Genomic DNA, 576716 nt, shown 5'->3' with positions numbered 1-576716 from the left:
CTGCAGGCCCAACAGGCCCAACTGCAGGCCCAAGTGCAGGCCCAACAGGCCCAACTGCAGGCCCAACAGGCCCAGGTGCAGGCAAAGAAAGAACAGCTGGAGATAAAAACAGCTATCGCAGTCTCAGGCGCCAGGTTGAGTGCGTATGAAGATTATGAAGGCTCACGGGACGGCGGGAGCGAATACTGCCAGTCAATGTTGTCACATAGAGTTGGATCCAGGGCACCTTCAAGAGTTACAAGAGAGTCCGAAGGCAATCCCCTGGCATTACAGCGTGGAAGAGTGGCCTCTCCACTAACAGGAGCACGTGATGCTACCCCAGACATCAGATGGTCTGGACTAGACCCTGCTGATGACCACCAGAGGCCTGAAGACACAGGGAGAAGCCTATACCGAGTGATGCAACATCAGAACGAAATTACAGAGATGCTTGTAAAACAACAGAATCTGTTTCGACTCCCTCAAAGAGACATACCAGTGTTCCAAGGCGACCCACTCAAGTATAAGCCCTTCATCAGATCCTTTGAACAAGCCATTGACTCCAAAACAGAGAGCAGCAGTGATAAGTTGTACTACCTGGGACAGTACACCAGTGGTAAACCACAAGACCTGGTCAGAAGCTGTGAACACATGAGACCGGACCGGGGATACATAGAAGCCAGGAAGTTGCTGCAGGAGCACTATGGTAACGAGCTGAAGATAGCCACTGCATATATTGAAAAGGCTACCAAGTGGCCACAGATCAGATCGGAGGATGGAGAGGCATTGAACGCATATGTTCTTTTCCTCATAGGATGTCACAACGCCATGGAGGATGTTGAATTCATGGAAGAGATGGACAATCCTACGACTATGAGAATCATCATCTCTAAGCTTCCTTACAGGATGAGAGAACAATGGAGAAGAACAGCCTTTGAGATAATGGAGAGATGGAAAAGTAGAGCCAGGTTTGCAGACTTAGTGCATTTCATAGACAAACAGGCTAAAATTGCTAGGGACCCATTGTTTGGAAACATCCAGGACGCCAGCCCGACCACCGATGGAAAAGTGAAAGCCAAGCCTGTTGAATCAAAGACTCTCAGGAAAGGTGGTTCCAGGGGAAGCAGCTTTGCAACTATCGTCACTCAGGCCGAGGAAGAAAGGCCCCAGAACTCATCTCCCAAAAAGAGCAGCACAGTGACGCCTGCTAATGCCTTTCAGAAGCCATGCTTATTCTGCCAGAAGAATCATACATTGGGTTTCTTCAGCGACATCAAAGCACAGCCACATAAGGACAAAATCGAATTCCTGAAGTACAACGGCCTATGTTTTGGATGTCTCTCTCAGGGGCACCTGAGTAGAAACTGTAAGCAAAGAACAACATGCAGAGAGTGCACTCGGAAACATCCCAGTCTGCTGCATATCCATAAAGAGGAACAAGTCTCTAAGAAGAGTGAAGAAAACAATACCGACGAGAAGGTTGTTTCAAGTGCTCTGGTGTCGCTAGAACCAGAGACTTGTGGACTCACTGGGGCCGGTGACAGTGATTGTATTCTTGCCATCGTACCAGTAAAGATCAAGTCTAAGAGGAGCGAGAAGCTTGTGGAGACTTACGCCTTCATGGATCCAGGTAGTTCAGCAACGTTCTGCACAGAATCACTCATGCGACAGCTGAACGTTAGAGGCAGAAGAACAGAAATCCTATTACGCACCATGGGTCATGAGAAGTCAATGCAAAGTTATATCCTGTCAGACTTAGAAGTGTGTGGACTTGAAGAGAAGGACTTCATAGACCTGCCTAATGTTTTCACACAGAGGGAGATTCCTGTTAGAATAGGGAACTTAGCCCTGCAGAAGGATGTGGATAGATGGCCTTACCTAGAAAAGGTGCGTCTCCCATACATTGAAGCAGAAATTGGCCTATTAATTGGAACCAATGCCTACAAAACTATGGAGCCATGGCAGGTGATAAACAGCAAGGATGACGGACCCTACGCCGTCAGGACAGCCCTTGGATGGGTAGTCAATGGACCGGTAAGGAGAGATGATGGCAACAAGTCGAACAAGGAGGAACGACAAAATGTCACAGTTAATCGCATCTCTGTCGCAAGCATTGAAGAGCTGTTGATACAGCAGTTCAACGCAGACTTTTCAGAACGCAGCTGTGAGGAAAAGACAGAGATGTCACAAGAAGACCATCAGTTCATGGATTTGATGACAAGGTCTACACAGTTCATTGATGGCCACTATCACATTGGTTTGCCACTGAGAAGACAGACCGCGAAGATGCCGAACAATCGCTGCATAGCAGAGCAACGCGCCATCAGTCTAAAGAGAAAGCTGAACAAGAACCCCGACTTTCACGAAGACTACAAAGGCTTCATGAGAAACATCATAGCGAAAGGCTATGCTGTAAAAGTGCCCGAGGAACAGTTGAACAGAGACGATGGAAGGGTCTGGTACATTCCTCATCACGGTGTGTATCACCCAAAGAAGAAAAAGATCCGTGTAGTGTTTGACTGCGCCGCCTCATTCAGAGGAACTTCACTGAATGACCAGCTGCTTCAAGGTCCTGATCTTACTAATACCCTCATTGGCGTCTTGACTAGGTTTAGACAAGAGCTCGTTGCCATGATGGCAGATATAGAATCAATGTTCTACCAAGTCAGAATCCCTGATGAAGATGCTGATCTTCTGCGTTTCCTTTGGTGGCCAGATGGCGACGTTAGTCAAGCGATGGTGGAATGTAGAATGGCCGTACACTTGTTCGGAGCCACATCATCTCCCAGCTGTGCAAGCTACGCTCTCAGAAAAACTGCAGAAGATGGCAAAGGCAAAGCACCATCAGAGGCTGTGGAGACAATCTTCAGAAACTTTTATGTCGATGACTGTCTGAAGTCCGTGTCAACAGAAGACGATGCCATCGCACTGTCAAGAGACCTTAGAACTCTGTGTTCGAATGGAGGATTCCATCTGACTAAGTGGATAAGCAACAGCAGAGCAGTTCTAGCTTCTATCCCAGAAAAGGAAAGAGCCACTGAAGTCAAAGATCTGGACCTGAGCCACGATGTCCTTCCTATCGAGAGAGCTCTTGGTGTACAATGGTGCATTGAGTCAGACACGTTCAACTTCAGGATAATGGTGAACGAAAGACCATCCACAAGACGAGGGATTCTCACCGTGGTCAGTTCCATCTACGACCTTCTTGGATTCCTGGCACCACTCATTCTGCCGGTGAAGCTGATGCTATGAGAGCTGTGTAGAGACAAGAGAGGATGGGATGAAGATATCCCAGAAGGTCAAGCTCAGAGATGGCACAGATGGTTGACAGATTTGCAACAACTTTCTAGCTTCAATGTCAGTAGATGCATCAAGCCCGTGAGTTTTGGAGTTACAAAGACGGCTCAACTACATCATTTCTCGGACGCCAGTGAGGACGGCTATGGCACGGCTACTTACCTCTTGCTGACAAATCAACAGGGCCAGAAACATTGTGCCTTCCTCATGGGGAAATCCAGGGTGGCTCCGCTGAAGCAGGTCACCATCCCGAGACTGGAGTTGACGGCAGCGGTTGTTGCAGTTAAAGTTGACCAGGCGATGCGGAAAGAGTTACAGCTCCCACTAGAAGAATCTGTCTTCTGGACGGATAGCACGACGGTGCTGAAGTATATAGAGAATGAGAAGATACGCTTCAAGACCTTCGTAGCAAACAGAATCTCATCCATTAGAGAAGCTACACAACCATCTCAATGGAAGTATGTAAACACCTCATTAAACCCAGCAGATCAAGCCTCACGGGGATTGAAGGCTGAAAACTTCATGAGGAGTGAAACTTGGATACAAGGCCCAAGTTATCTGCTGGAAACAGAGAGATCATGGCCAGAAAGACCAGATATGCCAAGTCAGATTGCTGAAGACGACGTCGAAGTCAAGAGATCAGTCACAGTAAATCTCATAACTACGAAAGAGAACTTTGACACAGTGAACAAGCTTGTTAACCATTTCTCAGGATGGCACCAGTTGAGGAAAGCAGTTGCATGGTTTCTAAGGTTGAAAGAGTTGCTGCTACACCTGAGCGTAAGAGAAAAGAGTACCGAGCCACTATCAGTCAGTCTGAAAGTAACCCCGATAAGCAGAGAATGCTTCTACAGCAGTATATGCATCAGCACAAGACCACATTGGGTAAGAATTCATTGACCGTGGAGGATTTGGCCAAGGCTGAGATGGAGATAGTTTGCTTCAGTCAAAGACAAAGATACCCAGAAGAAATCGAAGCTTTACAGCGAAATAATCCAATCAAGAAAGGTAGTCATATCTACAAGCTGGACCCTACACTGCAAGATGGAGTACTGAGGGTGGGAGGGAGACTAAACAAATCTGCTATGCCAGAGGAGGCCAAGCATCCTGCTATCCTTTCTAAGGACCTCCGGGTTGCTACTCTCATTCTTCAGCATATACACCAGAGTATTGGACACAGTGGGAGGAATCACGTGCTTGCGAAGCTAAGACAAAGATACTGGATTCCAGGAGCTAATTCTGTAATAAGAAAAATACTCTCTGAATGCATTGTTTGCAGATGGTTACGCGCTAGAGCTGGGGAGCAGAAAATGGCAGACCTGCCTGAAGACCGTTTGTTACCAGACAAGCCCCCATTTACAAACGTAGGGGTGGACTATTTCGGGCCTTTCGAGGTAAAGCGAGGACGGAGCCTTGTCAAGAGATATGGTGTGCTTTTCACTTGTTTGACAATCAGAGCAGTTCATATTGAGGTGGCACACACGCTTGACACTGATTCCTGTATTAACGCCTTGCGGCGCTTTGTCTGTAGAAGAGGTCAGGTGTCCATTATGCGTTCTGATAATGGCACTAATTTCGTCGGAGCGGAGAGAGAACTACGGGAAGCTATTGAAGGTTGGAATCGGCTTAAAATACAGGAAGCCATGATGCAAACAGGAATTAAGTGCATCTTCAATCCTCCGGCTGTATCCCACCATGGAGGTGTCTGGGAAAGACAGATACGCACCGTAAGAAAACTACTCAGTTCTGTACTGAAGCAGCAAGCGCTCGACGACGAGGGACTCCAAACCGTTCTGTGCGAGGTCGAAGCCATCATTAATGACCGACCGATAACTAAGACATCAGATGATCCCAATGACCTCGAAGCCCTGACTCCGAACCACCTGTTGTTGTTGAAAACACAGCCAGCCATGCCCCCGGGAGTCTTCAAAAAGGAAGATCTGTATGCCCGTCGGAAGTGGAGGCAAGTTCAGTATATGTCAGACCTTTTCTGGACCAGATGGACAAGAGAATACTTACCTCTGCTACAGGAGCGTCAAAAATGGTCCAAAATAAAGAGGAACTTCATTGTCGGAGACATTGTCTTGATCGTGGATGATTCAGCCCCTAGAAATTCTTGGTTGATGGGAAAAATAATTAAGACCATGCCAGACTCCAGAGGCGTCGTTCGTCGCGTTTGTTTGCAAACCAAGACCAGTACCCTGGAAAGGCCGATCACAAAGTTCTGCCTGCGACAAGAAGCAGCGTGAAAAGTTCCTGAACGAAAAAAGTGGACACTTATATTGTAAATATGTTGAACTCATTAGTTTATGACTCTTAATGTTTGAGTAATTGATACGCTTCATGTGTCTAGTCAATTAGGGGCCGGAATGTAAGAGCCATAAAAGCTTAAGAAAATACTTTAAAATATTGGTTAAATAGCATAATAGTTAATTTACCTGATTGACTTATTGTATTAAGAAACCCCCTATTTTCTTGCTCCAGTAGTATAGTCCGAGACACCCCCTTCATTCTTGCCACAATGGTACAGTCCCTAAGCCACACATAGTATGCAGCCATTTTACAGTTTAAACTCCACGTGGCTAAAGGAGGCAGAAGTTGTGAGGTTTGGAGCAAATACAGTTTTTGACCGTGTTCATTTATACGTGTTTGCTTTGTAATTCCGTTTGTGAAGTGTGATAGTAAACAGTTTAAAAGACAAAGCTACGTTTGGGAATGTTTTATTTCGACACGCGTCTACTCGTTGTTAACAGCCCCACAGCTCAGTGGCTGCCTGTTTGGAAACTAAGAAGCGCCACTACAACAGCCTTTTCACTGACTGCAGCACAGCCCTTTCACTGACTCCAGCACAGCCCTCTCACTGACTCCAGCACGGCCCTCTCACTGACTCCAGCACAGGCCTCTCACTGACTCCAGCACAGGCCTATCACAGACTCCAGCACAGCCCTCTCACTGACTACAGCACCCAGCATAGCCCTATCACTGACTCCAGCACAGGCCTCTCACTGACCCAGCACAGGCCTCTCACTGACTCCAGCACGGCCCTCTCACTGACTCCAGCACAGGCCTCTCACTGACTCCAGCACAGCCCTCTCACTGACTCCAGCACAGGCCTCTCACTGACTTCAGCACGGCCCTTTCACTGACTCCAGCACAGCCCTCTCACTGACTCCAGCACAGCCATCTCACTGACTCCAGCGCAGCCCTCTCACTGACTCCAGCACAGCCCTCTCACTGACTCCAGCACAGCCCTCTCACTGACTCCAGCACAGCCGTCTCACTGACTCCAGCACAGCCCTTTCACTGACTCCAGCACAGGCCTCTCACTGACTCCAGCACGGCCCTCTCACTAACTCCAGCACAGCCCTCTCACTGACTCCAGCACGGCCCTCTCACTGACTCCAGCACGGCCCTTTCACTAACTCCAGCACGGCCCTCTCACTGACTCCAGCACAGCCCTTTCACTGACTCCAGCACAGCCCTGTCACTGACTCCAGCACGGCCCTCTCACTGACTCCAGCACAGCCCTTTCACTGACTCCAGCACAGCCCTTTCACTGACTCCAGCATAGGCCTCTCACTGACTCGAGCACCCAGCACGGCTCTATCACTGACTCCAGCACAGCCCTCTCACTGACTCCAGCACGGCCCTCTCACTGACTCCAGCACAGCCCTCTCACTTACTCCAGCACAGGCCTCTCACTGACTCCAGCACAGGCCTCTCACTGACTCCAGCATGGCCCTCTCACTGACTCCAGCACAGCCCTCTCACTGACTCCAGCACAGCCCTCTCACTGACTCAAGCACAGCCCTTTCACTGACTCCAGCACAGGCCTCTCACTGACTCCAGCACAGCCCTCTCACTGACTCCAGCACAGCCCTCTCACTGACTCCAGCACAGCCCTCTCACTGACTCCAGCACAGCCCTCTCATTGACTCCAGCACAGCCCTCTCATTGACTCTAGCACAGCCCTCTCACTGACTCCAGCACAGCCCTCTCACTGACTCCAGCACTGCCCTCTCACTGACACCAGCACAGCCCTTTCACTGACTCCAGCACAGGCCTCTCACTGACTCCAGCACAGGCATCTCACTGACTGCAGCACAGCCCTCTCTCTGACTCCAGCACAGGCCTCTCACTGACTCCAGCACTGGCCTCTCGCTGACACCAGCACAGGCCTCTCACTGACTCCAGCACAGCCCTCTCACTGACTCCAGCACGGCCCTCTCACTGACTCCAGCAGAGCCCTCTCACTGACTCCAGCACAGGCCTCTCACTGACTCCAGCACAGGCCTCTGACTGACTCCAGCACAGGCCTCTCACTGACTCCAGCACAGCCCTCTCACTGACTCCAGCACTGCCCTCTCACTGACTCCAGCACAGCCCTCTCACTGACCCCAGCAGAGCCCTCTCACTGACTCCAGCACAGCCCTATCACTGACTCCAGCACAGGCCTCTCACTGACTCCAGCACAGCCTCTCACTGACTCCAGCACAGGCCTCTCACTGACTCCAGCACAGCCCTCTGACTGACTCCAGCACAGCCCTCTCACTGACTCCAGCACAGGCCTCTCTCTGACTCCAGCACAGCCCTCTCACTGACTCCAGCACAGGCCTCTCACTGACTCCAGCTCCCAGCACAGCCCTCTCACTGACTCCAGCACAGGCCTCTCACTGACTCCAGCACAGGCCTCACTGACTCCAGCACAGGCCTCTCACTGACTCCAGCACCCAGCACAGTCCTCTCACTCACTCCAGCACAGCCCTCTCACTGAATCCAGCGCAGGCCTCTCACTGACTCCAGCACAGCCCTTTCACTGACTCCAGCACAGCCCTGTCACTGACTCCAGCACGGCCCTCTCACTGACTCCAGCACAGCCCTTTCACTGACTCCAGCACAGCCCTTTCACTGACTCCAGCATAGGCCTCTCACTGACTCGAGCACCCAGCACGGCTCTATCACTGACTCCAGCACAGCCCTCTCACTGACTCCAGCACGGCCCTCTCACTGACTCCAGCACAGCCCTCTCACTTACTCCAGCACAGGCCTCTCACTGACTCCAGCACAGGCCTCTCACTGACTCCAGCATGGCCCTCTCACTGACTCCAGCACAGCCCTCTCACTGACTCCAGCACAGCCCTCTCACTGACTCAAGCACAGCCCTTTCACTGACTCCAGCACAGGCCTCTCACTGACTCCAGCACAGCCCTCTCACTGACTCCAGCACAGCCCTCTCACTGACTCCAGCACAGCCCTCTCACTGACTCCAGCACAGGCCTCTCACTGACTCCAGCACAGCCCTCTCATTGACTCTAGCACAGCCCTCTCACTGACTCCAGCACAGCCCTCTCACTGACTCCAGCACTGCCCTCTCACTGACACCAGCACAGCCCTTTCACTGACTCCAGCACAGGCCTCTCACTGACTCCAGCACAGGCATCTCACTGACTGCAGCACAGCCCTCTCTCTGACTCCAGCACAGGCCTCTCACTGACTCCAGCACTGGCCTCTCGCTGACACCAGCACAGGCCTCTCACTGACTCCAGCACAGCCCTCTCACTGACTCCAGCACGGCCCTCTCACTGACTCCAGCAGAGCCCTCTCACTGACTCCAGCACAGGCCTCTCACTGACTCCAGCACAGGCCTCTGACTGACTCCAGCACAGGCCTCTCACTGACTCCAGCACAGCCCTCTCACTGACTCCAGCACTGCCCTCTCACTGACTCCAGCACAGCCCTCTCACTGACCCCAGCAGAGCCCTCTCACTGACTCCAGCACAGCCCTATCACTGACTCCAGCACAGGCCTCTCACTGACTCCAGCACAGCCCTCTCACTGACTCCAGCACAGGCCTCTCACTGACTCCAGCACAGCCCTCTGACTGACTCCAGCACAGCCCTCTCACTGACTCCAGCACAGGCCTCTCTCTGACTCCAGCACAGCCCTCTCACTGACTCCAGCACAGGCCTCTCACTGACTCCAGCTCCCAGCACAGCCCTCTCACTGACTCCAGCACAGGCCTCTCACTGACTCCAGCACAGGCCTCACTGACTCCAGCACAGGCCTCTCACTGACTCCAGCACCCAGCACAGTCCTCTCACTCACTCCAGCACAGCCCTCTCACTGAATCCAGCGCAGGCCTCTCACTGACTGCAGCACCCAGCACGGCCCTCTCACTGACTCCAGCACAGCCCTCTCACTTACTCCAGCATGGCCCTCTCACTGACTCCAGCACAGCCCTCTCACTGACTCCAGCACAGCCCTCTCACTGACTCAAGCACAGCCCTTTCACTGACTCCAGCACAGCCCTCTCACTGACTCCAGCACAGCCCTCTCACTGACTCCAGCACAGCCGTCTCACTGACTCCAGCACAGCCCTTTCACTGACTCCAGCACAGGCCTCTCACTGACTCCAGCACGGCCCTCTCACTAACTCCAGCACAGGCCTTTCACTGACTCCAGCACCCAACACAGCCCTCTCACTGACTCCAGCACGGCCCTCTCACTGACTCCAGCACGGCCCTTTCACTAACTCCAGCACGGCCCTCTCACTGACTCCAGCACAGCCCTTTCACTGACTCCAGCACAGCCCTGTCACTGACTCCAGCACGGCCCTCTCACTGACTCCAGCACAGCCCTTTCACTGACTCCAGCACAGCCCTCTCACTGACTCCAGCACGGCCCTCTCACTGACTCCAGCACAGCCCTCTCACTTACTCCAGCACAGGCCTCTCACTGACTCCAGCACAGGCCTCTCACTGACTCCAGCATGGCCCTCTCACTGACTCCAGCACAGCCCTCTCACTGACTCCAGCACAGCCCTCTCACTGACTCAAGCACAGCCCTTTCACTGACTCCAGCACAGGCCTCTCACTGACTCCAGCACAGCCCTCTCACTGACTCCAGCACAGCCCTCTCACTGACTCCAGCACAGCCCTCTCACTGACTCCAGCACAGGCCTCTCACTGACTCCAGCACAGCCCTCTCATTGACTCTAGCACAGCCCTCTCACTGACTCCAGCACAGCCCTCTCACTGACTCCAGCACTGCCCTCTCACTGACACCAGCACAGCCCTTTCACTGACTCCAGCACAGGCCTCTCACTGACTCCAGCACAGGCATCTCACTGACTGCAGCACAGCCCTCTCTCTGACTCCAGCACAGGCCTCTCACTGACTCCAGCTCCCAGCACAGCCCTCTCACTGACTCCAGCACAGGCCTCTCACTAACTCCAGCACAGGCCTCACTGACTCCAGCACAGGCCTCTCACTGACTCCAGCACAGCCCTCTCACTGACTCCAGCACAGCCCTCTCACTGACTCCAGCACAGGCCTCTCACTGACTCCAGCACAGCCCTCTCATTGACTCTAGCACAGCCCTCTCACTGACTCCAGCACAGCCCTCTCACTGACTCCAGCACTGCCCTCTCACTGACACCAGCACAGCCCTTTCACTGACTCCAGCACAGGCCTCTCACTGACTCCAGCACAGGCATCTCACTGACTGCAGCACAGCCCTCTCTCTGACTCCAGCACAGGCCTCTCACTGACTCCAGCACTGGCCTCTCGCTGACACCAGCACAGGCCTCTCACTGACTCCAGCACAGCCCTCTCACTGACTCCAGCACGGCCCTCTCACTGACTCCAGCAGAGCCCTCTCACTGACTCCAGCACAGGCCTCTCACTGACTCCAGCACAGGCCTCTGACTGACTCCAGCACAGGCCTCTCACTGACTCCAGCACAGCCCTCTCACTGACTCCAGCACTGCCCTCTCACTGACTCCAGCACAGCCCTCTCACTGACCCCAGCAGAGCCCTCTCACTGACTCCAGCACAGCCCTATCACTGACTCCAGCACAGGCCTCTCACTGACTCCAGCACAGCCCTCTCACTGACTCCAGCACAGGCCTCTCACTGACTCCAGCACAGCCCTCTGACTGACTCCAGCACAGCCCTCTCACTGACTCCAGCACAGGCCTCTCTCTGACTCCAGCACAGCCCTCTCACTGACTCCAGCACAGGCCTCTCACTGACTCCAGCTCCCAGCACAGCCCTCTCACTGACTCCAGCACAGGCCTCTCACTGACTCCAGCACAGGCCTCACTGACTCCAGCACAGGCCTCTCACTGACTCCAGCACCCAGCACAGTCCTCTCACTCACTCCAGCACAGCCCTCTCACTGAATCCAGCGCAGGCCTCTCACTGACTGCAGCACCCAGCACGGCCCTCTCACTGACTCCAGCACAGCCCTCTCACTTACTCCAGCATGGCCCTCTCACTGACTCCAGCACAGCCCTCTCACTGACTCCAGCACAGCCCTCTCACTGACTCAAGCACAGCCCTTTCACTGACTCCAGCACAGCCCTCTCACTGACTCCAGCACAGCCCTCTCACTGACTCCAGCACAGCCGTCTCACTGACTCCAGCACAGCCCTTTCACTGACTCCAGCACAGGCCTCTCACTGACTCCAGCACGGCCCTCTCACTAACTCCAGCACAGGCCTTTCACTGACTCCAGCACCCAACACAGCCCTCTCACTGACTCCAGCACGGCCCTCTCACTGACTCCAGCACGGCCCTTTCACTAACTCCAGCACGGCCCTCTCACTGACTCCAGCACAGCCCTTTCACTGACTCCAGCACAGCCCTGTCACTGACTCCAGCACGGCCCTCTCACTGACTCCAGCACAGCCCTTTCACTGACTCCAGCACAGCCCTCTCACTGACTCCAGCACGGCCCTCTCACTGACTCCAGCACAGCCCTCTCACTTACTCCAGCACAGGCCTCTCACTGACTCCAGCACAGGCCTCTCACTGACTCCAGCATGGCCCTCTCACTGACTCCAGCACAGCCCTCTCACTGACTCCAGCACAGCCCTCTCACTGACTCAAGCACAGCCCTTTCACTGACTCCAGCACAGGCCTCTCACTGACTCCAGCACAGCCCTCTCACTGACTCCAGCACAGCCCTCTCACTGACTCCAGCACAGCCCTCTCACTGACTCCAGCACAGGCCTCTCACTGACTCCAGCACAGCCCTCTCAATGACTCTAGCACAGCCCTCTCACTGACTCCAGCACAGCCCTCTCACTGACTCCAGCACTGCCCTCTCACTGACACCAGCACAGCCCTTTCACTGACTCCAGCACAGGCCTCTCACTGACTCCAGCACAGGCATCTCACTGACTGCAGCACAGCCCTCTCTCTGACTCCAGCACAGGCCTCTCACTGACTCCAGCACTGGCCTCTCGCTGACACCAGCACAGGCCTCTCACTGACTCCAGCACAGCCCTCTCACTGACTCCAGCACGGCCCTCTCACTGACTCCAGCAGAGCCCTCTCACTGACTCCAGCACAGGCCTCTCACTGACTCCAGCACAGGCCTCTGACTGACTCCAGCACAGGCCTCTCACTGACTCCAGCACAGCCCTCTCACTGACTCCAGCACTGCCCTCTCACTGACTCCAGCACAGCCCTCTCACTGACCCCAGCAGAGCCCTCTCACTGACTCCAGCACAGCCCTCTGACTGACTCCAGCACAGCCCTCTCACTGACTCCAGCACAGGCCTCTCTCTGACTCCAGCACAGCCCTCTCACTGACTCCAGCACAGGCCTCTCACTGACTCCAGCTCCCAGCACAGCCCTCTCACTGACTCCAGCACAGGCCTCTCACTGACTCCAGCACAGGCCTCACTGACTCCAGCACAGGCCTCTCACTGACTCCAGCACCCAGCATAGTCCTCTCACTCACTCCAGCACAGCCCTCTCACTGAATCCAGCGCAGGCCTCTCACTGACTGCAGCACCCAGCACGGCCCTCTCACTGACTCCAGCACAGCCCTCTCACTTACTCCAGCATGGCCCTCTCACTGACTCCAGCACAGCCCTCTCACTGACTCCAGCACAGCCCTCTCACTGACTCAAGCACAGCCCTTTCACTGACTCCAGCACAGGCCTCTCACTGACTCCAGCACAGCCCTCTCACTGACTCCAGCACAGCCCTCTCACTGACTCCAGCACGGCCCTCTCACTGACTCCAGCACAGCCCTCTCACTTACTCCAGCACAGGCCTCTCACTGACTCCAGCACAGGCCTCTCACTGACTCCAGCATGGCACTCTCACTGACTCCAGCACAGCCCTCTCACTGACTCCAGCACAGCCCTCTCACTGACTCAAGCACAGCCCTTTCACTGACTCCAGCACAGGCCTCTCACTGACTCCAGCACAGCCCTCTCACTGACTCCAGCACAGCCCTCTCACTGACTCCAGCACAGCCCTCTCACTGACTCCAGCACAGCCCTCTCACTGACTCCAGCACAGGCCTCTCATTGACTCCAGCACAGCCCTCTCATTGACTCTAGCACAGCCCTCTCACTGACTCCAGCACAGCCCTCTCACTGACTCCAGCACTGCCCTCTCACTGACACCAGCACAGCCCTTTCACTGACTCCAGCACAGCCCTTTCACTGACTCCAGCATAGGCCTCTCACTGACTCGAGCACCCAGCACGGCTCTATCACTGACTCCAGCACAGCCCTCTCACTGACTCCAGCACGGCCCTCTCACTGACTCCAGCACAGCCCTCTCACTTACTCCAGCACAGGCCTCTCACTGACTCCAGCACAGGCCTCTCACTGACTCCAGCATGGCCCTCTCACTGACTCCAGCACAGCCCTCTCACTGACTCCAGCACAGCCCTCTCACTGACTCAAGCACAGCCCTTTCACTGACTCCAGCACAGGCCTCTCACTGACTCCAGCACAGCCCTCTCACTGACTCCAGCACAGCCCTCTCACTGACTCCAGCACAGCCCTCTCACTGACTCCAGCACAGGCCTCTCACTGACTCCAGCACAGCCCTCTCATTGACTCTAGCACAGCCCTCTCACTGACTCCAGCACAGCCCTCTCACTGACTCCAGCACTGCCCTCTCACTGACACCAGCACAGCCCTTTCACTGACTCCAGCACAGGCCTCTCACTGACTCCAGCACAGGCATCTCACTGACTGCAGCACAGCCCTCTCTCTGACTCCAGCACAGGCCTCTCACTGACTCCAGCACTGGCCTCTCGCTGACACCAGCACAGGCCTCTCACTGACTCCAGCACAGCCCTCTCACTGACTCCAGCACGGCCCTCTCACTGACTCCAGCAGAGCCCTCTCACTGACTCCAGCACAGGCCTCTCACTGACTCCAGCACAGGCCTCTGACTGACTCCAGCACAGGCCTCTCACTGACTCCAGCACAGCCCTCTCACTGACTCCAGCACTGCCCTCTCACTGACTCCAGCACAGCCCTCTCACTGACCCCAGCAGAGCCCTCTCACTGACTCCAGCACAGCCCTATCACTGACTCCAGCACAGGCCTCTCACTGACTCCAGCACAGCCCTCTCACTGACTCCAGCACAGGCCTCTCACTGACTCCAGCACAGCCCTCTGACTGACTCCAGCACAGCCCTCTCACTGACTCCAGCACAGGCCTCTCTCTGACTCCAGCACAGCCCTCTCACTGACTCCAGCACAGGCCTCTCACTGACTCCAGCTCCCAGCACAGCCCTCTCACTGACTCCAGCACAGGCCTCTCACTGACTCCAGCACAGGCCTCACTGACTCCAGCACAGGCCTCTCACTGACTCCAGCACCCAGCACAGTCCTCTCACTCACTCCAGCACAGCCCTCTCACTGAATCCAGCGCAGGCCTCTCACTGACTGCAGCACCCAGCACGGCCCTCTCACTGACTCCAGCACAGCCCTCTCACTTACTCCAGCATGGCCCTCTCACTGACTCCAGCACAGCCCTCTCACTGACTCCAGCACAGCCCTCTCACTGACTCAAGCACAGCCCTTTCACTGACTCCAGCACAGCCCTCTCACTGACTCCAGCACAGCCCTCTCACTGACTCCAGCACAGCCGTCTCACTGACTCCAGCACAGCCCTTTCACTGACTCCAGCACAGGCCTCTCACTGACTCCAGCACGGCCCTCTCACTAACTCCAGCACAGGCCTTTCACTGACTCCAGCACCCAACACAGCCCTCTCACTGACTCCAGCACGGCCCTCTCACTGACTCCAGCACGGCCCTTTCACTAACTCCAGCACGGCCCTCTCACTGACTCCAGCACAGCCCTTTCACTGACTCCAGCACAGCCCTGTCACTGACTCCAGCACGGCCCTCTCACTGACTCCAGCACAGCCCTTTCACTGACTCCAGCACAGCCCTCTCACTGACTCCAGCACGGCCCTCTCACTGACTCCAGCACAGCCCTCTCACTTACTCCAGCACAGGCCTCTCACTGACTCCAGCACAGGCCTCTCACTGACTCCAGCATGGCCCTCTCACTGACTCCAGCACAGCCCTCTCACTGACTCCAGCACAGCCCTCTCACTGACTCAAGCACAGCCCTTTCACTGACTCCAGCACAGGCCTCTCACTGACTCCAGCACAGCCCTCTCACTGACTCCAGCACAGCCCTCTCACTGACTCCAGCACAGCCCTCTCACTGACTCCAGCACAGGCCTCTCACTGACTCCAGCACAGCCCTCTCATTGACTCTAGCACAGCCCTCTCACTGACTCCAGCACAGCCCTCTCACTGACTCCAGCACTGCCCTCTCACTGACACCAGCACAGCCCTTTCACTGACTCCAGCACAGGCCTCTCACTGACTCCAGCACAGGCATCTCACTGACTGCAGCACAGCCCTCTCTCTGACTCCAGCACAGGCCTCTCACTGACTCCAGCTCCCAGCACAGCCCTCTCACTGACTCCAGCACAGGCCTCTCACTAACTCCAACACAGGCCTCACTGACTCCAGCACAGGCCTCTCACTGACTCCAGCACAGCCCTCTCACTGACTCCAGCACAGCCCTCTCACTGACTCCAGCACAGGCCTCTCACTGACTCCAGCACAGCCCTCTCATTGACTCTAGCACAGCCCTCTCACTGACTCCAGCACAGCCCTCTCACTGACTCCAGCACTGCCCTCTCACTGACACCAGCACAGCCCTTTCACTGACTCCAGCACAGGCCTCTCACTGACTCCAGCACAGGCATCTCACTGACTGCAGCACAGCCCTCTCTCTGACTCCAGCACAGGCCTCTCACTGACTCCAGCACTGGCCTCTCGCTGACACCAGCACAGGCCTCTCACTGACTCCAGCACAGCCCTCTCACTGACTCCAGCACGGCCCTCTCACTGACTCCAGCAGAGCCCTCTCACTGACTCCAGCACAGGCCTCTCACTGACTCCAGCACAGGCCTCTGACTGACTCCAGCACAGGCCTCTCACTGACTCCAGCACAGCCCTCTCACTGACTCCAGCACTGCCCTCTCACTGACTCCAGCACAGCCCTCTCACTGACCCCAGCAGAGCCCTCTCACTGACTCCAGCACAGCCCTATCACTGACTCCAGCACAGGCCTCTCACTGACTCCAGCACAGCCCTCTCACTGACTCCAGCACAGGCCTCTCACTGACTCCAGCACAGCCCTCTGACTGACTCCAGCACAGCCCTCTCACTGACTCCAGCACAGGCCTCTCTCTGACTCCAGCACAGCCCTCTCACTGACTCCAGCACAGGCCTCTCACTGACTCCAGCTCCCAGCACAGCCCTCTCACTGACTCCAGCACAGGCCTCTCACTGACTCCAGCACAGGCCTCACTGACTCCAGCACAGGCCTCTCACTGACTCCAGCACCCAGCACAGTCCTCTCACTCACTCCAGCACAGCCCTCTCACTGAATCCAGCGCAGGCCTCTCACTGACTGCAGCACCCAGCACGGCCCTCTCACTGACTCCAGCACAGCCCTCTCACTTACTCCAGCATGGCCCTCTCACTGACTCCAGCACAGCCCTCTCACTGACTCCAGCACAGCCCTCTCACTGACTCAAGCACAGCCCTTTCACTGACTCCAGCACAGCCCTCTCACTGACTCCAGCACAGCCCTCTCACTGACTCCAGCACAGCCGTCTCACTGACTCCAGCACAGCCCTTTCACTGACTCCAGCACAGGCCTCTCACTGACTCCAGCACGGCCCTCTCACTAACTCCAGCACAGGCCTTTCACTGACTCCAGCACCCAACACAGCCCTCTCACTGACTCCAGCACGGCCCTCTCACTGACTCCAGCACGGCCCTTTCACTAACTCCAGCACGGCCCTCTCACTGACTCCAGCACAGCCCTTTCACTGACTCCAGCACAGCCCTGTCACTGACTCCAGCACGGCCCTCTCACTGACTCCAGCACAGCCCTTTCACTGACTCCAGCACAGCCCTCTCACTGACTCCAGCACGGCCCTCTCACTGACTCCAGCACAGCCCTCTCACTTACTCCAGCACAGGCCTCTCACTGACTCCAGCACAGGCCTCTCACTGACTCCAGCATGGCCCTCTCACTGACTCCAACACAGCCCTCTCACTGACTCCAGCACGGCCCTCTCACTGACTCCAGCACGGCCCTTTCACTAACTCCAGCACGGCCCTCTCACTGACTCCAGCACAGCCCTTTCACTGACTCCAGCACAGCCCTGTCACTGACTCCAGCACGGCCCTCTCACTGACTCCAGCACAGCCCTTTCACTGACTCCAGCACAGCCCTCTCACTGACTCCAGCACAGCCCTCTCACTGACTCCAGCACAGCCCTCTCACTGACTCCAGCACAGCCCTCTCACTGACTCCAGCACAGCCCTCTCACTGACTCCAGCACAGGCCTCTCATTGACTCCAGCACAGCCCTCTCATTGACTCTAGCACAGCCCTCTCACTGACTCCAGCACAGCCCTCTCACTGACTCCAGCACTGCCCTCTCACTGACACCAGCACAGCCCTTTCACTGACTCCAGCACAGCCCTTTCACTGACTCCAGCACAGGCCTCTGACTGACTCCAGCACAGGCCTCTCACTGACTCCAGCATAGCCCTCTCACTGACTCCAGCACTGCCCTCTCACTGACTCCAGCACAGCCCTCTCACTGACCCCAGCAGAGCCCTCTCACTGACTCCAGCACAGCCCTATCACTGACTCCAGCACAGGCCTCTCACTGACTCCAGCACAGCCCTCTCACTGACTCCAGCACAGGCCTCTCACTGACTCCAGCACAGCCCTCTCACTGACTCCAGCACAGCCCTCTCACTGACTCCAGCACAGGCCTCTCTCTGACTCCAGCACAGCCCTCTCACTGACTCCAGCACAGGCCTCTCACTGACTCCAGCTCCCAGCACAGCCCTCTCACTGACTCCAGCACAGGCCTCTCACTGACTCCAGCACAGGCCTCACTGACTCCAGCACAGGCCTCTCACTGACTCCAGCACCCAGCACAGTCCTCTCACTCACTCCAGCACAGCCCTCTCACTGAATCCAGCGCAGGCCTCTCACTGACTGCAGCACCCAGCACGGCCCTCTCACTGACTCCAGCACAGCCCTCTCACTGACTCCAGCACAGCCATCTCACTGAATCCAGCACAGCCCTCTCACTGACTCCAGCACAGCCCTCTCACTGACTCCAGCACAGCCGTCTCACTGACTCCAGCACAGCCCTTTCACTGACTCCAGCACAGGCCTCTCACTGACTCCAGCACGGCCCTCTCACTAACTCCAGCACAGGCCTTTCACTGACTCCAGCACCCAACACAGCCCTCTCACTGACTCCAGCACGGCCCTCTCACTGACTCCAGCACGGCCCTCTCACTAACTCCAGCACGGCCCTCTCACTGACTCCAGCACAGCCCTTTCACTGACTCCAGCACAGCCCTGTCACTGACTCCAGCACGGCCCTCTCACTGACTCCAGCACAGCCCTTTCACTGACTCCAGCACAGCCCTTTCACTGACTGCAGCACAGGCCTCTCACTGACTCCAGCAGCCAGCACGGCCCTATCACTGACTCCAGCACGGCCCTCTCACTGACTCCAGCACAGCCCTCTCACTGACTCCAGCACAGGCCTCTCACTGACTCCAGCACAGCCCTCTCACTGACTCCAGCACAGGCCTCTCACTGACTCCAGCACAGCTCTCTCACTGACTCCAGCACAGCCCTCTCACTGACTCCAGCACAGGACTCTCTCTGACTCCAGCACAGCCCTCTCAATACAATACAATACAAATCGCTTTATTGGCATGATAAGGTACATCTTATGTTGCCAAAGCATCAAAATACATTTATGGTTGAACACATAAACGCGGTTCCATTCATACAGTGTATAAACAGGTATATCCCTGAGTTTATAAATATATTTTCGCCTTGTTTATATATACTCTTGTCTTAGTTTACTGGTTGTCCCTCTGTTCATGGCAAGCTGTAACATAGTGTGCCGCCAGTGTTACACAGCTTCTCTCCTCCCCCAGTAGGAATGGGAGTTTTTGGTTGTCAGTCAGATTTCTGAATTCAGGGCATATTTGTGAGAATTTTTGATAGAAATTCTCTCTGATGCCCTGATATTTTCCACAGGCTGTGAGGAAGTGCATCTCTGTCTCAACTACTCCCTGACTGCAGTGAGAGCATATCCTGTCTTCTCTTGGCAGCCTGGTCTGCCTGTGTCTGCCTTTTTCGATCGCTAGGCTATGTTCGCTAAGTCTGTACCTTGTCAAGGTTCTTCTCAGTTTGTTATCCTTTACCTTGGTCAGGTAATCAGCTATGTTGTATTGTCTGTTTAGGGCCAAGTAGCAATTGAGTTTGCTTTGGGTTTTTGTTGTTTCTGCCCAATATGACAGATATTTTTCCTTTTGCTTAGCGACGATTGTGTTGGGTCGAATTCTTTGTGTTACCCTGTCACTGTCCTGGGGCTGGTTATTGTTAGTATTGTTATTAGTTACTTTATTGAGTCCCAGGACTAGTTGACTGAGGGTATTCTTCTTTATGGTCAGCTCTTGGCATTTCAGGGCGTCGTAGTGATAGCATTGGGGGTTGCTCATTTGTAGGTGATTCCAAAATTTGGTGGCTCTTTTTTGGATAGTGATTATTAATGGGTATTGGCCTAGTTCCGCCCTGCATGCGTTGTTTACTGTTTTCCTTTGAGTCCGGAGGATACTTTTACAGAATTGCGCATGTAGGATCTCAATTGGGTGTTTGTCCCATTTTGCAAAATCTTGTTGTGTTAGTGGTCCCCAGACCTCACTGCCATAGAGTGCAATTGGTTCAATTACTGATTTGAAAATTTTGAGCCAAATGCTAATTGGGATTTCTATTTGGATTGATTTTTTGATGGCATAGAAAGCCCTTCTTGCTTTCTCTTTCAGTTCATTCACAGCCAGTTTGAAGTTTCCCGTAGAACTGATTTTTAAGCCCAAGTATGTGTAGTGAGTGGTTTGTTCAATTTTGGTTGTTCCTACTGTGAAATTTATTGTGGGTCCATGTTGTTTGGATCTTTGCTGGAACACAAGGACTTTGGTTTTTTGGGGATTTATTGTCAGGGCCCAAGTCTGGCAGTACGACTCCAGCAGGTCCAGGTTCTGCTGTAGACCCTCCTTAGTTGGTGACAGCAGAACCAGGTCGTCGGCATAGAGGAGGAATTTAACCTTGGATTCATATAGGGTGAGGCCGGGTGCTGTAGATTGTTCAAGTAGTTTTGCCAATCCATTAATGTAAATATTAAAGAGTGTCGGTGAGATTGGCGAGCCCTGCGTCACCCCCCGCCCCTGTGGGAAGTATTTTGTTTGTTTGTCTCCAATTTTAACTGCACATTTATTGTTTGTATACATTGATTTAATTACATCATATGTTTTCCCTCCTACCCCGCTTTCGATAAGTTTCAGGAATAAACCGTCATGCCAGATGGAGTCGAAAGCCTTCTGGAAATCTACAAAGCATGCGTAGATTTTGCTTTTGTTATGGTGAACGTGTTTGTCAATTAGGGTCTGTAGGGTGAAGATATAATCGGATGTTCTATAGTTTGGCAGGAATCCAATTTGGCTTTTACTCAAGACATTGTGCTCTTCAAGGAAGTTTATAAGTCTTTTGTTTATGATGCTACAGAATACCTTCCCCAGGTTACTGTTTACACAGATGCCTCGATAGTTGTTTGGGTCGATTTTGTCCCCACTTTTGTATATGGGTGTTATGAGTCCTTTGTTCCAGATGTCAGGGAAATAACCGACACTCAGAACCAAGTTGAAGAGTTTTAGGATAGCCAGTTTCAGTTTGTCGTCTGCGTGTTTAATCATCTCGTTTAGTATGCCGTCTGTCCCGCAAGCTTTTCCTGGTCGCAGGTCCTTGTGTTTTTCAAGAAGTTCTTTTTCTGTTATTATGGCGTCCAGCGGGTTTTGGTTATCTTTTATGGCCATTTCAAGCTTTTCAAGTTTTTTGCGTATTTGGTGTTGCTCTGGTCCTAGTGTGTTTTTCTGGTATAATTTTTCAAAGTGGTTTACCCATGTGTCCCCATTTTGAATGGACAAATCGTCGTGTTGTTTTTTGTGTAGTGTTTTCAAGTTGTCCCAGAAACAATTCGACTCAATGGATTCCTCCATGGAGCTGAGTGTATTCTTAATAAATTGCTCTTTTTTGGTCCTGAGTGTGTTTCTGTATTGTGTTAGCGTCTGACAATAAGTAAGGCGTAATTCCTCGTTTTCTGGATGTCTGTGTTTTTGGTTTGATAGTTTTCTAAGTTTTTTCCTCATGTTATGGCAATCATGGTCAAACCATTTTTCATAGTTTTTTGTTTTGGGTTTGTTCTTGCGAGCTTTCAAGTTTGCATTTGTTGCCAAATTATCAAAAATATTGTTTAGTTTACTAACTGCCCGGTTTACGCCTTCTTTATTGTGAGTGTATATGTTATCCAGAAAGGTGTCTAAGAGAGCTTGAGTTGATGCATTGCTAATTGTTTTCTGGTATTTTTCCGTGTCGTTTTTGGCCCATCTGTACGATTTTTTGGTGTTGTACAGTTTACTGGGTTGTGTTTCTATGTTGTTTGTTTCTGTCTTTTTGAGAAACATAGTAATTTGACTGTGATCTGACAGTGTTGTTTGTGGTTTGACTGTGAATGCTCTGAAAGAGGATGGGTCCAAGTCTGTAATCATATAGTCTACTGTGCTGCAGCCAAGATGTGAGCAGTCAGTCGATCTTCCTAGGAGGTCTCCTATGAACCTACCATTGACAATGTACAGACCCAGGTTTCGACAGAGCTGTAGTAGCTGTTTACCGTTGGTATTTGACTGCTTGTCGCAGTTATGCCTGTATGGAAGGGAAGGGATGTCAAAGTGGTTATTCCCGAATACGTAATTGTTTCCCTGATTATTGGTGAAGTCTGGTTCTTCGCCCGTTCTTGAATTGAGGTCCCCACAGATCAACACATTCCCCTGGGCCTGGTATTGGATAATTTCCCCCTCCATGTTGGAGAAGGTGTCCTCTTTGTAGTACGGGGAATCGATTGGAGGGATATAAAGTGCGCAAATGTAAACATCTTGGGTGTTTGAGATAATCTCCCTCTCAAGTTTGAGCCACATATGGTTTTCGCCCTTTTTTATAAATTTGATGTAATTCTTAAGTTCTGTTTTAAACCAGATCAGTATGCCTCCGGAGTCTCTGCCTTGGGTTACACTTGGTAATTTATTGGAGGGGACCACTAGCTCAGTGTACCCTTGGGGACAGCCGGTGTGTCCTTTTCCTTTATACCAAGTTTCCTGTAAAATGATAATATCTAGATCTTTAGTTTCCTCTATGAACTCTGGGGTCCTACTCTTCACTTCTCGCAGTGAAGAGCGTAGACCTTGGATATTCCAGGTCGAAATATATAAGGATTTCATGTTAAGTTTTATCTTTTTCTATGATAGGTTAAAGAGTGGTACGTGTTTGTCGTGTCTAAGTGTGGGGGAAAAAAAAAAGATCACCCCAGTTGTCTACAAAAGTTAATACAATTTGGTTACAGTTCTTTCTATTAATTAGTCCTTGATCCATAAGGCGGAAGTAGATGCTGCTGCACATCTGCTTATTGTCTCTTAATGGATTGTTTCTGTCTGAGGTATTGCGTACGTCCTGTGCATCTCTCCCTCTGTCTGGCTGGTAGCGGTCCTATTCCCCTGTGGGACAGGAGTGGTGCAGGTCTGATAATGTTGTTTTGCATGGGGATCCTCTCCGGTCTCGGTTGGTGTGGTGGTGGTCTTTATAGTGTTCCTGATATGTACCCCGCTGATCTCTGGTGGTCGGGGGGGGGTCCTCTTGGAGTCTGGGTATGGACCCGGTTAAAAGCGACGTCCTTCAGGGCTTTAGCAAAGATCGATATTTTTTGCCTTTGGATGTGGACGTGGTCGTAAAGACATTCTTCATCGAGGGTGGGGTGTTGGGCCAGGTGTACGTTGTGGTTTGATTCGCATTCTGTTGCTATGCTGGCATTTATCTCATGAATTGTGTTGTTGTTGAAGTCTGTTCTCGGCAATATTGTGGAAACAGTGATTCTAGTGTTTGGAAATGTACTGCTTGCCTTCCTAATCATTGCTCTAAGCGATGTTGCTACCTCTTTCTGTTTGGCCTTTAGGTCATTTGTGCCCGTGTGTATTATTATGTGTTGCGGGGAGCCTAATCTGGCTTTGGTCAGCCATCCCATGGCTCTGTCTGTTGTTGGGCACCAAATCTTTTCTACTTTACTTCTAGGGAAGAGCTTTTTCTCCCATAGAAATTTCCCATTTGAGTCTATGAGTATTACGACGTCAGCCTTGTTTGTGTTTACTGTCTGGTGGCTTTCGCCTGGACTCATAGTGTGTGTGCTGGGCTGGGGTGTCTGGTGTGTGCGTACCTCTTGTGAGCGGCTCGCTTGTGGTTCCATGGTGGTGGGGGAAGATTGCGAGTCAGCATGCTGGTCGGTCTGTGTGGCACCCCTTGTATTGTGTGTCTGTTGCTTTTGTTCCGTGTGGGAGTGCAGCCGTTCCGTCCGGCTCTGTCTTGTCTTATCTCTAGTCTCTGGTTGCTGGTCTAATGGTGTTTTCTCTCCTCTATGGCTCTCTTCTTTTTCCTGCAGCTCTTTCACCTGATTCTTAAGTAGATTCACCTGGTTATCAAGTCTATTCAGCTCTCTCTTGTGTCTCTCCCTCTCCTGCTTTTGTTTGTCATTCAATTTGAGGACCTCCTCTCTAAGTTTAACCATCTCTATCTCTAATTGATAAAATTTATCTTTTGGTTGTATCTGGCTGTGTGATCCCGGGGTATGTGTCTGGTCGGCCCTGGAAGGCTCACTCACTTCCTGGCTAAGCTGGTCGGCCCTGGAAGGCTCACTCACTTCCTGGCTATGCTGCTCTTCTCTTGGTGGGCTGGGAATGGTAGGGGAACTATGTGTGGCTTCCTCCGTGGTAGTTATGCTGGGGTTTGTCAGTTGTATCGTGTGGCTGTGGTTCCCCGGGGTTAGTGTCTGGTTTGAACTGTGTGGCTCGTTCATCCCTTGACCATGCAGATTTTCTCCTGGTAAGTTGTCAATGTTGGGGGGAGTGCGGGCCACTCTGGGGCTGTTCATTCCCCTCGTAGTTGATCTTTTCAGTGTCCTGAAGGCCGTTGCAAATTTGTCGAGGTTGCCTTGCACTAATATTGTTCCGGTATTGTACGCGTTGACAGTCGTGATTGAACTGTCTCCTGGTGTGTTAATTTTCATTATGGACCCATTTGCGGTATTTTTTAGCTTAACACTGGTATAGTGTGATTTTATTGCTCTGATCCAAGCCGCTGGCTGATCTGAGTAGAATATGAGGTTACTTTTTGTCCCATTGTTGTAACAGTCAGTAAAGAGAGTTTCTGGTTTTTCTCTCATCTGAGCATGCTTGATCGTTTTTATAGCTTTTTTTGTGGTGTTGGGGGGAATCTGGAAACGGGGCTGTTGTGGATCTTCTGATTCGCTCATTTTTGGTAAAGTATTGTTGATCTTAGAATAAGCTTTTCTGGGGCCCCGGGTTTGGTGTTACCCTCTCCCTGTTCGCGAACTTTCCCGGTCCCCCTCTCCGACCCCGTGGTCCCTGGGCCTCGGCTCCTGGGTTCACCCTTCTCAGGTCTGAGTCTGTGAGCCACTGTTTCCCGGTGCCTTCGGGCTGTTCCCCTCCCCATCAGAGGTCTCTGGGCCTCTGTTTCGGCCTGGCTCCTCGGGCCTTTCCCTGGGCCTCCCTCCCTGGGCCCTGTACTCACGGTCTTGGTTGCGAGCCTTCTGGTTGCTCTCCTTCTCCTCAGAGGTCTCTGTGCCTGCTGGCCTGGCTCCTCGGGCCTTTCCCGTGCTGGATTGTTGGGCTGTGGCCTGAGTCCCCTCGGCTGTGCTGATTGCTGGATTTCCGGGCTGCGTTCCGAATCTCCTCGGCTGTGCCGATTTCTGCGATGCGGCCCGAGTCCTCTCCGCTGTGCCGATTGCCGGGCTGCGTTCCGGATCTCCTCGGCTGTGCCGATTTCTGGGATGCGGCCCGAGTCCTCTCCGCTGTGCCCGTTGCCGGGCTGCGTTCCGATTTCTGGGATGCGGCCCGAGTCCCCTCGGCTGTGCCGGTTGCTGGACCGCTGGGCTGCGGCCCGAGTCACCTCGCCTCCTCGAACTCGGTCCCGATGCCGCCGACTCAACCACCGCTGCTGAAGCCCCGTGTGGCTGCCGTTCACTGGTTTGTGTAGTTCTTCTCTTGTTTCTTTTTTTTTTTTTGCTTTGGCTTTTTTTTTCCTCTATTTTCCTCTGGGTTTTTTTTTCTTTGGTAGTCTTTCTGGCGGTCTTTTCCTTCTCTACTTTGTCTAGACTAATCTAAACTTAAACTAACCTAAACTAAACTAACTTAACTAGAACTAAATTTAATTTTAAAACCTTTTTAAAAATTGAAATGAAATGAAACTTTTTTTCCCCCACTTTAGACACTAAAAACACTAAAATCTCAGCAGCCCATCTTCAGCATGTGTATTCACTCCGTCTGCAATTCTCTCTCCCCACAGCAGCAGGAGCAGCTGGCAACACAACCTGCTCCTCTGACTGACTGACTGACTGACTCTCACTGACTCCAGCACAGGCCTCTCACTGACTCCAGCACCCAGCATGGCCCTCTCACTGACTCCAGCACAGCCCTCTCACTGACTCCAGCACAGGCCTCTCACTGACTCCAGCACAGGCCTCTCACTGACTCCAGCACAGGCCTCTCACTGACTCCAGCACAGGCCTCTCACTGACTCCAGCACCCAGCACAGCCCTCTCACTGACTCCAGCATGGCCCTCTCACTGACTCCAGCACGGCCCTCTCACTGACTCCAGCACAGCCCTTTCACTGACTCCAGCACAGCCCTCTCACTGACTCCAGCACAGCCCTCTCACTGACTCCAGCACAGCCCTCTCACTGACACCAGCACAGCCCTTTCACTGACTCCAGCACAGGCCTCTCACTGACTCCAGCACAGGCTTCTCACTGACTGCAGCACAGCCCTCTCTCTGACTCCAGCATAGGCCTCTCACTGACTCCAGCACTGGCCTCTCGCTGACACCAGCACAGGCCTCTCACTGACTCCAGCACAGCCCTCTCACTGACTCCAGCACAGCCCTCTCACTGACTCCAGTGTGATGAAATATTCCATTCATCACTCATCAGTATTTCTCTGCCTGTGACTGTGGTTGGTTTCAGTTTCATTTCCATTGTATTGTACTGTGTGTAGGGCTCCGCCCATACCTGGCTCCTATGTAAGCTGGCCCAGCCTGCAGCACATCCAGTACGGCAGACCTCTGGATGGAAGATACATTCTCCTCTGTGTGTTACCTTCTAAGTCAATAAAAGCCTTGTTTTGTTTCGCTAACATCGAGTCTCGGATTTATTGAGGCACATCATCCAGCACCCAGCACAGGTCTCTCACTGACTCCAGCACAGCCCTCTCACTGACTCCAGCACAGCCCTCTCACTGACTCCAGCAGAGGCCTCTCACTGACTCCAGCACGGCTCTATCACTGACTCCAGCACGGCCCTCTCACTGACTCCAGCACAGGCCCCTCACTGACTCCAGCACAGGCCTCTCACTGACTCCAGCACAGGCCTCTGACTGACTCCAGCACAGGCCTCTCACTGACTCCAGCACAGCCCTCTCACTGACTCCAGCACTGCCTTCTCACTGACTCCAGCACAGCCCTCTCACTGACCCCAGCAGAGCCCTCTCACTGACTCCAGCACAGCCCTATCACTGACTCCAGCACAGCCCTCTCACTGACTCCAGCACAGCCCTCTCACTGACTCCAGCACAGGCCTCTCACTGACTCCAGCACAGCCCTCTCACTGACTCCAGCACAGCCCTCTCACTGACTCCAGCACAGGCCTCTCTCTGACTCCAGCACAGCCCTCTCACTGACTCCAGCACAGGCCTCTCACTGACTCCAGCTCCCAGCACAGCCCTCTCACTGACTCCAGCACAGGCCTCTCACTGACTCCAGCACAGGCCTCACTGACTCCAGCACAGGCCTCTCACTGACACCAGCACCCAGCACAGTCCTCTCACTCACTCCAGCACAGCCCTCTCACTGACTCCAGCACAGGCCTCTCACTGACTCCAGCACCCAGCACGGCCCTCTCACTGACTCCAGCACAGCCCTTTCACTGACTCCAGCACAGCCCTCTCACTGATTCCAGCACAGCCCTCTCACTGACCCCAGCAGAGCCCTCTCACTGACTCCAGCACAGCCCTGTCACTGACTCCAGCACAGCCCTCTCACTGACTCCAGCACAGCCCGCTCACTGACTCCAGCACAGCCCTCTCACTGACTCCAGCAGCCAGCACGGCCCTATCACTGACTCCAGCACAGCCATCTGACTGACTCCAGCACAGCCCTCTCACTGACTCCAGCACAGCCCTCTCACTGACTCCAGCACAGCCGTCTCTCTGACTCCAGCACAGCCCTTTCACTGACTCCAGCACAGGCCTCTCACTGACTCCAGCACGGCCCTCTCACTGACTCCAGCACGGCCCTCTCACTAACTCCAGCACAGGCCTTTCACTGACTCCAGCACCCAACACAGCCCTCTCACTGACTCCAGCACGGCCCTCTCACTGACTCCAGGACGGCCCTCTCACTAACTCCAGCACGGCCCTCTCACTGACTCCAGCACAGCCCTTTCACTGACTGCAGCACAGGCCTCTCACTGACTCCAGCAGCCAGCACGGCCCTATCACTTACTCCAGCACAGCCCTCACACTGACTCCAGCACGGCCCTCTCACTGACTCCAGCACAGCCCTCTCACTGACTCCAGCACAGGCCTCTCATTGACTCCAGCACAGCCCTCTCACTGACTCCAGCACAGGCCTCTCACTGACTCCAGCACAGCCCTCTCACTGACTCCAGCACAGCCCTCTCACTGACTCCAGCACAGGACTCTCTCTGACTCCAGCACAGCCCTCTCACTGACTCCAGCACAGGCCTCTCACTGACTCCAGCACCCAGCATGGCCCTCTCACTGACTCCAGCACAGCCCTCTCACTGACTCCAGCACAGGCCTCTCACTGACTCCAGCACAGGCCTCTCACTGACTCCAGCACAGGCCTCTCACTGACTCCAGCACAGGCCTCTCACTGACTCCAGCACAGGCCTCTCACTGACTCCAGCACAGGCCTCTCACTGACTCCAGCACCCAGCACAGCCCTCTCACTGACTCCAGCATGGCCCTCTCACTGACTCCAGCACGGCTCTCTCACTGACTCCAGCACAGCCCTTTCACTGACTCCAGCACAGCCCTCTCACTGACTCCAGCACAGCCCTCTCACTGACTCCAGCACAGCCCTCTCACTGACACCAGCACAGCCCTTTCACTGACTCCAGCACAGGCCTCTCACTGACTTCAGCACAGGCTTCTCACTGACTGCAGCACAGCCCTCTCTCTGACTCCAGCATAGGCCTCTCACTGACTCCAGTACTGGCCTCTCGCTGACACCAGCACAGGCCTCTCACTGACTCCAGCACAGCCCTCTCACTGACTCCAGCACAGCCCTCTCACTGACTCCAGTGTGATGAAATATTCCATTCATCACTCATCAGTATTTCTCTGCCTGTGACTGTGGTTGGTTTCAGTTTCATTTCCATTGTATTGTACTGTGTGTAGGGCTCCGCCCATACCTGGCTCCTATGTAAGCTGGCCCAGCCTGCAGCACATCCAGTACGGCAGACCTCTGGATGGAAGATACATTCTCCTCTGTGTGTTACCTTCTAAGTCAATAAAAGCCTTGTTTTGTTTCGCTAACATCGAGTCTCGGATTTATTGAGGCACATCATCCAGCACCCAGCACAGGTCTCTCACTGACTCCAGCACAGCCCTCTCACTGACTCCAGCACCCAGCACAGGCCTCTCACTGACTCCAGCACAGCCCTCTCACTGACTCCAGCACAGCCCTCTCACTGACTCCAGCACAGGCCTCTCACTGACTCCAGCACGGCTCTATCACTGACTCCAGCACGGCCCTCTCACTGACTCCAGCAGAGCCCTCTCACTGACTACAGCACAGGCCCCTCACTGACTCCAGCACAGGCCTCTCACTGACTCCAGCACAGGCCTCTGACTGACTCCAGCACAGGCCTCTCACTGACTCCAGCACAGCCCTCTCACTGACTGCAGCACTGCCCTCTCACTGACTCCAGCACAGCCCTCTCACTGACCCCAGCAGAGCCCTCTCACTGACTCCAGCACAGCCCTATCACTGACTCCAGCACAGCCCTCTCACTGACTCCAGCACAGCCCTCTCACTGACTCCAGCACAGGCCTCTCACTGACTCCAGCACAGCCCTCTCACTGACTCCAGCACAGCCCTCTCATTGACTCCAGCACAGGCCTCTCTCTGACTCCAGCACAGCCCTCTCACTGACTCCAGCACAGGCCTCTCACTGACTCCAGCTCCCAGCACAGCCCTCTCACTGACTCCAGCACAGGCCTCTCACTGACTCCAGCACAGGCCTCACTGACTCCAGCACAGGCCTCTCACTGACACCAGCATCCAGCACAGTCCTCTCACTCACTCCAGCACAGCCCTCTCACTGACACCAGCACAGGCCTCTCACTGACTCCAGCACCCAGCACGGCCCTCTCACTGACTCCAGCACAGCCCTCTCACTGACTCCAGCACAGCCCTCTCACTGATTCCAGCACAGCCCTCTCACTGACTCCAGCACAGCCCTCTCACTGACTCCAGCACAGGCCTCTCTCTGACTCCAGCACAGCCCTCTCACTGACTCCAGCACAGGCCTCTCACTGACTCCAGCTCCCAGCACGGCCCTCTCACTGACTCCAGCACAGCCCTCTCACTGACTCCAGCACAGCCATCTGACTGACTCCAGCACAGCCCTCTCACTGACTCCAGCACAGCCCTCTCACTGACTCCAGCACAGCCGTCTCTCTGACTCCAGCATAGCCCTTTCACTGACTCCAGCACAGGCCTCTCACTGACTCCAGCACGGCCCTCTCACTAACTCCAGCACAGGCCTTTCACTGACTCCAGCACCCAACACAGCCCTCTCACTGACTCCAGCACGGCCCTCTCACTGACTCCAGCATGGCCCTCTCACTAACTCCAGCACGGCCCTCTCACTGACTCCAGCACAGCCCTTTCACTGACTCCAGCACAGCCCTGTCACTGACTCCAGCACGGCCCTCTCACTGACTCCAGCACAGCCCTTTCACTGACTCCAGCACAGCCCTTTCACTGACTGCAGCACAGGCCTCTCACTGACTCCAGCAGCCAGCACGGCCCTATCACTGACTCCAGCACAGCCCTCTCACTGACGCCAGCACGGCCCTCTCACTGACTCCAGCACAGCCCTCTCACTGACTCCAGCACAGGCCTCTCACTGACTCCAGCACAGCCCTCTCAATGACTCCAGCACAGGCCTCTCACTGACTCCAGCACAGCCCTCTCACTGACTCCAGCACAGCCCTCTCACTGACTCCAGCACAGGCCTCTCTCTGACTCCAGCACAGCCCTCTCACTGACTCCAGCACAGGCCTCTCACTGACTCCAGCACCCAGCATGGCCCTCTCACTGACTCCAGCACAGCCCTCTCACTGACTCCAGCACAGGCCTCTCACTGACTCCAGCACAGGCCTCTCACTGACTCCAGCACAGGCCTCTCACTGACTCCAGCACAGGCCTCTCACTGACTCCAGCACAGGCCTCTCACTGACTCCAGCACAGGCCTCTCACTGACTCTAGCACCCAGCACAGCCCTCTCACTGACTCCAGCATGGCCCTCTCACTGACTCCAGCACGGCCCTCTCACTGACTCCAGCACAGCCCTTTCACTGACTCCAGCACAGCCCTCTCACTGACTCCAGCACAGCCCTCTCACTGACTCCAGCACAGCCCTCTCACTGACACCAGCACAGCCCTTTCACTGACTCGAGCACAGGCCTCTCACTGACTCCAGCACAGGCTTCTCACTGACTGCAGCACAGCCCTCTCTCTGACTCCAGCATAGGCCTCTCACTGACTCCAGCACTGGCCTCTCGCTGACACCAGCACAGGCCTCTCACTGACTCCAGCACAGCCCTCTCACTGACTCCAGCACAGCCCTCTCACTGACTCCAGTGTGATGAAATATTCCATTCATCACTCATCAGTATTTCTCTGCCTGTGACTGTGGTTGGTTTCAGTTTCATTTCCATTGTACTGTACTGTGTGTAGGGCTCCGCCCATACCTGGCTCCTATGTAAGCTGGCCCAGCCTGCAGCACATCCAGTACGGCAGACCTCTGGATGGAAGATACATTCTCCTCTGTGTGTTACCTTCTAAGTCAATAAAAGCCTTGTTTTGTTTCGCTAACATCGAGTCTCGGATTTATTGAGGCACATCATCCATCACCCAGCACAGGTCTCTCACTGACTCCAGCACAGCCCTCTCACTGACTCCAGCACAGCCCTCTCACTGACTCCAGCACAGCCCTCTCACTGACTCCAGCACAGGCCTCTCACTGACTCCAGCACAGCCCTCTCACTGACTCCAGCACAGCCCTCTCACTGACTCCAGCACAGGCCTCTCACTGACTCCAGCTCCCAGCACAGCCCTCTCACTGACTCCAGCACAGGCCTCTCACTGACTCCAGCACAGGCCTCACTGACTCCAGCACAGGCCTCTCACTGACACCAGCACCCAGCACAGTCCTCTCACTCACTCCAACACAGCCCTCTCACTGACTCCAGCACAGGCCTCTCACTGACTCCAGCACCCAGCACGGCCCTCTCACTGGCTCCAGCACAGCCCTCTCACTGACTCCAGCACAGCCCTCTCACTGATTCCAGCACAGCCCTCTCACTGATGCCAGCAGAGCCCCCTCACTGACTCCAGCACAGCCCTCTCACTGACTCCAGCACAGCCCTCTCATTGACTCCAGCACAGGCCTCTCACTGACTCCAGCACAGCCCTCTCACTGACTCCAGCACAGCCCTCTCACTGACTCCAGCACAGGCCTCTCTCTGACTCCAGCACAGCCCTCTCACTGACTCCAGCACAGGCCTCTCACTGGCTACAGCGCCCAGCACAGCCCTCTCACTGACTCCAGCACAGGCCTCTCACTGACTCCAGCACGGGCCTCACTGACTCCAGCACAGGCCTCTCACTGACTCCAGCACCCAGCACAGTCCTCTCACTCACTCCAGCACAGCCCTCTCACTGACTCCAGCACAGGCCTCTCACTGACTCCAGCACCCAGCACGGCCCTCTCACTGACTCCAGCACAGCCCTCTCACTGACTCCAGCACAGCCCTCTCACTGATTCCAGCACGGCCCTCTCACTGACTCCAGCACGGCCCTCTCACTGACTCCAGTACAGCCCTTTCACTGACTCCAGCACAGGCCTCTCACTGACTCCAGCACAGGCCTCTCACTGACTCCAGCACAGCCCTCTCACTGACTCCAGTGCAGCCCTCTCACTGACTCCAGCACAGGCCTCTCACTGACACCAGCACCCAACACGGGCCTCTCACTGACTCCAGCACTGCCCTCTCACTGACACCAGCACAGCCCTTTCACTGACTCCAGCACAGCCCTTTCACTGACTCCAGCACAGGCCTCTCACTGACTCCAGCACAGCCCTCTCACTGACTCCAGCACAGCCCTCTCACTGACTCCAGCACCCAGCACAGGCCTCTCACTGACTCCAGCACAGCCCTCTCACTGACTCCCGCACTGGCCTCTCGCTGACTCCAGCACAGCCCTCTCACTGACTCCAGCACAGCCCTCTCACTGATTCCAGCACAGGCCTCTCACTGACTCCAGCACGGCTCTCTCACTGACTCCAGCACGGCCCTCTCACTGACTCCAGCACGGCCCTCTCACTGACTCCAACACAGGCCTCTGATTGACTCCAGCACAGGCCTCTGACTGACTCCAGCACTGGCCTCTCGCTGACACCAGAACCCAGCACAGGCCTCTCACTGACTCCAGCGCAGCCCTCTCACTGACTCCAGCACCCAGCACAGGCCTCTCACTGACTCCAGCACAGCCCTCTCACTGACTCCCGCACTGGCCTATCGCTGACTCCAGCACAGCCCTCTCACTGACTCCAGCACAGGCCTCTCACGGACTCCAGCACAGCCCTCTCACTGACTCCAGCACGGCTCTCTCACTGACTCCAGCACAGCCCTCTCACTGACTCCAGCACGGCCCTCTCACTGACTCCAACACAGGCCTCTCACTGACTCCAGCACAGGCCTCTCACTGACTCCAGCACAGCCCTCTCACTGACTCCAGCACAGGCCTCTCACTGACTCCAGCACAGGCCTCTCACTGACTCCAGCACAGCCCTCGCACTGACTCCAGCACAGACCTCTCACTGACTCCAGCACAGGCCTCTCACTGACTCCAGCACAGCCCTCTCACTGACTCCAGCACAGGCCTCTCACTGACTCCAGCACTGGCCTCTCACTGACTCCAGCACAGCCCTCGCACTGACTCCAGCACAGGCCTCTCAGTGATTCCAGCACAGCTCTCTCACTGACTCCAGCACAGCCCTCTCACTGACTCCAGCTCAGCCCTCTCACTGACTCCAGCACGGCCCTCTCACTGACTCCAGCACAGGCCTCTCACTGACTCCAGCACAGGCCTCTCACTGACTCCAGCACAGCCCTCTCACTGACTCCAGCGCAGCCCTCTCACTGACTCCAGCGCAGGCCTCTCACTGACTCCAGCACCCAACACGGCCCTCTCACTGACTCCAGCACAGCCCTCTCATTGACTCTAGCACAGGCCTCTCACTGACTCCAGCACAGGCCTCTCACTGACTCCAGCACTGCCCTCTCACTGACACCAGCACAGCCCTTTCACTGACTCCAGCACAGCCCTTTCACTCACTCCAGCACAGGCCTCTCACTGACTCCAGCACAGTCCTCTCACTGACTCAAGCACAGGCTTCTCACTGACTGCAGCACAGAACTCTCTCTGACTCCAGCACAGGCCTCTCACTGACTCCAGCACAAGCCTCTCACTGACTCCAGCACAGCCCTCTCACTGACTCCAGCACAGCCCTCTCACTGACTCCAGCACCCAGCACAGGCCCCTCACTGACTCCAGCGCAGCCCTCTCACTGACTCCAGCACCCAGCACAGGCCTCCCACTGACTCCAGCACAGCCCTCTCACTGACTCCCGCACTGGCCTCTCGCTGACTCCAGCACAGCCCTCTCACTGACTCCAGCACAGCCCTCTCACTGACTCCAGCACAGGCCTCTCACTGACTCCAGCACGGCTCTCTCACTGACTCCAGCACGGCCCTCTCACTGACTCCAGCACAGCCCTCTCACTGACTCCAGCACAGGCCTCTCACTGACTCCAGCACAGGCCTCTCACTGACTCCAGCACGGCTCCCTCACTGACTCCAGCACGGCCCTCTCACTGACTCCAGCACAGCCCTCTCACTGACTCCAGCACAGGCCTCTGACTGACTCCAGCACAGGCCTCTCACTGACTCCAGCACAGGCCCCTGACTGACTCCAGCACAGGCCTATCACTGACTCCAGCACAGCCCTCTCACTGACTCCAGCACTGCCCTCTCACTGACTCCAGAACAGCCCTCTCACTGACTCCAGCAGAGCCCTCTCACTGACTCCAGAACAGGCCTCTCACTGACTCCAGCACAGCCCTCTCACTGACTCCAGCACAGCCCTCTCACTGACCCAGCACAGGCCTCTCACTGACTCCAGCACGGCCCTCTCACTGACTCCAGCACAGGCCTCTCACTGACTCCAGCACAGCCCTCTCACTGACTCAAGCACAGGCCTCACACTGACTTCAGCACGGCCCTCTCACTGACTCCAGCACGGCCCTCTCACTGACTCCAGCACAGCCCTCTCACTGACTCCAGCACAGCCCTCTCACTGACTCCAGCACAGCCCTCTCACTGACTCCAGCACAGCCCTCTCACTGACTCCAGCACAGCCCATTCACTGACTCCAGCACAGGCCTCTCACTGACTCCAGCACGGCCCTCTCACTAACTCCAGCACAGGCCTTTCACTGACTCCAGCACCCAACACAGCCCTGTCACTGACTCCAGCACGGCTCTCTCACTGACTCCAGCACGGCCCTCTCACTGACTCCAGCACGGCCCTCTCACTGACTCCAGCACAGCCCTTTCACTGACTCCAGCACAGCCCTGTTGTGATGAAATATTCCATTCATCACTGCCTGTGACTGTGGTCGGTTTCAGTGTCATTTCCCTTCCCCCAGTCCTCATTGTATTGTTTATTGGAATGTGCTGGAATGTGCTGTGTGTGTAGGGCGCCGCCCATACCTGGCCCCTTTTGTAAGCTAGCTCAGTCTGGCCTCAGTCTCCAGAAGGAAGATACCTCTCTCTCTTACGTGTTACTTTCTAAGTTAATAAAAGCCTTGTTTTGTTTCGCTAACATCGAGTCTCGGAATTATTGAGGCACATCACCTGTCACTGACTCCAGCACGGCCCTCTCACTGACTCCAGCACAGCCCTTTCACTGACTCCAGCACAGCCCTTTCACTGACTCCAGCACAGGCCTCTCACTGACTCCAGCACCCAGCACCCAGCACGGCCCTCTCACTGACTCCAGCACAGCCCTTTCACTGACTCCAGCACAGGCCTCTCACTGACTCCAGCACAGGCCTCTCATTGACTACAGCACAGGCCTCTCACTGACTCCAGCACCCAGCACAGGCCTCTCACCGACTCCAGCACAGGCCTCTCACTGACTCCAGCACAGCCCTCTCACTGACTCCAGCACAGCCCACTCACTGACTCCAGCACAGCCCACTCACTGACATCAGCACAGCCCTCTCACTGACTCAAGCACAGCCCTTTCACTGACTCCAGCACAGGCCTCTCACTGACTCCAGCACAGGCCTCTAACTGACTCCAGCGCAGCCCTCTCACTGACTCCAGCACAGGCCTCTCACTGACTCCAGCACCCAACACGACCCTCTCACTGACTCCAGCACAGCCCTCTCATTGACTCTAGCACAGCCCTCTCACTTACTCTAGCACAGGCCTTTCACTGACTCCAGCACAGCCCTTTCACTGACTCCAGCACAGGCCTCTCACTGACTCCAACACAGTCCTCTCCCTGACTCCAGCACAGGCTTCTCACTGACTGCAGCACAGCCCTCTCTCTGACTCCAGCACAGGCCTCTCACTGACTCCAGCACTGGCCTCTCGCTGACACCAGCACAGGCCTCGAACTGACTCCAGCATAGCCCTCTCACTGACTCCAGCGCAGCCCTCTCACTGACTCCAGCACCCAGCACAGGCCTCTCACTGTCTCCAGCACAGCCCTCTCACTGACTCCCGCACTGGCCTTTCGCTGACTCCAGCACAGCCCTCTCACTGACTCCAGCACAGGCCTCTCACTGACTCCAGCACATCCCTCTCACTGACTCCAGCACGGCTCTCTCACTGACTCCAGCACGGCCCTCTCACTGACTCCAGCACAGGCCTCTCACTGACTCCAGCACAGGCCTCTCACTGACTCCAGCACAGGCCTCTCACTGACTCCAGCACAGCCCTCTCACTGACTCCAGCACAGCCCTCTCACTGACTCCAGCACAGGCCTCTCACTGACTCCAGCACAGGCCTCTCACTGACTCCAGCACGGCCCTCTCACTGACTCCAGCACAGGCCTCTCACTGACTCCAGCACAGGCCTCTCACTGACTCCAGCACAGCCCTCTCACTGACTCCAGCGCAGCCCTCTCACTGACTCCAGCGCAGGCCTCTCACTGACTCCAGCACCCAACACGGCCCTCTCAATGACTCCAGCACAGCCCTCTCATTGACTCTAGCACAGGCCTCTCACTGACTCCAGCACAGGCCTCTCACTGACCCCAGCACTGCCCTCTCACTGACACCAGCACAGCCCTTTCACTGACTCCAGCACAGCCCTTTCACTGACTCCAGCACAGGCCTCTCACTGACTCAAGCACAGGCTTCTCACTGACTGCAGCACAGAACTCTCTCTGACTCCAGCACAGGCCTCTCACTGACTCCAGCACAGGCCTCTCACTGACTCCAGCACAGCCCTCTCACTGACTCCAGCACAGCCCTCTCACTGACTCCAGCACCCAGCACAGGCCTCTCACTGACTCCAGCGCAGCCCTCTCACTGACTCCAGCACCCAGCACAGGCCTCCCACTGACTCCAGCACAGCCCTCTCACTGACTCCCGCACTGGCCTCTCGCTGACTCCAGCACAGCCCTCTCACTGACTCCAGCACAGCCCTCTCACTGACTCCAGCACAGGCCTCTCACTGACTCCAGCACGGCTCTCTCACTGACTCCAGCACGGCCCTCTCACTGACTCCAGCACAGCCCTCTCACTGACTCCAGCACAGGCCTCTCACTGACTCCAGCACAGGCCTCTCACTGACTCCAGCACGGCTCTCTCACTGACTCCAGCACGGCCCTCTCACTGACTCCAGCACAGCCCTCTCACTGACTCCAGCACAGGCCTCTGACTGACTCCAGCACAGGCCTCTCACTGACTCCAGCACAGGCCTCTGACTGACTCCAGCACAGGCCTATCACTGACTCCAGCACAGCCCTCTCACTGACTCCAGCACTGCCCTCTCACTGACTCCAGAACAGCCCTCTCACTGACTCCAGCAGAGCCCTCTCACTGACTCCAGAACAGGCCTCTCACTGACTCCAGCACAGCCCTCTCACTGACTCCAGCACAGCCCTCTCACTGACCCAGCACAGGCCTCTCACTGACTCCAGCACGGCCCTCTCACTGACTCCAGCACAGGCCTCTCACTGACTCCAGCACAGCCCTCTCACTGACTCAAGCACAGGCCTCACACTGACTTCAGCACGGCCCTCTCACTGACTCCAGCACGGCCCTCTCACTGACTCCAGCACAGCCCTCTCACTGACTCCAGCACAGCCCTCTCACTGACTCCAGCACAGCCCTCTCACTGACTCCAGCACAGCCCTCTCACTGACTCCAGCACAGCCCTCTCACTGACTCCAGCACAGCCCATTCACTGACTCCAGCACAGGCCTCTCACTGACTCCAGCACGGCCCTCTCACTAACTCCAGCACAGGCCTTTCACTGACTCCAGCACCCAACACAGCCCTGTCACTGACTCCAGCACGGCCCTCTCACTGACTCCAGCACGGCCCTCTCACTGACTCCAGCACGGCCCTCTCACTGACTCCAGCACAGCCCTTTCACTGACTCCAGCACAGCCCTGTTGTGATGAAATATTCCATTCATCACTGCCTGTGACTGTGGTCGGTTTCAGTGTCATTTCCCTTCCCCCAGTCCTCATTGTATTGTTTATTGGAATGTGCTGGAATGTGCTGTGTGTGTAGGGCTCCGCCCATACCTGGCCCCTTTTGTAAGCTAGCTCAGTCTGGCCTCAGTCTCCAGAAGGAAGATACCTCTCTCTCTTACGTGTTACTTTCTAAGTTAATAAAAGCCTTGTTTTGTTTCGCTAACATCGAGTCTCGGAATTATTGAGGCACATCACCTGTCACTGACTCCAGCACGGCCCTCTCACTGACTCCAGCACAGCCCTTTCACTGACTCCAGCACAGCCCTTTCACTGACTCCAGCACAGGCCTCTCACTGACTCCAGCACCCAGCACGGCCCTCTCACTGACTCCAGCACAGCCCTTTCACTGACTCCAGCACAGGCCTCTCACTGACTCCAGCACAGGCGTCTCACTGACTACAGCACAGGCCTCTCACTGACTCCAGCACCCAGCACAGGCCTCTCACCGACTCCAGCACAGGCCTCTCACTGACTCCAGCACAGCCCTCTCACTGACTCCAGCACAGCCCACTCACTGACTCCAGCACAGCCCACTCACTGACATCAGCACAGCCCTCTCACTGACTCAAGCACAGCCCTTTCACTGACTCCAGCACAGGCCTCTCACTGACTCCAGCACAGGCCTCTAACTGACTCCAGCGCAGCCCTCTCACTGACTCCAGCACAGGCCTCTCACTGACTCCAGCACCCAACACGACCCTCTCACTGACTCCAGCACAGCCCTCTCATTGACTCTAGCACAGCCCTCTCACTTACTCTAGCACAGGCCTTTCACTGACTCCAGCACAGCCCTTTCACTGACTCCAGCACAGGCCTCTCACTGACTCCAACACAGTCCTCTCACTGACTCCAGCACAGGCTTCTCACTGACTGCAGCACAGCCCTCTCTCTGACTCCAGCACAGGCCTCTCACTGACTCCAGCACTGGCCTCTCGCTGACACCAGCACAGGCCTCGAACTGACTCCAGCATAGCCCTCTCACTGACTCCAGCGCAGCCCTCTCACTGACTCCAGCACCCAGTACAGGCCTCTCACTGACTCCAGCACAGCCCTCTCACTGACTTCCGCACTGGCCTTTCGCTGACTCCAGCACAGCCCTCTCACTGACTCCAGCACAGGCCTCTCACTGACTCCAGCACAGCCCTTTCACTGACTCCAGCACAGCCCTGTTGTGATGAAATATTCCATTCATCACTGCCTGTGACTGTGGTCGGTTTCAGTGTCATTTCCCTTCCCCCAGTCCTCATTGTATTGTTTATTGGAATGTGCTGGAATGTGCTGTGTGTGTAGGGCTCCGCCCATACCTGGCCCCTTTTGTAAGCTAGCTCAGTCTGGCCTCAGTCTCCAGAAGGAAGATACCTCTCTCTCTTACGTGTTACTTTCTAAGTTAATAAAAGCCTTGTTTTGTTTCGCTAACATCGAGTCTCGGAATTATTGAGGCACATCACCTGTCACTGACTCCAGCACGGCCCTCTCACTGACTCCAGCACAGCCCTTTCACTGACTCCAGCACAGCCCTTTCACTGACTCCAGCACAGGCCTCTCACTGACTCCAGCACCCAGCACGGCCCTCTCACTGACTCCAGCACAGCCCTTTCACTGACTCCAGCACAGGCCTCTCACTGACTCCAGCACAGGCGTCTCACTGACTACAGCACAGGCCTCTCACTGACTCCAGCACCCAGCACAGGCCTCTCACCGACTCCAGCACAGGCCTCTCACTGACTCCAGCACAGCCCTCTCACTGACTCCAGCACAGCCCACTCACTGACTCCAGCACAGCCCACTCACTGACATCAGCACAGCCCTCTCACTGACTCAAGCACAGCCCTTTCACTGACTCCAGCACAGGCCTCTCACTGACTCCAGCACAGGCCTCTAACTGACTCCAGCGCAGCCCTCTCACTGACTCCAGCACAGGCCTCTCACTGACTCCAGCACCCAACACGACCCTCTCACTGACTCCAGCACAGCCCTCTCATTGACTCTAGCACAGCCCTCTCACTTACTCTAGCACAGGCCTTTCACTGACTCCAGCACAGCCCTTTCACTGACTCCAGCACAGGCCTCTCACTGACTCCAACACAGTCCTCTCACTGACTCCAGCACAGGCTTCTCACTGACTGCAGCACAGCCCTCTCTCTGACTCCAGCACAGGCCTCTCACTGACTCCAGCACTGGCCTCTCGCTGACACCAGCACAGGCCTCGAACTGACTCCAGCATAGCCCTCTCACTGACTCCAGCACGCAGTACAGGCCTCTCACTGACTCCAGCACAGCCCTCTCACTGACTCCCGCACTGGCCTTTCGCTGACTCCAGCACAGCCCTCTCACTGACTCCAGCACAGGCCTCTCACTGACTCCAGCACAGCCCTCTCACTGACTCCAGCACGGCTCTCTCACTGACTCCAGCACGGCCCTCTCACTGACTCCAGCACAGGCCTCTCACTGACTCCAGCACAGGCCTCTCACTGACTCCAGCACAGGCCTCTCACTGACTCCAGCACAGCCCTCTCACTGACTCCAGCACAGGCCTCTCACTGACTCCAGCACAGGCCTCTCACTGACTCCAGCACAGCCCTCGCACTGACTCCAGCACAGGCCTCTCAGTGATTCCAGAACAGCTCTCTCACTGACTCCAGCACAGCCCTCTCACTGACTCCAGCTCAGCCCTCTCACTGACTCCAGCACGGCCCTCTCACTGACTCCAGCACAGGCCTCTCACTGACTCCAGCACAGGCCTCTCACTGACTCCAGCACAGCCCTCTCACTGACTCCAGCGCAGCCCTCTCACTGACTCCAGCGCTGGCCTCTCACTGACTCCAGCACCCAACACGGCCCTCTCACTGACTCCAGCACAGGCCTCTCATTGACTCTAGCACAGCCCTCTCACTGACTCCAGCACAGGCCTCTCACTGACTCCAGCACTGCCCTCTCACTGACACCAGCACAGCCCTTTCACTGACTCCAGCACAGCCCTTTCACTGACTCCAGCACAGGCCTCTCACTGACTCCAGCACAGTCCTCTCACTGACTCAAGCACAGGCTTCTCACTGACTGCAGCACAGCCCTCTCTCTGACTCCAGCACAGGCCTCTCACTGACTCCAGCACAGGCCTCTCACTGACACCAGCACAGCCCTTTCACTGACTCCAGCACAGCCCTCTCACTGACTCCAGCACAGGCCTCTCACTGACTCCAGCACAGCCCTCTCACTGACTCCAGCACAGCCCTCTCACTGACTCCAGCACAGGCCTCTCACTGACTCCAGCGCAGCCCTCTCACTGACTCCAGCACCCAGCACAGGCCTCTCACTGACTCCAGCACAGCCCTCTCACTGACTCCCGCAATGGCCTCTCGCTGACTCCAGCACAGCCCTCTCACTGACGCCTGCACAGCCCTCTCACTGACTCCAGCACAGGCCTCTCACTGACTCCAGCACGGCTCTCTCACTGACTCCAGCACGGCCCTCTCACTGACTCCAGCACAGCCCTCTCACTGACTCCAGCACAGGCCTCTCACTGACTCCAGCACAGGCCTCTCACTGACTCCAGCACGGCTCTCTCACTGACTCCAGCACGGCCCTCTCACTGACTCCAGCACAGCCCTCTCACTGACTCCAGCACAGGCCTCTGACTGACTCCAGCACAGGCCTCTCACTGACTCCAGCACAGGCCTCTGACTTACTCCAGCACAGGCCTATCACTGACTCCAGCACAGCCCTCTTACTGACTCCAGCACTGCCCTCTCACTGACTCCAGCACAGCCCTCTCACTGACTCCAGCAGAGCCCTCTCACGGACTCCAGCACAGCCCTATCACTGACTCCAGCACAGCCCTCTCACTGACTCCAGCACAGCCCTCTCACTGACTCCAGCACAGGCCTCTCACTGACCCAGCACAGGCCTCTCACTGACTCCAGCACAGGCCTCTCACTGACTCCAGCACAGGCCTCTCACTGACTCCAGCACAGCCCTCTCAGTGACTCCAGCACAGCCCTCTCACTGACCCAGCACAGGCCTCTCACTGACTCCAGCACGGCCCTCTCACTGACTCCAGCACAGGCCTCTCACTGACTCCAGCACAGCCCTCTCACTAACTCCAGCACAGGCCTCACACTGACTTCAGCACGGCCCTCTCACTGACTCCAGCACAGCCCTCTCACTGACTCCAGCACAGCCCTCTCACTGACTCCAGCACAGCCCTCTCACTGACTCCAGCACAGCCCTTTCACTGACTCCAGCACAGGCCTCTCACTGACTCCAGCACAGGCATTTCACTGACTCCAGCACCCAACACAGCCCTCTCACTGACTCCAGCACGGCCCTCTCACTGACTCCAGCACAGCCCTTTCACTGACTCCAGCACAGCCCTGTTGTGATGAAATATTCCATTCATCACTGCCTGTGACTGTGGTCGGTTTCAGTGTCATTTCCCTTCCCCCAGTCCTCATTGTATTGTTTATTGGAATGTGCTGGAATGTGCTGTGTGTGTAGGGCTCCGCCCATACCTGGCCCCTTTTGTAAGCTAGCTCAGTCTGGCCTCAGTCTCCAGAAGGAAGATACCTCTCTCTCTTACGTGTTACTTTCTAAGTTAATAAAAGCCTTGATTTGTTTCGCTAACATCGAGTCTCGGAATTATTGATGCACATCACCTGTCACTGACGCCAGCACGGCCCTCTCGCTGACTCCAACACAGGCCTCTCACTGACTCCAGCACAGGCCTCCCACTGACTCCAGCACAGGCCTCTCACTGACTCCAGCACAGCCCTCTCACTGACTCCAGCACAGGCCTCTCACTGACTCCAGCACAGGCCTCTCACTGACTCCAGCACAGCCCTCGCACTGACTCCAGCACAGACCTCTCACTGACTCCAGCACAGGCCTCTCACTGACTCCAGCACAGCCCTCTCACTGACTCCAGCACAGGCCTCTCACTGACTCCAGCACAGGCCTCTCACTGACTCCAGCACAGCCCTCGCACTGACTCCAGCACAGGCCTCTCAGTGATTCCAGCACAGCTCTCTCACTGACTCCAGCACAGCCCTCTCACTGACTCCAGCTCAGCCCTCTCACTGACTCCAGCACGGCCCTCTCACTGACTCCAGCACAGGCCTCTCACTGACTCCAGCACAGGCCTCTCACTGACTCCAGCACAGCCCTCTCACTGACTCCAGCGCAGCCCTCTCACTGACTCCAGCGCAGGCCTCTCACTGACTCCAGCACCCAACACGGCCCTCTCACTGACTCCAGCACAGCCCTCTCATTGACTCTAGCACAGGCCTCTCACTGACTCCAGCACAGGCCTCTCACTGACTCCAGCACTGCCCTCTGACTGACACCAGCACAGCCCTTTCACTGACTCCAGCACAGCCCTTTCACTGACTCCAGCACAGGCCTCTCACTGACTCCAGCACAGTCCTCTCACTGACTCAAGCACAGGCTTCTCACTGACTGCAGCACAGCCCTCTCTCTGACTCCAGCACAGGCCTCTCACTGACCCAGCACAGGCCTCTCACTGACTCCAGCACAGGCCTCTCACTGACTCCAGCACAGGCCTCTCACTGACTCCAGCACAGCCCTCTCAGTGACTCCAGCACAGCCCTCTCACTGACCCAGCACAGGCCTCTCACTGACTCCAGCACGGCCCTCTCACTGACTCCAGCACAGGCCTCTCACTGACTCCAGCACAGCCCTCTCACTAACTCCAGCACAGGCCTCACCCTGACTTCAGCACGGCCCTCTCACTGACTCCAGCACAGCCCTCTCACTGACTCCAGCACAGACCTCTCACTGACTCCAGCACAGCCCTCTCACTGACTCCAGCACAGCCCTCTCACTGACTCCAGCACAGCCCTCTCACTGACTCCAGCACAGCCCTTTCACTGACTCCAGCACAGGCCTCTCACTGACTCCAGCACAGGCCTCTCACTGACTCCAGCACAGCCCTCTCACTGACTCCAGCACAGCCCTCTCACTGACTCCAGCACAGCCCTCTCACTGACTCCAGCACAGCCCTTTCACTGACTCCAGCACGGCCCTCTCACTAACTCCAGCACAGGCATTTCACTGACTCCAGCACCCAACACAGCCCTCTCACTGACTCCAGCACGGCCCTCTCACTGACTCCAGCACAGCCCTTTCACTGACTCCAGCACAGCCCTGTTGTGATGAAATATTCCATTCATCACTGCCTGTGACTGTGGTCGGTTTCAGTGTCATTTCCCTTCCCCCAGTCCTCATTGTATTGTTTATTGGAATGTGCTGGAATGTGCTGTGTGTGTAGGGCTCCGCCCATACCTGGCCCCTTTTGTAAGCTAGCTCAGTCTGGCCTCAGTCTCCAGAAGGAAGATACCTCTCTCTCTTACGTGTTACTTTCTAAGTTAATAAAAGCCTTGATTTGTTTCGCTAACATCGAGTCTCGGAATTATTGATGCACATCACCTGTCACTGACGCCAGCACGGCCCTCTCGCTGACTCCAACACAGGCCTCTCACTGACTCCAGCACAGGCCTCCCACTGACTCCAGCACAGGCCTCTCACTGACTCCAGCACAGCCCTCTCACTGACTCCAGCACAGGCCTCTCACTGACTCCAGCACAGGCCTCTCACTGACTCCAGCACAGCCCTCGCACTGACTCCAGCACAGACCTCTCACTGACTCCAGCACAGGCCTCTCACTGACTCCAGCACAGCCCTCTCACTGACTCCAGCACAGGCCTCTCACTGACTCCAGCACAGGCCTCTCACTGACTCCAGCACAGCCCTCGCACTGACTCCAGCACAGGCCTCTCAGTGATTCCAGCACAGCTCTCTCACTGACTCCAGCACAGCCCTCTCACTGACTCCAGCTCAGCCCTCTCACTGACTCCAGCACGGCCCTCTCACTGACTCCAGCACAGCCCTCTCACTGACTCCAGCACAGCCCTCTCACTGACTCCAGCACAGCCCTCTCACTGACTCCAGCACAGCCCTCTCACTGACTCCAGCACAGCCCATTCACTGACTCCAGCACAGGCCTCTCACTGACTCCAGCACGGCCCTCTCACTAACTCCAGCACAGGCCTTTCACTGACTCCAGCACCCAACACAGCCCTGTCACTGACTCCAGCACGGCCCTCTCACTGACTCCAGCACGGCCCTCTCACTGACTCCAGCACGGCCCTCTCACTGACTCCAGCACAGCCCTTTCACTGACTCCAGCACAGCCCTGTTGTGATGAAATATTCCATTCATCACTGCCTGTGACTGTGGTCGGTTTCAGTGTCATTTCCCTTCCCCCAGTCCTCATTGTATTGTTTATTGGAATGTGATGGAATGTGCTGTGTGTGTAGGGCTCCGCCCATACCTGGCCCCTTTTGTAAGCTAGCTCAGTCTGGCCTCAGTCTCCAGAAGGAAGATACCTCTCTCTCTTACGTGTTACTTTCTAAGTTAATAAAAGCCTTGTTTTGTTTCGCTAACATCGAGTCTCGGAATTATTGAGGCACATCACCTGTCACTGACTCCAGCACGGCCCTCTCACTGACTCCAGCACAGCCCTTTCACTGACTCCAGCACAGCCCTTTCACTGACTCCAGCACAGGCCTCTCACTGACTCCAGCACCCAGCACGGCCCTCTCACTGACTCCAGCACAGCCCTTTCACTGACTCCAGCACAGGCCTCTCACTGACTCCAGCACAGGCCTCTCACTGACTACAGCACAGGCCTCTCACTGACTCCAGCACCCAGCACAGGCCTCTCACCGACTCCAGCACAGGCCTCTCACTGACTCCAGCACAGCCCTCTCACTGACTCCAGCACAGCCCACTCACTGACTCCAGCACAGCCCACTCACTGACATCAGCACAGCCCTCTCACTGACTCAAGCACAGCCCTTTCACTGACTCCAGCACAGGCCTCTCACTGACTCCAGCACAGGCCTCTAACTGACTCCAGCGCAGCCCTCTCACTGACTCCAGCACAGGCCTCTCACTGACTCCAGCACCCAACACGACCCTCTCACTGACTCCAGCACAGCCCTCTCATTGACTCTAGCACAGCCCTCTCACTTACTCTAGCACAGGCCTTTCACTGACTCCAGCACAGCCCTTTCACTGACTCCAGCACAGGCCTCTCACTGACTCCAACACAGTCCTCTCACTGACTCCAGCACAGGCTTCTCACTGACTGCAGCACAGCCCTCTCTCTGACTCCAGCACAGGCCTCTCACTGACTCCAGCACTGGCCTCTCGCTGACACCAGCACAGGCCTCGAACTGACTCCAGCATAGCCCTCTCACTGACTCCAGCGCAGCCCTCTCACTGACTCCAGCACCCAGTACAGGCCTCTCACTGACTCCAGCACAGCCCTCTCACTGACTCCCGCACTGGCCTTTCGCTGACTCCAGCACAGCCCTCTCACTGACTCCAGCACAGGCCTCTCACTGACTCCAGCACAGCCCTCTCACTGACTCCAGCACGGCTCTCTCACTGACTCCAGCACGGCCCTCTCACTGACTCCAGCACAGGCCTCTCACTGACTCCAGCACAGGCCTCTCACTGACTCCAGCACAGGCCTCTCACTGACTCCAGCACAGCCCTCTCACTGACTCCAGCACAGGCCTCTCACTGACTCCAGCACAGGCCTCTCACTGACTCCAGCACAGCCCTCGCACTGACTCCAGCACAGGCCTCTCAGTGATTCCAGCACAGCTCTCTCACTGACTCCAGCACAGCCCTCTCACTGACTCCAGCTCAGCCCTCTCACTGACTCCAGCACGGCCCTCTCACTGACTCCAGCACAGGCCTCTCACTGACTCCAGCACAGGCCTCTCACTGACTCCAGCACAGCCCTCTCACTGACTCCAGCGCAGCCCTCTCACTGACTCCAGCGCAGGCCTCTCACTGACTCCAGCACCCAACACGGCCCTCTCACTGACTCCAGCACAGGCCTCTCATTGACTCTAGCACAGCCCTCTCACTGACTCCAGCACAGGCCTCTCACTGACTCCAGCACTGCCCTCTCACTGACACCAGCACAGCCCTTTCACTGACTCCAGCACAGCCCTTTCACTGACTCCAGCACAGGCCTCTCACTGACTCCAGCACAGTCCTCTCACTGACTCAAGCACAGGCTTCTCACTGACTGCAGCACAGCCCTCTCTCTGACTCCAGCACAGGCCTCTCACTGACTCCAGCACAGGCCTCTCACTGACACCAGCACAGCCCTTTCACTGACTCCAGCACAGCCCTCTCACTGACTCCAGCACAGGCCTCTCACTGACTCCAGCACAGCCCTCTCACTGACTCCAGCACAGCCCTCTCACTGACTCCAGCACAGGCCTCTCACTGACTCCAGCGCAGCCCTCTCACTGACTCCAGCACCCAGCACAGGCCTCTCACTGACTCCAGCACAGCCCTCTCACTGACTCCCGCAATGGCCTCTCGCTGACTCCAGCACAGCCCTCTCACTGACTCCTGCACAGCCCTCTCACTGACTCCAGCACAGGCCTCTCACTGACTCCAGCACGGCTCTCTCACTGACTCCAGCACGGCCCTCTCACTGACTCCAGCACAGCCCTCTCACTGACTCCAGCACAGGCCTCTCACTGACTCCAGCACAGCCCTCTCACTGACTCCAGCACAGGCCTCTGACTGACTCCAGCACAGGCCTCTCACTGACTCCAGCACAGGCCTCTGACTTACTCCAGCACAGGCCTATCACTGACTCCAGCACAGCCCTCTTACTGACTCCAGCACTGCCCTCTCACTGACTCCAGCACAGCCCTCTCACTGACTCCAGCAGAGCCCTCTCACGGACTCCAGCACAGCCCTATCACTGACTCCAGCACAGCCCTCTCACTGACTCCAGCACAGCCCTCTCACTGACTCCAGCACAGGCCTCTCACTGACCCAGCACAGGCCTCTCACTGACTCCAGCACAGGCCTCTCACTGACTCCAGCACAGGCCTCTCACTGACTCCAGCACAGCCCTCTCAGTGACTCCAGCACAGCCCTCTCACTGACCCAGCACAGGCCTCTCACTGACTCCAGCACGGCCCTCTCACTGACTCCAGCACAGGCCTCTCACTGACTCCAGCACAGCCCTCTCACTAACTCCAGCACAGGCCTCACACTGACTTCAGCACGGCCCTCTCACTGACTCCAGCACAGCCCTCTCACTGACTCCAGCACAGCCCTCTCACTGACTCCAGCACAGCCCTCTCACTGACTCCAGCACAGCCCTTTCACTGACTCCAGCACAGGCCTCTCACTGACTCCAGCACGGCCCTCTCACTAACTCCAGCACAGGCATTTCATTGACTCCAGCACCCAACACAGCCCTCTCACTGACTCCAGCACGGCCCTCTCACTGACTCCAGCACAGCCCTTTCACTGACTCCAGCACAGCCCTGTTGTGATGAAATATTCCATTCATCACTGCCTGTGACTGTGGTCGGTTTCAGTGTCATTTCCCTTCCCCCTGTCCTCATTGTATTGTTTATTGGAATGTGCTGGAATGTGCTGTGTGTGTAGGGCTCCGCCCATACCTGGCCCCTTTTGTAAGCTAGCTCAGTCTGGCCTCAGTCTCCAGAAGGAAGATACCTCTCTCTCTTACGTGTTACTTTCTAAGTTAATAAAAGCCTTGATTTGTTTCGCTAACATCGAGTCTCCGGAATTATTGATGCACATCACCTGTCACTGACGCCAGCACGGCCCTCTCGCTGACTCCAACACAGGCCTCTCACTGACTCCAGCACAGGCCTCCCACTGACTCCAGCACAGGCCTCTCACTGACTCCAGCACAGCCCTCTCACTGACTCCAGCACAGGCCTCTCACTGACTCCAGCACAGGCCTCTCACTGACTCCAGCACAGCCCTCGCACTGACTCCAGCACAGACCTCTCACTGACTCCAGCACCCAGCACCCAGCACGGCCCTCTCACTGACTCCAGCACAGCCCTTTCACTGACTCCAGCACAGGCCTCTCACTGACTCCAGCACAGGCCTCTCACTGACTACAGCACAGGCCTCTCACTGACTCCAGCACCCAGCACAGGCCTCTCACCGACTCCAGCACAGGCCTCTCACTGACTCCAGCACAGCCCTCTCACTGACTCCAGCACAGCCCACTCACTGACTCCAGCACAGCCCTCTCACTGACATCAGCACAGCCCTCTCACTAACTCAAGCACAGCCCTTTCACTGACTCCAGCACAGGCCTCTCACTGACTCCAGCACAGCCTCTAACTGACTCCAGCGCAGCCCTCTCACTGACTCCAGCACAGGCCTCTCACTGACTCCAGCACCCAACACGACCCTCTCACTGACTCCAGCACAGCCCTCTCATTGACTCTAGCACAGCCCTCTCACTGACTCTAGCACAGGCCTTTCAGTGACTCCAGCACAGCCCTTTCACTGACTCCAGCACAGGCCTCTCACTGGCTCCAACACAGTCCTCTCACTGACTCCAGCACAGGCTTCTCACTGACTGCAGCACAGCCCTCTCTCTGACTCCAGCACAGGCCTCTCACTGACTCCAGCACTGGCCTCTCGCTGACACCAGCACAGGCCTCGAACTGACTCCAGCATAGCCCTCTCACTGACTCCAGCGCAGCCCTCTCACTGACTCCAGCACCCAGCACAGGCCTCTCACTGACTCCAGCACAGCCCTCTCACTGACTCCCGCACTGGCCTTTCGCTGAATCCAGCACAGCCCTCTCACTGACTCCAGCACAGGCCTCTCACTGACTCCAGCACAGCCCTCTCACTGACTCCAGCACGGCTCTCTCACTGACTCCAGCACGGCCCTCTCACTGACTCCAGCACAGGCCTCTCACTGACTCCAGCACAGGCCTCTCACTGACTCCAGCACAGGCCTCTCACTGACTCCAGCACAGCCCTCTCACTGACTCCAGCACAGGCCTCTCACTGACTCCAGCACAGGCCTCTCACTGACTCCAGCACAGCCCTCGCACTGACTCCAGCACAGGCCTCTCAGTGATTCCAGCACAGCTCTCTCACTGACTCCAGCACAGCCCTCTCACTGACTCAGCTCAGCCCTCTCACTGACTCCAGCACGGCCCTCTCACTGACTCCAGCACAGGCCTCTCACTGACTCCAGCACAGGCCTCTCACTGACTCCAGCACAGCCCTCTCACTGACTCCAGCGCAGCCCTCTCACTGACTCCAGCGCAGGCCTCTCACTGACTCCAGCACCCAACACGGCCCTCTCACTGACTCCAGCACAGGCCTCTCATTGACTCTAGCACAGCCCTCTCACTGACTCCAGCACAGGCCTCTCACTGACTCCAGCACTGCCCTCTCAACTGACACCAGCACAGCCCTTTCACTGACTCCAGCACAGGCCTCTTATTGACTCTAGCACAGCCCTCTCACTGACTCCAGCACTGCCCTCTCACTGACTCCAGCACAGTCCTCTCACTGACTCAAGCACAGGCTTCTCACTGACTGCAGCACAGCCCTCTCTCTGACTCCAGCACAGGCCTCTCACTGACTCCAGCACAGGCCTCTCACTGACACCAGCACAGCCCCTCACTGACTCCAGCACAGCCCTCTCACTGACTCCAGCACAGGCCTCTCACTGACTCCAGCACAGCCCTCTCACTGACTCCAGCACAGCCCTCTCACTGACTCCAGCACAGGCCTCTCACTGACTCCAGCGCAAGCCCTCTCACTGACTCCAGCACCCAGCACAGGCCTCTCACTGACTCCAGCACAGCCCCTCTCACTGACTCCAGCACAGGCCTCTCACTGACTCCAGCACAGGCCTCTCACTGACTCCAGCATAGCCCTCGCACTGACTCCAGCACAGGCCTCTCAGTGATTCCAGCACAGCTCTCTCACTGACTCCAGCACAGCCTCTCACTGACTCCAGCTCAGCCCTCTCACTGACTCCAGCACGGCCCTCTCACTGACTCCAGCACAGGCCTCTCACTGACTCCAGCACAGGCCTCTCACTGACTCCAGCACAGCCCTCTCACTGACTCCAGCGCAGCCCTCTCACTGACTCAAGCGCAGGCCTCTCACTGACTCCAGCACCCAACACGGCCCTCTCACTGACTCCAGCACAGGCCTCTCATTGACTCTAGCACAGCCCTCTCACTGACTCCAGCACAGGCCTCTCACTGACTCCAGCACTGCCCTCTCACTGACACCAGCACAGCCCTTTCACTGACTCCAGCACAGGCCTCTCATTGACTCTAGCACAGCCCTCTCACTGACTCCAGCACTGCCCTCTCACTGACTCCAGCACAGTCCTCTCACTGACTCAAGCACAGGCTTCTCACTGACTGCAGCACAGCCCTCTCTCTGACTCCAGCACAGGCCTCTCACTGACTCCAGCACAGGCCTCTCACTGACACCAGCACAGCCCTCTCACTGACTCCAGCACAGCCCTCTCACTGACTCCAGCACAGCCTCTCACTGACTCCAGCACAGCCCTCTCACTGACTCCAGCACAGCCCTCTCACTGACTCCAGCACAGGCCTCTCACTGACTCCAGCGCAGCCCTCTCACTGACTCCAGCACCCAGCACAGGCCTCTCACTGACTCCAGCACAGCCCTGTCACTGACTCCCGCAATGGCCTCTCGCTGACTCCAGCACAGCCCTCTCACTGACTCCTGCACAGCCCTCTCACTGACTCCAGCACAGGCCTCTCACTGACTCCAGCACGGCTCTCTCACTGACTCCAGCACGGCCCTCTCACTGACTCCAGCACAGCCCTCTCACTGACTCCAGCACAGGCCTCTCACTGACTCCAGCACAGGCCTCTCACTGACTCCAGCACGGCTCTCTCCACTGACTCCAGCACGGCCCTCTCACTGACTCCAGGACTCCAGCACAGCCCTCTCACTGACTCCAGCACAGGCCTCTGACTGACTCCAGCACAGGCCTCTCACTGACTCCAGCACAGGCCTCTGACTGACTCCAGCACAGGCCTATCACTGACTCCAGCACAGCCCTCTCACTGACTCCAGCACTGCCCTCTCACTGACTCCAGCACAACCCTCTCACTGACTCCAGCAGAGCCCTCTCACGGACTCCAGCACAGCCCTATCACTGACTCCAGCACAGCCCTCTCACTGACTCCAGCACAGCCCTCTCACTGACTCCAGCACAGGCTCTCACTGACTCCAGCACAGGCCTCTCACTGACTCCAGCACAGGCCTCTCAGGACTCCAGCACAGCCCTCTCACTGACCTCCAGCACAGCCCTCTCACTGACCCAGCACAGGCCTCTCACTGACTCCAGCATGGCCCTCTCACTGACTCCAGCACAGGCCTCTCACTGACTCCAGCACAGCCCTCTCACTAACTCCAGCACAGGCCTCACACTGACTTCAGCACGGCCCTCTCACTGACTCCAGCACAGCCCTCTCACTGACTCCAGCACAGACCTCTCACTGACTCCAGCACAGCCCTCTCACTGACGTCCAGCACAGCCCTCTCACTGACTCCAGCACAGCCCTCTCACTGACTCCAGCACAGCCCTTTCACTGACTCCAGCACAGGCCTCGTCACTGACTCCAGCACGGCCCTCTCACTAACTCCAGCACAGGCATTTCACTGACTCCAGCACCCAACACAGCCCTCTCACTGACTCCAGCACGGCCCTCTCACTGACTCCAGCACAGCCCTTTCACTGACTCCAGCACAGCCCTGTTGTGATGAAATATTCCATTCATCACTGCCTGTGACTGTGGTCGGTTTCAGTGTCATTTCCCTCCCCCAGTCCTCATTGTATTGTTTATTGGAATGTGCTGGAATGTGCTGTGTGTGTAGGGCTCCGCCCATACCTGGCCCCTTTTGTAAGCTAGCTCAGTCTGGCCTCAGTCTCCAGAGGAAGATACCTCTCTCTCTTACGTGTTACTTTCTAAGTTAATAAAAGCCTTGTTTTGTTTCGCTAACATCGAGTCTCGGAATTATTGAGGCACATCACCTGTCACTGACTCCAGCACGGCCCTCTCACTGACTCCAGCACAGCCCTTTCACTGACTCCAGCACAGCCCTTTCACTGACTCCAGCACAGGCCTCTCACTGACTCCAGCACCCAGCACGGCCCTCTCACTGACTCCAGCACAGCCCTTTCACTGACTCCAGCACAGGCCTCTCACTGACTCCAGCACAGGCCTCTCACTGACTACAGCACAGGCCTCTCACTGACTCCAGCACCCAGCACAGGCCTCTCACCGACTCCAGCACAGGCCTCTCACTGACTCCAGCACAGGCCTCTCACCGACTCCAGCACAGGCCTCTCACTGACTCCAGCACAGCCCTCTCACTGACTCCAGCACAGCCCTCTCAGTGACTCCAGCACAGGCCTCTCACTGACTCCAGCGCAGCCCTCTCACTGGCTCCAGCACAGGCCTCTCACTGACTCCAGCACCCAACACGACCCTCTCACTGACTCCAGCACAGCCCTCTCATTGACTCTAGCACAGCCCTCTCACTGACTCTAGCACAGGCCTCTCACTGACTCCAGCACTCGCCTCTCACTGACACCAGCACAGCCCTTTCACTGACTCCAGCACAGGCCTCTCACTGACTCCAACACAGTCCTCTCACTGACGCCAGCACAGGCTTCTCACTGACTGCAGCACAGCCCTCTCTCTGACTCCAGCACAGGCCTCTCACTGAATCCAGCACAGCCCTCTCACTGACTTCCAGCACAGCCCTCTCACTGACTCCAGAACTCAGCACAGGCCTCTCACTGACTCCAGCGCAGCCCTCTCACTGATTCCAGCACCCAGCACAGGCCTCTCACTGACTCCAGCGCAGCCCTCTCACTGACTCCAGCACAGGCCTCTCACTGACTCCAGCACAGCCCTCTCACTGACTCCCGCACGAGGCCTCTCGCTGACTCCAGCACAGCCCTCTCACTGACTCCAGCACAGCCCTCTCACTGACATCCAGCACGGCTCTCTCACTGACCTCCAGCACGGCTCTCTCACTCACTCCACAGCACAGGCCTCTCACTGACTCCAGCACAGGCCTCTCACTGACTACAGCACAGGCCTTCTCACTGACTCCAGCAAAGGCCTCTCACTGACTCCAGCACAGCCCTCTCACTGACTCCAGCACGCCCTCTCACTGACATCCAGCAGAGCCCTCTCACTGACTCAAGCACAGCCCTTTCAGTGACTCCAGCACAGGCCTCTCACTGATTCTAGCACAGGCCTCTCACTGACTCCAGCACAGCCCTCTCACTGACTCCAGCGCAGCCCTCTCACTGACTCCAGCACAGGCCTCTCACTGACTCCAGCACCCAACACGGCCCTCTCACTGACTCCAGCACAGCCCTCTCATTGACTCTAGCACAGCCCTCTCACTGACTCTAGCACAGGCCTCTCACTGACTCCAGCACTGCCCTCTCACTGACAGCAGCACAGCCCTTTCACTGACTCCAGCACGGCCCTTTCACTGACTCCAGCACAGGCCTCTCACTGACTCCAGCACAGTCCTCTCACTGACTCAAGCACAGGCTTCTCACTGACTGCAGCACAGCCCTCTCTCTGACTCCAGCACAGGCCTCTCACTGACTCCAGCACAGGCCTTTCACTGACTCCAGCACAGCCCTCTCAATGACTCCAGCACAGCCCTCTCACTGACTCCAGCACCCAGCACAGGCCTCTCACTGACTCCAGCACAGCCCTCTCACTGACTCCCGCACTGGCCTCTCGCTGACTCCAGCACAGCCCTCTCACTGACTCCAGCACAGCCCTCTCACTGACTCCAGCACAGGCCTCTCACTGACTCCAGCACGGCTCTCTCACTGACTCCAGCACGGCCCTCTCACTGACTCCAGCACAGCCCTCTCACTGACTCCAGCACAGGCCTCTCACTGACTCCAGCACAGGCCTCTCACTGACTCCAGCACGGCTCTCTCACTGACTCCAGCACGGCCCTCTCACTGACTCCAGCACAGCCCTCTCACTGACTCCAGCACAGGCCTCTCACTGACTTCAGCACAGGCCTCTCAGTGACTCCAGCACAGGCCTCTGACTGACTCCAGCACAGGCCGATCACTGACTCCAGCACAGCCCTGTCACTGACTCCAGCACTGCCGTCTCACTGACTCCAGCACAGCCCTCTCACTGACTCCAGCAGAGCCCTCTCACTGACTCCAGCACAGCCCTATCACTGACTCCAGCACAGCCCTCTCACTGACTCCAGCACAGCCCTCTCACTGACTCCAGCACAGCCCTCTCACTGACCCAGCACAGGCCTCTCACTGACTCCAGCACGGCCCTCTCACTGACTCCAGCACAGGCCTCTCACTGACTCCAGCAGAGCCCTCTCACTGACTCCAGCACAGGCCTCACACTGACTTCAGCACGGCCCTCTCACTGACTCCAGCACAGCCCTCTCACTGACTCCGGCACAGCCCTCTCACTGTCTCCAGCACAGCCCTCTCACTGACTCCAGCACAGCCCTCTCACTGACTCCAGCACAGCCCTTTCACTGACTCCAGCACAGCCCTCTCACTGACTCCAGCACGGCCCTCTCACTAACTCCAGCACAGGCCTTTCACTGACTCCAGCACCCAACACAGCCCTGTCACTGACTCCAGCACGGCCCTCTCACTGACTCCAGCACGGCCCTCTCACTGACTCCAGCACGGCCCTCTCACTGACTCCAGCACAGCCCTTTCACTGACTCCAGCACAGCCCTGTTGTGATGAAATATTCCATTCATCACTGCCTGTGACTGTGGTCGGTTTCAATGTCATTTCCCTTCCCCCAGTCCTCATTGTATTGTTTATTGGAATGTGCTGGAATGTGCTGTGTGAGTAGGGCTCCGCCCATACCTGGCCCCTTTTGTAAGCTAGCTCAGTCTGGCCTCAGTCTCCAGAAGGAAGATACCTCTCTCTCTTACGTGTTACTTTCTAAGTTAATAAAAGCCTTGTTTTGTTTCGCTAACATCGAGTCTCGGAATTATTGAGGCACATCACCTGTCACTGACTCCAGCACGGCCCTCTCACTGACTCCAGCACAGCGCTTTCACTGACTCCAGCACAGCCCTTTCACTGACTCCAGCACAGGCCTCTCACTGACTCCAGCACCCAGCACCCAGCACGGCCCTCTCACTGACTCCAGCACAGCCCTCTCACTGACTCCAGCATGGCCCTCTCACTGACTCCAGCACAGCCCTCTCACTGACTCCAGCACAGCCCTCTCACTGACTCCAGCACAGCCCTCTCACTGACTCCAGCACAGGCCTCTCACTGACTCCAGCACAGGCCTCTCACTGACTCCAGCACAGCCCTCTCACTTACTCCAGCACAGCCTTCTCACTGACTCCAGCACAGCCCTCTCACTGACTCCAGCACAGCCCTCTCACTTACTCCAGCACAGCCCTCTCACTTACTCCAGCACAGGCCTCTCACTGACTCCAGCACAGGCCTCTCACTGACTAGAGCACAGGCCTCTCACTGACGACAGCACCCAGCACAGGCCTCTCACCGACTCCAGCACAGGCCTCTCACTGACTCCAGCACAGCCCTCTCACTGACCCCAGCACAGCCCTCTCACTGACTCAAGCACAGCCCTTTCACTGACTCCAGCACAGGCCTCTCACTGACTCCAGCACAGGCCTCTCACTGAATCCAGCGCAGCCTTCTCACTGACTCCAGCACAGGCCTCTCACTGACTCTAGCACCCAACACAACCCTCTCACTGACTCCAGCACAGCCCTCTCATTGACTCCAGCACAGGCCTCTCACTGACTCCAGCACAGGCCTCTCACTGACTCCAGCACAGCCCTCTCACTGACACCAGCACAGCCCTCTCACTGACTCCAGCACAGGCCTCTCACTGACTCCAGCGCAGCCCTCTCACTGACTCCAGCACCCAGCACAGGCCTCTCACTGACTCCAGCACAGCCCTCTCACTGACTCCCGCAATGGCCTCTCGCTGACTCCAGCACAGCCCTCTCACTGACTCCTGCACAGCCCTCTCACTGACTCCAGCACAGGCCTCTCACTGACTCCAGCACGGCTCTCTCACTGACTCCAGCACGGCCCTCTCACTGACTCCAGCACAGCCCTCTCACTGACTCCAGCACAGGCCTCTCACTGACTCCAGCACAGGCCTCTCACTGACTCCAGCACGGCTCTCTCACTGACTCCAGCACGGCCCTCTCACTGACTCCAGCACAGCCCTCTCACTGACTCCAGCACAGGCCTCTGACTGACTCCAGCACAGGCCTCTCACTGACTCCAGAACAGGCCTCTGACTGACTCCAGCACAGGCCTATCACTGACTCCAGCACAGCCCTCTCACTGACTCCAGCACTGCCCTCTCACTGACTCCAGCACAGCCCTCTCACTGACTCCAGCAGAGCCCTCTCACGGACTCCAGCACAGCCCTATCACTGACTCCAGCACAGCCCTCTCACTGACTCCAGCACAGCCCTCTCACTGACTCCAGCACAGGCCTCTCACTGACTCCAGCACAGGCCTCTCACTGACTCCAGCACAGGCCTCTCACTGACTCCAGCACAGCCCTCTCAGTGACTCCAGCACAGCCCTCTCACTGACCCAGCACAGGCCTCTCACTGACTCCAGCACGGCCCTCTCACTGACTCCAGCACAGGCCTCTCACTGACTCCAGCACAGCCCTCTCACTAACTCCAGCACAGGCCTCACACTGACTTCAGCACGGCCCTCTCACTGACTCCAGCACAGCCCTCTCACTGACTCCAGCACAGACCTCTCACTGACTCCAGCACAGCCCTCTCACTGACTCCAGCACAGCCCTCTCACTGACTCCAGCACAGCCCTCTCACTGACTCCAGCACAGCCCTTTCACTGACTCCAGCACAGGCCTCTCACTGACTCCAGCACGGCCCTCTCACTAACTCCAGCACAGGCATTTCACTGACTCCAGCACCCAACACAGCCCTCTCACTGACTCCAGCACGGCCCTCTCACTGACTCCAGCACAGCCCTTTCACTGACTCCAGCACAGCCCTGTTGTGATGAAATATTCCATTCATCACTGCCTGTGACTGTGGTCGGTTTCAGTGTCATTTCCCTTCTCCCAGTCCTCATTGTATTGTTTATTGGAATGTGCTGGAATGTGCTGTGTGTGTAGGGCTCCGCCCATACCTGGCCCCTTTTGTAAGCTAGCTCAGTCTGGCCTCAGTCTCCAGAAGGAAGATACCTCTCTCTCTTACGTGTTACTTTCTAAGTTAATAAAAGCCTTGTTTTGTTTCGCTAACATCGAGTCTCGGAATTATTGAGGCACATCACCTGTCACTGACTCCAGCACGGCCCTCTCACTGACTCCAGCACAGCCCTTTCACTGACTCCAGCACAGCCCTTTCACTGACTCCAGCACAGCCCTTTCACTGACTCCAGCACAGGCCTCTCACTGACTCCAGCACCCAGCACCCAGCACGGCCCTCTCACTGACTCCAGCACAGCCCTTTCACTGACTCCAGCACAGGCCTCTCACTGACTCCAGCACAGGCCTCTCACTGACTACAGCACAGGCCTCTCACTGACTCCAGCACCCAGCACAGGCCTCTCACCGACTCCAGCACAGGCCTCTCACCGACTCCAGCACAGGCCTCTCACCGACTCCAGCACAGGCCTCTCACTGACTCCAGCACAGCCCTCTCACTGACTCCAGCACAGCCCTCTCAGTGACTCCAGCACAGGCCTCTCACTGACTCCAGCGCAGCCCTCTCACTGGCTCCAGCACAGGCCTCTCACTGACTCCAGCATCCAACACGACCCTCTCACTGACTCCAGCACAGCCCTCTCATTGACTCTAGCACAGCCCTCTCACTGACTCTAGCACAGGCCTCTCACTGACTCCAGCACTGCCCTCTCACTGACACCAGCACAGCCCTTTCACTGACTCCAGCACAGCCCTTTCACTGACTCCAGCACAGGCCTCTCACTGACTCCAACACAGTCCTCTCACTGATGCCAGCACAGGCTTCTCACTGACTGCAGCACAGCCCTCTCTCTGACTCCAGCACAGGCCTCTCACTGACTCCAGCACAGCCCTCTCACTGACTCCAGCACAGCCCTCTCACTGACTTCAGAACTCAGCACAGGCCTCTCACTGACTCCAGCGCAGCCCTCTCACTGATTCCAGCACCCAGCACAGGCCTCTCTCTGACTCCAGCGCAGCCCTCTCACTGACTCCAGCACAGGCCTCTCACTGACTCCAGCACAGCCCTCTCACTGACTCCCGCACTGGCCTCTCGCTGACTCCAGCACAGCCCTCTCACTGACTCCAGCACAGCCCTCTCACTGACTCCAGCACGGCTCTCTCACTGACTCCAGCACGGCTCTCTCACTCACTCCAGCACAGGCCTCTCACTGACTCCAGCACAGGCCTCTCACTGACTACAGCACAGGCCTCTCACTGACTCCAGCAAAGGCCTCTCACTGACTCCAGCACAGCCCTCTCACTGACTCCAGCACGGCCCTCTCACTGACTCCAGCAGAGCCCTCTCACTGACTCAAGCACAGCCCTTTCAGTGACTCCAGCACAGGCCTCTCACTGATTCTAGCACAGGCCTCTCACTGACTCCAGCACAGCCCTCTCACTGACTCCAGCGCAGCCCTCTCACTGACTCCAGCACAGGCCTCTCACTGACTCCAGCACCCAACACGGCCCTCTCACTGACTCCAGCACAGCCCTCTCATTGACTCTAGCACAGCCCTCTCACTGACTCTAGCACAGGCCTCTCACTGACTCCAGCACTGCCCTCTCACTGACAGCAGCACAGCCCTTTCACTGACTCCAGCACGGCCCTTTCACTGACTCCAGCACAGGCCTCTCACTGACTCCAGCACAGTCCTCTCACTGACTCAAGCACAGGCTTCTCACTGACTGCAGCACAGCCCTCTCTCTGACTCCAGCACAGGCCTCTCACTGACTCCAGCACAGGCCTTTCACTGACTCCAGCACAGCCCTCTCAATGACTCCAGCACAGCCCTCTCACTGACTCCAGCACCCAGCACAGGCCTCTCACTGACTCCAGCACAGCCCTCTCACTGACTCCCGCACTGGCCTCTCGCTGACTCCAGCACAGCCCTCTCACTGACTCCAGCACAGCCCTCTCACTGACTCCAGCACAGGCCTCTCACTGACTCCAGCACGGCTCTCTCACTGACTCCAGCACGGCCCTCTCACTGACTCCAGCACAGCCCTCTCACTGACTCCAGCACAGGCCTCTCACTGACTCCAGCACAGGCCTCTCACTGACTCCAGCACGGCTCTCTCACTGACTCCAGCACGGCCCTCTCACTGACTCCAGCACAGCCCTCTCACTGACTCCAGCACAGGCCTCTCACTGACTTCAGCACATGCCTCTCAGTGACTCCAGCACAGGCCTCTGACTGACTCCAGCACAGGCCGATCACTGACTCCAGCACAGCCCTCTCACTGACTCCAGCACTGCCGTCTCACTGACTCCAGCACAGCCCTCTCACTGACTCCAGCAGAGCCCTCTCACTGACTCCAGCACAGCCCTATCACTGACTCCAGCACAGCCCTCTCACTGACTCCAGCACAGCCCTCTCACTGACTCCAGCACAGCCCTCTCATTGACCCAGCACAGGCCTCTCACTGACTCCAGCACGGCCCTCTCACTGACTCCAGCACAGGCCTCTCACTGACTCCAGCAGAGCCCTCTCACTGACTCCAGCACAGGCCTCACACTGGCTTCAGCACGGCCCTGTCACTGACTCCAGCACAGCCCTCTCACTGACTCCAGCACAGCCCTCTCACTGTCTCCAGCACAGCCCTCTCACTGACTCCAGCACGGCCCTCTCACTAACTCCAGCACAGGCCTTTCACTGACTCCAGCACCAAACACAGCCCTGTCACTGACTCCAGCACGGCCCTCTCACTGACTCCAGCACGGCCCTCTCACTGACTCCAGCACGGCCCTCTCACTGACTCCAGCACAGCCCTTTCACTGACTCCAGCACAGCCCTGTTGTGATGAAATATTCCATTCATCACTGCCTGTGACTGTGGTCGGTTTCAATGTCATTTCCCTTCCCCCAGTCCTCATTGTATTGTTTATTGGAATGTGCTGGAATGTGCTGTGTGAGTAGGGCTCCGCCCATACCCGGCCCCTTTTGTAAGCTAGCTCAGTCTGGCCTCAGTCTCCAGAAGGAAGATACCTCTCTCTCTTACGTGTTACTTTCTAAGTTAATAAAAGCCTTGTTTTGTTTCGCTAACATCGAGTCTCGGAATTATTGAGGCACATCACCTGTCACTGACTCCAGCACGGCCCTCTCACTGACTCCAGCACAGCCCTTTCACTGACTCCAGCACAGCCCTTTCACTGACTCCAGCACAGGCCTCTCACTGACTCCAGCACCCAGCACCCAGCACGGCCCTCTCACTGACTCCAGCACAGCCCTTTCACTGACTCCAGCACAGGCCTCTCACTGACTCCAGCACAGGCCTCTCACTGACTACAGCACAGGCCTCTCACTGACTCCAGCACCCAGCACAGGCCTCTCACCGACTCCAGCACAGGCCTCTCACTGACTCCAGCACAGGCCTCTCACCGACTCCAGCACAGGCCTCTCACTGACTCCAGCACAGCCCTCTCACTGACTCCAGCACAGCCCTCTCAGTGACTCCAGCACAGGCCTCTCACTGACTCCAGCGCAGCCCTCTCACTGGCTCCAGCACAGGCCTCTCACTGACTCCAGCACCCAACACGACCCTCTCACTGACTCCAGCACAGCCCTCTCATTGACTCTAGCACAGCCCTCTCACTGACTCTAGCACAGGCCTCTCACTGACTCCAGCACTGCCCTCTCACTGACACCAGCACAGCCCTTTCACTGACTCCAGCACAGGCCTCTCACTGACTCCAACACAGTCCTCTCACTGACGCCAGCACAGGCTTCTCACTGACTGCAGCACAGCCCTCTCTCTGACTCCAGCACAGGCCTCTCACTGAATCCAGCACAGCCCTCTCACTGACTCCAGCACAGCCCTCTCACTGACTCCAGAACTCAGCACAGGCCTCTCACTGACTCCAGCGCAGCCCTCTCACTGATTCCAGCACCCAGCACAGGCCTCTCACTGACTCCAGCGCAGCCCTCTCACTGACTCCAGCACAGGCCTCTCACTGACTCCAGCACAGCCCTCTCACTGACTCCCGCACAGGCCTCTCGCTGACTCCAGCACAGCCCTCTCACTGACTCCAGCACAGCCCTCTCACTGACTCCAGCACGGCTCTCTCACTGACTCCAGCACGGCTCTCTCACTCACTCCAGCACAGGCCTCTCACTGACTCCAGCACAGGCCTCTCACTGACTACAGCACAGGCCTCTCACTGACTCCAGCAAAGGCCTCTCACTGACTCCAGCACAGCCCTCTCACTGACTCCAGCACGGCCCTCTCACTGACTCCAGCAGAGCCCTCTCACTGACTCAAGCACAGCCCTTTCAGTGACTCCAGCACAGGCCTCTCACTGATTCTAGCACAGGCCTCTCACTGACTCCAGCACAGCCCTCTCACTGACTCCAGCGCAGCCCTCTCACTGACTCCAGCACAGGCCTCTCACTGACTCCAGCACCCAACACGGCCCTCTCACTGACTCCAGCACAGCCCTCTCATTGACTCTAGCACAGCCCTCTCACTGACTCTAGCACAGGCCTCTCACTGACTCCAGCACTGCCCTCTCACTGACAGCAGCACAGCCCTTTCACTGACTCCAGCACGGCCCTTTCACTGACTCCAGCACAGGCCTCTCACTGACTCCAGCACAGTCCTCTCACTGACTCAAGCACAGGCTTCTCACTGACTGCAGCACAGCCCTCTCTCTGACTCCAGCACAGGCCTCTCACTGACTCCAGCACAGGCCTTTCACTGACTCCAGCACAGCCCTCTCAATGACTCCAGCACAGCCCTCTCACTGACTCCAGCACCCAGCACAGGCCTCTCACTGACTCCAGCACAGCCCTCTCACTGACTCCCGCACTGGCCTCTCGCTGACTCCAGCACAGCCCTCTCACTGACTCCAGCACAGCCCTCTCACTGACTCCAGCACAGGCCTCTCACTGACTCCAGCACGGCTCTCTCACTGACTCCAGCACGGCCCTCTCACTGACTCCAGCACAGCCCTCTCACTGACTCCAGCACAGGCCTCTCACTGACTCCAGCACAGGCCTCTCACTGACTCCAGCACGGCTCTCTCACTGACTCCAGCACGGCCCTCTCACTGACTCCAGCACAGCCCTCTCACTGACTCCAGCACAGGCCTCTCACTGACTTCAGCACAGGTCTCTCAGTGACTCCAGCACAGGCCTCTGACTGACTCCAGCACAGGCCGATCACTGACTCCAGCACAGCCCTGTCACTGACTCCAGCACTGCCGTCTCACTGACTCCAGCACAGCCCTCTCACTGACTCCAGCAGAGCCCTCTCACTGACTCCAGCACAGCCCTATCACTGACTCCAGCACAGCCCTCTCACTGACTCCAGCACAGCCCTCTCACTGACTCCAGCACAGCCCTCTCACTGACCCAGCACAGGCCTCTCACTGACTCCAGCACGGCCCTCTCACTGACTCCAGCACAGGCCTCTCACTGACTCCAGCAGAGCCCTCTCACTGACTCCAGCACAGGCCTCACACTGACTTCAGCACGGCCCTCTCACTGACTCCAGCACAGCCCTCTCACTGACTCCGGCACAGCCCTCTCACTGTCTCCAGCACAGCCCTCTCACTGACTCCAGCACAGCCCTCTCACTGACTCCAGCACAGCCCTTTCACTGACTCCAGCACAGCCCTCTCACTGACTCCAGCACGGCCCTCTCACTAACTCCAGCACAGGCCTTTCACTGACTCCAGCACCCAACACAGCCCTGTCACTGACTCCAGCACGGCCCTCTCACTGACTCCAGCACGGCCCTCTCACTGACTCCAGCACGGCCCTCTCACTGACTCCAGCACAGCCCTTTCACTGACTCCAGCACAGCCCTGTTGTGATGAAATATTCCATTCATCACTGCCTGTGACTGTGGTCGGTTTCAATGTCATTTCCCTTCCCCCAGTCCTCATTGTATTGTTTATTGGAATGTGCTGGAATGTGCTGTGTGAGTAGGGCTCCGCCCATACCTGGCCCCTTTTGTAAGCTAGCTCAGTCTGGCCTCAGTCTCCAGAAGGAAGATACCTCTCTCTCTTACGTGTTACTTTCTAAGTTAATAAAAGCCTTGTTTTGTTTCGCTAACATCGAGTCTCGGAATTATTGAGGCACATCACCTGTCACTGACTCCAGCACGGCCCTCTCACTGACTCCAGCACAGCGCTTTCACTGACTCCAGCACAGCCCTTTCACTGACTCCAGCACAGGCCTCTCACTGACTCCAGCACCCAGCACCCAGCACGGCCCTCTCACTGACTCCAGCACAGCCCTCTCACTGACTCCAGCATGGCCCTCTCACTGACTCCAGCACAGCCCTCTCACTGACTCCAGCACAGCCCTCTCACTGACTCCAGCACAGCCCTCTCACTGACTCCAGCACAGGCCTCTCACTGACTCCAGCACAGGCCTCTCACTGACTCCAGCACAGCCCTCTCACTTACTCCAGCACAGCCTTCTCACTGACTCCAGCACAGCCCTCTCACTGACTCCAGCACAGCCCTCTCACTTACTCCAGCACAGCCCTCTCACGTACTCCAGCACAGGCCTCTCACTGACTCCAGCACAGGCCTCTCACTGACTAGAGCACAGGCCTCTCACTGACGACAGCACCCAGCACAGGCCTCTCACCGACTCCAGCACAGGCCTCTCACTGACTCCAGCACAGCCCTCTCACTGACCCCAGCACAGCCCTCTCACTGACTCAAGCACAGCCCTTTCACTGACTCCAGCACAGGCCTCTCACTGACTCCAGCACAGGCCTCTCACTGAATCCAGCGCAGCCTTCTCACTGACTCCAGCACAGGCCTCTCACTGACTCTAGCACCCAACACGACCCTCTCACTGACTCCAGCACAGCCCTCTCATTGACTCCAACACAGGCCTCTCACTGACTCCAGCACAGGCCTCTCACTGACTCCAGCACAGCCCTCTCACTGACACCAGCACAGCCCTCTCACTGACTCCAGCACAGGCCTCTCACTGACTCCAGCGCAGCCCTCTCACTGACTCCAGCACCCAGCACAGGCCTCTCACTGACTCCAGCACAGCCCTCTCACTGACTCCCGCAATGGCCTCTCGCTGACTCCAGCACAGCCCTCTCACTGACTCCTGCACAGCCCTCTCACTGACTCCAGCACAGGCCTCTCACTGACTCCAGCACGGCTCTCTCACTGACTCCAGCACGGCCCTCTCACTGACTCCAGCACAGCCCTCTCACTGACTCCAGCACAGGCCTCTCACTGACTCCAGCACAGGCCTCTCACTGACTCCAGCACGGCTCTCTCACTGACTCCAGCACGGCCCTCTCACTGACTCCAGCACAGCCCTCTCACTGACTCCAGCACAGGCCTCTGACTGACTCCAGCACAGGCCTCTCACTGACTCCAGAACAGGCCTCTGACTGACTCCAGCACAGGCCTATCACTGACTCCAGCACAGCCCTCTCACTGACTCCAGCACTGCCCTCTCACTGACTCCAGCACAGCCCTCTCACTGACTCCAGCAGAGCCCTCTCACGGACTCCAGCACAGCCCTATCACTGACTCCAGCACAGCCCTCTCACTGACTCCAGCACAGCCCTCTCACTGACTCCAGCACAGGCCTCTCACTGACTCCAGCACAGGCCTCTCACTGACTCCAGCACAGGCCTCTCACTGACTCCAGCACAGCCCTCTCAGTGACTCCAGCACAGCCCTCTCACTGACCCAGCACAGGCCTCTCACTGACTCCAGCACGGCCCTCTCACTGACTCCAGCACAGGCCTCTCACTGACTCCAGCACAGCCCTCTCACTAACTCCAGCACAGGCCTCACACTGACTTCAGCACGGCCCTCTCACTGACTCCAGCACAGCCCTCTCACTGACTCCAGCACAGACCTCTCACTGACTCCAGCACAGCCCTCTCACTGACTCCAGCACAGCCCTCTCACTGACTCCAGCACAGCCCTCTCACTGACTCCAGCACAGCCCTTTCACTGACTCCAGCACAGGCCTCTCACTGACTCCAGCACGGCCCTCTCACTAACTCCAGCACAGGCATTTCACTGACTCCAGCACCCAACACAGCCCTCTCACTGACTCCAGCACGGCCCTCTCACTGACTCCAGCACAGCCCTTTCACTGACTCCAGCACAGCCCTGTTGTGATGAAATATTCCATTCATCACTGCCTGTGACTGTGGTCGGTTTCAGTGTCATTTCCCTTCTCCCAGTCCTCATTGTATTGTTTATTGGAATGTGCTGGAATGTGCTGTGTGTGTAGGGCTCCGCCCATACCTGGCCCCTTTTGTAAGCTAGCTCAGTCTGGCCTCAGTCTCCAGAAGGAAGATACCTCTCTCTCTTACGTGTTACTTTCTAAGTTAATAAAAGCCTTGTTTTGTTTCGCTAACATCGAGTCTCGGAATTATTGAGGCACATCACCTGTCACTGACTCCAGCACGGCCCTCTCACTGACTCCAGCACAGCCCTTTCACTGACTCCAGCACAGCCCTTTCACTGACTCCAGCACAGGCCTCTCACTGACTCCAGCACCCAGCACCCAGCACGGCCCTCTCACTGACTCCAGCACAGCCCTTTCACTGACTCCAGCACAGGCCTCTCACTGACTCCAGCACAGGCCTCTCACTGACTACAGCACAGGCCTCTCACTGACTCCAGCACCCAGCACAGGCCTCTCACCGACTCCAGCACAGGCCTCTCACCGACTCCAGCACAGGCCTCTCACCGACTCCAGCACAGGCCTCTCACTGACTCCAGCACAGCCCTCTCACTGACTCCAGCACAGCCCTCTCAGTGACTCCAGCACAGGCCTCTCACTGACTCCAGCGCAGCCCTCTCACTGGCTCCAGCACAGGCCTCTCACTGACTCCAGCATCCAACACGACCCTCTCACTGACTCCAGCACAGCCCTCTCATTGACTCTAGCACAGCCCTCTCACTGACTCTAGCACAGGCCTCTCACTGACTCCAGCACTGCCCTCTCACTGACACCAGCACAGCCCTTTCACTGACTCCAGCACAGCCCTTTCACTGACTCCAGCACAGGCCTCTCACTGACTCCAACACAGTCCTCTCACTGATGCCAGCACAGGCTTCTCACTGACTGCAGCACAGCCCTCTCTCTGACTCCAGCACAGGCCTCTCACTGACTCCAGCACAGCCCTCTCACTGACTCCAGCACAGCCCTCTCACTGACTTCAGAACTCAGCACAGGCCTCTCACTGACTCCAGCGCAGCCCTCTCACTGATTCCAGCACCCAGCACAGGCCTCTCTCTGACTCCAGCGCAGCCCTCTCACTGACTCCAGCACAGGCCTCTCACTGACTCCAGCACAGCCCTCTCACTGACTCCCGCACTGGCCTCTCGCTGACTCCAGCACAGCCCTCTCACTGACTCCAGCACAGCCCTCTCACTGACTCCAGCACGGCTCTCTCACTGACTCCAGCACGGCTCTCTCACTCACTCCAGCACAGGCCTCTCACTGACTCCAGCACAGGCCTCTCACTGACTACAGCACAGGCCTCTCACTGACTCCAGCAAAGGCCTCTCACTGACTCCAGCACAGCCCTCTCACTGACTCCAGCACGGCCCTCTCACTGACTCCAGCAGAGCCCTCTCACTGACTCAAGCACAGCCCTTTCAGTGACTCCAGCACAGGCCTCTCACTGATTCTAGCACAGGCCTCTCACTGACTCCAGCACAGCCCTCTCACTGACTCCAGCGCAGCCCTCTCACTGACTCCAGCACAGGCCTCTCACTGACTCCAGCACCCAACACGGCCCTCTCACTGACTCCAGCACAGCCCTCTCATTGACTCTAGCACAGCCCTCTCACTGACTCTAGCACAGGCCTCTCACTGACTCCAGCACTGCCCTCTCACTGACAGCAGCACAGCCCTTTCACTGACTCCAGCACGGCCCTTTCACTGACTCCAGCACAGGCCTCTCACTGACTCCAGCACAGTCCTCTCACTGACTCAAGCACAGGCTTCTCACTGACTGCAGCACAGCCCTCTCTCTGACTCCAGCACAGGCCTCTCACTGACTCCAGCACAGGCCTTTCACTGACTCCAGCACAGCCCTCTCAATGACTCCAGCACAGCCCTCTCACTGACTCCAGCACCCAGCACAGGCCTCTCACTGACTCCAGCACAGCCCTCTCACTGACTCCCGCACTGGCCTCTCGCTGACTCCAGCACAGCCCTCTCACTGACTCCAGCACAGCCCTCTCACTGACTCCAGCACAGGCCTCTCACTGACTCCAGCACGGCTCTCTCACTGACTCCAGCACGGCCCTCTCACTGACTCCAGCACAGCCCTCTCACTGACTCCAGCACAGGCCTCTCACTGACTCCAGCACAGGCCTCTCACTGACTCCAGCACGGCTCTCTCACTGACTCCAGCACGGCCCTCTCACTGACTCCAGCACAGCCCTCTCACTGACTCCAGCACAGGCCTCTCACTGACTTCAGCACATGCCTCTCAGTGACTCCAGCACAGGCCTCTGACTGACTCCAGCACAGGCCGATCACTGACTCCAGCACAGCCCTCTCACTGACTCCAGCACTGCCGTCTCACTGACTCCAGCACAGCCCTCTCACTGACTCCAGCAGAGCCCTCTCACTGACTCCAGCACAGCCCTATCACTGACTCCAGCACAGCCCTCTCACTGACTCCAGCACAGCCCTCTCACTGACTCCAGCACAGCCCTCTCACTGACCCAGCACAGGCCTCTCACTGACTCCAGCACGGCCCTCTCACTGACTCCAGCACAGGCCTCTCACTGACTCCAGCAGAGCCCTCTCACTGACTCCAGCACAGGCCTCACACTGGCTTCAGCACGGCCCTGTCACTGACTCCAGCACAGCCCTCTCACTGACTCCAGCACAGCCCTCTCACTGTCTCCAGCACAGCCCTCTCACTGACTCCAGCACGGCCCTCTCACTAACTCCAGCACAGGCCTTTCACTGACTCCAGCACCAAACACAGCCCTGTCACTGACTCCAGCACGGCCCTCTCACTGACTCCAGCACGGCCCTCTCACTGACTCCAGCACGGCCCTCTCACTGACTCCAGCACAGCCCTTTCACTGACTCCAGCACAGCCCTGTTGTGATGAAATATTCCATTCATCACTGCCTGTGACTGTGGTCGGTTTCAATGTCATTTCCCTTCCCCCAGTCCTCATTGTATTGTTTATTGGAATGTGCTGGAATGTGCTGTGTGAGTAGGGCTCCGCCCATACCTGGCCCCTTTTGTAAGCTAGCTCAGTCTGGCCTCAGTCTCCAGAAGGAAGATACCTCTCTCTCTTACGTGTTACTTTCTAAGTTAATAAAAGCCTTGTTTTGTTTCGCTAACATCGAGTCTCGGAATTATTGAGGCACATCACCTGTCACTGACTCCAGCACGGCCCTCTCACTGACTCCAGCACAGCGCTTTCACTGACTCCAGCACAGCCCTTTCACTGACTCCAGCACAGGCCTCTCACTGACTCCAGCACCCAGCACCCAGCACGGCCCTCTCACTGACTCCAGCACAGCCCTCTCACTGACTCCAGCATGGCCCTCTCACTGACTCCAGCACAGCCCTCTCACTGACTCCAGCACAGCCCTCTCACTGACTCCAGCACAGCCCTCTCACTGACTCCAGCACAGCCCTCTCACTTACTCCAGCACAGCCCTCTCACTTACTCCAGCACAGGCCTCTCACTGACTCCAGCACAGGCCTCTCACTGACTCCAGCACAGCCCTCTCACTTACTCCAGCACAGCCTTCTCACTGACTCCAGCACAGCCCTCTCACTGACTCCAGCACAGCCCTCTCACTTAATCCAGCACAGCCCTCTCACTTACTCCAGCACAGGCCTCTCACTGACTCCAGCACAGGCCTCTCACTGACTAGAGCACAGGCCTCTCACTGACGACAGCACCCAGCACAGGCCTCTCACCGACTCCAGCACAGGCCTCTCACTGACTCCAGCACAGCCCTCTCACTGACCCCAGCACAGCCCTCTCACTGACTCAAGCACAGCCCTTTCACTGACTCCAGCACAGGCCTCTCACTGACTCCAGCACAGGCCTCTCACTGAATCCAGCGCAGCCCTCTCACTGACTCCAGCACAGGCCTCTCACTGACTCTAGCACCCAACACGACCCTCTCACTGACTCCAGCACAGCCCTCTCATTGACTCCAGCACAGGCCTCTCACTGACTCCAGCACAGGCCTCTCACTGATTCCAGCACTGCCCTCTCACTGACACCAGCACAGCCCTTTCACTGACTCCAGCACAGCCCTTTCACTGACTCCAGCACAGGCCTCTCACTGACTCCAGCACGGCCCTCTCACTAACTCCAGCACAGGCCTTTCACTGACTCCAGCACCCAACACAGCCCTCTCACTGACTCCAGCACGGCCCTCTCACTGACTCCAGCACGGCCCTCTCACTAACTCCAGCACGGCCCTCTCACTGACTCCAGCACAGCCCTTTCACTGACTCCAGCACAGCCCTGTCACTGACTCCAGCACGGCCCTCTCACTGACTCCAGCACAGCCCTTTCACTGACTCCAGCACAGCCCTTTCACTGACTGCAGCACAGGCCTCTCACTGACTCCAGCAGCCAGCGCGGCCCTATCACTGACTCCAGCACAGCCCTCTCACTGACGCCAGCACGGCCCTCTCACTGACTCCAGCACAGCCCTCTCACTGACTCCAGCACAGGCCTCTCACTGACTCCAGCACAGCCCTCTCAATGACTCCAGCACAGGCCTCTCATTGACTCCAGCACAGCCCTCTCACTGACTCCAGCACAGCCCTCTCACTGACTCCAGCACAGGCCTCTCTCTGACTCCAGCGCAGCCCTCTCACTGACTCCAGCACAGGCCTCTCACTGACTCCAGCACCCAGCATGGCCCTCTCACTGACTCCAGCACAGCCCTCTCACTGACTCCAGCACAGGCCTCTCACTGACTCCAGCACAGGCCTCTCACTGACTCCAGCACAGGCCTCTCACTGACTCCAGCACAGGCCTCTCACTGACTCCAGCACAGGCCTCTCACTGACTCCAGCACAGGCCTCTCACTGACTCCAGCACCCAGCACAGCCCTCTCACTGACTCCAGCATGGCCCTCTCACTGACTCCAGCACGGCCCTCTCACTGACTCCAGCACAGCCCTTTCACTGACTCCAGCACAGCCCTCTCACTGACTCCAGCACAGCCCTCTCACTGACTCCAGCACAGCCCTCTCACTGACACCAGCACAGCCCTCTCACTGACTCCAGCACTGGCCTCTCGCTGACACCAGCACAGGCCTCTCACTGACTCCAGCACAGCCCTCTCACTGACTCCAGCACAGCCCTCTCACTGACTCCAGCACAGGCCTCTCACTGACTCCAGCACGGCTCTATCACTGACTCCAGCACGGCCCTCTCACTGACTCCAGCAGAGCCCTCTCACTGACTCCAGCACAGGCCCCTCACTGACTCCAGCACAGGCCTCTCACTGACTCCAGCACAGGCCTCTGACTGACTCCAGCACAGGCCTCTCACTGACTCCAGCACTGCCCTCTCACTGACTCCAGCACAGCCCTCTCACTGACCCCAGCAGAGCCCTCTCACTGACTCCAGCACAGCCCTATCACTGACTCCAGCACAGCCCTCTCACTGACTCCAGCACAGCCCTCTCACTGACTCCAGCACAGGCCTCTCACTGACTCCAGCACAGCCCTCTCACTGACTCCAGCACAGCCCTCTCACTGACTCCAGCACAGACCTCTCTCTGACTCCAGCACAGCCCTCTCACTGACTCCAGCACAGGCCTCTCACTGACTCCAGCTCCCAGCACAGCCCTCTCACTGACTCCAGCACAGGCCTCTCACTGACTCCAGCACAGGCCTCACTGACTCCAGCACAGGCCTCTCACTGACACCAGCACCCAGCACAGTCCTCTCACTCACTCCAGCACAGCCCTCTCACTGACTCCAGCACAGGCCTCTCACTGACTCCAGCACCCAGCACGGCCCTCTCACTGACTCCAGCACAGCCCTCTCACTGACTCCAGCACAGCCCTCTCACTGATTCCAGCACAGCCCTCTCACTGACCCCAGCAGAGCCCCCTCACTGACTCCAGCACAGCCCTATCACTGACTCCAGCACAGCCCTCTCACTGACTCCAGCACAGCCCTCTCATTGACTCCAGCACAGGCCTCTCACTGACTCCAGCACAGCCCTCTCACTGACTCCAGCACAGCCCTCTCACTGACTCCAGCACAGGCCTCTCTCTGACTCCAGCACAGCCCTCTCACTGACTCCAGCACAGGCCTCTCACTGGCTCCAGCGCCCAGCACAGCCCTCTCACTGACTCCAGCACAGGCCTCTCACTGACTCCAGCACGGGCCTCACTGACTCCAGCACAGGCCTCTCACTGACTCCAGCACCCAGCACAGTCCTCTCACTCACTCCAGCACAGCCCTCTCACTGACTCCAGCACAGGCCTCTCACTGACTCCAGCACCCAGCACGGCCCTCTCACTGACTCCAGCACAGCCCTCTCACTGACTCCAGCACAGCCCTCTCACTGATTCCAGCACGGCCCTCTCACTGACTCCAGCACGGCCCTCTCACTGACTCCAGTACAGCCCTTTCACTGACTCCAGCACAGGCCTTTCACTGACTCCAGCACAGGCCTCTCACTGACTCCAGCACAGCCCTCTCACTGACTCCAGCGCAGCCCTCTCACTGACTCCAGCACAGGCCTCTCACTGACACCAGCACCCAACACAGGCCTCTCACTGACTCCAGCACTGCCCTCTCACTGACACCAGCACAGCCCTTTCACTGACTCCAGCACAGCCTTTTCACTGACTCCAGCACCCAGCACAGGCCTCTCACTGACTCCAGCGCAGCCCTCTCACTGACTCCAGCACCCAGCACAGGCCTCTCACTGACTCCAGCACAGCCCTCTCACTGACTCCCGCACTGGCCTCTCGCTGACTCCAGCACAGCCCTCTCACTGACTCCAGCACAGCCCTCTCACTGACTCCAGCACAGGCCTCTCACTGACTCCAGCACGGCTCTCTCACTGACTCCAGCACGGCCCTCTCACTGACTCCAGCACGGCCCTCTCACTGACTCCAACACAGGCCTCTGACTGACTCCAGCACAGGCCTCTGACTGACTCCAGCACTGGCCTCTCGCTGACACCAGAACCCAGCACAGGCCTCTCACTGTCTCCAGCGCAGCCCTCTCACTGACTCCAGCACCCAGCACAGGCCTCTCACTGACTCCAGCAGAGCCCTCTCACTGACTCCCGCACTGGCCTCTCGCTGACTCCAGCACAGCCCTCTCACTGACTCCAGCACAGGCCTCTCACGGACTCCAGCACAGCCCTCTCACTGACTCCAGCACGGCTCTCTCACTGACTCCAGCACAGCCCTCTCACTGACTCCAGCACGGCCCTCTCACTGACTCCAACACAGGCCTCTCACTGACTCCAGCACAGGCCTCTCACTGACTCCAGCACAGACCTCTCACTGACTCCAGCACAGGCCTCTCACTGACTCCAGCACAGCCCTCTCACTGACTCCAGCACAGGCCTCTCACTGACTCCAGCACAGGCCTCTCACTGACTCCAGCACAGCCCTCGCACTGACTCCAGCACAGGCCTCTCAGTGATTCCAGCACAGCTCTCTCACTGACTCCAGCACAGCCCTCTCACTGACTCCAGCTCAGCCCTCTCACTGACTCCAGCACGGCCCTCTCACTGAGTCCAGCACAGGCCTCTCACTGACTCCAGCACAGGCCTCTCACTGACTCCAGCACAGCCCTCTCACTGACTCCAGCGCAGCCCTCTCACTGACTCCAGCGCAGGCCTCTCACTGACTCCAGCACCCAACACGGCCCTCTCACTGACTCCAGCACAGCCCTCTCATTGACTCTAGCACAGGCCTCTCACTGACTCCAGCACAGGCCTCTCACTGACTCCAGCACTGCCCTCTCACTGACACCAGCACAGCCCTTTCACTGACTCCAGCACAGGCCTCTCACTGACTCCAGCACAGTCCTCTCACTGACTCAAGCACAGGCTTCTCACTGACTGCAGCACAGCCCTCTCTCTGACTCCAGCACAGGCCTCTCACTGACTCCAGCACAGGCCTCTCACTGACTCCAGCACAGCCCTCTCACTGACTCCAGCACAGCCCTCTCACTGACTCCAGCACCCAGCACAGGCCTCTCACTGACTCCAGCGCAGCCCTCTCACTGACTCCAGCACCCAGCACAGGCCTCCCACTGACTCCAGCACAGCCCTCTCACTGACTCCCGCACTGGCCTCTCGCTGACTCCAGCACAGCCCTCTCACTGACTCCAGCACAGCCCTCTCACTGACTCCAGCACAGGCCTCTCACTGACTCCAGCACGGCACTCTCACTGACTCCAGCACGGCCCTCTCACTGACTCCAGCACAGCCCTCTCACTGACTCCAGCACAGGCCTCTGACTGACTCCAGCACAGGCCTCTCACTGACTCCAGCACAGGCCTCTGACTGACTCCAGCACAGGCCTATCACTGACTCCAGCACAGCCCTCTCACTGACTCCAGCACTGCCCTCTCACTGACTCCAGCACAGCCCTCTCACTGACTCCAGCAGAGCCCTCTCACTGACTCCAGCACAGGCCTCTCACTGACTCCAGCGCAGCCCTCTCACTGACTCCAGCACCCAGCACAGGCCTCTCACTGACTCCAGTACAGCCCTCTCACTGACTCCCGCACTGGCCTCTCGCTGACTCCAGCACAGCCCTCTCACTGACTCCAGCACAGGCCTCTCACGGACTCCAGCACAGCCCTCTCACTGACTCCAGCACGGCTCTCTCACTGACTCCAGCACAGCCCTCTCACTGACTCCAGCACGGCCCTCTCACTGACTCCAACACAGGCCTCTCACTGACTCCAGCACAGGTCTCTCACTGACTCCAGCACAGACCTCTCACTGACTCCAGCACAGGCCTCTCACTGACTCCAGCACAGCCCTCTCACTGACTCCAGCACAGGCCTCTCACTGACTCCAGCACAGGCCTCTCACTGACTCCAGCACAGCCCTCGCACTGACTCCAGCACAGGCCTCTCAGTGATTCCAGCACAGCTCTCTCACTGACTCCAGCACAGCCCTCTCACTGACTCCAGCTCAGCCCTCTCACTGACTCCAGCACGGCCCTCTCACTGAGTCCAGCACAGGCCTCTCACTGACTCCAGCACAGGCCTCTCACTGACTCCAGCACAGCCCTCTCACTGACTCCAGCGCAGCCCTCTCACTGACTCCAGCGCAGGCCTCTCACTGACTCCAGCACCCAACACGGCCCTCTCACTGACTCCAGCACAGCCCTCTCATTGACTCTAGCACAGGCCTCTCACTGACTCCAGCACAGCCCTCTCACTGACTCCAGCACGGCCCTCTCACTGACTCCAACACAGGCCTCTCACTGACTCCAGCACAGGCCTCTCACTGACTCCAGCACAGACCTCTCACTGACTCCAGCACAGGCCTCTCACTGACTCCAGCACAGCCCTCTCACTGACTCCAGCACAGGCCTCTCACTGACTCCAGCACAGGCCTCTCACTGACTCCAGCACAGCCCTCGCACTGACTCCAGCACAGGCCTCTCAGTGATTCCAGCACAGCTCTCTCACTGACTCCAGCACAGCCCTCTCACTGACTCCAGCTCAGCCCTCTCACTGACTCCAGCACGGCCCTCTCACTGAGTCCAGCACAGGCCTCTCACTGACTCCAGCACAGGCCTCTCACTGACTCCAGCACAGCCCTCTCACTGACTCCAGCGCAGCCCTCTCACTGACTCCAGCGCAGGCCTCTCACTGACTCCAGCACCCAACACGGCCCTCTCACTGACTCCAGCACAGCCCTCTCATTGACTCTAGCACAGGCCTCTCACTGACTCCAGCACAGGCCTCTCACTGACTCCAGCACTGCCCTCTCACTGACACCAGCACAGCCCTTTCACTGACTCCAGCACAGGCCTCTCACTGACTCCAGCACAGTCCTCTCACTGACTCAAGCACAGGCTTCTCACTGACTGCAGCACAGCCCTCTCTCTGACTCCAGCACAGGCCTCTCACTGACTCCAGCACAGGCCTCTCACTGACTCCAGCACAGCCCTCTCACTGACTCCAGCACAGCCCTCTCACTGACTCCAGCACCCAGCACAGGCCTCTCACTGACTCCAGCGCAGCCCTCTCACTGACTCCAGCACCCAGCACAGGCCTCCCACTGACTCCAGCACAGCCCTCTCACTGACTCCCGCACTGGCCTCTCGCTGACTCCAGCACAGCCCTCTCACTGACTCCAGCACAGCCCTCTCACTGACTCCAGCACAGGCCTCTCACTGACTCCAGCACGGCACTCTCACTGACTCCAGCATGGCCCTCTCACTGACTCCAGCACAGCCCTCTCACTGACTCCAGCACAGGCCTCTCACTGACTCCAGCACAGGCCTCTCACTAACTCCAGCACGGCTCTCTCACTGACTCCAGCATGGCCCTCTCACTGACTCCAGCACAGCCCTCTCACTGACTCCAGCACAGGCCTCTGACTGACTCCAGCACAGGCCTCTCACTGACTCCAGCACAGGCCTCTGACTGACTCCAGCACAGGCCTATCACTGACTCCAGCACAGCCCTCTCACTGACTCCAGCACTGCCCTCTCACTGACTCCAGCACAGCCCTCTCACTGACTCCAGCAGAGCCCTCTCACTGACTCCAGCACAGGCCTCTCACTGACTCCAGCGCAGCCCTCTCACTGACTCCAGCACCCAGCACAGGCCTCTCACTGACTCCAGCACAGCCCTCTCACTGACTCCCGCACTGGCCTCTCGCTGACTCCAGCACAGCCCTCTCACTGACTCCAGCACAGGCCTCTCACGGACTCCAGCACAGCCCTCTCACTGACTCCAGCACGGCTCTCTCACTGACTCCAGCACAGCCCTCTCACTGACTCCAGCACGGCCCTCTCACTGACTCCAACACAGGCCTCTCACTGACTCCAGCACAGGTCTCTCACTGACTCCAGCACAGACCTCTCACTGACTCCAGCACAGGCCTCTCACTGACTCCAGCACAGCCCTCTCACTGACTCCAGCACAGGCCTCTCACTGACTCCAGCACAGGCCTCTCACTGACTCCAGCACAGCCCTCGCACTGACTCCAGCACAGGCCTCTCAGTGATTCCAGCACAGCTCTCTCACTGACTCCAGCACAGCCCTCTCACTGACTCCAGCTCAGCCCTCTCACTGACTCCAGCACGGCCCTCTCACTGAGTCCAGCACAGGCCTCTCACTGACTCCAGCACAGGCCTCTCACTGACTCCAGCACAGCCCTCTCACTGACTCCAGCGCAGCCCTCTCACTGACTCCAGCGCAGGCCTCTCACTGACTCCAGCACCCAACACGGCCCTCTCACTGACTCCAGCACAGCCCTCTCATTGACTCTAGCACAGGCCTCTCACTGACTCCAGCACAGGCCTCTCACTGACTCCAGCACTGCCCTCTCACTGACACCAGCACAGCCCTTTCACTGACTCCAGCACAGCCCTTTCACTGACTCCAGCACAGGCCTCTCACTGACTCCAGCACAGTCCTCTCACTGACTCAAGCACAGGCTTCTCACTGACTGCAGCACAGCCCTCTCTCTGACTCCAGCACAGGCCTCTCACTGACTCCAGCACAGGCCTCTCACTGACTCCAGCACAGCCCTCTCACTGACTCCAGCACAGCCCTCTCACTGACTCCAGCACCCAGCACAGGCCTCTCACTGACTCCAGCGCAGCCCTCTCACTGACTCCAGCACCCAGCACAGGCCTCCCACTGACTCCAGCACAGCCCTCTCACTGACTCCCGCACTGGCCTCTCGCTGACTCCAGCACAGCCCTCTCACTGACTCCAGCACAGCCCTCTCACTGACTCCAGCACAGGCCTCTCACTGACTCCAGCACGGCTCTCTCACTGACTCCAGCACGGCCCTCTCACTGACTCCAGCACAGCCCTCTCACTGACACCAGCACAGGCCTCTCACTGACTCCAGCACAGGCCTCTCACTGACTCCAGCACGGCTCTCTCACTGACTCCAGCACGGCCCTCTCACTGACTCCAGCACAGCCCTCTCACTGACTCCAGCACAGCCCTCTCACTGACTCCAGCACAGGCCTCTCACTGACTCCAGCACGGCTCTCTCACTGACTCCAGCACGGCCCTCTCACTGACTCCAGCACAGCCCTCTCACTGACACCAGCACAGGCCTCTCACTGACTCCAGCACAGCCCTCTCACTGACTCCAGCACAGGCCTCTCACTGACTCCAGCAGAGCCCTCTCACTGACTCCAGCACAGGCCTCACACTGGCTTCAGCACGGCCCTGTCACTGACTCCAGCACAGCCCTCTCACTGACTCCAGCACAGCCCTCTCACTGTCTCCAGCACAGCCCTCTCACTGACTCCAGCACGGCCCTCTCACTAACTCCAGCACAGGCCTTTCACTGACTCCAGCACCAAACACAGCCCTGTCACTGACTCCAGCACGGCCCTCTCACTGACTCCAGCACGGCCCTCTCACTGACTCCAGCACGGCCCTCTCACTGACTCCAGCACAGCCCTTTCACTGACTCCAGCACAGCCCTGTTGTGATGAAATATTCCATTCATCACTGCCTGTGACTGTGGTCGGTTTCAATGTCATTTCCCTTCCCCCAGTCCTCATTGTATTGTTTATTGGAATGTGCTGGAATGTGCTGTGTGAGTAGGGCTCCGCCCATACCTGGCCCCTTTTGTAAGCTAGCTCAGTCTGGCCTCAGTCTCCAGAAGGAAGATACCTCTCTCTCTTACGTGTTACTTTCTAAGTTAATAAAAGCCTTGTTTTGTTTCGCTAACATCGAGTCTCGGAATTATTGAGGCACATCACCTGTCACTGACTCCAGCACGGCCCTCTCACTGACTCCAGCACAGCGCTTTCACTGACTCCAGCACAGCCCTTTCACTGACTCCAGCACAGGCCTCTCACTGACTCCAGCACCCAGCACCCAGCACGGCCCTCTCACTGACTCCAGCACAGCCCTCTCACTGACTCCAGCATGGCCCTCTCACTGACTCCAGCACAGCCCTCTCACTGACTCCAGCACAGCCCTCTCACTGACTCCAGCACAGCCCTCTCACTGACTCCAGCACAGCTCTCTCACTTACTCCAGCACAGCCCTCTCACTTACTCCAGCACAGGCCTCTCACTGACTCCAGCACAGGCCTCTCACTGACTCCAGCACAGCCCTCTCACTTACTCCAGCACAGCCTTCTCACTGACTCCAGCACAGCCCTCTCACTGACTCCAGCACAGCCCTCTCACTTAATCCAGCACAGCCCTCTCACTTACTCCAGCACAGGCCTCTCACTGACTCCAGCACAGGCCTCTCACTGACTAGAGCACAGGCCTCTCACTGACGACAGCACCCAGCACAGGCCTCTCACCGACTCCAGCACAGGCCTCTCACTGACTCCAGCACAGCCCTCTCACTGACCCCAGCACAGCCCTCTCACTGACTCAAGCACAGCCCTTTCACTGACTCCAGCACAGGCCTCTCACTGACTCCAGCACAGGCCTCTCACTGAATCCAGCGCAGCCCTCTCACTGACTCCAGCACAGGCCTCTCACTGACTCTAGCACCCAACACGACCCTCTCACTGACTCCAGCACAGCCCTCTCATTGACTCCAGCACAGGCCTCTCACTGACTCCAGCACAGGCCTCTCACTGATTCCAGCACTGCCCTCTCACTGACACCAGCACAGCCCTTTCACTGACTCCAGCACAGCCCTTTCACTGACTCCAGCACAGGCCTCTCACTGACTCCAGCACGGCCCTCTCACTAACTCCAGCACAGGCCTTTCACTGACTCCAGCACCCAACACAGCCCTCTCACTGACTCCAGCACGGCCCTCTCACTGACTCCAGCACGGCCCTCTCACTAACTCCAGCACGGCCCTCTCACTGACTCCAGCACAGCCCTTTCACTGACTCCAGCACAGCCCTGTCACTGACTCCAGCACGGCCCTCTCACTGACTCCAGCACAGCCCTTTCACTGACTCCAGCACAGCCCTTTCACTGACTGCAGCACAGGCCTCTCACTGACTCCAGCAGCCAGCGCGGCCCTATCACTGACTCCAGCACAGCCCTCTCACTGACGCCAGCACGGCCCTCTCACTGACTCCAGCACAGCCCTCTCACTGACTCCAGCACAGGCCTCTCACTGACTCCAGCACAGCCCTCTCAATGACTCCAGCACAGGCCTCTCATTGACTCCAGCACAGCCCTCTCACTGACTCCAGCACAGCCCTCTCACTGACTCCAGCACAGGCCTCTCTCTGACTCCAGCGCAGCCCTCTCACTGACTCCAGCACAGGCCTCTCACTGACTCCAGCACCCAGCATGGCCCTCTCACTGACTCCAGCACAGCCCTCTCACTGACTCCAGCACAGGCCTCTCACTGACTCCAGCACAGGCCTCTCACTGACTCCAGCACAGGCCTCTCACTGACTCCAGCACAGGCCTCTCACTGACTCCAGCACAGGCCTCTCACTGACTCCAGCACCCAGCACAGCCCTCTCACTGACTCCAGCATGGCCCTCTCACTGACTCCAGCACGGCCCTCTCACTGACTCCAGCACAGCCCTTTCACTGACTCCAGCACAGCCCTCTCACTGACTCCAGCACAGCCCTCTCACTGACTCCAGCACAGCCCTCTCACTGACACCAGCACAGCCCTCTCACTGACTCCAGCACTGGCCTCTCGCTGACACCAGCACAGGCCTCTCACTGACTCCAGCACAGCCCTCTCACTGACTCCAGCACAGCCCTCTCACTGACTCCAGTGTGATGAAATATTCCATTCATCACTCATCAGTATTTCTCTGCCTGTGATTGTGGTTGGTTTCAGTTTCATTTCCATTGTATTGTACTGTGTGTAGGGCTCCGCCCATACCTGGCTCCTATGTAAGCTGGCCCAGCCTGCAGCACATCCAGTACGGCAGACCTCTGGATGGAAGATACATTCTCCTCTGTGTGTTACCTTCTAAGTCAATAAAAGCCTTGTTTTGTTTCGCTAACATCGAGTCTCGGATTTATTGAGGCACATCATCCAGCACCCAGCACAGGTCTCTCACTGACTCCAGCACAGCCCTCTCACTGACTCCAGCACCCAGCACAGGCCTCTCACTGACTCCAGCACAGCCCTCTCACTGACTCCAGCACAGCCCTCTCACTGACTCCAGCACAGGCCTCTCACTGACTCCAGCACGGCTCTATCACTGACTCCAGCACGGCCCTCTCACTGACTCCAGCAGAGCCCTCTCACTGACTCCAGCACAGGCCCCTCACTGACTCCAGCACAGGCCTCTCACTGACTCCAGCACAGGCCTCTGACTGACTCCAGCACAGGCCTCTCACTGACTCCAGCACTGCCCTCTCACTGACTCCAGCACAGCCCTCTCACTGACCCCAGCAGAGCCCTCTCACTGACTCCAGCACAGCCCTATCACTGACTCCAGCACAGCCCTCTCACTGACTCCAGCACAGCCCTCTCACTGACTCCAGCACAGGCCTCTCACTGACTCCAGCACAGCCCTCTCACTGACTCCAGCACAGCCCTCTCACTGACTCCAGCACAGACCTCTCTCTGACTCCAGCACAGCCCTCTCACTGACTCCAGCACAGGCCTCTCACTGACTCCAGCTCCCAGCACAGCCCTCTCACTGACTCCAGCACAGGCCTCTCACTGACTCCAGCACAGGCCTCACTGACTCCAGCACAGGCCTCTCACTGACACCAGCACCCAGCACAGTCCTCTCACTCACTCCAGCACAGCCCTCTCACTGACTCCAGCACAGGCCTCTCACTGACTCCAGCACCCAGCACGGCCCTCTCACTGACTCCAGCACAGCCCTCTCACTGACTCCAGCACAGCCCTCTCACTGATTCCAGCACAGCCCTCTCACTGACCCCAGCAGAGCCCCCTCACTGACTCCAGCACAGCCCTATCACTGACTCCAGCACAGCCCTCTCACTGACTCCAGCACAGCCCTCTCATTGACTCCAGCACAGGCCTCTCACTGACTCCAGCACAGCCCTCTCACTGACTCCAGCACAGCCCTCTCACTGACTCCAGCACAGGCCTCTCTCTGACTCCAGCACAGCCCTCTCACTGACTCCAGCACAGGCCTCTCACTGGCTCCAGCGCCCAGCACAGCCCTCTCACTGACTCCAGCACAGGCCTCTCACTGACTCCAGCACGGGCCTCACTGACTCCAGCACAGGCCTCTCACTGACTCCAGCACCCAGCACAGTCCTCTCACTCACTCCAGCACAGCCCTCTCACTGACTCCAGCACAGGCCTCTCACTGACTCCAGCACCCAGCACGGCCCTCTCACTGACTCCAGCACAGCCCTCTCACTGACTCCAGCACAGCCCTCTCACTGATTCCAGCACGGCCCTCTCACTGACTCCAGCACGGCCCTCTCACTGACTCCAGTACAGCCCTTTCACTGACTCCAGCACAGGCCTTTCACTGACTCCAGCACAGGCCTCTCACTGACTCCAGCACAGCCCTCTCACTGACTCCAGCGCAGCCCTCTCACTGACTCCAGCACAGGCCTCTCACTGACACCAGCACCCAACACGGGCCTCTCACTGACTCCAGCACTGCCCTCTCACTGACACCAGCACAGCCCTTTCACTGACTCCAGCACAGCCTTTTCACTGACTCCAGCACCCAGCACAGGCCTCTCACTGACTCCAGCGCAGCCCTCTCACTGACTCCAGCACCCAGCACAGGCCTCTCACTGACTCCAGCACAGCCCTCTCACTGACTCCCGCACTGGCCTCTCGCTGACTCCAGCACAGCCCTCTCACTGACTCCAGCACAGCCCTCTCACTGACTCCAGCACAGGCCTCTCACTGACTCCAGCACGGCTCTCTCACTGACTCCAGCACGGCCCTCTCACTGACTCCAGCACGGCCCTCTCACTGACTCCAACACAGGCCTCTGACTGACTCCAGCACAGGCCTCTGACTGACTCCAGCACTGGCCTCTCGCTGACACCAGAACCCAGCACAGGCCTCTCACTGTCTCCAGCGCAGCCCTCTCACTGACTCCAGCACCCAGCACAGGCCTCTCACTGACTCCAGCAGAGCCCTCTCACTGACTCCCGCACTGGCCTCTCGCTGACTCCAGCACAGCCCTCTCACTGACTCCAGCACAGGCCTCTCACGGACTCCAGCACAGCCCTCTCACTGACTCCAGCACGGCTCTCTCACTGACTCCAGCACAGCCCTCTCACTGACTCCAGCACGGCCCTCTCACTGACTCCAACACAGGCCTCTCACTGACTCCAGCACAGGCCTCTCACTGACTCCAGCACAGACCTCTCACTGACTCCAGCACAGGCCTCTCACTGACTCCAGCACAGCCCTCTCACTGACTCCAGCACAGGCCTCTCACTGACTCCAGCACAGGCCTCTCACTGACTCCAGCACAGCCCTCGCACTGACTCCAGCACAGGCCTCTCAGTGATTCCAGCACAGCTCTCTCACTGACTCCAGCACAGCCCTCTCACTGACTCCAGCTCAGCCCTCTCACTGACTCCAGCACGGCCCTCTCACTGAGTCCAGCACAGGCCTCTCACTGACTCCAGCACAGGCCTCTCACTGACTCCAGCACAGCCCTCTCACTGACTCCAGCGCAGCCCTCTCACTGACTCCAGCGCAGGCCTCTCACTGACTCCAGCACCCAACACGGCCCTCTCACTGACTCCAGCACAGCCCTCTCATTGACTCTAGCACAGGCCTCTCACTGACTCCAGCACAGGCCTCTCACTGACTCCAGCACTGCCCTCTCACTGACACCAGCACAGCCCTTTCACTGACTCCAGCACAGGCCTCTCACTGACTCCAGCACAGTCCTCTCACTGACTCAAGCACAGGCTTCTCACTGACTGCAGCACAGCCCTCTCTCTGACTCCAGCACAGGCCTCTCACTGACTCCAGCACAGGCCTCTCACTGACTCCAGCACAGCCCTCTCACTGACTCCAGCACAGCCCTCTCACTGACTCCAGCACCCAGCACAGGCCTCTCACTGACTCCAGCGCAGCCCTCTCACTGACTCCAGCACCCAGCACAGGCCTCCCACTGACTCCAGCACAGCCCTCTCACTGACTCCCGCACTGGCCTCTCGCTGACTCCAGCACAGCCCTCTCACTGACTCCAGCACAGCCCTCTCACTGACTCCAGCACAGGCCTCTCACTGACTCCAGCACGGCACTCTCACTGACTCCAGCACGGCCCTCTCACTGACTCCAGCACAGCCCTCTCACTGACTCCAGCACAGGCCTCTGACTGACTCCAGCACAGGCCTCTCACTGACTCCAGCACAGGCCTCTGACTGACTCCAGCACAGGCCTATCACTGACTCCAGCACAGCCCTCTCACTGACTCCAGCACTGCCCTCTCACTGACTCCAGCACAGCCCTCTCACTGACTCCAGCAGAGCCCTCTCACTGACTCCAGCACAGGCCTCTCACTGACTCCAGCGCAGCCCTCTCACTGACTCCAGCACCCAGCACAGGCCTCTCACTGACTCCAGTACAGCCCTCTCACTGACTCCCGCACTGGCCTCTCGCTGACTCCAGCACAGCCCTCTCACTGACTCCAGCACAGGCCTCTCACGGACTCCAGCACAGCCCTCTCACTGACTCCAGCACGGCTCTCTCACTGACTCCAGCACAGCCCTCTCACTGACTCCAGCACGGCCCTCTCACTGACTCCAACACAGGCCTCTCACTGACTCCAGCACAGGTCTCTCACTGACTCCAGCACAGACCTCTCACTGACTCCAGCACAGGCCTCTCACTGACTCCAGCACAGCCCTCTCACTGACTCCAGCACAGGCCTCTCACTGACTCCAGCACAGGCCTCTCACTGACTCCAGCACAGCCCTCGCACTGACTCCAGCACAGGCCTCTCAGTGATTCCAGCACAGCTCTCTCACTGACTCCAGCACAGCCCTCTCACTGACTCCAGCTCAGCCCTCTCACTGACTCCAGCACGGCCCTCTCACTGAGTCCAGCACAGGCCTCTCACTGACTCCAGCACAGGCCTCTCACTGACTCCAGCACAGCCCTCTCACTGACTCCAGCGCAGCCCTCTCACTGACTCCAGCGCAGGCCTCTCACTGACTCCAGCACCCAACACGGCCCTCTCACTGACTCCAGCACAGCCCTCTCATTGACTCTAGCACAGGCCTCTCACTGACTCCAGCACAGCCCTCTCACTGACTCCAGCACGGCCCTCTCACTGACTCCAACACAGGCCTCTCACTGACTCCAGCACAGGCCTCTCACTGACTCCAGCACAGACCTCTCACTGACTCCAGCACAGGCCTCTCACTGACTCCAGCACAGCCCTCTCACTGACTCCAGCACAGGCCTCTCACTGACTCCAGCACAGGCCTCTCACTGACTCCAGCACAGCCCTCGCACTGACTCCAGCACAGGCCTCTCAGTGATTCCAGCACAGCTCTCTCACTGACTCCAGCACAGCCCTCTCACTGACTCCAGCTCAGCCCTCTCACTGACTCCAGCACGGCCCTCTCACTGAGTCCAGCACAGGCCTCTCACTGACTCCAGCACAGGCCTCTCACTGACTCCAGCACAGCCCTCTCACTGACTCCAGCGCAGCCCTCTCACTGACTCCAGCGCAGGCCTCTCACTGACTCCAGCACCCAACACGGCCCTCTCACTGACTCCAGCACAGCCCTCTCATTGACTCTAGCACAGGCCTCTCACTGACTCCAGCACAGGCCTCTCACTGACTCCAGCACTGCCCTCTCACTGACACCAGCACAGCCCTTTCACTGACTCCAGCACAGGCCTCTCACTGACTCCAGCACAGTCCTCTCACTGACTCAAGCACAGGCTTCTCACTGACTGCAGCACAGCCCTCTCTCTGACTCCAGCACAGGCCTCTCACTGACTCCAGCACAGGCCTCTCACTGACTCCAGCACAGCCCTCTCACTGACTCCAGCACAGCCCTCTCACTGACTCCAGCACCCAGCACAGGCCTCTCACTGACTCCAGCGCAGCCCTCTCACTGACTCCAGCACCCAGCACAGGCCTCCCACTGACTCCAGCACAGCCCTCTCACTGACTCCCGCACTGGCCTCTCGCTGACTCCAGCACAGCCCTCTCACTGACTCCAGCACAGCCCTCTCACTGACTCCAGCACAGGCCTCTCACTGACTCCAGCACGGCACTCTCACTGACTCCAGCATGGCCCTCTCACTGACTCCAGCACAGCCCTCTCACTGACTCCAGCACAGGCCTCTCACTGACTCCAGCACAGGCCTCTCACTAACTCCAGCACGGCTCTCTCACTGACTCCAGCACGGCCCTCTCACTGACTCCAGCACAGCCCTCTCACTGACTCCAGCACAGGCCTCTGACTGACTCCAGCACAGGCCTCTCACTGACTCCAGCACAGGCCTCTGACTGACTCCAGCACAGGCCTATCACTGACTCCAGCACAGCCCTCTCACTGACTCCAGCACTGCCCTCTCACTGACTCCAGCACAGCCCTCTCACTGACTCCAGCAGAGCCCTCTCACTGACTCCAGCACAGGCCTCTCACTGACTCCAGCGCAGCCCTCTCACTGACTCCAGCACCCAGCACAGGCCTCTCACTGACTCCAGCACAGCCCTCTCACTGACTCCCGCACTGGCCTCTCGCTGACTCCAGCACAGCCCTCTCACTGACTCCAGCACAGGCCTCTCACGGACTCCAGCACAGCCCACTCACTGACTCCAGCACGGCTCTCTCACTGACTCCAGCACAGCCCTCTCACTGACTCCAGCACGGCCCTCTCACTGACTCCAACACAGGCCTCTCACTGACTCCAGCACAGGTCTCTCACTGACTCCAGCACAGACCTCTCACTGACTCCAGCACAGGCCTCTCACTGACTCCAGCACAGCCCTCTCACTGACTCCAGCACAGGCCTCTCACTGACTCCAGCACAGGCCTCTCACTGACTCCAGCACAGCCCTCGCACTGACTCCAGCACAGGCCTCTCAGTGATTCCAGCACAGCTCTCTCACTGACTCCAGCACAGCCCTCTCACTGACTCCAGCTCAGCCCTCTCACTGACTCCAGCACGGCCCTCTCACTGAGTCCAGCACAGGCCTCTCACTGACTCCAGCACAGGCCTCTCACTGACTCCAGCACAGCCCTCTCACTGACTCCAGCGCAGCCCTCTCACTGACTCCAGCGCAGGCCTCTCACTGACTCCAGCACCCAACACGGCCCTCTCACTGACTCCAGCACAGCCCTCTCATTGACTCTAGCACAGGCCTCTCACTGACTCCAGCACAGGCCTCTCACTGACTCCAGCACTGCCCTCTCACTGACACCAGCACAGCCCTTTCACTGACTCCAGCACAGCCCTTTCACTGACTCCAGCACAGGCCTCTCACTGACTCCAGCACAGTCCTCTCACTGACTCAAGCACAGGCTTCTCACTGACTGCAGCACAGCCCTCTCTCTGACTCCAGCACAGGCCTCTCACTGACTCCAGCACAGGCCTCTCACTGACTCCAGCACAGCCCTCTCACTGACTCCAGCACAGCCCTCTCACTGACTCCAGCACCCAGCACAGGCCTCTCACTGACTCCAGCGCAGCCCTCTCACTGACTCCAGCACCCAGCACAGGCCTCCCACTGACTCCAGCACAGCCCTCTCACTGACTCCCGCACTGGCCTCTCGCTGACTCCAGCACAGCCCTCTCACTGACTCCAGCACAGCCCTCTCACTGACTCCAGCACAGGCCTCTCACTGACTCCAGCACGGCTCTCTCACTGACTCCAGCACGGCCCTCTCACTGACTCCAGCACAGCCCTCTCACTGACACCAGCACAGGCCTCTCACTGACTCCAGCACAGGCCTCTCACTGACTCCAGCACGGCTCTCTCACTGACTCCAGCACGGCCCTCTCACTGACTCCAGCACAGCCCTCTCACTGACTCCAGCACAGCCCTCTCACTGACTCCAGCACAGGCCTCTCACTGACTCCAGCACGGCTCTCTCACTGACTCCAGCACGGCCCTCTCACTGACTCCAGCACAGCCCTCTCACTGACACCAGCACAGGCCTCTCACTGACTCCAGCACAGGCCTCTCACTGACTCCAGCACGGCTCTCTCACTGACTCCAGCACGGACCTCTCACTGACTCCAGCACAGCCCTCTCACTGACTCCAGCACAGGCCTCTGACTGACTCCAGCACAGGCCTCTCACTGACTCCAGCACAGGCCTCTGACTGACTCCAGCACAGGCCTATCACTGACTCCAGCACAGCCCTCTCACTGACTCCAGCACTGCCCTCTCACTGACTCCAGCACAGCCCTCTCACTGACTCCAGCAGAGCCCTCTCACTGACTCCAGCACAGGCCTCTCACTGACTCCAGCACAGGCCTCTCACTGACTCCAGCACAGCCCTCTCAGTGATTCCAGCACAGCTCTCTCACTGACTCCAGCACAGCCCTCTCACTGACTCCAGCACGGCCCTCTCACTGACTCCAGCACGGCCCTCTCACTGAGTCCAGCACAGGCCTCTCACTGACTCCAGCACAGGCCTCTCACTGACTCCAGCACAGCCCTCTCACTGACTCCAGCGCAGCCCTCTCACTGACTCCAGCGCAGGCCTCTCACTGACTCCAGCACCCAACACGGCCCTCTCACTGACTCCAGCACAGCCCTCTCATTGACTCTAGCACAGGCCTCTCACTGACTCCAGCACAGCCCTCTCACTGACTCCAGCACGGCCCTCTCACTGACTCCAACACAGGCCTCTCACTGACTCCAGCACAGGCCTCTCACTGACTCCAGCACAGACCTCTCACTGACTCCAGCACAGGCCTCTCACTGACTCCAGCACAGCCCTCTCACTGACTCCAGCACAGGCCTCTCACTGACTCCAGCACAGGCCTCTCACTGACTCCAGCACAGCCCTCGCACTGACTCCAGCACAGGCCTCTCAGTGATTCCAGCACAGCTCTCTCACTGACTCCAGCACAGCCCTCTCACTGACTCCAGCTCAGCCCTCTCACTGACTCCAGCACGGCCCTCTCACTGAGTCCAGCACAGGCCTCTCACTGACTCCAGCACAGGCCTCTCACTGACTCCAGCACAGCCCTCTCACTGACTCCAGCGCAGCCCTCTCACTGACTCCAGCGCAGGCCTCTCACTGACTCCAGCACCCAACACGGCCCTCTCACTGACTCCAGCACAGCCCTCTCATTGACTCTAGCACAGGCCTCTCACTGACTCCAGCACAGGCCTCTCACTGACTCCAGCACTGCCCTCTCACTGACACCAGCACAGCCCTTTCACTGACTCCAGCACAGGCCTCTCACTGACTCCAGCACAGTCCTCTCACTGACTCAAGCACAGGCTTCTCACTGACTGCAGCACAGCCCTCTCTCTGACTCCAGCACAGGCCTCTCACTGACTCCAGCACAGGCCTCTCACTGACTCCAGCACAGCCCTCTCACTGACTCCAGCACAGCCCTCTCACTGACTCCAGCACCCAGCACAGGCCTCTCACTGACTCCAGCGCAGCCCTCTCACTGACTCCAGCACCCAGCACAGGCCTCCCACTGACTCCAGCACAGCCCTCTCACTGACTCCCGCACTGGCCTCTCGCTGACTCCAGCACAGCCCTCTCACTGACTCCAGCACAGCCCTCTCACTGACTCCAGCACAGGCCTCTCACTGACTCCAGCACGGCACTCTCACTGACTCCAGCATGGCCCTCTCACTGACTCCAGCACAGCCCTCTCACTGACTCCAGCACAGGCCTCTCACTGACTCCAGCACAGGCCTCTCACTAACTCCAGCACGGCTCTCTCACTGACTCCAGCACGGCCCTCTCACTGACTCCAGCACAGCCCTCTCACTGACTCCAGCACAGGCCTCTGACTGACTCCAGCACAGGCCTCTCACTGACTCCAGCACAGGCCTCTGACTGACTCCAGCACAGGCCTATCACTGACTCCAGCACAGCCCTCTCACTGACTCCAGCACTGCCCTCTCACTGACTCCAGCACAGCCCTCTCACTGACTCCAGCAGAGCCCTCTCACTGACTCCAGCACAGGCCTCTCACTGACTCCAGCGCAGCCCTCTCACTGACTCCAGCACCCAGCACAGGCCTCTCACTGACTCCAGCACAGCCCTCTCACTGACTCCCGCACTGGCCTCTCGCTGACTCCAGCACAGCCCTCTCACTGACTCCAGCACAGGCCTCTCACGGACTCCAGCACAGCCCACTCACTGACTCCAGCACGGCTCTCTCACTGACTCCAGCACAGCCCTCTCACTGACTCCAGCACGGCCCTCTCACTGACTCCAACACAGGCCTCTCACTGACTCCAGCACAGGTCTCTCACTGACTCCAGCACAGACCTCTCACTGACTCCAGCACAGGCCTCTCACTGACTCCAGCACAGCCCTCTCACTGACTCCAGCACAGGCCTCTCACTGACTCCAGCACAGGCCTCTCACTGACTCCAGCACAGCCCTCGCACTGACTCCAGCACAGGCCTCTCAGTGATTCCAGCACAGCTCTCTCACTGACTCCAGCACAGCCCTCTCACTGACTCCAGCTCAGCCCTCTCACTGACTCCAGCACGGCCCTCTCACTGACTCAAGCACAGGCTTCTCACTGACTGCAGCACAGCCCTCTCTCTGACTCCAGCACAGGCCTCTCACTGACTCCAGCACAGGCCTCTCACTGACTCCAGCACAGCCCTCTCACTGACTCCAGCACAGCCCTCTCACTGACTCCAGCACCCAGCACAGGCCTCTCACTGACTCCAGCGCAGCCCTCTCACTGACTCCAGCACCCAGCACAGGCCTCCCACTGACTCCAGCACAGCCCTCTCACTGACTCCCGCACTGGCCTCTCGCTGACTCCAGCACAGCCCTCTCACTGACTCCAGCACAGCCCTCTCACTGACTCCAGCACAGGCCTCTCACTGACTCCAGCACGGCTCTCTCACTGACTCCAGCACGGCCCTCTCACTGACTCCAGCACAGCCCTCTCACTGACACCAGCACAGGCCTCTCACTGACTCCAGCACAGGCCTCTCACTGACTCCAGCACGGCTCTCTCACTGACTCCAGCACGGCCCTCTCACTGACTCCAGCACAGCCCTCTCACTGACTCCAGCACAGCCCTCTCACTGACTCCAGCACAGGCCTCTCACTGACTCCAGCACGGCTCTCTCACTGACTCCAGCACGGCCCTCTCACTGACTCCAGCACAGCCCTCTCACTGACACCAGCACAGGCCTCTCACTGACTCCAGCACAGGCCTCTCACTGACTCCAGCACGGCTCTCTCACTGACTCCAGCACGGACCTCTCACTGACTCCAGCACAGCCCTCTCACTGACTCCAGCACAGGCCTCTGACTGACTCCAGCACAGGCCTCTCACTGACTCCAGCACAGGCCTCTGACTGACTCCAGCACAGGCCTATCACTGACTCCAGCACAGCCCTCTCACTGACTCCAGCACTGCCCTCTCACTGACTCCAGCACAGCCCTCTCACTGACTCCAGCAGAGCCCTCTCACTGACTCCAGCACAGGCCTCTCACTGACTCCAGCACAGCCCTCTCACTGACTCCAGCACAGCCCTCTCACTGACCCAGCACAGGCCTCTCACTGACTCCAGCACGGCCCTCTCACTGACTCCAGCACAGGCCTCTCACTGACTCCAGCACAGCCCTCTCACTGACTCAAGCACAGGCCTCACACTGACTTCAGCACGGCCCTCTCACTGACTCCAGCACGGCCCTCTCACTGACTCCAGCACAGCCCTCTCACTGACTCCAGCACAGCCCTCTCACTGACTCCAGCACAGCCCTCTCACTGACACCAGCACAGCCCTCTCACTGACTCCAGCACAGCCCTCTCACTGACTCCAGCACAGCCCTCTCACTGACTCCAGCACAGCCCATTCACTGACTCCAGCACAGGCCTCTCACTGACTCCAGCACGGCCCTCTCACTAACTCCAGCACAGGCCTTTCACTGACTCCAGCACCCAACACAGCCCTGTCACTGACTCCAGCACGGCCCTCTCACTGACTCCAGCACGGCCCTCTCACTGACTCCAGCACGGCCCTCTCACTGACTCCAGCACAGCCCTTTCACTGACTCCAGCACAGCCCTGTTGTGATGAAATATTCCATTCATCACTGCCTGTGACTGTGGTCGGTTTCAGTGTCATTTCCCTTCCCCCAGTCCTCATTGTATTGTTTATTGGAATGTGCTGGAATGTGCTGTGTGTGTAGGGCTCCGCCCATACCTGGCCCCTTTTGTAAGCTAGCTCAGTCTGGCCTCAGTCTCCAGAAGGAAGATACCTCTCTCTCTTACGTGTTACTTTCTAAGTTAATAAAAGCCTTGTTTTGTTTCGCTAACATCGAGTCTCGGAATTATTGAGGCACATCACCTGTCACTGACTCCAGCACGGCCCTCTCACTGACTCCAGCACAGCCCTTTCACTGACTCCAGCACAGCCCTTTCACTGACTCCAGCACAGGCCTCTCACTGACTCCAGCACCCAGCACCCAGCACGGCCCTCTCACTGACTCCAGCACAGCCCTTTCACTGACTCCAGCACAGGCCTCTCACTGACTCCAGCACAGGCCTCTCACTGACTACAGCACAGGCCTCTCACTGACTCCAGCACCCAGCACAGGCCTCTCACCGACTCCAGCACAGGCCTCTCACTGACTCCAGCACAGCCCTCTCACTGACTCCAGCACAGCCCACTCACTGACTCCAGCACAGCCCTCTCACTGACATCAGCACAGCCCTCTCACTGACTCAAGCACAGCCCTTTCACTGACTCCAGCACAGGCCTCTCACTGACTCCAGCACAGGCCTCTAACTGACTCCAGCGCAGCCCTCTCACTGACTCCAGCACAGGCCTCTCACTGACTCCAGCACCCAACACGACCATCTCACTGACTCCAGCACAGCCCTCTCATTGACTCTAGCACAGCCCTCTCACTGACTCTAGCACAGGCCTTTCACTGACTCCAGCACAGGCCTTTCACTGACTCCAGCACAGGCCTCTCACTGACTCCAACACAGTCCTCTCACTGACTCCAGCACAGGCTTCTCACTGACTGCAGCACAGCCCTCTCTCTGACTCCAGCACAGGCCTCTCACTGACTCCAGCACTGGCCTCTCGCTGACACCAGCACAGGCCTCGAACTGACTCCAGCATAGCCCTCTCACTGACTCCAGCGCAGCCCTCTCACTGACTCCAGCACCCAGCACAGGCCTCTCACTGACTCCAGCACAGCCCTCTCACTGACTCCCGCACTGGCCTTTCGCTGACTCCAGCACAGCCCTCTCACTGACTCCAGCACAGGCCTCTCACTGACTCCAGCACAGCCCTCTCACTGACTCCAGCACGGCTCTCTCACTGACTCCAGCACGGCCCTCTCACTGACTCCAGCACAGGCCTCTCACTGACTCCAGCACAGGCCTCTCACTGACTCCAGCACAGGCCTCTCACTGACTCCAGCACAGCCCTCTCACTGACTCCAGCACAGGCCTCTCACTGACTCCAGCACAGGCCTCTCACTGACTGCAGCACAGCCCTCGCACTGACTCCAGCACAGGCCTCTCAGTGATTCCAGCACAGCTCTCTCACTGACTCCAGCACAGCCCTCTCACTGACTCCAGCTCAGCCCTCTCACTGACTCCAGCACGGCCCTCTCACTGACTCCAGCACAGGCCTCTCACTGACTCCAGCACAGGCCTCTCACTGACTCCAGCACAGCCCTCTCACTGACTCCAGCGCAGCCCTCTCACTGACTCCAGCGCAGGCCTCTCACTGACTCCAGCACCCAACACGGCCCTCTCACTGACTCCAGCACAGGCCTCTCATTGACTCTAGCACAGCCCTCTCACTGACTCCAGCACAGGCCTCTCACTGACTCCAGCACCGCCCTCTCACTGACACCAGCACAGCCCTTTCACTGACTCCAGCACAGCCCTTTCACTGACTCCAGCACAGGCCTCTCACTGACTCCAGCACAGTCCTCTCACTGACTCAAGCACAGGCTTCTCACTGACTGCAGCACAGCCCTCTCTCTGACTCCAGCACAGCCCTCTCACTGACTCCAGCACAGCCCTCTCACTGACTCCAGCACAGGCCTCTCACTGACTCCAGCACAGCCCTCTCACTGACTCCAGCACAGCCCTCTCACTGACTCCAGCACAGGCCTCTCACTGACTCCAGCGCAGCCCTCTCACTGACTCCAGCACCCAGCACAGGCCTCTCACTGACTCCAGCACAGCCCTCTCACTGACTCCCGCAATGGCCTCTCGCTGACTCCAGCACAGCCCTCTCACTGACTCCTGCACAGCCCTCTCACTGACTCCAGCACAGGCCTCTCACTGACTCCAGCACGGCTCTCTCACTGACTCCAGCACGGCCCTCTCACTGACTCCAGCACAGCCCTCTCACTGACTCCAGCACAGGCCTCTCACTGACTCCAGCACAGGCCTCTCACTGACTCCAGCACGGCTCTCTCACTGACTCCAGCACGGCCCTCTCACTGACTCCAGCACAGCCCTCTCACTGACTCCAGCACAGGCCTCTGACTGACTCCAGCACAGGCCTCTCACTGACTCCAGCACAGGCCTCTGACTGACTCCAGCACAGGCCTATCACTGACTCCAGCACAGCCCTCTCACTGACTCCAGCACTGCCCTCTCACTGACTCCAGCACAGCCCTCTCACTGACTCCAGCAGAGCCCTCTCACGGACTCCAGCACAGCCCTATCACTGACTCCAGCACAGCCCTCACACTGACTCCAGCACAGCCCTCTCACTGACTCCAGCACAGGCCACTCACTGACTCCAGCACAGGCCTCTCACTGACTCCAGCACAGGCCTCTCACTGCCTCCAGCACAGCCCTCTCAGTGACTCCAGCACAGCCCTCTCACTGACCCAGCACAGGCCTCTCACTGACTCCAGCACGGCCCTCTCACTGACTCCAGCACAGGCCTCTCACTGACTCCAGCACAGCCCTCTCACTAACTCCAGCACAGGCCTCACACTGACTTCAGCACGGCCCTCTCACTGACTCCAGCACAGCCCTCTCACTGACTCCAGCACAGCCCTCTCACTGACTCCAGCACAGCCCTCTCACTGACTCCAGCACAGCCCTCTCACTGACTCCAGCACAGCCCTTTCACTGACTCCAGCACAGGCCTCTCACTGACTCCAGCACGGCCCTCTCACTAACTCCAGCACAGGCATTTCACTGACTCCAGCACCCAACACAGCCCTCTCACTGACTCCAGCACGGCCCTCTCACTGACTCCAGCACAGCCCTTTCACTGACTCCAGCACAGCCCTGTTGTGATGAAATATTCCATTCATCACTGCCTGTGACTGTGGTCGGTTTCAGCGTCATTTCCCTTCCCCCAGTCCTCATTGTATTGTTTATTGGAATGTGCTGGAATGTGCTGTGTGTGTAGGGCTCCGCCCATACCTGGCCCCTTTTGTAAGCTAGCTCAGTCTGGCCTCAGTCTCCAGAAGGAAGATACCTCTCTCTCTTACATGTTACTTTCTAAGTTAATAAAAGCCTTGATTTGTTTCGCTAACATCGAGTCTCGGAATTATTGATGCACATCACCTGTCACTGACGCCAGCACGGCCCGCTCACTGACTCCACAACAGCCCTTTCACTGACTCCAGCACAGGCCTCTCACTGACTCCAGCACCCAGCACCCAGCACGGCCCTCTCACTGACTCCAGCACGGCCCTCTCACTGACTCCAGCACAGGCCTCTCACTGACTACAGCACAGGCCTCTCACTGACTCCAGCACGGCCCTCTCACTGACTCCAGCACAGCCTCTCACTTACTCCAGCACAGGCCTCTCACCGACTCCAGCACAGGCCTCTCACTGACTCCAGCACAGCCCTCTCACTGACTCCAGCACAGCCCTCTCAGTGACTCCAGCACAGGCCTCTCACTGACTCCAGCGCAGCCCTCTCACTGGCTCCAGCACAGGCCTCTCACTGACTCCAGCACCCAACACGACCCTCTCACTGACTCCAGCACAGCCCTCTCATTGACTCTAGCACAGCCCTCTCACTGACTCTAGCACAGGCCTCTCACTGACTCCAGCACTGCCCTCTCACTGACACCAGCACAGCCCTTTCACTGACTCCAGCACAGCCCTTTCACTGACTCCAGCACAGGCCTCTCACTGACTCCAACACAGTCCTCTCACTGACGCCAGCACAGGCTTCTCACTGACTGCAGCACAGCCCTCTCTCTGACTCCAGCACAGGCCTCTCACTGACTCCAGCACAGCCCTCTCACTGACTCCAGCACAGCCCTCTCACTGACTCCAGAACTCAGCACAGGCCTCTCACTGACTCCAGCGCAACCCTCTCACTGATTCCAGCACCCAGCACAGGCCTCTCACTGACTCCAGCGCAGCCCTCTCACTGACTCCAGCACAGGCCTCTCACTGACTCCAGCACAGCCCTCTCACTGACTCCCGCACTGGCCTCTCGCTGACTCCAGCACAGCCCTCTCACTGACTCCAGCACAGCCCTCTCACTGACTCCAGCACGGCCCTCTCACTGACTCCAGCACGGCCCTCTCACTGACTCCAGCACAGCCCTTTCACTGACTCCAGCACAGCCCTGTTGTGATGAAATATTCCATTCATCACTGCCTGTGACTGTGGTCGGTTTCAATGTCATTTCCCTTCCCCCTGTCCTCATTGTATTGTTTATTGGAATGTGCTGGAATGTGCTGTGTGAGTAGGGCTCCGCCCATACCTGGCCCCTTTTGTAAGCTAGCTCAGTCTGGCCTCAGTCTCCAGAAGGAAGATACCTCTCTCTCTTACGTGTTACTTTCTAAGTTAATAAAAGCCTTGTTTTGTTTCGCTAACATCGAGTCTCGGAATTATTGAGGCACATCACCTGTCACTGACTCCAGCACGGCCCTCTCACTGACTCCAGCACAGCGCTTTCACTGACTCCAGCACAGCCCTTTCACTGACTCCAGCACAGGCCTCTCACTGACTCCAGCACCCAGCACCCAGCACGGCCCTCTCACTGACTCCAGCACAGCCCTCTCACTGACTCCAGCATGGCCCTCTCACTGACTCCAGCACAGCCCTCTCACTGACTCCAGCACAGCCGTCTCACTGACTCCAGCACAGCCCTCTCACTGACTCCAGCACAGCCCTCTCACTGACTCCAGCACAGGCCTCTCACTGGCTCCAGCACCCAGCACGGCCCTCTCACTGACTGCAGCACAGCCCTCTCACTGACTCCAGCACAGCCCTCTCACTGACTCCAGCACAGGCCTCTCACTGACTCCAGCAGAGGCCTCTCACTGACTCCAGCACAGGCCTCTCACTGACTCCAGCACAGGCCTCTCACTGACTCAGGCACCCAGCACGGCCCTCTCACTGAGTCCAGCACGGCCCTCTCACTAACTCCAGCACGGCCCTCTCACTGACTCCAGCACAGCCCTTTCACTGACTCCAGCACAGGCCTCTCACTGACTCCAGCACAGGCCTCTCACTGACTCCAGCACAGTCCTCTTACTGACTCCAGCACAGCCCTCTCACTGACTCCAGCACAGCCCTCTCACTGACTCCAGCACAGCCCTCTCACTGACTCCAGCACAGGACTCTCACTGTCTCCAGCACCCAACACGGCCCTTGCCCTGACTCCAGCACAGGCCTCTCTCTGACTCCAGCACCCAACACAGCCCTCACACTGACTCCAGCACAGCCGTCTCATTGACTCTAGCACAGCCCTCTCACTGACTCCAGCACAGCCCTTTCACTGACTCCAGCACAGCCCTGTTGTGATGAAATATTCCATTCATCACTGCCTGTGACTGTGGTCGGTTTCAGTGTCATTTCCCTTCCCCCAGTCCTCATTGTATTGTTTATTGGAATGTGCTGGAATGTGCTGTGTGAGTAGGGCTCCGCCCATACCTGGCCCCTTTTGTAAGCTAGCTCAGTCTGGCCTCAGTCTCCAGAAGGAAGATACCTCTCTCTCTTACGTGTTACTTTCTAAGTTAATAAAAGCCTTGTTTTGTTTCGCTAACATCGAGTCTCGGAATTATTGAGGCACATCAATTTTATTAACTTACTTTTCAACACGATGGATCAACTCCTGAAACCCGAACGTTTGGATTTGGATAAACATGCTCCGGACGCATCAGCACGCTTCGGACACTGGTTTGAGTGTATGGAATTCTTCCTGGACAATTCCGCAGCCGTCAAAGACGCTACGGACGCTGCGAGGATGAGACTCGGAATTCTGCGGAATTGGGTAAGCCACCGGGTTTACCTCCTCATCCAAGACGCCGATACGTACCTGGCCGCCTGCGACATCTTAAAGGCGCATTACCAGCAGCCTACGAATGAGGTGTATGCTAGGCATCTGCTCGCTACTCGCGCACAGCGACCTGGGGAATTGGTGGAGGGGTTCCTAAGCACCCTGAAAATGCTTGGCAAAGACTGCAAGTGCCGAGATGTAAAAGCCGCAGTGTACACTGACGAGCTTGTTCGCGATGCCTTTATCACAGGCCTCAGCTCCACTTACATCCGGCAAAGACTGCTGGAAAAAACGGGGTTGGACCTGAAACAGGCTGCGGACACCGCGCGATCCCTGGATGTGGCCCAGAGAAACTCGGACGCCTACTCTTCAGCCGCCACGTGTGCACCGAGGGCGCCGCCATCTTGGAAGGCATCTTCCCCGCCCGGCAGCCCGACACCGGCGGGGCCCCGCTCTCCCCCCAGAAGCCCTACGACAGCCGCGACGCGTCAGGGACCCAACTGCTACTTCTGCGGGCAGCCAAAACACACCAGAAACCTGTGCCCGGCGAAAGGCACCACCTGCTTTAAGTGCGGTAAGAAGGGGCACTTCGGGAAGGTGTGCAGAGGGAACCCCGCAGGAAAACCAACCGCCGGAAAACCCGCCACCGCCGCGTGTGCGCCGTGGGAGCGGCCATCTTGGACGCCATCTTGCCCGACCTCGTGGGGTCCGCCATCTTATGAGCAGACAGCGTGGACGCCATCTCGTATCGATCAGGGCCCTACAGTGGCATCGGTCACAGTGGACCAGACCAGGCCGCACCCGCTATCCAAATCAATGGTGGACATCGAGGTAAACGGGTGCCGGGTTAAATGTCTAATTGACAGTGGAAGCACGGAGAGTTTTATCCACCCTGAACTGGCACAGCAACTCTCCCTAAAGGTGGTCCCTGCCCAGGGTACCATCTCTATGGCTGATAAAACCCAGACATCGACCATTCTGGGTTAATGCACGGTACAATTGGGCGTTAACGGAACTGTATGCGATAATTTTAAAGTATTAATCATGAAGAACCTATGTGCGAGCGTGATCTTGGGCCTGGATTTCCAGTGCAACCACCAAAGCATCACGCTCAAGTACGGTGGGTCCCAGCCGCCCCTCACAGTGTGCGGTCTGGCTACCCTGAAGGTAAAGCCGCCTTCGCTATTCGTGAACCTTACCCCTAACTGCCGGCCAATAGCGACCAAAAGCAGGAGGTACAGCTGGGGGGACAGGCGGTTTATCGCGACCGAGGTAGACAGGCTCCTGAAAGAGCACATTATTGAACGCAGCAACAGCCCGTGGCGCGCCCAAGTGGTAGTGGTAAGGGGTAGTGAGAAGAAACGGATGGTGATCGACTATAGTCAAACGATCAACAGGTACACCCAACTATACGCCTACCCGCTACCCCGCATGTCAGAAATGGTGAACCAAATCGCCCAATACCGGGTGTTCTCCACCATCGACCTCAAGTCAGCGTACCACCAGCTCCCTATCAGACCAGAGGACCGCCCGTACACCGCCTTCGAGGCGAACGGACGCCTCTACCAATTCCTCAGAGTCCCCTTTGGGGTGACGAATGGGGTCTCGGTTTTTCAGAGGGAGATGGACCGCATGGTCGATGACCACCACTTGCAGGCAACCTTCCCCTACCTCGACAACGTCACCATCTGCGGCCACAATCAGCAGGATCACGACTCGAACCTCGATAGGTTCCTGGAAACCGCACAAAAACTCAACCTCACCTACAACGAGGACAAGTGCGTTTTCAACACCACGCGCCTCTGCATACTAGGCAGCGTGGTGGAGAATGGGGAAATCGGACCAGACCCCGACCGATTGCACCCCCTACGGGAGCTGCCCCTGCCCAACACTCCCAAAGCCCTGAAAAGGTGCCTGGGGTTATTTTCTTATTATTCCCAATGGGTCCCCAACTGCTCCGACAAAGCCCGACCCCTCTTGAAAGCATCCTCTTTTCTGCTCTCTGCTGAGGCCCACGCCGCCTTCAAAAGCATTAAGCAGGATATTGAGCGGGCCACGCTACAGGCAGTGGACGAGAACACTCCATTTCAAGTGGAAAGTGATGCGTCTGACTTCGCCTTGGCGGCCACCCTCAACCAGGCGGGGCGGCCCGTAGCTTTCTTCTCGAGGACCCTCCAAGGGCCCGAGATCAGACACTCCTCCGTGGAAAAGGAGGCCCAAGCCATCGTGGAGGCGGTGCGCCACTGGCGCCACTACCTAGCCGGCAAACGCTTCACCCTACTTACCGACCAGCGGTCGGTAGCGTTTATGTTCAATAATAAACAGAGAGGGAAGATTAAAAATGATAAGATTCTTAGGTGGCGGATCGAGCTCTCCACCTTCGAGTACGACATCATTTACCGGCCAGGGGCCCTTAACGAATCCCCTGACGCCCTCTCACGAGGGATGTGTGCCAGCGCCACCGGGGATCGGCTACAGACCCTCCACAACGACCTCTGCCACCCAGGGGTGACGCAGCTGTTCCACTTCATAAAGTCCCGCAACTTACCCTACTCGATTGAGGAAGTTCGGTCTCTGACCAGGAACTGCCGCACTTGCGCTGAGTGCAAGCCTCGGTTCTACCGCCCAGATAGAGCCCACTTAATCAAAGCTACACGGCCCTTTGAGCGGCTCAGCTTAGATTTCAAGGGCCCCCTCCCGTCCGTCGACCGCAATGTTTACTTCCTGAACATTGTGGACGAATACTCCCGGTTCCCATTCGCCTTCCCCTGCCCAGACATGACCAGCGCCATGGTCATTAAATGCCTCAACTGCCTGTTCGGTATGCCGAGCTACATCCATACGGATAGGGGGGCGTCCTTCATGAGTGAAGAGCTACGCCAGTACATGCTGTCCAAGGGGATCGCCACGAGCCGTACCACCAGCTACAACCCCCGGGGTAACGGCCAAGTGGAGCGAGAGAACGGGACAGTATGGAAAGCAGTCACTCTAGCTCTAAGGACCAAGGGCCTCCCTATCTCCCGCTGGCAGGAAGTCCTCTCGGATGTGCTCCATTCGATACGGTCGCTATTGTGTACGGCCACTAATGCCACGCCTCATGAACGAATGTTTGTCTTTCCCCGGAAATCCACCTCAGGCGTATCCATGCCGTCATGGCTCTCCACCCCAGGTCCGGTACTCGTGCGAAGGCATGTGAGGGGCCACAAGACGGACCCTCTCGTGGAGCCAGTACACCTGCTCCACGCTAACCCCCAATACGCATATGTCCGGCACGCCGACGGAAGGGAGGACACCGTGTCCATAAAAGACGTCGCCCCAGCCGGCATCGACAACAACCACGGCAATAGCAGCAACAACGATCACAGCAAATCTTACCCACCCACTACTCTTTCATCACCCCCGGAAGAACATCGACCAACGGCACCCCCACCAACTACCCCTTCAACAACCCTGGAGGCACCCCCGGCAGAGACCCAGGAGACTACCGGGGACACCCAGCCGACACCCGTGGCACCACAACAGCCACGTCGGTCGCAGAGGACTATCAAACCCCCGAACAGACTAAATCTATAGAAGGGGTGAATGTGATGAAATATTCCATTCATCACTGCCTGTGACTGTGGTCGGTTTCAGTGTCATTTCCCTTCCCCCAGTCCTCATTGTATAGTTCATTGGAATGTGCTGGAATGTGCTGTGTGTGTAGGGCTCCGCCCATACCTGGCCCCTTTTGTAAGCTAGCTCAGTCTGGCCTCAGTCTCCAGAAGGAAGATACCTCTCTCTTACGTGTTACTTTCTAAGTTAATAAAAGCCTTGTTTTGTTTCGCTAACATCGAGTCTCGGAATTATTGAGGCACATCAACCAGCACAGCCCTCTCACTGACTCCAGCATAGCCCTTTCACTGACTCCAGCACAGGCCTCTCTCTAACTCCAGCACAGCCCTCTCACTGACTCAAGCACAGCCCTTTCACTGACTCCAGCACAGGCCTCTCACTGACTCCAGCACAGGCATCTCACTGACTCCAGCACAGCCCTCTCACTGACTCTAGCACAGGCCTCTCACTGACTGCAGCACAGCCCTCTCTCTGATTCCAGCACAGGCCTCTGACTGACTCCAGCACTGGCCTCTCGCTGACACCAGCACAGGCCTCTCACTGACTCCAGCACAGCGCTCTCACTGACTCCAGCACAGCCCTCTCACTGACTCCAGCACCCAGCACAGGCCTCTCACTGACTCCAGCGCAGCCCTCTCATTTACTCCAGCACCCAGCACAGGCCTCTCACTGACTCCAGCACTGCCCTCTCACTGACTCCAGCACAGCCCTCTCACTGACTCCAGCAGAGCCCTCTCGCTGACTCCAGCACAACCCTATCACTGACTCCAGCACAGCCCTCTCACTGACTCCAGCACAGCCCTCTCAGTGACTCCAGCACAGGCCTCTCACTGACTCCAGCACGGCCCTCTCACTGACTCCAGCACAGCCCCCTCACTGACTCCAACACAGGCCTCTCACTGACTCCAGCACAGCCCTCTCACTGACTCCACACAGGCCTCACACTGACTCCAGCACCCACCACAGCCCTCTCACTGACTCCAGCACAGGCCTCTCACTGACTCCAGCACAGGCCTCTCACTGACTCCAGCACAGCCCTCGCACTGACTCCAGCACAGGCCTCTCACTGATTCCAGCACAGCTCTGTCACTGACTCCAGCACGGCCCTCTCACTGACTCCAGCACAGCCCTCTCACTGACTCCAGCACAGCCCTCTCACTGACTCCAGCTCAGCCCTGTCACTGACTCCAGCACGGCCCTCTCACTGACTACAGCAGAGCCCTCTCACTGACTCCAGCACAGCCCACTCACTGACTCCAGCACAGCCCTCTCACTGACTCCAGGACAGCCCTCTCACTGACTCCAGCACCCAGCACAGCCTTTTCACTGACTGCAGCTCAGCCCTTTCACTGACTCCAGCACAGCCCTCTCACTGACTCCAGCACGGCCCTCTCACTGACTGCAGCACCCAGCACAGCCTTTTCACTGACTGCAGCTCAGCCCTTTCACTGACTCCAGCACAGCCCTCTCACTGACTCCAGCACGGCCCTCTCACTGACTCCAGCACGGCCCTCTCACTGACTCCAGCACAGCCCTCTCACTGACTCCAGCACCCAGCATAGCCCTCTCACTGACTCCAGCACAGGTCTCTCACTGACCCAGCACAGGCCTCTCACTGACTCCAGCACGGCCCTCTCACTGACTCCAGCACAGGCCTCTCACTGACTCCAGCACAGCCCTCTCACTGATTCCAGCACAGGCCTCTCACTGACTTCAGCACGGCCCTCTCACTGACTCCAGCACAGCCCTCTCACTGACTCCAGCACAGCCCTCTCACTGACTCCTGCACAGCCCTCTCACTGACTCCAGCACAGCCCATTCACTGACTCCAGCACAGGCCTCTGACTGACTCCAGCACGGCCCTCTCACTAACTCCAGCACAGGCCTTTCACTGACTCCAGCACCCAACACAGCCCTCTCACTGACTCCAGCACGGCCCTCTCACTGACTCCAGCACAGGCCTCTCACCGACTGCAGCACAGCCCACTCACTGACTCCAGCACAGCCCTCTCACTGACTCCAGCACAGGCCTCTCACTGACTCCAGCACAGCCCTCTCACTGACTCCAGCACAACCCTGTCAATGACTCCAGCACAGCCCTCTGACTGACTCCAGCACAGGCATCTCACTGTCTCCAGCAACCAAAACGGTCCTTTCACTGACTCCAGCACAGGCCTCTCACTGACTCCAGCACCCAACACAGCCCTCTCACTGACTCCAGCACAGCCCTCTCATTGACTCTAGCACAGCCCTCTCACTGACTCCAGCACAGCCCTCTCACTGACTCCAGGACTGCCCTCTCACTGACACCAGCACAGCCCTTTCACTGACACCAGCACAGCCCTTTCACTGACTCCAGCACAGGCCTCTCACTGACTCCAGCACAGCCCTCTCACTGACTCCAGCACAGCCCTTTCACTGACTCCAGCACAGGCCTCTCACTGACTGCAGCAGAGCCCTCTTACTAACTCCAGCACAGCCAACTCACTGACTCCAGCACAGCCCTCTCACTGACTCCAGCACAGGACTCTCACTGACTCCAGCACCCAACACAGCCCTCACACAGACTCCAGCACAGCCGTCTCATTGACTCTAGCACAGCCCACTCACTGACACCAGCACAGCCCTCTCACTGACTCCAGCACTGCCCTCTCACTGACTCCAGCACAGCCCTCTGACTCCAGCACTGCCCTCTCACTGACACCAGCACAGCCCTTTCACTGACTCCAGCACAGCCCTTTCACTGACTCCAGCACGGCCCTCTCACTGACTCCAGCACAGGCCTCTCACTGACTCCAGCACAGCCCTCTCACTGACTCCAGCACAGCCCTCTCACTGACTCCTGCACAGCCCTCTCACTGACTCCAGCACAGCCCTCTCACTGACACCAGCACAGCCCTCTCACTGACTCCAGCACAGCCCTTTCACTGACTCCAGCACAGGCCTCTCACTGACTCCAGCACGGCCCTCTCACTAACTCCAGCACAGGCCTTTCACTGACTCCAGCACGGCCCTCTCACTGACTCCACCACAGCCCTTTCACTGACTCCAGCACAGCCCTCTCACTGACTCCAGCACAGCCCTTTCACTGACTCCAGCACAGCCCTTTCACTGACTCCAGCACAGGCCTCTCACTGACTCCAGCACCCAGCACGGCCCTCTCACTGACTCCAGCACAGCCCTCTCACTGACTCCAGCACGGCCCTCTCACTGACTCCAGCACAGCCCTCTCACTTACTCCAGCACAGGCCTCTCACTGACTGCAGCACAGGCCTCTCACTGACTCCAGCACCCAGCACAGGCCTCTCACCGACTCCAGCACAGGCCTCTCACTGACTCCAGCACAGGCCTCTCACTGACTCCAGCACAGCCCTCTCACTGACTCCAGCACAGCCCTCTCACTGACTCCAGCACAGGCCTCTCACTGACTACAGCACAGGCCTCTCACTGACTCCAGCACCCAGCACAGGCCTCTCACTGACTCCAGCACAGCCCTCTCACTGACTCCAGCACAACCCTCTCACTGACTCCAGCACAGCCCTCTCACTGACTCCAGCACAGGCCTCTCACCGACTCCAGCACAACCCTCTCACTGACTCCAGCACAGCCCTCTTACTGACTCCAGCACAGGCCTCTCTCTGACTCCAGCACAGCCCTCTCACTGACACCAGCACAGGCTTCTCACTGACTCCAGCACCCAGCACGGCCCTCTCACTGACTCCAGCACAGGCCTCAGACTGACTCCAGCACAGGCCTCTCACTGACTTCAGCTCAGGCCTCTCACTGACTCCAGCACAGGCCTCTTACTGACTCCAGCACCCAGCACGGCCCTCTCACTGACTCCAGCACGGCCCTCTCACTGACTCCAGCACAGCCCTCTCACTGACTCCAGCACAGCCCTTTCACTGACTCCAGCACAGCCATCTCACTGACGCCAGCACAGCCCTCTCACTGACTCAAGCATAGCCCTTTCACTGACTCCAGCACAGGCCTCTCACTGACTCCAGCACAGGCCTCTCACTGACTCCAGCACAGCCCTCTCACTGACTCCAGCACAGCCCTCTCACTGACTCCAGCACAGCCCTCTCACTGACTCCAGCACAGCCCTCTGACTGACTCCAGCACAGGCCTCTCACTGTCTCCAGCACCCAACACGGCCCTCTCACTGACTCCAGCACAGACCTCTCACTGACTCCAGCACAGGCCTCTCACTGACTCCAGCACAGCCCTCGCACTGACTCCAGCACAGGCCTCTCACTGATTCCAGCACAGCTCTATCACTGACTCCAGCACAGCCCTCGCACTGACTCCAGCACAGCCCTCTCACTGACTCCAGCACAGCCCTCTCACTGACTCCAGGACAGCCCTCTCACCGACTCCAGCACCCACCCAGCACAGCCTTTTCACTGACTCCAGCACAGCACTTTCACTGACTCCAGCACAGGCCTCTCACTGCCCCAGCACAGGCCTGTCACTGACTCCAGCACAGGCCTCTCACTGACTCCAGCACCCAGCACGGCCCTCTCACTGACTCCAGCACGGCCCTCTCACTGACTCCAGCACGGCCCTCTCACTGACTCCAGCACTGCCCTTTCACTGACTCCAGCACAGCCATCTCACTGACTCCAGCACAGCCCTCTCACTGACTCAAGCACAGCCCTTTCACTGACTCCAGCACAGGCCTCTCACTGACTCCAGCACAGGCCTCTCACTGACTCCAGCACAGCCCTCTCACTGACTCCAGCACAGCCCTTTCACTGACTCCAGCACAGGCCTCTCACTGACTGCAGCAGAGCCCTCTTACTGACTCCAGCACAGCCAACTCACTGACTCCAGCACAGCCCTCTCACTGACTCCAGCACAGGCCTCTCACTGACTCCAGCACAGCCCTCTCACTGACTCCAGCACAACCCTGTCAATGACTCCAGCACAGCCCTCTGACTGACTCCAGCACAGGCATCTCACTGTCTCCAGCAACCAAAACGGCCCTTTCACTGACTCCAGCACAGCCCTCTCACTGACTCCAGCACAGCCCTCTCATTGACTCTAGCACAGCCCTCTCACTGACTCCAGCACAGCCCTCTCACTGACTCCAGGACTGCCCTCTCACTGACACCAGCACAGCCCTTTCACTGCCACCAGCACAGCCCTTTCACTGACTCCAGCACAGGCCTCTCACTGACTCCAGCACAGCCCTCTCACTGACTCCAGCACAGCCCTTTCACTGACTCCAGCACAGCCCTCTCACTGACTCCAGCACTGCCCTCTCACTGACTCCAGCACAGCCCTCTGACTCCAGCACTGCCCTCTCACTGACACCAGCACAGCCCTTTCACTGACTCCAGCACAGCCCTTTCACTGACTCCAGCACGGCCCTCTCACTGACTCCAGCACAGGCCTCTCACTGACTCCAGCACAGCCCTCTCACTGACTCCAGCACAGCCCTCTCACTGACTCCTGCACAGCCCTCTCACTGACTCCAGCACAGCCCTCTCACTGACACCAGCACAGCCCTCTCACTGACTCCAGCACAGCCCTTTCACTGACTCCAGCACAGGCCTCTCACTGACTCCAGCACGGCCCTCTCACTAACTCCAGCACAGGCCTTTCACTGACTCCAGCACGGCCCTCTCACTGACTCCACCACAGCCCTTTCACTGACTCCAGCACAGCCCTGTCACTGACTCCAGCACAGCCCTTTCACTGACTCCAGCACAGCCCTTTCACTGACTCCAGCACAGGCCTCTCACTGACTCCAGCACCCAGCACGGCCCTCTCACTGACTCCAGCACAGCCCTCTCACTGACTCCAGCACGGCCCTCTCACTGACTCCAGCACAGCCCTCTCACTTACTCCAGCACAGGCCTCTCACTGACTGCAGCACAGGCCTCTCACTGACTCCAGCACCCAGCACAGGCCTCTCACCGACTCCAGCACAGGCCTCTCACTGACTCCAGCACAGGCCTCTCACTGACTCCAGCACAGCCCTCTCACTGACTCCAGCACAGCCCTCTCACTTACTCCAGCACAGGCCTCTCACTGACTACAGCACAGGCCTCTCACTGACTCCAGCACCCAGCACAGGCCTCTCACTGACTCCAGCACAGCCCTCTCACTGACTCCAGCACAACCCTCTCACTGACTCCAGCACAGCCCTCTCACTGACTCCAGCACAGGCCTCTCACCGACTCCAGCACAACCCTCTCACTGACTCCAGCACAGCCCTCTTACTGACTCCAGCACAGGCCTCTCTCTGACTCCAGCACAGCCCTCTCACTGACACCAGCACAGGCTTCTCACTGACTCCAGCACCCAGCACGGCCCTCTCACTGACTCCAGCACAGGCCTCAGACTGACTCCAGCACAGGCCTCTCACTGACTTCAGCACAGGCCTCTCACTGACTCCAGCACAGGCCTCTTACTGACTCCAGCACCCAGCACGGCCCTCTCACTGACTCCAGCACGGCCCTCTCACTGACTCCAGCACGGCCCTCTCACTGACTCCAGCACAGCCCTTTCACTGACTCCAGCACAGCCATCTCACTGACGCCAGCACAGCCCTCTCACTGACTCAAGCATAGCCCTTTCACTGACTCCAGCACAGGCCTCTCACTGACTCCAGCACAGGCCTCTCACTGACTCCAGCACAGCCCTCTCACTGACTCCAGCACAGCCCTCTCACTGACTCCAGCACAGCCCTCTCACTGACTCCAGCACAGCCCTCTGACTGACTCCAGCACAGGCCTCTCACTGTCTCCAGCACCCAACACGGCCCTCTCACTGACTCCAGCACAGACCTCTCACTGACTCCAGCACAGGCCTCTCACTGACTCCAGCACAGCCCTCGCACTGACTCCAGCACAGGCCTCTCACTGATTCCAGCACAGCTCTCTCACTGACTCCAGCACAGCCCTCGCACTGACTCCAGCACAGCCCTCTCACTGACTCCAGCACAGCCCTCTCACTGACTCCAGGACAGCCCTCTCACCGACTCCAGCACCCACCCAGCACAGCCTTTTCACTGACTCCAGCACAGCACTTTCACTGACTCCAGCACAGGCCTCTCACTGCCCCAGCACAGGCCTGTCACTGACTCCAGCACAGGCCTCTCACTGACTCCAGCACCCAGCACGGCCCTCTCACTGACTCCAGCACGGCCCTCTCACTGACTCCAGCACGGCCCTCTCACTGACTCCAGCACTGCCCTTTCACTGACTCCAGCACAGCCATCTCACTGACTCCAGCACAGCCCTCTCACTGACTCAAGCACAGCCCTTTCACTGACTCCAGCACAGGCCTCTCACTGACTCCAGCACAGGCCTCTCACTGACTCCAGCACAACCCTCTCACTGACTCCAGCACAGCCCTCTCACTGACTCCAGCACAGCCCTCTGACTGACTCCAGCACAGGCCTCTCACTGTCTCCACCAACCAACACGGCCCTCTCACTGACTCCAGCACAGGCCTCTCACTGACTCCAGCACAGGCCTCTCACTGACTCCAGCACAGCCCTCGCACTGACTCCAGCACAGGCCTCTCACTGATTCCAGCACAGCTCTCTCACTGACTCCAGCACGGCCCTCTCACTGACTCCAGCACAGCCCTCTCACTGACTCCAGCACAGCCCTCTCACTGACTCCAGCTCAGCCCTCTCACTGACTCCAGCACGGCCCTCTCACTGACTCCAGCAGAGCCCTCTCACTGACTCCAGCACAGCCCTCTCACTGACTCCAGCACAGCCCTCTCACTGACTCCAGGACAGCCCTCTCACCGACTCCAGCACCCAGCACAGCCTTTTCACTGACTCCAGCACAGCCCTTTCACTGACTCCAGCACAGGCCTCTCACTGACGCAGCACAGGCCTCTCACTGACTCCAGCACGGCCCTCTCACTGACTCCAGCACAGGCCTCTCACTGACTCCAGCACAGCCCTCTCACTGACTCCAGCACCCAGCATAGCCCTCTCACTGACTCCAGCACAGGTCTCTCACTGACCCAGCACAGGACACTCACTGACTCCAGCACGGCCCTCTCACTGACTCCAGCACAGCCCTCTCACTGACTCCAGCACAGCCCTCTCACTGACTCCAGCACAGCCCTCTCACTGACTCCTGCACAGCCCTCTCACTGACTCCAGCACAGCCCTCTCACTGACTCCAGCACAGCCCTCTCACTGACTCCAGCACAGCCCATTCACTGACTCCAGCACTGGCCTCTCACTGACTCCAGCACGGCCCTCTCACTAACTCCAGCACAGGCCTTTCACTGACTCCAGCACCAAACACAGCCCTCTCACTGACTCCAGCACGGCCCTCTCACTGACTTCAGCACGGCCCTCTCACTGACTCCAGCACGGCCCTCTCACTGACTCCACCACAGCCTTTTCACTGACTCCAGCACAGCCGTGTCACTGACTCCAGCACGGCCCTCTCACTGACTCCAGCACAGCCCTCTCACTTACTCCAGCACAGGCCTCTCACTGACTCCAGCACAGGCCTCTCACTGACTGCAGCACAGGCCTCTCACTGACTCCAGCACCCAGCACAGGCCTCTCACCGACTCCAGCACAGGCCTCTCACTGACTCCAGCACAGGCCTCTCACTGACTCCAGCACAGCCCTCTCACTGACTCCAGCACAGCCCTCTCACTTACTCCAGCACAGGCCTCTCACTGACTACAGCACAGGCCTCTCACTGACTCCAGCACCCAGCACAGGCCTCTCACTGACTCCAGCACAGCCCTCTCACTGACTCCAGCACAACCCTCTCACTGACTCCAGCACAGCCCTCTCACTGACTCCAGCACAGGCCTCTCACCGACTCCAGCACAACCCTCTCACTGACTCCAGCACAGCCCTCTTACTGACTCCAGCACAGGCCTCTCTCTGACTCCAGCACAGCCCTCTCACTGACACCAGCACAGGCTTCTCACTGACTCCAGCACCCAGCACGGCCCTCTCACTGACTCCAGCACAGGCCTCAGACTGACTCCAGCACAGGCCTCTCACTGACTTCAGCACAGGCCTCTCACTGACTCCAGCACAGGCCTCTTACTGACTCCAGCACCCAGCACGGCCCTCTCACTGACTCCAGCACGGCCCTCTCACTGACTCCAGCACGGCCCTCTCACTGACTCCAGCACAGCCCTTTCACTGACTCCAGCACAGCCATCTCACTGACGCCAGCACAGCCCTCTCACTGACTCAAGCATAGCCCTTTCACTGACTCCAGCACAGGCCTCTCACTGACTCCAGCACAGGCCTCTCACTGACTCCAGCACAGCCCTCTCACTGACTCCAGCACAGCCCTCTCACTGACTCCAGCACAGCCCTCTCACTGACTCCAGCACAGCCCTCTGACTGACTCCAGCACAGGCCTCTCACTGTCTCCAGCACCCAACACGGCCCTCTCACTGACTCCAGCACAGACCTCTCACTGACTCCAGCACAGGCCTCTCACTGACTCCAGCACAGCCCTCGCACTGACTCCAGCACAGGCCTCTCACTGATTCCAGCACAGCTCTCTCACTGACTCCAGCACAGCCCTCGCACTGACTCCAGCACAGCCCTCTCACTGACTCCAGCACAGCCCTCTCACTGACTCCAGGACAGCCCTCTCACCGACTCCAGCACCCACCCAGCACAGCCTTTTCACTGACTCCAGCACAGCACTTTCACTGACTCCAGCACAGGCCTCTCACTGCCCCAGCACAGGCCTGTCACTGACTCCAGCACAGGCCTCTCACTGACTCCAGCACCCAGCACGGCCCTCTCACTGACTCCAGCACGGCCCTCTCACTGACTCCAGCACGGCCCTCTCACTGACTCCAGCACTGCCCTTTCACTGACTCCAGCACAGCCATCTCACTGACTCCAGCACAGCCCTCTCACTGACTCAAGCACAGCCCTTTCACTGACTCCAGCACAGGCCTCTCACTGACTCCAGCACAGGCCTCTCACTGACTCCAGCACAACCCTCTCACTGACTCCAGCACAGCCCTCTCACTGACTCCAGCACAGCCCTCTGACTGACTCCAGCACAGGCCTCTCACTGTCTCCACCAACCAACACGGCCCTCTCACTGACTCCAGCACAGGCCTCTCACTGACTCCAGCACAGGCCTCTCACTGACTCCAGCACAGCCCTCGCACTGACTCCAGCACAGGCCTCTCACTGATTCCAGCACAGCTCTCTCACTGACTCCAGCACGGCCCTCTCACTGACTCCAGCACAGCCCTCTCACTGACTCCAGCACAGCCCTCTCACTGACTCCAGCTCAGCCCTCTCACTGACTCCAGCACGGCCCTCTCACTGACTCCAGCAGAGCCCTCTCACTGACTCCAGCACAGCCCTCTCACTGACTCCAGCACAGCCCTCTCACTGACTCCAGGACAGCCCTCTCACCGACTCCAGCACCCAGCACAGCCTTTTCACTGACTCCAGCACAGCCCTTTCACTGACTCCAGCACAGGCCTCTCACTGACGCAGCACAGGCCTCTCACTGACTCCAGCACGGCCCTCTCACTGACTCCAGCACAGCCCTTTCACTGACTCCAGCACAGGCCTCTCACTGACTCCAGCACGGCCCTCTCACTAACTCCAGCACAGGCCTTTCACTGACTCCAGCACCCAACACAGCCCTCTCACTGACTCCAGCACGGCCCTCTCACTGACTCCAGCACGGCCCTCTCACTGACTCCAGCACGGCGCTCTCACTGACTCCAGCACAGCCCTCTCACTGACTCCAGCACGGCCCTCTCACTGACTCCAGCACGGCCCTCTCACTGACTCCAGCACAGCCCTGTCACTGACTCCAGCACGGCCCTCTCACTGACTCAAGCACGGCCCTTTCACTGACTCCAGCACAGCCCTTTCACTGACTCCAGCACAGGCCTCTCACTGACTCCAGCACCCAGCACGGCCCTCTCACTGACTCCAGCACAGCCCTCTCACTGACTTCAGCACGGCCCTCTCACTGGCTCCAGCACAGCCCTTTCGCTTACTCCAGCACAGGCCTCTCACTGACTCCAGCACAGGCCTCTCACTGACTCCAGCACCCAGCACAGACCTCTCACCGACTCCAGCACAGGCCTCTCACTGACTCCAGCACAGTCCTCTCACTGACTCCAGCACAGCCCTCTCACTGACTCCAGCACAGCCCTCTCACTGACTCCAGCACAGGCCTCTCTCTGACTCCAGCACAGCCCTCTCGCTGACTCCAGCACAGGCCTCTCACTGACTCCAGCACGGCCCTCTCACTAACTCCAGCACAGGCCTCTCACTGACTCCAGCACTCAGCACGGCCCTCTCACTGACTCCAGCACAGCCCTCTCACTGACTCCAGCACAGCCTTCTCACTGACGCCAGCACAGCCCTTTCACTGACTCCAGCACAGGCCTCTCACTGACTCCAGCACGGCCCTCTCACTAACTCCAGCACAGGCCTTTCACTGACTCCAGCACAGCCCTGTCACTGACTCCAGCACGGCCCTCTCACTGACTCAAGCACAGCCCTTTCACTGACTCCAGCACAGCCCTTTCACTGACTCCAGCACAGGCCTCTCACTGACTCCAGCACCCTGCACGGCCCTCTCACTGACTCCAGCACAGCCCTCTCACTGACTTCAGCACGGCCCTCTCACTGGCTCCAGCACAGCCCTTTCACTTACTCCAGCACAGGCCTCTCACTGACTCCAGCACAGGCCTCTCACTGACTACAGCACAGGCCTCTCACTGACTCCAGCACCCAGCACAGACCTCTCACCGACTCCAGCACAGACCTCTCACTGACTCCAGCACAGCCCTCTCACTGACTCCAGCACAGGCCTCTCACTGACTCCAGCACAGCCCTCTCACTGACTCCAGCACATCCCTCTCACTGACTCCAGCACAGCCCTCTCACTGACTCCAGCACAGGCCTCTCTCTGACACCAGCACAGCCCTCTCACTGACTCCAGCACAGGCCTCTCACTGACTCCAGCACCCAGCACGGCCCTCTCACTGACTCCAGCAGAGCCCTCTCACTGACTCCAGCACAGGCCTCTCACTGACTCCAGCACAGGCCTCTCACTGACTCCAGCACAGGCCTCTCACTGACTGCAGCACAGGCCTCTCACTGACTCAGGCACCCAGCACGGCCCTCTCACTGACTCCAGCACGGCCCTCTCACTGACTCCAGCACGGCCCTCTCACTGACTCCAGCACGGCCCTCTCACTGACTCCAGCACAGGCAACTCACTGACTCCAGCACGGCCCTCTCACTGACTCCAGCACAGCCCTCTCACTGACTCCAGCACGGCCCTCTCACTGACTCCAGCACAGCCCTCTCACAGACTCCAGCACAGCCCTCTCACTGACTCCAGCTCAGCCCTCTCACTGACTCCAGGATAGCCCTCTCACTGACTCCAGCACCCAGCACAGCTCTCTCACTGACTCCAGCACCCAGCATAGCCTTCTCACTGACTCCAGCACGGCCCTCTCACTTACTCCAGCACAGGCCTCTCACTGACTCCAGCACAGCCCTCTCACTGACTCCAGCACAGGCCTCTCACTGACTTCAGCACGGCCCTCTCACTGACTCCAGCACAGCCTTCTCACTGACTCCAGCACAGCCCTCTCACTGACTCCAGCACAGCCCTCTCACTGACTCCAGCACAGCCCTCTCACTGACTCCAGCACAGCCCTTTCACTGACTCCAGCACAGGCCTCTCACTGACTCCAGCACGGCCCTCTCACTAACTCCAGCACAGGCCTTTCACTGACTCCAGCACCCAACACAGCCCTCTCACTGACTCCAGCACGGCCCTCTCACTGACTCCAGCACGGCCCTCTCACTGACTCCAGCACGGCCCTCTCACTGACTCCAGCACAGCCCTTTCACTGACTCAAGCACAGCCCTTTCACTGACTCCAGCACAGCCCTTTCACTGACTCCAGCACAGGCCTCTCACTGACTCCAGCACCCAGCACGGCCCTCTCACTGACTCCAGCACAGCCCTCTCACTGACTTCAGCACGGCCCTCTCACTGGCTCCAGCACAGCCCTTTCGCTTACTCCAGCACAGGCCTCTCACTGACTCCAGCACAGGCCTCTCACTGACTCCAGCACAGTCCTCTCACTGACTCCAGCACAGCCCTCTCACTGACTCCAGCACAGCCCTCTCACTGACTCCAGCACAGGCCTCTCTCTGACTCCAGCACAGCCCTCTCGCTGACTCCAGCACAGGCCTCTCACTGACTCCAGCACCCAGCACGGCCCTCTCACGGACTCCAGCACAGCCCTCTCACTGACTCCAGCACAGGCCTCTCACTGACTCCAGCACAGGCCTCTCACTGACTCCAGCACAGGCCTCTCACTGACTCAGGCACCCAGCACGGCCCTCTCACTGACTCCAGCACGGCCCTCTCACTGACTCCAGCACGGCCCTCTCACTGACTCCAGCACAGCCCTTTCACTGACTCCAGCACAGCCCTCTCACTGACTCCAGCACGGCCCTCTCACTGACTCCAGCACGGCCCTCTCACTGACTCCAGCACAGCCCTCTCACTGACTCCAGCACAGGCCTCTCACTGTCTCCAGCACCCAACACGGCCCTTTCACTGACTCCAGCACAGGCCTCTCACTGACTCCAGCACCCAACACGGCCCTCTCACTGACTCCAGCACTGCCCTCTCACTGACACCAGCACAGCCCTTTCACTGACTCCAGCACAGCCCTTTCACTGACTCCAGCACAGCCCTCTCACTGACTCCAGCACAGCCATCTCCCTGACTCCAGCACAGCCCTCTCACTGACTCCAGCAAAATCCTCTCACTGACTCCAGCACCCAACACGGCCCTCTCACTGACTCCAGCACAGCCTTCTCACTGACTCCAGCACAGCCCTCTCACTGACTCCAGCACAGCCCTCTCACTGACTCCAGCACAGCCCTCTCACTGACTCCAGCACAGCCCTTTCACTGACTCCAGCACAGGCCTCTCACTGACTCCAGCACGGCCCTCTCACTAACTCCAGCACAGGCCTTTCACTGACTCCAGCACCCAACACAGCCCTCTCACTGACTCCAGCACGGCCCTCTCACTGACTCCAGCACGGCCCTCTCACTGACTCCAGCACGGCGCTCTCACTGACTCCAGCACAGCCCTCTCACTGACTCCAGCACGGCCCTCTCACTGACTCCAGCACGGCCCTCTCACTGACTCCAGCACAGCCCTGTCACTGACTCCAGCACGGCCCTCTCACTGACTCAAGCACGGCCCTTTCACTGACTCCAGCACAGCCCTTTCACTGACTCCAGCACAGGCCTCTCACTGACTCCAGCACCCAGCACGGCCCTCTCACTGACTCCAGCACAGCCCTCTCACTGACTTCAGCACGGCCCTCTCACTGGCTCCAGCACAGCCCTTTCGCTTACTCCAGCACAGGCCTCTCACTGACTCCAGCACAGGCCTCTCACTGACTCCAGCACCCAGCACAGACCTCTCACCGACTCCAGCACAGGCCTCTCACTGACTCCAGCACAGTCCTCTCACTGACTCCAGCACAGCCCTCTCACTGACTCCAGCACAGCCCTCTCACTGACTCCAGCACAGGCCTCTCTCTGACTCCAGCACAGCCCTCTCGCTGACTCCAGCACAGGCCTCTCACTGACTCCAGCACCCAGCACGGCCCTCTCACTGACTCCAGCACAGCCCTCTCACTGACTCCAGCACAGGCCTCTCACTGACTCCAGCACAGGCCTCTCACTGACTCCAGCACAGGCCTCTCACTGACTCCAGCACAGGCCTCTCACTGACTCAGGCACCCAGCACGGCCCTCTCACTGACTCCAGCACGGCCCTCTCACTGACTCCAGCACGGCCCTCTCACTGACTCCAGCACAGCCCTTTCACTGACTCCAGCACAGCCCTCTCACTGACTCCAGCACGGCCCTCTCACTGACTCCAGCTCAGCCCTCTCACTGACTCCAGCACGGCCCTCTCACTGACTCCAGCAGTGCCCTCTCACTGACTGAAGCACAGCCCTCTCACTGACTCCAGCACAGCCCTCTCACTGACTCCAGCACAGCCCTCTCACTGACTCCAGGATAGCCCTCTCACTGACTCCAGCACCCAGCATAGCCCTCTCACTGACTCCAGCACCCAGCATAGCCCTCTCACTGACTCCAGCACAGGCCTCTCACTGACCCAACACAGGCCTCTCACTGACTCCAGCACGGCCCTCTCACTGACTCCAGCACAGCCCTCTCACTGACTCCAGCACAGCCCTCTCACTGACTCCAGCACAGCCCTTTCACTGACTCCAGCACAGGCCTCTCACTGACTCCAGCACGGCCCTCTCACTAACTCCAGCACAGGCCTTTCACTGACTCCAGCACAGCCCTGTCACTGACTCCAGCACATCCCTCTCACTGACTCAAGCACAGCCCTTTCTCTGACTCCAGCACAGCCCTTTCACTGACTCCAGCACAGGCCTCTCACTGACTCCAGCACCCTGCACGGCCCTCTCACTGACTCCAGCACAGCCCTCTCACTGACTTCAGCACGGCCCTCTCACTGGCTCCAGCACAGCCCTTTCACTTACTCCAGCACAGGCCTCTCACTGACTCCAGCACAGGCCTCTCACTGACTACAGCACAGGCCTCTCACTGACTCCAGCACCCAGCACAGACCTCTCACCGACTCCAGCACAGGCCTCTCACTGACTCCAGCACAGCCCTCTCACTGACTCCAGCACAGGCCTCTCACTGACTCCAGCACAGCCCTCTCACTGACTCCAGCACAATCCCTCTCACTGACTCCAGCACAGCCCTCTCACTGACTCCAGCAAAGGCCTCTCTCTGACTCCAGCACAGCCCTCTCACTGACTCCAGCACAGGCCTCTCACTGACTCCAGCACCCAGCACGGCCCTCTCACTGACTCCAGCACAGCCCTCTCACTGACTCCAGCACAGGCCTCTCACTGACTCCAGCACAGGCCTCTCACAGACTCCAGCACAGGCCTCTCACTGCCTCCAGCACAGCCCTTTCACTAACTCCAGCACAGGCCTCTCACTGACTCCAGCACCCAGCACGGCCCTCTCACTGACTCCAGCACAGCCCTCTCACTGACTCCAGCACAGCCTTCTCACTGACTCCAGCACAGCCCTTTCACTGACTCCAGCACAGGCCTCTCACTGACTCCAGCACGGCCCTCTCACTAACTCCAGCACAGGCCTTTCACTGACTCCAGCACAGCCCTGTCACTGACTCCAGCACGGCCCTCTCACTGACTCAAGCACAGCCCTTTCACTGACTCCAGCACAGCCCTTTCACTGACTCCAGCACAGGCCTCTCACTGACTCCAGCACCCTGCACGGCCCTCTCACTGACTCCAGCACAGCCCTCTCACTGACTTCAGCACGGCCCTCTCACTGGCTCCAGCACAGCCCTTTCACTTACTCCAGCACAGGCCTCTCACTGACTCCAGCACAGGCCTCTCACTGACTACAGCACAGGCCTCTCACTGATTCCAGCACCCAGCACAGACCTCTCACCGACTCCAGCACAGGCCTCTCACTGACTCCAGCACAGCCCTCTCACTGACTCCAGCACAGGCCTCTCACTGACTCCAGCACAGCCCTCTCACTGACTCCAGCACAGCCCTCTCACTGACTTCAGCACGGCCCTCTCACTGACTCCAGCACAGCCTTCTCACTGACTCCAGCACAGCCCTCTCACTGACTCCAGCACAGCCCTCTCACTGACTCCAGCACAGCCCTCTCACTGACTCCAGCACAGCCCTTTCACTGACTCCAGCACAGGCCTCTCACTGACTCCAGCACGGCCCTCTCACTAACTCCAGCACAGGCCTTTCACTGACTCCAGCACCCAACACAGCCCTCTCACTGACTCCAGCACAGCCCTCTCACTGACTCCAGCACAGCCCTCTCACTGACTCCAGCACAGCCCTTTCACTGACTCCAGCACAGGCCTCTCACTGACTCCAGCACAGCCCTTTCACTGACTCCAGCACAGGCCTCTCACTGACTCCAGCACGGCCCTCTCACTAACTCCAGCACAGGCCTTTCACTGACTCCAGCACCCAACACAGCCCTCTCACTGACTCCAGCACGGCCCTCTCACTGACTCCAGCACGGCCCTCTCACTGACTCCAGCACGGCCCTCTCACTGACTCCAGCACGGCCCTTTCACTGACTCCAGCACAGCCCTGTCACTGACTCCAGCACGGCCCTCTCACTGACTCAAGCACAGCCCTTTCACTGACTCCAGCACAGCCCTTTCACTGACTCCAGCACAGGCCTCTCACTGACTCCAGCACAGCCTTCTCACTGACGCCAGCACAGCCCTTTCACTGACTCCAGCACAGGCCTCTCACTGACTCCAGCACAGCCTTCTCACTGACGCCAGCACAGCCCTTTCACTGACTCCAGCACAGGCCTCTCACTGACTCCAGCACGGCCCTCTCACTAACTCCAGCACAGGCCTTTCACTGACTCCAGCACAGCCCTGTCACTGACTCCAGCACGGCCCTCTCACTGACTCAAGCACAGCCCTTTCACTGACTCCAGCACAGCCCTTTCACTGACTCCAGCACAGGCCTCTCACTGACTCCAGCACCCTGCACGGCCCTCTCACTGGCTCCAGCACAGCCCTTTCACTTACTCCAGCACAGGCCTCTCACTGACTCCAGCACAGGCCTCTCACTGACTACAGCACAGGCCTCTCACTGACTCCAGCACCCAGCACAGACCTCTCACCGACTCCAGCACAGACCTCTCACTGACTCCAGCACAGCCCTCTCACTGACTCCAGCACAGGCCTCTCACTGACTCCAGCACAGCCCTCTCACTGACTCCAGCACAGCCCTCTCACTGACTCCAGCACATCCCTCTCACTGACTCCAGCACAGCCCTCTCACTGACTCCAGCACAGGCCTCTCTCTGACACCAGCACAGCCCTCTCACTGACTCCAGCACAGCCCTCTCACTGACTCCAGCACATCCCTCTCACTGACTCCAGCACAGCCCTCTCACTGACTCCAGCACAGGCCTCTCTCTGACACCAGCACAGCCCTCTCACTGACTCCAGCACAGCCCTCTCACTGACTCCAGCAGAGCCCTCTCACTGACTCCAGCACAGGCCTCTCACTGACTCCAGCACAGGCCTCTCACTGACTCCAGCACAGGCCTCTCACTGACTGCAGCACAGGCCTCTCACTGACTCAGGCACCCAGCACGGCCCTCTCACTGACTCCAGCACGGCCCTCTCACTGACTCCAGCACGGCCCTCTCACTGACTCCAGCACAGCCCTCTCACTGACTCCAGCACGGCCCTCTCACTGACTCCAGCACAGCCCTCTCACAGACTCCAGCACAGCCCTCTCACTGACTCCAGCTCAGCCCTCTCACTGACTCCAGGATAGCCCTCTCACTGACTCCAGCACCCAGCACAGCTCTCTCACTGACTCCAGCACCCAGCATAGCCTTCTCACTGACTCCAGCACGGCCCTCTCACTGACTCCAGCACAGGCCTCTCACTGACTCCAGCACAGCCCTCTCACTGACTCCAGCACAGGCCTCTCACTGACTTCAGCACGGCCCTCTCACTGACTCCAGCACAGCCTTCTCACTGACTCCAGCACAGCCCTCTCACTGACTCCAGCACAGCCCTCTCACTGACTCCAGCACAGCCCTCTCACTGACTCCAGCACAGCCCTTTCACTGACTCCAGCACAGGCCTCTCACTGACTCCAGCACGGCCCTCTCACTAACTCCAGCACAGGCCTTTCACTGACTCCAGCACCCAACACAGCCCTCTCACTGACTCCAGCACGGCCCTCTCACTGACTCCAGCACGGCCCTCTCACTGACTCCAGCACGGCCCTCTCACTGACTCCAGCACAGCCCTTTCACTGACTCAAGCACAGCCCTTTCACTGACTCCAGCACAGCCCTGTCACTGACTCCAGCACGGCCCTCTCACTGACTCAAGCACAGCCCTTTCACTGACTCCAGCACAGCCCTTTCACTGACTCCAGCACAGGCCTCTCACTGACTCCAGCACTCAGCACGGCCCTCTCACTGACTCCAGCACAGCCCTCTCACTGACTCCAGCACAGCCTTCTCACTGACGCCAGCACAGCCCTTTCACTGACTCCAGCACAGGCCTCTCACTGACTCCAGCACGGCCCTCTCACTAACTCCAGCACAGGCCTTTCACTGACTCCAGCACAGCCCTGTCACTGACTCCAGCACGGCCCTCTCACTGACTCAAGCACAGCCCTTTCACTGACTCCAGCACAGCCCTTTCACTGACTCCAGCACCCTGCACGGCCCTCTCACTGACTCCAGCACAGCCCTCTCACTGACTTCAGCACGGCCCTCTCACTGGCTCCAGCACAGCCCTTTCACTTACTCCAGCACAGGCCTCTCACTGACTCCAGCACAGGCCTCTCACTGACTACAGCACAGGCCTCTCACTGACTCCAGCACCCAGCACAGACCTCTCACCGACTCCAGCACAGACCTCTCACTGACTCCAGCACAGCCCTCTCACTGACTCCAGCACAGGCCTCTCACTGACTCCAGCACAGCCCTCTCACTGACTCCAGCACATCCCTCTCACTGACTCCAGCACAGCCCTCTCACTGACTCCAGCACAGGCCTCTCTCTGACACCAGCACAGCCCTCTCACTGACTCCAGCACAGCCCTCTCACTGACTCCAGCACAGCCCTCTCACTGACTCCAGCACAGCCCTTTCACTGACTCCAGCACAGGCCTCTCACTGACTCCAGCACGGCCCTCTCACTAACTCCAGCACAGGCCTTTCACTGACTCCAGCACCCAACACAGCCCTCTCACTGACTCCAGCACAGCCCTCTCACTGACTCCAGCACAGCCCTTTCACTGACTCCAGCACAGGCCTCTCACTGACTCCAGCACGGCCCTCTCACTAACTCCAGCACAGGCCTTTCACTGACTCCAGCACCCAACACAGCCCTCTCACTGACTCCAGCACGGCCCTCTCACTGACTCCAGCACGGCCCTCTCACTGACTCCAGCACGGCCCTCTCACTGACTCCAGCACGGCCCTTTCACTGACTCCAGCACGGCCCTCTCACTGACTCCAGCACAGCCCTCTCACTGACTCCAGCACAGCCCTGTCACTGACTCCAGCACGGCCCTCTCACTGACTCAAGCACAGCCCTTTCACTGACTCCAGCACAGCCCTTTCACTGACTCCAGCACAGCCCTCTCACTGACTCCAGCACTCAGCACGGCCCTCTCACTGACTCCAGCACAGCCCTCTCACTGACTCCAGCACAGCCTTCTCACTGACGCCAGCACAGCCCTTTCACTGACTCCAGCACAGGCCTCTCACTGACTCCAGCACGGCCCTCTCACTAACTCCAGCACAGGCCTTTCACTGACTCCAGCACAGCCCTGTCACTGACTCCAGCACGGCCCTCTCACTGACTCAAGCACAGCCCTTTCACTGACTCCAGCACAGCCCTTTCACTGACTCCAGCACAGGCCTCTCACTGACTCCAGCACCCTGCACGGCCCTCTCACTGACTCCAGCACAGCCCTCTCACTGACTTCAGCACGGCCCTCTCACTGGCTCCAGCACAGCCCTTTCACTTACTCCAGCACAGGCCTCTCACTGACTCCAGCACAGGCCTCTCACTGACTACAGCACAGGCCTCTCACTGACTCCAGCACCCAGCACAGACCTCTCACCGACTCCAGCACAGACCTCTCACTGACTCCAGCACAGCCCTCTCACTGACTCCAGCACAGGCCTCTCACTGACTCCAGCACAGCCCTCTCACTGACTCCAGCACATCCCTCTCACTGACTCCAGCACAGCCCTCTCACTGACTCCAGCACAGGCCTCTCTCTGACACCAGCACAGCCCTCTCACTGACTCCAGCACAGGCCTCTCACTGACTCCAGCACCCAGCACGGCCCTCTCACTGACTCCAGCAGAGCCCTCTCACTGACTCCAGCACAGGCCTCTCACTGACTCCAGCACAGGCCTCTCACTGACTCCAGCACAGGCCTCTCACTGACTGCAGCACAGGCCTCTCACTGACTCAGGCACCCAGCACGGCCCTCTCACTGACTCCAGCACGGCCCTCTCACTGACTCCAGCACGGCCCTCTCACTGACTCCAGCACGGCCCTCTCACTGACTCCAGCACAGGCAACTCACTGACTCCAGCACGGCCCTCTCACTGACTCCAGCACAGCCCTCTCACTGACTCCAGCACGGCCCTCTCACTGACTCCAGCACAGCCCTCTCACAGACTCCAGCACAGCCCTCTCACTGACTCCAGCTCAGCCCTCTCACTGACTCCAGGATAGCCCTCTCACTGACTCCAGCACCCAGCACAGCTCTCTCACTGACTCCAGCACCCAGCATAGCCTTCTCACTGACTCCAGCACGGCCCTCTCACTGACTCCAGCACAGGCCTCTCACTGACTCCAGCACAGCCCTCTCACTGACTCCAGCACAGGCCTCTCACTGACTTCAGCACGGCCCTCTCACTGACTCCAGCACAGCCTTCTCACTGACTCCAGCACAGCCCTCTCACTGACTCCAGCACAGCCCTCTCACTGACTCCAGCACAGCCCTCTCACTGACTCCAGCACAGCCCTTTCACTGACTCCAGCACAGGCCTCTCACTGACTCCAGCACGGCCCTCTCACTAACTCCAGCACAGGCCTTTCACTGACTCCAGCACCCAACACAGCCCTCTCACTGACTCCAGCACGGCCCTCTCACTGACTCCAGCACGGCCCTCTCACTGACTCCAGCACGGCCCTCTCACTGACTCCAGCACAGCCCTTTCACTGACTCAAGCACAGCCCTTTCACTGACTCCAGCACAGCCCTTTCACTGACTCCAGCACAGGCCTCTCACTGACTCCAGCACCCAGCACGGCCCTCTCACTGACTCCAGCACAGCCCTCTCACTGACTTCAGCACGGCCCTCTCACTGGCTCCAGCACAGCCCTTTCGCTTACTCCAGCACAGGCCTCTCACTGACTCCAGCACAGGCCTCTCACTGACTCCAGCACAGTCCTCTCACTGACTCCAGCACAGCCCTCTCACTGACTCCAGCACAGCCCTCTCACTGACTCCAGCACAGGCCTCTCTCTGACTCCAGCACAGCCCTCTCGCTGACTCCAGCACAGGCCTCTCACTGACTCCAGCACCCAGCACGGCCCTCTCACGGACTCCAGCACAGCCCTCTCACTGACTCCAGCACAGGCCTCTCACTGACTCCAGCACAGGCCTCTCACTGACTCCAGCACAGGCCTCTCACTGACTCAGGCACCCAGCACGGCCCTCTCACTGACTCCAGCACGGCCCTCTCACTGACTCCAGCACGGCCCTCTCACTGACTCCAGCACAGCCCTTTCACTGACTCCAGCACAGCCCTCTCACTGACTCCAGCACGGCCCTCTCACTGACTCCAGCACGGCCCTCTCACTGACTCCAGCACAGCCCTCTCACTGACTCCAGCACAGGCCTCTCACTGTCTCCAGCACCCAACACGGCCCTTTCACTGACTCCAGCACAGGCCTCTCACTGACTCCAGCACCCAACACGGCCCTCTCACTGACTCCAGCACTGCCCTCTCACTGACACCAGCACAGCCCTTTCACTGACTCCAGCACAGCCCTTTCACTGACTCCAGCACAGCCCTCTCACTGACTCCAGCACAGCCATCTCCCTGACTCCAGCACAGCCCTCTCACTGACTCCAGCAAAATCCTCTCACTGACTCCAGCACCCAACACGGCCCTCTCACTGACTCCAGCACAGCCTTCTCACTGACTCCAGCACAGCCCTCTCACTGACTCCAGCACAGCCCTCTCACTGACTCCAGCACAGCCCTCTCACTGACTCCAGCACAGCCCTTTCACTGACTCCAGCACAGGCCTCTCACTGACTCCAGCACGGCCCTCTCACTAACTCCAGCACAGGCCTTTCACTGACTCCAGCACCCAACACAGCCCTCTCACTGACTCCAGCACGGCCCTCTCACTGACTCCAGCACGGCCCTCTCACTGACTCCAGCACGGCGCTCTCACTGACTCCAGCACAGCCCTCTCACTGACTCCAGCACGGCCCTCTCACTGACTCCAGCACGGCCCTCTCACTGACTCCAGCACAGCCCTGTCACTGACTCCAGCACGGCCCTCTCACTGACTCAAGCACGGCCCTTTCACTGACTCCAGCACAGCCCTTTCACTGACTCCAGCACAGGCCTCTCACTGACTCCAGCACCCAGCACGGCCCTCTCACTGACTCCAGCACAGCCCTCTCACTGACTTCAGCACGGCCCTCTCACTGGCTCCAGCACAGCCCTTTCGCTTACTCCAGCACAGGCCTCTCACTGACTCCAGCACAGGCCTCTCACTGACTCCAGCACCCAGCACAGACCTCTCACCGACTCCAGCACAGGCCTCTCACTGACTCCAGCACAGTCCTCTCACTGACTCCAGCACAGCCCTCTCACTGACTCCAGCACAGCCCTCTCACTGACTCCAGCACAGGCCTCTCTCTGACTCCAGCACAGCCCTCTCGCTGACTCCAGCACAGGCCTCTCACTGACTCCAGCACCCAGCACGGCCCTCTCACTGACTCCAGCACAGCCCTCTCACTGACTCCAGCACAGGCCTCTCACTGACTCCAGCACAGGCCTCTCACTGACTCCAGCACAGGCCTCTCACTGACTCCAGCACAGGCCTCTCACTGACTCAGGCACCCAGCACGGCCCTCTCACTGACTCCAGCACGGCCCTCTCACTGACTCCAGCACGGCCCTCTCACTGACTCCAGCACAGCCCTTTCACTGACTCCAGCACAGCCCTCTCACTGACTCCAGCACGGCCCTCTCACTGACTCCAGCTCAGCCCTCTCACTGACTCCAGCACGGCCCTCTCACTGACTCCAGCAGTGCCCTCTCACTGACTGAAGCACAGCCCTCTCACTGACTCCAGCACAGCCCTCTCACTGACTCCAGCACAGCCCTCTCACTGACTCCAGGATAGCCCTCTCACTGACTCCAGCACCCAGCATAGCCCTCTCACTGACTCCAGCACCCAGCATAGCCCTCTCACTGACTCCAGCACAGGCCTCTCACTGACCCAACACAGGCCTCTCACTGACTCCAGCACGGCCCTCTCACTGACTCCAGCACAGCCCTCTCACTGACTCCAGCACAGCCCTCTCACTGACTCCAGCACAGCCCTTTCACTGACTCCAGCACAGGCCTCTCACTGACTCCAGCACGGCCCTCTCACTAACTCCAGCACAGGCCTTTCACTGACTCCAGCACAGCCCTGTCACTGACTCCAGCACATCCCTCTCACTGACTCAAGCACAGCCCTTTCTCTGACTCCAGCACAGCCCTTTCACTGACTCCAGCACAGGCCTCTCACTGACTCCAGCACCCTGCACGGCCCTCTCACTGACTCCAGCACAGCCCTCTCACTGACTTCAGCACGGCCCTCTCACTGGCTCCAGCACAGCCCTTTCACTTACTCCAGCACAGGCCTCTCACTGACTCCAGCACAGGCCTCTCACTGACTACAGCACAGGCCTCTCACTGACTCCAGCACCCAGCACAGACCTCTCACCGAGTCCAGCACAGGCCTCTCACTGACTCCAGCACAGCCCTCTCACTGACTCCAGCACAGGCCTCTCACTGACTCCAGCACAGCCCTCTCACTGACTCCAGCACAATCCCTCTCACTGACTCCAGCACAGCCCTCTCTCTGACTCCAGCAAAGGCCTCTCTCTGACTCCAGCACAGCCCTCTCACTGACTCCAGCACAGGCCTCTCACTGACTCCAGCACCCAGCACGGCCCTCTCACTGACTCCAGCACAGCCCTCTCACTGACTCCAGCACAGGCCTCTCACTGACTCCAGCACAGGCCTCTCACAGACTCCAGCACAGGCCTCTCACTGACTCCAGCACAGCCCTTTCACTAACTCCAGCACAGGCCTCTCACTGACTCCAGCACCCAGCACGGCCCTCTCACTGACTCCAGCACAGCCCTCTCACTGACTCCAGCACAGCCTTCTCACTGACTCCAGCACAGCCCTTTCACTGACTCCAGCACAGGCCTCTCACTGACTCCAGCACGGCCCTCTCACTAACTCCAGCACAGGCCTTTCACTGACTCCAGCACAGCCCTGTCACTGACTCCAGCACGGCCCTCTCACTGACTCAAGCACAGCCCTTTCACTGACTCCAGCACAGCCCTTTCACTGACTCCAGCACAGGCCTCTCACTGACTCCAGCACCCTGCACGGCCCTCTCACTGACTCCAGCACAGCCCTCTCACTGACTTCAGCACGGCCCTCTCACTGGCTCCAGCACAGCCCTTTCACTTACTCCAGCACAGGCCTCTCACTGACTCCAGCACAGGCCTCTCACTGACTACAGCACAGGCCTCTCACTGATTCCAGCACCCAGCACAGACCTCTCACCGACTCCAGCACAGGCCTCTCACTGACTCCAGCACAGCCCTCTCACTGACTCCAGCACAGGCCTCTCACTGACTCCAGCACAGCCCTCTCACTGACTCCAGCACAGCCCTCTCACTGACTTCAGCACGGCCCTCTCACTGACTCCAGCACAGCCTTCTCACTGACTCCAGCACAGCCCTCTCACTGACTCCAGCACAGCCCTCTCACTGACTCCAGCACAGCCCTCTCACTGACTCCAGCACAGCCCTTTCACTGACTCCAGCACAGGCCTCTCACTGACTCCAGCACGGCCCTCTCACTAACTCCAGCACAGGCCTTTCACTGACTCCAGCACCCAACACAGCCCTCTCACTGACTCCAGCACAGCCCTCTCACTGACTCCAGCACAGCCCTTTCACTGACTCCAGCACAGGCCTCTCACTGACTCCAGCACGGCCCTCTCACTAACTCCAGCACAGGCCTTTCACTGACTCCAGCACCCAACACAGCCCTCTCACTGACTCCAGCATGGCCCTCTCACTGACTCCAGCACGGCCCTCTCACTGACTCCAGCACGGCCCTCTCACTGACTCCAGCACGGCCCTTTCACTGACTCCAGCACAGCCCTGTCACTGACTCCAGCACGGCCCTCTCACTGACTCAAGCACAGCCCTTTCACTGACTCCAGCACAGCCCTTTCACTGACTCCAGCACAGGCCTCTCACTGACTCCAGCACAGCCTTCTCACTGACGCCAGCACAGCCCTTTCACTGACTCCAGCACAGGCCTCTCACTGACTCCAGCACAGCCTTCTCACTGACGCCAGCACAGCCCTTTCACTGACTCCAGCACAGGCCTCTCACTGACTCCAGCACGGCCCTCTCACTAACTCCAGCACAGGCCTTTCACTGACTCCAGCACAGCCCTGTCACTGACTCCAGCACGGCCCTCTCACTGACTCAAGCACAGCCCTTTCACTGACTCCAGCACAGCCCTTTCACTGACTCCAGCACAGGCCTCTCACTGACTCCAGCACCCTGCACGGCCCTCTCACTGGCTCCAGCACAGCCCTTTCACTTACTCCAGCACAGGCCTCTCACTGACTCCAGCACAGGCCTCTCACTGACTACAGCACAGGCCTCTCACTGACTCCAGCACCCAGCACAGACCTCTCACCGACTCCAGCACAGGCCTCTCACTGACTCCAGCACAGCCCTCTCACTGACTCCAGCACATCCCTCTCACTGACTCCAGCACAGCCCTCTCACTGACTCCAGCACAGGCCTCTCTCTGACACCAGCACAGCCCTCTCACTGACTCCAGCACAGGCCTCTCACTGACTCCAGCACCCAGCACGGCCCTCTCACTGACTCCAGCAGAGCCCTCTCACTGACTCCAGCACAGGCCTCTCACTGACTCCAGCACAGGCCTCTCACTGACTCCAGCACAGGCCTCTCACTGACTGCAGCACAGGCCTCTCACTGACTCAGGCACCCAGCACGGCCCTCTCACTGACTCCAGCACGGCCCTCTCACTGACTCCAGCACGGCCCTCTCACTGACTCCAGCACGGCCCTCTCACTGACTCCAGCACAGGCAACTCACTGACTCCAGCACGGCCCTCTCACTGACTCCAGCACAGCCCTCTCACTGACTCCAGCACGGCCCTCTCACTGACTCCAGCACAGCCCTCTCACAGACTCCAGCACAGCCCTCTCACTGACTCCAGCTCAGCCCTCTCACTGACTCCAGGATAGCCCTCTCACTGACTCCAGCACCCAGCACAGCTCTCTCACTGACTCCAGCACCCAGCATAGCCTTCTCACTGACTCCAGCACGGCCCTCTCACTGACTCCAGCACAGGCCTCTCACTGACTCCAGCACAGCCCTCTCACTGACTCCAGCACAGGCCTCTCACTGACTTCAGCACGGCCCTCTCACTGACTCCAGCACAGCCTTCTCACTGACTCCAGCACAGCCCTCTCACTGACTCCAGCACAGCCCTCTCACTGACTCCAGCACAGCCCTCTCACTGACTCCAGCACAGCCCTTTCACTGACTCCAGCACAGGCCTCTCACTGACTCCAGCACGGCCCTCTCACTAACTCCAGCACAGGCCTTTCACTGACTCCAGCACCCAACACAGCCCTCTCACTGACTCCAGCACGGCCCTCTCTCTGACTCCAGCACGGCCCTCTCACTGACTCCAGCACGGCCCTCTCACTGACTCCAGCACAGCCCTTTCACTGACTCAAGCACAGCCCTTTCACTGACTCCAGCACAGCCCTTTCACTGACTCCAGCACAGGCCTCTCACTGACTCCAGCACCCAGCACGGCCCTCTCACTGACTCCAGCACAGCCCTCTCACTGACTTCAGCACGGCCCTCTCACTGGCTCCAGCACAGCCCTTTCGCTTACTCCAGCACAGGCCTCTCACTGACTCCAGCACAGGCCTCTCACTGACTCCAGCACAGTCCTCTCACTGACTCCAGCACAGCCCTCTCACTGACTCCAGCACAGCCCTCTCACTGACTCCAGCACAGGCCTCTCACTGACTCCAGCACAGCCCTCTCGCTGACTCCAGCACAGGCCTCTCACTGACTCCAGCACCCAGCACGGCCCTCTCACGGACTCCAGCACAGCCCTCTCACTGACTCCAGCACAGGCCTCTCACTGACTCCAGCACAGGCCTCTCACTGACTCCAGCACAGGCCTCTCACTGACTCAGGCACCCAGCACGGCCCTCTCACTGACTCCAGCACGGCCCTCTCACTGACTCCAGCACGGCCCTCTCACTGACTCCAGCACAGTCCTTTCACTGACTCCAGCACAGCCCTCTCACTGACTCCAGCACGGCCCTCTCACTGACTCCAGCACGGCCCTCTCACTGACTCCAGCACAGCCCTCTCACTGACTCCAGCACAGGCCTCTCACTGTCTCCAGCACCCAACACGGCCCTTTCACTGACTCCAGCACAGGCCTCTCACTGACTCCAGCACCCAACACGGCCCTCTCACTGACTCCAGCACTGCCCTCTCACTGACACCAGCACAGCCCTTTCACTGACTCCAGCACAGCCCTTTCACTGACTCCAGCACAGCCCTCTCACTGACTCCAGCACAGCCATCTCCCTGACTCCAGCACAGCCCTCTCACTGACTCCAGCAAAATCCTCTCACTGACTCCAGCACCCAACACGGCCCTCTCACTGACTCCAGCACAGCCTTCTCACTGACTCCAGCACAGCCCTCTCACTGACTCCAGCACAGCCCTCTCACTGACTCCAGCACAGCCCTCTCACTGACTCCAGCACAGCCCTTTCACTGACTCCAGCACAGGCCTCTCACTGACTCCAGCACGGCCCTCTCACTAACTCCAGCACAGGCCTTTCACTGACTCCAGCACCCAACACAGCCCTCTCACTGACTCCAGCACGGCCCTCTCACTGACTCCAGCACGGCCCTCTCACTGACTCCAGCACGGCGCTCTCACTGACTCCAGCACAGCCCTCTCACTGACTCCAGCACGGCCCTCTCACTGACTCCAGCACGGCCCTCTCACTGACTCCAGCACAGCCCTGTCACTGACTCCAGCACGGCCCTCTCACTGACTCAAGCACGGCCCTTTCACTGACTCCAGCACAGCCCTTTCACTGACTCCAGCACAGGCCTCTCACTGACTCCAGCACCCAGCACGGCCCTCTCACTGACTCCAGCACAGCCCTCTCACTGACTTCAGCACGGCCCTCTCACTGGCTCCAGCACAGCCCTTTCGCTTACTCCAGCACAGGCCTCTCACTGACTCCAGCACAGGCCTCTCACTGACTCCAGCACCCAGCACAGACCTCTCACCGACTCCAGCACAGGCCTCTCACTGACTCCAGCACAGTCCTCTCACTGACTCCAGCACAGCCCTCTCACTGACTCCAGCACAGCCCTCTCACTGACTCCAGCACAGGCCTCTCTCTGACTCCAGCACAGCCCTCTCGCTGACTCCAGCACAGGCCTCTCACTGACTCCAGCACCCAGCACGGCCCTCTCACTGACTCCAGCACAGCCCTCTCACTGACTCCAGCACAGGCCTCTCACTGACTCCAGCACAGGCCTCTCACTGACTCCAGCACAGGCCTCTCACTGACTCCAGCACAGGCCTCTCACTGACTCAGGCACCCAGCACGGCCCTCTCACTGACTCCAGCACGGCCCTCTCACTGACTCCAGCACGGCCCTCTCACTGACTCCAGCACAGCCCTTTCACTGACTCCAGCACAGCCCTCTCACTGACTCCAGCACGGCCCTCTCACTGACTCCAGCTCAGCCCTCTCACTGACTCCAGCACGGCCCTCTCACTGACTCCAGCAGTGCCCTCTCACTGACTGAAGCACAGCCCTCTCACTGACTCCAGCACAGCCCTCTCACTGACTCCAGCACAGCCCTCTCACTGACTCCAGGATAGCCCTCTCACTGACTCCAGCACCCAGCATAGCCCTCTCACTGACTCCAGCACCCAGCATAGCCCTCTCACTGACTCCAGCACAGGCCTCTCACTGACCCAACACAGGCCTCTCACTGACTCCAGCACGGCCCTCTCACTGACTCCAGCACAGCCCTCTCACTGACTCCAGCACAGCCCTCTCACTGACTCCAGCACAGCCCTTTCACTGACTCCAGCACAGGCCTCTCACTGACTCCAGCACGGCCCTCTCACTAACTCCAGCACAGGCCTTTCACTGACTCCAGCACAGCCCTGTCACTGACTCCAGCACGTCCCTCTCACTGACTCAAGCACAGCCCTTTCTCTGACTCCAGCACAGCCCTTTCACTGACTCCAGCACAGGCCTCTCACTGACTCCAGCACCCTGCACGGCCCTCTCACTGACTCCAGCACAGCCCTCTCACTGACTTCAGCACGGCCCTCTCACTGGCTCCAGCACAGCCCTTTCACTTACTCCAGCACAGGCCTCTCACTGACTCCAGCACAGGCCTCTCACTGACTACAGCACAGGCCTCTCACTGACTCCAGCACCCAGCACAGACCTCTCACCGACTCCAGCACAGGCCTCTCACTGACTCCAGCACAGCCCTCTCACTGACTCCAGCACAGGCCTCTCACTGACTCCAGCACAGCCCTCTCACTGACTCCAGCACAATCCCTCTCACTGACTCCAGCACAGCCCTCTCACTGACTCCAGCAAAGGCCTCTCTCTGACTCCAGCACAGCCCTCTCACTGACTCCAGCACAGGCCTCTCACTGACTCCAGCACCCAGCACGGCCCTCTCACTGACTCCAGCACAGCCCTCTCACTGACTCCAGCACAGTCCTCTCACTGACTCCAGCACAGGCCTCTCACAGACTCCAGCACAGGCCTCTCACTGACTCCAGCACAGCCCTTTCACTAACTCCAGCACAGGCCTCTCACTGACTCCAGCACCCAGCACGGCCCTCTCACTGACTCCAGCACAGCCCTCTCACTGACTCCAGCACAGCCTTCTCACTGACTCCAGCACAGCCCTTTCACTGACTCCAGCACAGGCCTCTCACTGACTCCAGCACGGCCCTCTCACTAACTCCAGCACAGGCCTTTCACTGACTCCAGCACAGCCCTGTCACTGACTCCAGCACGGCCCTCTCACTGACTCAAGCACAGCCCTTTCACTGACTCCAGCACAGCCCTTTCACTGACTCCAGCACAGGCCTCTCACTGACTCCAGCACCCTGCACGGCCCTCTCACTGACTCCAGCACAGCCCTCTCACTGACTTCAGCACGGCCCTCTCACTGGCTCCAGCACAGCCCTTTCACTTACTCCAGCACAGGCCTCTCACTGACTCCAGCACAGGCCTCTCACTGACTACAGCACAGGCCTCTCACTGATTCCAGCACCCAGCACAGACCTCTCACCGACTCCAGCACAGGCCTCTCACTGACTCCAGCACAGCCCTCTCACTGACTCCAGCACAGGCCTCTCACTGACTCCAGCACAGCCCTCTCACTGACTCCAGCACAGCCCTCTCACTGACTCCAGCACAGCCCTCTCACTGACTCCAGCACAGGCCTCTCTCTGACTCCAGCACAGCCCTCTCACTGACTCCAGCACAGGCCTCTCACTGACTCCAGCAACCAGCACGGCCCTCTCACTGACTCCAGCACAGCCCTCTCACTGACTCCAGCACAGGCCTCTCACTGACTCCAGCACAGGCCTCTCAGTGACTCCAGCACAGGCCTCTCACTGACTCCAGCACAGGCCTCTCACTGACTCAGGCACCCAGCACGGCCCTCTCACTGACTCCAGCACGGCCCTCTCACTGACTCCAGCACGGCCCTCTCACTGACTCCAGCACGGCCCTCTCACTGACTCCAGCACAGGCCACTCACTGACTCCAGCACGGCCCTCTCACTGACTCCAGCACAGCCCTCTCACTGACTCCAGCACGGCCCTCTCACTGACTCCAGCACAGCCCTCTCACAGACTCCAGCACAGCCCTCTCACTGACTCCAGCTCAGCCCTCTCACTGACTCCAGGATAGCCCTCTCACTGACTCCAGCACCCAGCATAGCTCTCTCACTGACTCCAGCACCCAGCATAGCCCTCTCACTGACTCCAGCACAGGCCTCTCACTGACCCAGCACAGGCCTCTCACTGACTCCAGCACGGCCCTCTCACTGACTCCAGCACAGGCCTCTCACTGACTCCAGCACAGCCCTCTCACTGACTCCAGCACAGGCCTCTCACTGACTTCAGCACGGCCCTCTCACTGACTCCAGCACAGCCTTCTCACTGACTCCAGCACAGCCCTTTCACTGACTCCAGCACAGCCCTCTCACTGACTCCAGCACAGCCCTCTCACTGACTCCAGCACAGCCCTTTCACTGACTCCAGCACAGGCCTCTCACTGACTCCAGCACGGCCCTCTCACTAACTCCAGCAGAGGCCTTTCACTGACTCCAGCACCCAACACAGCCCTCTCACTGACTCCAGCACGGCCCTCTCACTGACTCCAGCACGGCCCTCTCACTGACTCCAGCACGGCCCTCTCACTGACTCCAGCACAGCCCTTTCACTGACTCCAGCACAGCCCTGTCACTGACTCCAGCACGGCCCTCTCACTGACTCAAGCACAGCCCTTTCACTGACTCCAGCACAGCCCTTTCACTGACTCCAGCACAGGCCTCTCACTGACTCCAGCACCCAGCACGGCCCTCTCACTGACTCCAGCACAGCCCTCTCACTGACTTCAGCACGGCCCTCTCACTGGCTCCAGCACAGCCCTTTCGCTTACTCCAGCACAGGCCTCTCACTGACTCCAGCACAGGCCTCTCACTGACTACAGCACAGGCCTCTCACTGACTCCAGCACCCAGCACAGACCTCTCACCGACTCCAGCACAGGCCTCTCACTGACTCCAGCACAGTCCTCTCACTGACTCCAGCACAGCCCTCTCACTGACTCCAGCACAGCCCCCTCACTGACTCCAGCACAGGCCTCTCTCTGACTCCAGCACAGCCCTCTCGCTGACTCCAGCACAGGCCTCTCACTGACTCCAGCACCCAGCACGGCCCTCTCACTGACTCCAGCACGGCCCTCTCACTGACTCCAGCACAGCCCTCTCACAGACTCCAGCACAGCCCTCTCACTGACTCCAGCTCAGCCCTCTCACTGACTCCAGGATAGCCCTCTCACTGACTCCAGCACCCAGCATAGCTCTCTCACTGACTCCAGCACCCAGCATAGCCCTCTCACTGACTCCAGCACAGGCCTCTCACTGACCCAGCACAGGCCTCTCACTGACTCCAGCACGGCCCTCTCACTGACTCCAGCACAGGCCTCTCACTGACTCCAGCACAGCCCTCTCACTGACTCCAGCACAGGCCTCTCACTGACTTCAGCACGGCCCTCTCACTGACTCCAGCACAGCCTTCTCACTGACTCCAGCACAGCCCTTTCACTGACTCCAGCACAGCCCTCTCACTGACTCCAGCACAGCCCTCTCACTGACTCCAGCACAGCCCTTTCACTGACTCCAGCACAGGCCTCTCACTGACTCCAGCACGGCCCTCTCACTAACTCCAGCACAGGCCTTTCACTGACTCCAGCACCCAACACAGCCCTCTCACTGACTCCAGCACGGCCCTCTCACTGACTCCAGCACGGCCCTCTCACTGACTCCAGCACGGCCCTCTCACTGACTCCAGCACAGCCCTTTCACTGACTCCAGCACAGCCCTGTCACTGAACCCAGCAAGGCCCTCTCACTGACTCAAGCACAGCCCTTTCACTGACTCCAGCACAGCCCTTTCACTGACTCCAGCACAGGCCTCTCTCTGACTCCAGCACCCAGCACGGCCCTCTCACTGACTCCAGCACAGCCCTCTCACTGACTTCAGCACGGCCCTCTCACTGGCTCCAGCACAGCCCTTTCGCTTACTCCAGCACAGGCCTCTCACTGACTCCAGCACAGGCCTCTCACTGACTACAGCACAGGCCTCTCACTGACTCCAGCACCCAGCACAGACCTCTCACCGACTCCAGCACAGGCCTCTCACTGACTCCAGCACAGTCCTCTCACTGACTCCAGCACAGCCCTCTCACTGACTCCAGCACAGCCCTCTCACTGACTCCAGCACAGGCCTCTCTCTGACTCCAGCACAGCCCTCTCGCTGACTCCAGCACAGGCCTCTCAGTGACTCCAGCACAGGCCTCTCACTGACTCAGGCACCCAGCACGGCCCTCTCACTGACTCCAGCACGGCCCTCTCACTGACTCCAGCACGGCCCTCTCACTGACTCCAGCACAGCCCTTTCACTGACTCCAGCACAGCCCTCTCACTGACTCCAGCACGGCCCTCTCACTGACTCCAGCACGGCCCTCTCACTGACTCCAGCATGGCCCTTTCACTGACTCCAGCACAGGCCTCTCACTGACTCCAGCACAGGCCTCTCACTGACTCCAGCACAGGCCTCTCACTGACTCCAGCACAGGCATCTCACTGACTCCAGCACAGCCCTCTCACTGACTCCAGCACAGGCCTCTCACTGTCTCCAGCACCCAACACGGCCCTTTCACTGACTCCAGCCCAGGCCTCTCACTGACTCCAGCACCCAACACGGCCCTCTCACTGACTCCAGCACTGCCCTCTCACTGACACCAGCACAGCCCTTTCACTGACTCCAGCACAGCCCTTTCACTGACTCCAGCACAGCCCTCTCACTGACTCCAGCACAGCCATCTCCCTGACTCCAGCACAGCCCTCTCACTGACTCCAGCACAATCCTCTCACTGACTCCAGCACCCAGCACGGCCCTCTCACTGACTCCAGCACAGCCTTCTCACTGACTCCAGCACAGCCCTCTCACTGACTCCAGCACAGCCCTCTCACTGACTCCAGCACAGCCCTCTCACTGACTCCAGCACAGCCCTTTCACTGACTCCAGCACAGGCCTCTCACTGACTCCAGCACGGCCCTCTCACTAACTCCAGCACAGGCCTTTCACTGACTCCAGCACCCAACACAGCCCTCTCACTGACTCCAGCACGGCCCTCTCACTGACTCCAGCACGGCCCTCTCACTGACTCCAGCACGGCCCTCTCACTGACTCCAGCACGGCCCTCTCACTGACTCCAGCACGGCCCTCTCACTGACTCCAGCACGGCCCTCTCACTGACTCCAGCACAGCCCTTTCACTGACTCCAGCACAGCCCTGTCACTGACTCCAGCACGGCCCTCTCACTGACTCAAGCACAGCCCTTTCACTGACTCCAGCACAGCCCTTTCACTGACTCCAGCACAGGCCTCTCACTGACTCCAGCACCCAGCACGGCCCTCTCACTGACTCCAGCACAGCCCTCTCACTGACTTCAGCACGGCCCTCTCACTGGCTCCAGCACAGCCCTTTCGCTTACTCCAGCACAGGCCTCTCACTGACTCCAGCACAGGCCTCTCACTGACTCCAGCACCCAGCACAGACCTCTCACCGACTCCAGCACAGGCCTCTCACTGACTCCAGCACAGTCCTCTCACTGACTCCAGCACAGCCCTCTCACTGACTCCAGCACAGCCCTCTCACTGACTCCAGCACAGGCCTCTCTCTGACTCCAGCACAGCCCTCTCGCTGACTCCAGCACAGGCCTCTCACTGACTCCAGCACCCAGCACGGCCCTCTCACTGACTCCAGCACAGCCCTCTCACTGACTCCAGCACAGGCCTCTCACTGACTCCAGCACAGGCCTCTCACTGACTCCAGCACAGGCCTCTCACTGACTCCAGCACAGGCCTCTCACTGACTCAGGCACCCAGCACGGCCCTCTCACTGACTCCAGCACGGCCCTCTCACTGACTCCAGCACGGCCCTCTCACTGACTCCAGCACAGCCCTTTAACTGACTCCAGCACAGCCCTCTCACTGACTCCAGCACGGCCCTCTCACTGACTCCAGCTCAGCCCTCTCACTGACTCCAGCACGGCCCTCTCACACACTCCAGCACCCAGCACAGCCCTTTCACTGACTCCAGCACAGCCCTCTCACTGACTCCAGCACGGCCCTCTCACTGACTCCAGCTCAGCCGTCTCACTAACTCCAGCACAGGCCTTTCACTGACTCCAGCACCCAACACAGCCCTCTCACTAACTCCAGCACGGCCCTCTCACTGACTCCAGCACGGCCCTCTCACTGACTCCAGCTCAGCCCTCTCACTGACTCCAGCTCAGCCCTCTCACTGACTCCAGCACAGGCCTCTCACTGACTCCAGCACCCAGCACAGCCCTTTCACTGACTCCAGCACAGCCCTCTCACTGACTCCAGCACGGCCCTCTCACTGACTCCAGCTCAGCCCTCTCACTGACTCCAGCACAGGCCTCTCACTGACTCAGGCACCCAGCACGGCCCTCTCACTGACTCCAGCACGGCCCTCTCACTGACTCCAGCACGGCCCTCTCACTGACTCCAGCACAGCCCTTTCACTGACTCCAGCACAGCCCTCTCACTGACTCCAGCACGGCCCTCTCACTGACTCCAGCACGGCCCTCTCACTGACTCCAGCACAGCCCTTTCACTGACTCCAGCACAGGCCTCTCACTGACTCCAGCACACGCCTCTCACTAACTCCAGCACAGGCCTCTCACTGACTCCAGCACAGCCCTCTCACTGACTCCAGCACAGGCATCTCACTGTCTCCAGCACCCAACACGGCCCTTTCACTGACTCCAGCCCAGGCCTCTCACTGACTCCAGCACCCAACACGGCCCTCTCACTGACTCCAGAACTGCCCTCTCACTGACACCAGCACAGCCCTTTCACTGACTCCAGCACAGCCCTTTCACTGACTCCAGCACAGCCCTCTCACTGACTCCAGCACAGCCATCTCCCTGACTCCAGCACAGCCCTCTCACTCACTCCAGCACAATCCTCTCACTGACTCCAGCACCCAGCACGGCCCTCTCACTGACTCCAGCACAGCCTTCTCACTGACTCCAGCACAGCCCTCTCACTGACTCCAGCACAGCCCTCTCACTGACTCCAGCACAGCCCTCTCACTGACTCCAGCACAGCCCTTTCACTGACTCCAGCACAGGCCTCTCACTGACTCCAGCACGGCCCTCTCACTAACTCCAGCACAGGCCTTTCACTGACTCCAGCACCCAACACAGCCCTCTCACTGACTCCAGCACGGCCCTCTCACTGACTCCAGCACGGCCCTCTCACTGACTCCAGCACGGCCCTCTCACTGACTCCAGCACGGCCCTCTCACTGGCTCCAGCACGGCCCTCTCACTGACTCCAGCACGGCCCTCTCACTGACTCCAGCACAGCCCTTTCACTGACTCCAGCACAGCCCTGTCACTGACTCCAGCACGGCCCTCTCACTGACTCAAGCACAGCCCTTTCACTGACTCCAGCACAGCCCTTTCACTGACTCCAGCACAGGCCTCTCACTGACTCCAGCACCCAGCACGGCCCTCTCACTGACTCCAGCACAGCCCTCTCACTGACTTCAGCACGGCCCTCTCACTGGCTCCAGCACAGCCCTTTCGCTTACTCCAGCACAGGCCTCTCACTGACTCCAGCACAGGCCTCTCACTGACTCCAGCACCCAGCACAGACCTCTCACCGACTCCAGCACAGGCCTCTCACTGACTCCAGCACAGTCCTCTCACTGACTCCAGCACAGCCCTCTCACTGACTCCAGCACAGCCCTCTCACTGACTCCAGCACAGGCCTCTCTCTGACTCCAGCACAGCCCTCTCGCTGACTCCAGCACAGGCCTCTCACTGACTCCAGCACCCAGCACGGCCCTCTCACTGACTCCAGCACAGCCCTCTCACTGACTCCAGCACAGGCCTCTCACTGACTCCAGCACAGTCCTCTCACTGACTCCAGCACAGCCCTCTCACTGACTCCAGCACAGCCCTCTCACAGACTCCAGCACAGCCCTCTCACTGACTCCAGCTCAGCCCTCTCACTGACTCCAGGATAGCCCTCTCACTGACTCCAGCACCCAGCATAGCTCTCTCACTGACTCCAGCACCCAGCATAGCCCTCTCACTGACTCCAGCACAGGCCTCTCACTGACCCAGCACAGGCCTCTCACTGACTCCAGCACGGCCCTCTCACTGACTCCAGCACAGGCCTCTCACTGACTCCAGCACAGCCCTCTCACTGACTCCAGCACAGGCCTCTCACTGACTTCAGCACGGCCCTCTCACTGACTCCAGCACAGCCTTCTCACTGACTCCAGCACAGCCCTTTCACTGACTCCAGCACAGCCCTCTCACTGACTCCAGCACAGCCCTCTCACTGACTCCAGCACAGCCCTTTCACTGACTCCAGCACAGGCCTCTCACTGACTCCAGCACGGCCCTCTCACTAACTCCAGCACAGGCCTTTCACTGACTCCAGCACCCAACACAGCCCTCTCACTGACTCCAGCACGGCCCTCTCACTGACTCCAGCACGGCCCTCTCACTGACTCCAGCACGGCCCTCTCACTGACTCCAGCACAGCCCTTTCACTGACTCCAGCACAGCCCTGTCACTGAACCCAGCAAGGCCCTCTCACTGACTCAAGCACAGCCCTTTCACTGACTCCAGCACAGCCCTTTCACTGACTCCAGCACAGGCCTCTCTCTGACTCCAGCACCCAGCACGGCCCTCTCACTGACTCCAGCACAGCCCTCTCACTGACTTCAGCACGGCCCTCTCACTGGCTCCAGCACAGCCCTTTCGCTTACTCCAGCACAGGCCTCTCACTGACTCCAGCACAGTCCTCTCACTGACTCCAGCACAGCCCTCTCACTGACTCCAGCACAGCCCTCTCACTGACTCCAGCACAGGCCTCTCTCTGACTCCAGCACAGCCCTCTCGCTGACTCCAGCACAGGCGTCTCACTGACTCCAGCACAGGCCTCTCACTGACTCAGGCACCCAGCACGGCCCTCTCACTGACTCCAGCACGGCCCTCTCACTGACTCCAGCACGGCCCTCTCACTGACTCCAGCACAGCCCTTTCACTGACTCCAGCACAGCCCTCTCACTGACTCCAGCACGGCCCTCTCACTGACTCCAGCACGGCCCTCTCACTGACTCCAGCATGGCCCTTTCACTGACTCCAGCACAGGCCTCTCACTGACTCCAGCACAGGCCTCTCACTGACTCCAGCACAGGCATCTCACTGACTCCAGCACAGCCCTCTCACTGACTCCAGCACAGGCCTCTCACTGTCTCCAGCACCCAACACGGCCCTTTCACTGACTCCAGCCCAGGCCTCTCACTGACTCCAGCACCCAACACGGCCCTCTCACTGACTCCAGCACTGCCCTCTCACTGACACCAGCACAGCCCTTTCACTGACTCCAGCACAGCCCTTTCACTGACTCCAGCACAGCCCTCTCACTGACTCCAGCACAGCCATCTCCCTGACTCCAGCACAGCCCTCTCACTGACTCCAGCACAATCCTCTCACTGACTCCAGCACCCAGCACGGCCCTCTCACTGACTCCAGCACAGCCTTCTCACTGACTCCAGCACAGCCCTCTCACTGACTCCAGCACAGCCCTCTCACTGACTCCAGCACAGCCCTCTCACTGACTCCAGCACAGCCCTTTCACTGACTCCAGCACAGGCCTCTCACTGACTCCAGCACGGCCCTCTCACTAACTCCAGCACAGGCCTTTCACTGACTCCAGCACCCAACACAGCCCTCTCACTGACTCCAGCACGGCCCTCTCACTGACTCCAGCACGGCCCTCTCACTGACTCCAGCACGGCCCTCTCACTGACTCCAGCACGGCCCTCTCACTGACTCCAGCACGGCCCTCTCACTGACTCCAGCACGGCCCTCTCACTGACTCCAGCACAGCCCTTTCACTGACTCCAGCACAGCCCTGTCACTGACTCCAGCACGGCCCTCTCACTGACTCAAGCACAGCCCTTTCACTGACTCCAGCACAGCCCTTTCACTGACTCCAGCACAGGCCTCTCACTGACTCCAGCACCCAGCACGGCCCTCTCACTGACTCCAGCACAGCCCTCTCACTGACTTCAGCACGGCCCTCTCACTGGCTCCAGCACAGCCCTTTCGCTTACTCCAGCACAGGCCTCTCACTGACTCCAGCACAGGCCTCTCACTGACTCCAGCACCCAGCACAGACCTCTCACCGACTCCAGCACAGGCCTCTCACTGACTCCAGCACAGTCCTCTCACTGACTCCAGCACAGCCCTCTCACTGACTCCAGCACAGCCCTCTCACTGACTCCAGCACAGGCCTCTCTCTGACTCCAGCACAGCCCTCTCGCTGACTCCAGCACAGGCCTCTCACTGACTCCAGCACCCAGCACGGCCCTCTCACTGACTCCAGCACAGGCCTCTCACTGACTCCAGCACAGGCCTCTCACTGACTCCAGCACAGGCCTCTCACTGACTCCAGCACAGGCCTCTCACTGACTCAGGCACCCAGCACGGCCCTCTCACTGACTCCAGCACGGCCCTCTCACTGACTCCAGCACGGCCCTCTCACTGACTCCAGCACAGCCCTTTAACTGACTCCAGCACAGCCCTCTCACTGACTCCAGCACGGCCCTCTCACTGACTCCAGCTCAGCCCTCTCACTGACTCCAGCACGGCCCTCTCACACACTCCAGCACCCAGCACAGCCCTTTCACTGACTCCAGCACAGCCCTCTCACTGACTCCAGCACGGCCCTCTCACTGACTCCAGCTCAGCCGTCTCACTAACTCCAGCACAGGCCTTTCACTGACTCCAGCACCCAACACAGCCCTCTCACTAACTCCAGCACGGCCCTCTCACTGACTCCAGCACGGCCCTCTCACTGACTCCAGCTCAGCCCTCTCACTGACTCCAGCTCAGCCCTCTCACTGACTCCAGCACAGGCCTCTCACTGACTCCAGCACCCAGCACAGCCCTTTCACTGACTCCAGCACAGCCCTCTCACTGACTCCAGCACGGCCCTCTCACTGACTCCAGCTCAGCCCTCTCACTGACTCCAGCACAGGCCTCTCACTGACTCAGGCACCCAGCACGGCCCTCTCACTGACTCCAGCACGGCCCTCTCACTGACTCCAGCACGGCCCTCTCACTGACTCCAGCACAGCCCTTTCACTGACTCCAGCACAGCCCTCTCACTGACTCCAGCACGGCCCTCTCACTGACTCCAGCACGGCCCTCTCACTGACTCCAGCACAGCCCTTTCACTGACTCCAGCACAGGCCTCTCACTGACTCCAGCACACGCCTCTCACTAACTCCAGCACAGGCCTCTCACTGACTCCAGCACAGCCCTCTCACTGACTCCAGCACAGGCATCTCACTGTCTCCAGCACCCAACACGGCCCTTTCACTGACTCCAGCCCAGGCCTCTCACTGACTCCAGCACCCAACACGGCCCTCTCACTGACTCCAGAACTGCCCTCTCACTGACACCAGCACAGCCCTTTCACTGACTCCAGCACAGCCCTTTCACTGACTCCAGCACAGCCCTCTCACTGACTCCAGCACAGCCATCTCCCTGACTCCAGCACAGCCCTCTCACTGACTCCAGCACAATCCTCTCACTGACTCCAGCACCCAGCACGGCCCTCTCACTGACTCCAGCACAGCCTTCTCACTGACTCCAGCACAGCCCTCTCACTGACTCCAGCACAGCCCTCTCACTGACTCCAGCACAGCCCTCTCACTGACTCCAGCACAGCCCTTTCACTGACTCCAGCACAGGCCTCTCACTGACTCCAGCACGGCCCTCTCACTAACTCCAGCACAGGCCTTTCACTGACTCCAGCACCCAACACAGCCCTCTCACTGACTCCAGCACGGCCCTCTCACTGACTCCAGCACGGCCCTCTCACTGACTCCAGCACGGCCCTCTCACTGACTCCAGCACGGCCCTCTCACTGGCTCCAGCACGGCCCTCTCACTGACTCCAGCACGGCCCTCTCACTGACTCCAGCACAGCCCTTTCACTGACTCCAGCACAGCCCTGTCACTGACTCCAGCACGGCCCTCTCACTGACTCAAGCACAGCCCTTTCACTGACTCCAGCACAGCCCTTTCACTGACTCCAGCACAGGCCTCTCACTGACTCAAGCACAGCCCTTTCACTGACTCCAGCACAGCCCTTTCACTGACTCCAGCACAGGCCTCTCACTGACTCCAGCACCCAGCACGGCCCTCTCACTGACTCCAGCACAGCCCTCTCACTGACTTCAGCACGGCCCTCTCACTGGCTCCAGCACAGCCCTTTCGCTTACTCCAGCACAGGCCTCTCACTGACTCCAGCACAGGCCTCTCACTGACTCCAGCACCCAGCACAGACCTCTCACCGACTCCAGCACAGGCCTCTCACTGACTCCAGCACAGTCCTCTCACTGACTCCAGCACAGCCCTCTCACTGACTCCAGCACAGCCCTCTCACTGACTCCAGCACAGGCCTCTCTCTGACTCCAGCACAGCCCTCTCGCTGACTCCAGCACAGGCCTCTCACTGACTCCAGCACCCAGCACGGCCCTCTCACTGACTCCAGCACAGCCCTCTCACTGACTCCAGCACAGGCCTCTCACTGACTCCAGCACAGGCCTCTCACTGACTCCAGCACAGGCCTCTCACTGACTCCAGCACAGGCCTCTCACTGACTCAGGCACCCAGCACGGCCCTCTCACTGACTCCAGCACGGCCCTCTCACTGACTCCAGCACGGCCCTCTCACTGACTCCAGCACAGCCCTTTAACTGACTCCAGCACAGCCCTCTCACTGACTCCAGCACGGCCCTCTCACTGACTCCAGCTCAGCCCTCTCACTGACTCCAGCACGGCCCTCTCACACACTCCAGCACCCAGCACAGCCCTTTCACTGACTCCAGCACAGCCCTCTCACTGACTCCAGCACGGCCCTCTCACTGACTCCAGCTCAGCCGTCTCACTAACTCCAGCACAGGCCTTTCACTGACTCCAGCACCCAACACAGCCCTCTCACTAACTCCAGCACGGCCCTCTCACTGACTCCAGCACGGCCCTCTCACTGACTCCAGCTCAGCCCTCTCACTGACTCCAGCTCAGCCCTCTCACTGACTGCAGCACAGGCCTCTCACTGACTCCAGCACCCAGCACAGCCCTTTCACTGACTCCAGCACAGCCCTCTCACTGACTCCAGCACGGCCCTCTCACTGACTCCAGCTCAGCCCTCTCACTGACTCCAGCACAGGCCTCTCACTGACTCAGGCACCCAGCACGGCCCTCTCACTGACTCCAGCACGGCCCTCTCACTGACTCCAGCACGGCCCTCTCACTGACTCCAGCACAGCCCTTTCACTGACTCCAGCACAGCCCTCTCACTGACTCCAGCACGGCCCTCTCACTGACTCCAGCACGGCCCTCTCACTGACTCCAGCACAGCCCTTTCACTGACTCCAGCACAGGCCTCTCACTGACTCCAGCACACGCCTCTCACTAACTCCAGCACAGGCCTCTCACTGACTCCAGCACAGCCCTCTCACTGACTCCAGCACAGGCATCTCACTGTCTCCAGCACCCAACACGGCCCTTTCACTGACTCCAGCCCAGGCCTCTCACTGACTCCAGCACCCAACACGGCCCTCTCACTGACTCCAGAACTGCCCTCTCACTGACACCAGCACAGCCCTTTCACTGACTCCAGCACAGCCCTTTCACTGACTCCAGCACAGCCCTCTCACTGACTCCAGCACAGCCATCTCCCTGACTCCAGCACAGCCCTCTCACTGACTCCAGCACAATCCTCTCACTGACTCCAGCACCCAGCACGGCCCTCTCACTGACTCCAGCACAGCCTTCTCACTGACTCCAGCACAGCCCTCTCACTGACTCCAGCACAGCCCTCTCACTGACTCCAGCACAGCCCTCTCACTGACTCCAGCACAGCCCTTTCACTGACTCCAGCACAGGCCTCTCACTGACTCCAGCACGGCCCTCTCACTAACTCCAGCACAGGCCTTTCACTGACTCCAGCACCCAACACAGCCCTCTCACTGACTCCAGCACGGCCCTCTCACTGACTCCAGCACGGCCCTCTCACTGACTCCAGCACGGCCCTCTCACTGACTCCAGCACGGCCCTCTCACTGGCTCCAGCACGGCCCTCTCACTGACTCCAGCACGGCCCTCTCACTGACTCCAGCACAGCCCTTTCACTGACTCCAGCACAGCCCTGTCACTGACTCCAGCACGGCCCTCTCACTGACTCAAGCACAGCCCTTTCACTGACTCCAGCACAGCCCTTTCACTGACTCCAGCACAGGCCTCTCACTGACTCCAGCACCCAGCACGGCCCTCTCACTGACTCCAGCACAGCCCTCTCACTGACTTCAGCACGGCCCTCTCACTGGCTCCAGCACAGCCCTTTCGCTTACTCCAGCACAGGCCTCTCACTGACTCCAGCACAGGCCTCTCACTGACTCCAGCACCCAGCACAGACCTCTCACCGACTCCAGCACAGGCCTCTCACTGACTCCAGCACAGTCCTCTCACTGACTCCAGCACAGCCCTCTCACTGACTCCAGCACAGCCCTCTCACTGACTCCAGCACAGGCCTCTCTCTGACTCCAGCACAGCCCTCTCGCTGACTCCAGCACAGGCCTCTCACTGACTCCAGCACCCAGCACGGCCCTCTCACTGACTCCAGCACAGCCCTCTCACTGACTCCAGCACAGGCCTCTCACTGACTCCAGCACAGGCCTCTCACTGACTCCAGCACAGGCCTCTCACTGACTCCAGCACAGGCCTCTCACTGACTCAGGCACCCAGCACGGCCCTCTCACTGACTCCAGCACGGCCCTCTCACTGACTCCAGCACGGCCCTCTCACTGACTCCAGCACAGCCCTTTCACTGACTCCAGCACAGCCCTCTCACTGACTCCAGCACGGCCCTCTCACTGACTCCAGCTCAGCCCTCTCATTGACTCCAGCACGGCCCTCTCACTGACTCCAGCAGTGCCCTCTCACTGACTGCAGCACAGCCCTCTCACTGACTCCAGCACAGCCCTCTCACTGACTCCAGCACAGCCCTCTCACTGACTCCAGGATAGCCCTCTCACTGACTCCAGCACCCAGCATAGCCCTCTCACTGACTCCAGCACCCAGCATAGCCCTCTCACTGACTCCAGCACAGGCCTCTCACTGACCCAGCACAGGCCTCTCACTGACTCCAGCACGGCCCTCTCACTGACTCCAGCACAGGCCTCTCACTGACTCCAGCACAGCCCTCTCACTGACTCCAGCACAGGCCTCTCACTGACTTCAGCACGGCCCTCTCACTGACTCCAGCACAGCATTCTCACTGACTCCAGCACAGCCCTCTCACTGACTCCAGCACAGCCCTCTCACTGACTCCAGCACAGCCCTCTCACTGACTCCAGCACAGCCCTTTCACTGACTCCAGCACAGGCCTCTCACTGACTCCAGCACGGCCCTCTCACTAACTCCAGCACAGGCCTTTCACTGACTCCAGCACAGCCCTGTCACTGACTCCAGCACGTCCCTCTCACTGACTCAAGCACAGCCCTTTCACTGACTCCAGCACAGCCCTTTCACTGACTCCAGCACAGGCCTCTCACTGACTCCAGCACCCTGCACGGCCCTCTCACTGACTCCAGCACAGCCCTCTCACTGACTTTAGCACGGCCCTCTCACTGCCTCCAGCACAGCCCTTTCACTTACTCCAGCACAGGCCTCTCACTGACTCCAGCACAGGCCTCTCACTGACTACAGCACAGGCCTCTCACTGACTCCAGCACCCAGCACAGACCTCTCACCGACTCCAGCACAGGCCTCTCACTGACTCCAGCACAGCCCTCTCACTGACTCCAGCACAGGCCTCTCACTGACTCCAGCACAGCCCTCTCACTGACTCCAGCACAGCCCTCTCACTGACTCCAGCACAGCCCTCTCACTGACTCCAGCACAGGCCTCTCTCTGACTCCAGCACAGCCCTCTCACTGACTCCAGCACAGGCCTCTCACTGACTCCAGCACCCAGCACGGCCCTCTCACTGACTCCAGCACAGCCCTCTCACTGACTCCAGCACAGGCCTCTCACTGACTCCAGCACAGGCCTCTCACAGACTCCAGCACAGGCCTCTCACTGACTCCAGCACAGGCCTCTCACTGACTCAGGCACCCAGCACGGGCCTCTCACTGACTCCAGCACGGCCCTTTCACTGACTCCAGCACGGCCCTCTCACTGACTCCAGCACAGGCCTCTCACTGACTCCAGCACGGCCCTCTCACTGACTCCAGCACAGCCCTCTCACTGACTCCAGCACGGCCCTCTCACTGACTCCAGCACAGCCCTCTCACAGACTCCAGCACAGCCCTCTCACTGACTCCAGCTCAGCCCTCTCACTGACACCAGGATAGCCCTCTCACTGACTCCAGCACCCAGCATAGCTCTCTCACTGACTCCAGCACCCAGCATAGCCCTCTCACAGACTCCAGCACAGCCCTCTCACTGACTCCAGCTCAGCCCTCTCACTGACTCCAGGATAGCCCTCTCACTGACTCCAGCACCCAGCATAGCTCTCTCACTGACTCCAGCACCCAGCATAGCCCTCTCACTGACTCCAGCACAGGCCTCTCACTGACCCAGCACAGGCCTCTCACTGACTCCAGCATGGCCCTCTCACTGACTCCAGCACAGGCCTCTCACTGACTCCAGCACAGCCCTCTCACTGACTCCAGCACAGGCCTCTCACTGACTTCAGCACGGCCCTCTCACTGACTCCAGCACAGCCTTCTCACTGACTCCAGCACAGCCCTCTAACTGACTCCAGCACAGCCCTCTCACTGACTCCAGCACAGCCCTCTCACTGACTCCAGCACAGCCCTTTCACTGACTCCAGCACAGGCCTCTCACTGACTCCAGCACGGCCCTCTCACTAACTCCAGCACAGGCCTTTCACTGACTCCAGCACCCAACACAGCCCTCTCACTGACTCCAGCACGGCCCTCTCACTGACTCCAGCATGGCCCTCTCACTGACTCCAGCACGGCCCTCTCACTGACTCCAGCACGGCCCTTTCACTGACTCCAGCACAGCCCTGTCACTGACTCCAGCACGGCCCTCTCACTGACTCAAGCACAGCCCTTTCACTGACTCCAGCACAGCCCTTTCACTGACTCCAGCACAGGCCTCTCACTGACTCCAGCACCCAGCACGGCCCTCTCACTGACTCCAGCACAGCCCTCTCACTGACTCCAGCACGGCCCTCTCACTGACTCCAGCACGGCCCTCTCACTGACTCCAGCACGGCCCTCTCACTGACTCCAGCACAGGCCTCTCTCTGACTCCAGCACAGCCCTCTCGCTGACTCCAGCACAGGCCTCTCACTGACTCCAGCACCCAGCACGGCCCTCTCACTGACTCCAGCACAGCCCTCTCACTGACTCCAGCACAGGCCTCTCACTGACTCCAGCACAGGCCTCTCACTGACTCCAGCACAGGCCTCTCACTGACTCCAGCACAGGCCTCTCACTGACTCAGGCACCCAGCACGGCCCTCTCACTGACTCCAGCACGGCCCTCTCACTGACTCCAGCACGGCCCTCTCACTGACTCCAGCACAGCCCTTTCACTGACTCCAGCACAGCCCTCTCACTGACTCCAGCACGGCCCTCTCACTGACTCCAGCTCAGCCCTCTCATTGACTCCAGCACGGCCCTCTCACTGACTCCAGCAGTGCCCTCTCACTGACTGCAGCACAGCCCTCTCACTGACTCCAGCACAGCCCTCTCACTGACTCCAGCACAGCCCTCTCACTGACTCCAGGATAGCCCTCTCACTGACTCCAGCACCCAGCATAGCCCTCTCACTGACTCCAGCACCCAGCATAGCCCTCTCACTGACTCCAGCACAGGCCTCTCACTGACCCAGCACAGGCCTCTCACTGACTCCAGCACGGCCCTCTCACTGACTCCAGCACAGGCCTCTCACTGACTCCAGCACAGCCCTCTCACTGACTCCAGCACAGGCCTCTCACTGACTTCAGCACGGCCCTCTCACTGACTCCAGCACAGCATTCTCACTGACTCCAGCACAGCCCTCTCACTGACTCCAGCACAGCCCTCTCACTGACTCCAGCACAGCCCTCTCACTGACTCCAGCACAGCCCTTTCACTGACTCCAGCACAGGCCTCTCACTGACTCCAGCACGGCCCTCTCACTAACTCCAGCACAGGCCTTTCACTGACTCCAGCACAGCCCTGTCACTGACTCCAGCACGTCCCTCTCACTGACTCAAGCACAGCCCTTTCACTGACTCCAGCACAGCCCTTTCACTGACTCCAGCACAGGCCTCTCACTGACTCCAGCACCCTGCACGGCCCTCTCACTGACTCCAGCACAGCCCTCTCACTGACTTTAGCACGGCCCTCTCACTGCCTCCAGCACAGCCCTTTCACTTACTCCAGCACAGGCCTCTCACTGACTCCAGCACAGGCCTCTCACTGACTACAGCACAGGCCTCTCACTGACTCCAGCACCCAGCACAGACCTCTCACCGACTCCAGCACAGGCCTCTCACTGACTCCAGCACAGCCCTCTCACTGACTCCAGCACAGGCCTCTCACTGACTCCAGCACAGCCCTCTCACTGACTCCAGCACAGCCCTCTCACTGACTCCAGCACAGCCCTCTCACTGACTCCAGCACAGGCCTCTCTCTGACTCCAGCACAGCCCTCTCACTGACTCCAGCACAGGCCTCTCACTGACTCCAGCACCCAGCACGGCCCTCTCACTGACTCCAGCACAGCCCTCTCACTGACTCCAGCACAGGCCTCTCACTGACTCCAGCACAGGCCTCTCACAGACTCCAGCACAGGCCTCTCACTGACTCCAGCACAGGCCTCTCACTGACTCAGGCACCCAGCACGGGCCTCTCACTGACTCCAGCACGGCCCTTTCACTGACTCCAGCACGGCCCTCTCACTGACTCCAGCACAGGCCTCTCACTGACTCCAGCACGGCCCTCTCACTGACTCCAGCACAGCCCTCTCACTGACTCCAGCACGGCCCTCTCACTGACTCCAGCACAGCCCTCTCACTTACTCCAGCACAGGCCTCTCACTGACTCCAGCACAGGCCTCTCACTGACTACAGCACAGGCCTCTCACTGACTCCAGCACCCAGCACAGACCTCTCACCGACTCCAGCACAGGCCTCTCACTGACTCCAGCACAGCCCTCTCACTGACTCCAGCACAGGCCTCTCACTGACTCCAGCACAGCCCTCTCACTGACTCCAGCACAGCCCTCTCACTGACTCCAGCACAGCCCTCTCACTGACTCCAGCACAGGCCTCTCTCTGACTCCAGCACAGCCCTCTCACTGACTCCAGCACAGGCCTCTCACTGACTCCAGCACCCAGCACGGCCCTCTCACTGACTCCAGCACAGCCCTCTCACTGACTCCAGCACAGGCCTCTCACTGACTCCAGCACAGGCCTCTCACAGACTCCAGCACAGGCCTCTCACTGACTCCAGCACAGGCCTCTCACTGACTCAGGCACCCAGCACGGGCCTCTCACTGACTCCAGCACGGCCCTTTCACTGACTCCAGCACGGCCCTCTCACTGACTCCAGCACAGGCCTCTCACTGACTCCAGCACGGCCCTCTCACTGACTCCAGCACAGCCCTCTCACTGACTCCAGCACGGCCCTCTCACTGACTCCAGCACAGCCCTCTCACAGACTCCAGCACAGCCCTCTCACTGACTCCAGCTCAGCCCTCTCACTGACACCAGGATAGCCCTCTCACTGACTCCAGCACCCAGCATAGCTCTCTCACTGACTCCAGCACCCAGCATAGCCCTCTCACAGACTCCAGCACAGCCCTCTCACTGACTCCAGCTCAGCCCTCTCACTGACTCCAGGATAGCCCTCTCACTGACTCCAGCACCCAGCATAGCTCTCTCACTGACTCCAGCACCCAGCATAGCCCTCTCACTGACTCCAGCACAGGCCTCTCACTGACCCAGCACAGGCCTCTCACTGACTCCAGCATGGCCCTCTCACTGACTCCAGCACAGGCCTCTCACTGACTCCAGCACAGCCCTCTCACTGACTCCAGCACAGGCCTCTCACTGACTTCAGCACGGCCCTCTCACTGACTCCAGCACAGCCTTCTCACTGACTCCAGCACAGCCCTCTAACTGACTCCAGCACAGCCCTCTCACTGACTCCAGCACAGCCCTCTCACTGACTCCAGCACAGCCCTTTCACTGACTCCAGCACAGGCCTCTCACTGACTCCAGCACGGCCCTCTCACTAACTCCAGCACAGGCCTTTCACTGACTCCAGCACCCAACACAGCCCTCTCACTGACTCCAGCACGGCCCTCTCACTGACTCCAGCATGGCCCTCTCACTGACTCCAGCACGGCCCTCTCACTGACTCCAGCACGGCCCTTTCACTGACTCCAGCACAGCCCTGTCACTGACTCCAGCACGGCCCTCTCACTGACTCAGGCACAGCCCTTTCACTGACTCCAGCACAGCCCTTTCACTGACTCCAGCACAGGCCTCTCACTGACTCCAGCACCCAGCACGGCCCTCTCACTGACTCCAGCACAGCCCTCTCACTGACTCCAGCACGGCCCTCTCACTGACTCCAGCACGGCCCTCTCACTGACTCCAGCACGGCCCTCTCACTGACTCCAGCACGGCCCTCTCACTGACTCCAGCACGGCCCTCTCACTGACTCCAGCACCGCCCTTTCACTGACTCCAGCACAGGCTTCTCACTGACTCCAGCACAGGCCTCTCACTGACTCCAGCACAGGCCTCTCACTGACTCCAGCACAGCCCTCTCACTGACTCCAGCACAGGCCTCTCACTGTCTCCAGCACCCAACACGGCCCTTTCACTGACTCCAGCACAGGCCTCTCACTGACTCCAGCACCCAACACGGCCCTCTCACTGACTCCAGCACTGCCCTCTCACTGACACCAGCACAGCCCTTTCACTGACTCCAGCACAGCCCTTTCACTGACTCCAGCACAGCCCTCTCACTGACTCCAGCACAGCCATCTCCCTGACTCCAGCACAGCCCTCTCACTGACTCCAGCACAATCCTCTCACTGACTCCAGCACCCAGCACGGCCCTCTCACTGACTCCAGCACAGGCCTCTCACTGACTCCAGCACAATCCTCTCACTGACTCCAGCACCCAGCACAGCCCTCTCACTGACTCCAGCACAGGCCTCTCACTGACTCCAGCACAGCCCTCTCACTGACTCCAGCACAGCCCTCTCAATTACTCCAGCACCCAGCACGGCCCTCTCACTGACTCCAGCACGGCCCTCTCACTGACTCCAGCACGGCCCTCTCACTGACTCCAGCACAGCCCTTTCACTGACTCCAGCACAGGCCTCTCACTGACTCCAGCACACGCCTCTCACTAACTCCAGCACAGGCCTCTCACTGACTCCAGCACAGCCCTCTCACTGACTCCAGCACAGGCATCTCACTGTCTCCAGCACCCAACACGGCCCTTTCACTGACTCCAGCCCAGGCCTCTCACTGACTCCAGCACCCAACACGGCCCTCTCACTGACTCCAGCACTGCCCTCTCACTGACACCAGCACAGCCCTTTCACTGACTCCAGCACAGCCCTTTCACTGACTCCAGCACAGCCCTCTCACTGACTCCAGCACAGCCATCTCCCTGACTCCAGCACAGCCCTCTCACTGACTCCAGCACAATCCTCTCACTGACTCCAGCACCCAGCACGGCCCTCTCACTGACTCCAGCACAGCCCTCTCACTGACTCCAGCACGGCCCTCTCACTGACTCCAGCTCAGCCCTCTCACTGACTCCAGCACGGCCCTCTCACACACTCCAGCACCCAGCACAGCCCTTTCACTGACTCCAGCACAGCCCTCTCACTGACTCCAGCACGGCCCTCTCACTGACTCCAGCTCAGCCGTCTCACTAACTCCAGCACAGGCCTTTCACTGACTCCAGCACCCAACACAGCCCTCTCACTAACTCCAGCACGGCCCTCTCACTGACTCCAGCACGGCCCTCTCACTGACTCCAGCTCAGCCCTCTCACTGACTCCAGCTCAGCCCTCTCACTGACTCCAGCACAGGCCTCTCACTGACTCCAGCACCCAGCACAGCCCTTTCACTGACTCCAGCACAGCCCTCTCACTGACTCCAGCACGGCCCTCTCACTGACTCCAGCTCAGCCCTCTCACTGACTCCAGCACAGGCCTCTCACTGACTCAGGCACCCAGCACGGCCCTCTCACTGACTCCAGCACGGCCCTCTCACTGACTCCAGCACGGCCCTCTCACTGACTCCAGCACAGCCCTTTCACTGACTCCAGCACAGCCCTCTCACTGACTCCAGCACGGCCCTCTCACTGACTCCAGCACGGCCCTCTCACTGACTCCAGCACAGCCCTTTCACTGACTCCAGCACAGGCCTCTCACTGACTCCAGCACACGCCTCTCACTAACTCCAGCACAGGCCTCTCACTGACTCCAGCACAGCCCTCTCACTGACTCCAGCACAGGCATCTCACTGTCTCCAGCACCCAACACGGCCCTTTCACTGACTCCAGCCCAGGCCTCTCACTGACTCCAGCACCCAACACGGCTCTCTCACTGACTCCAGCACTGCCCTCTCACTGACACCAGCACAGCCCTTTCACTGACTCCAGCACAGCCCTTTCACTGACTCCAGCACAGCCCTCTCACTGACTCCAGCACAGCCATCTCCCTGACTCCAGCACAGCCCTCTCACTGACTCCAGCACAATCCTCTCACTGACTCCAGCACCCAGCACGGCCCTCTCACTGACTCCAGCACAGCCTTCTCACTGACTCCAGCACAGCCCTCTCACTGACTCCAGCACAGCCCTCTCACTGACTCCAGCACAGCCCTTTCACTGACTCCAGCACAGGCCTCTCACTGACTCCAGCACGGCCCTCTCACTAACTCCAGCACAGGCCTTTCACTGACTCCAGCACCCAACACAGCCCTCTCACTGACTCCAGCACGGCCCTCTCACTGACTCCAGCACGGCCCTCTCACTGACTCCAGCACGGCCCTCTCACTGACTCCAGCACGGCCCTCTCACTGACTCCAGCACAGCCCTTTCACTGACTCCAGCACAGCCCTGTCACTGACTCCAGCACGGCCCTCTCACTGACTCAAGCACAGCCCTTTCACTGACTCCAGCACAGCCCTTTCACTGACTCCAGCACAGGCCTCTCACTGACTCCAGCACCCAGCACGGCCCTCTCACTGACTCCAGCACAGCCCTCTCACTGACTTCAGCACGGCCCTCTCACTGGCTCCAGCACAGCCCTTTCGCTTACTCCAGCACAGGCCTCTCACTGACTCCAGCACAGGCCTCTCACTGACTCCAGCACCCAGCACAGACCTCTCACCGACTCCAGCACAGGCCTTCACTGACTCCAGCACAGTCCTCTCACTGACTCCAGCACAGCCCTCTCACTGACTCCAGCACAGCCCTCTCACTGACTCCAGCACAGGCCTCTCTCTGACTCCAGCACAGCCCTCTCGCTGACTCCAGCACAGGCCTCTCACTGACTCCAGCACCCAGCACGGCCCTCTCACTGACTCCAGCACAGCCCTCTCACTGACTCCAGCACAGGCCTCTCACTGACTCCAGCACAGGCCTCTCACTGACTCCAGCACAGGCCTCTCACTGACTCCAGCACAGGCCTCTCACTGACTCAGGCACCCAGCACGGCCCTCTCACTGACTCCAGCACGGCCCTCTCACTGACTCCAGCACGGCCCTCTCACTGACTCCAGCACAGCCCTTTCACTGACTCCAGCACAGCCCTCTCACTGACTCCAGCACGGCCCTCTCACTGACTCCAGCTCAGCCCTCTCACTGACTCCAGCACGGCCCTCTCACTGACTCCAGCAGTGCCCTCTCACTGACTGCAGCACAGCCCTCTCACTGACTCCAGCACAGCCCTCTCACTGACTCCAGCACAGCCCTCTCACTGACTCCAGGATAGCCCTCTCACTGACTCCAGCACCCAGCATAGCCCTCTCACTGACTCCAGCACCCAGCATAGCCCTCTCACTGACTCCAGCACAGGCCTCTCACTGACCCAGCACAGGCCTCTCACTGACTCCAGCACGGCCCTCTCACTGACTCCAGCACAGGCCTCTCACTGACTCCAGCACAGCCCTCTCACTGACTCCAGCACAGGCCTCTCACTGACTTCAGCACGGCCCTCTCACTGACTCCAGCACAGCATTCTCACTGACTCCAGCACAGCCCTCTCACTGACTCCAGCACAGCCCTCTCACTGACTCCAGCACAGCCCTCTCACTGACTCCAGCACAGCCCTTTCACTGACTCCAGCACAGGCCTCTCACTGACTCCAGCACGGCCCTCTCACTAACTCCAGCACAGGCCTTTCACTGACTCCAGCACAGCCCTGTCACTGACTCCAGCACGTCCCTCTCACTGACTCAAGCACAGCCCTTTCACTGACTCCAGCACAGCCCTTTCACTGACTCCAGCACAGGCCTCTCACTGACTCCAGCACCCTGCACGGCCCTCTCACTGACTCCAGCACAGCCCTCTCACTGACTTTAGCACGGCCCTCTCACTGGCTCCAGCACAGCCCTTTCACTTACTCCAGCACAGGCCTCTCACTGACTCCAGCACAGGCCTCTCACTGACTACAGCACAGGCCTCTCACTGACTCCAGCACCCAGCACAGACCTCTCACCGACTCCAGCACAGGCCTCTCACTGACTCCAGCACAGCCCTCTCACTGACTCCAGCACAGGCCTCTCACTGACTCCAGCACAGCCCTCTCACTGACTCCAGCACAGCCCTCTCACTGACTCCAGCACAGCCCTCTCACTGACTCCAGCACAGGCCTCTCTCTGACTCCAGCACAGCCCTCTCACTGACTCCAGCACAGGCCTCTCACTGACTCCAGCACCCAGCACGGCCCTCTCACTGACTCCAGCACAGCCCTCTCACTGACTCCAGCACAGGCCTCTCACTGACTCCAGCACAGGCCTCTCACAGACTCCAGCACAGGCCTCTCACTGACTCCAGCACAGGCCTCTCACTGACTCAGGCACCCAGCACGGGCCTCTCACTGACTCCAGCACGGCCCTTTCACTGACTCCAGCACGGCCCTCTCACTGACTCCAGCACAGGCCTCTCACTGACTCCAGCACGGCCCTCTCACTGACTCCAGCACAGCCCTCTCACTGACTCCAGCACGGCCCTCTCACTGACTCCAGCACAGCCCTCTCACAGACTCCAGCACAGCCCTCTCACTGACTCCAGCTCAGCCCTCTCACTGACACCAGGATAGCCCTCTCACTGACTCCAGCACCCAGCATAGCTCTCTCACTGACTCCAGCACCCAGCATAGCCCTCTCACAGACTCCAGCACAGCCCACTCACTGACTCCAGCTCAGCCCTCTCACTGACTCCAGGATAGCCCTCTCACTGACTCCAGCACCCAGCATAGCTCTCTCACTGACTCCAGCACCCAGCATAGCCCTCTCACTGACTCCAGCACAGGCCTCTCACTGACCCAGCACAGGCCTCTCACTGACTCCAGCACGGCCCTCTCACTGACTCCAGCACAGGCCTCTCACTGACTCCAGCACAGCCCTCTCACTGACTCCAGCACAGGCCTCTCACTGACTTCAGCACGGCCCTCTCACTGACTCCAGCACAGCCTTCTCACTGACTCCAGCACAGCCCTCTAACTGACTCCAGCACAGCCCTCTCACTGACTCCAGCACAGCCCTCTCACTGACTCCAGCACAGCCCTTTCACTGACTCCAGCACAGGCCTCTCACTGACTCCAGCACGGCCCTCTCACTAACTCCAGCACAGGCCTTTCACTGACTCCAGCACCCAACACAGCCCTCTCACTGACTCCAGCACGGCCCTCTCACTGACTCCAGCATGGCCCTCTCACTGACTCCAGCACGGCCCTCTCACTGACTCCAGCACGGCCCTTTCACTGACTCCAGCACAGCCCTTTCACTGACTCCAGCACAGGCCTCTCACTGACTCCAGCACCCAGCACGGCCCTCTCACTGACTCCAGCACAGCCCTCTCACTGACTCCAGCACGGCCCTCTCACTGACTCCAGCACGGCCCTCTCACTGACTCCAGCACGGCCCTCTCACTGACTCCAGCACGGCCCTCTCACTGACTCCAGCACGGCCCTCTCACTGACTCCAGCACCGCCCTTTCACTGACTCCAGCACAGGCTTCTCACTGACTCCAGCACAGGCCTCTCACTGACTCCAGCACAGGCCTCTCACTGACTCCAGCACAGCCCTCTCACTGACTCCAGCACAGGCCTCTCACTGTCTCCAGCACCCAACACGGCCCTTTCACTGACTCCAGCACAGGCCTCTCACTGACTCCAGCACCCAACACGGCCCTCTCACTGACTCCAGCACTGCCCTCTCACTGACACCAGCACAGCCCTTTCACTGACTCCAGCACAGCCCTTTCACTGACTCCAGCACAGCCCTCTCACTGACTCCAGCACAGCCATCTCCCTGACTCCAGCACAGCCCTCTCACTGACTCCAGCACAATCCTCTCACTGACTCCAGCACCCAGCACGGCCCTCTCACTGACTCCAGCACAGGCCTCTCACTGACTCCAGCACAATCCTCTCACTGACTCCAGCACCCAGCACGGCCCTCTCACTGACTCCAGCACAGGCCTCTCACTGACTCCAGCACAGCCCTCTCACTGACTCCAGCACAGCCCTCTCAATTACTCCAGCACCCAGCACGGCCCTCTCACTGACTCCAGCACGGCCCTCTCACTGACTCCAGCACGGCCCTCTCACTGACTCCAGCACAGCCCTTTCACTGACTCCAGCACAGGCCTCTCACTGACTCCAGCACACGCCTCTCACTAACTCCAGCACAGGCCTCTCACTGACTCCAGCACAGCCCTCTCACTGACTCCAGCACAGGCATCTCACTGTCTCCAGCACCCAACACGGCCCTTTCACTGACTCCAGCCCAGGCCTCTCACTGACTCCAGCACCCAACACGGCCCTCTCACTGACTCCAGCACTGCCCTCTCACTGACACCAGCACAGCCCTTTCACTGACTCCAGCACAGCCCTTTCACTGACTCCAGCACAGCCCTCTCACTGACTCCAGCACAGCCATCTCCCTGACTCCAGCACAGCCCTCTCACTGACTCCAGCACAATCCTCTCACTGACTCCAGCACCCAGCACGGCCCTCTCACTGACTCCAGCACAGCCTTCTCACTGACTCCAGCACAGCCCTCTCACTGACTCCAGCACAGCCCTCTCACTGACTCCAGCACAGCCCTCTCACTGACTACAGCACAGCCCTTTCACTGACTCCAGCACAGGCCTCTCACTGACTCCAGCACGGCCCTCTCACTAACTCCAGCACAGGCCTTTCACTGACTCCAGCACCCAACACAGCCCTCTCACTGACTCCAGCACGGCCCTCTCACTGACTCCAGCACGGCCCTCTCACTGACTCCAGCACGGCCCTCTCACTGACTCCAGCACGGCCCTCTCACTGACTCCAGCACGGCCCTCTCACTGACTCCAGCACGGCCCTCTCACTGACTCCAGCACGGCCCTCTCACTGACTCCAGCACAGCCCTTTCACTGACTCCAGCACAGCCCTGTCACTGACTCCAGCACGGCCCTCTCACTGACTCAAGCACAGCCCTTTCACTGACTCCAGCGCAGCCCTTTCACTGACTCCAGCACAGGCCTCTCACTGACTCCAGCACCCAGCACGGCCCTCTAACTGACTCCAGCACAGCCCTCTCACTGACTTCAGCACGGCCCTCTCACTGGCTCCAGCACAGCCCTTTCGCTTACTCCAGCACAGGCCTCTCACTGACTCCAGCACAGGCCTCTCACTGACTCCAGCACCCAGCACAGACCTCTCACCGACTCCAGCACAGGCCTCTCACTGACTCCAGCACAGTCCTCTCACTGACTCCAGCACAGCCCTCTCACTGACTCCAGCACAGCCCTCTCACTGACTCCAGCACAGGCCTCTCTCTGACTCCAGCACAGCCCTCTCGCTGACTCCAGCACAGGCCTCTCACTGACTCCAGCACCCAGCACGGCCCTCTCACTGACTCCAGCACAGCCCTCTCACTGACTCCAGCACAGGCCTCTCACTGACTCCAGCACAGGCCTCTCACTGACTCCAGCACAGGCCTCTCACTGACTCCAGCACAGGCCTCTCACTGACTCAGGCACCCAGCACGGCCCTCTCACTGACTCCAGCACGGCCCTCTCACTGACTCCAGCACGGCCCTCTCACTGACTCCAGCACAGCCCTTTCACTGACTCCAGCACAGCCCTCTCACTGACTCCAGCACGGCCCTCTCACTGACTCCAGCTCAGCCCTCTCACTGACTCCAGCACGGCCCTCTCACTGACTCCAGCAGTGCCCTCTCACTGACTGCAGCACAGCCCTCTCACTGACTCCAGCACAGCCCTCTCACTGACTCCAGCACAGCCCTCTCACTGACTCCAGGATAGCCCTCTCACTGACTCCAGCACCCAGCATAGCCCTCTCACTGACTCCAGCACCCAGCATAGCCCTCTCACTGACTCCAGCACAGGCCTCTCACTGACCCAGCACAGGCCTCTCACTGACTCCAGCACGGCCCTCTCACTGACTCCAGCACAGGCCTCTCACTGACTCCAGCACAGCCCTCTCACTGACTCCAGCACAGGCCTCTCACTGACTTCAGCACGGCCCTCTCACTGACTCCAGCACAGCATTCTCACTGACTCCAGCACAGCCCTCTCACTGACTCCAGCACAGCCCTCTCACTGACTCCAGCACAGCCCTCTCACTGACTCCAGCACAGCCCTTTCACTGACTCCAGCACAGGCCTCTCACTGACTCCAGCACGGCCCTCTCACTAACTCCAGCACAGGCCTTTCACTGACTCCAGCACCGCCCTGTCACTGACTCCAGCACGTCCCTCTCACTGACTCAAGCACAGCCCTTTCACTGACTCCAGCACAGCCCTTTCACTGACTCCAGCACAGGCCTCTCACTGACTCCAGCACCCTGCACGGCCCTCTCACTGACTCCAGCACAGCCCTCTCACTGACTTCAGCACGGCCCTCTCACTGGCTCCAGCACAGCCCTTTCACTTACTCCAGCACAGGCCTCTCACTGACTCCAGCACAGGCCTCTCACTGACTACAGCACAGGCCTCTCACTGACTCCAGCACCCAGCACAGACCTCTCACCGACTCCAGCACAGGCCTCTCACTGACTCCAGCACAGCCCTCTCACTGACTCCAGCACAGGCCTCTCACTGACTCCAGCACAGCCCTCTCACTGACTCCAGCACAGCCCTCTCACTGACTCCAGCACAGCCCTCTCACTGACTCCAGCACAGGCCTCTCTCTGACTCCAGCACAGCCCTCTCACTGACTCCAGCACAGGCCTCTCACTGACTCCAGCACCCAGCACGGCCCTCTCACTGACTCCAGCACAGCCCTCTCACTGACTCCAGCACAGGCCTCTCACTGACTCCAGCACAGGCCTCTCACAGACTCCAGCACAGGCCTCTCACTGACTCCAGCACAGGCCTCTCACTGACTCAGGCACCCAGCACGGGCCTCTCACTGACTCCAGCACGGCCCTCTCACTGACTCCAGCACGGCCCTCTCACTGACTCCAGCACAGGCCTCTCACTGACTCCAGCACGGCCCTCTCACTGACTCCAGCACAGCCCTCTCACTGACTCCAGCACGGCCCTCTCACTGACTCCAGCACAGCCCTCTCACAGACTCCAGCACAGCCCTCTCACTGACTCCAGCTCAGCCCTCTCACTGACACCAGGATAGCCCTCTCACTGACTCCAGCACCCAGCATAGCTCTCTCACTGACTCCAGCACCCAGCATAGCCCTCTCACAGACTCCAGCACAGCCCTCTCACTGACTCCAGCTCAGCCCTCTCACTGACTCCAGGATAGCCCTCTCACTGACTCCAGCACCCAGCATAGCTCTCTCACTGACTCCAGCACCCAGCATAGCCCTCTCACTGACTCCAGCACAGGCCTCTCACTGACCCAGCACAGGCCTCTCACTGACTCCAGCACGGCCCTCTCACTGACTCCAGCACAGGCCTCTCACTGACTCCAGCACAGCCCTCTCACTGACTCCAGCACAGGCCTCTCACTGACTTCAGCACGGCCCTCTCACTGACTCCAGCACAGCCTTCTCACTGACTCCAGCACAGCCCTCTAACTGACTCCAGCACAGCCCTCTCACTGACTCCAGCACAGCCCTCTCACTGACTCCAGCACAGCCCTTTCACTGACTCCAGCACAGGCCTCTCACTGACTCCAGCACGGCCCTCTCACTAACTCCAGCACAGGCCTTTCACTGACTCCAGCACCCAACACAGCCCTCTCACTGACTCCAGCACGGCCCTCTCACTGACTCCAGCACGGCCCTCTCACTGACTCCAGCACGGCCCTCTCACTGACTCCAGCACGGCCCTCTCACTGACTCCAGCACGGCCCTCTCACTGACTCCAGCACAGCCCTTTCACTGACTCCAGCACAGCCCTGTCACTGACTCCAGCACGGCCCTCTCACTGACTCAAGCACATCCCTTTCACTGACTCCAGCACAGCCCTTTCACTGACTCCAGCACAGGCCTCTCACTGACTCCAGCACCCAGCACGGCCCTCTCACTGACTCCAGCACAGCCCTCTCACTGACTTCAGCACGGCCCTCTCACTGGCTCCAGCACAGCCCTTTCGCTTACTCCAGCACAGGCCTCTCACTGACTCCAGCACAGGCCTCTCACTGACTCCAGCACCCAGCACAGACCTCTCACCGACTCCAGCACAGGCCTCTCACTGACTCCAGCACAGTCCTCTCACTGACTCCAGCACAGCCCTCTCACTGACTCCAGCACAGCCCTCTCACTGACTCCAGCACAGGCCTCTCTCTGACTCCAGCACAGCCCTCTCGCTGACTCCAGCACAGGCCTCTCACTGACTCCAGCACCCAGCACGGCCCTCTCACTGACTCCAGCACAGCCCTCTCACTGACTCCAGCACAGGCCTCTCACTGACTCCAGCACAGGCCTCTCACTGACTCCAGCACAGGCCTCTCACTGACTCCAGCACAGGCCTCTCACGGACTCAGGCACCCAGCACGGCCCTCTCACTGACTCCAGCACGGCCCTCTCACTGACTCCAGCACGGCCCTCTCACTGACTCCAGCACAGCCCTTTCACTGACTCCAGCACAGCCCTCTCACTGACTCCAGCACGGCCCTCTCACTGACTCCAGCTCAGCCCTCTCACTGACTCCAGCACGGCCCTCTCACTGACTCCAGCAGTGCCCTCTCACTGACTGCAGCACAGCCCTCTCACTGACTCCAGCACAGCCCTCTCACTGACTCCAGCACAGCCCTCTCACTGACTCCAGGATAGCCCTCTCACTGACTCCAGCACCCAGCATAGCCCTCTCACTGACTCCAGCACCCAGCATAGCCCTCTCACTGACTCCAGCACAGGCCTCTCACTGACCCAGCACAGGCCTCTCACTGACTCCAGCACGGCCCTCTCACTGACTCCAGCACAGGCCTCTCACTGACTCCAGCACAGCCCTCTCACTGACTCCAGCACAGGCCTCTCACTGACTTCAGCACGGCCCTCTCACTGACTCCAGCACAGCCTTCTCACTGACTCCAGCACAGCCCTCTCACTGACTCCAGCACAGCCCTCTCACTGACTCCAGCACAGCCCTCTCACTGACTCCAGCACAGCCCTTTCACTGACTCCAGCACAGGCCTCTCACTGACTCCAGCACGGCCCTCTCACTAACTCCAGCACAGGCCTTTCACTGACTCCAGCACAGCCCTGTCACTGACTCCAGCACGTCCCTCTCACTGACTCAAGCACAGCCCTTTCACTGACTCCAGCACAGCCCTTTCACTGACTCCAGCACAGGCCTCTCACTGACTCCAGCACCCTGCACGGCCCTCTCACTGACTCCAGCACAGCCCTCTCACTGACTTCAGCACGGCCCTCTCACTGGCTCCAGCACAGCCCTTTCACTTACTCCAGCACAGGCCTCTCACTGACTCCAGCACAGGCCTCTCACTGACTACAGCACAGGCCTCTCACTGACTCCAGCACCCAGCACAGACCTCTCACCGACTCCAGCACAGGCCTCTCACTGACTCCAGCACAGCCCTCTCACTGACTCCAGCACAGGCCTCTCACTGACTCCAGCACAGCCCTCTCACTGACTCCAGCACAGCCCTCTCACTGACTCCAGCACAGCCCTCTCACTGACTCCAGCACAGGCCTCTCTCTGACTCCAGCACAGCCCTCTCACTGACTCCAGCACAGGCCTCTCACTGACTCCAGCACCCAGCACGGCCCTCTCACTGACTCCAGCACAGCCCTCTCACTGACTCCAGCACAGGCCTCTCACTGACTCCAGCACAGGCCTCTCACAGATTCCAGCACAGGCCTCTCACTGACTCCAGCACAGGCCTCTCACTGACTCAGGCACCCAGCAATGGCCTCTCACTGACTCCAGCACGGCCCTCTCACTGACTCCAGCACGGCCCTCTCACTGACTCCAGCACAGGCCTCTCACTGACTCCAGCACGGCCCTCTCACTGACTCCAGCACAGCCCTCTCACTGACTCCAGCACGGCCCTCTCACTGACTCCAGCACAGCCCTCTCACAGACTCCAGCACAGCCCTCTCACTGACTCCAGCTCAGCCCTCTCACTGACACCAGGATAGCCCTCTCACTGACTCCAGCACCCAGCATAGCTCTCTCACTGACTCCAGCACCCAGCATAGCCCTCTCACAGACTCCAGCACAGCCCTCTCACTGACTCCAGCTCAGCCCTCTCACTGACTCCAGGATAGCCCTCTCACTGACTCCAGCACCCAGCATAGCTCTCTCACTGACTCCAGCACCCAGCATAGCCCTCTCACTGACTCCAGCACAGGCCTCTCACTGACCCAGCACAGGCCTCTCACTGACTCCAGCACGGCCCTCTCACTGACTCCAGCACAGGCCTCTCACTGACTCCAGCACAGCCCTCTCACTGACTCCAGCACAGGCCTCTCACTGACCCAGCACAGGCCTCTCACTGACTTCAGCACGGCCCTCTCACTGACTCCAGCACAGCCTTCTCACTGACTCCAGCACAGCCCTCTAACTGACTCCAGCACAGCCCTCTCACTGACTCCAGCACAGCCCTCTCACTGACTCCAGCACAGCCCTTTCACTGACTCCAGCACAGGCCTCTCACTGACTCCAGCACGGCCCTCTCACTAACTCCAGCACAGGCCTTTCACTGACTCCAGCACCCAACACAGCCCTCTCACTGACTCCAGCACGGCCCTCTCACTGACTCCAGCACGGCCCTCTCACTGACTCCAGCACGGCCCTCTCACTGACTCCAGCACGGCCCTTTCACTGACTCCAGCACGGCCCTGTCACTGACTCCAGCACGGCCCTCTCACTGACTCAAGCACAGCCCTTTCACTGACTCCAGCACAGCCCTTTCACTGACTCCAGCACAGGCCTCTCACTGACTCCAGCACCCAGCACGGCCCTCTCACTGACTCCAGCACAGCCCTCTCACTGACTCCAGCACAGCCTTCTCACTGACTCCAGCACAGCCCTTTCACTGACTCCAGCACAGGCCTCTCACTGACTACAGCACGGCCCTCTCACTAACTCCAGCACAGGCCTTTCACTGACTCCAGCACAGCCCTGTCTCTGACTCCAGCACGGCCCTCTCACTGACTCAAGCACAGCCCTTTCACTGACTCCAGCACAGCCCTTTCACTGACTCCAGCACAGCCCTCTCACTGACTTCAGCACGGCCCTCTCACTGGCTCCAGCACAGCCCTTTCGCTTACTCCAGCACAGGCCTCTCACTGACTCCAGCACAGGCCTCTCACTGACTACAGCACTGGCCTCTCACTGACTCCAGCACCCAGCACAGACCTCTCACCGACTCCAGCACAGGCCTCTCACTGACTCCAGCACAGTCCTCTCACTGACTCCAGCACAGCCCTCTCACTGACTCCAGCACAGCCCTCTCTCTGACTCCAGCACAGGCCTCTCTCTGACTCCAGCACAGCCCTCTCGCTGACTCCAGCACAGGCCTCTCACTGAGTCCAGCACCCAGCACGGCCCTCTCACTGACTCCAGCACGGCCCTAACACTGACTCCAGCACAGCCCTCTCACAGACTCCAGCACAGCCCTCTCACTGACTCCAGCTCAGCCCTCTCACTGACTCCAGGATAGCCCTCTCACTGACTCCAGCACCCAGCATAGCTCTCTCACTGACTCCAGCACCCAGCATAGCCCTCTCACTGACTCCAGCACAGGCCTCTCACTGACCCAGCACAGGCCTCTCACTGACTCCAGCACGGCCCTCTCACTGACTCCAGCACAGGCCTCTCACTGACTCCAGCACAGCCCTCTCACTGACTCCAGCACAGGCCTCTCACTGACTCCAGCACCCAACACAGCCCTCTCACTGACTCCAGCACGGCCCTCTCACTGACTCCAGCACGGCCCTCTCACTGACTCCAGCACGGCCCTCTCACTGACTCCAGCACGGCCCTCTCACTGACTCCAGCACGGCCCTCTCACTGACTCCAGCACGGCCCTCTCACTGACTCCAGCACAGCCCTTTCACTGACTCCAGCACAGCCCTGTCACTGACTCCAGCACGGCCCTCTCACTGACTCAAGCACAGCCCTTTCACTGACTCCAGCACAGCCCTTTCACTGACTCCAGCACAGGCCTCTCACTGACTCCAGCACCCAGCACGGCCCTCTCACTGACTCCAGCACAGCCCTCTCACTGACTTCAGCACGGCCCTCTCACTGGCTCCAGCACAGCCCTTTCGCTTACTCCAGCACAGGCCTCTCACTGACTCCAGCACAGGCCTCTCACTGACTCCAGCACCCAGCACAGACCTCTCACCGACTCCAGCACAGGCCTCTCACTGACTCCAGCACAGTCCTCTCACTGACTCCAGCACAGCCCTCTCACTGACTCCAGCACAGCCCTCTCACTGACTCCAGCACAGGCCTCTCTCTGACTCCAGCACAGCCCTCTCGCTGACTCCAGCACAGGCCTCTCACTGACTCCAGCACCCAGCACGGCCCTCTCACTGACTCCAGCACAGCCCTCTCACTGACTCCAGCACAGGCCTCTCACTGACTCCAGCACAGGCCTCTCACTGACTCCAGCACAGGCCTCTCACTGACTCCAGCACAGGCCTCTCACTGACTCAGGCACCCAGCACGGCCCTCTCACTGACTCCAGCACGGCCCTCTCACTGACTCCAGCACGGCCCTCTCACTGACTCCAGCACAGCCCTTTCACTGACTCCAGCACAGCCCTCTCACTGACTCCAGCACGGCCCTCTCACTGACTCCAGCTCAGCCCTCTCACTGACTCCAGCACGGCCCTCTCACACACTCCAGCACCCAGCACAGCCCTTTCACTGACTCCAGCACAGCCCTCTCACTGACTCCAGCACGGCCCTCTCACTGACTCCAGCTCAGCCCTCTCACTAACTCCAGCACAGGCCTTTCACTGACTCCAGCACCCAACACAGCCCTCTCACTGACACCAGCACGGCCCTCTCACTGACTCCAGCACGGCCCTCTCACTGACTCCAGCTCAGCCCTCTCACTGACTCCAGCTCAGCCCTCTCACTGACTCCAGCACAGGCCTCTCACTGACTCCAGCACCCAGCACAGCCCTTTCACTGACTCCAGCACAGCCCTCTCACTGACTCCAGCACGGCCCTCTCACTGACTCCAGCTCAGCCCTCTCACTGACTCCAGCACAGGCCTCTCACTGACTCAGGCACCCAGCACGGCCCTCTCACTGACTCCAGCACGGCCCTCTCACTGACTCCAGCACGGCCCTCTCACTGACTCCAGCACAGCCCTTTCACTGACTCCAGCACAGCCCTCTCACTGACTCCAGCACGGCCCTCTCACTGACTCCAGCACGGCCCTCTCACTGACTCCAGCACAGCCCTTTCACTGACTCCAGCACAGGCCTCTCACTGACTCCAGCACACGCCTCTCACTGACTCCAGCACAGGCCTCTCACTGACTCCAGCACAGCCCTCTCACTGACTCCAGCACAGGCATCTCACTGTCTCCAGCACCCAACACGGCCCTTTCACTGACTCCAGCCCAGGCCTCTCACTGACTCCAGCACCCAACACGGCCCTCTCACTGACTCCAGCACTGCCCTCTCACTGACACCAGCACAGCCCTTTCACTGACTCCAGCACAGCCCTTTCACTGACTCCAGCACAGCCCTCTCACTGACTCCAGCACAGCCATCTCCCTGACTCCAGCACAGCCCTCTCACTGACTCCAGCACAATCCTCTCACTGACTCCAGCACCCAGCACGGCCCTCTCACTGACTCCAGCACAGCCTTCTCACTGACTCCAGCACAGCCCTCTCACTGACTCCAGCACAGCCCTCTCACTGACTCCAGCACAGCCCTTTCACTGACTCCAGCACAGGCCTCTCACTGACTCCAGCACGGCCCTCTCACTAACTCCAGCACAGGCCTTTCACTGACTCCAGCACCCAACACAGCCCTCTCACTGACTCCAGCACGGCCCTCTCACTGACTCCAGCACGGCCCTCTCACTGACTCCAGCACGGCCCTCTCACTGACTCCAGCACGGCCCTCTCACTGACTCCAGCACGGCCCTCTCACTGACTCCAGCACGGCCCTCTCACTGACTCCAGCACAGCCCTTTCACTGACTCCAGCACAGCCCTGTCACTGACTCCAGCACGGCCCTCTCACTGACTCAAGCACAGCCCTTTCACTGACTCCAGCACAGCCCTTTCACTGACTCCAGCACAGGCCTCTCACTGACTCCAGCACCCAGCACGGCCCTCTCACTGACTCCAGCACAGCCCTCTCACTGACTTCAGCACGGCCCTCTCACTGGCTCCAGCACAGCCCTTTCGCTTACTCCAGCACAGGCCTCTCACTGACTCCAGCACAGGCCTCTCACTGACTCCAGCACCCAGCACAGACCTCTCACCGACTCCAGCACAGGCCTCTCACTGACTCCAGCACAGTCCTCTCACTGACTCCAGCACAGCCCTCTCACTGACTCCAGCACAGCCCTCTCACTGACTCCAGCACAGGCCTCTCTCTGACTCCAGCACAGCCCTCTCGCTGACTCCAGCACAGGCCTCTCACTGACTCCAGCACCCAGCACGGCCCTCTCACTGACTCCAGCACAGCCCTCTCACTGACTCCAGCACAGGCCTCTCACTGACTCCAGCACAGGCCTCTCACTGACTCCAGCACAGGCCTCTCACTGACTCCAGCACAGGCCTCTCACTGACTCAGGCACCCAGCACGGCCCTCTCACTGACTCCAGCACGGCCCTCTCACTGACTCCAGCACGGCCCTCTCACTGACTCCAGCACAGCCCTTTCACTGACTCCAGCACAGCCCTCTCACTGACTCCAGCACGGCCCTCTCACTGACTCCAGCTCAGCCCTCTCACTGACTCCAGCACGGCCCTCTCACTGACTCCAGCAGTGCCCTCTCACTGACTGCAGCACAGCCCTCTCACTGACTCCAGCACAGCCCTCTCACTGACTCCAGCACAGCCCTCTCACTGACTCCAGGATAGCCCTCTCACTGACTCCAGCACCCAGCATAGCCCTCTCACTGACTCCAGCACCCAGCATAGCCCTCTCACTGACTCCAGCACAGGCCTCTCACTGACCCAGCACAGGCCTCTCACTGACTCCAGCACGGCCCTCTCACTGACTCCAGCACAGGCCTCTCACTGACTCCAGCACAGCCCTCTCACTGACTCCAGCACAGGCCTCTCACTGACTTCAGCACGGCCCTCTCACTGACTCCAGCACAGCATTCTCACTGACTCCAGCACAGCCCTCTCACTGACTCCAGCACAGCCCTCTCACTGACTCCAGCACAGCCCTCTCACTGACTCCAGCACAGCCCTTTCACTGACTCCAGCACAGGCCTCTCACTGACTCCAGCACGGCCCTCTCACTAACTCCAGCACAGGCCTTTCACTGACTCCAGCACAGCCCTGTCACTGACTCCAGCACGTCCCTCTCACTGACTCAAGCACAGCCCTTTCACTGACTCCAGCACAGCCCTTTCACTGACTCCAGCACAGGCCTCTCACTGACTCCAGCACCCTGCACGGCCCTCTCACTGACTCCAGCACAGCCCTCTCACTGACTTCAGCACGGCCCTCTCACTGGCTCCAGCACAGCCCTTTCACTTACTCCAGCACAGGCCTCTCACTGACTCCAGCACAGGCCTCTCACTGACTACAGCACAGGCCTCTCACTGACTCCAGCACCCAGCACAGACCTCTCACCGACTCCAGCACAGGCCTCTCACTGACTCCAGCACAGCCCTCTCACTGACTCCAGCACAGGCCTCTCACTGACTCCAGCACAGCCCTCTCACTGACTCCAGCACAGCCCTCTCACTGACTCCAGCACAGCCCTCTCACTGACTCCAGCACAGGCCTCTCTCTGACTCCAGCACAGCCCTCTCACTGACTCCAGCACAGGCCTCTCACTGACTCCAGCACCCAGCACGGCCCTCTCACTGACTCCAGCACAGCCCTCTCACTGACTCCAGCACAGGCCTCTCACTGACTCCAGCACAGGCCTCTCACAGACTCCAGCACAGGCCTCTCACTGACTCCAGCACAGGCCTCTCACTGACTTAGGCACCCAGCACGGGCCTCTCACTGACTCCAGCACGGCCCTCTCACTGACTCCAGCACGGCCCTCTCACTGACTCCAGCACAGGCCTCTCACTGACTCCAGCACGGCCCTCTCACTGACTCCAGCACAGCCCTCTCACTGACTCCAGCACGGCCCTCTCACTGACTCCAGCACAGCCCTCTCACAGACTCCAGCACAGCCCTCTCACTGACTCCAGCTCAGCCCTCTCACTGACACCAGGATAGCCATCTCACTGACTCCAGCACCCAGCATAGCTCTCTCACTGACTCCAGCACCCAGCATAGCCCTCTCACAGACTCCAGCACAGCCCTCTCACTGACTCCAGCTCAGCCCTCTCACTGACTCCAGGATAGCCCTCTCACTGACTCCAGCACCCAGCATAGCTCTCTCACTGACTCCAGCACCCAGCATAGCCCTCTCACTGACTCCAGCACAGGCCTCTCACTGACCCAGCACAGGCCTCTCACTGACTCCAGCACGGCCCTCTCACTGACTCCAGCACAGGCCTCTCACTGACTCCAACACAGCCCTCTCACTGACTCCAGCACAGGCCTCTCACTGACTTCAGCACGGCCCTCTCACTGACTCCAGCACAGCCTTCTCACTGACTCCAGCACAGCCCTCTAACTGACTCCAGCACAGCCCTCTCACTGACTCCAGCACAGCCCTCTCACTGACTCCAGCACAGCCCTTTCACTGACTCCAGCACAGGCCTCTCACTGACTCCAGCACGGCCCTCTCACTAACTCCAGCACAGGCCTTTCACTGACTCCAGCACCCAACACAGCCCTCTCACTGACTCCAGCACGGCCCTCTCACTGACTCCAGCATGGCCCTCTCACTGACTCCAGCACGGCCCTCTCACTGACTCCAGCACGGCCCTTTCACTGACTCCAGCACAGCCCTGTCACTGACTCCAGCACGGCCCTCTCACTGACTCAAGCACAGCCCTTTCACTGACTCCAGCACAGCCCTTTCACTGACTCCAGCACAGGCCTCTCACTGACTCCAGCACCCAGCACGGCCCTCTCACTGACTCCAGCACAGCCCTCTCACTGACTCCAGCACGGCCCTCTCACTGACTCCAGCACGGCCCTCTCACTGACTCCAGCACGGCCCTCTCACTGACTCCAGCACGGCCCTCTCACTGACTCCAGCACAGCCCTTTCACTGACTCCAGCACAGGCTTCTCACTGACTCCAGCACAGGCCTCTCACTGACTCCAGCACAGGCCTCTCACTGACTCCAGCACAGGCCTCTCACTGTCTCCAGCACCCAACACGGCCCTTTCACTGACTCCAGCACAGGCCTCTCACTGACTCCAGCACCCAACACGGCCCTCTCACTGACTCCAGCACTGCCCTCTCACTGACACCAGCACAGCCCTTTCACTGACTCCAGCACAGCCCTTTCACTGACTCCAGCACAGCCCTCTCACTGACTCCAGCACAGCCATCTCCCTGACTCCAGCACAGCCCTCTCACTGACTCCAGCACAATCCTCTCACTGACTCCAGCACCCAGCACGGCCCTCTCACTGACTCCAGCACAGGCCTCTCACTGACTCCAGCACAATCCTCTCACTGACTCCAGCACCCAGCACGGCCCTCTCACTGACTCCAGCACAGGCCTCTCACTGACTCCAGCACAGCCCTCTCACTGACTCCAGCACAGCCCTCTCAATTACTCCAGCACCCAGCACGGCCCTCTCACTGACTCCAGCACGGCCCTCTCACTGACTCCAGCACGGCCCTCTCACTGACTCCAGCACGGCCCTCTCACTGACTCCAGCACGGCCCTCTCACTGACTCCAGCACGGCCCTCTCACTGACTCCAGCACAGCCCTTTCACTGACTCCAGCACAGCCCTGTCACTGACTCCAGCACGGCCCTCTCACTGACTCAAGCACAGCCCTTTCACTGACTCCAGCACAGCCCTTTCACTGACTCCAGCACAGGCCTCTCACTGACTCCAGCACCCAGCACGGCCCTCTCACTGACTCCAGCACAGCCCTCTCACTGACTTCAGCACGGCCCTCTCACTGGCTCCAGCACAGCCCTTTCGCTTACTCCAGCACAGGCCTCTCACTGACTCCAGCACAGGCCTCTCACTGACTCCAGCACCCAGCACAGACCTCTCACCGACTCCAGCACAGGCCTCTCACTGACTCCAGCACAGTCCTCTCACTGACTCCAGCACAGCCCTCTCACTGACTCCAGCACAGCCCTCTCACTGACTCCAGCACAGGCCTCTCTCTGACTCCAGCACAGCCCTCTCGCTGACTCCAGCACAGGCCTCTCACTGACTCCAGCACCCAGCACGGCCCTCTCACTGACTCCAGCACAGCCCTCTCACTGACTCCAGCACAGGCCTCTCACTGACTCCAGCACAGGCCTCTCACTGACTCCAGCACAGGCCTCTCACTGACTCCAGCACAGGCCTCTCACGGACTCAGGCACCCAGCACGGCCCTCTCACTGACTCCAGCACGGCCCTCTCACTGACTCCAGCACGGCCCTCTCACTGACTCCAGCACAGCCCTTTCACTGACTCCAGCACAGCCCTCTCACTGACTCCAGCACGGCCCTCTCACTGACTCCAGCTCAGCCCTCTCACTGACTCCAGCACGGCCCTCTCACTGACTCCAGCAGTGCCCTCTCACTGACTGCAGCACAGCCCTCTCACTGACTCCAGCACAGCCCTCTCACTGACTCCAGCACAGCCCTCTCACTGACTCCAGGATAGCCCTCTCACTGACTCCAGCACCCAGCATAGCCCTCTCACTGACTCCAGCACCCAGCATAGCCCTCTCACTGACTCCAGCACAGGCCTCTCACTGACCCAGCACAGGCCTCTCACTGACTCCAGCACGGCCCTCTCACTGACTCCAGCACAGGCCTCTCACTGACTCCAGCACAGCCCTCTCACTGACTCCAGCACAGGCCTCTCACTGACTTCAGCACGGCCCTCTCACTGACACCAGCACAGCCTTCTCACTGACTCCAGCACAGCCCTCTCACTGACTCCAGCACAGCCCTCTCACTGACTCCAGCACAGCCCTCTCACTGACTCCAGCACAGCCCTTTCACTGACTCCAGCACAGGCCTCTCACTGACTCCAGCACGGCCCTCTCACTAACTCCAGCACAGGCCTTTCACTGACTCCAGCACAGCCCTGTCACTGACTCCAGCACGTCCCTCTCACTGACTCAAGCACAGCCCTTTCACTGACTCCAGCACAGCCCTTTCACTGACTCCAGCACAGGCCTCTCACTGACTCCAGCACCCTGCACGGCCCTCTCACTGACTCCAGCACAGCCCTCTCACTGACTTCAGCACGGCCCTCTCACTGGCTCCAGCACAGCCCTTTCACTTACTCCAGCACAGGCCTCTCACTGACTCCAGCACAGGCCTCTCACTGACTACAGCACAGGCCTCTCACTGACTCCAGCACCCAGCACAGACCTCTCACCGACTCCAGCACAGGCCTCTCACTGACTCCAGCACAGCCCTCTCACTGACTCCAGCACAGGCCTCTCACTGACTCCAGCACAGCCCTCTCACTGACTCCAGCACAGCCCTCTCACTGACTCCAGCACAGCCCTCTCACTGACTCCAGCACAGGCCTCTCTCTGACTCCAGCACAGCCCTCTCACTGACTCCAGCACAGGCCTCTCACTGACTCCAGCACCCAGCACGGCCCTCTCACTGACTCCAGCACAGCCCTCTCACTGACTCCAGCACAGGCCTCTCACTGACTCCAGCACAGGCCTCTCACAGACTCCAGCACAGGCCTCTCACTGACTCCAGCACAGGCCTCTCACTGACTCAGGCACCCAGCACGGGCCTCTCACTGACTCCAGCACGGCCCTCTCACTGACTCCAGCACGGCCCTCTCACTGACTCCAGCACAGGCCTCTCACTGACTCCAGCACGGCCCTCTCACTGACTCCAGCACAGCCCTCTCACTGACTCCAGCACGGCCCTCTCACTGACTCCAGCACAGCCCTCTCACAGACTCCAGCACAGCCCTCTCACTGACTCCAGCTCAGCCCTCTCACTGACACCAGGATAGCCCTCTCACTGACTCCAGCACCCAGCATAGCTCTCTCACTGACTCCAGCACCCAGCATAGCCCTCTCACAGACTCCAGCACAGCCCTCTCACTGACTCCAGCTCAGCCCTCTCACTGACTCCAGGATAGCCCTCTCACTGACTCCAGCACCCAGCATAGCTCTCTCACTGACTCCAGCACCCAGCATAGCCCTCTCACTGACTCCAGCACAGGCCTCTCACTGACCCAGCACAGGCCTCTCACTGACTCCAGCACGGCCCTCTCACTGACTCCAGCACAGGCCTCTCACTGACTCCAGCACAGCCCTCTCACTGACTCCAGCACAGGCCTCTCACTGACTTCAGCACGGCCCTCTCACTGACTCCAGCACAGCCTTCTCACTGACTCCAGCACAGCCCTCTAACTGACTCCAGCACAGCCCTCTCACTGACTCCAGCACAGCCCTCTCACTGACTCCAGCACAGCCCTTTCACTGACTCCAGCACAGGCCTCTCACTGACTCCAGCACGGCCCTCTCACTAACTCCAGCACAGGCCTTTCACTGACTCCAGCACCCAACACAGCCCTCTCACTGACTCCAGCACGGCCCTCTCACTGACTCCAGCACGGCCCTCTCACTGACTCCAGCACGGCCCTCTCACTGACTCCAGCACGGCCCTTTCACTGACTCCAGCACAGCCCTGTCACTGACTCCAGCACGGCCCTCTCACTGACTCCAGCACGGCCCTCTCACTGACTCCAGCACGGCCCTTTCACTGACTCAAGCACAGCCCTTTCACTGACTCCAGCACAGCCCTTTCACTGACTCCAGCACAGGCCTCTCACTGACTCCAGCACCCAGCACGGCCCTCTCACTGACTCCAGCACAGCCCTCTCACTGACTCCAGCACAGCCTTCTCACTGACTCCAGCACAGCCCTTTCACTGACTCCAGCATAGGCCTCTCACTGACTCCAGCACGGCCCTCTCACTAACTCCAGCACAGGCCTTTCACTGACTCCAGCACAGCCCTGTCTCTGACTCCAGCACGGCCCTCTCACTGACTCAAGCACAGCCCTTTCACTGACTCCAGCACAGCCCTTTCACTGACTCCAGCACAGCCCTCTCACTGACTTCAGCACGGACCTCTCACTGGCTCCAGCACAGCCCTTTCGCTTACTCCAGCACAGGCCTCTCACTGACTCCAGCACAGGCCTCTCACTGACTACAGCACAGGCCTCTCACTGACTCCAGCACCCAGCACAGACCTCTCACCGACTCCAGCACAGGCCTCTCACTGACTCCAGCACAGTCCTCTCACTGACTCCAGCACAGCCCTCTCACTGACTCCAGCACAGCCCTCTCTCTGACTCCAGCACAGGCCTCTCTCTGACTCCAGCACAGCCCTCTCGCTGACTCCAGCACAGGCCTCTCACTGACTCCAGCACCCAGCACGGCCCTCTCACTGACTCCAGCACGGCCCTCTCACTGACTCCAGCACAGCCCTCTCACAGACTCCAGCACAGCCCTCTCACTGACTCCAGCTCAGCCCTCTCACTGACTCCAGGATAGCCCTCTCACTGACTCCAGCACCCAGCATAGCTCTCTCACTGACTCCAGCACCCAGCATAGCCCTCTCACTGACTCCAGCACAGGCCTCTCACTGACCCAGCACAGGCCTCTCACTGACTCCAGCACGGCCCTCTCACTGACTCCAGCACAGGCCTCTCACTGACTCCAGCACAGCCCTCTCACTGACTCCAGCACAGGCTTCTCACTGACTTCAGCACGGCCCTCTCACTGACTCCAGCACAGCCTTCTCACTGACTCCAGCACAGCCCTTTCACTGACTCCAGCACAGCCCTCTCACTGACTCCAGCACAGCCCTCTCACTGACTCCAGCACAGCCCTTTCACTGACTCCAGCACAGGCCTCTCACTGACTCCAGCACGGCCCTCTCACTAACTCCAGCACAGGCCTTTCACTGACTCCAGCACCCAACACAGCCCTCTCACTGACTCCAGCACGGCCCTCTCACTGACTCCAGCACGGCCCTCTCACTGACTCCAGCACGGCCCTCTCACTGACTCCAGCACAGCCCTTTCACTGACTCCAGCACAGCCCTGTCACTGACTCCAGCAAGGCCCTCTCACTGACTCAAGCACAGCCCTTTCACTGACTCCAGCACAGCCCTTTCACTGACTCCAGCACAGGCCTCTCTCTGACTCCAGCACCCAGCACGGCCCTCTCACTGACTCCAGCACAGCCCTCTCACTGACTTCAGCACGGTCCTCTCACTGGCTCCAGCACAGCCCTTTCGCTTACTCCAGCACAGGCCTCTCACTGACTCCAGCACGGCCCTCTCACTGACTCAAGCACAGCCCTTTCACTGACTCCAGCACAGCCCTTTCACTGACTCCAGCACAGGCCTCTCACTGACTCCAGCACCCAGCACGGCCCTCTCACTGACTCCAGCACAGCCCTCTCACTGACTCCAGCACGGCCCTCTCACTGACTCCAGCACGGCCCTCTCACTGACTCCAGCACGGCCCTCTCACTGACTCCAGCACGGCCCTCTCACTGACTCCAGCACGGCCCTCTCACTGACTCCAGCACAGCCCTTTCACTGACTCCAGCACAGGCTTCTCACTGACTCCAGCACAGGCCTCTCACTGACTCCAGCACAGGCCTCTCACTGACTCCAGCACAGGCCTCTCACTGTCTCCAGCACCCAACACGGCCCTTTCACTGACTCCAGCACAGGCCTCTCACTGACTCCAGCACCCAACACGGCCCTCTCACTGACTCCAGCACTGCCCTCTCACTGACACCAGCACAGCCCTTTCACTGACTCCAGCACAGCCCTTTCACTGACTCCAGCACAGCCCTCTCACTGACTCCAGCACAGCCATCTCCCTGACTCCAGCACAGCCCTCTCACTGACTCCAGCACAATCCTCTCACTGACTCCAGCACCCAGCACGGCCCTCTCACTGACTCCAGCACAGGCCTCTCACTGACTCCAGCACAATCCTCTCACTGACTCCAGCACCCAGCACGGCCCTCTCACTGACTCCAGCACAGGCCTCTCACTGACTCCAGCACAGCCCTCTCACTGACTCCAGCACAGCCCTCTCAATTACTCCAGCACCCAGCACGGCCCTCTCACTGACTCCAGCACGGCCCTCTCACTGACTCCAGCACGGCCCTCTCACTGACTCCAGCACGGCCCTCTCACTGACTCCAGCACGGCCCTCTCACTGACTCCAGCACGGCCCTCTCACTGACTCCAGCACAGCCCTTTCACTGACTCCAGCACAGCCCTGTCACTGACTCCAGCACGGCCCTCTCACTGACTCAAGCACAGCCCTTTCACTGACTCCAGCACAGCCCTTTCACTGACTCCAGCACAGGCCTCTCACTGACTCCAGCACCCAGCACGGCCCTCTCACTGACTCCAGCACAGCCCTCTCACTGACTTCAGCACGGCCCTCTCACTGGCTCCAGCACAGCCCTTTCGCTTACTCCAGCACAGGCCTCTCACTGACTCCAGCACAGGCCTCTCACTGACTCCAGCACCCAGCACAGACCTCTCACCGACTCCAGCACAGGCCTCTCACTGACTCCAGCACAGTCCTCTCACTGACTCCAGCACAGCCCTCTCACTGACTCCAGCACAGCCCTCTCACTGACTCCAGCACAGGCCTCTCTCTGACTCCAGCACAGCCCTCTCGCTGACTCCAGCACAGGCCTCTCACTGACTCCAGCACCCAGCACGGCCCTCTCACTGACTCCAGCACAGCCCTCTCACTGACTCCAGCACAGGCCTCTCACTGACTCCAGCACAGGCCTCTCACTGACTCCAGCACAGGCCTCTCACTGACTCCAGCACAGGCCTCTCACGGACTCAGGCACCCAGCACGGCCCTCTCACTGACTCCAGCACGGCCCTCTCACTGACTCCAGCACGGCCCTCTCACTGACTCCAGCACAGCCCTTTCACTGACTCCAGCACAGCCCTCTCACTGACTCCAGCACGGCCCTCTCACTGACTCCAGCTCAGCCCTCTCACTGACTCCAGCACGGCCCTCTCACTGACTCCAGCAGTGCCCTCTCACTGACTGCAGCACAGCCCTCTCACTGACTCCAGCACAGCCCTCTCACTGACTCCAGCACAGCCCTCTCACTGACTCCAGGATAGCCCTCTCACTGACTCCAGCACCCAGCATAGCCCTCTCACTGACTCCAGCACCCAGCATAGCCCTCTCACTGACTCCAGCACAGGCCTCTCACTGACCCAGCACAGGCCTCTCACTGACTCCAGCACGGCCCTCTCACTGACTCCAGCACAGGCCTCTCACTGACTCCAGCACAGCCCTCTCACTGACTCCAGCACAGGCCTCTCACTGACTTCAGCACGGCCCTCTCACTGACACCAGCACAGCCTTCTCACTGACTCCAGCACAGCCCTCTCACTGACTCCAGCACAGCCCTCTCACTGACTCCAGCACAGCCCTCTCACTGACTCCAGCACAGCCCTTTCACTGACTCCAGCACAGGCCTCTCACTGACTCCAGCACGGCCCTCTCACTAACTCCAGCACAGGCCTTTCACTGACTCCAGCACAGCCCTGTCACTGACTCCAGCACGTCCCTCTCACTGACTCAAGCACAGCCCTTTCACTGACTCCAGCACAGCCCTTTCACTGACTCCAGCACAGGCCTCTCACTGACTCCAGCACCCTGCACGGCCCTCTCACTGACTCCAGCACAGCCCTCTCACTGACTTCAGCACGGCCCTCTCACTGGCTCCAGCACAGCCCTTTCACTTACTCCAGCACAGGCCTCTCACTGACTCCAGCACAGGCCTCTCACTGACTACAGCACAGGCCTCTCACTGACTCCAGCACCCAGCACAGACCTCTCACCGACTCCAGCACAGGCCTCTCACTGACTCCAGCACAGCCCTCTCACTGACTCCAGCACAGGCCTCTCACTGACTCCAGCACAGCCCTCTCACTGACTCCAGCACAGCCCTCTCACTGACTCCAGCACAGCCCTCTCACTGACTCCAGCACAGGCCTCTCTCTGACTCCAGCACAGCCCTCTCACTGACTCCAGCACAGGCCTCTCACTGACTCCAGCACCCAGCACGGCCCTCTCACTGACTCCAGCACAGCCCTCTCACTGACTCCAGCACAGGCCTCTCACTGACTCCAGCACAGGCCTCTCACAGACTCCAGCACAGGCCTCTCACTGACTCCAGCACAGGCCTCTCACTGACTCAGGCACCCAGCACGGGCCTCTCACTGACTCCAGCACGGCCCTCTCACTGACTCCAGCACGGCCCTCTCACTGACTCCAGCACAGGCCTCTCACTGACTCCAGCACGGCCCTCTCACTGACTCCAGCACAGCCCTCTCACTGACTCCAGCACGGCCCTCTCACTGACTCCAGCACAGCCCTCTCACAGACTCCAGCACAGCCCTCTCACTGACTCCAGCTCAGCCCTCTCACTGACACCAGGATAGCCCTCTCACTGACTCCAGCACCCAGCATAGCTCTCTCACTGACTCCAGCACCCAGCATAGCCCTCTCACAGACTCCAGCACAGCCCTCTCACTGACTCCAGCTCAGCCCTCTCACTGACTCCAGGATAGCCCTCTCACTGACTCCAGCACCCAGCATAGCTCTCTCACTGACTCCAGCACCCAGCATAGCCCTCTCACTGACTCCAGCACAGGCCTCTCACTGACCCAGCACAGGCCTCTCACTGACTCCAGCACGGCCCTCTCACTGACTCCAGCACAGGCCTCTCACTGACTCCAGCACAGCCCTCTCACTGACTCCAGCACAGGCCTCTCACTGACTTCAGCACGGCCCTCTCACTGACTCCAGCACAGCCTTCTCACTGACTCCAGCACAGCCCTCTAACTGACTCCAGCACAGCCCTCTCACTGACTCCAGCACAGCCCTCTCACTGACTCCAGCACAGCCCTTTCACTGACTCCAGCACAGGCCTCTCACTGACTCCAGCACGGCCCTCTCACTAACTCCAGCACAGGCCTTTCACTGACTCCAGCACCCAACACAGCCCTCTCACTGACTCCAGCACGGCCCTCTCACTGACTCCAGCACGGCCCTCTCACTGACTCCAGCACGGCCCTCTCACTGACTCCAGCACGGCCCTTTCACTGACTCCAGCACAGCCCTGTCACTGACTCCAGCACGGCCCTCTCACTGACTCCAGCACGGCCCTCTCACTGACTCCAGCACGGCCCTTTCACTGACTCAAGCACAGCCCTTTCACTGACTCCAGCACAGCCCTTTCACTGACTCCAGCACAGGCCTCTCACTGACTCCAGCACCCAGCACGGCCCTCTCACTGACTCCAGCACAGCCCTCTCACTGACTCCAGCACAGCCTTCTCACTGACTCCAGCACAGCCCTTTCACTGACTCCAGCACAGGCCTCTCACTGACTCCAGCACGGCCCTCTCACTAACTCCAGCACAGGCCTTTCACTGACTCCAGCACAGCCCTGTCTCTGACTCCAGCACGGCCCTCTCACTGACTCAAGCACAGCCCTTTCACTGACTCCAGCACAGCCCTTTCACTGACTCCAGCACAGCCCTCTCACTGACTTCAGCACGGCCCTCTCACTGGCTCCAGCACAGCCCTTTCGCTTACTCCAGCACAGGCCTCTCACTGACTCCAGCACAGGCCTCTCACTGACTACAGCACAGGCCTCTCACTGACTCCAGCACCCAGCACAGACCTCTCACCGACTCCAGCACAGGCCTCTCACTGACTCCAGCACAGTCCTCTCACTGACTCCAGCACAGCCCTCTCACTGACTCCAGCACAGCCCTCTCTCTGACTCCAGCACAGGCCTCTCTCTGACTCCAGCACAGCCCTCTCGCTGACTCCAGCACAGGCCTCTCACTGACTCCAGCACCCAGCACGGCCCTCTCACTGACTCCAGCACGGCCCTCTCACTGACTCCAGCACAGCCCTCTCACAGACTCCAGCACAGCCCTCTCACTGACTCCAGCTCAGCCCTCTCACTGACTCCAGGATAGCCCTCTCACTGACTCCAGCACCCAGCATAGCTCTCTCACTGACTCCAGCACCCAGCATAGCCCTCTCACTGACTCCAGCACAGGCCTCTCACTGACCCAGCACAGGCCTCTCACTGACTCCAGCACGGCCCTCTCACTGACTCCAGCACAGGCCTCTCACTGACTCCAGCACAGCCCTCTCACTGACTCCAGCACAGGCTTCTCACTGACTTCAGCACGGCCCTCTCACTGACTCCAGCACAGCCTTCTCACTGACTCCAGCACAGCCCTTTCACTGACTCCAGCACAGCCCTCTCACTGACTCCAGCACAGCCCTCTCACTGACTCCAGCACAGCCCTCTCACTGACTCCAGCACAGCCCTCTCACTGACTCCAGCACAGCCCTTTCACTGACTCCAGCACAGGCCTCTCACTGACTCCAGCACGGCCCTCTCACTAACTCCAGCACAGGCCTTTCACTGACTCCAGCACCCAACACAGCCCTCTCACTGACTCCAGCACGGCCCTCTCACTGACTCCAGCACGGCCCTCTCACTGACTCCAGCACGGCCCTCTCACTGACTCCAGCACAGCCCTTTCACTGACTCCAGCACAGCCCTGTCACTGACTCCAGCAAGGCCCTCTCACTGACTCAAGCACAGCCCTTTCACTGACTCCAGCACAGCCCTTTCACTGACTCCAGCACAGGCCTCTCTCTGACTCCAGCACCCAGCACGGCCCTCTCACTGACTCCAGCACAGCCCTCTCACTGACTTCAGCACGGTCCTCTCACTGGCTCCAGCACAGCCCTTTCGCTTACTCCAGCACAGGCCTCTCACTGACTCCAGCACAGGCCTCTCACTGACTACAGCACAGGCCTCTCACTGACTCCAGCACCCAGCACAGACCTCTCACCGACTCCAGCACAGGCCTCTCACTGACTCCAGCACAGTCCTCTCACTGACTCCAGCACAGCCCTCTCACTGACTCCAGCACAGCCCTCTCACTGACTCCAGCACAGGCCTCTCTCTGACTCCAGCACAGCCCTCTCGCTGACTCCAGCACAGGCCTCTCACTGACTCCAGCACCCAGCACGGCCCTCTCACTGACTCCAGCACAGCCCTCTCACTGACTCCAGCACAGGCCTCTCACTGACTCCAGCACAGGCCTCTCACTGACTCCAGCACAGGCCTCTCACTGACTCAGGCACCCAGCACGGCCCTCTCACTGACTCCAGCACGGCCCTCTCACTGACTCCAGCACGGCCCTCTCACTGACTCCAGCACAGCCCTTTCACTGACTCCAGCACAGCCCTCTCACTGACTCCAGCACGGCCCTCTCACTGACTCCAGCACGGCCCTCTCACTGACTCCAGCACGGCCCTTTCACTGACTCCAGCACAGGCCTCTCACTGACTCCAGCACAGGCCTCTCACTGACTCCAGCACAGGCCTCTCACTGACTCCAGCACAGCCCTCTCACTGACTCCAGCACAGGCCTCTCACTGTCTCCAGCACCCAACACGGCCCTTTCACTGACTCCAGCCCAGGCCTCTCACTGACTCCAGCACCCAACACGGCCCTCTCACTGACTCCAGCACTGCCCTCTCACTGACACCAGCACAGCCCTTTCACTGACTCCAGCACAGCCCTTTCACTGACTCCAGCACAGCCCTCTCACTGACTCCAGCACAGCCATCTCCCTGACTCCAGCACAGCCCTCTCACTGACTCCAGCACAATCCTCTCACTGACTCCAGCACCCAGCACGGCCCTCTCACTGACTCCAGCACAGCCTTCTCACTGACTCCAGCACAGCCCTCTCACTGACTCCAGCACAGCCCTCTCACTGACTCCAGCACAGCCCTCTCACTGACTCCAGCACAGCCCTTTCACTGACTCCAGCACAGGCCTCTCACTGACTCCAGCACGGCCCTCTCACTAACTCCAGCACAGGCCTTTCACTGACTCCAGCACCCAACACAGCCCTCTCACTGACTCCAGCACGGCCCTCTCACTGACTCCAGCACGGCCCTCTCACTGACTCCAGCACGGCCCTCTCACTGACTCCAGCACGGCCCTCTCACTGACTCCAGCACGGCCCTCTCACTGACTCCAGCACGGCCCTCTCACTGACTCCAGCACAGCCCTTTCACTGACTCCAGCACAGCCCTGTCACTGACTCCAGCACGGCCCTCTCACTGACTCAAGCACAGCCCTTTCACTGACTCCAGCACAGCCCTTTCACTGACTCCAGCACAGGCCTCTCACTGACTCCAGCACCCAGCACGGCCCTCTCACTGACTCCAGCACAGCCCTCTCACTGACTTCAGCACGGCCCTCTCACTGGCTCCAGCACAGCCCTTTCGCTTACTCCAGCACAGGCCTCTCACTGACTCCAGCACAGGCCTCTCACTGACTCCAGCACCCAGCACAGACCTCTCACCGACTCCAGCACAGGCCTCTCACTGACTCCAGCACAGTCCTCTCACTGACTCCAGCACAGCCCTCTCACTGACTCCAGCACAGCCCTCTCACTGACTCCAGCACAGGCCTCTCTCTGACTCCAGCACAGCCCTCTCGCTGACTCCAGCACAGGCCTCTCACTGACTCCAGCACCCAGCACGGCCCTCTCACTGACTCCAGCACAGCCCTCTCACTGACTCCAGCACAGGCCTCTCACTGACTCCAGCACAGGCCTCTCACTGACTCCAGCACAGGCCTCTCACTGACTCCAGCACAGGCCTCTCACTGACTCAGGCACCCAGCACGGCCCTCTCACTGACTCCAGCACGGCCCTCTCACTGACTCCAGCACGGCCCTCTCACTGACTCCAGCACAGCCCTTTCACTGACTCCAGCACAGCCCTCTCACTGACTCCAGCACGGCCCTCTCACTGACTCCAGCTCAGCCCTCTCACTGACTCCAGCACGGCCCTCTCACACACTCCAGCACCCAGCACAGCCCTTTCACTGACTCCAGCACAGCCCTCTCACTGACTCCAGCACGGCCCTCTCACTGACTCCAGCTCAGCCCTCTCACTAACTCCAGCACAGGCCTTTCACTGACTCCAGCACCCAACACAGCCCTCTCACTGACTCCAGCACGGCCCTCTCACTGACTCCAGCACGGCCCTCTCACTGACTCCAGCTCAGCCCTCTCACTGACTCCAGCTCAGCCCTCTCACTGACTCCAGCACAGGCCTCTCACTGACTCCAGCACCCAGCACAGCCCTTTCACTGACTCCAGCACAGCCCTCTCACTGACTCCAGCACGGCCCTCTCACTGACTCCAGCTCAGCCCTCTCACTGACTCCAGCACAGGCCTCTCACTGACTCAGGCACCCAGCACGGCCCTCTCACTGACTCCAGCACGGCCCTCTCACTGACTGCAGCACGGCCCTCTCACTGACTCCAGCACAGCCCTTTCACTGTCTCCAGCACAGCCCTCTCACTGACTCCAGCACGGCCCTCTCACTGACTCCAGCACGGCCCTCTCACTGACTCCAGCACAGCCCTTTCACTGACTCCAGCACAGGCCTCTCACTGACTCCAGCACACGCCTCTCACTGACTCCAGCACAGGCCTCTCACTGACTCCAGCACAGCCCTCTCACTGACTCCAGCACAGGCATCTCACTGTCTCCAGCACCCAACACGGCCCTTTCACTGACTCCAGCCCAGGCCTCTCACTGACTCCAGCACCCAACACGGCCCTCTCACTGACTCCAGCACTGCCCTCTCACTGACACCAGCACAGCCCTTTCACTGACTCCAGCACAGCCCTTTCACTGACTCCAGCACAGCCCTCTCACTGACTCCAGCACAGCCATCTCCATGACTCCAGCACAGCCCTCTCACTGACTCCAGCACAATCCTCTCACTGACTCCAGCACCCAGCACGGCCCTCTCACTGACTCCAGCACAGCCTTCTCACTGACTCCAGCACAGCCCTCTCACTGACTCCAGCACAGCCCTCTCACTGACTCCAGCACAGCCCTCTCACTGACTCCAGCACAGCCCTTTCACTGACTCCAGCACAGGCCTCTCACTGACTCCAGCACGGCCCTCTCACTAACTCCAGCACAGGCCTTTCACTGACTCCAGCACCCAACACAGCCCTCTCACTGACTCCAGCACGGCCCTCTCACTGACTCCAGCACGGCCCTCTCACTGACTCCAGCACGGCCCTCTCACTGACTCCAGCACGGCCCTCTCACTGACTCCAGCACGGCCCTCTCACTGACTCCAGCACGGCCCTCTCACTGACTCCAGCACGGCCCTCTCACTGACTCCAGCACGGCCCTTTCACTGACTCCAGCACAGCCCTGTCACTGACTCCAGCACGGCCCTCTCACTGACTCAAGCACAGCCCTTTCACTGACTCCAGCACAGCCCTTTCACTGACTCCAGCACAGGCCTCTCACTGACTCCAGCACCCAGCACGGCCCTCTCACTGACTCCAGCACAGCCCTCTCACTGACTTCAGCACGGCCCTCTCACTGGCTCCAGCACAGCCCTTTCGCTTACTCCAGCACAGGCCTCTCACTGACTCCAGCACAGGCCTCTCACTGACTCCAGCACCCAGCACAGACCTCTCACCGACTCCAGCACAGGCCTCTCACTGACTCCAGCACAGTCCTCTCACTGACTCCAGCACAGCCCTCTCACTGACTCCAGCACAGCCCTCTCACTGACTCCAGCACAGGCCTCTCTCTGACTCCAGCACAGCCCTCTCGCTGACTCCAGCACAGGCCTCTCACTGACTCCAGCACCCAGCACGGCCCTCTCACTGACTCCAGCACAGCCCTCTCACTGACTCCAGCACAGGCCTCTCACTGACTCCAGCACAGGCCTCTCACTGACTCCAGCACAGGCCTCTCACTGACTCCAGCACAGGCCTCTCACTGACTCAGGCACCCAGCACGGCCCTCTCACTGACTCCAGCACGGCCCTCTCACTGACTCCAGCACGGCCCTCTCACTGACTCCAGCACAGCCCTTTCACTGACTCCAGCACAGCCCTCTCACTGACTCCAGCACGGCCCTCTCACTGACTCCAGCTCAGCCCTCTCACTGACTCCAGCACGGCCCTCTCACTGACTCCAGCAGTGCCCTCTCACTGACTGCAGCACAGCCCTCTCACCGACTCCAGCACAGCCCTCTCACTGACTCCAGCACAGCCCTCTCACTGACTCCAGGATAGCCCTCTCACTGACTCCAGCACCCAGCATAGCCCTCTCACTGACTCCAGCACCCAGCATAGCCCTCTCACTGACTCCAGCACAGGCCTCTCACTGACCCAGCACAGGCCTCTCACTGACTCCAGCACGGCCCTCTCACTGACTCCAGCACAGGCCTCTCACTGACTCCAGCACAGCCCTCTCACTGACTCCAGCGCAGGCCTCTCACTGACTCCAGCACAGCCCTCTCACTGACTCCAGCACAGCCCTCTCACTGACTCCAGCACAGCCCTTTCACTGACTCCAGCACAGGCCTCTCACTGACTCCAGCACGGCCCTCTCACTAACTCCAGCACAGGCCTTTCACTGACTCCAGCACAGCCCTGTCACTGACTCCAGCACGTCCCTCTCACTGACTCAAGCACAGCCCTTTCACTGACTCCAGCACAGCCCTTTCACTGACTCCAGCACAGGCCTCTCACTGACTCCAGCACCCTGCACGGCCCTCTCACTGACTCCAGCACAGCCCTCTCACTGACTTCAGCACGGCCCTCTCGCTGGCTCCAGCACAGCCCTTTCACTTACTCCAGCACAGGCCTCTCACTGACTCCAGCACAGGCCTCTCACTGACTACAGCACAGGCCTCTCACTGACTCCAGCACCCAGCACAGACCTCTCACCGACTCCAGCACAGGCCTCTCACTGACTCCAGCACAGCCCTCTCACTGACTCCAGCACAGGCCTCTCACTGACTCCAGCACAGCCCTCTCACTGACTCCAGCACAGCCCTCTCACTGACTCCAGCACGGCCCTCTCACTGACTCCAGCACGGCCCTCTCACTGACTCCAGCACGGCCCTCTCACTGACTCCAGCACGGCCCTCTCACTGACTCCAGCACGGCCCTCTCACTGACTCCAGCACAGCCCTTTCACTGACTCCAGCACAGCCCTGTCACTGACTCCAGCACGGCCCTCTCACTGACTCAAGCACAGCCCTTTCACTGACTCCAGCACAGCCCTTTCACTGACTCCAGCACAGGCCTCTCACTGACTCCAGCACCCAGCACAGACCTCTCACCGACTCCAGCACAGGCCTCTCACTGACTCCAGCACAGTCCTCTCACTGACTCCAGCACAGCCCTCTCACTGACTCCAGCACAGCCCTCTCACTGACTCCAGCACAGGCCTCTCTCTGACTCCAGCACAGCCCTCTCGCTGACTCCAGCACAGCCCTCTCACTGACTCCAGCACGGCCCTCTCACTGACTCCAGCTCAGCCCTCTCACTGACTCCAGCACGGCCCTCTCACACACTCCAGCACCCAGCACAGCCCTTTCACTGACTCCAGCACAGCCCTCTCACTGACTCCAGCACGGCCCTCTCACTGACTCCAGCTCAGCCGTCTCACTAACTCCAGCACAGGCCTTTCACTGACTCCAGCACCCAACACAGCCCTCTCACTAACTCCAGCACGGCCCTCTCACTGACTCCAGCACGGCCCTCTCACTGACTCCAGCTCAGCCCTCTCACTGACTCCAGCTCAGCCCTCTCACTGACTCCAGCACAGGCCTCTCACTGACTCCAGCACCCAGCACAGCCCTTTCACTGACTCCAGCACAGCCCTCTCACTGACTCCAGCACGGCCCTCTCACTGACTCCAGCTCAGCCCTCTCACTGACTCCAGCACAGGCCTCTCACTGACTCAGGCACACAGCACGGCCCTCTCACTGACTCCAGCACGGCCCTCTCACTGACTCCAGCACGGCCCTCTCACTGACTCCAGCACAGCCCTTTCACTGACTCCAGCACAGCCCTCTCACTGACTCCAGCACGGCCCTCTCACTGACTCCAGCACGGCCCTCTCACTGACTCCAGCACAGCCCTTTCACTGACTCCAGCACAGGCCTCTCACTGACTCCAGCACACGCCTCTCACTAACTCCAGCACAGGCCTCTCACTGACTCCAGCACAGCCCTCTCACTGACTCCAGCACAGGCATCTCACTGTCTCCAGCACCCAACACGGCCCTTTCACTGACTCCAGCCCAGGCCTCTCACTGACTCCAGCACCCAACACGGCCCTCTCACTGACTCCAGAACTGCCCTCTCACTGACACCAGCACAGCCCTTTCACTGACTCCAGCACAGCCCTTTCACTGACTCCAGCACAGCCCTCTCACTGACTCCAGCACAGCCATCTCCCTGACTCCAGCACAGCCCTCTCACTGACTCCAGCACAATCCTCTCACTGACTCCAGCACCCAGCACGGCCCTCTCACTGACTCCAGCACAGCCTTCTCACTGACTCCAGCACAGCCCTCTCACTGACTCCAGCACAGCCCTCTCACTGACTCCAGCACAGCCCTCTCACTGACTCCAGCACAGCCCTTTCACTGACTCCAGCACAGGCCTCTCACTGACTCCAGCACGGCCCTCTCACTAACTCCAGCACAGGCCTTTCACTGACTCCAGCACCCAACACAGCCCTCTCACTGACTCCAGCACGGCCCTCTCACTGACTCCAGCACGGCCCTCTCACTGACTCCAGCACGGCCCTCTCACTGACTCCAGCACGGCCCTCTCACTGGCTCCAGCACGGCCCTCTCACTGACTCCAGCACGGCCCTCTCACTGACTCCAGCACAGCCCTTTCACTGACTCCAGCACAGCCCTGTCACTGACTCCAGCACGGCCCTCTCACTGACTCAAGCACAGCCCTTTCACTGACTCCAGCACAGCCCTTTCACTGACTCCAGCACAGGCCTCTCACTGACTCCAGCACCCAGCACGGCCCTCTCACTGACTCCAGCACAGCCCTCTCACTGACTTCAGCACGGCCCTCTCACTGGCTCCAGCACAGCCCTTTCGCTTACTCCAGCACAGGCCTCTCACTGACTCCAGCACAGGCCTCTCACTGACTCCAGCACCCAGCACAGACCTCTCACCGACTCCAGCACAGGCCTCTCACTGACTCCAGCACAGTCCTCTCACTGACTCCAGCACAGCCCTCTCACTGACTCCAGCACAGCCCTCTCACTGACTCCAGCACAGGCCTCTCTCTGACTCCAGCACAGCCCTCTCGCTGACTCCAGCACAGGCCTCTCACTGACTCCAGCACCCAGCACGGCCCTCTCACTGACTCCAGCACAGCCCTCTCACTGACTCCAGCACAGGCCTCTCACTGACTCCAGCACAGGCCTCTCACTGACTCCAGCACAGGCCTCTCACTGACTCCAGCACAGGCCTCTCACTGACTCAGGCACCCAGCACGGCCCTCTCACTGACTCCAGCACGGCCCTCTCACTGACTCCAGCACGGCCCTCTCACTGACTCCAGCACAGCCCTTTCACTGACTCCAGCACAGCCCTCTCACTGACTCCAGCACGGCCCTCTCACTGACTCCAGCTCAGCCCTCTCATTGACTCCAGCACGGCCCTCTCACTGACTCCAGCAGTGCCCTCTCACTGACTGCAGCACAGCCCTCTCACTGACTCCAGCACAGCCCTCTCACTGACTCCAGCACAGCCCTCTCACTGACTCCAGGATAGCCCTCTCACTGACTCCAGCACCCAGCATAGCCCTCTCACTGACTCCAGCACCCAGCATAGCCCTCTCACTGACTCCAGCACAGGCCTCTCACTGACCCAGCACAGGCCTCTCACTGACTCCAGCACGGCCCTCTCACTGACTCCAGCACAGGCCTCTCACTGACTCCAGCACAGCCCTCTCACTGACTCCAGCACAGGCCTCTCACTGACTTCAGCACGGCCCTCTCACTGACTCCAGCACAGCATTCTCACTGACTCCAGCACAGCCCTCTCACTGACTCCAGCACAGCCCTCTCACTGACTCCAGCACAGCCCTCTCACTGACTCCAGCACAGCCCTTTCACTGACTCCAGCACAGGCCTCTCACTGACTCCAGCACGGCCCTCTCACTAACTCCAGCACAGGCCTTTCACTGACTCCAGCACAGCCCTGTCACTGACTCCAGCACGTCCCTCTCACTGACTCAAGCACAGCCCTTTCACTGACTCCAGCACAGCCCTTTCACTGACTCCAGCACAGGCCTCTCACTGACTCCAGCACCCTGCACGGCCCTCTCACTGACTCCAGCACAGCCCTCTCACTGACTTTAGCACGGCCCTCTCACTGCCTCCAGCACAGCCCTTTCACTTACTCCAGCACAGGCCTCTCACTGACTCCAGCACAGGCCTCTCACTGACTACAGCACAGGCCTCTCACTGACTCCAGCACCCAGCACAGACCTCTCACCGACTCCAGCACAGGCCTCTCACTGACTCCAGCACAGCCCTCTCACTGACTCCAGCACAGGCCTCTCACTGACTCCAGCACAGCCCTCTCACTGACTCCAGCACAGCCCTCTCACTGACTCCAGCACAGCCCTCTCACTGACTCCAGCACAGGCCTCTCTCTGACTCCAGCACAGCCCTCTCACTGACTCCAGCACAGGCCTCTCACTGACTCCAGCACCCAGCACGGCCCTCTCACTGACTCCAGCACAGCCCTCTCACTGACTCCAGCACAGGCCTCTCACTGACTCCAGCACAGGCCTCTCACAGACTCCAGCACAGGCCTCTCACTGACTCCAGCACAGGCCTCTCACTGACTCAGGCACCCAGCACGGGCCTCTCACTGACTCCAGCACGGCCCTTTCACTGACTCCAGCACGGCCCTCTCACTGACTCCAGCACAGGCCTCTCACTGACTCCAGCACGGCCCTCTCACTGACTCCAGCACAGCCCTCTCACTGACTCCAGCACGGCCCTCTCACTGACTCCAGCACAGCCCTCTCACAGACTCCAGCACAGCCCTCTCACTGACTCCAGCTCAGCCCTCTCACTGACACCAGGATAGCCCTCTCACTGACTCCAGCACCCAGCATAGCTCTCTCACTGACTCCAGCACCCAGCATAGCCCTCTCACAGACTCCAGCACAGCCCTCTCACTGACTCCAGCTCAGCCCTCTCACTGACTCCAGGATAGCCCTCTCACTGACTCCAGCACCCAGCATAGCTCTCTCACTGACTCCAGCACCCAGCATAGCCCTCTCACTGACTCCAGCACAGGCCTCTCACTGACCCAGCACAGGCCTCTCACTGACTCCAGCATGGCCCTCTCACTGACTCCAGCACAGGCCTCTCACTGACTCCAGCACAGCCCTCTCACTGACTCCAGCACAGGCCTCTCACTGACTTCAGCACGGCCCTCTCACTGACTCCAGCACAGCCTTCTCACTGACTCCAGCACAGCCCTCTAACTGACTCCAGCACAGCCCTCTCACTGACTCCAGCACAGCCCTCTCACTGACTCCAGCACAGCCCTTTCACTGACTCCAGCACAGGCCTCTCACTGACTCCAGCACGGCCCTCTCACTAACTCCAGCACAGGCCTTTCACTGACTCCAGCACCCAACACAGCCCTCTCACTGACTCCAGCACGGCCCTCTCACTGACTCCAGCATGGCCCTCTCACTGACTCCAGCACGGCCCTCTCACTGACTCCAGCACGGCCCTTTCACTGACTCCAGCACAGCCCTGTCACTGACTCCAGCACGGCCCTCTCACTGACTCAAGCACAGCCCTTTCACTGACTCCAGCACAGCCCTTTCACTGACTCCAGCACAGGCCTCTCACTGACTCCAGCACCCAGCACGGCCCTCTCACTGACTCCAGCACAGCCCTCTCACTGACTCCAGCACGGCCCTCTCACTGACTCCAGCACGGCCCTCTCACTGACTCCAGCACGGCCCTCTCACTGACTCCAGCACAGGCCTCTCTCTGACTCCAGCACAGCCCTCTCGCTGACTCCAGCACAGGCCTCTCACTGACTCCAGCACCCAGCACGGCCCTCTCACTGACTCCAGCACAGCCCTCTCACTGACTCCAGCACAGGCCTCTCACTGACTCCAGCACAGGCCTCTCACTGACTCCAGCACAGGCCTCTCACTGACTCCAGCACAGGCCTCTCACTGACTCAGGCACCCAGCACGGCCCTCTCACTGACTCCAGCACGGCCCTCTCACTGACTCCAGCACGGCCCTCTCACTGACTCCAGCACAGCCCTTTCACTGACTCCAGCACAGCCCTCTCACTGACTCCAGCACGGCCCTCTCACTGACTCCAGCTCAGCCCTCTCATTGACTCCAGCACGGCCCTCTCACTGACTCCAGCAGTGCCCTCTCACTGACTGCAGCACAGCCCTCTCACTGACTCCAGCACAGCCCTCTCACTGACTCCAGCACAGCCCTCTCACTGACTCCAGGATAGCCCTCTCACTGACTCCAGCACCCAGCATAGCCCTCTCACTGACTCCAGCACCCAGCATAGCCCTCTCACTGACTCCAGCACAGGCCTCTCACTGACCCAGCACAGGCCTCTCACTGACTCCAGCACGGCCTTCTCACTGACTCCAGCACAGGCCTCTCACTGACTCCAGCACAGCCCTCTCACTGACTCCAGCACAGGCCTCTCACTGACTTCAGCACGGCCCTCTCACTGACTCCAGCACAGCATTCTCACTGACTCCAGCACAGCCCTCTCACTGACTCCAGCACAGCCCTCTCACTGACTCCAGCACAGCCCTCTCACTGACTCCAGCACAGCCCTTTCACTGACTCCAGCACAGGCCTCTCACTGACTCCAGCACGGCCCTCTCACTAACTCCAGCACAGGCCTTTCACTGACTCCAGCACAGCCCTGTCACTGACTCCAGCACGTCCCTCTCACTGACTCAAGCACAGCCCTTTCACTGACTCCAGCACAGCCCTTTCACTGACTCCAGCACAGGCCTCTCACTGACTCCAGCACCCTGCACGGCCCTCTCACTGACTCCAGCACAGCCCTCTCACTGACTTTAGCACGGCCCTCTCACTGCCTCCAGCACAGCCCTTTCACTTACTCCAGCACAGGCCTCTCACTGACTCCAGCACAGGCCTCTCACTGACTACAGCACAGGCCTCTCACTGACTCCAGCACCCAGCACAGACCTCTCACCGACTCCAGCACAGGCCTCTCACTGACTCCAGCACAGCCCTCTCACTGACTCCAGCACAGGCCTCTCACTGACTCCAGCACAGCCCTCTCACTGACTCCAGCACAGCCCTCTCACTGACTCCAGCACAGCCCTCTCACTGACTCCAGCACAGGCCTCTCTCTGACTCCAGCACAGCCCTCTCACTGACTCCAGCACAGGCCTCTCACTGACTCCAGCACCCAGCACGGCCCTCTCACTGACTCCAGCACAGCCCTCTCACTGACTCCAGCACAGGCCTCTCACTGACTCCAGCACAGGCCTCTCACAGACTCCAGCACAGGCCTCTCACTGACTCCAGCACAGGCCTCTCACTGACTCAGGCACCCAGCACGGGCCTCTCACTGACTCCAGCACGGCCCTTTCACTGACTCCAGCACGGCCCTCTCACTGACTCCAGCACAGGCCTCTCACTGACTCCAGCACGGCCCTCTCACTGACTCCAGCACAGCCCTCTCACTGACTCCAGCACAGCCCTCTCACTGACTCCAGCACAGCCCTCTCACTTACTCCAGCACAGGCCTCTCACTGACTCCAGCACAGGCCTCTCACTGACTACAGCACAGGCCTCTCACTGACTCCAGCACCCAGCACAGACCTCTCACCGACTCCAGCACAGGCCTCTCACTGACTCCAGCACAGCCCTCTCACTGACTCAAGCACAGCCCTTTCACTGACTCCAGCACAGCCCTTTCACTGACTCCAGCACAGGCCTCTCACTGACTCCAGCACCCAGCACAGACCTCTCACCGACTCCAGCACAGGCCTCTCACTGACTCCAGCACAGTCCTCTCACTGACTCCAGCACAGCCCTCTCACTGACTCCAGCACAGCCCTCTCACTGACTCCAGCACAGGCCTCTCTCTGACTCCAGCACAGCCCTCTCGCTGACTCCAGCACAGCCCTCTCACTGACTCCAGCACGGCCCTCTCACTGACTCCAGCTCAGCCCTCTCACTGACTCCAGCACGGCCCTCTCACACACTCCAGCACCCAGCACAGCCCTTTCACTGACTCCAGCACAGCCCTCTCACTGACTCCAGCACGGCCCTCTCACTGACTCCAGCTCAGCCGTCTCACTAACTCCAGCACAGGCCTTTCACTGACTCCAGCACCCAACACAGCCCTCTCACTAACTCCAGCACGGCCCTCTCACTGACTCCAGCACGGCCCTCTCACTGACTCCAGCTCAGCCCTCTCACTGACTCCAGCTCAGCCCTCTCACTGACTCCAGCACAGGCCTCTCACTGACTCCAGCACCCAGCACAGCCCTTTCACTGACTCCAGCACAGCCCTCTCACTGACTCCAGCACGGCCCTCTCACTGACTCCAGCTCAGCCCTCTCACTGACTCCAGCACAGGCCTCTCACTGACTCAGGCACACAGCACGGCCCTCTCACTGACTCCAGCACGGCCCTCTCACTGACTCCAGCACGGCCCTCTCACTGACTCCAGCACAGCCCTTTCACTGACTCCAGCACAGCCCTCTCACTGACTCCAGCACGGCCCTCTCACTGACTCCAGCACGGCCCTCTCACTGACTCCAGCACAGCCCTTTCACTGACTCCAGCACAGGCCTCTCACTGACTCCAGCACACGCCTCTCACTAACTCCAGCACAGGCCTCTCACTGACTCCAGCACAGCCCTCTCACTGACTCCAGCACAGGCATCTCACTGTCTCCAGCACCCAACACGGCCCTTTCACTGACTCCAGCCCAGGCCTCTCACTGACTCCAGCACCCAACACGGCCCTCTCACTGACTCCAGAACTGCCCTCTCACTGACACCAGCACAGCCCTTTCACTGACTCCAGCACAGCCCTTTCACTGACTCCAGCACAGCCCTCTCACTGACTCCAGCACAGCCATCTCCCTGACTCCAGCACAGCCCTCTCACTGACTCCAGCACAATCCTCTCACTGACTCCAGCACCCAGCACGGCCCTCTCACTGACTCCAGCACAGCCTTCTCACTGACTCCAGCACAGCCCTCTCACTGACTCCAGCACAGCCCTCTCACTGACTCCAGCACAGCCCTCTCACTGACTCCAGCACAGCCCTTTCACTGACTCCAGCACAGGCCTCTCACTGACTCCAGCACGGCCCTCTCACTAACTCCAGCACAGGCCTTTCACTGACTCCAGCACCCAACACAGCCCTCTCACTGACTCCAGCACGGCCCTCTCACTGACTCCAGCACGGCCCTCTCACTGACTCCAGCACGGCCCTCTCACTGACTCCAGCACGGCCCTCTCACTGGCTCCAGCACGGCCCTCTCACTGACTCCAGCACGGCCCTCTCACTGACTCCAGCACAGCCCTTTCACTGACTCCAGCACAGCCCTGTCACTGACTCCAGCACGGCCCTCTCACTGACTCAAGCACAGCCCTTTCACTGACTCCAGCACAGCCCTTTCACTGACTCCAGCACAGGCCTCTCACTGACTCCAGCACCCAGCACGGCCCTCTCACTGACTCCAGCACAGCCCTCTCACTGACTTCAGCACGGCCCTCTCACTGGCTCCAGCACAGCCCTTTCGCTTACTCCAGCACAGGCCTCTCACTGACTCCAGCACAGGCCTCTCACTGACTCCAGCACCCAGCACAGACCTCTCACCGACTCCAGCACAGGCCTCTCACTGACTCCAGCACAGTCCTCTCACTGACTCCAGCACAGCCCTCTCACTGACTCCAGCACAGCCCTCTCACTGACTCCAGCACAGGCCTCTCTCTGACTCCAGCACAGCCCTCTCGCTGACTCCAGCACAGGCCTCTCACTGACTCCAGCACCCAGCACGGCCCTCTCACTGACTCCAGCACAGCCCTCTCACTGACTCCAGCACAGGCCTCTCACTGACTCCAGCACAGGCCTCTCACTGACTCCAGCACAGGCCTCTCACTGACTCCAGCACAGGCCTCTCACTGACTCAGGCACCCAGCACGGCCCTCTCACTGACTCCAGCACGGCCCTCTCACTGACTCCAGCACGGCCCTCTCACTGACTCCAGCACAGCCCTTTCACTGACTCCAGCACAGCCCTCTCACTGACTCCAGCACGGCCCTCTCACTGACTCCAGCTCAGCCCTCTCATTGACTCCAGCACGGCCCTCTCACTGACTCCAGCAGTGCCCTCTCACTGACTGCAGCACAGCCCTCTCACTGACTCCAGCACAGCCCTCTCACTGACTCCAGCACAGCCCTCTCACTGACTCCAGGATAGCCCTCTCACTGACTCCAGCACCCAGCATAGCCCTCTCACTGACTCCAGCACCCAGCATAGCCCTCTCACTGACTCCAGCACAGGCCTCTCACTGACCCAGCACAGGCCTCTCACTGACTCCAGCACGGCCCTCTCACTGACTCCAGCACAGGCCTCTCACTGACTCCAGCACAGCCCTCTCACTGACTCCAGCACAGGCCTCTCACTGACTTCAGCACGGCCCTCTCACTGACTCCAGCACAGCATTCTCACTGACTCCAGCACAGCCCTCTCACTGACTCCAGCACAGCCCTCTCACTGACTCCAGCACAGCCCTCTCACTGACTCCAGCACAGCCCTTTCACTGACTCCAGCACAGGCCTCTCACTGACTCCAGCACGGCCCTCTCACTAACTCCAGCACAGGCCTTTCACTGACTCCAGCACAGCCCTGTCACTGACTCCAGCACGTCCCTCTCACTGACTCAAGCACAGCCCTTTCACTGACTCCAGCACAGCCCTTTCACTGACTCCAGCACAGGCCTCTCACTGACTCCAGCACCCTGCACGGCCCTCTCACTGACTCCAGCACAGCCCTCTCACTGACTTTAGCACGGCCCTCTCACTGCCTCCAGCACAGCCCTTTCACTTACTCCAGCACAGGCCTCTCACTGACTCCAGCACAGGCCTCTCACTGACTACAGCACAGGCCTCTCACTGACTCCAGCACCCAGCACAGACCTCTCACCGACTCCAGCACAGGCCTCTCACTGACTCCAGCACAGCCCTCTCACTGACTCCAGCACAGGCCTCTCACTGACTCCAGCACAGCCCTCTCACTGACTCCAGCACAGCCCTCTCACTGACTCCAGCACAGCCCTCTCACTGACTCCAGCACAGGCCTCTCTCTGACTCCAGCACAGCCCTCTCACTGACTCCAGCACAGGCCTCTCACTGACTCCAGCACCCAGCACGGCCCTCTCACTGACTCCAGCACAGCCCTCTCACTGACTCCAGCACAGGCCTCTCACTGACTCCAGCACAGGCCTCTCACAGACTCCAGCACAGGCCTCTCACTGACTCCAGCACAGGCCTCTCACTGACTCAGGCACCCAGCACGGGCCTCTCACTGACTCCAGCACGGCCCTTTCACTGACTCCAGCACGGCCCTCTCACTGACTCCAGCACAGGCCTCTCACTGACTCCAGCACGGCCCTCTCACTGACTCCAGCACAGCCCTCTCACTGACTCCAGCACGGCCCTCTCACTGACTCCAGCACAGCCCTCTCACAGACTCCAGCACAGCCCTCTCACTGACTCCAGCTCAGCCCTCTCACTGACACCAGGATAGCCCTCTCACTGACTCCAGCACCCAGCATAGCTCTCTCACTGACTCCAGCACCCAGCATAGCCCTCTCACAGACTCCAGCACAGCCCTCTCACTGACTCCAGCTCAGCCCTCTCACTGACTCCAGGATAGCCCTCTCACTGACTCCAGCACCCAGCATAGCTCTCTCACTGACTCCAGCACCCAGCATAGCCCTCTCACTGACTCCAGCACAGGCCTCTCACTGACCCAGCACAGGCCTCTCACTGACTCCAGCATGGCCCTCTCACTGACTCCAGCACAGGCCTCTCACTGACTCCAGCACAGCCCTCTCACTGACTCCAGCACAGGCCTCTCACTGACTTCAGCACGGCCCTCTCACTGACTCCAGCACAGCCTTCTCACTGACTCCAGCACAGCCCTCTAACTGACTCCAGCACAGCCCTCTCACTGACTCCAGCACAGCCCTCTCACTGACTCCAGCACAGCTCTTTCACTGACTCCAGCACAGGCCTCTCACTGACTCCAGCACGGCCCTCTCACTAACTCCAGCACAGGCCTTTCACTGACTCCAGCACCCAACACAGCCCTCTCACTGACTCCAGCACGGCCCTCTCACTGACTCCAGCATGGCCCTCTCACTGACTCCAGCACGGCCCTCTCACTGACTCCAGCACGGCCCTTTCACTGACTCCAGCACAGCCCTGTCACTGACTCCAGCACGGCCCTCTCACTGACTCAAGCACAGCCCTTTCACTGACTCCAGCACAGCCCTTTCACTGACTCCAGCACAGGCCTCTCACTGACTCCAGCACCCAGCACGGCCCTCTCACTGACTCCAGCACAGCCCTCTCACTGACTCCAGCACGGCCCTCTCACTGACTCCAGCACGGCCCTCTCACTGACTCCAGCACGGCCCTCTCACTGACTCCAGCACAGGCCTCTCTCTGACTCCAGCACAGCCCTCTCGCTGACTCCAGCACAGGCCTCTCACTGACTCCAGCACCCAGCACGGCCCTCTCACTGACTCCAGCACAGCCCTCTCACTGACTCCAGCACAGGCCTCTCACTGACTCCAGCACAGGCCTCTCACTGACTCCAGCACAGGCCTCTCACTGACTCCAGCACAGGCCTCTCACTGACTCAGGCACCCAGCACGGCCCTCTCACTGACTCCAGCACGGCCCTCTCACTGACTCCAGCACGGCCCTCTCACTGACTCCAGCACAGCCCTTTCACTGACTCCAGCACAGACCTCTCACTGACTCCAGCACGGCCCTCTCACTGACTCCAGCTCAGCCCTCTCATTGACTCCAGCACGGCCCTCTCACTGACTCCAGCAGTGCCCTCTCACTGACTGCAGCACAGCCCTCTCACTGACTCCAGCACAGCCCTCTCACTGACTCCAGCACAGCCCTCTCACTGACTCCAGGATAGCCCTCTCACTGACTCCAGCACCCAGCATAGCCCTCTCACTGACTCCAGCACCCAGCATAGCCCTCTCACTGACTCCAGCACAGGCCTCTCACTGACCCAGCACAGGCCTCTCACTGACTCCAGCACGGCCCTCTCACTGACTCCAGCACAGGCCTCTCACTGACTCCAGCACAGCCCTCTCACTGACTCCAGCACAGGCCTCTCACTGACTTCAGCACGGCCCTCTCACTGACTCCAGCACAGCATTCTCACTGACTCCAGCACAGCCCTCTCACTGACTCCAGCACAGCCCTCTCACTGACTCCAGCACAGCCCTCTCACTGACTCCAGCACAGCCCTTTCACTGACTCCAGCACAGGCCTCTCACTGACTCCAGCACGGCCCTCTCACTAACTCCAGCACAGGCCTTTCACTGACTCCAGCACAGCCCTGTCACTGACTCCAGCACGTCCCTCTCACTGACTCAAGCACAGCCCTTTCACTGACTCCAGCACAGCCCTTTCACTGACTCCAGCACAGGCCTCTCACTGACTCCAGCACCCTGCACGGCCCTCTCACTGACTCCAGCACAGCCCTCTCACTGACTTTAGCACGGCCCTCTCACTGCCTCCAGCACAGCCCTTTCACTTACTCCAGCACAGGCCTCTCACTGACTCCAGCACAGGCCTCTCACTGACTACAGCACAGGCCTCTCACTGACTCCAGCACCCAGCACAGACCTCTCACCGACTCCAGCACAGGCCTCTCACTGACTCCAGCACAGCCCTCTCACTGACTCCAGCACAGGCCTCTCACTGACTCCAGCACAGCCCTCTCACTGACTCCAGCACAGCCCTCTCACTGACTCCAGCACAGCCCTCTCACTGACTCCAGCACAGGCCTCTCTCTGACTCCAGCACAGCCCTCTCACTGACTCCAGCACAGGCCTCTCACTGACTCCAGCACCCAGCACGGCCCTCTCACTGACTCCAGCACAGCCCTCTCACTGACTCCAGCACAGGCCTCTCACTGACTCCAGCACAGGCCTCTCACAGACTCCAGCACAGGCCTCTCACTGACTCCAGCACAGGCCTCTCACTGACTCAGGCACCCAGCACGGGCCTCTCACTGACTCCAGCACGGCCCTTTCACTGACTCCAGCACGGCCCTCTCACTGACTCCAGCACAGGCCTCTCACTGACTCCAGCACGGCCCTCTCACTGACTCCAGCACAGCCCTCTCACTGACTCCAGCACAGCCCTCTCACTGACTCCAGCACAGCCCTCTCACTTACTCCAGCACAGGCCTCTCACTGACTCCAGCACAGGCCTCTCACTGACTACAGCACAGGCCTCTCACTGACTCCAGCACCCAGCACAGACCTCTCACCGACTCCAGCACAGGCCTCTCACTGACTCCAGCACAGCCCTCTCACTGACTCCAGCACAGGCCTCTCACTGACTCCAGCACAGCCCTCTCACTGACTCCAGCACAGCCCTCTCACTGACTCCAGCACAGCCCTCTCACTGACTCCAGCACAGGCCTCTCTCTGACTCCAGCACAGCCCTCTCACTGACTCCAGCACAGGCCTCTCACTGACTCCAGCACCCAGCACGGCCCTCTCACTGACTCCAGCACAGCCCTCTCACTGACTCCAGCACAGGCCTCTCACTGACTCCAGCACAGGCCTCTCACAGACTCCAGCACAGGCCTCTCACTGACTCCAGCACAGGCCTCTCACTGACTCAGGCACCCAGCACGGGCCTCTCACTGACTCCAGCACGGCCCTTTCACTGACTCCAGCACGGCCCTCTCACTGACTCCAGCACAGGCCTCTCACTGACTCCAGCACGGCCCTCTCACTGACTCCAGCACAGCCCTCTCACTGACTCCAGCACGGCCCTCTCACTGACTCCAGCACAGCCCTCTCACAGACTCCAGCACAGCCCTCTCACTGACTCCAGCTCAGCCCTCTCACTGACACCAGGATAGCCCTCTCACTGACTCCAGCACCCAGCATAGCTCTCTCACTGACTCCAGCACCCAGCATAGCCCTCTCACAGACTCCAGCACAGCCCTCTCACTGACTCCAGCTCAGCCCTCTCACTGACTCCAGGATAGCCCTCTCACTGACTCCAGCACCCAGCATAGCTCTCTCACTGACTCCAGCACCCAGCATAGCCCTCTCACTGACTCCAGCACAGGCCTCTCACTGACCCAGCACAGGCCTCTCACTGACTCCAGCATGGCCCTCTCACTGACTCCAGCACAGGCCTCTCACTGACTCCAGCACAGCCCTCTCACTGACTCCAGCACAGGCCTCTCACTGACTTCAGCACGGCCCTCTCACTGACTCCAGCACAGCCTTCTCACTGACTCCAGCACAGCCCTCTAACTGACTCCAGCACAGCCCTCTCACTGACTCCAGCACAGCCCTCTCACTGACTCCAGCACAGCCCTTTCACTGACTCCAGCACAGGCCTCTCACTGACTCCAGCACGGCCCTCTCACTAACTCCAGCACAGGCCTTTCACTGACTCCAGCACCCAACACAGCCCTCTCACTGACTCCAGCACGGCCCTCTCACTGACTCCAGCATGGCCCTCTCACTGACTCCAGCACGGCCCTCTCACTGACTCCAGCACGGCCCTTTCACTGACTCCAGCACAGCCCTGTCACTGACTCCAGCACGGCCCTCTCACTGACTCAAGCACAGCCCTTTCACTGACTCCAGCACAGCCCTTTCACTGACTCCAGCACAGGCCTCTCACTGACTCCAGCACCCAGCACGGCCCTCTCACTGACTCCAGCACAGCCCTCTCACTGACTCCAGCACGGCCCTCTCACTGACTCCAGCACGGCCCTCTCACTGACTCCAGCACGGCCCTCTCACTGACTCCAGCACGGCCCTCTCACTGACTCCAGCACGGCCCTCTCACTGACTCCAGCACCGCCCTTTCACTGACTCCAGCACAGGCTTCTCACTGACTCCAGCACAGGCCTCTCACTGACTCCAGCACAGGCCTCTCACTGACTCCAGCACAGCCCTCTCACTGACTCCAGCACAGGCCTCTCACTGTCTCCAGCACCCAACACGGCCCTTTCACTGACTCCAGCACAGGCCTCTCACTGACTCCAGCACCCAACACGGCCCTCTCACTGACTCCAGCACTGCCCTCTCACTGACACCAGCACAGCCCTTTCACTGACTCCAGCACAGCCCTTTCACTGACTCCAGCACAGCCCTCTCACTGACTCCAGCACAGCCATCTCCCTGACTCCAGCACAGCCCTCTCACTGACTCCAGCACAATCCTCTCACTGACTCCAGCACCCAGCACGGCCCTCTCACTGACTCCAGCACAGGCCTCTCACTGACTCCAGCACAATCCTCTCACTGACTCCAGCACCCAGCACGGCCCTCTCACTGACTCCAGCACAGGCCTCTCACTGACTCCAGCACAGCCCTCTCACTGACTCCAGCACAGCCCTCTCAATTACTCCAGCACCCAGCACGGCCCTCTCACTGACTCCAGCACGGCCCTCTCACTGACTCCAGCACGGCCCTCTCACTGACTCCAGCACAGCCCTTTCACTGACTCCAGCACAGGCCTCTCACTGACTCCAGCACACGCCTCTCACTAACTCCAGCACAGGCCTCTCACTGACTCCAGCACAGCCCTCTCACTGACTCCAGCACAGGCATCTCACTGTCTCCAGCACCCAACACGGCCCTTTCACTGACTCCAGCCCAGGCCTCTCACTGACTCCAGCACCCAACACGGCCCTCTCACTGACTCCAGCACTGCCCTCTCACTGACACCAGCACAGCCCTTTCACTGACTCCAGCACAGCCCTTTCACTGACTCCAGCACAGCCCTCTCACTGACTCCAGCACAGCCATCTCCCTGACTCCAGCACAGCCCTCTCACTGACTCCAGCACAATCCTCTCACTGACTCCAGCACCCAGCACGGCCCTCTCACTGACTCCAGCACAGCCCTCTCACTGACTCCAGCACGGCCCTCTCACTGACTCCAGCTCAGCCCTCTCACTGACTCCAGCACGGCCCTCTCACACACTCCAGCACCCAGCACAGCCCTTTCACTGACTCCAGCACAGCCCTCTCACTGACTCCAGCACGGCCCTCTCACTGACTCCAGCTCAGCCGTCTCACTAACTCCAGCACAGGCCTTTCACTGACTCCAGCACCCAACACAGCCCTCTCACTAACTCCAGCACGGCCCTCTCACTGACTCCAGCACGGCCCTCTCACTGACTCCAGCTCAGCCCTCTCACTGACTCCAGCTCAGCCCTCTCACTGACTCCAGCACAGGCCTCTCACTGACTCCAGCACCCAGCACAGCCCTTTCACTGACTCCAGCACAGCCCTCTCACTGACTCCAGCACGGCCCTCTCACTGACTCCAGCTCAGCCCTCTCACTGACTCCAGCACAGGCCTCTCACTGACTCAGGCACCCAGCACGGCCCTCTCACTGACTCCAGCACGGCCCTCTCACTGACTCCAGCACGGCCCTCTCACTGACTCCAGCACAGCCCTTTCACTGACTCCAGCACAGCCCTCTCACTGACTCCAGCACGGCCCTCTCACTGACTCCAGCACGGCCCTCTCACTGACTCCAGCACAGCCCTTTCACTGACTCCAGCACAGGCCTCTCACTGACTCCAGCACACGCCTCTCACTAACTCCAGCACAGGCCTCTCACTGACTCCAGCACAGCCCTCTCACTGACTCCAGCACAGGCATCTCACTGTCTCCAGCACCCAACACGGCCCTTTCACTGACTCCAGCCCAGGCCTCTCACTGACTCCAGCACCCAACACGGCTCTCTCACTGACTCCAGCACTGCCCTCTCACTGACACCAGCACAGCCCTTTCACTGACTCCAGCACAGCCCTTTCACTGACTCCAGCACAGCCCTCTCACTGACTCCAGCACAGCCATCTCCCTGACTCCAGCACAGCCCTCTCACTGACTCCAGCACAATCCTCTCACTGACTCCAGCACCCAGCACGGCCCTCTCACTGACTCCAGCACAGCCTTCTCACTGACTCCAGCACAGCCCTCTCACTGACTCCAGCACAGCCCTCTCACTGACTCCAGCACAGCCCTTTCACTGACTCCAGCACAGGCCTCTCACTGACTCCAGCACGGCCCTCTCACTAACTCCAGCACAGGCCTTTCACTGACTCCAGCACCCAACACAGCCCTCTCACTGACTCCAGCACGGCCCTCTCACTGACTCCAGCACGGCCCTCTCACTGACTCCAGCACGGCCCTCTCACTGACTCCAGCACGGCCCTCTCACTGGCTCCAGCACGGCCCTCTCACTGACTCCAGCACGGCCCTCTCACTGACTCCAGCACAGCCCTTTCACTGACTCCAGCACAGCCCTGTCACTGACTCCAGCACGGCCCTCTCACTGACTCAAGCACAGCCCTTTCACTGACTCCAGCACAGCCCTTTCACTGACTCCAGCACAGGCCTCTCACTGACTCCAGCACCCAGCACGGCCCTCTCACTGACTCCAGCACAGCCCTCTCACTGACTTCAGCACGGCCCTCTCACTGGCTCCAGCACAGCCCTTTCGCTTACTCCAGCACAGGCCTCTCACTGACTCCAGCACAGGCCTCTCACTGACTCCAGCACCCAGCACAGACCTCTCACCGACTCCAGCACAGGCCTCTCACTGACTCCAGCACAGTCCTCTCACTGACTCCAGCACAGCCCTCTCACTGACTCCAGCACAGCCCTCTCACTGACTCCAGCACAGGCCTCTCTCTGACTCCAGCACAGCCCTCTCGCTGACTCCAGCACAGGCCTCTCACTGACTCCAGCACCCAGCACGGCCCTCTCACTGACTCCAGCACAGCCCTCTCACTGACTCCAGCACAGGCCTCTCACTGACTCCAGCACAGGCCTCTCACTGACTCCAGCACAGGCCTCTCACTGACTCCAGCACAGGCCTCTCACTGACTCAGGCACCCAGCACGGCCCTCTCACTGACTCCAGCACGGCCCTCTCACTGACTCCAGCACGGCCCTCTCACTGACTCCAGCACAGCCCTTTCACTGACTCCAGCACAGCCCTCTCACTGACTCCAGCACGGCCCTCTCACTGACTCCAGCTCAGCCCTCTCACTGACTCCAGCACGGCCCTCTCACTGACTCCAGCAGTGCCCTCTCACTGACTGCAGCACAGCCCTCTCACTGACTCCAGCACAGCCCTCTCACTGACTCCAGCACAGCCCTCTCACTGACTCCAGGATAGCCCTCTCACTGACTCCAGCACCCAGCATAGCCCTCTCACTGACTCCAGCACCCAGCTTAGCCCTCTCACTGACTCCAGCACAGGCCTCTCACTGACCCAGCACAGGCCTCTCACTGACTCCAGCACGGCCCTCTCACTGACTCCAGCACAGGCCTCTCACTGACTCCAGCACAGCGCTCTCACTGACTCCAGCACAGGCCTCTCACTGACTTCAGCACGGCCCTCTCACTGACTCCAGCACAGCATTCTCACTGACTCCAGCACAGCCCTCTCACTGACTCCAGCACAGCCCTCTCACTGACTCCAGCACAGCCCTCTCACTGACTCCAGCACAGCCCTTTCACTGACTCCAGCACAGTCCTCTCACTGACTCCAGCACGGCCCTCTCACTAACTCCAGCACAGGCCTTTCACTGACTCCAGCACAGCCCTGTCACTGACTCCAGCACGTCCCTCTCACTGACTCAAGCACAGCCCTTTCACTGACTCCAGCACAGCCCTTTCACTGACTCCAGCACAGGCCTCTCACTGACTCCAGCACCCTGCACGGCCCTCTCACTGACTCCAGCACAGCCCTCTCACTGACTTTAGCACGGCCCTCTCACTGGCTCCAGCACAGCCCTTTCACTTACTCCAGCACAGGCCTCTCACTGACTCCAGCACAGGCCTCTCACTGACTACAGCACAGGCCTCTCACTGACTCCAGCACCCAGCACAGACCTCTCACCGACTCCAGCACAGGCCTCTCACTGACTCCAGCACAGCCCTCTCACTGACTCCAGCACAGGCCTCTCACTGACTCCAGCACAGCCCTCTCACTGACTCCAGCACAGCCCTCTCACTGACTCCAGCACAGCCCTCTCACTGACTCCAGCACAGGCCTCTCTCTGACTCCAGCACAGCCCTCTCACTGACTCCAGCACAGGCCTCTCACTGACTCCAGCACCCAGCACGGCCCTCTCACTGACTCCAGCACAGCCCTCTCACTGACTCCAGCACAGGCCTCTCACTGACTCCAGCACAGGCCTCTCACAGACTCCAGCACAGGCCTCTCACTGACTCCAGCACAGGCCTCTCACTGACTCAGGCACCCAGCACGGGCCTCTCACTGACTCCAGCACGGCCCTTTCACTGACTCCAGCACGGCCCTCTCACTGACTCCAGCACAGGCCTCTCACTGACTCCAGCACGGCCCTCTCACTGACTCCAGCACAGCCCTCTCACTGACTCCAGCACGGCCCTCTCACTGACTCCAGCACAGCCCTCTCACAGACTCCAGCACAGCCCTCTCACTGACTCCAGCTCAGCCCTCTCACTGACACCAGGATAGCCCTCTCACTGACTCCAGCACCCAGCATAGCTCTCTCACTGACTCCAGCACCCAGCATAGCCCTCTCACAGACTCCAGCACAGCCCACTCACTGACTCCAGCTCAGCCCTCTCACTGACTCCAGGATAGCCCTCTCACTGACTCCAGCACCCAGCATAGCTCTCTCACTGACTCCAGCACCCAGCATAGCCCTCTCACTGACTCCAGCACAGGCCTCTCACTGACCCAGCACAGGCCTCTCACTGACTCCAGCACGGCCCTCTCACTGACTCCAGCACAGGCCTCTCACTGACTCCAGCACAGCCCTCTCACTGACTCCAGCACAGGCCTCTCACTGACTTCAGCACGGCCCTCTCACTGACTCCAGCACAGCCTTCTCACTGACTCCAGCACAGCCCTCTAACTGACTCCAGCACAGCCCTCTCACTGACTCCAGCACAGCCCTCTCACTGACTCCAGCACAGCCCTTTCACTGACTCCAGCACAGGCCTCTCACTGACTCCAGCACGGCCCTCTCACTAACTCCAGCACAGGCCTTTCACTGACTCCAGCACCCAACACAGCCCTCTCACTGACTCCAGCACGGCCCTCTCACTGACTCCAGCATGGCCCTCTCACTGACTCCAGCACGGCCCTCTCACTGACTCCAGCACGGCCCTTTCACTGACTCCAGCACAGCCCTTTCACTGACTCCAGCACAGGCCTCTCACTGACTCCAGCACCCAGCACGGCCCTCTCACTGACTCCAGCACAGCCCTCTCACTGACTCCAGCACGGCCCTCTCACTGACTCCAGCACGGCCCTCTCACTGACTCCAGCACGGCCCTCTCACTGACTCCAGCACGGCCCTCTCACTGACTCCAGCACCGCCCTTTCACTGACTCCAGCACAGGCTTCTCACTGACTCCAGCACAGGCCTCTCACTGACTCCAGCACAGGCCTCTCACTGACTCCAGCACAGCCCTCTCACTGACTCCAGCACAGGCCTCTCACTGTCTCCAGCACCCAACACGGCCCTTTCACTGACTCCAGCACAGGCCTCTCACTGACTCCAGCACCCAACACGGCCCTCTCACTGACTCCAGCACTGCCCTCTCACTGACACCAGCACAGCCCTTTCACTGACTCCAGCACAGCCCTTTCACTGACTCCAGCACAGCCCTCTCACTGACTCCAGCACAGCCATCTCCCTGACTCCAGCACAGCCCTCTCACTGACTCCAGCACAATCCTCTCACTGACTCCAGCACCCAGCACGGCCCTCTCACTGACTCCAGCACAGGCCTCTCACTGACTCCAGCACAATCCTCTCACTGACTCCAGCACCCAGCACGGCCCTCTCACTGACTCCAGCACAGGCCTCTCACTGACTCCAGCACAGCCCTCTCACTGACTCCAGCACAGCCCTCTCAATTACTCCAGCACCCAGCACGGCCCTCTCACTGACTCCAGCACGGCCCTCTCACTGACTCCAGCACGGCCCTCTCACTGACTCCAGCACAGCCCTTTCACTGACTCCAGCACAGGCCTCTCACTGACTCCAGCACACGCCTCTCACTAACTCCAGCACAGGCCTCTCACTGACTCCAGCACAGCCCTCTCACTGACTCCAGCACAGGCATCTCACTGTCTCCAGCACCCAACACGGCCCTTTCACTGACTCCAGCCCAGGCCTCTCACTGACTCCAGCACCCAACACGGCCCTCTCACTGACTCCAGCACTGCCCTCTCACTGACACCAGCACAGCCCTTTCACTGACTCCAGCACAGCCCTTTCACTGACTCCAGCACAGCCCTCTCACTGACTCCAGCACAGCCATCTCCCTGACTCCAGCACAGCCCTCTCACTGACTCCAGCACAATCCTCTCACTGACTCCAGCACCCAGCACGGCCCTCTCACTGACTCCAGCACAGCCTTCTCACTGACTCCAGCACAGCCCTCTCACTGACTCCAGCACAGCCCTCTCACTGACTCCAGCACAGCCCTCTCACTGACTACAGCACAGCCCTTTCACTGACTCCAGCACAGGCCTCTCACTGACTCCAGCACGGCCCTCTCACTAACTCCAGCACAGGCCTTTCACTGACTCCAGCACCCAACACAGCCCTCTCACTGACTCCAGCACGGCCCTCTCACTGACTCCAGCACGGCCCTCTCACTGACTCCAGCACGGCCCTCTCACTGACTCCAGCACGGCCCTCTCACTGACTCCAGCACGGCCCTCTCACTGACTCCAGCACGGCCCTCTCACTGACTCCAGCACGGCCCTCTCACTGACTCCAGCACAGCCCTTTCACTGACTCCAGCACAGCCCTGTCACTGACTCCAGCACGGCCCTCTCACTGACTCAAGCACAGCCCTTTCACTGACTCCAGCGCAGCCCTTTCACTGACTCCAGCACAGGCCTCTCACTGACTCCAGCACCCAGCACGGCCCTCTCACTGACTCCAGCACAGCCCTCTCACTGACTTCAGCACGGCCCTCTCACTGGCTCCAGCACAGCCCTTTCGCTTACTCCAGCACAGGCCTCTCACTGACTCCAGCACAGGCCTCTCACTGACTCCAGCACCCAGCACAGACCTCTCACCGACTCCAGCACAGGCCTCTCACTGACTCCAGCACAGTCCTCTCACTGACTCCAGCACAGCCCTCTCACTGACTCCAGCACAGCCCTCTCACTGACTCCAGCACAGGCCTCTCTCTGACTCCAGCACAGCCCTCTCGCTGACTCCAGCACAGGCCTCTCACTGACTCCAGCACCCAGCACGGCCCTCTCACTGACTCCAGCACAGCCCTCTCACTGACTCCAGCACAGGCCTCTCACTGACTCCAGCACAGGCCTCTCACTGACTCCAGCACAGGCCTCTCACTGACTCCAGCACAGGCCTCTCACTGACTCAGGCACCCAGCACGGCCCTCTCACTGACTCCAGCACGGCCCTCTCACTGACTCCAGCACGGCCCTCTCACTGACTCCAGCACAGCCCTTTCACTGACTCCAGCACAGCCCTCTCACTGACTCCAGCACGGCCCTCTCACTGACTCCAGCTCAGCCCTCTCACTGACTCCAGCACGGCCCTCTCACTGACTCCAGCAGTGCCCTCTCACTGACTGCAGCACAGCCCTCTCACTGACTCCAGCACAGCCCTCTCACTGACTCCAGCACAGCCCTCTCACTGACTCCAGGATAGCCCTCTCACTGACTCCAGCACCCAGCATAGCCCTCTCACTGACTCCAGCACCCAGCATAGCCCTCTCACTGACTCCAGCACAGGCCTCTCACTGACCCAGCACAGGCCTCTCACTGACTCCAGCACGGCCCTCTCACTGACTCCAGCACAGGCCTCTCACTGACTCCAGCACAGCCCTCTCACTGACTCCAGCACAGGCCTCTCACTGACTTCAGCACGGCCCTCTCACTGACTCCAGCACAGCATTCTCACTGACTCCAGCACAGCCCTCTCACTGACTCCAGCACAGCCCTCTCACTGACTCCAGCACAGCCCTCTCACTGACTCCAGCACAGCCCTTTCACTGACTCCAGCACAGGCCTCTCACTGACTCCAGCACGGCCCTCTCACTAACTCCAGCACAGGCCTTTCACTGACTCCAGCACCGCCCTGTCACTGACTCCAGCACGTCCCTCTCACTGACTCAAGCACAGCCCTTTCACTGACTCCAGCACAGCCCTTTCACTGACTCCAGCACAGGCCTCTCACTGACTCCAGCACCCTGCACGGCCCTCTCACTGACTCCAGCACAGCCCTCTCACTGACTTCAGCACGGCCCTCTCACTGGCTCCAGCACAGCCCTTTCACTTACTCCAGCACAGGCCTCTCACTGACTCCAGCACAGGCCTCTCACTGACTACAGCACAGGCCTCTCACTGACTCCAGCACCCAGCACAGACCTCTCACCGACTCCAGCACAGGCCTCTCACTGACTCCAGCACAGCCCTCTCACTGACTCCAGCACAGGCCTCTCACTGACTCCAGCACAGCCCTCTCACTGACTCCAGCACAGCCCTCTCACTGACTCCAGCACAGCCCTCTCACTGACTCCAGCACAGGCCTCTCTCTGACTCCAGCACAGCCCTCTCACTGACTCCAGCACAGGCCTCTCACTGACTCCAGCACCCAGCACGGCCCTCTCACTGACTCCAGCACAGCCCTCTCACTGACTCCAGCACAGGCCTCTCACTGACTCCAGCACAGGCCTCTCACAGACTCCAGCACAGGCCTCTCACTGACTCCAGCACAGGCCTCTCACTGACTCAGGCACCCAGCACGGGCCTCTCACTGACTCCAGCACGGCCCTCTCACTGACTCCAGCACGGCCCTCTCACTGACTCCAGCACAGGCCTCTCACTGACTCCAGCACGGCCCTCTCACTGACTCCAGCACAGCCCTCTCACTGACTCCAGCACGGCCCTCTCACTGACTCCAGCACAGCCCTCTCACAGACTCCAGCACAGCCCTCTCACTGACTCCAGCTCAGCCCTCTCACTGACACCAGGATAGCCCTCTCACTGACTCCAGCACCCAGCATAGCTCTCTCACTGACTCCAGCACCCAGCATAGCCCTCTCACAGACTCCAGCACAGCCCTCTCACTGACTCCAGCTCAGCCCTCTCACTGACTCCAGGATAGCCCTCTCACTGACTCCAGCACCCAGCATAGCTCTCTCACTGACTCCAGCACCCAGCATAGCCCTCTCACTGACTCCAGCACAGGCCTCTCACTGACCCAGCACAGGCCTCTCACTGACTCCAGCACGGCCCTCTCACTGACTCCAGCACAGGCCTCTCACTGACTCCAGCACAGCCCTCTCACTGACTCCAGCACAGGCCTCTCACTGACTTCAGCACGGCCCTCACACTGACTCCAGCACAGCCTTCTCACTGACTCCAGCACAGCCCTCTAACTGACTCCAGCACAGCCCTCTCACTGACTCCAGCACAGCCCTCTCACTGACTCCAGCACAGCCCTTTCACTGACTCCAGCACAGGCCTCTCACTGACTCCAGCACGGCCCTCTCACTAACTCCAGCACAGGCCTTTCACTGACTCCAGCACCCAACACAGCCCTCTCACTGACTCCAGCACGGCCCTCTCACTGACTCCAGCACGGCCCTCTCACTGACTCCAGCACGGCCCTCTCACTGACTCCAGCACGGCCCTCTCACTGACTCCAGCACGGCCCTCTCACTGACTCCAGCACAGCCCTTTCACTGACTCCAGCACAGCCCTGTCACTGACTCCAGCACGGCCCTCTCACTGACTCAAGCACATCCCTTTCACTGACTCCAGCACAGCCCTTTCACTGACTCCAGCACAGGCCTCTCACTGACTCCAGCACCCAGCACGGCCCTCTCACTGACTCCAGCACAGCCCTCTCACTGACTTCAGCACGGCCCTCTCACTGGCTCCAGCACAGCCCTTTCGCTTACTCCAGCACAGGCCTCTCACTGACTCCAGCACAGGCCTCTCACTGACTCCAGCACCCAGCACAGACCTCTCACCGACTCCAGCACAGGCCTCTCACTGACTCCAGCACAGTCCTCTCACTGACTCCAGCACAGCCCTCTCACTGACTCCAGCACAGCCCTCTCACTGACTCCAGCACAGGCCTCTCTCTGACTCCAGCACAGCCCTCTCGCTGACTCCAGCACAGGCCTCTCACTGACTCCAGCACCCAGCACGGCCCTCTCACTGACTCCAGCACAGCCCTCTCACTGACTCCAGCACAGGCCTCTCACTGACTCCAGCACAGGCCTCTCACTGACTCCAGCACAGGCCTCTCACTGACTCCAGCACAGGCCTCTCACGGACTCAGGCACCCAGCACGGCCCTCTCACTGACTCCAGCACGGCCCTCTCACTGACTCCAGCACGGCCCTCTCACTGACTCCAGCACAGCCCTTTCACTGACTCCAGCACAGCCCTCTCACTGACTCCAGCACGGCCCTCTCACTGACTCCAGCTCAGCCCTCTCACTGACTCCAGCACGGCCCTCTCACTGACTCCAGCAGTGCCCTCTCACTGACTGCAGCACAGCCCTCTCACTGACTCCAGCACAGCCCTCTCACTGACTCCAGCACAGCCCTCTCACTGACTCCAGGATAGCCCTCTCACTGACTCCAGCACCCAGCATAGCCCTCTCACTGACTCCAGCACCCAGCATAGCCCTCTCACTGACTCCAGCACAGGCCTCTCACTGACCCAGCACAGGCCTCTCACTGACTCCAGCACGGCCCTCTCACTGACTCCAGCACAGGCCTCTCACTGACTCCAGCACAGCCCTCTCACTGACTCCAGCACAGGCCTCTCACTGACTTCAGCACGGCCCTCTCACTGACTCCAGCACAGCCTTCTCACTGACTCCAGCACAGCCCTCTCACTGACTCCAGCACAGCCCTCTCACTGACTCCAGCACAGCCCTCTCACTGACTCCAGCACAGCCCTTTCACTGACTCCAGCACAGGCCTCTCACTGACTCCAGCACGGCCCTCTCACTAACTCCAGCACAGGCCTTTCACTGACTCCAGCACAGCCCTGTCACTGACTCCAGCACGTCCCTCTCACTGACTCAAGCACAGCCCTTTCACTGACTCCAGCACAGCCCTTTCACTGACTCCAGCACAGGCCTCTCACTGACTCCAGCACCCTGCACGGCCCTCTCACTGACTCCAGCACAGCCCTCTCACTGACTTCAGCACGGCCCTCTCACTGGCTCCAGCACAGCCCTTTCACTTACTCCAGCACAGGCCTCTCACTGACTCCAGCACAGGCCTCTCACTGACTACAGCACAGGCCTCTCACTGACTCCAGCACCCAGCACAGACCTCTCACCGACTCCAGCACAGGCCTCTCACTGACTCCAGCACAGCCCTCTCACTGACTCCAGCACAGGCCACTCACTGACTCCAGCACAGCCCTCTCACTGACTCCAGCACAGCCCTCTCACTGACTCCAGCACAGCCCTCTCACTGACTCCAGCACAGGCCTCTCTCTGACTCCAGCACAGCCCTCTCACTGACTCCAGCACAGGCCTCTCACTGACTCCAGCACCCAGCACGGCCCTCTCACTGACTCCAGCACAGCCCTCTCACTGACTCCAGCACAGGCCTCTCACTGACTCCAGCACAGGCCTCTCACAGATTCCAGCACAGGCCTCTCACTGACTCCAGCACAGGCCTCTCACTGACTCAGGCACCCAGCAATGGCCTCTCACTGACTCCAGCACGGCCCTCTCACTGACTCCAGCACGGCCCTCTCACTGACTCCAGCACAGGCCTCTCACTGACTCCAGCACGGCCCTCTCACTGACTCCAGCACAGCCCTCTCACTGACTCCAGCACGGCCCTCTCACTGACTCCAGCACAGCCCTCTCACAGACTCCAGCACAGCCCTCTCACTGACTCCAGCTCAGCCCTCTCACTGACACCAGGATAGCCCTCTCACTGACTCCAGCACCCAGCATAGCTCTCTCACTGACTCCAGCACCCAGCATAGCCCTCTCACAGACTCCAGCACAGCCCTCTCACTGACTCCAGCTCAGCCCTCTCACTGACTCCAGGATAGCCCTCTCACTGACTCCAGCACCCAGCATAGCTCTCTCACTGACTCCAGCACCCAGCATAGCCCTCTCACTGACTCCAGCACAGGCCTCTCACTGACCCAGCACAGGCCTCTCACTGACTCCAGCACGGCCCTCTCACTGACTCCAGCACAGGCCTCTCACTGACTCCAGCACAGCCCTCTCACTGACTCCAGCACAGGCCTCTCACTGACTTCAGCACGGCCCTCTCACTGACTCCAGCACAGCCTTCTCACTGACTCCAGCACAGCCCTCTAACTGACTCCAGCACAGCCCTCTCACTGACTCCAGCACAGCCCTCTCACTGACTCCAGCACAGCCCTTTCACTGACTCCAGCACAGGCCTCTCACTGACTCCAGCACGGCCCTCTCACTAACTCCAGCACAGGCCTTTCACTGACTCCAGCACCCAACACAGCCCTCTCACTGACTCCAGCACGGCCCTCTCACTGACTCCAGCACGGCCCTCTCACTGACTCCAGCACGGCCCTCTCACTGACTCCAGCACGGCCCTTTCACTGACTCCAGCACGGCCCTGTCACTGACTCCAGCACGGCCCTCTCACTGACTCAAGCACAGCCCTTTCACTGACTCCAGCACAGCCCTTTCACTGACTCCAGCACAGGCCTCTCACTGACTCCAGCACCCAGCACGGCCCTCTCACTGACTCCAGCACAGCCCTCTCACTGACTCCAGCACAGCCTTCTCACTGACTCCAGCACAGCCCTTTCACTGACTCCAGCACAGGCCTCTCACTGACTACAGCACGGCCCTCTCACTAACTCCAGCACAGGCCTTTCACTGACTCCAGCACAGCCCTGTCTCTGACTCCAGCACGGCCCTCTCACTGACTCAAGCACAGCCCTTTCACTGACTCCAGCACAGCCCTTTCACTGACTCCAGCACAGCCCTCTCACTGACTTCAGCACGGCCCTCTCACTGGCTCCAGCACAGCCCTTTCGCTTACTCCAGCACAGGCCTCTCACTGACTCCAGCACAGGCCTCTCACTGACTACAGCACTGGCCTCTCACTGACTCCAGCACCCAGCACAGACCTCTCACCGACTCCAGCACAGGCCTCTCACTGACTCCAGCACAGTCCTCTCACTGACTCCAGCACAGCCCTCTCACTGACTCCAGCACAGCCCTCTCTCTGACTCCAGCACAGGCCTCTCTCTGACTCCAGCACAGCCCTCTCGCTGACTCCAGCACAGGCCTCTCACTGAGTCCAGCACCCAGCACGGCCCTCTCACTGACTCCAGCACGGCCCTAACACTGACTCCAGCACAGCCCTCTCACAGACTCCAGCACAGCCCTCTCACTGACTCCAGCTCAGCCCTCTCACTGACTCCAGGATAGCCCTCTCACTGACTCCAGCACCCAGCATAGCTCTCTCACTGACTCCAGCACCCAGCATAGCCCTCTCACTGACTCCAGCACAGGTCTCTCACTGACCCAGCACAGGCCTCTCACTGACTCCAGCACGGCCCTCTCACTGACTCCAGCACAGGCCTCTCACTGACTCCAGCACAGCCCTCTCACTGACTCCAGCACAGGCCTCTCACTGACTCCAGCACCCAACACAGCCCTCTCACTGACTCCAGCACGGCCCTCTCACTGACTCCAGCACGGCCCTCTCACTGACTCCAGCACGGCCCTCTCACTGACTCCAGCACGGCCCTCTCACTGACTCCAGCACGGCCCTCTCACTGACTCCAGCACGGCCCTCTCACTGACTCCAGCACAGCCCTTTCACTGACTCCAGCACAGCCCTGTCACTGACTCCAGCACGGCCCTCTCACTGACTCAAGCACAGCCCTTTCACTGACTCCAGCACAGCCCTTTCACTGACTCCAGCACAGGCCTCTCACTGACTCCAGCACCCAGCACGGCCCTCTCACTGACTCCAGCACAGCCCTCTCACTGACTTCAGCACGGCCCTCTCACTGGCTCCAGCACAGCCCTTTCGCTTACTCCAGCACAGGCCTCTCACTGACTCCAGCACAGGCCTCTCACTGACTCCAGCACCCAGCACAGACCTCTCACCGACTCCAGCACAGGCCTCTCACTGACTCCAGCACAGTCCTCTCACTGACTCCAGCACAGCCCTCTCACTGACTCCAGCACAGCCCTCTCACTGACTCCAGCACAGGCCTCTCTCTGACTCCAGCACAGCCCTCTCGCTGACTCCAGCACAGGCCTCTCACTGACTCCAGCACCCAGCACGGCCCTCTCACTGACTCCAGCACAGCCCTCTCACTGACTCCAGCACAGGCCTCTCACTGACTCCAGCACAGGCCTCTCACTGACTCCAGCACAGGCCTCTCACTGACTCCAGCACAGGCCTCTCACTGACTCAGGCACCCAGCACGGCCCTCTCACTGACTCCAGCACGGCCCTCTCACTGACTCCAGCACGGCCCTCTCACTGACTCCAGCACAGCCCTTTCACTGACTCCAGCACAGCCCTCTCACTGACTCCAGCACGGCCCTCTCACTGACTCCAGCTCAGCCCTCTCACTGACTCCAGCACGGCCCTCTCACACACTCCAGCACCCAGCACAGCCCTTTCACTGACTCCAGCACAGCCCTCTCACTGACTCCAGCACGGCCCTCTCACTGACTCCAGCTCAGCCCTCTCACTAACTCCAGCACAGGCCTTTCACTGACTCCAGCACCCAACACAGCCCTCTCACTGACACCAGCACGGCCCTCTCACTGACTCCAGCACGGCCCTCTCACTGACTCCAGCTCAGCCCTCTCACTGACTCCAGCTCAGCCCTCTCACTGACTCCAGCACAGGCCTCTCACTGACTCCAGCACCCAGCACAGCCCTTTCACTGACTCCAGCACAGCCCTCTCACTGACTCCAGCACGGCCCTCTCACTGACTCCAGCTCAGCCCTCTCACTGACTCCAGCACAGGCCTCTCACTGACTCAGGCACCCAGCACGGCCCTCTCACTGACTCCAGCACGGCCCTCTCACTGACTCCAGCACGGCCCTCTCACTGACTCCAGCACAGCCCTTTCACTGACTCCAGCACAGCCCTCTCACTGACTCCAGCACGGCCCTCTCACTGACTCCAGCACGGCCCTCTCACTGACTCCAGCACAGCCCTTTCACTGACTCCAGCACAGGCCTCTCACTGACTCCAGCACACGCCTCTCACTGACTCCAGCACAGGCCTCTCACTGACTCCAGCACAGCCCTCTCACTGACTCCAGCACAGGCATCTCACTGTCTCCAGCACCCAACACGGCCCTTTCACTGACTCCAGCCCAGGCCTCTCACTGACTCCAGCACCCAACACGGCCCTCTCACTGACTCCAGCACTGCCCTCTCACTGACACCAGCACAGCCCTTTCACTGACTCCAGCACAGCCCTTTCACTGACTCCAGCACAGCCCTCTCACTGACTCCAGCACAGCCATCTCCCTGACTCCAGCACAGCCCTCTCACTGACTCCAGCACAATCCTCTCACTGACTCCAGCACCCAGCACGGCCCTCTCACTGACTCCAGCACAGCCTTCTCACTGACTCCAGCACAGCCCTCTCACTGACTCCAGCACAGCCCTCTCACTGACTCCAGCACAGCCCTTTCACTGACTCCAGCACAGGCCTCTCACTGACTCCAGCACGGCCCTCTCACTAACTCCAGCACAGGCCTTTCACTGACTCCAGCACCCAACACAGCCCTCTCACTGACTCCAGCACGGCCCTCTCACTGACTCCAGCACGGCCCTCTCACTGACTCCAGCACGGCCCTCTCACTGACTCCAGCACGGCCCTCTCACTGACTCCAGCACGGCCCTCTCACTGACTCCAGCACAGCCCTTTCACTGACTCCAGCACAGCCCTGTCACTGACTCCAGCACGGCCCTCTCACTGACTCAAGCACAGCCCTTTCACTGACTCCAGCACAGCCCTTTCACTGACTCCAGCACAGGCCTCTCACTGACTCCAGCACCCAGCACGGCCCTCTCACTGACTCCAGCACAGCCCTCTCACTGACTTCAGCACGGCCCTCTCACTGGCTCCAGCACAGCCCTTTCGCTTACTCCAGCACAGGCCTCTCACTGACTCCAGCACAGGCCTCTCACTGACTCCAGCACCCAGCACAGACCTCTCACCGACTCCAGCACAGGCCTCTCACTGACTCCAGCACAGTCCTCTCACTGACTCCAGCACAGCCCTCTCACTGACTCCAGCACAGCCCTCTCACTGACTCCAGCACAGGCCTCTCTCTGACTCCAGCACAGCCCTCTCGCTGACTCCAGCACAGGCCTCTCACTGACTCCAGCACCCAGCACGGCCCTCTCACTGACTCCAGCACAGCCCTCTCACTGACTCCAGCACAGGCCTCTCACTGACTCCAGCACAGGCCTCTCACTGACTCCAGCACAGGCCTCTCACTGACTCCAGCACAGGCCTCTCACTGACTCAGGCACCCAGCACGGCCCTCTCACTGACTCCAGCACGGCCCTCTCACTGACTCCAGCACGGCCCTCTCACTGACTCCAGCACAGCCCTTTCACTGACTCCAGCACAGCCCTCTCACTGACTCCAGCACGGCCCTCTCACTGACTCCAGCTCAGCCCTCTCACTGACTCCAGCACGGCCCTCTCACTGACTCCAGCAGTGCCCTCTCACTGACTGCAGCACAGCCCTCTCACTGACTCCAGCACAGCCCTCTCACTGACTCCAGCACAGCCCTCTCACTGACTCCAGGATAGCCCTCTCACTGACTCCAGCACCCAGCATAGCCCTCTCACTGACTCCAGCACCCAGCATAGCCCTCTCACTGACTCCAGCACAGGCCTCTCACTGACCCAGCACAGGCCTCTCACTGACTCCAGCACGGCCCTCTCACTGACTCCAGCACAGGCCTCTCACTGACTCCAGCACAGCCCTCTCACTGACTCCAGCACAGGCCTCTCACTGACTTCAGCACGGCCCTCTCACTGACTCCAGCACAGCATTCTCACTGACTCCAGCACAGCCCTCTCACTGACTCCAGCACAGCCCTCTCACTGACTCCAGCACAGCCCTCTCACTGACTCCAGCACAGCCCTTTCACTGACTCCAGCACAGGCCTCTCACTGACTCCAGCACGGCCCTCTCACTAACTCCAGCACAGGCCTTTCACTGACTCCAGCACAGCCCTGTCACTGACTCCAGCACGTCCCTCTCACTGACTCAAGCACAGCCCTTTCACTGACTCCAGCACAGCCCTTTCACTGACTCCAGCACAGGCCTCTCACTGACTCCAGCACCCTGCACGGCCCTCTCACTGACTCCAGCACAGCCCTCTCACTGACTTCAGCACGGCCCTCTCACTGGCTCCAGCACAGCCCTTTCACTTACTCCAGCACAGGCCTCTCACTGACTCCAGCACAGGCCTCTCACTGACTACAGCACAGGCCTCTCACTGACTCCAGCACCCAGCACAGACCTCTCACCGACTCCAGCACAGGCCTCTCACTGACTCCAGCACAGCCCTCTCACTGACTCCAGCACAGGCCTCTCACTGACTCCAGCACAGCCCTCTCACTGACTCCAGCACAGCCCTCTCACTGACTCCAGCACAGCCCTCTCACTGACTCCAGCACAGGCCTCTCTCTGACTCTAGCACAGCCCTCTCACTGACTCCAGCACAGGCCTCTCACTGACTCCAGCACCCAGCACGGCCCTCTCACTGACTCCAGCACAGCCCTCTCACTGACTCCAGCACAGGCCTCTCACTGACTCCAGCACAGGCCTCTCACAGACTCCAGCACAGGCCTCTCACTGACTCCAGCACAGGCCTCTCACTGACTTAGGCACCCAGCACGGGCCTCTCACTGACTCCAGCACGGCCCTCTCACTGACTCCAGCACGGCCCTCTCACTGACTCCAGCACAGGCCTCTCACTGACTCCAGCACGGCCCTCTCACTGACTCCAGCACAGCCCTCTCACTGACTCCAGCACGGCCCTCTCACTGACTCCAGCACAGCCCTCTCACAGACTCCAGCACAGCCCTCTCACTGACTCCAGCTCAGCCCTCTCACTGACACCAGGATAGCCATCTCACTGACTCCAGCACCCAGCATAGCTCTCTCACTGACTCCAGCACCCAGCATAGCCCTCTCACAGACTCCAGCACAGCCCTCTCACTGACTCCAGCTCAGCCCTCTCACTGACTCCAGGATAGCCCTCTCACTGACTCCAGCACCCAGCATAGCTCTCTCACTGACTCCAGCACCCAGCATAGCCCTCTCACTGACTCCAGCACAGGCCTCTCACTGACCCAGCACAGGCCTCTCACTGACTCCAGCACGGCCCTCTCACTGACTCCAGCACAGGCCTCTCACTGACTCCAACACAGCCCTCTCACTGACTCCAGCACAGGCCTCTCACTGACTTCAGCACGGCCCTCTCACTGACTCCAGCACAGCCTTCTCACTGACTCCAGCACAGCCCTCTAACTGACTCCAGCACAGCCCTCTCACTGACTCCAGCACAGCCCTCTCACTGACTCCAGCACAGCCCTTTCACTGACTCCAGCACAGGCCTCTCACTGACTCCAGCACGGCCCTCTCACTAACTCCAGCACAGGCCTTTCACTGACTCCAGCACCCAACACAGCCCTCTCACTGACTCCAGCACGGCCCTCTCACTGACTCCAGCATGGCCCTCTCACTGACTCCAGCACGGCCCTCTCACTGACTCCAGCACGGCCCTTTCACTGACTCCAGCACAGCCCTGTCACTGACTCCAGCACGGCCCTCTCACTGACTCAAGCACAGCCCTTTCACTGACTCCAGCACAGCCCTTTCACTGACTCCAGCACAGGCCTCTCACTGACTCCAGCACCCAGCACGGCCCTCTCACTGACTCCAGCACAGCCCTCTCACTGACTCCAGCACGGCCCTCTCACTGACTCCAGCACGGCCCTCTCACTGACTCCAGCACGGCCCTCTCACTGACTCCAGCACGGCCCTCTCACTGACTCCAGCACGGCCCTCTCACTGACTCCAGCACAGCCCTTTCACTGACTCCAGCACAGGCTTCTCACTGACTCCAGCACAGGCCTCTCACTGACTCCAGCACAGGCCTCTCACTGACTCCAGCACAGGCCTCTCACTGTCTCCAGCACCCAACACGGCCCTTTCACTGACTCCAGCACAGGCCTCTCACTGACTCCAGCACCCAACACGGCCCTCTCACTGACTCCAGCACAGCCCTTTCACTGACTCCAGCACAGCCCTTTCACTGACTCCAGCACAGCCCTCTCACTGACTCCAGCACAGCCATCTCCCTGACTCCAGCACAGCCCTCTCACTGACTCCAGCACAATCCTCTCACTGACTCCAGCACCCAGCACGGCCCTCTCACTGACTCCAGCACAGGCCTCTCACTGACTCCAGCACAATCCTCTCACTGACTCCAGCACCCAGCACGGCCCTCTCACTGACTCCAGCACAGGCCTCTCACTGACTCCAGCACAGCCCTCTCACTGACTCCAGCACAGCCCTCTCAATTACTCCAGCACCCAGCACGGCCCTCTCACTGACTCCAGCACGGCCCTCTCACTGACTCCAGCACGGCCCTCTCACTGACTCCAGCACGGCCCTCTCACTGACTCCAGCACGGCCCTCTCACTGACTCCAGCACGGCCCTCTCACTGACTCCAGCACAGCCCTTTCACTGACTCCAGCACAGCCCTGTCACTGACTCCAGCACGGCCCTCTCACTGACTCAAGCACAGCCCTTTCACTGACTCCAGCACAGCCCTTTCACTGACTCCAGCACAGGCCTCTCACTGACTCCAGCACCCAGCACGGCCCTCTCACTGACTCCAGCACAGCCCTCTCACTGACTTCAGCACGGCCCTCTCACTGGCTCCAGCACAGCCCTTTCGCTTACTCCAGCACAGGCCTCTCACTGACTCCAGCACAGGCCTCTCACTGACTCCAGCACCCAGCACAGACCTCTCACCGACTCCAGCACAGGCCTCTCACTGACTCCAGCACAGTCCTCTCACTGACTCCAGCACAGCCCTCTCACTGACTCCAGCACAGCCCTCTCACTGACTCCAGCACAGGCCTCTCTCTGACTCCAGCACAGCCCTCTCGCTGACTCCAGCACAGGCCTCTCACTGACTCCAGCACCCAGCACGGCCCTCTCACTGACTCCAGCACAGCCCTCTCACTGACTCCAGCACAGGCCTCTCACTGACTCCAGCACAGGCCTCTCACTGACTCCAGCACAGGCCTCTCACTGACTCCAGCACAGGCCTCTCACGGACTCAGGCACCCAGCACGGCCCTCTCACTGACTCCAGCACGGCCCTCTCACTGACTCCAGCACGGCCCTCTCACTGACTCCAGCACAGCCCTTTCACTGACTCCAGCACAGCCCTCTCACTGACTCCAGCACGGCCCTCTCACTGACTCCAGCTCAGCCCTCTCACTGACTCCAGCACGGCCCTCTCACTGACTCCAGCAGTGCCCTCTCACTGACTGCAGCACAGCCCTCTCACTGACTCCAGCACAGCCCTCTCACTGACTCCAGCACAGCCCTCTCACTGACTCCAGGATAGCCCTCTCACTGACTCCAGCACCCAGCATAGCCCTCTCACTGACTCCAGCACCCAGCATAGCCCTCTCACTGACTCCAGCACAGGCCTCTCACTGACCCAGCACAGGCCTCTCACTGACTCCAGCACGGCCCTCTCACTGACTCCAGCACAGGCCTCTCACTGACTCCAGCACAGCCCTCTCACTGACTCCAGCACAGGCCTCTCACTGACTTCAGCACGGCCCTCTCACTGACACCAGCACAGCCTTCTCACTGACTCCAGCACAGCCCTCTCACTGACTCCAGCACAGCCCTCTCACTGACTCCAGCACAGCCCTCTCACTGACTCCAGCACAGCCCTTTCACTGACTCCAGCACAGGCCTCTCACTGACTCCAGCACGGCCCTCTCACTAACTCCAGCACAGGCCTTTCACTGACTCCAGCACAGCCCTGTCACTGACTCCAGCACGTCCCTCTCACTGACTCAAGCACAGCCCTTTCACTGACTCCAGCACAGCCCTTTCACTGACTCCAGCACAGGCCTCTCACTGACTCCAGCACCCTGCACGGCCCTCTCACTGACTCCAGCACAGCCCTCTCACTGACTTCAGCACGGCCCTCTCACTGGCTCCAGCACAGCCCTTTCACTTACTCCAGCACAGGCCTCTCACTGACTCCAGCACAGGCCTCTCACTGACTACAGCACAGGCCTCTCACTGACTCCAGCACCCAGCACAGACCTCTCACCGACTCCAGCACAGGCCTCTCACTGACTCCAGCACAGCCCTCTCACTGACTCCAGCACAGGCCTCTCACTGACTCCAGCACAGCCCTCTCACTGACTCCAGCACAGCCCTCTCACTGACTCCAGCACAGCCCTCTCACTGACTCCAGCACAGGCCTCTCTCTGACTCCAGCACAGCCCTCTCACTGACTCCAGCACAGGCCTCTCACTGACTCCAGCACCCAGCACGGCCCTCTCACTGACTCCAGCACAGCCCTCTCACTGACTCCAGCACAGGCCTCTCACTGACTCCAGCACAGGCCTCTCACAGACTCCAGCACAGGCCTCTCACTGACTCCAGCACAGGCCTCTCACTGACTCAGGCACCCAGCACGGGCCTCTCACTGACTCCAGCATGGCCCTCTCACTGACTCCAGCACGGCCCTCTCACTGACTCCAGCACAGGCCTCTCACTGACTCCAGCACGGCCCTCTCACTGACTCCAGCACAGCCCTCTCACTGACTCCAGCACGGCCCTCTCACTGACTCCAGCACAGCCCTCTCACAGACTCCAGCACAGCCCTCTCACTGACTCCAGCTCAGCCCTCTCACTGACACCAGGATAGCCCTCTCACTGACTCCAGCACCCAGCATAGCTCTCTCACTGACTCCAGCACCCAGCATAGCCCTCTCACAGACTCCAGCACAGCCCTCTCACTGACTCCAGCTCAGCCCTCTCACTGACTCCAGGATAGCCCTCTCACTGACTCCAGCACCCAGCATAGCTCTCTCACTGACTCCAGCACCCAGCATAGCCCTCTCACTGACTCCAGCACAGGCCTCTCACTGACCCAGCACAGGCCTCTCACTGACTCCAGCACGGCCCTCTCACTGACTCCAGCACAGGCCTCTCACTGACTCCAGCACAGCCCTCTCACTGACTCCAGCACAGGCCTCTCACTGACTTCAGCACGGCCCTCTCACTGACTCCAGCACAGCCTTCTCACTGACTCCAGCACAGCCCTCTAACTGACTCCAGCACAGCCCTCTCACTGACTCCAGCACAGCCCTCTCACTGACTCCAGCACAGCCCTTTCACTGACTCCAGCACAGGCCTCTCACTGACTCCAGCACGGCCCTCTCACTAACTCCAGCACAGGCCTTTCACTGACTCCAGCACCCAACACAGCCCTCTCACTGACTCCAGCACGGCCCTCTCACTGACTCCAGCACGGCCCTCTCACTGACTCCAGCACGGCCCTCTCACTGACTCCAGCACGGCCCTTTCACTGACTCCAGCACAGCCCTGTCACTGACTCCAGCACGGCCCTCTCACTGACTCCAGCACGGCCCTCTCACTGACTCCAGCACGGCCCTTTCACTGACTCAAGCACAGCCCTTTCACTGACTCCAGCACAGCCCTTTCACTGACTCCAGCACAGGCCTCTCACTGACTCCAGCACCCAGCACGGCCCTCTCACTGACTCCAGCACAGCCCTCTCACTGACTCCAGCACAGCCTTCTCACTGACTCCAGCACAGCCCTTTCACTGACTCCAGCACAGGCCTCTCACTGACTCCAGCACGGCCCTCTCACTAACTCCAGCACAGGCCTTTCACTGACTCCAGCACAGCCCTGTCTCTGACTCCAGCACGGCCCTCTCACTGACTCAAGCACAGCCCTTTCACTGACTCCAGCACAGCCCTTTCACTGACTCCAGCACAGCCCTCTCACTGACTTCAGCACGGCCCTCTCACTGGCTCCAGCACAGCCCTTTCGCTTACTCCAGCACAGGCCTCTCACTGACTCCAGCACAGGCCTCTCACTGACTACAGCACAGGCCTCTCACTGACTCCAGCACCCAGCACAGACCTCTCACCGACTCCAGCACAGGCCTCTCACTGACTCCAGCACAGTCCTCTCACTGACTCCAGCACAGCCCTCTCACTGACTCCAGCACAGCCCTCTCTCTGACTCCAGCACAGGCCTCTCTCTGACTCCAGCACAGCCCTCTCGCTGACTCCAGCACAGGCCTCTCACTGACTCCAGCACCCAGCACGGCCCTCTCACTGACTCCAGCACGGCCCTCTCACTGACTCCAGCACAGCCCTCTCACAGACTCCAGCACAGCCCTCTCACTGACTCCAGCTCAGCCCTCTCACTGACTCCAGGATAGCCCTCTCACTGACTCCAGCACCCAGCATAGCTCTCTCACTGACTCCAGCACCCAGCATAGCCCTCTCACTGACTCCAGCACAGGCCTCTCACTGACCCAGCACAGGCCTCTCACTGACTCCAGCACGGCCCTCTCACTGACTCCAGCACAGGCCTCTCACTGACTCCAGCACAGCCCTCTCACTGACTCCAGCACAGGCTTCTCACTGACTTCAGCACGGCCCTCTCACTGACTCCAGCACAGCCTTCTCACTGACTCCAGCACAGCCCTTTCACTGACTCCAGCACAGGCCTCTCACTGACTCCAGCACGGCCCTCTCACTAACTCCAGCACAGGCCTTTCACTGACTCCAGCACCCAACACAGCCCTCTCACTGACTCCAGCACGGCCCTCTCACTGACTCCAGCACGGCCCTCTCACTGACTCCAGCACGGCCCTCTCACTGACTCCAGCACAGCCCTTTCACTGACTCCAGCACAGCCCTGTCACTGACTCCAGCAAGGCCCTCTCACTGACTCAAGCACAGCCCTTTCACTGACTCCAGCACAGCCCTTTCACTGACTCCAGCACAGGCCTCTCTCTGACTCCAGCACCCAGCACGGCCCTCTCACTGACTCCAGCACAGCCCTCTCACTGACTTCAGCACGGTCCTCTCACTGGCTCCAGCACAGCCCTTTCGCTTACTCCAGCACAGGCCTCTCACTGACTCCAGCACAGGCCTCTCACTGACTACAGCACAGGCCTCTCACTGACTCCAGCACCCAGCACAGACCTCTCACCGACTCCAGCACAGGCCTCTCACTGACTCCAGCACAGTCCTCTCACTGACTCCAGCACAGCCCTCTCACTGACTCCAGCACAGCCCTCTCACTGACTCCAGCACAGGCCTCTCTCTGACTCCAGCACAGCCCTCTCGCTGACTCCAGCACAGGCCTCTCACTGACTCCAGCACCCAGCACGGCCCTCTCACTGACTCCAGCACAGCCCTCTCACTGACTCCAGCACAGGCCTCTCACTGACTCCAGCACAGGCCTCTCACTGACTCCAGCACAGGCCTCTCACTGACTCAGGCACCCAGCACGGCCCTCTCACTGACTCCAGCACGGCCCTCTCACTGACTCCAGCACGGCCCTCTCACTGACTCCAGCACAGCCCTTTCACTGACTCCAGCACAGCCCTCTCACTGACTCCAGCACGGCCCTCTCACTGACTCCAGCACGGCCCTCTCACTGACTCCAGCACGGCCCTTTCACTGACTCCAGCACAGGCCTCTCACTGACTCCAGCACAGGCCTCTCACTGACTCCAGCACAGGCCTCTCACTGACTCCAGCACAGCCCTCTCACTGACTCCAGCACAGGCCTCTCACTGTCTCCAGCACCCAACACGGCCCTTTCACTGACTCCAGCCCAGGCCTCTCACTGACTCCAGCACCCAACACGGCCCTGTCACTGACTCCAGCACTGCCCTCTCACTGACACCAGCACAGCCCTTTCACTGACTCCAGCACAGCCCTTTCACTGACTCCAGCACAGCCCTCTCACTGACTCCAGCACAGCCATCTCCCTGACTCCAGCACAGCCCTCTCACTGACTCCAGCACAATCCTCTCACTGACTCCAGCACCCAGCACGGCCCTCTCACTGACTCCAGCACAGCCTTCTCACTGACTCCAGCACAGCCCTCTCACTGACTCCAGCACAGCCCTCTCACTGACTCCAGCACAGCCCTCTCACTGACTCCAGCACAGCCCTTTCACTGACTCCAGCACAGGCCTCTCACTGACTCCAGCACGGCCCTCTCACTAACTCCAGCACAGGCCTTTCACTGACTCCAGCACCCAACACAGCCCTCTCACTGACTCCAGCACGGCCCTCTCACTGACTCCAGCACGGCCCTCTCACTGACTCCAGCACGGCCCTCTCACTGACTCCAGCACGGCCCTCTCACTGACTCCAGCACGGCCCTCTCACTGACTCCAGCACGGCCCTCTCACTGACTCCAGCACAGCCCTTTCACTGACTCCAGCACAGCCCTGTCACTGACTCCAGCACGGCCCTCTCACTGACTCAAGCACAGCCCTTTCACTGACTCCAGCACAGCCCTTTCACTGACTCCAGCACAGGCCTCTCACTGACTCCAGCACCCAGCACGGCCCTCTCACTGACTCCAGCACAGCCCTCTCACTGACTTCAGCACGGCCCTCTCACTGGCTCCAGCACAGCCCTTTCGCTTACTCCAGCACAGGCCTCTCACTGACTCCAGCACAGGCCTCTCACTGACTCCAGCACCCAGCACAGACCTCTCACCGACTCCAGCACAGGCCTCTCACTGACTCCAGCACAGTCCTCTCACTGACTCCAGCACAGCCCTCTCACTGACTCCAGCACAGCCCTCTCACTGACTCCAGCACAGGCCTCTCTCTGACTCCAGCACAGCCCTCTCGCTGACTCCAGCACAGGCCTCTCACTGACTCCAGCACCCAGCACGGCCCTCTCACTGACTCCAGCACAGCCCTCTCACTGACTCCAGCACAGGCCTCTCACTGACTCCAGCACAGGCCTCTCACTGACTCCAGCACAGGCCTCTCACTGACTCCAGCACAGGCCTCTCACTGACTCAGGCACCCAGCACGGCCCTCTCACTGACTCCAGCACGGCCCTCTCACTGACTCCAGCACGGCCCTCTCACTGACTCCAGCACAGCCCTTTCACTGACTCCAGCACAGCCCTCTCACTGACTCCAGCACGGCCCTCTCACTGACTCCAGCTCAGCCCTCTCACTGACTCCAGCACGGCCCTCTCACACACTCCAGCACCCAGCACAGTCCTTTCACTGACTCCAGCACAGCCCTCTCACTGACTCCAGCACGGCCCTCTCACTGACTCCAGCTCAGCCCTCTCACTAACTCCAGCACAGGCCTTTCACTGACTCCAGCACCCAACACAGCCCTCTCACTGACTCCAGCACGGCCCTCTCACTGACTCCAGCACGGCCCTCTCACTGACTCCAGCTCAGCCCTCTCACTGACTCCAGCTCAGCCCTCTCACTGACTCCAGCACAGGCCTCTCACTGACTCCAGCACCCAGCACAGCCCTTTCACTGACTCCAGCACAGCCCTCTCACTGACTCCAGCACGGCCCTCTCACTGACTCCAGCTCAGCCCTCTCACTGACTCCAGCACAGGCCTCTCACTGACTCAGGCACCCAGCACGGCCCTCTCACTGACTCCAGCACGGCCCTCTCACTGACTCCAGCACGGCCCTCTCACTGACTCCAGCACAGCCCTTTCACTGTCTCCAGCACAGCCCTCTCACTGACTCCAGCACGGCCCTCTCACTGACTCCAGCACGGCCCTCTCACTGACTCCAGCACAGCCCTTTCACTGACTCCAGCACAGGCCTCTCACTGACTCCAGCACACGCCTCTCACTGACTCCAGCACAGGCCTCTCACTGACTCCAGCACAGCCCTCTCACTGACTCCAGCACAGGCATCTCACTGTCTCCAGCACCCAACACGGCCCTTTCACTGACTCCAGCCCAGGCCTCTCACTGACTCCAGCACCCAACACGGCCCTCTCACTGACTCCAGCACTGCCCTCTCACTGACACCAGCACAGCCCTTTCACTGACTCCAGCACAGCCCTTTCACTGACTCCAGCACAGCCCTCTCACTGACTCCAGCACAGCCATCTCCATGACTCCAGCACAGCCCTCTCACTGACTCCAGCACAATCCTCTCACTGACTCCAGCACCCAGCACGGCCCTCTCACTGACTCCAGCACAGCCTTCTCACTGACTCCAGCACAGCCCTCTCACTGACTCCAGCACAGCCCTCTCACTGACTCCAGCACAGCCCTCTCACTGACTCCAGCACAGCCCTTTCACTGACTCCAGCACAGGCCTCTCACTGACTCCAGCACGGCCCTCTCACTAACTCCAGCACAGGCCTTTCACTGACTCCAGCACCCAACACAGCCCTCTCACTGACTCCAGCACGGCCCTCTCACTGACTCCAGCACGGCCCTCTCACTGACTCCAGCACGGCCCTCTCACTGACTCCAGCACGGCCCTCTCACTGACTCCAGCACGGCCCTCTCACTGACTCCAGCACGGCCCTCTCACTGACTCCAGCACGGCCCTCTCACTGACTCCAGCACGGCCCTTTCACTGACTCCAGCACAGCCCTGTCACTGACTCCAGCACGGCCCTCTCACTGACTCAAGCACAGCCCTTTCACTGACTCCAGCACAGCCCTCTCACTGACTCAAGCACAGCCCTTTCACTGACTCCAGCACAGCCCTTTCACTGACTCCAGCACAGGCCTCTCACTGACTCCAGCACCCAGCACGGCCCTCTCACTGACTCCAGCACAGCCCTCTCACTGACTTCAGCACGGCCCTCTCACTGGCTCCAGCACAGCCCTTTCGCTTACTCCAGCACAGGCCTCTCACTGACTCCAGCACAGGCCTCTCACTGACTCCAGCACCCAGCACAGACCTCTCACCGACTCCAGCACAGGCCTCTCACTGACTCAAGCACAGCCCTTTCACTGACTCCAGCACAGCCCTTTCACTGACTCCAGCACAGGCCTCTCACTGACTCCAGCACCCAGCACGGCCCTCTCACTGACTCCAGCACAGCCCTCTCACTGACTTCAGCACGGCCCTCTCACTGGCTCCAGCACAGCCCTTTCGCTTACTCCAGCACAGGCCTCTCACTGACTCCAGCACAGGCCTCTCACTGACTCCAGCACCCAGCACAGACCTCTCACCGACTCCAGCACAGGCCTCTCACTGACTCCAGCACAGTCCTCTCACTGACTCCAGCACAGCCCTCTCACTGACTCCAGCACAGCCCTCTCACTGACTCCAGCACAGGCCTCTCTCTGACTCCAGCACAGCCCTCTCGCTGACTCCAGCACAGGCCTCTCACTGACTCCAGCACCCAGCACGGCCCTCTCACTGACTCCAGCACAGCCCTCTCACTGACTCCAGCACAGGCCTCTCACTGACTCCAGCACAGGCCTCTCACTGACTCCAGCACAGGCCTCTCACTGACTCCAGCACAGGCCTCTCACTGACTCAGGCACCCAGCACGGCCCTCTCACTGACTCCAGCACGGCCCTCTCACTGACTCCAGCACGGCCCTCTCACTGACTCCAGCACAGCCCTTTCACTGACTCCAGCACAGCCCTCTCACTGACTCCAGCACGGCCCTCTCACTGACTCCAGCTCAGCCCTCTCACTGACTCCAGCACGGCCCTCTCACTGACTCCAGCAGTGCCCTCTCACTGACTGCAGCACAGCCCTCTCACCGACTCCAGCACAGCCCTCTCACTGACTCCAGCACAGCCCTCTCACTGACTCCAGGATAGCCCTCTCACTGACTCCAGCACCCAGCATAGCCCTCTCACTGACTCCAGCACCCAGCATAGCCCTCTCACTGACTCCAGCACAGGCCTCTCACTGACCCAGCACAGGCCTCTCACTGACTCCAGCACGGCCCTCTCACTGACTCCAGCACAGGCCTCTCACTGACTCCAGCACAGCCCTCTCACTGACTCCAGCGCAGGCCTCTCACTGACTCCAGCACAGCCCTCTCACTGACTCCAGCACAGCCCTCTCACTGACTCCAGCACAGCCCTTTCACTGACTCCAGCACAGGCCTCTCACTGACTCCAGCACGGCCCTCTCACTAACTCCAGCACAGGCCTTTCACTGACTCCAGCACAGCCCTGTCACTGACTCCAGCACGTCCCTCTCACTGACTCAAGCACAGCCCTTTCACTGACTCCAGCACAGCCCTTTCACTGACTCCAGCACAGGCCTCTCACTGACTCCAGCACCCTGCACGGCCCTCTCACTGACTCCAGCACAGCCCTCTCACTGACTTCAGCACGGCCCTCTCGCTGGCTCCAGCACAGCCCTTTCACTTACTCCAGCACAGGCCTCTCACTGACTCCAGCACAGGCCTCTCACTGACTACAGCACAGGCCTCTCACTGACTCCAGCACCCAGCACAGACCTCTCACCGACTCCAGCACAGGCCTCTCACTGACTCCAGCACAGCCCTCTCACTGACTCCAGCACAGGCCTCTCACTGACTCCAGCACAGCCCTCTCACTGACTCCAGCACAGCCCTCTCACTGACTCCAGCACGGCCCTCTCACTGACTCCAGCACGGCCCTCTCACTGACTCCAGCACGGCCCTCTCACTGACTCCAGCACGGCCCTCTCACTGACTCCAGCACGGCCCTCTCACTGACTCCAGCACAGCCCTTTCACTGACTCCAGCACAGCCCTGTCACTGACTCCAGCACGGCCCTCTCACTGACTCAAGCACAGCCCTTTCACTGACTCCAGCACAGCCCTTTCACTGACTCCAGCACAGGCCTCTCACTGACTCCAGCACCCAGCACAGACCTCTCACCGACTCCAGCACAGGCCTCTCACTGACTCCAGCACAGTCCTCTCACTGACTCCAGCACAGCCCTCTCACTGACTCCAGCACACGCCTCTCACTGACTCCAGCACAGGCCTCTCACTGACTCCAGCACAGCCCTCTCACTGACTCCAGCACAGGCCTCTCACTGACTCCAGCACCCAGCACGGCCCTCTCACTGACTCCAGCACAGCCCTCTCACTGACTCCAGCACAGGCCTCTCACTGACTCCAGCACAGGCCTCTCACTGACTCCAGCACAGGCCTCTCACTGACTCCAGCACAGGCCTCTCACTGACTCAGGCACCCAGCACGGCCCTCTCACTGACTCCAGCACGGCCCTCTCACTGACTCCAGCACGGCCCTCTCACTGACTCCAGCACAGCCCTTTCACTGACTCCAGCACAGCCCTCTCACTGACTCCAGCACGGCCCTCTCACTGACTCCAGCTCAGCCCTCTCACTGACTCCAGCACGGCCCTCTCACACACTCCAGCACCCAGCACAGCCCTTTCACTGACTCCAGCACAGCCCTCTCACTGACTCCAGCACGGCCCTCTCACTGACTCCAGCTCAGCCCTCTCACTAACTCCAGCACAGGCCTTTCACTGACTCCAGCACCCAACACAGCCCTCTCACTGACTCCAGCACGGCCCTCTCACTGACTCCAGCACGGCCCTCTCACTGACTCCAGCTCAGCCCTCTCACTGACTCCAGCTCAGCCCTCTCACTGACTCCAGCACAGGCCTCTCACTGACTCCAGCACCCAGCACAGCCCTTTCACTGACTCCAGCACAGCCCTCTCACTGACTCCAGCACGGCCCTCTCACTGACTCCAGCTCAGCCCTCTCACTGACTCCAGCACAGGCCTCTCACTGACTCAGGCACCCAGCACGGCCCTCTCACTGACTCCAGCACGGCCCTCTCACTGACTCCAGCACGGCCCTCTCACTGACTCCAGCACAGCCCTTTCACTGTCTCCAGCACAGCCCTCTCACTGACTCCAGCACGGCCCTCTCACTGACTCCAGCACGGCCCTCTCACTGACTCCAGCACAGCCCTTTCACTGACTCCAGCACAGGCCTCTCACTGACTCCAGCACACGCCTCTCACTGACTCCAGCACAGGCCTCTCACTGACTCCAGCACAGCCCTCTCACTGACTCCAGCACAGGCATCTCACTGTCTCCAGCACCCAACACGGCCCTTTCACTGACTCCAGCCCAGGCCTCTCACTGACTCCAGCACCCAACACGGCCCTCTCACTGACTCCAGCACTGCCCTCTCACTGACACCAGCACAGCCCTTTCACTGACTCCAGCACAGCCCTTTCACTGACTCCAGCACAGCCCTCTCACTGACTCCAGCACAGCCATCTCCATGACTCCAGCACAGCCCTCTCACTGACTCCAGCACAATCCTCTCACTGACTCCAGCACCCAGCACGGCCCTCTCACTGACTCCAGCACAGCCTTCTCACTGACTCCAGCACAGCCCTCTCACTGACTCCAGCACAGCCCTCTCACTGACTCCAGCACAGCCCTCTCACTGACTCCAGCACAGCCCTTTCACTGACTCCAGCACAGGCCTCTCACTGACTCCAGCACGGCCCTCTCACTAACTCCAGCACAGGCCTTTCACTGACTCCAGCACCCAACACAGCCCTCTCACTGACTCCAGCACGGCCCTCTCACTGACTCCAGCACGGCCCTCTCACTGACTCCAGCACGGCCCTCTCACTGACTCCAGCACGGCCCTCTCACTGACTCCAGCACGGCCCTCTCACTGACTCCAGCACGGCCCTCTCACTGACTCCAGCACGGCCCTCTCACTGACTCCAGCACGGCCCTTTCACTGACTCCAGCACAGCCCTGTCACTGACTCCAGCACGGCCCTCTCACTGACTCAAGCACAGCCCTTTCACTGACTCCAGCACAGCCCTTTCACTGACTCCAGCACAGGCCTCTCACTGACTCCAGCACCCAGCACGGCCCTCTCACTGACTCCAGCACAGCCCTCTCACTGACTTCAGCACGGCCCTCTCACTGGCTCCAGCACAGCCCTTTCGCTTACTCCAGCACAGGCCTCTCACTGACTCCAGCACAGGCCTCTCACTGACTCCAGCACCCAGCACAGACCTCTCACCGACTCCAGCACAGGCCTCTCACTGACTCCAGCACAGTCCTCTCACTGACTCCAGCACAGCCCTCTCACTGACTCCAGCACAGCCCTCTCACTGACTCCAGCACAGGCCTCTCTCTGACTCCAGCACAGCCCTCTCGCTGACTCCAGCACAGGCCTCTCACTGACTCCAGCACCCAGCACGGCCCTCTCACTGACTCCAGCACAGCCCTCTCACTGACTCCAGCACAGGCCTCTCACTGACTCCAGCACAGGCCTCTCACTGACTCCAGCACAGGCCTCTCACTGACTCCAGCACAGGCCTCTCACTGACTCAGGCACCCAGCACGGCCCTCTCACTGACTCCAGCACGGCCCTCTCACTGACTCCAGCACGGCCCTCTCACTGACTCCAGCACAGCCCTTTCACTGACTCCAGCACAGCCCTCTCACTGACTCCAGCACGGCCCTCTCACTGACTCCAGCTCAGCCCTCTCACTGACTCCAGCACGGCCCTCTCACTGACTCCAGCAGTGCCCTCTCACTGACTGCAGCACAGCCCTCTCACCGACTCCAGCACAGCCCTCTCACTGACTCCAGCACAGCCCTCTCACTGACTCCAGGATAGCCCTCTCACTGACTCCAGCACCCAGCATAGCCCTCTCACTGACTCCAGCACCCAGCATAGCCCTCTCACTGACTCCAGCACAGGCCTCTCACTGACCCAGCACAGGCCTCTCACTGACTCCAGCACGGCCCTCTCACTGACTCCAGCACAGGCCTCTCACTGACTCCAGCACAGCCCTCTCACTGACTCCAGCGCAGGCCTCTCACTGACTCCAGCACAGCCCTCTCACTGACTCCAGCACAGCCCTCTCACTGACTCCAGCACAGCCCTTTCACTGACTCCAGCACAGGCCTCTCACTGACTCCAGCACGGCCCTCTCACTAACTCCAGCACAGGCCTTTCACTGACTCCAGCACAGCCCTGTCACTGACTCCAGCACGTCCCTCTCACTGACTCAAGCACAGCCCTTTCACTGACTCCAGCACAGCCCTTTCACTGACTCCAGCACAGGCCTCTCACTGACTCCAGCACCCTGCACGGCCCTCTCACTGACTCCAGCACAGCCCTCTCACTGACTTCAGCACGGCCCTCTCGCTGGCTCCAGCACAGCCCTTTCACTTACTCCAGCACAGGCCTCTCACTGACTCCAGCACAGGCCTCTCACTGACTACAGCACAGGCCTCTCACTGACTCCAGCACCCAGCACAGACCTCTCACCGACTCCAGCACAGGCCTCTCACTGACTCCAGCACAGCCCTCTCACTGACTCCAGCACAGGCCTCTCACTGACTCCAGCACAGCCCTCTCACTGACTCCAGCACAGCCCTCTCACTGACTCCAGCACAGCCCTCTCACTGACTCCAGCACAGGCCTCTCTCTGACTCCAGCACAGCCCTCTCACTGACTCCAGCACAGGCCTCTCACTGAGTCCAGCACCCAGCACGGCCCTCTCACTGACTCCAGCACAGCCCTCTCACTGACTCCAGCACAGGCCTCTCACTGACTCCAGCACAGGCCTCTCACAGACTCCAGCACAGGCCTCTCACTGACTCCAGCACAGGCCTCTCACTGACTCCAGCACAGGCCTCTCACAGACTGCAGCGCAGGCCTGTCACTGACTCCAGCACAGCCCTCTCACTGACTCCAGCACAGCCCTCTCACTGACTCCAGCACAGCCCTTTCACTGACTCCAGCACAGGCCTCTCACTGACTCCAGCACGGCCCTCTCACTAACTCCAGCACAGGCCTTTCACTGACTCCAGCACAGCCCTGTCACTGACTCCAGCACGTCCCTCTCACTGACTCAAGCACAGCCCTTTCACTGACTCCAGCACAGCCCTTTCACTGACTCCAGCACAGGCCTCTCACTGACTCCAGCACCCTGCACGGCCCTCTCACTGACTCCAGCACAGCCCTCTCACTGACTTCAGCACGGCCCTCTCGCTGGCTCCAGCACAGCCCTTTCACTTACTCCAGCACAGGCCTCTCACTGACTCCAGCACAGGCCTCTCACTGACTACAGCACAGGCCTCTCACTGACTCCAGCACCCAGCACAGACCTCTCACCGACTCCAGCACAGGCCTCTCACTGACTCCAGCACAGCCCTCTCACTGACTCCAGCACAGGCCTCTCACTGACTCCAGCACAGCCCTCTCACTGACTCCAGCACAGCCCTCTCACTGACTCCAGCACAGCCCTCTCACTGACTCCAGCACAGGCCTCTCTCTGACTCCAGCACAGCCCTCTCACTGACTCCAGCACAGGCCTCTCACTGAGTCCAGCACCCAGCACGGCCCTCTCACTGACTCCAGCACAGCCCTCTCACTGACTCCAGCACAGGCCTCTCACTGACTCCAGCACAGGCCTCTCACAGACTCCAGCACAGGCCTCTCACTGACTCCAGCACAGGCCTCTCACTGACTCAGGCACCCAGCACGGGCCTCTCACTGACTCCAGCACGGCCCTCTCACTGACTCCAGCACGGCCCTCTCACTGACTCCAGCACAGGCCTCTCACTGACTCCAGCACGGCCCTCTCACTGACTCCAGCACAGCCCTCTCACTGACTCCAGCACGGCCCTCTCACTGACTCCAGCACAGCCCTCTCACAGACTCCAGCACAGCCCTCTCACTGACTCCAGCTCAGCCCTCTCACTGACACCAGGATAGCCCTCTCACTGACTCCAGCACCCAGCATAGCTCTCTCACTGACTCCAGCACCCAGCATAGCCCTCTCACAGACTCCAGCACAGCCCTCTCACTGACTCCAGCTCAGCCCTCTCACTGACTCCAGGATAGCCCTCTCACTGACTCCAGCACCCAGCATAGCTCTCTCACTGACTCCAGCACCCAGCATAGCCCTCTCACTGACTCCAGCACAGGCCTCTCACTGACCCAGCACAGGCCTCTCACTGACTCCAGCACGGCCCTCTCACTGACTCCAGCACAGGCCTCTCACTGACTCAAGCACAGCCCTTTCACTGACTCCAGCACAGCCCTTTCACTGACTCCAGCACAGGCCTCTCACTGACTCCAGCACCCAGCACGGCCCTCTCACTGACTCCAGCACAGCCCTCTCACTGACTTCAGCACGGCCCTCTCACTGGCTCCAGCACAGCCCTTTCGCTTACTCCAGCACAGGCCTCTCACTGACTCCAGCACAGGCCTCTCACTGACTCCAGCACCCAGCACAGACCTCTCACCGACTCCAGCACAGGCCTCTCACTGACTCCAGCACAGTCCTCTCACTGACTCCAGCACAGCCCTCTCACTGACTCCAGCACAGCCCTCTCACTGACTCCAGCACAGGCCTCTCTCTGACTCCAGCACAGCCCTCTCGCTGACTCCAGCACAGGCCTCTCACTGACTCCAGCACCCAGCACGGCCCTCTCACTGACTCCAGCACAGCCCTCTCACTGACTCCAGCACAGGCCTCTCACTGACTCCAGCACAGGCCTCTCACTGACTCCAGCACAGGCCTCTCACTGACTCCAGCACAGGCCTCTCACTGACTCAGGCACCCAGCACGGCCCTCTCACTGACTCCAGCACGGCCCTCTCACTGACTCCAGCACGGCCCTCTCACTGACTCCAGCACAGCCCTTTCACTGACTCCAGCACAGCCCTCTCACTGACTCCAGCACGGCCCTCTCACTGACTCCAGCTCAGCCCTCTCACTGACTCCAGCACGGCCCTCTCACTGACTCCAGCAGTGCCCTCTCACTGACTGCAGCACAGCCCTCTCACTGACTCCAGCACAGCCCTCTCACTGACTCCAGCTCAGCCCTCTCACTGACTCCAGGATAGCCCTCTCACTGACTCCAGCACCCAGCATAGCCCTCTCACTGACTCCAGCACCCAGCATAGCCCTCTCACTGACTCCAGCACAGGCCTCTCACTGACCCAGCACAGGCCTCTCACTGACTCCAGCACGGCCCTCTCACTGACTCCAGCACAGGCCTCTCACTGACTCCAGTACAGCCCTCTCACTGACTCCAGCGCAGGCCTCTCACTGACTCCAGCACAGCCCTCTCACTGACTCCAGCACAGCCCTCTCACTGACTCCAGCACAGCCCTTTCACTGACTCCAGCACAGGCCTCTCACTGACTCCAGCACGGCCCTCTCACTAACTCCAGCACAGGCCTTTCACTGACTCCAGCACAGCCCTGTCACTGACTCCAGCACGTCCCTCTCACTGACTCAAGCACAGCCCTTTCACTGACTCCAGCACAGCCCTTTCACTGACTCCAGCACAGGCCTCTCACTGACTCCAGCACCCTGCACGGCCCTCTCACTGACTCCAGCACAGCCCTCTCACTGACTTCAGCACGGCCCTCTCGCTGGCTCCAGCACAGCCCTTTCACTTACTCCAGCACAGGCCTCTCACTGACTCCAGCACAGGCCTCTCACTGACTACAGCACAGGCCTCTCACTGACTCCAGCACCCAGCACAGACCTCTCACCGACTCCAGCACAGGCCTCTCACTGACTCCAGCACAGCCCTCTCACTGACTCCAGCACAGGCCTCTCACTGACTCCAGCACAGCCCTCTCACTGACTCCAGCACAGCCCTCTCACTGACTCCAGCACAGCCCTCTCACTGACTCCAGCACAGGCCTCTCTCTGACTCCAGCACAGCCCTCTCACTGACTCCAGCACAGGCCTCTCACTGACTCCAGCACCCAGCACGGCCCTCTCACAGACTCCAGCACAGGCCTCTCACTGACTCCAGCACAGGCCTCTCACTGACTCAGGCACCCAGCACGGGCCTCTCACTGACTCCAGCACGGCCCTCTCACTGACTCCAGCACGGCCCTCTCACTGACTCCAGCACAGGCCTCTCTCTGACTCCAGCACAGCCCTCTCACTGACTCCAGCACAGGCCTCTCACTGACTCCAGCACCCAGCACGGCCCTCTCACTGACTCCAGCACAGCCCTCTCACTGACTCCAGCACAGGCCTCTCACTGACTCCAGCACAGGCCTCTCACAGACTCCAGCACAGGCCTCTCACTGACTCCAGCACAGGCCTCTCACTGACTCAGGCACCCAGCACGGGCCTCTCACTGACTCCAGCACGGCCCTCTCACTGACTCCAGCACGGCCCTCTCACTGACTCCAGCACAGGCCTCTCACTGACTCCAGCACGGCCCTCTCACTGACTCCAGCACAGCCCTCTCACTGACTCCAGCTCAGCCCTCTCACTGACACCAGGATAGCCCTCTCACTGACTCCAGCACCCAGCATAGCTCTCTCACTGACTCCAGCACCCAGCATAGCCCTCTCACAGACTCCAGCACAGCCCTCTCACTGACTCCAGCTCAGCCCTCTCACTGACTCCAGGATAGCCCTCTCACTGACTCCAGCACCCAGCATAGCTCTCTCACTGACTCCAGCACCCAGCATAGCCCTCTCACTGACTCCAGCACAGGCCTCTCACTGACCCAGCACAGGCCTCTCACTGACTCCAGCACGGCCCTCTCACTGACTCCAGCACAGGCCTCTCACTGACTCCAGCACAGCCCTCTCACTGACTCCAGCACAGGCCTCTCACTGACTTCAGCACGGCCCTCTCACTGACTCCAGCACAGCCTTCTCACTGACTCCAGCACAGCCCTCTAACTGACTCCAGCACAGCCCTCTCACTGACTCCAGCACAGCCCTCTCACTGACTCCAGCACAGCCCTTTCACTGACTCCAGCACAGGCCTCTCACTGACTCCAGCACGGCCCTCTCACTAACTCCAGCACAGCCCTTTCACTGACTCCAGCACAGGCCTCTCACTGACTCCAGCACGGCCCTCTCACTGACTCCAGCACGGCCCTCTCACTGACTCCAGCACGGCCCTCTCACTGACTCCAGCACGGCCCTCTCACTGACTCCAGCACGACCCTTTCACTGACTCCAGCACAGCCCTGTCACTGACTCCAGCACGGCCCTCTCACTGACTCAAGCACAGCCCTTTCACTGACTCCAGCACAGCCCTTTCACTGACTCCAGCACAGGCCTCTCACTGACTCCAGCACCCAGCACGGCCCTCTCACTGACTCCAGCACAGCCCTCTCACTGACTCCAGCACGGCCCTCTCACTGACTCCAGCAGGGCCCTCTCACTGACTCCAGCACGGCCCTCTCACTGACTCCAGCACGGCCCTCTCACTGACTCCAGCACGGCCCTCTCACTGACTCCAGCACAGCCCTTTCACTGACTCCAGCACAGGCTTCTCACTGACTCCAGCACAGGCTTCTCACTGACTCCAGCACAGGCCTCTCACTGACTCCAGCACAGCCCTCTCACTGACTCCAGCACAGGCCTCTCACTGTCTCCAGCACCCAACACGGCCCTTTCACTGACTCCAGCACAGGCCTCTCACTGACTCCAGCACCCAACACGGCCCTCTCACTGACTCCAGCACTGCCCTCTCACTGACACCAGCACAGCCCTTTCACTGACTCCAGCACAGCCCTTTCACTGACTCCAGCACAGCCCTCTCACTGACTCCAGCACAGCCATCTCCCTGACTCCAGCACAGCCCTCTCACTGACTCCAGCACAATCCTCTCACTGACTCCAGCACCCAGCACGGCCCTCTCACTGACTCCAGCACAGGCCTCTCACTGACTCCAGCACAATCCTCTCACTGACTCCAGCACCCAGCACGGCCCTCTCACTGACTCCAGCACAGGCCTCTCACTGACTCCAGCACAGCCCTCTCACTGACTCCAGCACAGCCCTCTCAATTACTCCAGCACCCAGCACGGCCCTCTCACTGACTCCAGCACGGCCCTCTCACTGACTCCAGCACGGCCCTCTCACTGACTCCAGCACGGCCCTCTCACTGACTCCAGCACGGCCCTCTCACTGACTCCAGCACGGCCCTCTCACTGACTCCAGCACGGCCCTTTCACTGACTCCAGCACAGCCCTGTCACTGACTCCAGCACGGCCCTCTCACTGACTCAAGCACAGCCCTTTCACTGACTCTAGCACAGCCCTTTCACTGACTCCAGCACAGGCCTCTCACTGACTCCAGCACCCAGCACGGCCCTCTCACTGACTCCAGCACAGCCCTCTCACTGACTTCAGCACGGCCATCTCACTGGCTCCAGCACAGCCCTTTCGCTTACTCCAGCACAGGCCTCTCACTGACTCCAGCACAGGCCTCTCACTGACTCCAGCACCCAGCACAGACCTCTCACCGACTCCAGCACAGGCCTCTCACTGACTCCAGCACAGTCCTCTCACTGACTCCAGCACAGCCCTCTCACTGACTCCAGCACAGCCCTCTCACTGACTCCAGCACAGGCCTCTCTCTGACTCCAGCACAGCCCTCTCGCTGACTCCAGCACAGGCCTCTCACTGACTCCAGCACCCAGCACGGCCCTCTCACTGACTCCAGCACAGCCCTCTCACTGACTCCAGCACAGGCCTCTCACTGACTCCAGCACAGGCCTCTCACTGACTCCAGCACAGGCCTCTCACTGACTCCAGCACAGGCCTCTCACTGACTCAGGCACCCAGCACGGCCCTCTCACTGACTCCAGCACGGCCCTCTCACTGACTCCAGCACGGCCCTCTCACTGACTCCAGCACGGCCCTTTCACTGACTCCAGCACAGCCCTCTCACTGACTCCAGCACGGCCCTCTCACTGACTCCAGCTCAGCCCTCTCACTGACTCCAGCACGGCCCTCTCACTGACTCCAGCAGTGCCCTCTCACTGACTGCAGCACAGCCCTCTCACTGACTCCAGCACAGCCCTCTCACTGACTCCAGCACAGCCCTCTCACTGACTCCAGGATAGCCCTCTCACTGACTCCAGCACCCAGCTTAGCCCTCTCACTGACTCCAGCACCCAGCATAGCCCTCTCACTGACTCCAGCACAGGCCTCTCACTGACCCAGCACAGGCCTCTCACTGACTCCAGCACGGCCCTCTCACTGACTCCAGCACAGGCCTCTCACTGACTCCAGCACAGCCCTCTCACTGACTCCAGCACAGGCCTCTCACTGACTTCAGCACGGCCCTCTCACTGACTCCAGCACAGCCTTCTCACTGACTCCAGCACAGCCCTCTCACTGACTCCAGCACAGCCCTCTCACTGACTCCAGCGCAGCCCTCTCACTGACTCCAGCACAGCCCTTTCACTGACTCCAGCACAGGCCTCTCACTGACTCCAGCACGGCCCTCTCACTAACTCCAGCACAGGCCTTTCACTGACTCCAGCACAGCCCTGTCACTGACTCCAGCACGTCCCTCTCACTGACTCAAGCACAGCCCTTTCACTGACTCCAGCACAGCCCTTTCACTGACTCCAGCACAGGCCTCTCACTGACTCCAGCACCCTGCACGGCCCTCTCACTGACTCCAGCACAGCCCTCTCACTGACTTCAGCACGGCCCTCTCACTGGCTCCAGCACAGCCCTTTCACTTACTCCAGCACAGGCCTCTCACTGACTCCAGCACAGGCCTCTCACTGACTACAGCACAGGCCTCTCACTGACTCCAGCACCCAGCACAGACCTCTCACCGACTCCAGCACAGGCCTCTCACTGACTCCAGCACAGCCCTCTCACTGACTCCAGCACAGGCCTCTCACTGACTCCAGCACGGCCCTCTCACTAACTCCAGCACAGGCCTTTCACTGACTCCAGCACCCAACACAGCCCTCTCACTGACTCCAGCACGGCCCTCTCACTGACTCCAGCACGGCCCTCTCACTGACTCCAGCACGGCCCTCTCACTGACTCCAGCACGGCCCTCTCACTGACTCCAGCACGGCCCTCTCACTGACTCCAGCACGGCCCTCTCACTGACTCCAGCACGGCCCTCTCACTGACTCCAGCACAGCCCTTTCACTGACTCCAGCACAGCCCTGTCACTGACTCCAGCACGGCCCTCTCACTGACTCAAGCACAGCCCTTTCACTGACTCCAGCACAGCCCTTTCACTGACTCCAGCACAGGCCTCTCACTGACTCCAGCACCCAGCACGGCCCTCTCACTGACTCCAGCACAGCCCTCTCACTGACTTCAGCACGGCCCTCTCACTGGCTCCAGCACAGCCCTTTCGCTTACTCCAGCACAGGCCTCTCACTGACTCCAGCACAGGCCTCTCACTGACTCCAGCACCCAGCACAGACCTCTCACCGACTCCAGCACAGGCCTCTCACTGACTCCAGCACAGTCCTCTCACTGACTCCAGCACAGCCCTCTCACTGACTCCAGCACAGCCCTCTCACTGACTCCAGCACAGGCCTCTCTCTGACTCCAGCACAGCCCTCTCGCTGACTCCAGCACAGGCCTCTCACTGACTCCAGCACCCAGCACGGCCCTCTCACTGACTCCAGCACAGCCCTCTCACTGACTCCAGCACAGGCCTCTCACTGACTCCAGCACAGGCCTCTCACTGACTCCAGCACAGGCCTCTCACTGACTCCAGCACAGGCCTCTCACTGACTCAGGCACCCAGCACGGCCCTCTCACTGACTCCAGCACGGCCCTCTCACTGACTCCAGCACGGCCCTCTCACTGACTCCAGCACAGCCCTTTCACTGACTCCAGCACAGCCCTCTCACTGACTCCAGCACGGCCCTCTCACTGACTCCAGCTCAGCCCTCTCACTGACTCCAGCACGGCCCTCTCACTGACTCCAGCAGTGCCCTCTCACTGACTGCAGCACAGCCCTCTCACTGACTCCAGCACAGCCCTCTCACTGACTCCAGCACAGCCCTCTCACTGACTCCAGGATAGCCCTCTCACTGACTCCAGCACCCAGCATAGCCCTCTCACTGACTCCAGCACCCAGCATAGCCCTCTCACTGACTCCAGCACAGGCCTCTCACTGACCCAGCACAGGCCTCTCACTGACTCCAGCACGGCCCTCTCACTGACTCCAGCACAGGCCTCTCACTGACTCCAGCACAGCCCTCTCACTGACTCCAGCACAGCCCTCTCACTGACTCCAGCACAGCCCTTTCACTGACTCCAGCACAGGCCTCTCACTGACTCCAGCACGGCCCTCTCACTAACTCCAGCACAGGCCTTTCACTGACTCCAGCACAGCCCTGTCACTGACTCCAGCACGTCCCTCTCACTGACTCAAGCACAGCCCTTTCACTGACTCCAGCACAGCCCTTTCACTGACTCCAGCACAGGCCTCTCACTGACTCCAGCACCCTGCACGGCCCTCTCACTGACTCCAGCACAGCCCTCTCACTGACTTCAGCACGGCCCTCTCGCTGGCTCCAGCACAGCCCTTTCACTTACTCCAGCACAGGCCTCTCACTGACTCCAGCACAGGCCTCTCACTGACTACAGCACAGGCCTCTCACTGACTCCAGCACCCAGCACAGACCTCTCACCGACTCCAGCACAGGCCTCTCACTGACTCCAGCACAGCCCTCTCACTGACTCCAGCACAGGCCTCTCACTGACTCCAGCACAGCCCTCTCACTGACTCCAGCACAGCCCTCTCACTGACTCCAGCACAGCCCTCTCACTGACTCCAGCACAGGCCTCTCTCTGACTCCAGCACAGCCCTCTCACTGACTCCAGCACAGGCCTCTCACTGACTCCAGCACCCAGCACGGCCCTCTCACTGACTCCAGCACAGCCCTCTCACTGACTCCAGCACAGGCCTCTCACTGACTCCAGCAAAGGCCTCTCACAGACTCCAGCACAGGCCTCTCACTGACTCCAGCACAGGCCTCTCACTGACTCAGGCACCCAGCACGGGCCTCTCACTGACTCCAGCACGGCCCTCTCACTGACTCCAGCACGGCCCTCTCACTGACTCCAGCACAGGCCTCTCACTGACTCCAGCACGGCCCTCTCACTGACTCCAGCACAGCCCTCTCACTGACTCCAGCACGGCCCTCTCACTGACTCCAGCACAGCCCTCTCACAGACTCCAGCACAGCCCTCTCACTGACTCCAGCTCAGCCCTCTCACTGACACCAGGATAGCCCTCTCACTGACTCCAGCACCCAGCATAGCTCTCTCACTGACTCCAGCACCCAGCATAGCCCTCTCACAGACTCCAGCACAGCCCTCTCACTGACTCCAGCTCAGCCCTCTCACTGACTCCAGGATAGCCCTCTCACTGACTCCAGCACCCAGCATAGCTCTCTCACTGACTCCAGCACCCAGCATAGCCCTCTCACTGACTCCAGCACAGGCCTCTCACTGACCCAGCACAGGCCTCTCACTGACTCCAGCACGGCCCTCTCACTGACTCCAGCACAGGCCTCTCACTGACTCCAGCACAGCCCTCTCACTGACTCCAGCACAGGCCTCTCACTGACTTCAGCACGGCCCTCTCACTGACTCCAGCACAGCCTTCTCACTGACTCCAGCACAGCCCTCTAACTGACTCCAGCACAGCCCTCTCACTGACTCCAGCACAGCCCTCTCACTGACTCCAGCACAGCCCTTTCACTGACTCCAGCACAGGCCTCTCACTGACTCCAGCACGGCCCTCTCACTAACTCCAGCACAGGCCTTTCACTGACTCCAGCACCCAACACAGCCCTCTCACTGACTCCAGCACGGCCCTCTCACTGACTCCAGCACGGCCCTCTCACTGACTCCAGCACGGCCCTCTCACTGACTCCAGCACGGCCCTTTCACTGACTCCAGCACAGCCCTGTCACTGACTCCAGCACGGCCCTCTCACTGACTCAAGCACAGCCCTTTCACTGACTCCAGCACAGCCCTTTCACTGACTCCAGCACAGGCCTCTCACTGACTCCAGCACCCAGCACGGCCCTCTCACTGACTCCAGCACAGCCCTCTCACTGACTCCAGCACGGCCCTCTCACTGACTCCAGCAGGGCCCTCTCACTGACTCCAGCACGGCCCTCTCACTGACTCCAGCACGGCCCTCTCACTGACTCCAGCACGGCCCTCTCACTGACTCCAGCACAGCCCTTTCACTGACTCCAGCACAGGCTTCTCACTGACTCCAGCACAGGCCTCTCACTGACTCCAGCACAGGCCTCTCACTGACTCCAGCACAGCCCTCTCACTGACTCCAGCACAGGCCTCTCACTGTCTCCAGCACCCAACACGGCCCTTTCACTGACTCCAGCACAGGCCTCTCACTGACTCCAGCACCCAACACGGCCCTCTCACTGACTCCAGCACTGCCCTCTCACTGACACCAGCACAGCCCTTTCACTGACTCCAGCACAGCCCTTTCACTGACTCCAGCACAGCCCTCTCACTGACTCCAGCACAGCCATCTCCCTGACTCCAGCACAGCCCTCTCACTGACTCCAGCACAATCCTCTCACTGACTCCAGCACCCAGCACGGCCCTTTCACTGACTCCAGCACAGGCCTCTCACTGACTCCAGCACCCAACACGGCCCTCTCACTGACTCCAGCACTGCCCTCTCACTGACACCAGCACGGCCCTCTCACTGACTCCAGCACGGCCCTCTCACTGACTCCAGCACGGCCCTTTCACTGACTCCAGCACGGCCCTTTCACTGACTCCAGCACAGCCCTGTCACTGACTCCAGCACGGCCCTCTCACTGACTCAAGCACAGCCCTTTCACTGACTCCAGCACAGCCCTTTCACTGACTCCAGCACAGGCCTCTCACTGACTCCAGCACCCAGCACGGCCCTCTCACTGACTCCAGCACAGCCCTCTCACTGACTTCAGCACGGCCCTCTCACTGGCTCCAGCACAGCCCTTTCGCTTACTCCAGCACAGGCCTCTCACTGACTCCAGCACAGGCCTCTCACTGACTCCAGCACCCAGCACAGACCTCTCACCGACTCCAGCACAGGCCTCTCACTGACTCCAGCACAGTCCTCTCACTGACTCCAGCACAGCCCTCTCACTGACTCCAGCACAGCCCTCTCACTGACTCCAGCACAGGCCTCTCTCTGACTCCAGCACAGCCCTCTCGCTGACTCCAGCACAGGCCTCTCACTGACTCCAGCACCCAGCACGGCCCTCTCACTGACTCCAGCACAGCCCTCTCACTGACTCCAGCACAGGCCTCTCACTGACTCCAGCACAGGCCTCTCACTGACTCCAGCACAGGCCTCTCACTGACTCCAGCACAGGCCTCTCACTGACTCAGGCACCCAGCACGGCCCTCTCACTGACTCCAGCACGGCCCTCTCACTGACTCCAGCACGGCCCTCTCACTGACTCCAGCACAGCCCTTTCACTGACTCCAGCACAGCCCTCTCACTGACTCCAGCACGGCCCTCTCACTGACTCAAGCACAGCCCTTTCACTGACTCCAGCACAGCCCTTTCACTGACTCCAGCACAGGCCTCTCACTGACTCCAGCACCCAGCACGGCCCTCTCACTGACTCCAGCACAGCCCTCTCACTGACTTCAGCACGGCCCTCTCACTGGCTCCAGCACAGCCCTTTCGCTTACTCCAGCACAGGCCTCTCACTGACTCCAGCACAGGCCTCTCACTGACTCCAGCACCCAGCACAGACCTCTCACCGACTCCAGCACAGGCCTCTCACTGACTCCAGCACAGTCCTCTCACTGACTCCAGCACAGCCCTCTCACTGACTCCAGCACAGCCCTCTCACTGACTCCAGCACAGGCCTCTCTCTGACTCCAGCACAGCCCTCTCGCTGACTCCAGCACAGGCCTCTCACTGACTCCAGCACCCAGCACGGCCCTCTCACTGACTCCAGCACAGCCCTCTCACTGACTCCAGCACAGGCCTCTCACTGACTCCAGCACAGGCCTCTCACTGACTCCAGCACAGGCCTCTCACTGACTCCAGCACAGGCCTCTCACTGACTCAGGCACCCAGCACGGCCCTCTCACTGACTCCAGCACGGCCCTCTCACTGACTCCAGCACGGCCCTCTCACTGACTCCAGCACAGCCCTTTCACTGACTCCAGCACAGCCCTCTCACTGACTCCAGCACGGCCCTCTCACTGACTCCAGCTCAGCCCTCTCACTGACTCCAGCACGGCCCTCTCACTGACTCCAGCAGTGCCCTCTCACTGACTGCAGCACAGCCCTCTCACTGACTCCAGCACAGCCCTCTCACTGACTCCAGCACAGCCCTCTCACTGACTCCAGGATAGCCCTCTCACTGACTCCAGCACCCAGCATAGCCCTCTCACTGACTCCAGCACCCAGCATAGCCCTCTCACTGACTCCAGCACAGGCCTCTCACTGACCCAGCACAGGCCTCTCACTGACTCCAGCACGGCCCTCTCACTGACTCCAGCACAGGCCTCTCACTGACTCCAGCACAGCCCTCTCACTGACTCCAGCGCAGGCCTCTCACTGACTCCAGCACAGCCCTCTCACTGACTCCAGCACAGCCCTCTCACTGACTCCAGCACAGCCCTTTCACTGACTCCAGCACAGGCCTCTCACTGACTCCAGCACGGCCCTCTCACTAACTCCAGCACAGGCCTTTCACTGACTCCAGCACAGCCCTGTCACTGACTCCAGCACGTCCCTCTCACTGACTCAAGCACAGCCCTTTCACTGACTCCAGCACAGCCCTTTCACTGACTCCAGCACAGGCCTCTCACTGACTCCAGCACCCTGCACGGCCCTCTCACTGACTCCAGCACAGCCCTCTCACTGACTTCAGCACGGCCCTCTCGCTGGCTCCAGCACAGCCCTTTCACTTACTCCAGCACAGGCCTCTCACTGACTCCAGCACAGGCCTCTCACTGACTACAGCACAGGCCTCTCACTGACTCCAGCACCCAGCACAGACCTCTCACCGACTCCAGCACAGGCCTCTCACTGACTCCAGCACAGCCCTCTCACTGACTCCAGCACAGGCCTCTCACTGACTCCAGCACAGCCCTCTCACTGACTCCAGCACAGCCCTCTCACTGACTCCAGCACAGCCCTCTCACTGACTCCAGCACAGGCCTCTCTCTGACTCCAGCACAGCCCTCTCACTGACTCCAGCACAGGCTTCTCACTGACTCCAGCACCCAGCACGGCCCTCTCACTGACTCCAGCACAGCCCTCTCACTGACTCCAGCACAGGCCTCTCACTGACTCCAGCACAGGCCTCTCACAGACTCCAGCACAGGCCTCTCACTGACTCCAGCACAGGCCTCTCACTGACTCAGGCACCCAGCACGGGCCTCTCACTGACTCCAGCACGGCCCTCTCACTGACTCCAGCACGGCCCTCTCACTGACTCCAGCACAGGCCTCTCACTGACTCCAGCACGGCCCTCTCACTGACTCCAGCACAGCCCTCTCACTGACTCCAGCACGGCCCTCTCACTGACTCCAGCACAGCCCTCTCACAGACTCCAGCACAGCCCTCTCACTGACTCCAGCTCAGCCCTCTCACTGACACCAGGATAGCCCTCTCACTGACTCCAGCACCCAGCATAGCTCTCTCACTGACTCCAGCACCCAGCATAGCCCTCTCACAGACTCCAGCACAGCCCTCTCACTGACTCCAGCTCAGCCCTCTCACTGACTCCAGGATAGCCCTCTCACTGACTCCAGCACCCAGCATAGCTCTCTCACTGACTCCAGCACCCAGCATAGCCCTCTCACTGACTCCAGCACAGGCCTCTCACTGACCCAGCACAGGCCTCTCACTGACTCCAGCACGGCCCTCTCACTGACTCCAGCACAGGCCTCTCACTGACTCCAGCACAGCCCTCTCACTGACTCCAGCACAGGCCTCTCACTGACTTCAGCACGGCCCTCTCACTAACTCCAGCACGGCCTTCTCACTGACTCCAGCACCCAACACAGCCCTCTCACTGACTCCAGCACGGCCCTCTCACTGACTCCAGCACGGCCCTCTCACTGACTCCAGCACGGCCCTCTCACTGACTCCAGCACGGCCCTTTCACTGACTCCAGCACAGCCCTGTCACTGACTCCAGCACGGCCCTCTCACTGACTCAAGCACAGCCCTTTCACTGACTCCAGCACAGCCCTTTCACTGACTCCAGCACAGGCCTCTCACTGACTCCAGCACCCAGCACGGCCCTCTCACTGACTCCAGCACAGCCCTCTCACTGACTCCAGCACGGCCCTCTCACTGACTCCAGCAGGGCCCTCTCACTGACTCCAGCACGGCCCTCTCACTGACTCCAGCACGGCCCTCTCACTGACTCCAGCACGGCCCTCTCACTGACTCCAGCACAGCCCTTTCACTGACTCCAGCACAGGCTTCTCACTGACTCCAGCACAGGCCTCTCACTGACTCCAGCACAGGCCTCTCACTGACTCCAGCACAGCCCTCTCACTGACTCCAGCACAGCCCTCTCACTGACTCCAGCACAGCCCTTTCACTGACTCCAGCACAGGCCTCTCACTGACTCCAGCACGGCCCTCTCACTAACTCCAGCACAGGCCTTTCACTGACTCCAGCACCCAACACAGCCCTCTCACTGACTCCAGCACGGCCCTCTCACTGACTCCAGCACGGCCCTCTCACTGACTCCAGCACGGCCCTCTCACTGACTCCAGCACGGCCCTTTCACTGACTCCAGCACAGCCCTGTCACTGACTCCAGCACGGCCCTCTCACTGACTCAAGCACAGCCCTTTCACTGACTCCAGCACAGCCCTTTCACTGACTCCAGCACAGGCCTCTCACTGACTCCAGCACCCAGCACGGCCCTCTCACTGACTCCAGCACAGCCCTCTCACTGACTCCAGCACGGCCCTCTCACTGACTCCAGCAGGGCCCTCTCACTGACTCCAGCACGGCCCTCTCACTGACTCCAGCACGGCCCTCTCACTGACTCCAGCACGGCCCTCTCACTGACTCCAGCACAGCCCTTTCACTGACTCCAGCACAGGCTTCTCACTGACTCCAGCACAGGCCTCTCACTGACTCCAGCACAGGCCTCTCACTGACTCCAGCACAGCCCTCTCACTGACTCCAGCACAGGCCTCTCACTGTCTCCAGCACCCAACACGGCCCTTTCACTGACTCCAGCACAGGCCTCTCACTGACTCCAGCACCCAACACGGCCCTCTCACTGACTCCAGCACTGCCCTCTCACTGACACCAGCACAGCCCTTTCACTGACTCCAGCACAGCCCTTTCACTGACTCCAGCACAGCCCTCTCACTGACTCCAGCACAGCCATCTCCCTGACTCCAGCACAGCCCTCTCACTGACTCCAGCACAATCCTCTCACTGACTCCAGCACCCAGCACGGCCCTTTCACTGACTCCAGCACAGGCCTCTCACTGACTCCAGCACCCAACACGGCCCTCTCACTGACTCCAGCACTGCCCTCTCACTGACACCAGCACGGCCCTCTCACTGACTCCAGCACGGCCCTCTCACTGACTCCAGCACGGCCCTTTCACTGACTCCAGCACGGCCCTTTCACTGACTCCAGCACAGCCCTGTCACTGACTCCAGCACGGCCCTCTCACTGACTCAAGCACAGCCCTTTCACTGACTCCAGCACAGCCCTTTCACTGACTCCAGCACAGGCCTCTCACTGACTCCAGCACCCAGCACGGCCCTCTCACTGACTCCAGCACAGCCCTCTCACTGACTTCAGCACGGCCCTCTCACTGGCTCCAGCACAGCCCTTTCGCTTACTCCAGCACAGGCCTCTCACTGACTCCAGCACAGGCCTCTCACTGACTCCAGCACCCAGCACAGACCTCTCACCGACTCCAGCACAGGCCTCTCACTGACTCCAGCACAGTCCTCTCACTGACTCCAGCACAGCCCTCTCACTGACTCCAGCACAGCCCTCTCACTGACTCCAGCACAGGCCTCTCTCTGACTCCAGCACAGCCCTCTCGCTGACTCCAGCACAGGCCTCTCACTGACTCCAGCACCCAGCACGGCCCTCTCACTGACTCCAGCACAGCCCTCTCACTGACTCCAGCACAGGCCTCTCACTGACTCCAGCACAGGCCTCTCACTGACTCCAGCACAGGCCTCTCACTGACTCCAGCACAGGCCTCTCACTGACTCAGGCACCCAGCACGGCCCTCTCACTGACTCCAGCACGGCCCTCTCACTGACTCCAGCACGGCCCTCTCACTGACTCCAGCACGGCCCTTTCACTGACTCCAGCACAGCCCTCTCACTGACTCCAGCACGGCCCTCTCACTGACTCAAGCACAGCCCTTTCACTGACTCCAGCACAGCCCTTTCACTGACTCCAGCACAGGCCTCTCACTGACTCCAGCACCCAGCACGGCCCTCTCACTGACTCCAGCACAGCCCTCTCACTGACTTCAGCACGGCCCTCTCACTGGCTCCAGCACAGCCCTTTCGCTTACTCCAGCACAGGCCTCTCACTGACTCCAGCACAGGCCTCTCACTGACTCCAGCACCCAGCACAGACCTCTCACCGACTCCAGCACAGGCCTCTCACTGACTCCAGCACAGTCCTCTCACTGACTCCAGCACAGCCCTCTCACTGACTCCAGCACAGCCCTCTCACTGACTCCAGCACAGGCCTCTCTCTGACTCCAGCACAGCCCTCTCGCTGACTCCAGCACAGGCCTCTCACTGACTCCAGCACCCAGCACGGCCCTCTCACTGACTCCAGCACAGCCCTCTCACTGACTCCAGCACAGGCCTCTCACTGACTCCAGCACAGGCCTCTCACTGACTCCAGCACAGGCCTCTCACTGACTCCAGCACAGGCCTCTCACTGACTCAGGCACCCAGCACGGCCCTCTCACTGACTCCAGCACGGCCCTCTCACTGACTCCAGCACGGCCCTCTCACTGACTCCAGCACAGCCCTTTCACTGACTCCAGCACAGCCCTCTCACTGACTCCAGCACGGCCCTCTCACTGACTCCAGCTCAGCCCTCTCACTGACTCCAGCACGGCCCTCTCACTGACTCCAGCAGTGCCCTCTCACTGACTGCAGCACAGCCCTCTCACTGACTCCAGCACAGCCCTGTCACTGACTCCAGCACAGCCCTCTCACTGACTCCAGGATAGCCCTCTCACTGACTCCAGCACCCAGCATAGCCCTCTCACTGACTCCAGCACCCAGCATAGCCCTCTCACTGACTCCAGCACAGGCCTCTCACTGACCCAGCACAGGCCTCTCACTGACTCCAGCACGGCCCTCTCACTGACTCCAGCACAGGCCTCTCACTGACTCCAGCACAGCCCTCTCACTGACTCCAGCGCAGGCCTCTCACTGACTCCAGCACAGCCCTCTCACTGACTCCAGCACAGCCCTCTCACTGACTCCAGCACAGCCCTTTCACTGACTCCAGCACAGGCCTCTCACTGACTCCAGCACGGCCCTCTCACTAACTCCAGCACAGGCCTTTCACTGACTCCAGCACAGCCCTGTCACTGACTCCAGCACGTCCCTCTCACTGACTCAAGCACAGCCCTTTCACTGACTCCAGCACAGCCCTTTCACTGACTCCAGCACAGGCCTCTCACTGACTCCAGCACCCTGCACGGCCCTCTCACTGACTCCAGCACAGCCCTCTCACTGACTTCAGCACGGCCCTCTCGCTGGCTCCAGCACAGCCCTTTCACTTACTCCAGCACAGGCCTCTCACTGACTCCAGCACAGGCCTCTCACTGACTACAGCACAGGCCTCTCACTGACTCCAGCACCCAGCACAGACCTCTCACCGACTCCAGCACAGGCCTCTCACTGACTCCAGCACAGCCCTCTCACTGACTCCAGCACAGGCCTCTCACTGACTCCAGCACAGCCCTCTCACTGACTCCAGCACAGCCCTCTCACTGACTCCAGCACAGCCCTCTCACTGACTCCAGCACAGGCCTCTCTCTGACTCCAGCACAGCCCTCTCACTGACTCCAGCACAGGCCTCTCACTGACTCCAGCACCCAGCACGGCCCTCTCACTGACTCCAGCACAGCCCTCTCACTGACTCCAGCACAGGCCTCTCACTGACTCCAGCACAGGCCTCTCACAGACTCCAGCACAGGCCTCTCACTGACTCCAGCACAGGCCTCTCACTGACTCAGGCACCCAGCACGGGCCTCTCACTGACTCCAGCACGGCCCTCTCACTGACTCCAGCACGGCCCTCTCACTGACTCCAGCACAGGCCTCTCACTGACTCCAGCACGGCCCTCTCACTGACTCCAGCACAGCCCTCTCACTGACTCCAGCACGGCCCTCTCACTGACTCCAGCACAGCCCTCTCACAGACTCCAGCACAGCCCTCTCACTGACTCCAGCTCAGCCCTCTCACTGACACCAGGATAGCCCTCTCACTGACTCCAGCACCCAGCATAGCTCTCTCACTGACTCCAGCACCCAGCATAGCCCTCTCACAGACTCCAGCACAGCCCTCTCACTGACTCCAGCTCAGCCCTCTCACTGACTCCAGGATAGCCCTCTCACTGACTCCAGCACCCAGCATAGCTCTCTCACTGACTCCAGCACCCAGCATAGCCCTCTCACTGACTCCAGCACAGGCCTCTCACTGACCCAGCACAGGCCTCTCACTGACTCCAGCACGGCCCTCTCACTGACTCCAGCACAGGCCTCTCACTGACTCCAGCACAGCCCTCTCACTGACTCCAGCACAGGCCTCTCACTGACTTCAGCACGGCCCTCTCACTAACTCCAGCACAGGCCTTTCACTGACTCCAGCACGGCCCTCTCACTGACTCCAGCACCCAACACAGCCCTCTCACTGACTCCAGCACGGCCCTCTCACTGACTCCAGCACGGCCCTCTCACTGACTCCAGCACGGCCCTCTCACTGACTCCAGCACGGCCCTTTCACTGACTCCAGCACAGCCCTGTCACTGACTCCAGCACGGCCCTCTCACTGACTCAAGCACAGCCCTTTCACTGACTCCAGCACAGCCCTTTCACTGACTCCAGCACAGGCCTCTCACTGACTCCAGCACCCAGCACGGCCCTCTCACTGACTCCAGCACAGCCCTCTCACTGACTCCAGCACGGCCCTCTCACTGACTCCAGCAGGGCCCTCTCACTGACTCCAGCACGGCCCTCTCACTGACTCCAGCACGGCCCTCTCACTGACTCCAGCACGGCCCTCTCACTGACTCCAGCACAGCCCTTTCACTGACTCCAGCACAGGCTTCTCACTGACTCCAGCACAGGCCTCTCACTGACTCCAGCACAGGCCTCTCACTGACTCCAGCACAGCCCTCTCACTGACTCCAGCACAGGCCTCTCACTGTCTCCAGCACCCAACACGGCCCTTTCACTGACTCCAGCACAGGCCTCTCACTGACTCCAGCACCCAACACGGCCCTCTCACTGACTCCAGCACTGCCCTCTCACTGACACCAGCACAGCCCTTTCACTGACTCCAGCACAGCCCTTTCACTGACTCCAGCACAGCCCTCTCACTGACTCCAGCACAGCCATCTCCCTGACTCCAGCACAGCCCTCTCACTGACTCCAGCACAATCCTCTCACTGACTCCAGCACCCAGCACGGCCCTCTCACTGACTCCAGCACAGGCCTCTCACTGACTCCAGCACAATCCTCTCACTGACTCCAGCACCCAGCACGGCCCTCTCACTGACTCCAGCACAGGCCTCTCACTGACTCCAGCACAGCCCTCTCACTGACTCCAGCACAGCCCTCTCAATTACTCCAGCACCCAGCACGGCCCTCTCACTGACTCCAGCACGGCCCTCTCACTGACTCCAGCACGGCCCTCTCACTGACTCCAGCACGGCCCTCTCACTGACTCCAGCACGGCCCTCTCACTGACTCCAGCACGGCCCTCTCACTGACTCCAGCACGGCCCTTTCACTGACTCCAGCACAGCCCTGTCACTGACTCCAGCACGGCCCTCTCACTGACTCAAGCACAGCCCTTTCACTGACTCCAGCACAGCCCTTTCACTGACTCCAGCACAGGCCTCTCACTGACTCCAGCACCGAGCACGGCCCTCTCACTGACTCCAGCACAGCCCTCTCACTGACTTCAGCACGGCCCTCTCACTGGCTCCAGCACAGCCCTTTCGCTTACTCCAGCACAGGCCTCTCACTGACTCCAGCACAGGCCTCTCACTGACTCCAGCACCCAGCACAGACCTCTCACCGACTCCAGCACAGGCCTCTCACTGACTCCAGCACAGTCCTCTCACTGACTCCAGCACAGCCCTCTCACTGACTCCAGCACAGCCCTCTCACTGACTCCAGCACAGGCCTCTCTCTGACTCCAGCACAGCCCTCTCGCTGACTCCAGCACAGGCCTCTCACTGACTCCAGCACCCAGCACGGCCCTCTCACTGACTCCAGCACAGCCCTCTCACTGACTCCAGCACAGGCCTCTCACTGACTCCAGCACAGGCCTCTCACTGACTCCAGCACAGGCCTCTCACTGACTCCAGCACAGGCCTCTCACTGACTCAGGCACCCAGCACGGCCCTCTCACTGACTCCAGCACGGCCCTCTCACTGACTCCAGCACGGCCCTCTCACTGACTCCAGCACAGCCCTTTCACTGACTCCAGCACAGCCCTCTCACTGACTCCAGCACGGCCCTCTCACTGACTCCAGCTCAGCCCTCTCACTGACTCCAGCACGGCCCTCTCACTGACTCCAGCAGTGCCCTCTCACTGACTGCAGCACAGCCCTCTCACTGACTCCAGCACAGCCCTCTCACTGACTCCAGCACAGCCCTCTCACTGACTCCAGGATAGCCCTCTCACTGACTCCAGCACCCAGCATAGCCCTCTCACTGACTCCAGCACCCAGCATAGCCCTCTCACTGACTCCAGCACAGGCCTCTCACTGACCCAGCACAGGCCTCTCACTGACTCCAGCACGGCCCTCTCACTGACTCCAGCACAGGCCTCTCACTGACTCCAGCACAGCCCTCTCACTGACTCCAGCACAGGCCTCTCACTGACTTCAGCACGGCCCTCTCACTGACTCCAGCACAGCCTTCTCACTGACTCCAGCACAGCCCTCTCACTGACTCCAGCACAGCCCTCTCACTGACTCCAGCGCAGCCCTCTCACTGACTCCAGCACAGCCCTTTCACTGACTCCAGCACAGGCCTCTCACTGACTCCAGCACGGCCCTCTCACTAACTCCAGCACAGGCCTTTCACTGACTCCAGCACAGCCCTGTCACTGACTCCAGCACGTCCCTCTCACTGACTCAAGCACTGCCCTTTCACTGACTCCAGCACAGCCCTTTCACTGACTCCAGCACAGGCCTCTCACTGACTCCAGCACCCTGCACGGCCCTCTCACTGACTCCAGCACAGCCCTCTCACTTACTCCAGCACAGGCCTCTCACTGACTCCAGCACAGGCCTCTCACTGACTACAGCACAGGCCTCTCACTGACTCCAGCACCCAGCACAGACCTCTCACCGACTCCAGCACAGGCCTCTCACTGACTCCAGCACAGCCCTCTCACTGACTCCAGCACAGGCCTCTCACTGACTCCAGCACAGCCCTCTCACTGACTCCAGCACAGCCCTCTCACTGACTCCAGCACAGCCCTCTCACTGACTCCAGCACAGGCCTCTCTCTGACTCCAGCACAGCCCTCTCACTGACTCCAGCACAGGCCTCTCACTGACTCCAGCACCCAGCACGGCCCTCTCACTGACTCCAGCACAGCCCTCTCACTGACTCCAGCACAGGCCTTTCACTGACTCCAGCACAGGCCTCTCACAGACTCCAGCACAGGCCTCTCACTGACTCCAGCACAGGCCTCTCACTGACTCAGGCACCCAGCACGGGCCTCTCACTGACTCCAGCGCGGCCCTCTCACTGACTCCAGCACGGCCCTCTCACTGACTCCAGCACAGGCCTCTCACTGACTCCAGCACGGCCCTCTCACTGACTCCAGCACAGCCCTCTCACTGACTCCAGCACGGCCCTCTCACTGACTCCAGCACAGCCCTCTCACAGACTCCAGCACAGCCCTCTCACTGACTCCAGCTCAGCCCTCTCACTGACACCAGGATAGCCCTCTCACTGACTCCAGCACCCAGCATAGCTCTCTCACTGACTCCAGCACCCAGCATAGCCCTCTCACAGACTCCAGCACAGCCCTCTCACTGACTCCAGCTCAGCCCTCTCACTGACTCCAGGATAGCCCTCTCACTGACTCCAGCACCCAGCATAGCTCTCTCACTGACTCCAGCACCCAGCATAGCCCTCTCACTGACTCCAGCACAGGCCTCTCACAGACCCAGCACAGGCCTCTCACTGACTCCAGCACGGCCCTCTCACTGACTCCAGCACAGGCCTCTCACTGACTCCAGCACAGCCCTCTCACTGACTCCAGCACAGGCCTCTCACTGACTTCAGCACGGCCCTCTCACTGACTCCAGCACAGCCTTCTCACTGACTCCAGCACAGCCCTCTAACTGACTCCAGCACAGCCCTCTCACTGACTCCAGCACAGCCCTCTCACTGACTCCAGCACAGCCCTTTCACTGACTCCAGCACAGCCCTCTCACTGACTCCAGCACGGCCCTCTCACTGACTCCAGCACGGCCCTCTCACTGACTCCAGCACGGCCCTCTCACTGACTCCAGCACGGCCCTTTCACTGACTCCAGCACAGCCCTGTCACTGACTCCAGCACGGCCCTCTCACTGACTCAAGCACAGCCCTTTCACTGACTCCAGCACAGCCCTTTCACTGACTCCAGCACAGGCCTCTCACTGACTCCAGCACCCAGCACGGCCCTCTCACTGACTCCAGCACAGCCCTCTCACTGACTCCAGCACAGCCTTCTCACTGACTCCAGCACAGCCCTTTCACTGACTCCAGCACAGGCCTCTCACTGACTCCAGCACGGCCCTCTCACTAACTCCAGCACAGGCCTTTCACTGACTCCAGCACAGCCCTGTCTCTGACTCCAGCACGGCCCTCTCACTGACTCAAGCACAGCCCTTTCACTGACTCCAGCACAGCCCTTTCACTGACTCCAGCACAGGCCTCTCACTGACTCCAGCACCCTGCACGGCCCTCTCACTGACTCCAGCACAGCCCTCTCACTGACTTCAGCACGGCCCTCTCACTGGCTCCAGCACAGCCCTTTCACTTACTCCAGCACAGGCCTCTCACTGACTCCAGCACAGGCCTCTCACTGACGACAGCACAGGCCTCTCACTGACTCCAGCACCCAGCACAGACCTCTCACCGACTCCAGCACAGGCCTCTCACTGACTCCAGCACAGCCCTCTCACTGACTCCAGCACAGGCCTCTCACTGACTCCAGCACAGCCCTCTCACTGACTCCAGCACAGCCCTCTCACTGACTCCAGCACAGCCCTCTCACTGACTCCAGCACAGGCCTCTCTCTGACTCCAGCACAGCCCTCTCACTGACTCCAGCACAGGCCTCTCACTGACTCCAGCACAGCCCTCTCACTGACTCCAGCACAGGCCTCTCACTGACTCCAGCACAGGCCTCTCACTGACTCCAGCACAGGCCTCTCACTGACTCCAGCACAGGCCTCTCACTGACTCAGGCACCCAGCACGGCCCTCTCACTGACTCCAGCACGGCCCTCTCACTGACTCCAGCACGGCCCTCTCACTGACTCCAGCACGGCCCTCTCACTGACTCCAGCACAGGCCTCTCACTGACTCCAGCACGGCCCTCTCACTGACTCCAGCACGGCCCTCTCACTGACTCCAGCACGGCCCTCTCACTGACTCCAGCACAGCCCTCTCACAGACTCCAGCACAGCCCTCTCACTGACTCCAGCTCAGCCCTCTCACTGACTCCAGGATAGCCCTCTCACTGACTCCAGCACCCAGCATAGCTCTTTCACTGACTCCAGCACCCAGCATAGCCCTCTCACTGACTCCAGCACAGGCCTCTCACTGACCCAGCACAGGCCTCTCACTGACTCCAGCACGGCCCTCTCACTGACTCCAGCACAGGCCTCTCACTGACTCCAGCACAGCCCTCTCACTGACTCCAGCACAGGCCTCTCACTGACTTCAGCACGGCCCTCTCACTGACTCCAGCACAGCCTTCTCACTGACTCCAGCACAGCCCTCTCACTGAATCCAGCACAGCCCTCTCACTGACTCCAGCACAGGCCTCTCACTGACTCCAGCACGGCCCTCTCACTAACTCCAGCACAGCCCTTTCACTAACTCCAGCACAGCCCTTTCACTGAATCCAGCACAGCCCTCTCACTGACTCCAGCACAGCCCTTTCACTGACTCCAGCACAGGCCTCTCACTGACTCCAGCACGGCCCTCTCACTAACTCCAGCACAGGCCTTTCACTGACTCCAGCACCCAACACAGCCCTCTCACTGACTCCAGCACGGCCCTCTCACTGACTCCAGCACGGCCCTCTCACTGACTCCAGCACAGCCCTTTCACTGACTCCAGCACAACCCTGTCACTGACTCCAGCACGGCCCTCTCACTGACTCCAGCACGGCCCTCTCACTGACTCCAGCACAGCCCTTTCACTGACTCCAGCACAGCCCTTTCACTGACTCCAGCACAGGCCTCTCACTGACTCCAGCACCCAGCACGGCCCCCTCACTGACTCCAGCACAGCCCTCTCACTGACTTCAGCACGGCCCTCTCACTGGCTCCAGCACAGCCCTTTCGCTTACTCCAGCACAGGCCTCTCACTGACTCCAGCACAGGCCTCTCACTGACTACAGCACAGGCCTCTCACTGACTCCAGCACCCAGCACAGACCTCTCACCGACTCCAGCACAGGCCTCTCACTGACTCCAGCACAGTCCTCTCACTGACTCCAGCACAGCCCTCTCACTGACTCCAGCACAGCCCTCTCACTGACTCCAGCACAGGCCTCTCTCTGACTCCAGCACAGCCCTCTCGCTGACTCCAGCACAGGCCTCTCACTGACTCCAGCACCCAGCACGGCCCTCTCACTGACTCCAGCACAGCCCTCTCACTGACTCCAGCACAGGCCTCTCACTGACTCCAGCACAGGCCTCTCACTGACTCCAGCACAGGCCTCTCACTGACTCCAGCACAGGCCTCTCACTGACTCAGGCACCCAGCACGGCCCTCTCACTGACTCCAGCACGGCCCTCTCACTGACTCCAGCACGGCCCTCTCACTGACTCCAGCACGGCCCTCTCACTGACTCCAGCACGGCCCTCTCACTGACTCCAGCACGGCCCTCTCACTGACTCCAGCACAGCCCTTTCACTGACTCCAGCACAGGCTTCTCACTGACTCCAGCACAGGCCTCTCACTGACTCCAGCACAGGCCTCTCACTGACTCCAGCACAGCCCTCTCACTGACTCCAGCACAGGCCTCTCACTGTCTCCAGCACCCAACACGGCCCTTTCACTGACTCCAGCACAGGCCTCTCACTGACTCCAGCACCCAACACGGCCCTCTCACTGACTCCAGCACAGCCCTTTCACTGACTCCAGCACAGCCCTTTCACTGACTCCAGCACAGCCCTCTCACTGACTCCAGCACAGCCATCTCCCTGACTCCAGCACAGCCCTCTCACTGACTCCAGCACAATCCTCTCACTGACTCCAGCACCCAGCACGGCCCTCTCACTGACTCCAGCACAGGCCTCTCACTGACTCCAGCACAATCCTCTCACTGACTCCAGCACCCAGCACGGCCCTCTCACTGACTCCAGCACAGGCCTCTCACTGACTCCAGCACAATCCTCTCACTGACTCCAGCACCCATCACGGCCCTCTCACTGACTCCAGCACAGGCCTCTCACTGACTCCAGCACAGCCCTCTCACTGACTCCAGCACAGCCCTCTCAATTACTCCAGCACCCAGCACGGCCTTCTCACTGACTCCAGCACAGCCCTCTCACTGACTCCAGCACAGGCCTCTCACTGACTCCAGCACAGCCCTCTCACTGATTCCAGCACAGCCCTCTCACTGACTCCAGCACAGCCCTCTCACTGACTCCAGCATGGCCCTGTCACTGACTCCATCACGGCCCTCTCACTCACTCCAATGTGATGAAATATGTCATTCATCAGACTCTGTATTTAACTACATATATTGTATTGCCTGCTCCGGTGTTTTACCTTGTATTGTATATAGTGCACCGCCCCCTTTCTCCCCATTGGGTGTGTCGGCTCCGCCCATACCTGGCCCTACTTAAGACAAGCCCAGGCTTATCGTGCAGCAGAACGCTAGGTGAAGCTAGAGGCATCTTTCTTTGCTAATAAAAGCCTTGTTTTATCCAGTTAACTTTGAGCCTTGAAGTTATTGAGGCGCATCAATTTTATTAGCAAACTTTCAAAGATGGATCAACTTTTGAAACCGGAACGCTTGGATTTGGACCCGCATGCTTCGGATGCATCGGCACGGTTTGGACACTGGTTCCAGTGCTTGGAATTTTTTATGGCCAACTCCGAAGCCGTCACAGCCTCTAAAGCCACCGGAGATGTGAAACTCGGGATCCTGCAGAATTGGGTAAGCCACCGGGATTTTCCACTCATCCAAGACGCCGCCACCTACCTGGATGCCTGCAACATTCTAAAGGCCCACTATCAGCGGCCTACCAATGAGGTGTACGGCAGGCATCTGCTTGCTACCTGCACACAGCGACCCGGAGAGTCGCGAGAGGACTTTCTAGTCACCCTAAAAGTGCTTGGCAAAGACTGCAAATGCAAAGACGTGAAAGCCACGGTATACACAGACGAGCTTATTCGGGATGCCTTTATCGCAGGCCTTAGCTCTAATTACATCCGGCAGAGACTGCTAGAGAAAACGGGCCTAGATCTGACACAAGCTGTGGACACAGCGCGATCGCTGGATGTGGCTCAGAAGAACTCTGACTCCTACTCGTCAGGCCGCGCGGCCCACGCTGCCTCTGCTTCCCCGCCCGGTAGCCCAACACCGTCGGGGCCCTGCTCTCCCCCCAGAAGCCCTACGACCGCCACGACGCATCGGGGCCCCAAATGCTACTTCTGCGGGCAGCCGAAGCACACCAGGAACCTGTGCCCGGCGAAAGGCACCATCTGCTGTAAGTGCGGTAAGAAGGGGCACTTTGGGAAGGTGTGCAGAGGGAACCCCGCAGGCAAACCCGCCACTGCCGCGTGCGCGCCGTGGGAGCGGCCATCTTGGATGCCATCTTGTCCGACCTCGTGGGGTCTGCCATCTCGCGAGCAGACATCGTGGACGCCATCTTACCCGGCCTCGTGTGGCCCACCATCTTGTCCCAATCAGGGCCCTACAGTGGCGTCGATCACAGTGGACCAGTCCAGACCGCACCCACTATCCAAATCGATGGTGGACATCGAGGTAAACGGGTGCAAGGTTAAATGTTTAATTGACAGCGGGAGCACGGAGAGCTTCATTCACCCTGGTCGGGTACAATGACTCTCTCTAACAACAGTCCCTACTCAGGGCACGATCTCTATGGCCGACAAAACCCAGATATCGACTATTGCGGGTTACTGCGCGGTACGATTGTCCATTAAAGGCACTGTATATAATAATTTTAAACTGTTAATTATGAAGGATTTATGTGTGAGCGTGATCTTGGGCCTGGACTTTCAGTGCCACCACCAAAGCTTCACGCTCAATTTCGGTGGGACCCAGCCGCCCCTCACAGTGTGCAGTCTGGCTACCCTGAAGGTAAAGCCGCCTTCGCTATTCGCGAATCTTACCCCTAACTGCCGGCCAATAGCGACCAAAAGCAGGAGGTACATCTGGGAGGACAGGCGGTTTATCTTGACCGAGGTAGACAGGCTCCTGAGGGAGCACATTATTGAACGCAGCAACAGCCCGTGGCTCGCCCAAGTGGTGGTGGTGAGGGGTAGCGAGAAGAAGCGGATGGTGATTGACTATAGTCAAACAGTCCAACATCTATACCCAACTAGACGCCTACCCGCTACCCCGCATATCCGAGATGGTGAACCAAATCGCCCAATACCGGGTGTTCTCCACTATCGACCTCAAGTCAGCGTACCACCAGCTCCCTATCAGACCAGAGGACCGTTCGTACACCGCCTTCGAGGCAAACGGACACCTCTACCAGTTCCTCAGAGTCCCCTTTGGGGTGACGAATGGGGTCTCGGTCTTTCAGAGGGAGATGGACCGCATGGTCGATGACCACCACTTGCAGGCAACCTTGCCCTATCTCGACAACGTCACCATCTGCGGCCACAACCAACAGGACCACGACTCAAACCTCGCGAGGTTTCTGAAAACCGCACAAAAACTCAACTTCACCTACAACAAGGACAAGTGCGTTTTCAACACCACGCGCCTCTGCATACTAGGCAGCGTGGTGGAGAATGGGGAAATCGGACCAGACCCCGACCGATGCGCCCCCTACGGGAACTGCCCCTGCCCAACACTCCCAAAGCCCTGAAAAGGTGCCTGGGGTTAGTCTCGTATTATGCCCAATGGGTCCCTAACTACTCCGATAAAGCCCGCCCCCTCTTGAAAGCATCCTCTTTCCCGCTCTCTGCTGAGGCCCATGCTGCCTTCAAAAGCATTAAGCAGGATATTGAGCGGGCCACGCTAAGGGCAGTGGACGAGAACACTCCCTTTCAACTGGAAAGTGATGCGTCTGACTTTGCCTTGTCGGCCACCCTCAACAAGGCGGGGTGGCCCGTAGCTTTCTTCTCGAGGACCCTCCAGGGGCCCGAGATCAGACACTCCTCCGTGGAAAAGGAGGCCCAAGCCATCGTGGAGGCAGTGCGCCACTGGCGGCACTACCTAGCCGGCAAACGCTTCACCCTACTTACCGACCAGCGGTCGGTAGCGTTTATGTTCAATAATAAACAGAGGGGGAAGATTAAAAATGATAAGATTCTTAGGTGGCGGATCGAGCTCTCCACCTTCGAGTACGACATCATATACCGGCTGGGGGCCCTTAATGAATCCCCCGACGCCCTCTCACGAGGGATGTGTGCCAATGCCACCGGGGATCGGCTACAAACCCTCCACAACGACCTCTGCCACCCAGGGGTCACACGGCTGATCCACTTCATAAAGTCCCGCAACTTACCCTACTCGATTGAGGAAGTTCGGTCCCTGACCAGGAACTGCCGCACTTGCGCTGAGTGCAAGCCTCAGTTCTACCGCCCTGATAGAGCCCACCTAATCAAAGCTACACGGCCCTTTTGAGCGGCTTAGCTTAGATTTCAAGGGCCCCCTCCCGTCCGTCGACCGCAATGTTTACTTCTTGAACATTGTGGATGAATACTCCCGTTTCCCATTCGCCTTCCCCTGCCCAGACATGACCAGTGCCACGGTCATTAAATGCCTCAACAGCCTGTTCTGCCTGTTCGGTATGCCAAGCTATATCCACACGGATAGGGGGGCGTCCTTCATGAGTGAAGAGCTACGCCAGTACATGCTGTCCAAGGGGATTGCCACGAGCCGTACCACCAGCTACAACCCCCGGGGTAACGGTCAGGTGGAGCGAGAGAACGGGACAGTATGGAGGGCAGTCACCCTAACTCTAAGGACCAAGGGCCTCCCTATCTCCCGCTGGCAGGAAGTCCTCCCAGATGTGCTCCACTCAATACGGTCACTATTGTGTACCGCCACTAATGCCACGCCTCATGAGCTAATGTTTGTGTTTCCCCGGAAATCCACCTTAGGTGTATCCATACCGTCATGGCTCTCCACCCCAGGTCCGGTATGTATTGATTTCTTTGTGGGTTCAATGACAAGACATTTATGAAAGAGAATGTCTTTGAATCTAAAGTTTTGTTCAATTCTTTTAACAGCATTTACAGGAGACATCAAGCTAGTGATGCAGCTTAAATGAAACTGAAACTAAACTGCCTGCCTTGCTTCTCTCGGTCACATGACCTCTGCTGGTCAGGCACAAGCAATCAATACATGCAAACATGCTATTAAGGCATCATAATCGAACAGGCAAATAACATCACTATTTGCTGATATCATTACATCTCCTTTTCTTAAAACAAAAGTATTTTACTTTTAACTAACAACATGTTTTCTTTGTATTAATCTGCATTTTAACTGTAACACTTAATGAACTTACATTATCATTATCAAGTCGGTCCCTTGCAGTCCGATTCGGGAGAATATATAATGGAGAATAAGGAAATGGCAGACCAATTAAACTCATACTTTGGTTCTGTATTCACAAAGGAGGACACAAATAACCTCCCAGGAATATCGGCAAACATAGGGACTAATGAGAGGGAGGAGCTGACAGAAATTAGTATCTCTAGGGATATGGTGTTGGGTAAGTTGAGGGGACTGAAGGCCGACAAATCCCCAGGGCCTGATAAACTACATCCTAGGGTACTTAAGGAGGTGGCCCTGGAGATAGCAGATGCTCTAAGGATCATCTTCCGGAACTCCATTGACTCGGGAACAGTACCCGTGGATTGGAGGGTAGCTAATGTTACCCCAATATTTAAAAAGGGGGGTAGAGAGAAAGCAGGGAATTATAGACCAGTAAGCCTTACATCGGTTGTGGGCAAAATGCTAGAGTCCATTATTAAGGATAAAATAGCGGAGCACTTGACAAATGGGGAAAGGATCGGACAGAGTCAACATGGATTTACAAAGGGTAAATCGTGTTTGACTAATCTGCTGGAATTTTTTGAGGAGGTAACTGGTAGAATAGATGGGGGAGAGCCAGTGGATGTGGTGTACCTTGACTTCCAGAAAGCCTTCGATAAGGTTCCACACAAAAGATTATCATGCAAAATTAAGGCTCATGGGATTGGGGGCAAAGTATTAACGTGGATAGAGAACTGGCTGGCGGATAGAAAACAGAGAGTTGGAATAAACGGCTCGTTTTCGGAGTGGCAGGCAGTGACCAGCGGGGTGCCGCAAGGATCTGTCCTGGGACCCCAGCTGTTCACAATATATATAAATGATCTGGATCAGGGAATTGGATGCAATATTTCCAAATTCGCTGACGACACTAAACTAGGAGGAGGGGTGGGCTCTGATGAGGATGTCAGGAGGCTACAGTGTGATTTGGACAGGTTGGGGGAATGGGCGGATACGTGGCAGATGCACTATAATGTGGATAAATGCGAGGTTATCCACTTTGGGGGTAAAAACAGGAGGGTAGATTATTATCTAAATGGCAATAGATTGGGAGATGGGGAAGTGCAGAGGGACCTGGGTGTTCTTGTGCACCAGTCACTGAAGGAGAGCATGCAGGTGCAACAGGCGATTAAGAAGGCAAATGGTATGTTGGCCTTCATATCAAGGGGGTTCGAGTATAGGAATAGGGATACCTTACTACAGCTGTACAAGGTGCTGGTGAGACCGCATCTGGAGTATTGTGTACAGTTTTGGTCGCCCCATCTGCGGAAGGATGTTCTTGCCATGGAAAGAGTGCAACGGCGATTCACCAGGCTGATACCTGGAAAGGCGGGAATGACCTACGAAGAGAGATTAAATAGTTTGGGCTTGTACTCACTGGAGTTTAGAAGATTGAGAGGGGATCTCATCGAAACATATAAAATTATGGCAGGCCTGGACAGGCTGAATTCAGAGAGAATGTTTCCAATGGCCGGGGAGCACAGAACCAGGGGCCACAGTCTAAAAATAGCGGGCAAATCATTTAAAACAGAGATGAGGAAGAATTTCTTCACTCAAAGAGTGGTGAGCCTGTGGAATTCCCTGCCACAGAGGGCTGTGAAGGCTAATTCAATAAATATTTTCAAGAGAGAATTGGATATATTTCTGAAGGCTAAGGGGATTAAGGGTTACGGAGAAAAGGCGGGGACGGGGTACTGAACTGGTAAGATCAGCTATGATCTCAGACGAAGATCAGCCATGATCTCATTGAATGGCGGAGCAGGCTCGAAGGGCCGAATGGCCTACTCCTGTTCCTATCTCTATGTATCTCTATGTATGATCAAGGTTTTATAACCTTGCTTTGTGTGTTCACATGAAATATGTCAATGCACTAGAACTTGAAGAATAAGATAACATTACTTCCTTCTATAACAATAGTCCTTAAATTTGCTCAATGAGTCTCTCAGGAAGCTTCACGTGTCTTGAGGATTTTCTGATTGATTGTCCTTGAATCTGAGTTGTTGCCTCAGATGATTGGTTCTCAGCTGTGTGATCAGGTTGTTCAACAGTATCAGTCTCTTGACCTGCTGTGGCTGGTCCCATGAGAAGATCTCGACGATTTCTTCTCAGAACAGCACCCTCATCTGTCTGAATGGTGTATGATCTTGGCTGAACTTCACTCAGGACAGTTCCCTTTTGAGTCCATGTGTTTGTTTTGTCTTTCAACCTTACTTGGTCACCAGTGTGGAGTTCAGGTAGGTTTTGTGTTCCTCTGTCATAGTAGTACTTTTGCTTCTCTTTCTGTTGTTCTTTGAACTTCCTCACTTTCTCCCCCTCTTTTGTTTTCAGGAGGTTCTCCGGGATGGGTAGGTTTGACCTTAGCCAACATCCCAAAAGGAGTTGGGCTGGTGACTTACCACACTCGAGTGGCGTTGTGCGGTATACAAGCATGCTCTGGTAGAAGTCAGTTCCACTGTCTTTTGCCTTGTACATCAGTCTTTTCACTGTGTTTGCGGGCTCTCCTGGGTCAACAGCTCTGGACAACGTGTCTGCTGTATACATCAGCTTACCCGGTGTGTACGCAACATTCAGTTCATCATAGACTGTCTCTCCTTCGCTTTCCACAACGAGGACTCTCTTTACCAGGTTCAGTCTCTCACAGGCTTTTAAACCTAGTATGGCTTGCACATCCTTTGGCACCACGATTAATGCTAGCGTGTGCTCTCTATCCTTGTGTGTTACTTTGACAATGCATCTTCCTTTCACTGGTATATCAGTACCTGAGTATCCTGTCACTTTCACTTTTATTCCATGTATCTTTGGTCTGGGTCTAATTTTCTTAAAATCAGTCTCTGATATCACATTAACTTGTGCTCCAGTATCCAATTTAAATGGAATGTGTATGTCATTCACTTTTAGTGTCAACATCCAGCCTCTTTCTTCTTTTTTGTTTTCAGACACAACATCTACATTGAACTCCTCTATGTCGCTTTCATGTACTGCATGGACCTTGCTTTGTTGCGCTTGGTTCTTGCAGCAACGGGCATAATGGTTGTTCTTGTTGCAACTATTGCATTTTTTACCATATGCTGGACACTTTTTTGGTGGATGCTGTGTACCGCATCGACTACATGACTTTCGATTGTCCCTTTCATTTTCGTTTGCTGGCCACGCCTTTTTCACATTGGCGCTCGTTTTGTTAAATGGTTTGTATCCGTTCTTTCTCACTGCATCCACGTTGCAGGTATTGTCACTGAACAGCTCCTTTGCCTGCAACTTCACAGTCTCTGTAGCCTTACACAGTGCTATGGCTTTTCCCAGGTCTAGATCTTGCTCTCTTAGCAGTCTTTCCCTTAGACCATTATCTGGAATACCACACACCAGTCTGTCTTTTATCAGCGAGTCTGTCAGTCCCCCAAATTCACACGATTTGCTTCTGTTTCTCATTCAGTCACATACTGATCAATAGTCTCACCCGTTTTCTGTACACATGTGAAAAATCTGTGCCTCTCAAACGTCACGTTACGTTTAGGTATGCAGTAGGCCTCAAACTGTTCCATTATTTTATCTAGCTTCATTTTGTCTCCATTAGCAGCGAATGTGAAGTTATTATACACCTCCAGTGCTTCATCACCCACGACATGTAAGAACAGTGACGCTTTCATTTTATCACCTTTCTCGTCAGCTCCGATTGCTGATAAATACAACCCCACACGTTGTTTGAACCTTCTCCAATTTTCAGCCACATTACCTGTCAACTGAAGCGTCGCCGGTGGGAGTAAACCTTCCATTTTTCACTTCGTTAGCTATTCTCTAATGGTAAGTAACGATGTTCTCTTTTGGCTTGCTAATTTGTGGAGAGCTGATTTAACTTCAGATTTTTTCTCTTCATCTCTTTCAATCACTTCTGACACCATGTATTGATTTCTTTGTGGGTTCAATGACGAGACATTTATGAAAGAGAATGTCTTTTAATCTAAAGTTCTGTTCAACTCTTTTAACAGCATTTACAGGAGACATCAAGCTAGTGATGCATCTTAAATGAAACTAAAACTAAACTGCCTGCCTTGCTTCTCTCGGTCACATGCCCTCTGCTGGTCAGGCACAAGCAATCAATACATGCAAACATGCTATTAAGGCATCATAATCGAACAGGCAAATAACATCACTATTTGCTGATATCATTACACGGTACGTTTGCGGAAGCATGTGAGGGGCCACAAGACAGACCCTCTTATGGAGCCAGTGCACCTGCTCCACGCCAACCCACAATATGCGTATGTCCAGCACGCCGACGGACGGGAGGACACTGTGTCCATAAAAGACCTCGCCCCAGCCGGTAACAACAGCAACAACGACAACGACTACAACAACAACAACAGAAACAACGACAACAACCACAACAACTATTACCCACCCACTATTCTTTCATCACCCCCGGAAGAACACCAGCCAACGGTACCCCCACCACCTACTCCTACAACAACCCAGGTGGCGCCCCCGGCAGAGACCCAGGAGGTCACCCGGGACACCCAGCCGGCACCCGCGGCACCGCAACCGTTACGTCGGTCACAGAGGACTATAACACCCCCGGACAGACTAAATCTGTAGAAGGGGTGAATGTGGTGACATATGTCATTCATCAGACTATGTATTTAACTACATATATTGTATTGCCTGCTCCGGTGTTTTACCTTGTATTGTATATAGTTCACCGCCCTCTTTCTCCCCATTGGGTGTGTCAGCTCCGCCCAAACCTGGTCCTACTTAAGACAAGCCCAGGCTTGTCGTGCAGCAGAACAGCAGAATGCTAGGTGAAGACACAGGCATCCTTCTTTGCTAATAAAAGCCTTGTTTTATCCAGTTAACTTTGAGCCTTGACTCCAGCATGGCCCTCTCACTGACTCCAGCACGGCCCTTTCACTGACTCCAGCACAGCCCTCTCACTGACTCCAGCACAGGCCTCTCACTGATTCCAGCACGGCCCTCTCACTGACTCTAGCACAGCCCTCTCACTGACTCCAGCACAGGCCTCTCACTGACTCCAGCACAGCCCTCTCACTGACTCCAGCACAGCCCTGTCACTGACTCCAGAACAGGCCTCTCTCTGACTCCAGCACAGCCCTCTCACTGACTCCAGCACAGGCCTCTCACTGACTCCAGACTCCAGCATGGCCCTCTCACTGACTGCAGCACAGGCCTCTCACTGACTCCAGCACAGGCCTCTCACTGACTCCAGCACCCAGCACAGCCCTCTCACTGACTCCCGCACAGCCCTCTCACTGACCCCAGCACAGCCCTCTCACTGACTCCAGCACAGCCCTCTCACTGACTCCAGCACAGCCCTCTCACTGACTCCAGCACAGCCCTCTCACTGACTCCAGCACAGCCCTCTCACTGACTCCAGCACAGCCCTCTCACTGACTCCAGCACAGCCCTCTCACTGACTCCAGCACAGCCCTCTCACTGACTCCAGCACCCAGCACAGCCCTCTCACTGACTCCAGCACAGCCCTCTGACTGACTCCAGCACAGGCCTCTCACTGACTCCAGCACAGCCCTCTCACTGACTCCAGCACAGCCCTCTCACTGACTCCAGCACCCAGCACGGCCCTCTCACTGACTCCAGCACAGCCCTCTCACTGACTCCAGCACAGGCCTCTCACTGACTCCAGCACAGCCCTCTCACTGACTCCAGCACAGCCCTCTCACTGACTCCAGCACAGCCCTCTCACTGACACCAGCACAGCCCTCTCACTGACTCCAGCACGGCCCTCTCACTGACTCCAGCACGGCCCTCTCACTGACTCCTGCACGGCCCTCTCACTGACTCCAGCACTGCCCTCTCACTGACTCCAGCACAGCCCTCTCACTGACTCCAGCACAGCCCTCTCACTGACTCAAGCACAGCCCTTTCACTGACTCCAGCACAGGCCTCTCAATGACTCCAGCACAGCCCTCTCACTGACTCCAGCACAGCCCTCTCACTGACTCCAGCACAGCCCTCTCACTGACTCCAGTGTGATGAAATATTCCATTCATCACTGCCTGTGACTGTGGTTGGTTTCAGGTTTCCCCTCACCATTGTATTGCCTGTGACTGTGGTTGGTTTCAGGTTTCTCCTCACCATTGTATTGTATATTGGAATGTATGGAATGTGTTGTGTGTAGGGCTCCGCCCATACCTGGCCTCTATGTAAGCCAGCTCAGTCTGGCCTCATATCCAGTACTGCAGAGCTCCAGATGGAAGATACCTCTCTCCACTGCGTGTTATCTTCTAAGTTAATAAAAGCCTTGTTTTGTTCCGCCAACATCGAGTCTCGGGATTATTGAGGCACATCAATTTTATTAACTTATTTTTCAACACAATGGATCAACTCCTGAAACCCGAACGTTTGGATTTGGATCAGCATGCTCCGGACGCATCAGCATGCTTCAGACACTGGTTTATGTGTATGGAATTCTTCCTGGACAATTCCGCAGCCGTCAAAGACGCTACGGATGCTGCGAGTATGAAACTTGGAATTCTGCGGAATTGGGTAAGCCACCGGGTTTACCCCCTCATCCAAGACGCCGACATGTACCTGGCCGCCTGCGACATCTTAAAGGCGCATTACCAGCAGCCTACGAATGAGGTGTATGCTAGGCATCTGCTCGCCACTCGCGCACAGCGACCTGGGGAATCGGTGGAGGAGTTCCTAGGCACCCTGAAAATGCTTGGCAAAGACTGCAAGTGCCGAGATGTAAAAGCCGCAGTGTACACCGACGAGCTTGTTCGCGATGCCTTTATCACAGGCCTCAGCTCCACTTACATCCGGCAAAGACTGCTGGAAAAAACGGGATTGGACCTGAAACAGGCTGCGGACGCCGCGCGATCCCTGGATGTGGCCCAGAGAAACTCGGACGCCTACTCTTCAGCCCGCGCCGTCCACGCCGCCACGGGTGCACCAAGGGTGCCGCCATCTTGGAAGGCATCTTCCCCGCCTGGCAGCCCGACACCGTCGGGGCCCCGCTCTCCCCCCAGAAGCCCTACGACAGCTGCGACGCGTCGGGGACCCAACTGCTACTTCTGCGGGCAGCCAAAGCACACCAGAAACCTGTGCCCGGCGAAAGGCACCACCTGCTTTAAGTGCGGTAAGAAGGGGCACTTCGGGAAGGTGTGCAGAGGGAACCCCGCCGGAAAACCAAAACCCGCCACCGCCGCGTGTGCGCCGTGGGAGCGGCCATCTTGGATGCCATCTTGCCCGACCTCGTGGGGTCCGCCATCTTGTGAGCAGACAGCGTGGACGCCATCTTGTCTCGATCAGGGCCCTACAGTGGCATCGGTCACAGTGGACCAGACCAGGCCCCACCCGCTATCCAAATCAATGGTGGACATCAAGGTAAACGGGTGCGGGGTTAAATGTTTAATTGACAGTGGAAGCACGGAGAGTTTTATCCACCCTGAACTGGCACAACAACTCCCCCTAAAGGTGGTCCCTACTCGGGGTACCATCTCTATGGCTGATAAAACCCAGACATCGACCATTCTGGGTTACTGCACGGTACAATTGTCCGTTAACGGGACTGTATACGATAATTTTAAAGTATTAATCATGAAGAATCTATGCGCGAGCGTGATCTTGGGCCTGGATTTCCAGTGCAACCACCAAAGCATCACGCTCAAGTACGGTGGGTCCCAGCCGCCCCTCACAGTGTGCGGCCTGGCTACCCTGAAGGTAAAGCCGCCTTCGCTATTCGCGAACCTTACCCCTAACTGCCGGCCAATAGCGACCAAAAGCAGGAGGTACAGCTGGGAGGACAGGCGGTTTATCGCGACCGAGGTAAACAGGCTCCTGAAAGAGCGCATTATTGAATGCAGCAATAGCCCATGGCGCGCCCAAGTGGTGGTGGTAAGGGGTAGCGAGAAGAAACGGATGGTGATCGACTATAGCCAAACGATCAACAGGTACACCCAACTAGACGCCTACCCGCTACCCCGCATATCAGAAATGGTGAACCAAATCGCCCAATACCGGGTGTTCTCCACCATCGACCTCAAGTCAGCGTACCACCAGCTCCCTATCAGACCAGAGGACCGCCTGTACACCGCCTTCGAGGCGAACGGACGCCTCTACCAATTCCTCAGAGTCACCTTTGGGGTGACGAATGGGGTCTCGGTCTTCCAGAGGGAGATGGATCGCATGGTCGATGACCACCACTTGCAGGCAACCTTCCCCTACCTCGACAACGTCACCATCTGCGGTCACAACCAGCAGGATCACGACTCGAACCTCGAGAGGTTCCTGAAAACCGCACAAAAACTCAACCTCACCTACAACGAGGACAAGTGCGTTTTCAACACCACGCGCCTCTGCATACTAGGCAGCGTGGTGGAGAATGGGGAAATCGGACCAGACCCCGACCGATTGCGCCCCCTACGGGAGCTGCCCCTGCCCAACACTCCCAAAGCCCTGAAAAGGTACCTGGGGTTATTTTCTTATTATTCCCAATGGGTCCCCAACTACTCCGACAAAGCCCGCCCCCTCTTGAAAGCATCCTCTTTTCCGCTCTCTGCTGAGGCCCATGCCGCCTTCAAAAGCATTAAGCAGGATATTGAGCGGGCCACGCTACAGGCAGTGGACGAGAACACTCCATTTCAAGTGGAAAGTGATGCGTCTGACTTTGCCTTGGCGGCCACCCTCAACCAGGGGGGGCGGCCCGTAGCTTTCTTCTCGAGGACCCTCCAAGGGCCCGAGATCAGACACTCCTCCGTGGAAAAGGAGGCCCAAGCCATCGTGGAGGCAGTGCGCCACTGGCGCCACTACCTAGCCGGCAAACGCTTCACCCTACTTACCGACCAGCGGTCGGTAGCGTTTATGTTCAATAATAAACAGAGGGGGAAGATCAAAAATGATAAGATTCTTAGGTGGCGGATCGAGCTCTCCACCTTCGAGTACGACATCATTTACCGGCCAGGGGCCCTTAACGAATCCCCAGATGCCCTCTCACGAGGGATGTGTGCCAGCGCCACCGGGGATCGGCTACAGACCCTCCACAATGACCTCTGCCACCCAGGGGTCACGCAGCTGTTCCACTTCATAAAGTCCCGCAACTTACCCTACTCGATTGAGGAAGTTCGGTCTCTGACCAGGAACTGCCGCACTTGCGCTGAGTGCAAGCCTCGGTTCTACCACCCTGATAGAGCCCACTTAATCAAAGCTACACGGCCCTTTGAGCGGCTCAGCTTAGATTTCAAGGGCCCCCTCCCGTCCGTCGACCGCAATGTTTACTTCCTGAACATTGTGGACGAATACTCCCGGTTCCCATTCGCCTTCCCCTGCCCAGACATGACCAGCGCCACGTTCATTAAATGCCTCAACAGCCTGTTCTGCCTGTTCGGTATGCCGAGCTACATCCACACAGATAGGGGGGCGTCCTTCATGAGTGAAGAGCTACGCCAGTACATGCTGTCCAGGGGTATCGCCACGAGCCGTACCACCAGCTACAACCCCCGGGGTAACGGTCAAGTGGAGCGAGAGAACGGGACAGTATGGAAAGCAGTCACTCTAGCTCTAAGGACCAAGGGCCTCCCTATCTCCCGCTGGCAGGAAGTCCTCTCAGATGTGCTCCATTCGATACGGTCACTATTGTGTACTGCCACTAATGCCACGCCTCATGAACGAATGTTTAGCTTTCCCCGGAAATCTACCTCAGGCGTATCCATGCCGTCATGGCTCTCCACCCCAGGTCCGGTATTCGTGCGAAGGCATGTGAGGGGCCATAAGACGGACCCTCTCGTGGAGCCAGTGCACCTACTCCACGCCAACCCCCAATACGCGTATGTCCGGCACGCCGACGGAAGGGAGGACACCGTGTCAATAAAAGACGTCGCCCTAGCCGGTAACGACAACAACCACGGCAATAGCAGCAACAACGACCACAGCAACTCTTACCCACCCACTACTCTTTCATCACCCCCGGAAGAACATCGACCAACGGCACCCCCACCAACTACCCCTTCAACAACCCTGGAGGCACACCCGGCAGAGACCCAGGAGGCCACCGGGGGCACCCAGCCGACACCCGCGACACCACAACAGCCACGTCAGTCGCAGAGGACCACCAAACCCCCGAACAGACTAAATCTATAGAAGGGGTGAATGTGATGAAATATTCCATTCATCACTGCCTGTGACTGTGGTTGGTTTCAGGTTTCCCCTCACCATTGTATTGCCTGTGACTGTGGTTGGTTTCAGGATTCTCCTCACCATTGTAATGTATATTGGAATGTATGGAATGCGTTGTGTGTAGGGCTCCGCCCATACCTGGCCTCTATGTAAGCCAGCTCAGTCTGGCCTCATATCCAGTACTGCAGAGCTCCAGATGGAAGATACCTCTCTCCACTGCGTGTTATCTTCTAAGTTAATAAAAGCCTTGTTTTGTTTCGCCAACATCGAGTCTCGGGATTATTGAGGCACATCATACAGCACAGCCCTCTCACTGACTCCAGCACAGCCCTCTCACTGACTCCAGCACAGGCCTCTCACTGACTCCAGCACCCAGCACAGCCCTCTCACTGACTCCAGCACAGCCCTCTCACTGACTCCAGCACAGCCCTCTCACTGACTCCAGCACAGGCCTGTCACTGACTCCAGCACAGGCCTCTCACTGACTCCAGCACCCAGCACAGCCCTCTCACTGACTCCAGCACAGCCCTCTCACTGACTCCAGCACAGGCCTCTCACTGACTCCAGCACAGCCCTCTCACTGACTCCAGCACCCAGCACGGCCCTCTCACTGACTCCAGCACAGCCCTCTCACTGACTCCAGCACAGGCCTCTCACTGACTCCAGCACAGCCCTCTCACTGACTCCAGCACAGCCCTCTCACTGACTCCAGCACAGCCCTCTCACTGACTCCAGCACAGCCCTCTCACTGACTCCAGCGCAGCCCTCTCACTGGCTCCAGCACAGGCCTCTCACTGACTGCAGCACAGCCCTCTCACTGACTCCAGCACGGCCCTCTCACTGACTCCGTAACAGCCCTCTCACTTACACCAGCACGGCCCTCTCACTGACTCCAGCACAGGCCTCTCACTGACTCCAGCACGGGCCTCTCACTGACTCCAGCACAGGCCTCTCACTGACTCCAGCAGCCAGCACAGGCCTCTCAGTGACTCCAGCACAGGCCTCGCACTGACTCCAGCACAGTCCTCTCACTGACTCCAGCACCCAGCACAGCCCTCTCACTGTCTCCAGCACAGGCCTCTCACTGACTCCAGCACAGCCCACTCACTGACTCCAGCACGGCCCTCTCACTGACTCCAGCACAGGCCTCTCACTGACTCCAGCACAGCCCTCTCACTGACTCATGCACAGCCCTTTCACTGACTCCAGCACAGGCCTCTCACTGACTCCAGCACAGCCCTCTCACTGACTCCAGCACAGCCCTCTCACTGACTCCAGCACAGCCCTCTCACTGACTCCAGCACGGCCCTCTCACTGACTCCAGCACAGCCCTCTCACTGACTCCAGCACAGGCCTCTCACTGACTCCAGCACAGGCCTCTCACTGACTCCAGCACCCAGCACGGCGCTCTCACTGACTCCAGCACAGCCCTCTCACTGACTCCAGCACAGGCCTCTCACTGACTCCAGCACAGCCCTCTCACTGACTCCAGCACAGGCCTCTCACTGACTCCAGCACCCAGCACGGCCCTCTCACTGACTCCAGTACAGCCCTCTCACTGACTGCAGCACAGGCCTCTCACTGACTCCAGCACAGCCCTCTCACTGACTCTAGCACAGCCCTCTCACTGACTCCAGCACAGCCCTCTCACTGACTCCAGCACAGCCCTCTCACTGACTCCAGCACAGGCCTCTCACTGACTCCAGCACAGGCTTCTCACTGACTCCAGCACCCAGCACGGCCCTCTCACTGACTCCAGTACAGCCCTCTCACTGACTGCAGCACAGGCCTCTCACTGACTCCAGCACAGGCCTCTCACTGACTCCAGCACGGCCCTCTCACTGACACCAGCACAGCCCTCTCACTGACTCCAGCACAGCCCTCTCACTGACTCTAGCACAGCCCTCTCACTGACTCCAGCACAGCTCTCTCACTGACTCCAGCACAGCCCTCTCACTGACTCCAGCACAGGCCTCTCACTGACTCCAGCACAGGCCTCTCACTAACTCCAGCACCCAGCACGGCCCTCTCACTGACTCCAGCACAGCCCTCTCACTGACTCCAGCACAGCCCTCTCACTGACTCCAGCACAGGCCTCTCACTGACTCCAGCACCCAGCACGGCCCTCTCACTGACTCCAGCACATCCCTCTCACTGACTCCAGCACAGGCCTCTCACTGACTCCAGCACGGCCCTCTCACTGACACCAGCATAGCCCTCTCACTGACTCCAGCACAGCCCTCTCACTGACTCCAGCACAGCCCTCTCACTGACTCCAGCACAGCCCTCTCACTGACTCCAGCACAGCCCTCTCACTGACTCCAGCACAGGCCTCTCTCTGACTCCAGCACAGCCCTCTCACTGACTCCAGCACAGGCCTCTCACTGAATCCAGCACCCAGCACGGCCCTCTCACTGACTCCAGCACAGCCCTCTCACTGACTCCAGCACAGCCCTCTCACTGACTCCAGCACAGCCCTCTCACTGACTCCAGCACAGCCCTCTCACTGACTCCAGCACAGCCCTCTCACTGACTCCAGCACAGCCCTCTCACTGACTCCAGCACAGCCCTCTCACTGACTCCGGCGCAGCCCTCTCACTGGCTCCAGCACAGGCCTCTCACTGACTGCAGCACAGCCCTCTCACTGACTCCAGCACGGCCCTCTCACTGACTCCGTAACAGCCCTCTCACTTACTCCAGCACGGCCCTCTCACTGACTCCAGCACAGGCCTCTCACTGACTCCAGCACGGGCCTCTCACTGACTCCAGCACAGGCCTCTCACTGACTCCAGCAGCCAGCACAGGCCTCTCAGTGACTCCAGCACAGGCCTCGCACTGACTCCAGCACAGTCCTCTCACTGACTCCAGCACCCAGCACAGCCCTCTCACTGTCTCCAGCACAGGCCTCTCACTGACTCCAGCACAGCCCACTCACTGACTCCAGCACGGCCCTCTCACTGACTCTAGCACAGGCCTCTCACTGACTCCAGCACAGCCCTCTTATTGACTCAAGCACAGCCCTTTCACTGACTCCAGCACAGGCCTCTCACTGACTCCAGCACAGCCCTCTCACTGACTCCAGCACAGCCCTCTCACTGACTCCAGCACAGCCCTCTCACTGACTCCAGCACGGCCCTCTCACTGACTCCAGCACGGCCCTCTCACTGACTCCAGCACAGGCCTCTCACTGACTCCAGCACAGGCCTCTCACTGACTCCAGCACCCAGCACGGCGCTCTCACTGACTCCAGCACAGCCCTCTCACTGACTCCAGCACAGGCCTCTCACTGACTCCAGCACAGCCCTCTCACTGACTCCAGCACAGGCCTCTCACTGACTCCAGCACCCAGCACGGCCCTTTCACTGACTCCAGTACAGCCCTCTCACTGACTGCAGCACAGGCCTCTCACTGACTCCAGCACAGCCCTCTCACTGACTCTAGCACAGCCCTCTCACTGACTCCAGCACAGCCCTCTCACTGACTCCAGCACAGCCCTCTCACTGACTCCAGCACAGGCCTCTCACTGACTCCAGCACAGGCCTCTCACTGACTCCAGCACCCAGCACGGCCCTCTCACTGACTCCAGCACAGCCCTCTCACTGACTCCAGCACAGGCCTCTCACTGACTCCAGCACGGCCCTCTCACTGACTCCAGCACAGCCCTCTCACTGACTCCAGCACAGCCCTCTCACTGACTCTAGCACAGCCCTCTCACTGACTCCAGCACAGCCCTCTCACTGACTCCAGCACAGCCCTCTCACTGACTCCAGCACAGGCCTCTCACTGACTCCAGCACAGGCCTCTCACTAACTCCAGCACCCAGCACGGCCCTCTCACTGACTCCAGCACAGCCCTCTCACTGACTCCAGCACAGCCCTCTCACTGACTCCAGCACAGGCCTCTCACTGACTCCAGCACCCAGCACGGCCCTCTCACTGACTCCAGCACAGCCCTCTCACTGACTCCAGCACAGGCCTCTCACTGACTCCAGCACGGCCCTCTCACTGACACCAGCATAGCCCTCTCACTGACTCCAGCACAGCCCTCTCACTGACTCCAGCACAGCCCTCTCACTGACTCCAGCACAGCCCTCTCACTGACTCCAGCACAGCCCTCTCACTGACTCCAGCACAGGCCTCTCTCTGACTCCAGCACAGCCCTCTCACTGACTCCAGCACAGGCCTCTCACTGAATCCAGCACCCAGCACGGCCCTCTCACTGACTCCAGCACAGCCCTCTCACTGACTCCAGCGCAGCCCTCTCACTGGCTCCAGCACAGGCCTCTCACTGACTGCAGCACAGCCCTCTCACTGACTCCAGCACGGCCCTCTCACTGACTCCGTAACAGCCCTCTCACTTACACCAGCACGGCCCTCTCACTGACTCCAGCACAGGCCTCTCACTGACTCCAGCACGGGCCTCTCACTGACTCCAGCACAGGCCTCTCACTGACTCCAGCAGCCAGCACAGGCCTCTCAGTGACTCCAGCACAGGCCTCGCACTGACTCCAGCACAGTCCTCTCACTGACTCCAGCACCCAGCACAGCCCTCTCACTGTCTCCAGCACAGGCCTCTCACTGACTCCAGCACAGCCCACTCACTGACTCCAGCACGGCCCTCTCACTGACTCCAGCACAGGCCTCTCACTGACTCCAGCACAGCCCTCTCACTGACTCATGCACAGCCCTTTCACTGACTCCAGCACAGGCCTCTCACTGACTCCAGCACAGCCCTCTCACTGACTCCAGCACAGCCCTCTCACTGACTCCAGCACAGCCCTCTCACTGACTCCAGCACGGCCCTCTCACTGACTCCAGCACAGCCCTCTCACTGACTCCAGCACAGGCCTCTCACTGACTCCAGCACAGGCCTCTCACTGACTCCAGCACCCAGCACGGCGCTCTCACTGACTCCAGCACAGCCCTCTCACTGACTCCAGCACAGGCCTCTCACTGACTCCAGCACAGCCCTCTCACTGACTCCAGCACAGGCCTCTCACTGACTCCAGCACCCAGCACGGCCCTCTCACTGACTCCAGTACAGCCCTCTCACTGACTGCAGCACAGGCCTCTCACTGACTCCAGCACAGCCCTCTCACTGACTCTAGCACAGCCCTCTCACTGACTCCAGCACAGCCCTCTCACTGACTCGAGCACAGCCCTCTCACTGACTCCAGCACAGGCCTCTCACTGACTCCAGCACAGGCCTCTCACTGACTCCAGCACCCAGCACGGCCCTCTCACTGACTCCAGCACAGCCCTCTCACTGACTCCAGCACAGGCCTCTCACTGACTCCAGCACGGCCCTCTCACTGACACCAGCACAGCCCTCTCACTGACTCCAGCACAGCCCTCTCACTGACTCTAGCACAGCCCTCTCACTGACTCCAGCACAGCTCTCTCACTGACTCCAGCACAGCCCTCTCACTGACTCCAGCACAGGCCTCTCACTGACTCCAGCACAGGCCTCTCACTAACTCCAGCACCCAGCACGGCCCTCTCACTGACTCCAGCACAGCCCTCTCACTGACTCCAGCACAGCCCTCTCACTGACTCCAGCACAGGCCTCTCACTGACTCCAGCACCCAGCACGGCCCTCTCACTGACTCCAGCACAGCCCTCTCACTGACTCCAGCACAGGCCTCTCACTGACTCCAGCACGGCCCTCTCACTGACACCAGCATAGCCCTCTCACTGACTCCAGCACAGCCCTCTCACTGACTCCAGCACAGCCCTCTCACTGACTCCAGCACAGCCCTCTCACTGACTCCAGCACAGGCCTCTCTCTGACTCCAGCACAGCCCTCTCACTGACTCCAGCACAGGCCTCTCACTGAATCCAGCACCCAGCACGGCCCTCTCACTGACTCCAGCACAGCCCTCTCACTGACTCCAGCACAGCCCTCTCACTGACTCCAGCACAGGCCTCTCACTGACTCCAGCACAGCCCTCTCACTGACTCCAGCACAGCCCTCTCACTGACTCCAGCACAGCCCTCTCACTGACTCCAGCACAGCCCTCTCACTGACTCCGGCGCAGCCCTCTCACTGGCTCCAGCACAGGCCTCTCACTGACTGCAGCACAGCCCTCTCACTGACTCCAGCACGGCCCTCTCACTGACTCCGTAACAGCCCTCTCACTTACTCCAGCACGGCCCTCTCACTGACTCCAGCACAGGCCTCTCACTGACTCCAGCACGGGCCTCTCACTGACTCCAGCACAGGCCTCTCACTGACTCCAGCAGCCAGCACAGGCCTCTCAGTGACTCCAGCACAGGCCTCGCACTGACTCCAGCACAGTCCTCTCACTGACTCCAGCACCCAGCACAGCCCTCTCACTGTCTCCAGCACAGGCCTCTCACTGACTCCAGCACAGCCCACTCACTGACTCCAGCACGGCCCTCTCACTGACTCCAGCACAGGCCTCTCACTGACTCCAGCACAGCCCTCTCACTGACTCAAGCACAGCCCTTTCACTGACTCCAGCACAGGCCTCTCACTGACTCCAGCACAGCCCTCTCACTGACTCCAGCACAGCCCTCTCACTGACTCCAGCACAGCCCTCTCACTGACTCCAGCACGGCCCTCTCACTGACTCCAGCACAGCCCTCTCACTGACTCCAGCACAGGCCTCTCACTGACTCCAGCACCCAGCACGGCGCTCTCACTGACTCCAGCACAGCCCTCTCACTGACTCCAGCACAGGCCTCTCACTGACTCCAGCACAGCCCTCTCACTGACTCCAGCACAGGCCTCTCACTGACTCCAGCACCCAGCACGGCCCTTTCACTGACTCCAGTACAGCCCTCTCACTGACTGCAGCACAGGCCTCTCACTGACTCCAGCACAGCCCTCTCACTGACTCTAGCACAGCCCTCTCACTGACTCCAGCACAGCCCTCTCACTGACTCCAGCACAGCCCTCTCACTGACTCCAGCACAGGCCTCTCACTGACTCCAGCACAGGCCTCTCACTGACTCCAGCACCCAGCACGGCCCTCTCACTGACTCCAGCACAGCCCTCTCACTGACTCCAGCACAGCCCTCTCACTGACTCCAGCACAGGCCTCTCACTGACTCCAGCACAGGCCTCTCACTGACTCCAGCACCCAGCACGGCCCTCTCACTGACTCCAGCACAGCCCTCTCACTGACTCCAGCACAGCCCTCTCACTGACTCCAGCACAGGCCTCTCACTGACTCCAGCACCCAGCACGGCCCTCTCACTGACTCCAGCACAGCCCTCTCACTGACTCCAGCACAGGCCTCTCACTGACTCCAGCACGGCCCTCTCACTGACACCAGCATAGCCCTCTCACTGACTCCAGCACAGCCCTCTCACTGACTCCAGCACAGCCCTCTCACTGACTCCAGCACAGCCCTCTCACTGACTCCAGCACAGCCCTCTCACTGACTCCAGCACAGGCCTCTCTCTGACTCCAGCACAGCCCTCTCACTGACTCCAGCACAGGCCTCTCACTGAATCCAGCACCCAGCACGGCCCTCTCACTGACTCCAGCACAGCCCTCTCACTGACTCCAGCGCAGCCCTCTCACTGGCTCCAGCACAGGCCTCTCACTGACTGCAGCACAGCCCTCTCACTGACTCCAGCACGGCCCTCTCACTGACTCCGTAACAGCCCTCTCACTTACACCAGCACGGCCCTCTCACTGACTCCAGCACAGGCCTCTCACTGACTCCAGCACGGGCCTCTCACTGACTCCAGCACAGGCCTCTCACTGACTCCAGCAGCCAGCACAGGCCTCTCAGTGACTCCAGCACAGGCCTCGCACTGACTCCAGCACAGTCCTCTCACTGACTCCAGCACCCAGCACAGCCCTCTCACTGTCTCCAGCACAGGCCTCTCACTGACTCCAGCACAGCCCACTCACTGACTCCAGCACGGCCCTCTCACTGACTCCAGCACAGGCCTCTCACTGACTCCAGCACAGCCCTCTCACTGACTCATGCACAGCCCTTTCACTGACTCCAGCACAGGCCTCTCACTGACTCCAGCACAGCCCTCTCACTGACTCCAGCACAGCCCTCTCACTGACTCCAGCACAGCCCTCTCACTGACTCCAGCACGGCCCTCTCACTGACTCCAGCACAGCCCTCTCACTGACTCCAGCACAGGCCTCTCACTGACTCCAGCACAGGCCTCTCACTGACTCCAGCACCCAGCACGGCGCTCTCACTGACTCCAGCACAGCCCTCTCACTGACTCCAGCACAGGCCTCTCACTGACTCCAGCACAGCCCTCTCACTGACTCCAGCACAGGCCTCTCACTGACTCCAGCACCCAGCACGGCCCTCTCACTGACTCCAGTACAGCCCTCTCACTGACTGCAGCACAGGCCTCTCACTGACTCCAGCACAGCCCTCTCACTGACTCTAGCACAGCCCTCTCACTGACTCCAGCACAGCCCTCTCACTGACTCGAGCACAGCCCTCTCACTGACTCCAGCACAGGCCTCTCACTGACTCCAGCACAGGCCTCTCACTGACTCCAGCACCCAGCACGGCCCTCTCACTGACTCCAGCACAGCCCTCTCACTGACTCCAGCACAGGCCTCTCACTGACTCCAGCACGGCCCTCTCACTGACACCAGCACAGCCCTCTCACTGACTCCAGCACAGCCCTCTCACTGACTCTAGCACAGCCCTCTCACTGACTCCAGCACAGCTCTCTCACTGACTCCAGCACAGCCCTCTCACTGACTCCAGCACAGGCCTCTCACTGACTCCAGCACAGGCCTCTCACTAACTCCAGCACCCAGCACGGCCCTCTCACTGACTCCAGCACAGCCCTCTCACTGACTCCAGCACAGCCCTCTCACTGACTCCAGCACAGGCCTCTCACTGACTCCAGCACCCAGCACGGCCCTCTCACTGACTCCAGCACAGCCCTCTCACTGACTCCAGCACAGGCCTCTCACTGACTCCAGCACGGCCCTCTCACTGACACCAGCATAGCCCTCTCACTGACTCCAGCACAGCCCTCTCACTGACTCCAGCACAGCCCTCTCACTGACTCCAGCACAGCCCTCTCACTGACTCCAGCACAGCCCTCTCACTGACTCCAGCACAGGCCTCTCTCTGACTCCAGCACAGCCCTCTCACTGACTCCAGCACAGGCCTCTCACTGAATCCAGCACCCAGCACGGCCCTCTCACTGACTCCAGCACAGCCCTCTCACTGACTCCAGCACAGGCCTCTCACTGACTCCAGCACAGCCCTCTCACTGACTCCAGCACAGCCCTCTCACTGACTCCAGCACAGCCCTCTCACTGACTCCAGCACAGCCCTCTCACTGACTCCGGCGCAGCCCTCTCACTGGCTCCAGCACAGGCCTCTCACTGACTGCAGCACAGCCCTCTCACTGACTCCAGCACGGCCCTCTCACTGACTCCGTAACAGCCCTCTCACTTACTCCAGCACGGCCCTCTCACTGACTCCAGCACAGGCCTCTCACTGACTCCAGCACGGGCCTCTCACTGACTCCAGCACAGGCCTCTCACTGACTCCAGCAGCCAGCACAGGCCTCTCAGTGACTCCAGCACAGGCCTCGCACTGACTCCAGCACAGTCCTCTCACTGACTCCAGCACCCAGCACAGCCCTCTCACTGTCTCCAGCACAGGCCTCTCACTGACTCCAGCACAGCCCACTCACTGACTCCAGCACGGCCCTCTCACTGACTCCAGCACAGGCCTCTCACTGACTCCAGCACAGCCCTCTCACTGACTCAAGCACAGCCCTTTCACTGACTCCAGCACAGGCCTCTCACTGACTCCAGCACAGCCCTCTCACTGACTCCAGCACAGCCCTCTCACTGACTCCAGCACAGCCCTCTCACTGACTCCAGCACGGCCCTCTCACTGACTCCAGCACAGCCCTCTCACTGACTCCAGCACAGGCCTCTCACTGACTCCAGCACCCAGCACGGCGCTCTCACTGACTCCAGCACAGCCCTCTCACTGACTCCAGCACAGGCCTCTCACTGACTCCAGCACAGCCCTCTCACTGACTCCAGCACAGGCCTCTCACTGACTCCAGCACCCAGCACGGCCCTTTCACTGACTCCAGTACAGCCCTCTCACTGACTGCAGCACAGGCCTCTCACTGACTCCAGCACAGCCCTCTCACTGACTCTAGCACAGCCCTCTCACTGACTCCAGCACAGCCCTCTCACTGACTCCAGCACAGCCCTCTCACTGACTCCAGCACAGGCCTCTCACTGACTCCAGCACAGGCCTCTCACTGACTCCAGCACCCAGCACGGCCCTCTCACTGACTCCAGCACAGCCCTCTCACTGACTCCAGCACAGGCCTCTCACTGACTCCAGCACGGCCCTCTCACTGACTCCAGCACAGCCCTCTCACTGACTCCAGCACAGCCCTCTCACTGACTCTAGCACAGCCCTCTCACTGACTCCAGCACAGCCCTCTCACTGACTCCAGCACAGCCCTCTCACTGACTCCAGCACAGGCCTCTCACTGACTCCAGCACAGGCCTCTCACTAACTCCAGCACCCAGCACGGCCCTCTCACTGACTCCAGCACAGCCCTCTCACTGACTCCAGCACAGCCCTCTCACTGACTCCAGCACAGGCCTCTCACTGACTCCAGCACCCAGCACGGCCCTCTCACTGACTCCAGCACAGCCCTCTCACTGACTCCAGCACAGGCCTCTCACTGACTCCAGCACGGCCCTCTCACTGACACCAGCATAGCCCTCTCACTGACTCCAGAACAGCCCTCTCACTGACTCCAGCACAGCCCTCTCACTGACTCCAGCACAGCCCTCTCACTGACTCCAGCACAGCCCTCTCACTGACTCCAGCACAGGCCTCTCTCTGACTCCAGCACAGCCCTCTCACTGACTCCAGCACAGGCCTCTCACTGAATCCAGCACCCAGCACGGCCCTCTCACTGACTCCAGCACAGCCCTCTCACTGACTCCAGCACAGCACTCTCACTGACTCCAGCACAGGCCTGTCACTGACTGCAGCACAGGCCTCTCACTGACTCCAGCACAGCCCTCTCACTGACTCCAGCACAGCCCTCTCACTGACTCCAGCACGGCCCTCTCACTGACTCCAGCACAGCCCTCTCACTGACTCCAGCACAGCCCTCTCACTGACTCCAGGACAGCCCTCTCACTGACTCCAGCACGGCCCTCTCACTGACTCCAGCACAGCCCTCTCACTGACTCCAGCACAGCCCTCTCACTGACTCTAGCACAGCCCTCTCACTGACTCCAGCACAGCCCTCTCACTGACTCCAGCACAGCCCTCTCACTGACTCCAGCACGGCCCTCTCACTGACTCCAGCACAGGCCTCTCACTGACTCCAGCACGGGCCTCTCACTGACTCCAACACGGCCCTCTCACTGACTCCAGCACAGCCCTCTCACTTACTCCAGCACGGCCCTCTCACTGACTCCAGCACAGGCCTCTCACTGACTCCAGCACGGGCCTCTCACTGACTCCAGCACAGGCCACTCACTGACTCCAGCACCCAGCACAGGCCTCTCAGTGACTCCAGCACAGGCCTCTCAGTGACTCCAGCACAGGCCTCGCACTGACTCCAGCACAGCCCTCTCACTGACTCCAGCACCCAGCACAGCCCTCTCACTGACTCCAGCACAGGCCTCTCACTGACTCCAGCACAGCCCACTCACTGACTCCAGCACGGCCCTCTCACTGACTCCAGCACCCAGCACGGCCCTCTCACTGACTCCAGCACAGCCCTCTCACTGACTCCAGCACAGCCCTCTCACTGACTCCAGCACAGGCCTCTCACTGACTCTAGCACAGCCCTCTCACTGACTCCAGCACAGCCCTCTCACTGACTCCAGCACAGCCCTCTCACTGACTCCAGCACAGGCATCTCACTGACTCCAGCACAGGCCTCTCACTAACTCCAGCACCCAGCACGGCCCTCTCACTGACTCCAGCACAGCCCTCTCACTGACTCCAGCACAGCCCTCTCACTGACTCCAGCACAGGCCTCTCACTGACTCCAGCACCCAGCACGGCCCTCTCACTGACTCCAGCACAGCCCTCTCACTGACTCCAGCACAGGCCTCTCACTGACTCCAGCACGGCCCTCTCACTGACACCAGCATAGCCCTCTCACTGACTCCAGCACAGCCCTCTCACTGACTCCAGCACAGCCCTCTCACTGACTCCAGCACAGCCCTCTCACTGACTCCAGCACAGCCCTCTCACTGACTCCAGCACAGGCCTCTCTCTGACTCCAGCACAGCCCTCTCACTGACTCCAGCACAGGCCTCTCACTGAATCCAGCACCCAGCACGGCCCTCTCACTGACTCCAGCACAGCCCTCTCACTGACTCCAGCACAGCCCTCTCACTGACTCCAGCACAGCCCTCTCACTGACTCCAGCACAGGCCTGTCACTGACTCCAGCACAGGCCTCTCACTGACTCCAGCACAGCCCTCTCACTGACTCCAGCACAGCCCTCTCACTGACTCTAGCACGGCCCTCTCACTGACTCCAGCACAGCCCTCTCACTGACTCCAGCACAGCCCTCTCACTGACTCCAGGACAGCCCTCTCACTGACTCCAGCACGGCCCTCTCACTGACTCCAGCACAGCCCTCTCACTGACTCCAGCACAGCCCTCTCACTGACTCTAGCACAGCCCTCTCACTGACTCCAGCACAGCCCTCTCACTGACTCCAGCACAGCCCTCTCACTGACTCCAGCACGGCCCTCTCACTGACTCCAGCACAGGCCTCTCACTGACTCCAGCACGGGCCTCTCACTGACTCCAGCACGGCCCTCTGACTGACTCCAGCACAGCCCTCTCACTTACTCCAGCACGGCCCTCTCACTGACTCCAGCACAGGCCTCTCACTGACTCCAGCACGGGCCTCTCACTGACTCCAGCACAGGCCACTCACTGACTCCAGCACCCAGCACAGGCCTCTCAGTGACTCCAGCACAGGCCTCTCACTGACTCCAGCACCCAGCACGGCCCTTTCACTGACTCCAGTACAGCCCTCTCACTGACTGCAGCACAGGCCTCTCACTGACTCCAGCACAGCCCTCTCACTGACTCTAGCACAGCCCTCTCACTGACTCCAGCACAGCCCTCTCACTGACTCCAGCACAGCCCTCTCACTGACTCCAGCACAGGCCTCTCACTGACTCCAGCACAGGCCTCTCACTGACTCCAGCACCCAGCACGGCCCTCTCACTGACTCCAGCACAGCCCTCTCACTGACTCCAGCACAGGCCTCTCACTGATCCAGCACGGCCCTCTCACTGACTCCAGCACAGCCCTCTCACTGACTCCAGCACAGCCCTCTCACTGACTCTAGCACAGCCCTCTCACTGACTCCAGCACAGCCCTCTCACTGACTCCAGCACAGCCCTCTCACTGACTCCAGCACAGGCCTCTCACTGACTCCAGCACAGGCCTCTCACTAACTCCAGCACCCAGCACGGCCCTCTCACTGACTCCAGCACAGCCCTCTCACTGACTCCAGCACAGCCCTCTCACTGACTCCAGCACAGGCCTCTCACTGACTCCAGCACCCAGCACGGCCCTCTCACTGACTCCAGCACAGCCCTCTCACTGACTCCAGCACAGGCCTCTCACTGACTCCAGCACGGCCCTCTCACTGACACCAGCATAGCCCTCTCACTGACTCCAGCACAGCCCTCTCACTGACTCCAGCACAGCCCTCTCACTGACTCCAGCACAGCCCTCTCACTGACTCCAGCACAGCCCTCTCACTGACTCCAGCACAGGCCTCTCTCTGACTCCAGCACAGCCCTCTCACTGACTCCAGCACAGGCCTCTCACTGAATCCAGCACCCAGCACGGCCCTCTCACTGACTCCAGCACAGCCCTCTCACTGACTCCAGCGCAGCCCTCTCACTGGCTCCAGCACAGGCCTCTCACTGACTGCAGCACAGCCCTCTCACTGACTCCAGCACGGCCCTCTCACTGACTCCGTAACAGCCCTCTCACTTACACCAGCACGGCCCTCTCACTGACTCCAGCACAGGCCTCTCACTGACTCCAGCACGGGCCTCTCACTGACTCCAGCACAGGCCTCTCACTGACTCCAGCACAGCCCTCTCACTGACTCCAGCACAGGCCTCTCACTGACTCCAGCACGGCCCTCTCACTGACACCAGCATAGCCCTCTCACTGACTCCAGAACAGCCCTCTCACTGACTCCAGCACAGCCCTCTCACTGACTCCAGCACAGCCCTCTCACTGACTCCAGCACAGCCCTCTCACTGACTCCAGCACAGGCCTCTCTCTGACTCCAGCACAGCCCTCTCACTGACTCCAGCACAGGCCTCTCACTGAATCCAGCACCCAGCACGGCCCTCTCACTGACTCCAGCACAGCCCTCTCACTGACTCCAGCACAGCACTCTCACTGACTCCAGCACAGGCCTGTCACTGACTGCAGCACAGGCCTCTCACTGACTCCAGCACAGCCCTCTCACTGACTCCAGCACAGCCCTCTCACTGACTCCAGCACGGCCCTCTCACTGACTCCAGCACAGCCCTCTCACTGACTCCAGCACAGCCCTCTCACTGACTCCAGGACAGCCCTCTCACTGACTCCAGCACGGCCCTCTCACTGACTCCAGCACAGCCCTCTCACTGACTCCAGCACAGCCCTCTCACTGACTCTAGCACAGCCCTCTCACTGACTCCAGCACAGCCCTCTCACTGACTCCAGCACAGCCCTCTCACTGACTCCAGCACGGCCCTCTCACTGACTCCAGCACAGGCCTCTCACTGACTCCAGCACGGGCCTCTCACTGACTCCAACACGGCCCTCTCACTGACTCCAGCACAGCCCTCTCACTTACTCCAGCACGGCCCTCTCACTGACTCCAGCACAGGCCTCTCACTGACTCCAGCACGGGCCTCTCACTGACTCCAGCACAGGCCACTCACTGACTCCAGCACCCAGCACAGGCCTCTCAGTGACTCCAGCACAGGCCTCTCAGTGACTCCAGCACAGGCCTCGCACTGACTCCAGCACAGCCCTCTCACTGACTCCAGCACCCAGCACAGCCCTCTCACTGACTCCAGCACAGGCCTCTCACTGACTCCAGCACAGCCCACTCACTGACTCCAGCACGGCCCTCTCACTGACTCCAGCACCCAGCACGGCCCTCTCACTGACTCCAGCACAGCCCTCTCACTGACTCCAGCACAGCCCTCTCACTGACTCCAGCACAGGCCTCTCACTGACTCTAGCACAGCCCTCTCACTGACTCCAGCACAGCCCTCTCACTGACTCCAGCACAGCCCTCTCACTGACTCCAGCACAGGCATCTCACTGACTCCAGCACAGGCCTCTCACTAACTCCAGCACCCAGCACGGCCCTCTCACTGACTCCAGCACAGCCCTCTCACTGACTCCAGCACAGCCCTCTCACTGACTCCAGCACAGGCCTCTCACTGACTCCAGCACCCAGCACGGCCCTCTCACTGACTCCAGCACAGCCCTCTCACTGACTCCAGCACAGGCCTCTCACTGACTCCAGCACGGCCCTCTCACTGACACCAGCATAGCCCTCTCACTGACTCCAGCACAGCCCTCTCACTGACTCCAGCACAGCCCTCTCACTGACTCCAGCACAGCCCTCTCACTGACTCCAGCACAGCCCTCTCACTGACTCCAGCACAGGCCTCTCTCTGACTCCAGCACAGCCCTCTCACTGACTCCAGCACAGGCCTCTCACTGAATCCAGCACCCAGCACGGCCCTCTCACTGACTCCAGCACAGCCCTCTCACTGACTCCAGCACAGCCCTCTCACTGACTCCAGCACAGCCCTCTCACTGACTCCAGCACAGGCCTGTCACTGACTCCAGCACAGGCCTCTCACTGACTCCAGCACAGCCCTCTCACTGACTCCAGCACAGCCCTCTCACTGACTCTAGCACGGCCCTCTCACTGACTCCAGCACAGCCCTCTCACTGACTCCAGCACAGCCCTCTCACTGACTCCAGGACAGCCCTCTCACTGACTCCAGCACGGCCCTCTCACTGACTCCAGCACAGCCCTCTCACTGACTCCAGCACAGCCCTCTCACTGACTCTAGCACAGCCCTCTCACTGACTCCAGCACAGCCCTCTCACTGACTCCAGCACAGCCCTCTCACTGACTCCAGCACGGCCCTCTCACTGACTCCAGCACAGGCCTCTCACTGACTCCAGCACGGGCCTCTCACTGACTCCAGCACGGCCCTCTGACTGACTCCAGCACAGCCCTCTCACTTACTCCAGCACGGCCCTCTCACTGACTCCAGCACAGGCCTCTCACTGACTCCAGCACGGGCCTCTCACTGACTCCAGCACAGGCCACTCACTGACTCCAGCACCCAGCACAGGCCTCTCAGTGACTCCAGCACAGGCCTCTCACTGACTCCAGCACCCAGCACGGCCCTTTCACTGACTCCAGTACAGCCCTCTCACTGACTGCAGCACAGGCCTCTCACTGACTCCAGCACAGCCCTCTCACTGACTCTAGCACAGCCCTCTCACTGACTCCAGCACAGCCCTCTCACTGACTCCAGCACAGCCCTCTCACTGACTCCAGCACAGGCCTCTCACTGACTCCAGCACAGGCCTCTCACTGACTCCAGCACCCAGCACGGCCCTCTCACTGACTCCAGCACAGCCCTCTCACTGACTCCAGCACAGGCCTCTCACTGATCCAGCACGGCCCTCTCACTGACTCCAGCACAGCCCTCTCACTGACTCCAGCACAGCCCTCTCACTGACTCTAGCACAGCCCTCTCACTGACTCCAGCACAGCCCTCTCACTGACTCCAGCACAGCCCTCTCACTGACTCCAGCACAGGCCTCTCACTGACTCCAGCACAGGCCTCTCACTAACTCCAGCACCCAGCACGGCCCTCTCACTGACTCCAGCACAGCCCTCTCACTGACTCCAGCACAGACCTCTCACTGACTCCAGCACAGGCCTCTCACTGACTCCAGCACCCAGCACGGCCCTCTCACTGACTCCAGCACAGCCCTCTCACTGACTCCAGCACAGGCCTCTCACTGACTCCAGCACGGCCCTCTCACTGACACCAGCATAGCCCTCTCACTGACTCCAGCACAGCCCTCTCACTGACTCCAGCACAGCCCTCTCACTGACTCCAGCACAGCCCTCTCACTGACTCCAGCACAGCCCTCTCACTGACTCCAGCACAGGCCTCTCTCTGACTCCAGCACAGCCCTCTCACTGACTCCAGCACAGGCCTCTCACTGAATCCAGCACCCAGCACGGCCCTCTCACTGACTCCAGCACAGCCCTCTCACTGACTCCAGCGCAGCCCTCTCACTGGCTCCAGCACAGGCCTCTCACTGACTGCAGCACAGCCCTCTCACTGACTCCAGCACGGCCCTCTCACTGACTCCGTAACAGCCCTCTCACTTACACCAGCACGGCCCTCTCACTGACTCCAGCACAGGCCTCTCACTGACTCCAGCACGGGCCTCTCACTGACTCCAGCACAGGCCTCTCACTGACTCCAGCAGCCAGCACAGGCCTCTCAGTGACTCCAGCACAGGCCTCGCACTGACTCCAGCACAGTCCTCTCACTGACTCCAGCACCCAGCACAGCCCTCTCACTGTCTCCAGCACAGGCCTCTCACTGACTCCAGCACAGCCCACTCACTGACTCCAGCACGGCCCTCTCACTGACTCCAGCACAGGCCTCTCACTGACTCCAGCACAGCCCTCTCACTGACTCATGCACAGCCCTTTCACTGACTCCAGCACAGGCCTCTCACTGACTCCAGCACAGCCCTCTCACTGACTCCAGCACAGCCCTCTCACTGACTCCAGCACAGCCCTCTCACTGACTCCAGCACGGCCCTCTCACTGACTCCAGCACAGCCCTCTCACTGACTCCAGCACAGGCCTCTCACTGACTCCAGCACAGGCCTCTCACTGACTCCAGCACCCAGCACGGCGCTCTCACTGACTCCAGCACAGCCCTCTCACTGACTCCAGCACAGGCCTCTCACTGACTCCAGCACAGCCCTCTCACTGACTCCAGCACAGGCCTCTCACTGACTCCAGCACCCAGCACGGCCCTCTCACTGACTCCAGTACAGCCCTCTCACTGACTGCAGCACAGGCCTCTCACTGACTCCAGCACAGCCCTCTCACTGACTCTAGCACAGCCCTCTCACTGACTCCAGCACAGCCCTCTCACTGACTCCAGCACAGCCCTCTCACTGACTCCAGCACAGGCCTCTCACTGACTCCAGCACAGGCCTCTCACTGACTCCAGCACCCAGCACGGCCCTCTCACTGACTCCAGCACAGGCCTCTCACTGACTCCAGCACAGGCCTCTCACTGACTCCAGCACGGCCCTCTCACTGACACCAGCACAGCCCTCTCACTGACTCCAGCACAGCCCTCTCACTGACTCTAGCACAGCCCTCTCACTGACTCCAGCACAGCTCTCTCACTGACTCCAGCACAGCCCTCTCACTGACTCCAGCACAGGCCTCTCACTGACTCCAGCACAGGCCTCTCACTAACTCCAGCACCCAGCACGGCCCTCTCACTGACTCCAGCACAGCCCTCTCACTGACTCCAGCACAGCACTCTCACTGACTCCAGCACAGGCCTCTCACTGACTCCAGCACCCAGCACGGCCCTCTCACTGACTCCAGCACAGCCCTCTCACTGACTCCAGCACAGGCCTCTCACTGACTCCAGCACGGCCCTCTCACTGACACCAGCATAGCCCTCTCACTGACTCCAGCACAGCCCTCTCACTGACTCCAGCACAGCCCTCTCACTGACTCCAGCACAGCCCTCTCACTGACTCCAGCACAGCCCTCTCACTGACTCCAGCACAGGCCTCTCTCTGACTCCAGCACAGCCCTCTCACTGACTCCAGCACAGGCCTCTCACTGAATCCAGCACCCAGCACGGCCCTCTCACTGACTCCAGCACAGCCCTCTCACTGACTCCAGCACAGCCCTCTCACTGACTCCAGCACAGGCCTCTCACTGACTCCAGCACAGCCCTCTCACTGACTCCAGCACAGCCCTCTCACTGACTCCAGCACAGCCCTCTCACTGACTCCGGCACAGCCCTCTCACTGACTCCGGCGCAGCCCTCTCACTGGCTCCAGCACAGGCCTCTCACTGACTGCAGCACAGCCCTCTCACTGACTCCAGCACGGCCCTCTCACTGACTCCAGCACAGGCCTCTCACTGACTCCAGCACGGGCCTCTCACTGACTCCAGCACAGGCCTCTCACTGACTCCAGCAGCCAGCACAGGCCTCTCAGTGACTCCAGCACAGGCCTCGCACTGACTCCAGCACAGTCCTCTCACTGACTCCAGCACCCAGCACAGCCCTCTCACTGTCTCCAGCACAGGCCTCTCACTGACTCCAGCACAGCCCACTCACTGACTCCAGCACGGCCCTCTCACTGACTCCAGCACAGGCCTCTCACTGACTCCAGCACAGCCCTCTCACTGACTCAAGCACAGCCCTTTCACTGACTCCAGCACAGGCCTCTCACTGACTCCAGCACAGCCCTCTCACTGACTCCAGCACAGCCCTCTCACTGACTCCAGCACAGCCCTCTCACTGACTCCAGCACGGCCCTCTCACTGACTCCAGCACAGCCCTCTCACTGACTCCAGCACAGGCCTCTCACTGACTCCAGCACAGGCCTCTCACTGACTCCAGCACCCAGCACGGCGCTCTCACTGACTCCAGCACAGCCCTCTCACTGACTCCAGCACAGCCCTCTCACTGACTCCAGCACAGGCCTCTCACTGACTCCAGCACCCAGCACGGCCCTTTCACTGACTCCAGTACAGCCCTCTCACTGACTGCAGCACAGGCCTCTCACTGACTCCAGCACAGCCCTCTCACTGACTCTAGCACAGCCCTCTCACTGACTCCAGCACAGCCCTCTCACTGACTCCAGCACAGCCCTCTCACTGACTCCAGCACAGCCCTCTCACTGACTCCAGCACAGGCCTCTCACTGACTCCAGCACCCAGCACGGCCCTCTCACTGACTCCAGCACAGCCCTCTCACTGACTCCAGCACAGGCCTCTCACTGACTCCAGCACGGCCCTCTCACTGACACCAGCATAGCCCTCTCACTGACTCCAGCACAGCCCTCTCACTGACTCCAGCACAGCCCTCTCACTGACTCCAGCACAGCCCTCTCACTGACTCCAGCACAGCCCTCTCTCTGACTCCAGCACAGGCCTCTCTCTGACTCCAGCACAGCCCTCTCACTGACTCCAGCACAGGCCTCTCACTGAATCCAGCACCCAGCACGGCCCTCTCACTGACTCCAGCACAGCCCTCTCACTGACTCCAGCACAGCCCTCTCACTGACTCCAGCACAGCCCTCTCACTGACTCCAGCACAGGCCTGTCACTGACTCCAGCACAGGCCTCTCACTGACTCCAGCACAGCCCTCTCACTGACTCCAGCACAGCCCTCTCACTGACTCTAGCACGGCCCTCTCACTGACTCCAGCACAGCCCTCTCACTGACTCCAGCACAGTCCTCTCACTGACTCCAGGACAGCCCTCTCACTGACTCCAGCACGGCCCTCTCACTGACTCCAGCACAGCCCTCTCACTGACTCCAGCACAGCCCTCTCACTGACTCTAGCACAGCCCTCTCACTGACTCCAGCACAGCCCTCTCACTGACTCCAGCACAGCCCTCTCACTGACTCCAGCACGGCCCTCTCACTGACTCCAGCACAGGCCTCTCACTGACTCCAGCACGGGCCTCTCACTGACTCCAGCACGGCCCTCTGACTGACTCCAGCACAGCCCTCTCACTTACTCCAGCACGGCCCTCTCACTGACTCCAGCACAGGCCTCTCACTGACTCCAGCACGGGCCTCTCACTGACTCCAGCACAGGCCACTCACTGACTCCAGCACCCAGCACAGGCCTCTCAGTGACTCCAGCACAGGCCTCTCACTGACTCCAGCACCCAGCACGGCCCTTTCACTGACTCCAGTACAGCCCTCTCACTGACTGCAGCACAGGCCTCTCACTGACTCCAGCACAGCCCTCTCACTGACTCTAGCACAGCCCTCTCACTGACTCCAGCACAGCCCTCTCACTGACTCCAGCACAGCCCTCTCACTGACTCCAGCACAGGCCTCTCACTGACTCCAGCACAGGCCTCTCACTGACTCCAGCACCCAGCACGGCCCTCTCACTGACTCCAGCACAGCCCTCTCACTGACTCCAGCACAGGCCTCTCACTGACTCCAGCACGGCCCTCTCACTGACTCCAGCACAGCCCTCTCACTGACTCCAGCACAGCCCTCTCACTGACTCTAGCACAGCCCTCTCACTGACTCCAGCACAGCACTCTCACTGACTCCAGCACAGCCCTCTCACTGACTCCAGCACAGGCCTCTCACTGACTCCAGCACAGGCCTCTCACTAACTCCAGCACCCAGCACGGCCCTCTCACTGACTCCAGCACAGCCCTCTCACTGACTCCAGCACAGCCCTCTCACTGACTCCAGCACAGGCCTCTCACTGACTCCAGCACCCAGCACGGCCCTCTCACTGACTCCAGCACAGCCCTCTCACTGACTCCAGCACAGGCCTCTCACTGACTCCAGCACGGCCCTCTCACTGACACCAGCATAGCCCTCTCACTGACTCCAGCACAGCCCTCTCACTGACTCCAGCACAGCCCTCTCACTGACTCCAGCACAGCCCTCTCACTGACTCCAGCACAGGCCTCTCTCTGACTCCAGCACAGCCCTCTCACTGACTCCAGCACAGGCCTCTCACTGAATCCAGCACCCAGCACGGCCCTCTCACTGACTCCAGCACAGCCCTCTCACTGACTCCAGCGCAGCCCTCTCACTGGCTCCAGCACAGGCCTCTCACTGACTGCAGCACAGCCCTCTCACTGACTCCAGCACGGCCCTCTCACTGACTCCGTAACAGCCCTCTCACTTACACCAGCACGGCCCTCTCACTGACTCCAGCACAGGCCTCTCACTGACTCCAGCACGGGCCTCTCACTGACTCCAGCACAGGCCTCTCACTGACTCCAGCAGCCAGCACAGGCCTCTCAGTGACTCCAGCACAGGCCTCGCACTGACTCCAGCACAGTCCTCTCACTGACTCCAGCACCCAGCACAGCCCTCTCACTGTCTCCAGCACAGGCCTCTCACTGACTCCAGCACAGCCCACTCACTGACTCCAGCACGGCCCTCTCACTGACTCCAGCACAGGCCTGTCACTGACTCCAGCACAGCCCTCTCACTGACTCATGCACAGCCCTTTCACTGACTCCAGCACAGGCCTCTCACTGACTCCAGCACAGCCCTCTCACTGACTCCAGCACAGCCCTCTCACTGACTCCAGCACAGCCCTCTCACTGACTCCAGCACGGCCCTCTCACTGACTCCAGCACAGCCCTCTCACTGACTCCAGCACAGGCCTCTCACTGACTCCAGCACAGGCCTCTCACTGACTCCAGCACCCAGCACGGCGCTCTCACTGACTCCAGCACAGCCCTCTCACTGACTCCAGCACAGGCCTCTCACTGACTCCAGCACAGCCCTCTCACTGACTCCAGCACAGGCCTCTCACTGACTCCAGCACGGCCCTCTCACTGACTCCAGTACAGCCCTCTCACTGACTGCAGCACAGGCCTCTCACTGACTCCAGCACAGCCCTCTCACTGACTCTAGCACAGCCCTCTCACTGACTCCAGCACAGCCCTCTCACTGACTCCAGCACAGCCCTCTCACTGACTCCAGCACAGGCCTCTCACTGACTCCAGCACAGGCCTCTCACTGACTCCAGCACCCAGCACGGCCCTCTCACTGACTCCAGCACAGCCCTCTCACTGACTCCAGCACAGGCCTCTCACTGACTCCAGCACGGCCCTCTCACTGACACCAGCACAGCCCTCTCACTGACTCCAGCACAGCCCTCTCACTGACTCTAGCACAGCCCTCTCACTGACTCCAGCACAGCTCTCTCACTGACTCCAGCACAGCCCTCTCACTGACTCCAGCACAGGCCTCTCACTGACTCCAGCACAGGCCTCTCACTAACTCCAGCACCCAGCACGGCCCTCTCACTGACTCCAGCACAGCCCTCTCACTGACTCCAGCACAGCCCTCTCACTGACTCCAGCACAGGCCTCTCACTGACTCCAGCACCCAGCACGGCCCTCTCACTGACTCCAGCACAGCCCTCTCACTGACTCCAGCACAGGCCTCTCACTGACTCCAGCATGGCCCTCTCACTGACACCAGCATAGCCCTCTCACTGACTCCAGCACAGCCCTCTCACTGACTCCAGCACAGCCCTCTCACTGACTCCAGCACAGCCCTCTCACTGACTCCAGCACAGCCCTCTCACTGACTCCAGCACAGGCCTCTCTCTGACTCCAGCACAGCCCTCTCACTGACTCCAGCACAGGCCACTCACTGAATCCAGCACCCAGCACGGCCCTCTCACTGACTCCAGCACAGCCCTCTCACTGACTCCAGCACAGCCCTCTCACTGACTCCAGCACAGGCCTCTCACTGACTCCAGCACAGCCCTCTCACTGACTCCAGCACAGCCCTCTCACTGACTCCAGCACAGCCCTCTCACTGACTCCGGCGCAGCCCTCTCACTGGCTCCAGCACAGGCCTCTCACCGACTGCAGCACAGCCCTCTCACTGACTCCAGCACGGCCCTCTCACTGACTCCGTAACAGCCCTCTCACTTACTCCAGCACGGCCCTCTCACTGACTCCAGCACAGGCCTCTCACTGACTCCAGCACGGGCCTCTCACTGACTCCAGCACAGGCCTCTCACTGACTCCAGCAGCCAGCACAGGCCTCTCAGTGACTCCAGCACAGGCCTCGCACTGACTCCAGCACAGTCCTCTCACTGACTCCAGCACCCAGCACAGCCCTCTCACTGTCTCCAGCACAGGCCTCTCACTGACTCCAGCACAGCCCACTCACTGACTCCAGCACGGCCCTCTCACTGACTCCAGCACAGGCCTCTCACTGACTCCAGCACAGCCCTCTCACTGACTCAAGCACAGCCCTTTCACTGACTCCAGCACAGGCCTCTCACTGACTCCAGCACAGCCCTCTCACTGACTCCAGCACAGCCCTCTCACTGACTCCAGCACAGCCCTCTCACTGACTCCAGCACGGCCCTCTCACTGACTCCAGCACAGCCCTCTCACTGACTCCAGCACAGGCCTCTCACTGACTCCAGCACAGGCCTCTCACTGACTCCAGCACCCAGCACGGCGCTCTCACTGACTCCAGCACAGCCCTCTCACTGACTCCAGCACAGGCCTCTCACTGACTCCAGCACAGCCCTCTCACTGACTCCAGCACAGGCCTCTCACTGACTCCAGCACCCAGCACGGCCCTTTCACTGACTCCAGTACAGCCCTCTCACTGACTGCAGCACAGGCCTCTCACTGACTCCAGCACAGCCCTCTCACTGACTCTAGCACAGCCCTCTCACTGACTCCAGCACAGCCCTCTCACTGACTCCAGCACAGCCCTCTCACTGACTCCAGCACAGGCCTCTCACTGACTCCAGCACAGGCCTCTCACTGACTCCAGCACCCAGCACGGCCCTCTCACTGACTCCAGCACAGCCCTCTCACTGACTCCAGCACAGGCCTCTCACTGACTCCAGCACGGCCCTCTCACTGACTCCAGCACAGCCCTCTCACTGACTCCAGCACAGCCCTCTCACTGACTCTAGCACAGCCCTCTCACTGACTCCAGCACAGCCCTCTCACTGACTCCAGCACAGCCCTCTCACTGACTCCAGCACAGGCCTCTCACTGACTCCAGCACAGGCCTCTCACTAACTCCAGCACCCAGCACGGCCCTCTCACTGACTCCAGCACAGCCCTCTCACTGACTCCAGCACAGCCCTCTCACTGACTCCAGCACAGGCCTCTCACTGACTCCAGCACCCAGCACGGCCCTCTCACTGACTCCAGCACAGCCCTCTCACTGACTCCAGCACAGGCCTCTCACTGACTCCAGCACGGCCCTCTCACTGACACCAGCATAGCCCTCTCACTGACTCCAGCACAGCCCTCTCACTGACTCCAGCACAGCCCTCTCACTGACTCCAGCACAGCCCTCTCACTGACTCCAGCACAGCCCTCTCACTGACTCCAGCACAGGCCTCTCTCTGACTCCAGCACAGCCCTCTCACTGACTCCAGCACAGGCCTCTCACTGAATCCAGCACCCAGCACGGCCCTCTCACTGACTCCAGCACAGCCCTCTCACTGACTCCAGCACAGCACTCTCACTGACTCCAGCACAGGCCTGTCACTGACTGCAGCACAGGCCTCTCACTGACTCCAGCACAGCCCTCTCACTGACTCCAGCACAGCCCTCTCACTGACTCCAGCACGGCCCTCTCACTGACTCCAGCACAGCCCTCTCACTGACTCCAGCACAGCCCTCTCACTGACTCCAGGACAGCCCTCTCACTGACTCCAGCACGGCCCTCTCACTGACTCCAGCACAGCCCTCTCACTGACTCCAGCACAGCCCTCTCACTGACTCTAGCACAGCCCTCTCACTGACTCCAGCACAGCCCTCTCACTGACTCCAGCACAGCCCTCTCACTGACTCCAGCACGGCCCTCTCACTGACTCCAGCACAGGCCTCTCACTGACTCCAGCACGGGCCTCTCACTGACTCCAACACGGCCCTCTCACTGACTCCAGCACAGCCCTCTCACTTACTCCAGCACGGCCCTCTCACTGACTCCAGCACAGGCCTCTCACTGACTCCAGCACGGGCCTCTCACTGACTCCAGCACAGGCCACTCACTGACTCCAGCACCCAGCACAGGCCTCTCAGTGACTCCAGCACAGGCCTCTCAGTGACTCCAGCACAGGCCTCGCACTGACTCCAGCACAGCCCTCTCACTGACTCCAGCACCCAGCACAGCCCTCTCACTGACTCCAGCACAGGCCTCTCACTGACTCCAGCACAGCCCACTCACTGACTCCAGCACGGCCCTCTCACTGACTCCAGCACCCAGCACGGCCCTCTCACTGACTCCAGCACAGCCCTCTCACTGACTCCAGCACAGCCCTCTCACTGACTCCAGCACAGGCCTCTCACTGACTCTAGCACAGCCCTCTCACTGACTCCAGCACAGCCCTCTCACTGACTCCAGCACAGCCCTCTCACTGACTCCAGCACAGGCATCTCACTGACTCCAGCACAGGCCTCTCACTAACTCCAGCACCCAGCACGGCCCTCTCACTGACTCCAGCACAGCCCTCTCACTGACTCCAGCACAGCCCTCTCACTGACTCCAGCACAGGCCTCTCACTGACTCCAGCACCCAGCACGGCCCTCTCACTGACTCCAGCACAGCCCTCTCACTGACTCCAGCACAGGCCTCTCACTGACTCCAGCACGGCCCTCTCACTGACACCAGCATAGCCCTCTCACTGACTCCAGCACAGCCCTCTCACTGACTCCAGCACAGCCCTCTCACTGACTCCAGCACAGCCCTCTCACTGACTCCAGCACAGGCCTCTCTCTGACTCCAGCACAGCCCTCTCACTGACTCCAGCACAGGCCTCTCACTGAATCCAGCACCCAGCACGGCCCTCTCACTGACTCCAGCACAGCCCTCTCACTGACTCCAGCACAGCCCTCTCACTGACTCCAGCACAGCCCTCTCACTGACTCCAGCACAGGCCTGTCACTGACTCCAGCACAGGCCTCTCACTGACTTGAGCACAGCCCTCTCACTGACTCCAGCACAGCCCTCTCACTGACTCTAGCACGGCCCTCTCACTGACTCCAGCACAGCCCTCTCACTGACTCCAGCACAGCCCTCTCACTGACTCCAGGACAGCCCTCTCACTGACTCCAGCACGGCCCTCTCACTGACTCCAGCACAGCCCTCTCACTGACTCCAGCACAGCCCTCTCACTGACTCTAGCACAGCCCTCTCACTGACTCCAGCACAGCCCTCTCACTGACTCCAGCACAGCCCTCTCACTGACTCCAGCACGGCCCTCTCACTGACTCCAGCACAGGCCTCTCACTGACTCCAGCACGGGCCTCTCACTGACTCCAGCACGGCCCTCTGACTGACTCCAGCACAGCCCTCTCACTTACTCCAGCACGGCCCTCTCACTGACTCCAGCACAGGCCTCTCACTGACTCCAGCACGGGCCTCTCACTGACTCCAGCACAGGCCACTCACTGACTCCAGCACCCAGCACAGGCCTCTCAGTGACTCCAGCACAGGCCTCTCAGTGACTCCAGCACAGGCCTCGCACTGACTCCAGCACAGCCCTCTCACTGACTCCAGCACCCAGCACAGCCCTCTCACTTACTCCAGCACGGCCCTCTCACTGACTCCAGCACAGGCCTCTCACTGACTCCAGCACGGGCCTCTCACTGACTCCAGCACAGGCCACTCACTGACTCCAGCACCCAGCACAGGCCTCTCAGTGACTCCAGCACAGGCCTCTCAGTGACTCCAGCACAGGCCTCTCACTGACTCCAGCACAGCCCACTCACTGACTCCAGCACGGCCCTCTCACTGACTCCAGCACAGCCCTCTCACTGACTCCAACACAGGCCTCTCACTGACTCCAGCACAGGCCTCTCACTGACTCCAGCACTCAGCACGGCCCTCTCACTGACTCCAGCACAGCCCTCTCACTGACTCCAGCACAGGCCTCTCACTGACTCCAGCACGGCCCTCTCACTGACTCCAGCACAGCCCTCTCACTGACTCCAGCACAGCCCTCTCACTGACTCTAGCACAGCCCTCTCACTGACTCCAGCACAGCCCTCTCACTGACGCCAGCACAGCCCTCTCACTGACTCCAGCACAGGCCTCTCACTGACTCCAGCACAGGCCTCTCACTAACTCCAGCACCCAGCACGGCCCTCTCACTGACTCCAGCACAGCCCTCTCACTGACTCCAGCACAGGCCTCTCACTGACTCCAGCACAGCCCTCTCACTGACTCCAGCACAGGCCTCTCACTGACTCCAGCACAGGCCTCTCACTAACTCCAGCACCCAGCACGGCCCTCTCACTGACTCCAGCACAGCCCTCTCACTGACTCCAGCACAGGCCTCTCACTGACTCCAGCACAGCCCTCTCACTGACTCCAGCACAGCCCTCTCACTGACTCTAGCACAGCCCTCTCACTGACTCCAGCACAGCCCTCTCACTGACTCCAGCACAGCCCTCTCACTGACTCCAGCACGGCCCTCTCACTGACTCCAGCACAGGCCTCTCACTGACTCCAGCACGGGCCTCTCACTGACTCCAACACGGCCCTCTCACTGACTCCAGCACAGCCCTCTCACTTACTCCAGCACGGCCCTCTCACTGACTCCAGCACAGGCCTCTCACTGACTCCAGCACGGGCCTCTCACTGACTCCAGCACAGGCCACTCACTGACTCCAGCACCCAGCACAGGCCTCTCAGTGACTCCAGCACAGGCCTCTCAGTGACTCCAGCACAGGCCTCGCACTGACTCCAGCACAGCCCTCTCACTGACTCCAGCACCCAGCACAGCCCTCTCACTGACTCCAGCACAGGCCTCTCACTGACTCCAGCACAGCCCACTCACTGACTCCAGCACGGCCCTCTCACTGACTCCAGCACCCAGCACGGCCCTCTCACTGACTCCAGCACAGCCCTCTCACTGACTCCAGCACAGCCCTCTCACTGACTCCAGCACAGGCCTCTCACTGACTCTAGCACAGCCCTCTCACTGACTCCAGCACAGCCCTCTCACTGACTCCAGCACAGCCCTCTCACTGACTCCAGCACAGGCATCTCACTGACTCCAGCACAGGCCTCTCACTAACTCCAGCACCCAGCACGGCCCTCTCACTGACTCCAGCACAGCCCTCTCACTGACTCCAGCACAGCCCTCTCACTGACTCCAGCACAGGCCTCTCACTGACTCCAGCACCCAGCACGGCCCTCTCACTGACTCCAGCACAGCCCTCTCACTGACTCCAGCACAGGCCTCTCACTGACTCCAGCACCCAGCACGGCGCTCTCACTGACTCCAGCACAGCCCTCTCACTGACTCCAGCACAGGCCTCTCACTGACTCCCAGCACAGCCCTCTCACTGACTCCAGCACAGGCCTCTCACTGACTCCAGCACCCAGCACGGCCCTCTCACTGACTCCAGTACAGCCCTCTCACTGACTGCAGCACAGGCCTCTCACTGACTCCAGCACAGCCCTCTCACTGACTCTAGCACAGCCCTCTCACTGACTCCAGCACAGCCCTCTCACTGACTCCAGCACAGCCCTCTCACTGACTCCAGCACAGGCCTCTCACTGACTCCAGCACAGGCCTCTCACTGACTCCAGCACCAGCACGGCCCTCTCACTGACTCCAGCACAGGCCTCTCACTGACTCCAGCACAGGCCTCTCACTGACTCCAGCACGGCCCTCTCACTGACACCAGCACAGCCCTCTCACTGACTCCAGCACAGCCCTCTCACTGACTCTAGCACAGCCCTCTCACTGACTCCAGCACAGCTCTCTCACTGACTCCAGCACAGCCCTCTCACTGACTCCAGCACAGGCCTCTCACTGACTCCAGCACAGGCCTCTCACTAACTCCAGCACCCAGCACGGCCCTCTCACTGACTCCAGCACAGCCCTCTCACTGACTCCAGCACAGCCTCTCACTGACTCCAGCACAGGCCTCTCACTGACTCCAGCACCCAGCACGGCCCTCTCACTGACTCCAGCACAGCCCTCTCACTGACTCCAGCACAGGCCTCTCACTGACTCCAGCACGGCCCTCTCACTGACACCAGCATAGCCCTCTCACTGACTCCAGCACAGCCCTCTCACTGACTCCAGCACAGCCCTCTCACTGACTCCAGCACAGCCCTCTCACTGACTCCAGCACAGCCCTCTCACTGACTCCAGCACAGGCCTCTCTCTGACTCCAGCACAGCCCTCTCACTGACTCCAGCACAGGCCTCTCACTGAATCCAGCACCCAGCACGGCCCTCTCACTGACTCCAGCACAGCCCTCTCACTGACTCCAGCACAGCCCTCTCACTGACTCCAGCACAGGCCTCTCACTGACTCCAGCACAGCCCTCTCACTGACTCCAGCACAGCCCTCTCACTGACTCCAGCACAGCCCTCTCACTGACTCCAGCACAGCCCTCTCACTGACTCCGGCGCAGCCCTCTCACTGGCTCCAGCACAGGCCTCTCACTGACTGCAGCACAGCCCTCTCACTGACTCCAGCACGGCCCTCTCACTGACTCCAGCACAGGCCTCTCACTGACTCCAGCACGGGCCTCTCACTGACTCCAGCACAGGCCTCTCACTGACTCCAGCAGCCAGCACAGGCCTCTCAGTGACTCCAGCACAGGCCTCGCACTGACTCCAGCACAGTCCTCTCACTGACTCCAGCACCCAGCACAGCCCTCTCACTGTCTCCAGCACAGGCCTCTCACTGACTCCAGCACAGCCCACTCACTGACTCCAGCACGGCCCTCTCACTGACTCCAGCACAGGCCTCTCACTGACTCCAGCACAGCCCTCTCACTGACTCAAGCACAGCCCTTTCACTGACTCCAGCACAGGCCTCTCACTGACTCCAGCACAGCCCTCTCACTGACTCCAGCACAGCCCTCTCACTGACTCCAGCACAGCCCTCTCACTGACTCCAGCACGGCCCTCTCACTGACTCCAGCACAGCCCTCTCACTGACTCCAGCACAGGCCTCTCACTGACTCCAGCACAGGCCTCTCACTGACTCCAGCACCCAGCACGGCGCTCTCACTGACTCCAGCACAGCCCTCTCACTGACTCCAGCACAGCCCTCTCACTGACTCCAGCACAGGCCTCTCACTGACTCCAGCACCCAGCACGGCCCTTTCACTGACTCCAGTACAGCCCTCTCACTGACTGCAGCACAGGCCTCTCACTGACTCCAGCACAGCCCTCTCACTGACTCTAGCACAGCCCTCTCACTGACTCCAGCACAGCCCTCTCACTGACTCCAGCACAGCCCTCTCACTGACTCCAGCACAGCCCTCTCACTGACTCCAGCACAGGCCTCTCACTGACTCCAGCACCCAGCACGGCCCTCTCACTGACTCCAGCACAGCCCTCTCACTGACTCCAGCACAGGCCTCTCACTGACTCCAGCACGGCCCTCTCACTGACACCAGCATAGCCCTCTCACTGACTCCAGCACAGCCCTCTCACTGACTCCAGCACAGCCCTCTCACTGACTCCAGCACAGCCCTCTCACTGACTCCAGCACAGCCCTCTCTCTGACTCCAGCACAGGCCTCTCTCTGACTCCAGCACAGCCCTCTCACTGACTCCAGCACAGGCCTCTCACTGAATCCAGCACCCAGCACGGCCCTCTCACTGACTCCAGCACAGCCCTCTCACTGACTCCAGCACAGCCCTCTCACTGACTCCAGCACAGCCCTCTCACTGACTCCAGCACAGGCCTGTCACTGACTCCAGCACAGGCCTCTCACTGACTCCAGCACAGCCCTCTCACTGACTCCAGCACAGCCCTCTCACTGACTCTAGCACGGCCCTCTCACTGACTCCAGCACAGCCCTCTCACTGACTCCAGCACAGTCCTCTCACTGACTCCAGGACAGCCCTCTCACTGACTCCAGCACGGCCCTCTCACTGACTCCAGCACAGCCCTCTCACTGACTCCAGCACAGCCCTCTCACTGACTCTAGCACAGCCCTCTCACTGACTCCAGCACAGCCCTCTCACTGACTCCAGCACAGCCCTCTCACTGACTCCAGCACGGCCCTCTCACTGACTCCAGCACAGGCCTCTCACTGACTCCAGCACGGGCCTCTCACTGACTCCAGCACGGCCCTCTGACTGACTCCAGCACAGCCCTCTCACTTACTCCAGCACGGCCCTCTCACTGACTCCAGCACAGGCCTCTCACTGACTCCAGCACGGGCCTCTCACTGACTCCAGCACAGGCCACTCACTGACTCCAGCACCCAGCACAGGCCTCTCAGTGACTCCAGCACAGGCCTCTCACTGACTCCAGCACCCAGCACGGCCCTTTCACTGACTCCAGTACAGCCCTCTCACTGACTGCAGCACAGGCCTCTCACTGACTCCAGCACAGCCCTCTCACTGACTCTAGCACAGCCCTCTCACTGACTCCAGCACAGCCCTCTCACTGACTCCAGCACAGCCCTCTCACTGACTCCAGCACAGGCCTCTCACTGACTCCAGCACAGGCCTCTCACTGACTCCAGCACCCAGCACGGCCCTCTCACTGACTCCAGCACAGCCCTCTCACTGACTCCAGCACAGGCCTCTCACTGACTCCAGCACGGCCCTCTCACTGACTCCAGCACAGCCCTCTCACTGACTCCAGCACAGCCCTCTCACTGACTCTAGCACAGCCCTCTCACTGACTCCAGCACAGCACTCTCACTGACTCCAGCACAGCCCTCTCACTGACTCCAGCACAGGCCTCTCACTGACTCCAGCACAGGCCTCTCACTAACTCCAGCACCCAGCACGGCCCTCTCACTGACTCCAGCACAGCCCTCTCACTGACTCCAGCACAGCCCTCTCACTGACTCCAGCACAGGCCTCTCACTGACTCCAGCACCCAGCACGGCCCTCTCACTGACTCCAGCACAGCCCTCTCACTGACTCCAGCACAGGCCTCTCACTGACTCCAGCACGGCCCTCTCACTGACACCAGCATAGCCCTCTCACTGACTCCAGCACAGCCCTCTCACTGACTCCAGCACAGCCCTCTCACTGACTCCAGCACAGCCCTCTCACTGACTCCAGCACAGGCCTCTCTCTGACTCCAGCACAGCCCTCTCACTGACTCCAGCACAGGCCTCTCACTGAATCCAGCACCCAGCACGGCCCTCTCACTGACTCCAGCACAGCCCTCTCACTGACTCCAGCGCAGCCCTCTCACTGGCTCCAGCACAGGCCTCTCACTGACTGCAGCACAGCCCTCTCACTGACTCCAGCACGGCCCTCTCACTGACTCCGTAACAGCCCTCTCACTTACACCAGCACGGCCCTCTCACTGACTCCAGCACAGGCCTCTCACTGACTCCAGCACGGGCCTCTCACTGACTCCAGCACAGGCCTCTCACTGACTCCAGCAGCCAGCACAGGCCTCTCAGTGACTCCAGCACAGGCCTCGCACTGACTCCAGCACAGTCCTCTCACTGACTCCAGCACCCAGCACAGCCCTCTCACTGTCTCCAGCACAGGCCTCTCACTGACTCCAGCACAGCCCACTCACTGACTCCAGCACGGCCCTCTCACTGACTCCAGCACAGGCCTGTCACTGACTCCAGCACAGCCCTCTCACTGACTCATGCACAGCCCTTTCACTGACTCCAGCACAGGCCTCTCACTGACTCCAGCACAGCCCTCTCACTGACTCCAGCACAGCCCTCTCACTGACTCCAGCACAGCCCTCTCACTGACTCCAGCACGGCCCTCTCACTGACTCCAGCACAGCCCTCTCACTGACTCCAGCACAGGCCTCTCACTGACTCCAGCACAGGCCTCTCACTGACTCCAGCACCCAGCACGGCGCTCTCACTGACTCCAGCACAGCCCTCTCACTGACTCCAGCACAGGCCTCTCACTGACTCCAGCACAGCCCTCTCACTGACTCCAGCACAGGCCTCTCACTGACTCCAGCACGGCCCTCTCACTGACTCCAGTACAGCCCTCTCACTGACTGCAGCACAGGCCTCTCACTGACTCCAGCACAGCCCTCTCACTGACTCTAGCACAGCCCTCTCACTGACTCCAGCACAGCCCTCTCACTGACTCCAGCACAGCCCTCTCACTGACTCCAGCACAGGCCTCTCACTGACTCCAGCACAGGCCTCTCACTGACTCCAGCACCCAGCACGGCCCTCTCACTGACTCCAGCACAGCCCTCTCACTGACTCCAGCACAGGCCTCTCACTGACTCCAGCACGGCCCTCTCACTGACACCAGCACAGCCCTCTCACTGACTCCAGCACAGCCCTCTCACTGACTCTAGCACAGCCCTCTCACTGACTCCAGCACAGCTCTCTCACTGACTCCAGCACAGCCCTCTCACTGACTCCAGCACAGGCCTCTCACTGACTCCAGCACAGGCCTCTCACTAACTCCAGCACCCAGCACGGCCCTCTCACTGACTCCAGCACAGCCCTCTCACTGACTCCAGCACAGCCCTCTCACTGACTCCAGCACAGGCCTCTCACTGACTCCAGCACCCAGCACGGCCCTCTCACTGACTCCAGCACAGCCCTCTCACTGACTCCAGCACAGGCCTCTCACTGACTCCAGCATGGCCCTCTCACTGACACCAGCATAGCCCTCTCACTGACTCCAGCACAGCCCTCTCACTGACTCCAGCACAGCCCTCTCACTGACTCCAGCACAGCCCTCTCACTGACTCCAGCACAGCCCTCTCACTGACTCCAGCACAGGCCTCTCTCTGACTCCAGCACAGCCCTCTCACTGACTCCAGCACAGGCCACTCACTGAATCCAGCACCCAGCACGGCCCTCTCACTGACTCCAGCACAGCCCTCTCACTGACTCCAGCACAGCCCTCTCACTGACTCCAGCACAGCCCTCTCACTGACTCCAGCACAGCCCTCTCACTGACTCCAGCACAGCCCTCTCACTGACTCCGGCGCAGCCCTCTCACTGGCTCCAGCACAGGCCTCTCACCGACTGCAGCACAGCCCTCTCACTGACTCCAGCACGGCCCTCTCACTGACTCCGTAACAGCCCTCTCACTTACTCCAGCACGGCCCTCTCACTGACTCCAGCACAGGCCTCTCACTGACTCCAGCACGGGCCTCTCACTGACTCCAGCACAGGCCTCTCACTGACTCCAGCAGCCAGCACAGGCCTCTCAGTGACTCCAGCACAGGCCTCGCACTGACTCCAGCACAGTCCTCTCACTGACTCCAGCACCCAGCACAGCCCTCTCACTGTCTCCAGCACAGGCCTCTCACTGACTCCAGCACAGCCCACTCACTGACTCCAGCACGGCCCTCTCACTGACTCCAGCACAGGCCTCTCACTGACTCCAGCACAGCCCTCTCACTGACTCAAGCACAGCCCTTTCACTGACTCCAGCACAGGCCTCTCACTGACTCCAGCACAGCCCTCTCACTGACTCCAGCACAGCCCTCTCACTGACTCCAGCACAGCCCTCTCACTGACTCCAGCACGGCCCTCTCACTGACTCCAGCACAGCCCTCTCACTGACTCCAGCACAGGCCTCTCACTGACTCCAGCACAGGCCTCTCACTGACTCCAGCACCCAGCACGGCGCTCTCACTGACTCCAGCACAGCCCTCTCACTGACTCCAGCACAGGCCTCTCACTGACTCCAGCACAGCCCTCTCACTGACTCCAGCACAGGCCTCTCACTGACTCCAGCACCCAGCACGGCCCTTTCACTGACTCCAGTACAGCCCTCTCACTGACTGCAGCACAGGCCTCTCACTGACTCCAGCACAGCCCTCTCACTGACTCTAGCACAGCCCTCTCACTGACTCCAGCACAGCCCTCTCACTGACTCCAGCACAGCCCTCTCACTGACTCCAGCACAGGCCTCTCACTGACTCCAGCACAGGCCTCTCACTGACTCCAGCACCCAGCACGGCCCTCTCACTGACTCCAGCACAGCCCTCTCACTGACTCCAGCACAGGCCTCTCACTGACTCCAGCACGGCCCTCTCACTGACTCCAGCACAGCCCTCTCACTGACTCCAGCACAGCCCTCTCACTGACTCTAGCACAGCCCTCTCACTGACTCCAGCACAGCCCTCTCACTGACTCCAGCACAGCCCTCTCACTGACTCCAGCACAGGCCTCTCACTGACTCCAGCACAGGCCTCTCACTAACTCCAGCACCCAGCACGGCCCTCTCACTGACCCCAGCACAGCCCTCTCACTGACTCCAGCACAGCCCTCTCACTGACTCCAGCACAGGCCTCTCACTGACTCCAGCACCCAGCACGGCCCTCTCACTGACTCCAGCACAGCCCTCTCACTGACTCCAGCACAGGCCTCTCACTGACTCCAGCACGGCCCTCTCACTGACACCAGCATAGCCCTCTCACTGACTCCAGCACAGCCCTCTCACTGACTCCAGCACAGCCCTCTCACTGACTCCAGCACAGCCCTCTCACTGACTCCAGCACAGCCCTCTCACTGACTCCAGCACAGGCCTCTCTCTGACTCCAGCACAGCCCTCTCACTGACTCCAGCACAGGCCTCTCACTGAATCCAGCACCCAGCACGGCCCTCTCACTGACTCCAGCACAGCCCTCTCACTGACTCCAGCACAGCACTCTCACTGACTCCAGCACAGGCCTGTCACTGACTGCAGCACAGGCCTCTCACTGACTCCAGCACAGCCCTCTCACTGACTCCAGCACAGCCCTCTCACTGACTCCAGCACGGCCCTCTCACTGACTCCAGCACAGCCCTCTCACTGACTCCAGCACAGCCCTCTCACTGACTCCAGGACAGCCCTCTCACTGACTCCAGCACGGCCCTCTCACTGACTCCAGCACAGCCCTCTCACTGACTCCAGCACAGCCCTCTCACTGACTCTAGCACAGCCCTCTCACTGACTCCAGCACAGCCCTCTCACTGACTCCAGCACAGCCCTCTCACTGACTCCAGCACGGCCCTCTCACTGACTCCAGCACAGGCCTCTCACTGACTCCAGCACGGGCCTCTCACTGACTCCAACACGGCCCTCTCACTGACTCCAGCACAGCCCTCTCACTTACTCCAGCACGGCCCTCTCACTGACTCCAGCACAGGCCTCTCACTGACTCCAGCACGGGCCTCTCACTGACTCCAGCACAGGCCACTCACTGACTCCAGCACCCAGCACAGGCCTCTCAGTGACTCCAGCACAGGCCTCTCAGTGACTCCAGCACAGGCCTCGCACTGACTCCAGCACAGCCCTCTCACTGACTCCAGCACCCAGCACAGCCCTCTCACTGACTCCAGCACAGGCCTCTCACTGACTCCAGCACAGCCCACTCACTGACTCCAGCACGGCCCTCTCACTGACTCCAGCACCCAGCACGGCCCTCTCACTGACTCCAGCACAGCCCTCTCACTGACTCCAGCACAGCCCTCTCACTGACTCCAGCACAGGCCTCTCACTGACTCTAGCACAGCCCTCTCACTGACTCCAGCACAGCCCTCTCACTGACTCCAGCACAGCCCTCTCACTGACTCCAGCACAGGCATCTCACTGACTCCAGCACAGGCCTCTCACTAACTCCAGCACCCAGCACGGCCCTCTCACTGACTCCAGCACAGCCCTCTCACTGACTCCAGCACAGCCCTCTCACTGACTCCAGCACAGGCCTCTCACTGACTCCAGCACCCAGCACGGCCCTCTCACTGACTCCAGCACAGCCCTCTCACTGACTCCAGCACAGGCCTCTCACTGACTCCAGCACGGCCCTCTCACTGACACCAGCATAGCCCTCTCACTGACTCCAGCACAGCCCTCTCACTGACTCCAGCACAGCCCTCTCACTGACTCCAGCACAGCCCTCTCACTGACTCCAGCACAGGCCTCTCTCTGACTCCAGCACAGCCCTCTCACTGACTCCAGCACAGGCCTCTCACTGAATCCAGCACCCAGCACGGCCCTCTCACTGACTCCAGCACAGCCCTCTCACTGACTCCAGCACAGCCCTCTCACTGACTCCAGCACAGCCCTCTCACTGACTCCAGCACAGGCCTGTCACTGACTCCAGCACAGGCCTCTCACTGACTTGAGCACAGCCCTCTCACTGACTCCAGCACAGCCCTCTCACTGACTCTAGCACGGCCCTCTCACTGACTCCAGCACAGCCCTCTCACTGACTCCAGCACAGCCCTCTCACTGACTCCAGGACAGCCCTCTCACTGACTCCAGCACGGCCCTCTCACTGACTCCAGCACAGCCCTCTCACTGACTCCAGCACAGCCCTCTCACTGACTCTAGCACAGCCCTCTCACTGACTCCAGCACAGCCCTCTCACTGACTCCAGCACAGCCCTCTCACTGACTCCAGCACGGCCCTCTCACTGACTCCAGCACAGGCCTCTCACTGACTCCAGCACGGGCCTCTCACTGACTCCAGCACGGCCCTCTGACTGACTCCAGCACAGCCCTCTCACTTACTCCAGCACGGCCCTCTCACTGACTCCAGCACAGGCCTCTCACTGACTCCAGCACGGGCCTCTCACTGACTCCAGCACAGGCCACTCACTGACTCCAGCACCCAGCACAGGCCTCTCAGTGACTCCAGCACAGGCCTCTCAGTGACTCCAGCACAGGCCTCGCACTGACTCCAGCACAGCCCTCTCACTGACTCCAGCACCCAGCACAGCCCTCTCACTTACTCCAGCACGGCCCTCTCACTGACTCCAGCACAGGCCTCTCACTGACTCCAGCACGGGCCTCTCACTGACTCCAGCACAGGCCACTCACTGACTCCAGCACCCAGCACAGGCCTCTCAGTGACTCCAGCACAGGCCTCTCAGTGACTCCAGCACAGGCCTCTCACTGACTCCAGCACAGCCCACTCACTGACTCCAGCACGGCCCTCTCACTGACTCCAGCACAGCCCTCTCACTGACTCCAACACAGGCCTCTCACTGACTCCAGCACAGGCCTCTCACTGACTCCAGCACTCAGCACGGCCCTCTCACTGACTCCAGCACAGCCCTCTCACTGACTCCAGCACAGGCCTCTCACTGACTCCAGCACGGCCCTCTCACTGACTCCAGCACAGCCCTCTCACTGACTCCAGCACAGCCCTCTCACTGACTCTAGCACAGCCCTCTCACTGACTCCAGCACAGCCCTCTCACTGACGCCAGCACAGCCCTCTCACTGACTCCAGCACAGGCCTCTCACTGACTCCAGCACAGGCCTCTCACTAACTCCAGCACCCAGCACGGCCCTCTCACTGACTCCAGCACAGCCCTCTCACTGACTCCAGCACAGCCCTCTCACTGACTCCAGCACAGCCCTCTCACTGACTCCAGCACAGCCCTCTCACTGACTCCAGCACAGGCCTGTCACTGACTCCAGCACAGGCCTCTCACTGACTCCAGCACAGCCCTCTCACTGACTCCAGCACAGCCCTCTCACTGACTCTAGCACGGCCCTCTCACTGACTCCAGCACAGCCCTCTCACTGACTCCAGCACAGTCCTCTCACTGACTCCAGGACAGCCCTCTCACTGACTCCAGCACGGCCCTCTCACTGACTCCAGCACAGCCCTCTCACTGACTCCAGCACAGCCCTCTCACTGACTCTAGCACAGCCCTCTCACTGACTCCAGCACAGCCCTCTCACTGACTCCAGCACAGCCCTCTCACTGACTCCAGCACGGCCCTCTCACTGACTCCAGCACAGGCCTCTCACTGACTCCAGCACGGGCCTCTCACTGACTCCAGCACGGCCCTCTGACTGACTCCAGCACAGCCCTCTCACTTACTCCAGCACGGCCCTCTCACTGACTCCAGCACAGGCCTCTCACTGACTCCAGCACGGGCCTCTCACTGACTCCAGCACAGGCCACTCACTGACTCCAGCACCCAGCACAGGCCTCTCAGTGACTCCAGCACAGGCCTCTCACTGACTCCAGCACCCAGCACGGCCCTTTCACTGACTCCAGTACAGCCCTCTCACTGACTGCAGCACAGGCCTCTCACTGACTCCAGCACAGCCCTCTCACTGACTCTAGCACAGCCCTCTCACTGACTCCAGCACAGCCCTCTCACTGACTCCAGCACAGCCCTCTCACTGACTCCAGCACAGGCCTCTCACTGACTCCAGCACAGGCCTCTCACTGACTCCAGCACCCAGCACGGCCCTCTCACTGACTCCAGCACAGCCCTCTCACTGACTCCAGCACAGGCCTCTCACTGACTCCAGCACGGCCCTCTCACTGACTCCAGCACAGCCCTCTCACTGACTCCAGCACAGCCCTCTCACTGACTCTAGCACAGCCCTCTCACTGACTCCAGCACAGCACTCTCACTGACTCCAGCACAGCCCTCTCACTGACTCCAGCACAGGCCTCTCACTGACTCCAGCACAGGCCTCTCACTAACTCCAGCACCCAGCACGGCCCTCTCACTGACTCCAGCACAGCCCTCTCACTGACTCCAGCACAGCCCTCTCACTGACTCCAGCACAGGCCTCTCACTGACTCCAGCACCCAGCACGGCCCTCTCACTGACTCCAGCACAGCCCTCTCACTGACTCCAGCACAGGCCTCTCACTGACTCCAGCACGGCCCTCTCACTGACACCAGCATAGCCCTCTCACTGACTCCAGCACAGCCCTCTCACTGACTCCAGCACAGCCCTCTCACTGACTCCAGCACAGCCCTCTCACTGACTCCAGCACAGGCCTCTCTCTGACTCCAGCACAGCCCTCTCACTGACTCCAGCACAGGCCTCTCACTGAATCCAGCACCCAGCACGGCCCTCTCACTGACTCCAGCACAGCCCTCTCACTGACTCCAGCGCAGCCCTCTCACTGGCTCCAGCACAGGCCTCTCACTGACTGCAGCACAGCCCTCTCACTGACTCCAGCACGGCCCTCTCACTGACTCCGTAACAGCCCTCTCACTTACACCAGCACGGCCCTCTCACTGACTCCAGCACAGGCCTCTCACTGACTCCAGCACGGGCCTCTCACTGACTCCAGCACAGGCCTCTCACTGACTCCAGCAGCCAGCACAGGCCTCTCAGTGACTCCAGCACAGGCCTCGCACTGACTCCAGCACAGTCCTCTCACTGACTCCAGCACCCAGCACAGCCCTCTCACTGTCTCCAGCACAGGCCTCTCACTGACTCCAGCACAGCCCACTCACTGACTCCAGCACGGCCCTCTCACTGACTCCAGCACAGGCCTGTCACTGACTCCAGCACAGCCCTCTCACTGACTCATGCACAGCCCTTTCACTGACTCCAGCACAGGCCTCTCACTGACTCCAGCACAGCCCTCTCACTGACTCCAGCACAGCCCTCTCACTGACTCCAGCACAGCCCTCTCACTGACTCCAGCACGGCCCTCTCACTGACTCCAGCACAGCCCTCTCACTGACTCCAGCACAGGCCTCTCACTGACTCCAGCACAGGCCTCTCACTGACTCCAGCACCCAGCACGGCGCTCTCACTGACTCCAGCACAGCCCTCTCACTGACTCCAGCACAGGCCTCTCACTGACTCCAGCACAGCCCTCTCACTGACTCCAGCACAGGCCTCTCACTGACTCCAGCACGGCCCTCTCACTGACTCCAGTACAGCCCTCTCACTGACTGCAGCACAGGCCTCTCACTGACTCCAGCACAGCCCTCTCACTGACTCTAGCACAGCCCTCTCACTGACTCCAGCACAGCCCTCTCACTGACTCCAGCACAGCCCTCTCACTGACTCCAGCACAGGCCTCTCACTGACTCCAGCACAGGCCTCTCACTGACTCCAGCACCCAGCACGGCCCTCTCACTGACTCCAGCACAGCCCTCTCACTGACTCCAGCACAGGCCTCTCACTGACTCCAGCACGGCCCTCTCACTGACACCAGCACAGCCCTCTCACTGACTCCAGCACAGCCCTCTCACTGACTCTAGCACAGCCCTCTCACTGACTCCAGCACAGCTCTCTCACTGACTCCAGCACAGCCCTCTCACTGACTCCAGCACAGGCCTCTCACTGACTCCAGCACAGGCCTCTCACTAACTCCAGCACCCAGCACGGCCCTCTCACTGACTCCAGCACAGCCCTCTCACTGACTCCAGCACAGCCCTCTCACTGACTCCAGCACAGGCCTCTCACTGACTCCAGCACCCAGCACGGCCCTCTCACTGACTCCAGCACAGCCCTCTCACTGACTCCAGCACAGGCCTCTCACTGACTCCAGCATGGCCCTCTCACTGACACCAGCATAGCCCTCTCACTGACTCCAGCACAGCCCTCTCACTGACTCCAGCACAGCCCTCTCACTGACTCCAGCACAGCCCTCTCACTGACTCCAGCACAGCCCTCTCACTGACTCCAGCACAGGCCTCTCTCTGACTCCAGCACAGCCCTCTCACTGACTCCAGCACAGGCCACTCACTGAATCCAGCACCCAGCACGGCCCTCTCACTGACTCCAGCACAGCCCTCTCACTGACTCCAGCACAGCCCTCTCACTGACTCCAGCACAGCCCTCTCACTGACTCCAGCACAGCCCTCTCACTGACTCCAGCACAGCCCTCTCACTGACTCCGGCGCAGCCCTCTCACTGGCTCCAGCACAGGCCTCTCACCGACTGCAGCACAGCCCTCTCACTGACTCCAGCACGGCCCTCTCACTGACTCCGTAACAGCCCTCTCACTTACTCCAGCACGGCCCTCTCACTGACTCCAGCACAGGCCTCTCACTGACTCCAGCACGGGCCTCTCACTGACTCCAGCACAGGCCTCTCACTGACTCCAGCAGCCAGCACAGGCCTCTCAGTGACTCCAGCACAGGCCTCGCACTGACTCCAGCACAGTCCTCTCACTGACTCCAGCACCCAGCACAGCCCTCTCACTGTCTCCAGCACAGGCCTCTCACTGACTCCAGCACAGCCCACTCACTGACTCCAGCACGGCCCTCTCACTGACTCCAGCACAGGCCTCTCACTGACTCCAGCACAGCCCTCTCACTGACTCAAGCACAGCCCTTTCACTGACTCCAGCACAGGCCTCTCACTGACTCCAGCACAGCCCTCTCACTGACTCCAGCACAGCCCTCTCACTGACTCCAGCACAGCCCTCTCACTGACTCCAGCACGGCCCTCTCACTGACTCCAGCACAGCCCTCTCACTGACTCCAGCACAGGCCTCTCACTGACTCCAGCACAGGCCTCTCACTGACTCCAGCACCCAGCACGGCGCTCTCACTGACTCCAGCACAGCCCTCTCACTGACTCCAGCACAGGCCTCTCACTGACTCCAGCACAGCCCTCTCACTGACTCCAGCACAGGCCTCTCACTGACTCCAGCACCCAGCACGGCCCTTTCACTGACTCCAGTACAGCCCTCTCACTGACTGCAGCACAGGCCTCTCACTGACTCCAGCACAGCCCTCTCACTGACTCTAGCACAGCCCTCTCACTGACTCCAGCACAGCCCTCTCACTGACTCCAGCACAGCCCTCTCACTGACTCCAGCACAGGCCTCTCACTGACTCCAGCACAGGCCTCTCACTGACTCCAGCACCCAGCACGGCCCTCTCACTGACTCCAGCACAGCCCTCTCACTGACTCCAGCACAGGCCTCTCACTGACTCCAGCACGCCCTCTCACTGACTCCAGCACAGCCCTCTCACTGACTCCAGCACAGCCCTCTCACTGACTCTAGCACAGCCCTCTCACTGACTCCAGCACAGCCCTCTCACTGACTCCAGCACAGCCCTCTCACTGACTCCAGCACAGGCCTCTCACTGACTCCAGCACAGGCCTCTCACTAACTCCAGCACCCAGCACGGCCCTCTCACTGACTCCAGCACAGCCCTCTCACTGACTCCAGCACAGCCCTCTCACTGACTCCAGCACCAGGCCTCTCACTGACTCCAGCACCCCAGCACGGCCCTCTCACTGACTCCAGCACAGCCCTCTCACTGACTCCAGCACAGGCCTCTCACTGGACTCCAGCACGGCCCTCTCACTGACACCAGCATAGCCCTCTCACTGACTCCAGCACAGCCCTCTCACTGACTCCAGCACAGCCCTCTCACTGACTCCAGCAGCCCTCTCACTGACTCCAGCACAGCCCTCTCACTGACTCCAGCACAGGCCTCTCTCTGACTCCAGCACAGCCCTCTCACTGACTCCAGCACAGGCCTCTCACTGAATCCAGCACCCAGCACGGCCCTCTCACTGACTCCAGCACAGCCCTCTCACTGACTCCAGCACAGCACTCTCACTGACTCCAGCACAGGCCTGTCACTGACTGCAGCACAGGCCTCTCACTGACTCCAGCACAGCCCTCTCACTGACTCCAGCACAGCCCTCTCACTGACTCCAGCACGGCCCTCTCACTGACTCCAGCACAGCCCTCTCACTGACTCCAGCACAGCCCTCTCACTGACTCCAGGACAGCCCTCTCACTGACTCCAGCACGGCCCTCTCACTGACTCCAGCACAGCCCTCTCACTGACTCCAGCACAGCCCTCTCACTGACTCTAGCACAGCCCTCTCACTGACTCCAGCACAGCCCTCTCACTGACTCCAGCACAGCCCTCTCACTGACTCCAGCACGGCCCTCTCACTGACTCCAGCACAGGCCTCTCACTGACTCCAGCACGGGCCTCTCACTGACTCCAACACGGCCCTCTCACTGACTCCAGCACAGCCCTCTCACTTACTCCAGCACGGCCCTCTCACTGACTCCAGCACAGGCCTCTCACTGACTCCAGCACGGGCCTCTCACTGACTCCAGCACAGGCCACTCACTGACTCCAGCACCCAGCACAGGCCTCTCAGTGACTCCAGCACAGGCCTCTCAGTGACTCCAGCACAGGCCTCGCACTGACTCCAGCACAGCCCTCTCACTGACTCCAGCACCCAGCACAGCCCTCTCACTGACTCCAGCACAGGCCTCTCACTGACTCCAGCACAGCCCACTCACTGACTCCAGCACGGCCCTCTCACTGACTCCAGCACCCAGCACGGCCCTCTCACTGACTCCAGCACAGCCCTCTCACTGACTCCAGCACAGCCCTCTCACTGACTCCAGCACAGGCCTCTCACTGACTCTAGCACAGCCCTCTCACTGACTCCAGCACAGCCCTCTCACTGACTCCAGCACAGCCCTCTCACTGACTCCAGCACAGGCATCTCACTGACTCCAGCACAGGCCTCTCACTAACTCCAGCACCCAGCACGGCCCTCTCACTGACTCCAGCACAGCCCTCTCACTGACTCCAGCACAGCCCTCTCACTGACTCCAGCACAGGCCTCTCACTGACTCCAGCACCCAGCACGGCCCTCTCACTGACTCCAGCACAGCCCTCTCACTGACTCCAGCACAGGCCTCTCACTGACTCCAGCACGGCCCTCTCACTGACACCAGCATAGCCCTCTCACTGACTCCAGCACAGCCCTCTCACTGACTCCAGCACAGCCCTCTCACTGACTCCAGCACAGCCCTCTCACTGACTCCAGCACAGGCCTCTCTCTGACTCCAGCACAGCCCTCTCACTGACTCCAGCACAGGCCTCTCACTGAATCCAGCACCCAGCACGGCCCTCTCACTGACTCCAGCACAGCCCTCTCACTGACTCCAGCACAGCCCTCTCACTGACTCCAGCACAGCCCTCTCACTGACTCCAGCACAGGCCTGTCACTGACTCCAGCACAGGCCTCTCACTGACTTGAGCACAGCCCTCTCACTGACTCCAGCACAGCCCTCTCACTGACTCTAGCACGGCCCTCTCACTGACTCCAGCACAGCCCTCTCACTGACTCCAGCACAGCCCTCTCACTGACTCCAGGACAGCCCTCTCACTGACTCCAGCACGGCCCTCTCACTGACTCCAGCACAGCCCTCTCACTGACTCCAGCACAGCCCTCTCACTGACTCTAGCACAGCCCTCTCACTGACTCCAGCACAGCCCTCTCACTGACTCCAGCACAGCCCTCTCACTGACTCCAGCACGGCCCTCTCACTGACTCCAGCACAGGCCTCTCACTGACTCCAGCACGGGCCTCTCACTGACTCCAGCACGGCCCTCTGACTGACTCCAGCACAGCCCTCTCACTTACTCCAGCACGGCCCTCTCACTGACTCCAGCACAGGCCTCTCACTGACTCCAGCACGGGCCTCTCACTGACTCCAGCACAGGCCACTCACTGACTCCAGCACCCAGCACAGGCCTCTCAGTGACTCCAGCACAGGCCTCTCAGTGACTCCAGCACAGGCCTCGCACTGACTCCAGCACAGCCCTCTCACTGACTCCAGCACCCAGCACAGCCCTCTCACTTACTCCAGCACGGCCCTCTCACTGACTCCAGCACAGGCCTCTCACTGACTCCAGCACGGGCCTCTCACTGACTCCAGCACAGGCCACTCACTGACTCCAGCACCCAGCACAGGCCTCTCAGTGACTCCAGCACAGGCCTCTCAGTGACTCCAGCACAGGCCTCTCACTGACTCCAGCACAGCCCACTCACTGACTCCAGCACGGCCCTCTCACTGACTCCAGCACAGCCCTCTCACTGACTCCAACACAGGCCTCTCACTGACTCCAGCACAGGCCTCTCACTGACTCCAGCACTCAGCACGGCCCTCTCACTGACTCCAGCACAGCCCTCTCACTGACTCCAGCACAGGCCTCTCACTGACTCCAGCACGGCCCTCTCACTGACTCCAGCACAGCCCTCTCACTGACTCCAGCACAGCCCTCTCACTGACTCTAGCACAGCCCTCTCACTGACTCCAGCACAGCCCTCTCACTGACGCCAGCACAGCCCTCTCACTGACTCCAGCACAGGCCTCTCACTGACTCCAGCACAGGCCTCTCACTAACTCCAGCACCCAGCACGGCCCTCTCACTGACTCCAGCACAGCCCTCTCACTGACTCCAGCACAGGCCTCTCACTGACTCCAGCACAGCCCTCTCACTGACTCCAGCACAGGCCTCTCACTGACTCCAGCACAGGCCTCTCACTAACTCCAGCACCCAGCACGGCCCTCTCACTGACTCCAGCACAGCCCTCTCACTGACTCCAGCACAGGCCTCTCACTGACTCCAGCACAGCCCTCTCACTGACTCCAGCACAGCCCTCTCACTGACTCTAGCACAGCCCTCTCACTGACTCCAGCACAGCCCTCTCACTGACTCCAGCACAGCCCTCTCACTGACTCCAGCACGGCCCTCTCACTGACTCCAGCACAGGCCTCTCACTGACTCCAGCACGGGCCTCTCACTGACTCCAACACGGCCCTCTCACTGACTCCAGCACAGCCCTCTCACTTACTCCAGCACGGCCCTCTCACTGACTCCAGCACAGGCCTCTCACTGACTCCAGCACGGGCCTCTCACTGACTCCAGCACAGGCCACTCACTGACTCCAGCACCCAGCACAGGCCTCTCAGTGACTCCAGCACAGGCCTCTCAGTGACTCCAGCACAGGCCTCGCACTGACTCCAGCACAGCCCTCTCACTGACTCCAGCACCCAGCACAGCCCTCTCACTGACTCCAGCACAGGCCTCTCACTGACTCCAGCACAGCCCACTCACTGACTCCAGCACGGCCCTCTCACTGACTCCAGCACCCAGCACGGCCCTCTCACTGACTCCAGCACAGCCCTCTCACTGACTCCAGCACAGCCCTCTCACTGACTCCAGCACAGGCCTCTCACTGACTCTAGCACAGCCCTCTCACTGACTCCAGCACAGCCCTCTCACTGACTCCAGCACAGCCCTCTCACTGACTCCAGCACAGGCATCTCACTGACTCCAGCACAGGCCTCTCACTAACTCCAGCACCCAGCACGGCCCTCTCACTGACTCCAGCACAGCCCTCTCACTGACTCCAGCACAGCCCTCTCACTGACTCCAGCACAGGCCTCTCACTGACTCCAGCACCCAGCACGGCCCTCTCACTGACTCCAGCACAGCCCTCTCACTGACTCCAGCACAGGCCTCTCACTGACTCCAGCACGGCCCTCTCACTGACACCAGCATAGCCCTCTCACTGACTCCAGCACAGCCCTCTCACTGACTCCAGCACAGCCCTCTCACTGACTCCAGCACAGCCCTCTCACTGACTCCAGCACAGCCCTCTCACTGACTCCAGCACAGCCCTCTCACTGACTCCAGCACAGGCCTGTCACTGACTCCAGCACAGGCCTCTCACTGACTTGAGCACAGCCCTCTCACTGACTCCAGCACAGCCCTCTCACTGACTCTAGCACGGCCCTCTCACTGACTCCAGCACAGCCCTCTCACTGACTCCAGCACAGCCCTCTCACTGACTCCAGGACAGCCCTCTCACTGACTCCAGCACGGCCCTCTCACTGACTCCAGCACAGCCCTCTCACTGACTCCAGCACAGCCCTCTCACTGACTCTAGCACAGCCCTCTCACTGACTCCAGCACAGCCCTCTCACTGACTCCAGCACAGCCCTCTCACTGACTCCAGCACGGCCCTCTCACTGACTCCAGCACAGGCCTCTCACTGACTCCAGCACGGGCCTCTCACTGACTCCAGCACGGCCCTCTGACTGACTCCAGCACAGCCCTCTCACTTACTCCAGCACGGCCCTCTCACTGACTCCAGCACAGGCCTCTCACTGACTCCAGCACGGGCCTCTCACTGACTCCAGCACAGGCCACTCACTGACTCCAGCACCCAGCACAGGCCTCTCAGTGACTCCAGCACAGGCCTCTCAGTGACTCCAGCACAGGCCTCGCACTGACTCCAGCACAGCCCTCTCACTGACTCCAGCACCCAGCACAGCCCTCTCACTTACTCCAGCACGGCCCTCTCACTGACTCCAGCACAGGCCTCTCACTGACTCCAGCACGGGCCTCTCACTGACTCCAGCACAGGCCACTCACTGACTCCAGCACCCAGCACAGGCCTCTCAGTGACTCCAGCACAGGCCTCTCAGTGACTCCAGCACAGGCCTCTCACTGACTCCAGCACAGCCCACTCACTGACTCCAGCACGGCCCTCTCACTGACTCCAGCACAGCCCTCTCACTGACTCCAACACAGGCCTCTCACTGACTCCAGCACAGGCCTCTCACTGACTCCAGCACTCAGCACGGCCCTCTCACTGACTCCAGCACAGCCCTCTCACTGACTCCAGCACAGGCCTCTCACTGACTCCAGCACGGCCCTCTCACTGACTCCAGCACAGCCCTCTCACTGACTCCAGCACAGCCCTCTCACTGACTCTAGCACAGCCCTCTCACTGACTCCAGCACAGCCCTCTCACTGACGCCAGCACAGCCCTCTCACTGACTCCAGCACAGGCCTCTCACTGACTCCAGCACAGGCCTCTCACTAACTCCAGCACCCAGCACGGCCCTCTCACTGACTCCAGCACAGCCCTCTCACTGACTCCAGCACAGGCCTCTCACTGACTCCAGCACAGCCCTCTCACTGACTCCAGCACAGGCCTCTCACTGACTCCAGCACCCAGCACGGCCCTCTCACTGACTCCAGCACAGCCCCCTCACTGACTCCAGCACAGGCCTCTCACTGACTCCAGCATAGCCCTCTCACTGACTCCAGCACAGCCCTCTCACTGACTCCAGCACAGCCCTCTCACTGACTCCAGCACAGCCCTCTCACTGACTCCAGCACAGCCCTCTCACTGACTCCAGCACAGCCCTCTCACTGACTCCAGCACAGGCCTCTCTCTGACTCCAGCACAGCCCTCTCACTGACTCCAGCACAGGCCTCTCACTGAATCCAGCACCCAGCACGGCCCTCTCACTGACTCCAGCACAGCCCTCTTACTGACTCCAGCACAGCCCTCTCACTGACTCCAGCACAGGCCTCTCTCTGACTCCAGCACAGCCCTCTCACTGACTCCAGCACAGGCCTCTCACTGAATCCAGCACCCAGCACGGCCCTCTCACTGACTCCAGCACAGCCCTCTCACTGACTCCAGCACAGCCCTCTCACTGACTCCAGCACAGGCCTCTCACTGACTCCAGCACAGGCCTCTCACTGACTCCAGCACCCAGCACGGCCCTCTCACTGACTCCAGCACAACCCTCTCACTGACTCCAGCACAGGCCTCTCACTGACTCCAGCACAGCCCTCTCACTGACTCCAGCACAGGCCTCTCACTGACTCCAGCACCCAGCACGGCCCTCTCACTGACTCCAGCACAGCCCTCTCACTGACTCCAGCACAGGCCTCTCACTGACTCCAGCACAGCCCTCTCACTGACTCCAGCACAGCCCTCTCACTGACTCCAGCACGGCCCTCTCACTGACTCCAGCACAGCCCTCTCACTGACTCCAGCACGGCCCTCTCACTGACTCCAGCACAGCCCTCTCACTTACTCCAGCACGGCCCTCTCACTGACTCCAGCACAGGCCTCTCACTGACTCCAGCACGGGCCTCTCACTGACTCCAGCACAGGCCTCTCACTGACTCCAGCACCCAGGACAGGCCTCTCAGTGACTCCAGCACAGGCCTCGCACTGACTCCAGCACAGCCCTCTCACTGACTCCAGCACCCAGCACAGCCCTCTCACTGACTCCAGCACAGGCCTCTCACTGACTCCAGCACAGCCCACTCACTGACTCCAGCACGGCCCTCTCACTGACTCCAGCACAGGCTTCTCACTGACTCCAGCACAGGCCTCTCACTGACTCCAGCACAGGCCTCTCAATTCACAATTCACAGTTCACAATTCAAATCGCTTTATTGGCATGATAAGTTACATTTTATGTTGCCAAAGCATCAAAATACATTTATGGTTGAGCACATAAACGCAGTTCTATTCATACAGTGTATAAACAGGTATATCCCTGAGTGTATAAATATACATTCGCATTGTTTATATATATTCTTTTCTTAGTTTACTGGTTGTCCCTCTGTTCATGGCAAGCTGTAACATAGTGTGCCGCCAGTGTTACACAGCTTCTCTCCTCTCCCAGTAGGAATGGGAGTTTTTGGTTGTCATTCAGATTTCTGAATTCAGGGCATATTTGTGAGAATCTTTGGTAGAAATTCTCCCTGATGTTCTGATATTTTCCACAGGCTGTGAGGAAGTGCATCTCTGTCTCCACTACTCCCTGACTGCAGTGAGAGCATATCCTGTCTTCTCTTGGCAGCCTGGTCTGCCTGTGTCTGCCTTTTTCGATCGCTAGGCTATGTTCGCTAAGTCTGTACCTTGTCAAGGTTCTTCTCAGTTTGTTATCCTTTACCATGGTCACGTAATCAGCTATGCTGTATTGTCTGTTTAGGGCCAAGTAGCAATTGAGTTTGCTTTGGGTTTTTGTTGTTTCTGCCCAATATGTCAGATATTTTTCCTTTTGCTTCGCGACGATTGTGTTGGGTCGAATTCTTTGTGTTACCCTGTCACTGTCCTGGGGCTGGTTATTGTTAGTATTGTTAGTAGTTACTTCACTGAGTCCCAGGACTAGTTGACTGAGGGTATTCTTCTTTATGGTCAGCTCTTGGCATTTCAGGGCATCGTAGTGATAGCATTGGGGGCTGCTCATTTGTAGGTGATTCCAAAATTTGGTGGCTCTTTTTTGGATAGTGATTATTAATGGATATTGGCCTAGTTCCGCCCTGCATGCATTGTTTACTGTTTTCCTTTGAGTCCGGAGGATACTTTTACAGAATTCTGCATGTAGGACCTCAATTGGGTGCTTGTCCCATTTTGCGAATTCTTGTTGAGTTAGCGGTCCCCATACCTCACTGCCATAGAGTGCAATTGGTTCAATTACTGATTTGAAAATTTTGAGCCAAATGCTAATTGGGATTTCTATTTGGATTGATTTTTTGATGGCATAGAAAGCCCTTCTTGCTTTCTCTTTCAGTTCATTCACAGCCAGTTTGAAGTTTCCCGTAGAACTGATTTTTAAGCCCAAGTATGTGTAGTTAGTGGTTTGTTCAATTTTGGTTGTTCCTACTGTGAAATTTATTTTGGGTCCCTGATGTTTGGATCTTTGCTGGAACACAAGGACTTTGGTTTTTTGGGGATTTATTGTCAGGGCCCAAGTCTGGCAGTACGACTCCAGCAGGTCCAGGTTCTGCTGTACACCCTCTTTAGTTGGTGACAGCAGAACCAGGTCGTCTGCATAGAGGAGGAATTTAACCTTGGATTCATATAGGGTGAGGCTGGGTGCTGTAGATTGTTCAAGTAGTTTTGCCAATCCATTTATGTAAATATTAAAGAGTGTCGGTGAGATTGGCGAGCCCTGCGGGAGAGACACAAGAGAGAGCTGAATCTACTTGAGAACCAGGTGAATCTACTTAGGAATCAGGTGAAAGAGCTGCAGGAAAAAGAAGAGAGCCATAGAGGAGAGATAACACCATTAGACCAGCAACCAGAGGCTAGAGATAAGACAAGACAGAGCTGGACGGAACGGCTGCACTCCCACACGGAACAAAAGCAACAGACACACAATACAAGGGGTGCCACACAGACCGACCAGCATACTGATTCGCAATCTTCCCCCACCACCGTGGAACCGCAAGCGAGCCGCTCACAAGAGATACGCACACACCAGACACCCCAGCCCAGCACACACACTATGAGTCCAAGCGAAAGCCACCAGACAGTAAACACAAACAAGGCTGACGTCGTAATACTCATAGACTCAAATGGGAAATTTCTATGGGAGAAAAAGCTTTTCCCTAGAAGTAAAGTAGAAAAGATCTGGTGCCCAACAACAAACAGAGCCATGGGATGGCTGACCAAAGCCAGATTAGGCTCCCCCCAACACATAATAATACACATGGGCACAAATGACCTAAAGGCCCAACAGAAAGAGGTAGCAACATCGCTCAGAGCAATGATTAGGAAGGCAAGCAGTACATTTCCAAACACTAGAATCACTGTTTCCACAATATTGCCGAGAACAGACTTCAACAACAACACAATTCATGAGATAAATGCCAGCATAGCAAGAGACTGCGAATCAAACCACAACGTACACCTGGCCCAACACCCCACCCTCGATGAGGAATGTCTTTACGACCACGTCCACATCCAAAGGCAAAGAATATCGATCTTTGCTAAAGCCCTGAAGGACGTCGCTTTTAACCGGGTCCATACCCAGACTCCAAGAGGACCCCCCGCCGACCACCAGAGATCAGCGGAGTACATATCAGGAACACTACAAAGACCACCAACACACCAACCGAGACCAGAGAGGATCCCCATGCAAAACAACAATATCAGACCTGCACCACTCCTGTCCCACAGGGGAATAGGACCGCTCCCAGCCAGACAGAGGGAGAGATGCACAGGACGTACGCAATACCTCAGACAGAAACAATCCATTAAGAGACAATAAGCAGATGTGCAGCAGCATCTACTTCCGCCTTATGGATCAAGGACTAATTAATAGAAAGAACTGTAACCAAATTGTATTAACTTTTATAGACAACTGAAGTGATCTTTTTTTTTCTCACTCTTAGACACGACAAACACGTACCACTCTTTAACCTATCATAGTAAAAGATCAAACTTAACATGAAATCCTTATATATTTCGACCTGGAATATCCAAGGTCTACGCTCTTCAGTGCGAGAAGTGAAGAGTAGGACCCCAGAGTTCATAGATGAAACTAAAGACCTAGATATTATCATTTTACAGGAAACTTGGTATAAAGGAAAAGGACACACTGACTGTCCCCAAGGGTACACTGAGCTGGTGGTCCCCTCCAATAAATTACCAAGTGTAACCCAAGGCAGAGACTCCGGAGGCATACTGATCTGGTTTAAAACAGAACTTAAGAATTACATCAAATTTATAAAAAAGGGCGAAAACCATATGTGGCTCAAACTTGAGAGGGAGATTATCTCAAGACACCCAAGATGTTTACATTTGCGCACTTTATATCCCCCCAATCGATTCCCCGTACTTTAAAGAGGACACCTTCTCCAACATGGAGGGGGAAATTATCCAATACCAGGCCCAGGGGAACGTGTTGATCTGTGGGGACCTCAATTCAAGAACGGGCGAAGAACCAGACTTCACCAATAATCAGGGAAACAATTACGTTTTCGGGAATAACCACTTTGACATCCCTTCCCTTCCATACAGGCATAACTGCGACAAGCAGTCAAATACCAACGGAAAACAGCTACTACAGCTCTGTCGAAACCTGGGTCTGTATATTGTCAATGGTAGGTTCATAGGAGACCTCCTAGGAAGATCGACCTATTGCTCACCTCTTGGCTGCAGCACAGTAGACTATATGATTACAGACTTAGACCCATCCTCTTTCAGAGCATTCACAGTCAAACCACAAACAACACTGTCAGATCACAGTCAAATTACTATGTTCCTCAAAAAGACAGAAACAAACAACATAGAAACGCAACCTAGTAAACTGTACAACACCAAAAAATCGTACAGATGGGCCAAAAACGACACGGAAAAATACCAGAAAACAATTAGCAATGCATCAACTCAAGCTCTCTTAGACACCTTTCTGGATAACATATACACTCACAATAAAGAAGGCGTAAACTGGGCAGTTATTAAACTAAACAATATTTTTGATAATTTGGCAACAAATGCAAACTTGAAAGCTCGCAAGAACAAACCCAAAACAAAAAACTATGAAAAATGGTTTGACCGAGATTGCCATAACATGAGGAAAAAACTTAGAAAAATATCAAACCAAAAACACAGACATCCAGAAAACGAGGAGGCCTCTCACTGACTCCAGCACGGCCCTCTCACTGACTCCAGCACAGGCCTCTCACTGACTCCAGCACAGGCCTCTCACTGACTCCAGCACAGCCCTCTCACTGACTCCAGCACAGCCCTCTCACTGACTCCAGCACAGGCCTCTCTCTGACTCCAGCACAGCCCTCTCACTGACTCCAGCACAGGCCTCTCACTGACTCCAGCACAGCCCTCTCACTGACTCCAGCACAGCCCTCTCACTGACTCCAGCACAGGCCTCTCACTGACTCCAGCACAGGCCTCTCACTGACTCCAGCACCCAGCAGGGCCCTCTCACTGACTCCAGCACAGCCCTCTCACTGACTCCAGCACAGGCCTCTCACTGACTCCAGCACAGCCCTCTCACTGACTCCAGCACAGGCCTCTCACTGACTCCAGCACCCAGCACGGCCCTCTCACTGACTCCAGCACAGCCCTCTCACTGACTCCAGCACAGGCCTCTCACTGACTCCAGCACGGCCCTCTCACTGACTCCAGCACAGCCCTCTCACTGACTCCAGCACAGCCCTCGCACTGACTCCAGCACAGCCCTCTCACTGACTCCAGCACAGCCCTCTCACTGACTCCAGCACAACCCTCTCACTGACTCCAGCACAGGCCTCTCTCTGACTCCAGCACAGCCCTCTCACTGACTCCAGCACAGGCCTCTCACTGAATCCAGCACCCAGCACGGCCCTCTCACTGACTCCAGCACAGCCCTCTCACTGACTCCAGCACAGCCCTCTCACTGACTCCAGCACAGGCCTCTCACTGACTCCAGCACAGGCCTCTCACTGACTCCAGCACAGCCCTCTCACTGACTCCAGCACAGCCCTCTCACTGACTCCAGCACAGGCCTCTCTCTGACTCCAGCACAGCCCTCTCACTGACTCCAGCACAGGCCTCTCACTGACTCCAGCACAGCCCTCTCACTGACTCCAGCACAGCCCTCTCACTGACTCCAGCACAGGCCTCTCACTGACTCCAGCACAGGCCTCTCACTGACTCCAGCACCCAGCAAGGCCTCTCACTGACTCCAGCACAGCCCTCTCACTGACTCCAGCACAGGCCTCTCACTGACTCCAGCACAGCCCTCTCACTGACTCCAGCACAGGCCTCTCACTGACTCCAGCACCCAGCACGGCCCTCTCACTGACTCCAGCACAGCCCTCTCAATGACTCCAGCACAGGCCTCTCACTGACTCCAGCACGGCCCTCTCACTGACTCCAGCACAGCCCTCTCACTGACTCCAGCACAGCCCTCTCACTGACTCCAGCACAGCCCTCTCACTGACTCCAGCACAACCCTCTCACTGACTCCAGCACAGGCCTCTCTCTGACTCCAGCACAGCCCTCTCACTGACTCCAGCACAGGCCTCTCACTGAATCCAGCACCCAGCACGGCCCTCTCACTGACTCCAGCACAGCCCTCTCACTGACTCCAGCAAAGCCCTCTCACTGACTCCAGCACAGGCCTGTCACTGACTCCAGCACAGGCTTCTCACTGACTCCAGCACCCAGCACGGCCCTCTCACTGACTCCAGCACAACCCTCTCACTGACTCCAGCACAGGCCTCTAAATGACTCCAGCACAGCCCTCTCATTGACTCCAGCACAGGCCTCTCACTGACTCCAGCATCCAGCACGGCCCTCTCACTGACTCCAGCACAGCCCTCTCACTGACTCCAGCACAGCCCTCTCACTGACTCTAGCACGGCCCTCTCACTGACTCCAGTACAGCCCTCTCACTGACTCCAGCACAGCCCTCTCACTGACTCCAGCACAGCCCTCTCACTGACTCCAGCACAACTATCTCACTGACTCCAGCACAGCCCTCTCACTGACTCCAGCACAGGCCTCTCACTGACTGCAGCACAGCCCTCTCACTGACTCCAGCACGGCCCTCTCACTGACTCCAGCACAGCCCTCTCACTTACTCCAGCACGGCCCTCTCACTGACTCCAGCACCCAGCACGGCCCTCTCACTGACTCCAGCACAGCCCTCTCACTGACTCCAGCACAGGCCTCTCACTGACTCCAGCACAGCCCTCTCACAGACTCCAGCACAGGCCTCTCACTGACTCCGGCACCCAGCACGGCCCTCTCACTGACTGCAGCACAGCCCTCTCACTGACTCCAGCACAGGCCTCTCACTGACTCCAGCACGGCCCTCTCACTGACTCCAGCACAGCCCTCTCACTGACTCCAGCACAGCCCTCTCACTGACTCCAGCACAGCCCTCTCACTGACTCCAGCACAGCCCTCTCACTGACGCCAGCACCCAGCACGGCCCTCTCACCGACTCCAGCACAGCCCTCTCACTGACTCCAGCACAGCCCTCTCACTGACTCCAGCACAGGCCTGTCACTGACTCCAGCACCCAGCACGGCCCTCTCACTGACTCCAGCACAGCCCTCTCACTGACTCCAGCACAGGCCTCTCACTGACTCCAGCACCCAGCACGGCCCTCTCACTGACTGCAGCACAGCCCCCTCACTGACTCCAGCACAGGCCTCTCACTGACTCCAGCACAGCCCTCTCCCTGACTCCAGCACAGCCCTCTCACTGACTCCAGCACAGGCCTCTCACTGACTCCAGCACAGGCCTCTCACTGACTCCAGCACCCAGCACGGCCCTCTCACTGACTCCAGCACAGCCCTCTCACTGACTCCAGCACAGGCCTCTCACTGACTCCAGCACAGCCCTCTCACTGACTCCAGCACAGGCCTCTCACTGACTCCAGCACAGGCCTCTCACTGACTCCAGCACAGCCCTCTCTCTGACTCCAGCACAGCCCTCTCACTGACACCAGCACAGGCCTGTCTCTGACTCCAGCACAGCCCTCTCACTGACTCCAGCACAGGCCTCTCACTGACTCCAGCACAGGCCTGTCACTGACTCCAGCATAGGCCTCTCACTGACTCCAGCACAGCCCTCTCACTGATGCCAGCACAGGCCTCTCTCTGACTCCAGCACAGCCCTCTCACTGACTCCAGCACAGCCCTCTCACTGACTCCAGCACAGGCCTCTCACTGACTCCAGCACAGGCCTGTCACTGACTCCAGCATAGGCCTCTCACTGACTCCAGCACAGGCCTCTCACTGACTGCAGCACAGGCCTCTCACTGACTCCAGCACGGCACTCTCACTGACTCCAGAACAGGCCTCTCTCTGACTCCAGCACAGGCCTCTCACTGACTCCAGCACAGCCCTCTCACTGACTCCAGCACAGCCCTCTCACTGACTCCAGCACAGGCCTCTCACTGACTCCAGCACAGGCCTCTCACTGACTCCAGCACCCAGCACGGCCCTCTCACTGACTCCAGCACAGCCCTCTCACTGACTCCAGCACAGGCCTCTCACTGACTCCAGCACAGCCCTCTCACTGACTCCAGCACAGGCCTCTCACTGACTCCAGCACCCAGCACGGCCCTCTCACTGACTGCAGCACAGCCCTCTCACTGACTCCAGCACAGGCCTCTCACTGACTCCAGCACGGCCCTCTCACTGACTCCAGCACAGCCCTCTCACTGACTCCAGCACAGCCCTCTCACTGACTCCAGCACAGCCCTCTCACTGACTCCAGCACAGCCCTCTCACTGACTCCAGCACAACCATCTCACTGACTTCAGAACAGGCCTCTCTCTGACTCCAGCACAGGCCTCTCACTGACTCCAGCACAGCCGTCTCACTGACTCCAGCACAGGCCTCTCACTGACTCCAGCAGAGGCCTCTCACTGACTCCAGCACCCAGCACGGCCCTCTCACTGACTCCAGCACAACCCTCTCACTGACTCCAGCACAGGCCTCTCACTGACTCCAGCACAGCCCTCTCACTGACTCCAGCACGGGCCTCTCACTGACTCCAGCACCCAGCACGGCCCTCTCACTGACTCCAGCACAGCCCTCTCACTGACTCCAGCACAGGCCTCTCACTGACTCCAGCACAGCCCTCTCACTGACTCCAGCACAGCCCTCTCACTGACTCCAGCACAGCCCTCTCACTGACTCCAGCACAGCCCTCTCACTGACTCCATCACAGGCCTCTCACTGACTGCAGCACAGCCCTCTCACTGACTCCAGCACAGCCCTCTCACTGACTCCAGCACAGGCCTCTCACTGACTGCAGCACAGCCCTCTCACTGACTCCAGCACGGCCCTCTCACTGACTCCAGCACAGCCCTCTCACTTACTCCAGCACGGCCCTCTCACTGACTCCAGCACAGCCCTCTCACTGACTCCAGCACAGCCCTCTCACAGACTCCAGCACAGGCCTCTCACTGACTCCAGCACCCAGCACGGCCCTCTCACTGACTCCAGCACAGCCCTCTCACTGACTCCAGCACAGGCCTCTCAATGACTCCAGCACGGCCCTCTCACTGACTCCAGCACAGCCCTCACACTGACTCCAGCACAGCTCTCTCACTGACTCCAGCACAGCCCTCTCACTGGTTCCAGCACAGCCCTCTCACTGACTCCAGCACAGCCCTCTCACTGACGCCAGCACAGGCCTATCTCTGACTCCAGCACAGCCCTCTCACTGACTCCAGCACAGGCCTCTCACTGACTCCAGCACAGGCCTGTCACTGACTCCAGCATAGGCCTCTCACTGACTCCAGCACAGCCCTCTCACTGACGCCAGCATAGGCCACTTTCTGACTCCAGCACAGCCCTCTCACTGACTCCAGCACAGCCCTCTCACTGACTCCAGCACAGGCCTCTCACTGACTCCAGCACAGGCCTGTCACTGACTCCAGCATAGGCCTCTCACTGACTCCAGCACAGGCCTCTCACTGACTGCAGCACAGGCCTCTCACTGACTCCAGCACAGGCCTCTCACTGACTCCAGCACAGGCCTCTCACTGACTCCAGCACAGCCCTCTCACTGACTCCAGAACAGGCCTCTCTCTGACTCCAGCACAGGCCTCTCACTGACTCCAGCACAGCCCTCTCACTGACTCCAGCACAGCCCTCTCACTGACTCCAGCACAGGCCTCTCACTGACTCCAGCACAGGCCTCTCACTGACTCCAGCACAGCCCTCACACTGACTCCAGCACAGCCCTCTCACTGACTCCAGCACAGCCCTCTCACTGGTTCCAGCACAGCCCTCTCACTGACTCCAGCACAGCCCTCTCACTGACGCCAGCACAGGCCTCTCTCTGACTCCAGCACAGCCCTCTCAGTGACTCCAGCACAGGCCTCTCACTGACTCCAGCACAGGCCTGTCACTGACTCCAGCATAGGCCTCTCACTGACTCCAGCACATCCCTCTCACTGACGCCAGCACAGGCCTCTCTCTGAATCCAGCACAGCCCTCTCACTGACTCTAGCACAGCCCTCTCACTGACTCCAGCACATGCCTCTCACTGACTCCAGCACAGGCCTGTCACTGACTCCAGCATAGGCCTCTCACTGACTCCAGCACAGGCCTCTCACTGACTGCAGCACAGGCCTCTCACTGACTCCAGCACGGCCCTCTCACTGACTCCAGAACAGGCCTCTCTCTGACTCCAGCACAGGCCTCTCACTGACTCCAGCACAGCCCTCTCACTGACTCCAGCACAGCCCTCTCACTGACTCCAGCACAGGCCTCTCACTGACTCCAGCACAGGCCTCTCACTGACTCCAGCACCCAGCACGGCCCTCTCACTGACTCCAGCACAGCCCTCTCACTGACTCCAGCACAGGCCTCTCACTGACTCCAGCACGGCCCTCTCACTGACTCCAGAACAGGCCTCTCTCTGACTCCAGCACAGGCCTCTCACTGACTCCAGCACAGGCCTCTCAATGACTCCAGCACGGCCCTCTCACTGACTCCAGCACAGCCCTCACACTTACTCCAGCACAGCCCTCTCACTGACTCCAGCACAGCCCTCTCACTGGTTCCAGCACAGCCCTCTCACTGACTCCAGCACAGCCTTCTCACTGACTCCAGCACAGGCCTCTCTCTGACTCCAGCACAGCCCTCTCACTGACTCCAGCACAGGCCTCTCACTGACTCCAGCACAGGCCTGTCACTGACTCCAGCATAGGCCTCTCACTGACTCCAGCACAGCCCTCTCAATGACGCCAGCACAGGCCTCTCTCTGACTCCAGCACAGCCCTCTCACTGACTCCAGCACAGCCCTCTCACTGACTCCAGCACAGGCCTCTCACTGACTCCAGCACAGGCCTGTCACTGACTCCAGCATAGGCCTCTCACTGACTCCAGCACAGGCCTCTCACTGACTCCAGCACAGGCCTCTCACTGACTCCAGCACCCAGCACGGCCCTCTCACTGACTCCAGCACAGCCCTCTCACTGACTCCAGCACAGGCCTCTCACTGACTCCAGCACAGGCCTCTCACTGACTCCAGCACAGGCCTGTCACTGACTCCAGCATAGGCCTCTCACTGACTCCAGCACAGCCCTCTCACTGACTCCAGCACAGCCCTCTCACTGACGCCAGCACCCAGCACGGCCCTCTCACCGACTCCAGCACAGCCCTCTCACTGACTCCAGCACAGCCCTCTCACTGACTCCAGCACAGGCCTGTCACTGACTCCAGCACCCAGCACGGCCCTCTCACTGACTCCAGCACAGCCCTCTCACTGACTCCAGCACAGGCCTCTCACTGACTCCAGCACCCAGCACGGCCCTCTCACTGACTGCAGCACAGCCCTCTCACTGACTCCAGCACAGGCCTCTCACTGACTCCAGCACAGCCCTCTCACTGACTCCAGCACAGCCCTCTCACTGACTCTAGCACGGCCCTCTCACTGACTCCAGCACAGCCCTCTCACTGAATCGAGCACAGCCCTCTCACTGACTCCAAACCAGCCATCTCACTGACTCCAGCACAGCCCTCTCACTGACTCCAGCACAGCCCTCTCACTGACTCCAGCACAGCCCTCTCAATGACTCCAGCACAGCCCTCTCACTGACTCCAGCACAGGCCTCTCACTGACTGCAGCACAGGCCTCTCACTGACTCCAGCACGGCCTTCTCCTTGACTCCAGCACAGGCCTCTCACTGACTCCAGCACAGGCCTCTCACTGACTCCAACACAGCCCTCTCACTGACTCCAGCACAGCCCTCTCACTGACTCCAGCACAGTCTTCTCTCTGACTCCAGCACAGCCCTCTCACTGACTCCAGCACAGGCCTCTCACTGACTCCAGCACCCAGCACGGCCCTCTCACTGACTCCAGCACAGCCCTCTCACTGACTCCAGTACAGGCCTCTCACTGACTCCAGCACAGGCCTCTCACTGACTCCAGCACTCAGCACGGCCCTCTCACTGACTCCAGCACAGCCCTCTCACTGACTCCAGCGCAGGTCTCTCACTGACTCCAGCACAGCCCTCTCACTGACTCCAGCACAGCCTTCTCACTGACTCCAGCACAGCCCTCTCACTGACTCTAGCACAGCCCTCTCACTGACTCCAGCACAGCCCTCTCACTGACTCCAGCACAGCCCTCTCACTGACTCCAGCACAGGCCTCTCACTGACTCCAGCACAGGCCTCTCACTGACTCCAGCACCCAGCACGGCCCTCTCGCTGACTCCAGCACAGCCCTCTCACTGACTCCAGCACAGGCCTCTCACTGACTCCAGCACAGCCCTCTCACTGACTCCAGCACAGGCCTCTCACTGACTCCAGCACCCAGCACGGCCCTCTCACTGACTCCAGCACAGCCCTCTCACTGACTCCAGCACAGGCCTCTCACTGACTCCAGCACGGCCCTCTCACTGACTCCAGCACAGCCCTCTCACTGACTCCAGCACAGCCCTCTCACTGACTCCAGCTCAGCCCTCTCACTGACTCCAGCACAGCCCTCTCACTGACTGCAGCACAGGCCTCTCACTGACTCCAGCACAGGCCTCTCACTGACTGCAGCACAGGCCTCTCACTGACTCCAACACGGCCCTCTCACTGACTCCAGAACAGGCCTCTCTCTGACTCCAGCACAGGCCTCTCACTGACTCCAGCACAGCCCTCTCCCTGACTCCAGCACAGCCCTCTCACTGACTCCAGCACAGGCCTCTCACTGACTCCAGCACAGGCCTCTCACTGACTCCAGCAGCCAGCACGGCCCTCTCACTGACTCCAGCACAGCCCTCTCACTGACTCCAGCACAGGCCTCTCACTGACTCCAGCACAGCCCTCTCACTGACTGCAGCACAGGCCTCTCACTGACTCCAGCACAGGCCTCTCACTGACTCCAGCACAGCCCTCCCACTGACTCCAGCACAGCCCTCTCACTGACGCCAGCACAGGCCTCTCTCTGACTCCAGCACAGCCCTCTCACTGACTCCAGCACAGGCCTCTCACTGACTCCAGCACAGGCCTGTCACTGACTCCAGCATAGGCCTCTCACTGACTCCAGCACAACCCTCTCACTGACGCCAGCACAGGCCTCTCTCTGACTCCAGCACAGCCCTCTCACTGACTCCAGCACAGCCCTCTCACTGACTCCAGCACAGGCCTCTCACTGACTCCAGCACAGGCCTGTCACTGACTCCAGCATAGGCCTCTCACTGACTCCAGCACAGGCCTCTCACTGACTGCAGCACAGGCCTCTCACTGACTCCAGCACGGCCCTCTCACTGACTCCAGAACAGGCCTCTCTCTGACTCCAGCACAGGCCTCTCACTGACTCCAGCACAGCCCTCTCACTGACTCCAGCACAGCCCTCTCACTGACTCCAGCACAGGCCTCTCACTGACTCCAGCACAGGCCTCTCACTGACTCCAGCACCCAGCACGGCCTTCTCACTGACTCCAGCACAGCCCACTCACTGACTCCAGCACAGGCCTCTCACTGACTCCAGCACAGCCCTCTCACTGACTCCAGCACAGGCCTCTCACTGACTCCAGCACCCAGCACGGCCCTCTCACTGACTGCAGCACAGCCCTCTCACTGACTCCAGCACAGGCCTCTCACTGACTCCAGCACGGCCCTCTCACTGACTCCAGCACAGCCCTCTCACTGACTCCAGCACAGCCCTCTCACTGACTCCAGCACAGCCCTCTCACTGACTCCAGCACAGCCCTCTCACTGACTCCAGCACAACCCTCTCACTGACTTCAGAACAGGCCTCTCTCTGACTCCAGCACAGGCCTCTCACTGACTCCAGCACAGCCCTCTCACTGACTCCAGCACAGGCCTCTCACTGACTCCAGCACAGGCCTCTCACTGACTCCAGCACCCAGCACGGCCCTCGCACTGACTCCAGCACAACCCTCTCACTGACTCCAGCACAGGCCTCTCACTGACTCCAGCACAGTCCTCTCACTGACTCCAGCACAGGCCTCTCACTGACTCCAGCACCCAGCACGGCCCTCTCACTGACTCCAGCACAGCCCTCTCACTGACTCCAGCACAGGCCTCTCACTGACTCCAGCACAGCCCTCTCACTGACTCCAGCACAGCCCTCTCACTGACTCCAGCACAGCCCTCTCACTGACTCCAGCACAGCCCTCTCACTGACTCCATCACAGGCCTCTCACTGACTGCAGCACAGCCCTCTCACTGACTCCAGCACAGCCCTCTCACTGACTCCAGCACAGGCCTCGCACTGACTGCAGCACAGCCCTCTCACTGACTCCAGCACGGCCCTCTCACTGACTCCAGCACAGCCCTCTCACTTACTCCAGCACGGCCCTCTCACTGACTCCAGCACAGCCCTCTCACTGACTCCAGCACAGCCCTCTCACAGACTCCAGCACAGGCCTCTCAATGACTCCAGCATGGCCCTCTCACTGACTCCAGCACAGCCCTCACACTGACTCCAGCACAGCACTCTCACTGACTCCAGCACAGCCCTCTCACTGGTTCCAGCACAGCCCTCTCACTGACTCCAGCACAGCCCTCTCACTGACGCCAGCACAGGCCTCTCTCTGACTCCAGCACAGCCCTCTCACTGACTCCAGCACAGGGCTCTCACTGACTCCAGCACAGGCCTGTCACTGACTCCAGCATAGGCCTCTCACTGACTCCAGCACAGCCCTCTCACTGACTCCAGCACAGGCCTCTCACTGACTCCAGCACAGGCCTCTCACTGACTCCAGCACAGCCCTCTCACTGACTCCAGAACAGGCCTCTCTCTGACTCCAGCACAGGCCTCTCACTGACTCCAGCACAGCCCTCTCACTGACTCCAGCACAGCCCTCTCACTGACTCCAGCACAGGCCTCTCATTGACTCCAGCACAGGCCTCTCACTGACTCCAGCACAGCCCTCACACTGACTCCAGCACAGCCCTCTCACTGACTCCAGCACAGCCCTCTCACTGGTTCCAGCACAGCCCTCTCACTGACTCCAGCACAGCCCTCTCACTGACGCCAGCACAGGCCTCTCTCTGACTCCAGCACAGCCCTCTCACCGACTCCAGCACAGGCCTCTCACTGACTCCAGCACAGGCCTGTCACTGACTCCAGCATAGGCCTCTCACTGACTCCAGCACATCCCTCTCACTGACGCCAGCACAGGCCTCTCTCTGACTCCAACACAGCCCTCTCACTGACTCCAGCACAGCCCTCTCACTGACTCCAGCACAGGCCTCTCACTGACTCCAGCACAGGCCTGTCACTGACTCCAGCACAGCCCTTTCACTGACTCCAGCACAGCCCTCTCACTGACTCCAGCATAGGCCTCTCACTGACTCCAGCACAGGCCTCTCACTGACTGCAGCACAGGCCTCTCACTGACTCCAGCACAGCCCTCTCACTGACTCCAGCACAGGCCTCTCACTGACTCCAGCACGGCCCTCTCACTGACTCCAGAACAGGCCTCTCTCTGACTCCAGCACAGGCCTCTCACTGACTCCAGCACAGCCCTCTCACTGACTCCAGCACAGCCCTCTCACTGACTCCAGCACAGGCCTCTCACTGACTCCAGCACAGGCCTCTCACTGACTCCAGCACCCAGCACGGCCCTCTCACTGACTCCAGCACAGCCCTCTCACTGACTCCAGCACAGGCCTCTCACTGACTCCAGCACGGCCCTCTCACTGACTCCAGAACAGGCCTCTCTCTGACTCCAGCACAGGCCTCTCACTGACTCCAGCACAGGCCTCTCAATGACTCCAGCACGGCCCTCTCACTGACTCCAGCACAGCCCTCACACTGACTCCAGCACAGCCCTCTCACTGACTCCAGCACAGCCCTCTCACTGGTTCCAGCACAGCCCTCTCACTGACTCCAGCACAGCCCTCTCACTGACGCCAGCACAGGCCTCTCTCTGACTCCAGCACAGCCCTCTCACTGACTCCAGCACAGGCCTCTCACTGACTCCAGCACAGGCCTGTCACTGACTCCAGCATAGGCCTCTCACTGACTCCAGCACAGCCCTCTCAATGACGCCAGCACAGGCCTCTCTCTGACTCCAGCACAGCCCCCTCACTGACTCCAGCACAGCCCTCTCACTGACTCCAGCACAGGCCTCTCACTGACTCCAGCACAGGCCTGTCACTGACTCCAGCATAGGCCTCTCACTGACTCCAGCACAGGCCTCTCACTGACTCCAGCACAGGCCTCTCAATGACTCCAGCATGGCCCTCTCACTGACTCCAGCACAGCCCTCACACTGACTCCAGCACAGCCCTCTCACTGACTCCTGCACAGCCCTCTCACTGGTTCCAGCACAGCCCTCTCACTGACTCCAGCACAGCCCTCTCACTGACGCCAGCACAGGCCTCTCTCTGACTCCAGCACAGCCCTCTCACTGACTCCAGCACAGGCCTCTCACTGACTCCAGCACAGGCCTGTCACTGACTTCAGCATAGGCCTCTCACTGACTCCAGCACAGCCCTCTCACTGACGCCAGCACAGGCCTCTCTCTGACTCCAGCACAGCCCTCTCACTGACTCCAGCACAGCCCTCACACTGACTCCAGCACAGCCCTCTCACTGACTCCAGCACAGCCCTCTCACTGACTCCAGCACAGGCCTCTCACTGACTCCAGCACAGGCCTCTCACTGACTCCAGCACCCAGCACGGCCCTCTCGCTGACTCCAGCACAGCCCTCTCACTGACTCCAGCACAGGCCTCTCACTGACTCCAGCACAGCCCTCTCACTGACTCCAGCACAGGCCTCTCACTGACTCCAGCACCCAGCACGGCCCTCTCACTGACTCCAGCACAGCCCTCTCACTGACTCCAGCACAGGCCTCTCACTGACTCCAGCACGGCCCTCTCACTGACTCCAGCACAGCCCTCTCACTGACTCCAGCACAGCCCTCTCACTGACTCCAGCTCAGCCCTCTCACTGACTCCAGCACAGCCCTCTCACTGACTGCAGCACAGGCCTCTCACTGACTCCAGCACAGGCCTCTCACTGACTGCAGCACAGGCCTCTCACTGACTCCAACACGGCCCTCTCACTGACTCCAGAACAGGCCTCTCTCTGACTCCAGCACAGGCCTCTCACTGACTCCAGCACAGCCCTCTCCCTGACTCCAGCACAGCCCTCTCACTGACTCCAGCACAGGCCTCTCACTGACTCCAGCACAGGCCTCTCACTGACTCCAGCAGCCAGCACGGCCCTCTCACTGACTCCAGCACAGCCCTCTCACTGACTCCAGCACAGGCCTCTCACTGACTCCAGCACAGCCCTCTCACTGACTGCAGCACAGGCCTCTCACTGACTCCAGCACAGGCCTCTCACTGACTCCAGCACAGCCCTCCCACTGACTCCAGCACAGCCCTCTCACTGACGCCAGCACAGGCCTCTCTCTGACTCCAGCACAGCCCTCTCACTGACTCCAGCACAGGCCTCTCACTGACTCCAGCACAGGCCTGTCACTGACTCCAGCATAGGCCTCTCACTGACTCCAGCACAACCCTCTCACTGACGCCAGCACAGGCCTCTCTCTGACTCCAGCACAGCCCTCTCACTGACTCCAGCACAGCCCTCTCACTGACTCCAGCACAGGCCTCTCACTGACTCCAGCACAGGCCTGTCACTGACTCCAGCATAGGCCTCTCACTGACTCCAGCACAGGCCTCTCACTGACTGCAGCACAGGCCTCTCACTGACTCCAGCACGGCCCTCTCACTGACTCCAGAACAGGCCTCTCTCTGACTCCAGCACAGGCCTCTCACTGACTCCAGCACAGCCCTCTCACTGACTCCAGCACAGCCCTCTCACTGACTCCAGCACAGGCCTCTCACTGACTCCAGCACAGGCCTCTCACTGACTCCAGCACCCAGCACGGCCTTCTCACTGACTCCAGCACAGCCCACTCACTGACTCCAGCACAGGCCTCTCACTGACTCCAGCACAGCCCTCTCACTGACTCCAGCACAGGCCTCTCACTGACTCCAGCACCCAGCACGGCCCTCTCACTGACTGCAGCACAGCCCTCTCACTGACTCCAGCACAGGCCTCTCACTGACTCCAGCACGGCCCTCTCACTGACTCCAGCACAGCCCTCTCACTGACTCCAGCACAGCCCTCTCACTGACTCCAGCACAGCCCTCTCACTGACTCCAGCACAGCCCTCTCACTGACTCCAGCACAACCCTCTCACTGACTTCAGAACAGGCCTCTCTCTGACTCCAGCACAGGCCTCTCACTGACTCCAGCACAGCCCTCTCACTGACTCCAGCACAGGCCTCTCACTGACTCCAGCACAGGCCTCTCACTGACTCCAGCACCCAGCACGGCCCTCGCACTGACTCCAGCACAACCCTCTCACTGACTCCAGCACAGGCCTCTCACTGACTCCAGCACAGTCCTCTCACTGACTCCAGCACAGGCCTCTCACTGACTCCAGCACCCAGCACGGCCCTCTCACTGACTCCAGCACAGCCCTCTCACTGACTCCAGCACAGGCCTCTCACTGACTCCAGCACAGCCCTCTCACTGACTCCAGCACAGCCCTCTCACTGACTCCAGCACAGCCCTCTCACTGACTCCAGCACAGCCCTCTCACTGACTCCATCACAGGCCTCTCACTGACTGCAGCACAGCCCTCTCACTGACTCCAGCACAGCCCTCTCACTGACTCCAGCACAGGCCTCGCACTGACTGCAGCACAGCCCTCTCACTGACTCCAGCACGGCCCTCTCACTGACTCCAGCACAGCCCTCTCACTTACTCCAGCACGGCCCTCTCACTGACTCCAGCACAGCCCTCTCACTGACTCCAGCACAGCCCTCTCACAGACTCCAGCACAGGCCTCTCAATGACTCCAGCATGGCCCTCTCACTGACTCCAGCACAGCCCTCACACTGACTCCAGCACAGCACTCTCACTGACTCCAGCACAGCCCTCTCACTGGTTCCAGCACAGCCCTCTCACTGACTCCAGCACAGCCCTCTCACTGACGCCAGCACAGGCCTCTCTCTGACTCCAGCACAGCCCTCTCACTGACTCCAGCACAGGGCTCTCACTGACTCCAGCACAGGCCTGTCACTGACTCCAGCATAGGCCTCTCACTGACTCCAGCACAGCCCTCTCACTGACTCCAGCACAGGCCTCTCACTGACTCCAGCACAGGCCTCTCACTGACTCCAGCACAGCCCTCTCACTGACTCCAGAACAGGCCTCTCTCTGACTCCAGCACAGGCCTCTCACTGACTCCAGCACAGCCCTCTCACTGACTCCAGCACAGCCCTCTCACTGACTCCAGCACAGGCCTCTCATTGACTCCAGCACAGGCCTCTCACTGACTCCAGCACAGCCCTCACACTGACTCCAGCACAGCCCTCTCACTGACTCCAGCACAGCCCTCTCACTGGTTCCAGCACAGCCCTCTCACTGACTCCAGCACAGCCCTCTCACTGACGCCAGCACAGGCCTCTCTCTGACTCCAGCACAGCCCTCTCACCGACTCCAGCACAGGCCTCTCACTGACTCCAGCACAGGCCTGTCACTGACTCCAGCATAGGCCTCTCACTGACTCCAGCACATCCCTCTCACTGACGCCAGCACAGGCCTCTCTCTGACTCCAACACAGCCCTCTCACTGACTCCAGCACAGCCCTCTCACTGACTCCAGCACAGGCCTCTCACTGACTCCAGCACAGGCCTGTCACTGACTCCAGCACAGCCCTTTCACTGACTCCAGCACAGCCCTCTCACTGACTCCAGCATAGGCCTCTCACTGACTCCAGCACAGGCCTCTCACTGACTGCAGCACAGGCCTCTCACTGACTCCAGCACAGCCCTCTCACTGACTCCAGCACAGGCCTCTCACTGACTCCAGCACGGCCCTCTCACTGACTCCAGAACAGGCCTCTCTCTGACTCCAGCACAGGCCTCTCACTGACTCCAGCACAGCCCTCTCACTGACTCCAGCACAGCCCTCTCACTGACTCCAGCACAGGCCTCTCACTGACTCCAGCACAGGCCTCTCACTGACTCCAGCACCCAGCACGGCCCTCTCACTGACTCCAGCACAGCCCTCTCACTGACTCCAGCACAGGCCTCTCACTGACTCCAGCACGGCCCTCTCACTGACTCCAGAACAGGCCTCTCTCTGACTCCAGCACAGGCCTCTCACTGACTCCAGCACAGGCCTCTCAATGACTCCAGCACGGCCCTCTCACTGACTCCAGCACAGCCCTCACACTGACTCCAGCACAGCCCTCTCACTGACTCCAGCACAGCCCTCTCACTGGTTCCAGCACAGCCCTCTCACTGACTCCAGCACAGCCCTCTCACTGACGCCAGCACAGGCCTCTCTCTGACTCCAGCACAGCCCTCTCACTGACTCCAGCACAGGCCTCTCACTGACTCCAGCACAGGCCTGTCACTGACTCCAGCATAGGCCTCTCACTGACTCCAGCACAGCCCTCTCAATGACGCCAGCACAGGCCTCTCTCTGACTCCAGCACAGCCCCCTCACTGACTCCAGCACAGCCCTCTCACTGACTCCAGCACAGGCCTCTCACTGACTCCAGCACAGGCCTGTCACTGACTCCAGCATAGGCCTCTCACTGACTCCAGCACAGGCCTCTCACTGACTCCAGCACAGGCCTCTCAATGACTCCAGCATGGCCCTCTCACTGACTCCAGCACAGCCCTCACACTGACTCCAGCACAGCCCTCTCACTGACTCCTGCACAGCCCTCTCACTGGTTCCAGCACAGCCCTCTCACTGACTCCAGCACAGCCCTCTCACTGACGCCAGCACAGGCCTCTCTCTGACTCCAGCACAGCCCTCTCACTGACTCCAGCACAGGCCTCTCACTGACTCCAGCACAGGCCTGTCACTGACTTCAGCATAGGCCTCTCACTGACTCCAGCACAGCCCTCTCACTGACGCCAGCACAGGCCTCTCTCTGACTCCAGCACAGCCCTCTCACTGACTCCAGCACAGCCCTCACACTGACTCCAGCACAGCCCTCTCACTGACTCCAGCACAGCCCTCTCACTGGTTCCAGCACAGCCCTCTCACTGACTCCAGCACAGCCCTCTCACTGACGCCAGCACAGGCCTCTCTCTGACTCCAGCACAGCCCTCTCACTGACTCCAGCACAGGCCTCTCACTGACTCCAGCACAGGCCTGTCACTGACTCCAGCATAGGCCTCTCACTGACTCCAGCACAGCCCTCTCAATGACGCCAGCACAGGCCTCTCTCTGACTCCAGCACAGCCCTCTCACTGACTCCAGCACAGCCCTCTCACTGACTCCAGCACAGGCCTCTCACTGACTCCAGCACAGGCCTGTCACTGACTCCAGCATAGGCCTCTCACTGACTCCAGCACAGGCCTCTCACTGACTCCAGCACAGGCCTCTCAATGACTCCAGCATGGCCCTCTCACTGACTCCAGCACAGCCCTCACACTGACTCCAGCACAGCCCTCTCACTGACTCCAGCACAGCCCTCTCAATGACGCCAGCACAGGCCTCTCTCTGACTCCAGCACAGCCCTCTCACTGACTCCAGCACAGCCCTCTCACTGACTCCAGCACAGGCCTCTCACTGACTCCAGCACAGGCCTGTCACTGACTCCAGCATAGGCCTCTCACTGACTCCAGCACAGGCCTCTCACTGACTCCAGCACAGGCCTCTCAATGACTCCAGCATGGCCCTCTCACTGACTCCAGCACAGCCCTCACACTGACTCCAGCACAGCCCTCTCACTGACTCCAGCACAGCCCTCTCACTGGTTCCAGCACAGCCCTCTCACTGACTCCAGCACAGCCCTCTCACTGACGCCAGCACAGGCCTCTCTCTGACTCCAGCACAGCCCTCTCACTGACTCCAGCACAGGCCTCTCACTGACTCCAGCACAGGCCTGTCACTGACTTCAGCATAGGCCTCTCACTGACTCCAGCACAGCCCTCTCACTGACGCCAGCACAGGCCTCTCTCTGACTCCAGCACAGCCCTCTCACTGACTCCAGCACAGCCCTCTCACTGACTCCAGCACAGGCCTCTCACTGACTCCAGCACAGGCCTGTCACTGACTCCAGCACAGGCCTCTCACTGACTCCAGCACAGGCCTGTCACTGACTCCAGCATAGGCCTCTCACTGACTCCAGCACAACCCTCTCACTGACTTCAGAACAGGCCTCTCTCTGACTCCAGCACAGGCCTCTCACTGACTCCAGCACAGCCCTCTCACTGACTCCAGCACAGGCCTCTCACTGACTCCAGCACAGGCCTCTCACTGACTCCAGCACCCAGCACGGCCCTGTCACTGACTCCAGCACAACCCTCTCACTGACTCCAGCACAGGCCTCTCACTGACTCCAGCACAGTCCTCTCACTGACTCCAGCACAGGCCTCTCACTGACTCCAGCACCCAGCACGGCCCTCTCACTGACTCCAGCACAGCCCTCTCACTGACTCCAGCACAGGCCTCTCACTGACTCCAGCACAGCCCTCTCACTGACTCCAGCACAGCCCTCTCACTGACTCCAGCACAGCCCTCTCACTGACTCCAGCACAGCCCTCTCACTGACTCCATCACAGGCCTCTCACTGACTGCAGCACAGCCCTCTCACTGACTCCAGCACAGCCCTCTCACTGACTCCAGCACAGGCCTCGCACTGACTGCAGCACAGCCCTCTCACTGACTCCAGCACGGCCCTCTCACTGACTCCAGCACAGCCCTCTCACTTACTCCAGCACGGCCCTCTCACTGACTCCAGCACAGCCCTCTCACTGACTCCAGCACAGCCCTCTCACAGACTCCAGCACAGGCCTCTCAATGACTCCAGCATGGCCCTCTCACTGACTCCAGCACAGCCCTCACACTGACTCCAGCACAGCACTCTCACTGACTCCAGCACAGCCCTCTCACTGGTTCCAGCACAGCCCTCTCACTGACTCCAGCACAGCCCTCTCACTGACGCCAGCACAGGCCTCTCTCTGACTCCAGCACAGCCCTCTCACTGACTCCAGCACAGGGCTCTCACTGACTCCAGCACAGGCCTGTCACTGACTCCAGCATAGGCCTCTCACTGACTCCAGCACAGCCCTCTCACTGACTCCAGCACAGGCCTCTCACTGACTCCAGCACAGGCCTCTCACTGACTCCAGCACAGCCCTCTCACTGACTCCAGAACAGGCCTCTCTCCGACTCCAGCACAGGCCTCTCACTGACTCCAGCACAGCCCTCTCACTGACTCCAGCACAGCCCTCTCACTGACTCCAGCACAGGCCTCTCACTGACTCCAGCACAGCCCTCACACTGACTCCAGCACAGCCCTCTCACTGACTCCAGCACAGCCCTCTCACTGGTTCCAGCACAGCCCTCTCACTGACTCCAGCACAGCCCTCTCACTGACGCCAGCACAGGCCTCTCTCTGACTCCAGCACAGCCCTCTCACTGACTCCAGCACAGGCCTCTCACTGACTCCAGCACAGGCCTGTCACTGACTCCAGCATAGGCCTCTCACTGACTCCAGCACATCCCTCTCACTGACGCCAGCACAGGCCTCTCTCTGACTCCAACACAGCCCTCTCACTGACTCCAGCACAGCCCTCTCACTGACTCCAGCACAGGCCTCTCACTGACTCCAGCACAGGCCTGTCACTGACTCCAGCATAGGCCTCTCACTGACTCCAGCACAGGCCTCTCACTGACTGCAGCACAGGCCTCTCACTGACTCCAGCACGGCCCTCTCACTGACTCCAGAACAGGCCTCTCTCTGACTCCAGCACAGGCCTCTCACTGACTCCAGCACAGCCCTCTCACTGACTCCAGCACAGCCCTCTCACTGACTCCAGCACAGGCCTCTCACTGACTCCAGCACAGGCCTCTCACTGACTCCAGCACCCAGCACGGCCCTCTCACTGACTCCAGCACAGCCCTCTCACTGACTCCAGCACAGGCCTCTCACTGACTCCAGCACGGCCCTCTCACTGACTCCAGAACAGGCCTCTCTCTGACTCCAGCACAGGCCTCTCACTGACTCCAGCACAGGCCTCTCAATGACTCCAGCACGGCCCTCTCACTGACTCCAGCACAGCCCTCACACTGACTCCAGCACAGCCCTCTCACTGACTCCAGCACAGCCCTCTCACTGGTTCCAGCACAGCCCTCTCACTGACTCCAGCACAGCCCTCTCACTGACGCCAGCACAGGCCTCTCTCTGACTCCAGCACAGCCCTCTCACTGACTCCAGCACAGGCCTCTCACTGACTCCAGCACAGGCCTGTCACTGACTCCAGCATAGGCCTCTCACTGACTCCAGCACAGCCCTCTCAATGACGCCAGCACAGGCCTCTCTCTGACTCCAGCACAGCCCTCTCACTGACTCCAGCACAGCCCTCTCACTGACTCCAGCACAGGCCTCTCACTGACTCCAGCACAGGCCTGTCACTGACTCCAGCATAGGCCTCTCACTGACTCCAGCACAGGCCTCTCACTGACTCCAGCACAGGCCTCTCAATGACTCCAGCAAGGCCCTCTCACTGACTCCAGCACAGCCCTCACACTGACTCCAGCACAGCCCTCTCACTGGCTCCAGCACAGCCCTCTCACTGACTCCAGCACAGCCCTCTCATTGACGCCAGCACAGGCCTCTCTCTGACTCCAGCACAGCCCTCTCACTGACTCCAGCACAGCCCTCTCACTGACTCCAGCACATCCCTCTCACTGACGCCAGCACAGGCCTCTCTCTGACTCCAGCACAGCCCTCTCACTGACTCCAGCACAGCCCTCTCACTGACTCCAGCACAGGCCTCTCACTGACTCCAGCACAGGCCTGTCACTGACTCCAGCATAGGCCTCTCACTGACTCCAGCACAGGCCTCTCACTGACTGCAGCACAGGCCTCTCACTGACTCCAGCACGGCCCTCTCACTGACTCCAGAACAGGCCTCTCTCTGACCCCAGCACAGGCCTCTCACTGACTCCAGCACAGCCCTCTCACTGACTCCAGCACAGCCCTCTCACTGACTCCAGCACAGGCCTCTCACTGACTCCAGCACAGCCCTCTCACTGGTTCCAGCACAGCCCTCTCACTGACTCCAGCACAGCCCTCTCACTGACGCCAGCACAGGCCTCTCTCTGACTCCAGCACAGCCCTCTCACTGACTCCAGCACAGGCCTCTCACTGACTCCAGCACAGGCCTGTCACTGACTCCAGCATAGGTCTCTCACTGACTCCAGCACAGCCCTCTCACTGACGCCAGCACAGGCCTCTCTCTGACTCCAACACAGCCCTCTCACTGACTCCAGCACAGCCCTCTCACTGACTCCAGCACAGGCCTCTCACTGACTCCAGCACAGGCCTGTCACTGACTCCAGCATAGGCCTCTCACTGACTCCAGCACAGGCCTCTCACTGACTGCAGCACAGGCCTCTCACTGACTCCAGCACGGCCCTCTCACTGACTCCAGAACAGGCCTCTCTCTGACTCCAGCACAGGCCTCTCACTGACTCCAGCACAGCCCTCTCACTGACTCCAGCACAGCCCTCTCACTGACTCCAGCACAGGCCTCTCACTGACTCCAGCACAGGCCTCTCACTGACTCCAGCACCCAGCACGGCCCTCTCACTGACTCCAGCACAGCCCTCTCACTGACTCCAGCACAGGCCTCTCACTGACTCCAGCACGGCCCTCTCACTGACTCCAGAACAGGCCTCTCTCTGACTCCAGCACAGGCCTCTCACTGACTCCAGCACAGGCCTCTCAATGACTCCAGCACGGCCCTCTCACTGACTCCAGCACAGCCCTCACACTGACTCCAGCACAGCCCTCTCACTGACTCCAGCACAGCCCTCTCACTGGTTCCAGCACAGCCCTCTCACTGACTCCAGCACAGCCCTCTCACTGACGCCAGCACAGGCCTCTCTCTGACTCCAGCACAGCCCTCTCACTGACTCCAGCACAGGCCTCTCACTGACTCCAGCACAGGCCTGTCACTGACTCCAGCATAGGCCTCTCACTGACTCCAGCACAGCCCTCTCAATGACGCCAGCACAGGCCTCTCTCTGACTCCAGCACAGCCCTCTCACTGACTCCAGCACAGCCCTCTCACTGACTCCAGCACAGGCCTCTCACTGACTCCAGCACAGGCCTGTCACTGACTCCAGCATAGGCCTCTCACTGACTCCAGCACAGGCCTCTCACTGACTCCAGCACAGGCCTCTCAATGACTCCAGCAAGGCCCTCTCACTGACTCCAGCACAGCCCTCACACTGACTCCAGCACAGCCCTCTCACTGGCTCCAGCACAGCCCTCTCACTGACTCCAGCACAGCCCTCTCATTGACGCCAGCACAGGCCTCTCTCTGACTCCAGCACAGCCCTCTCACTGACTCCAGCACAGCCCTCTCACTGACTCCAGCACATCCCTCTCACTGACGCCAGCACAGGCCTCTCTCTGACTCCAGCACAGCCCTCTCACTGACTCCAGCACAGCCCTCTCACTGACTCCAGCACAGGCCTCTCACTGACTCCAGCACAGGCCTGTCACTGACTCCAGCATAGGCCTCTCACTGACTCCAGCACAGGCCTCTCACTGACTGCAGCACAGGCCTCTCACTGACTCCAGCACGGCCCTCTCACTGACTCCAGAACAGGCCTCTCTCTGACCCCAGCACAGGCCTCTCACTGACTCCAGCACAGCCCTCTCACTGGTTCCAGCACAGCCCTCTCACTGACTCCAGCACAGCCCTCTCACTGACGCCAGCACAGGCCTCTCTCTGACTCCAGCACAGCCCTCTCACTGACTCCAGCACAGGCCTCTCACTGACTCCAGCACAGGCCTGTCACTGACTCCAGCATAGGTCTCTCACTGACTCCAGCACAGCCCTCTCACTGACGCCAGCACAGGCCTCTCTCTGACTCCAGCACAGCCCTCTCACTGACTCCAGCACAGCCCTCTCACTGACTCCAGCACAGGCCTCTCACTGACTCCAGCAGAGGCCTGTCACTGACTCCAGCATAGGCCTCTCACCTACTCCACCACAGGCCTCTCACTGACTGCAGCACAGGCCTCTCACTGACTCCAGCACGGCCCTCTCACTGACTCCAGAACAGGCCTCTCTCTGACTCCAGCACAGGCCTCTCACTGACTCCAGCACAGCCCTCTCACTGACTCCAGCACAGCCCTCTCACTGACTCCAGCACAGGCCTCTCACTGACTCCAGCACAGGCCTCTCACTGACTCCAGCACCCAGCACGGCCCTCTCACTGACTCCAGCACAGCCCTCTCACTGACTCCAGCACAGGCCTCTCACTGACTCCAGCACAGCCCTCTCACTGACTCCAGCACAGGCCACTCACTGACTCCAGCACCCAGCACGGCCCTCTCACTGACTGCAGCACAGCCCTCTCACTGACTCCAGCACAGGCCTCTCACTGACTCCAGCACGGCCCTCTCACTGACTCCAGCACAGCCCTCTCACTGACTCCAGCACAGCCCTCTCACTGACTCCAGCACAGCCCTCTCACTGACTCCTGTACAACCCTCTCACTGACTCCAGCACAGGCCTCTCTCTGACTGCAGCACAGCCCTCTCACTGACTCCAGCACAGGCCTCTCACTAAATCCAGCACCCAGCACGGCCCTCTCACTGACTGCCGCACAGCCCTCTCACTGACTCCAGCACAGGCCTGTCACTGACTCCAGCACAGCCCTCTCACTGACTCCAGCACAGGCCTGTCACTGACTCCAGCACAGGCCTCTCACTGACTCCAGCACCCAGCACGGACCTCTCACTGACTCCAGCACAACCCTCTCACTGACTCCAGCACAGGCCTCTCACTGACTCCAGCACAGCCCTCTCACTGACTCCAGCACAGGCCTGTCACTGACTCCAGCACAGCCCTCTCACTGACTCCAGCACAGCCATCTCACTGACTGCAGCACAACCCTCTCACTGACTCCAGCACAGGCCTCTCTCTGACTCCAGCAAAGCCCTCTCACTGACTCCAGCACAGGCCTCTCACTGAATCCAGCACCCAGCACGGCCCTCTCACTGACTCCAGCACAGCCCTCTCACTGACTCCAGCACAGCCCTTTCACTGACTCCAGCACAGCCCTCTCACTGACTCCAGCATAGGCCTCTCACTGACTCCAGCACAGGCCTCTCACTGACTGCAGCACAGGCCTCTCACTGACTCCAGCACAGCCCTCTCACTGACTCCAGCACAGGCCTCTCACTGACTCCAGCACGGCCCTCTCACTGACTCCAGAACAGGCCTCTCTCTGACTCCAGCACAGGCCTCTCACTGACTCCAGCACAGCCCTCTCACTGACTCCAGCACAGCCCTCTCACTGACTCCAGCACAGGCCTCTCACTGACTCCAGCACAGGCCTCTCACTGACTCCAGCACCCAGCACGGCCCTCTCACTGACTCCAGCACAGCCCTCTCACTGACTCCAGCACAGGCCTCTCACTGACTCCAGCACGGCCCTCTCACTGACTCCAGAACAGGCCTCTCTCTGACTCCAGCACAGGCCTCTCACTGACTCCAGCACAGGCCTCTCAATGACTCCAGCACGGCCCTCTCACTGACTCCAGCACAGCCCTCACACTGACTCTAGCACAGCCCTCTCACTGACTCCAGCACAGCCCTCTCACTGGTTCCAGCACAGCCCTCTCACTGACTCCAGCACAGCCCTCTCACTGACGCCAGCACAGGCCTCTCTCTGACTCCAGCACAGCCCTCTCACTGACTCCAGCACAGGCCTCTCACTGACTCCAGCACAGGCCTGTCACTGACTCCAGCATAGGCATCTCACTGACTCCAGCACAGCCCTCTCAATGACGCCAGCACAGGCCTCTCTCTGACTCCAGCACAGCCCTCTCACTGACTCCAGCACAGCCCTCTCACTGACTCCAGCACAGGCCTCTCACTGACTCCAGCACAGGCCTGTCACTGACTCCAGCATAGGCCTCTCACTGACTCCAGCACAGGCCTCTCACTGACTCCAGCACAGGCCTCTCAATGACTCCAGCATGGCCCTCTCACTGACTCCAGCACAGCCCTCACACTGACTCCAGCACAGCCCTCTCACTGACTCCTGCACAGCCCTCTCACTGGTTCCAGCACAGCCCTCTCACTGACTCCAGCACAGCCCTCTCACTGACGCCAGCACAGGCCTCTCTCTGACTCCAGCACAGCCCTCTCACTGACTCCAGCACAGGCCTCTCACTGACTCCAGCACAGGCCTGTCACTGACTTCAGCATAGGCCTCTCACTGACTCCAGCACAGCCCTCTCACTGACGCCAGCACAGGCCTCTCTCTGACTCCAGCACAGCCCTCTCACTGACTCCAGCACAGCCCTCTCACTGACTCCAGCACAGGCCTCTCACTGACTCCAGCACAGGCCTGTCACTGACTCCAGCATAGGCCTCTCACTGACTCCAGCACAGGCCTCTCACTGACTGCAGCACAGGCCTCTCACTGACTCCAGCACGGCCCCCTCACTGACTCCAGAACAGGCCTCTCTCTGACCCCAGCACAGGCCTCTCACTGACTCCAGCACAGCCCTCTCACTGACTCCAGCACAGCCCTCTCACTGACTCCAGCACAGCCCTCTCACTGACTCCAGCACAGGCCTCTCACTGACTCCAGCACAGCCCTCTCACTGACTCCAGCACAGGCCACTCACTGACTCCAGCACCCAGCACGGCCCTCTCACTGACTGCAGCACAGCCCTCTCACTGACTCCAGCACAGGCCTCTCACTGACTCCAGCACGGCCCTCTCACTGACTCCAGCACAGCCCTCTCACTGACTCCAGCACAGCCCTCTCACTGACTCCAGCACAGCCCTCTCACTGACTCCCGTACAACCCTCTCACTGACTCCAGCACAGGCCTCTCTCTGACTGCAGCACAGCCCTCTCACTGACTCCAGCACAGGCCTCTCACTAAATCCAGCACCCAGCACGGCCCTCTCACTGACTGCCGCACAGCCCTCTCACTGACTCCAGCACAGGCCTGTCACTGACTCCAGCACAGCCCTCTCACTGACTCCAGCACAGGCCTGTCACTGACTCCAGCACAGGCCTCTCACTGACTCCAGCACCCAGCACGGACCTCTCACTGACTCCAGCACAACCCTCTCACTGACTCCAGCACAGGCCTCTCACTGACTCCAGCACAGCCCTCTCACTAACTCCAGCACAGGCCTGTCACTGACTCCAGCACAGCCCTCTCACTGACTCCAGCACAGCCATCTCACTGACTCCAGCACAACCCTCTCACTGACTCCAGCACAGGCCTCTCTCTGACTCCAGCAAAGCCCTCTCACTGACTCCAGCACAGGCCTCTCACTGAATCCAGCACCCAGCACGGCCCTCTCACTGACTCCAGCACAGCCCTCTCACTGACTCCAGCACAGCCCTTTCACTGACTCCAGCACAGCCCTCTCACTGACTCCAGCATAGGCCTCTCACTGACTCCAGCACAGGCCTCTCACTGACTGCAGCACAGGCCTCTCACTGACTCCAGCACAGCCCTCTCACTGACTCCAGCACGGCCCTCTCACTGACTCCAGAACAGGCCTCTCTCTGACTCCAGCACAGGCCTCTCACTGACTCCAGCACAGCCCTCTCACTGACTCCAGCACAGCCCTCTCACTGACTCCAGCACAGGCCTCTCACTGACTCCAGCACAGGCCTCTCACTGACTCCAGCACCCAGCACGGCCCTCTCACTGACTCCAGCACAGCCCTCTCACTGACTCCAGCACAGGCCTCTCACTGACTCCAGCACGGCCCTCTCACTGACTCCAGAACAGGCCTCTCTCTGACTCCAGCACAGGCCTCTCACTGACTCCAGCACAGGCCTCTCAATGACTCCAGCACGGCCCTCTCACTGACTCCAGCACAGCCCTCACACTGACTCCAGCACAGCCCTCTCACTGACTCCAGCACAGCCCTCTCACTGGTTCCAGCACAGCCCTCTCACTGACTCCAGCACAGCCCTCTCACTGACGCCAGCACAGGCCTCTCTCTGACTCCAGCACAGCCCTCTCACTGACTCCAGCACAGGCCTCTCACTGACTCCAGCACAGGCCTGTCACTGACTCCAGCATAGGCCTCTCACTGACTCCAGCACAGCCCTCTCAATGACGCCAGCACAGGCCTCTCTCTGACTCCAGCACAGCCCTCTCACTGACTCCAGCACAGCCCTCTCACTGACTCCAGCACAGGCCTCTCACTGACTCCAGCACAGGCCTGTCACTGACTCCAGCATAGGCCTCTCACTGACTCCAGCACAGGCCTCTCACTGACTCCAGCACAGGCCTCTCAATGACTCCAGCATGGCCCTCTCACTGACTCCAGCACAGCCCTCACACTGACTCCAGCACAGCCCTCTCACTGACTCCAGCACAGCCCTCTCAATGACGCCAGCACAGGCCTCTCTCTGACTCCAGCACAGCCCTCTCACTGACTCCAGCACAGCCCTCTCACTGACTCCAGCACAGGCCTCTCACTGACTCCAGCACAGGCCTGTCACTGACTCCAGCATAGGCCTCTCACTGACTCCAGCACAGGCCTCTCACTGACTCCAGCACAGGCCTCTCAATGACTCCAGCATGGCCCTCTCACTGACTCCAGCACAGCCCTCACACTGACTCCAGCACAGCCCTCTCACTGACTCCAGCACAGCCCTCTCACTGGTTCCAGCACAGCCCTCTCACTGACTCCAGCACAGCCCTCTCACTGACGCCAGCACAGGCCTCTCTCTGACTCCAGCACAGCCCTCTCACTGACTCCAGCACAGGCCTCTCACTGACTCCAGCACAGGCCTGTCACTGACTTCAGCATAGGCCTCTCACTGACTCCAGCACAGCCCTCTCACTGACGCCAGCACAGGCCTCTCTCTGACTCCAGCACAGCCCTCTCACTGACTCCAGCACAGCCCTCTCACTGACTCCAGCACAGGCCTCTCACTGACTCCAGCACAGGCCTGTCACTGACTCCAGCATAGGCCTCTCACTGACTCCAGCACAGGCCTCTCACTGACTGCAGCACAGGCCTCTCACTGACTCCAGCACGGCCCCCTCACTGACTCCAGAACAGGCCTCTCTCTGACCCCAGCACAGGCCTCTCACTGACTCCAGCAAAGCCCTCTCACTGACTCCAGCACAGCCCTCTCACTGACTCCAGCACAGCCCTCTCACTGACTCCAGCACAGGCCTCTCACTGACTCCAGCACAGCCCTCTCACTGGGTCCAGCACAGCCCTCTCACTGACTCCAGCACAGCCCTCTCACTGACGCCAGCACAGGCCTCTCTCTGACTCCAGCACAGCCCTCTCACTGACTCCAGCACAGGCCTCTCACTGACGCCAGCGCAGGCCTCTCTCTGACTCCAGCACAGCCCTCTCACTGACTCCAGCACAGCCCTCTCACTGACTCCAGCACAGGCCTCTCACTGACTCCAGCACAGGCCTGTCACTGACTCCAGCATAGGCCTCTCACTGACTCCACCACAGGCCTCTCACTGACTCCAGCAGGGCCCTCTCACTGACTCCAGAACAGGCCTCTCTCTGACTCCAGCACAGGCCTCTCACTGACTCCAGCACAGCCCTCTCACTGACTCCAGCACAGCCCTCGCACTGACTCCAGCACAGGCCTCTCACTGACTCCAGCACAGGCCTCTCACTGACTCCAGCACCCAGCACGGCCCTCTCACTGACTCCAGCACAGCCCTCTCACTGACTCCAGCACAGGCCTCTCACTGACTCCAGCACAGCCCTCTCACTGACTCCAGCACAGGCCTCTCACTGACTCCAGCACCCAGCACGGCCCTCTCACTGACTGCAGCACAGCCCTCTCACTGACTCCAGCACAGGCCACTCACTGACTCCAGCACGGCCCTCTCACTGACTCCAGCACAACCCTCTCACTGACTCCAGCACAGCCCTCTCACTGACTCCAGCACAGCCCTCTCACTGACTCCAGCACAGCCCTCTCACTGACTCCAGCACAGGCCTCTCTCTGACTGCAGCACAGCCCTCTCACTGACTCCAGCACAGGCCTCTCACTAAATCCAGCACCCAGCACGGCCCTCTCACTGACTCCAGCACAGCCCTCTCACTGACTCCAGCACAGGCCTGTCACTGACTCCAGCACAGCCCTCTCACTGACTCCAGCACAGGCCTGTCACTGACTCCAGCACAGGCCTCTCACTGACTCCAGCACCCAGCACGGCCCTCTCACTGACTCCAGCACAACCCTCTCACTGACTCCAGCACAGGCCTCTCACTGACTCCAGCACAGCCCTCTCACTGACTCCAGCACAGGCCTGTCACTGACTCCAGCACAGCCCTCTCACTGACTCCAGCACAGCCCTCTCACTGACTCCAGCACAACCCTCTCACTGACTCCAGCACAGGCCTGTCTCTGACTCCAGCAAAGCCCTCTCACTGACTCCAGCACAGGCCTCTCACTGACTCCAGCACCCAGCACGGCCCTCTCACTGACTCCAGCACAGCCCTCTCACTGACTCCAGCAAAGCCCTCTCACTGACTCCAGCACAGCCCTCTCACTGACTCCAGCACAGGCCTCTCACTGACTCCAGCACAGCCCTCTCACTGACTCCAGCACAGCCCTCTCACTGACCCAGCACTGCCCTCTCACTGACTCCAGCACAGCCCTCTCACTGACTCCAGCACAGGCCTCTCACTGACTCCAGCACAGCCCTCTCACTGACTCCAGCACAGCCCTCTCACTGACTCTAGGACGGCCCTCTCACTGACTCCAGCACAGCCCTCTCACTGACTCCAGCACAGCCCTCTCACTGACTCCAGCACAGCCCTCTCACTGACTCCAGCACAGCCCTCTCACTGACTCCAGCACAGCCCTCTCACTGACTCCAGCACAGGCCTCTCACTGACTGCAGCACAGCCCTCTCACTGACTCCAGCACGGCCCTCTCACTGACTCCAGCACAGCCCTCTCACTTACTCCAGCACGGCCCTCTCACTGACTCCAGCACAGGCCTCTCACTGACTCCAGCACCCAGCACGGCCCTCTCACTGACTCCAGCACAGCCGTCTCACTGACTCCAGCACAGGCCTCTCACTGACTCCAGCACAGCCCGCTCACTGACTCCAGCACAGGCCTCTCACTGACTCCAGCACCCAGCACGGCCCTCTCACTGACTCCAGCACAGCCCTCTCACTGACTCCAGCACAGGCCTCTCACTGACTCCAGCACGGCCCTCTCACTGACTCCAGCACAGCCCTCACACTGACTCCAGCACAGCCCTCTCACTGACTCCAGCACAGCCCTCTCACTGACTCCAGCACAGCCCTCTCACTGACGCCAGCACAGGTCTCTCTCTGACTCCAGCACAGCCCTCTCACTGACTCCAGCACAGGCCTCTCACTGAATCCAGCAACCAGCACGGCCCTCTCACCGACTCCAGCACAGCCCTCTCACTGACTCCAGCACAGCCCTCTCACTGACTCCAGCACAGGCCTGTCACTGACTCCAGCACAGGCCTCTCACTGACTCCAGCACCCAGCACGGCCCTCCCACTGGCTCCAGCACATGCCTCTCACTGACTCCAGCACAGGCCTCTCACTGACTCCAGTACAGCCCTCTCACTGACTCCAGCACAGGCCTCTCACTGACTCCAGCACCCAGCACGGCCCTCTCACTGACTCCAGCACAGCCCTCTCACTGACTCCAGCACAGGCCTCTCACTGACTGCAGCACAGCCCTCTCACTGACTCTAGCACGGCCCTCTCACTGACTCCAGCACAGCCCTCTCACTGACTCCAGCACAGGCCTCTCACTGACTCCAGCACAGCCCTCTCACTGACTCCAGCACAGCCCTCTCACTGACTCCAGCACAGCCCTCTCACTGACTGCAGCACAGGCCTCTCTCTGACTCCAGCACAGCCATCTCACTGACTCCAGCACAGGCCTCTCACTGACTGCAGCACAGCCCTCTCACTGACTCCAGCACGGCCCTCTCACTGACTCCAGCACAGCCCTCTCACTTACTCCAGCACCCAGCACGGCCCTCTCACTGACTCCAGCACAGCCCTCTCACTGACTCCAGCACAGGCCTCTCACTGACTCCAGCACAGCCCTCTCACTGACTCCAGCACAGGCCTCTCACTGACTCCAGCACCCAGCACGGCCCTCTCACTGACTGCAGCACAGCCCTCTCACTGACTCCAGCACAGGCCACTCACTGACTCCAGCACGGCCCTCTCACTGACTCCAGCACAGCCCTCTCACTGACTCCAGCACAGCCCTCTCACTGACTCCAGCACAGCCCTCTCACTGACTCCAGCACAGGCCTCTCTCTGACTGCAGCACAGCCCTCTCACTGACTCCAGCACAGGCCTCTCACTAAATCCAGCACCCAGCACGGCCCTCTCACTGACTCCAGCACAGCCCTCTCACTGACTCCAGCACAGGCCTGTCACTGACTCCAGCACAGCCCTCTCACTGACTCCAGCACAGGCCTGTCACTGACTCCAGCACAGGCCTCTCACTGACTCCAGCACCCAGCACGGCCCTCTCACTGACTCCAGCACAACCCTCTCACTGACTCCAGCACAGGCCTCTCACTGACTCCAGCACAGCCCTCTCACTGACTCCAGCACAGGCCTGTCACTGACTCCAGCACAGCCCTCTCACTGACTCCAGCACAGCCCTCTCACTGACTCCAGCACAACCCTCTCACTGACTCCAGCACAGGCCTGTCTCTGACTCCAGCAAAGCCCTCTCACTGACTCCAGCACAGGCCTCTCACTGAATCCAGCACCCAGCACGGCCCTCTCACTGACTCCAGCACAGCCCTCTCACTGACTCCAGCAAAGCCCTCTCACTGACTCCAGCACAGCCCTCTCACTGACTCCAGCACAGGCCTCTCACTGACTCCAGCACAGCCCTCTCACTGACTCCAGCACAGCCCTCTCACTGACCCAGCACTGCCCTCTCACTGACTCCAGCACAGGCCTGTCACTGACTCCAGCACAGGCCTCTCACTGACTCCAGCACCCAGCACGGACCTCTCACTGACTCCAGCACAACCCTCTCACTGACTCCAGCACAGGCCTCTCACTGACTCCAGCACAGCCCTCTCACTGACTCCAGCACAGGCCTGTCACTGACTCCAGCACAGCCCTCTCACTGACTCCAGCACAGCCATCTCACTGACTCCAGCACAACCCTCTCACTGACTCCAGCACAGGCCTCTCTCTGACTCCAGCAAAGCCCTCTCACTGACTCCAGCACAGGCCTCTCACTGAATCCAGCACCCAGCACGGCCCTCTCACTGACTCCAGCACAGCCCTCTCACTGACTCCAGCACAGCCCTTTCACTGACTCCAGCACAGCCCTCTCACTGACTCCAGCATAGGCCTCTCACTGACTCCAGCACAGGCCTCTCACTGACTGCAGCACAGGCCTCTCACTGACTCCAGCACAGCCCTCTCACTGACTCCAGCACGGCCCTCTCACTGACTCCAGAACAGGGCTCTCTCTGACTCCAGCACAGGCCTCTCACTGACTCCAGCACAGCCCTCTCACTGACTCCAGCACAGCCCTCTCACTGACTCCAGCACAGGCCTCTCACTGACTCCAGCACAGGCCTCTCACTGACTCCAGCACCCAGCACGGCCCTCTCACTGACTCCAGCACAGCCCTCTCACTGACTCCAGCACAGGCCTCTCACTGACTCCAGCACGGCCCTCTCACTGACTCCAGAACAGGCCTCTCTCTGACTCCAGCACAGGCCTCTCACTGACTCCAGCACAGGCCTCTCAATGACTCCAGCACGGCCCTCTCACTGACTCCAGCACAGCCCTCACACTGACTCCAGCACAGCCCTCTCACTGACTCCAGCACAGCCCTCTCACTGGTTCCAGCACAGCCCTCTCACTGACTCCAGCACAGCCCTCTCACTGACGCCAGCACAGGCCTCTCTCTGACTCCAGCACAGCCCTCTCACTGACTCCAGCACAGGCCTCTCACTGACTCCAGCACAGGCCTGTCACTGACTCCAGCATAGGCCTCTCACTGACTCCAGCACAGCCCTCTCAATGACGCCAGCACAGGCCTCTCTCTGACTCCAGCACAGCCCTCTCACTGACTCCAGCACAGCCCTCTCACTGACTCCAGCACAGGCCTCTCACTGACTCCAGCACAGGCCTGTCACTGACTCCAGCATAGGCCTCTCACTGACTCCAGCACAGGCCTCTCACTGACTCCAGCACAGGCCTCTCACTGACTCCAGCACAGGCCTGTCACTGACTCCAGCATAGGCCTCTCACTGACTCCAGCACAGCCCTCTCAATGACGCCAGCACAGGCCTCTCTCTGACTCCAGCACAGCCCTCTCACTGACTCCAGCACAGCCCTCACACTGACTCCAGCACAGCCCTCTCACTGACTCCAGCACAGCCCTCTCAATGACGCCAGCACAGGCCTCTCTCTGACTCCAGCACAGCCCTCTCACTGACTCCAGCACAGCCCTCTCACTGACTCCAGCACAGGCCTCTCACTGACTCCAGCACAGGCCTGTCACTGACTCCAGCATAGGCCTCTCACTGACTCCAGCACAGGCCTCTCACTGACTCCAGCACAGGCCTCTCAATGACTCCAGCATGGCCCTCTCACTGACTCCAGCACAGCCCTCACACTGACTCCAGCACAGCCCTCTCACTGACTCCAGCACAGCCCTCTCACTGGTTCCAGCACAGCCCTCTCACTGACTCCAGCACAGCCCTCTCACTGACGCCAGCACAGGCCTCTCTCTGACTCCAGCACAGCCCTCTCACTGACTCCAGCACAGGCCTCTCACTGACTCCAGCACAGGCCTGTCACTGACTTCAGCATAGGCCTCTCACTGACTCCAGCACAGCCCTCTCACTGACGCCAGCACAGGCCTCTCTCTGACTCCAGCACAGCCCTCTCACTGACTCCAGCACAGCCCTCTCACTGACTCCAGCACAGGCCTCTCACTGACTCCAGCACAGGCCTGTCACTGACTCCAGCATAGGCCTCTCACTGACTCCAGCACAGGCCTCTCACTGACTGCAGCACAGGCCTCTCACTGACTCCAGCACGGCCCCCTCACTGACTCCAGAACAGGCCTCTCTCTGACCCCAGCACAGGCCTCTCACTGACTCCAGCAAAGCCCTCTCACTGACTCCAGCACAGCCCTCTCACTGACTCCAGCACAGCCCTCTCACTGACTCCAGCACAGGCCTCTCACTGACTCCAGCACAGCCCTCTCACTGGGTCCAGCACAGCCCTCTCACTGACTCCAGCACAGCCCTCTCACTGACGCCAGCACAGGCCTCTCTCTGACTCCAGCACAGCCCTCTCACTGACTCCAGCACAGGCCTCTCACTGACGCCAGCGCAGGCCTCTCTCTGACTCCAGCACAGCCCTCTCACTGACTCCAGCACAGCCCTCTCACTGACTCCAGCACAGGCCTCTCACTGACTCCAGCACAGGCCTGTCACTGACTCCAGCATAGGCCTCTCACTGACTCCACCACAGGCCTCTCACTGACTCCAGCAGGGCCCTCTCACTGACTCCAGAACAGGCCTCTCTCTGACTCCAGCACAGCCCTCTCACTGACTCCAGCACAGCCCTCGCACTGACTCCAGCACAGGCCTCTCACTGACTCCAGCACAGGCCTCTCACTGACTCCAGCACCCAGCACGGCCCTCTCACTGACTCCAGCACAGCCCTCTCACTGACTCCAGCACAGGCCTCTCACTGACTCCAGCACAGCCCTCTCACTGACTCCAGCACAGGCCTCTCACTGACTCCAGCACCCAGCACGGCCCTCTCACTGACTGCAGCACAGCCCTCTCACTGACTCCAGCACAGGCCACTCACTGACTCCAGCACGGCCCTCTCACTGACTCCAGCACAACCCTCTCACTGACTCCAGCACAGCCCTCTCACTGACTCCAGCACAGCCCTCTCACTGACTCCAGCACAGCCCTCTCACTGACTCCAGCACAGGCCTCTCTCTGACTGCAGCACAGCCCTCTCACTGACTCCAGCACAGGCCTCTCACTAAATCCAGCACCCAGCACGGCCCTCTCACTGACTCCAGCACAGCCCTCTCACTGACTCCAGCACAGGCCTGTCACTGACTCCAGCACAGCCCTCTCACTGACTCCAGCACAGGCCTGTCACTGACTCCAGCACAGGCCTCTCACTGACTCCAGCACCCAGCACGGCCCTCTCACTGACTCCAGCACAACCCTCTCACTGACTCCAGCACAGGCCTCTCACTGACTCCAGCACAGCCCTCTCACTGACTCCAGCACAGGCCTGTCACTGACTCCAGCACAGCCCTCTCACTGACTCCAGCACAGCCCTCTCACTGACTCCAGCACAACCCTCTCACTGACTCCAGCACAGGCCTGTCTCTGACTCCAGCAAAGCCCTCTCACTGACTCCAGCACAGGCCTCTCACTGAATCCAGCACCCAGCACGGCCCTCTCACTGACTCCAGCACAGCCCTCTCACTGACTCCAGCAAAGCCCTCTCACTGACTCCAGCACAGCCCTCTCACTGACTCCAGCACAGGCCTCTCACTGACTCCAGCACAGCCCTCTCACTGACTCCAGCACAGCCCTCTCACTGACCCAGCACTGCCCTCTCACTGACTCCAGCACAGCCCTCTCACTGACTCCAGCACAGGCCTCTCACTGACTCCAGCACAGCCCTCTCACTGACTCCAGCACAGCCCTCTCACTGACTCTAGGACGGCCCTCTCACTGACTCCAGCACAGCCCTCTCACTGACTCCAGCACAGCCCTCTCACTGACTCCAGCACAGCCCTCTCACTGACTCCAGCACAGCCCTCTCACTGACTCCAGCACAGCCCTCTCACTGACTCCAGCACAGGCCTCTCACTGACTCCAGCACCCAGCACGGCCCTCTCACTGACTCCAGCACAGCCGTCTCACTGACTCCAGCACAGGCCTCTCACTGACTCCAGCACAGCCCGCTCACTGACTCCAGCACAGGCCTCTCACTGACTCCAGCACCCAGCACGGCCCTCTCACTGACTCCAGCACAGCCCTCTCACTGACTCCAGCACAGGCCTCTCACTGACTCCAGCACGGCCCTCTCACTGACTCCAGCACAGCCCTCACACTGACTCCAGCACAGCCCTCTCACTGACTCCAGCACAGCCCTCTCACTGACTCCAGCACAGCCCTCTCACTGACGCCAGCACAGGTCTCTCTCTGACTCCAGCACAGCCCTCTCACTGACTCCAGCACAGGCCTCTCACTGAATCCAGCAACCAGCACGGCCCTCTCACCGACTCCAGCACAGCCCTCTCACTGACTCCAGCACAGCCCTCTCACTGACTCCAGCACAGGCCTGTCACTGACTCCAGCACAGGCCTCTCACTGACTCCAGCACCCAGCACGGCCCTCCCACTGGCTCCAGCACATGCCTCTCACTGACTCCAGCACAGGCCTCTCACTGACTCCAGTACAGCCCTCTCACTGACTCCAGCACAGGCCTCTCACTGACTCCAGCACCCAGCACGGCCCTCTCACTGACTCCAGCACAGCCCTCTCACTGACTCCAGCACAGGCCTCTCACTGACTGCAGCACAGCCCTCTCACTGACTCTAGCACGGCCCTCTCACTGACTCCAGCACAGCCCTCTCACTGACTCCAGAACAGCCCTCTCACTGACTCCAGCACAGGCCTCTCACTGACTCCAGCACAGCCCTCTCACTGACTCCAGCACAGCCCTCTCACTGACTGCAGCACAGCCCTCTCACTGACTGCAGCACAGGCCTCTCTCTGACTCCAGCACAGCCCTCTCACTGACTCCAGCACAGGCCTCTCACTGACTGCAGCACAGCCCTCTCACTGACTCCAGCACGGCCCTCTCACTGACTCCAGCACAGCCCTCTCACTTACTCCAGCACCCAGCACGGCCCTCTCACTGACTCCAGCACAGCCCTCTCACTGACTCCAGCACAGGCCTCTCACTGACTCCAGCACAGCCCTCTCACTGACTCCAGCACAGGCCTCTCACTGACTCCAGCACCCAGCACGGCCCTCTCACTGACTGCAGCACAGCCCTCTCACTGACTCCAGCACAGGCCACTCACTGACTCCAGCACGGCCCTCTCACTGACTCCAGCACAGCCCTCTCACTGACTCCAGCACAGCCCTCTCACTGACTCCAGCACAGCCCTCTCACTGACTCCAGCACAGGCCTCTCTCTGACTGCAGCACAGCCCTCTCACTGACTCCAGCACAGGCCTCTCACTAAATCCAGCACCCAGCACGGCCCTCTCACTGACTCCAGCACAGCCCTCTCACTGACTCCAGCACAGGCCTGTCACTGACTCCAGCACAGCCCTCTCACTGACTCCAGCACAGGCCTGTCACTGACTCCAGCACAGGCCTCTCACTGACTCCAGCACCCAGCACGGCCCTCTCACTGACTCCAGCACAACCCTCTCACTGACTCCAGCACAGGCCTCTCACTGACTCCAGCACAGCCCTCTCACTGACTCCAGCACAGGCCTGTCACTGACTCCAGCACAGCCCTCTCACTGACTCCAGCACAGCCCTCTCACTGACTCCAGCACAACCCTCTCACTGACTCCAGCACAGGCCTGTCTCTGACTCCAGCAAAGCCCTCTCACTGACTCCAGCACAGGCCTCTCACTGAATCCAGCACCCAGCACGGCCCTCTCACTGACTCCAGCACAGCCCTCTCACTGACTCCAGCAAAGCCCTCTCACTGACTCCAGCACAGCCCTCTCACTGACTCCAGCACAGGCCTCTCACTGACTCCAGCACAGCCCTCTCACTGACTCCAGCACAGCCCTCTCACTGACCCAGCACTGCCCTCTCACTGACTCCAGCACAGGCCTGTCACTGACTCCAGCACAGGCCTCTCACTGACTCCAGCACCCAGCACGGACCTCTCACTGACTCCAGCACAACCCTCTCACTGACTCCAGCACAGGCCTCTCACTGACTCCAGCACAGCCCTCTCACTGACTCCAGCACAGGCCTGTCACTGACTCCAGCACAGCCCTCTCACTGACTCCAGCACAGCCATCTCACTGACTCCAGCACAACCCTCTCACTGACTCCAGCACAGGCCTCTCTCTGACTCCAGCAAAGCCCTCTCACTGACTCCAGCACAGGCCTCTCACTGAATCCAGCACCCAGCACGGCCCTCTCACTGACTCCAGCACAGCCCTCTCACTGACTCCAGCACAGCCCTTTCACTGACTCCAGCACAGCCCTCTCACTGACTCCAGCATAGGCCTCTCACTGACTCCAGCACAGGCCTCTCACTGACTGCAGCACAGGCCTCTCACTGACTCCAGCACAGCCCTCTCACTGACTCCAGCACGGCCCTCTCACTGACTCCAGAACAGGCCTCTCTCTGACTCCAGCACAGGCCTCTCACTGACTCCAGCACAGCCCTCTCACTGACTCCAGCACAGCCCTCTCACTGACTCCAGCACAGGCCTCTCACTGACTCCAGCACAGGCCTCTCACTGACTCCAGCACCCAGCACGGCCCTCTCACTGACTCCAGCACAGCCCTCTCACTGACTCCAGCACAGGCCTCTCACTGACTCCAGCACGGCCCTCTCACTGACTCCAGAACAGCCCTCTCTCTGACTCCAGCACAGGCCTCTCACTGACTCCAGCACAGGCCTCTCAATGACTCCAGCACGGCCCTCTCACTGACTCCAGCACAGCCCTCACACTGACTCCAGCACAGCCCTCTCACTGACTCCAGCACAGCCCTCTCACTGGTTCCAGCACAGCCCTCTCACTGACTCCAGCACAGCCCTCTCACTGACGCCAGCACAGGCCTCTCTCTGACTCCAGCACAGCCCTCTCACTGACTCCAGCACAGGCCTCTCACTGACTCCAGCACAGGCCTGTCACTGACTCCAGCATAGGCCTCTCACTGACTCCAGCACAGCCCTCTCAATGACGCCAGCACAGGCCTCTCTCTGACTCCAGCACAGCCCTCTCACTGACTCCAGCACAGCCCTCTCACTGACTCCAGCACAGGCCTCTCACTGACTCCAGCACAGGCCTGTCACTGACTCCAGCATAGGCCTCTCACTGACTCCAGCACAGGCCTCTCACTGACTCCAGCACAGGCCTCTCAATGACTCCAGCATGGCCCTCTCACTGACTCCAGCACAGCCCTCACACTGACTCCAGCACAGCCCTCTCACTGACTCCAGCACAGCCCTCTCAATGACGCCAGCACAGGCCTCTCTCTGACTCCAGCACAGCCCTCTCACTGACTCCAGCACAGCCCTCTCACTGACTCCAGCACAGGCCTCTCACTGACTCCAGCACAGGCCTGTCACTGACTCCAGCATAGGCCTCTCACTGACTCCAGCACAGGCCTCTCACTGACTCCAGCACAGGCCTCTCAATGACTCCAGCATGGCCCTCTCACTGACTCCAGCACAGCCCTCACACTGACTCCAGCACAGCCCTCTCACTGACTCCAGCACAGCCCTCTCACTGGTTCCAGCACAGCCCTCTCACTGACTCCAGCACAGCCCTCTCACTGACGCCAGCACAGGCCTCTCTCTGACTCCAGCACAGCCCTCTCACTGACTCCAGCACAGGCCTCTCACTGACTCCAGCACAGGCCTGTCACTGACTTCAGCATAGGCCTCTCACTGACTCCAGCACAGCCCTCTCACTGACGCCAGCACAGGCCTCTCTCTGACTCCAGCACAGCCCTCTCACTGACTCCAGCACAGCCCTCTCACTGACTCCAGCACAGGCCTCTCACTGACTCCAGCACAGGCCTGTCACTGACTCCAGCATAGGCCTCTCACTGACTCCAGCACAGGCCTCTCACTGACTGCAGCACAGGCCTCTCACTGACTCCAGCACGGCCCCCTCACTGACTCCAGAACAGGCCTCTCTCTGACCCCAGCACAGGCCTCTCACTGACTCCAGCAAAGCCCTCTCACTGACTCCAGCACAGCCCTCTCACTGACTCCAGCACAGCCCTCTCACTGACTCCAGCACAGGCCTCTCACTGACTCCAGCACAGCCCTCTCACTGGGTCCAGCACAGCCCTCTCACTGACTCCAGCACAGCCCTCTCACTGACGCCAGCACAGGCCTCTCTCTGACTCCAGCACAGCCCTCTCACTGACTCCAGCACAGGCCTCTCACTGACGCCAGCGCAGGCCTCTCTCTGACTCCAGCACAGCCCTCTCACTGACTCCAGCACAGCCCTCTCACTGACTCCAGCACAGGCCTCTCACTGACTCCAGCACAGCCCTCTCACTGACTCCAGCACAGCCCTCGCACTGACTCCAGCACAGGCCTCTCACTGACTCCAGCACAGGCCTCTCACTGACTCCAGCACCCAGCACGGCCCTCTCACTGACTCCAGCACAGCCCTCTCACTGACTCCAGCACAGGCCTCTCACTGACTCCAGCACAGCCCTCTCACTGACTCCAGCACAGGCCTCTCACTGACTCCAGCACCCAGCACGGCCCTCTCACTGACTGCAGCACAGCCCTCTCACTGACTCCAGCACAGGCCACTCACTGACTCCAGCACGGCCCTCTCACTGACTCCAGCACAACCCTCTCACTGACTCCAGCACAGCCCTCTCACTGACTCCAGCACAGCCCTCTCACTGACTCCAGCACAGCCCTCTCACTGACTCCAGCACAGGCCTCTCTCTGACTGCAGCACAGCCCTCTCACTGACTCCAGCACAGGCCTCTCACTAAATCCAGCACCCAGCACGGCCCTCTCACTGACTCCAGCACAGCCCTCTCACTGACTCCAGCACAGGCCTGTCACTGACTCCAGCACAGCCCTCTCACTGACTCCAGCACAGGCCTGTCACTGACTCCAGCACAGGCCTCTCACTGACTCCAGCACCCAGCACGGCCCTCTCACTGACTCCAGCACAACCCTCTCACTGACTCCAGCACAGGCCTCTCACTGACTCCAGCACAGCCCTCTCACTGACTCCAGCACAGGCCTGTCACTGACTCCAGCACAGCCCTCTCACTGACTCCAGCACAGCCCTCTCACTGACTCCAGCACAACCCTCTCACTGACTCCAGCACAGGCCTGTCTCTGACTCCAGCAAAGCCCTCTCACTGACTCCAGCACAGGCCTCTCACTGAATCCAGCACCCAGCACGGCCCTCTCACTGACTCCAGCACAGCCCTCTCACTGACTCCAGCAAAGCCCTCTCACTGACTCCAGCACAGCCCTCTCACTGACTCCAGCACAGGCCTCTCACTGACTCCAGCACAGCCCTCTCACTGACTCCAGCACAGCCCTCTCACTGACCCAGCACTGCCCTCTCACTGACTCCAGCACAGCCCTCTCACTGACTCCAGCACAGGCCTCTCACTGACTCCAGCACAGCCCTCTCACTGACTCCAGCACAGCCCTCTCACTGACTCTAGGACGGCCCTCTCACTGACTCCAGCACAGCCCTCTCACTGACTCCAGCACAGCCCTCTCACTGACTCCAGCACAGCCCTCTCACTGACTCCAGCACAGCCCTCTCACTGACTCCAGCACAGCCCTCTCACTGACTCCAGCACAGGCCTCTCACTGACTGCAGCACAGCCCTCTCACTGACTCCAGCACGGCCCTCTCACTGACTCCAGCACAGCCCTCTCACTTACTCCAGCACGGCCCTCTCACTGACTCCAGCACAGGCCTCTCACTGACTCCAGCACCCAGCACGGCCCTCTCACTGACTCCAGCACAGCCGTCTCACTGACTCCAGCACAGGCCTCTCACTGACTCCAGCACAGCCCGCTCACTGACTCCAGCACAGGCCTCTCACTGACTCCAGCACCCAGCACGGCCCTCTCACTGACTCCAGCACAGCCCTCTCACTGACTCCAGCACAGGCCTCTCACTGACTCCAGCACGGCCCTCTCACTGACTCCAGCACAGCCCTCACACTGACTCCAGCACAGCCCTCTCACTGACTCCAGCACAGCCCTCTCACTGACTCCAGCACAGCCCTCTCACTGACGCCAGCACAGGTCTCTCTCTGACTCCAGCACAGCCCTCTCACTGACTTCAGCACAGGCCTCTCACTGAATCCAGCAACCAGCACGGCCCTCTCACCGACTCCAGCACAGCCCTCTCACTGGCTCCAGCACAGCCCTCTCACTGACTCCAGCACAGGCCTGTCACTGACTCCAGAACAGGCCTCTCACTGACTCCAGCACCCAGCACGGCCCTCCCACTGGCTCCAGCACATGCCTCTCACTGACTCCAGCACAGGCCTCTCACTGACTCCAGTACAGCCCTCTCACTGACTCCAGCACAGGCCTCTCACTGACTCCAGCACCCAGCACGGCCCTCTCACTGACTCCAGCACAGCCCTCTCACTGACTCCAGCACAGGCCTCTCACTGACTGCAGCACAGCCCTCTCACTGACTCTAGCACGGCCCTCTCACTGACTCCAGCACAGCCCTCTCACTGACTCCAGAACAGCCCTCTCACTGACTCCAGCACAGGCCTCTCACTGACTCCAGCACAGCCCTCTCACTGACTCCAGCACAGCCCTCTCACTGACTCCAGCACAGCCCTCTCACTGACTGCAGCACAGGCCTCTCTCTGACTCCAGCACAGCCCTCTCACTGACTCCAGCACAGGCCTCTCACTGACTGCAGCACAGCCCTCTCACTGACTCCAGCACGGCCCTCTCACTGACTCCAGCACAGCCCTCTCACTTACTCCAGCACCCAGCACGGCCCTCTCACTGACTCCAGCACAGCCCTCTCACTGACTCCAGCACAGGCCTCTCACTGACTCCAGCACAGCCCTCTCACTGACTCCAGCACAGGCCTCTCACTGACTCCAGCACCCAGCACGGCCCTCTCACTGACTGCAGCACAGCCCTCTCACTGACTCCAGCACAGGCCACTCACTGACTCCAGCACGGCCCTCTCACTGACTCCAGCACAGCCCTCTCACTGACTCCAGCACAGCCCTCTCACTGACTCCAGCACAGCCCTCTCACTGACTCCAGCACAGGCCTCTCTCTGACTGCAGCACAGCCCTCTCACTGACTCCAGCACAGGCCTCTCACTAAATCCAGCACCCAGCACGGCCCTCTCACTGACTCCAGCACAGCCCTCTCACTGACTCCAGCACAGGCCTGTCACTGACTCCAGCACAGCCCTCTCACTGACTCCAGCACAGGCCTGTCACTGACTCCAGCACAGGCCTCTCACTGACTCCAGCACCCAGCACGGCCCTCTCACTGACTCCAGCACAACCCTCTCACTGACTCCAGCACAGGCCTCTCACTGACTCCAGCACAGCCCTCTCACTGACTCCAGCACAGGCCTGTCACTGACTCCAGCACAGCCCTCTCACTGACTCCAGCACAGCCCTCTCACTGACTCCAGCACAACCCTCTCACTGACTCCAGCACAGGCCTGTCTCTGACTCCAGCAAAGCCCTCTCACTGACTCCAGCACAGGCCTCTCACTGAATCCAGCACCCAGCACGGCCCTCTCACTGACTCCAGCACAGCCCTCTCACTGACTCCAGCAAAGCCCTGTCACTGACTCCAGCACAGCCCTCTCACTGACTCCAGCACAGGCCTCTCACTGACTCCAGCACAGCCCTCTCACTGACTCCAGCACAGCCCTCTCACTGACCCAGCACTGCCCTCTCACTGACTCCAGCACAGCCCTCTCACTGACTCCAGCACAGGCCTCTCACTGACTCCAGCACAGCCCTCTCACTGACTCCAGCACAGCCCTCTCACTGACTCTAGCACGGCCCTCTCACTGACTCCAGCACAGCCCTCTCACTGACTCCAGCACAGCCCTCTCACTGACTCCAGCACAGCCCTCTCACTGACTCCAGCACAGCCCTCTCACTGACTCCAGCACAGCCCTCTCACTGACTCCAGCACAGGCCTCTCACTGACTGCAGCACAGCCCTCTCACTGACTCCAGCACGGCCCTCTCACTGACTCCAGCACAGCCCTCTCACTTACTCCAGCACGGCCCTCTCACTGACTCCAGCACAGGCCTCTCACTGACTCCAGCACCCAGCACGGCCCTCTCACTGACTCCAGCACAGCCGTCTCACTGACTCCAGCACAGGCCTCTCACTGACTCCAGCACAGCCCGCTCACTGACTCCAGCACAGGCCTCTCACTGACTCCAGCACCCAGCACGGCCCTCTCGCTGACTCCAGCACAGCCCTCTCACTGACTCCAGCACAGGCCTCTCACTGACTCCAGCACGGCCCTCTCACTGACTCCAGCACAGCCCTCACACTGACTCCAGCACAGCCCTCTCACTGACTCCAGCACAGCCCTCTCACTGACTCCAGCACAGCCCTCTCACTGACGCCAGCACAGGTCTCTCTCTGACTCCAGCACAGCCCTCTCACTGACTCCAGCACAGGCCTCTCACTGAATCCAGCAACCAGCACGGCCCTCTCACCGACTCCAGCACAGCCCTCTCACTGACTCCAGCACAGCCCTCTCACTGACTCCAGCACAGGCCAGTCACTGACTCCAGCACAGGCCTCTCACTGACTCCAGCACCCAGCACGGCCCTCCCACTGGCTCCAGCACAAGCCTCTCACTGACTCCAACACAGGCCTCTCACTGACTCCAGCACAGCCCTCTCACTGACTCCAGCACAGGCCTCTCACTGACTCCAGCACCCAGCACGGCCCTCTCACTGACTCCAGCACAGCCCTCTCACTGACTCCAGCACAGGCCTCTCACTGACTGCAGCACAGCCCTCTCACTGACTCTAGCACGGCCCTCTCACTGACTCCAGCACAGCCCTCTCACTGACTCCAGAACAGCCCTCTCACTGACTCCAGCACAGGCCTCTCACTGACTCCAGCACAGCCCTCTCACTGACTCCAGCACAGCCCTCTCACTGACTCCAGCACAGCCCTCTCACTGACTGCAGCACAGGCCTCTCTCTGACTCCAGCACAGCCCTCTCACTGACTCCAGCACAGGCCTCTCACTGACTGCAGCACAGCCCTCTCACTGACTCCAGCACGGCCCTCTCACTGACTCCAGCACAGCCCTCTCACTTACTCCAGCACAGGCCTCTCACTGACTGCAGCACAGCCCTCTCACTGACTCCAGCACGGGCCTCTCACTGACTCCAGCACGGCCCGCTCACTGACTCCAGCACAGGCCTCTCAGTGACTCCAGCACAGGCCTCGCAATGACTCCAGCACAGCCCTCTCACTGACTCCAGCACCCAGGACAGCCCTCTCACTGACTCCAGCACAGGCCTCTCACTGACTCCAGCACTGCCCACTCACTGACTCCAGCACGGCCCTCTCACTGTCTCCAGCACAGGCCTCTCACTGACTCGAGCACAGGCCTCTCACTGACTCCAGCACAGGCCTCTCACTGACTGCAGCACAGGCCTCTCACTGACTCCAGCACGGCACTCTCACTGACTCCAGCACAGGCCTCTCACTGACTCCAGCACAGGCCTCACACTGACTCCAGCAGAGCCCTCTCACTGACTCCAGCACAGCCCTCTCACTGACTCCAGCACAGGCCTCTCTCTGACTCCAGCACAGCCCTCTCACTGACTCCAGCACAGGCCTCTCACTGACTCCAGCACAGGCCTCTCACTGACTCCAGAACCCAGCACGGCCCTCTCACTGACTCCAGCACAGCCCTCTCACTGACTCCAGCACAGGCCTCTCACTGACTCCAGCACAGGCCTCTCACTGACTCCAGCACCCAGCACGGCCCTCTCACTGACTCCAGCACAGCCCTCTCACTGACTCCAGCACAGGCCTCTCACTGACTCCAGCACCCAGCACGGCCCTCTCACTGACTGCAGCACAGCCCTCTCACTGACTCCAGCACAGGCCTCTCACTGACTCCAGCACAGGCCTCTCACTGACTCCAGCACAGCCCTCTCACTGACTCCAGCACAGGCCTCTCACTGAATCCAGCACCCAGCACGGCCCTCTCACTGACTCCAGCACAGCCCTCTCACTGACTCCAGCACAGCCCTCTCACTGACTCCAGCACAGGCCTGTCACTGACTCCAGCACCCAGCATGGCCCTCTCACTGACTCCAGCACAACCCTCTCACTGACTCCAGCACAGGCCTCTCACTGACTCCAGCACAGCCCTCTCACTGACTCCAGCACAGGCCTCTCACTGACTCCAGCACCCAGCACGGCCCTCTCACTGACTCCAGCACAGCCCTCTCACTGACTCCAGCACAGGCCTCTCACTGACTCCAGCACAGCCCTCTCACTGACTCCAGCACAGCCCTCTCACTGACTCCAGCACAGCCCTCTCACTGACTCCAGCACAGCCCTCTCACTGACTCCATCACATGCCTCTCACTGACTGCAGCACAGCCCTCTCACTGACTCCAGCACAGCCCTCTCACTGACTCTAGCACGGCCCTCTCACTGACTCCAGCACAGCCCTCTCACTGACTCCAGCACAGGCCTCTCACTTACTGCAGCACAGCCCTCTCACTGACTCCAGCACGGCCCTCTCACTGACTCCAGCACAGACCTCTCACTTACTCCAGCACGGACCTCTCACTGACTCCAGCACAGCCCTCTCACTGACTCCAGCACAGCCCTCTCACAGACTCCAGCACAGGCCTCTCACTGACTCCAGCACCCAGCACGGCCCTCTCACTGACTCCAGCACAGCCCTCTCACTGACTCCAGCACAGGCCTCTCAATGACTCCAGCACGGCCCTCTCACTGATTCCAGCACAGCCCTCACACTGACTCCAGCACAGCCCTCTCACTGACTCCAGCACAGCCCTCTCACTGGTTCCAGCACAGCCCTCTCACTGACTCCAGCAAAGCCCTCTCACTGACGCCAGCACAGGCCTCTCTCTGACTCCAGCACAGCCACTCACTGACTCCAGCACAGGCCTCTCACTGACTCCAGCACAGGCCTGTCACAGACTCCAGCATCGGCCTCTCACTGACTCCAGCACAGCTCTCTCACTGACGCCAGCACAGGCCTCTCTCTGACTCCAGCACAGCCCTCTCACTCACTCCAGCACAGCCCTCTCACTGACTCCAGCACAGGCCTCTCACTGACTCCAGCACCCAGCACGGCCCTCTCACTGACTCCAGCACAAGCCTCTCACTGACTCCAGCACAGCCCTCTCACTGACTCCAGCACAGGCCTCTCACTGACTCCAGCACCCAGCACGGCCCTCTCACTGACTCCAGCACAGCCCTCTCACTGACTCCAGCACAGGCCTCTCACTGACTGCAGCACAGCCCTCTCACTGACTCTAGCACGGCCCTCTCACTGACTCCAGCACAGCCCTCTCACTGACTCCAGAACAGCCCTCTCACTGACTCCAGCACAGGCCTCTCACTGACTCCAGCACAGCCCTCTCACTGACTCCAGCACCCAGCACGGCCCTCTCACTGACTGCAGCACAGCCCTCTCACTGACTCCAGCACAGGCCTCTCACTGACTCCAGCACAGGCCTCTCACTGACTCCAGCACAGCCCTCTCACTGACTCCAGCACAGGCCTCTCACTGAATCCAGCACCCAGCACGGCCCTCTCACTGACTCCAGCACAGCCCTCTCACTGACTCCAGCACAGCCCTCTCACTGACTCCAGCACAGGCCTGTCACTGACTCCAGCACCCAGCATGGCCCTCTCACTGACTCCAGCACAACCCTCTCACTGACTCCAGCACAGGCCTCTCACTGACTCCAGCACAGCCCTCTCACTGACTCCAGCACAGGCCTCTCACTGACTCCAGCACCCAGCACGGCCCTCTCACTGACTCCAGCACAGCCCTCTCACTGACTCCAGCACAGGCCTCTCACTGACTCCAGCACAGCCCTCTCACTGACTCCAGCACAGCCCTCTCACTGACTCCAGCACAGCCCTCTCACTGACTCCAGCACAGCCCTCTCACTGACTCCATCACATGCCTCTCACTGACTGCAGCACAGCCCTCTCACTGACTCCAGCACAGCCCTCTCACTGACTCTAGCACGGCCCTCTCACTGACTCCAGCACAGCCCTCTCACTGACTCCAGCACAGGCCTCTCACTTACTGCAGCACAGCCCTCTCACTGACTCCAGCACGGCCCTCTCACTGACTCCAGCACAGACCTCTCACTTACTCCAGCACGGACCTCTCACTGACTCCAGCACAGCCCTCTCACTGACTCCAGCACAGCCCTCTCACAGACTCCAGCACAGGCCTCTCACTGACTCCAGCACCCAGCACGGCCCTCTCACTGACTCCAGCACAGCCCTCTCACTGACTCCAGCACAGGCCTCTCAATGACTCCAGCACGGCCCTCTCACTGATTCCAGCACAGCCCTCACACTGACTCCAGCACAGCCCTCTCACTGACTCCAGCACAGCCCTCTCACTGGTTCCAGCACAGCCCTCTCACTGACTCCAGCAAAGCCCTCTCACTGACGCCAGCACAGGCCTCTCTCTGACTCCAGCACAGCCACTCACTGACTCCAGCACAGGCCTCTCACTGACTCCAGCACAGGCCTGTCACAGACTCCAGCATCGGCCTCTCACTGACTCCAGCACAGCTCTCTCACTGACGCCAGCACAGGCCTCTCTCTGACTCCAGCACAGCCCTCTCACTCACTCCAGCACAGCCCTCTCACTGACTCCAGCACAGGCCTCTCACTGACTCCAGCACCCAGCACGGCCCTCTCACTGACTCCAGCACAAGCCTCTCACTGACTCCAGCACAGCCCTCTCACTGACTCCAGCACAGGCCTCTCACTGACTCCAGCACCCAGCACGGCCCTCTCACTGACTCCAGCACAGCCCTCTCACTGACTCCAGCACAGGCCTCTCACTGACTGCAGCACAGCCCTCTCACTGACTCTAGCACGGCCCTCTCACTGACTCCAGCACAGCCCTCTCACTGACTCCAGAACAGCCCTCTCACTGACTCCAGCACAGGCCTCTCACTGACTCCAGCACAGCCCTCTCACTGACTCCAGCACAGCCCTCTCACTGACTCCAGCACAGCCCTCTCACTGACTGCAGCACAGGCCTCTCTCTGACTCCAGCACAGCCCTCTCACTGACTCCAGCACAGGCCTCTCACTGACTGCAGCACAGCCCTCTCACTGACTCCAGCACGGCTCTCTCACTGACTCCAGCACAGCCCTCTCACTTACTCCAGCACAGGCCTCTCACTGACTGCAGCACAGCCCTCTCACTGACTCCAGCACGGGCCTCTCACTGACTCCAGCACGGCCCGCTCACTGACTCCAGCACAGGCCTCTCAGTGACTCCAGCACAGGCCTCGCAATGACTCCAGCACAGCCCTCTCACTGACTCCAGCACCCAGGACAGCCCTCTCACTGACTCCAGCACAGGCCTCTCACTGACTCCAGCACAGCCCACTCACTGACTCCAGCACGGCCCTCTCACTGTCTCCAGCACAGGCCTCTCACTGACTCGAGCACAGGCCTCTCACTGACTCCAGCACAGGCCTCTCACTGACTGCAGCACAGGCCTCTCACTGACTCCAGCACGGCACTCTCACTGACTCCAGCACAGGCCTCTCACTGACTCCAGCACAGGCCTCACACTGACTCCAGCAGAGCCCTCTCACTGACTCCAGCACAGCCCTCTCACTGACTCCAGCACAGGCCTCTCTCTGACTCCAGCACAGCCCTCTCACTGACTCCAGCACAGGCCTCTCACTGACTCCAGCACAGGCCTCTCACTGACTCCAGAACCCAGCACGGCCCTCTCACTGACTCCAGCACAGCCCTCTCACTGACTCCAGCACAGGCCTCTCACTGACTCCAGCACAGGCCTCTCACTGACTCCAGCACCCAGCACGGCCGTCTCACTGACTCCAGCACAGCCCTCTCACTGACTCCAGCACAGGCCTCTCACTGACTCCAGCACCCAGCACGGCCCTCTCACTGACTGCAGCACAGCCCTCTCACTGACTCCAGCACAGGCCTCTCACTGACTCCAGCACAGGCCTCTCACTGACTCCAGCACAGCCCTCTCACTGACTCCAGCACAGGCCTCTCTCTGACTCCAACACAGCCCTCTCACTGACTCCAGCACAGGCCTCTCACTGAATCCAGCACCCAGCATGGCCCTCTCACTGACTCCAGCACAGGCCTGTCACTGACTCCAGCACCCAGCATGGCCCTCTCACTGACTCCAGCACAACCCTCTCACTGACTCCAGCACAGGCCACTCACTGACTCCAGCACAGCCCTCTCACTGACTCCAGCACAGGCCTCTCACTGACTCCAGCACCCAGCACGGCCCTCTCACTGACTCCAGCACAGCCCTCTCACTGACTCCAGCACAGGCCTCTCACTGACTCCAGCACAGCCCTCTCACTGACTCCAGCACAGCCCTCTCACTGACTCCAGCACAGCCCTCTCACTGACTCCAGCACAGCCCTCTCACTGACTCCATCACAGGCCTCTCACTGACTGCAGCACAGCCCTCTCACTGACTCCAGCACAGCCCTCTCACTGACTCTAGCACGGCCCTCTCACTGACTCCAGCACAGCCCTCTCACTGACTCCAGCACAGGCCTCTCACTGACTGCAGCACAGCCCTCTCACTGACTCCAGCACGGCCCTCTCACTGACTCCAGCACAGACCTCTCACTTACTCCAGCACGGCCCTCTCACTGACTCCAGCACAGCCCTCTCACTGACTCCAGCACAGCCCTCTCACAGACTCCAGCACAGGCCTCTCACTGACTCCAGCACCCAGCACGGCCCTCTCACTGACTCCAGCACAGCCCTCTCACTGACTCCAGCACAGGCCTCTCAATGACTCCAGCACGGCCCTCTCACTGATTCCAGCACAGCCCTCACACCGACTCCAGCACAGCCCTCTCACTGACTCCAGCACAGCCCTCTCACTGGTTCCAGCACAGCCCTCTCACTGACTCCAGCAAAGCCCTCTCACTGACGCCAGCACAGGCCTCTCTCTGACTCCAGCACAGCCCACTCACTGACTCCAGCACAGGCCTCTCACTGACTCCAGCACAGGCCTGTCACAGACTCCAGCATCGGCCTCTCACTGACTCCAGCACAGCTCTCTCACTGACGCCAGCACAGGCCTCTCTCTGACTCCAGCACAGCCCTCTCACTGACTCCAGCACAGGCCTCTCACTGACTGCAGCACAGCCCTCTCACTGACTCCAGCACGGCCCTCTCACTGACTCCAGCACAGCCCTCTCACTTACTCCAGCACAGGCCTCTCACTGACTGCAGCACAGCCCTCTCACTGACTCCAGCACGGGCCTCTCACTGACTCCAGCACGGCCCTCTCACTGACTCCAGCACAGGCCTCTCAGTGACTCCAGCACAGGCCTCGCAATGACTCCAGCACAGCCCTCTCACTGACTCCAGCACCCAGGACAGCCCTCTCACTGACTCCAGCACAGGCCTCTCACTGACTCCAGCACAGCCCACTCACTGACTTCAGCACGGCCCTCTCACTGTCTCCAGCACAGGCGTCTCACTGACTCGAGCACAGGCCTCTCACTGACTCCAGCACAGGCCTCTCACTGACTGCAGCACAGGCCTCTCACTGACTCCAGCACGGCCCTCTCACTGACTCCAGCACAGGCCTCTCACTGACTCCAGCACAGGCCTCACACTGACTCCAGCAGAGCCCTCTCACTGACTCCAGCACAGCCCTCTCACTGACTCCAGCACAGGCCTCTCTCTGACTCCAGCACAGCCCTCTCACTGACTCCAGCACCCAGCACGGCCCTCTCACTGACTCCAGCACAGCCCTCTCACTGACTCCAGTACAGGCCTCTCACTGACTCCAGCACAGGCCTCTCACTGACTCCAGAACCCAGCACGGCCCTCTCACTGACTCCAGCACAGCCCTCTCACTGACTCCAGCACAGGCCTCTCACTGACTCCAGCACAGCCCTCTCACTGGCTCCAGCACAGGCCTCTCACTGACTCCAGCACCCAGCACGGCCCTCTCACTGACTCCAGCACAGCCCTCTCACTGACTCCAGCACAGGCCTCTCACTGACTCCAGCACCCAGCACGGCCCTCTCACTGACTGCAGCACAGCCCTCTCACTGACTCCAGCACAGGCCTCTCACTGACTCCAGCACGGCCCTCTCACCGACTCCAGCACTGCCCTCTCACTGACTCCAGCACAGCCCTCTCACTGACTCCAGCACAACCCTCTCACTGACTCCAGCACAGGCCTCTCTCTGACTCCAACACAGCCCTCTCACTGACTCCAGCACAGGCCTCTCACTGAATCCAGCACCCAGCACGGCCCTCTCACTGACTCCAGCACAGCCCTCTCACTGACTCCAGCACAGCCCTCTCACTGACTCCAGCACAGGCCTGTCACTGACTCCAGCACAGGCCTCTCACTGACTCCAGCACCCAGCACGGCCCTCTCACTGACTCCAGCACAACCCTCTCACTGACTCCAGCACAGGCCTCTCACTGACTCCAGCACAGCCCTCTCACTGACTCCAGCACAGGCCTGTCACTGACTCCAGCACAGGCCTCTCACTGACTCCAGCACCCAGCACGGCCCTCTCACTGACTCCAGCACAACCCTCTCACTGACTCCAGCACAGGCCTCTCACTGACTCCAGCACAGCCCTCTCACTGACTCCAGCACAGGCCTCTCACTGACTCCAGCACCCAGCACGGCCCTGTCACTGACTCCAGCACAGCCCTCTCACTGAATCCAGCACAGGCCTCTCACTGACTCCAGCACAGCCCTCTCACTGACTCCAGCACAGCCCTCTCACTGACTCCAGCACAGCCCTCTCACTGACTCCAGCACAGCCCTCTCACTGACTCCATCACGGGCCTCTCACTGACTGCAGCACAGCCCTCTCACTGACTCCAGCACAGCCCTCTCACTGACTCTAGCACGGCCCTCTCACTGACTCCAGCACAGCCCTCTCACTGACTCCAGCACAGGCCTCTCACTGACTGCAGCACAGCCCTCTCACTGACTCCAGCACGGCCCTCTCACTGACTCCAGCACAGACCTCTCACTTACTCCAGCACGGCCCTCTCACTGACTCCAGCACAGCCCTCTCACTGACTCTAGCACGGCCCTCTCACAGACTCCAGCACAAGCCTCTCACTGTCTCCAGCACCCAGCACGGCCCTCTCACTGACTCCAGCACAGCCCACTCACTGACTCCAGCACGGCCCTCTCACTGTCTCCAGCACAGGCCTCTCACTGACTCCAGCACAGCCCTCTCACTGACTCCAGCACAGGCCTCTCACTGACTCCAGCACCCAGCACGGCCCTCTCACTGACTCCAGCACAGCCCTCTCACTGACTCCAGCACAGGCCTCTCACTGACTCCAGCACAGCCCTCTCACTGACTCCAGCACAGCCCTCTCACTGACTCCAGCACAGCACTCTCACTGACTCCAGCACAGCCCTCTCACTGACTCCATCACAGGCCTCTCACTGACTGCAGCACAGCCCTCTCACTGACTCCAGCACAGCCCTCTCACTGACTCTAGCACGGCCCTCTCACTGACTCCAGCACAGCCCTCTCACTGACTCCAGCACAGGCCTCTCACTGACTGCAGCACAGCCCTCTCACTGACTCCAGCACGGCCCTCTCACTGACTCCAGCACAGACCTCTCACTTACTCCAGCACGGCCCTCTCACTGACTCCAGCACAGCCCTCTCACTGACTCCAGCACAGCCCTCTCACAGACTCCAGCACAGGCCTCTCACTGACTCCAGCACCCAGCACGGCCCTCTCACTGACTCCAGCACAGCCCTCTCACTGACTCCAGCACAGGCCTCTCAATGACTCCAGCACGGCCCTCTCACTGATTCCAGCACAGCCCTCACACTGACTCCAGCACAGCCCTCTCACTGACTCCAGCACAGCCCTCTCACTGGTTCCAGCACAGCCCTCTCACTGACTCCAGCAAAGCCCTCTCACTGACGCCAGCACAGGCCTCTCTCTGACTCCAGCACAGCCCACTCACTGACTCCAGCACAGGCCTCTCACTGACTCCAGCACAGGCCTGTCACAGACTCCAGCATCGGCCTCTCACTGACTCCAGCACAGCTCTCTCACTGACGCCAGCACAGGCCTCTCTCTGACTCCAGCACAGCCCTCTCACTGACTCCAGCACAGCCCTCTCACTGACTCCAGCACAGGCCTCTCACTGACTCCAGCACCCAGCACGGCCCTCTCACTGACTCCAGCACAGGCCTCTCACTGACTCCAGCACAGGCCTCTCACTGACTCCAGCACAGCCCTCTCACTGACTCCAGCACAGGCCTCTCACTGACTCCAGCACAGCACTCTCACTGACTCCAGAACAGCCCTCTCACTGACTCCAGCACAGGCCTCTCACTGACTCCAGCACAGCCCTCTCACTGACTCCAGCACAGCCCTCTCACTGACTCCAGCACAGCCCTCTCACTGACTGCAGCACAGGCCTCTCTCTGACTCCAGCACAGCCCTCTCACTGACTCCAGCACAGGCCTCTCACTGACTGCAGCACAGCCCTCTCACTGACTCCAGCACGGCCCTCTCACTGACTCCAGCACAGCCCTCTCACTTACTCCAGCACAGGCCTCTCACTGACTGCAGCACAGCCCTCTCACTGACTCCAGCACGGGCCTCTCACTGACTCCAGCACGGCCCTCTCACTGACTCCAGCACAGGCCTCTCAGTGACTCCAGCACAGGCCTCGCAATGACTCCAGCACAGCCCTCTCACTGACTCCAGCACCCAGGACAGCCCTCTCACTGACTCCAGCACAGGCCTCTCACTGAATCCAGCACAGCCCACTCACTGACTTCAGCACGGCCCTCTCACTGTCTCCAGCACAGGCGTCTCACTGACTCGAGCACAGGCCTCTCACTGACTCCAGCACAGGCCTCTCACTGACTGCAGCACAGGCCTCACACTGACTCCAGCACGGCCCTCTCACTGACTCCAGCACAGGCCTCTCACTGACTCCAGCACAGGCCTCACACTGACTCCAGCAGAGCCCTCTCACTGACTCCAGCACAGCCCTCTCACTGACTCCAGCACAGGCCTCTCTCTGACTCCAGCACAGCCCTCTCACTGACTCCAGCACCCAGCACGGCCCTCTCACTGACTCCAGCACAGCCCTCTCACTGACTCCAGTACAGGCCTCTCACTGACTCCAGCACAGGCCTCTCACTGACTCCAGAACCCAGCACGGCCCTCTCACTGACTCCAGCACAGCCCTCTCACTGACTCCAGCACAGGCCTCTCACTGACTCCAGCACAGCCCTCTCACTGGCTCCAGCACAGGCCTCTCACTGACTCCAGCACCCAGCACGGCCCTCTCACTGACTCCAGCACAGCCCTCTCACTGACTCCAGCACAGGCCTCTCACTGACTCCAGCACCCAGCACGGCCCTCTCACTGACTGCAGCACAGCCCTCTCACTGACTCCAGCACAGGCCTCTCACTGACTCCAGCACGGCCCTCTCACCGACTCCAGCACTGCCCTCTCACTGACTCCAGCACAGCCCTCTCACTGACTCCAGCACAACCCTCTCACTGACTCCAGCACAGGCCTCTCTCTGACTCCAACACAGCCCTCTCACTGACTCCAGCACAGGCCTCTCACTGAATCCAGCACCCAGCACGGCCCTCTCACTGACTCCAGCACAGCCCTCTCACTGACTCCAGCACAGCTCTCTCACTGACTCCAGCACAGGCCTGTCACTGACTCCAGCACAGGCCTCTCACTGACTCCAGCACCCAGCACGGCCCTCTCACTGACTCCAGCACAACCCTCTCACTGACTCCAGCACAGGCCTCTCACTGACTCCAGCACAGCCCTCTCACTGACTCCAGCACAGGCCTCTCACTGACTCCAGCACCCAGCACGGCCCTGTCACTGACTCCAGCACAGCCCTCTCACTGAATCCAGCACAGGCCTCTCACTGACTCCAGCACAGCCCTCTCACTGACTCCAGCACAGCCCTCTCACTGACTCCAGCACAGCCCTCTCACTGACTCCAGCACAGCCCTCTCACTGACTCCATGACGGGCCTCTCACTGACTGCAGCACAGCCCTCTCACTGACTCCAGCACAGCCCTCTCACTGACTCTAGCACGGCCCTCTCACTGACTCCAGCACAGCCCTCTCACTGACTCCAGCACAGGCCTCTCACTGACTGCAGCACAGCCCTCTCACTGACTCCAGCACGGCCCTCTCACTGACTCCAGCACAGACCTCTCACTTACTCCAGCACGGCCCTCTCACTGACTCCATCACAGCCCTCTCACTGACTCCAGCACAGCCCTCTCACAGATTCCAGCACAAGCCTCTCACTGTCTCCAGCACCCAGCACGGCCCTCTCACTGACTCCAGCACAGCCCACTCACTGACTCCAGCACGGCCCTCTCACTGTCTCCAGCACAGGCCTCTCACTGACTCGAGCACAGGCCTCTCACTGACTCCAGCACAGGCCTCTCACTGACTGCAGCACAGGACTCTCACTGACTCCAGCACGGCACTCTCACTGACTCCAGCACCGGCCTCTCACTGACTCCAGCACAGGCCTCACACTGACTCCAGCAGAGCCCTCTCACTGACTCCAGCACAGCCCTCTCACTGACTCCAGCACAGCCATCTCACTGACTCCAGCACAACCCTCTCACTGACTCCAGCACAGGCCTCTCTCTGACTCCAACACAGCCCTCTCACTGACTCCAGCAGAGGCCTCTCACTGAATCCAGCACCCAGCACGGCCCTCTCACTGACTCCAGCACAGCCCTCTCACTGACTCCAGCACAGCCCTCTCACTGACTCCAGCACAGGCCTGTCACTGACTCCAGCACCCAGCATGGCCCTCTCACTGACTCCAGCACAACCCTCTCACTGACTCCAGCACAGGCCTCTCACTGACTCCAGCACAGCCCTCTCACTGACTCCAGCACAGGCCTCTCACTGACTCCAGCATCCAGCACGGCCCTCTCACTGACTCCAGAACAGCCCTCTCACTGACTCCAGCACAGGCCTCTCACTGACTCCAGCACAGCCCTCTCACTGACTCCAGCACAGCCCTCTCACTGACTCCAGCACAGCCCTCTCACTGACTCCATCACAGGCCTCTCACTGACTGCAGCACAGCCCTCTCACTGACTCCAGCACAGCCCTCTCACTGACTCTAGCACGGCCCTCTCACTGACTCCAGCACAGCCCTCTCACTGACTCCAGCACAGGCCTCTCACCGACTGCAGCACAGCCCTCTCACTGACTCCAGCACGGCCCTCTCACTGACTCCAGCACAGACCTCTCACTTACTCCAGCACGGCCCTCTCACTGACTCCAGCACAGCCCTCTCACTGACTCCAGCACAGCCCTCTCACAGACTCCAGCACAGGCCTCTCACTGACTCCAGCACCCAGCACGGCCCTCTCACTGACTCCAGCACAGCCCTCTCACTGACTCCAGCACAGGCCTCTCAATGACTCCAGCACGGCCCTCTCACTGATTCCAGCACAGCCCTCACACTGACTCCAGCACAGCCCTCTCACTGACTCCAGCACAGCCCTCTCACTGGTTCCAGCACAGCCCTCTCACTGACTCCAGCAAAGCCCTCTCACTGACGCCAGCACAGGCCTCTCTCTGACTCCAGCACAGCCCACTCACTGACTCCAGCACAGGCCTCTCACTGACTCCAGCACAGGCCTGTCACAGACTCCAGCATCGGCCTCTCACTGACTCCAGCACAGCTCTCTCACTGACGCCAGCACAGGCCTCTCTCTGACTCCAGCACAGCCCTCTCACTGACTCCAGCACAGCCCTCTCACTGACTCCAGCACAGGCCTCTCACTGACTCCAGCACCCAGCACGGCCCTCTCACTGACTCCAGCACAAGCCTCTCACTGACTCCAGCACAGGCCTCTCACTGACTCCAGCACAGCCCTCTCACTGACTCCAGCACAGGCCTCTCACTGACTCCAGCACAGCCCTCTCACTGACTCCAAAACAGCCCTCTCACTGACTCCAGCACAGGCCTCTCACTGACTCCAGCACAGCCCTCTCACTGACTCCAGCACAGCCCTCTCACTGACTCCAGCACAGCCCTCTCACTGACTCCATCACAGGCCTCTCACTGACTGCAGCACAGCCCTCTCACTGACTCCAGCACAGCCCTCTCACTGACTCTAGCACGGCCCTCTCACTGACTCCAGCACAGCCCTCTCACTGACTCCAGCACAGGCCTCTCACTGACTGCAGCACAGCCCTCTCACTGACTCCAGCACGGCCCGCTCACTGACTCCAGCACAGACCTCTCACTTACTCCAGCACGGCCCTCTCACTGACTCCAGCACAGCCCTCTCACTGACTCCAGCACAGCCCTCTCACTGACTCCAGCAGAGGCCTCTCAATGACTCCAGCACGGCCCTCTCACTGATTCCAGCACAGCCCTCACACTGACTCCAGCACAGCCCTCTCACTGACTCCAGCACAGCCCTCTCACTGGTTCCAGCACAGCCCTCTCACTGACTCCAGCAAAGCCCTCTCACTGACGCCAGCACAGGCCTCTCTCTGACTCCAGCACAGCCCACTCACTGACTCCAGCACAGGCCTCTCACTGACTCCAGCACAGGCCTGTCACAGACTCCAGCATCGGCCTCTCACTGACTCCAGCACAGCTCTCTCACTGACGCCAGCACAGGCCTCTCTCTGACTCCAGCACAGCCCTCTCACTGACTCCAGCACAGGCCTCTCACTGACTGCAGCACAGCCCTCTCACTGACTCCAGCACGGCCCTCTCACTGACTCCAGCACAGCCCTCTCACTTACTCCAGCACAGGCCTCTCACTGACTGCAGCACAGCCCTCTCACTGACTCCAGCACGGGCCTCTCACTGACTCCAGCACGGCCCTCTCACTGACTCCAGCACAGGCCTCTCAGTGACTCCAGCACAGGCCTCGCAATGACTCCAGCACAGCCCTCTCACTGACTCCAGCACCCAGGACAGCCCTCTCACTGACTCCAGCACAGGCCTCTCACTGACTCCAGCACAGCCCACTCACTGACTTCAGCACGGCCCTCTCACTGTCTCCAGCACAGGCGTCTCACTGACTCGAGCACAGGCCTCTCACTGACTCCAGCTCAGGCCTCTCACTGACTGCAGCACAGGCCTCTCACTGACTCCAGCACGGCCCTCTCACTGACTCCAGCACAGGCCTCTCACTGACTCCAGCACAGGCCTCACACTGACTCCAGCAGAGCCCTCTCACTGACTCCAGCACAGCCCTCTCACTGACTCCAGCACAGGCCTCTCTCTGACTCCAGCACAGCCCTCTCACTGACTCCAGCACCCAGCACGGCCCTCTCACTGACTCCAGCACAGCCCTCTCACTGACTCCAGTACAGGCCTCTCACTGACTCCAGCACAGGCCTCTCACTGACTCCAGAACCCAGCACGGCCCTCTCACTGACTCCAGCACAGCCCTCTCACTGACTCCAGCACAGGCCTCTCACTGACTCCAGCACAGCCCTCTCACTGGCTCCAGCACAGGCCTCTCACTGACTCCAGCACCCAGCACGGCCCTCTCACTGACTCCAGCACAGCCCTCTCACTGACTCCAGCACAGGCCTCTCACTGACTCCAGCACCCAGCACGGCCCTCTCACTGACTGCAGCACAGCCCTCTCACTGACTCCAGCACAGGCCTCTCACTGACTCCAGCACGGCCCTCTCACCGACTCCAGCACTGCCCTCTCACTGACTCCAGCACAGCCCTCTCACTGACTCCAGCACAACCCTCTCACTGACTCCAGCACAGGCCTCTCTCTGACTCCAACACAGCCCTCTCACTGACTCCAGCACAGGCCTCTCACTGAATCCAGCACCCAGCACGGCCCTCTCACTGACTCCAGCACAGCCCTCTCACTGACTCCAGCACAGCCCTCTCACTGACTCCAGCACAGGCCTGTCACTGACTCCAGCACAGGCCTCTCACTGACTCCAGCACCCAGCACGGCCCTCTCACTGACTCCAGCACAACCCTCTCAGTGACTCCAGCACAGGCCTCTCACTGACTCCAGCACAGCCCTCTCACTGACTCCAGCACAGGCCTCTCACTGACTCCAGCACCCAGCACGGCCCTGTCACTGACTCCAGCACAGCCCTCTCACTGAATCCAGCACAGGCCTCTCACTGACTCCAGCACAGCCCTCTCACTGACTCCAGCACAGCCCTCTCACTGACTCCAGCACAGCCCTCTCACTGACTCCAGCACAGCCCTCTCACTGACTCCATCACGGGCCTCTCACTGACTGCAGCACAGCCCTCTCACTGACTCCAGCACAGCCCTCTCACTGACTCTAGCACGGCCCTCTCACTGACTCCAGCACAGCCCTCTCACTGACTCCAGCACAGGCCTCTCACTGACTGCAGCACAGCCCTCTCACTGACTCCAGCACGGCCCTCTCACTGACTCCAGCACAGACCTCTCACTTACTCCAGCACGGCCCTCTCACTGACTCCAGCACAGCCCTCTCACTGACTCCAGCACAGCCCTCTCACAGACTCCAGCACAAGCCTCTCACTGTCTCCAGCACCCAGCACGGCCCTCTCACTGACTCCAGCACAGCCCACTCACTGACTCCAGCACGGCCCTCTCACTGTCTCCAGCACAGGCCTCTCACTGACTCCAGCACAGCCCTCTCACTGACTCCAGCACAGGCCTCTCACTGACTCCAGCACCCAGCACGGCCCTCTCACTGACTCCAGCACAGCCCTCTCACTGACTCCAGCACAGGCCTCTCACTGACTCCAGCACAGCCCTCTCACTGACTCCAGCACAGCCCTCTCACTGACTCCAGCACAGCCCTCTCACTGACTCCAGCACAGCCCTCTCACTGACTCCATCACAGGCCTCTCACTGACTGCAGCACAGCCCTCTCACTGACTCCAGCACAGCCCTCTCACTGACTCTAGCACGGCCCTCTCACTGACTCCAGCACAGCCCTCTCACTGACTCCAGCACAGGCCTCTCACTGACTGCAGCACAGCCCTCTCACTGACTCCAGCACGGCCCTCTCACTGACTCCAGCACAGACCTCTCACTTACTCCAGCACGGCCCTCTCACTGACTCCAGCACAGCCCTCTCACTGACTCCAGCACAGCCCTCTCACAGACTCCAGCACAGGCCTCTCACTGACTCCAGCACCCAGCACGGCCCTCTCACTGACTCCAGCACAGCCCTCTCACTGACTCCAGCACAGGCCTCTCAATGACTCCAGCACGGCCCTCTCACTGATTCCAGCACAGCCCTCACACTGACTCCAGCACAGCCCTCTCACTGACTCCAGCACAGCCCTCTCACTGGTTCCAGCACAGCCCTCTCACTGACTCCAGCAAAGCCCTCTCACTGACGCCAGCACAGGCCTCTCTCTGACTCCAGCACAGCCCACTCACTGACTCCAGCACAGGCCTCTCACTGACTCCAGCACAGGCCTGTCACAGACTCCAGCATCGGCCTCTCACTGACTCCAGCACAGCTCTCTCACTGACGCCAGCACAGGCCTCTCTCTGACTCCAGCACAGCCCTCTCACTGACTCCAGCACAGCCCTCTCACTGACTCCAGCACAGGCCTCTCACTGACTCCAGCACCCAGCACGGCCCTCTCACTGACTCCAGCACAAGCCTCTCACTGACTCCAGCACAGGCCTCTCACTGACTCCAGCACAGCCTTCTCACTGACTCCAGCACAGGCCTCTCACTGACTCCAGCACAGCCCTCTCACTGACTCCAGAACAGCCCTCTCACTGACTCCAGCACAGGCCTCTAACTGACTCCAGCACAGCCCTCTCACTGACTCCAGCACAGCCCTCTCACTGACTCCAGCACAGCCCTCTCACTGACTGCAGCACAGGCCTCTCTCTGACTCCAGCACAGCCCTCTCACTGACTCCAGCACAGGCCTCTCACTGACTGCAGCACAGCCCTCTCACTGACTCCAGCACGGCCCTCTCACTGACTCCAGCACAGCCCTCTCACTTACTCCAGCACAGGCCTCTCACTGACTGCAGCACAGCCCTCTCACTGACTCCAGCACGGGCCTCTCACTGACTCCAGCACGGCCCTCTCACTGACTCCAGCACAGGCCTCTCAGTGACTCCAGCACAGGCCTCGCAATGACTCCAGCACAGCCCTCTCACTGACTCCAGCACCCAGGACAGCCCTCTCACTGACTCCAGCACAGGCCTCTCACTGAATCCAGCACAGCCCACTCACTGACTTCAGCACGGCCCTCTCACTGTCTCCAGCACAGGCGTCTCACTGACTCGAGCACAGGCCTCTCACTGACTCCAGCACAGGCCTCTCACTGACTGCAGCACAGGCCTCTCACTGACTCCAGCACGGCCCTCTCACTGACTCCAGCACAGGCCTCTCACTGACTCCAGCACAGGCCTCACACTGACTCCAGCAGAGCCCTCTCACTGACTCCAGCACAGCCCTCTCACTGACTCCAGCACAGGCCTCTCTCTGACTCCAGCACAGCCCTCTCACTGACTCCAGCACCCAGCACGGCCCTCTCACTGACTCCAGCACAGCCCTCTCACTGACTCCAGTACAGGCCTCTCACTGACTCCAGCACAGGCCTCTCACTGACTCCAGAACCCAGCACGGCCCTCTCACTGACTCCAGCACAGCCCTCTCACTGACTCCAGCACAGGCCTCTCACTGACTCCAGCACAGCCCTCTCACTGGCTCCAGCACAGGCCTCTCACTGACTCCAGCACCCAGCACGGCCCTCTCACTGACTCCAGCACAGCCCTCTCACTGACTCCAGCACAGGCCTCTCACTGACTCCAGCACCCAGCACGGCCCTCTCACTGACTGCAGCACAGCCCTCTCACTGACTCCAGCACAGGCCTCTCACTGACTCCAGCACGGCCCTCTCACCGACTCCAGCACTGCCCTCTCACTGACTCCAGCACAGCCCTCTCACTGACTCCAGCACAGCCCTCTCACTGACTCCAGCACAGGCCTCTCACTGACTCCAGCACCCAGCACGGCCCTCTCACTGACTGCAGCACAGCCCTCTCACTGACTCCAGCACAGGCCACTCACTGACTCCAGCACGGCCCTCTCACTGACTCCAGCACAGCCCTCTCACTGACTCCAGCACAGCCCTCTCACTGACTCCAGCACAGCCCTCTCACTGACTCCAGCACAGGCCTCTCTCTGACTGCAGCACAGCCCTCTCACTGACTCCAGCACAGGCCTCTCACTAAATCCAGCACCCAGCACGGCCCTCTCACTGACTCCAGCACAGCCCTCTCACTGACTCCAGCACAGGCCTGTCACTGACTCCAGCACAGCCCTCTCACTGACTCCAGCACAGGCCTGTCACTGACTCCAGCACAGGCCTCTCACTGACTCCAGCACCCAGCACGGCCCTCTCACTGACTCCAGCACAACCCTCTCACTGACTCCAGCACAGGCCTCTCACTGACTCCAGCACAGCCCTCTCACTGACTCCAGCACAGGCCTGTCACTGACTCCAGCACAGCCCTCTCACTGACTCCAGCACAGCCCTCTCACTGACTCCAGCACAACCCTCTCACTGACTCCAGCACAGGCCTGTCTCTGACTCCAGCAAAGCCCTCTCACTGACTCCAGCACAGGCCTCTCACTGAATCCAGCACCCAGCACGGCCCTCTCACTGACTCCAGCACAGCCCTCTCACTGACTCCAGCAAAGCCCTCTCACTGACTCCAGCACAGCCCTCTCACTGACTCCAGCACAGGCCTCTCACTGACTCCAGCACAGCCCTCTCACTGACTCCAGCACAGCCCTCTCACTGACCCAGCACTGCCCTCTCACTGACTCCAGCACAGGCCTGTCACTGACTCCAGCACAGGCCTCTCACTGACTCCAGCACCCAGCACGGACCTCTCACTGACTCCAGCACAACCCTCTCACTGACTCCAGCACAGGCCTCTCACTGACTCCAGCACAGCCCTCTCACTGACTCCAGCACAGGCCTGTCACTGACTCCAGCACAGCCCTCTCACTGACTCCAGCACAGCCATCTCACTGACTCCAGCACAACCCTCTCACTGACTCCAGCACAGGCCTCTCTCTGACTCCAGCAAAGCCCTCTCACTGACTCCAGCACAGGCCTCTCACTGAATCCAGCACCCAGCACGGCCCTCTCACTGACTCCAGCACAGCCCTCTCACTGACTCCAGCACAGCCCTTTCACTGACTCCAGCACAGCCCTCTCACTGACTCCAGCATAGGCCTCTCACTGACTCCAGCACAGGCCTCTCACTGACTGCAGCACAGGCCTCTCACTGACTCCAGCACAGCCCTCTCACTGACTCCAGCACGGCCCTCTCACTGACTCCAGAACAGGCCTCTCTCTGACTCCAGCACAGGCCTCTCACTGACTCCAGCACAGCCCTCTCACTGACTCCAGCACAGCCCTCTCACTGACTCCAGCACAGGCCTCTCACTGACTCCAGCACAGGCCTCTCACTGACTCCAGCACCCAGCACGGCCCTCTCACTGACTCCAGCACAGCCCTCTCACTGACTCCAGCACAGGCCTCTCACTGACTCCAGCACGGCCCTCTCACTGACTCCAGAACAGGCCTCTCTCTGACTCCAGCACAGGCCTCTCACTGACTCCAGCACAGGCCTCTCAATGACTCCAGCACGGCCCTCTCACTGACTCCAGCACAGCCCTCACACTGACTCCAGCACAGCCCTCTCACTGACTCCAGCACAGCCCTCTCACTGGTTCCAGCACAGCCCTCTCACTGACTCCAGCACAGCCCTCTCACTGACGCCAGCACAGGCCTCTCTCTGACTCCAGCACAGCCCTCTCACTGACTCCAGCACAGGCCTCTCACTGACTCCAGCACAGGCCTGTCACTGACTCCAGCATAGGCCTCTCACTGACTCCAGCACAGCCCTCTCAATGACGCCAGCACAGGCCTCTCTCTGACTCCAGCACAGCCCTCTCACTGACTCCAGCACAGCCCTCTCACTGACTCCAGCACAGGCCTCTCACTGACTCCAGCACAGGCCTGTCACTGACTCCAGCATAGGCCTCTCACTGACTCCAGCACAGGCCTCTCACTGACTCCAGCACAGGCCTCTCAATGACTCCAGCATGGCCCTCTCACTGACTCCAGCACAGCCCTCACACTGACTCCAGCACAGCCCTCTCACTGACTCCAGCACAGCCCTCTCAATGACGCCAGCACAGGCCTCTCTCTGACTCCAGCACAGCCCTCTCACTGACTCCAGCACAGCCCTCTCACTGACTCCAGCACAGGCCTCTCACTGACTCCAGCACAGGCCTGTCACTGACTCCAGCATAGGCCTCTCACTGACTCCAGCACAGGCCTCTCACTGACTCCAGCACAGGCCTCTCAATGACTCCAGCATGGCCCTCTCACTGACTCCAGCACAGCCCTCACACTGACTCCAGCACAGCCCTCTCACTGACTCCAGCACAGCCCTCTCACTGGTTCCAGCACAGCCCTCTCACTGACTCCAGCACAGCCCTCTCACTGACGCCAGCACAGGCCTCTCTCTGACTCCAGCACAGCCCTCTCACTGACTCCAGCACAGGCCTCTCACTGACTCCAGCACAGGCCTGTCACTGACTTCAGCATAGGCCTCTCACTGACTCCAGCACAGCCCTCTCACTGACGCCAGCACAGGCCTCTCTCTGACTCCAGCACAGCCCTCTCACTGACTCCAGCACAGCCCTCTCACTGACTCCAGCACAGGCCTCTCACTGACTCCAGCACAGGCCTGTCACTGACTCCAGCATAGGCCTCTCACTGACTCCAGCACAGGCCTCTCACTGACTGCAGCACAGGCCTCTCACTGACTCCAGCACGGCCCCCTCACTGACTCCAGAACAGGCCTCTCTCTGACCCCAGCACAGGCCTCTCACTGACTCCAGCAAAGCCCTCTCACTGACTCCAGCACAGCCCTCTCACTGACTCCAGCACAGCCCTCTCACTGACTCCAGCACAGGCCTCTCACTGACTCCAGCACAGCCCTCTCACTGGGTCCAGCACAGCCCTCTCACTGACTCCAGCACAGCCCTCTCACTGACGCCAGCACAGGCCTCTCTCTGACTCCAGCACAGCCCTCTCACTGACTCCAGCACAGGCCTCTCACTGACGCCAGCGCAGGCCTCTCTCTGACTCCAGCACAGCCCTCTCACTGACTCCAGCACAGCCCTCTCACTGACTCCAGCACAGGCCTCTCACTGACTCCAGCACAGCCCTCTCACTGACTCCAGCACAGCCCTCGCACTGACTCCAGCACAGGCCTCTCACTGACTCCAGCACAGGCCTCTCACTGACTCCAGCACCCAGCACGGCCCTCTCACTGACTCCAGCACAGCCCTCTCACTGACTCCAGCACAGGCCTCTCACTGACTCCAGCACAGCCCTCTCACTGACTCCAGCACAGGCCTCTCACTGACTCCAGCACCCAGCACGGCCCTCTCACTGACTGCAGCACAGCCCTCTCACTGACTCCAGCACAGGCCACTCACTGACTCCAGCACGGCCCTCTCACTGACTCCAGCACAACCCTCTCACTGACTCCAGCACAGCCCTCTCACTGACTCCAGCACAGCCCTCTCACTGACTCCAGCACAGCCCTCTCACTGACTCCAGCACAGGCCTCTCTCTGACTGCAGCACAGCCCTCTCACTGACTCCAGCACAGGCCTCTCACTAAATCCAGCACCCAGCACGGCCCTCTCACTGACTCCAGCACAGCCCTCTCACTGACTCCAGCACAGGCCTGTCACTGACTCCAGCACAGCCCTCTCACTGACTCCAGCACAGGCCTGTCACTGACTCCAGCACAGGCCTCTCACTGACTCCAGCACCCAGCACGGCCCTCTCACTGACTCCAGCACAGGCCTCTCACTGACTCCAGCACAGCCCTCTCACTGACTCCAGCACAGGCCTGTCACTGACTCCAGCACAGCCCTCTCACTGACTCCAGCACAGCCCTCTCACTGACTCCAGCACAACCCTCTCACTGACTCCAGCACAGGCCTGTCTCTGACTCCAGCAAAGCCCTCTCACTGACTCCAGCACAGGCCTCTCACTGAATCCAGCACCCAGCACGGCCCTCTCACTGACTCCAGCACAGCCCTCTCACTGACTCCAGCAAAGCCCTCTCACTGACTCCAGCACAGCCCTCTCACTGACTCCAGCACAGGCCTCTCACTGACTCCAGCACAGCCCTCTCACTGACTCCAGCACAGCCCTCTCACTGACCCAGCACTGCCCTCTCACTGACTCCAGCACAGCCCTCTCACTGACTCCAGCACAGGCCTCTCACTGACTCCAGCACAGCCCTCTCACTGACTCCAGCACAGCCCTCTCACTGACTCTAGGACGGCCCTCTCACTGACTCCAGCACAGCCCTCTCACTGACTCCAGCACAGCCCTCTCACTGACTCCAGCACAGCCCTCTCACTGACTCCAGCACAGCCCTCTCACTGACTCCAGCACAGCCCTCTCACTGACTCCAGCACAGCCCTCTCACTGACTCCAGCACAGGCCTCTCACTGACTGCAGCACAGCCCTCTCACTGACTCCAGCACGGCCCTCTCACTGACTCCAGCACAGCCCTCTCACTTACTCCAGCACGGCCCTCTCACTGACTCCAGCACAGGCCTCTCACTGACTCCAGCACCCAGCACGGCCCTCTCACTGACTCCAGCACAGCCGTCTCACTGACTCCAGCACAGGCCTCTCACTGACTCCAGCACAGCCCGCTCACTGACTCCAGCACAGGCCTCTCACTGACTCCAGCACCCAGCACGGCCCTCTCACTGACTCCAGCACAGCCCTCTCACTGACTCCAGCACAGGCCTCTCACTGACTCCAGCACGGCCCTCTCACTGACTCCAGCACAGCCCTCACACTGACTCCAGCACAGCCCTCTCACTGACTCCAGCACAGCCCTCTCACTGACTCCAGCACAGCCCTCTCACTGACGCCAGCACAGGTCTCTCTCTGACTCCAGCACAGCCCTCTCACTGACTCCAGCACAGGCCTCTCACTGAATCCAGCAACCAGCACGGCCCTCTCACCGACTCCAGCACAGCCCTCTCACTGACTCCAGCACAGCCCTCTCACTGACTCCAGCACAGGCCTGTCACTGACTCCAGAACAGGCCTCTCACTGACTCCAGCACCCAGCACGGCCCTCCCACTGGCTCCAGCACATGCCTCTCACTGACTCCAGCACAGGCCTCTCACTGACTCCAGTACAGCCCTCTCACTGACTCCAGCACAGGCCTCTCACTGACTCCAGCACCCAGCACGGCCCTCTCACTGACTCCAGCACAGCCCTCTCACTGACTCCAGCACAGGCCTCTCACTGACTGCAGCACAGCCCTCTCACTGACTCTAGCACGGCCCTCTCACTGACTCCAGCACAGCCCTCTCACTGACTCCAGAACAGCCCTCTCACTGACTCCAGCACAGGCCTCTCACTGACTCCAGCACAGCCCTCTCACTGACTCCAGCACAGCCCTCTCACTGACTCCAGCACAGCCCTCTCACTGACTGCAGCACAGGCCTCTCTCTGACTCCAGCACAGCCCTCTCACTGACTCCAGCACAGGCCTCTCACTGACTGCAGCACAGCCCTCTCACTGACTCCAGCACGGCCCTCTCACTGACTCCAGCACAGCCCTCTCACTTACTCCAGCACCCAGCACGGCCCTCTCACTGACTCCAGCACAGCCCTCTCACTGACTCCAGCACAGGCCTCTCACTGACTCCAGCACAGCCCTCTCACTGACTCCAGCACAGGCCTCTCACTGACTCCAGCACCCAGCACGGCCCTCTCACTGACTGCAGCACAGCCCTCTCACTGACTCCAGCACAGGCCACTCACTGACTCCAGCACGGCCCTCTCACTGACTCCAGCACAGCCCTCTCACTGACTCCAGCACAGCCCTCTCACTGACTCCAGCACAGCCCTCTCACTGACTCCAGCACAGGCCTCTCTCTGACTGCAGCACAGCCCTCTCACTGACTCCAGCACAGGCCTCTCACCAAATCCAGCACCCAGCACGGCCCTCTCACTGACTCCAGCACAGCCCTCTCACTGACTCCAGCACAGGCCTGTCACTGACTCCAGCACAGCCCTCTCACTGACTCCAGCACAGGCCTGTCACTGACTCCAGCACAGGCCTCTCACTGACTCCAGCACCCAGCACGGCCCTCTCACTGACTCCAGCACAACCCTCTCACTGACTCCAGCACAGGCCTCTCACTGACTCCAGCACAGCCCTCTCACTGACTCCAGCACAGGCCTGTCACTGACTCCAGCACAGCCCTCTCACTGACTCCAGCACAGCCCTCTCACTGACTCCAGCACAACCCTCTCACTGACTCCAGCACAGGCCTGTCTCTGACTCCAGCAAAGCCCTCTCACTGACTCCAGCACAGGCCTCTCACTGAATCCAGCACCCAGCACGGCCCTCTCACTGACTCCAGCACAGCCCTCTCACTGACTCCAGCAAAGCCCTGTCACTGACTCCAGCACAGCCCTCTCACTGACTCCAGCACAGGCCTCTCACTGACTCCAGCACAGCCCTCTCACTGACTCCAGCACAGCCCTCTCACTGACCCAGCACTGCCCTCTCACTGACTCCAGCACAGCCCTCTCACTGACTCCAGCACAGGCCTCTCACTGACTCCAGCACAGCCCTCTCACTGACTCCAGCACAGCCCTCTCACTGACTCTAGCACGGCCCTCTCACTGACTCCAGCACAGCCCTCTCACTGACTCCAGCACAGCCCTCTCACTGACTCCAGCACAGCCCTCTCACTGACTCCAGCACAGCCCTCTCACTGACTCCAGCACAGCCCTCTCACTGACTCCAGCACAGGCCTCTCACTGACTGCAGCACAGCCCTCTCACTGACTCCAGCACGGCCCTCTCACTGACTCCAGCACAGCCCTCTCACTTACTCCAGCACGGCCCTCTCACTGACTCCAGCACAGGCCTCTCACTGACTCCAGCACCCAGCACGGCCCTCTCACTGACTCCAGCACAGCCGTCTCACTGACTCCAGCACAGGCCTCTCACTGACTCCAGCACAGCCCGCTCACTGACTCCAGCACAGGCCTCTCACTGACTCCAGCACCCAGCACGGCCCTCTCGCTGACTCCAGCACAGCCCTCTCACTGACTCCAGCACAGGCCTCTCACTGACTCCAGCACGGCCCTCTCACTGACTCCAGCACAGCCCTCACACTGACTCCAGCACAGCCCTCTCACTGACTCCAGCACAGCCCTCTCACTGACTCCAGCACAGCCCTCTCACTGACGCCAGCACAGGTCTCTCTCTGACTCCAGCACAGCCCTCTCACTGACTCCAGCACAGGCCTCTCACTGAATCCAGCAACCAGCACGGCCCTCTCACCGACTCCAGCACAGCCCTCTCACTGACTCCAGCACAGCCCTCTCACTGACTCCAGCACAGGCCAGTCACTGACTCCAGCACAGGCCTCTCACTGACTCCAGCACCCAGCACGGCCCTCCCACTGGCTCCAGCACAAGCCTCTCACTGACTCCAACACAGGCCTCTCACTGACTCCAGCACAGCCCTCTCACTGACTCCAGCACAGGCCTCTCACTGACTCCAGCACCCAGCACGGCCCTCTCACTGACTCCAGCACAGCCCTCTCACTGACTCCAGCACAGGCCTCTCACTGACTGCAGCACAGCCCTCTCACTGACTCTAGCACGGCCCTCTCACTGACTCCAGCACAGCCCTCTCACTGACTCCAGAACAGCCCTCTCACTGACTCCAGCACAGGCCTCTCACTGACTCCAGCACAGCCCTCTCACTGACTCCAGCACAGCCCTCTCACTGACTCCAGCACAGCCCTCTCACTGACTGCAGCACAGGCCTCTCTCTGACTCCAGCACAGCCCTCTCACTGACTCCAGCACAGGCCTCTCACTGACTGCAGCACAGCCCTCTCACTGACTCCAGCACGGCCCTCTCACTGACTCCAGCACAGCCCTCTCACTTACTCCAGCACAGGCCTCTCACTGACTGCAGCACAGCCCTCTCACTGACTCCAGCACGGGCCTCTCACTGACTCCAGCACGGCCCGCTCACTGACTCCAGCACAGGCCTCTCAGTGACTCCAGCACAGGCCTCGCAATGACTCCAGCACAGCCCTCTCACTGACTCCAGCACCCAGGACAGCCCTCTCACTGACTCCAGCACAGGCCTCTCACTGACTCCAGCACTGCCCACTCACTGACTCCAGCACGGCCCTCTCACTGTCTCCAGCACAGGCCTCTCACTGACTCGAGCACAGGCCTCTCACTGACTCCAGCACAGGCCTCTCACTGACTGCAGCACAGGCCTCTCACTGACTCCAGCACGGCACTCTCACTGACTCCAGCACAGGCCTCTCACTGACTCCAGCACAGGCCTCACACTGACTCCAGCAGAGCCCTCTCACTGACTCCAGCACAGCCCTCTCACTGACTCCAGCACAGGCCTCTCTCTGACTCCAGCACAGCCCTCTCACTGACTCCAGCACAGGCCTCTCACTGACTCCAGCACAGGCCTCTCACTGACTCCAGAACCCAGCACGGCCCTCTCACTGACTCCAGCACAGCCCTCTCACTGACTCCAGCACAGGCCTCTCACTGACTCCAGCACAGGCCTCTCACTGACTCCAGCACCCAGCACGGCCCTCTCACTGACTCCAGCACAGCCCTCTCACTGACTCCAGCACAGGCCTCTCACTGACTCCAGCACCCAGCACGGCCCTCTCACTGACTGCAGCACAGCCCTCTCACTGACTCCAGCACAGGCCTCTCACTGACTCCAGCACAGGCCTCTCACTGACTCCAGCACAGCCCTCTCACTGACTCCAGCACAGGCCTCTCACTGAATCCAGCACCCAGCACGGCCCTCTCACTGACTCCAGCACAGCCCTCTCACTGACTCCAGCACAGCCCTCTCACTGACTCCAGCACAGGCCTGTCACTGACTCCAGCACCCAGCATGGCCCTCTCACTGACTCCAGCACAACCCTCTCACTGACTCCAGCACAGGCCTCTCACTGACTCCAGCACAGCCCTCTCACTGACTCCAGCACAGGCCTCTCACTGACTCCAGCACCCAGCACGGCCCTCTCACTGACTCCAGCACAGCCCTCTCACTGACTCCAGCACAGGCCTCTCACTGACTCCAGCACAGCCCTCTCACTGACTCCAGCACAGCCCTCTCACTGACTCCAGCACAGCCCTCTCACTGACTCCAGCACAGCCCTCTCACTGACTCCATCACATGCCTCTCACTGACTGCAGCACAGCCCTCTCACTGACTCCAGCACAGCCCTCTCACTGACTCTAGCACGGCCCTCTCACTGACTCCAGCACAGCCCTCTCACTGACTCCAGCACAGGCCTCTCACTTACTGCAGCACAGCCCTCTCACTGACTCCAGCACGGCCCTCTCACTGACTCCAGCACAGACCTCTCACTTACTCCAGCACGGACCTCTCACTGACTCCAGCACAGCCCTCTCACTGACTCCAGCACAGCCCTCTCACAGACTCCAGCACAGGCCTCTCACTGACTCCAGCACCCAGCACGGCCCTCTCACTGACTCCAGCACAGCCCTCTCACTGACTCCAGCACAGGCCTCTCAATGACTCCAGCACGGCCCTCTCACTGATTCCAGCACAGCCCTCACACTGACTCCAGCACAGCCCTCTCACTGACTCCAGCACAGCCCTCTCACTGGTTCCAGCACAGCCCTCTCACTGACTCCAGCAAAGCCCTCTCACTGACGCCAGCACAGGCCTCTCTCTGACTCCAGCACAGCCACTCACTGACTCCAGCACAGGCCTCTCACTGACTCCAGCACAGGCCTGTCACAGACTCCAGCATCGGCCTCTCACTGACTCCAGCACAGCTCTCTCACTGACGCCAGCACAGGCCTCTCTCTGACTCCAGCACAGCCCTCTCACTCACTCCAGCACAGCCCTCTCACTGACTCCAGCACAGGCCTCTCACTGACTCCAGCACCCAGCACGGCCCTCTCACTGACTCCAGCACAAGCCTCTCACTGACTCCAGCACAGCCCTCTCACTGACTCCAGCACAGGCCTCTCACTGACTCCAGCACCCAGCACGGCCCTCTCACTGACTCCAGCACAGCCCTCTCACTGACTCCAGCACAGGCCTCTCACTGACTGCAGCACAGCCCTCTCACTGACTCTAGCACGGCCCTCTCACTGACTCCAGCACAGCCCTCTCACTGACTCCAGAACAGCCCTCTCACTGACTCCAGCACAGGCCTCTCACTGACTCCAGCACAGCCCTCTCACTGACTCCAGCACAGCCCTCTCACTGACTCCAGCACAGCCCTCTCACTGACTGCAGCACAGGCCTCTCTCTGACTCCAGCACAGCCCTCTCACTGACTCCAGCACAGGCCTCTCACTGACTGCAGCACAGCCCTCTCACTGACTCCAGCACGGCTCTCTCACTGACTCCAGCACAGCCCTCTCACTTACTCCAGCACAGGCCTCTCACTGACTGCAGCACAGCCCTCTCACTGACTCCAGCACGGGCCTCTCACTGACTCCAGCACGGCCCGCTCACTGACTCCAGCACAGGCCTCTCAGTGACTCCAGCACAGGCCTCGCAATGACTCCAGCACAGCCCTCTCACTGACTCCAGCACCCAGGACAGCCCTCTCACTGACTCCAGCACAGGCCTCTCACTGACTCCAGCACAGCCCACTCACTGACTCCAGCACGGCCCTCTCACTGTCTCCAGCACAGGCCTCTCACTGACTCGAGCACAGGCCTCTCACTGACTCCAGCACAGGCCTCTCACTGACTGCAGCACAGGCCTCTCACTGACTCCAGCACGGCACTCTCACTGACTCCAGCACAGGCCTCTCACTGACTCCAGCACAGGCCTCACACTGACTCCAGCAGAGCCCTCTCACTGACTCCAGCACAGCCCTCTCACTGACTCCAGCACAGGCCTCTCTCTGACTCCAGCACAGCCCTCTCACTGACTCCAGCACAGGCCTCTCACTGACTCCAGCACAGGCCTCTCACTGACTCCAGAACCCAGCACGGCCCTCTCACTGACTCCAGCACAGCCCTCTCACTGACTCCAGCACAGGCCTCTCACTGACTCCAGCACAGGCCTCTCACTGACTCCAGCACCCAGCACGGCCGTCTCACTGACTCCAGCACAGCCCTCTCACTGACTCCAGCACAGGCCTCTCACTGACTCCAGCACCCAGCACGGCCCTCTCACTGACTGCAGCACAGCCCTCTCACTGACTCCAGCACAGGCCTCTCACTGACTCCAGCACAGGCCTCTCACTGACTCCAGCACAGCCCTCTCACTGACTCCAGCACAGGCCTCTCTCTGACTCCAACACAGCCCTCTCACTGACTCCAGCACAGGCCTCTCACTGAATCCAGCACCCAGCATGGCCCTCTCACTGACTCCAGCACAGGCCTGTCACTGACTCCAGCACCCAGCATGGCCCTCTCACTGACTCCAGCACAACCCTCTCACTGACTCCAGCACAGGCCACTCACTGACTCCAGCACAGCCCTCTCACTGACTCCAGCACAGGCCTCTCACTGACTCCAGCACCCAGCACGGCCCTCTCACTGACTCCAGCACAGCCCTCTCACTGACTCCAGCACAGGCCTCTCACTGACTCCAGCACAGCCCTCTCACTGACTCCAGCACAGCCCTCTCACTGACTCCAGCACAGCCCTCTCACTGACTCCAGCACAGCCCTCTCACTGACTCCATCACAGGCCTCTCACTGACTGCAGCACAGCCCTCTCACTGACTCCAGCACAGCCCTCTCACTGACTCTAGCACGGCCCTCTCACTGACTCCAGCACAGCCCTCTCACTGACTCCAGCACAGGCCTCTCACTGACTGCAGCACAGCCCTCTCACTGACTCCAGCACGGCCCTCTCACTGACTCCAGCACAGACCTCTCACTTACTCCAGCACGGCCCTCTCACTGACTCCAGCACAGCCCTCTCACTGACTCCAGCACAGCCCTCTCACAGACTCCAGCACAGGCCTCTCACTGACTCCAGCACCCAGCACGGCCCTCTCACTGACTCCAGCACAGCCCTCTCACTGACTCCAGCACAGGCCTCTCAATGACTCCAGCACGGCCCTCTCACTGATTCCAGCACAGCCCTCACACCGACTCCAGCACAGCCCTCTCACTGACTCCAGCACAGCCCTCTCACTGGTTCCAGCACAGCCCTCTCACTGACTCCAGCAAAGCCCTCTCACTGACGCCAGCACAGGCCTCTCTCTGACTCCAGCACAGCCCACTCACTGACTCCAGCACAGGCCTCTCACTGACTCCAGCACAGGCCTGTCACAGACTCCAGCATCGGCCTCTCACTGACTCCAGCACAGCTCTCTCACTGACGCCAGCACAGGCCTCTCTCTGACTCCAGCACAGCCCTCTCACTGACTCCAGCACAGGCCTCTCACTGACTGCAGCACAGCCCTCTCACTGACTCCAGCACGGCCCTCTCACTGACTCCAGCACAGCCCTCTCACTTACTCCAGCACAGGCCTCTCACTGACTGCAGCACAGCCCTCTCACTGACTCCAGCACGGGCCTCTCACTGACTCCAGCACGGCCCTCTCACTGACTCCAGCACAGGCCTCTCAGTGACTCCAGCACAGGCCTCGCAATGACTCCAGCACAGCCCTCTCACTGACTCCAGCACCCAGGACAGCCCTCTCACTGACTCCAGCACAGGCCTCTCACTGACTCCAGCACAGCCCACTCACTGACTTCAGCACGGCCCTCTCACTGTCTCCAGCACAGGCGTCTCACTGACTCGAGCACAGGCCTCTCACTGACTCCAGCACAGGCCTCTCACTGACTGCAGCACAGGCCTCTCACTGACTCCAGCACGGCCCTCTCACTGACTCCAGCACAGGCCTCTCACTGACTCCAGCACAGGCCTCACACTGACTCCAGCAGAGCCCTCTCACTGACTCCAGCACAGCCCTCTCACTGACTCCAGCACAGGCCTCTCTCTGACTCCAGCACAGCCCTCTCACTGACTCCAGCACCCAGCACGGCCCTCTCACTGACTCCAGCACAGCCCTCTCACTGACTCCAGTACAGGCCTCTCACTGACTCCAGCACAGGCCTCTCACTGACTCCAGAACCCAGCACGGCCCTCTCACTGACTCCAGCACAGCCCTCTCACTGACTCCAGCACAGGCCTCTCACTGACTCCAGCACAGCCCTCTCACTGGCTCCAGCACAGGCCTCTCACTGACTCCAGCACCCAGCACGGCCCTCTCACTGACTCCAGCACAGCCCTCTCACTGACTCCAGCACAGGCCTCTCACTGACTCCAGCACCCAGCACGGCCCTCTCACTGACTGCAGCACAGCCCTCTCACTGACTCCAGCACAGGCCTCTCACTGACTCCAGCACGGCCCTCTCACCGACTCCAGCACTGCCCTCTCACTGACTCCAGCACAGCCCTCTCACTGACTCCAGCACAACCCTCTCACTGACTCCAGCACAGGCCTCTCTCTGACTCCAACACAGCCCTCTCACTGACTCCAGCACAGGCCTCTCACTGAATCCAGCACCCAGCACGGCCCTCTCACTGACTCCAGCACAGCCCTCTCACTGACTCCAGCACAGCCCTCTCACTGACTCCAGCACAGGCCTGTCACTGACTCCAGCACAGGCCTCTCACTGACTCCAGCACCCAGCACGGCCCTCTCACTGACTCCAGCACAACCCTCTCACTGACTCCAGCACAGGCCTCTCACTGACTCCAGCACAGCCCTCTCACTGACTCCAGCACAGGCCTGTCACTGACTCCAGCACAGGCCTCTCACTGACTCCAGCACCCAGCACGGCCCTCTCACTGACTCCAGCACAACCCTCTCACTGACTCCAGCACAGGCCTCTCACTGACTCCAGCACAGCCCTCTCACTGACTCCAGCACAGGCCTCTCACTGACTCCAGCACCCAGCACGGCCCTGTCACTGACTCCAGCACAGCCCTCTCACTGAATCCAGCACAGGCCTCTCACTGACTCCAGCACAGCCCTCTCACTGACTCCAGCACAGCCCTCTCACTGACTCCAGCACAGCCCTCTCACTGACTCCAGCACAGCCCTCTCACTGACTCCATCACGGGCCTCTCACTGACTGCAGCACAGCCCTCTCACTGACTCCAGCACAGCCCTCTCACTGACTCTAGCACGGCCCTCTCACTGACTCCAGCACAGCCCTCTCACTGACTCCAGCACAGGCCTCTCACTGACTGCAGCACAGCCCTCTCACTGACTCCAGCACGGCCCTCTCACTGACTCCAGCACAGACCTCTCACTTACTCCAGCACGGCCCTCTCACTGACTCCAGCACAGCCCTCTCACTGACTCTAGCACGGCCCTCTCACAGACTCCAGCACAAGCCTCTCACTGTCTCCAGCACCCAGCACGGCCCTCTCACTGACTCCAGCACAGCCCACTCACTGACTCCAGCACGGCCCTCTCACTGTCTCCAGCACAGGCCTCTCACTGACTCCAGCACAGCCCTCTCACTGACTCCAGCACAGGCCTCTCACTGACTCCAGCACCCAGCACGGCCCTCTCACTGACTCCAGCACAGCCCTCTCACTGACTCCAGCACAGGCCTCTCACTGACTCCAGCACAGCCCTCTCACTGACTCCAGCACAGCCCTCTCACTGACTCCAGCACAGCACTCTCACTGACTCCAGCACAGCCCTCTCACTGACTCCATCACAGGCCTCTCACTGACTGCAGCACAGCCCTCTCACTGACTCCAGCACAGCCCTCTCACTGACTCTAGCACGGCCCTCTCACTGACTCCAGCACAGCCCTCTCACTGACTCCAGCACAGGCCTCTCACTGACTGCAGCACAGCCCTCTCACTGACTCCAGCACGGCCCTCTCACTGACTCCAGCACAGACCTCTCACTTACTCCAGCACGGCCCTCTCACTGACTCCAGCACAGCCCTCTCACTGACTCCAGCACAGCCCTCTCACTGACTCCAGCACAGGCCTCTCAATGACTCCAGCACGGCCCTCTCACTGATTCCAGCACAGCCCTCACACTGACTCCAGCACAGCCCTCTCACTGACTCCAGCACAGCCCTCTCACTGGTTCCAGCACAGCCCTCTCACTGACTCCAGCAAAGCCCTCTCACTGACGCCAGCACAGGCCTCTCTCTGACTCCAGCACAGCCCACTCACTGACTCCAGCACAGGCCTCTCACTGACTCCAGCACAGGCCTGTCACAGACTCCAGCATCGGCCTCTCACTGACTCCAGCACAGCTCTCTCACTGACGCCAGCACAGGCCTCTCTCTGACTCCAGCACAGCCCTCTCACTGACTCCAGCACAGCCCTCTCACTGACTCCAGCACAGGCCTCTCACTGACTCCAGCACCCAGCACGGCCCTCTCACTGACTCCAGCACAGGCCTCTCACTGACTCCAGCACAGGCCTCTCACTGACTCCAGCACAGCCCTCTCACTGACTCCAGCACAGGCCTCTCACTGACTCCAGCACAGCACTCTCACTGACTCCAGAACAGCCCTCTCACTGACTCCAGCACAGGCCTCTCACTGACTCCAGCACAGCCCTCTCACTGACTCCAGCACAGCCCTCTCACTGACTCCAGCACAGCCCTCTCACTGACTGCAGCACAGGCCTCTCTCTGACTCCAGCACAGCCCTCTCACTGACTCCAGCACAGGCCTCTCACTGACTGCAGCACAGCCCTCTCACTGACTCCAGCACGGCCCTCTCACTGACTCCAGCACAGCCCTCTCACTTACTCCAGCACAGGCCTCTCACTGACTGCAGCACAGCCCTCTCACTGACTCCAGCACGGGCCTCTCACTGACTCCAGCACGGCCCTCTCACTGACTCCAGCACAGGCCTCTCAGTGACTCCAGCACAGGCCTCGCAATGACTCCAGCACAGCCCTCTCACTGACTCCAGCACCCAGGACAGCCCTCTCACTGACTCCAGCACAGGCCTCTCACTGAATCCAGCACAGCCCACTCACTGACTTCAGCACGGCCCTCTCACTGTCTCCAGCACAGGCGTCTCACTGACTCGAGCACAGGCCTCTCACTGACTCCAGCACAGGCCTCTCACTGACTGCAGCACAGGCCTCACACTGACTCCAGCACGGCCCTCTCACTGACTCCAGCACAGGCCTCTCACTGACTCCAGCACAGGCCTCACACTGACTCCAGCAGAGCCCTCTCACTGACTCCAGCACAGCCCTCTCACTGACTCCAGCACAGGCCTCTCTCTGACTCCAGCACAGCCCTCTCACTGACTCCAGCACCCAGCACGGCCCTCTCACTGACTCCAGCACAGCCCTCTCACTGACTCCAGTACAGGCCTCTCACTGACTCCAGCACAGGCCTCTCACTGACTCCAGAACCCAGCACGGCCCTCTCACTGACTCCAGCACAGCCCTCTCACTGACTCCAGCACAGGCCTCTCACTGACTCCAGCACAGCCCTCTCACTGGCTCCAGCACAGGCCTCTCACTGACTCCAGCACCCAGCACGGCCCTCTCACTGACTCCAGCACAGCCCTCTCACTGACTCCAGCACAGGCCTCTCACTGACTCCAGCACCCAGCACGGCCCTCTCACTGACTGCAGCACAGCCCTCTCACTGACTCCAGCACAGGCCTCTCACTGACTCCAGCACGGCCCTCTCACCGACTCCAGCACTGCCCTCTCACTGACTCCAGCACAGCCCTCTCACTGACTCCAGCACAACCCTCTCACTGACTCCAGCACAGGCCTCTCTCTGACTCCAACACAGCCCTCTCACTGACTCCAGCACAGGCCTCTCACTGAATCCAGCACCCAGCACGGCCCTCTCACTGACTCCAGCACAGCCCTCTCACTGACTCCAGCACAGCTCTCTCACTGACTCCAGCACAGGCCTGTCACTGACTCCAGCACAGGCCTCTCACTGACTCCAGCACCCAGCACGGCCCTCTCACTGACTCCAGCACAACCCTCTCACTGACTCCAGCACAGGCCTCTCACTGACTCCAGCACAGCCCTCTCACTGACTCCAGCACAGGCCTCTCACTGACTCCAGCACCCAGCACGGCCCTGTCACTGACTCCAGCACAGCCCTCTCACTGAATCCAGCACAGGCCTCTCACTGACTCCAGCACAGCCCTCTCACTGACTCCAGCACAGCCCTCTCACTGACTCCAGCACAGCCCTCTCACTGACTCCAGCACAGCCCTCTCACTGACTCCATGACGGGCCTCTCACTGACTGCAGCACAGCCCTCTCACTGACTCCAGCACAGCCCTCTCACTGACTCTAGCACGGCCCTCTCACTGACTCCAGCACAGCCCTCTCACTGACTCCAGCACAGGCCTCTCACTGACTGCAGCACAGCCCTCTCACTGACTCCAGCACGGCCCTCTCACTGACTCCAGCACAGACCTCTCACTTACTCCAGCACGGCCCTCTCACTGACTCCATCACAGCCCTCTCACTGACTCCAGCACAGCCCTCTCACAGATTCCAGCACAAGCCTCTCACTGTCTCCAGCACCCAGCACGGCCCTCTCACTGACTCCAGCACAGCCCACTCACTGACTCCAGCACGGCCCTCTCACTGTCTCCAGCACAGGCCTCTCACTGACTCGAGCACAGGCCTCTCACTGACTCCAGCACAGGCCTCTCACTGACTGCAGCACAGGACTCTCACTGACTCCAGCACGGCACTCTCACTGACTCCAGCACCGGCCTCTCACTGACTCCAGCACAGGCCTCACACTGACTCCAGCAGAGCCCTCTCACTGACTCCAGCACAGCCCTCTCACTGACTCCAGCACAGCCATCTCACTGACTCCAGCACAACCCTCTCACTGACTCCAGCACAGGCCTCTCTCTGACTCCAACACAGCCCTCTCACTGACTCCAGCAGAGGCCTCTCACTGAATCCAGCACCCAGCACGGCCCTCTCACTGACTCCAGCACAGCCCTCTCACTGACTCCAGCACAGCCCTCTCACTGACTCCAGCACAGGCCTGTCACTGACTCCAGCACCCAGCATGGCCCTCTCACTGACTCCAGCACAACCCTCTCACTGACTCCAGCACAGGCCTCTCACTGACTCCAGCACAGCCCTCTCACTGACTCCAGCACAGGCCTCTCACTGACTCCAGCATCCAGCACGGCCCTCTCACTGACTCCAGAACAGCCCTCTCACTGACTCCAGCACAGGCCTCTCACTGACTCCAGCACAGCCCTCTCACTGACTCCAGCACAGCCCTCTCACTGACTCCAGCACAGCCCTCTCACTGACTCCATCACAGGCCTCTCACTGACTGCAGCACAGCCCTCTCACTGACTCCAGCACAGCCCTCTCACTGACTCTAGCACGGCCCTCTCACTGACTCCAGCACAGCCCTCTCACTGACTCCAGCACAGGCCTCTCACCGACTGCAGCACAGCCCTCTCACTGACTCCAGCACGGCCCTCTCACTGACTCCAGCACAGACCTCTCACTTACTCCAGCACGGCCCTCTCACTGACTCCAGCACAGCCCTCTCACTGACTCCAGCACAGCCCTCTCACAGACTCCAGCACAGGCCTCTCACTGACTCCAGCACCCAGCACGGCCCTCTCACTGACTCCAGCACAGCCCTCTCACTGACTCCAGCACAGGCCTCTCAATGACTCCAGCACGGCCCTCTCACTGATTCCAGCACAGCCCTCACACTGACTCCAGCACAGCCCTCTCACTGACTCCAGCACAGCCCTCTCACTGGTTCCAGCACAGCCCTCTCACTGACTCCAGCAAAGCCCTCTCACTGACGCCAGCACAGGCCTCTCTCTGACTCCAGCACAGCCCACTCACTGACTCCAGCACAGGCCTCTCACTGACTCCAGCACAGGCCTGTCACAGACTCCAGCATCGGCCTCTCACTGACTCCAGCACAGCTCTCTCACTGACGCCAGCACAGGCCTCTCTCTGACTCCAGCACAGCCCTCTCACTGACTCCAGCACAGCCCTCTCACTGACTCCAGCACAGGCCTCTCACTGACTCCAGCACCCAGCACGGCCCTCTCACTGACTCCAGCACAAGCCTCTCACTGACTCCAGCACAGGCCTCTCACTGACTCCAGCACAGCCCTCTCACTGACTCCAGCACAGGCCTCTCACTGACTCCAGCACAGCCCTCTCACTGACTCCAAAACAGCCCTCTCACTGACTCCAGCACAGGCCTCTCACTGACTCCAGCACAGCCCTCTCACTGACTCCAGCACAGCCCTCTCACTGACTCCAGCACAGCCCTCTCACTGACTCCATCACAGGCCTCTCACTGACTGCAGCACAGCCCTCTCACTGACTCCAGCACAGCCCTCTCACTGACTCTAGCACGGCCCTCTCACTGACTCCAGCACAGCCCTCTCACTGACTCCAGCACAGGCCTCTCACTGACTGCAGCACAGCCCTCTCACTGACTCCAGCACGGCCCGCTCACTGACTCCAGCACAGACCTCTCACTTACTCCAGCACGGCCCTCTCACTGACTCCAGCACAGCCCTCTCACTGACTCCAGCACAGCCCTCTCACTGACTCCAGCAGAGGCCTCTCAATGACTCCAGCACGGCCCTCTCACTGATTCCAGCACAGCCCTCACACTGACTCCAGCACAGCCCTCTCACTGACTCCAGCACAGCCCTCTCACTGGTTCCAGCACAGCCCTCTCACTGACTCCAGCAAAGCCCTCTCACTGACGCCAGCACAGGCCTCTCTCTGACTCCAGCACAGCCCACTCACTGACTCCAGCACAGGCCTCTCACTGACTCCAGCACAGGCCTGTCACAGACTCCAGCATCGGCCTCTCACTGACTCCAGCACAGCTCTCTCACTGACGCCAGCACAGGCCTCTCTCTGACTCCAGCACAGCCCTCTCACTGACTCCAGCACAGGCCTCTCACTGACTGCAGCACAGCCCTCTCACTGACTCCAGCACGGCCCTCTCACTGACTCCAGCACAGCCCTCTCACTTACTCCAGCACAGGCCTCTCACTGACTGCAGCACAGCCCTCTCACTGACTCCAGCACGGGCCTCTCACTGACTCCAGCACGGCCCTCTCACTGACTCCAGCACAGGCCTCTCAGTGACTCCAGCACAGGCCTCGCAATGACTCCAGCACAGCCCTCTCACTGACTCCAGCACCCAGGACAGCCCTCTCACTGACTCCAGCACAGGCCTCTCACTGACTCCAGCACAGCCCACTCACTGACTTCAGCACGGCCCTCTCACTGTCTCCAGCACAGGCGTCTCACTGACTCGAGCACAGGCCTCTCACTGACTCCAGCTCAGGCCTCTCACTGACTGCAGCACAGGCCTCTCACTGACTCCAGCACGGCCCTCTCACTGACTCCAGCACAGGCCTCTCACTGACTCCAGCACAGGCCTCACACTGACTCCAGCAGAGCCCTCTCACTGACTCCAGCACAGCCCTCTCACTGACTCCAGCACAGGCCTCTCTCTGACTCCAGCACAGCCCTCTCACTGACTCCAGCACCCAGCACGGCCCTCTCACTGACTCCAGCACAGCCCTCTCACTGACTCCAGTACAGGCCTCTCACTGACTCCAGCACAGGCCTCTCACTGACTCCAGAACCCAGCACGGCCCTCTCACTGACTCCAGCACAGCCCTCTCACTGACTCCAGCACAGGCCTCTCACTGACTCCAGCACAGCCCTCTCACTGGCTCCAGCACAGGCCTCTCACTGACTCCAGCACCCAGCACGGCCCTCTCACTGACTCCAGCACAGCCCTCTCACTGACTCCAGCACAGGCCTCTCACTGACTCCAGCACCCAGCACGGCCCTCTCACTGACTGCAGCACAGCCCTCTCACTGACTCCAGCACAGGCCTCTCACTGACTCCAGCACGGCCCTCTCACCGACTCCAGCACTGCCCTCTCACTGACTCCAGCACAGCCCTCTCACTGACTCCAGCACAACCCTCTCACTGACTCCAGCACAGGCCTCTCTCTGACTCCAACACAGCCCTCTCACTGACTCCAGCACAGGCCTCTCACTGAATCCAGCACCCAGCACGGCCCTCTCACTGACTCCAGCACAGCCCTCTCACTGACTCCAGCACAGCCCTCTCACTGACTCCAGCACAGGCCTGTCACTGACTCCAGCACAGGCCTCTCACTGACTCCAGCACCCAGCACGGCCCTCTCACTGACTCCAGCACAACCCTCTCACTGACTCCAGCACAGGCCTCTCACTGACTCCAGCACAGCCCTCTCACTGACTCCAGCACAGGCCTCTCACTGACTCCAGCACCCAGCACGGCCCTGTCACTGACTCCAGCACAGCCCTCTCACTGAATCCAGCACAGGCCTCTCACTGACTCCAGCACAGCCCTCTCACTGACTCCAGCACAGCCCTCTCACTGACTCCAGCACAGCCCTCTCACTGACTCCAGCACAGCCCTCTCACTGACTCCATCACGGGCCTCTCACTGACTGCAGCACAGCCCTCTCACTGACTCCAGCACAGCCCTCTCACTGACTCTAGCACGGCCCTCTCACTGACTCCAGCACAGCCCTCTCACTGACTCCAGCACAGGCCTCTCACTGACTGCAGCACAGCCCTCTCACTGACTCCAGCACGGCCCTCTCACTGACTCCAGCACAGACCTCTCACTTACTCCAGCACGGCCCTCTCACTGACTCCAGCACAGCCCTCTCACTGACTCCAGCACAGCCCTCTCACAGACTCCAGCACAAGCCTCTCACTGTCTCCAGCACCCAGCACGGCCCTCTCACTGACTCCAGCACAGCCCACTCACTGACTCCAGCACGGCCCTCTCACTGTCTCCAGCACAGGCCTCTCACTGACTCCAGCACAGCCCTCTCACTGACTCCAGCACAGGCCTCTCACTGACTCCAGCACCCAGCACGGCCCTCTCACTGACTCCAGCACAGCCCTCTCACTGACTCCAGCACAGGCCTCTCACTGACTCCAGCACAGCCCTCTCACTGACTCCAGCACAGCCCTCTCACTGACTCCAGCACAGCCCTCTCACTGACTCCATCACAGGCCTCTCACTGACTGCAGCACAGCCCTCTCACTGACTCCAGCACAGCCCTCTCACTGACTCTAGCACGGCCCTCTCACTGACTCCAGCACAGCCCTCTCACTGACTCCAGCACAGGCCTCTCACTGACTGCAGCACAGCCCTCTCACTGACTCCAGCACGGCCCTCTCACTGACTCCAGCACAGACCTCTCACTTACTCCAGCACGGCCCTCTCACTGACTCCAGCACAGCCCTCTCACTGACTCCAGCACAGCCCTCTCACAGACTCCAGCACAGGCCTCTCACTGACTCCAGCACCCAGCACGGCCCTCTCACTGACTCCAGCACAGCCCTCTCACTGACTCCAGCACAGGCCTCTCAATGACTCCAGCACGGCCCTCTCACTGATTCCAGCACAGCCCTCACACTGACTCCAGCACAGCCCTCTCACTGACTCCAGCACAGCCCTCTCACTGGTTCCAGCACAGCCCTCTCACTGACTCCAGCAAAGCCCTCTCACTGACGCCAGCACAGGCCTCTCTCTGACTCCAGCACAGCCCACTCACTGACTCCAGCACAGGCCTCTCACTGACTCCAGCACAGGCCTGTCACAGACTCCAGCATCGGCCTCTCACTGACTCCAGCACAGCTCTCTCACTGACGCCAGCACAGGCCTCTCTCTGACTCCAGCACAGCCCTCTCACTGACTCCAGCACAGCCCTCTCACTGACTCCAGCACAGGCCTCTCACTGACTCCAGCACCCAGCACGGCCCTCTCACTGACTCCAGCACAAGCCTCTCACTGACTCCAGCACAGGCCTCTCACTGACTCCAGCACAGCCTTCTCACTGACTCCAGCACAGGCCTCTCACTGACTCCAGCACAGCCCTCTCACTGACTCCAGAACAGCCCTCTCACTGACTCCAGCACAGGCCTCTAACTGACTCCAGCACAGCCCTCTCACTGACTCCAGCACAGCCCTCTCACTGACTCCAGCACAGCCCTCTCACTGACTGCAGCACAGGCCTCTCTCTGACTCCAGCACAGCCCTCTCACTGACTCCAGCACAGGCCTCTCACTGACTGCAGCACAGCCCTCTCACTGACTCCAGCACGGCCCTCTCACTGACTCCAGCACAGCCCTCTCACTTACTCCAGCACAGGCCTCTCACTGACTGCAGCACAGCCCTCTCACTGACTCCAGCACGGGCCTCTCACTGACTCCAGCACGGCCCTCTCACTGACTCCAGCACAGGCCTCTCAGTGACTCCAGCACAGGCCTCGCAATGACTCCAGCACAGCCCTCTCACTGACTCCAGCACCCAGGACAGCCCTCTCACTGACTCCAGCACAGGCCTCTCACTGAATCCAGCACAGCCCACTCACTGACTTCAGCACGGCCCTCTCACTGTCTCCAGCACAGGCGTCTCACTGACTCGAGCACAGGCCTCTCACTGACTCCAGCACAGGCCTCTCACTGACTGCAGCACAGGCCTCTCACTGACTCCAGCACGGCCCTCTCACTGACTCCAGCACAGGCCTCTCACTGACTCCAGCACAGGCCTCACACTGACTCCAGCAGAGCCCTCTCACTGACTCCAGCACAGCCCTCTCACTGACTCCAGCACAGGCCTCTCTCTGACTCCAGCACAGCCCTCTCACTGACTCCAGCACCCAGCACGGCCCTCTCACTGACTCCAGCACAGCCCTCTCACTGACTCCAGTACAGGCCTCTCACTGACTCCAGCACAGGCCTCTCACTGACTCCAGAACCCAGCACGGCCCTCTCACTGACTCCAGCACAGCCCTCTCACTGACTCCAGCACAGGCCTCTCACTGACTCCAGCACAGCCCTCTCACTGGCTCCAGCACAGGCCTCTCACTGACTCCAGCACCCAGCACGGCCCTCTCACTGACTCCAGCACAGCCCTCTCACTGACTCCAGCACAGGCCTCTCACTGACTCCAGCACCCAGCACGGCCCTCTCACTGACTGCAGCACAGCCCTCTCACTGACTCCAGCACAGGCCTCTCACTGACTCCAGCACGGCCCTCTCACCGACTCCAGCACTGCCCTCTCACTGACTCCAGCACAGCCCTCTCACTGACTCCAGCACAACCCTCTCACTGACTCCAGCACAGGCCTCTCTCTGACTCCAACACAGCCCTCTCACTGACTCCAGCACAGGCCTCTCACTGAATCCAGCACCCAGCACGGCCCTCTCACTGACTCCAGCACAGCCCTCTCACTGACTCCAGCACAGCCCTCTCACTGACTCCAGCACAGGCCTGTCACTGACTACAGCACAGGCCTCTCACTGACTCCAGCACCCAGCACGGCCCTCTCACTGACTCCAGCACAACCCTCTCACTGACTCCAGCACAGGCCTCTCACTGACTCCAGCACAGCCCTCTCACTGACTCCAGCACAGGCCTCTCACTGACTCCAGCACCCAGCACGGCCCTGTCACTGACTCCAGCACAGCCCTCTCACTGAATCCAGCACAGGCCTCTCACTGACTCCAGCACAGCCCTCTCACTGACTCCAGCACAGCCCTCTCACTGACTCCAGCACAGCCCTCTCACTGACTCCAGCACAGCCCTCTCACTGACTCCATCACGGGCCTCTCACTGACTGCAGCACAGCCCTCTCACTGACTCCAGCACAGCCCTCTCACTGACTCTAGCACGGCCCTCTCACTGACTCCAGCACAGCCCTCTCACTGACTCCAGCACAGGCCTCTCACTGACTGCAGCACAGCCCTCTCACTGACTCCAGCACGGCCCTCTCACTGACTCCAGCACAGACCTCTCACTTACTCCAGCACGGCCCTCTCACTGACTCCAGCACAGCCCTCTCACTGACTCCAGCACAGCCCTCTCACAGACTCCAGCACAAGCCTCTCACTGTCTCCAGCACCCAGCACGGCCCTCTCACTGACTCCAGCACAGCCCACTCACTGACTCCAGCACGGCCCTCTCACTGTCTCCAGCACAGGCCTCTCACTGACTCCAGCACAGCCCTCTCACTGACTCCAGCACAGGCCTCTCACTGACTCCAGCACCGAGCACGGCCCTCTCACTGACTCCAGCACAGCCCTCTCACTGACTCCAGCACAGGCCTCTCACTGACTCCAGCACAGCCCTCTCACTGACTCCAGCACAGCCCTCTCACTGACTCCAGCACAGCCCTCTCACTGACTCCAGCACAGCCCTCTCACTGACTCCATCACAGGCCTCTCACTGACTGCAGCACAGCCCTCTCACTGACTCCAGCACAGCCCTCTCACTGACTCTAGCACGGCCCTCTCACTGACTCCAGCACAGCCCTCTCACTGACTCCAGCACAGGCCTCTCACTGACTGCAGCACAGCCCTCTCACTGACTCCAGCACGGCCCTCTCACTGACTCCAGCACAGACCTCTCACTTACTCCAGCACGGCCCTCTCACTGACTCCAGCACAGCCCTCTCACTGACTCCAGCACAGCCCTCTCACAGACTCCAGCACAGGCCTCTCACTGACTCCAGCACCCAGCACGGCCCTCTCACTGACTCCAGCACAGCCCTCTCACTGACTCCAGCACAGGCCTCTCAATGACTCCAGCACGGCCCTCTCACTGATTCCAGCACAGCCCTCACACTGACTCCAGCACAGCCCTCTCACTGACTCCAGCACAGCCCTCTCACTGGTTCCAGCACAGCCCTCTCACTGACTCCAGCAAAGCCCTCTCACTGACGCCAGCACAGGCCTCTCTCTGACTCCAGCACAGCCCACTCACTGACTCCAGCACAGGCCTCTCACTGACTCCAGCACAGGCCTGTCACAGACTCCAGCATCGGCCTCTCACTGACTCCAGCACAGCTCTCTCACTGACGCCAGCACAGGCCTCTCTCTGACTCCAGCACAGCCCTCTCACTGACTCCAGCACAGCCCTCTCACTGACTCCAGCACAGGCCTCTCACTGACTCCAGCACCCAGCACGGCCCTCTCACTGACTCCAGCACAAGCCTCTCACTGACTCCAGCACAGGCCTCTCACTGACTCCAGCACAGCCTTCTCACTGACTCCAGCACAGGCCTCTCACTGACTCCAGCAGAGCCCTCTCACTGACTCCAGAACAGCCCTCTCACTGACTCCAGCACAGGCCTCTCACTGACTCCAGCACAGCCCTCTCACTGACTCCAGCACAGCCCTCTCACTGACTCCAGCACAGCCCTCTCACTGACTGCAGCACAGGCCTCTCTCTGACTCCAGCACAGCCCTCTCACTGACTCCAGCACAGGCCTCTCACTGACTGCAGCACAGCCCTCTCACTGACTCCAGCACGGCCCTCTCACTGACTCCAGCACAGCCCTCTCACTTACTCCAGCACAGGCCTCTCACTGACTGCAGCACAGCCCTCTCACTGACTCCAGCACGGGCCTCTCACTGACTCCAGCACGGCCCTCTCACTGACTCCAGCACAGGCCTCTCAGTGACTCCAGCACAGGCCTCGCAATGACTCCAGCACAGCCCTCTCACTGACTCCAGCACCCAGGACAGCCCTCTCACTGACTCCAGCACAGGCCTCTCACTGAATCCAGCACAGCCCACTCACTGACTGCAGCACGGCCCTCTCACTGTCTCCAGCACAGGCGTCTCACTGACTCGAGCACAGGCCTCTCACTGACTCCAGCACAGGCCTCTCACTGACTGCAGCACAGGCCTCTCACTGACTCCAGCACGGCCCTCTCACTGACTCCAGCACAGGCCTCTCACTGACTCCAGCACAGGCCTCACACTGACTCCAGCAGAGCCCTCTCACTGACTCCAGCACAGCCCTCTCACTGACTCCAGCACAGGCCTCTCTCTGACTCCAGCACAGCCCTCTCACTGACTCCAGCACCCAGCACGGCCCTCTCACTGACTCCAGCACAGCCCTCTCACTGACTCCAGTACAGGCCTCTCACTGACTCCAGCACAGGCCTCTCACTGACTCCAGAACCCAGCACGGCCCTCTCACTGACTCCAGCACAGCCCTCTCACTGACTCCAGCACAGGCCTCTCACTGACTCCAGCACAGCCCTCTCACTGGCTCCAGCACAGGCCTCTCACTGACTCCAGCACCCAGCACGGCCCTCTCACTGACTCCAGCACAGCCCTCTCACTGACTCCAGCACAGGCCTCTCACTGACTCCAGCACCCAGCACGGCCCTCTCACTGACTGCAGCACAGCCCTCTCACTGACTCCAGCACAGGCCTCTCACTGACTCCAGCACGGCCCTCTCACCGACTCCAGCACTGCCCTCTCACTGACTCCAGCACAGCCCTCTCACTGACTCCAGCACAACCCTCTCACTGACTCCAGCACAGGCCTCTCTCTGACTCCAACACAGCCCTCTCACTGACTCCAGCACAGGCCTCTCACTGAATCCAGCACCCAGCACGGCCCTCTCACTGACTCCAGCACAGCCCTCTCACTGACTCCAGCACAGCCCTCTCACTGACTCCAGCACAGGCCTGTCACTGACTACAGCACAGGCCTCTCACTGACTCCAGCACCCAGCACGGCCCTCTCACTGACTCCAGCACAACCCTCTCACTGACTCCAGCACAGGCCTCTCACTGACTCCAGCACAGCCCTCTCACTGACTCCAGCACAGGCCTCTCACTGACTCCAGCACCCAGCACGGCCCTGTCACTGACTCCAGCACAGCCCTCTCACTGAATCCAGCACAGGCCTCTCACTGACTCCAGCACAGCCCTCTCACTGACTCCAGCACAGCCCTCTCACTGACTCCAGCACAGCCCTCTCACTGACTCCAGCACAGCCCTCTCACTGACTCCATCACGGGCCTTTCACTGACTGCAGCACAGCCCTCTCACTGACTCCAGCACAGCCCTCTCACTGACTCTAGCACGGCCCTCTCACTGACTCCAGCACAGCCCTCTCACTGACTCCAGCACAGGCCTCTCACTGACTGCAGCACAGCCCTCTCACTGACTCCAGCACGGCCCTCTCACTGACTCCAGCACAGACCTCTCACTTACTCCAGCACGGCCCTCTCACTGACTCCAGCACAGCCCTCTCACTGACTCCAGCACAGCCCTCTCACAGACTCCAGCACAAGCCTCTCACTGTCTCCAGCACCCAGCACGGCCCTCTCACTGACTCCAGCACAGCCCACTCACTGACTCCAGCACGGCCCTCTCACTGTCTCCAGCACAGGCCTCTCACTGACTCGAGCACAGGCCTCTCACTGACTCCAGCACAGGCCTCTCACTGACTGCAGCACAGGACTCTCACTGACTCCAGCACGGCACTCTCACTGACTCCAGCACCGGCCTCTCACTGACTCCAGCACAGGCCTCACACTGACTCCAGCAGAGCCCTCTCACTGACTCCAGCACAGCCCTCTCACTGACTCCAGCACAGCCCTCTCACTGACTCCAGCACAACCCTCTCACTGACTCCAGCACAGGCCTCTCTCTGACTCCAACACAGCCCTCTCACTGACTCCAGCAGAGGCCTCTCACTGAATCCAGCACCCAGCACGGCCCTCTCACTGACTCCAGCACAGCCCTCTCACTGACTCCAGCACAGCCCTCTCACTGACTCCAGCACAGGCCTGTCACTGACTCCAGCACCCAGCATGGCCCTCTCACTGACTCCAGCACAACCCTCTCACTGACTCCAGCACAGGCCTCTCACTGACTCCAGCACAGCCCTCTCACTGACTCCAGCACAGGCCTCTCACTGACTCCAGCATCCAGCACGGCCCTCTCACTGACTCCAGAACAGCCCTCTCACTGACTCCAGCACAGGCCTCTCACTGACTCCAGCACAGCCCTCTCACTGACTCCAGCACAGCCCTCTCACTGACTCCAGCACAGCCCTCTCACTGACTCCATCACAGGCCTCTCACTGACTGCAGCACAGCCCTCTCACTGACTCCAGCACAGCCCTCTCACTGACTCTAGCACGGCCCTCTCACTGACTCCAGCACAGCCCTCTCACTGACTCCAGCACAGGCCTCTCACTGACTGCAGCACAGCCCTCTCACTGACTCCAGCACGGCCCTCTCACTGACTCCAGCACAGACCTCTCACTTACTCCAGCACGGCCCTCTCACTGACTCCAGCACAGCCCTCTCACTGACTCCAGCACAGCCCTCTCACAGACTCCAGCACAGGCCTCTCACTGACTCCAGCACCCAGCACGGCCCTCTCACTGACTCCAGCACAGCCCTCTCACTGACTCCAGCACAGGCCTCTCAATGACTCCAGCACGGCCCTCTCACTGATTCCAGCACAGCCCTCACACTGACTCCAGCACAGCCCTCTCACTGACTCCAGCACAGCCCTCTCACTGGTTCCAGCACAGCCCTCTCACTGACTCCAGCAAAGCCCTCTCACTGACGTTAGCACAGGCCTCTCTCTGACTCCAGCACAGCCCACTCACTGACTCCAGCACAGGCCTCTCACTGACTCCAGCACAGGCCTGTCACAGACTCCAGCATCGGCCTCTCACTGACTCCAGCACAGCTCTCTCACTGACGCCAGCACAGGCCTCTCTCTGACTCCAGCACAGCCCTCTCACTGACTCCAGCACAGCCCTCTCACTGACTCCAGCACAGGCCTCTCACTGACTCCAGCACCCAGCACGGCCCTCTCACTGACTCCAGCACAAGCCTCGCAATGACTCCAGCACAGCCCTCTCACTGACTCCAGCACCCAGGACAGCCCTCTCACTGACTCCAGCACAGGCCTCTCACTGACTCCAGCACAGCCCACTCACTGACTTCAGCACGGCCCTCTCACTGTCTCCAGCACAGGCGTCTCACTGACTCGAGCACAGGCCTCTCACTGACTCCAGCACAGGCCTCTCACTGACTGCAGCACAGGCCTCTCACTGACTCCAGCACGGCCCTCTCACTGACTCCAGCACAGGCCTCTCACTGACTCCAGCACAGGCCTCACACTGACTCCAGCAGAGCCCTCTCACTGACTCCAGTACAGGCCTCTCACTGACTCCAGCACAGGCCTCTCACTGACTCCAGTACAGGCCTCTCACTGACTCCAGCACAGGCCTCTCACTGACTCCAGAACCCAGCACGGCCCTCTCACTGACTCCAGCACAGCCCTCTCACTGACTCCAGCACAGGCCTCTCAATGACTCCAGCACAGCCCTCTCACTGGCTCCAGCACAGGCCTCTCACTGACTCCAGCACCCAGCACGGCCCTCTCACTGACTCCAGCACAGCCCTCTCACTGACTCCAGCACAGGCCTCTCACTGACTCCAGCACCCAGCACGGCCCTCTCACTGACTGCAGCACAGCCCTCTCACTGACTCCAGCACAGGCCTCTCACTGACTCCAGCACGGCCCTCTCACCGACTCCAGCACTGCCCTCTCACTGACTCCAGCACAGCCCTCTCACTGACTCCAGCACAACCCTCTCACTGACTCCAGCACAGGCCTCTCTCTGACTCCAACACAGCCCTCTCACTGACTCCAGCACAGGCCTCTCACTGAATCCAGCACCCAGCACGGCCCTCTCACTGACTCCAGCACAGCCCTCTCACTGACTCCAGCACAGCCCTCTCACTGACTCCAGCACAGGCCTGTCACTGACTCCAGCACAGGCCTCTCACTGACTCCAGCACCCAGCACGGCCCTCTCACTGAGTCCAGCACAACCCTCTCACTGACTCCAGCACAGGCCTCTCACTGACTCCAGCACAGCCCTCTCACTGACTCCAGCACAGGCCTCTCACTGACTCCAGCACCCAGCACGGCCCTGTCACTGACTCCAGCACAGCCCTCTCACTGAATCCAGGACAGGCCTCTCACTGACTCCAGCACAGCCCTCTCACTGACTCCAACACAGCCCTCTCACTGACTCAAGCACAGCCCTCTCACTGACTCCATCACGGGCCTCTCACTGACTGCAGCACAGCCCTCTCACTGACTCCAGCACAGCCCTCTCACTGACTCTAGCACGGCCCTCTCACTGACTCCAGCACAGCCCTCTCACTGACTCCAGCACAGGCCTCTCACTGACTGCAGCACAGCCCTCTCACTGACTCCAGCACGGCCCTCTCACTGACTCCAGCACAGACCTCTCACTTACTCCAGCACGGCCCTCTCACTGACTCCAGCACAGCCCTCTCACTGACTCCAGCACAGCCCTCTCACAGACTCCAGCACAAGCCTCTCACTGTCTCCAGCACCCAGCACGGCCCTCTCACTGACTCCAGCACAGCCCTCTCACTGACTCCAGCACAGGCCTCTCAATGACTCCAGCACGGCCCTCTCACTGACTCCAGCACAGCCCTCACACTGACTCCAGCACAGCCCTCTCACTGACTCCAGCACAGCCCTCTCACTGGTTCCAGCACAGCCCTCTCACTGACTCCAGCAAAGCCCTCTCACTGACGCCAGCACAGGCCTCTCTCTGACTCCAGCACAGCCCACTCACTGACTCCAGCACAGGCCTCTCACTGACTCCAGCACAGGCCTGTCACTGACTCCAGCATCGGCCTCTCACTGACTCCAGCACAGCTCTCTCACTGACGCCAGCACAGGCCTCTCTCTGACTCCAGCACAGCCCTCTCACTGACTCCAGCACAGCCCTCTCACTGACTCCAGCACAGGCCTCTCACTGACTCCAGCACCCAGCACGGCCCTCTCACTGACTCCAGCACAAGCCTCTCACTGACTCCAGCACAGGCCTCTCACTGACTCCAGCACAGCCCTCTCACTGACTCCAGCACAGGCCTCTCACTGACTCCAGCACCCAGCACGGCCCTCTCACTGACTCCAGCACAGCCCTCTCACTGACTCCAGCACAGCCCTCTCACTGACTCCAGCACAGCCCTCTCACTGACTCCAGCACAGCCCTCTCACTGACTCCAGCACAGGCCTGTCACTGACTCCAGCACAGGCCTCTCACTGACTCCAGCACCCAGCACGGCCCTCTCACTGACTCCAGCACAGCCCTCTCACTGAATCCAGCACAGGCCTCTCACTGACTCCAGCACAGCCCTCTCACTGACTCCAGCACAGCCCTCTCACTGACTCCAGCACAGCCCTCTCACTGACTCCAGCACAGCCCTCTCACTGACTCCATCACGGGCCTCTCACTGACTGCAGCACAGCCCTCTCACTGACTCCAGCACAGCCCTCTCACTGACTCTAGCACGGCCCTCTCACTGACTCCAGCACAGCCCTCTCACTGACTCCAGCACAGGCCTCTCACTGACTGCAGCACAGCCCTCTCACTGACTCCAGCACGGCCCTCTCACTGACTCCAGCACAGACCTCTCACTTACTCCAGCACGGCCCTCTCACTGACTCCAGCACAGCCCTCTCAGTGACTCCAGCACAGCCCTCTCACAGACTCCAGCACAAGCCTCTCACTGTCTCCAGCACCCAGCACGGCCCTCTCACTGACTCCAGCACAGCCCTCTCACTGACTCCAGCACAGGCCTCTCAATGACTCCAGCACGGCCCTCTCACTGACTCCAGCACAGCCCTCACACTGACTCCAGCACAGCCCTCTCACTGACTCCAGCACAGCCCTCTCACTGGTTCCAGCACAGCCCTCTCACTGACTCCAGCAAAGCCCTCTCACTGACGCCAGCACAGGCCTCTCTCTGACTCCAGCACAGCCCACTCACTGACTCCAGCACAGGCCTCTCACTGACTCCAGCACAGGCCTGTCACTGACTCCAGCATCGGCCTCTCACTGACTCCAGCACAGCTCTCTCACTGACGCCAGCACAGGCCTCTCTCTGACTCCAGCACAGCCCTCTCACTGACTCCAGCACAGCCCTCTCACTGACTCCAGCACAGGCCTCTCACTGACTCCAGCACCCAGCACGGCCCTCTCACTGACTCCAGCACAAGCCTCTCACTGACTCCAGCACAGGCCTCTCACTGACTCCAGCACAGCCCTGTCACTGACTCCAGCACAGGCCTCTCACTGACTCCAGCACCCAGCACGGCCCTCTCACTGACTCCAGCACAGCCCTCTCACTGACTCCAGCACAGCCCTCTCACTGACTCCAGCACAGCCCTCTCACTGACTCCAGCACAGCCCTCTCACTGACTCCAGCAGATGCCTCTCACTGACTGCAGCACAGCCCTCTCACTGACTCCAGCACGGCCCTCTCACTGACTCCAGCACAGCCCTCTCACTTACTCCAGCACGGCCCTCTCACTGACTCCAGCACAGGCCTCTCACTGACTCCAGCACGGGCCTCTCACTGACTCCAGCACAGGCCTCTCACTGACTCCAGCACCCAGCACAGGCCTCTCAGTGACTCCAGCACAGGCCTCGCACTGACTCCAGCACAGCCCTCTCACTGACTCCAGCACCCAGGACAGCCCTCTCACTGACTCCAGCACAGGCCTCTCACTGACTCCAGCACAGCCCACTCACTGACTCCAGCACGGCCCTCTCACTGTCTCCAGCACAGGCCTCTCACTGACTCCAGCACAGGCCTCTCACTGACTGCAGCACAGGCCTCTCACTGACTCCAGCACGGCCCTCTCACTGACTCCAGCACAGGCCTCTCACTGACTCCAGCACAGGCCTCTCACTGACTCCAGCACAGCCCTCTCACTGACTCCAGCACAGCCCTCTCACTGACTCCAGCACAGGCGTCTCTCTGACTCCAGCACAGCCCTCTCACTGACTCCAGCACAGGCCTCTCACTGACTCCAGCACCCAGCACGGCCCTCTCACTGACTCCAGCACAGCCCTCTCACTGACTCCTGTACAGGCCTCTCACTGACTCCAGCACAGGCCTCTCACTGACTCCAGCACCCAGCACGGCCCTCTCACTGACTCCAGCACAGCCCTCTCACTGACTCCAGCACAGGCCTCTCACTGACTCCAGCACAGCCCTCTCACTGACTCCAGCACAGGCCTCTCACTGACTCCAGCACCCAGCACGGCCCTCTCACTGACTCCAGCACAGCCCTCTCACTGACTCCAGCACAGGCCTCTCACTGACTCCAGCACAGCCCTCTCACTGACTCCAGCACAGCCTTCTCACTGACTCCAGCACAGCCCTCTCACTGACTCTAGCATAGCCCTCTCACTGACTCCAGCACAGCCCTCTCACTGACTCCAGCACAGGCCTCTCACTGACTCCAGCACAGGCCTCTCACTGACTCCAGCACAGGCCTCTCACTGACTCCAGCACAGCCCTCTCACTGACTCCAGCACAGCCCTCTCACTGACTCCAGCACAGGCCTCTCACTGACTCCAGCACAGGCCTCTCACTGACTCCAGCACCCAGCACGGCCCTCTCACTGACTCCAGCACAGCCCTCTCACTGACTCCAGCACAGCCCTCTCACTGACTCCAGCACAGGCCTCTCACTGACTCCAGCACAGCCCTCTCACTGACTCCAGCACCCAGCACAGCCCTCTCACTGACTCCAGCACAGCCCTCTCACTGACTCCAGCACAGCCCTCTCACTGACTCCAGCACAGCCCTCTCACTGACTCCAGCACAGCCCTCTCACTGACTCCAGCACAGCCCTCTCACTGACTCCAGCTCAGCCCTCTCACTGACTCCAGCACAGCCCTCTCACTGACTCCAGCACAGGCCTCTCACTGACTCCAGCACAGCCCTCTCACTGACTCCAGCAACCAGCACAGCCCTCTCACCATCCTCTTGGCCACAATGCTGAAATAAACGCCACCACAAAGCAAACTTTCCAATCAAACTTTATCCATATATCCATCTAATATTACATCAAAAAATCAACTAACCACTCTTGTGCATTTCCTTAGTAAGTGTCTTGCATGTGCCTTTACCTATTCTAGCGCTGTTACGCAGTGCTACCCCAGTGGCTGCAGCATGGCTGGTGGAAGGCTGCTGACTTTCAGTGGGGAACACTGCAGGACGACCTCGAGGAGCTGGTGGCTGGGAGTGTGAAATCAAGTGATGGTGTTTCTTCTTCTTCTTCTTCACTCTCCTCTCCCTCTTCTTGGTCAATCACTGGCTGGGCAGGCTGCATGTAATGGGTGCCTGAAATGAGAAAGGCACAAGGGTAGGGTTATGGTGAGGGGAGGGAGGAAAAGCATGAGGGGCATGATTACACCATGTACACCTTGTAAATCAGAAGAGATTGTGGGATGAGGGGCAAGTGGGATGTGAAAAGGAGGAGAACGTTTGAGGATACCGGCATTTTGTATTCTGTCTGTCCCGCTGCTGGCCAAGGGCTCAGCTATGCACCTGCCAAGAATGGCCAGTGCCATTTCCTTCAAGGGGGTGAGGTGAAGCTTGGAGCATGAGGTGTGCCTCGTGTTTGGTAGAGATTGTTGGTAGGTGAGTGATTGAGGGAGGGTCGTGCATTGAGCTAGTGTGTAAGGCTACTGGTGTAGTTGGTAGGAGACGACTTTTGAAGATGCATTTGCTGACCTTGATCACTGGTCTGAGGTCATGAACCTTCCTTGGGCACTGGCGCCAGGTCCTGGGGGTGTGGGGGGGGGATGCGGTGACACTGCTGGGATTGACAGTCTCAGTGATCTGGTCCCGCATCCTTCTTTCTGGCCCCTATGGGCAGAGGAGGTCTCTTCCAGTGTTGACCCCCTACACAAAGCTGGAGAGCTGCATCCGGGACCCTGGGTGTCCTTTCCCTGGCCTGTTGAGCCAATGCTGAAGCATTTTTTATCTGCAGAAGGCAGTTCAGCTTTAAGAGCTGCAGACTGCCTTGAAGAGGAGCAGGCTAGCTTTAAGTAAAGCTTTAGGTAAAGTTAGCCCCGCTCCAGTGACGTCAGCTTTGGCCCCTTGCTGAGCGCACAGCCAGACAGCAGCACGTTATAAGAACATAAGAAAGAACATAAGAAATAGGAGCAGGAGTAGGCCATTCGGCCCCTCGAGCCTGCTCTGTCATTCAATATCATGGCTGATCTTCTACTTCATCTCCACTTTCCTGCACTATCCCCATATCCCTTGATTCTGCGCTGGGCTGCACGCTCCTATCGTGGTAATTAGCAGGCAGCACCAAACTGCTGTACCGCCTGCGCGTTTGAATGGGCGCGAGCGTATCTTGTGACACGGTGCCCGCGCCCGTTTTTTAGGATTATCGAATTTCACCCCCGATGCCCGGAATTTTCCCATCAAAAAACGAGCGGGTTTGGAGCGTGGGGGCAGTTAAATTGTTAAAAATCTGAATCCCGACCTGATCCCGCCTCCAACCCGCCCACTTCTAGTTTCCCCGGGGGCGGGATGAGGTGCGGGTGAATAACGCACTCCCAGGGGACGTTACCTCAGTTTAAATATTGTAATGAGGCTGGAAGCCTCTATTTTCCCCTTTATTTTGAATTTATGAAACCCGGCAGTTAAACCGAGGCGGGGACTGCTGCACCCAGGAGCTAAGTGGCTTTAAACCTGCCTCCTGGATCCAGGGTCCCGACCATACCCACCCCCCATGATTATAGACCCCCCCTACCCCCACGAGGCCACCGATCGCACTCCCAGGCCTCCCCCCACCCCAGGTCTCCCCCCCACCCCCAACGATGATGATGAGGCCTGCCTCGATCCTCTGCTCCCCCCCTCCAACCCCGCGATCCCAGATCCTCTCCTGCGCCATCCAACCACCCGCCAATTCTTCAACCCCCGCCGATCCTCTCTCCCCCACCCCCGATTGCTGACCCCCCTCCCGATTGCCAACGCCCCCTCCCGCCTTGGAACCCCCACCCCCAACTCACCTTCCTGAAGAAAATTCCAGCTTATATATTAACACATGATCACTATGGCGAGAATATTTCCCTCTTCCGCCAAAGTAAGCAAGGCTCATATGAACATAAGAAATAGGAGCAGGAGTCGGCCATTCGGCCCCTCGAACCTGCTCGTGATCAGGCTGGTAACTACCCTGAATTAGACCATTTGCTTCATTATGTGCATTGCTCATAATGGACAGTTCCTTGTCCGAAAGGACTAAATGATTCTCTGATCTTTCTCCCTCTGACCTATTGGACACCTTGGAGGCAAACGGAAGGGATGGGTTGAAAACTGGTTTTAAACCCCAAGCGATTCACTCTCCATTGAAGTCAATTAGAAAGTAATATTTGGCGGGTGTAAAACTGGAGATCCACCCGATTAGGTTAAGTCATTCGGCTAAAAAGACGCCCCCTTGACTTCCATTGAATTGGGCACAGGTTTGGAAAGTGCATAGTATTAGTGAATAGGTCAGAATCCCTTACGTCATTCCATTCCCAGCAGAGAGGACGGGGGTGTCTGAATCAGCCATTCCTGGTGATTGGGGAAAACCATTCATCCACCCCACAGACGCCCCTGTGGAGAGATCACGATCTGACCACTCCGCCTCTACAACAATAACCCAACTTTTCTTCTTATCCTGGCCATTAGATTAGGCTTTACAAATAAATTGTATTGTAGGAACGGAGGTTCCTATCAAAAAGACTGAGTTCGACTCAGGTAATTAAAATAATGAACTTTAATGAAAGGAATGATGTACAACTGCTCTGAGTCCTTTGGTGGCACCGCCACATGCGCCCCCCCCAGAATTGTCTTTAACAGAAAAGGTGAGGCGAGGAGGAGGCCTGACAAGCCTGTCCGATCGACTTCGATACCCTGCTAGAAGAAGTTGATGACCGGTGGTCGAGTTGGCAGTCGGTTGTGGCTGAGCAGGCTCGGTGAGCGCGGTCGGGCTGGCAGGCGGCTTTGGTTGATCTGGTGTGGTGGCTGCGGGCGGTTGGCCACGTTTGGGTGGTTGAGCGACTACGACAGGGTGGTCCAGGTCTAGGTGAGCCGGCTTCAAGCGGTCCACCGAGATGTGATCCGGCTTCCCTCCAACGTCGACCGAAAAGGATTTGTCTCCTGGTTCGATGACGCGGAAAGGACCAGTGTAAGGGGGCTTGAGCGGATCCCGGTGAGCGTTGTGGCGGATGAAGACATACTCCGCATTCTTCAGTCCCGGTGGCACGTAGGAGTTCTGCAAACCGTGATTGGACGTAGGTATTGGAGCGAAGCATCTGGCCGCTTCTTGGTGGTGAACGAGTTGCTGGGAGGCGGACCATGGCTCTGTGGGAGAAGGGAGGAAATCCCCTGGTACACGGAGCGGCTGGCCATAGACGAGTTCAGCCGAAGATGATTGTAGGTCGTCTTTGGGCGCCGTACGAAGACCCAACAGGACGCATGGGAGTCTGTCCACCCATCCTGCACCTTGAAGACTGGCCCGAAGAGAGGCTTTAAGCGACCTGTGGAATCGCTCGCAAAGGCCGTTTGCCTGTGGATGATAGGCGGTGGTGCGATGAAGTTTGGTGCCGAGCCCCTGAGCCACAGCGTTCTAAAGCTCCGAGGAAAATTGCGGCCCGCGGTCGGAAGAGATGTCCGCCGGTACCCCGAAACGGGCAACCCAACAGGAGATGAAAGCTCTAGCGACGTCTGCCGAAGTGGTGGAAACCAAAGGAATTGCCTCTGGCCACCTAGTGGTGCGGTCCACTATGGTGAGGAGATGAGTATAACCCTGAGAAGGCGGATGCGGCCCCACGAGGTCCACATGCACGTGGTCAAAACGACGCTCCGGAACAGTGAACGCAGCCACTGGAGCCTTGACATGACGCTGGACTTTGGCCTTCTGGCAGACTACGCAGGTATTAGCCCAGTCACGGACATCGATGTGCATACCTTTCCAGACGAACTTAGCCGACATAAGCCGTTGCGAAGCCTTCATCCCCGGGTGCGACAACCCGTGTATGGCATCAAAAACCTTCCGGCGCCATGTGCCTGGCACGATAGGTCGAGGCACTCCCATGGAAACGTCGCAAAGGAGCGTGGCACCTGCGGCCTGGAAGACGACGTCGCTCGCTTGGAAGCTAGAGGGAATGGTTCTATATGATTGGACCTCCGAGTCCGAGGCCTGATCTGCAGCCATGAGGGCGTAGTCGATTCCCAGGTGCACCGCGTGGACCGTCGCACGGGAGAGGCAATCCGCCACCAGGTTGTCCTTACCAGGCACATGTTGAATGTCCGTGGTAAATTCAGAAATGAACGTCAAGTGACGTTGTTGACGAGCGGACCACGGTTCGGCGGTCTTGGCCATGGCGAACGTAAGGGGTTTGTGGTCGACAAAAGCCATGAAGGGACGCCCCTCCAGTAAAAACCGGAAATGGCGAATGGCGAGGAAAAGGGCCAGTAGCTCCCTATCGAAGGTGCTGTACTTTTTAAAATTCTTTCGTAGTTGACGGCTGAAAAACGCCAGCGGTTACCACGTGCCGTTGACCCACTGTTCTTGCACTGCACCGATGGCGTAGTTGGACGTGTCGGTGGTAAGGGCGATGGTAGCACCTGGAAGTGGGTGCGCCAGCATGGTTGCGTTGGTCAAAGCGTTCTTGGTGTCGCTAAATGCCTGGACCATCTCAGCTGTCCAGCTGATTGGATCTTTACTGGACTTGCCCTTGAGGGCCCCGAACAAAGGTTGCATGAGTTGAGCCGCCTTGGGGACAAAACGGTGGTAGAAGTTGACCATCCCCAGGAACTCCTGCAAGGCCTTGACTGTCGACGGCCGTCGACAAAGGGACGGCACCGTCCGATGTTATGTGATGTCCCAGGTAGTCGATCTGTTGCAGGCCGATCTGGCACTAGGCCGGGTTGATTATTAAACCGTGTTGGCTGAGGCGCATAAAGAGGGAACGCAAATGGGAGATGTGCTCCTCCTTGCTGGCACTGGCGATGAGTATGTCGTCAAGGTAAATGAAAATGAAACGCAGGTCTCGAAGAACGGAGTCCATTAAACGCTGGAACGTTTGTGCTGCGTTCTTTAAGCCAAACGTCATCCGCAGGAACTCAAAGAGGACAAAAGGGGTGGTGACTGCGGTTTTCGGGACGTCTTGTGGGTGCACGGGAACCTGGTGATATCCACGGACGAGGTCGACTTTAGAGAAGATAGAATTTCCCACCAAATGGGCCAAGAAATCCTGGATATGCGGGATCGGGTACCGATCCGGAGTGGTGGCGTCGTTGCGGCGTCGGTAGTCACCGCATGGCCGCCAGCCGCCGCCTGGTTTCGGCACAATGTGGAGAGGCGAGGACCAGGGACTCTTCGATCGCCTAATGATCCCGAGCTGCTCCATCATGTCGAACTCCGCCTTCGCAGCTGTGAGCTTGCCGGGTTCGAGCCTTCTAGCCCGCGCATAAACCGGGGAGCCAGTAGTGGTGATGTGATGTTCAACACCATGTTTCGTCGCCGAAGAGGAGAAGGTGGGCCTTGTCAGCTCCGGAAACTCCCCGAGGAGCCGCGTGAAGTCATCTGGAGGAGGGAAAGCACAGGCAATGGAGCGCGCCACGGAGGTACCGTGGTAGCACGGAATCAAGTGGAAGGTGGCCGCGTTGATCAGCCGGCGGTGCTGGACATTGACTAGAAGGCTGTTGGCACACAGGAAATCCGCCCCTAGGATAGCCTGTGAGACCGTGGCCGTGACGAATTCCCAAAAGAAGCGCTGACCGCCGAAACAGACTTTGACCCACCGCTTTCGAAACGTTTGAATTGCTGTGCCATTAGCCGCTATGAGGGAAAAACCAAGGTGCCCGGTCTGCATGTCGAGCTTCAACGCAGGTAGAATGCTACACTGCGCCCCGGTGTCACAAAGAAAACATCGGCCCGAGAGGGAATCAGTGATATAGAGGAGTTTCCCCATAGAACCGACGGCCATCGCCACCGCGGAACGCCCGTTAGACTTGGTCATCCGTCGCCAGGGACGCCGCCTGCGCCTTCCTGTTTTTTTTTGGGGTGAAAAACTGTAGGGGCAACGGCAGCATCATGCTTTCGCGCCAAAACGGGTGTGGTAGGAGCACCAGCCCGCTATAGGAGAAGCCGGGGCCGCGTCTGTGTGGGGTGGGCGCCTCGTGGCCGCGCAGCACTGCTGGGTAACCGTGAAAATCTTATCGGCTTCGGCCGCAAGCTTGGCGCAGTCTGTAATGTCGGATCTGGCTAGGGCAACCTGAACTTGTTCAGGCAGTTGACAGAGGAAAAGCTCCCGGAAGAGGAAACATTCCGGTTCAGCACCCAAGCGCATGAGCATTTGGCTCATGAGCTCGGACGGTATGGAGTCCCCGAGGCCGGGCAGCGTGATTAGCCGGCGAGCGCGCTCCGACCTTGATAGCCCAAAAACCTGACGCAACCGCGCCTTAATTGCATCATACTTGCTGTCAGTAGGAGGACTACCGAGGAGGCTGATGATCCATGATTCAGTTGCGCTGTCGAGGGCGGAGACCACATAATAATAATGGGTCTGATCCGCGATGATGTTCCTAATGGTGAACTGGGCTTCAGCCTGGATAAACCAGGCGTCTGGTTGTTGCTCCCAGAACTGTGGCAGTTTCAGTGTGATGGCGTTCGTGTCCATGTCGAATCTTACACGAACATTGTTCGTAGAAGTCGGGGTCACCAATGTAGGAACGGAGTTCCTATCAAAAAGATTGAGTTCGACTCAGCTAATTAAATTAATGAACTTTAATGAAATGAAACGAGTTTAAACTGGAAACTGCTAGAACACATCAATAACAGGTCTACTCTACTTGAGGGCTCCATGAGGACTGATCCTCTGGTCAGAAGACTGACGTCATGACATCATCACGTTCTTCCCGCCATTGGGGCATCACGTGACTAACGGCATGACGTCATCACGTTGAAACCGCGCTGTAAAGGTAACTAGACATTGTACAGTCAAACAGTGTAATTAAAGGTACAGGCACAGATAGTAACTACATTGCTGTTAAAGGAATTATGTACAACCGCTCTGAGTCCTTGGGTGCCTCCGCCACAGTATCAGATTTTATTTCTTCATTTGAACATCACCCTTTATATTTAAGGACACAATGGAGTCAATTTGAACTTACTGCCCAGGTGTCCAATTGGCGTTGCTGATTGGCCGCCGTTATAAAAACCACCTGATCTATAGTTACACACAATGGAAACCACCTGATCTATATTTACACACAATGGAAACAACCTGATCTATAGTTACACACAATTGAAACCACCTGATCGATAGTTACACACAATGGAAACCACCTGATCTATATTTACACACAATGGAAACCACCTGATCTATAGTTACACACAATGGAAACCACCTGATCTATATTTACACACAATGGAAACCACACAATGGAAACCACCTGATCCATATTTACACACAATGGAAACGACCTGATCCATATTTACACACAATGTAAACCACCTGATCTATATTTACACACAATGGAAACCACACAATGGAAACCACCTGATCTATATTTACACACAATGGAAACCACCTGATCTATATTTACACACAATGGAAACCACCTGATCTATAGTTACACACAATGGAAACCACCTGATCTATATTTACACAGAAGGGAAACCACCTGATCTATAGTTACACACAATGGAAACCACCTGATCTATATTTACACAGAATGGAAACTACCTGATCTATATTTACACACAATGGAACCCACCTGATCTATATTTACACACAATGGAAACCACCTGATCTATATTTACACACAATGGAATCCACCCGATCTATATTTACACACAATGGAAACCACCTGATCTATATTTACACACAATGGAAAACACCTGATCTATAGTTACACACAATGGAAACCACCTGATCTATATTTACACAGAATGGAAACCACCTGATCTATAGTTACACACAATGGAAACCACCTGATCTATATTTACACGCAATGGAAACCACCTGATCTATAGTTACACACATTGGAAACCACCTGATCTATATTTACACACAATGGAAACCACCTGATCTATATTTACTCACAATGGAATCCACCTGATCTATAGTTACACACAATGGAAACCACCAGATCTATATTTACACACAATGGAAACCACCTGATCTATAGTTACACACAATGGAAACCACCAGATCTATATTTACACACAATGGAAATCACCTGATCTATATTGGCACACAATGGAAACCACCTGATCTACATTTAAACACAATGGAAACCACCTGATCTATATTTACACACAATGGAAACCACCTGATCTATATTTACAAACAATGGAAACCACCTGATCTATATTTACACACAAAGGAAACCACCTGATCTATATTTACACACAATGGAAAACACCTGATCTATAGTTACACACAATAGAAACCACCTGATCTATATTTACACACAATGGAAACCACCTGATCTATATTTACACACAATGGAAAACACTTGATCCATAGTTACACACAATGGAAACCACCTGATCTATATTTACACACAATGGAAACCACCTGATCTATAGTTACACACAATGGAAACCACCTGATCTATATTTACACAGAAGGGAAACCACCTGATCTATAGTTACACACAATGGAAACCACCTGATCTATATTTACACAGAATGGAAACTACCTGATCTATATTTACACACAATGGAACCCACCTGATCTATATTTACACACAATGGAAACCACCTGATCTATATTTACACATAATGGAATCCACCCGATCTATATTTACACACAATGGAACCCACCTGATCTATATTTACACACAATGGAAACCACCTGATCTATATTTACACACAATGGAATCCACCCGATCTATATTTACACACAATGGAAACCACCTGATCTATATTTACACACAATGGAAAACACCTGATCTATAGTTACACACAATGGAAACCACCTGATCTATATTTACACACAATGGAAACCACCTGATCTATATTTACACGCAATGGAAACCACCTGATCTATAGTTACACACATTGGAAACCACCTGATCTATATTTACACACAATGGAAACCACCTGATCTATATTTACACACAATGGAAACCACCAGATCTATATTTACACACAATGGAAACCACCTGATCTATAGTTACACACAATGGAAATCACCAGATCTATATTTACACACAATGGAAATCACCTGATCTATATTTGCACACAATGGAAACCACCTGATCTACATTTAAACACAATGGAAACCACCTGATCTATATTTACACACAATGGAAACCACCTGATCTATATTTACAAACAATGGAAACCACCTGATCTATATTTACACACAAAGGAAACCACCTGATCTATATTTACACACAATGGAAAACACCTGATCTATAGTTACACACAATAGAAACCACCTGATCTATATTTACACACAATGGAAACCACCTGATCTATATTTACACACAATGGAAAACACCTGATCTATATTTACACACAATGGATACCACGTGATCTATAGTTATACACAATAGAAACCACCTGATCTATAGTTACACACAATGGAAAACACCTGATCTATAGTTATACACAATAGAAACCACCTGATCTATAGTTATACACAATAGAAACCACCTGATCTATAGTTACACACAATGGAAAACACCTGATCTATATTTACACACAATGGAAACCACCTGATCTATATTTACACACAATGGAAACCACCTGAACTATAGTTGCACACAATGGAAACCACCTGATCTAACGTTACACACAATGGAAGCCACCTGATCTATATTTACAAACAATGGAAACCACCTGATCTATATTTACACACAATGGAATCCACCTGATCTATATTTACACACAATGGAAACCACGTGATCTATATTTACACACAATGGAAACCACCTGATCTATAGTTACACACAATGGAAACCACCTGATCGATATTTACACACAATGGAATCCACCTGCTCTATATTTACACATAATGGAAACCACCTGATCTATATTCACACACAATGGAAACCACCTGATCTATATTTACACAATGGAATCCACCTGATCTATATTTACACACAATGGAAACCACGTGATCTGTATTTACACACAATGGAATCCACCTGATCTATATTTACACACAATGGAAACCACCTGATCTATATCTACACACAATGGAAACCACCTGATCTATCGTTACACACAATGGAAACCACCTGATCTATATTTACACAGAATGGAAACCACCTGAACTATAGTTACACACAATGGTAACCAGCTGATCTATATTTACACACAATGGAAACCACCGTACTATAGTTACAAACAATGGAAATCACCTGATCTATACTTACACACAATGGAAACCACCTGATCTATATGTACACACAATGGAATCCACCTGATCTATATTTACACACAATGGAAACCACCTGATCTATATTTACACACAATGGAATCCACCTGATCTATATTTACACACAATGGAATCTACCAGATCTATATTTACACACAATGGAAACCCCCTGATCTATATTTACACACAATGGAATCTACCAGATCTATAGTTACACACAATGGAAACCACCTGATCTATATTTAAACACAATGGAAACCACGTGATCTATAGTTACACACAATGTAATCCAACTGATCTATATTTACACACAATGGAAACCACCTGATCTGTATTTACACACAATGGTAACCACCTGATCGATATTTACACACAATGGAAACCACCTGATCTATATATACACACACAATGGAAATCACCTGATCTATATTGACACACAATGGAAACCACCTGATCTATATTTACTCCCAATGGAAACCACCTGATCTATAGTTACACACAACGGAAACCACCTGATCTATATTTACACACAATGGAATCAACCTGATCTATATTTACACACAATGGAAACCACCTGATCGATATTTACACACAATGGAAACCACCTGATCTATATTTACACACAATGGAAACAACCTGATCTATATTAACACACAATGGAAACCACCTGATCTATATTTACACACAATGGAAACCACCTGATCTATATTTACACCCAATGGAAACAACCTGATCTATATTAACACACAATGGAAACCACCTGATCTAAATTTACACGCAATGGAAACCACCTGATCTATATTCACACACAATGGAAATCACCCGATCTATATTTACACACAATGGAAATCACCCAATCTATATTTACACACAATGGAAATCACCCAATCAATATTTACACAGAACGGAAATAACCCGATCTATATTTACACACAATGGAAACCACCTGATCTATATTTACACAAAATGGAAATCACCTGATCTATATTTACACAGAATGGAAATCACCCGATCTATATTTACACACAATGGAAACCACCCGATCTATATTTACACGCAATGGAAACCACCTGATGTATAGTAACACACAATGGAATCCACCTGATCTATATTTACAGAAATTGGAAACCACCTGATCTATATTTACACACAATGGAAACCACCTGATCCATATTTACACACAATGGAAACCACCTGATCTATATTTACACACAATGGAAACCACCTGATCTATAGTTACACACAATGGAATCCACCTTATCTATAGTTACACACAATGGAAACCACCTGTTCTATATTTACACACAATGGAAACCACCTGATCTATAGTTACACACAATTGAAACCACCTGATCTATAGTTACACACAATGGAAACCACCTGATCTATATTTACACACAATGGAAATCACCTGATCTATATTTACACTCAATGGAAACCACCTGATCTATATTTACACACAACGGAAACAGCCTGATCTATATTTACACACAATGGAAACCACCTGATCTAAAGTTACACACAATGGAAACCACCTGATCTATAGTTACACACAATGGAAGCCACCTGATCTATAGTAACGCACAATGGAAACCACCTGATCTATATTTACACACAATGGAAACAGCCTGATCTATATTTACACACAATGGAAACCACCTGATCTAAAGTTACACACAATGGAAACCACCTGATCTATAGTTACACACAATGGAAGCCACCTGATCTATATTTACACACAATGGAAGCCACCTGATCTAAAGTTACACCCAATGGAAATCACCTGATCTATATTTACACACAATGGAACCACCTGATCTATAGCTACACACAATGGAAACCACCTGATCTATATTTACACACAATGGAAAGCACCTGATCTATAGTTACACACAATGGAAACCACATGATCTATATTTAAACAGAATGGAAACAACCTGATCTATATTTACACACAATGGAAACCAGCTGATCTATATTTACACAATGGAAACCACCTGATCTAAAGTTACACATAATGGAAACCACCTGATCTATATTTACACACAATGGAAGCCACCTGATCTAAAGTTACACACAATGGAAACCACCTGATCTATATTTACACACAATGCAAACCACCTGATCAATATTTACACACAATGGAAACCACCTGATCTATATTTACACACAATGGAAACCAACTGATCTATAGTTACACACAATGGAAACCACCTGATCTATATTTAGACACAATGGAAACCACCTGATCTACATTTACACACAATGGAAACCACCTGATCTATATTTACACACAATGGAAATCACCTAATCTATATTTACACACAATGGAAACCACCTGATCTAAATATACACACAGTGGAAACCACCTGATCTATATTTACACACAATGGAAACCACCTGATCTATATTTACACAGAATGGAAATCACCCGATCTATATTTACACACAATGGAAATCATCCGATGTATATTTACACACAATGGAAACCACCTGATCAATAGATACACACAATGGAAACCACCTGATCTATATTTACACACAATGGAAGCCACCTGATCTATATTTACACACAATGGAAACCACCTGATCAATATTTACACATAATGGAAACCAATTGATCTATTGTTACACATAATGGAAACCACCTGATCTATATTTACATACAATGGAAACCACCTGATCTATATTTACACTCAATGGAAACCACCTGATCTATATTTACACGCAATGGAAATCACCTGATCTATATTTACACACAATGGAAACCAGCTGATCTAAATTTACACACAGTGGAAACCACCTGATCTATATTTACACAGAATGGAAATCACCCGATCTATATTTATACACAATGGAAATCATCCGATCTATATTTACACAGAATGGAAACCACCTGGTCTATAGTTACACACAATGGAAACCACCTGATCTATAGTTACACACAATGGAAACCACCTGATCTATATGTTACACACAATGGAAACCACCTGATCTATATTTACACACAATGGAAATCAGCTGATCTATATTTACACACAATGGAAACAACCTGATCTATATTTACACAATGGAAATCACCTGATCTATATTTACACACAATGGAAACCACCTGATCTATTGTTACGCACAATGGAAACCACCTGATCTATAGTGACACACAATGGAAACCACCTGATCTATATTTACACACAATGGAAACCACCTGATCTATAGTTACACACAATGGAAGCCACCTGATCTATATTTACACACAATGGAAACCACCTGATCTATAGTTACACACAATGGAATCCACCTGATCTATATTTACACACAATGGAAAGCACCTGATCTATAGTTACACACAATGGAAACCACCTGATCTATATTTACACAGAATGAAAACCACCTGATCTATATTTACACACAATGGAAAGCACCTGATCTATAGTTACACACAATGGAAACCACCTGATCTATATTTACACAGAATGAAAACCACCTGATCTATAGTTACACACAATGGAAACCACCTGATCTCTATTTACACACAATGGAAAGCACCTGATCTATAGTTACACACAATGGAAACCACCTGATCTATATTTACACAGAATGAAAACCACCAGATCTATATTTACACACAAAGGAAACCACCTGATCTATATTTACACACATTGAAAACCAAGTGATCTATATTTACACAAAATGGAAACCACCTGATCTATATTTACACACAACGGAAACCACCTGATCTATATTTACACACAATGGAAACCACCTGATCTATACTTACACAGAATGGAAATCATCCAATCTATATTTACACAGAATGGAAACCACCTGATCTATATTTACACATAATGGAAACCACCTGATCTATATTTACACACAATGGATACCACGTGATCTATAGTTACACACAATAGAAACCACCTGATCTAAATATACACACAGTGGAAACCACCTGATCTATATTTACACACAATGGAAACCACCTGATCTATATTTACACAGAATGGAAATCACCCGATCTATATTTACACACAATGGAAATCATCCGATCTATATTTACACACAATGGAAACCACCTGATCAATAGATACACACAATGGAAACCACCTGATCTATATTTACACACAATGGAAGCCACCTGATCTATATTTACACACAATGGAAACCACCTGATCAATATTTACACACAATGGAAACCAATTGATCTCTTGTTACACAAAATGGAAACCACCTGATCTATATTTACACACAATGGAAACCACCTGATCTATATTTACACTCAATGGAAACCACCTGATCTATATTTACACGCAATGGAAATCACCTGATCTATATTTACACACAATGGAAACCACCTGATCTAAATTTACACACAGTGGAAACCACCTGATCTATATTTACACAGAATGGAAATCACCCGATCTATATTTACACACAATGGAAATCATCCGATCTATATTTACACAGAATGGAAACCACCTGGTCTATAGTTACACACAATGGAAACCACCTGATCTATAGTTACACACAATGGAAACCACCTGATCTATATGTTACACACAATGGAAACCACCTGATCTATATTTACACACAATGGAAATCAGCTGATCTATATTTACACACAATGGAAACAACCTGATCTATATTTACACAATGGAAATCACCTGATCTATATTTACACACAATGGAAACCACCTGATCTATTGTTACGCACAATGGAAACCACCTGATCTATAGTGACACACAATGGAAACCACCTGATCTATATTTACACACAATGGAAACCACCTGATCTATATTTACACACAATGGAAACCACCTGATCTATAGTTACACACAATGGAAGCCACCTGATCTATATTTACACACAATGGAAACCACCTGATCTATATTTACACACAATGGAAAGCACCTGATCTATAGCTACACACAATGGAAACCACCTGATCTATATTTACACAGAATGAAAACCACCTGATCTATATTTACACACAATGGAAAGCACCTGATCTATAGCTACACACAATGGAAACCACCTGATCTATATTTACACAGAATGAAAACCACCTGATCTATATTTACACACAATGGAAAGCACCTGATCTATAGTTACACACAATGGAAACCACCTGATCTATATTTACACAGAATGAAAACCACCTGATCTATATTTACACAGAAAGGAAACCACCTGATCTATATTTACACACATTGAAAACCAAGTGATCTATATTTACACAAAATGGAAACCACCTGATCTATATTTACACACAACGGAAACCACCTGATCTATATTTACACACAATGGAAACCACCTGATCTATACTTACACAGAATGGAAATCATCCAATCTATATTTACACAGAATGGAAACCACCTGATCTATATTTACACATAATGGAAACCACCTGATCTATATTTACACACAATGGAAACCACCTGATCTATATTTACACATAATGGAAACCACCTGATCTATAGTTACACACAATAGAAACCACCTGATCTATAGTTACACACAATGGAAACCACCTGATCTATAGTTACACACAATGGAAACCACCTGATCTATATATACACGCAATGGAAACCACCTGATCTAGATTTACACACAATGGATACCACGTGATCTATAGTTACACACAATAGAAACCACCTGATCTATAGTTACACTCAATGGAAACCACCTGATCTATAGTTACACACAATGGAAACCACCTGATCTATATTTACACACAATGGATACCACGTGATCTATAGTTACACACAATAGAAACCACCTGATCTATAGTTACACACAATGGAAAAAACCTGATCTATAGTTACACACAATGGAAACCACCTGATCTATAGTTACACACAATGGAAACCACCTGATCTATATTTACACACAATGGAAACCACCTGATCTATATTTACACACAATGGAAACCACCTGATCTAAAGTTACACACAATGGAAACCACCTGATCTATAGTTACACACAATGGAAGCCACCTGATCTATATTTACACACAATGGAAGCCACCTGATCTAAAGTTACACCCAATGGAAATCACCTGATCTATATTTACACACAATGGAACCACCTGATCTATAGCTACACACAATGGAAACCACCTGATCTATATTTACACACAATGGAAAGCACCTGATCTATAGTTACACACAATGGAAACCACCTGATCTATATTTACACACAATGGAAACCACATGATCTATATTTACACAGAATGGAAACAACCTGATCTATATTTACACACAATGGAAACCAGCTGATCTAAAGTTACACATAATGGAAACCACCTGATCTATATTTACACACAATGGAAGCCACCTGATCTAAAGTTACACACAATGGAAACCACCTGATCTATATTTACACACAATGCAAACCACCTGATCAATATTTACACACAATGGAAACCACCTGATCTATATTTACACACAATGGAAACCAACTGATCTATAGTTACACACAATGGAAACCACCTGATCTATATTTAGACACAATGGAAACCACCTGATCTACATTTACACACAATGGAAACCACCTGATCTATATTTACACACAATGGAAATCACCTAATCTATATTTACACACAATGGAAACCACCTGATCTAAATATACACACAGTGGAAACCACCTGATCTATATTTACACACAATGGAAACCACCTGATCTATATTTACACAGAATGGAAATCACCCGATCTATATTTACACACAATGGAAATCATCCAATCTATATTTACACACAATGGAAACCACCTGATCAATAGATACACACAATGGAAACCACCTGATCTATATTTACACACAATGGAAGCCACCTGATCTATATTTACACACAATGGAAACCACCTGATCAATATTTACACATAATGGAAACCAATTGATCTATTGTTACACATAATGGAAACCACCTGATCTATACTTACACAGAATGGAAATCATCCAATCTATATTTACACAGAATGGAAACCACCTGATCTATATTTACACATAATGGAAACCACCTGATCTATATTTACACACAATGGATACCACGTGATCTATAGTTACACACAATAGAAACCACCTGATCTAAATATACACACAGTGGAAACCACCTGATCTATATTTACACACAATGGAAACCACCTGATCTATATTTACACAGAATGGAAATCACCCGATCTATATTTACACACAATGGAAATCATCCGATCTATATTTACACACAATGGAAACCACCTGATCAATAGATACACACAATGGAAACCACCTGATCTATATTTACACACAATGGAAGCCACCTGATCTATATTTACACACAATGGAAACCACCTGATCAATATTTACACACAATGGAAACCAATTGATCTCTTGTTACACAAAATGGAAACCACCTGATCTATATTTACACACAATGGAAACCACCTGATCTATATTTACACTCAATGGAAACCACCTGATCTATATTTACACGCAATGGAAATCACCTGATCTATATTTACACACAATGGAAACCACCTGATCTAAATTTACACACAGTGGAAACCACCTGATCTATATTTACACAGAATGGAAATCACCCGATCTATATTTACACACAATGGAAATCATCCGATCTATATTTACACAGAATGGAAACCACCTGGTCTATAGTTACACACAATGGAAACCACCTGATCTATAGTTACACACAATGGAAACCACCTGATCTATATGTTACACACAATGGAAACCACCTGATCTATATTTACACACAATGGAAATCAGCTGATCTATATTTACACACAATGGAAACAACCTGATCTATATTTACACAATGGAAATCACCTGATCTATATTTACACACAATGGAAACCACCTGATCTATTGTTACGCACAATGGAAACCACCTGATCTATAGTGACACACAATGGAAACCACCTGATCTATATTTACACACAATGGAAACCACCTGATCTATATTTACACACAATGGAAACCACCTGATCTATAGTTACACACAATGGAAGCCACCTGATCTATATTTACACACAATGGAAACCACCTGATCTATATTTACACACAATGGAAAGCACCTGATCTATAGCTACACACAATGGAAACCACCTGATCTATATTTACACAGAATGAAAACCACCTGATCTATATTTACACACAATGGAAAGCACCTGATCTATAGCTACACACAATGGAAACCACCTGATCTATATTTACACAGAATGAAAACCACCTGATCTATATTTACACACAATGGAAAGCACCTGATCTATAGTTACACACAATGGAAACCACCTGATCTATATTTACACAGAATGAAAACCACCTGATCTATATTTACACAGAAAGGAAACCACCTGATCTATATTTACACACATTGAAAACCAAGTGATCTATATTTACACAAAATGGAAACCACCTGATCTATATTTACACACAACGGAAACCACCTGATCTATATTTACACACAATGGAAACCACCTGATCTATACTTACACAGAATGGAAATCATCCAATCTATATTTACACAGAATGGAAACCACCTGATCTATATTTACACATAATGGAAACCACCTGATCTATATTTACACACAATGGAAACCACCTGATCTATATTTACACATAATGGAAACCACCTGATCTATAGTTACACACAATAGAAACCACCTGATCTATAGTTACACACAATGGAAACCACCTGATCTATAGTTACACACAATGGAAACCACCTGATCTATATATACACGCAATGGAAACCACCTGATCTAGATTTACACACAATGGATACCACGTGATCTATAGTTACACACAATAGAAACCACCTGATCTATAGTTACACTCAATGGAAACCACCTGATCTATAGTTACACACAATGGAAACCACCTGATCTATATTTACACACAATGGATACCACGTGATCTATAGTTACACACAATAGAAACCACCTGATCTATAGTTACACACAATGGAAAAAACCTGATCTATAGTTACACACAATGGAAACCACCTGATCTATAGTTACACACAATGGAAACCACCTGATCTATATTTACACACAATGGAAACCACCTGATCTATATTTACACACAATGGAAACCACCTGATCTAAAGTTACACACAATGGAAACCACCTGATCTATAGTTACACACAATGGAAGCCACCTGATCTATATTTACACACAATGGAAGCCACCTGATCTAAAGTTACACCCAATGGAAATCACCTGATCTATATTTACACACAATGGAACCACCTGATCTATAGCTACACACAATGGAAACCACCTGATCTATATTTACACACAATGGAAAGCACCTGATCTATAGTTACACACAATGGAAACCACCTGATCTATATTTACACACAATGGAAACCACATGATCTATATTTACACAGAATGGAAACAACCTGATCTATATTTACACACAATGGAAACCAGCTGATCTAAAGTTACACATAATGGAAACCACCTGATCTATATTTACACACAATGGAAGCCACCTGATCTAAAGTTACACACAATGGAAACCACCTGATCTATATTTACACACAATGCAAACCACCTGATCAATATTTACACACAATGGAAACCACCTGATCTATATTTACACACAATGGAAACCAACTGATCTATAGTTACACACAATGGAAACCACCTGATCTATATTTAGACACAATGGAAACCACCTGATCTACATTTACACACAATGGAAACCACCTGATCTATATTTACACACAATGGAAATCACCTAATCTATATTTACACACAATGGAAACCACCTGATCTAAATATACACACAGTGGAAACCACCTGATCTATATTTACACACAATGGAAACCACCTGATCTATATTTACACAGAATGGAAATCACCCGATCTATATTTACACACAATGGAAATCATCCAATCTATATTTACACACAATGGAAACCACCTGATCAATAGATACACACAATGGAAACCACCTGATCTATATTTACACACAATGGAAGCCACCTGATCTATATTTACACACAATGGAAACCACCTGATCAATATTTACACATAATGGAAACCAATTGATCTATTGTTACACATAATGGAAACCACCTGATCTATATTTACATACAATGGAAACCACCTGATCTATATTTACACACAATGGAAACCACCTGATCTAAATTTACACACAGTGGAAACCACCTGATCTATATTTACACAGAATGGAAATCACCCGATCTATATTTATACACAATGGAAATCATCCGATCTATATTTACACAGAATGGAAACCACCTGGTCTATAGTTACACACAATGGAAACCACCTGATCTATAGTTACACACAATGGAAACCACCTGATCTATATGTTACACACAATGGAAACCACCTGATCTATATTTACACACAATGGAAATCAGCTGATCTATATTTACACACAATGGAAACAACCTGATCTATATTTACACAATGGAAATCACCTGATCTATATATACACACAATGGAAACCACCTGATCTATTGTTACGCACAATGGAAACCACCTGATCTATAGTGACACACAATGGAAACCACCTGATCTATATTTACACACAATGGAAACCACCTGATCTATAGTTACACACAATGGAAGCCACCTGATCTATATTTACACACAATGGAAACCACCTGATCTATAGTTACACACAATGGAATCCACCTGATCTATATTTACACACAATGGAAACCACCTGATCTATATTTACACACAATGGAAAGCACCTGATCTATAGTTACACACAATGGAAACCACCTGATCTATATTTACACAGAATGAAAACCACCTGATCTATATTTACACACAATGGAAAGCACCTGATCTATAGTTACACACAATGGAAACCACCTGATCTATATTTACACAGAATGAAAACCACCTGATCTATAGTTACACACAATGGAAACCACCTGATCTCTATTTACACACAATGGAAAGCACCTGATCTATAGTTACACACAATGGAAACCACCTGATCTATATTTACACAGAATGAAAACCACCTGATCTATATTTACACACAAAGGAAACCACCTGATCTATATTTACACACATTGAAAACCAAGTGATCTATATTTACACAAAATGGAAACCACCTGATCTATATTTACACACAACGGAAACCACCTGATCTATATTTACACACAATGGAAACCACCTGATCTATACTTACACAGAATGGAAATCATCCAATCTATATTTACACAGAATGGAAACCACCTGATCTATATTTACACATAATGGAAACCACCTGATCTATGTTTACACACAATGGATACCACGTGATCTATAGTTACACACAATAGAAACCACCTGATCTAAATATACACACAGTGGAAACCACCTGATCTATATTTACACACAATGGAAACCACCTGATCTATATTTACACAGAATGGAAATCACCCGATCTATATTTACACACAATGGAAATCATCCGATCTATATTTACACACAATGGAAACCACCTGATCAATAGATACACACAATGGAAACCACCTGATCTATATTTACACACAATGGAAGCCACCTGATCTATATTTACACACAATGGAAACCACCTGATCAATATTTACACACAATGGAAACCAATTGATCTCTTGTTACACAAAATGGAAACCACCTGATCTATATTTACACACAATGGAAACCACCTGATCTATATTTACACTCAATGGAAACCACCTGATCTATATTTACACGCAATGGAAATCACCTGATCTATATTTACACACAATGGAAACCACCTGATCTAAATTTACACACAGTGGAAACCACCTGATCTATATTTACACAGAATGGAAATCACCCGATCTATATTTACACACAATGGAAATCATCCGATCTATATTTACACAGAATGGAAACCACCTGGTCTATAGTTACACACAATGGAAACCACCTGATCTATAGTTACACACAATGGAAACCACCTGATCTATATGTTACACACAATGGAAACCACCTGATCTATATTTACACACAATGGAAATCAGCTGATCTATATTTACACACAATGGAAACAACCTGATCTATATTTACACAATGGAAATCACCTGATCTATATTTACACACAATGGAAACCACCTGATCTATTGTTACGCACAATGGAAACCACCTGATCTATAGTGACACACAATGGAAACCACCTGATCTATATTTACACACAATGGAAACCACCTGATCTATATTTACACACAATGGAAACCACCTGATCTATAGTTACACACAATGGAAGCCACCTGATCTATATTTACACACAATGGAAACCACCTGATCTATAGTTACACACAATGGAATCCACCTGATCTATATTTACACACAATGGAAACCACCTGATCTATATTTACACACAATGGAAAGCACCTGATCTATAGCTACACACAATGGAAACCACCTGATCTATATTTACACAGAATGAAAACCACCTGATCTATATTTACACACAATGGAAAGCACCTGATCTATAGTTACACACAATGGAAACCACCTGATCTATATTTACACAGAATGAAAACCACCTGATCTATATTTACACAGAAAGGAAACCACCTGATCTATATTTACACACATTGAAAACCAAGTGATCTATATTTACACAAAATGGAAACCACCTGATCTATATTTACACACAACGGAAACCACCTGATCTATATTTACACACAATGGAAACCACCTGATCTATACTTACACAGAATGGAAATCATCCAATCTATATTTACACAGAATGGAAACCACCTGATCTATATTTACACATAATGGAAACCACCTGATCTATATTTACACACAATGGAAACCACCTGATCTATATTTACACATAATGGAAACCACCTGATCTATAGTTACACACAATAGAAACCACCTGATCTATAGTTACACACAATGGAAACCACCTGATCTATAGTTACACACAATGGAAACCACCTGATCTATATTTACACGCAATGGAAACCACCTGATCTAGATTTACACACAATGGATACCACGTGATCTATAGTTACACACAATAGAAACCACCTGATCTATAGTTACACTCAATGGAAACCACCTGATCTATAGTTACACACAATGGAAACCACCTGATCTATATTTACACACAATGGATACCACGTGATCTATAGTTACACACAATAGAAACCACCTGATCTATAGTTACACACAATGGAAAACACCTGATCTATAGTTACACACAATGGAAACCACCTGATCTATAGTTACACACAATGGAAACCACCTGATCTATATTTACACACAATGGAAACCACCTGATCTATATTTACACAGAATGGAAATCACCCGATCTATATTTACACACAATGGAAATCATCCGATCTATATTTACACACAATGGAAACCACCTGATCAATAGATACACACAATGGAAACCACCTGATCTATATTTACACACAATGGAAGCCACCTGATCTATATTTGCACACAATGGAAACCACCTGATCAATATTTACACACAATGGAAACCAATTGATCTATTGTTACACATAATGGAAACCACCTGATCTATATTTACATACAATGGAAACCACCTGATCTATATTTACACTCAATGGAAACCACCTGATCTATATTTACACGCAATGGAAATCACCTGATCTATATTTACACACAATGGAAACCACCTGATCTAAATTTACACACAGTGGAAACCACCTGATCTATATTTACACAGAATGGAAATCACCCGATCTATATTTATACACAATGGAAATCATCCGATCTATATTTACACAGAATGGAAACCACCTGGTCTATAGTTACACACAATGGAAACCACCTGATCTATAGTTACACACAATGGAAACCACCTGATCTATATGTTACACACAATGGAAACCACCTGATCTATATTTACACACAATGGAAATCAGCTGATCTATATTTACACACAATGGAAACAACCTGATCTATATTTACACAATGGAAATCACCTGATCTATATTTACACACAATGGAAACCACCTGATCTATTGTTACGCACAATGGAAACCACCTGATCTATAGTGACACACAATGGAAACCACCTGATCTATATTTACACACAATGGAAACCACCTGATCTATAGTTACACACAATGGAAGCCACCTGATCTATATTTACACACAATGGAAACCACCTGATCTATAGTTACACACAATGGAATCCACCTGATCTATATTTACACACAATGGAAACCACCTGATCTATATTTATACACAATGGAAAGCACCTGATCTATAGTTACACACAATGGAAACCACCTGATCTATATTTACACAGAATGAAAACCACCTGATCTATATTTACACACAATGGAAAGCACCTGATCTATAGTTACACACAATGGAAACCACCTGATCTATATTTACACAGAATGAAAACCACCTGATCTATAGTTACACACAATGGAAACCACCTGATCTCTATTTACACACAATGGAAAGCACCTGATCTATAGTTACACACAATGGAAACCACCTGATCTATATTTACACAGAATGAAAACCACCTGATCTATATTTACACACAAAGGAAACCACCTGATCTATATTTACACACATTGAAAACCAAGTGATCTATATTTACACAAAATGGAAACCACCTGATCTATATTTACACACAACGGAAACCACCTGATCTATATTTACACACAATGGAAACCACCTGATCTATATTTACACACAATGGAAATCAGCTGATCTATATTTACACACAATGGAAACAACCTGATCTATATTTACACAATGGAAATCACCTGATCTATATTTACACACAATGGAAACCACCTGATCTATTGTTACGCACAATGGAAACCACCTGATCTATAGTGACACACAATGGAAACCACCTGATCTATATTTACACACAATGGAAACCACCTGATCTATATTTACACACAATGGAAACCACCTGATCTATAGTTACACACAATGGAAGCCACCTGATCTATATTTACACACAATGGAAACCACCTGATCTATAGTTACACACAATGGAATCCACCTGATCTATATTTACACACAATGGAAACCACCTGATCTATATTTACACACAATGGAAAGCACCTGATCTATAGCTACACACAATGGAAACCACCTGATCTATATTTACACAGAATGAAAACCACCTGATCTATATTTACACACAATGGAAAGCACCTGATCTATAGTTACACACAATGGAAACCACCTGATCTATATTTACACAGAATGAAAACCACCTGATCTATATTTACACAGAAAGGAAACCACCTGATCTATATTTACACACATTGAAAACCAAGTGATCTATATTTACACAAAATGGAAACCACCTGATCTATATTTACACACAACGGAAACCACCTGATCTATATTTACACACAATGGAAACCACCTGATCTATACTTACACAGAATGGAAATCATCCAATCTATATTTACACAGAATGGAAACCACCTGATCTATATTTACACATAATGGAAACCACCTGATCTATATTTACACACAATGGAAACCACCTGATCTATATTTACACATAATGGAAACCACCTGATCTATAGTTACACACAATAGAAACCACCTGATCTATAGTTACACACAATGGAAACCACCTGATCTATAGTTACACACAATGGAAACCACCTGATCTATATTTACACGCAATGGAAACCACCTGATCTAGATTTACACACAATGGATACCACGTGATCTATAGTTACACACAATAGAAACCACCTGATCTATAGTTACACTCAATGGAAACCACCTGATCTATAGTTACACACAATGGAAACCACCTGATCTATATTTACACACAATGGATACCACGTGATCTATAGTTACACACAATAGAAACCACCTGATCTATAGTTACACACAATGGAAAACACCTGATCTATAGTTACACACAATGGAAACCACCTGATCTATAGTTACACACAATGGAAACCACCTGATCTATATTTACACACAATGGAAACCACCTGATCTATATTTACACAGAATGGAAATCACCCGATCTATATTTACACACAATGGAAATCATCCGATCTATATTTACACACAATGGAAACCACCTGATCAATAGATACACACAATGGAAACCACCTGATCTATATTTACACACAATGGAAGCCACCTGATCTATATTTGCACACAATGGAAACCACCTGATCAATATTTACACACAATGGAAACCAATTGATCTATTGTTACACATAATGGAAACCACCTGATCTATATTTACATACAATGGAAACCACCTGATCTATATTTACACTCAATGGAAACCACCTGATCTATATTTACACGCAATGGAAATCACCTGATCTATATTTACACACAATGGAAACCACCTGATCTAAATTTACACACAGTGGAAACCACCTGATCTATATTTACACAGAATGGAAATCACCCGATCTATATTTATACACAATGGAAATCATCCGATCTATATTTACACAGAATGGAAACCACCTGGTCTATAGTTACACACAATGGAAACCACCTGATCTATAGTTACACACAATGGAAACCACCTGATCTATATGTTACACACAATGGAAACCACCTGATCTATATTTACACACAATGGAAATCAGCTGATCTATATTTACACACAATGGAAACAACCTGATCTATATTTACACAATGGAAATCACCTGATCTATATTTACACACAATGGAAACCACCTGATCTATTGTTACGCACAATGGAAACCACCTGATCTATAGTGACACACAATGGAAACCACCTGATCTATATTTACACACAATGGAAACCACCTGATCTATAGTTACACACAATGGAAGCCACCTGATCTATATTTACACACAATGGAAACCACCTGATCTATAGTTACACACAATGGAATCCACCTGATCTATATTTACACACAATGGAAACCACCTGATCTATATTTATACACAATGGAAAGCACCTGATCTATAGTTACACACAATGGAAACCACCTGATCTATATTTACACAGAATGAAAACCACCTGATCTATATTTACACACAATGGAAAGCACCTGATCTATAGTTACACACAATGGAAACCACCTGATCTATATTTACACAGAATGAAAACCACCTGATCTATAGTTACACACAATGGAAACCACCTGATCTCTATTTACACACAATGAAAAGCACCTGATCTATAGTTACACACAATGGAAACCACCTGATCTATATTTACACAGAATGAAAACCACCTGATCTATATTTACACACAAAGGAAACCACCTGATCTATATTTACACACATTGAAAACCAAGTGATCTATATTTACACAAAATGGAAACCACCTGATCTATATTTACACACAACGGAAACCACCTGATCTATATTTACACACAATGGAAACCACCTGATCTATACTTACACAGAATGGAAATCATCCAATCTATATTTACACAGAATGGAAACCACCTGATCTATATTTACACATAATGGAAACCACCTGATCTATATTTACACACAATGGATACCACGTGATCTATAGTTACACACAATAGAAACCACCTGATCTAAATATACACACAGTGGAAACCACCTGATCTATATTTACACACAATGGAAACCACCTGATCTATATTTACACAGAATGGAAATCACCCGATCTATATTTACACACAATGGAAATCATCCGATCTATATTTACACACAATGGAAACCACCTGATCAATAGATACACACAATGGAAACCACCTGATCTATATTTACACACAATGGAAGCCACCTGATCTATATTTACACACAATGGAAACCACCTGATCAATATTTACACACAATGGAAACCAATTGATCTCTTGTTACACAAAATGGAAACCACCTGATCTATATTTACACACAATGGAAAACACCTGATCTATATTTACACTCAATGGAAACCACCTGATCTATATTTACACGCAATGGAAATCACCTGATCTATATTTACACACAATGGAAACCACCTGATCTAAATTTACACACAGTGGAAACCACCTGATCTATATTTACACAGAATGGAAATCACCCGATCTATATTTACACACAATGGAAATCATCCGATCTATATTTACACAGAATGGAAACCACCTGGTCTATAGTTACACACAATGGAAACCACCTGATCTATAGTTACACACAATGGAAACCACCTGATCTATATGTTACACACAATGGAAACCACCTGATCTATATTTACACACAATGGAAATCAGCTGATCTATATTTACACACAATGGAAACAACCTGATCTATATTTACACAATGGAAATCACCTGATCTATATTTACACACAATGGAAACCACCTGATCTATTGTTACGCACAATGGAAACCACCTGATCTATAGTGACACACAATGGAAACCACCTGATCTATATTTACACACAATGGAAACCACCTGATCTATATTTACACACAATGGAAACCACCTGATCTATAGTTACACACAATGGAAGCCACCTGATCTATATTTACACACAATGGAAACCACCTGATCTATAGTTACACACAATGGAATCCACCTGATCTATATTTACACACAATGGAAACCACCTGATCTATATTTACACACAATGGAAAGCACCTGATCTATAGCTACACACAATGGAAACCACCTGATCTATATTTACACAGAATGAAAACCACCTGATCTATATTTACACACAATGGAAACCACCTGATCTATAGTTACACACAATGGAAACCACCTGATCTATATTTACACAGAATGAAAACCACCTGATCTATATTTACACACAAAGGAAACCACCTGATCTATATTTACACACATTGAAAACCAAGTGATCTATATTTACACAAAATGGAAACCACCTGATCTATATTTACACACAACGGAAACCACCTGATCTATATTTACACACAATGGAAACCACCTGATCTATACTTACACAGAATGGAAATCATCCAATCTATATTTACACAGAATGGAAACCACCTGATCTATATTTACACATAATGGAAACCACCTGATCTATATTTACACACAATGGAAACCACCTGATCTATATTTACACATAATGGAAACCACCTGATCTATAGTTACACACAATAGAAACCACCTGATCTATAGTTACACACAATGGAAACCACCTGATCTATAGTTACACACAATGGAAACCACCTGATCTATATTTACACGCAATGGAAACCACCTGATCTAGATTTACACACAATGGATACCACGTGATCTATAGTTACACACAATAGAAACCACCTGATCTATAGTTACACTCAATGGAAACCACCTGATCTATAGTTACACACAATGGAAACCACCTGATCTATATTTACACACAATGGATACCACGTGATCTATAGTTACACACAATAGAAACCACCTGATCTATAGTTACACACAATGGAAAACACCTGATCTATAGTTACACACAATGGAAACCACCTGATCTATAGTTACACACAATGGAAACCACCTGATCTATATTTACACACAATGGAAACCACCTGATCTATATTTACACAGAATGGAAATCACCCGATCTATATTTACACACAATGGAAATCATCCGATCTATATTTACACACAATGGAAACCACCTGATCAATAGATACACACAATGGAAACCACCTGATCTATATTTACACACAATGGAAGCCACCTGATCTATATTTACACACAATGGAAACCACCTGATCAATATTTACACATAATGGAAACCAATTGATCTATTGTTACACATAATGGAAACCACCTGATCTATATTTACATACAATGGAAACCACCTGATCTATATTTACACTCAATGGAAACCACCTGATCTATATTTACACGCAATGGAAATCACCTGATCTATATTTACACACAATGGAAACCACCTGATCTAAATTTACACACAGTGGAAACCACCTGATCTATATTTACACAGAATGGAAATCACCCGATCTATATTTATACACAATGGAAATCATCCGATCTATATTTACACAGAATGGAAACCACCTGGTCTATAGTTACACACAATGGAAACCACCTGATCTATAGTTACACACAATGGAAACCACCTGATCTATATGTTACACACAATGGAAACCACCTGATCTATATTTACACACAATGGAAATCAGCTGATCTATATTTACACACAATGGAAACAACCTGATCTATATTTACACAATGGAAATCACCTGATCTATATTTACACACAATGGAAACCACCTGATCTATTGTTACGCACAATGGAAACCACCTGATCTATAGTGACACACAATGGAAACCACCTGATCTATATTTACACACAATGGAAACCACCTGATCTATAGTTACACACAATGGAAGCCACCTGATCTATATTTACACACAATGGAAACCACCTGATCTATAGTTACACACAATGGAATCCACCTGATCTATATTTACACACAATGGAAACCACCTGATCTATATTTACACACAATGGAAAGCACCTGATCTATAGTTACACACAATGGAAACCACCTGATCTATATTTACACAGAATGAAAACCACCTGATCTATATTTACACACAATGGAAAGCACCTGATCTATAGTTACACACAATGGAAACCACCTGATCTATATTTACACAGAATGAAAACCACCTGATCTATAGTTACACACAATGGAAACCACCTGATCTCTATTTACACACAATGGAAAGCACCTGATCTATAGTTACACACAATGGAAACCACCTGATCTATATTTACACAGAATGAAAACCACCTGATCTATATTTACACACAAAGGAAACCACCTGATCTATATTTACACACATTGAAAACCAAGTGATCTATATTTACACAAAATGGAAACCACCTGATCTATATTTACACACAACGGAAACCACCTGATCTATATTTACACACAATGGAAACCACCTGATCTATACTTACACAGAATGGAAATCATCCAATCTATATTTACACAGAATGGAAACCACCTGATCTATATTTACACATAATGGAAACCACCTGATCTATATTTACACACAATGGATACCACGTGATCTATAGTTACACACAATAGAAACCACCTGATCTAAATATACACACAGTGGAAACCACCTGATCTATATTTACACACAATGGAAACCACCTGATCTATATTTACACAGAATGGAAATCACCCGATCTATATTTACACACAATGGAAATCATCCGATCTATATTTACACACAATGGAAACCACCTGATCAATAGATACACACAATGGAAACCACCTGATCTATATTTTCACACAATGGAAGCCACCTGATCTATATTTACACACAATGGAAACCACCTGATCAATATTTACACACAATGGAAACCAATTGATCTCTTGTTACACAAAATGGAAACCACCTGATCTATATTTACACACAATGGAAAACACCTGATCTATATTTACACTCAATGGAAACCACCTGATCTATATTTACACGCAATGGAAATCACCTGATCTATATTTACACACAATGGAAACCACCTGATCTAAATTTACACACAGTGGAAACCACCTGATCTATATTTACACAGAATGGAAATCACCCGATCTATATTTACACACAATGGAAATCATCCGATCTATATTTACACAGAATGGAAACCACCTGGTCTATAGTTACACACAATGGAAACCACCTGATCTATAGTTACACACAATGGAAACCACCTGATCTATATGTTACACACAATGGAAACCACCTGATCTATATTTACACACAATGGAAATCAGCTGATCTATATTTACACACAATGGAAACAACCTGATCTATATTTACACAATGGAAATCACCTGATCTATATTTACACACAATGGAAACCACCTGATCTATTGTTACGCACAATGGAAACCACCTGATCTATAGTGACACACAATGGAAACCACCTGATCTATATTTACACACAATGGAAACCACCTGATCTATATTTACACACAATGGAAACCACCTGATCTATAGTTACACACAATGGAAGCCACCTGATCTATATTTACACACAATGGAAACCACCTGATCTATAGTTACACACAATGGAATCCACCTGATCTATATTTACACACAATGGAAACCACCTGATCTATATTTACACACAATGGAAAGCACCTGATCTATAGCTACACACAATGGAAACCACCTCATCTATATTTACACAGAATGAAAACCACCTGATCTATATTTACACAGAAAGGAAACCACCTGATCTATATTTACACACATTGAAAACCAAGTGATCTATATTTACACAAAATGGAAACCACCTGATCTATATTTACACACAACGGAAACCACCTGATCTATATTTACACACAATGGAAACCACCTGATCTATACTTACACAGAATGGAAATCATCCAATCTATATTTACACAGAATGGAAACCACCTGATCTATATTTACACATAATGGAAACCACCTGATCTATATTTACACACAATGGAAACCACCTGATCTATATTTACACATAATGGAAACCACCTGATCTATAGTTACACACAATAGAAACCACCTGATCTATAGTTACACACAATGGAAACCACCTGATCTATAGTTACACACAATGGAAACCACCTGATCTATATTTACACGCAATGGAAACCACCTGATCTAGATTTACACACAATGGATACCACGTGATCTATAGTTACACACAATAGAAACCACCTGATCTATAGTTACACTCAATGGAAACCACCTGATCTATAGTTACACACAATGGAAACCACCTGATCTATATTTACACACAATGGATACCACGTGATCTATAGTTACACACAATAGAAACCACCTGATCTATAGTTACACACAATGGAAAACACCTGATCTATAGTTACACACAATGGAAACCACCTGATCTATAGTTACACACAATGGAAACCACCTGATCTATATTTACACAGAATGAAAACCACCTGATCTATATTTACACACAATGGAAAGCACCTGATCTATAGTTACACACAATGGAAACCACCTGATCTATATTTACACAGAATGAAAACCACCTGATCTATAGTTACACACAATGGAAACCACCTGATCTCTATTTACACACAATGGAAAGCACCTGATCTATAGTTACACACAATGGAAACCACCTGATCTATATTTACACAGAATGAAAACCACCTGATCTATATTTACACACAAAGGAAACCACCTGATCTATATTTACACACATTGAAAACCAAGTGATCTATATTTACACAAAATGGAAACCACCTGATCTATATTTACACACAACGGAAACCACCTGATCTATATTTACACACAATGGAAACCACCTGATCTATACTTACACAGAATGGAAATCATCCAATCTATATTTACACAGAATGGAAACCACCTGATCTATATTTACACATAATGGAAACCACCTGATCTATATTTACACACAATGGATACCACGTGATCTATAGTTACACACAATAGAAACCACCTGATCTAAATATACACACAGTGGAAACCACCTGATCTATATTTACACACAATGGAAACCACCTGATCTATATTTACACAGAATGGAAATCACCCGATCTATATTTACACACAATGGAAATCATCCGATCTATATTTACACACAATGGAAACCACCTGATCAATAGATACACACAATGGAAACCACCTGATCTATATTTTCACACAATGGAAGCCACCTGATCTATATTTACACACAATGGAAACCACCTGATCAATATTTACACACAATGGAAACCAATTGATCTCTTGTTACACAAAATGGAAACCACCTGATCTATATTTACACACAATGGAAAACACCTGATCTATATTTACACTCAATGGAAACCACCTGATCTATATTTACACGCAATGGAAATCACCTGATCTATATTTACACACAATGGAAACCACCTGATCTAAATTTACACACAGTGGAAACCACCTGATCTATATTTACACAGAATGGAAATCACCCGATCTATATTTACACACAATGGAAATCATCCGATCTATATTTACACAGAATGGAAACCACCTGGTCTATAGTTACACACAATGGAAACCACCTGATCTATAGTTACACACAATGGAAACCACCTGATCTATATGTTACACACAATGGAAACCACCTGATCTATATTTACACACAATGGAAATCAGCTGATCTATATTTACACACAATGGAAACAACCTGATCTATATTTACACAATGGAAATCACCTGATCTATATTTACACACAATGGAAACCACCTGATCTATTGTTACGCACAATGGAAACCACCTGATCTATAGTGACACACAATGGAAACCACCTGATCTATATTTACACACAATGGAAACCACCTGATCTATATTTACACACAATGGAAACCACCTGATCTATAGTTACACACAATGGAAGCCACCTGATCTATATTTACACACAATGGAAACCACCTGATCTATAGTTACACACAATGGAATCCACCTGATCTATATTTACACACAATGGAAACCACCTGATCTATATTTACACACAATGGAAAGCACCTGATCTATAGCTACACACAATGGAAACCACCTGATCTATATTTACACAGAATGAAAACCACCTGATCTATATTTACACACAATGGAAAGCACCTGATCTATAGTTACACACAATGGAAACCACCTGATCTATATTTACACAGAATGAAAACCACCTGATCTATATTTACACAGAAAGGAAACCACCTGATCTATATTTACACACATTGAAAACCAAGTGATCTATATTTACACAAAATGGAAACCACCTGATCTATATTTACACACAACGGAAACCACCTGATCTATATTTACACACAATGGAAACCACCTGATCTATACTTACACAGAATGGAAATCATCCAATCTATATTTACACAGAATGGAAACCACCTGATCTATATTTACACATAATGGAAACCACCTGATCTATATTTACACACAATGGAAACCACCTGATCTATATTTACACATAATGGAAACCACCTGATCTATAGTTACACACAATAGAAACCACCTGATCTATAGTTACACACAATGGAAACCACCTGATCTATAGTTACACACAATGGAAACCACCTGATCTATATTTACACGCAATGGAAACCACCTGATCTAGATTTACACACAATGGATACCACGTGATCTATAGTTACACACAATAGAAACCACCTGATCTATAGTTACACTCAATGGAAACCACCTGATCTATAGTTACACACAATGGAAACCACCTGATCTATATTTACACACAATGGATACCACGTGATCTATAGTTACACACAATAGAAACCACCTGATCTATAGTTACACACAATGGAAAACACCTGATCTATAGTTACACACAATGGAAACCACCTGATCTATAGTTACACACAATGGAAACCACCTGATCTATATTTACACACAATGGAAACCACCTGATCTATATTTACACAGAATGGAAATCACCCGATCTATATTTACACACAATGGAAATCATCCGATCTATATTTACACACAATGGAAACCACCTGATCAATAGATACACACAATGGAAACCACCTGATCTATATTTACACACAATGGAAGCCACCTGATCTATATTTGCACACAATGGAAACCACCTGATCAATATTTACACACAATGGAAACCAATTGATCTATTGTTACACATAATGGAAACCACCTGATCTATATTTACATACAATGGAAACCACCTGATCTATATTTACACTCAATGGAAACCACCTGATCTATATTTACACGCAATGGAAATCACCTGATCTATATTTACACACAATGGAAACCACCTGATCTAAATTTACACACAGTGGAAACCACCTGATCTATATTTACACAGAATGGAAATCACCCGATCTATATTTATACACAATGGAAATCATCCGATCTATATTTACACAGAATGGAAACCACCTGGTCTATAGTTACACACAATGGAAACCACCTGATCTATAGTTACACACAATGGAAACCACCTGATCTATATGTTACACACAATGGAAACCACCTGATCTATATTTACACACAATGGAAATCAGCTGATCTATATTTACACACAATGGAAACAACCTGATCTATATTTACACAATGGAAATCACCTGATCTATATTTACACACAATGGAAACCACCTGATCTATTGTTACGCACAATGGAAACCACCTGATCTATAGTGACACACAATGGAAACCACCTGATCTATATTTACACACAATGGAAACCACCTGATCTATAGTTACACACAATGGAAGCCACCTGATCTATATTTACACACAATGGAAACCACCTGATCTATAGTTACACACAATGGAATCCACCTGATCTATATTTACACACAATGGAAACCACCTGATCTATATTTACACACAATGGAAAGCACCTGATCTATAGTTACACACAATGGAAACCACCTGATCTATATTTACACAGAATGAAAACCACCTGATCTATATTTACACACAATGGAAAGCACCTGATCTATAGTTACACACAATGGAAACCACCTGATCTATATTTACACAGAATGAAAACCACCTGATCTATAGTTACACACAATGGAAACCACCTGATCTCTATTTACACACAATGGAAAGCACCTGATCTATAGTTACACACAATGGAAACCACCTGATCTATATTTACACAGAATGAAAACCACCTGATCTATATTTACACACAAAGGAAACCACCTGATCTATATTTACACACATTGAAAACCAAGTGATCTATATTTACACAAAATGGAAACCACCTGATCTATATTTACACACAACGGAAACCACCTGATCTATATTTACACACAATGGAAACCACCTGATCTATACTTACACAGAATGGAAATCATCCAATCTATATTTACACAGAATGGAAACCACCTGATCTATATTTACACATAATGGAAACCACCTGATCTATATTTACACACAATGGATACCACGTGATCTATAGTTACACACAATAGAAACCACCTGATCTAAATATACACACAGTGGAAACCACCTGATCTATATTTACACACAATGGAAACCACCTGATCTATATTTACACAGAATGGAAATCACCCGATCTATATTTACACACAATGGAAATCATCCGATCTATATTTACACACAATGGAAACCACCTGATCAATAGATACACACAATGGAAACCACCTGATCTATATTTACACACAATGGAAGCCACCTGATCTATATTTACACACAATGGAAACCACCTGATCAATATTTACACACAATGGAAACCAATTGATCTCTTGTTACACAAAATGGAAACCACCTGATCTATATTTACACACAATGGAAAACACCTGATCTATATTTACACTCAATGGAAACCACCTGATCTATATTTACACGCAATGGAAATCACCTGATCTATATTTACACACAATGGAAACCACCTGATCTAAATTTACACACAGTGGAAACCACCTGATCTATATTTACACAGAATGGAAATCACCCGATCTATATTTACACACAATGGAAATCATCCGATCTATATTTACACAGAATGGAAACCACCTGGTCTATAGTTACACACAATGGAAACCACCTGATCTATAGTTACACACAATGGAAACCACCTGATCTATATGTTACACACAATGGAAACCACCTGATCTATATTTACACACAATGGAAATCAGCTGATCTATATTTACACACAATGGAAACAACCTGATCTATATTTACACAATGGAAATCACCTGATCTATATTTACACACAATGGAAACCACCTGATCTATTCTTACGCACAATGGAAACCACCTGATCTATAGTGACACACAATGGAAACCACCTGATCTATATTTACACACAATGGAAACCACCTGATCTATATTTACACACAATGGAAACCACCTGATCTATAGTTACACACAATGGAAGCCACCTGATCTATATTTACACACAATGGAAACCACCTGATCTATAGTTACACACAATGGAATCCACCTGATCTATATTTACACACAATGGAAACCACCTGATCTATATTTACACACAATGGAAAGCACCTGATCTATAGCTACACACAATGGAAACCACCTGATCTATATTTACACAGAATGAAAACCACCTGATCTATATTTACACACAATGGAAACCACCTGATCTATAGTTACACACAATGGAAACCACCTGATCTATATTTACACAGAATGAAAACCACCTGATCTATATTTACACACAAAGGAAACCACCTGATCTATATTTACACACATTGAAAACCAAGTGATCTATATTTACACAAAATGGAAACCACCTGATCTATATTTACACACAACGGAAACCACCTGATCTATATTTACACACAATGGAAACCACCTGATCTATACTTACACAGAATGGAAATCATCCAATCTATATTTACACAGAATGGAAACCACCTGATCTATATTTACACATAATGGAAACCACCTGATCTATATTTACACACAATGGAAACCACCTGATCTATATTTACACATAATGGAAACCACCTGATCTATAGTTACACACAATAGAAACCACCTGATCTATAGTTACACACAATGGAAACCACCTGATCTATAGTTACACACAATGGAAACCACCTGATCTATATTTACACGCAATGGAAACCACCTGATCTAGATTTACACACAATGGATACCACGTGATCTATAGTTACACACAATAGAAACCACCTGATCTATAGTTACACTCAATGGAAACCACCTGATCTATAGTTACACACAATGGAAACCACCTGATCTATATTTACACACAATGGATACCACGTGATCTATAGTTACACACAATAGAAACCACCTGATCTATAGTTACACACAATGGAAAACACCTGATCTATAGTTACACACAATGGAAACCACCTGATCTATAGTTACACACAATGGAAACCACCTGATCTATATTTACACACAATGGAAACCACCTGATCTATATTTACACAGAATGGAAATCACCCGATCTATATTTACACACAATGGAAATCATCCGATCTATATTTACACACAATGGAAACCACCTGATCAATAGATACACACAATGGAAACCACCTGATCTATATTTACACACAATGGAAGCCACCTGATCTATATTTACACACAATGGAAACCACCTGATCAATATTTACACATAATGGAAACCAATTGATCTATTGTTACACATAATGGAAACCACCTGATCTATATTTACATACAATGGAAACCACCTGATCTATATTTACACTCAATGGAAACCACCTGATCTATATTTACACGCAATGGAAATCACCTGATCTATATTTACACACAATGGAAACCACCTGATCTAAATTTACACACAGTGGAAACCACCTGATCTATATTTACACAGAATGGAAATCACCCGATCTATATTTATACACAATGGAAATCATCCGATCTATATTTACACAGAATGGAAACCACCTGGTCTATAGTTACACACAATGGAAACCACCTGATCTATAGTTACACACAATGGAAACCACCTGATCTATATGTTACACACAATGGAAACCACCTGATCTATATTTACACACAATGGAAATCAGCTGATCTATATTTACACACAATGGAAACAACCTGATCTATATTTACACAATGGAAATCACCTGATCTATATTTACACACAATGGAAACCACCTGATCTATTGTTACGCACAATGGAAACCACCTGATCTATAGTGACACACAATGGAAACCACCTGATCTATATTTACACACAATGGAAACCACCTGATCTATAGTTACACACAATGGAAGCCACCTGATCTATATTTACACACAATGGAAACCACCTGATCTATAGTTACACACAATGGAATCCACCTGATCTATATTTACACACAATGGAAACCACCTGATCTATATTTACACACAATGGAAAGCACCTGATCTATAGTTACACACAATGGAAACCACCTGATCTATATTTACACAGAATGAAAACCACCTGATCTATATTTACACACAATGGAAAGCACCTGATCTATAGTTACACACAATGGAAACCACCTGATCTATATTTACACAGAATGAAAACCACCTGATCTATAGTTACACACAATGGAAACCACCTGATCTCTATTTACACACAATGGAAAGCACCTGATCTATATTACACACAATGGAAACCACCTGATCTATATTTACACAGAATGAAAACCACCTGATCTATATTTACACACAAAGGAAACCACCTGATCTATATTTACACACATTGAAAACCAAGTGATCTATATTTACACAAAATGGAAACCACCTGATCTATATTTACACACAACGGAAACCACCTGATCTATATTTACACACAATGGAAACCACCTGATCTATACTTACACAGAATGGAAATCATCCAATCTATATTTACACAGAATGGAAACCACCTGATCTATATTTACACATAATGGAAACCACCTGATCTATATTTACACACAATGGAAACCACCTGATCTATATTTACACAGAATGGAAATCACCCGATCTATATTTACACACAATGGAAATCATCCGATCTATATTTACACACAATGGAAACCACCTGATCAATAGATACACACAATGGAAACCACCTGATCTATATTTTCACACAATGGAAGCCACCTGATCTATATTTACACACAATGGAAACCACCTGATCAATATTTACACACAATGGAAACCAATTGATCTCTTGTTACACAAAATGGAAACCACCTGATCTATATTTACACACAATGGAAAACACCTGATCTATATTTACACTCAATGGAAACCACCTGATCTATATTTACACGCAATGGAAATCACCTGATCTATATTTACACACAATGGAAACCACCTGATCTAAATTTACACACAGTGGAAACCACCTGATCTATATTTACACAGAATGGAAATCACCCGATCTATATTTACACACAATGGAAATCATCCGATCTATATTTACACAGAATGGAAACCACCTGGTCTATAGTTACACACAATGGAAACCACCTGATCTATAGTTACACACAATGGAAACCACCTGATCTATATGTTCCACACAATGGAAACCACCTGATCTATATTTACACACAATGGAAATCAGCTGATCTATATTTACACACAATGGAAACAACCTGATCTATATTTACACAATGGAAATCACCTGATCTATATTTACACACAATGGAAACCACCTGATCTATTGTTACGCACAATGGAAACCACCTGATCTATAGTGACACACAATGGAAACCACCTGATCTATATTTACACACAATGGAAACCACCTGATCTATATTTACACACAATGGAAACCACCTGATCTATAGTTACACACAATGGAAGCCACCTGATCTATATTTACACACAATGGAAACCACCTGATCTATAGTTACACACAATGGAATCCACCTGATCTATATTTACACACAATGGAAACCACCTGATCTATATTTACACAGAATGACAACCACCTGATCTATATTTACACACAATGGAAAGCACCTGATCTATAGTTACACACAATGGAAACCACCTGATCTATATTTACACAGAATGAAAACCACCTGATCTATATTTACACACAAAGGAAACCACCTGATCTATATTTACACACATTGAAAACCAAGTGATCTATATTTACACAAAATGGAAACCACCTGATCTATATTTACACACAACGGAAACCACCTGATCTATATTTACACACAATGGAAACCACCTGATCTATACTTACACAGAATGGAAATCATCCAATCTATATTTACACAGAATGGAAACCACCTGATCTATATTTACACATAATGGAAACCACCTGATCTATATTTACACACAATGGAAACCACCTGATCTATATTTACACATAATGGAAACCACCTGATCTATAGTTACACACAATAGAAACCACCTGATCTATAGTTACACACAATGGAAACCACCTGATCTATAGTTACACACAATGGAAACCACCTGATCTATATTTACACGCAATGGAAACCACCTGATCTAGATTTACACACAATGGATACCACGTGATCTATAGTTACACACAATAGAAACCACCTGATCTATAGTTACACTCAATGGAAACCACCTGATCTATAGTTACACACAATGGAAACCACCTGATCTATATTTACACACAATGGAAACCACCTGATCTATAGTTATACACAATGGAAACCACCTGATCTATAGTTACACACAATGGAAACCACCTGATCTATATTTGCACACAATGGATACCACGTGATCTATAGTTACACACAATAGAAACCACCTGATCTATAGTTATACACAATGGAAGCCACCTGATCTATATTTACAAACAATGGAAACCACCTGATCTATATTTACACACAATGGAATCCACCTGATCTATATTTACACACAATGGAAACCACGTGATCTATATTTACACACAATGGAAACCACCTGATCTATAGTTACACACAATGGAAACCACCTGATCGATATTTACACACAATGGAATCCACCTGATCTATATTTACACATAATGGAAACCACCTGATCTATATTCACACACAATGGAAACCACCTGATCTATATTTACACAATGGAATCCACCTGATCTATATTTACACACAATGGAAACCACGTGATCTGTATTTACACACAATGGAATCCACCTGATCTATATTTACACACAATGGAAACCACCTGATCTATATCTACACACAATGGAAACCACCTGATCTATCGTTACACACAATGGAAACCACCTGATCTACATTTACACAGAATGGAAACCACCTGAACTATAGTTACACACAATGGTAACCAGCTGATCTATATTTACACACAATGGAAACCACCGTACTATAGTTACAAACAATGGAAATCACCTGATCTATAGTTACACACAATGGACAACAACTGATCTATATATACATACACAATGGAAACCACCTGATCTATATTTACATACAATGGAAACCACCTGATCTATATTTGCACACAATGGAAATCACCTGATCTATATTTACACACAATGGTAACCACCTGATCTATATTTACGCACAATGGAAACGACCTGATCAATATTTACGCACAACGGAAACCACCGGATCTATAGTTACGCACAATGGAAACCACCTGATCTATATATATGCAGAACAGAAACAACCTGATCTATATTTACACACAATAAAAACCACCTGATCTATAGTTACACACAATGGAAATCACGTGATCTATAGTTACACACAATGGAAACCACCTGATCTATAGTTACACACAATGGAAACCACCTGATCTATAGTTACACACAATGGAAAACACCTGATCTGTAATTTCACACAATGGAAACCACCTGATCTATATTTACACACAATGGAAACAACCTGATCTATATTTACACACAATGGAAACCACCGGATCTATAGTTACACACAATGGAAACCACTTGATCTATAGTTACACACAATGGAAACCACTTGATCTATAGTTACACACAATGGAAACCACCTGATCTATATTTACACACAATGGAAACCACCTGATCTATATTTACACAGAATGGAAATCACCTGATCTATATTTACACACAATGGAAATGACCTGATCTATATTTACACAGAATGGAAACCACCTGATCTATATTTACACACAATGGAAACCACCTGATCTATATTTACACAGAATGGAAATCACCTGATCTATATTTACACACAATGGAAACCACCTGATCTATATTTACACACAATGGAAATCACCTGATCTATATTTACACACAATGGAAACCACCTGATCTATATTTACACACAATGGAAATGACCTGATCTATATTTACACAGAATGGAAACCACCTGATCTATACTTACACATAATGGAAACCACCTGATCTAGATTTATACACAATGGAAACCACCTGATCTATATTTACACACAATGGAAACCACCTGATCTATATTTACACATAATGGAAACCACCTGATCTAGATTTAAACACAATGGAAACCACCTGATCTATATTTACACACAATGGAAACCACCTGATCTATATTTACACATAATGGAAACCACCTGATCTAGATTTATACACAATGGAAACCACCTGATCTATATTTACACACAATGGAAACCACCTGATCTATATTTACACATAATGGAAACCACCTGATCTAGATTTACACACAATGGAAACCACCTGATCTATATTTACACACAATGGAAACCACCTCATCTATATTTACACACAATGCAAACCTCCTGATCGATATTTACACACAATGGAAACCACCTGATCTATATTTACACACAATGGAAACCACCTGATCTATATTTACACACAATGGAAACCAGCTCATCTATATTTACACACAATGCAAACCTCCTGATCTATATTTACACACAATGGAAACCACCTGATCTATATTTACACACAATGGAAACCACCTGATCTATATTTACACACAATGGAAACCACCTGATCGATATTTACACACAATGGAAACCACCTGATCTATATTTACACACAATGGAAACCACCTGATCTGTCGTTACACACAATGGAAACCACCTGATCTATACATACACATACAATGTAAATCACCTGATCTATATTGACACACAATGGAAACCACCTGATCTATATTTACTCCCAATGGAAACCAACTGATCTATATTTACACACAATGGAAACCACCTGATCTATATTTACACACAATGGAAACCACCTGATCTGTCGTTACACACAATGGAAACCACCTGATCTATACATACACATACAATGTAAATCACCTGATCTATATTGACACACAATGGAAACCACCTGATCTATATTTACTCCCAATGGAAACCAACTGATCTATATTTACACACAACGGAAACCACCTGATCTATATTTACACACAATGGAATCAACCTGAACTATAGTTACGCACAATGGAAACCACCTGATCTATATTTACACACAATGGAAAGCACCTGATCTAAATTTACACGCAATGGAAAGCACCTGATCAATATTTACACGCAATGGAAACCACCTGATCTATATTCACACACAATGGAAATCACCCGATCTATATTTACACACAATGGAAATCACCCAATCTATATTTACACACAATGGAAACCACCCGATCTTTATTTACACACAATGGAAATCACCCGATCAATATTTACACAGAATGGAAATAACCCGATCTATATTTACACACAATGGAAACGACCTGATCTATATTTACACAAAATGGAAATCACCTGATCTATATTTACACAGAATGGAAATCACCCGATCTATATTTACACACAATGGAAATCACCCGATCTATATTTACACACAATGGAAACCACCCGATCTATATTTACACACAATGGAAACCACCTGATCTATAGTTACACACAATGGAATCCACCTGATCTATATTTACAGACAATGGAAACCACCTGATCTATATTTACAGACATTGGAAACCACCTGATCTATATTTACACACAATGGAAACCACCTGATCCATATTTACACACAATGGAAACCACCTGATCTATATTTACACACAATGGAAACCACCTGATCTATAGTTACACACAATGGAATCCACCTTATCTATAGTTACACACAATGGAAACCACCTGTTCTATATTTACACACAATGGAAACCACCTGATCTATAGTTACACACAATTGAAACCACCTGATCTATAGTTACACACAATGGAAACCACCTGATCTATATTTACACACAATGGAAATCACCTGATCTATATTTACCCACAATGGAAACCACCTCAGCTACATTTACACACAATGCAAATCACCTGATCTATATTTACACACAATGGAAATCACCTGATCTATATTTACACACAATGGAAAACACCTGATCTATATTTACACTCAATGGAAACCACCTGATCTATAGTAACGCACAATGGAAACCACCTGATCAATATTTACACACAACGGAAGCCACGTGATCTATAGTTCAGCACAATAGAAACCACCTGATCTATATTTACACACAACGGAAACAGCCTGATCTATATTTACACACAATGGAAACCACCTGATCTAAAGTTACACACAATGGAAACCACCTGATCTAAAGTTACACCCAATGGAAAGCACCTGATCTAGAGTTACACACAATGGAAACCACATGATCTATATTTACACAGAATGGAAACCATCTGATCTATATTTACACACAATGGAAACCAGCTGATCTATATTTACACAATGGAAACCACCTGATCTAAAGTTACACATAATGGAAACCACCTGATCTATATTTACACACAATGCAAACCACCTGATCAATATTTACACACAATGGAAACCACCTGATCTATATTTACACACAATGCAAACCACCTGATCTATAGTTACACACAATGGAAGCCACCTGATCTATATTTAGACACAATGGAAACCACCTGATCTACATTTACACACAATGGAAACCACCTGATCTATATTTACACACAATGGAAATCACCTGATCTATATTTACACACAATGGAAACCAACTGATCTATAGTTACACACAATGGAAACCACCTGATCTATATTTACACACAATGGAAACCACCTGATCTATATTTACACACAATGGAAACCACCTGATCTATAGTTACACACAATGCAAACCACCTGATCTATATTTACACAGAATGGAAATCACCCGATCTATATTTACACATAATGGAAACCACCTGATCTATATTTACACACAATGGAAACCACCTGATCTATATTTACACACAATGGAAGCCACCTGATCTACATTTACACACAATGGAAACCACCTGATCAATATTTACACACAATGGAAACCACCTGATCAATATTTACACACAATGGAAACCAATTGATCTATTGTTACGCATAATGGAAACCACCTGATCTATATTTACACACAATGGAAACCACCTGATCTATATTTACACTCAATGGAAACCACCTGATCTATATTTACACGCAATGGAAATCACCTGATCTATATTTACACACAATGGAAACCACCTGATCTTAATTTACACACAGTGGAAACCACCTGATCTATATTTACACAGAATGGAAATCACCCGATCTATATTTAGACACAATGGAAATCATCCGATCTATATTTACACACAATGGAAACCACCTGATCTATATTTACACACAATGGAAACCACCTGATCTATAGTTACACACAATGCAAACCACCTGATCTATATTTACACACAATGGAAACGACCTGATCTATATTTACACACAATGGAAATGACCTGATCTATATTTACACACAATGGAAATCACCTGATCTATATTTACACACAATGGAAACCACCTGGTCTAAATTTACACACAGTGGAAACCACCTGATCTATATTTACACACAATGGAAACCACCTGATCTATATTTACACAGAATGGAAATCACCCGATCTATATTTACACACAATGGAAATCATCCGATCTATATTGACACACAATGGAAACCACCTGATCTATAGTTACACACAACGGAAACCACCTGATCGATATTTACACACAATGGAAACCACCTGATCTATAGTTACACACAATGCAAACCACCTGATCTATATTTACACACCATGGAAACCACCTGATCTATATTTACAGACAATGGAAACCACCTGATCTATATTTACACACAATGGAAACCACCTGATCTATATTTACACACAATGGAAATCACCCAATCTATATTTACACACAATGGAAACCACCTGATCTATATTTACACACAATGGAAACCACCTGATCTATATTTACACACAATGGAAACCACCTGATCTATATTTACACACAATGGAAATCACCCAATCTATATTTACACACAATGGAAACCACCCGATCTATATTTACACACAATGGAAATCACCCGATCAATATTTACACAGAATGGAAATAACCCGATCTATATTTACACACAATGGAAACCACCTGATCTATATTTACACTAAATGGAAATCACCTGATCTATATTTACACAGAATGGAAATCACCCGATCTATATTTACACACAATGGAAATCACCCGATCTATATTTACACACAATGGAAACCACCCGATCTATATTTACACACAATGGAAAGCATCTGATCTATAGTTACACACAATGGAATCCACCTGATCTATATTTACACACAATGGAAACGACCTGATCTATATTTACACACAATGGAAACCACCTGATCTATATTTACACACAATGGAAACCACCTGATCTATAATTACACACAATGGAAACCACCTGATCTATATTTACACACAATGGAAACCACCTGATCTATATTTACACACAATGGAAACCACCTGATCTAGGTTTACACACAATGGAAACCACCTGATCTATAGTTACACACAATGGAAACCACCTTATCTATAGTTACACACAATGGAAACCACCTGTTCTATATTTACACACAATGGAAACCACCTGATCTATAGTTACACACAATTGAAACCACCTGATCTACAGTTACACACAATGGAAACCACCTGATCTATATTTACACACAATGGAAATCACCTGATCTATATTTACCCACAATGGAAACCACCTCAGCTACATTTACACACAATGCAATTCACCTGATCTATATTTACACACAATGGAATCCACCTGATCTATATTTACACACAATGGAAACCACGTGATCTGTATTTACACACAATGGAATCCACCTGATCTATATTTACACACAATGGAATCCACCTGATCTATATTTACACACAATGGAAACCACCTGATCTATCGTTACACACAATGGAAACCACCTGAACTATATTTACACACAATGGAAACCACCGTACTATAATTACACACAATGGAAATCACCTGATCTATAGTTACACACAATGGACAACAACTGATCTATATATACACACTCAATGGAAACCACCTGATCTATATTTACACACAATGGAAACCACCTGATCTATATTTGCACACAATGGAAATCACCTGATCAATATTTACACACAATGGTAACCACCTGATCTATATTTACGCACAATGGAAACGACCTGATCAATATTTACGCACAACGGAAACCACCGGATCTATAGTTATGCACAATGGAAACCACCTGATCTATATTTATGCAGAACGGAAACAACCTGATCTATATTTACACACAATGAAAACCACCTGATCTATAGTTACACACAATGGAAATCACGTGATCTATAGTTACACACAATGGAAACCACCTGATCTATAGTTACACACAATGGAAACCACCTGATCTATAGTTACACACAATGGAAAACACCTGATCTATAATTTCACACAATGGAAATCACCTGATCTATATTTACACACAATGGAAACAACCTGATCTCTTTTTGCACACAATGGAAACCACCGGATCTATATTTACACACAATGGAAACCACCTGATCTATAGTTACACACAATGGAAACCACCTGATCTATATTTACACACAATGGAAACCACCTGATCTATATTTACACAGAATGGAAATCACCTGATCTATATTTACACACAATGGAAACCACCTGATCTATATTTACACACAATGGAAATGACCTGATCTATATTTACACAGAATGGGAACCACCTGATCTATACTTACACATAATGGAAACCACGTGATCTAGATTTACACACAATGGAAACCACCTGATCTAGATTTACACACAATGGAAACCACCTGATCTAGATTTACACACAATGGAAACCACCTCAACTATATTTACACACAATGCAAACCTCCTGATCGATATTTACACACAATGGAAACCACCTGAACTATATTTACACACAATGGAAACCACCTGATCTATATTTACACACAATGGAAACCACCTGATCTATATTTACACACAATGCAAACCACCTGATCTATATTTACACACAATGGAAACCACCTGATCTATATTTACACACAATGGAAACCACCTGATCTATATGTACACACAATGGAAACCACCTGATCTATATTTACACACAATGGAAACCACCTGATCTATATGTACACACAATGGAATCCACCTGATCTATATTTACACACAATGGAAACCCCCTGATCTATATTTACACACAATGGAATCTACCTGATCTATAGTTACACACAATGGAAACCACCTGATCTATATTTACACACAATGGAAACCACCTGATCTGTATTTACACACAATGGTAACCACCTGATCGATATTTACACACAATGGAAACCACCTGATCTATAGTTACACACAATGGAATCCAACTGACCTATATTTACACACAATGGAAACCACCTGATCTGTATTTACACACAATGGTAACCACCTGATCGATATTTACACACAATGGAAACCACCTGATCTATAGTTACACACAATGGAAACCACCTGATCTATAGTTACACACAATGGAAACCACCTGATCTATATATACACACACAATGGAAATCACCTGATCTATATTTACACACAATGGAAACCACCTGATCTATATTTACACACAATGGAAACCACCTGATCTATATTTACGCACAATGGAAACAACCTGATCTATATTAACACACAATGGAAACCACCTGATCTATATTTACACACAATGGAAACCACCTGATCTATGGTTACACAGAATGGAAACCACCTGATCTAAATTTACACGCAATGGAAACCACCTGATCTATAGTTACACACAATGGAAACCACCTGATCTATATTTACACACAACGGAAACCACCTGATCTATAGTTACACACAATGGAAACCACCTGATCTATATTTACACACAATGGAAACCACCTGATCTAAAGTTACACACAATGGAAACCACCTGATCTATATTTACACACAATGGAACCACCTGATCTATAGTTACACACAATGGAAACCACCTGATCTAAAGTTACACACAATGGAAACCACCTGATCTATATTTACACACAATGGAAACCACCTGATCTATATTTACACACAATGGAACCACCTGATCTATAGTTACACACAATGGAAACCACCTGATCTAAAGTTACACACAATGGAAATCACCTGATCTATATTTACACACAATGGAACCACCTGATCTATAGTTACACACAATGGAAACCACCTGATCTATATTTACACACAATGGAAAGCACCTGATCTATAGTTACACACAATGGAAACCACATGATCTATATTTACACAGAATGGAAACCACCTGATCTATATTTACGCACAATGGAAACAACCTGATCTATATTAACACACAATGGAAACCACCTGATCTATATTTACACACAATGGAAACCACCTGATCTATGGTTACACAGAATGGAAACCACCTGATCTAAATTTACACACAATGGAAACCACCTGATCAATATTCACACACAATGGAAAGCACCTGATCTATATTCACACACATTGGAAACCACCTGATCTATATTTACACACAATGGAAACCACCTGATCTATATTTACACACAATGGAAACCACCTGATCTATATTTACACACAATGGAAATCACACAATCTATATTTACACACAATGGAAACCACCCTATCTATATTTACACACAATGGAAATCACCCGATCAATATTTACACAGAATGGAAATAACCCGATCTATATTTACACACAATGGAAACCATCTGATCTATATTTACACAAAATGGAAATCACCTGATCTATATTTACACAGAATGGAAATCACCCGATCTATATTTACACACAATGGAAATCACCCGATCTATATTTACACAGAATGGAAACCACCCGATCTATATTTACACACAATGGAAACCACCTGATCTATAGTTACACACAATGGAATCCACCTGATCTATATTTACACACAATGGAAACCACCTGATCTATATTTACACACAATGGAAACCACCTGTTCTATATTTACACACAATGGAAACCACCTGATCTATAGTTACACACAATTGAAACCACCTGATCTATAGTTACACACAATGGAAACCACCTGATCTATATTTACACACAATGGAAATCACCTGATCTATATTTACCCACAATGGAAAACACCTCAGCTACATGTACACACAATGCAAATCACCTGATCTATATTTACACACAATGGAAATCACCTGATCTATATTTACACACAATGGAAACCAACTGATCTATATTTACACTCAATGGAAACCACCTGATCTATAGTAACGCACAATGGAAACCACCTGATCAATATTTACACACAACGGAAACCACGTGATCTATAGTTCAGCACAATAGAAACCACCTGATCTATATTTACACACAACGGAAACAGCCTGATCTATATTTACACACAATGGAAACCACCTGATCTAAAGTTACACACAATGGAAACCACCTGATCTATATTTACACACAATGGAAATCACCTGATCTATATTTACACACAATGGAACCACCTGATCTATAGTTACACACAATGGAAACCACCTGATCTATATTTACACACAATGGAAACCACATGATCTATATTTACACAGAATGGAAACCACCTGATCTATATTTACACACAATGGAAACCACATGATCTATATTTACACAGAATGGAAACCACCTGATCTATATCTACACACAATGGAAACCACCTGATCTATAATTACACACAATGGAAACCACATGATCTATATTTACACAGAATGGAAACCACCTGATCTATATTTACACACAATGGAAACCACCTGATCTATAATTACACACAATGGAAACCACATGATCTATATTTACACAGAATGGAAACCACCTGATCTATATCTACACACAATGGAAACCAGCTGATCTTTATTTACACAATGGAAACCACCTGATCTACAGTTACACATAATGGAAACCACCTGATCTATATTTACACACAATGCAAACCACCTGATCTATATTTACACACAATGGAAGCCACCTGATCTATATCTACACACAATGGAAACCACATGATCTATATTTACACAGAATGGAAACCACCTGATCTATATTTACACACAATGGAAACCACCTGATCTATAATTACACACAATGGAAACCACATGATCTATATTTACACAGAATGGAAACCACCTGATCTATATCTACACACAATGGAAACCAGCTGATCTTTATTTACACAATGGAAACCACCTGATCTACAGTTACACATAATGGAAACCACCTGATCTATATTTACACACAATGCAAACCACCTGATCTATATTTACACACAATGGAAACCACCTGATCTATTATTACACACAATGGAAACCACCTGATCAATATTTACACACAATGGAAACCACCTGATCTATATTTACACGCAATGGAAACCAACTGATCTATAGTTACACACAATGGAAACCACCTGATCTATATTTAGACACAATGGAAACCACCTGATCTACATTTACACATAATGGAAACCACCTGATCTATATTTACACACATTGCAAACCAGCTGATCTTTATTTACACAATGGAAACCACCTGATCTACAGTTACACATAATGGAAACCACCAGATCAATATTTACACACAATGGAAGCCACCTGATCTATATTTACACACAATGGAAACCAACTGATCTATAGTTACACACAATGGAAACCAACTGATCTATATTTACACAGAATGGAAATCACCCGATCTATATTTACACACAATGGAAATCATCCGATCTATATTTACACACAATGGAAACCACCTGATCAATAGATACACACAATGGAAACCACCTGATCTATATTTACACACAATGGAAACCACCTGATCTATAGTTACACACAATGCAAACAACCTGATCTATATTTACACAGAATGGAAATCACCCGATCTATATTTACACAGAATGGAAACCACCTGATCTATATTTACACACAATGGAAGCCACCTGATCTATATTTACACACAATGGAAACCACCTGATCAATATTTACACACAATGGAAACCACCTGATCTATATTTACACACAATGGAAGCCACCTGATCTATATTTACACACAATGGAAACCACCTGATCAATATTTACACACAATGGAAACCAACTGATCTATTGTTACACATAATGGAAACCACCTGATCTATATTTACACACAATGGAAACCACCTGATCTATATTTACACTCAATGGAAACCACCTGATCTATATTTACACACAATGGAAATCACCTGATCTATATTTACACACAGTGGAAACCACCTGATCTATATTTACACAGAATGGAAATCACCCGATCTATATTTACACACAATGGAAATCATCCGATCTATATTTACACACAATGGAAACCACCTGATCTATAGTTACACACAATGGAAACCACCTGATCTATATTTACACACAATGGAAACCAGCTGATCTATAGTTACACACAATGCAAACCACCTGATCTATATTTACACACAATGGAAACCACCTGATCTATAGTTACACACAATGGAAACCACCTGATCTATATTTACACACAATGGAAACCACCTGATCTATATTTACAGACAATGGAAACCACCTGATCTATATTTACACACAATGGAAACCACCTGATCTATATTTACACACAATGGAAATCACCCATTCTATATTTACACACAATGGAAACCACCTGATCTATATTTACACACAATGGAAACCACCTGATCTATATTTACACACAATGGAAACCACCTGATCTATATTTACACACAATGGAAATCACCCAATCTATATTTACACACAATGGAAACCACCTGATCTATATTTACGCACAATGGAAATCACCCGATCAATATTTACACAGAATGGAAACCACCTGATCTATATTTACACAAAATGGAAATCACCTGATCTATATTTACACAGAATGGAAATCACTCGATCTATATTTACACACAATGGAAATCACCCGATCTATATTTACACACAATGGAAACCACCCGATCTATATTTACACACAATGGAAATCACCCGATCTATATTTACACACAATGGAAACCACCCGATCTATATTTACACACAATGGAAACCACCTGACCTATAGTTACACACAATGGAATCCACCTGATCTATATTTACACACAATGGAAACCACCTGATCTATATTTACACGCAATGGAAACCACCTGATCTATATTTACACACAATGGAAACCACCTGATCTATAATTACACACAATGGAAACCACCTGATCTATATTTACACACAATGGAAACCACCTGATCTATATTTACACACAATGGAAACCACCTGATCTAGGTTTACACACAATGGAAACCACCTGATCTAGGTTTACACACAATGGAAACCACCTGATCTATATTTACACACAATGGAAACCACCTGATCTATATTTACACACAATGGAATCCACCTTATCTATAGTTACACACAATGCAAACAACCTGATCTATATTTACACAGAATGGAAATCACCCGATCTGTATTTACACAGAATGGAAACCACCTGATCTATATTTACACACAATGGAAACCACCTGATCTATATTTACACAGAATGGAAGCCACCTGATCTATATTTACACACAATGGAAACCACCTGATCAATATTTACACACAATGGAAACCAATTGATCTATTGTTACACATAATGGAAACCACCTGATCTATATTTACACACAATGGAAACCACCTGATCTATATTTACACTCAATGGAAACCACCTGATCTATATTTACACACAATGGAAATCACCTGATCTATATTTACACACAATGGAAACCACCTGATCTAAATTTACACACAGTGGAAACCACCTGATCTATATTTACACAGAATGGAAATCACCCGATCTATATTTACACACAATGGAAATCATCCGATCTATATTTACACACAATGGAAACCACCTGATCTATAGTTACACACAATGGAAACCACCTGATCTATATTTGCGCACATTGGAAACGACCTGATCTATATTTGCACACATTGGAAACGACCTGATCTATATTTACACACAATGGAAATCACCCGATCTATATTTACACATAATGGAAACCACCTGATCTATATTTACACACAATGGAAACCACCTGATCTATATTTACACACAATGGAAAACACCTGATCTATATTTACACACAATGGAAATCACCTGATCTATATTTACACACAATGGAAACCACCTGGTCTAAATTTACACACAGTGGAAACCACCTGATCTATAATTACACACAATGGAAACCACCTGATCTATATTTACACAGAATGGAAATCACCCGATCTATATTTACACACAATGGAAATCATCCGATCTATATTTACACACAATGGAAACCACCTGATCTATAGTTACACACAACGGAAACCACCTGATCTATATTTACACACAATGGAAACCACCTGATCTATAGTTACACACAATGCAAACCACCTGATCTATATTTACACACAATGGAAACCACCTGATCTATAGTTACACACAATGGAAACCACCTGATCTATATTTACACACAATGGAAACCACCTGATCTATATTTACAGACAATGGAAACCACCTGATCTATATTTACACACAATGGAAACCACCTGATCTATATTTACACACAATGGAAATCACCCATTCTATATTTACACACAATGGAAACCACCTGATCTATATTTACACACAATGGAAACCACCTGATCTATATTTACACACAATGGAAACCACCTGATCTATATTTACACACAATGGAAACCACCTGATCTATATTTACACACAATGGAAATCACCCAATCTATATTTACACACAATGGAAACCACCCGATCTATATTTACGCACAATGGAAATCACCCGATCAATATTTACACAGAATGGAAATAACCCGATCTATATTTACACACAATGGAAACCACCTGATCTATATTTACACAAAATGGAAATCACCTGATCTATATTTACACAGAATGGAAATCACCCGATCTATATTTACACACAATGGAAATCACCCGATCTATATTTACACACAATGGAAACCACCCGATCTATATTTACACACAATGGAAATCACCCGATCTATATTTACACACAATGGAAACCACCCGATCTATATTTACACACAATGGAAACCACCTGATCTATAGTTACACACAATGGAATCCACCTGATCTATATTTACACACAATGGAAACCACCTGATCTATATTTACACACAATGGAAACCACCTGATCTAGGTTTACACACAATGGAAACCACCTGATCTATAGTTACACACAATGGAATCCACCTTATCTATAGTTACACACAATGGAAACCACCTGTTCTATATTTACACACAATGGAAACCACCTGATCTATATTTACACACAATGGAAACCACCTGTTCTATATTTACACACAATGGAAACCACCTGTTCTATATTTACACACAATGGAAACCACCTGATCTATATTTACACACAATGGAAACCACCTGATCTATATTTACACACAATGGAAACCACCTGTTCTATATTTACACACAATGGAAACCACCTGATCTATATTTACACACAATGGAAACCACCTGATCTAGGTTTACACACAATGGAAACCACCTGATCTATAGTTACACACAATGGAATCCACCTTATCTATAGTTACACACAATGGAAACCACCCGATCTATATTTACACACAATGGAAACCACCTGATCTATATTTACACACAATGGAAACCACCTGATCTATATTTACACACAATGGAATCCACCTGATCTATATTTACTCACAATGGAAACCACCTGAACTATATTTACACACAATGGAAACCACCTGATCTAGGTTTACACACAATGGAAACCACCTGATCTATAGTTACACACAATGGAATCCACCTTATCTATAGTTACACACAATGGAAACCACCTGTTCTATATTTACACACAATGGAAACCACCTGATCTATAGTTACACACAATGGAATCCACCTTATCTATAGTTACACACAATGGAAACCACCTGTTCTATTATTACACACAATGGAAACCACCTGATCTATATTTACACACAATGGAAACCACCTGATCTATAGTTACACACAATTGAAACCACCTGATCTATAGTTACACACAATGGAAACCACCTGATCTATATTTACACACAATGGAAATCACCTAATCTATATTTACACACAATGTAAATCACCTGATCTATATTTACACACAATGGAAATCACCTGATCTATATTTACACACAATGGAAAACACCTGATCAATATTTACACTCAATGGAAACCACCTGATCTATAGTAACGCACAATGGAAACCACCTGATCAATATTTACACACAACGGAAACCACGTGATCTATAGTTCAGCACAATAGAAACCACCTGATCTATATTTACACACAACGGAAACAGCCTGATCTATATTTACACACAATGGAAACCACCTGATCTAAAGTTACACACAATGGAAACCACCTGTTCTATATTTACACACAATGGAAACCACCTGATCTATATTTACACACAATGGAAACCACCTGATCCATATTTACACACAATGGAAACCACCTGATCTATATTTACACACAATGGAAACCACCTGATCTATAGTTACACACAATGGAATCCACCTTATCTATAGTTACACACAATGGAAACCACCTGTTCTATATTTACACACAATGGAAACCACCTGATCTATAGTTACACACAATTGAAACCACCTGATCTATAGTTACACACAATGGAAACCACCTGATCTATATTTACACACAATGGAAACCACCTGATCTATATTTACAGACAATGGAAACCACCTGATCTATATTTACACACAATGGAAACCACCTGATCTATATTTACACACAATGGAAATCACCCATTCTATATTTACACACAATGGAAACCACCTGATCTATATTTACACACAATGGAAACCACCTGATCTATATTTACACACAATGGAAACCACCTGATCTATATTTACACACAATGGAAATCACCCAATCTATATTTACACACAATGGAAACCACCTGATCTATATTTACGCACAATGGAAATCACCCGATCAATATTTACACAGAATGGAAACCACCTGATCTATATTTACACAAAATGGAAATCACCTGATCTATATTTACACAGAATGGAAATCACCCGATCTATATTTACACACAATGGAAATCACCCGATCTATATTTACACACAATGGAAACCACCCGATCTATATTTACACACAATGGAAATCACCAGATCTATATTTACACACAATGGAAACCACCCGATCTATATTTACACACAATGGAAACCACCTGATCTATAGTTACACACAATGGAATCCACCTGATCTATATTTACACACAATGGAAACCACCTGATCTATATTTACACGCAATGGAAACCACCTGATCTATATTTACACACAATGGAAACCACCTGATCTATAATTACACACAATGGAAACCACCTGATCTATATTTACACACAATGGAAACCACCTGATCTATATTTACACACAATGGAAACCACCTGATCTAGGTTTACACACAATGGAAACCACCTGATCTAGGTTTACACACAATGGAAACCACCTGATCTATATTTACACACAATGGAAACCACCTGATCTATATTTACACACAATGGAATCCACCTTATCTATAGTTACACACAATGCAAACAACCTGATCTATATTTACACAGAATGGAAATCACCCGATCTGTATTTACACAGAATGGAAACCACCTGATCTATATTTACACACAATGGAAACCACCTGATCTATATTTACACAGAATGGAAGCCACCTGATCTATATTTACACACAATGGAAACCACCTGATCAATATTTACACACAATGGAAACCAATTGATCTATTGTTACACATAATGGAAACCACCTGATCTATATTTACACACAATGGAAACCACCTGATCTATATTTACACTCAATGGAAACCACCTGATCTATATTTACACACAATGGAAATCACCTGATCTATATTTACACACAATGGAAACCACCTGATCTAAATTTACACACAGTGGAAACCACCTGATCTATATTTACACAGAATGGAAATCACCCGATCTATATTTACACACAATGGAAATCATCCGATCTATATTTACACACAATGGAAACCACCTGATCTATAGTTACACACAATGGAAACCACCTGATCTATATTTGCACACATTGGAAACGACCTGATCTATATTTGCACACATTGGAAACGACCTGATCTATATTTACACAGAATGGAAATCACCCGATCTATATTTACACATAATGGAAACCACCTGATCTATATTTACACACAATGGAAACCACCTGATCTATATTTACACACAATGGAAAACACCTGATCTATATTTACACACAATGGAAATCACCTGATCTATATTTACACACAATGGAAACCACCTGGTCTAAATTTACACACAGTGGAAACCACCTGATCTATAATTACACACAATGGAAACCACCTGATCTATATTTACGCAGAATGGAAATCACCCGATCTATATTTACACACAATGGAAATCATCCGATCTATATTTACACACAATGGAAACCACCTGATCTATAGTTACACACAACGGAAACCACCTGATCTATATTTACACACAATGGAAACCACCTGATCTATAGTTACACACAATGGAAACCACCTGATCTATAGTTACACACAATGCAAACCACCTGATCTATATTTACACACAATGGAAACCACCTGATCTATAGTTACACACAATGGAAACCACCTGATCTATATTTACACACAATGGAAACCACCTGATCTATATTTACAGACAATGGAAACCACCTGATCTATATTTACACACAATGGAAACCACCTGATCTATATTTACACACAATGGAAATCACCCATTCTATATTTACAAACAATGGAAACCACCTGATCTATATTTACACACAATGGAAACCACCTGATCTATATTTACACACAATGGAAACCACCTGATCTATATTTACACACAATGGAAACCACCTGATCTATATTTACACACAATGGAAATCACCCAATCTATATTTACACACAATGGAAACCACCCGATCTATATTTACGCACAATGGAAATCACCCGATCAATATTTACACAGAATGGAAATAACCCGATCTATATTTACACACAATGGAAACCACCTGATCTATATTTACACAAAATGGAAATCACCTGATCTATATTTACACAGAATGGAAATCACCCGATCTATATTTACACACAATGGAAATCACCCGATCTATATTTACACACAATGGAAACCACCCGATCTATATTTACACACAATGGAAATCACCCGATCTGTATTTACACACAATGGAAACCACCCGATCTATATTTACACACAATGGAAACCACCTGATCTATAGTTACACACAATGGAATCCACCTGATCTATATTTACACACAATGGAAACCACCTGATCTATATTTACACACAATGGAAACCACCTGATCTAGGTTTACACACAATGGAAACCACCTGATCTATAGTTACACACAATGGAATCCACCTTATCTATAGTTACACACAATGGAAACCACCTGTTCTATATTTACACACAATGGAAACCACCTGATCTATATTTACACACAATGGAAACCACCTGTTCTATATTTACACACAATGGAAACCACCTGATCTATATTTACACACAATGGAAACCACCTGATCTATATTTACACACAATGGAAACCACCTGTTCTATATTTACACGCAATGGAAACCACCTGTTCTATATTTACACACAATGGAAACCACCTGATCTATATTTACACACAATGGAAAACACCTGATCTATATTTACACACAATGGAAACCGCCTGTTCTATATTTACACACAATGGAAACCACCTGATCTATATTTACACACAATGGAAACCACCTGATCTAGTTTTACACACAATGGAAACCACCTGATCTATAGTTACACACAATGGAATCCACCTTATCTATAGTTACACACAATGGAAACCACCCGATCTATATTTACACACAATGGAAACCACCTGATCTATATTTACACACAATGGAAACCACCTGATCTATATTTACACACAATGGAATCCACCTGATCTATATTTACACACAATGGAAACCACCTGAACTATATTTACACACAATGGAAACCACCTGATCTAGGTTTACACACAATGGAAACCACCTGATCTATAGTTACACACAATGGAATCCACCTTATCTATAGTTACACACAATGGAAACCACCTGTTCTATATTTACACACAATGGAAACCACCTGATCTATAGTTACACACAATGGAATCCACCTTATCTATAGTTACACACAATGGAAACCACCTGTTCTATATTTACACACAATGGAAACCACCTGATCTATATTTACACACAATGGAAACCACCTGATCTATAGTTACACACAATTGAAACCACCTGATCTATAGTTACACACAATGGAAACCACCTGATCTATATTTACACACAATGGAAATCACCTAATCTATATTTACACACAATGTAAATCACCTGATCTATATTTACACACAATGGAAATCACCTGATTTATATTTACACACAATGGATAACACCTGATCTATATTTACACTCAATGGAAACCACCTGATCTATAGTAACGCACAATGGAAACCACCTGATCAATATTTACACACAACGGAAACCACGTGATCTATAGTTCAGCACAATAGAAACCACCTGATCTATATTTACACACAACGGAAACAGCCTGATCTATATTTACACACAATGGAAACCACCTGATCTAAAGTTACACACAATGGAAACCACCTGTTCTATATTTACACACAATGGAAACCACCTGATCTATATTTACACACAATGGAAACCACCTGATCCATATTTACACACAATGGAAACCACCTGATCTATATTTACACACAATGGAAACCACCTGATCTATAGTTACACACAATGGAATCCACCTTATCTATAGTTACACACAATGGAAACCACCTGTTCTATATTTACACACAATGGAAACCACCTGATCTATAGTTACACACAATTGAAACCACCTGATCTATAGTTACACACAATGGAAACCACCTGATCTATATTTACACACAATGGAAAACACCTGATCTATAATTACACTCAATGGAAACCACCTGATCTATAGTAACGCACAATGGAAACCACCTGATCAATATTTACACACAACGGAAGCCACGTGATCTATAGTTCAGCACAATAGAAACCACCTGATCTATATTTACACACAACGGAAACAGCCTGATCTATATTTACACACAATGGAAACCACCTGATCTAAAGTTACACCCAATGGAAATCACCTGATCTATATTTACACACAATGGAAACCACCTGATCTATATTTACACACAATGGAAAGCACCTGATCTAGAGTTACACACAATGGAAACCACATGATCTATATTTACACAGAATGGAAACCACCTGATCTATATTTACACAATGGAAACCACCTGATCTAAAGTTACACATAATTGAAACCACCTGATCTATATTTACACACAATGCAAACCACCTGATCAATATTTACACACAATGGAAACCACCTGATCTATATTTACACACAATGGAAACCAACTGATCTATAGTTACACACAATGGAAACCACCTGATCTATATTTAGACACAATGGAAACCACCTGATCTACATTTACACACAATGGAAACCACCTGATCTATATTTACACACAATGGAAATCACCTGATCTATATTTACACACAATGGAAACCACCTGATCTATATTTACACACAATGGAAACCACCTGATCTACATTTACACACAATGGAAACCACCTGATCTATAGTTACACACAATGGAAACCACCTGATCTATATTTACACACAATGGAAACCACCTGATCTATATTTACACACAATGGAAACCACCTGATCTATAGTTACACACAATGCAAACCACCTGATCTATATTTTCACAGAATGGAAATCACCCGATCTATATTTACACATAATGGAAACCACCTGATCTATATTTACACACAATGGAAACCACCTGATCTATATTTACACACAATGGAAGCCACCTGATCTACATTTACACACAATGGAAACCACCTGATCAATATTTACACACAATGGAAACCACCTGATCTATAGTTACACACAATGCAAACCACCTGATCAATATTTACACACAATGGAAACCAATTGATCTATTGTTACACATAATGGAAACCACCTGATCTATATTTACACACAATGGAAACCACCTGATCTATATTTACACTCAATGGAAACCACCTGATCTATATTTACACGCAATGGAAATCACCTGATCTATATTTACACACAATGGAAACCACCTGATCTTAATTTACACACAGTGGAAACCACCTGATCTATATTTACACAGAATGGAAATCACCCGATCTATATTTAGACACAATGGAAATCATCCGATCTATATTTACACACAATGGAAACCACCTGATCTATATTTACACACAATGGAAACCACCTGATCTATAGTTACACACAATGCAAACCACCTGATCTATATTTACACACAATGGAAACGACCTGATCTATATTTACACACAATGGAAACGACCTGATCTATATTTACACACAATGGAAACCACCTGATCTATATTTACACACAATGGAATCCACCTGATCTATATTTACACACAATGGAAACCACCTGAACTATATTTACACACAATGGAAACCACCTGATCTAGGTTTACACACAATGGAAACCACCTGATCTATAGTTACACACAATGGAATCCACCTTATCTATAGTTACACACAATGGAAACCACCTGTTCTATATTTACACACAATGGAAACCACCTGATCTATAGTTACACACAATGGAATCCACCTTATCTATAGTTACACACAATGGAAACCACCTGTTCTATATTTACACACAATGGAAACCACCTGATCTATATTTACACACAATGGAAACCACCTGATCTATAGTTACACACAATTGAAACCACCTGATCTATAGTTACACACAATGGAAACCACCTGATCTATATTTACACACAATGGAAATCACCTAATCTATATTTACACACAATGTAAATCACCTGATCTATATTTACACACAATGGAAATCACCTGATTTATATTTACACACAATGGATAACACCTGATCTATATTTACACTCAATGGAAACCACCTGATCTATAGTAACGCACAATGGAAACCACCTGATCAATATTTACACACAACGGAAACCACGTGATCTATAGTTCAGCACAATAGAAACCACCTGATCTATATTTACACACAACGGAAACAGCCTGATCTATATTTACACACAATGGAAACCACCTGATCTAAAGTTACACACAATGGAAACCACCTGTTCTATATTTACACACAATGGAAACCACCTGATCTATATTTACACACAATGGAAACCACCTGATCCATATTTACACACAATGGAAACCACCTGATCTATATTTACACACAATGGAAACCACCTGATCTATAGTTACACACAATGGAATCCACCTTATCTATAGTTACACACAATGGAAACCACCTGTTCTATATTTACACACAATGGAAACCACCTGATCTATAGTTACACACAATTGAAACCACCTGATCTATAGTTACACACAATGGAAACCACCTGATCTATATTTACACACAATGGAAAACACCTGATCTATAATTACACTCAATGGAAACCACCTGATCTATAGTAACGCACAATGGAAACCACCTGATCAATATTTACACACAACGGAAGCCACGTGATCTATAGTTCAGCACAATAGAAACCACCTGATCTATATTTACACACAACGGAAACAGCCTGATCTATATTTACACACAATGGAAACCACCTGATCTAAAGTTACACACAATGGAAACCACCTGATCTATAGTTACACACAATGGAAACCACCTGATCTAAAGTTACACCCAATGGAAATCACCTGATCTATATTTACACACAATGGAAACCACCTGATCTATATTTACACACAATGGAAACCACCTGATCTATATTTACACACAATGGAAAGCACCTGATCTAGAGTTACACACAATGGAAACCACCTGATCTATATTTAGACACAATGGAAACCACCTGATCTATATTTACACACAATGGAAACCAACTGATCTATAGTTACACACAATGGAAACCACCTGATCTATATTTAGACACAATGGAAACCACCTGATCTACATTTACACACAATGGAAACCACCTGATCTATATTTACACACAATGGAAATCACCTGATCTATATTTACACACAATGGAAACCACCTGATCTATATTTACACACAATGGAAACCACCTGATCTACATTTACACACAATGGAAACCACCTGATCTATAGTTACACACAATGGAAACCACCTGATCTATATTTACACACAATGGAAACCACCTGATCTATATTTACACACAATGGAAACCACCTGATCTATAGTTACACACAATGCAAACCACCTGATCTATATTTACACACAATGGAAACCACCTGATCTATATTTACACTCAATGGAAACCACCTGATCTATATTTACACACAATGGAAATCACCTGATCTATATTTACACACAATGGAAACCACCTGATCTAAATTTACACACAGTGGAAACCACCTGATCTATATTTACACAGAATGGAAATCACCCGATCTATATTTACACACAATGGAAATCATCCGATCTATATTTACACACAATGGAAACCACCTGATCTATAGTTACACACAATGGAAACCACCTGATCTATATTTGCACACATTGGAAACGACCTGATCTATATTTGCACACATTGGAAACGACCTGATCTATATTTACACAGAATGGAAATCACCCGATCTATATTTACACATAATGGAAACCACCTGATCTATATTTACACACAATGGAAACCACCTGATCTATATTTACACACAATGGAAAACACCTGATCTATATTTACACACAATGGAAATCACCTGATCTATATTTACACACAATGGAAACCACCTGGTCTAAATTTACACACAGTGGAAACCACCTGATCTATAATTACACACAATGGAAACCACCTGATCTATATTTACACAGAATGGAAATCACCCGATCTATATTTACACACAATGGAAATCATCCGATCTATATTTACACACAATGGAAACCACCTGATCTATAGTTACACACAACGGAAACCACCTGATCTATATTTACACACAATGGAAACCACCTGATCTATAGTTACACACAATGGAAACCACCTGATCTATAGTTACACACAATGCAAACCACCTGATCTATATTTACACACAATGGAAACCACCTGATCTATAGTTACACACAATGGAAACCACCTGATCTATATTTACACACAATGGAAACCACCTGATCTATATTTACAGACAATGGAAACCACCTGATCTATATTTACACACAATGGAAACCACCTGATCTATATTTACACACAATGGAAATCACCCATTCTATATTTACAAACAATGGAAACCACCTGATCTATATTTACACACAATGGAAACCACCTGATCTATATTTACACACAATGGAAACCACCTGATCTATATTTACACACAATGGAAACCACCTGATCTATATTTACACACAATGGAAATCACCCAATCTATATTTACACACAATGGAAACCACCCGATCTATATTTACGCACAATGGAAATCACCCGATCAATATTTACACAGAATGGAAATAACCCGATCTATATTTACACACAATGGAAACCACCTGATCTATATTTACACAAAATGGAAATCACCTGATCTATATTTACACAGAATGGAAATCACCCGATCTATATTTACACACAATGGAAATCACCCGATCTATATTTACACACAATGGAAACCACCCGATCTATATTTACACACAATGGAAATCACCCGATCTGTATTTACACACAATGGAAACCACCCGATCTATATTTACACACAATGGAAACCACCTGATCTATAGTTACACACAATGGAATCCACCTGATCTATATTTACACACAATGGAAACCACCTGATCTATATTTACACACAATGGAAACCACCTGATCTAGGTTTACACACAATGGAAACCACCTGATCTATAGTTACACACAATGGAATCCACCTTATCTATAGTTACACACAATGGAAACCACCTGTTCTATATTTACACACAATGGAAACCACCTGATCTATATTTACACACAATGGAAACCACCTGTTCTATATTTACACACAATGGAAACCACCTGATCTATATTTACACACAATGGAAACCACCTGATCTATATTTACACACAATGGAAACCACCTGTTCTATATTTACACGCAATGGAAACCACCTGTTCTATATTTACACACAATGGAAACCACCTGATCTATATTTACACACAATGGAAAACACCTGATCTATATTTACACACAATGGAAACCGCCTGTTCTATATTTACACACAATGGAAACCACCTGATCTATATTTACACACAATGGAAACCACCTGATCTAGTTTTACACACAATGGAAACCACCTGATCTATAGTTACACACAATGGAATCCACCTTATCTATAGTTACACACAATGGAAACCACCCGATCTATATTTACACACAATGGAAACCACCTGATCTATATTTACACACAATGGAAACCACCTGATCTATATTTACACACAATGGAATCCACCTGATCTATATTTACACACAATGGAAACCACCTGAACTATATTTACACACAATGGAAACCACCTGATCTAGGTTTACACACAATGGAAACCACCCGATCTATAGTTACACACAATGGAATCCACCTTATCTAGAGTTACACACAATGGAAACCACCTGTTCTATATTTACACACAATGGAAACCACCTGATCTATAGTTACACACAATGGAATCCACCTTATCTATAGTTACACACAATGGAAACCACCTGTTCTATATTTACACACAATGGAAACCACCTGATCTATATTTACACACAATGGAAACCACCTGATCTATAGTTACACACAATTGAAACCACCTGATCTATAGTTACACACAATGGAAACCACCTGATCTATATTTACACACAATGGAAATCACCTAATCTATATTTACACACAATGTAAATCACCTGATCTATATTTACACACAATGGAAATCACCTGATTTATATTTACACACAATGGATAACACCTGATCTATATTTACACTCAATGGAAACCACCTGATCTATAGTAACGCACAATGGAAACCACCTGATCAATATTTACACACAACGGAAACCACGTGATCTATAGTTCAGCACAATAGAAACCACCTGATCTATATTTACACACAACGGAAACAGCCTGATCTATATTTACACACAATGGAAACCACCTGATCTAAAGTTACACACAATGGAAACCACCTGTTCTATATTTACACACAATGGAAACCACCTGATCTATATTTACACACAATGGAAACCACCTGATCCATATTTACACACAATGGAAACCACCTGATCTATATTTACACACAATGGAAACCACCTGATCTATAGTTACACACAATGGAATCCACCTTATCTATAGTTACACACAATGGAAACCACCTGTTCTATATTTACACACAATGGAAACCACCTGATCTATAGTTACACACAATTGAAACCACCTGATCTATAGTTACACACAATGGAAACCACCTGATCTATATTTACACACAATGGAAAACACCTGATCTATAATTACACTCAATGGAAACCACCTGATCTATAGTAACGCACAATGGAAACCACCTGATCAATATTTACACACAACGGAAGCCACGTGATCTATAGTTCAGCACAATAGAAACCACCTGATCTATATTTACACACAACGGAAACAGCCTGATCTAAAGTTACACACAATGGAAACCACCTGATCTATAGTTACACACAATGGAAACCACCTGATCTAAAGTTACACCCAATGGAAATCACCTGATCTATATTTACACACAATGGAAACCACCTGATCTATATTTACACACAATGGAAAGCACCTGATCTAGAGTTACACACAATGGAAACCACATGATCTATATTTACACAGAATGGAAACCACCTGATCTATATTTACACACAATGGAAACCACCTGATCAATATTTACACACAATGGAAACCACCTGATCTATATTTACACACAATGGAAACCAACTGATCTATAGTTACACACAATGGAAACCACCTGATCTATATTTAGACACAATGGAAACCACCTGATCTACATTTACACACAATGGAAACCACCTGATCTATATTTACACACAATGGAAATCACCTGATCTATATTTACACACAATGGAAACCACCTGATCTATATTTACACACAATGGAAACCACCTGATCTACATTTACACACAATGGAAACCACCTGATCTATAGTTACACACAATGGAAACCACCTGATCTATATTTACACACAATGGAAACCACCTGATCTATATTTACACACAATGGAAACCACCTGATCTATAGTTACACACAATGCAAACCACCTGATCTATATTTTCACAGAATGGAAATCACCCGATCTATATTTACACATAATGGAAACCACCTGATCTATATTTACACACAATGGAAACCACCTGATCTATATTTACACACAATGGAAGCCACCTGATCTACATTTACACACAATGGAAACCACCTGATCAATATTTACACACAATGGAAACCACCTGATCTATAGTTACACACAATGCAAACCACCTGATCAATATTTACACACAATGGAAACCAATTGATCTATTGTTACACATAATGGAAACCACCTGATCTATATTTACACACAATGGAAACCACCTGATCTATATTTACACTCAATGGAAACCACCTGATCTATATTTACACGCAATGGAAATCACCTGATCTATATTTACACACAATGGAAACCACCTGATCTTAATTTACACACAGTGGAAACCACCTGATCTATATTTACACAGAATGGAAATCACCCGATCTATATTTAGACACAATGGAAATCATCCGATCTATATTTACACACAATGGAAACCACCTGATCTATATTTACACACAATGGAAACCACCTGATCTATAGTTACACACAATGCAAACCACCTGATCTATATTTACACACAATGGAAACGACCTGATCTATATTTACACACAATGGAAACGACCTGATCTATATTTACACACAATGGAAACCACCTGATCTATATTTACACACAATGGAATCCACCTGATCTATATTTACACACAATGGAAACCACCTGAACTATATTTACACACAATGGAAACCACCTGATCTAGGTTTACACACAATGGAAACCACCTGATCTATAGTTACACACAATGGAATCCACCTTATCTATAGTTACACACAATGGAAACCACCTGTTCTATATTTACACACAATGGAAACCACCTGATCTATAGTTACACACAATGGAATCCACCTTATCTATAGTTACACACAATGGAAACCACCTGTTCTATATTTACACACAATGGAAACCACCTGATCTATATTTACACACAATGGAAACCACCTGATCTATAGTTACACACAATTGAAACCACCTGATCTATAGTTACACACAATGGAAACCACCTGATCTATATTTACACACAATGGAAACCACCTGATCTAAAGTTACACCCAATGGAAATCACCTGATCTATATTTACACACAATGGAAACCACCTGATCTATAGTTACACACAATGGAAACCACCTGATCTAAAGTTACACCCAATGGAAATCACCTGATCTATATTTACACACAATGGAAACCACCTGATCTATATTTACACACAATGGAAAGCACCTGATCTAGAGTTACACACAATGGAAACCACCTGATCTATATTTACACAATGGAAACCACCTGATCTAAAGTTACACATAATTGAAACCACCTGATCTATATTTACACACAATGCAAACCACCTGATCAATATTTACACACAATGGAAACCACCTGATCTATATTTACACACAATGGAAACCAACTGATCTATAGTTACACACAATGGAAACCACCTGATCTATATTTAGACACAATGGAAACCACCTGATCTACATTTACACACAATGGAAACCACCTGATCTATATTTACACACAATGGAAATCACCTGATCTATATTTACACACAATGGAAACCACCTGATCTATATTTACACACAATGGAAACCACCTGATCTACATTTACACACAATGGAAACCACCTGATCTATAGTTACACACAATGGAAACCACCTGATCTATATTTACACACAATGGAAACCACCTGATCTATATTTACACACAATGGAAACCACCTGATCTATAGTTACACACAATGCAAACCACCTGATCTATATTTTCACAGAATGGAAATCACCCGATCTATATTTACACATAATGGAAACCACCTGATCTATATTTACACACAATGGAAACCACCTGATCTATATTTACACACAATGGAAGCCACCTGATCTACATTTACACACAATGGAAACCACCTGATCAATATTTACACACAATGGAAACCACCTGATCTATAGTTACACACAATGCAAACCACCTGATCAATATTTACACACAATGGAAACCAATTGATCTATTGTTACACATAATGGAAACCACCTGATCTATATTTACACACAATGGAAACCACCTGATCTATATTTACACTCAATGGAAACCACCTGATCTATATTTACACGCAATGGAAATCACCTGATCTATATTTACACACAATGGAAACCACCTGATCTTAATTTACACACAGTGGAAACCACCTGATCTATATTTACACAGAATGGAAATCACCCGATCTATATTTAGACACAATGGAAATCATCCGATCTATATTTACACACAATGGAAACCACCTGATCTATATTTACACACAATGGAAACCACCTGATCTATAGTTACACACAATGCAAACCACCTGATCTATATTTACACACAATGGAAACGACCTGATCTATATTTACACACAATGGAAACGACCTGATCTATATTTACACACAATGGAAATCACCTGATCTATATTTACACACAATGGAAACCACCTGGTCTAAATTTACACACAGTGGAAACCACCTGATCTATATTTACACACAATGGAAACCACCTGATCTATATTTACACAGAATGGAAATCACCCGATCTATATTTACACACAATGGAAATCATCCGATCTATATTGACACACAATGGAAACCACCTGATCTATAGTTACACACAACGGAAACCACCTGATCGATATTTACACACAATGGAAACCACCTGATCTATAGTTACACACAATGCAAACCACCTGATCTATATTTACACACAATGGAAACCACCTGATCTATAGTTACACACAATGGAAACCACCTGACTATATTTACACACAATGGAAACCACCTGATCTATATTTACAGACAATGGAAACCACCTGATCTATATTTACACACAATGGAAACCACCTGATCTATATTTACACACAATGGAAATCACCCAATCTATATTTACACACAATGGAAACCACCTGATCTATATTTACACACTATGGAAACCACCTGATCTATATTTACACACAATGGAAACCACCTGATCTATATTTACACACAATGGAAATCACCCAATCTATATTTACACACAATGGAAACCACCCGATCTATATTTACACACAATGGAAATCACCCGATCAATATTTGCACAGAATGGAAATAACCCGATCTATATTTACACACAATGGAAACCACCTGATCTATATTTACACTAAATGGAAATCACCTGATCTATATTTACACAGAATGGAAATCACCCGATCTATATTTACACACAATGGAAATCACCCGATCTATATTTACACACAATGGAAACCACCCGATCTATATTTACACACAATGGAAAGCATCTGATCTATAGTTACACACAATGGAATCCACCTGATCTATATTTACACACAATGGAAACGACCTGATCTATATTTACACACAATGGAAACCACCTGATCTATATTTACACACAATGGAAACCACCTGATCTATAATTACACACAATGGAAACCACCTGATCTATATTTACACACAATGGAAACCACCTGATCTATATTTACACACAGTGGAAACCACCTGATCTATATTTACACACAGTGGAAACCACCTGATCTATATTTACACACAATGGAAACCACCTGATCTATATTTACACACAATGGAAACCACCTGATCTAGGTTTACACACAATGGAAACCACCTGATCTATAGTTACACACAATGGAAACCACCTTATCTATAGTTACACACAATGGAAACCACCTGTTCTATATTTACACACAATGGAAACCACCTGATCTATAGTTACACACAATTGAAACCACCTGATCTACAGTTACACACAATGGAAACCACCTGATCTATATTTACACACAATGGAAATCACCTGATCTATATTTACCCACAATGGAAACCACCTCAGCTACATTTACACACAATGCAATTCACCTGATCTATATTTACACACAATGGAATCCACCTGATCTATATTTACACACAATGGAAACCACGTGATCTGTATTTACACACAATGGAATCCACCTGATCTATATTTACACACAATGGAATCCACCTGATCTATATTTACACACAATGGAAACCACCTGATCTATCGTTACACACAATGGAAACCACCTGAACTATATTTACAGACAATGGAAACCACCGTACTATAATTACACACAATGGAAATCACCTGATCTATAGTTACACACAATGGACAACAACTGATCTATATATACACACACAATGGAAACCACCTGATCTATATTTACACACAATGGAAACCACCTGATCTATATTTGCACACAATGGAAATCACCTGATCAATATTTACACACAATGGTAACCACCTGATCTATATTTACGCACAATGGAAACGACCTGATCAATATTTACGCACAACGGAAACCACCGGATCTATAGTTATGCACAATGGAAACCACCTGATCTATATTTATGCAGAACGGAAACAACCTGATCTATATTTACACACAATGAAAACCACCTGATCTATAGTTACACACAATGGAAATCACGTGATCTATAGTTACACACAATGGAAACCACCTGATCTATAGTTACACACAATGGAAACCACCTGATCTATAGTTACATACAATGGAAAACACCTGATCTATAATTTCACACAATGGAAATCACCTGATCTATATTTACACACAATGGAAACAACCTGATCTCTTTTTGCACATAATGGAAACCACCGGATCTATATTTACACACAATGGAAACCACCTGATCTATAGTTACACACAATGGAAACCACCTGATCTATATTTACACACAATGGAAACCACCTGATCTATATTTACACAGAATGGAAATCACCTGATCTATATTTACACACAATGGAAACCACCTGATCTATATTTACACACAATGGAAATGACCTGATCTATATTTACACAGAATGGTAACCACCTGATCTATACTTACACATAATGGAAACCACGTGATCTAGATTTACACACAATGGAAACCACCTGATCTAGATTTACACACAATGGAAACCACCTGATCTAGATTTACACACAATGGAAACCACCTCAACTATATTTACACACAATGCAAACCTCCTGATCGATATTTACACACAATGGAAACCATCTGATCTATATTTACACACAATGGAAACCACCTGAACTATATTTACACACAATGGAAACCACCTGATCTATATTTACACACAATGGAAACCACCTGATCTATATTTACACACAATGGAAACCACCTGATCTATATTTACACACAATGGAAACCACCTGATCTATATTTACACACAATGGAAACCACCTGATCTATATTTACACTAAATGGAAATCACCTGATCTATATTTACACAGAATGGAAATCACCCGATCTATATTTACACACAATGGAAATCACCCGATCTATATTTACACACAATGGAAACCACCCGATCTATATTTACACACAATGGAAAGCATCTGATCTATAGTTACACACAATGGAATCCACCTGATCTATATTTACACACAATGGAAACGACCTGATCTATATTTACACACAATGGAAACCACCTGATCTATATTTACACACAATGGAAACCACCTGATCTATAATTACACACAATGGAAACCACCTGATCTATATTTACACACAATGGAAACCACCTGATCTATATTTACACACAGTGGAAACCACCTGATCTATATTTACACACAGTGGAAACCACCTGATCTATATTTACACACAATGGAAACCACCTGATCTATATTTACACACAATGGAAACCACCTGATCTAGGTTTACACACAATGGAAACCACCTGATCTATAGTTACACACAATGGAAACCACCTGTTCTATATTTACACACAATGGAAACCACCTGATCTATAGTTACACACAATTGAAACCACCTGATCTACAGTTACACACAATGGAAACCACCTGATCTATATTTACACACAATGGAAATCACCTGATCTATATTTACCCACAATGGAAACCACCTCAGCTACATTTACACACAATGCAATTCACCTGATCTATATTTACACACAATGGAATCCACCTGATCTATATTTACACACAATGGAAACCACGTGATCTGTATTTACACACAATGGAATCCACCTGATCTATATTTACACACAATGGAATCCACCTGATCTATATTTACACACAATGGAAACCACCTGATCTATCGTTACACACAATGGAAACCACCTGAACTATATTTACAGACAATGGAAACCACCGTACTATAATTACACACAATGGAAATCACCTGATCTATAGTTACACACAATGGACAACAACTGATCTATATATACACACACAATGGAAACCACCTGATCTATATTTACACACAATGGAAACCACCTGATCTATATTTGCACACAATGGAAATCACCTGATCAATATTTACACACAATGGTAACCACCTGATCTATATTTACGCACAATGGAAACGACCTGATCAATATTTACGCACAACGGAAACCACCGGATCTATAGTTATGCACAATGGAAACCACCTGATCTATATTTATGCAGAACGGAAACAACCTGATCTATATTTACACACAATGAAAACCACCTGATCTATAGTTACACACAATGGAAATCACGTGATCTATAGTTACACACAATGGAAACCACCTGATCTATAGTTACACACAATGGAAACCACCTGATCTATAGTTACATACAATGGAAAACACCTGATCTATAATTTCACACAATGGAAATCACCTGATCTATATTTACACACAATGGAAACAACCTGATCTCTTTTTGCACATAATGGAAACCACCGGATCTATATTTACACACAATGGAAACCACCTGATCTATAGTTACACACAATGGAAACCACCTGATCTATATTTACACACAATGGAAACCACCTGATCTATATTTACACAGAATGGAAATCACCTGATCTATATTTACACACAATGGAAACCACCTGATCTATATTTACACACAATGGAAATGACCTGATCTATATTTACACAGAATGGTAACCACCTGATCTATACTTACACATAATGGAAACCACGTGATCTAGATTTACACACAATGGAAACCACCTGATCTAGATTTACACACAATGGAAACCACCTGATCTAGATTTACACACAATGGAAACCACCTCAACTATATTTACACACAATGCAAACCTCCTGATCGATATTTACACACAATGGAAACCATCTGATCTATATTTACACACAATGGAAACCACCTGAACTATATTTACACACAATGGAAACCACCTGATCTATATTTACACACAATGGAAACCACCTGATCTATATTTACACACAATGGAAACCACCTGATCTATATTTACACACAATGGAAACCACCTGATCTATATTTACACACAATGGAAACCACCTGATCTATATGTACACACAATGGAAACCACCTGATCTATATTTACACACAATGGAAACCACCTGATCTATATGTACACACAATGGAATCCACCTGATCTATATTTACACACAATGGAAACCCCCTGATCTATATTTACACTCAATGGAATCTACCTGATCTATAGTTACACACAATGGAAACCACCTGATCTATATTTACACACAATGGAAACCACCTGATCTGTATTTACACACAATGGTAACCACCTGATCGATATTTACACACAATGGAAACCACCTGATCTATAGTTACACACAATGGAATCCAACTGATCTATATTTACACACAATGGAAACCACCTGATCTGTATTTACACACAATGGTAACCACCTGATCGATATTTACACACAATGGAAACCACCTGATCTATAGTTACACACAATGGAAACCACCTGATCTATATTTACACTCAATGGAAACCACCTGATCTATATTTACACACAATGGAATCCACCTGATCTATATTTACACACAACGGAAACCACCTGATCTATATTTACACACAATGGAATCAACCTGAACTATATTTACACACAATGGAAACCACCTGATCTATATTTACACACAATGGAAACCACCTGATCTATATTTACGCACAATGGAAACAACCTGATCTATATTAACACACAATGGAAACCACCTGATCTATATTTACACACAATGGAAACCACCTGATCTATGGTTACACAGAATGGAAATCACCCGATCTATATTTACACACAATGGAAATCATCCGATCTATATTTACACACAATGGAAACCACCTGATCTATAGTTACACACAACGGAAACCACCTGATCTATATTTACACACAATGGAAACCACCTGATCTATAGTTACACACAATGCAAACCACCTGATCTATATTTACACACAATGGAAACCACCTGATCTATAGTTACACACAATGGAAACCACCTGATCTATATTTACACACAATGGAAACCACCTGATCTATATTTACAGACAATGGAAACCACCTGATCTATATTTACACACAATGGAAACCACCTGATCTATATTTACACACAATGGAAATCACCCATTCTATATTTACACACAATGGAAACCACCTGATCTATATTTACACACAATGGAAACCACCTGATCTATATTTACACACAATGGAAACCACCTGATCTATATTTACACACAATGGAAACCACCCGATCTATATTTAAGCACAATGGAAATCACCCGATCAATATTTACACAGAATGGAAATAACCCGATCTATATTTACACACAATGGAAACCACCTGATCTATATTTACACAAAATGGAAATCACCTGATCTATATTTACACAGAATGGAAATCACCCGATCTATATTTACACACAATGGAAACCACCTGATCTATATTTACACACAATGGAAACCACCCGATCTATATTTACGCACAATGGAAATCACCCGATCAATATTTACACAGAATGGAAATAACCCGATCTATATTTACACACAATGGAAACCACCTGATCTATATTTACACAAAATGGAAATCACCTGATCTATATTTACACAGAATGGAAATCACCCGATCTATATTTACACACAATGGAAATCACCCGATCTATATTTACACACAATGGAAACCACCCGATCTATATTTACACACAATGGAAATCACCCGATCTATATTTACACACAATGGAAACCACCCGATCTATATTTACACACAATGGAAACCACCTGATCTATAGTTACACACAATGGAATCCACCTGATCTATATTTACACACAATGGAAACCACCTGATCTATATTTATACACAATGGAAACCACCTGATCTAGGTTTACACACAATGGAAACCACCTGATCTATAGTTACACACAATGGAATCCATCTTATCTATAGTTACACACAATGGAAACCACCTGTTCTATATTTACACACAATGGAAACCACCTGATCTATATTTACACACAATGGAAACCACCTGTTCTATATTTACACACAATGGAAACCACCTGATCTATATTTACACACAATGGAAACCACCTGATCTATATTTACACACAATGGAAACCACCTGTTCTATATTTACACACAATGGAAACCACCTGTTCTATATTTACACACAATGGAAACCACCTGATCTATATTTACACACAATGGAAACCACCTGATCTATATTTACACACAATGGAAACCACCTGTTCTATATTTACACACAATGGAAACCACCTGATCTATATTTACACACAATGGAAACCACCTGATCTAGGTTTACACACAATGGAAACCACCTGATCTATAGTTACACACAATGGAATCCACCTTATCTATAGTTACACACAATGGAAACCACCCGATCTATATTTACACACAATGGAAACCACCTGATCTATATTTACACACAATGGAAACCACCTGATCTATATTTACACACAATGGAATCCACCTGATCTATATTTACACACAATGGAAACCACCTGAACTATATTTACACACAATGGAAACCACCTGATCTAGGTTTACACACAATGGAAACCACCTGATCTATAGTTACACACAATGGAATCCACCTTATCTATAGTTACACACAATGGAAACCACCTGTTCTATATTTACACACAATGGAAACCACCTGATCTATAGTTACACACAATGGAAACCACCTGATCTATATTTACACACAATGGAAACCACCTGATCTATAGTTACACACAATTGAAACCACCTGATCTATAGTTACACACAATGGAAACCACCTGATCTATATTTACACACAATGGAAATCACCTAATCTATATTTACACACAATGTAAATCACCTGATCTATATTTACACACAATGGAAATCACCTGATCTATATTTACACACAATGGAAAACACCTGATCTATATTTACACTCAATGGAAACCACCTGATCTATAGTAACGCACAATGGAAACCACCTGATCAATATTTACACACAACGGAAACCACGTGATCTATAGTTCAGCACAATAGAAACCACCTGATCTATATTTACACACAACGGAAACAGCCTGATCTATATTTACACACAATGGAAACCACCTGATCTAAAGTTACACACAATGGAAACCACCTGATCTATAGTTACACACAATGGAAACCACCTGATCTATATTTACACACAAAGGAAACCACCTGATCTATATTTACACACAATGGAAACCACCTGATCTATATTTACACACAATGGAAACCACCTGATCTATATTTACACACAATGGAAACCACCTGATCTAAAGTTACACACAATGGAAACCACCTGATCTATAGTTACACACAAAGGAAACCACCTGATCTATATTTACACACAATGGAAACCACCTGATCTAAAGTTACACACAATGGAAATCACCTGATCTATATTTACACACAATGGAACCACGTGATCTATAGTTACACACAATGGAAACCACCTGATCTATATTTACACACAATGGAAAGCACCTGATCTGTAGTTACACACAATGGAAACCACATGATCTATATTTACACAGAATGGAAACCACCTGATCTATATTTACACACAATGGAAACCATTTGATCTATATTTACACAATGGAAACCACCTGATCTATAGTTACACACAATGGAAACCACCTGATCTACAGTTACACATAATGGAAACCACCTGATCTATATTTACACACAATGCAAACCACCTGATCTATATTTACACACAATGGAAGCCACCTGATCTATACTTACACACAATGGAAACCACCTGATCAATATTTACACACAATGGAAACCACCTGATCTATATTTACACACAATGGAAACCACCTGATCTATAGTTACACACAATTGAAACCACCTGATCTATAGTTACACACAATGGAAACCACCTGATCTATATTTACACACAATGGAAATCACCTAATCTATATTTACACACAATGTAAATCACCTGATCTATATTTACACACAATGGAAATCACCTGATCTATATTTACACACAATGGAAAACACCTGATCTATATTTACACTCAATGGAAACCACCTGATCTATAGTAACGCACAATGGAAACCACCTGATCAATATTTACACACAACGGAAACCACGTGATCTATAGTTCAGCACAATAGAAACCACCTGATCTATATTTACACACAACGGAAACAGCCTGATCTATATTTACACACAATGGAAACCACCTGATCTAAAGTTACACACAATGGAAACCACCTGATCTATAGTTACACACAATGGAAATCACCTGATCTATATTTACACACAATGGAACCACGTGATCTATAGTTACACACAATGGAAACCACCTGATCTATATTTACACACAATGGAAAGCACCTGATCTGTAGTTACACACAATGGAAACCACATGATCTATATTTACACAGAATGGAAACCACCTGATCTATATTTACACACAATGGAAACCATTTGATCTATATTTACACAATGGAAACCACCTGATCTATAGTTACACACAATGGAAACCACCTGATCTACAGTTACACATAATGGAAACCACCTGATCTATATTTACACACAATGCAAACCACCTGATCTATATTTACACACAATGGAAGCCACCTGATCTATATTTACACACAATGGAAACCACCTGATCAATATTTACACACAATGGAAACCACCTGATCTATATTTACACACAATGGAAACCAACTGATCTATAGTTACACACAATGGAAACCACCTGATCTATATTTAGACACAAAGGAAACCACCTGATCTACATTTACACACAATGGAAACCACCTGATCTATATTTACACACAATGGAAATCACCTGATCTATATTTACACACAATGGAAACCACCTGATCTAAATTTACACACAGTGGAAACCACCTGATCTATATTTACACACAATGGAAACCAACTGATCTATATTTACACAGAATGAAAATCACCCGATCTATATTTACACACAATGGAAATCATCCGATCTATATTTACACACAATGGAAACCACCTGATCAATAGATACACACAATGCAAACAACCTGATCTATATTTACACAGAATGGAAATCACCCGATCTATATTTACACAGAATGGAAACCACCTGATCTATATTTACACACAATGGAAACCACCTGATCTATATTTACACACAATGGAAACCACCTGATCTATATTTACACACAATGGAAACGACCTGATCTATATTTACACACAATGGAAGCCACCTGATCTATATTTACACACAATGGAAACCACCTGATCAATATTTACACACAATGGAAACCAATTGATCTATTGTTACACATAATGGAAACCACCTGATCTATATTTACACACATTGGAAACCACCTGATCTATATTTGCACTCAATGGAAACCACCTGATCTATATTTACACACAATGGAAATCACCTGATCTATATTTACACACAATGGAAACCACCTGATCTATATTTACACACAATGGAAACCACCTGATCAATATTTACACACAATGGAAACCAATTGATCTATTGTTACACATAATGGAAACCACCTGATCTATATTTACACACAATGGAAAGCACCTGATCTATATTTACACACAATGGAAACCACCTGATCTAAATTTACACACAGTGGAAACCACCTGATCTATATTTACACACAATGGAAACCACCTGATCTATATTTACACACAATGGAAATCACCCGATCTATATTTACACACAATGGAAATCATCCGATCTATATTTACACACAATGGAAACCACCTAGTCTAAATTTACACACAATGGAAACCACCTGATCTATATTTACACAAAATGGAAAATACCAGATCTATAGTTACACACAATGCAAACCACCTGATCTATATTTACACAGAATGGAAATCACCCGATCTATATTTACACATATTGGAAACCACCTGATCTATAGTTACACACAACGGAAACCACCTGATCTATATTTACACACAATGGAAACCACCTGATCTATAGTTACACACAATGCAAACCACCTGATCTATATTTACACACAATGGAAACCACCTGATCTATAGTTACACTCAATGGAAACCACCTGATCTATATTTACACACAATGGAAACCACCTGATCTATATTTACACACAATGGAAACCAACTGATCTATATTTACACAGAATGAAAATCACCCGATCTATATTTACACACAATGGAAATCATCCGATCTATATTTACACACAATGGAAACCACCTGATCAATAGATACACACAATGCAAACAACCTGATCTATATTTACACAGAATGGAAATCACCCGATCTATATTTACACAGAATGGAAACCACCTGATCTATATTTACACACAATGGAAACCACCTGATCTATATTTACACACAATGGAAACCACCTGATCTATATTTACACACAATGGAAACGACCTGATCTATATTTACACACAATGGAAGCCACCTGATCTATATTTACACACAATGGAAACAACCTGATCAATATTTACACACAATGGAAACCAATTGATCTATTGTTACACATAATGGAAACCACCTGATCTATATTTACACACAATGGAAACCACCTGATCTATATTTACACTCAATGGAAACCACCTGATCTATATTTACACACAATGGAAATCACCTGATCTATATTTACACACAATGGAAACCACCTGATCTATATTTACACACAATGGAAACCACCTGATCAATATTTACACACAATGGAAACCAATTGATCTATTGTTACACATAATGGAAACCACCTGATCTATATTTACACACAATGGAAAGCACCTGATCTATATTTACACACAATGGAAACCACCTGATCTAAATTTACACACAGTGGAAACCACCTGATCTATATTTACACACAATGGAAACCACCTGATCTATATTTACACACAATGGAAACCAACTGATCTATAGTTACACACAATGGAAACCACCTGATCTATATTTAGACACAAAGGAAACCACCTGATCTACATTTACACACAATGGAAACCACCTGATCTATATTTACACACAATGGAAATCACCTGATCTATATTTACACACAATGGAAACCACCTGATCTATATTTACACACAATGGAAACCACCTGATCTATAGTTACACACAATTGAAACCACCTGATCTATAGTTACACACAATGGAAACCACCTGATCTATATTTACACACAATGGAAATCACCTAATCTATATTTACACACAATGTAAATCACCTGATCTATATTTACACACAATGGAAATCACCTGATCTATATTTACACACAATGGAAAACACCTGATCTATATTTACACTCAATGGAAACCACCTGATCTATAGTAACGCACAATGGAAACCACCTGATCAATATTTACACACAACGGAAACCACGTGATCTATAGTTCAGCACAATAGAAACCACCTGATCTATATTTACACACAACGGAAACAGCCTGATCTATATTTACACACAATGGAAACCACCTGATCTAAAGTTACACACAATGGAAATCACCTGATCTATATTTACACACAATGGAACCACGTGATCTATAGTTACACACAATGGAAACCACCTGATCTATATTTACACACAATGGAAAGCACCTGATCTGTAGTTACACACAATGGAAACCACATGATCTATATTTACACAGAATGGAAACCACCTGATCTATATTTACACACAATGGAAACCAGCTGATCTATATTTACACAATGGAAACCACCTGATCTATAGTTACACACAATGGAAACCACCTGATCTACAGTTACACATAATGGAAACCACCTGATCTATATTTACACACAATGCAAACCACCTGATCTATATTTACACACAATGGAAGCCACCTGATCTATATTTACACACAATGGAAACCACCTGATCAATATTTACACACAATGGAAACCACCTGATCTATATTTACACACAATGGAAACCAACTGATCTATAGTTACACACAATGGAAACCACCTGATCTATATTTAGACACAAAGGAAACCACCTGATCTACATTTACACACAATGGAAACCACCTGATCTATATTTACACACAATGGAAATCACCTGATCTATATTTACACACAATGGAAACCACCTGTTCTAAATTTACACACAGTGGAAACCACCTGATCTATATTTACACACAATGGAAACCAACTGATCTATATTTACACAGAATGAAAATCACCCGATCTATATTTACACACAATGGAAATCATCCGATCTATATTTACACACAATGGAAACCACCTGATCAATAGATACACACAATGCAAACAACCTGATCTATATTTACACAGAATGGAAATCACCCGATCTATATTTACACAGAATGGAAACCACCTGATCTATATTTACACACAATGGAAACCACCTGATCTATATTTACACACAATGGAAACCACCTGATCTATATTTACACACAATGGAAACGACCTGATCTATATTTACACACAATGGAAGCCACCTGATCTATATTTACACACAATGGAAACCACCTGATCAATATTTACACACAATGGAAACCAATTGATCTATTGTTACACATAATGGAAACAACCTGATCTATATTTACACACATTGGAAACCACCTGATCTATATTTGCACTCAATGGAAACCACCTGATCTATATTTACACACAATGGAAATCACCTGATCTATATTTACACACAATGTAAACCACCTGATCTATATTTACACACAATGGAAACCACCTGATCAATATTTACACACAATGGAAACCAATTGATCTATTGTTACACATAATGGAAACCACCTGATCTATATTTACACACAATGGAAAGCACCTGATCTATATTTACACACAATGGAAACCACCTGATCTAAATTTACACACAGTGGAAACCACCTGATCTATATTTACACACAATGGAAACCACCTGATCTATATTTACACACAATGGAAATCACCCGATCTATATTTACACACAATGGAAATCATCCGATCTATATTTACACACAATGGAAACCACCTAGTCTAAATTTACACACAATGGAAACCACCTGATCTATATTTACACAAAATGGAAAATACCAGATCTATAGTTACACACAATGCAAACCACCTGATCTATATTTACACAGAATGGAAATCACCCGATCTATATTTACACATATTGGAAACCACCTGATCTATAGTTACACACAACGGAAACCACCTGATCTATATTTACACACAATGGAAACCACCTGATCTATAGTTACACACAATGCAAACCACCTGATCTATATTTACACACAATGGAAACCACCTGATCTATAGTTACACTCAATGGAAACCACCTGATCTATATTTACACACAATGGAAACCACCTGATCTATATTTACAGACAATGGAAACCACCTGATCTATATTTACACACAATGGAAACCACCTGATCTATATTTACACACAATGGAAATCACCCATTCTATATTTACACACAATGGAAACCACCTGATCTATGTTTACACACAATGGAAACCACCTGATCTATAGTTACACACAATGGAAACGACCTGATCTATATTTACACACAATGGAAACGACCTGATCTATATTTACACACAATGGAAATCACCTGATCTATATTTACACACAATGGAAACCACCTGGTCTAAATTTACACACAATGGAAACCACCTGATCTATATTTACACACAATGGAAATCACCCAATCTATATTTACACACAATGGAAACCACCCGATCTATATTTACGCACAATGGAAATCACCCGATCAATATTTACACAGAATGGAAATAACCCGATCTATATTGACACACAATGGAAACCACCTGATCTATATTTACACAAAATGGAAATCACCTGATCTATATTTACACAGAATGGAAATCACCCGATCTATATTTACACACAATGGAAATCACCCGATCTATATTTACACACAATGGAACCACGTGATCTATAGTTACACACAATGGAAACCACCTGATCTATATTTACACACAATGGAAAGCACCTGATCTGTAGTTACACACAATGGAAATCACCCGATCTATATTTACACACAATGGAAATCACCCGATCTATATTTACACACAATGGAACCACATGATCTATATTTACACAGAATGGAAACCACCTGATCTATATTTACACACAATGGAAACCAGCTGATCTATATTTACACAATGGAAACCACCTGATCTATAGTTACACACAATGGAAACCACCTGATCTACAGTTACACATAATGGAAACCACCTGATCTATATTTACACACAATGCAAACCACCTGATCTATATTTACACACAATGGAAGCCACCTGATCTATATTTACACACAATGGAAACCACCTGATCAATATTTACACACAATGGAAACCACCTGATCTATATTTACACACAATGGAAACCAACTGATCTATAGTTACACACAATGGAAACCACCTGATCTATATTTAGACACAAAGGAAACCACCTGATCTACATTTACACACAATGGAAACCACCTGATCTATATTTACACACAATGGAAATCACCTGATCTATATTTGCACACAATGGAAACCACCTGATCTAAATTTACACACAGTGGAAACCACCTGATCTATATTTACACACAATGGAAACCAACTGATCTATATTTACACAGAATGAAAATCACCCGATCTATATTTACACACAATGGAAATCATCCGATCTATATTTACACACAATGGAAACCACCTGATCAATAGATACACACAATGCAAACAACCTGATCTATATTTACACAGAATGGAAATCACCCGATCTATATTTACACAGAATGGAAACCACCTGATCTATATTTACACACAATGGAAACCACCTGATCTATATTTACACACAATGGAAACCACCTGATCTATATTTACACACAATGGAAACGACCTGATCTATATTTACACACAATGGAAGCCACCTGATCTATATTTACACACAATGGAAACAACCTGATCAATATTTACACACAATGGAAACCAATTGATCTATTGTTACACATAATGGAAACCACCTGATCTATATTTACACACAATGGAAACCACCTGATCTATATTTACACTCAATGGAAACCACCTGATCTATATTTACACACAATGGAAATCACCTGATCTATATTTACACACAATGGAAACCACCTGATCTATATTTACACACAATGGAAACCACCTGATCAATATTTACACACAATGGAAACCAATTGATCTATTGTTACACATAATGGAAACCACCTGATCTATATTTACACACAATGGAAAGCACCTGATCTATATTTACACACAATGGAAACCACCTGATCTAAATTTACACACAGTGGAAACCACCTGATCTATATTTACACACAATGGAAACCACCTGATCTATATTTACACAGAATGGAAATCACCCGATCTATATTTACACACAATGGAAATCATCCGATCTATATTTACACACAATGGAAACCACCTAGTCTAAATTTACACACAATGGAAACCACCTGATCTATATTTACACAAAATGGAAAATACCAGATCTATAGTTACACACAATGCAAACCACCTGATCTATATTTACACAGAATGGAAATCACCCGATCTATATTTACACATATTGGAAACCACCTGATCTATAGTTACACACAACGGAAACCACCTGATCTATATTTACACACAATGGAAACCACCTGATCTATAGTTACACACAATGCAAACCACCTGATCTATATTTACACACAATGGAAACCACCTGATCTATAGTTACACTCAATGGAAACCACCTGATCTATATTTACACACAATGGAAACCACCTGATCTATATTTACAGACAATGGAAACCACCTGATCTATATTTACACACAATGGAAACCAGCTGATCTATATTTACACACAATGGATATCACCCATTCTATATTTACACACAATGGAAACCACCTGATCTATGTTTACACACAATGGAAACCACCTGATCTATAGTTACACACAATGGAAACGACCTGATCTATATTTACACACAATGGAAACGACCTGATCTATATTTACACATATTGGAAATCACCTGATCTATATTTACACACAATGGAAACCACCTGGTCTAAATTTACACACAATGGAAACCACCTGATCTATATTTACACACAATGGAAATCACCCAATCTATATTTACACACAATGGAAACCACCCGATCTATATTTACGCACAATGGAAATCACCCGATCAATATTTACACAGAATGGAAATAACCCGATCTATATTGACACACAATGGAAACCACCTGATCTATATTTACACAAAATGGAAATCACCTGATCTATATTTACACAGAATGGAAATCACCCGATCTATATTTACACACAATGGAAATCACCCGATCTATATTTACACACAATGGAAACCACCCGATCTATATTTACACACAATGGAAACCACCTGATCTATAGTGACACACAATGGAATCCACCTGATCTATATTTACACACAATGGAAACCACCTGATCTATATTTACACACAATGGAAACCACCTGATCTATATTTACACACAATGGAAACCACCTGATCTATAATTACACACAATGGAAACCACCTGATCTATATTTACACACAATGGAAACCACCTGATCTATACTTACACACAATGGAAACCAGCTGATCTAGGTTTACACACAATGGAAACCACCTGATCTATAGTTACACACAATGGAAACCACCTTATCTATAGTTACACACAATGGAAACCACCTGTTCTATATTTACACACAATGGAAACCACCTGATCTATAGTTACACACAATGGAAACCACCTGATCTATATTTACACACAATTGAAACCACCTGATCTATAGTTACACACAATTGAAACCACCTGATCTATAGTTACACACAATGGAAAACACCTGATCTATATTTACACACAATGGAAACCACCTGTTCTATATTTACACACAATGGAAACCACCTGATCTATATTTACACACAATGGAAACCACCTGATCTATAGTTACACACAATTGAAACCACCTGATCTACAGTTACACACAATGGAAACCACCTGATCTATATTTACACACAATTGAAACCACCTGATCTATAGTTACACACAATTGAAACCACCTGATCTATAGTTACACACAATGGAAACCACCTGATCTATATTTACACACAATGGAAAACACCTGATCTATATTTACACACAATGGAAACCACCTGATCTATAGCTACACACAATTGAAACCACCTGATCTATAGTTACACACAATGGAAACCACCTGATCTATATTTACACATAATGGAAAACACCTGATCTATATTTACACTCAATGGAAACCACCTGATCTATAGTAACGCACAATGGAAACCACCTGATCAATATTTACACGCAACGGAAACCACGTGATCTATAGTTCAGCACAATAGAAACCACCTGATCTATATTTACACACAACGGAAACAGCCTGATCTATATTTACACAAAATGGAAACCACCTGATCTAAAGTTACACACAATGGAGACCACCTGATCTATAGTTACACACAATGGACACCACCTGATCTAAAGTTACACACAATGGAAATCACCTGATCTATATTTACACACAATGGAACCACCTGATCTATAGTTACACACAATGGAAACCACCTGATCTATATTTACACACAATGGAAAGCACCTGATCTATATTTACACACAATGGAAACCACCTGATCTAAATTTACACACAGTGGAAACCACCTGATCTATATTTACACACAATGGAAACCACCTGATCTATATTTACACAGAATGGAAATCACCCGATCTATATTTACACACAATGGAAATCATCCGATCTATATTTACACACAATGGAAACCACCTGATCAATAGATACACACAATGGAAACCACCTGATCTATATTTACACAAAATGGAAAATACCAGATCTATAGTTACACACAATGCAAACCACCTGATCTATATTTACACAGAATGGAAATCACCCGATCTATATTTACACATATTGGAAACCACCTGATCTATATTTACACACAATGGAAACCACCTGATCAATATTTACACAAAATGGAAACCAATTGATCTATTGTTACACATAATGGAAACCACCTGATCTATATTTACACACAATGGAAACCACCTGATCTATATTTACACTCAATGGAAACCACCTGATCTATATTTGCACACAATGGAAATCACCTGATCTATATTTACACACAATGGAAACCACCTGATCTAAATTTACACACAGTGGAAACCACCTGATCTATATTTACACACAATGGAAACCACCTGATCTATATTTACACAGAATGGAAATCACCTGATCTATATTTACACACAATGGAAACCACCTGATCTATAGTTACACACAATGGAAACGACCTGATCTATATTTACACACAATGGAAACGACCTGATCTATATTTACACACAATGGAAATCACCTGATCTATATTTACACACAATGGAAACCACCTGGTCTAAATTTACACACAGTGGAAACCACCTGATCTATATTTACACACAATGGAAACCACCTGATCTATATTTACACAGAATGGAAATCACCCGATCTATATTTACACACAATGGAAATCATCCGATCTATATTTACACACAATGGAAACCACCTGATCTATATTTACACACAATGGAAACCACCTGATCTATATTTACACACAATGGAAACCACCTGATCTATATTTACACACAATGGAAACCACCTGATCTCTAGTTACACACAATGGAAACCACCTGATCTATATTTACACACAATGGAAACCACCTGATCTATAGTTACACACAATGGAAACAACCTGATCTATAGTTACACACAATGGAAACCACCTGATCTATAGTTACACACAATGGAAACCACCTGATCTATATTTACACACAATGGAAACCACCTGATCTATATTTACACACAATGGAAACCACCTGATCTATATTTACACACAATGGAAGCCACCTGATCTATATTTACACACAATGGAAACCACCTGATCAATATTTACACAAAATGGAAACCAATTGATCTATTGTTACACATAATGGAAACCACCTGATCTATATTTACACACAATGGAAACCACCTGATCTATATTTACACTCAATGGAAACCACCTGATCTATATTTGCACACAATGGAAATCACCTGATCTATATTTACACACAATGGAAACCACCTGATCTAAATTTACACACAGTGGAAACCACCTGATCTATATTTACACACAATGGAAACCACCTGATCTATATTTACACAGAATGGAAATCACCTGATCTATATTTACACACAATGGAAACCACCTGATCTATAGTTACACACAATGGAAACCACCTGATCTATATTTACACACAATGGAAACCACCTGATCTATAGTTGCACACAATGCAAACCACCTGATCTATATTTACACACAATGGAAACGACCTGATCTATATTTACACACAATGGAAACGACCTGATCTATATTTACACACAATGGAAATCACCTGATCTATATTTACACACAATGGAAACCACCTGGTCTAAATTTACACACAGTGGAAACCACCTGATCTATATTTACACACAATGGAAACCACCTGATCTATATTTACACACAATGGAAATCACCCGATCTATATTTACACACAATGGAAACCACCTGATCTATATTTACACACAATGGAAACCACCTGATCTATAGTTACACACAATGGAAACCACCTGATCTATATTTACACACAATGGAAACCACCTGATCTATAGTTAGACACAATGCAAACCACCTGATCTGTATTTACACACAATGGAAACGACCTGATCTATATTTACACACAATGGAAACGACCTGATCTATATTTACACACAATGGAAACCTCCTGATCTATATTTACCCATAATGGAAACCATCTGATCTAGATTTACACACAATGGAAACCACCTGATCTAGATTTACACACAATGGAAACCACTTGATCTAGATTTGCAGACAATGGAAACCACCTGATCTATAGTGACACACAATGGAAACCACCTGATCTATATTTACAGACAATGGAAACCACCTGATCTATATTTACACACAATGGAAACCACCTGATCTATATTTACACACAATGGAAACCACCTGATCTATATTTACACACAATGGAAACCACCTGATCTATATTTACACACAATGGAAACCACCTGATCTATATTTACACACAATGGAAACCACCTGATCTATAGTTACACACAATGGAAATCACCTGATCTATATTTACACACAATGGAAACCACCTGATCTATAGTTACGCACAATGGAAACGACCTGATCAATATTTACGCGCAACGGAAACCACCGGATCTATAGATACGCACAATTGAAACCACCTGATCTATATCTATGCACAACGGAAACAACCTGATCTATATTTACACACAGTGGAAACCACCTGATCTATGGTTACACTCAATGGAAACCACCTGATCTATATTTACACACATTGGGAACACCTCATCTGCAGTTTCACACAATGGAAACCACCTGATCTATGTTTACACACAATGGAAACCACCTGATCTATATTTACACACAATGGAAACCACCTGATCTATATTTACACACAATGGAAACCAACTGATCTACAGTTTCACACAATGGAAACCACCTGATCTATGTTTACACACAATGGAAACCACCTGATCTATATTTACACACAATGGAAACCACCTGATCTATATTTACACACAATGGAAACCACCTGATCTATATTTACACACAATGGAAACCAACTGATCTACAGTTACACACAATGGAATCCACCTGATCTACAGTTACACACAATGGAAACAAACTGATCTTTAGTTACACACAATGGAAACCACCTGATCTTTATTTACACACAATGGAAACCAACTGATCTATAGTTACACACAATGGAAACCACATGATCTATAGTTACACACAATGGAAACCACCTGATCTAAATTTACATGCAATGGAAACCACCTGATCTATATTTACACACAATGGAAACCACCTGATCTACATTTTCACACAATGGAATCCACCTGATCTATATTTAAACACAATGGAAACCACCTGATCTATACTTACACACAATGGAAACCACCTGATCTAGATTTACACACAATGGAAACCACCTGATGTATATTTACACACAATGGAAACGACCTGATCTATATTTACACACAATGGAAACGACCTGATCTATATTTACACACAATGGAAACCTCCTGATCTATATTTACCCATAATGGAAACCATCTGATCTAGATTTACACACAATGGGAACCACCTGATCTATATTTACACACAATGGAAATCACCTGATCTATATTTACACACAATGGAAACCACCTGATCTAAATTTACACACAGTGGAAACCACCTGATCTATATTTACACACAATGGAAACCACCTGATCTATATTTACACACAATGGAAATCATCCGATCTATATTTACACACAATGGAAATCATCCGATCTATATTTACACACAATGGAAACCACCTGATCTATAGTTACACACAATGGAAACCACCTGATCTATATTTACACACAATGGAAACCACCTGATCTATAGTTACACACAATGCAAACCACCTGATCTATATTTACACACAATGGAAACGTCCTGTCTATATTTACACACAATGGAAACGACCTGATCTATATTTACACACAATGGAAATCACCTGATCTATATTTACACACAATGGAAACCACCTGGTCTAAATTTACACACAGTGGAAACCACCTGATCTATATTTACACACAATGGAAACCACCTGATCTATATTTACACAGAATGGAAATCACCCGATCTATATTTACACACAATGGAAATCATCCGATCTATATTTACACACAATGGAAACCACCTGATCTATAGTTACACACAATGGAAACCACCTGATCTATATTTACACACAATGGAAACCACCTGATCTATAGTTACACACAATGCAAACCACCTGATCTATATTTACACACAATGGAAACCAACTGATCTATATTTACACACAATGGAAACGACCTGATCTATATTTACACACAATGGAAACCTCCTGATCTATATTTACCCATAATGGAAACCATCTGATCTAGATTTACACACAATGGAAACCACCTGATCTAGATTTACACACAATGGAAACCACTTGATCTAGATTTACAGACAATGGAAACCACCTGATCTATATTTACAGACAATGGAAACCACCTGATCTATATTTACGCACAATGGAAACCACCTGATCTATATTTACACACAATGGAAACCACTTGATCTAGATTTACAGACAATGGAAACCACCTGATCTATATTTACACACAATGGAAACCTCCTGATCTATATTTACCCATAATGGAAACCATCTGATCTAGATTTACACACAATGGGAACCACCTGATCTATATTTACACACAATGGAAATCACCTGATCTATATTTACACACAATGGAAACCACCTGATCTAAATTTACACACAGTGGAAACCACCTGATCTATATTTACACACAATGGAAACCACCTGATCTATATTTACACACAATGGAAATCATCCGATCTATATTTACACACAATGGAAATCATCCGATCTATATTTACACACAATGGAAACCACCTGATCTATAGTTACACACAATGGAAACCACCTGATCTATATTTACACACAATGGAAACCACCTGATCTATAGTTACACACAATGCAAACCACCTGATCTATATTTACACACAATGGAAACGTCCTGTCTATATTTACACACAATGGAAACGACCTGATCTATATTTACACACAATGGAAATCACCTGATCTATATTTACACACAATGGAAACCACCTGGTCTAAATTTACACACAGTGGAAACCACCTGATCTATATTTACACACAATGGAAACCACCTGATCTATATTTACACAGAATGGAAATCACCCGATCTATATTTACACACAATGGAAATCATCCGATCTATATTTACACACAATGGAAACCACCTGATCTATAGTTACACACAATGGAAACCACCTGATCTATATTTACACACAATGGAAACCACCTGATCTATAGTTACACACAATGCAAACCACCTGATCTATATTTACACACAATGGAAACCAACTGATCTATATTTACACACAATGGAAACGACCTGATCTATATTTACACACAATGGAAACCTCCTGATCTATATTTACCCATAATGGAAACCATCTGATCTAGATTTACACACAATGGAAACCACCTGATCTAGATTTACACACAATGGAAACCACTTGATCTAGATTTACAGACAATGGAAACCACCTGATCTATATTTACAGACAATGGAAACCACCTGATCTATATTTACGCACAATGGAAACCACCTGATCTATATTTACACACAATGGAAACCACTTGATCTAGATTTACAGACAATGGAAACCACCTGATCTAGATTTACAGACAATGGAAACCACCTGATCTATATTTACGCACAATGGAAACCACCTGATCTATATTTACACACCATGGAAACCACTTGATCTAGATTTACACACAATGGAAACCACCTGATCTAGATTTACACACAATGGAAACCACTTGATCTAGATTTACAGACAATGGAAACCACCTGATCTATATTTACAGACAATGGAAACCACCTGATCTATATTTACACACACTGGAAACCACCTGATCTATATTTACAGACAATGGAAACCACCTGATCTATATTTACGCACAATGGAAACCACCTGATCTATATTTACACACAATGGAAACCACCTGATCTATATTTACACACAATGGAAACCACCTGATCTATATTTACACACAATGGAAACCACCTGATCTATATTTACACACAATGGAAACCACCTGATCTATATTTACACACAATGGAAACCACCTGATCTATAGTTACGCACATTGGAAACGACCTGATCAATATTTACGCGCAACGGAAACCACCGGATCTATAGATATGCACAATTGAAACCACCTGATCTATATCTATGCACAACGGAAACAACCTGATCTATATTTACACACAGTGGAAACCACCTGATCTATCGTTACACTCAATGGAAACCACCTGATCTATAGTTACACACATTGGGAACACCTCATCTGCAGTTTCACACAATGGAAACCACCTGATCTATGTTTACACACAATGGAAACAACCTGATCTATATTTACACACAATGGAAACCACCTGATCTATATTTACACACAATGGAAACCACCTGATCTTTATTTACACACAATGGAAACCAAGTGATCTATAGTTACACACAATGGAAACCACATGATCTATAGTTACACACAATGGAAACCACCTGAACTAAATTTACATGCAATGGAAACCACCTGATCTATATTTACACACAATGGAAACCACCTGATCTATATTTTCACACAATGGAATCCACCTGATCTATATTTAGACACAATGGAAACCACCTGATCTATACTTACACACAATGGAAACCACCTGATCTAGATTTACACACAATGGAAACCACCTGATCTATATTTACACACAATGGAAACCACCTGATCTATATTTACACACAATGGAAACCACCTGATCTTGATTTACACACAATGGAAACCACCTGATCTATATTTAGACACAATGGAAACCACCTGATCTATACTTACACACAATGGAAACCACCTGATCTATATTTACACACAATGGAAACCACCTCATCTATATGAACACAAAATGGAAACCACCTGACCTATATTTACACACAATGGAAACCACCTGATCTATATTTACATAGAATGGAATCCACCTGATCTATAGTTACACACAATGGAAACCACCTGGTCTATAGCTACTCACAATGGAAACCACCTGATCTATAGTTACACACAATGGAAACCACCTGATCTATATATACACACACAATCGAAATCACCTGATCTATATTTATACACAATGGAAACCACCTGATCTATATTTACACACAATGGAAATCACCTGATCTATATTTACACACAATGGTAACCACCTGATCTATATTTACAAACAATGGAAACCACCTGATCTACAGTTACGCACAATGGAAACCAGCTGATCAATATTTACGCACAACGGAAACCACCTGATCTATATTTATGCACAACGGAAACAAACTGATCTATATTTACACACAATGGAAACCACCTGATCTAAAGTTACACACAATGGAAACCACCTGATCTATAGTTACACACAATGGAAACCACCTGATCTATAGTTACACACAATGGAAACAACCTGATCGAAATTAACACACAATGGAAACCACCTGATCTATATTTACAGAGAATGGAAACCACCTGATCTATATTTACACACAATGGAAACCACCTGATCTATATTTACACACAATGGAAATCAACCAATCTATATTTACACACAATGGAAACCACCTGATCTATATTTACACACAATGGAAACCACCTGATCTATATTTACACACAATGGAAACCACCTGATCTATATTTACACACAATGGAAACCACCTGATCTATATTTACACACAATGGAAACCACCCGATCTATATTTACACACAATGGAAATCACCCGATCAATATTTACACAGAATGGAAATAACCCGATCTATATTTACACACAATGGAAAACACCTGATCTATATTTACACAAAATGGAAATCACCTGATCTATATTTACACAGAATGGAAATCACCCGATCTATATTTACACACAATGGAAATCACCCGAACTATATTTACACACAATGGAAACCACCCGATCTATATTTACACACAATGGAAACCACCTGATCTTTTGTTACACACAATGGAATCCACCTGATCTATATTTACACACAATGGAAACCACCTGATCTATATTTACACACAATGGAAACCACCTGATCTATATTTACACACAATGGAAACCACCTGATCTATAATTACACACAATGGAAACCACCTGATCTATATTTACACACAATGGAAACCACCTGATCTATATTTACACACAATGGAAACCACCTGATCTATAGTTACACACAATGGAAACCACCTTATCTATAGTTACACACAATGGAAACCACCTGTTCTATATTTACACACAATGGAAACCACCTGATCTATAGTTACACACAATTGAAACCACCTGATCTATAGTTACACACAATGGAAACCACCTGATCTATAGTTACACACAATGGAAACCACCTGATCTATATTTACACACAATGGAAATCACCTGATCTATATTTACCCACAATGGAAACCACCTCAGCTACATTTACACACAATGGAAACCACCTGATCAATATTTACACACAACGGAAACCACGTGATCTATATTTACACACAACGGAAACCACCTGATCTAAAGTTACACACAATGGAAACCACCTGATCAATATTTACACACAACGGAAACCACGTGATCTATATTTACACACAATGGAAACCACCTGATCTAAAGTTACACACAATGGAAACCACCTGATCTATAGTTACACACAATGGAAACCACCTGATCTAAAGTTACACACAATGGAAACCACATGATCTATATTTACACACAATGGAAACCAGCTGATCTATATTGACACAATGGAAACCACCTGATCTATATTTACACACAATGGAAACCACCTGATCAATATTTACACACAATGGAAACCACCTGATCTATATTTACACACAATGGAAACCAAGTGATCTATAGTTACCCACAATGGAAACCACCTGATCTATATTTAGACACAATGGAAACCACCTGATCTATATTTACACAGAATGGAAATCACCCGATCTATATTTACACACAATGGAAACCACCTGATCAATAGATACACACAATGGAAACCACCTGATCTATATTTACACACAATGGAAACCACCTGATCTATAGTTACACACAATGCAAACCACCTGATCTATATTTACACAGAATGGAAATCACCCGATCTATATTTACACATATTGGAAACCACCTGATCTATATTTACACACAATGGAAACCACCTGATCTATATTTACACACAATGGAAGCCACCTGATCTACATTTACACACAATGGAAACCACCTGATCTATATTTACACACAATGGAAACCAATTGATCTATTGTTACACATAATGGAAACCACCTGATCTATAGATACGCACAATTGAAACCACCTGATCTATATCTATGCACAGCGGAAACAACCTGATCTATATTTACACACAATGGAAACCACCTGATCTATGTTTACACACAATGGAAATCACCCAATCTATATTTACACACAATGGAAACCACCTGATCTATATTTACACACAATGGAAACCACCTGATCTATATTTACACACAATGGAAACCACCTGATCTATATTTACACACAATGGAAATCACCCAATCTATATTTACACACAATGGAAACCACCCGATCTATATTTACACACAATGGAAATCTCCCGATCAATATTTACACAGAATGGAAATAACCCGATCTATATTTACACACAATGGAAACCACCTGATCTATATTTACACAAAATGGAAATCACCTGATCTATATTTACACAGAATGGAAATCACCCGATCTATATTTACACACAATGGAAATCACCCGATCTATATTTACACACAATGGAAACCAGCCGATCTATATTTACACACAATGGAAACCACCTGATCTATAGTTACACACAATGGAATCCACCTGATCTATATTTACACACAATGGAAACCACCTGATCTATATTTACACACAATGGAAACCACCTGATCTATATTTACACACAATGGAAACCACCTGATCTATAATTACACACAATGGAAACCACCTGATCTATATTTACACACAATGGAAACCACCTGATCTATATTTACACACAATGGAAACCACCTGATCTACATTTACACACAATGGAAACCACCTGATCTAGGTTTACACACAATGGAAACCACCTGATCTATAGTTACACACAATGGAAACCACCTGATCTATATTTACACACAATGGAAACCACCTGATCTATATTTACACACAATTGAAACCACCTGATCTATATTTACACACAATGGAAACCACCTGATCTATAATTACACACAATGGAAACCACCTGATCTATATTTACACACAATGGAAACCACCTGATCTATAATTACACACAATGGAAACCACCTGATCTATATTTACACACAATGGAAACCACCTGATCTATATTTACACACAATGGAAACCACCTGATCTATATTTACACACAATGGAAACCACCTGATCTATATTTACACACAATGGAAACCACCTGATCTATATTTACACACAATGGAAACCACCTGATCTAGGTTTACACACAATGGAAACCACCTGATCTAGGTTTACACACAATGGAAACCACCTGATCTAGGTTTACACACAATGGAAACCACCTGATCTATATTTACACACAATGGAAACCACCTGATCTACATTTACACACAATGGAAACCACCTGATCTAGGTTTACACACAATGGAAACCACCTGATCTATATTTACACACAATGGAAACCACCTGATCTATAGTTACACACAATGGAAACCACCTGTTCTATATTTACACACAATGGAAACCACCTGATCTATAGTTACACACAATTGAAACCACCTGATCTATAGCTACACACAATGGAAACCACCTGATCTATATTTACACACAATGGAAACCACCTGATCTATAGTTACACACAATTGAAACCACCTGATCTATATTTACACACAATGGAAACCACATGATCTATATTTACACACAATGGAGATCACCTGATCTATATTTACCCACAATGGAAACCACCTCAGCTACATTTACACACAATGCAAATCACCTGATCTATATTTACACACAATGGAAATCACCTGATCTATATTTACACACAATGGAAAACACCTGATCTATATTTACACTCAATGGAAACCACCTGATCTATAGTAACGCACAATGGAAACCACCTGATCAATATTTACACACAACGGAAACCACGTGATCTATAGTTCAGCACAATAGAAACCACCTGATCTATATTTACACACAACGGAAACAGCCTGATCTATATTTACACACAATGGAAACCACCTGATCTAAAGTTACACACAATGGAAACCACCTGATCTATAGTTACACACAATGGAAACCACCTGATCTATATTTACACACAATGGAACCACCTGATCTATAGCTCCACACAATGGAAACCACCTGATCAATATTTACACACAATGGAAAGCACCTGATCTATATTTACACACATTGGAAACCACATGATCTATATTTACACAGAATGGAAACCACCTGATCTATATTTACACACAATGGAAACCAGCTGATCTATATTTACACAATGGAAACCACCTGATCCATAGTTACACATAATGGAAACCACCTGATCTATATTTACACACAATGCAAACCACCTGATCTATATTTACACACAATGGAAGCCACCTGATCTATATTTACACACAATGGAAACCACCTGATCAATATTTACACACAATGGAAACCACCTGATCTATATTTACACACAATGGAAACCAACTGATCTATAGTTACACACAATGGAAACCACCTGATCTATATTTAGACACAATGGAAACCACCCTATCTATATTTACACACAATGGAAACCACCTGATCTAAATTTACACACAGTGGAAACCACCTGATCTATATTTACACACAATGGAAACCACCTGATCTATATTTACACAGAATGGAAATCACCCGATCTATATTTACACACAATGGAAATCATCCGATCTATATTTACACACAATGGAAACCACCTGATCAATAGATACACACAATGGAAACCACCTGATCTATATTTACACACAATGGAAACCACCTGATCTATAGTTACACACAATGCAAACCACCTGATCTATATTTACACAGAATGGAAATCACCCAATCTATATTTACACATATTGGAAACCACCTGATCTATATTTACACACAATGGAAACCACCTGATCTATATTTACACACAATGGAAGCCACCTGATCTACATTTACACACAATGGAAACCACCTGATCAATATTTACACACAATGGAAACCACCTGATCTATATTTACACACAATGGAAGCCACCTGATCTATATTTACACACAATGGAAACCACCTGATCAATATTTACACACAATGGAAACCAATTGATCTATATTTACACTCAATGGAAACCACCTGATCTATATTTACACTCAATGGAAACCACCTGATCTATATTTACGCACAATGGAAATCACCTGATCTATATTTACACACAATGGAAACCACCTGATCTAAATTTACACAAAGTGGAAACCACCTGATCTATATTTACACAAAATGGAAACCACCTGATCTATATTTACACAGAATGGAAATCACCCGATCTATATTTACACACAATGGAAATCATCCGATCTATATTTACACACAATGGAAACCACCTGATCTGTAGTTACACACAATGGAAACCACCTGATCTATATTTACACACAATGGAAACCACCTGATCTATAGTTACACACAATGCAAACCACCTGATCTATATTTACACACAATGGAAACGACCTGATCTATATTTACGCACAATGGAAATCACCTGATCTATATTTACACACAATGGAAACCACCTGATCTATATTTACACACAATGGAAATCACCTGATCTATAGTTACACACAATGGAAACCACCTGATCTCTATTTACACACAATGGAAACCACCTGATCTATATTTACACACAATGGAAACGACCTGATCTATATTTACACACAATGGAAATCACCTGATCTATATTTACACACAATGGAAACCACCTGGTCTCAATTTACACACAGTGGAAACCACCTGATCTATATTTACACACAATGGAAACCACCTGATCTATATTTACACAGAATGGAAATCACCCGATCTATATTTACACACAATGGAAATCATCCGATCTATATTTACACACAATGGAAATAACCTGATCTATAGTTACACACAATGGAAACCACCTGATCTATATTTACACACAATGGAAACCATCTGATCTATAGTTACACACAATGCAAACCACCTGATCTATATTTACACACAATGGAAACGACCTGATCTATATTTACACACAATGGAAACGACCTGATCTATATTTACACACAATGGAAACCTCCTGATCTATATTTACCCATAATGGAAACCATCTGATCTAGATTTACACACAATGGAAACCACCTGATCTAGATTTACACACAATGGAAACCACTTGATCTATATTTACACACAATGGAAACCACCTGATCTATATTTACACACAATGGAAACCACCTGATCTATATTTACACACAATGGAAACCATCTGATCTAGATTTACACACAATGGAAACCACCTGATCTAGATTTACACAAAATGGAAACCACTTGATCTATATTTACACACAATGGAAACCACCTGATCTATATTTACACACAATGGAAACCACCTGATCTATATTTACCCATAATGGAAACCATCTGATCTAGATTTACACACAATGGAAACCACCTGATCTAGATTTACACACAATGGAAACCACTTGATCTATATTTACACACAATGGAAACCACCTGATCTATATTTACACACAATGGAAACCACCTGATCTATACTTACACACAATGGAAACCACCTGATCTATATTTACACACAATGGAAACCACCTGATCTATATTTACACACAATGGAAACCACCTGATCTATATTTACACACAATGGAAACCACCTGATCTATATTTACACACAATGGAAACCACCTGATCTATATTTACACACAATGGAAACCACCTGATCTATACTTACACACAATGGAAACCACCTGATCTATATTTACACACAATGGAAACCACCTGATCTATATATACACACAATGGAAACCACCTGATCTATATTTACACACAATGGAAACCACCTGATCTATATTTACACACAATGGAAACCACCTGATCTATATTTACACACAATGGAAACCACCTGATCTAGATTTACACACAATGGAAACCACCTGATCTATATTTACACACAATGGAAACCACCTGATCTATATTTACACACAATGGAAACCACCTGATCTGTATTTACACACAATGGAAACCACCTGATCTTTAGTTACACACAATGGAAATCACCTGATCTATATTTACACACAATGGAAACCAACTGATCTACAGTTACACACAATGGAAACCACCTGATCTACAGTTTCACACAATGGAAACCACCTGATCTATAGTTACGCACAATGGAAACGACCTGATCAATATTTACGCGCAACGGAAACCACCGGATCTATAGATACGCACAATTGAAACCACCTGATCTATATCTATGCACAACGGAAACAACCTGATCTATATTTACACACAGTGGAAACCACCTGATCTATAGTTACACTCAATGGAAACCACCTGATCTATATTTACACACAATGGAAACCACCTGATCTATATTTTCACACAATGGAAACCACCTGATCTATATTTACACACAATGGAAACCAACTGATCTACAGTTACACACAATGGAATCCACCTGATCTACAGTTACACACAATGGAAACAACCTGATCTATATTTACACACAATGGAAACCACCTGATCTATATTTTCACACAATGGAAACCACCTGATCTATATTTACACACAATGGAAACCAACTGATCTACAGTTACACACAATGGAATCCACCTGATCTACAGTTACACACAATGGAAACAAACTGATCTATAGTTACACACAATGGAAACCACCTGATCTTTATTTACACACAATGGAAACCAACTGATCTATAGTTACACACAATGGAAACCACATGATCTATAGTTACACACAATGGAAACCACCTGATCTAAATTTACATGCAATGGAAACCACCTGATCTATATTTACACACAATGGAAACCACCTGATCTATATTTTCACACAATGGGATCTACCTGATCTATATTTACACACAATGGAAACCACCTGATCTATACTTACACACAATGGAAACCACCTGATCTAGATTTACACACAATGGAAACCACCTGATCTATATTTACACACAATGGAAACCACCTGTTCTATATTTACACAGAATGGAAATCACCCGATCTATATTTACACACAAAGGAAATCATCTGATCTATATTTACACACAATGGAAACCACCTGATCTATAGTTGCACACAATGCAAACCACCTGATCTATATTTACACACAATGGAAACCACCTGATCTATAGTTACACACAATGCAAACCACCTGATCTATATTTACACACAATGGAAACGACTTGATCTATATTTACACACAATGGAAACCACCTGATCTATATGTACACACAATGGAAACCACCTGATCTATATTTACACATAATGGAAACAACCTGATCTAGATTTACACACAATGGAAACCACCTGATCTAGATTTACACACAATGGAAACCACCTGATCGAGATTTACACACAATGGAAACCACCTGATCTAGATTTACACACAATGGAAACCACCTGATCTATATTTACACACAATGGAAGCCACCTGATCTATATTTACACACAATGGAAACCACCTGATCTATATTTACACACAATGTAAACCAAGTGATCTATATTTACACACAATGGAAACCACCTGATCTATATTTACACACAATGGAAACCACCTGATCTACATTTACACACAATGGAAACCACCTGATCTATATTTACACAAAATGGAAACCAACTGATCTATAGTTACACACAATGGAAACCACCTGATCTATAGTTACACACAATGGAAACCACCTGATCTAGATTTACGCACAATGGAAACCACCTGATCTATAGTTACGCACAATGGAAACGACCTGATCAATATTTACGCACAACGGAAACCACCAGATCTATAGTTACGCACAATGGAAACCACCTGATCTATATTTACACACAATGGAAACCACCTGATCTATAGTTACACTCAATGGAGCCACCTGATCTGTATTTACACACAATGCAAACCACCTGATCTATATTTGCACACAATGGAAACAACCTGATCTATATTTACACACAATGGAAACCACCTGATCTATAGTTACACACAATGGAAACCACCTGATCTCAATTTTCACGCAATGGAAACCACCTGATCTAGATTGACACAAAATGGAAACCACCTGATCTATATTTACACACAATGGAAACCACCTGATCTAGATTTACACACAATGGAAACCACCTGATCTATACTTACACACAATGGAAACCAGCTGATCTATATGTACACACAATGGAAACCACCTGATCTATATTTACACACAATGGAAACCACCTGATCTATATTTACACACAATGGAAACCACCTGAAATATATTTACACACAATGGAAACCACCTGATCTATATTTACACACAATTGAAACCACCTGATCTATATTTACACACAATGGAAACCACTTGATCTGTATTTACACAAAATGGAAACCACTTGATCTATATTTACACACAATGGAATCCACCTGATCTATATTTACACACAATGGAAACCACCTGATCTGTATTTACACACAATGTAAACCACCTGATCTATAGTGACACACAATCAAAATCACCTGAACTATATTTACACACAATGGAAATCACCTGATCTATATTTACACACAATGGTAACCACCTGATCTATATTTACACACAATGGAAACCACCTGATCTACAGTTACGCACAATGGAAACCACCTGATCAATATTTGCGCACAACGGAAACCACCTGATCTATAGTTACGCACAATGGAAACCACCTGATCTATATTTACGCACAACGGAAACAAACTGATCTATATTTACACACATTGGAAACCACCTGATCTAAAGTTACACACAATGGAAACCACCTGATCTATAGTTACACTCAATGGAAAACACCAGATCTATAGTTTCACACAATGGAAACCACCTGATCTATATTTACACACAATGGAAACCACCTGATCTATAGTTACACACAATGGAAACCACCTGATCTATAGTTACACAAAATGGAAACCACCTGATCTATATTTACACACAATGGAAACCACCTGATCTATATTTACACACAATTGAAACCACCTGATCTATAGTTACACACAATGGAAACCACCTGATCTATATTTCCACACAATGGAAACCACTTGATCTATATTTACACACAAAGGAAACCACTTGATCTATATTTACACACAATGGAATCCACCTGATCTATATTTACACACAATGGAAACCACCTGATCTATATTTACACACAATGGAAACCACCTGATCTATAGTTACACACAATGGAAACCACCTGATCTATATTTACACACATTGGAAACCACCTGATCTAAAGTTACACTCAATGGAAAACACCAGATCTATAGTTTCACAAAATGGAAACCACCTGATCTATATTTACACACAATGGAAACCACCTGATCTATAGTTACACTCAATGGAAAACACCAGATCTATAGTTTCACAAAATGGAAACCACCTGATCTATATTTACACACAATGGAAACCACCTGATCTATAGTTACACACAATGGAAACCACCTGATCTATAGTTACACAAAATGGAAACCACCTGATCTATAGTTACACAAAATGGAAACCACCTGATCTATATTTACACACAATGGAAACCCCCTGATCTATATTTACACACAATTGAAACCACCTGATCTATAGTTACACACAATGGAAACCACCTGATCTATATTTACACACAATGGAAACCACTTGATCTATATTTACACACTAAGGAAACCACTTGATCTATATTTACACACAATGGAAACCACCTGATCTGTATTTACACACAATGGAAACCACCTGATCTATATCTACACACAATGGAAATAACCTGATCTATATTTACACACAATGGTAACCACCTGATCTATATTTACACACAATGGAAACCACCTGATCTATAGTTACGCACAATGGAAACTACCTGATCTATATTTACGCACAACGGAAACAAACTGATCTATATTTACACACAATGGAAACCACCTGATCTAAAGTTTCACACAATGGAAACCACCTGATCTATATTTACACACAATGGAAACCACCTGATCTATAGTTACACAAAATGGAAACTACCTGATCTATATTTGCACAAAATGGAAACCACCTGATCTATATTTGCACACAATGGAAACCACCTGATCAAATATTTACACAGAATGGAAACCACCTGATCAAATATTTACACAGAATGGAAACCACCTGATCAAATATTTACACACAATGGAAACCACCTGATCTATAGTTACACAAAATGGAAACTACCTGATCTATATTTGCACAAAATGGAAACCACCTGATCTATATTTACTCACAATGGAAACCACCTGATCAAATATTTACACAGAATGGAAACCACCTGATCTATAGTTACACACAATGGAAACCACCTGATCTATATTTACACACAATGGAAACCACCTGATCTATAGTTACACACAATGGAAACCACCTGATCTATATTTACACACAATGGAAAGCACCTCATCTATATTTACATACAATGGAAACCACCTGATCTATAGTTACACACAATGGAAACCACCTGATCTATAGTTACACAAAATGGAAACCACCTGATCTATATTTACACACAATGGAAACCACCTCATCTATATTTACACACAATGGAAACCCCCTGATCTATATTTACACACAATTGAAACCACCTGATCTATAGTTACACACAATGGAAACCACCTGATCTATATTTACACACAATGGAAACCACTTGATCTATATTTACACACTAAGGAAACCACTTGATCTATATTTACACACAATGGAATCCACCTGATCTATATTTGCACACAATGGAAACCACCTGATCTGTATTTACACACAATGGAAACCACCTGATCTATATCTACACACAATGGAAATAACCTGATCTATATTTACACACAATGGTAACCACCTGATCTATATTTACACACAATGGAAACCACCTGATCTATAGTTACGCACAATGGAAACTACCTGATCTATATTTACGCACAACGGAAACAAACTGATCTATAGTTACACACAATGGAAACCACCTGATCTATATTTACACACAATGGAAAACACCTGATCTATAGTTTCACACAATGGAAACCACCTGATCTATATTTACACACAATGGAAAGCACCTGATCTATAGTTACACACAATGGAAACCACCTGATCTATAGTTACACAAAATGGAAACCACCTGATCTATATTTGCACAAAATGGAAACCACCTGATCTATATTTGCACACAATGGAAACCACCTGATCTATATTTACTCACAATGGAAACCACCTGATCAATATTTACACAGAATGGAAACCACCTGATCTATAGTTACACACAATGGAAACCACCTGATCTATATTTACACACAATGGAAACCACCTGATCTATAGTTACACACAATGGAAACCACCTGATCTATATTTACACACAATGGAAAGCACCTGATCTATATTTACATACAATGGAAACCACCTGATCTATAGTTACACACAATGGAAACCACCTGATCTATAGTTACACAAAATGGAAACCACCTGATCTATATTTACACACAATGGAAACCACCTCATCTATATTTACACACAATGGAAACCCCCTGATCTATATTTACACACAATTGAAACCACCTGATCTATAGTTACACACAATGGAAACCACCTGATCTATATTTACACACAATGGAAACCACTTGATCTATATTTACACACAAAGGAAACCACTTGATCTATATTTACACACAATGGAATCCACCTGATCTATATTTACACACAATGGAAACCACCTGATCTGTATTTACACACAATGGAAACCACCTGATCTATATCTACACACAATGGAAATAACCTGATCTATATTTACACACAATGGTAACCACCTGATCTATATTTACACAGAATGGAAATCACCCGATCTATATTTACACACAATGGAAACCACCTGATCTACATTTACACACAATGGAAACCATCTGATCTATATTTACACACAATGGAAACCACCTGATCTATATTTACACACAATGGAAATCACCCAATCTATATTTACACAGAATGGAAACCACCTGATCTATATTTACACACAATGGAAACCATCTGATCTATATTTACACACAATGGAAACCACCTGATCTATATTTACACACAATGGAAACCACCTGATCTTTATTTACACACAATGGAAATCACCCGAACTATATTTACACACAATGGAAACCACCTGATCTATAGTTACACACAATGGAAACCACCTGATCTATATTTACACTGAATGGAAACCACCTGATCTATAGTTGCAGACAATGGAAACCACCTTATCTATATTTGCACACAATGGAAACCACCTGATCTATATTTACACACAATGGAGACCACCTGATTTTTATTTACACAAAATGGAAATCACCTGATCTATATTTACACAGAATGGAAATCACCCGATCTATATTTACACACAATGGAAATCACCCGATCCATATTTACACTCAATGGAAACCACCCGATCTATATTTACACACAATGGAAACCACCTGATCTATACTTACACACAATGGAAACCACCTGATCTATATTTACACACAATGGAAACCACCTGATCCATAGTTACACACAATGGAAACCACCTGATCTATAGTTACACAAAATGGAAACCACCTGATCTATATTTACACACAATGGAAATCACCCGATCTATATTTACACTCAATGGAAAACACCAGATCTATAGTTTCACACAATGGAAACCACCTGATCTATATTTACACACAATGGAAACCCCCTGATCTATATTTACAGACAATTGAAACCCCCTGATCTATAGTTACACAAAATGGAAACCACCTGTTCGATATTTACACACAATGGAAACCACCTGTTCTATATTTACACACAATGGAAACCACCTGATCTATATTTACACACAATGGAAACCACTTGATCTATATTTACACACAAAGGAAACCACTTGATCTATATTTACACACAATGGAATCCACCTGATCTATATTTACACACAATGGAAACCACCTGATCTATAGTTACACACAATGGAAACCACCTAATCTATATTTACACACAATGGAAACCACCTGATCTATATTTACACACAATCGAAATCACCTGATCTATATTTACACACAATGGAAACCACCTGATCTATAGTTACACACAATGGAAACCACCTAATCTATATTTACACACAATCGAAATCACCTGATCTATATTTGCACACAATCGAAATCACCTGATCTATATTTACACACAATGGAAACCCCCTGATCTATAGTTACACAAAATGGAAACCACCTGTTCTATATTTACACACAATGGAAACCACCTGTTCTATATTTACACACAATGGAAACCACCTGATCTATATTTACACACAATGGAAACCCCCTGATCTATATTTACAGACAATTGAAACCCCCTGATCTATAGTTACACAAAATGGAAACCACCTGTTCTATATTTACACACAATGGAAACCACCTGTTCTATATTTACACACAATGGAAACCACCTGATCTATATTTACACACAATGGAAACCACTTGATCTATATTTACACACAAAGGAAACCACTTGATCTATATTTACACACAATGGAATCCACCTGATCTATATTTACACACAATGGAAACCACCTGATCTATAGTTACACACAATGGAAACCACCTAATCTATATTTACACACAATGGAAACCACCTGATCTATATTTACACACAATGGAAACCACCTGATCTATAGTTACACACAATGGAAACCACCTGATCTATAGTTACACACAATGGAAACCACCTAATCTATATTTACACACAATGGAAACCACCTGATCTATATTTACACACAATCGAAATCACCTGATCTATATTTACACACAATGGAAACCACCTGATCTATATCTACACACAATGGAAATCACCTGATCTATATTTACACACAATGGTAACCACCTGATCTATATTTACACACAATGGAAACCACCTGATCTATAGTTACGCACAATGGAAACCACCTGATCTATATTTACGCACAACGGAAACAAACTGATCTATATTTACACACAATGGAAACCACCTGATCTATATTTACACACAATGGAAACCACCTGATCTATATTTACACACAATGGAAACTACCTGATCTTTCGTTACACACAATGGAAACCACCTTATCTATAGTTACACAAAATGGAAACCACCTGATCTATATTTACACACAATGGAAACCACCTGATCTATATTTACACACAATGGAAGACACCTGACCTATATTTACACAGAATGGAAATCACCCGATCTTTATTTACACACAATGGAAATCATCCGATCTATATTTACACACAATGGAAACCAACTGATCTATATTTACACACAATGGAAACCACCTGATCTATATTTACACACAATGGAAACCACCTGATCTATATTTACACACAATGGAAACCACCTGATCTATATTTACACACAATGGAAACCACCTGATCTATATTTACACACAATGGAAACCACCTGATCTATATTTACACACAATCGAAAGCACCTGATCTATATTTACACACAATGGAAACCCCCTGATCTATATTTACACACAATGGAAACCACCTGATCTATACTTACACACAATGGAAACCACCTGATCTATATTTACACACAATGGAAACCACCTGATCTATATTTACACACAATGGAAACTACCTGATCTATATTTACACACAATGGAAATCACCCGATCTATATTTACACAGAATGGAAATCACCCGATCTATATTTACACACAATGGAAATCACCCGATCTATATTTGCACACAATGGAAACCACCTGATCTATATTTACACACAATGGAAACCTCCTGACCTATATTTACACAGAATGGAAATCACCCGATCTATATTTACACACAATGGAAATCACCCGATCTATATTTGCACACAATGGAAACCACCTGATCTATATTTACACACAATGGAAACCTCCTGACCTATATTTACACACAATGGAAATCACCTGATCTATATTTACACACAATGTAAAACACCTGATCTATATTTACACACAATGGAAACCACCTGATCTATAGTTACGCACAATAGAAACCACCTGATCTATAGTTACACACAACGGAAACCACCTGATCTATATTTACACACAATGGAAACCACCTGATCTATAGTTACACACAATGGAAATCACCTGATCTATATTTACACACAATGGAAACCTCCTGACCTATATTTACACACAATGGAAATCACCTGATCTATATTTACACACAATGGAAACCACCTGATCTAGTTTTACACACAATGGTAACCACCTGATCTATACTTGCACACATTGGAAACCACCTGATCTATATTTACACACAATGGAAAGCACCTGATCTAAATTTACACACAATGGAAACCACCTCTTCTATATTTACACAGAATGGAAATCACCCGATCTATATTTACACGCAATGGAAATCATCTGATCTATATTTACACACAATGGAAACCACCTGATCTATATTTACATACAATGGAAACCACCTGATCTATATTTACACACAATGGAAACCACCTGATCTATATTTACACACAATGGAAACCACCTGTTCTATATTTACACAGAATGGAAATCACCCGATCTATATTTACACACAATGGAAATCATCTGATCTATGTTTACACACAATGGAAACCACCTGATCTATAGTTGCACACAATGCAAACCACCTGATCTATATTTACACACAATGGAAACCACCTGATCTATAGTTACACACAATGCAAACCACCTGATCTATATTTACACACAATGGAAACGACTTGATCTATATTTACACACAATGGAAACGACCTGATCTATATTTACACACAATGGAAACCACCTGATCTATATTTACACATAATGGAAACAACCTGATCTAGATTTACACACAATGGAAACCACCTGATCTAGATTTACACACAATGGAAACCACCTGATCTATATTTACACATAATGGAAACAACCTGATCTAGATTTACACACAATGGAAACCACCTGATCGAGATTTACACACAATGGAAACCACCTGATCGAGATTTACACACAATGGAAACCACCTGATCTATATTTACACACAATGATAACCAAGTGATCTATATTTACACACAATGGAAACCACCTGATCTATATTTACACACAATGGAAACCACCTGATCTACATTTACACACAATGGAAACCACCTGATCTATATATACACACAATGGAAACCAACTGATCTATAGTTACACACAATGGAAACCACCTGATCTAAAGTTACACACAATGGAAACCACCTGATCTAGATTTACGCACAATGGAAACCACCTGATCTATAGTTACGCACAATGGAAATGACCTGATCAATATTTACGCACAACGGAAACCACCAGATCTATAGTTACGCACAATGGAAACCACCTGATCTATATTTACACACAATGGAAACCACCTGATCTGTATTTACACACAATGCAAACCACCTGATCTATATTTGCACACAATGGAAACCATCTGATCTATAGTTACACACAATGGAAACCACCTGATCTATATTTACACACAATGGAAACGACCTGATCTATATTTACACACAATGGAAACGACCTGATCTATATTTACACACAATGGAAACCTCCTGATCTATATTTACCCATAATGGAAACCATCTGATCTAGATTTACACACAATGGAAACCACCTGATCTAGATTTACACACAATGGAAACCACTTGATCTATAGTTACACACAATGGAAGCCACCTGATCTGTATTTACACACAATGGAAAGCACCTGATCTATATTTACACACAATGGAAACCACCTGATCTATATTTACACACAATGGACAGCACCTGATCTATATTTACACACAATGGAAACCACCTGATCTATATTTACACACAATGGAAACCACCTGATCTATATTTACACACAATGGAAACCACCTGATCTATATTTACACACAATGGAAACCACCTGATCTACAATTACACACAATGGAAACCATCTGATCTATATTTACACACAATGGAAAGCACCTGATCTATATTTACACACAATGGAAACCACCTGATCTATATTTACACACAATGGAAATCACCCAATCTATATTTACACAGAATGGAAATCACCCGATCTATATTTACACACAATGGAAATCACCCGAACTATATTTACACACAATGGAAACCTCCTGATCTATTTTTACACACAATGGAAACCACCTGATCTATAGTTACACACAATGGAAACCACCTGAACAATATTTACACTGAATGGAAACCACCTGATCTATAGTTGCAGACAATGGAAACCACCTAATCTATATTTACACACAATGGAAACCACCTGATCTATATTTACACACAATGGAGACCACCTGATTTTTATTTACACAAAATGGAAATCACCTGATCTATATTTACACAGAATGGAAATCACCCGATCTATATTTACACACAATGGAAATCACCCGATCTATATTTACACACAATGGAAACCACCCGATCTATATTTACGCACAATGGAAACCACCTGATCTATATTTACACACAATGGAAACCACCTGATCTATACTTACACACAATGGAAACCACCTGATCTATATTTACACACAATGGAAACCACCTGATCTATATTTACACACAATGTAAACCATCTGATCTATGTTTACACACAATGGAATCCACCTGATCTATATTTACACACAATGGAAACCACCTGATCTATATTTACACACAATGGAAATCACCTGATCTATATTTACACACAATGGAAACCAGCTGATCTATATTTACCCACAGTGGAAACCACCTGATCTATATTTACACACAATGGAAACCACCTAATCTATATTTACACACAATGGAAACCACCTGATCTATATTTACACACAATGTAAACCATCTGATCTATGTTTACACACAATGGAATCCACCTGATCTATATTTACACACAATGGAAACCACCTGATCTATATTTACACACAATGGAAATCACCTGATCTATGTTTACACACAATGGAAACCACCTGATCTAGATTTACACACAACGGAAACCATGTGATCTATATTTACACACAATGGAAATCACCCGATCTATATTTACACAGAATGGAAATCACCCGATCTTTATTTGCACACAATGGAAATCATCCGATCTATATTTACACACAATGGAAACCAACTGATCTATATTTACACACAATGGAAACCACCTGATCTATATTTACACACAATGGAAACCACCTGATCTATATTTACACACAATGGAAACCACCTGATCTATATTTACACACAATGGAAACCACCTGATCTATATTTACACACAATGGAAACCACCTGATCTATATTTACACACAATCGAAAGCACCTGATCTATATTTACACACAATGGAAACCCCCTGATCTATATTTACACACAATGGAAACCACCTGATCTATACTTACACACAATGGAAACCACCTGATCTATATTTACACACAATGGAAACCACCTGATCTATATTTACACACAATGGAAACTACCTGATCTATATTTACACACAATGGAAATCACCCGATCTATATTTACACAGAATGGAAATCACCCGATCTATATTTACACACAATGGAAATCACCCGATCTATATTTGCACACAATGGAAACCACCTGATCTATATTTACACACAATGGAAACCTCCTGACCTATATTTACACACAATGGAAACCACCTGATCTATATATCCACATAATGGAAATCACCTGATCTATATTTACACACAATGTAAAACACCTGATCTATATTTACACACAATGGAAACCACCTGATCTATAGTTACGCACAATAGAAACCACCTGATCTATAGTTACACACAACGGAAACCACCTGATCTATATTTACACACAATGGAAACCACCTGATCTATAGTTACACACAATGGAAATCACCTGATCTATATTTACACACAATGGAAACCTCCTGACCTATATTTACACACAATGGAAATCACCTGATCTATATTTACACACAATGGAAACCTCCTGACCTATATTTACACACAATGGAAACCACCTGATCTATATTTACACACAATGGAAACCACCTGATCTAAATTTACACACAGTGGAAACCACCTGATCTATATTTACACACAATGGAAACCACCTGTTCTATATTTACACAGAATGGAAATCATCTGATCTATATTTACACACAATGGAAACCACCTGATCTATATTTACACACAATGGAAACGACCTGATCTATATTTACACACAGTGGAAACCACTTGATCTATAGTTACACACAATGGAAACCACCTGATCTATAGTTACACACAATGGAAACCACCTGATCTATATTTACACACAATGGAAACCACCTGATCTATAGTTACACACAATGGAAACCACCTGATCTATATTTACACACAATGGAAACCACCTGATCTCAATTTACACGCAATGGAAACCACCTGATCTAGATTGACACAAAATGGAAACCACCTGATCTATATTTACACACAATGGAAACCACCCGATGTATATTTACACACAATGGAAACCACCTGATCTATATTTACACACAATGGAAACCACCTGATCCATATTTACACACAATGGAAACCACCTGATCTATATTTACACACAATGGAAACCACCCGATCTATATTTACACACAATTGAAATCACCCGATCTATATTTACACACAATGGAAATCACCCGATCTATATTTACACACAATGGAAATCACCCGATCTATATTTACACACAATGGAAACCACCCGATCTATATTTACACACAATGGAAACCACCCGATCTATAGTTACACACAATGGAAACCACCTGATCTATATTTACACACAATGGAAACCACCAGATCGATATTTACACACAATGGAAACCACCCGATCTATATTTATACACAATTGAAATCACCCGATCTATATTTACACACAATGGAAATCACCCGATCTATATTTACACACAATGGAAATCACCCGATCTATATTTACACACAATGGAAATCACCCGATCTATATTTACACACAATGGAAACCACCCGATCTATATTTACACACAATGGAAACCACCTGATCTATATTTACACACAATTGTTGTGTATGTAATATGTGTGCTACTTTGAACCTATGGACAGGACTGCACTACTTGTTGGGCGTAGTGATACGCAGTACCACTCCTGGCCATAGGGGTATAAATAGTACTGTAGGTACTGATTCCCCTCAGTTCCCGCCTGTGGGCATGAAGTAAAGACCTATGTATAGTCCCTACCTCCAACCAGTAAAGACCTGTTTGAGTTATACGTTTAAGTCTTTGTGTTAATTGTTCAATACAATACACATACTTAACACTGGCGACGAGTCAGTCTCTTACCCTGCGGCAGTTATTCCAGGCGGCTTCGTCCAAAGACAGGACGTTGAAGAGAGGTTTCAATCCTCAACACCCCACTCAAAACTGAAGGGCAGCAGAAATCCTGACAGCTTCCAGCGACTGGAAGCGACAGGCATTAGGACCCTGAAGCCTCCATCAGCTTGTGAACCGGAGTAAAGACAGGACTGGGGAAGAGAGAGAGGTAGGGCGATAGCGATCGGCAGATAAGGGCCGGGCCGCTTTGAAGTGAGGGGCGCAGCCGGGCCAGCGATCGGGACCAAAGATAAGAGCCGCACTCGGACTGAAAGGCGCGGCGGCTGCAGAAGCTCAAGGTGCGAGAGTCGCGGTGCACAGCGCGGGCTATCGATCGCGGCGAAGATAAGGGCCGCACTCGAGGGCTGAAGGGAGACGGCGTCGGGGGACGGGTGAAGACCGCCAAGCGCGGGAAAACCGCCATTTTGTGGGCGGAGGACGACGGCAAGAGCGGGAAGCCGCCATCTTTGATAACAAGTAAAGAAAATAAAATCTGAGAAATTGCAAATCTACAATGCCTAAACACGGGAATATTAGCACCTTTGATAGTGACCTCGAAGATTGGGCCATATATGTTGAAAGAGTAAAAAATTATTGTAAGGCCAATAAAATTCGTGACCAAGATAAAGCTCTAACATTATTAAATTTAATGGGTGCGAAGACGTACGGGCAATTGAAACACCTGTTATCACCAGATGAACCGGCGGATAAGACGTTCGATGAGATTGTTACTGTCCTGAAAGATCATCTAAACCCCACGCCGCTGATGCTAGCGGAACGATTTAAATTTTACGACAGAAGGCAGCTACAGCATGAAAGCAATGCTGATTATTTGCTGGAATTGCGTAAATTAGCGAAATATTGCCAGTTTCGAACGAGCCTGACAGATGCACTACGAGACAAATTTGTGTGTGGTTTATTTAAACAGGATACACAAAAGCGACTGCTCGAGGAGAATGAGCTGACGCTTGAGAAGGCGGTCACTATGGCAGCAGCACACGAAGCCGCAGCGAGAGGCACGGCAGTAATGCAGCTACGGTCACCGGAGCTCAGTGCACACAAATTGGGTGTGAGTTCTGGCAAATGTTATCGTTGTGGAAAGACAACGCATGATCAGAACCAGTGTTGGTTTAAAAACCAAGAATGTAGAACTTGTGGTAGGCTTGGACATATAGCTAGAGTATGCAGGTCAGGGAAGAAGACCAGCAACAAGAAGTCACCGCAAGGAAAATACGCAAAGGTACACAAGGTGACCGAACAGGAGTCCGATTCAGACGCTAGCAGTAATGAACTGGCTAGCTTAAGCTGTAATGAACTGGCTAGCTTAAGAGTACTCAACGCTGGTAAGGGTGCAGACCTCCAGACAATTTGGGTCACTCTTCAGATAGAAGGAGTCCAAGTAAAACTGGAATTGGACACTGGATCGGCATTGACGGTCATAAATAAGAAAGATTACGGAAAGTTATTCCAACATATTCCCCTACAGGATACGGGGATTATATTGAAAACATACACGGGGCAAAGAGTGTACCCCATTGGGAAAATAGAGGTTGCAGTGGCCCACAAGGGCGAAGACAGTCAAATAATGGACTTATATGTGATATCTGAAGGAGGTCCTCCACTACTAGGACGGGAGTGGATTAGGAAAATGAATATGGACTGGCATTTCCTACAAACAATAACGAGTGAGAACTCGGTGAAGATAGTCGGCCCAGACTCTGGAACGGATGATGGTAAGCCCAACTCAGGTGCAAAAGACAAAGTTTCAGCACAGAATTCCACTGAGCAACAACAACATAGTTTAACTGTGGATTCTGAGTCTGGCAAGTCTACTGATGTGCCCATTTCTGAGGGACACCGGGCTCGAACTCAACTCCATTTCAAACTACAACAGCAATTAGAACAAATGCTTCGCCGTTTTGAGCAAGAGTTGAATGCAACGAAAGAGTTCTTTGATATAGAGTTGGAGAATCTGGAAAGACAACAGCAGCAGCTGATGGAGAAAATGGAGCAGGAGCACACAAAACGTCTGATGTCAGAGGAGTTAACGGTCAGCCAACTCCTGCATATGCTGAAGGACAGGACTCTGAAATGGGAAAAACTTGAACATGAACTTCAATATTCAAACGAAAGGGGTTCGGAGCTCTCAAAGGTTATTGGAAGAGCTGAGGTGGCAACACAGACTGAGATGACTGCAACAGAGCAGCCCTTGGATGCCAAAAGTACGCTGACTCACGTCAACGTAGAACAACAGACCGCTGAAACAGCTGCTCCGGTAGAGGGATTGCATAGTCCGATCAATCAATCTCCAAAGGAAGTTGAAGTATTAAAATCACAAATGAGGTCACTAGTAAACGACTTGCTGAAAGCCCAGAAAAAGCTGGATGCAGAGGTACACATGAAGAAGTCTCTTCAGGAAAGATGTCTGGATTTGGAACAAGAGCTGGCTAACGTCCAGCTAGGTATGGAGGAAATAGACGACCCTCTCACTGGTCTAGCTCAGGACGACACCGAATATTACGATGTCCTGTCCTGCCCAGCTTGTAACTTCGACTCCCAAAGTGCAGAAATCATGGAGGAGCACCAAAAGTCTACGGAACATCGGGAGAAGCTGGCTCTACGACGGAAACAGGAGGAAGAGAAGGAGGAACTGCGCATGCAGCTGGCAGCTGTGGCAGCTGACAATGGAGCCCAGAGAGTCTCCAAGAAGCAGAAAAGGAAAAGTAAAAACAGAAGATGACCCATCTGAACCATTATCACCTCTACCAGATCACACACGTGGTCCCTCCGAACGGAGCCAATTCAGTTCGGAAGTTCAAACTGTTAAATCCATGGAAGGACTATTGAATGAGTCACTCTAGCAACGTGAACCGACTACACCACAGAGATTGAATCTGTGAACTGTTTTCCGCAGAGACTGAATCTGTGATCTGTTTTTGACATGAAGTTATCTATGTATCTATGTTATTCTGTTATGTAAACCTGAAGTTATATATGTATATATGTTATTACGTTATGTTAAATGGGGAGATGACTGTAAAGCTAGGAAGGGAGGAATGTTGTGTATGTAATATGTGTGCTACTTTGAACCTATGGACAGGACTGCACTACTTGTTGGGCGTAGTGATACGCAGTACCACTCCTGGCCATAGGGGTATAAATAGTACTGTAGGTACTGATTCCCCTCAGTTCCCGCCTGTGGGCATGAAGTAAAGACCTATGTATAGTCCCTACCTCCAACCAGTAAAGACCTGTTTGAGTTATACGTTTAAGTCTTTGTGTTAATTGTTCAATACAATACACATACTTAACAACAATGGAAACCACCTGATCTGTATTTACACACAATGGAAAGCACCTGATCTATATTTACACACAATGGAAACCACCTGACCTATGGTTACACACAATGGAAACCACCTGATCTATAATTACACACAATGGAAACCACCTGATCTATAGTTACACACAATGGAAACCACCTGATCTATATTTACACACAATGGAAACCACCAGATCTATATTTACACACAATGGAAACCACCCGGTCTACATTTACACACAATGGAAACCACCTGATCTAGAATTACACACAATGGAAACCACCAGATCTATATTTACACACAATGGAAACCACCCGATCTACATTTACACACAATGGAAACCACCTGATCTATATTTACACATAATGGAAACCACCAGATCTATATTTACACACAATGGAAACCACCCGATCTACATTTACACACAATGGAAACCACCTGATCTACATTTACATACAATGGAAACCACCTGATTTATATTTACACACAGTGGAAACCACCTGATCTATAATTACACACAATGGAAGCCACCTGATCTATATTTACACACAATGGAAATCACCTGATCTATATTTACACACAATGGAAACCAACGGATCTATATTTACACACAATGGAAATCACCTGATCTATATTTACACACAATGGAAACCACCTGATCTATATTTACACACAATGGAAACCACCTGATCTATATTAACACACAATGGAAACCACCTGATCTATATTTACACACAATGGAAACCACCTGATCTATATTTACACACAATGGAAACCACCTGATCTATATTTACACACAATGGAAACGACCTGATCTATATTTACACACAGTGGAATCCACCTGATCTATATTTACACACAATGGAAACCACCTGATCTATAGTTACACACAATGGAAACCACCTGATCTATATTTACACACAATGGAAACCACCTGATCTATATTTACACACAATGGAAACGACCTGATCTATATTTACACACAGTGGAATCCACCTGATCTATATTTACACACAATGGAAACCACCTGATCTATATTTACACACAATGGAAACCACCTGATCTATATTTACACACAATGGAAACCACCTGATCTGTATTTACACACAATGGAATCCACCTGATCTATATTTACACACAATGGAAACCACCTGATCTATATTTACACACAATGGAAACCACCCGATCTAGATTTACACACAATGGAAACCACCTGATCTATATTTATACACAATGGAAACCACCTGATCTGTATTTACACACAATGGAAACCACCTGATCTATATTTACACACAGTGGAAATCACCTGATCTATAGTTACGCTCAATGGAAACCACCTGATCTATATTTATGCACAACGGAAACAACCTGATCTATATTTACACACAATGGAAACCACCTGATCTATAGTTACACACAATGGAAACCACCCGATCTATAGTTACACACAATGGAAAACACCTGGGCCTAGAAATTCAGTCGCGTTTGCGCCCACTTATTGGCTATAAAGTGGTTTGCGCCGGAAGTTTTTTAGCGCCCGAAAATCAGTTGGTCCCTAACATCGGCGTTGGCCGGTACCGCTGCGCCGGCACCGATGACGTCATCGGTGTGCGCAGCGCCCCGGTTCCAATGGTAATCCGTCCCGATGGCCAAATTCAGATGCGGCCGCCTCGCCCGTCGTGGCCGCAAACAGCGTTTGTAAAACGGTGCCTTGCAGCTCGGAGAGGCCGGCGCATAAAGGTGGAGGGGCGGCCGGCCGCTTTCCCGGCGGCCGCCTGGCCGCACCTCCCTCCCCGGACTCCTGCACCACACCCCCGCGGCATTGGTGTGTGACTCCCGCGAGCCCGGCACTTCTCCGTGGTGCCGGGCTCATTTGCCGGGGGAATCCAGCGGCGATCTCACAGATGCAGGCAGCTCCTCCTTAAGAGAAGGAGGAGGCCTGCAGTACCCCAGATTGCCGCACCGCATGCCGCAGCGGCAGCTGGACGCCTGAAACTGACATTCTTCACCCCAAACGAGGCGGCCAAACCCTGCAATAGCACCCGCCTCCGTCTTGGGACAGCACAACTGAATTTCAGGCGGGCGCTACGGGAATCCGGGCGAGCACAAAATTTCGGGCACTAAAGACCTGGCGCGGCGATACCGAATTTCTAGGCCCTGATCTACAGTTTCACACAATGGAAACCACCTCATCTATATTTACACACAATGGAAACAACCTGATCTATATTTACACACAATGGAAACCACCTGATCTATATTTACACACAATGGAAACCACCTGATCTATATTTACACACAATGTAAACCACCTGATCTATATTTACACACAATGGAAACCACCTGATCTATATTTACACAGAATGGAAACCACCTGATCTATATTTACACACAATGGAAATCACCCGATCTATATTTACACTGAATGGAAATCACCCGATCTATATTTACACACAATGGAAATCACCCGATCTATATTTACACACAATGGAAACAACCTGATCTATATTTACACACAATGGAAACCACCTGATCTATATTTACACACAATGTAAACCACCTGATCTATATTTACACACAATGTAATCCACCTGATCTATATTTACACACAATGGAAACCACCTGATCTATAGTTACACACAATTGAAACCACCTGATCTATATTTACACACAATGGAAATCACCCGATCTATATTTACACTGAATGGAAATCACCCGATCTATATTTACACACAATGGAAATCACCCGATCTATATTTACACACAATGGAAACCACCTGATCGATAGTTACACACAATGGAAACCTCCTGATCTATATTTACACACAATGGAAACCACCTGATCTTTATTTACACACAATGGAAACCACGTGATCTATATTTACACACAGTGGAAATCACCTGATCTATAGTTACGCTCAATGGAAACCACCTGATCTATATTTACGCACAACGGAAACAACCTGATCTATATTTACACACAATGGAAACCACCTGATCTATAGTTACACACAATGGAAACCACCTGATCTATAGTTACACACAATGGAAACCACCTGATCTTTATTTACACACAATGGAAACCACCTGATCTATAGTTACACACAACGGAAACAACTTGATCTATATTTACACACAATGGAAATCACCCGATCTATAGTTACACACAACGGAAACCACCTGATCTATATTTAAACACAATGGAAACCACCTGATCTAGATTTACACACAATGGAAACCACCTGATCTCGATTTACACACAATGGAAACCACCTGATCTATAGTTACACACAATGGAAAACACCTGGGCCTACAAATTCAGTCGCGTTTGCGCCCACTTATTGGCTATAAAGTGGTTTGCGCCGGAAGTTTTTTAGCGCCCGAAAATCAGCTGGTCCCTAACATCGGCGTTAGCCGGTACCGCTGCGCCGGCACCGATGACGTCATCGGTGAGCGCAGCGTCCCGGTTCCAATGGTAATCCGTCCCGATGGCCAAATTCAGTTGCGGCCGCCTCGCCCGTCGCGGCCGCAAACAGCGTTTGTAAAACGGTGCCTTGCAGCTCGGAGAGGCCGGCGCATAAAGGTGGAGGGGCGGCCGGCCTCTTTCCCGGCGGCCGCCTGGCCGCACCTCCCTCCCCGGACTCCTGCACCACCCCTCCGCGGCATTGGTGTGTGACACCCGCGAGCCCGGCACTTCTCCGTGGTGCCGTTCTCATTTGCCGGGGGAATCCAGCGGCGATCTCACAGCTGCAGGCAGCTCCTCCTTAAGAGAAGGAGGAGGCCTGCAGTACCCCAGCCTGCCGCACCGCATCGGGTGCCGCAGCGGCAGCTGGACGCCTGAAACTGACATTCTTCACCCCAAACGAGGCGGCCAAACCCTGCAATAGCGCCCGCCTCAGTCCTGGGACAGCACAACTGAATTTCAGGTGGGCGCTACGGGAATCCGGGCGAGCACAAAATTTCGGGCACTAAAGACCTGGCGCGGCGATACCGAATTTCTAGGCCCTGATCTATAGTTTCACACAATGGAAACCATCTGATCTATATTTACACACAATGGAAACAACCTGATCTATATTTACACACAATGGAAACCACCTGATCTATATTTACACACAATGGAAATCACCTGATCTATATTTACACACAATGGAAACAACCTGATCTATATTTACACACAATGGAAACCACCTGATCTATATTTACACACAATGGAAACCACCTGATCTATAGTTGCACACAATGGAAACCACCTGATCTATAGTTACACACAATGGAAACAACCTGATCTATATTTACACACAATGGAATCCACCTGATCTATATTTACACACAATGGAAACCACCTGATCTATAGTTACACACAATGGAAACCACCTGATCTATAGTTACACACAATGGAAACCACCTGATCTGTATTTACACAGAATGGAAACCACCTGATCTATATTTACACACAATGGAAACCACCTGATCTATATTCACACACAATGGAAACCACCTGATCTATATTTACACACAATGGAAACCACCTGATCTATAGTTACACACAATGGAAACCACCTGATCTATATTTACACACAATGGAAACCACCTGATCTGTATTTACACACAATAGAAACCAACTGATCTATATTTACACACAATGGAATCCACCTGATCTATATTTACACACAATGGAAACCACCTGATCTATATTTACACACAATGGAAACCACCTGATCTATATTTACACACAATGGAAACCACCTGATCTATAGTTACACAAAATGGAAACCACCTGATCTATATTTATACACAATGGAAACCACCTGATCTATATTTACACACAATGGAAACCACCTGATCTATAGTTACACACAATGGAAACCACCTGATCTATATTTACACACAATGGAAACCACCTGATCTATATTTACACACAATAGAAACCAACTGATCTATATTTACACACAATGGAATCCACCTGATCTATATTTACACACAATGGAAACCACCTGATCTATATTTACACACAATGGAAACCACCTGATCTATAGTTACACACAATGGAAACCACCTGATCTATAGTTACACAAAATGGAAACCACCTGATCTATATTTATACACAATGGAAACCACCTGATCTATATTTACACACAATGGAAACCACCTGATCTGTATTTACACACAATGGAAATCACCTGATCTATATTTACACACAATGGAAACCACCTGATCTATAGTTACGCTCAATGGAAACCACCTGATCTATATTTACGCACAACGGAAACAACCTGATCTATATTTACACACAATGGAAACCACCTGATCTATAGTTACACACAATGGAAAACACCTGGGCCTAGAAATTCAGTCGCGTTTGCGCCCACTTATTGGCTTTAAAGTGGTTTGCGCCGGAAGTTTTTTAGCGCCCGAAAATCAGTTGGTCCCTAACATTGGCGTTTGCCGGTGCCGCTGCGCCGGCACCGATGACGTCATCGGTGTGCGCAGCGCCCCGGTTCCAATGGTAATCCGTCCCGATGGCCAAATTCAGTTGCGGCCGCCTCGCCCGTCGCGGCCGCAAACAGCGTTTGTAAAACGGTGCCTTGCAGCTCGGAGAGGCCGGCGCATAAAGGTGGAGGGGCGGCCGGCCGCATTCCCGGCGGCCGCCTGGCCGCACCTCCCTCCCCGGACTCCTGCACCACCCCCCCGCGGCATTGGTGTGTGACTCCCGCGAGCCCGGCACTTCTCCGTGGTGCCGGGCTCATTTGCCGGGGGAATCCAGCGGCGATCTCACAGCTGCAGGCAGCTCCTCCTTAAGAGAAGGAGGAGGCCTGCAGTACCCCAGCCTGCCGCACCGCATCGGGTGCCGCAGCGGCAGCTGGACGCCTGAAACTGACATTCTTCACCCCAAACGAGGCGGCCAAACCCTGCAATAGCACCCGCCTCCGTCTTGGGACAGCACAACTGAATTTCAGGCGGGCGCTACGGGAATCCGGGCGAGCACAAAATTTCGGGCACTAAAGACCTGGCGCGGCGATACCGAATTTCTAGGCCCTGATCTATAGTTTCACACAATGGAAACCACCTGATCTATATTTACACACAATGGAAACAACCTGATCTATATTTACACACAATGGAAACCACCTGATCTATATTTACACACAATGGAAACCACCTGAACTATATTTACACACAATGGAAACCACCTGATCTATAGTTACACACAATGGAAACCACCTGATCTATAGTTACACACAATGGAAATCCACCTGATCTATATTTACACACAATGGAAAGCACCTGATCTATATTTACACACAATGGAAAGCACCTGATCTATATTTACACACAATGGAAAGCACCTGATCTATATTTACACACAATGGAAAGCACCTGATCTATATTTACACACAATGGAAATCCACCTGATCTATATTTACACACAATGGAAAGCACCTGATCTATATTTACACACAATGGAAAGCACCTGATCTATATTTACACACAATGGAAAGCACCTGATCTATATTTACACACAATGGAAATCCACCTGATCTATATTTACACACAATGGAAAGCACCTGATCTATATTTACACACAATGGAAACCACCTGATCTATATTTACACACAATGGAAACCACCTGATCTGTATTTACACACAATGGAAACCACCTGATCTATATTTACACACATTGGAAACCACCTGATCTATAGTTACACACAATGGAAACCACCTGATCTATATTTACACACAATGGAAACTACCTGATCTATATTTACACACACTGGAAACCACCTGATCAATATTTACACAGAATGGAAACCACCTGATCTATAGTTACACACAATGGAAACCACCTGATCTATAGTTACACACAATGGAAACCACCTGATCTATATTTACACACAATGGAAACCACCTGATCTCTATTTCCACACAATGGAAACCACCTGATCTATAGTTACACAGAATGGAAACCACCTGATCTATATTTACACACAATTGAAACCACCTGATCTATATTTACACACAATGGAAACCACCTGATCTATATTTACACACAATGGGAACCACCTGATCTATATTTACACACAATGGAAACCACCTGATCTATATTTACACACAATGGAAACCACCTGATCTATAGTTACACACAATGGAAACCACCTGATCTATAGTTACACACAATGGAAACCACCTGATCTTTATTTACACACAATGGAAACCACCTGATCTATAGTTACACACAACGGAAACAACTTGATCTATATTTACACACAATGGAAATCACCCGATCTATAGTTACACACAACGGAATCCACCTGAACTATAGTTACACACAATGGAAACCACCTGATCTATAGTTACACGCAACGGAAACCACCTGATCTATATTTAAACACAATGGAAACCACCTGATCTAGATTTACACACAATGGAAACCACCTGATCTAGATTTAAACACAATGGAAACCACCTGATCTAGATTTACACACAATGGAAACCACCTGGTCTATATTTACACACAATGGAAACCACCTGATCTATAGTTACACACAATGGAAACCGCCTGATCTATAGTTACACACAATGAAAACCACGTGATCTATATTTACACACATTGGAAACCACCTGATCTATATTTACACACAATGGAAACCACCTGATCTATAGTTACACACAATGGAAACCACCTGATCTATATTTACACACAACGGAAACCACCTGATCTATATTTACACACAATGGAAACCACCTGATCTATATTTACACACAATGGAAACCACCCGATCTATATTTACACACAATGGAAACCACCGGATCTATGTTTACACACAATGGAAATCACCTGATCTATATTTACACACAATGCAAATCACCCGATCTATATTTACACACAATGGAAATCACCCGATCTATATTTACACACAATGGAAATCACAATATCTATATTTACACACAATGGAAACCACCCGATCTATATTTACACACAATGGAAACCACCCGATCTATATTTGCACACAATGGAAACCACCCGATCTATAGTTACACACAATGGAAACCACCCGATCTATATTTGCACACAATGGAAACCACCTGATCTATATTTACACACAATGGAAACCACCTGATCTATAGTTACACACAATGGAAACCACCTGATCTATATTTACACACAATGGAAACCACCTGATCTATATTTACACACAATGGAAACCACCTGATCTATATGTACAACCAATGGAAACCACCTGATCTATAGTTACACACAATGGAAACCAGCTGATCTATATTTACACACAATGGAAACCACCTGATCTATATTTACACACAATGGAAACCACCCGATCCATATTTACACACAATGGAAATCACCCGATCTATATTTATACACAATGGAAATCACCCGATCTATATTTACACACAATGGAAGTCACCCGATCTATAGTTACACACAATGGAAACCACCCGATCTATATTTACACACAATGGAAACCACCCGATTGATATTTACACACAATGGAAACCACCCGATCTATAGTTACACACAATGGAAACCACCTGATCTATAGTTACACACAATGGAAACCACCTGATCTATATTTACACACAATGGAAACCACCTGATCTATATTTACACACAATGGAAACCACCTGATCTATAGTTACACACAATGGAAACCACCTGATCTATATTTACACACAATGGAAACCACCTGATTGTTGAGATACAGCGGCAAACGTGGGAGTCGAGACAGAGCTTTTGAAAACACAACTGCTTTATTCTGACCACATGGCAAACAGGAACTAGAAAAGCCCGCACATCCACTTAAATACTTCCCAGACAGGAAGTGCTCCCGGCAGCCTGTCCCTGCGGGAAACAAGTTGCTGGAGGAAAGGGCCCCCGGCTGGGGGCTTCTGCTTAGACTGTCTGTGCCGCCGTGAGCGGATTATGTCCAGTGGTGGCGTGTCGCCACAGAGCTCCCCCCAGAATCCGCTTAGGAGGAGTGGACGAGTCGTGACGGTGGTCTAATGGTTCTGCCACAGCGGCTCTGAGTGGTCGCCGGTCTGGTTGGTTGGGTCGGGCGGTTCGCCGCCGGCTGTTCTGGCTTGCCCGGGGGACGGCCTCTGGCTGGAGGCTGGGCCACGGGGACCTGTTCCCCTGGTTCTGTGTGTGCTGGTTTGAGCCGGTCGATGGAGACTGTCTCGACCCTGTCGCCAAGTCGCAGCTTGAATACCTTGTCCCCGGTTTGTAGTACCTCGTACGGACCATCGCACGGGGGTCGCAGGGGCCCGCGGTGCGCGTCGTGTCACACGAAGACGAAGCGCGCCTGCTGTAAATTTGGCGGGACGTGAGGTGCGAGTTCGCCGTGTCGGTTGACCGGAAGTGGGGCGAACTGCTGAGCGGAAGAGAAAGAGTTGAGCCGCTGCTGTTCGGCCGACCAAGACTTGGTAGGCTCCGGAAGGAATTCGCCTGGGACGCGCAGCGGTTGTCCGTAGACTAACTCCGCTGCCGAGGGCTGGAGGTCTTCCTTGACCGCAGTGCGTAGGCCGAGTAGCATCCACGGTAGGCGGTCAGTCCAGGTACTGTCCTGCAGGCCGGCGCGGAGTGAGGCCTTGAGTGACCTTTGGAAGCGTTCACAAAGTCCGTTGGCCTGCGGGTGGTACGCCGTGGTGCGGTGGAGCGTCACCCCGAGGTTGCGTGCTGTGGCCGTCCAGAGTTCGGAGGTGAACTGGGTGCCTCTGTCGGAGGTTATGTCGGCCGGTACGCCGAACCTTGCAACCCAGGTGTTAACGAACGCCCTGGCGATGTCGGCTGTGGTGGTGGAGGTCAGCGGCACTGCCTCAGGCCAGCGTGTGTAGCGGTCGACCATCGTGAGGAGATAAGTTTGGCCTTGCGATGGCGGCAGGGGACCGACGATGTCGACGTGTACGTGGTCGAAGCGGCGGCTGGGTACCTCAAAGTCTCCCAGGGGTGCTTTGATGTACAGCTGTACCTTAGCCCGTTGGCAGGCGAGGCAGGAGGTGGCCCAAGTCCGAACATCTCTGCTAAGGCCGCGCCAGACGAAGCGCTTGGAGAGGAGTTTGACGGATGCGCGGGAACCCGGGTGAGAGAGCCCATGGAGCGCGTCGAAGACGCGGCGGCGCCAGGTCTCAGGGACGACCGGCCTGGGTTGGCTGAGTGAGACGTCGCCCGTGACTGCCGTGGCTTCGGGCCCGTGCGCGACCTTGGCTAGGCGTAGCCCTGGCAGGCTGGTAGCCGCCGAGAGGAGGTCTGGGTCCGTGAGCTGGGCCGCTGCTAGTTGTGCGTAGTTGACCGCGAGGTGATTCGCACAGACGGCGGGACGGGAAAGGCAGTCGGCGACCACGTTGTCTCTACCAGAGACGTGCTGAATGTCCGTAGTAAACTCGGAGACGGCCGCGAGCTGGCGTTGCTGCCTAGTGGACCAGGGTTCGGTGTGCTTGACCATCGCGTATGTGAGTGGCTTGTGGTCCACATACGCGGTGAAGGGGCGGCCTTCCAGAAGGAACCTGAAATGGCGGACCGACAGGTGGAGTGCGAGAAGCTCGCGGTCGAAAGTGGAGTATTTGACCTCCGGGGGGCGCAGTTGGCGGCTGTAGAAGGCAAGTGGCTGCCACGCGCCATTGACCCACTGCTCGAACACGGCCCCGACCGCGTGGTCGGAGGCGTCGGTGGTGAGCGCGACCCGGGCATCGGCCCTCGGGTGCGCGAGCAGAGTGGCGTCGGCGAGCGCGTTTTTGGTGGCGTCGAAGGCGGCTGCCGTGTCACTGGTCCAGGCTACGTCCATCTTGCCAGATTTTCCTCGGAGGGAGTCGTATAGGGGCTTCATAAGGGCTGCGGCTCTGGGGATGAACCTGTTGTAGAAGTTCACCATCCCGAGGAACTCCTGGAGGCCCTTGATGGTTGTGGGGCGGGGGAATTGCTGGACGGCCTGCACCTTGTTGGGCAGGGGGACGGCCCCAGCAGGGGTGATGTGGTGACCGAGAAAATCGATCTCGGTTAGGCCGAATTGGCACTTCGCCGGGCTGAGGATGAGCCCGTGTTGGGCTAGGCGCCCGAACAGGATGCGAAGGTGTTCGAGGTGTTCCTGTTTGGAGGAGCTGGCCACGAGAATGTCATCTAGATAGACGAATAGGAAGTTCAGGTCCCGGAGGACTGAGTCCATAAGGCGCTGGAAAGCCTGTGCTGCATTCTTGAGGCCGAAGGGCATCCTCAGGAACTCGAACAGGCCGAATGGAGTGATGACGGCCGTTTTGGGGATGTCCGCGGGGTGTACGGGGACTTGGTGGTAACCGCGCACCAGGTCGACTTTGGAAAAGACGGTTCGTCCGGCCAGTCGGACCGAGAAGTCCTGGATGTGTGGCACCGGGTACCGATCGGGGGTGGTGGCGTCGTTGAGGCGGCGGTAGTCCCCGCAAGGGCGCCAGCCTCCGCCGGGCTTGGGGGCGATGTGGAGGGGCGAGGCCCAAGGGCTGCTGGAGCGGCGGATGATGCCGAGTTGTTCCATGTTGGTAAACTCGGCCCGCGTGATTTCCAGCTTGGCCGGGTTGAGTCTGCGGGCGTGGGCAGAAACTGGGGGGCCGGTGGTGGGGATATAGTGTTCCACACCGTGCTTGGCGGCTTTGGCCGAAAAGGTCGGGTTAGTGAGGGCGGGAAACTCAGCTAGGAGTGCCGAGTAGTCGTCCGTGGCTCTGGCGAGGCAGTAGGTCGTCGGGCCAGCCGAACGGGCCGGGGTAAAGGCGCCGGGGATGGGGACCATAGTGTTGATGTCGACGAGGCGGTGCCTCGGAATGTCGACAAGGAGGCCGTGGGCGCGTAGGAAGTCGGCGCCAATGAGTGGGCAGAGGACCTTGGCTGTCAGGAACTCCCAGCGGTAGCGGCGGCCCGCGAGGTCGAGCGTGACCATGCAGGTGCCATATGTGCGGATTTCAGAGCCGTTGGCTGCAGCCAGTGTGATACCCCGTGTGCCGCGTTGGATCTCGAGGGCGGAGGCGGGGGTGATGCTGTGCTGGGCCCCTGTGTCGCACAGAAATCGGCGGTTGGTTCTGTCGTCAGTGACGTACAGTAGGGGCTCCTTCTGCCCCGCGGCCATCGCGGGGGCCGGTGCGGGGGGGGTTTGAAGGAACACGGTGGCGTGCAGCGTTGAGCCCTAGCGCCAAAACGGGTGTGGTAGTAGCAGTGACCCGGAGTGGTAGGGTGGTCGGGCCTAGCGACCCGGGAAGACCGCGTGGTCGTTGCCGTGAGGTCGGGCGCGACATCGCGAGCGGCCTGTGCAGAGAGCAGCCGGTCGGCCTTTTCGGCTATCTCATTCAGGTCCGTGGAGTCAGACTCCACAAGGAGCGGGCGGATGCTGGCGGGGAGCTGCTGAATGAAAAGCGTGCGAAAAAGGGCGCCGGGATTTTTGTCGTCGGAGAGGGACAGCATGTGGGAAAGCAGGTCTGATGGTGAAGCGTCACCAAGGCCGGGGAGGTCCAGGAGTTGGCAGTGGCGCTGGTAAGAGGACGTTTGAAATTTTTTAAGTAGCGCAGCCTTCAGATGCTCGTACTTGCCCTCCGTTGGTGGATTCTGCAGCGCTGCCCAAACCTTGGGGACTGTAGCGTAGGTGAGCGAGGCGACGAGGTAGTCGTACTTCGTGGCGTCGACTGTAATGCCTTTCAGCCGGAATCTGGACTTAGCTTGAACGAACCAGGCTTCGGCGAGGTTCTCCCAAAAGTCAGGTAATTTAACCGTGACTACGTTTGTATCCGCCATGCTAGCTTAGGATTCGTCCTGAGCGTCGGGGTCACCAGTGTTGAGATACCGCGGCAAACGTGGGAGTCGAGACAGAGCTATTGAAAACACAACTGCTTTATTCTGACCACATGGCAAACAGGAACTAGAAAAGCCCGCACATCCACTTAAATACTTCCCAGACAGGAAGTGCTCCCGGCAGCCTGTCCCTGCGGGAAACAAGTTGCTGGAGGAAAGGGCCCCCGGCTGGGGGCTTCTGCTTAGACTGTCTGTGCCGCCGTGAGCGGATTATGTCCAGTGGTGGCGTGTCACCACATGATCTATATTTACACACAATGAAAACCACCCGATCTAGATTTACACACAATGGAAACCACCTGATCTCTCTTCTCACTTAGGCAGTCCCTTGGAACCGAGGATGACTTGCTTCCACATTAAAAATGAGCTCGCAGGTGACTGATTAGTCCAATGTGGGACCTCCAGTCTCTGTCACAGGTGATGCAGACAGTGGTTGAAGGGTCGGGTGGGTGGGGTGCTTGGGTTGACGTGCGCTCCTTGCGCTGCCCGCACTTGGCTTCCGCTTGCTCCCGGCGAAGAGACTCGAGGTGTTCCGCGCCTTCCCGGATGCTTCTCCTCCACTTTGTGCAGTTTTAGGCCAGGGATTCCCAGGTGTCGGTGGGGATGTTACACTTTCTCAAGGAGACTTTGAGGGTGTCCTTGAAGCGTTTCCTCTGCCCACCTGGGGCTCTCTTGATCTATAGTTACACATAATGGAAACCACCTGATCTATATTTACACACAATGGAAACCACCTGATCTATATTTACACACAATGGAAACGAGCTGATCTATATTTACCCACCTGATCTATATTTACACACAATGGAAATCACCTGATCTATATTTACACACAATGGAAACCACCTGATCTATATTTACACACAATGGAAACCACCCGATCTATATTTACACACAATGGAAACCACCTGATCTATATTTACACACAATGGAAACCACCTGATCTATATTTACACACAATGGAAACCACCTGATCTATATTTACACACAATGGAAACCACCTGATCTATATTTACACACAATGGAAACCACCTGATCTATATTTACACACAATGGAAACCACCTGATCTATAGTTACACACAATGGAAATCACCTGATCTATATTTACACACAATGGAAACCACCTGATCTATATTTACACATAATGGAAATCACCTGATCTATATTTACACACAATGGAAATCACCTGATCTATATTTACACACAATGGAAACCACCTGATCTATAGTTACACACAATGGAAATCACCTGGTCTATATTTACACACAATGGAAACCACCTGATCTATATTCACACACAATGGAAACCACCTGATCTATATTTACACACAATGGAAACCACCTGATCTATATTTACACACAATGGAAACCACCTGATCTATATTTACACACAATGGAAACCACCTGATCTATATTAACACACAATGGAAACCACCTGATCTATATTTACACACAATGGAAACCACCTGATCTATATTTACACACAATGGAAACCACCTGATCTATATTCACACACAATGGAAACCACCTGATCTATATTTACACACAATGGAAACCACCTGATCTATAGTTACGCACAATGGAAACCACCTGATCTATATTTACACACAATGGAAACTACCTGATCTATAGTTACACACAATGGAAACCACCTGATCTATATTTACGCACAATGGAAACCACCTGATCTATAGTTACACACAATGGAAACCACCTGATCTATATTTACGCACAATGGAAACCACCTGATCTATAGTTACACACAATGGAAACCACCTGATCTATATTTACACACAATGGAAACCACCTGATCTATATTTACGCACAATGGAAACCACCTGATGTATAGTTACGCACAATGGAAACCACCTGATCTATAGTTACACACAATGGAATCCACCTGATCTATATTTACACACAATGGAAACCACCTGATCTATATTTACACACAATGGAAACCACCTGATCTATATTTGCGCACAATGGAAACCACCTGATCTATATCTACACACAATGGAAGCCACCTGATCTATATTTACACACAATGGAAACCACCTGATCTATATTTACACACCATGGAAACCACCTGATCTATATTTACACACAATGGAAACCACCTGATCTATATTTACAGACAATAGAAACCACCTGATCTATATTTACACACAGTGGAAACCACCTGATCTATATTTACACACAATGGAAACCACCTGATCTATATTTACACACAATGGAAACCACCTGATCTATGGTTACACACAATGGAAACCACCTGATCTATATTTACACACAATGGAAACCACCTGATCTATATTTACACACAATGGAAACCACCTGATCTATATTTACACAGTGGAAACCACCTGATCTATATTTACACACAATGGAAACCACCTGATCTATATTTACACACAATGGAAACCACCTGATCTATATTTACACACAGTGGAAACCACCTGATCTATATTTACACACAATGGAAACCACCTGATCTATATTTACACACAATGGAAACCACCTGATCTATATTTACACACAGTGGAAACCACCTGATCTATATTTACACACAATGGAAACCACCTGATCTATATTTACACACAATGGAAACCACCTGATCTATAGTTACACACAATGGAAACCACCTGATCTATAATTACACACAATGGAAACCACCTGATCTATAGTTACATACAATGGAAGTGGAAACCGGGTGGCTTTTATAACGGGCGGCCGATCCACAACGCCAATTTTACACCCAGGCAGCAAGTTGAAAATCTACTGCAACGTCCCTAGGAATTTCTTGTGGTCTCCCACTCCATTTGCCTTACATGGGCTGACAGTGAAAGACATCGCACTCTACCATTTTGTTCCAATCCCAGGGCGAGCTTACCTTTAAACGACTGAAACCGCACTCATGTCTGGTCCTTTTATAAATGTTTAATTTTGAAATTAATCCTGTAATCTCTTCATTAACTCCTGATCTAAAAAAATAAATAAACGAATAAAGGCTGACCTCCCTCAGGAAATTTCAAGAATGTATTTAATCTCTCAAATAGTACAGCATTACTCTGAAGCCTGTATTATGTATTATTCTTTACGGCACTTTCTCCCGTGGTAGTTCCTCTCTATCTCAATGTACTTTTGGTCTGTTTTTCCCTTGAGCCCTGATTGGAGTAGGTCCAAGCTTCCCAGGTGAGGTTGGATTAATGCCTTTTAATGCGTGAGACTGGCTCGTTGATGGAATTATTCTAATTGATGGTTTAAGAGTCTCAGGATTGTTCTCCATTTGCTTTAGTCAGCAGGAGAGGGTGGATTGCTGCTGCAGAGCGGCTCGTTGGTTACGTGTTTGATAATCGCAACAGCTGAATTACCAGGGTAAAGAAGGTTCCTGTTTTCTACGGTGGAGGGGGAGGTATCCATTCCTGCAGGTGCCTTGGAGCTGGATGTGGGACATTGTAACTTGGCGGGACAGGCTGAAGGGACACAAATGTTGTAGCTGGCAGCAATGACAGAGAGTCTGGTGTGTCACAGCAAATTGGAAGCTGGATGTCTGTGGACCATAAATTAAAAGGCAATGAGGGCGGCAAGCACTGCTGAACACATGTTTTTCAGGAATACTTGAACAATATAAACATAAACTTTAAAAATAAGCTCACGAGGAGGAAAAAAAACTTTAAAATGAAGGGAAGAACCACATGGTATGACTGGATTTGAGCTTCCTGGTAGGGTTGCCAACTCTGCTTTGACCTATTCCTGGAGATTTGATCATGTGGCATTCAATCACGTGACACCACACATGTGCCGCTTAATCACATGACATTTGATCATGTGACATTTGCCCACTGTTTGCAAATATTATTGCATTTACCTTAGTTGAGTGTCTCAGTATCACCGAGCCCCGAATAAAATTTGACTTTGTTTTATAGTAAGATGAATAACACAATTTATGAATCAAAGAAAGAACAGAGTAATAGAAAGATTTAAGGAAAAGTAATGTTTAAATAAAAATTACTTCTGTGATGTTTCTACAGTATCGACTGCAATGAGAAACACCAATATAGTAATCTGGGATATAATGTTTAAGTTATCCACCAGATGGAGCCAAATATTAAGGGTTCACATTCACCAGTATTTAAGGTAATGGGTCATGTATTCAATGTCCTGGTACATCAGTTTATATGGTAATGTGGCATTGCATTATGGGTATGACTCAGTGGTTGATCCTCCATCTTGGCTCGTGCAGTAAGAATGGTGTGCCAGGCTTCCAGCTTGTAAGAGATATGTTCCTCTGCTACACCGTGTAAATAAACAGTTGGGTTTGTTCCTAATATCTCGCTTCTCTCAGTTTCTGACCTTACCACTCGGATATCACAACCAAGAATACCACTGATTCAACAAAAACATGATCGATGTAAATAACTTCTAACTAAAGTTTTCAGACAGTTCGATGAATTTTTACATACACAATAAATAAAAATAATGAATAAAACCGAAACCAAACCTAAATCAATTCACTGACTTCCACAGTCCACCGCTGAAGCCCAGCTTCAGGGAGGTGAGGCTCCTTCCCAGAGAGAAGCACCAAAGCTGCCCGACTCCCGGAACAAAGCAGATTATCCAACAGCGCACCTCACCAGCCGACATGAACTCTCCCTCCCCCAGCTTGTGTTTCTCTCTCTCTCAATTTGTGTTTCTCTCTCTCCCTCCCCCAGCTTGTGTTTCTCTCTCTCTGTTTGTGTTTCTCTCTCTCTCTGTTTGTTTCTCTCTCTCTCTCTCCCAGTTTGTGTTTCTCTCTCTCAGTTTGTGTTTCTCTCTCTCTCTCTCCCCCAGCTTGTGTTTCTCTCTCTCTATCCCCTAGTTTGTGTTTCTCTCTCTCTCTCTGTTTGTGTTTCTCTCTTTCTCTCTCAGTTTGTGTTTCTCTCTCTCTATCCCCCAGTTTGTGTTTCTCTCTCTCTCAGTTTGTGTTTCTCTCTTTCTCTCTCCCCCAGCTTGTGTTTCTCTCTCTCTATCCCCCAGTTTGTGTTTCTCTCTCTCTCTCCCCCAGTTTGTGTTTCTCCCTCTCTCTCCCCATTTTTGTTTTTCTCTATCCCCCAGTTTGTGTTTCTCTCCCTCCCTCCCTCCCCCAGTTTCCGCCCCCGCCACAGTACCGAAACGGCTCTCATCAAAGTCGAAAATGACATCCTTTGTGACTGTGACAAAGGTAAATTATCCCTCCTCGTCCTTCTTGACTTGTCTGCAGCCTTTGACATGGTTGAGCACTCCATCCTTTTCCAACGCCTCTCCACCATCATCCAGTTGGGTGACACTGCACTTGCTTGGTTCCATTCTTATCTATCTAATCATAGCCAGAGCATCACCTGCAATGGCTTCTCTTCCCACTCCCACAACGTTACCTCTGGTGTCCCTCCTATTTCTCATCTACATGTTGCCCCTTGGCAACATCATCTGAAAACAGTGTTAGTTTGCACATGTACGCTGATGACACCCTACCTCATTACCACTTCTCTCGACCCCTCCACTGTCTCTAAATTGTCAGACTGCTTGACGGACATCCAGTACTGGACGAGCAGAAATTTTCTACAATTATATATTGGGAAACATAGAAGATAGGAGTAGGCCATTCGGCCCCTCGAGCCTATTCCACCATTTAATGAGATCATGGCTGATCATCCAAATTCAGTACCCTGTCCCTGCTTTCTCCCCATATCCCTTTAGCCTTAAGAAATATATCTAACTCCTTCTTGAATATATTTAACGAATTGGCCTCAACTGCCTTCTGTGGTAGAGAATTCCACAGGTTCACCACTCTCTGGTTGAAGAAATTCCTCCTCATCTCTGTCCTAAATGGCTTACCCCTTACCCTTAGACTGTGACCCCTGGTTCAGGACTTCCCCGCCATCGGGAACATCCTTCCTGCACCTAGTCTGTCTAGTCCTGAAAGAATTTTATAAGTTTCAATGAGATCCCCTCTCATTCTTCTAAACTCTAGCGAATACAAGCCCAATCGACCCAATCCCTCTTCATACGTCATTCCTGCCATCCCAGGTATCAGTCTGGTGAATCTTCGCTGCACTCCCTCCATGGCAAGAACATCCTTCCTCAGTTAAGGCGACCAAAACTGCACACAATACTCAAAGTGCGGTCTCACCAAGGCCCTGTACAACTGTAGCAAGACATCCTTGCTCCTGTACTCGAATCCTCTCGCTATGAAGGCCAACATACCATTTGCCTTCTTAACCGCCTGCTGCAGCTGCATGCTTACCTTCAGCGACTGGTGCACAAGGACACCCAGGTCTCGTTGCACTTCCCCTTTTCCCAATCTATTACAGTTCAGATAATAATCTGCCTTCCTGTTTTTGCCACCAAAGTGGATAACCTCGCATTTATCTACATACGGGAAGACCAAAGACATTGTTTTCAGACCCTGCCACAAACTCTGTTCCCTAGCCACTGACTCCATCCCTCTCCCTAACATCTGTCTGAGGCTGAACCACACTGTTCATAACCTTGGTGTCATATTTGACCCTGAAATGAGCTTCCGATCATATATCCGCAGCATAACAAAGACCGCCTACTTCCACCTCCGTAACATCGCCCGTCTCCGCCCTTGCCCCAGCTCATCCGCTGCTGAAGCCTTCATCCATGCCTTTGTTACCTCTAGACTTGACTATTCCAATGCACTCCTGGCTGGCCTCCCACATTCTACCCATCGTAAACTTGAGGTCATCCAAAACTCGGCTGCCCGTGTCCTAACTGGCACCTAGTCCCGTTCACCCATCACCCCTGTGCTCGCTGACCTACATTGGCTCCCGGTTAATCAATGCCTCGATTTCAAAATTCTCATCCTTGTTTTCAAATCCCTCCATCGCCTCGCCCTCCCTATCTCTGTAATCTCCTCCAGCCCCACAACCTCCCCCCCACGCCAAGATATCTGTGCTCCTCTAATTCTGCCCTCTTGAGCAGCCCTGATTATAATCGCTCAACCATTGGTGGCCGTGCCTTCTGTTGCCTAGGCCCTAAGCTCTGGAATTCCCTGCCTAAACCTGTCCACTTCTCTATCTCTCTTTCCTCCTTTAAGACGCTCCTTAAAACCTACCTCTTTGATCAAGCTTCATTCCTGTGATCAGGAAGCGACGACGGCGCAAGCGGGGCAGACGAGCAGATGCATTAGTGAAGCTGAGGCGACGTGAACACCACCCCCCCTTTCGAGTATTCTCCTGGCGAATGTGCAGTCACTGGACAATAAGCTGGACGAACTCAGGGGGAGGCTTACCTTCCAGTGAGACATTAAGAACTGCAACGTCTTGATTTTCACTGAGACTTGGCTTGATCCATCGATACCGGCTTCAGCCATTCAACCAGAGGGATTCAACATTCACCGGCTAGACCGAACAAAGGACTCGGGGAAGAATAGAGGGGGTGGAGTATGCTTTATGATCAACAATTCTTGGTGTTCCGACATGGAACTACTTACATCTTCTTGTTCACCTGATCTTGAACACCTGATGATCAAATGCCGACCCTTCTACCTCCCGAGAGAGTTCTCATCCGTGATCATTACAGTGGTGTATATTCCACCACAGGCCGACGCAAATAGGGCACTAAACGAGCTGTATGGGACCATTAGCAGGCTTGAAACTTCCCATCCAGAGGCTGCATTCATCGTGGCTGGCGATTTCAACAAAGCCAATCTGAAGAAAGTACTGCCTAAATACCATCAGCATATCACCTGCCCAACGCGAGCCAAGAACACACTAGATCACATTTACACTCCGTTCCCGGATGGATACAAGGCCCTCCCCTGCCCTCCCTTCGGCAAATCAGATCACGACTCCATCCTGCTGCTACCCACCTATAGGCAGAAACTGAAACAGGAAAAGCCTGTGATGAGATCTCTACAACGGTGGTCGGATCAATCAGACGCTATGTTACAAGACTGTTTTGATTCCACTGACTGGGATATGTTCTGGAATGCCTCGGACAATGACATCAACACATATACAGATTCAGTCATTAGTTTCATAAACAAGTGCATAGATGACGTTGTTCCGAGGATTGTTGTACGAACATTTCCCAACCAGAAACCATGGGTATATGGCGATATCCGTGCTATGCTAAAAGCATGGTCCATCGCATTCAACTCTGGGGACATAGATGAGTACAAGAAATCAAAGTACGAGCTAAGAAAAACCATCAAAAATGCAAAAAAATATTACACGGATAAAGTGGAGTCACACTATCATAGCTCAGATTCGCGAAGGATGTGGAGTTGACTACAATCTATTACGGACTACAAAGGGAAACCCAGCTGTGTCATGCCCAGCAATGCCTCTCTCCCGGACGAGCTTAACACTTTTTACGCCCGGTTTGAGGCCAACAACTGGCCTGTTACAAGGGCGCCCGCGGCTCAGGACGACCGGGTCTTCTCAATCTCCATGGCTGACGTGAGCAAGACTTTTAAGAGAGTGAACACCCACAAAGCACCCAGTCCAGATGGAATCCCTGGGCGTGTCCTTAGAGCATGCGCTGACCAGCTGGCAGCCGTGTTTACAGATATATTCAACCGTTCACTGTACCAGTCTGTAGTCCCCACCTGCTTCAAGATGACATCGGTTATTCCAGTCCCCAAAAAAACAAAAGTAACCTGTTTAAACGATTACCGCCCCATAGCACTCACTTCTGTCATCATGAAGTGCTTTGAGAGGCTGGTCAAAACCCACATCAACTCCTTATTAACCGACACACTGGACCCACTCCAATTTGCTTACCGCCCAAAAAGATCTCGGGATGATGCCATCGCCACTGTACTGCACACTGCCTTATCACACCTGGATAAGAGGAACACCTATGTGAGAATGTTGTTCATTGATTATAGTTCAGCATTCAATACCATTATCCCCTCCAAGCTTGTCAACAAGCTCAGTGAGCTAGGACTTAACACCTCCCTATGCAACTGGATCCTGGACTTCCTGACGGGCAGACCCCAGGTGGTGAAAATAGGCAGTTACATCTTCTCAACACTGATCCTGAACACGGGAACTCCCCAGGGTTGTGTGCTCAGCCCCCTTCTGTACTCCCTGTTTACTCACGATTGCGTGGCCACGCACAACTCCAACTCCATCATCAAGTTTGCTGATGACACTACGTTTGTAGGCCTGATCACAGATGGCGACGAGACAGGCTACAGGGAGGAGGTAAGAGCTCTAGCAGAATGGTGCAAGTACAACAACCTCTCCCTCAACATCAGCAAAACAAAGGAGATGATCGTGGACTACAGGAAGCGGCAGGGGGAGGGACACACCCCAATCTACATCGAAGGGGCTGAGGTGGAGAGGGTCAGCAGCTTCAAATTTCTGGGTGTATTCATTACGGAGGACTTAACGTGGTCACATCACATCGATGTCGTAACGAAGAAGGCATGCCAACGCCTGTTCTTCCTCAGGAGACTGAAGAAATTTGGAATGGCCCCCCAGATTCTCACCAACTTCTACCGGTGCACCATCGAGAGTATCCTGTCCGGCTGCATCACTACCTGGTATGGCAACTGCACCGCCACAGACTGCAAGGCTCTACAGATGGTGGTGAAAGCTGCACAACATACTATAGGAATTAAATTGCCTGCTGTCCAGGATATCTACCCCGAGAGGTGCTGGGGGAAGGCCCTGAG

Source organism: Somniosus microcephalus, chromosome 6 (genome assembly GCF_052327205.1).
Source record: "Somniosus microcephalus isolate GS21.2 chromosome 6, FLI_Smic_1.0, whole genome shotgun sequence".
NCBI lineage: Eukaryota > Metazoa > Chordata > Chondrichthyes > Squaliformes > Somniosidae > Somniosus > Somniosus microcephalus.
The sequence above is the reverse complement of the archived record's forward strand: the minus strand, read 5'-3'. Positions refer to the sequence as shown.